Genomic DNA, 576,716 nt, shown 5'->3' with positions numbered 1-576,716 from the left:
AATAGAACTCCAAGATTAATAGATTCTATACAGTTCTATACCTGATTGTGCTTCGTTTAAAGATTTATACAGTAGTGTTGACATAAAACACCTCCTGTGCAGCTGTAACAATTTTATGTGATAGGGGCTTTTATTATGCATGAATCTTTTTGAAAGATTACTCTCTGGCATATGAGGCGGTGCTGAAAAGTTCTCAGCCCATCTAAGAAGAGAATAAGGTGGATATGATTCAAGGATCTGAAACAAAGTAAAAACATAGAATTTTGTTTCTGCAATTTGGCACTTAATGAAATAAGATAACACTCTTTTCAGCTACAGTGGCAAAATAATGCTCAGAATTTAGGAAGTTGGCTGGTTGGGCTGAGAACTTTTCAGCACCGCATCATATGTAATAAAAGTGAGCCATGTATAGGACATTCAAGCCATTGTGACATCACTGATGAGGTTGGCTCTTATTGGTGGAATGAGGCATTATGATATCACAATCTCAGCTCTGGTTACCATACACAAACTCTTCACACTACAAGGGGGTGCAGAAAAGTTCTCAGCCTAATCAAGAGAATGGTGTGGATATGGTTCAATCAATGATCTGAAACAATGTCAAAACCTAGAATTTTGTTTCTGCAAATTTGCACTTAGCATTCTTTTCAGCTACAGGAATATGAGCACATTATGCCATATCATTGACAACTTCACTGGTTGCCAGTTGTATTTAGAATCCAATTATGATTTGTCACTAGTTTCTATATGATTTGGTTCCAGAATTCTTCAAGAGTAAGATGTCTAGTTAATAACCAACAAGATCACTGCGTTCGGAAAATTCAGCATTGTGAAAACAGATGTCAACCCAAAATATGCGGAAACCAATGCAATTACCTTTTCATGTGCAGGGCTAAAACTATGGAATGCCCTTGTTAGCCAAATTCATAAATGCAGTGATAGGAGCTCATTTAGAAAACTGTTAAAAACACAATTATTTGTTGATGAGTTTTTCTGAGTACTGATTGTTGTTAAAATTAATGCTGTCTGTTTCTACTTGTCCAGATTTGTTTTAACATTTTATGTATGTAATCATTCTGTATACTGTTTTGATATAAAACAGTATAGAAAATTTTGAATAAATAAAATGAAGCTCAGAATTTAGGAAGTTGGTTGGTTGGGCTGAGAACTTTTCAGCACCCCCTCGTATACAGTAAACATCGCATTAGAACTGAATTTTATAAAAGATTCAAAAAATAAAACTTATCTATTTCACCAAGAGTAGACTAAATATCTTTTTATTATGAAACAGTTTTTATTGATGAAAGCAATGTCAATGACATACAACCAAAGAACATAGCCAAACAGCCCAAACAGTAGAATATAATATGTCAACCGGTTCCATCAGCAAAAGGAATTTTCAGGAGAACAATCTAACCCCCCCCTTCTCCCACCCCTCTAACATGTCCCCCAAATTCATACAATTAATACATAATTAAGCAGCATAACATACCACAAAACATAACCAAATATCCATTCAATTTTTTAAATACATATCAACAGCTTTCTGAATTTAAGAAAATTAGCTTTACATCTTACTACTATCAATAACACATTTCACAATTTTATTAAAAAGTTATGCTGGCTTTTACAAAATTGCGGTACAGGTTTCTACAATGGGCTGGCAAGGTAAAAGCTTCAATGCTCATATAATTTCTATGCACGTCGGAGCATTTACCTCACCGGCCCATGGTAGAAAACTCTACTGTGGCTTTGTAACAGGAGACCTTATTGTTTAAAGAGGGTTGTTCTGAGCAGTGCAGAGGAAGGTTACTGTAATTTATTCAAATGAATAGTTCACATGAATAAAGCTGAATTGAAGCAATATCTGAAATATAAGCAAGGCAGTCCCCATATAACATTTTATAAGAACATAAGATTTTCCACTGCTGGGTCAGACCAGTGGTCCATTGTGCCCAGCAGTCTGCGCACGCGGCAGCCCTTACGTCAAAGACCAGTGCCCTATTTGAGTCTAGCCTTACTTGCGTATGTTCTGTTTCACTCTGGCTACCACAGGAAGCCAATGTAATTCAGAAGTAAGTGAGGAAACCCTATCATATTTTGTTTTATTGAAAATTATCTTCACTGCTGTATTTTGTAATAACCTAAGATGGGATAGAAGTGATTTAACAACCAAAAACCAGAAGCCAAATGGTCCTCTGTAAATCGCCAGCAAACAACACCAGAGCAAAGGAGACGAAAACCAATGGTGTATGCAAATAAAAATTTATTGGGTAATTCTAGGAAGACTCAACATGGTTCATGTTTCAGCCCAATGGCCTGCATCAGAAGTCAGAGATATAGAATTGGCTGATGAGAGTCCAAAACTTTATTTATGCAATCCAAACCTATAAAAACCCAACCGTCTCTGCTAAAACAACCAATAAAATAGCGTGCGGTGTAGAATCCTTTGCTGTGGTGTTGCTTGCTTCACAGAAGTGATTTAGGCATACTAAAATAAAATAAAATGATAATAGTTCAATTTAGGATGGATAAACACTAAAAGTAATTTCTGCAAATTGTCTAGAGAGAGCAAGCAACTTATCTTGCATAAAAACATAGGGCTCCTTTTACTAAGCTGCGATAGCACTTTTAGCGCGCCCTTAGCACACGCTAGACCTTAACGCCAGCATTGAGCAGGCATTAGTTCTAGCCACGTAGCGCGGGTTTAGCGCATGATAAAATCCTGCATGCACTAAAAACACTATCGCAGCTTAGTAAAAGGATCCCATAATTGTTGAACATTGAACTCATCAAGTGATTCACTTGAGACCTTCCAGAGAAGAGTCCAGTTATAAGCCAAGACTGCAAATACTAGACTGTAAAAGGAATTAAATTGCTTCGTAACACTGGGTTCAAAGTTCGGCAGGAGGTTTTTTTCAGTATTTAACTTCAGCTTATGGATAAAAATACAGAGATGTTTTTGTGAATGTAATATCCATCAAAAACGAAATGTTTCAGCTACAGAGTTCATCACAGAAAAAAATAATTTGATCCCCATCAGTGTGAAAAAAAAAAATCTTAGCCCCAGTTATCAACTCATAAACAAGAATACTAAAAAAAAAAACGATGAAGAAAAAATAAACCGCAGTGGTTCTCTATGGAGATCTCCAACCTCATAAAGGAGAAGAAAAGAGCATTCATCTCCTACAAACATTCAGGGAAGCAGGACTCCAGGGAAGACTATCTGGCCAAGTCAAGAGCCGTCAAAACGGCAGTCAGAGAGGCCAAATTCCAAATGGAGGAGAATCTAGCAAAGAACATCAAAAAGGGCGGTAAAGCATTCTTTAGGTATATTAGTGACAGAAACAGGAACACAGGAGGGATAGTACGCCTTAGGAAACCAGACGGGAACTATGTAGAATCAGACTCCGAAAAAGCTAAACTGTTAAATGAATACTTTTGCTCAGTCTTCACCTATGAGGCGCCGGGATCCGGCCCTCAGCTACCGACAGGGGATAGCTCGATAGACCCGTTTTGCAAGTTCGAGTTTACGCCCAGTAGTGTCTACAGTGAACTATCCATACTCAAGGTTGACAAAGCAATGGGGCCAGACAACCTACACCCCAGAGTACTCAGGGAGTTAAGTGACACCTTGGCGAAACCACTATCCACACTCTTCAATCTCTCCCTTAGCACAGGAAGAGTCCCGCTAGACTGGAAAACGGCTAATGTCATTCCACTCCACAAAAAAGGATGCAGGACGGAAGCTACGAACTACAGACCAGTGAGTCTCACATCAATAGTGAGCAAACTAATGGAAACTCTAATCAAACACCAATTGGATATGATCCTGAACGAGGGGAATCTGCGAGATACCCATCAACATGGGTTCACAAAGGGGAGGTCTTGTCAATCCAACCTGATCAGCTTCTTTGACTGGGTGACGAGGAAGCTGGATTTTGGGGAGTCCCTGGACATCGTGTACTTGGATTTCAGCAAAGCATTTGATAGCGTACCACATCGCAGGTTGTTGAGCAAGATGAGCTCTATAGGTTTGGGTGATACCTTGACTACATGGGTGGGGGACTGGCTAGGAGGTAGACTTCAGAGGGTGGTGACGAATGGCTCCCCCTCCGAAACGACAGAGGTGGTCAGTGGAGTACCGCAGGGCTCGGTCTTGGGCCCAATCTTATTCAACATCTTCATAAGGGACTTGGCTGAGGGGTTTCAGGGTAAATTAACGTTATTCGCCGATGACGCCAAACTATGCAATATAGTAGGCAAGAACACAACAGGGCCTGACATTAAATCCAAGACCGACAGTATGACGCACGACCTCCTCCTACTGGAGCATTGGTCCAGGACCTGGCAACTAAGTTTCAACGCCAAAAAATGCAAGGTGATGCATCTTGGCAACAAAAATCCATGCAAGACTTACACTCTTAATGGTGAGATCCTAGAGAGAACTGTAGCGGAACGAGACTTAAGGGTAATCATCAGTGAGGACATGAAGACTGCTACTCAAGTGGAGAAAGCTTCATCTAAGGCCAGACAAATCATAGGTTGCATAGGCAGGAGTTTCGTTAGCCGTAAGCCCGAAGTCATAATGCCATTATATAGGTCCATGGTGAGACCCCATCTGGAATACTGTGTACAATTCTGGAGACTACATTACTGCAAAGATGTGCTGAGACTTGAATCGGTCCAGCAAATGGCCACACGGATGGTCACAGGGCTCAGGGATCTCCCGTATGAGGAACGGCTGAATAAATTGCAGCTCTACTCACTAGAGGAACACAGGGATAGGGGAGACATGATCAAAACATTCAAATACCTCACGCGCCATATCGAGGTGGGGGAGGATATCTTCTTCTTCAAGGAACCCACGTCAACATGAGGGCATCCGTGGAAAATCAGCGACACCAGGAAATACTTCTTCACCGAGAGGGTGGTAGATCGATGGAATGGTCTTCCGATACAGGTAATTGAGGCCAGCAGTGTGCCTGATTTTAAAACTAAATGGGATCGACAGGTGGATCTCTTCACAGAGGGAGGTAAGGGAGGGTCATTGGTGTGGGCAAACTTGATGGGCCTTGGCCCTTATCTGCTGTCACTTTCTATGTTTCTATGTTTCTATAAAGTTAAATAGCACAAGAGACAATGAGATCCCTGTGGCATTCCACATAAGAACATAACATAAGAATTGCTGCTGCTGGATCAGACCAGTGGTCCATCCTGCCCAGCAGTCTGCTCATGCAGCAGCCCCCAGGTCAAAAACCAGTGCTCTAAATGAGTCCAGCCTCACCTGTGTATGTCCCAGTTTAGCAGGAACTTGTCCGGCTTAGTCTTGAAACCCTGGAGAGTGTTTCCCCTACAACAGACTCCGGAAGAGTGTTCCAGCTCTCCACCACTCTCTGGGTCAGGGGTAGGCAATTCTGGTCCTCGAGAGCCAGAGCTAGGTCAGGCTTTCACAATATCCACAATAAATATGCATGAGATAGATTTGCATCTCAAGGAGGCAGTGAATGCAAATCCATCCCATACATATTCATTGTGGCTATCCTGAAAACCTGACCAGGCTCCGGCTCTCGAGGACTGGAATTGCCTACTCCTGCTCTGGGAAAAGAAGAACTTCCTTACGTTTGTACGGAATCTATCCCCTTTCAACTTTAGAGAGTGCCCTCTTGTTCTCCCTACCTTGGAGAGTGTGAACAGTCTGTCTTTATCTATTAAGTCAATTCCCTTCAGTATTTTGAATGTTTTGATCATGACTCTTTTCAGTCTCCTCTTTTCAAGGGAGAAGAGGCCCAGTTTCTCCAGTTTCTCACTGTATGGCAACTCCTCCAGCCCCTTAACCATTTTAGTCGCTCTTTTCTGGACCCTTTTGCATAGTACCGTGTCCTTCTTCATGTACGGCGACCAGTGCTGGACTCATTTAGCATTTAGCATTCTGTTTGCCCTTTTTACCACCACAGCGCATTGTGCTAATGGCTTCATCGACTTGTCGATCAGAACTCCCAAGTCTCTTTCCTGGGAGGTATCTCCAAGTACCGCCCCGGACATCCTGTATTTGTGCATGAGATTTTTGTTACTGATGTGCATCACTTTGCACTTATCCATGTCGATGCCCATTTCTCGAGCTTGATTATGTCACTTTGTAGATCTTCACAATCCCCCTATGTCTTCACTATTCTGAATAACTTCGTATCGTCTGCAAATTTAATCATCTTACTCGTCGTACCTGAACAAGACCAACTATTTAAAATAGATTTGGATTTAGAAACCACATAATTGCAGTGTTTCAAAAATCCAGAAAACCAAGACAACACATTCCCTGTTATTCCAATGGATTCCAATCTAAATAGAAGCAGATCATGATCAACTAAGTCGAAGGCTGCCAAAAGGCTAATGTAGAGGGAATACTGTATTCTTATCTATCAAGGATTTTAAATAAGTAATTAATGCTAATAATCAGGTTTTGGACTGCATCACATCTAATAGAGAGTGATCATCTAAATTGTTTTGTAATTGAATAGTTGCAAAAGATTCAGCAATTTTAGTGAAATATGGTATACTTGCTACAGGTCTATAATTTGAACAAAGCTCTAAAGAATTAGATTGATCTTTTAAAATAGGGGCAAAATGATAGAATCCCTCTCTTTGGAAATTTACCATTAGAAAGTGTACTTTAATTAAAACTAAGCAACAATATTAAAGAGCTAGATGGAAAATAACTCACCATTTTAGATGGACAAAGATTCAAAACACAATTACTTCTGACATTTTGCCTCAAATATTTGGGTAGCTGTTCCATAGTCATAGAAGTAAAATTAGACCAGACTCTTAGCAATTGGAATATTAGAGAGACTAGCTGAATTATCTAAATTATCTAAATAATACTATTCATCATTTAGAATGGATGAAAATTGGCCCCTAATCTGTTCTATCTTATCTCTAAAAAATGAATCCAATTCATTTCCAGTTGGAGCCAATAAAAAAATATCCTCGGGTTTTGAAGTTTTCTTTTTTCCAAGGCAAAAAGAGCTCATTGCTACTATTAATTTTATCATTCAACTATAAATGCTTAGCAATTTTCAAATATTCTTTATAAAGCTTTATTTTAGCTCTCAAAACTTTTCTTTCTAAGGTTGATTTTATATGCAGTAATTTATGCTCTAGCTTTCTGCACTTACTTAGCAGAACTTTCAGTTCAGCAGAGAACCACAGTGAAGTATGATTTTTAACTTTAAACCATCTCAATGAGGCTGAGGCATCAGCAGCTTTAGTTAATAAAGAATTCCAAGTTGCTATTATACTATCTAGATCAATGGTTCTTAACTCTATCCTGGGGGACCCCCAGCTGTCGGGATTTTAGGATATCCCTAATGAATATGCATGAGAGAGATTTGCAAATAATGGAGGAGACAGGCATGCCAATATGTCTCTTACATATTCATTAGGGATATCCTAGAAACCTGATTGGCTGGGGGGTCCCCCAGGACAGGGTTGAGAACCACTGGTCTGGATAGATCTAAATTTGAAGAAAATAACTGTAAAATGGCCTGATCCATAAAAGAAGAAAAATAGTATGATCAAATTTACCTCTATTCCAATAGATATTTGTATTCAATAAACTCATTTCTACCCAAGGTTGATATGTGCAGTTCTTTCCCCACTTTTCTTCTCATCCCCTATTCCAATATCCAGTAATTTGGTTTCTTTTCTTAAAGGGGATTCTCCCTGAAAGGAGAGTGAACTCCATTTTACTATGATCTGACCATATAAGTAGGGTTATTGAAATATCTTTGACCAACTGTTGAAACAAAGTTTGGTCTAACAAATATAGCATTCAGAGAATGGCTTGCATTATGTATTAGTGAAGTAAGAATCCAATTAGAGTTAATAGAAAACATTAATTCCTTAACATATTTAGCCTTAGAGTCGTCTAAATCTTCAAGATGTAAATTAAAATCTTCCAGAATTAGGTTGTCTTGAAAACTGAGACAATGTTGGGCAATAATTAAGATTGTCTGGAGAACAATAAGACAGTAGCCCAACAATGGAAGATTACTGGAAGTACTAACACCAAAGGAAATAATCCAAGCCCTGTATAGAATCAGATTGTAAAATCTTAACTGATAACCAGGACTTAAAAGTACTAAAATACCATCTCCCTTGCATCTCTATCTTGAACAAAAATGAACATTTTATTTAAAAGGAATCAAAAACTTCAATATTATGTAGCCAAGTCTCAGAAATAAAAATCATACCATAATCAGATTCTTCCAGTAGATCTCTTAAAATCTCAAACCTATTACAAATTGATCTAGCGTTAAAAGCATTAGAATGGTGGACTAAAGAACATAACAACATAACAACATAAGAAGAACATAAGAAGTTGCCACCACTGGGTCAGACCAGAGGTCCATCGCGCCCAGAAGTCCGCTCCCACGGCGGCCCATCAGGTCTGTGACCTGTGAAGTGGTTCCTGACCATTTCTGTTACCTACCTCTACATTTATCTGCAACCCTCAATCCCCTCATCCTTTAGAAACCTATCTAAACCTTCCTTGAACCCCTGTATCGTGCTCTGGCTTATCACAACCTCTGGAAGCGCGTTCCATGTGTCCACCACCATCTGGGTAAAAAAGAACTTCCTCACATTTGTTCTAAACCTGTCCCCTCTCAATTTCTCCAAGTGACCCCTTGTACTTGTGGTTCCCCACAGTCTGAAGAATCTGTCCCTGTTCACCTTCTCTATGCCCCTCAGGATTTTGAAGGTTTCTATCATGTCTCCTCTAAGTCTCCGCTTTTCAGGGAGAATAGCCCCAGCATTTTCAACCTGTCAGTGTATGAAAAGTTTTCCATATCATTTACCAGTTTAGTTGCTCTCCTCTGGACCCCCTCAAGTACTGCCATGTCCTTCTTGAGGTACGGCGACCAGTACTGGACACAGTACTCCAGATGTGGGTGCACCATTGCACGATATAGCGGCATGATGACTTCCTTCGTCTTGGTCGTGATACCCTTTTTAATGATACCCAACATTCTGTTCTCTTTCTTTGAAGCTGATGCTTTCAATGTTGTTTCCACCATCACCCCCAGGTCTCTTTCAAGGTTGCTCACCCCTAGCAGTGATCCTCCCATTTTGTAGCTGAACATTGGGTTCTTTTTCCCTACATGCATGACCTTGCATTTCTCTATGTTAAAACTCATCTGCCACTTTTTTGCCCACTCTTCCAGTCTCGTTAGGTCTCTTTGCAGGTCTTCGCAGTCTTCCGTGTTTCTAACCCTGCTGCAGAGTTTGGTGTCATCAGCAAATTTAATAACCTCACATTTTGTCCCCGTCTCCAGGTCATTGATAAATATATTGAACAGGAGCGGTCCCAGCATCGACCCCTGTGGAACTCCGCTCGTAACCCATTACCAGTCTGAGTAATGGCCCTTTACTCCAATCCTCTGTTTCCTGCCTGCCAGCCAGTGTTTGATCCATCGGTGGACATCCCTCTGCACCCCGTGGCTCCACAGCTTCCTAAGCAGTCTTTCGTGAGGTACCTTGTTGAAGGCCTTTTGGAAGTCAAGGTAAATGATGTCTATGGATTCCCCTTTATCCACCTGGCTGTTTATTCCCTCAAAGAAATACAGTAAGTTCGTGAGGCATGACCTTCCCTTGCAGAAGCCGTGCTGGCTCGCCTTCAGTTGTCCATCATTTTCTATGTGTTCGTAGATTGTGTCCTTTACTCTTTAACAAATGTACTAAGATTAATGCGTTCTAGTTATTTTAGATAGCATACTAGCTTTAAGATGATTTCAGAGCATATGAGCATATTTACCATTGTCAGAAATTACATTACATTAGAGATTTCTATTCTGCCATTACCTTGCGGTTCAAGTCGGATTACAAAAGAGTTATAGAAGGAGGGTTACAAAGGAAGCTCTCTGGTCATTTCCAGTGAAGGCAAAGAGTAGATCAGGTAGTTTCGGGGAGTCAGGAAGTTGGTGGGAATAGGTTGATTCATAGACATTTCAATCAAATTATTGTAAGGACAAGATTTAACAACCTAGAGTAAAGAATGTCTTCCAATCAATACTGGAACTGAATAGTGAACTCCTGGATAAGAGAAGCAAACAGATACACCACTAAAGGGGGAAAGAAATTGGGACTTCTATACTGCCTTTTTGTAGTTTTATAATCATATTCAAAGCGGTTTGCATACAGGTACGTTAAGCATTTTTCCTTGTCTGTCCTGGTGGGCTTACACTCTGTCTAACGTACCTGGGGCAGTGGAGGATAAAGTGACTTGCTCAGGGTCACAAGGTGCAGTGCAGAGTTTGAACCCACAACCTCAGGGTGCTGAGGCTGTAGCTCTAACCACTTCGTCACGCTCTCTAAAAAGTATTCAGTCTAAAAGCCAAATCAAATAAATAATATGTCATCTTGCTTCCCCAAATAATGGTAATAAAGCTACAATAAGATTGCATACAAAGCTGCCCACAAAGGGATATATGTACACAGAAGATCCCTTCTTAAGAGCAAGAGGGATGGAAAGCAATTTCATAATAAAATAGCTATAATTAGATGACTGGAGGATGCGTGGTAAGAGCCTATTCTATAAAACATTATAGGTGCCAACTTTCCTTAATAGAATAATTTCCCGAAGGATTCTTAATCTCAAAACAGCAGTGCAATAACTGTTTTCTACTTCTACGAAGGCATGGAGAAGATAATGGTCTGGAGAAGGTAAACTGCACAAAGCAGCAGTTACAAACTCTTACTGGGCAGACTAGATAGCTTATATTTTATTTATTTGTATCCCGCCTTTCCCAAAGCGGGTCACAACAAATACTTATATAATCATTGTCATGGCAACACATAAACCAGATTGGTCTTTATCTGCCTGCATTTACTATGGGGTCCTTTTACTAAGGTGCGCTAACCGATGTAGCTCACACGAAATGCTAAGGCGCCCATAGAATATAACGGATGCCCTAGCATTTAGCACACTAAATTGATTAGCGCGCCTTAGTAAAAAGACCCCTAAATATGATCATGAAAATTGATTTCATTGGCAGAGGCACATGCTATTTCCATCCTTAATGAGATGTGTTAAATAGAAATATATGTACCTTAATAATATTTATTTATTTTTCAAATTTATATACCATCTATATCCAGACGGTTTCCATATAAAACATACACAGCATAACAGTAACATTACAAAAAGCTGAGTCTTCATGACATTTCTTGCCTACTTCCATCTATTGCCTGTACAAATAGAAATCTTTCCTTACATGAAAGCAGATGCAAATAGCTGCGTTTTCAATAGTTTTTTTTTAAAATTTCAATCTGTCAGCACATAGGCGTAATTGCCCCATCAGTGCGTTCCACGTTTTAACACCTGCCACACAAAAGAAGCTGCTGTAGTCTCAGCATATTGTACTTTAGTCAATGCTTCAAGTAACATGGCATTTTCTGAATGCAGGGCTCTACCAGGACAGTATAACATCAGAAATTGCTTAAAATATAAAAGTATTAGACTCTGTGCTACTGGTAAAAAAAAAGAAAAGAACTAACACAGGAATGCACTAACAAACAATTGAGTTTTTAGCATTTTCTTAAACTTCATCCTTCCAGCACAATATTGCAAAATTCCAAACAATGCATTCCAAAGATTGGCACCTGCCAAGATTGTGGTAGAAGTTTTTTGAGAGTTGATTTTCAGCCTATTCATGGTAAGTCAGTCATGGTATGTTGGGAGAAGCACCTCAGTGTTTGAGACTCGAGGCAGTGGATGGTCGTAAGGTTCAGGAAATTGGGTTGGTGCAACAAATATCATTGCTTCTTCTAGCTTTAATTGTCATCCGCATTGAATAAATTTTTCTGAAAAATTGAGGAACGGAGGAAGTTATTTTATTTTTTGTTACAGCTTCTTTGACTTGAGCTGTATGTCTAACCGCCGCTCCCAAGGATTATAAGATTCATATGGATTCATGCCTGGTGCAACTCATACAGGCAAGTGCTGTGTTCCTGGCCCTTTAGACTGTAATAGCGCCAAAAACTACTTGATCACTTGATCAGTGATTCATTCTGGATCCAAACCCATTCTTTTCATTTAAAAGGAATGAACTGAAAATGGCCTCATTCATCATTTTCACATTAATGCATATCCCTAAACAACCACTAAGCCACCCAGGCATAACATTCGGGAGAGGTGTGAATGGCCGAGATGACCAAAAAAATGAGGTGAAAACACTAAAAACTGGATACCAAATATGACATAACATACTTTATATTTGAGCATCTACAATAAATAATACCAAGCCAAATTACCCCTCCCCCCTTTTTAAAATCAAGCAGAATGAGCTAAACACCAAGCCACCCATAGGATTAGAATGGGCAGCTTGGCATTTAGCTTGTGCTGCTCGACAACGCAGCATGATATTAAAAGGGGGGGAGGAGGAATAAACCACTAGAATGTGCTAAATTATATCAACAGGGTGCCTCACACTTGGATCAGAAGTTGTACTAAAAGACTTAACAGTTGTAGATTTGTTATTTGCTTAAGTAGATGGATCTGCAGGGAGAGAAAAAGCAATATGAGCACGGTTAACCTTTCAGACCATTTTAGGTTTATTTCTGTTCAGAACATTCTGTTTTTTCTTAAAATGAAACTGGTATGTAGAAATATAAAAAATGGTAGCACAAATAACATGCCCCAAACCAAACACTTGATACTAAATGGTCAAAGAATTCTTCAGGCTGATCTATCTGCTGTAATTCTGCACAGGGGCAATTTTAGTTATATCTAAGCAACTCCTCTGTTCCACTTAAGCAGACATGTCCAAGTATTTCTTTATTTTGTTTTTCTTTTTGAGGATTTTAAGTGATGCAATACTTCATTTTCAAGGGGTTAATGACTAATCCTATGACCACATGAGCAAGGCTACATGTAATTGAAAGACCAGCATAATTCCAAATACGCTCCCTCTGATTAATGTTATTTTTGGAGACCAGTTATTCTTCTCTTCGGTTACAGCAGGGAGGTTTTTTACTGCTGCCTTCAAGTTATTGTTGGAGTAAATGTCTGATTTGAAAGGTGCACTTATTAAAGGATTTGACCAGTTAACTGACGGTGCCTAATTTTAAATGCCTTCTCTTTTCTCTCCTACTCCTCCAAACACACTCAAAGGCTAATTTGTTGCGTTTGGATATGTCATTGCCTACAATAAAGGTCTCAGATAAATAGAAATGGCATTAGATCTCTTTGTTCCTTGGGAACTAGCCACTTTTGGAAATGTGATACTGGGCTAGATAGACCTTTGGTTTGACCCAGTATGGCTATTCTTATGTTCTTATGAACCCAACATGTGGCTACTTGTTAGCTAGTTGCTGAGATCTCTTATCTCTCTCAAAGCTTTGCATCATTATGGTGAAATGCAGCTGAGCTGGGCGTCTAAATTGTAACCCTACTTGTAACCCGTTCTGAGCTTCTGTGAGAATGGAATAGACATCCAAATAAATAAATAAATACATTCTTGCCTGTTCCTTTTGTTGGTTCTACTGATATGATTGTGACTCAAGGGGAAGCATAGAATGTTGGTTTGGAGCAATTCCCACTGGAATCCTCCCTGGGAGGTGACGCAGAGCAATCCATTGAGAACAACTTTTGCTTAGACTGGACTCTAGAGTCCTCCCCCTCTCCCTTTCTCAACCATATGTGACAAGCTCATCATTAGTGGTGACACAGCTGCTAGACCAAACATTCTGGCATGATGTCATCCTAAAACAAAATTATTCAGCTTAGATAACTGCTGCTATGAGTCCAGTCAAGGAAAAAATTTTAGCACTGAGAGAAATGTGTGGCTGGCTGGATAAGGGAAAGGGATTGGGAATTGTATACAGTACTGCCTTTTTATAGTTATACAACCACACTCAAAGCAATTTACATGCAGGTACTTCAAGCAGTTTCCCTATCTGTCCTGGTGGGCTCACAATATCTAATGTACCTGGAGCAGTGGAGGATTAAGTGATGCCTAAGGACATAGGGAGCAGCACAGGATTTAAACCCAGAACCTCATGGTGCTGATAATGTAGCTCTAACCACTGCACCACTCTCCTTCATGCCCCTTGGAACAGAATTGGAAACACTCGAAATTATTTCCTTTCTTAAGCCACTTGTAAGTAAATCTGCCAAGATGACTAGATATAATTTGGTTGGCTATTATAGATCTAGTTAAAGTTATTCTACATATTGTCTAAAAGTTAACATCACAAATGCTATCATAGAACAAAGAACTGGACAATGTAAAAAGGATTTGGTAGAAGTTAAATCTGGACTAGATAAAGTTTTTATCTTAGAACAAACTTTAACGAAAATTCAGACTGCCGAGGCATCTACTGTGAAAGATATGAGTGGGATACTGTCAAGACAGGAGAATTTAGAAAATAATTCTTGGAGTGTGAACTTGAGATCTGTGAATTTCCACACTAATATACTGAACAATTATGGGATAATTTAGAGGATCCTGCATAGTTGCAGAGTATATGAGTCCTATTAGCATTCCCAGAATGAGTTCCCAGGAGGTTAAAGGGAATTTCAGAGAAAAATTTTAGAAAAGTAATTTTTGCATTGGTTTCACCTTTTTTCGATTATTACAATTCATTGTTCCTAGGATTACCAAATAGAATAGCCAGAATGATCACTAATGCAACAAGGTTTGGCCACATTACCCTGATTTTGATGAGATTACACTGGTTGCCTGTCAAATGGAGGATCTGTTTTAAGATTTTGACCTTCATTTATAAAACAAATGATTGAACTTAAAAAAAAAATGGAACCTCAGTGGTATTGTCCTCTGTTTTTAGATTTTATTGTGCTCAATGCCCCTTAAGATCTGGGGAACAGTTATTGTGGGATATTCCCTCTTTTAAGCATATTCAACTGGAAGTCAATAGGTCTAGGATATTTTATTTGGAGGGAGCTCTTTTATGAAATAGACTTGAAAAGTTGCGACACATTGAAAATGATCTCCATTATCAAAAACTTTTAAAGGCTTATTTGTATCAAGAAGCTTTTAATTTGGAGAAATAATTGCAGTGTAACCTTTATAGGATTAATACAAAGGGGTGATGAAAAGTTCTCGTCCAACCAAGAAGAGAATGACGGTGATACGGTGCAATCAATGATCTGAAACAATGTCAAAAACATAGAATTTCATTTCTGTAAATTGGCATTTAACAAAATAACACTCTTTTCAGCTACAGTGGCAAAATAATGCTCAGAATTTAGGAAATTGGTTGTTTGGGCTGAGAACTTTTCAGCATCTCCTTGTATATTTCCTTTTAAATAAAAATTGTAATCGTGATTAATCATGCAATTAAAGATATTATTTATTTAGGAACATGAGGGTCAGTTTGTTTGTGCCTTTGATTCTCTATGTTTTTATTGTAAGCCGCTTTGGTATAAGCAGCATATAAATGCTGTAAATAAAAAGTTTTTGTTCCAACTTCAGCTCCTTGTGACTGGGCAATGGAGGTTAAGGGAGCAACTCATGAAAGGGCGTTAAGTGCATTAGCATGTGCAATCGGGTTAGCATGTACTAACTGTTAACAATGACCATAGGAATATAACAGGCGTCTCTAGTGGTAAGCGTGTGCAAATGCACTTAATACCCTTTCATGAATTTCTCCTTTAGTGACCTGTCCAAAGTCACAAGGAGCTGCAGTAGGAGGAAAAATAAATATTATACTTTTAATTCAAATGCATAACAGTTTATTCTTCTATTCTACATATACCTGAAAAAACAAGTTCTAAGCAGATCACAAACAAGATAAAAGGCATACCCCAGAATTACAACATTTCAAGTAAAAGCATGCTGTCAAGATATGCAAACATACAGAAAATCTTGAAAATAAATATGATTTCAAGAGTTTTCTAAAAGCTCTATAATACAAAGTGCTGCTGATTTGATGCGGTAATAACCTCCACATTTTTGCAGCTTGGCAAGCATAAGATGAGCATTGTGCAGCCCTACAGTTTAATATTTCTATACGTTGTATAATGGCATCTTGGCTCAGACCAGGTGACACAGCATCAATGCTCAGGGCATGTCCCCAACATTTTGATTTTATGCACTTCTCATGTCCCTCTCACTGTGGTGGTAGGGGGTCTGATTTTCTTTTATTCTCAATCTTTTAATGTCTTCATTTGCCCAGTTATTTTCGTGTCTAACTCAGATATTGGTATAGTTTGTTTTTCTACTTCAGCCTTCCTTTTCTATGTTGTCTTGATTTATAATCTCCTCTCCCTTCTGCATGATCACTAGAGGAGCTATCTGCCTTTATATCTGAAATTAGAATCACTTATTCACCTCTCTTTCTTCTTTTTTGCCAGGTACTAGTGGCCTGGATTGGCCACTGTGAAGACAGGCAACTGGGCTAGAAGGACCATTGGTCTGACCCAGTAAGTCTATTCTTATGTTCTAATCATTCATGTGACTTATATTCTTTAGTTACTATTATTGGGTATAAGTAGCATAATGAGTTTCTGAAGCACTCTCACAGAAACATTGTGGACTTTTTTTGTCTTTTCCTGCAACTCTTCTTCATTTATACCTTTATAATTTTGTTCATTATTCTATTCCCTGGGCTGATTATCTATTAATTACATTTAAAATCCTTCCTCAGCTTAATCATAATCCACCAGTCTTTCATTAATTACCATCGGGACCTTAGGTGAAAAAGAATTCTCTAAACTCAATGAGACTTTAAAAGATTTAATACCTTCATTGATTACCCTGTTCTTATCTGAACAAGTAAACTGTTTTGAAAGTACTCTTTCCAACATGATTGCCATTACCACTCCACTCAATAAAATAGCTGTCTTTAGATCTTGTTCCTCTTCTGGTTTCATGCTGAACTATGCACCCCTAAATAACAAGAACTGAATTCTATATATTGCACCTAAAACAGTAGTTAGGCTTGTTTTATAGACTTGTGCTTACACCTGGGAACTGGGCCAACAAAAGTGTGGTGCAAATGCCCTTATTAGGCACAAATGCCCTTATTTTATAATTACTGTATTTTTCACTCTATAAGACGCACCTACATGTAGAGGAGGAAAACCCAATAAATTGTGAACCAAATGGTGTACTCTATCCCACTGCCCTACCCTGTCCCCCTCTGGTGATCTAGTGGTAGGGTACAGGGCACAGGGCAGGTCTAGTAGTAGGCAATGTTACATTAGTCTAAACAATGTTACGTTAATCTAATCTGGTTGTAAAGAGAGATAACATTAGTCTAAACTGGTTGTACAGAGAGATAGAACGAGCTAGTGAAACGCTTCATGATCCAAAAAAAAGCCCTTGCTGATCATAATTGTGGCAACTGTTGAGGTTTGAGGGGTAAAAGATAATTGAAAATCAAAGAGGAGATCAAGAGACCAGAAAGCGGGCACAGGGGTGATAAAGGTATTAAATGTTATATCGCCCATACCATCGCTCTATGGTATGGCCACAACTTGAATACTATGTGCAGTTATGGTCACCGTATTTCAAAAAAAGATATAGCGGAATTAGAAAAGGTACCGAAAAGGGTGATGAAAATGATGAAAGGTTTGAGACTCCTTCCCTATGAGGAAAGGCTAAAGGGTCTAGGGCTCTTCAGCTTGGAGAAAAGACGGCTCGGGGTAGATGTGAAATGCTTGTTCACTCTTTCCAAAAATACTAGGACTAGAGGGCATGCGATGAAGCTACTAAGTAGTAGATTTAAAACAAACTGGAGAAAATATTTCTTCACTCAACATGTAATTAAACTCTGGAATTCATTGCCGGAGAATGTGGTGAAATCAGTTAGCTTAGCGGGGTTTTATAAAGTCTTGGATAATTTCCTAAAAGAGAAATCCATAGGCCATTATCGAGATGGCTTGGGGAAATCATTGCTTATTCCTAGGATAAGCAGCATAAAATCTGTTTAACCACTTGGGATCTAGCTATGTACTTGGGACCTGGGTTGGCCACTGTTGGAAACAGGATACTGGGTTAGATGGACCTTTGGTCTGTCCCAGTATGGCAATTCTTGTGTTCTTAAACAAAGTCAAGTTATTATCAGGGCAATGAAAGTGACCTGAAAGCCAGCAGGCTATGTTTCTACACAGTTCAGTCGATTGCCTATCAACCAATGAGTGACAGTTTTACAATACTTAATATCAGGATTGATGGGATCCATATGGAATAATAATAGAATATTGTGAGCAAAAATATTAAAAAAAAATTGAGTGTAGCCAAAGAACTTAAAAAAGGTTAAATAGATAGGTGCAGTATACATTTCAGGTGACATAATAGAGCCTTGCAAAAATTATTTCAATTACTTAATACCATCTTCAGCTTACAATTTTACTCCTTTTTTGACCAAATATTTTTTCCTCATCAGATAAATTTCCACTTCTAGGCAAGAACAGGATCAAAATTTTCTAATCAAACTATTAGTACAGAAATCACTTAGACCCCCCTTTTACTAAACCACACTAGAGTTTTTTAGCACTGGGCGCCATGCTGAATGCTACGCGCTGCTTCCAACACTCGTGGAGGGGCATAATCGAAAGGGACGTCTAAGTCCATTTATGTCCATCTTGCAAGTCGTCCAAAGTTAAAAAGAGCTTAAGACACATTTTCGAAAAATACGTCCATCTCTTTTTTCGTTTCAAAAATCGTCTAAGTATACGTTCTGCTGATCTGATCGTCCAAGCCACTAAATCGTCCATCTTTATACCACATTTTCGTCCAACTTTCTGTCCAAGTCCAAAATGCCTAGAACAAGCCCTGTTGGATGTGGGAGGGGTCTGCAAAGTGATGGACTGCACACCCAGACATGCCACCTAAACAGTGGGGTACCTTACAGGGCACTGCTGTGAACTTCACAAAAAGGATGCCATGTCTTCTCCTCCCTACATCTCCCTTATAGGTTATGGTGAGCTCCCCAAACCACCTCCAGAATCCCCTAGACCCACTTATCTACCACCCCAATAGCCCTTATGGCTGCAGAAGCCACTTATATGCCAGTAAAAAAGGGTTTGGGGGTGTACAGGGCAGTGCACATGTTTAAGTATCAATGCAGTGATTACAGGGACTTATGGGCATGGGTCCTCCTCTCCATGAGTCCCTAACCCACCCCCAAGACGACTTAAGCTGCCTCTGGGCTGGACGACTAGGCTTTCCTATGCCAGGCGGCCAGGTGATGATGGTCTGGAGGCTGAATTTTAAAGTTGTGATTAAAATTTTTATGGGTGGGGATTGGTAATCACTGGGGTAGTGTGTGGGGGTCTGTTTTATGTGTTTGCAGTGCTTATCTGGTGCCTTTAGGTGGGTTTTTGTGACTTAGACCATGTTTTACATGGTCTAAGTCACAACGTCCAAGTTCCATCTAGGCTCTGTTGTTAAACTTTCGGTTATACATGCTGTACGACTAAGTCTAAGCTGGCCCACGTCCTGCCCAACTCCCGCCCTCTACACGCCTCCCGAAACACCCCGTTTAGCTTTGGTCGTTCAGCGGCACTATGAAGGCCTAGGTCGTTTAGAAATACGTCCAAAACCTGGTTTTATTATCGGCACTTGGATGTTTTTGAGAAATGTTCGTCCAAGTGCTAACTTAGGCTGGTTTTTCTCTTTCAATTTTGAGCCCCATAGAGTTCCTATGAGCGTCGGGAGCTGCTTAGCTCCCGGCACTAAAAACCGCTAGCTTAGTAAACGGGGGCCTTATTCTCTTACAGCCAATTGTGCTTTTTTTAAATACGAGGGAGTGCTGAAAAGTTCTCAGCCCAACCAACCAGATTTCTAAATTCTGAGCATTGTATCAGATCATTGATTGAACTGTATCCACGTCATTCTCTTCTTGGTTGGCCTGAAAACTTTTCAGCATCCCCTTTTTTCCCTACTTTTTCTGATCTCCTTGAACTTTTTCTCTACCTTGAATATCTTCCCATCTTGATCTTTGGCTGCCATAATTAATTAAACACTTATGTCTGACTTTAATGCCTCTACTTTTACTCCTTATCCAACACAGCCTTGAACCTGGTGTTGTACCAGATTCTTAGAAATATGGGTTTGTAATATCAATACTTAAAAAAAACACCTAATTTGGATCCAGATGAACCACTAAATTATGGTTCCATCTCATATCTACAATTTTCTTCATACCTTTAGAAAAAATACATCAGCGTATTACTTTTTCAGATAAAATATTTGCCCTTCATCCTGGGCAGGCTGGATTTAGAAAAGGGTAAGTACAGAAACACTTTTAATTGCCTTTTATAATGAAATAAAGCTTAATACCATGATAAAGCTTAACCCCCCTCTTACCATCCCCTCCCTAACCCCAGATCCTATTTTTCCCTCTCTTGGAAACCTTCTCTGATCTAACGTTGTAACCCTTCTTCCATAACTCTTTTTGTAATCCACTTTGAACCGAAAGGTAATGGCGGAATAGAAATCTGTAATGTAATGTAATGTAAAATATATATATCTTTGAATTAAAAAAATGTTGTTGTAGTTTTATTAGTTCTCTCATTGGCCTTCAACCTGGTGGATTATGATCTTTATGAATAGTGCCTGATTCTATATATGATACTTAAAAATTAGATGCTGACTGATGTGGCGTTAAGCATGATTCTATAAAGGTTAGGCCTCTGTACAGGTCGTTGGTGAGGCCCCACTTGGAGTATTGTGTTCAGTTTTGGAGACCGTATCTGGCGAAGGATGTAAGAAGACTTGAAAAGGTCTAGAGGAGGGTGACAAAAATGATAGGAGGTTTGCACCAGAAGACTGGAAGCCCTGAATTTGTATATCCTAGAAGAAAGGAGGGACAGGGGAGATATTAATGTAGAACAAAATTTTTTCCAGAGAAAGGAAAATGGTAAAACCAGTGGACATAATTTGAGGTTGAGGGGTGGTTGATTCAAGAGCAATGTTAGGAAATTCTACTGTACAGAGAGGGTGGTGGATACCTGGAATGCGCTCCCGAGAGCAGTGAAGAGAGGAAAACTGTGACAGAGTTCAAAGAAGCATGGGATGAACAAAGAGGATCTAGAATCAGAAAATAATATTAAATTTTGAACTAAGGCCAGTACTGAGTAGACTTGCACGGTATGTGTCTGTATATGGCCTTTTGGTTGAGGATGGGCTGGGGAGGGCTTCAACGGATGGGATGGTGCAGATGGGCTGCAGTGAGCTTTGACGGAGACTTCAGCAGTTGGAACCCAAGCACAGTATCGGGTAGAGCTTTGGATTCTTGCTCAGAAATAGCTAAGAAGGAAAAAAAAAAATAAAAAATTAAATTGAATCAGGTTGGGCAGACTGGATGTTACTATGTTAGGCATAGAATCATACTTAGAATTACTAAGTGCCCTAATCTTTAGATGTACTGTATTTATGCGAGGGTTTTATTGACCTAAATACCTGCATCTAAGTTAGGGACCTACCAGTACCTAAGTCCAAAGCAGTTACCTACATACAAAACACGCATACAATCCATCCATAACCACACCTACTTAGATAATCTTGATAGGCGGTATATAAAAACCTAATAAACTTGAAAAAAAACTTTAAAACTACCAACTTAGGCACCTAACATCCATTAAGTACAATTTACATCAATTAAGTTTTGCTTCCTTAAAACAAACTGGTGATTATGATAGACTCATTCAAAATAGACATAAATATAATTTCCCACTGACTGTATCATGTAGAAATTTTGAGAAACACAATAGTATCTTTAATTGATTAAAACATGTTTTAATGCACAAAGTTTCTGATATGCTGTGATAGTTTGCCCTGGCTAAAAGTGTTTTCCTGCGTATTTTTGTTTGTATTATGTGTCCGGTGCATCTCATTGCAGTGTCCAACAATAGTCAACCAGCACTGATGGATTCCAGTTGCTCATAGTGGCAATGTCCTGGTGAAACCTTTCCCCATGTTCATCGCTGACTGCACCAAGATTTGCAGGGAAGAAATCCAAGTGTGAATGTAGAATGTGCATCTTCAGTGACATGTTGCACTTCATGGTTTTGTCTGCTTTATGAAGTTTGTCAACCAGTTGAATATAGTTTGGTGCCCTGTAATTGCCAAGAAAATTCTCAATGACGCACTTGAATGCTTTTCAGGTAATTTTCCCTAGCCCAACTAACAGATCTTCAAATCTCTCATCATTGATGACGTGTCTGATCTGTGGACTGACAAAAATGCCTTCCTTAATTTGGCACAACAAAGAAAAATGGGGAGACCCAATGATCCACAGTGAAAACAATCCACCAATGAAAACAAGATGAAAAACTGTGGATACAGATGTTCTGGAGATAATTTATTATACACTGACATATAAAACTATGAAAATTCAATTTAAAAAGTACAATGATAAAAAATACAGTGATAAAAATCCAACTGGACCCTTCACGGTCCGTGTTTCAGTGAACACTCCTTCCTCAGGGGTCCAATAGTTTGCAAACTCACATATAAAGAATTGGACTGAAAGCATTTTTTTGCTACTTCAGCTTGTCTGCGGTGTTCTTTGCTCACATGTTTAAAGACAATAGACTGTTTTCAGTCCAATTCTTTATATGTGAGTTTGCAAACTATTGGACCCCTGAGTAAGCATGTTCGCCGAAACACGGACCATGTAGGGTCCAGTTGGATTTTTATCACTGTATTTTTTATCATTGTACTTTTTAAATTGAATTTCATGGTTTTATATGTCAGTGTTTAATAAATTATCTCCAGAACATCTGTATCCACAGTTTTTATTCTTGTTTCCTTAATTTGGCGTCAGTTATTCATGGAAAAATCTGTCCTAGATAAAGAAAATCTTTGACTTCCTTGTTCATCGCTTTTACAAAATTTTTCATTATTTCAAGTTTTATGTGAAGAGGAGGCAAAAATATATTTGTCGGGTCAACAAGTGGTTCATGTACCACATTTTTCTGTCTAGAACCAAATCCCTGTATGCACACTGCTTTTATATAGCCTTTTAACGCAGCATCCATCAAACCCATGTACAAGCATGTCCAGGCATGCCCTGACTGCATCATTTCCATGTATGTTATGCAACCTGGCCTGAATGTATGTCTGGAAATGTACACACTATATCCATCAAGGTATAATGTGAGCAATAGGTCTGTATTAAGAATTAGGCTAAGAATTAATTGCAATAGCCTTAAACTATAACAAGAAATTGTAAAAATGTACTTTTTTGTTAAAACGGTATGCGATCAATAAGTACGTTTACAAAAATTAGATTGGAAATCTATTTGGAGTCAAATAAATAACTTACTTGAGAATCCGGTAGTGCTTTCATATGATACGATACTATTTGGCACATCAATGAGGAAAAAGAGTCAAATATGTTCTAAAAACAATCTTTTACTCATAATGACAGGAGTTGCCATTCAACAAATTACGAGAAATTGGAAAAATTATGATAGACTAAGTTATAATTTCTGGTGGAATTCAATATGCCATATTTTTAAAATGAGAGAATATTAGCTATTCAGCAGGGACAATATAAAAGATTTATTGATGTTTGGGAGCCATTAACAAATTATTTTAAGGATTGATTATAGTTAATAATTTATTTTTCCCCTTTATTATTGAAGTATAGGGTGGGGAGGGTGTAAATTTTAGTTATTTCTGAAAATGTTATATGGGAGGGAGGGGTTAGGGAGGAATTTTATTAAGATACAATATATGTATGATTAATAAATGTTATTAAAGTATATATGAATGTATATTCTTGTTGAAGGTTTAAAAATGAATAAAGATTAAAAAAACCAAAAACGGTACGCGATATGTAATTTTAAATGTGATTTTTGTGATCAGCAGCCCAAAATCTGTAAAATGCAAAAACTTTGTTGTCCAGTGTATCAGCATTGATTATATTTACTGTATATACTCAAATATAAACTGAGATTTTGGGGCCAAAAAATTGGCTCTTGGCTTATATTTGGGTCAGCACAGACCTGCCCCCTCCCAAAACTGTTTGCAGGCCTCTGGTGGGCCTGCCTTAATACCTGGTGGTCCAGCGGTGGCTGGGACAGGAGGGATCCCTCCCACCTCCTATCCCAGCCGATTCTAATTATTGTTATCTCCCTCCTGCCTCCCCCACATACCTCTAGTTTCCCTGCACAGACAGTCAATCAGCTAGTGGCTCTGCATGGGTAGGAGCAACCTGCCTTTGCTTCTGCCCATGCAGAGCTAATAGCTAAATGGCTGCCGGGAAAATGAAAGGTTGGAATTGAAGACGACTCCAAGATTGCAAGCAGAGGAGACTGGAACACATCAAAATAAAAACTGGATCCTCTTATAGAGTATTTTAAAAACTTCTCAAAACTTCAGCCTTACTTTTAGTACACGAATGCCATATTTACTTAAGTTTTCCTTCTCTCTCTCAATTCCTATTTTATTCCCTTTCCTCTCTTGGGTCTTTTAAGTTTGTAAACCTCTTTGCTGCAATTGTGCAAACTATATATATATATAAATATATTTGAATGCAATTGCTGGCTCAGTGCATTTTTCTTTTTCTTTTTTTTACAAACATTTATAATATTTCAATTAGAATTCTTGTCACAGAAAAGATAGCCAGAATAAAAAGAGAGACCTATGTTCCATACTAGACTGGAGAAACCAAAAGGAATGGAACAATGGTTTCTGGATGACACAGGAAAATGTTATTAAAAATAATTCAAATATAAAAATAAAAATATAATAACAATGTGCATACAGCTTGTGGTTAAAACAAGTCATCTGTTCAGCAATGTGATAACACTTATGGTTAATACAACCAGTTAGCTTGCAGTGAAAACAAATAGTTTGTTCTGCAATAAGAGCCAGTCTGAAATGGCACCTACGATCAGTTGAGCATGTAGTTTGGACCTAAAAAGATAATATCATAATATATGTATGTATATGAAGGAATAATAATTTTTTTAAAAAGCAGATAATTATACACCTTCACACATGTGCCATCTCCAGTTTATAAATTATGAGAGGGACAAAACATTGCGCTCCTTTTACTAAGGTTGCGCTAGTGTTTTTAGCGCACGCAGGATAGTATCGTGCGCTACACCGCGTGCTACATAGCTAGAACTAACGTCAGCTCAATGCTGGCGTTAAGGTCTAGTGCGCGTGGCAATTCAGCGTGCGCCATTCCGCGCGTTAATGCCCTAACGCAGCTTAGTAAGAGCAGCCCATTATTCCAGGAAACAGAAAATAACATCATTCAGTAGAACATTTTTCTGTTCTTCTCTCAATACTTCATTTGGCAGTTCGCTATCTTCTGAAGTGGTAGGCTGGTACCCCCTGTGGAATAGAACATTCTGCCATATAACAGAACGTCAGAACAAATGAAATTCTGTTGGAACTTTAGGTTAATGGTAAAAGAAAACAAAACTATTGTTGAAATGAGAACAGCCTTGTAATACTTCTCACGTTCATCAAGAGCATGGGCCAGTGGGGAACGCTCTGTATATTTTAAAGAGAGCAGGCATCTGAAGTTCAATTTGAAGCTTCAAACCATGATTCCAAATGGCAATTTTGAACTTTTTTGTACAGTGTATATACAAGTATACATGTATATATTAGGACTGAACATCAATGAAAACTTTTCATTGCACATTTAATCGCATAAAGCAAGCATCTTGCTCACATTTCCACTTGTACAGTGCAAAATATAGACAATAGATGCAAATTCTCAAAACTGACACATTTTAAATATTTAAACTCAAAATAATTTAAAAAAAAATCTTTGTGGGCTGGTGATTTTTTTTTTTTTTTTCTAAACATCTTGTTTCCTGTCTCTTTGCCTCCCTCTGTCTGTGCTCTAAATTTTGTTTCTGCTCCTTTCTTCTTCCTTTTCTGCCCTATATCTATCTTTCACATTCAATTTCCTTTCACTTTTCTTCCTCCTATTTGTCTAGATTCCATCGCTTCCCTTCTGTGAGGAAGTCTATAGGATGTTGCCACTTTTCTTTAAGAACACTCTCTCATAGTGTCTGTGCAACCTTAAAATCCCTAGTACCAGCCAAGAGGGAAGTGGCATGGAAGGGGTAGAGCCAGTAAAACAGGAACTAGGAAGTTTAAAACCTCAGGGCACAGCTAGGCTAGAAAGGCCTGGGTTGGGGAGAGAGAGCAAAGGTCTACTACATAGGCCTTTCCCCACATATTGGTAAACAGTCAGGTAGGCCCAATTTAACTTGGACATTTTAGTTTTACATGTTGAATCAAGCCCAGGCCAAGGCAGGCTTCTGGTGAAGTGCTAAGAACTGTACTGATAACTAGGAAGCAAGACCAGAAACCAGATAAAGTATTGCCTTCCTGAAAGAGTGCATACAGTGATCCTGTAGGAATGGGCCATGGAGGATATTTCTATATTCAAGGACTAATTTTCCAGTTGAACTCTCCTTCACCTATAAGATGAACAGTATTCCCACTCCCCAACACCTTTAATAAATGTTAATTTCGATCACCTTAACCTGCTGTATGGTGTCATTTTATCTGGACCTTGAGCCTTCCCTTGCTTAGGGTACCACACCTTCCTCTTTATACATAGGTACCATCTCCTCCCTTCCCCTCTTCTACCTTCCATGGGCACTATCTCTTCCCTTCCCTCTTTACTTTCTTCCCTTCCCTTCCTCTTCCTTCCCTTCCATGAGCACCATTTTATCTCCTCTCCCATGGGCATTATCTCCTCTCTTCTCCCCTTCCTTCCCCTCCCCTTCCCACTATAGGTATCATCTTCTCACTTTTCCCCTCTATGGACACTAGCTTTTTTCACTCCTCCCGTCCCTTCTTGTCTTCTCCTCTTTCCTCCCCTCCCCTCCAAGAACACTGTTCCTCTCCCCTCCCCTCTGTTCTCTAATAAATATAGGTATACCATTATTTTTCATTAAATCTTTTTATTTTACAGGCGTCACAAATAACATTTATGTGAAATGTTTGTATCAGCTATATCATTTTGCTTTTACTTGATTATCATTCAGTGGTATATTTTGCCCCCCAATGGTATATTTATTTATTTATTTATTTTTTAAGATGGCACTGGATAGGCAGTTGGAGAAGGTGTCGTGCCTCCTTATTTGTCTTTTTAAAAATTTTATTTCTAGTTTTTATTCCCATCTTATGTGATTTTTTAATCTTATTTTATTTGTTCTATTCTTTTGTTTTTGACCCAATTTGAACTGTTGAGGTTGGATGAGAGTTTAATTTATTCCATTCCTTCGGGGTCTGATCATTGGTTCTAACGGTCTCAGTGGCGTTGGGCCCTAACCTATCTTTGGCTGCTGGACAAAGTGGTATCAGCCACCATGGTATTGACGGAAAATCAAGAACCGCTCTACCAATACCTGATGATATGCTCCATCGAGGTGCGGTGGAAGTGTCCTTTATATTGGGGCAAGGTCTTCATCAGGCCTCCTGTCTTCTTTGGGCCATTGCGACCCTTTTCCTTCTTCGGTGTCAGCGAGGCTACGGTTCCACCTTGACTCCCTTACATGCTGGCGGCAGATATGCCATCGGATGTTGTGCTCGGAGGTCGGCGATGGTTGTGCGCTGCTTCCAGTGGGTGGAATCTGCGTTTCTGGGATTGCCGACGATGATCTGCCTCCTTTCCTCTCTGCCGCTGTCTTTGGACGGCTGTGCCGTGTGCCCTGGATGTCTGCGGCTGTCTCTAAGGGGTCAAATGTAAGTGGTTTGGGTGTCAGCTTCCTACTTCTCCCGCAATATTGAGAGATCTGCAGTCGACGGCCTGACTCCTGCACAGGCCTTGCGCTGAGCAGATCTTGTCGCTGGATTGTCCTAATTTCAGGCTGGATTTAATCGGACCTTATTTGGTTGTTGTGTTTTGATTATTTTGTTTTTTGTTCTCATCCGTTTTGGTTTAATAATATTTTGATTTAGTTCTCTTGCTTTTGGTTTTCATCTTTGTTCTTTTTACATTTTATTATTTGAATTCTTGAAGTTTTTGTGAAATCTTTGTATACAGTATATAACTGCTGGTTCTAGGCAGTAGGCATTCTACTATGCTATATGATTAGATTATGCTATATGATTATATCAGATTAGATTGGCAGGGAAGGTCCTGCCAATCTAATCTGATTGACTTCTTTGATTGGGTGACCAGTCATCTGGATGCCGGTGAGTCCCTTGACGTGATATACTTGGACTTCAGCAAAGCTTTTGATAGCGTTCCACACCGCAGGCTGTTGAACAAACTAAAATCGATGGGATTAGGGGATACATTCACAACATGGGTAAGGGATTGGCTAGATGGTAGGCTTCAAAGGGTGATGGTAAACGGTACCCCCTCCAAAACGTCAGCAGTGATGAGTGGAGTACCTCAGGGCTCCGTCTTAGGGCCGATTCTATTCAATTTATTCATAGGAGATTTGACCCAAGGACTTAGAGGAAAAGTATCACTGTTTGCCGACGATGCCAAACTATGCAACATAGTTGGCAAAAGCAGTGTGCCTGACTTTATGACGCAGGACCTAAGACAGCTTGAACAGTGGTCATCAACTTGGCAGCTGGGCTTCAATGCTAAAAAATGTAAAGTAATGCACCTAGGCAAAAAAATCCACACAGAACTTACACACTAAATGGTGAAACCTTGTCCAGGACCACGGTGGAACGTGATTTAGGAGTGATCATTAGCGACGATATGAAGGCTGCCAATCAAGTAGAGAAGGCATCGTCCAAGGCAAGACAAATGATGGGCTGTATCCGTAGGGGTTTTGTCAGCAGAAAACCTGAAGTCATAATGCCGCTGTACAGATCCATGGTGAGACCTCATCTCGAGTATTGTGTTCAATTCTGGAGACCACACTACCGAAAAGATGTGTTGAGAATTGAGTCGGTTCAGCGAATGGCTACCAGGATGGTTTTGGGGCTCAGGGAACTCACGTATGAAGAAAGGTTAAAAAAACTGCGGATGTACTCACTGGAGGAGCGAAGAGAGAGAGGGGACATGATTGAGACCTTTAAGTATATTACTGGGCGTATAGAGGTGAAAGATGATATCTTCAGTCTTACAGGGCCCTCAGTAACCAGAGGACACTCGCTGAAAATCAGGGGAGGGAAATTTCAGGGTGATGCGAGGAAGTACTTCTTCACTGAAAGGGTGGTAGATCATTGGAACGAGCTGCCTCAGAGGGTGATTGAGGCCAGCAGCGTGTTAGATTTCAAGAGAAAATGGGATATTCATGTGGGATCTCTAGGAGAGTAAGAATCAGGGAGTGGGTCATTGGTATGGGCAGACTCGATGGGCTATAGCCCTTTTCTGCCGTCAATTTCTATGTTTCTATCTAGGCTGCACTAAGCGGTCTGGGCTGATATTATTATTATTATTATTCTTTCTTTTTAAATTTCTTTTTGTTAGGTTAATATGTTAGTATGTTAATGCTTTAGTTAGATTGTGATATAGTCAAATGTAAGAAATTATCTCAAATTCATGCCGTACTTCATTCTCCAAGGTTATAACTAGTCTTACTGGTCCTCAGCGGGCCACCAGGCACTCAAACTACTCTCATTGTGCTGGGCTTTATGTTCCCATTCATCATCGGATCCAGTTCAATGAATACTTTAATTGTTTTTGATAATTATAATTTAATAAACTTAAATATTTAGCTTAAATCAATATGTACTTAGCTGTGCAAAAGACGCTTTTCAATGGGGGTAGAATCACCAACATGTTTCGCCCATATAGTTCAAAGGGCTTTCTCAAGGTTACCACTCCCTCTTTACACCATTCAAACTGACCATTGCATCTAAGAAGGAATCCTGCGTGTAATAGCAGCTCCTGATTGGATAAGGCCCAACTTCGTGCAGGAAGAGGCGGTCGGAGCGAACCGCTAGTGATTTCCTGCACTCGCGGCACTCCGGTTGCTCTCTCCTGCCTCTCCCGCTGCCCTCTCCTTGTCAGCGATTCACGGTCCGAAAATACCACGAATGACCGGGACCGTGAACCGCCGACCGTGAACAACTGGGGGAACACTGCTTTTTTTCTGTTTGAGCTTCCTGCACCTGCTTTGTGCAAGGTGTTTCAGATATACTGGTACCAGTGACTTGTCAGAAGGATCAGATTTAGCTTCTGGTAGTTTCTGGAACAGAATCCAGTTAGAAGCAAAGGAGGTTTTGGATTTTCTGAAGAGGGGTTGCCAGTGGCAGTGGTCTAGGCCCACAAGAAGATTTAAGTTCTGACTTTTGCTGCCAAAATTGTCTTTGGAACCTCTCACGCCACTGACCATACATCTAAGGGAGAACCCCCATGTTGCCAAGCTGATGCCCGAGAGAGAGAAAGATTCAGCCTGTCTATACCACCAGGTTAGATATTATAGACATTTGTAGAAACAAGGAATCAGAGACTTGGGCAAGTAACAGCTGAAACCTGGTGCTAGCTTGTTATAGTGAGAAGATGTAGGGGTCCTTCTCATCCTGTGAAATCTCATTGGAAGAGAAAGAGGATCACAGGATAGGCAGCACTATATCAAGTTGTGAATATTTTATTGACTCTTTTGTTCTAATAAAGACTACATCAGCAACATCAGTCTCCACAGCTGTTTGTTTTGAATTTTCATCTCATCTATGGATTCCAAGGGTCAATTTCTTGGTTGGTTGAGCAGCACTACCACCCAGGTAGCCCATATTCTATTCCTATGGCAACCTACATCTATGACATAGGAGAGCAATTACTAAGAACTTTTCACAGAGAACAAGATTACTGGTACAAGACTGCCACAACAAAGGTATGTATCTTTGTTAAAGAATTACATCTGTTTGGACATTTTTGACATGAACTGTGCTAATTACCATCTGAATAATATCAGCCTACTCTGTGTAGTATTATGAACTGCTGCTTTTTGTAAATCATATAGAGTAGAGAAGGAGAAAAAGGATATCCTGGTGGAACTGTTTATGACAACTGCTTCTTTCATTAACTGAGAGACAGTAAAGTTCAAGTTTAGGAGTTTACTGTCTGGTGTGGTTTAAATTAATGGAGTGAATGGACAGTCTGATGCTATCTTGCATAACCCCCAGCTTCACAGTTTGTCCCAGCCCTCATCTTGTCAAATTCTTTATGGGCTTCTTCTACCATCATCTGGACATGGTCTAGGTAATTGCCTAGCACCCATATAAGAAGGAGGCTTACATTAAAAACAGAAAAGATCTCCATTATTAGTAAATTAACACATTCACTCAAGAGATACAGTAGCAGGGTAAGCATCCTGCAGAGCACAAACCTATGAGTGTACAGGTATGGTATTCCTTGCATACCTCCATCATCTGCTAAAACAGAGTCAGCTTAATCTCATGAATTGTCATCAAATTATGTTCTAATCAAAGCATATTTTAAGGTTCGACCTAAATTCTGACCATGATGATTTGGACCATAGGCAAAGGAAAAAGAAAGCTGAATTTTTGTTATCTTCCTATCTTTGGCATACATGCTGTTTCTTGTGCTACAGTCATCTGAGCATTATGTACAGATAAGCACCGGTGCTAGTCCAGCACTATTGAATTCTAATGCCAGTGTTTGGTTTTGCAATTCAACTTCAAAAATTCTAGTATGTTAAACACTTGATGGTCATTCAAGACCTAACTATATTATCATTTGAAATAGTTTCTATTTATTATATTAAACTGAATAATACTTAGCTTTGGTATAGAAGCAAGTATTAAGGGAGCACCTCTACTTGCTTCTATACCAAAGCTAAGTATTATTCAGTTTAATATAATAAATAGAAACTATAAGAAAAAACTAATGAGAAAATTTACAAAAATAAGTTATTGCTGATCCAATGAAGACCAGGTTCTGTGATTGTTTCACACGAACCATTGGGGTGGTTTAACCCTCTGAGGGTCATAACTATTTCAAATGATAATATGGTTAGATCTTGAATGACCATCAAGTGTTTAACATAATGGAATTTTTGAAGCTGAATTGCATGTATATGATTCCAGTTATTGGATAGCCTTCTATATAATTACTACAATAGTGTTAGGTTTTGAGCATCAGGCCATAGGTTTCTATAGCACAAGGTGCGGTCACCCACTTAACTGCAACTCAGTGCCATGTCACTCCAATTATTGTGAGAGCCAATTAGTAGCTACTTTTCCAATTAACTGGCATCATTCTATTACCAAACAAATCCAGACAGTGAACCAATAACCTAAGATGCAAGTATACTAAAAAAAACAAAAAAAACAACCAAGGAATAAGGACGTCAAACACCCAGACATTACCAGCCGGACAATGCCTTTATTGGGGGTATGAATATTATCACTGGTCCAAAAAACCTTGTTAAATTTTAAATTTTATTTTGATATTTTTGAATACTGATAGCCTTAATATTACTGTGCAACGCCACATTGTGCAAAGCAAATAGTGACACTTAGCTTAAATTCATCCGACGGCGGCTCAACTCTTCCACAATTAGCTGATTCATCAAGGATAAACTTTGCAAAAAAGATTTTAACACGCGCTGACATGAAATTGCTGAAACCCATCAATGTAAGCCGGACACCATTTGCTACCGAATGGAGCGAACAGCAGGATGTGCTACATTCAATTCACACACACTATTTTTTGTACAAAGTGGAGTTACACAGTAATATTAAAAGACATCAGTATTCAAAAATATCAAAATAAAATTTAAAATTTAACAAGGTTTTTTGGACCAATGATAATTCATACCCCAATAAAGACATTGTCCGGTTGGTAGTGTCTGGGTGCATGAGGTCCTTTTTTCCATGTTTTATTGAGTATACTTGCACCTTAGGTTATTGGTTCACTCTCTAGCACTAAGGCGCTCTAGCCGATTTAGCTAACACATCCATAGAATATAATGGACACTTTAGCATTTAGCATGCACTAAATCAGCTAGCGTGCCTTATTAAAAGGAACCCTATATTTGTTTGAATATATTAGTTTAATTGAGTGAATTTTTTTCTCTGCCTTTTTGGATCCGGAATTTTGTTACCATTCTATAACCTGCACTTGCAATTTTGCATGCTTTTTTTTTTTTTTAAATTGAAATTTATTAATGTATCCAAACAAGTATACAGGTTATGGGAATTTACACAAAAAATATAGAAATATTATTTCTTAATACAACTTAAATCAGTCATAGAAAATCAGAAATCCCATCAAGCCCACATCATTGAGGAGAAAGAATTATATTACATAATAACATAAAATTTAGTAATCAATAAGGGATAACACCCTTAGACGAAAAGCTTTTTTAGCTTTGAAATTTAAGGTAGTGGAATCCGGTGCCACATTTTTTCTGAAATTTCCGTATAAGTGTTTGATAACTTTTCAGGATAAGGATTACGTATTTTTTGATCCTATTCAATTAGAGTATTTTCTTGAACATTCTTAGTAACCCCCCTTTTTGTAAGTTGGGGTAGAATTTTCCTTTCTTGCTTATGATAATTTCAATGAAAATAGAAGTTTAAATAGTTAAATGCCTCTATAAAATTAAGGGTGTTATCCCGCAATTTTGCATGCTATGTCTGAAAATGTGCGTGCGAGATAATAGAATGAGGGGTGTACCACCTATGTGGAAGGAAAGGAATCATGCAACCGCAAAATGATTACTTTCTCAATCTCATTAAAATTCATTTTTTACATGAAACAAAATATAGTACAGAATCCTTTTTCATTATCACTTTATTTCTGTCATCATTGAACATTGGAATTAAAAAGCTAAGCATTTTATTTAGCTACACTAAGCCACTCAAAATTGATAATTACTGCCAGAAAGCAATTGTTTTACTGGGACAGTAACCTCTCCTGAGACTTAACTAAACATTTCTCGGTGACAGAAATATTATAGCACATAAATAATGCTAATTGGCTTTGCATACAGTAGAACATGAGCTTTAACAGTTTATTTGGCTTTGGCATTTTCTGTAGCAAGATATGCCAGAAGATTTTCCCTAGATGTTTAGGAAAGGATGAATATTATAAAGGTGTTTGATTTGTAGGAGCAATGGAATCCATAGATTGGATTGGGGCAAAATTAACCCCCTCTTTTACTAAGGCCCTCTTTTACAAAGGTGCGCTAAGCGTTTTAGCGTGGATTTAGCATGCACTAAATCAACGTGTGTGCTAACCGCTAACATGTCCATAGGATAACATGCATGCATTAGCGTTTAGCGCATGCTAATATTTATCGTGCGCTAAAAAGCATAGCGCACCTTAGTAAAAGAGGGGGTAAGGTGCGCTAAACGATTAAGCGCACGCTAAACGCTAATGCGTCCATAGACTAACATGCACACATTAGCGTTTAGCACACGCTAAATAGATTAGCGTGCACTAATTGGTTGGCGCACCTTAGTAAAAGAGGGCTTAAATGCTTTCCTGATTCATAATTAAGTGGATTGATCCCTGCTTTCCATTAAATTCTATCAATTAAACATTCCATCGTACCCACTTAAGAGCCTTCATTCCCTATGGCTTTAGGACAGTACAGAGCTCTGCACAGACAAAAGGTGAAATCGAAAACTGCTGATGGAACAAGCAGTGTCAGATAAGCCCATCTGGTTAGGGGAATCCTCCCAGTTGTTACTGCGCAATTTGGGGGCATTTGAAGAGCAAGAGAGAGGCTGCTTTTAGGGGAGGAAGGGTGTCATAACACAAAAATATGTAGAATTCCTTTCCCCCAGTAGGATCATGGCAGTGGACCCACAATAAAATAGGGTATCTTGTTATACCTTAAATCTAGACAGGTCACACAGATTTTGATTAATAGAGAAGTGGTAATAATTATTTTGGCCCTTGGTTAGAAGCTGTCCGATGATTTATCAGATGGGATGGCAATATTGCCGCTAGCTTTATGTGCACAGAACTGTGATACTTAGACATTTAAATTAAGGTCTTTGGCACAGAAATCATGTGAATTGGAGTATGCTGATGTCAATGTAGAAAAGTTTGGGTCAATATTTTAAACTCCTCACTTGCTGATCCTTTTAAATGACAGCTGTGATCTTGAAAAAAAATATCACCATCTTAAATAATAAAATGCTAGCCCGCACATGCGCAGTAGCGAACCGTGTTCCCTGATCCCTTTTCTGTAGTGGTGTGGCCGCACGACTGCGCATGCGCGCTTAGTACGTCACCGCCAGAAGACGAACCGTCACAGAGCGAGTGAACGCCGAGTCCTGTGGCACATCCGGATTGTGAGCAGTCCTGCCTTCGGTCCTGTCCCTGTTAAACCGGCTGGCAATAACAAAGTCAGATGCCATGGGTTCTTCCCTTTTGCCAAATTACTAAAGGCTCTGCCGGTCTCGATCCTGAGGGCCGGGATCGAGACCGGCAGAGCCTATAGTAATTTAGCAAGAGGGAAAGCCCCCCGTGATGTCTGGCTTCGTTATTGCCAGCCGGTTTAGTGGGACTGAGACAGGACCGAAGGCAGGGCTGCTCACAATCCAGATGCACCGCTGGATCATCACTCCCCCCTCCTTCCAGCGGCCGCCAAACAATGCCTTTCTCCCTGCCATGATCCTCAAGGCCTGAACTGCAAGTTTGAAGGTAGGGCACGGACGGTTTGAGAATGAGGGAGAGAACAACGCAGCCAGACGGACCACGGGAAGGGAAAGGGGGGGAGGAGGGTTTCGAGGGAGCTGGCTGGCCGCATAAATTATTTTCATTTCAAATCTGCCGCTGCCGCGGCTCCTCTCTCATCTTCCAACATAATATAAGTGCAGCTCATGAGAGGAGCCGCGGCGGCGGCTTTGAAAACGGCTCCCTTAGTTCTTTGCTGCATTTTTAAAAAAAGTTTAAAACTGCCGCCGTGGCTCCTCTCACGATCCCAGCCTGTGTCAGGGAAGGCTTCCGACGCAGGCCAGATCATGAGAGGAGCCGCGTCGGCATCTTTAAACTTAAAAAAAATTCCAGCATAAGGGAGCCGTTTTATCTCCATGCTGCTACGAAGGAACAGGTGAGGGGGAGGTAAATGCTGATTCTGATGCACAGGGAGCAGGCAGGCATGGCAGGCAAGCAGGGGGAGAGGGAAAGGGGGCTGCTTTGGGGTGAGGGGTTTGCTGGGCCAGACAGCAATCATAGGGGGGAAACAGAAGGGGGCCACGGAGCAGGCAGGCATGGCACAAAAGGGAGCAGGGGCATTGGGAAACGGGCCTGCTTTGAGGGGAAGGGTGTTCTGGGGGCACACACCAATCATGCCGGGGAAGAGAAGGGGGCCTCAGAGAGATAGGCAGGCATGGCGCAATGGAGAAATACAGGCAGGCAGGGCGCAAGACAGAGACACAAACAGCATCCAAGCACAGAGAGAGAAAGGAAAAAAAACCCAGTCGTCTACTCTAGCACCCGTTGCACAGGGGGAGAACGAAAGACATGCTGATGGACAGGGGGTTGAAGAAAAGGAACGGAGGACTAATGTTGGACAGGGGGAGAAGGAAAGAGGTGCTGCTGGACAGGGGGGAGGTAAAACAAAGGGAGAAGGGCTGCTGCTGCATAAGGAGAGCAGTGAAGGGGTGGTGGTGGACACAGGGGAGGTAAAAAGAAGGGAAAATGGACAGGGGGAGCAGGCAAGGGGTGGTGATGGACAGCCAAGGAAAAAGAAAGGCAGAAAGAAAAAAAGCAGCTAAGGAGAGAGAGAGAAAGAAATAAAGACAGACACACACACATATGTTTTAGCACCCGTTAATGTAACGGGCTTAAAGACTAGTACGCATTGCTGCATCTGGGTATGCTGCAGCCCACCAGAGTTATTTGGATAATGTTGATATTCAGCACTATTACCTGGATAACTATTCAGATAAACTAGGATAACAATTTTTGCTCCTAAGTTATCTGGATCATGGTGCTCAATATCCCCTAAAAATTGCATGTGCAAATTTGGACATGTGCACACAATATAATTGAATAATGAGCCAATTAGTGTCGGTAATTGGGATCTTAATGAACAATTATTTGTTCTAATTCATTTTAATTCAAATTTATGTGTAAATTTAGGCACAGGATCTATGCCAAAATTTTATACACAAGCCAAAAAAGGGGGGGGCACAGAAATAAGGCATGAGGATTTGCATTACATTTCAGTTGGTGCAAATGACAGCGCCTACATTATGATATGGGTCCCTGGCATAAGTACTATTCTGTAAACTGTGCCAAACATCACGCATTTTGTTTCTGCCAGTTTTTTAAGGGTTCCTAGAAGTTCACATATATCTCCTGTATTGAAACAATTGCATTAAGTTTATTGCAATTATTCATCAGATATTGTATCATATCTCTCCAAGGGTGTTACAAGAGTTGTTTGAAATTTACCAGCCTAGAACCTAAGATCTGAAAATACAATGAAATTGAGTTTAAAGGCTAGGATGTCTATTGTGCATGTTAGGATTGGAGCATTAATGCTGTCGGTGGCTGGTGCTAAACTTTGGAATGCCCTGCCTGGTATTCTGCAATTTTGTGCTGGGAAGATCAATTTCAAGAAAATGTTGAAAATGCAGATTTTTGTTAATGCTTTCCTAAGATAATACTTTTACAGCTGCTTCAGTTTTAAGATACAGTGTTAACAAATATTTGGTCTTAAACTTAATATTCAATGTTTTTCTGCAGTTTTATTGTTGAATTCCTGATTCGATAACGTCTGTATTGGCATTGTATCATCTATCTTGGGGTGATGGGAAATGTGTGTCTGTCTACTGTTTGTACCATATGTGTGCGACTAAAGGGCGAGCAGGATAATATGTATATAACCAATGTGTTAACCGCATAGTTTTATGTGGTATATAAATTGTTAAATAAATAAATAATTATAGAATTTAGTACTATCTGGATTATTTCCTGCTCTGCCTCTGTGCTGCTCTGGTGATATTATTTAGCATTTATTTTCAATTTTGCAAAGCTATCTTATTTTAAGGCTGTAACTGGATTCAGATTTGCAGGACAGGGTTGATCCAGTCCTAGGCTTTCCCCCCACTACATTCAGGGGCTTGTAGTTCTGATTTCCCCACATCATTCCCCAAGAAAAGCAAACCTATAACAGAGATATAGTCAGAAGTCAATTTTTGGGTAAGCCAACAGGTTGGATGGATGGACACTAAGGGCTAGATTCTGTAAAGGACGTCTAACTTTAGGCATCCACAATGTGGACGTCCATCGACAGGTGTCCAAATAAAGTGGATAATAAGCCCAATTAATGACTTTACAAGCAATAATTGAAAGATAGATATCCAAAGGCTGGATGTGATTCACAAAATAGATGTCTACAATTTCATGGACCCCCATCGGAAAAAGCTGCATCTAAGGGTATAGTCATTGGCATAGCTTCGATATAGATGCCCATTTATATCAATATGCACCTAGATGACAGAATGTCACTAAAAAGTAATAGGAACCCCTGCTCAAACAAAAGCTCCTGTAGCTCAGTGGTTAAAGGCCCTTCTTCCATCTTCCACAGGTCATGGATTCAAATCCATACAACCCCGCCCCCCAGTAACTTAGCAGCTCCTTTTTGGTCTCATAAGAGAGTATAGATTGCAGACTTTGCCATTTACATTTGCACTCTGTCATTTCAGGATCCAAAGGGAAACTTATTTTTCCCCTGAGATGGTTATGATCTCCTAAGGTATCATCTCACATGGCAGGAACCCCTGTATAAAAGAAACCTCCTGTGGCTCAGTGGTTAAAGGTATTTATTCCATCTTTCCAAGGTGGTGGGTTCAAATCTCTAGTAAGATCAGGAACCCCAGCACATATTCCTATTTTTTTAAGTCATAATCTGCCATTTAGGGGCATATTGATGATGTCACAATGATGTGAAGATTGTGCATCCGACATGTCTACTTGCTCTGAATCACAACCGTTATGAGTAGGGATTCTTTTCTTATTTTCTTAGCCTATTGGGAATGAGGTTTAGTATGCTACATATATATTTCATGTGCTTTGCTTGAGTAATGCATTAATAAACATCTTTTGACCTTAACATCAAACTGGAGTTCTCTATACCCCCCAATAGAAGCCCCATTTACCTATATTCTCTATAGTGCATCTATGCATTAAAGAATTACACTCAGCATTGTACGCCTGGCTACCTAAATTACACCTAACATTTAGACGTCCTATACAGAATCTGGCCCTAAGTTTGCACTAAATAATAACAAGTTTGCTAATGATGAATTGCAGAAAGGGTAATCTGGGAAAATAACACTTAACAAATAGCAAGCCTCAAAACCAAGAAGCGGGCTTCAAAATAAACCATTGTTAGCTGTATGAACTGTTTTTTTAAACAGAGCTGTGCGAGAGAGCTTGCTGATTGGATGAGCACATTTAGCATCTATTTGAAGCCGTTCGCCATCTTAGAGCCTTCTATCAGTCACAGTAGATCTATTTCTCCTGAAGCAATGGGAAGCTGCAAAACAAGGGGTCCCCTAGCCCTGCCCCTCCCCCCATTCATTTACCTTTTTTCTTATTTACTTCTTTATTTCCACATGTATTTCTTTTTTTCTTTTATTATAAAATTCAAAACAAACAACAAAGATTACCATACCAGGGTAGTTTTAGTTCTATGCAAGCCCCAAACATCTCTGAACAAATTCCTCTTTCCTTCCCTTCCCACCTACTTGCCAATCTTTCCCGGGGGCCCGTTGCCGTTTAGAAAAAAAAAAAAGCTGAATCATCTTCTTGTTATTTCTTTCTTCAGCGGGCTCCCCTGGTAAGTTCAGGCCCTGGGCAAGTGCCTCCTAGGCCTACCCGTTAATCTGGCCCTGCTTGTCGGGATTATTTATCCTCTCTGACTGGACTTGCATTTATAAGACTGCTTGAAAGAAGCTATTTGGATCTGATTTGAAGTTTTTTGAACTCGATGGATATTCAGGCTATTAAGATATGTACTCGTATGCCTGAGAGGATTACATTAACATTTTGTTGAACTGTTGATGGTGTTTTGCACAGGGGTGTTCCAATTTGGAATTAGAAAATATGGTTTTTGAAGAACAGCCTTTTTCTCCTACAATAGTGTGGAGGTTTTTTTTTTTTTTACTGTTCTGTTTTTCACAATTGTTAGAAGCAAGCCAGTGATATGAGCTGGGCTTGTGATTCTAACAATGGTTTATTCTGAAGCCCGTTTCTTGGTTTTGACCCCCTTCTGCAATTCATCATTAGCAAACATTATTATTTAGTGCAATTTTGCTGCAAGTATTAAGTTTGCTCCCTTATATACTATTACGTGGGCACTAAGAAGGCCAACATATTAAAAGAGAAAACCCTGCCGTCTGAAGCACCCATGCCCTGCTCATTTCTCATGCCAAGTTCCACCTCTACATCTCTCGCAATAACTTCAATAAGGGTAGAGGAAGTGCAAGAGATTACACTCCTCAGCCCTCATTGAGCCTTGGTCCCACAACACACATGGGGTCCATTTTGGCGCATGCTAAACGCTAACGCGTCCATTATAAAACATATAGCACGCCTTAGTAAAGGGACCCCCCACTTTGCCCATATAGTATTAAAGGCAAATAAATTCTGCATCCACAGAACCCTCTGGCCATCTCACAACAACGGGTGCAGAGCAGAGCTAGTACACTTCCTCATGAAACTCACCATATATTTTTGTTTCTAGCATAATCTCAACAACAGCCATATAGTAAATAAAAAAAAGTCTTTAAAACAAAAAGTCAATCAGACCCTAGAGCAAATCCTATGATATTTTAGGGCTTTAAATATTACAGTGAGGCCCTAAAATATCAATATAAATATTGGGAAAACTGAACAAACCAAATTAGTACAGTAGGCTACATAGAAAATCCATGCTAACAGAATTCATCAGTCATATACTGTAATAGGAACAAAAATGCCAAATATAGAATAAGTGATGACAAACTATAAATATGAATTAAACCAAAACCCCAAGAAACCAGATCTTGCATGTAGTATGCACCAGAGAAACAGAAAGAGATGCATTTCCACTTGTGCAAAATACAGGGATGGTGTTAGGGGAAAACAACTAGGCAATTACCTTTGCACCCTGGCCAGAAAGAGCCACAAACCCGCTGGAAGCTGAAGGCAGTGTAGCCTGGTAATGGGATTTGGATTCTCCTCCCAAATTTATGTCCCAGACTTCAGCTATGTCTAAATACCAGCTCTGAGAAGATTATACATTACAAATCTGACATATTCTAATTACAAAATAGAAAAAACTATTTTTCTACCTTTTGTCTGGTCATTTTATTTTTAAAATCAGATTGGTCCCAGTTTCTGATTTCTGCTTCCCTCTGTCTTCTCTAACTCACTTGCTAGGGTCTCCTGTCCATTTGACATTTCTTATCTCTCCATGTCTACCATACTTCTTCCATTTCTGTCCCTATCTTCCCCCATGTCCAGCACTTCCTTCTTCATGTACCTATAATTCCTTGTCCAGTATATCTAATGTATTCATATCTCCAACAATATCATCCATCATCACCCCTTTATCTCCTACCTCTGTGTCCAGCATCACCCTTTATGTCCCTATTCCCTCCCATGTCCAGCATATCCCTTCTGAGTTCCTACACATTCTCCCCCATATCTAGTATGTCCCTTCTGTGTTCCCCCTCCCCCAGAGTCAAATATTGTCTATTTATTCCCGTATCCTCCATGTGTCAGGCACTGCCTCTCTGCATTCATATGCCATTACATACAGCATACATACTGTTAAGGTTCCCTGTCCTATGCCCATCATGTTCTCTCTATTTCTGTATATCCCTGCATCCAGCTTTTCCCCTCTCTCACTCCTTTATTCCAATGTGTCTCTTTTCTCTCCCACCTCACCCATCCAGCTTCTCTCTCTCTTCTTCCACTGTGGGTAAGCATTTGTCTCCCTCTTACTTCATCACCTTGTTCTGTTGTCTCTCTCTTGCCTCTAAACCCTCCTCTGATAAAGCACCTCTATCCCTTCTTTCTAGTCCCCCATTCTCTGTAGATCTCCCTCATGCTGATCTAGCACTTCTCTCCCTTCTCTTTAGACTCTAGTCTCCCTCCTCTTTACAGGCTAGCCTCTAGCCCCCTGCAATTCCAGCACCTCTCTCCCTTGCCCCCAGCAGGCCCAGAATCTCTCTCCCTTGCCCCTAACTTCCCCTTCCCTCTAACCCACCTCAAAGGTCCCATTAAGTCTCTCTCTTCCCTCCAGCCTCACCCTCAGACCCCTCCCTTCCCCACTACCACAGGTTCAGTACCTCTCTCCCCTCCATCCAGCCCCTCTCTTGCAGGCCCCAGCATCTCTTTCTCTTTCTTCCAGCTTCCAGCCCTCTCTTTCTTCCCTTCAGTCTCCACCTTGCAGGTCCAGCAACTCTCCCTTGCCTCCAGCTTTCAGCCTCCCTGGAGATCCAGCATTTCTCTGCCTTCCTCCCAGCTCCCTGCAGGTCCAGAACTTTTCTCCCTTCCCTCTGGCCTCCAGCAACCCCAGTAAATACAGCACTTCTCCCCCTTCCTCAGCCCTCAGGAAAAATACAGTGTCTCTCCCTTTCCCCCCAGACTTATCCCCTCTCTCCATGCTGGTCCAGGACCTGTGGATGGGCCATGGGTGGAAGTGAGTGGGCCTGGGCCCACCCTTGGCTATGCCCCTGGCCTATAAGTCCCAGCATTCACTTGAGTAAACCCCAGACTGTATCAACACTGTTCTATGAATCTGGATCCAGTTGACAGTCTTACCTTATTTGCAACACAAGTTAAAGTGGTTTACAATCATAAAATGAGACAAGGAAGAGAACTCCATAACAATGATAGAAAAGCTGACAACCAAAAAGGTTACACATTCAAACTCCCAAACAAAGATCACAGTCTTTCTCCAACAATGGGCTTTCCAGAAAGACCAAAGTTTCATGCAGAAGATTGAGCTACCCATCTAGGTCCCCAACAGCTCTATACCAAAAAAGATAATTTTTTAGGATACTCTCTATGTTTTCTGGAAATTTTTCCAGAAAGAAAGGCATTCCAGAGGGAAGGTGCTAAGAAAAAGCAAGCACTGTTTCTGGTGGATTCTCTGCCACTACAGGAGGTATCAGGGATAACCAGCTTATGGTCATAGAGTGGAGTTTGCATATAGGGAGTTAGAGGATAGTAAGGGAAGCCAGAAAGCCGAGCATGTCATTCTCTATGGGTTAGCTCCAGGGCAATCTGTAAAGATTTTCAGTGGCATCATCTGGATAATTCTGCTGAAAAATGATGGATGACCTTGGTCATCAGCACTTGTCCAGGTATCAGGTTCAAATGTTGAATATTGGGCCAATTATTTTATTTTTTATATTTCTCATTCCTTTAAACCTAGAATATAATATGGCTCTTCATATATATTAGATTTTTTTTCCATCCTTAAATATTTAAGTTGTATATTTTTGAACATGGTCATTTGGCTTTCGTAAAAAACCTTTCTCGTTACTAGGTAAGAAATGGGAATTTGCTGATTTCACTCACCTCTGACTCCATTAAGAAAATAAATATGTATCTTACAAAGTAACTCAACAAAAGACAATTTTCTATCTCCTAGCAGCCATATTTGATGGATTAACAAATAATACTGATTTAGCTTATTATTTGCTTTATCAAGGTACTATGTGACCATATGGTACAAAAGAAAACTGTTTCTGTTAACTAAATTCAATATGAATCTGCCCTTGCGATGAGGTATCTCTCCCTCATGAAAGTGAGGAAATTGCAACATAGATCATTTTGATATTATGAATGTCAATGATATCAATGCAGAGATAATAAAATGGGAGAGCTTACTTAACAAATGCAAAAAAAAAAGTTACTGTTGCATATGTTTAATTTAATAGAATGTTGGAATGTAGTGTTTTCATATCCTGGACAGTGCTATGCAAATTGGCACAGCACTGAAAGAAACGTGGTGCCCTTGTTTAGTCCTGGTTCCTAGTTTAGCCCTGGTTTAGTAAGCCACCTTTATGATTGGCTATCCTGTACTGTGACTATTCAAAAAAAAATAAAAAAAATTGATGTTCCACTTATTAAATCACATTAAAAATGTATGGTATGGGAGCGCCAAGATGGCAGCTGCTTGAAACTCATCCTCTGATGCTTCTTGGCTGTGGTGGATGTTCCTTGACCCTGTAATATATAAGAAGAGGAAAAGAAAAGAGTGAGACTGTCCCTCTGTGACTACTCTAATAACACTAGAGGGATTTAAAGTTTCAACAGCTCCTGAAGTAGTTTCTCCTTCAATCCAGCTGGTGGAAATGAATGACAGAAGTACAAAGGATATTGCTCCAGCAACCCATGGGTGTTTCTACGGTGGAGGGGCAGAGTTAGAGAAAGCTGAGAATACGCTGCTTTCACCTTTGACAGAGGGTTCTCCACTCATGATCTCCTCCCCTTTGGATTTAACATTATAAGCAATGGGAGAAGTGAGAAAACAAACTGTGAATGATTAGCTTTACAGTAGAGGAAGTGCTGGGGTCCAGTTTACAGCTGAGGGAGTTAGTAAGACCTCATTTTGTGACCTTGGAACCTTTATGGGATGCAGTACATAAGCTTAACTCCCCTATTATGAAAATGACTGAGAGTTTTGTTCCTGAGGCTACTGAGGATATTGCTTTATCTCAGTGTCTCTCAAACCTTTTTAGCTCTAGCGCATTAAACAGGACAAATATTTTTCATGGCACACTATGGAGCAATTGTTTTTCGCGGTACATTATAATTGAAATTATAAAATTGCAAAACGAATAAAAAATTAAATTTGAGAGTTATTTATTTAAAGTTCTTTAAGCTATGGATGGATAATTGTAACAACGGTGAAACTGAAGTACATAGAATTGCTAATCAACGTAATGGATGTACTAGTGCAAATTAACTCAAAACGTGGCTGAGTAGATGACAAGCAAACATACATTTCATCATCCACCATCTGCAATCATTCTCTTTTTTTCAATTTAGGGCTCCTTTTACTAAGGTGTGTTAGCGTTTTTAGCGCATGCACAAGATTAGCGCACGCTAGCTGAAAAATCCCCGCCTGCTTAAAAGGAGGCGGTAGCGGCTAGCATGCGTGGCATTTTAGTGTGCGTTAAAACCACTAGCGTGCCTTTGTAAAAGGAGCCCTTAATTTCTATCAGAGCTGAATATCCAAGTTCACATAAATAAGAAGATCCAAATGGTAACAAAGTCTTGATCACTTTGTGCTCAAGTTAGGATAACTACTGCATAAAAAATAAAATTACTTGCCAAGAACCAATCACGTCAAAGAATGATGCTTTTCTGGGCAGTTGTATCCTTATGCACACAGATGCTTATAACATTGACAGACTCTTGCGTATGTGATGTACATGCCATCTAATACTTATGAAGGGAATTTTTTTTTTTTTTTAATATATAATATTTCTTTATTGAGCAAACCAGTACACACATAACATAACAGAGTAAAGGGACATCCATCGGTGGGTGGGAGATTTGGATCCGGTTTTCTACGGTGTATTCTAATGTATGTTATAGTATTGGGGTGCTACGATATGTCCTGGGGGGGGGGGGGGGGTTCAGAGGGTTTTACATGGGAATTTTTAAAAATATAGTAAAATTCTGGAATCTCTTGTGGCAAACCCCAGAATCTCTGCCAGGTTTTTAAAATCCATCCGAACATGTCCGGGCTTTCCCGGATATCAGGTAATCCTAACAATTCCTTCTCAAGCCATGTGGAGATTAAACATGGAGAGCTGCTGCTCAGACAGCCAGGGAGAGCATTAGAGGCTAACACAGAGGCACCAGCCCAGAGCTAGAATGAGAGCACCCACTAGGAAGCATCTTATAATACACAGGGGGAGTTCAAAGATTCATTTTTAAAGGCATAGTTGCAGTTATCCTAGGCCAAGCAGGCAGTATTTTGTCATGTGTAGGTGACGTCATCCACGGAGTCCCGGTATGGATGATCAAAAAGTGAGCTTCCACTTTAAAAGTCTTGAGACAGCCCACAATACACGTGCGCTTTTGTGTTAATATCCAGTGTCGGCCAGCAGGATGCTCAGTTTTTTTTAAGCAATCAATTTATCCAAACGGCACTCAATTTTTTATATATAAATGTTCTTGTGAGGATCACCAATCAAACTCTCGCCAAGATATATACCAAGCTCAGTATGTATCTCAAACTCCTCTCCTCCAATGGATAATCCCCAGCTCCTCAGAAGTACCACCTGGGCTGAAAAGTTTTCACTGCCCTAGGCTTTATGTACTACCTCCTCACTGGAGCCGCTATCAATTTTTACTAACAAACTTTACTTTTAAATTTTTATTTAACAACCTTTCTAGAATATTTCAAGGGTATTTAGCTTTTAATTGTGATCTTCTTTTCAGGGAAATAGGATCCGCCAACATGTTTCATCTACAGAAGGTTTTTTCAAGGCTTATCATCCCTATTTAAAAACCAGAACTGTTTAGTTTATTTCTAAAACATTTAATATACTAATATCTATTAACTCACTCCTCATGCTAGTGGTGTTAAGAAATATATAGGTTTTATAAAAATATCTCTTTCTTACTTTAGCAAGCTTTACACTGGCATATCTGACCACTGAATGTTGCTCTGCTACGGGACTTCAACATGCCTGACGCAGATTGGAACTCATACTCAGCAACAACCAGTGGCAGCAGGAGACTGTTAACATCCATAGAGGGAGCACGACTCAAAAAAATGGTATTGGAACCCACTAGGGCCCAGGCGATCCTGGACCTGGTACTCACCAACGGGAATAGCGTCTCGAAGGTCTCGGTAGGAGATACGCTAGCCTCCAGCGACCACAACATGGTGTGGTTCTACCTCAGGAAAGGTTTCCCTAGACCAAACACGATAACAAAAGTACTCAACTTCCGAGGCACTGACTTCGAATGCATGGGAGATTTCGTCCACCGGACACTGCAGAACCAAGCTACGACCGATGATGTGGAAGCTATGTGGTCATCCCTGAAATCTACCTTACATGAAGCGACAAGCCTCTACATTAAATCAGTACACAAACGACGGAGAAACAACAAACCCCAATGGTACTCCGCAGAAATCTCGCACCTCGTCAAGGAGAAGAAAAAAGCATTTATTTCCTGCAAACAAATTGAGACTAGGGAAGCTAAACTAGAACATAGGGCGAGGTCTGCAGCGGTCAAAATGGCAGTCAGGGAGGCCAAACTTCGAGTGGAAGAAACTCTGGCAAAGAACATGAAGAAAGGGGACAAATCCTTCTTCACGTATATTAGTGATAGGAAAAAGAACACAGACGGGATAGTACGCCTTAGAAAACCAGATGGGAACTGCGCAGAATCAGATTCCGATAAAGCAGAACTACTGAATGAATACTTCTGCTCGGTCTTCAACTGCGAGGCACCGGGGCACGGTCCGCAGTTGCAGGCAAGGCCCAGCGTGGAAGACCCGTTTCAGAATTTCAAGTTCACACCTGGCGACGTCTACTACGAATTGGCAAGACTCAAGGTGAACAAAGCCATGGGACCGGACAATCTACACCCCAGGGTGCTCAGTGAGCTGCGTGAAGTCCTGGCAGAACCGCTCTCAGGACTCTTCAATCTCTCCCTAAGTTCGGGGAGAGTCCCATAGACTGGAAAACAGCTAACGTCATTCCACTGCACAAAAAGGGTTGCAGGGCAGAGGCTGCAAACTACAGACTGGTGAGTCTTACATCAATAGTATGCAAACTCATGGAAACACTAATCAAACATAAATTAGACACAATCTTGGATGAGGAGCATCTACGGGATCCCAGTCAACACGGATTCACCAAGGGTAGGTCCTGCCAATCCAATCTCATCAGCTTCTTTGACTGCTTAACAAAACAGCTAGATTTGGGAGAATCCGTGGGCGTCGTATACCTAGACTTCAGCAAAGCTTTCGATAGTGTCCCGCATCGCAGGCTATTGAGCAAGATGAAATCAATGGGGCTGGGAGAAACACTAACTACAAGGGTCAATGACTGGCTGAGTGGCAGACTTCAGAGGGTGGTAGTTAACGATATCCTCTCTAAAATATCAGAGGTGACCAGTGGAGTACCGCAGAGCTCAGTCTTGGGTCCGCTCCTTTTCAACATATTCATAGGGGACCTAACTCAGGGGCTTCAAGGTAAGATAATGTTATTCGCTTACGATGCCAAACTATGCAATATAGTGAGAGACGGCAATTCACCCGATAGTATGACACAGGACCTACATTTGTTGGAGCTTTGGTCCTCGACTTGGCAGCTGGGCTTCAACACTAAGAAATCAAGATCGTGCACCTCGGCAGCAGAAATCCGTGCAGAACTTACACCTTGAATGGTGAGACCTTAGCTAGAACTTCAACAGAATGAGACTTGGGAGTGATCATCAGCGCTGACATGAAAACTGCTGATCATGTGGAGAAGGCTTCATCTAAGGCAAGACAGTTGTTAAGTTGCATCCGCAGGAGTTTCATCAGCCGGAAGCCTGAAGTCATAATGCTATTATACAGAACCATGGTGAGACCTCATTTGGAATACTGTGTGCAATTCTGGAGGCCACACTACCAAAAAGATGTGTTGAGAGTAGAGTCGGGGCAACGGATGGCCACCAGGATGGTCTCGGGGCTCAAGGATCTATCGTACGAGGAAAGGCTGAAAAATTTGCGGCTGTACTCACTCGAGGAACGTAGGGAGAGAGGAGACATGATCGAGACATTTAAATATATTACCGGCCGTATCGAGATGGTAAAACTGTATTTAAATAATAAATTCATCTCTGCTCAGCGAAATTCAATTTTTCTTCCCAAACGGATTAAATCTGTAGCTTGAATGGGCCAGTTTGATTTGAGGGGTTGAAGCTGGGAGGTTGTCTTTTGATTCTATTTTAGAGTGCTAACCCCCAAGGTGGACCTTAGCATCTGGTAACTATGATTTGGGTTATTCTTCCTAATGTGCATCATTTTGCATTTGTCAACATTAAATTTCATCTGCCAATTGGACACCCAGTCTTCCAATTTCCTAAGGTCTGCCTGCAATTTTTCACAGTCTGCATGCATTTTAACAACTTTGAACAGTTTAGTGTCATCTGCAATTTTAATCACCTCGGTGCTGAAGATATTTTCTTCCTAACACAGCGACTTGTATAGCCACAAAATGCTGCCGTGTCAGAGCTGGAATGACTGATTTGTTTGACTTTGATAAGCATGAGGAGGACGTTGATGAGGACTGCAAAGTGTTTGCTTGAGCTAAGTGAACTTTTTTTTATGTTATAGGTTTGTCTGAACTAATGCATCAGTTGATTGCTTATTAGTTTTGAAATGAAAGGACACCAATTGAATTTTAGATTGGCTGCTGAACAATTTAGTATTGAAAGGCCTCTTCTATCAAACTACGCTAGCAGTTTTTAGCACAGAGAGCTACACTGAATGGCGCTGCTCCCGACGCTCATAGCGTAGTTTGATTGAAGAGATCCTAAGTTTTGATAGTTTGATATTTTCACTGTTTGGCATTTTTCTATAAAAACACTTTGGGGAGGTTTTTGTACTGATGACTTGATAAAGAATGGAATCATGTGAGTGAGTGCTTTGTAGCACTGTGCATGAGCTTCCACAAACTCTAAGGCTTTTCCTACCCCTCAGTGTTAATATATGCCATATGAAAATTTGAATATTCTAAAAAAAATACATTTAATAAATACTGATGGCATTATTGCACAGAGAACTGAAAAACTGATAGCCTATATTAGACTTGCAAATACATAAATGAATAACTAATGCAATTACTCATAGCATAACAGGGAAAAAAAATCTGTTCACTAGAGATTTTTAGAAAAGACATGACACTGATATTCACTCAACCCATGTTAGCACTTACAGTAAAAACATAGCTGACCACAGCATGGGAAATAGTAATTAAGAACTGAAAATTACATCTGTAAAAGATTTATAATCACTGTGTAAGTGCCTGATGGTATCATAATGTGCTTTATATTGCTCTTGTACAGCATTTGCAGCTATGCACCTAAAGTGCATCAGAATCTCTTATCTGTCTGTGCGCTTCTCTGTAGCCATTTGCTAAATACTTAGGCAATTAACCATGATCAAGAATAAATGAGGCCAGGACTGCTCTGATATCTGATTTTCTAACAGCAGGATATGAGCTTTTTCTGCTGTGAAAATCACCATTGTCCGCATGCTAAAGCTGAAATGTAATGTAAATTTGCAATTCCTGTCTAGCACGTAATATGAGCCACAGTGGCTGGGTACCCAAAAAAGTGTACATTAGCTAACAGGGGCAAATGTAACCTCCCCCTTTCTGATTCTGAGGTCTGTAGCCAAGAATGGGTGTCTCCCCAAGGTTCCCTACTGCACATATTCCCACAGTGTCATATCATAATTGTTCAAAGGTGATGAAATAAATAGCACTTCAACAGTCAGTATCACAGTCTACTGCAGTCCCCTGTGTTCCTGCCGGCCAGTGCTTGTGCTCTATTGCCTCCAGCAGCCAGGTCCTGCAAAACAGCAAGGAGTCCTATATAAGCTGAAATAGAAAGCAGACCAAGTCTCAGTTCAGTTCTCTACCCAAAGGGGAAAGAGAAAAGTAGGGTTTGGCACCTCTGCTTTCCTGGACACAATGAGAAGAGGGGCCTCCAGCAGGCTAATGGCTTCCAGGGTTCATCTGCCTGATGCTGCAGAGACAGAACAGAGAGCTAAAGAGTTGATTTCCCAGGTGTGGAATATTTCAAGCTGAGAAGGTACCTCCCCCTTAGCAACAACAAGGCAACAATGACAGTTAAAAATACCACTCTACAAACCATCTCAACAAGATGCGACTCATAGGTCACATGGCATCCACAGTTCATGTTACCTCTTTCGCATGACTTCATCTCAGATCAACTCAGTGGATCCTAGCATCTCAATGGTTTTAAGCTCTCTTTTCCTTATCCCAAAGGATCACAGTCACCTTGCCTCTTCACCAATCTCTTCAGTGGTGGATGAATCTGACAAATCTCTCCAGGGGGTTGCTGTTTCACATCCCCCACACCAGAGAGTGCTCACCACGGACACATCCAGATATGCTTGGGGAGCTCACCTAGATGGTCTCAGGACACAAGGTTGATGGTCTGCTCAAGAGAAGACATTCCACATCAACCTATTAGAGCTGTGGGAAATTTGAAATGCTCTAAAAACTTTTCAGGAGTGTCTTTCCAACCAAGTCCTCCTTGTTCAAACAGATAATCAAGTAGTGATGTACTACATCAACAAATTGGGGGGGGAGGGGAGGGGGGAAACAGGCTCTCTTCCTCTATGCCAAGACATCAAGCACATTTGGAACTGGGCAATTGTTCAAAACATATTCCTTAAAGCCATATATGTAGAAAGGAAACAGAATACTCTAGCCGCCAAACTCATCAGATTTCTTCAGCCGCACAAGTGGACTCTGAACTCCAAAGATTTACACCACATCTTTTCTTTATGGGGGACTCCTCAGATATACTTGTTTGCGTCCCCCCTCCCCAACCACAAATTGCCTCAATTCTGCTCCAGACAGTTCTCTCCTCATTGTCTCGAAGCAGATGTGTTTCTTCTGGATTGAACAAACAGGTTCCTCTATGCATTTCCATCAATCCCAATCATTCTCAAGATTTTAGTCAAGTTCAAGTATGAATCATCCACCATAATTCTGATAGCTCCTCCATGGCCCAGACAACCCTGGTTTTCCCTTCTACTTCAGCTGAGTTCCAAGGATCCATTTCCTTTACAAATCTTTCCATCTCTGCTCACTCAGTCAAGGATCTCTGTTACATCCCAATCTGCAATCTCTGTACCTAACAGCTTGGTACCTCTCGGTCTGACTTCAGCAGATTTTAATCTTTCTGACTCAGTACAAACCATTATAGCTGCTTCCAGAAAACCTTCTACTCAGCAATGCTATCAACATAAGTAGACACGCTTCAGTTCGTGGTGTATTTTCCATGACCAAGATGCTTTCTCCTCTTCTCTTCCTTCATTGTTGGATTATCTTCTTCATTTATCCAATTCTGGACTTAAAACCACTTTGGTCAGAGTTCACCTCAGTGCTCTTAGTGCTATCCATGCTTCTATCAACAATAAACCTCTGGCCACTCATCCGCATGTTTCCTGATTTATGAAAGGTCTTTTCAGTTCCAAACCTCTGCTCAAGCTGTCCCCCAGTTGTCTGGGATCTTAATGTAGTCTTGCCAGTTTGATGAAGCTGCCATTTGAACCACTGGAATCTACTCCTCTTAAGTTTCTCACTTGGAAAGTGGTCTTCTTGATCTCAACCACTTCTACTCATCGAGTGAGTGAACTCCGATCCACCATACAAAATATTTCATCATGACAAAGTGGTTCTTAGGACCCATCCTAAATTCCTCCCAAAAGTAGTCACGGAATTTCACCTAAATCAATCCATTGTGCTTCCAGATTTTTTCCAAAAGCCTCATTCTCATCCTGGAGAAACAGCTCTCACACTTTGGACTGTAAACGTGTCTTGGCATATTTCATAGAAAGAACTAAGCCACACAGGACTTTATCTCAACTGTTCTTTTCTTTCGATTCTAACAAACTGGGCCTCCCTGTAATCAAGAGAACTATTTTCACATGGTTAGCAGCCTGTATTTCCTTTTGCTATACTCAGGCTGGGCTGCTGCTTGAGGGATTGAAGTAAGCATGCATGCTAAGGGTTTTATTATAGCGGATGTAGTATGTTTGTTAGAATCCGCCTAGAAATGCTGATAGAGCAGAAAATACATTTTTAAAATAAATAAAAGCCAATTATCACAAATAGTTTTTACCAATTACTCACTCAATTACACCAGTACTTATGCAGTTAGCCCAATATTAGTCTGTAATTCTGATTTCTAAAACAATTAACTATGTCTTTTGAAACTTTTGAAACTCCTTCAGTTTTGCTTGCAAGGCAGTAGCTTTCTTCCAACTTCAGTTAAGTCAGCATATTGGCCTTGCTGTACACCTAAGTCCCTCCTCTCCTTGCCAGTCTACCATTACCCAGTCCCTAGATCTCAAACCTCCTCTGGAGCTCTCAAGAGCAGGTGGCAGCTGTTCCTGTTGAGCTAGGTCTGTTGCTATTGTGGTCTCCTAAATGCTCTCCCAAGAGCTATTCTTCTCCACTGTCTACTCCTTGGGAGATTTCTCCCTTGTTGAACCCCTAGTACTGATCGTACTTTGGAGACCTTGTCTTTCTGCTAGGCCCATGATACCAATTACACCCTAGAGGCTTCCCTCACTCACTGGACCCTTGGTGCCAATCTCACGCTGTAGGTCTTGTTCTCTTAATGGGTCCCTGGTGCCCATTGCACCCAAGAGGCCATGGGTCTTTGAGCTTCTTGGGTGTTTCCCTGCTGGGGTTCACATTACCAGCCCTTAACAGGACTTTGCAACCACCAGTAACAGGGATTTCTCTAGAGGGCTACCTCTGCTCTTTTCAGCCTTAGGCATCAATAGAGCCCCTACACGCCCTTTTCTTCTGCCTTGAACTGTTTTCAAAGGTTGTTTGCCTTGAGCCAGGCTTCCAAGGGATGCTGCTCCTCCTTCTTGTGCCCTGAGCTGTTCCCAAAGACTGCTTGCTTTGAACCAGGCTCCCAATGACTACTTCTTCTCTTCAAGAGAGCCTTTAGGGTACACATCTGCTTGTGCTCAGAAATACCAGCTCTTATAAAAGCCCTGCAATCACCACTAGTAGAGTTTCTTCTTTAGAGGGCTGTCTCCCATCTCAGCCAGAACTATCAGGGATGGCTCAGGATGAGATATACTGCACTCCATATTGAACACAGCATACATATATAATTCTGTATTCTGAAAAAACTGAAATGAACCTGGGATTATTGTGAAACTCCAACCATTTTTCTTGCTCTTGAACTCATGGGAAACAAAGTTCTACTTCCCTTATTCTGAACTAGCTAGAGAACTGAAAGTTAATTAAGGTGGCATGGCTATGGCCCTGACCAAAAGTTATGTATTATCTAGCTATGACTTTTGAAAAACAAGCATTTATGTGGCTACTTTCAAAATTAACTGAAAAAAATAATAATTTTGAATAACAACCACTGTGCTACTAAATGAATTTTAATTCACCTGTATTCTAAAAATTCTTCTTCCTGTTTGGTATTTGAGAAGCAATAGTATGTTGCCTGTTTTTTCAAATTAATTTTTAAACAGTAGAATCAAATATACATCCTATCCTCACGGAGGTCAGATATTTATTTAATTAATATTTACTCCCGAAGCAAATCATATCATGGAAAACTTGTCTCATGCTGAGGACTTGGCAGCTCATAGAGGGAACATAGCTTTGATGAATTATCATAATTTATCTACTTCATTATTTTTGTTGGGGATAAAGTATTTTTCTTTATAAAAAATAATTAGCATTAATGGTATCACTTTATTACACATTAATCTATCACTGGAACATCTGTATTTGTTTTGTTACATAAAGTCATCCCATGTTAGATCAGATCAATAAGTTAGTGAATCCAGCATCCTGTTTGTGGCAGTGGCATTCTGGGTCACTACAATATATTTCACAGATCCCAAATTGTAGATCCTTGCCTTGCTATTTACTTACAGGGTTGCTTTCCCAAGCCTACTTGGCTAAATTGTTTATGGACTTTTCTTCTAAGATTTTGCCCATACCCATTTTAAACCCAGTTATTTATTTATTCATATATTTTTAAAGGCTTGATATACCACAAGGGCCATTAGTGGATTCAATGCAGTTTACCATAATCTACTAAAGTAAAGATTGGCTAAATCAAAGCCCAGAAGAAAAGATACATAATGGAAACAGAAAGAAGGAAAATTCAGAAGAGGTACTGGTGATAAGTGTAGCTGTGAATAAGGTTAAAGACTCTATATTGGACTTTAGGGAATGCTTGAGTGAGTATGTGGGTTTTGAATGCAATCTTGAATTTGAGATAGGAAGAATCGAAACAGAGTTGGAGTGAGAAAGCATTAAGGACCCACATAGCTAATGGAAGAGGCATTGGTAATATCAAAATGGATGCCTGGTGGTAATAGAAAAGTACAGTGTTCGGGGGGAAGCATAAGGGATGAAAAATGGTTCATGTAATTAGGAGCAGAGGAGAGATAGCTCTTGAAAACTAAAATGAAGTATTTAAATTGAATTTGTGAGGAAAGTGATAGCCAGTGTTCAAAGCAAAGAAATTGGGTAATGTGATCAAAAGGTTTGGATTTATGAAGCAAGTGAACAGCAATAGACTGAATGCGGTGGAATTGTTTAAGAGAGTAGAGCGGCAGGTCTGCATAAAACACTAAGGCAGTAGTTGAGGTGGAGATTGACTAGATTGAGGAGAAGGGAACAAATGGAAGAAGGGAAGATGAATCTCATATCACAAATGCAGTGAAGAGCAAAAACAGAAGCATGAACAACAGAGTTAGTTTGAGGTCTGAAGGTGAGATGTCTGCCAATGATTACACCAAGGATTTTCATAGTTTCTAAGAGGAAAAGGAAGGTTCTCAATGAGAGGTTGGGGGAGGGGGGGAAGGGGAGCAGTTACATAGGGATTTGCTAAGTGAATACCTCACATTTACTAGTGTTAAGGAACAGGAGATGATCACATAGCCAGGCAGAAACTTTTGTGAGATCAGAAGATAGCAAAAAGGCTGCATCTCATCTGCAAAGCAGAATGGTATGCAGTTGGATTGAATTAAAGTGAGAAGTGGGGTGAGAAAGAAATTGACGAGAGTGGGTGTCAAAACTGAACCTCGTGGAACTCTTAATTGCAGAGGGTGCCTGAAAATGGTGCTTTTGTGTGTTCCCAGGCATTTTTACATTATGATTCACATGATGCCCACTTTTGCAAAGCCAGTTCAGATATTACTACAGTACATGAAGGCTTATGTGTGCTGGGGAAAAGACGCTACAAAAATCCCTAGCAGGTTGCAAACGAAGGCTCATGGGACCAAATGTCATGCCTAGTTCTGACTAGACAGCAGGAAAAACAGCTGGGGCTATGAATAAATAAAAAGAGCACAAACAGCATCTAAAAATTTTTGAAATTCAATTTAATTGAAGTTTTAAAAACATAAACTATAGTTCAGTAGTTCTGAATAGTCTTTTACCACCTGGCAAACTTAGCTGAACAGCTGAACGGCAAATATACTTCAGTAAGCAGCTGCAGTTCATGAGTCATATCCAGAACATGGTACTTTTCAAAACAGTCAGCATTGTGAATTTACAATGATTGTAGATCTTTGCAATTCATGAAACGAGAGGTGAAAACGAAGCAAGGCAAAGAAATTGCCTGAATCTGGTTGTCGTCCCCCTCCCCCCCCCCTTTTCTTTTCTTTCTTCTTTCTTCCTTTTATCTCTTTTTAAAAAATTGCACAGCTGTATATTCAATGATGTATAAAATTAAGCTTACTGAAAGCAAGTTCATGCATAACTTGTGTCAGATGCTATCAATATTGCTAATTTGTTCATGCTAATTCTCCTGAATTGAATATCTGAAAACTGCATCACAGACTATTTTCAGATCCTATTATCCTGCTGTATCACTTGAAATGTGTATTAGAGTAGGCTATAAAGAAGCAATTTTCAAATCACTCACACACTTGATGATACTAATTTACAAAGTGAGAACACAGCTCTAACTTTGAAGAATATTTTAAAAAATTCACTAAGAGTCCTTGTGTGCTTTGCACCTGCTCCTTTGTGTAGACATCTGAGAAGGATAAAATAGCATACATGCCAAAATTTCACATACTGTGTTATTTTTTTCTCCTAGTCCCATTCTAAATATGCCTTTGGGTACACTTTCTTTTAGTCCAGTTATATGTATGTACACCCTGGTAACATATGAGGTGCTGCTGAAAAATTCTCAGCCCAACCAACAAAGTGAGAGCAGTCTCCATCAAAAGCTATACACGTGGAGGGGCATAATTGAAAGGGACGTCTAAGTCCGTTTGCGTCCAACTCGCAAGTCGTCCAAAGTTAAAAACAGCCTAGGACACATTTTTGAAAAACTCGTCCCAAAATTTTTTTGTTTCGAAAATCGTCTAATTATACATCCTGCCGGTCTGATCATCCAAGCCGGTAAAACGTCCATCTTTATACCACATTTCCGTCCAATTTTTTGTCCAAGTCAAAAACGCCTAGAGCAAGCCCTGTTGAATGTGGGAGGAGTCTGCAAAGTGATGGACTGCACACCCAGACATGGCACCTAAATAGTGGGGTACCTTACAGGGCACTACTGTGACCTTCACAAAAAGGGTGCCATATCTTCTCCTCCCTACAGCTCCCTTATAGGTCACGATGAGCCCCCCAAACCACCTCCAGAATCCCGTAGACCCACTTATCTACCACTCTAATAGCTCTTATGGCTGCAGGAGCCACTTACATGCCAGTACATAAAGGTTTTGGGGGTAGATAGGGGAGTGTACATGTTTAAGTATTAATACAGTGATTACAAGGGCTTATGGGCATGGGTCCTCCTCTCTATGGGTCCCTAACCCACCCCCAAGACAACATAAGCTGCCTCTGTGCTGGACGACTAGGCTTTCTTATGCCAGGCGGCCAGATGATGATGGTCTGGAGGCTGAATTTTAAAGTTATGATTAATCTTTTTATGGGGGGGGCGTCAGTGATAACTAGGGTAGTATGTGGGGGTCTGTTTTATGTGTTTGCAGTGCTTATCTGGTGAGTTTAGGTGGGTTTTTGTGACTTACACCATGTTTTACATGGTCTAAGTCACAACGTCCAAGTTCCGTCTAGGCTCTGTTGTTAAACTTTCGGTTATACATGCTGTACGACTAAGTCTAAGCCTATGGCTCTTATAAAATTGTCAAACACAACAAAATAAAAAGACTTCCAGATGAAGCATAATACTAAAGCAGTATATGAAAAATTCACAAAATAAATTAATTGATTCAAAATTATGTGTAAAATTATTATTTGGTCATCATAGAACACAAGCTCAAAAGGACTGGGATTATATAAACTACAGACTAGAGCTTATTGTGGGGGGGGGGGGGGGAGGGGGGCAAGAAATGAAGCTACTAAGTAGTAGATTTAAAACAAACCAGAGAAAATATTTCTTCACACAAAGTGTAATTAAACTCTGGAATTCATTGCTGGAGAATGTGGTGAAATCAGTTAGTTTAGCAGGGTTTAAAAAAAGGTTTGGATAATTTCCTAAAAAAGAAGTCCAAAGGCCATTATTGAGAAATTCACTGTTTATTCCTAGGATAAGCAGCATAAAATCTGTTTTACTACTTGGGATCTAGCTAGGTAATTGGAACCTGGGTTGGCCACTGTTGGAAACAGGATACTGGGCTTGATGGACCTTTGGTTTGTCACTGTGTGGCAATTTTTATGCTCTTATGTTCAATTTTCAGTTGTATAAAATTGTGGCATTCATCCTTTATATCCCGTCTGTCCAAGTTAGATTGTAAACTCTTCCGAGCAGGGACCGTCTATAAATGTCAAAATGTACAGCACTGCGTACGCCTTTCAGCGCTATATTATGTATGTTAACCTGTAACCCGTTCTGAGCTCTTTATGGAAAAACGGGATAGAAAACAAAAAAAAAAAAAATAAATAGAAATAAACAAATAAATAAGTGATAAGTAGTAGTAGTAGTATTTTCATGTTCACCTGAGCATTATGGGCCAGATACTACAACATAGTGCTCAAAAATGGATGCCGTAAGAGACTACTACACCCTTTATAAAATCGTACATAGCATGAATTTCTTTGGGCACCAGATAAACACTTGTTGAAATCTGGCATAAATGATGATGCTGAAGCTTGAGTGTGCTGGCTGGTTAGTCTAAATGCCCCTGACATGCTCATGCCCCTTTCAATGGCAGTATCCTCTTTTGAGATCACGCTATGGGATTCGGGTGCCAAGTGTTATAGATATCTTTCTCATAATATAGCTGGAGTCGGATGATGGCGGCAACCTTGGGAGACCCTTGATACAGCACTTTTTTAGTGCGAAACATGTCGGGTCTGACTCCCAGGTTTGGCTGAGATAAGTACTATTTATGTTCTTATGCATTTAAGATATTTAACAGCAAATTTTTGATTGAAGAAACATTTAAATATTTTGAAATATTTCATAAACTATAATAAAATGGGCAGCCAATGATGAGGCACCACGTAATCCTTCCCGCGGTAGCAAATTATTACAGCGGTGGAGTGGTGGGGCTGAGGCGTCCTTTAAGATAATGGATATTTAAAGAAGAATAATACCTAATCCATAGAAACATAGAAGATGACGGCAGAAAAGGGCTACAGCCCATCAAGTCTGCCCACTCTGCTTACCCACCCCCTGTCTATGCCCTAATGACCCAATTTCCTTATCTTGACCCTCGTAGGGATCCCACATGGGTATCCCATTTATTCTTAAAGTCTGGCACGCTGTCTGCCTCGATCACCTGAACTGGAAGCTTGTTCCAATGATCAACCACTCTCTCCGTGAAGAAATACTTTCTGGTGTCGCCATGAAATTTTCCGCCCCTGAGTTTGAGCGGGTGCCCTCTTGTGATCGAGGGTCCCTTGAGAAAGAAAATATCATCTTCCACTTCGACACGTCCCGTGAGGTACTTATATAGTAGAAGAAGTGTTATAGAACAGCATGCAGCCAGATGCCTGCAGAGATCCTAATTGGTGCCAATTAAAATCAATTGATTATTAGCAACCAATTATTGCTCACTAATAGTTAGGGAGCAAATTAAGCTGCATGCATATCTTGGGATTGCACCCAAATTTAGGCACCCGACAAAACCTGTAGGTATGTACTTTTTTTGATTATTTGATGGGGGGGGCGGGGGAAATAGTTGTACAATAATGTCTACAAGTTCAATGAGCATTTCATGTAAACTTATGTATATTGACATTGTATGTTTGCATTATGGTAGTTTGGAAAATTAATAAAGATTTACAAAAAAAACAAACCCACAACATACATGGAGAACTATTTTTTGATATGACATCTAAGTCTGACTTTGGACATTTTCAGAAGTGCATTTAAATATTGGGTAGAGAAAATGTCCATTTTCAAAACTGCAAAACGTCTATCTTGTTTTTTCAAAAATGACCATTTCTAGACATGTTTGCCCTTAGTACATCTGTCTTTTACGACCATTTTCAAAAAACCAACATCCAAATGCAAAACGGACAAAATAAGCCATTGGGAGTCAGGAGGAGCCAGCATTTTTAGTAAATTGGCCAACAGACATCCTTGCTGAGCAGTGGGGCACTCTAGGGGGCCCTGTCGTTAACTTCACATTAAAGGTCCTGTTGAATCCTTTGGCTTAGCCATTTTGAGGTTCTTGGTACTGTCTCCTGGGATCAGACACCGCATTTCCCCCTTTTTTTTTTTTTTTTTCTTTCCGGGTTGTTGAGGGGGGAAAGGATTTTTCATTGGGTCAGCCGGGGGCCACCAGAACACGGGCCTTTGGCAATTTGGAGTTACGTATTTTAGCTTTTGTTTGATTTTGGGGATGGGGGTGGGGGGTTTGTACGGAGGGAACGGGATGTTTGGGGGGGAGTTCGGGGCTGGGGGGTTGTTTCTTCTGTTCTGCCTCTACAACGCAATGACTTGTGTATTATTGACTTCTGTATTCATAGCTATTGTTGTATTTGTTGTTTGCTGTTTCCTATTTCTTCTAATAAAAAAGATTTGAACGTAAAGGTCCTAGGTACATATCTCACCATAACCCAATGTATGGGGAACCCTTTAAAACCTACACAAAACCTACTGTCCCCCCTATCTACTACCCCAATAGCCCTTATGTCTGCAGGTGTCACCTACGGGGTCTGATAATTAAGTTCGTAAACTCATCCTAGAAAAAGTACTACAAACCTCATTGCTGAATATCACTATGGTCACTCCCCTTGGGAAGCTATGCACTGACACCAGCGCCTAGTCTATCCTTCAAAGCAATTTTGGAATTATCTGGAATGCCCATCAGAGCTGTTGTCATATTACCTGAATGTCATCAAAATGTCTTCCTTTCAATATTTCCTTTATCTTCAGGTAGAGAAAATAGTCATTGGGGACCAGATCAGATGAGTAAAGAGTGTGTTCCAATGAAGTTATTTGTTTTCTGGCTAAAAACGTCTTCACAAACAGTGCCGTGTGGCTGGTGCATTGTCGCGATGCAAGAGCCATGAATTGTTGGCAAAAAGTTCAGGTCGTTTTCATCTAACTTTTTCACACAGCCTTTTTAGCACAATCCCTCTGATATCAAAAAAAGGTCAATAACATCATTTTGACTCTTGATTTGGACTTGCGGAATTTTTCTGGTCGTGAAAAATTGGCTGATTTCCATTGTGCACTTTGATGCTTTGTTTCAGGGTTGTATTGGTACACCCATGTTTCATCACCAGTGATAATATGGCCCAAAACATCATCTTGCCTGTCCAAAAGGTCTTGGCAAACTCTCCTTTGCTTTTGTTTATTGGTAAGGTTCTTCGGGACCATTTTTGCACACACCTTTCTCATGTCAAGATTTTCAGATAAGATTTTTCTGTTTCTCTATTGATGTTTACTTGGCCTGCTATGCTTCTCAAAGTCAGTCAATGAGTTTGATGCACAAGCCAACAAATTTTTTAAATGTTTTTATCAGTTCTGCTCATTACTAGCTGCCCTGACCTTTGATGCTTTCTCTCCCTATCAGAAAAACAATTAATCCATTTGTACACTGCTGTTTTCTTCATGGCATTATCCCCATAAATTTGGATTAGCATATCCCTGATTTCACTTCCACTCTTGCCAAGTTTACCAAGAAATTTAATGCTTGTTCATTGCTCTAATTCAAGTTCCAACATTTTTGCGATGGCACACAATAACACACATCAACGATAATGAATGCCACTCAGAAAGACACCGCCACATGTTGACATGAACACAGCTGTGAGACACTGATATACCAAGGTTATGAAACCTTACTCAGTTATTTGTACACGGCTGCCAATGTAAGCACATGGAAGCAAGTTCATGAACTTAATTGTCAGACCTCATATATATCAATACAGAAGGGTTTTGATGGGCATGCATGTTCACCACAAGTGTACTAATTATGGTGGGATATGGACCTGGGTCCTCTTCTGGGGTCCACTGCATTGATTACCAGGCTACTCCAGTCACCTTATTGCTGCTCTGTTAGGACTGGCCATAATAACTGCAGCTGCCATAGAGAGAGGTATGTACTGTTTGTTTCACATCTGGGGATCATCTTTTGGGATGAGAGGGCGGTCAGTGACCACTGGGGGAATATGGGATGGGAAAGCCTTCACGCATCCAATGGTCATCTGATCAGTTTGGCCATTCTTTTGGTATTAATTAGTTTTTCAAACAGGTCTAGCCCCAAATGTTTAAATGGTGCGCTGGACGTTTTGTAAAATGTTTGATTATTGCTGTAAAATATCCAAGTTCAAAGCTCACCCTAATCCCACCCAAAACATGCCTCCAACATCCCCCATGAAATTTAGATGCACTGCCAAGAAACCGCATAGAAACGGTCTAGAAAGTAGGCTTCAAAATGGCAATTTGGACGTTTTGGCAATCCAAGCGTCCACATGCTTTTATGATGTCTTTTGGATATTTTTCTTTTTTTTTTTTTTTTAAATGAGCCCCATAGTAACATAATAAATGATGGCTAATGTGTCCATCCAGTTTACCCAGTACAGTGGTTAGGGTTAAAATGGTTACACATTCATAACAGTCACTTGAGGCTTTCCCAAGCACAATCAGAATTTAATCAAAAACATATATGATCTCTCTACATGGTAGCTATGGCACCTATCACAAAATTCCCAGTGAAGAGAATGTGGCTCTCAGCCTATTATATATGTACAGTGCTCAGTATGTCTAGCAATTCCATAGAAAGAGTAGGTAGTAGTGCTAATAGTTTTGACTTACCTATATGACTTGGGTGCAGGGATGCAGTGGCATAGCGAGGGTAGGAGATGCCCGGGGGGATGACACCCCCATGCTCTTCTCTCTGCCCCCCCCCGCTCTTTCCCTACACCCCTGTTCATTCCCTGCCTCCACAACACCTTCGCGTTCTCCCTTCCCCCAATACCTGGTTAAATCTTCGCCAGCGCAAGCAGCTTCTCCGGCCGGGAGGGCGCGAGTGTGACATGGGGAGGGGGTGGAGAGGTACCAGTGCCCCCACCAAGATGGCAACTGGTGCGGTTTCTGCTCCCTCTTACTATGGCACTGCAGAGATGTCTAAGGCTCAAATTATATAGCTCAATATAAACTGACAATCTTCTTTCTTCTGGGCCAAGGTAGGATCTGATGAGATCACATTTATGAAAAGGGAATTTCTTTGTATCTCTTAAGTCAAAACATCAGCAACAGACAAGGACCAAAGAAACACAAGTGATGATTAGTTTTTCCTTCCTTTGCTCCTAAGAACCATGAAGGGTGCAATCTGACAACCTATGACCAGTGATGGGGTGGGGGAGAGGGGGGGGGGCAGGAATCTTTAGAGTGATTTCTTTTTTCCCATGAGAAGAGTAATTATTAATTGATTTTCCATCCAGAGTACCATTTTGTTCAGGGAACACAAAGAAAATGAATTTTGCTGAGTTTCTTTGCAGGAATTTTTCCATCTCACACATCTACAGTTACTTCTTCAAATGAGAAGAATTGCTTATAGAGGAGTTCACAGAGTCCTAAAAAGAGGAAAGAAGTGCCCAAGAGAAAGGATATCAAGGAGAAGTAATCCCATATCCTACTGTTTTGTTGTGTATATTTTTTTTTTACATAGCAACATAGTAGATGATGGCAGATAAAGACCCCAATGGTCCATCCAGTCTGCCCAACCTGATTCAATTTAAATTTTTTTAAATTTTTTCTTCTTAGTTATTTCTGGGCAAGAATCCAAAGCTCTACCCGGTACTGTGCTTGGGTTCCTACTGCCGAAATCTCCGTTAAAACCTACTCCAGCCCATCTACACCCTCCTAGCCATTGAAGCCCTCGCCAGCCCATCCTCCACCAAATGGCCATATACAGACACAGACTGTGCAAGTCTGCCCAGTACTGGCCTTAGTTCAATTTTTAATATTATTTTCTGATTCTAGATCCTCTGTGTTCATCCCACGCTTCTTTGAACTCAGTCACAGTTTTACTCTCCACCATCTCTCTCGGGAGCACATTCCAGGCATCCACCACCCTCTCCGTAAAGTAGAATTTCCTAATATTGCCTTTGAATCTACCACCCCTCAACCTCAAATTATGTCCTTTGGTTTTACCATTTTCCTTTCTATGGAAAAGATTATGTTCTATGTTAATACCCTTCAAGTATTTGAATGTCTGAATCATATCTCCCCTGTCTCTCCTTTCCTCTAGGGTATACATATTCAGGGCTTCTAGTCTCTCCTCATACGTCTTCTGGCGCAAGTCTCCTATCATTTTCGTCGCCCTCCTCTGGACCGCTTGAAGTCTGCTTACGTCCTTCGCCAGATACGGTCTCCAAAACTGAACACAATACTCCAAGTGGGGCCTTACCAATGACCTGTAGAGGGGCATCAACATCTTCTTCCTTCTACTGACTACGCCTCTCTTTATACAGCCCAGCATCTTTATGGCAGCAGCCACTGCCTTGTCACACTGTTTTTTCGCCTTTAGATCTTTGGACACTATCACCCCAAGGTCCCTCTACCCGTCCGTGCATATCAGCTTCTCTCCTCCCAGCATATATGGTTCCTTCCTATTATTAATCCCCAAATGCATTATTCTGCATTTCTTTGCATTGAATTTTAGTTGCCAGGCATTAGACCATTCCTCTAACTTTTGCAGATCCTTTTTCATATTTTCCACTCCCTCTTTGGTGTCTACTCTGTTACAAATCTTGGTATTATCTGCAAAAAGGCACACTTTTCCTTCTAACCCTTCAGCAATGTCACTCAAACATATTGAACAGGATTGACCCCAGCACCGAACCCTGAGGGACTCCACTACTCACCTTTCCTTCCTCCGAGCGACTTCCATTAACCACCACCCTCTGGCGTCTGTCCGACAGTCAGTTTCTAACCCAGTTCACCACTTTGGGTCCTAACTTCAGCCCTTCAAGTTTGTTCAACAGCCTCCTATGAGGAACTGTATCAAAGGTTTTGCTGAAATCTAAGTAAATTACATCTAGCATATGTCCTCGATCCAGCTCTCTGGTCACCCAATCAAAAAATTCAATCAGGTTTGTTTGGCACAATTTACCTTTTGTAAAGCCATGTTGCCTCGGATCCTGTAACCCATTAGACTCAAGGAAGTAAACTATCCTTTCTTTCAGCAACACTTCCATTATTTTTCCAACAACTGAAGTGAGGCTTACTGGCCTGTAGTTTCCTGCTTCATCCCTGTGACCACTTTTATGAATAGGAACCACATCCGTTCTCCTCCAATCCCCAGGAATCACTCCCGTCTCCAGAGATTTGTTGAACAAGTCTTTAATAGGACTCGCCAGAACCTCTCTGAGCTCCCTTAATATCCTGGGATGGATCCCGTCTGGTCCCATTGTTTTGTCCACCTTCAATTTTTCAAGTTGCTCATAAACACTCTCCTCCGTGAACAGCGCAGAATCTACTCCATTTTCTCGTGTAACTATGCCAGACAATCTCGGTCCTTCTCCAGGATTTTCTTCTGTGAACACAAAACAGAAGTATTTGTTTAGTACATTTGCTTTTTCCTCATCACTCTCCACATATCGGTTCCCTGCATCTTTTAGTTTAGCAATTCCATTTTTCATCTTCCTCCTTTCACCAATATATCTGAAAAAATTTTTGTCTCCCTTTTTTACATTTTTAGCCATTTGTTCTTCCGCCTGTGCTTTCGCCAGACGTATCCCTCTCTTAGCTTCTTTCAGTTTCATCCTGTAGTCCTTTCTGCACTCCTTCTTTCTTAAATGCCTGCAGAGCCTAAAAGATGAATGGATTGGTAACTGATTCATGTAAAATGTTCAACTAGGCCTTACATACTGAACTTAAAAAAAAAAAGAAATAAGGTCCAGGTGTGGTGCTTATATGCTAAATCATGGCACACCTAGGGCATGTGACACCCAGGGCCAATCATTTTTTAACACTCCCTCATATAAAAAAAAATATTTTTAGTAACCCCCCCACCCCCCTTGGTGTGCCACTGCCTGAGGAAGGGGATTTTGATTTCCAAAAATTAGTAAAAAAATGTATTAAAATAAAAATATTACCTTATTTCCATTTTCTGTTTATAAATGTTTATCAATACAGCTACAATGCCACTTTATTTTAAAGCAGCAGAAAAAAAATATATTTTTTCTACCTTTTGTTATCTTTGGTTTCTGCTTTCCTCATCTTCTCTTCACTCTCCATTCTATCCACCATCTGCCCTCCTTCTCTGTCCCTTCCATTTTTCTCTGTTTCTATTCCCTCCCCCATGCTCTGGCATCTCTCTCTTCTCCTTTCCTTCCCTCCTTCCCACCCTAACTCACCCCATGGTCTGGCATCTGCTTCCATTTCCCATGCCCTGGGATTTCTCTCCTCTCTTCACCTTCTATCTCTCCCTCTCCCTCCATGATCTGGCAACTCCTTTCCCTCCTTCTCTTCCTTCATGATGGTCTAGCATCTCAATCTCCTTCCCTTCCTTCCCCCATGCCCTAGCATCTCTTTCCTCCCCTTCCATATCGCCCTCCCCCTCCATACTCTGACATCTCCTCTCCTTCCTTTCTCTCCCTTCCCAGCAGTCTGGCATCTCTGTCACCTTTCCTTCCCTCCCCTCATACCCTGGCATCTCACATTCCCTTCCATCTCTCCCTACCCCTCCATGCTCTTGTATCTCCTCTCTTTCCTTTCCTTCCCACCTTTCTCCCTGGTATGGCATCTTCTTTCCTTCCATCCTTCCTTTCCCTACCTCCCTCCCTTCCTTTCCCATAGTCTGGTATCTCTCTCTACTCTCCCTTCCATGATCTTCCTTCCCCCTTCCTCCCTCCCTCTCCCCAATTAGGTACAGCATGTCTCTCCCCCTCCTTCTTTTTTACCTACCAGTCAACAGTACAACATTCAGAACTCACTGCTCTTGCTGGCATCGGACCTTCCTTTCTGCTGGGTCATACCTACTTCCTGTTCCTATGAAGGCAGGACCCGGTAGAATGGAAGGCCCGATGCTAACAGAGCAAAAAATTCTGAATGCTGCCACCGCCAGAAGAAGTTCCCAGAGTCAGACCATGATGTCGGTCCTTACTTGGAGCACCCTCTTATGGGCTGCACCTGGGGCTGACTGCCCACCTGCCCCCCCCCCCCTTGGGGCACTGTGTTAACTAAATAACTCTAATATTCAACACTATTTTATGAACTTTATCCAGTTAAGATGGAGCACATAAATGGCTGTCCTACAGGATAATTTATCCAGTTAACTTTAAAGTACCATGTCCTATATAATAAAACCCTAGCCGCGCATGCACACTTACCTGCGTGTTTCCGTGATCTCTGATCTCTGATCAGTAGGTCCGTGGCAAGCAGGAGTGCGGATGCAGCGGCCAGACAACTCAGAGAAACAGCACAGCCGCCGACTCCCTCCTCCCGCCCTCACTCACTGCCCAAACCACCACCGCCAAAGCCTCCTCCTTCTGGCCGGCTCACTCACCTTTAAATTAAGAGAAAAGCGATGCACCGCGCTAACGCTGGCCTCGCCATCTTCTGTCCACTGTGGCCTGCCCTCTCTGACTACTTCCTGTTTCCGCTAGGGTTGGCCACTGTGGATAGAAGATGCCAAAGCCAGCGGTAGCGCGGTGCAGCGCTTTTCTATTAATTTCAACGCGGCGGCTGGGAAGGGGGCAGCGGAAAATGCCGATGCTGCACAGGGAAGGACGGGAAATACTGCTGCTTCACAGGCAAGTGTGTGTCGGGGGAAGAAATGCTGATGCTGCACAGGGAAGTGTGTGTGTGGTGGGGAAATGCTGCTTCTACACAGGGAAGGCCGGGAAATGCTGCTGCTGCACAGGGAAGTGTGTGTGTGGTGGGGAAATGCTGCTTCTGCACAGGGAAGGCCGGGAAATGCTGCTGCTGCACAGGGAAGTGTGTGTGTGGTGGGGAAATGCTGCTTCTGCACAGGGAAGGCCGGGAAATGCTGCTGCTGCACAGGGAAGTGTGTGTGTGTGTGGGGGGGAAAATGCTGCTTCTGCATAAGGAAGGCCGGAAAATGCTGCTGCTGCACAGGGAAGGCCGGGAAATGCTTCTGCTGCACAGGGAAGTGTGTGTGTGGTGGGGAAATGCTGCTTCTGCACAGGGAAGGCCGGGAAATGCTGCTGCTGCACAGGGAAGTGTGTGTGTGGGGGGTGGGGGGGAAAATGCTGCTTCTGCATAGGGAAGGCCGGAAAATGCTGATGCTGCACAGGGTACTGTATGTGTGTGGGGGCAGGACCTCAGGAAAGGAAGGGGGGTAAGGGAAATGCTACTGCTGCACAGGGAAGTGGTGTGGGGGGAGGGAATGCTGCTGCTGCACAGGGAAGTGGGTGGGGGATCGAAATGCTGCTGTACAGGGAAGTAGGGTGGGGTATGCTGCTGCACAGGGACATGGAGGGGGAGGGAATGCTGCTGTGGCTGCTGCACAGGGAAGTGGAGGGGAAAGAAAGACAGACATCTAGCACCCGTTAATGTAACAGGCTAAAATACTAGTTCAGTGTATAAGTTGGATAAATATCCTGATGAAGTTAACTGAATAGCTTATTTGGTTAAATTTAGCTGGATATTTTACTGCTGATTAGTGTATGTCCATGCATTCACCTCTTTAACATCACACACATCAGCTCATGCTCAATTATAAGTGAAGGAAATTATCTCACATATTTTATTTAAGCAAAATGAAACTTACCATGCAAAGCAATGCATTTTCCATTTACTGTAATCTCTCTCTCTTTTTTTTTTTGTTATCTGTTTATGAGGATTAAGTTCAGGGGTGAGAACAGCTGGGTCTCTGTCTGACTGCCCTTTTCTCTCTGTCTAAGTGCTTCCTCAGGTCATCCGACTCAGCTGCAAATGAGTCTCTTACTGAAGAACTATTATATGAAGATGAAATTGAAAGGGAAAGCTGGAAATTAAAAACTTACCCTCAGGCTTTTTTTTCAGAGTGCAAAGTATTACACTGGAAATGGGAAACAAGTCTGTCAGCAGAATGGACTAGGGATGTGAATTCATTTGAAATGACATGGGGAATGACAATGATACCTCCCACGCCATTTCATGTTTTTTTAAGCCCTGAACAACAAGATAAAACTACAATTTCATTTTTCCCAGTGTCAATAATATATACTAGAGAATGAACGGTGGCTATTACCCGCGGCTAACCCGCCGAAATGGTGTGTGTGTGGGGGGGGGAAGTGCTTACTGCGGGTACGGGGACAAAACCATCCACCGTCCCTTGGAATGGCCTTGTCCCCACAGTTAAGGGAGGGAACACGCGCGGCCCCCTCCCTCCTTCCTACCTACCTGAATCTATCTATTTCCCTCCCTTCCCTTTACCTTTGCGGTATGTTTTAAGATTGAGTAACTTGTTCAAAGCCGTCAGAGCCTGCTTGCAAGCTTCTCTGACTGGAGCTAAAACTGCTGCGGCCAGCTATAAAAAAGCCTACCACGGCTTCGTAAAAGGGGGGGCGGGGTAATTTTTTAATTGGTTGAATTGGCGCTGTAAATTGAACAGTGCCATTAAATATCAATTAATTTGCAGGTAGGTGTCTACACTGAAGAGCCTACCCAGAAAGTAGGTATGGTTAGGGGCGGAGTTTAGGTATGGATTGAGTTAGGCACTGGTAGCCACCGGTATTTTAGGCCAAGAAAAACCTAGCCTAACATATCGGCGCCTAAGATGTAAACAACTACTAGGGCATAGTAAAATTTAGGTGCAATTCTGCAAATGGCTCCTAACTTTGAATAAGATCAATACACCGTATACCAGGGGTGTCCAACCTTTTGGCTTCCCTGGACCGCATTGGCTAAAAAAATTTTTTCTGGGGTCACAAAAACGCGCAAACACTGCAGCAAAACAGAGGAGGGAGCCGGCAAGATGGTAAACACCCAGGGGCAGCAGAGGAAAATACTGCATCGCCCTCGACCACACAAAATACTTCACGGGCCGCAGGTTGGACACCCCTGGTGTATACAAGCTGAATGGGAAATATTAATCTAAACACAAAACCCATCCAATAGAAAAATAAGCCACGATGAGGACAAAATTCAAAGTTCAATAAACCACAGCAGTCAAACTTAAAGATGGAGAAAAAATCTCAGTGTCATCAGGGATATAGACAGCAGCTGATATCCCACAGACTAACCTGTTTCAGTTAGAATGTTGAAGCAAGAAAACACATCCCAGGTCAGAAAAACTCCATTGGTTCTGTTTACTTGTTCTAAATTTCTCTAAACATTATATTTTGTAAAGTACAAAGTATACAGAGCAAAGAATTTATCTGTCTGGGGTGCACCGCATTATGGTGCCGAACAGAGGGTAGCAGAGTTCTAGATGCTGGATCATACACAAAAATCTTCGCGGTCAATGACCACCACTGAAATTAGATTTTCCAGCTCCACAAAATGAGATTCCCAACAGGGCCCCTGTTTCGACTCAGCTTCATCAGGGAAATTGAGCAAAACTTATTCTGCTTTACAATCTGTTACAAAAACTGAGGTCTTTTCTCCATCTTTAAGTTTGATGGCTATGGTTTATTGAACTTTGAATTTGGTCCTCATCATGGTTTACTTTTCTATTGGACGGTTTTTGTGTTTAGATTAATACCTAACTTTGAATGACATGCGTTAGGTGCCATTTTGCTAGGCATATACCAAGTTAGGTGCTGTTTACAAAATCAGGCTCAAACAGTTCCTAGCTAGCTATCGTTGCCTCTATTTAATAAAGGCAATATATGCTGCACCTGATTTGCAGTAGGCATAATACCATGCTTGTATGAACTCCTAAGAACAGACACATACATTATTACAGCCTTATCCCATGAAGTCCTGCAGGGCTCAATCTTGGCTCTTGACTTTTTCAATATTTTGGTCATGCTTGTTCAGAGCTTCTGAATGAGCTGGCACCTATGCACAGATGTCATCCAGCTAAGGCCTTTGCCCATCTTCCTAAATGACTGACTGAGTGCAATTTCAGGAGAACACTGCAGATCAGAAAGAATACAAAACCACGTAAATCTTCAGATCAATTTATAGTTGCTAACAGCAAAGGTACACTTTCATAAAAGCCCAACATGGCCATGTTTCACCAAGACAGGCTGCAACAGGGGCACTCTATAAAATAACAATTATATAAAAACCATATAAAATAAAAAAATATATATAATTTATAGTAAAAATCAACCAATGAAATAAAAAAGAGAAATAACTGATAAGCCATTTTTAATACCAGAACAATCATAACAAACTTCCAAATTGCATAATTTATATGAACACATTCAAATAAAACGCTAGCGTCTATATGAATCCATAATAGAAATGGAGGAAAAATGAAAGAAGTAATCCCTGGCACCTGCCCAGAGAGGTTTACTGTTTGTAAAGAGAAACAATTCACACACATCTTAAAAATGAACAAGAAAAACGAAGAACAAATTAGCGTTCCCTACAATTGCTCTTGGCTAGGGAAATTCTTTGCTATCATACTTGTATGATGTAAGCGTTCAGTCCATTACTGCTGTGACTTACAGCTCTGTAATCATTTTGAGCCCATATAAATATAAACAAATCATATCAATTATACAGATGCATGCTCATCAAAAAGCAGACCTGCTGAATGCGATGGGTGTTTCCCTATGACATTTATAAAATATAATGTTTTGCTAACAAGCAGATGAGCTTTGCTCAAGCATGCAAATGTCAAGGAGCAAAGCACCTAGCAACCAGTTTGCAAGGCATTTTCCACATGCAGATTGGACTCCAGGACCACAGAAGTAAATGTGTCTCCTTGTGCTTAAAGATAACACAGAGATTCTGCCTGCGTCATTTGAGTTTGTTCACTAACCTTTTGTAAGTAATCACACTAACAATGTACCCTGGAAAAATTAATGATGCATCAAAAGATAGATTAAGAACCTTCCATTATTAATCATCCCTGTTAGCCTGGGAACATATGGCCTGGGAACATATGGCCATTTTGAGAATGATTTATATAAGGAGATTATGTTATATTTATTATTTAGTAGCATATTATTTACCTTTTTTCTCTCATTTTGCTATTTGTACTTAATAAGCCTTTTATCAGCATGCTGTACTCTGAACACACATTTGAAGAATTAGATTTCTCAGAATTCAGGGTAACAGTGTGCATATTTGTTGCTTTTCTGCTGTTGTATATATAATGGTATTATAATACTTTAACAACTCAAAATAAAGGAGGCTATAATATATATCAAACTTAGATTTTTCAATCTAAACTAAACTAAACTAAACCTTAGGTTTATATACCGCATCATTTCCACAATCGTAGAGCTCGGCACGGTTTACAAGAGTTGAGAGAGAAAGGAAACTCCAAAGAGGTTAAAGGGAATAGTGAGAAGGATATTTGGGGGGCTTAGGAGGCCAAAGAAGGGGTAAGTGTTACATTTTTGAAAAAAGCCAGGTTTTCAGATGTTTGCGGAAGAGTTGGAGGGAGCTCAGGGGGGAGGTAAGGTTGTTCCAGAGCTCAGTGAATCTGAAGGGGAAGGAGGTCCCTAGTTTTCCTGCAAAGGAAATGCCTTTTAATGAAGGAAAAAATAATTTAAGTTTGTGAGTGGGTCTGGTGGTATTAAGATTTAAGGAGTTCCAGGAGAGTGGGATGAAGGGAGGGAGGATGCCATGAAGGATTTTGAAAGTTAGACAGGTGCATTTAAAGTGGACCCTGGCAATAATCGGGAGCCAGTGAAGCTTGGACAGGAGCGGTGATACATGGTCAAATTTACTTTTTGCGAAGATGAGCTTGGCCGCGGCATTCTGGATCCGCTGGAGTCTACGAAGGTTTTTCTTGGTAAGGCTTAGATAGATTGAGTTGCAGTAGTCCAGTCTGGACAGGATGATAGATTGGACGAGAACGGTAAAGTGATTTTTGATGGAAGTAGGATCTTACTTTCCTCAGCATGTGAAGGCTGAAAAAGCATTTTTTAGCCAAGGAATTGAGGTGATCGTTGAAGGACAAAGTGGAGTCGATGATGATGCCCAGAACATTGCTTGAGGACTCCAGCTGCAGAGTGGAGCCAGATGAAAGGGGGATGGAGGTTGGAAGTTGGTCTAGTTTAGGGCCAAGCCAGAGTAGTTTAGTTTTGGACTCATTCAGTTTCATTTTGACAGTATGGGCCCAGGACTGGAGGTTCGATATACAGGAGGATATGTTCTCCGAGAGGTTGGTAAGGTTAGGTTCAGTCTCGAGGAGGACTAGGATGTTGTCAGCATAAGTGTAAATTGTTTCTAGGGGGGATAGATGGAGGAGTTTAAGGGAGGACATATAGATGTTAAACAGAATAGGAGAAAGAGGAGAGCCTTGTGGGACTCCACACGTTGGGTGCCAGGGAGGAGATGAGGTGCCATTCATGTTGACGGTATAAGAACGAGAACGTAAGAATTTTGAGAACCAGTCTAAGACTGTGGAGTTGATGCCTATCTCAGAGAGTTGGTAGACTAGGATGTCATGGTGAACAACGTCAAAAGCAGCGGAAAGGTCGAATTGAAGGTAAATTGGTCGAATTGGTAAATCTTTAAACAAAATAAAGAAAAATCTCACTAAATCCTAAAATAATTAATTATAATAGTGTAGGTGCTCAGTAAATTATAACCACCAAGTAAGCAGCAGCAGTATAATTGTCACATCATAGCAACCAACCCTAAGGTTGAAACATATTCATCTCATTACTGAAACCAGCAAAAAATATATTATAACAAAACCACTTATCTTAACGATGATGGTAAAGTTTTTCTAGTAGTAGATGTTATGAATAAATTGTAGATGATAAAGTCCAGCAAACTATGAATACTTGCTTGAAGTCCAGTGGCTGATGAATTGTGTCGCTGAAGTTAAACTTGAAACCCCCGGTGAAAAAAGTGCCCAAACAATAACAAACTTTCAAAGTGTTTTTCCTTTTCTTAACACGATTTCGTGTTTCACTTCAAAGCTTCCTCAGAAGGAAAGACCTTGCTCCTAAAAGGCAACATGCTGATTTCAAAATACAAAATACAAGTTAAAAATAAAAGACATTAAAACAAAATACTTAGCGGCAGCTACCATGCTGGAGAAACCACAAGGTCCCCAGATGCCGAAGTTCCAACTGACAATACATATTAGGGTTGCAGAAAGATTAAAGATTTTAATTGTGATTAATCACATGAATAGATAAGATATTTTTAAACACTCTAAACATGCAGCCCTACTATAAAATACAAATTAGTTTGATGAAATGGGTATGCTGTTTTATCTTCTGACTCAAAGGATGATTCCATCAAGTAGCCATAAATTCATGGCCTAATATTTGTTGCTGGTAGCTTATTTCCAAAAAATTATAGGTTTTCAACATGCCACAAACTTGAATAGGAAAAAAGTTATCCAAAAGCAAGAAGGATTTTTTTTTGTTTTACCTTAGGGCTCCTTTTACTAAGCTGCGCTAGTGGTTTTAGCATCAGCATTGAGCTGACATTAGTTCTAGCAACATAGCATGGGTTTAGCGCAAGCTAATATTCTGCGTGCGCTAAAAAGGCTATCGCAGCTTTGTAAAAGGAGCCCTTATTCTCTGGTTTCTGCTTTCATCTTCTATTCACTCTCATCCTTCTATCCTTGTCCTCTCTCTCCCCTCCTGTATGGTGCCTTCCCTCTATCTTCTTTCCATCCACTGTCTGCCCTTATTCAATGCTCCTTTCATCCAGCGTCTTATCTACCTACTGTAATCATTGTCAGTCCGTAATGTCCATGTAAACATATATATTGTCTTGTTTAATGACGAATGTTTGTATATCCCACATTTAAAAATTTTATTGTAAAACCACTTAGCAATCTAATAAGCGGGATAACAATTTTTAATAAAACTTGGCAACTTTGTTCTCTGGGCATTTTTTCCCCCTTTTTGGGCTGGCCCCGCTCTTTTTTCCACTTTCTTTTGTCAGTCTATCAGTTTTATCTTTCCATTCCTTTGCTACATTTGTCTGACAGTAATCTTTCCTTGTAATGTTTTTTCTGTTTATATCTGCCCATTTGATTTTACCCTGATTCTTCCTTTCTTTCACCCTGTGGACATTAGTCCCCTTTTCACCTCAAATCTATCCACCTGCTATTCCCATCTCTCTCTCTCCACTCTCCAGCACTCCCATTGCTGCCTCTCTCTCTCCTTCTCCAGTCTACTATCACCCCACTCTCTAGTCCTGCATTTCCAGTCTCTGTACTCATCCTCTCAGCCCCCACTTATCCTCCAGTGCCTCTCATCTCCTCACCATCTGGTCATGTCCTAGACATCTTCTGTTGCTCTCCTTCTCCCTTACCCTTTCTCTTTTCTGCTGTTTCCCCCACCCCCTAGGCCCAACCATCTTCTACTCTGCTCTAGTCTCCTTCAGGCCCATGCATCTTCTGCTTTGTTCCCCTCCTCCCGACCCATCCATCTTCTACTATTTTCTCCAGTCCTTGAGTGCCATCCATCTACTGTTCATTTGTTATTTTTCTCCACATCCACCATCATTCACTATGCATCCCTAACTTTCCTTTCCAGTCTCTCCATGTGTCCTTGTTTCTGTCCCTATACCCCTCCCCATGTTCAACATCTGTGTCCTCATCCCTCCCCCGTGTCTAAATTGCCTCACAATGTGGTTCACCTTGTTGCCTTGCCTTTTGCGTAGCCTTGCCATGAGCCCTGGTGAGTACATCACAACTGAAATTGGCAACAAAGCTTTCTCCTATACCTTGGTGGTGCTATGCTCGCACACCTATGTTGAGAGCAGGGTGATCCAGCAGAACCTAGCTGAATACATGCATATGGGGCTGGGGGGGTGGGGGGCTGGCCCTTCTCCTAGCCTATGTAGCCAACAAGTTCTCCATGTGCAGCAGCCATGCCCCGGGACTATGTGAGCATTCAACTGGGTGCCACCTGTGTGAACTATAGCATTTCAGCTGCAGTAATGAATTATAGTAGCAGTTCCTATGCTGAGGTGCAGGGCAGAGCCCCGCTGGAGCCCCCAGTGGGGCCTGGGGCTCCTTCACTGCCAGACTCACTCCTGGTTCAAGGATTGAGTCTCAGCACTTTCACCTGGATCAGCCTCAGCCTCAGCCACAGTGAGAGGGCCAAAGTCATCTGGACTGATCACCAGGCAGGAAGTGCCACAGCTCTGAAACCTCCTCCATCTCACTACTGCTTGGGCTGGGGTGGCTTCTTTGCCCTGTGGTAAGGATGTGAAGCTCCACAGTTTGGCCTCTTTCAAAAAGTGTGGATGAAGTCTGGTATCTTTCCCCCCCTCCTTCCCCCAACAATCCTGGAGGCCACTGGCAGCATCAGCACTGGAAACAAGTTGCTTCAGCCAGCACCGAAAGCATTCCCTTGGTTGTTCTTCAGTATCTCTTCTCTCTTGTTACATAGAAACATGATGGCAGATAAAGGCCAAATGGCCCATCTAGTCTGCCCATCCACAGTAACCATTATCTCTTTCTCTCTTTGAGAGATCCCACGTGCCTATCCCAGGCCCTTTTGAATTCAGACACAGTCTCTATTTTCACCACCTCTTCTGGGAGACTGTTCCACGCATCTAGCACCCTTTCCATAAAAAGTATTTTCTCAGATTACTCTGAAGCCTATCACCTCTTAACTTTATCCTATGCCCTCTCATTGCAGAGTTTCCTTTCAAATAAAAGAGACTCAACTCATGCACATTTATATTATGTATTAGGTATCTAAACGACTCTATCATATCTCCCCCCTCTCCCGCCTTTCCTCCAAAGTATACAGATTGAGATCTTTAAGTCTGTTCCCATATGCCTTATCACAAAGACCACACACCATTTTAGTAGCCTTCCTCTGGACCGACTCCATGCTTTTTATATATTTTTGAAGGTGCAGCCTCCAGAATTGTACACAATATTCTAAATAAGGTCTCACCAGAGTCTTTTACAGAGGCATCAATACCTCCTTTTTCCTACTGGCCATACCTCTCCCTATGCAACCTAGCATCCTTCTAGCTTTCGCCGTCAACTTTTCAACCTGTTTGACCACCTTAAGATCATCACATACAATCACACCCAAGTCCCGCTCTTCCATTGTGCATATAAGTTCTTCACCCTCTAAACTGTACTGTTCCCTCGGGTTTTTGCAGCCCAAATGCATGACCTTGCATTTCATAGCATTAAATTTTAGCTTCCAAATTTCAGACCATTCTTCAAGCTTAGCCAGGCCTTTCTTCATGTCATTCACACCATCTAGCATGTCTACTCTGTTGCAGATTTTGGTATCATCCGCAAAGAGGCAAATCTTACCCGACAACCCTTCAGCAATATCATTTATAAAAATGTTAAAAAGAACAGGCCCAAGAACAGAACCTTGAGGCATACCACTTGTAACATCCCTTTTCTCAAAGCAATCTCCATTGATCACTACCCTCTGTCACTTTCCACTCAACCAGTTCCTGACCCAGCCCGTCACTTTGGGACCCATCCCGAGGGCACTCAGTTTATTTATTAGACGTCTGTGTGGAACACTGTCAAAGGCTTTGCTAAAATCTAAATACACCACATCTAGCGCCAAACCTCTGTCCAATTATTTGGTCACTCAGTCAAAGAAATTGATCAGATTTGTCTGACAAGACCTACCTCTAGTGAATCCAGGTTGCCTCCAGTCCTGTAATCCACAGGTTTCCAGAAACTTGACCATTCTTTGTTTTAAAAGTGTTTCTATTAATTTGCTTTCCACAGAAGTCAGACTTACTGGCCTGTAATTCCCTACTTCTTCCTTACTTCCACTCCCTATACTCCCCTCTGGGAACTCTGCTCATCAGATAAGTCCCTCCTCTCTATGCCCTTCTCCTCTACCAACATCTCCTATTTCCATCCCTTCTACCTTGCTGTGCCACATGCTTGGAACAACCTACCTGGTTCACTACATAAGGCTCCAGACTAAAAGCCCACTCTTTAGAAGCTGCATTTAAATACTGACCCAACCACCATATCAGTGTCATTCCCATAATAGTCCCCTACCATTTTTTAGCCCCCTCGGCATGTCTATCATAATTAGATTGTAAGCTCTTCTTAGCAGGGGACTATCTCTTGCATGTACAATGTAATAATAATAATAATAATAATCAGTTTATATACCGCAAGGCCGTGAAGTTCTATGCGGTTTACAATAATTAAAAAGTACAATTGAAGAGAAATTGAAAAGAAACTAAATAGAACTAAAAAATTTAAAAATAAAAAGCCAATGACTAAAAACACTCTAATGATCTAAATGGTCCATTATAAAATCTTTGCTAATTAACTGCCTAAATATTTTGTAAACAGATATGTCCACATAGGAGTCAGTAAGCATAAGCAGTTGTTCCAAATCCTTACCCCATAATGCTGCTTGATATGAAAAAAGATTTTGATTTTTAAGTTTACATCCTTTAACAGGCGGAAAAACAAAATTCAGATGTGAGTTTCTCTTGTGTCTGTTGGTTGCAAAAGAAAAAAGCTCAATTATATATTTGGGAGATAAACCAAACAAAGCCTTAAAGCCGAAGCAACCAAACTTAAATTTCACCTGTGCCTCTATTGGCAGCCAATGCAGTACTCGATTGGAGAGTGTTATGTGATCATATTTCTTCAACCTAAAAATCAACCTGACCGCCGTATTTTGGACCATGCGTAATCGCTGCATATTCCTCTGGGATATTGCCAAATAGGCACTATTGCAGTAATTAAGCTGGCTAAGTATAAGAGAGTGCACCAAAACTCTACATGATAAAATATCAAAATACGCCTTAATGCCGAAGCTTCCAAAGAGTAAAGAAACCTTTTCTAACCAAAGAGTCCACCTGGTTCTTCATAATCAAACCCTGATCCAGTATTATTCCCAAAATCTTAATGATAGATTGAATAGGATAGCTGAATTTATTTATGATCAAAGATGTCTTGGAATCAAACGGACGTGGTGAAGCTACAAAGAACTTTGTTTTTCCTGAGTTAAGCTTTAGTTTAAAATTCAGTCATCCATGCACTTGGTAGCATTATAGAAATAATAGAAATAATAAATTGTTGTTGTGTCCCCCTCGGGAGACACAACTTCCTGTGTCCGCATAGGTGGGACACAAAAAAGGAAATGCTTCCTAGGCCACCTAAAGCAGCTTGTTTTCCTTTCTGATGCTGACAGTGGCCCACTGGATCATTGAGAGGGGGAAAAACCAGACCACACTTGGGGAAGAGGGAAGCATTTCATGCCCTGACCATTGGAACTGGGGTGGCATATGCAAAACAGTGCCACCCCCTAGTGACGTCTATGCACTTGACAGAAGGCTTAGGGCTGCACACAAGGGAACTGGGAAGCGCACTACTAGCAAGCAATCACCTCTCCCCAACCTGGAAATGCATCACCAGGTAGAAAAGCTCGTGTCTTTGTTCAGGCTGGAGACACGTGACTTCAGAACAGCAGCGAGTCCTGATCAAAAGCAGCAGATGAGGTAATTGCGTTAATCATGATTAATTTTTTAAATTGGTGTTAAAGATTTAGCAAGCTAATTGCATTAACATGCTAAATCTGCAGTCCTATATATACAGCCCTAATATACTTAGAAAATATATAAACCAATCTTTCACACCTGAAAACAGAATATGTAAGAAATATTCAACTTTATAAATTGGCAAGTTTGTTATTCTAATGATCAATTCAAATGGTTGATAATCTATAAGGTCCATATGGCAGCTCGACCCCTATGGGTAGTACCCTGAGACTATCACTAGGGGTTGCCAACACCATTTTGAAACCAATGCTGGCAGGCAGGAGTGGCTGGGGATCACTTCTGCCTCATTCCTTCCTAGACACCAGGGATTTCTCAAGGTGTCCAATGTGAAGGTGAGCAGATCTTTTTTGGAAAGGGGCTATATGTTTATTTGGGGGGGAATATCATGAAGGGGGCATTAGAAGGAGGGTTGTCATGAAGAATGGCATTGGGAAGAAGAGATATCTTAACATTTGATTTGGAGGCCTGTTTAAGATGTGCCATTTTGAGAATTCCATATGCTTTGAAAATAAGCTCCACAAAAAATGGGGAAAAGAAGTTAGGAATTTAAAACTAATATTTACCACTAGCCTCATAAATCTAGATAAGCAAATAGTAAATCTAATATTGAGCTGGTGGTGGTGAGCAAATTATTGTACTCACCACTGAAAATTATTTGCTGACATTCAAAGCCAGGTCCTGGCTGGTAAAAGGATGAATACTTCCTCACTGAGGGTGCAGTTTAGCTGCCTAACAGCAGGGGGTGTTAAACTGCCACAGCAGGTCCTGAGTCAGAGGGACAGGCTCAGAGGGAAGAAAGCTTAATTGTCCAGAAAGAGTATAAAACCAGTGAGATCACAAAGCAAGAAGCTTCCCAGGTGAGACCCTTGACCGTGAGAACTCATGAGATTGCCCCGGGAACTTGCACAGCCATATCTGATCATGGCTCCCACTGGGTAGGAATGAAGAAAAATTACTTCTGCCCCACATCGCTGCTAGACCACCAGGGATCAAAAAGTATGTTGGAGAGGGGTCCAGGAGGCAGGGGATAGGAGGGAAGCAGGGAGGTTAACAGATGGCCGGGACAGGATGCGGAAAGGATCGCTCCTGCCCGTCTCACTGCTGGACCACCAGGGCTTAAGGGATGCCTGCAGTGGGCATCGGAGGCTGGGTGCAGAGTTGGGCAGGGAGGGAAGGAAGGCTGGGTGCAAGGCAGGGTAATAAAATATAACCCCCCCCCCTCCTTATTTTATATTTGAGTAAACCTTTTTCCCCCTTTTTTGGGGCAAAAAAGGTTACCTCGGTTTATAATCAGATCAGTTTATATTCAAGTATATATGGTAGCTATTTTTAAAAATTACTGCATGAACACCTAATCGCCACCCATTTAAATAAAGGCTCACACGGTATCTCTGTGCTAACAAGTTAGTGCGTGGTAACGCAGATGCACTAACTAGTTAGCACAAGAATGTCCACTCTGCCCCTGCCATGCTCCCTCAAAAAATTATAAACATTTTTAGTGCATGTTAGTGCACACGAGAGCATCCTGCAGCACTCCATGTTAACACATCTTAATAAAAGGATATCCTATATAATAAAACTCTAAGCGCGCATGCGCATTTGAGAGTTTTGTGATTCCTGGCTCCGTAAGGTGCCTCCGTGCCGAATTCGATTTTCGAACACGGAGAAAGGCCAGAACACGGAGCAACTTCCCCCTCGACGTCACTCACCGCCAGAGTGCCGCCTCACTGCTGCCGCTGATTTGGAAGGGGGGGGCACAGGCGCACCTGCCAACATCTTCTTCTCACCCTCCTCCCTCTTGGCTGCTCACCCGCCCGCAAAGCGCTGCACAGTGCTGCCGCTGGCCTCACCGTCTTCTCTCCACTGAGGCCCGCCTTCCTCCAATGGACTCTTCTCGGCCTTTGTAAGCAGTACCGCTTCCCCAATTCCTCTTATCTCGGCGGCAGCAGCAGCAGCAGCAGCAGCAATGGTGGCCCCAGTGGTTTTCTCAGCCTTCCATCACCAAAATGGCCCTACCGGCCGAAGTTTACTTTTAAGTTAAAAGCTGCTGCGGCGGCTCCTCTCATGAGCCGCAACTGCATCGGAGAAGACTTCCGACGCAAGCGGTGATCGTGAGAGGGGCTGCCATGGCACATTTAAACTTAAAAAAAACTTCGGCCGGTAGGGCCATTTTTCCTATGATCGAGGTGGAGAGCAGGGAGGCCAGAGACTAAAACTAATCCTGCATGCTATATTGCGGCAAGGGAAGGGGGGGTGGCGGCAGGGAGCTGGCCAGACCGCAGGAAGGGAAAGGGGGGAGTAGGGGGAAATGATGCTGCTGCTGCACAGGGATATGGAGGGAAAGCAAAATACCGCTGCTATTGCTGCACAGGAAAGTTGGGGGGGGGGAGGGAAATGCTGCTGCACAGGGAAGAGGGATAGGGGCAGGGAGAAAGACAGATAGACAAAGGACAGAAAGAAAGACAGGGGCAGGTAGAAAGAAAGACAGGCAGACACATATTCTAACACCCGTTAATGTAACGGGCTTAAAGACTAGTTTATAAATATTAAGGAGAAAAGAGGAAAAACTATAAAAGTTTAGAAGTCAGGATGGGAAAGATGAATAAATAGCGTTCTAGAAAAACCCCTTGAGAGACACTCAACAAACCCAGCAGATGTAGTCATTATCTGTCATTAGATATTTGTTAAAAGGAATGCATAAAGAGCCAACGATGCAGGCAGACATCTCTCTCAGTACTCCATACACATTTTCATTAAACTGTTACTGCTGGTTGACACTGCATAGACCAGCAGGACATGGCAACACAGCTTCAGGTTGAACGAGGTCTGACGCATCCCTTTCAAACCATCCTCTATAACACAAACCACCAGGCAACTGAAAACAAGAATACATGGCAAAAATCATAATTACAACCACCACTGCTTTCAGTAGGTGTGTGCACCTAGCCTTTGAGGGTTGCTTCAATTTATTTTATATTCACAGCTCAAGGTTTTGTAACATGTAAATCTATAGAGTTTTGTGGGTTTTTTTTAACAGATTTATTAAGATTCACTGCCGGAGGGCAGCATTGTTTCAAGATCAATACTGTACAATTTTAGGCAGCAGCAATAGAAATATTGCTATTCAGTAGTGACATCTGTTTGACTCCCTTGTCCTTTTTTTTTTCCTGCCTACACACTGTTGGCTAAGCTTTTCATGAAATTGTTTCAGCGAGCTCAGATAAAAGGTAGAAAGAGGATGCTTTTAGTTGTTCTGTGTATTATTAGAGATGTGCAGCGGGGCAGCAAATGTGGTTCATTTGGAGACACATGCACAGAGTTTAAGCTGGAAACAATTCTTGGGGGGGGGGGGGGTTTCCTCTATGAATAAACTTTGTTTTTTCAATTTTATATTTATTAAATTTTTCAATATCCGTCAAGCAAAATAACAATTTTCTACTTGATGCAGAAAACGGGGAATATTCAAAGTAATATCAGTAGAATCTAATTCCACAACCTAATTACAAAAGGTGGGAGGGATGAGCTTGGATCCCCCCCAAACAAGCATTTTATTGCTCCTGGAAAGGGAGGGAAGAGAGCAGGTGGTGGTGGGGAGGTGTTGGAGGAGGATGAGAGAGGAGAGATACTGGATATGCAGGGGGCTGCAGAGAGTGCCAGGAAACCTAGCATCAGCCCTTACTCCCTCCTTCCAGAGCCAAGGATCTTCAGAGTTTTATCTCCTGCAGTTTTACCCCATCCTACCTCATGCAGTTCTTGGGCTTATTTGGGGTTCCTGGTGTCTAGTGGGACAGGAGTGATATCCACTTGCTCTCACCTTGTGTATCTGGCTCTTTAAAATAGGACTTTATTTTGACATTGTGACTTTCTACATCAATAAATGCAACTGTTTGGTTGATTTTGACATCTCGCTTGCCTTTTCTCTAATTTGATCTTTAAAATGGTTACCACAATCTCAAGCAGTAACATTGCAATATTGCTGCTAATAGTTAGACTTCAATATAAGAGCAGAGAGACTTTTGAAATAGTATAGGAATTTACATATCTTGATTTGAACATGTAGGCGGGTTAGCTGTAGGCAGGAGAGGTTGGCTATGCTTAACCCTAAAAATAATGTATTACAGTAATCTAGCTGACTAGTAATAAAAGGATGAATTAGTTTTACTAGATTATCTGCAGTCAACACAGGTATTAATTGTCACAGTAGTTATAGGTGGAGAACAGCATTTTTACTATGTGGCTTATTTGAGGTCTGATTACACTGGACAACAATTTTTTCAAAACATTTTGCTTCCTTAAAACAAACTGGTGATTATGATAGACCCCTTCAAAATAATATAATTTCAATATAATTTCCCACTGACTGTATCACGTAGGAATTTTCAGAAACATGATGGTATCTTTTATTGACTGTAACATGTTTTAATACACAAAGTTTTTGATACATTGTGATAGTTCGCTATGGCTAAAAGTGTTTTAATGCTGATTTTTGTTTGTACTCAGTGTCTGGTGAATCTCGTTGCAGTGTCCAACAATAGTCAGCCAGCTTTGATGAATTCCAGTTGCCCTGATATCTTTTTTCCCATACTGGCAATGTCCTGCTAAAACCTTTCGCCATGTTCATCGCTGACTGCACCAAGATTTGTGGGAAAGAAGTGCAAGTGTGACTGTAGAAAGTGCATCTTCAGTGGCATGTTGCACTTCAAGATTTTGTATGCTCTAAGAAGTTTGTCAACCAGTTGAATATAACTACCAAGAAAAATCTCAACGACATCCTTTATGTTCAAATCTATTTTATTAAGCAACAGTAAATACAACAGCCATAACAACCATGGTATGCAATTTCAGCAAACATCCGCGGAGGACTGGACTCTTATGTCCTCCCCGGACCCACCATACCCCCACCCCCCGACAGAGAAGCCCCTTCCCCACACCCACCCCTCCCCATCCCCCCACAGATACAGAAAACTCGTAAGCAGGAAACAGCAGGTACACCTAGAAGCACAGTTTCAGAGGTGGAGTCTATTCAAGACCCGGCTATGACTCTCAGGAGTCAAAATGTTCAAATATGGAGTCCAAGTGTGAACAAAGTCTCTGCTTAATGCTTTCCAGGTGATTTTCTCTGGCCCAACTAACAGATCTTGAAATCTCTCATCATTGATGACGTTCTGTGGACCAACACAAATTCCTTCCTTAATCTTGGCGTCAGTTATTCTTGGAAACATCTGTCTTAGACAAAGAAAATCTTTGCCTTCCTTGTTCATCACTTTTAAAAATTTTTCATCAATCCAAATTTTATGTGAAGAGGAGGCAAAAATATCTTTGTTGGGTTAAGTGGTTCAGGTATCACATTTTTCTGTCCTGGAACCAAATTCTTATGGAATGGCCAGTTCTTTTGAATGTAATGCAACTCCTTAGCATGGCTGTACCATTCACAAATAAAACAACAGTACTTGGTATATCCAAGCTACATTCCAAGTAGCAAAGCTACTACTTTAAGATCACTGCATATGTTCCAATTGTACTTTGTGTACTAGATAGGCTTTAACAGCAGTTCCATGTTTTCATATGTTTCTTTCATGTGTGCAGCTTAACCAATAAGTATCAACAGGTAGACATTGCCATTGTGTAACAAAACAGTCTTGAGGTTTAACATTGATGAATCAATAAAAAGATGCCACTCCTGTGGGTCATGCGTACAATCCAAAGCTGTGAACAACCCTTCAACATCAATGCAGACACAGGTTTTCAACCTGTGCAAGAAAGTGAAAAAATGTCTTTTTTTAAAAATATTCTTTATTCATTTTCAAAATTACATTAAGTGTAAAATATATTCATTCACAGTAACAATAAATATATCACTTATAAACAATCATTGGTACATTATATAAATTTTTATCCCTTCCCCTTTCCCATATCTTTCCCTTCCCATCCATATCTTCCATTATTATATAATACTAGCTGATGCCCCGGCGTTGCATGGGTATTTAATTATAGCAATAACACTGTAAATGGATTCAAATAAAGATACTTTATAGCGGTGAATGAAATTATTTTTTTACAGCTTTATGAAAAGTACAATATTCAAATTATAATGTGAAATATTTGACAAAATGAATACAATACAACAAACACAAAACTTGATTAGAAACAACATATTTAGTTTCACCTCCAGGAGCAAGAACATATAAATTCTTGGGTGAAGAGACCCCCCAGAACATATCACCCCAGGTAGTGAGGGATCTGCATACCAAGTTTCGTTCAAATCGGTCAAGCCGTTTTTGATGTACTGTGAGAATGGCAGCTGTTTACATTTTTTGCATTGACACGATTGGGTGAAATCTGATTTTCTGTTTGTAGCTCCGCCCACGTGTGCAGGAGGGCCGCGAGACCCCCAGAACATATCACCCCAGGTAGTGAGGGATCTGCATACCAAGTTTCGTTCAAAGCGGTCAAGCCGTTTTTGAATTACTGAGAGAATGGCAGCTTTTTACTTTTTTCCATTGATATGAATGGGTGAAATCTGATGTTCTGTTTGTAGCTCCGCCCACATGTGCAGGTGGGCCGTGAGACCCCCAGAACATATCACCCCAGGTAGTGAGGGATCTGCATACCAAGGTTCGTTCAAATTGGTCAAGCCGTTTTTGAATTACTGTGAGAATGGCAGCTTTTTACATTTTTTCCATTGACATGAATGGGTGAAATCTGATGTTCTGTTTGTAGCTCCGCCCACATGTGCAGATGGGCCGCGAGACCCCCAGAACATATCACCCCAGGTAGTGAGGGATCTGCATACCAAGTTTCGTTCAAATTGGTCAAGACGTTTTTGAATTACTGTGAGAATGGCAGCTTTTTACTTTTTTTCCATTGACATGAATGGGTGAAATCTGATGTTCTGTTTGTAGCTCCGCCCACGTGTGCAGGTGGGCTGCGAGACCCCCAGAACATATCACCCCAGGGAGTTGGAATTACTGTGAGAATGGCAGCTTTTTACATTTTTTCCATTGACATGAATGGGTGAAATCTGATTTTCTGTTTGTAGCTCCGCCCACGTGTGCAGGTGGGCCGCGAGACCCCCAGAACATATCACACCAGGTAGTGAGGGATCTGCATACCAAGGTTCGTTCAAATCGGTCAAGCCGTTTTTGAATTACTGTGAGAATGGCAGCTTTTTACATTTTTTCCATTGACATGAATGGGTGAAATCTGATTTTCTGTTTGTAGCTCCGCCCACGTGTGCAGGAGGGCCGCGAGACCCCCCAGAACATATCACCCCAGGTAGTGAGGGATCTGCATACCAAGTTTCGTTCAAATCGGTCAAGCCGTTTTTGCGTGATCGCGGCACATACACACACACACACATACATACATACACACATACATACCTCCGATTTTATATATATATAGATATGTAATAATAAAAATACCCCCCCTCCCTATATCCTGAACTGATAATTAAAAGGGAAATAATTTTACTTAATCCTTACAATATTTTGTTAATGGTTTCCACACATCCTGAAACTTCTTAAAGTATCCCCTTTGTAAAGCAATAAATCTTTCCATTTTATAGATATGGCATGAAGAATTACACCAAAAGTTATAATTTAATCTCCTCCAATCCTTCCAATTATATGTAATTTGCTGAATGGCAACCCCAGTCATTATTAGTAGTAATTTATTGTTGTTAGCAGAAATCTGACTTTTTGCTCTCATTTCCATACCAAATATCACAGTATCATAAGATAATGCCACTGGGTTATCTAATAAATTATTAATTTGGTCCCAAATTGATTTCCAAAAATTCATAATATATGGGCAATGAAACAATAAATGATCTAAAGTTCCTACTTCCAGATGACAATGCCAACATCTATTAGACAAAGAACTATCTAATTTTTGTAACCTAACAGGGGTCCATAACACTCTATGCAACCAAGTTTGTCTCATAGATGCCGACATCGTACATTTCATCCTCCAAGACCAAATTCGTGGCCATTGAGATGCAGTAATTTCATGCTTAATCTCAATGCTCCAAATATCTTTTAAACCAGTTTTTAATTTTTTTTTATTAAATCCACTTAACACTTTGTACCACTGGATTCAAGCATAGTACCATTAGAAATAACATCATCCAATATTCGTATTCCTGCTACCATCCAGTGCTTCCAGACTAGTCTCTCTCCACCAATTTGGATTTTGGAGTTTACCCATATAGACTGTTTTGTAGATTTATAAATTGGAATAGAACATTGCAAAAAGTCTTAGAACCTTCTCAAGGCCTCATTTGAAACTCCTCCCCTTACTTCTTAGAATCCTTTTGGCGTCAGGGAAACTTGAATGCCATCAAAATTCTTTATATTTATTTTCCTTCACCATTCTGTATTAGAATCCATATCAGTTTAATTTTAAACTATTCTAATCATTCCAATACAGTTATTCCCTCAATTACAGTAGCCATCTTGGTATCCATTAAAGTATATGAAGAAAATAAATTTCCTATATTTCCTTTAAATCCAAACTTTTCACTCTCGTATAAACAACTAAAAAAAAACAAACAAACCCCTATCAATTTCCTAAATATTTACTTCCATAAATAAATTAAACTCTAAATCATAGGTGTTTCTTGTGATGATAAAAATTCCTTAAGCTTCTCTGGGTCATCAAATTGATAAAATTTTTCCTTGTAAGTAACTCTCATTACTGCAGGGTAATACAGTCCATATTTAGCTCCCATATCCTTCAAAGGTTGTCTATATTGTAAGAACTTTTTCCTAATTTGAACAGTCTCTTTTGCAAAGTCCTGTAGAATGATAATTTTGGAATCTTTATATTTTACTTCTTTAACTTCTTTTGATGCTCTTAAAATTTCCAATCACAATTCTTGGCTTATCATTATTTTGACTTCTTCTCATTCCAATCCTATGTGCTTTCTCTATTTCTAATGGAACTTTTATTTTAAGTGGTAGAATTTTTGGAATTACTTCTTCCAAAAAGGCAATCATATCCTTCCCTTCAGCTCCTTCCTTTAATCCAAGTATTCTTAAATTTTGATTTCTAGATCTGTTCTCCATATCAATCATTTTTTTATTTAAGTCCATTAAGATATTATGATCTTCTTTATTACTTTGTTGTATGTGCTCAATTTTTTCTATTCTATTTTCTATCTTATCCATTTTATTAGTTAATATATCAAATTTGCTGTTCATAATGTTCATTTCTTGTTTCATTTCTATCATATTCAAATTTATCTTCCTCATTTCTTCCAGTACCTCAATTATATCCAAGGCATCCATAGGCAGAGGTATCTCACTGGACTGTAGATCTTCTTTTAGTCTTTTTGTTTTTCCTGTTGACTTAGAATGAGATTCTGGTATCTTCTGTTTGCTTGAAGACATTTTCTCTTGTTTGAGTTAAATTAGAAGAAATATCTGTTAATTAATTCAAATAAAAATTGCTCATGGGAGGGAGCTCAGCCGTTAGCCTGCCATCTACTCGGCTCCAAGTTCCGGAATCTGTACTTTTTTGTTAAAAGGGTACATGATACGTATACATAATTTTAAACATGATTTTCACGATCAACAGCTAGAAATCTGTAAGATATACCAAAAGTGTTGAAAAAGCAAAAACTTTCTTGTCCAGTGTTATGGCTGAAAAATGTCCAAAAATAAAAAATACACCAAAAATCTATCATACGTTCAAAAAGAAGATAAATATAGATCAAATTTCTTTAAAAAAAAAAAAAATGGAGAAAAACAGAGCTTGGTGTCACTCCACACAATGGAGACACCAGAATTCTCCATTAACAGATAAGCCACCCCTTTTCTAAAACACAAAATGCAAGCAGTGTCTCACTACCGGCTCACCACATATTAGCTTTCCTATGTATTCACAATTATAGGACCCCCAGGGACACCTGAAGAAGACTTTTTATCAAAACGCAGACCGTGTTGGGTCTTGCATCCCTAGCGGACTAGGTCCTTTAAAGCTTTTATGTGGATTACTGTACTTTTATGTGGATGATTTTAGTGTACCTTTGGAACTTTGACATTTAAAAATAAAGTCCATTTAAGGAACATCGTTACTCTACAGAGTTTCTTTTGGTTTCTTCTGGATTTTCTTCTCTGTGGATATTTTGGGGTCATTTTCTTTGGTTTTTGCTAGAGAGTTAGAGAACTAAGGGGAATAGTTGAGAAGCAACAACTATACAGAGGGCTTTGAGAGAACAAATTCTCACATCTACACAAATACTCCCTCAAAATATCATCTAAGTCCTCAAACCTCTCACAGGCTGAGACTATTTAAAGAACAGTTGAGAAGCCCCTGAAACTGAAGGAAGAGTAGGAAGGTTTATGATAATTTGGGGGTGGGTCTAGTGGGCAGCAGTATCTTCCCCCCTTTAAGTTATAAGTTCCCTGTTTGCCTACCAGTTTGTCTTGGATTCCATCTCCCACCTTTGCCCAGCTAGGAGGGAGATTCCTCCTGTCCAGCCCAATGCACCAACCTGAATGCAGATTCCGCGGGCTATATTTCCATGAGCTGGCACTAAAAGGCACTTGCTATGGAAGCAAGGATTCAAGGACCAAGGGGCAAGTAACTAACCCAAAACTCAATTGCTGATCTGAAACCTAGTGCAGTGGAGAGGTTTGTGAATCCTCTCCACCCCTGTGTAATCCTGGCGAAAGAGAGGATTCATTCAGAGTAGCTGCTGCTACATCCAGAATAGGCAGAAGGAGGAAATAACTTTTGAAACATCTGATAACACCACTACTACAGAGCCACTTGCCTATTATCTATATACCAGGGAGCCTGTAAGTGTTTGACAACTAATTAAGTTTGGATAACAGTTAACATCTGCTTAAATATTGCAGCAACTGAACTATGGAAGACAAGCCCAGGCCTCACCTATCTAGTGAGTAGGCTTGAGTAAGAAGGAGAATCTGTTTGTATTTTTTGAGCATGATTGGAAGAGAGGAGATAGTTATTGTATATAGTTGGCCATATGCTTAAATAATTTTGAAGCTGTACCCTCATCAACTGAAGGACGGCAAAGGTTCTAGTTTCAGCTAAAGAACTAGTATGGTTTCCATCATTGTGTGAAGTCTGGTGCAGAGTTTTCATGGGCTCCCAGGAAAAATTCTGGTCCCACCCCGATACCAGCCAATAAATAATAGTGTGCACCCTTCTTATCTGGCTATCCCAGGCATATTCTAGGAAGCCGCCTACACCAGTTTAAGTGGGGGTTACAGTATGTGCTAGTGTCACTGTACCAACAGGAATCAAAAACATGATTGAACAAGAAAACAAGTCTGAAGAGGCATAGGCATCGGAACACGGGAGGCCACTGGCGCCGTTACCTCCCCCAAAATTGGCAATCAGAAGTATGGCTCTCCCGATTCCTCCACCTACCACCTCCCTGCCACTGTAATTTAAAATCTTCAGGCAGCCAGCGGCACAATGAAGCGAGCCTCCCATTGTCGGCCTGCTCATTTCTCATTGTCGGCCTTCCCCGGAAGTGTTCTTTCTGTAGCGTCCTGCCTACACAGGAAGAGGAAGTGCTGTAGAAAGAACACTTCTGGGACAGGCCACCAGCGGGAGGCTCGCTTCATTGTACTACTGGCTGACCAAAGATTTTAAATTACAGTGGCAGGGAGGTAGTAGGTGGGGGAGTTGGGAACTTGGGAGAGGTCGTACCACAGGATCCAGCTGAGGGGGGGGGGACTGGGGTTGGTAATGAGGGAAGGGTAGATGCTGCATGGGCTGCGGGGAGGGGAGGTGTTGAGAAAACAAGAAGGACAAATATTGCACTAACTGAGAGGGGGTTGGGAAGGATAGATGCTGCATGGGCTGGGGGGATGGGAAGGGAGGCAAAGAGAGATGCTTGGGCTGGGTGGTGGAAAGGGATGGAAAGAGATGCTTCTGCTGGGTGAGGGAAGAAAAAAAGAGAATTGTTGCTCATAGATGTGCAGAGTGGGAGGGAAAAAGAGATGGTATACATGGGGAAAGGAAGAAAGAGAGAGTTTGCTGGACATGATAGTGGTGGAGAGGAGGGAGGGAGAACTGTTATATTGGGAGGGAGGAGAAATGACTCAGAGAAGGGAGATGGAAGGAGGGAATGGAGAGAGATATCAGACCACTGGAATGGGAAGGAGAGAGGATAGATGTCATATTTGGGAAGGAAATAGATGCCAGACTGTGGAAAGGAAAGGAGAGAGATGTTAGACCACAGGAAGAGGGAGGGAAGGAGAGAAAGATGCCAGACCATAGAAGAGGAGAGAGATTCCAGGCTATGGGAAGGAGAGGAGAAAGATGCTAGACCATAGAAGAGGGAAGGGAGAAGATAGAGATGTCTGACCACAGAAGAGATAGGGCTGAAATGGTGCATAGGGATGGAGGGGAAGGGGAGACAGAGGGAGGAGATGGCCTGGAAGGGAAGAGATAAGAAGATATGTTTCTTATGGATAGATGGGAATAGGGGAGAAGAAAGATGGAGGAGATGGTACATATGGATAGATGGGAAGGGAAATGAAGACATGGAAAAGTAGATAGATTTTGAGAAGAAAGCAGAAAAATGGAAGAAAGTTGAATGTTAAAAGTTAAGGGCGTCTTTTTTCAACATCAAGTGTGTAACCAAAGGACTCAGGCACTGCACACTGCAAATAAAAACAATACAAAAAGCTCATCTTTCCAGCTTCCTGATGTAGTGTTGGAGCTGTGAACTGACCTTTTCAGATAAGTGGTCTACTGTTAAACAACTTTTGTAGAGCCATAACATTTGCCACTCCAGCAGAAGCGAGAATCCTTGCTCCATGCAATGTGTTATGATTAAAATTCAAGCACTGTTCCAGCGACATTGTACCGCTGCTGTGGCGCCTTGCTGAAGAGCTTATGAACACATTTAAATATTCAAAAGCCTTTAAATGTTATATGATCATATTATTTGAGAAACTTGCCCAGTATTGATGAGAGGGGGTCTTTTGTGTTTTGTTCAAAGATGGATGTATGGCAGAAAGTGAAGGAGAAAAAAACAGCAAATGGATAAGAAGGTCCTGGAAACAGAGTTAAGAGCACAGACAGAAGGAAGTATAGCCAGAGACTAGGAAAAGATGGTTAGAAAAATAAAATCACCAGACAAAAAAGGTAGGTGAAATTATTTTATTTTCAATTTAGTGACTGAAATGTGTCAGTTTTGAGAATTTACATTTGCTATCTATATTTTGCACTGTTCAGGAAGAAATGCATTTGATTCTATTTCTCTGGGTTTGAAATATCATGTTGTTTCAAATGAGCACCCATCTTTAGTAATTTACAAAAGATCATTTAATAGGATTCCTGAACAAAATTATTCATAACTGAATCGTCAGGGAAAACCAGAAGCATACCTCCATGACGAACAAAGTCAAACAGCTGCACATTTCTGCATTCGAATACTTCCACTATGATTGAATGCTTCTATCATACATGTACATGTATAATTTTTGAGGACTCCGAGGACAAGTGTTGGGTATGTATGCAATATAGTATACATGTACCTTCTCCGGGAACACTGAAGGCAGGTGTTCGATTCTTGAAAAAGGCACTTGCGTGCCGAAACACTGGCTGTGTTGAGTCCAGATGAATCAAGACCTGCTAGACAAAATTATTCATAGCCTTCATCTCTTGGTCTCAATAATTCAAAATGCACTGAGTACAAGGGTGTGCTGAAAAGTTCTCAGTCCTCAGAGGAGAACAATATGGATATGGACCAATCAATGATCTGAAACAATGTCAAAACATAGAATTTCATTTCTGCAGATTGTCACTTAACAAAATACAGTTCCCTTTTACAAAACCGAGTTAGGCTTTTTTTAATCACTGCAATGATATTCCTATGAGCGTTGGAGCTAATACCTCTGTGGTCACTGATAAAAAAAAAAAGCCTAATGTGGCTTACTAAAAGGGTGAACATAAGAACATGTTAGATACTCTTTTTAGCTACAATGGCAAAATAACGCTCAGAAGTTAGGAAGTCAGTTGGTTGGGCTGAGAACTTTTCAGCACCCCTTCATATTTATTTTGAAGCCAGACAGGACCTGAATCACCAATGCTTAGCAAATCGGGCACAAAATGTGAAAAACCTTTTAAAAGAAATGACCTTTCTCACCATTACATCAAGTACTTGAAAGCTACAGGGATATAAAAAATTAAATACTGTATTAGTAATTAATGCCGAATATCTATTATATCACTATATTTTTCTTTAGGTTTAACTAATTAAAATTGTGCAGATTATAGGACTTGGTATTTATGGCTGCATATCTTGTGCTAATTAGCCCCAGGAAGAAATCTTTCCTGATGCTAGGTTCTTTTTAATGTAGATTTTCTTTGTGTTAGTTGCTAGGTGAAACATTCAGATGGATAATTTGTGATTACACTTATCAAAAAATCTCCTTTGTATTTGACAAGCACAACAGTGCTGTGAAATTATTTCAGGAAGGATTATAATGTAGTAGTTAAGAGGACAATTTTAAAAGCAATTTCTACTTGTTAATAGTGTTTTATCTAGGTAAATCAGCTTTCTGAAAATTGCCCTCCCTCAGTGCTGGTATGAGGGGTCACTGTAAAGTTCTCAGCCCAGCCAAGAAAAGAATGATGTGGAGTCATGAAACTTACAAGTTATTCCACACTTCTCTTGACACTTTTAGTTTCAATGAGGCAAATGTATAGGAAAACTAAGCCATCACCGATGAGGTTGTCTCTTAGGCATTGGTGGAATGAGGCATTATGACATCACAATACGAGAGGCTGCTGAAAAGTTCTCAGCCCAACGAAGAAGAGAATGATATAGGAGCCATGAAACTTACAAGGTTTTCCACACTTTTCTTGACACTTTTCGTTTCATTTTATATCATAGGAATTCTATGAATGTTGGACCAGCGTCGGAGCATTTAGTGCTCTTGGCAACGGTATAAACCTCTACCATGGCTTAGATAAAGGGGTGTATAAGATACAAAAAAGTAGCAGGGTATAGTCCAAATTTATTTTCAGATTTAAAAATAACTACATCCATGAAAATAGGACAAGAACATCAAGAAAATTAACAAAAACGCGAACACACAAAGTTTTACAGAATCTAGCCCACATCTAGAGGAACTGAAAGAGAGATACAGAAGTATACAATGAAGAATATTTTTAAAGAGAAGAGAAAAAACATATTCCCTTAAAGGGAAGAGAAAAATCATATCCTCAACAATCAAACCCTAAATATACCAAACTAATAACCCTCCCAACTGCCAATCTAAAAGTCAAAAGGTATGTTCAATATAATCCAACATTAATTGATATAGACAATTTAACTTATCCATTCTGGACAGGTTCTTTTTTTTTCTTCAGAAACCAAGAACAGGCAGTCTTTTTGTTTCACTAAATGTAATTACTGAACTTTTTATCAAAAGCCAGCTCTTTAGCCAGCTTCATTTCATATACTTCAACTCCTATTCTCCTGCTTGATTTCTAAATAAACTCTTCACAGGATCTTTTGAGATAACAGATTTTATATTCCTTGAACATTCTCCCTATTCCTCAGGCCTAAATGGCATTATGGATCCACTAGTCCAAAATCAAGATGCTCCCATTCTTGAAAGCCCAGCATTCTCATAAACTAGAGGCAAGGAAAGGGCACAGTCCCACCCATGAAACAGGGTTTCATATCCAAAACTATATCATTCTGAGATTCCCCACACAATCCCTCTAGTTAATTCTTCTACTAAACAAAAGGTGTCCTATTGATTAAAGTGTAGTACATTTTTGTAGATACTATGGAGCTCATTTTCAAAACACTAAGATGTCCAAAAAATGGCACTTGGACATTTTTCTCACCAAAACGTTCAAGTGCCGATTTTCAAAACTGAGTTTCTGAACGTCTTGCTAGGCTTCCTAGCTGCAGCAAATCCAAAGTTCAAGGGGACGTGTTGGAGATGAGTTATGGGCAAGTTTTGAGCATGATTAGCACTTGGACATCTTGTGGTAATAATCAAACGTTTCCCAGGATGTTCAGGATGGAACTTAGCTATCCACAGCTAGACCTGTTTTAAAAGCATCCCCTGTTTTTAAAAGGTACCAAAATTGACCATATGACCACTGGAGGAATTAAGTACCCCCCCACACACACACACTTCCCCAGCAGTCACTGACCCTCTCCCATCCCCCAAACATCTGAATAATACAATACATACATATCTCTAAAACAGCAGCACCTGGTATGAGAAATCATAGTAGAGCATCACACAGGTGTCTTAAGTAGCCTGGTGGGTGGACTAGTGAACTGTATAGAGGAAGACCCAGGCCCATAAGCCATTCTAACTATTAAATTTATGGTGGAAAGTATGAGCCCTCCAAACCCCACCAAAATCCTACTATACTGTGGTGTAGTGGTTAAAGCTACAGCCTTAGCACCCTGTGGTTGTGGGTTCACTTAATCCCCCCATTGCCCCAGGTATATTAGATAGATTGTGAGCCCACCAGGATAGATAGGGAAAAATGCTCGAGTACCTGAATAATCTCATGTAATCCATTCTGAGCTCTCCTGGGAGAATGGTATAGAAAATTGAATAAATAAATATAGGTGCCACATGCAGCCATAAGAGATATTGGGTTGGTAGACAGGTGGGTATAGTAAGTTTTGGGGGAGTTTTAGAGAGCTCAACATAAATTATAAGAGTATTATGGTGAGATGTACACCTGGTATCCTTCATGTGAAGTTCACAGCAGTGCCTTCGAAGGTGCCCCATGTTGTCGGCATGCCTGTGTAGCCAGTACATGACAATGCTGGCCCCTCCCAAGTCCAAATGGTCTGGATTTATACATTTTGAACTTGGATGCTTTTGTGTTCAAAAATGGCCAAAAACGTTAGGCCAAAAATGGCCAAAAACTATTTCTGTCCTCTGATTCTTTCCTCTATTCAAAATTCTGTCTGCTCCTCCTCAGGGCACAACTTTGGACACAACTGTGGGCTTTAATTTTTTCTTCTATTTCTAAGCCAAATTCAGGCAGTCTACCACGTCATTCTACCAAAGTTTTCTCAAACCCGCGCTTCTTTTTTCTTCCTTCCATACTTATTATCCTTCCCCCACTTTGCAATGGATCCCCACTCCACACGGATCTCAGTCACTGGGGGCATTGGCCTGTTCATTCAAACAATCCAGCCTTATTCCATCCCCCTAACCTAACTGATATTCAACTCAGAGCAAGTCAGCCTTCCATTCACTCCTCTCAATCTCGTTCAAGGTCTACGCACAATAAACATGTTCTTAAAGACTTAATCCTTCACTATTCTCTTGACATTCTCTGCATTGTTGAAATCTGGTTATATGATGTAGACAAGGCCTACTTAGCTTTTGCAAGTCCCCCAGACTATTCTTATACATTTAATCATCGCTCGGGGAAAAAAAGAGGAGGTCTGGCTATCATCTTCAAATCCTCCCTCTCCATGAGTATTGATTTCCCGCCGGCAAAAATATCCATTGAAGCTATTCAACTCAAAATTAATGTTAATCCAGTAATTGATTTGTTACTCCTATACCTACCACCACCTATTAATCAAAATAATATTGTTCAACCCCAATCTATAGTATTCGACTTTGCTACTCAGTTCCAGTTTCCCATAATATTGGGTTACTTTAATATCCATTTTGAAGATCTCAGTTCCACCCACAGTCAAGACTTTCTAATCCATTTGCATGATCCCAACTTCATTCCCCTTATTTCTGACCAAACACATTCTAAAGCCCACACACTTGATATGATCTTTATCCTATCAGCACTCAAATTTAATTTCTCAAGGAACCCACCACTCCAAGTCCCTTGGTCAGATCATTTTTTCATTTCTACTTCCTACCATCTTACATCGGTCCCTAATTCAATATCCCTATTAACTATTTCTTCAAGAGACTTTCGGTATCTCAAAGAAAAGCTCTCACCATTCTCCTTCCAACTTGATATTGACGCTTTAGATTTGACTGACCCTAATGAACAACTAAAGATCTGGGATGACGCCTATCGTTCCCTCCTTGATAATGTAGCCCCCATCACTACTCGTACCATTTCTTAAAAAAAAAAAATCTGTGGTTTACGTACTTGCTACTTCTCCTTAAACGCTAATTACACTCATTGGAATGCCAATGGCGTGCTAACCCTACACAATCTAACTTTAACAAATACAAGAATCACTCAAAATTCTACAAACAATTGACATAGAAAAAAAAAATACTATTAAAAAATGTATTGCTAAGGCAAGGAATTCATCTGTCTTTTCATCATCCTTAAAAAACTTACACAATTTAAACAGAAACATATAACACAAAAGATACCCTGGCTTAGAAGGTAATTTAAAGCTGTTTTCACTAAAACAAAACTCCTTCTCTATGGCAGTAATTTCTAGGCAGAAAACGATATTCACAGAAAAAGGAATACAGAAGTTTTATAAGAACATAAGAAATGCCTTCACCGGATCAGACCTTAGGTCCATCTAGACCGGCGACCCGCACACGCGGAGGCTAAGCTAGGTGTTCCCTGATGAAGACCTTGTTAACCCGTATCCTTCAATGTGATTTGCAAGAAGGTATGCATCCAATTTACCTTTGAATCCCAGAATAGTGGTCTCCGTCACAACCTCCTCCGGGAGAGCATTCCAAGCATCCACCACACGCTGTGTGAAACAGAACTTCCTGACATTTGTCCTGGGCCTGATGCCCCTCAGTTTCAGTCCATGACCTCTTGTCCGTGTCACATTTGACAATGTGAATAACGATGTTTCTTGCTCTATTTTGTCGAATCCTTTTAATATTTTAAAAGTCTCTATCATATCCCCTCGCAGTCTTCTCTTTTCAAGGGTGAACAAACCCAGTTTTCCGAGTCGTTCCTTGTAACTCAGATTCTCCATACCTTTTACTAGTTTCGTGGCCCTCCTCTGCACCCTCTCCAGCAGGGTTATATCCTTCTTTAGATAGGGAGACCAGTGTTGGATACAGTATTCCAAGTGTGGTCTGACCATCGCTCTGTAAAGCGGCATTATGACGTCCACCGATCTGCTAGTGATCCCCTTCTTTATCATGCCCAACATTCTGGTTTGCTTTCTTTGCTGCCGCTGCGCATTGAGCCGACGGCTTCAGGGTCCTGTCTATCAGTACCCCCAGGTCTCTTTCTTGTTCGCTCTTGCCCAAAGTTACACCTAACATTTTATATTCATGCTCCTTGTTTTTCCTGCCCAGGTGCATCACTTTGCATTTTTCTATATTAAACTTCATCTGCCAGATTTCCGCTCATTTTTCCAGCTGGTTCAAATCCTTCTGCAATTCTTCGCTGTCCTTTTGTGTCCCAACTGCCCGACTTAGTTTTGTGTCATCTGCAAACTTGATAATATTGATTGTTGTTCCCTCTTCCAGGTCATTTATGAAGATGTTGAATAAGATGGGCCCAAGAACCGAGCCCTGGGGCACACCACTTGTCACCATCTCCCAGTCCGAGAACTTTCCATTTACGCTAACCCTCTGCAATCTGTTCTCCAGCCATTTGCCTATCCATCTTAGTATGTCCCCTTCTATTTCATGGCTTTGTAGTTTCCACAGAAGCCTTGCGTGCAGAACCTTGTTGAATGCTTTCTGGAAGTCCAAATATATTATATCCACCGGGTCTCCGCTATCGACTTGTTTGTTCACCTTCTCAAAAAACTGAAGTAGATTCGTCAAACATGACTTCCCCTTCCTGAATCCGTGTTGACTGGCTCTCATCAGGTCGTTATTTTCCAGGTGCTGTACTATGCTGTCCTTAATTAGTGTTTCAACCATTTTCCCAGGAACCGACGTAAGACTCACAGGTCTATAGTTGCCCAGTTCTCCCCTCAATCCTTTTTTGAAGATTGGGATGACATTCACTATCTTCCAATCATCTGGTATTTTCCCGGTTCTAATTGACATGTTAGCTAAGGTTTGCAATAGTTCTCCAATTTCGACCTTAAGCTCCTTTAGCACTCTCGGGTGAATTCAATCTGGCCCAGGAGATTTGTCACTTTTTAGCTTGTCAATTTGATAGTATATTTGGTCCAAATCCACGTTCACTGTGGTGAGGCATCCCTATATTTCTCCCTCGAATACCCTTTCTGTTTCGGGCATTGTTGCAGTGTCCTCATTGGTAAAGACCGAGGCAAAGAATGAATTTAGCCTATCTGCAATCTGTTTGTCTTCCTTGATGCACCCTTTTCTTCCTTGGTCGTCGAGAGGGCCTACTGCCTCTCTTGCTGGTTTTTTCCCTTTTATATATCTAAAGAAGGGCTTGAAGTTTTTGGCTTCTCGTGCTATTTTTTCCTCGTAGACCTTTTTGGCATCTCTTACCACCTTGTGACACTTTTTCTGGTCGACCTTGTGACAGTTCCAGACCTCCGTTGTTTTTTCACGTTTCCATTTTTTGAATGAGTTCCTTTTTTCCCTCACTGCATCCTTCACCTCTGTAGATAGCCAAGCTGGTTCTCCGTTGTTTTTGTTTTTTTTTCCTTTGGATATCTGCGGAATGTAGAGATTCTGCACTTCGGTGATGGTATTTTTTAGTAGGGACCATGCTTGATCGACCGTTTGGATTTCGGTTGTCCTTTTCTTGAGCCGTTTTTTAACCATGGTTCTCATGCTGTCATAATTCCCTTTTCTGAAGTTAAAGGTTGTGGTTGAGGTCTTGGTTGGTTTCCCCTTCCCGATGTTAATTTTGAAAGTGATCATGTTGTGATCGCTCGTCCCCAGCGGGGCAGTGACTTCCACATCTGTTGTCCTTCCAGTTATGCCACTTAGGATCAAGTCCAGGGTTGCGGTCCCTCTTGTCGGTTCACCTACCATTTGTTCTAGGAAGCAGTCCCCTATCATTTCCAGGAACTTTGTTTCTCTGCCGCAGTTTGAGATTCCCAGGTTCCAGTTTATCCCCGGAAAGTTGAAATCCCCCATGATCGTTATGTTTCCTGTTCTACAACCATGGTTGATTTCCTCTATCATTTCTGTGTCTGTTTCCTCCGTCTGTCCTGGGGATTGGTAATAGAGGCCAATCTTTGTGTCTGCTTCGTTTTGTCTAGGAATCTTTATCCAGAGGGATTCCAGTTTATCTTTTCCTTCCGTCTCCCCTTCCCTGATAGTCTCTATTTCTTCTTTGACGTACAGGGCAATACCTCCCCCTTTTTGTCCTGTTCTATCTCTTCTGTATAGTTTGTATCCCTGCAGTACCGTGTCCCATTCATTTTCTTCGTTCCACCATGTTTCTGTTATTCCAATGATATCCATCTCTTCCCTTCTTGCTAGTGCTTCCAGTTCCCCCATTTTGTTTCTTAAGCTTCTGGCATTTGTGTACATACATTTAAGCTCCCTTTGTGCTACTTTCTTGGAATTTTTAGTCTTCACATTCCTTTTTGTATCTATTTGTACTCTTTCCTTGCCTCTTGCGGTTTCAACATGCTCTTCCCTTTTATCTGAGCAGTTGTTTGTAGTTCCTTCTCTGGATTCCTTAGTCTTCATATCTCTTTTTGTATTTATTTGCGCTCTTTCCTTGCCTCTTGCAGATTCAACATGCTTTTCCTTTTTATCTGAGCAGTTGCTTGTAGTTCCTTCTCTAGGGCCTCCTGATGTCCGGGCCATCAACTGGTTGTTGACTGTCGGCTCTCCCCTGATCCTTAGTTTAAAGCCTTCTCAATGGTCTTCTTCATGTTTTCTGCCAAGACTCTCGCTCCTTGCTTGGTGAGGTGTAGCCCATCCTTTCTGAAGTATCTGCTTCTTCCCCAGAATGCCATCCAGTTGCGCACAAAATCGAAACCCTCCTCTTCGCACCATCGTCTCATCCAGGCGTTGATCGCTTGTAGTTCATCCTGTCTCTTTCCATCCGCTCTCGGTACCGGGAGGATCTCGTAATTCAGCAGCTGATAGTTTGAATAATCCCTGAGGCACCAAGCTGTAATAGTAGGTAAGCTCTGCATAAGGCTCCCTAGTCACTGTAGCACACATAGGTAGGCAGCTGAATGAGATTCTATGATTTCTTCTGAGCAATGGCAAACACAGTGAGTTTTATCCAGCATTCAAGACCATTCACTTTGCCTCAGTACTCTTTGGCACAAAATTCAGGTAAGTAAAAACTTCTTAGCCAGAAATTATGCTCAACTCAAAAGCAAGAAACAAAAAAGCATAAAGCATACTTTGCTAGGGAAAAATCACCAGCTGCCTCGCAGCTACTCACTGTTTTTAGCTAATGTCCATTAGCTCTGTCTGGCTCTCTGAGATAGGGACGGCTTCCTGGATTTCCATTCTCTCTAAAACCTCTGGAAGTTAGAAGTGGGGAGACTTTCTTCCACTTCTTCCATAGGACAGTCCAAGATCCCAGGGTCTGCTTGTTCTCTTTAAGGCTATTGCCCTGCTTCAGCCACGTCACTCTCCACTCCTCTTACTGCTTGCTTCAGTCTGCCTTTAACCAGACCAAAGCCACTCCCCTTCAGCCTGTAGAAGGGGATGGGCTTTGGTTTCACAGCAGGCTGACTAAGCTCCACTTCCCCTGTCTATTCTGCATTAATCTCATAGGCACAGCTACCTTGGTTTTAATTGCCCTAGCTGTTGTACTGCCTGGGTGCAAATGCTGTGATTCTACCTGCTCCTGATCCAGATCACCACTGCTTCTGCAATAAGGACAAGGAAGGTCAGTCTCAAGTGGCTCAGCAGAGCTAATCTGGTCAGCTCTTCTGCACAGGACCTTCTTGGTAGTTCTAGGTGCAAATCCAGCACGGGTGCTTGGTTTGTCACAATGCCTAATGCCTGGAAACACACCATTATCTACCCAATTAAAAACAATAAAGAAAGTACTCAAGAATGCTCAAATTACAGACCTATAGCTAACTTTCCATTCCTTGCCAAATTAACAGCAAAAATTGTTTTTAACCAAATCTCAGATTTTGTAGAAAAAAAACAAATTCTTCATCCCAATCAGACAGGATTTTGCAAAAATTATTCCACAGAACACGCTTTGTTAGGTCTGACAACCACCATACAATACTGCCTGGACCATCACAAATCAGTTATTTTTGTCTCCCTGGATCTCTCGGCTGCTTTCGACACAATCGACCATCAACTTCTACTCCAAAGATTAACTTTAGTGGATTTTTATGAACAAATTCTTGAATGATTCAATTCATACTTTTCTAATAGCACTTCCACTGTCTTATTTAATAATACCTCTTCTTCACCCTTCAACAATAACTTTGGTACACCCCAAGGATCCATACTGTCATCCCTTCTCTTTAACATTTATCTGGCCTCACTATTCACATTATGTCAATCTATTTGTCTCACTGCATTTGCCTACACTGATGATATTCAGATCATCTTTCCCATTGATGCAGCGGATCTCATAAGAATCAATCTTTTTAATTCAAAACTAGATACAATAAGTAACTGGTTATGTGAAAACATGCTCTCACTCAGCATCACCAAAACCCACTGCCTTTTCTTCCCCTGGAAAGACAATATTCAACTTACAGCCCCTATCTCCATTAATGGCAAACCCATTATCTCTGTTGATTCAGTCAAAATCTTAGGAGTTATAATTGACAGTAAATTATCTTACAGTCCCCAAATCAGTGTAGTGGTGAAAACTGTTTCTTTAAATTCAGAATGATCAGATCATTAGCCAACATTCTGGACCCTCAATCTCTTAACATTTTGATTCATTCCCTTATTGTATCTAAAATCGACTACTGCAATTCATTATACATATGCTTATTCCAGAAAGACATCCAGCGTCTCAAACTTATTCAAAACACATCTATTAAAATTATCACAAACATGAAGAAATTTGACCACATTACTCCTCTGCTTAAAAATGCTCATTGGCTTCCAATTCCGCACAGAATTACATATAAAATCACCATTCTTTCCTTCAAAGTCCAAAATACAAAAGATGTGCTTTCATCCACAAGCTTCTTATCCCACATGACCTGCCCAGAACACTAAAGGCTCCTTTTACAAAGGTGTGTTAGGGCTTTAACATGCAGAATAGCGCATGCTGAATTGTTATGCGTGCTAGACCTTAATGCCAGCATTGAGCTGGTGTTAGTTCTAGAAGCGTAGTGCAGGTTTAGCGCATGCTAAAATCCTGCGTGCGCTAAAAACACTAGCGCACCTTAGTAAAAGGAGCCCTAAGATCCACTACTCAGAATCTTCTGTATGTTCCCTCTTTAAAGATTATTAGCACTCGTCGGGATACATCTTTCGCCTTTACCACTGCTTCTATCTGGAATTCTCTTTCAGCCAAAATAAGGGCAGAAAACAACCTAGATAAATTCAAGGGAAGTTTAAATGCTTCCTCTTCAAAGAAGCCTATGCAAGCTGACTCAGCTCCCCGATTACAAAAGCTATTTTTGTCCTCTGATTCTTTCCTCTATTCTAATTTCTGTCTGCTCCTCCTCTTCCTCTCGTTTTTACCTTATATGTTTACTTTCCTTTAAATATTGTAATTCTCCCTATTCTCCTCTTGCTTTCACCATACTTTATGTCAGTATGTATTGTTTTTATTAAGTTATGTCCATATTGTTTTCACTTAGCCACTTGATTGTTTCCCCATTTTATTTTATTGTACAACGCTTAGAATTTATGATTAGCATTTTATCAAAATTTTAATAAACTTGGAAACTTGGAAGCTGAAGAGCCCTAACCTTTTTTAGTCTTTCCTCATACAAAAGGAGTTGGTCGCTCTTCTTTGAACCTTTTCTAATGCCGCTATATCTTTCTTGATTTAGGAGACCAGAATTGAATGCAATACTCCAGGTGAGGTCACACCATGGATACAGAGGCATTAACATTCTTAGTTTTGTTAACCATCCCTTTTTAAATAATTCCTAGCATCTTGTTTGCTTTTTTGGCCACCGCTGCACATTGGGTGGAAGGTTTCATTGTCTGTAATGACAGCCAGATCCTTTTCTTGGATGCTAATCCCCAAGATCCCCAGTAACTGTGATTCTGGTTATTCTTCTCAATGTGCATCACTTTGCATTTGTCCACATTAAATTTCATCTGCCACTTGGACGCTCAGTCAGGCATTCCTTAAACACTTTGAAATGATGGTTTACATTGTGTATGATTGTGTTTCTTTTAGGGCTATCCTATTTTCTTTATTTTATTGAATTTCTATGATTATGTAAACAGCTGAGAAATGTTGTAAGATTTGGCAGGATATCAAATTTTAATAAATAAAAACATAAGGCAGCCATTTGGAAAACACAGTCTGTCCCAACTACCCACAAAATTATGTGCTTGATTTCACAACTTCCACAGACACATGAAACAGTCCCTGCCATACAAAGCTTATAATCTAAGGAGCACAAACATATATTTATTTATTTAAAAAATTTATATACCGTTTAAAACTAAATGGTTTACATAATTTATATACACAGTAGTTAAAATGATCACATAATAAAAACAAATACATAGTAGAATAAACATATAGTAAAAAAAATCCCCGTCGTCAGGGAAATACCGTAATGTGGATAAAAAGATCATGAGTAGTTCATCAACTTTATCAAAAGTAACTAAAAAAAAAGGCATCTACAAATAGCTGCATCTTTAATAATTTTCTAAACCTACCCTTTTCACTGCAATTTCATATCTGACCCACCAAGGAGTTCTATAACTTAACTCCTGCACAACAGATAAATGAGAGAGTTTAGAAGAATGTATTATAGAGAAGTGGTCAAGAGGTAAAATAAATATCAGAAAAAGGAGAGCTGGTTTTGAATTAGACCACAGAAAGAAGCCTGGGAGCGATTAACGGGTGGCCAGTATAAGGTGGAGGGGCTCCGGAGGGCACCGAGGCAGGATGGGACTAAAGGGCCAGGCAGGGATAGGCGGAGGGGAGGGGCAGCGGGAAACTTTAAAACGGACTCTCCCGGTGCAGCCATTCCTTTTGCGGTGTGCCGGAGAGAGCAAATTCCCGCCCACCTGTACCCAAAAATTAGGAAGGAAGGTAGTCGCAGATGGCAAGGATAGTGCTTAAGAAAAGGGGGGGGGACCCAACACAAGCGGGGAGGGGGAATAGTTGGGAGGGGGATAGGACTGGCCACTCTAAAGTAAGGGCTCCTACCCCCTCATGAATGAGAGACCCCTCTTGGATGGAGGGGCAAGCAGAGGATGGACCATTGCTACCCCCAAATCGCTTGGACGGTGATCAGGGGGGACAGCCAACGGGGTCCGAGACGCTTGGACGATGGCTCGGGCCAAGTGAGAGTAGAGCATTCGCTTGAACGGCAGTGCCTACTTATATGCAGTGCTGATGGACCCCCAGTTTGGGTCCCGCTTGGTAGAGTGGTAGACCCCTCCCCCGAGGGCAAGGCTAGTAGAAGTTAGGATGATTTGAAGTTCGGTATGTTTACAAGTTATGGCTATTCCAATGTTATCATATTAATCATGTTAATTATGGACATAAAAGTGATTATGGTTAATGTTGTTGTGTTATAACCATGCTGCGGCCATAAATAAATAAACTCCTTAGCGGAAATTAACCCTGGTGTCTGCCTCTGTTTTGGGGGGGGAGGGTAGACAGGAGCCCCGGTGAGGCCTCCCCAACCTTATGAGCAGGACACACCGACTCAAAAAGTCTGACCATCTGCTAATTTTCCTATTTGCGAATGGCCATTAGTGCATGAGCTCTAACTACACTTGTTTTCTAGGCATTGATGGCTATTTTTCTCAGTGCCAATTTTTTAGGTGCTATTTATGACTTTGCAAAAAAAAAAAAAAAAAGCTTTAACTTATTACATTACACTGCAGGGTAAATGTTTAAACTGGGATGTCAACAATTATGCATGAATCATTGTTTTCTGTAGTCCTGTTTGAAGGGACACGTATCATGAACCTTGGTAATTTTCCTTAGGCATATGTTGTTTAAAGCTGTAAATCCAGACCCTGTTTGTCTTTCCTTCTTTGAAGAGAGTACAAGGATATTTATGTTTGAAAAGATATGTTCTTAACTTGTTGTGAAGTGAATTCAATTGTTTTTATAAGCCGTATTTGCAAACAGCTTTAGATAAGAAAAAAGCTCTGCTGACCACAGCACCCTCTGTGGACTTCAGTCTTGAGATAGAAAAAATGCTGACGACCCTTACCCATGTAATTTGTTATTTCTTTTAAAGTTTCATGTAACCTGTGTCCATATATGGTTTGTGTTTACGTCACATGCTGACAACACTGATTCATGTAAAATGATATAAAAGGAGGTACAGAATATTCAATAAAGCGGACATGTTTGGAGATCATTTCTTGCCTCTACAATATGTCCCCAGATGCATCTGACTTTCAAATGACAGAGACAGAGAAAGTATGGGGCAGGAATTGGGACCTAATCCTTTTCACTGGTTTTAAAGATAAATTGTGCTATTTAAAAAAAAACATATATTCAAATGGAAAACCCTTTTTCTCAATTGATAAAGTTTACAACAGTGTCTCTCAAACTGTGTTCCCTGAAGAGATTATGGGTGTGCCACGAGAGATTCCAGAATTTTACTTTATTTTTAAAAATTTCATTCATAAGTATACACTAGAATAGATGACATGCATGTCGCGTATGCAAGAGTCTGTCAATGTTATGAGTGTCTGTGTGCCTAAGGATACAACTGCCCAGACAAGCATCATTCTTTGATGGGATTGGTCCTTGAAAACTAACAGCAAGTAATTTTATTTTTATTTTTTTATGCAGTAGTTATTTTAACTTGAGCAACAAAGCAATCAAGGTTTTGTTACCATATGGATCTTCTTATCTTTGCAAACTTGGATTTTCAGCTCTGACAGAAATTAAATGGAAAAAAAAAAAGAGTGACTGCAGATGGTGGATGATGAAATGTGTGTTTGCTTGTTGACTATGGAGCCATGTTTTGAGCTAATTTGCAAAAACTAGCACATCCATCACATTGATTAGCAATTCTTTTCTCTATACTATAGTTTCACTGTTACAGTTACCCATACATAGCTTAAAGAAATTTAAATAACTCTCAAATGTACTCCCCGTTTTACAAAGCCACACAGCAAAAACTCTGAAGCCCTTTAAATCTCTATGGGCTTTGGATCAGTTACCGCAGTGGCAGCTGCTAATGTGGTTTTGTAAAAGGGGGAGAGGGTTAATTTTTTTCTTGGTTTTGCACTTTTATAAGTTCAATCATAATGTGCTGTGAAAAACATTTGCTTAGAGTACCAGAGCTAAAAAAGTTTGAGAGGCACTGCTGTACAAATTCTTTTTCTTTCTGAGTGGAAGTATAGTCCTCTGGTTCTGGAAATGATTATTTCTTCCTGTCCCCAATATGGCTGGGTATCAAGGCACTAAACCCCAAGTCATATAGGTTTTGCCTCTGCCAAGAGAAAAAAAAAAAAAAAGGAAGAGGCTATCCTCAGTGCTTAGTTCAGAGACTCTTAAAAAATATTTCTATTACTGATTGAGCAGAATAAACTTCCCCAAGCCGTTGACCTGCTTTATTTGCTCAATAACCTTGCCATCTTCACATTGTCTCAGGGGTTAAGGAAGAGTGGAAAGCTATTACTGATATATCATTAGCATTTGCACATGTTTAAGAATTCTTCTCATCTTCATATTCATGTTCTTAACATAATCAGTTTTCTGATGTATGAGATTATATTGCAAATGATTCATAAAATGAATTTTAAAAAGAGAATTTGCAACTCTGTGGACCAGATTTATAGCCATGCATAATTGTGCAGCACTGTCAGTACTCGCAATTACATGGCTCTCCTCATCTTGCCCTGCTGATGGAATTTAGAGACATTCCTAGGGCAAAATAAAATGAAGGGAATAATTTTCTCTTGAGGCAGCCAGCCTCATGCATATTTTATAGAAGCTGTCTGTTCTCTCCTGCAGAGGAGTGAATTGTTTTTTTATGGGGATATTAATAGAAGAAGCTGCCAAAAATTGAAATTAAGGATGCCAACGCTTGTATCTACTTAATCTTGGAAAGTATTCAACCTATTTCACCTATTTCAGGAGACTGAATTTCTTAGAGATTGGGAATATTTTTTTTCACAAGGGCTCTGTTTTTCATTATCGGGCCCCTTTTGCAAAGCTGTGGTAGTGATTCCCAACTCAGCAATTGCGATGAAACCCTTAGTCGTTAAATAGTTTGCGGTGCATTGGTTGCTTGGGAATCGCCGACATACAGCATTTGCAGATACAATTAACTGAGAGGAAGTTTGTCATTATATAGTAACCTCCAGATTCTGTATATGGCGCCTTAAGTTGTGCACGCAAATCAATGCACATAGTTGATTTACACGCACAACTTAACTGTTTAACAAGCCTACCACTCTACTAGTATCTCCCCAATGACCCTATCAAGTATCCTACCCCAAATTTCTTCTTCCCTACTAGTAGTCCTCAATTTTTTCCTCCCTTTCTCAATATCTCCCTCTGCCTCCACTACTTAACGTTCCCTTAATTGTAATTCCCCTGCATCTACTGTGTAAGTGTCCCCTAAATTGCATCTACTGTGTAATTCCCCTGCATCTATTGTGTAAGTATCCCCTAAATTGTAACCTCCCGGAAATGCCCAGCTATCTTATACTGTAATCCGCTTAGAACTGCAAGGTACAAGTGGAATAGAAGTCACAAATCCCGAGAGAGGTAGTAGAGAGTAAAACTGTGACTGAGTTCAAAGAAGCGTGGGATGAACACAGAAGATTTAGAATCAGAAAATAATATTAAATATTGAACTAAGCCAGTTACTGGGCAGACTTGCACGGTCTGTGTCTGTGTATGGCCGTTTGGTGGAGGATGGGCAGGGGAGGGCTTCAATGGCTGGGAGGGTGTAGATGGGCTGGAGTAAGTCTTAACAGAGATTTCGGCAGTTGTAACCCAAGCACAGTACCGGGTAAAGCTTTGGATTCTTGCCCAGAAATAGCTAAGAAGAAAAAATTTAAATTAAAAAAAAAAAAATTTAAATTGAATCAGGTTGGGCAGACTGGATGGACCATTTGGGTCTTTATCTGCCGTCATCTACTATGTATATGTTACTAAATGAAATGTAATGCAATGAGTGCTGATAATTGACAACTGACACTTTGTAACTGGTGCTAATTGGCTCTAATTAGAAGTTATCTGCACAACTTGGTAGGCTATTTTGATATAACTCAGTGCACCAGTTCTGGTGTATTAATCTGAAGAGGGGGCGTGTTTAGGGGAGGAGCATGAGCAGATCATGGGCATTCATAAATGTTAGGGCACACTGTTAGAGAATATGCCTAATGCATGTCCAAGTTAGGCGCATTTATTTAGGCCTAGTTTTTCTTGGCCTAAATGGGTGTGCTTAACACTTATGACATGCACTGGTGCTTAATAAAATATTTTTGTAGATCGGTGTTTCTGTTACAGGAACAGTCCCATATATTTGAGGACAGACATTCTTGGATGACCAGTTTTTCCTCCTATTGAATAAAATCAAATGGACAATGTAGAAATATTTTGGAGATTTTAAAATGTATTGACATTTTTGATATTCTGTCTCCCATTGTACTCATTGGTGAAGAATTAGAGATGACTTCTATCAGCCTATTCTGTGACATCAGTGTATGGACACAGCGATTTGAATAGAAATTTGCAAAGTGGCATGTGCTGCTTCTGTTGCTGCCATTTATTATTTCTAAAGCGCTACCAGATGCACGCAGCGCTGTACATTAAACATGCAAGAAACAGTCCCTGCTCAAAAGAGCTTACAATCTAATTATGACAGACAAAATTATTGAAATTGTATTTCTTTCAATATTTGGTATTGATTCTATCCCAGATGAACATAGCCATTAATCTGAAGTGTGAATAGACAATTGACCTGTAGTATATTTATTTATTTTGTGTATATGAGCAAGTATGATTGTATCTTGAATGAGTGTGAGTTTATGTCTCTTCTATCGTATTTTCGCAGATATAACGCGCGCGTTATACGCGTTTTTACCTACCGCGCATACCCCCCGCGCGTTATATACCTGAGTGCGGTATACAAAAGTTTTTAAACATAGTTCCCACCCCGCCCGACGCCCGATTCACCCCCCCAGCAGGACCGCTCGCACCCCCACCCCGAACGACCGCTCGCACGCGCTCCCACCCGCACCCGCATCCACGATCGGAGCAAGAGGGAGCCCAAGCCCTCTTGCCCGGCCGACTCCCCGACGTCCGATACATCCCCCCCCGGCAGGACCACTCGCACCCCCACCCCGAAGGACCGCCGACTTCCCGACAATATCGGGCCAGAAGGGAGCCCAAACCCTCCTGGCCACGGCGACCCCCTAACCCCACCCCACACTACATTACGGGCAGGAGGGATCCCAGGCCCTCCTGCCCTCGACGCAAACCCCCCTCCCCCCCAACGACCGCCCCCCCCAAGAACCTCCGACCGCCCCCCCAGCCGACCCGCGACCCCCCTGGCCGACCCCCCCACCCCCCTTCCCCGTACCTTTGGTAGTTGGCCGGACAGACGGGAGCCAAACCCGCCTGTCCGGCAGGCAGCCAACGAAGGAATGAGGCCGGATTGGCCCATCCGTCCTAAAGCTCCGCCTACTGGTGGGGCCTAAGGCGCGTGGGCCAATCAGAATAGGCCCTGGAGCCTTAGGTCCCACCTGGGGGCGCGGCCTGAGGCACATGGACCCAACCCGACCATGTGCCTCAGGCCGCGCCCCCAGGTGGGACCTAAGGCTCCAGGGCCTATTCTGATTGGCCCACGCGCCTTAGGCCCCACCAGTAGGCGGAGCTTTAGGACGGATGGGCCAATCCGGCCTCATTCCTTCGTTGGCTGCCTGCCGGACAGGCGGGTTTGGCTCCCGTCTGTCCGGCCAACTACCAAAGGTACGGGGGAGGGGGGTGGGGGGGTCGGGGGGGTCAGCCAGGGGGGTCGCGGGTCGGCTGGGGGGGCGGTCGGAGGTTCTTGGGGGGGGCGGTCGTTGGGGGGGGGGGGGGGGTGTGCGTCGAGGGCAGGAGGGCCTGGGATCCCTCCTGCCCGTAATGTAGTGCGGGGTGGGGTTAGGGGGTCGCCGTGGCCAGGAGGGTTTGGGCTCCCTTCTGGCCCAACTACACAAAGGTACGGGGAAGGCGGGTGGGGGTGTCGTGGGGGTCGGCCAGGGGGGTCGCGGGTCGGCTGGGGGACGGGCGGAGGTTCTTGGGGGGGGGCGGTCGTTGGGGGGAGGGGGTTTGCGTCGAGGGCAGGAGGGCCTGGGATCCCTCCTGCCCGTAATGTAGTGCGGGGTGGGGTTAGGGGGTCGCCGTGGCCAGGAGGGTTTGGGCTCCCTCCTGGCCCGATATTGTTGGGGAGTCAGCGGTCCTTCGGGGTGGGGGTGCGAGTGGTCCTGTCGGGGGGGGGGGAATGTATCGGACGTCGGGGGGGGGGCATCAGGCTTTCAGGATGGGGACAGACCTTCAAGGGGGGACAGGACTTCAAGGGGGGACAGTGCACGGAAAGTCAGGGGGGTGAACGGAGAGTCGGGACAGCGCACGGAAAGTCAGGGCAGTGCACGGAAGTCAGGGGGGGTGAACGGAGAGTCGGGACAGCGCACGGAAAGTCAGGGCGGGCGAAAGGAGCGTCGGGCATCATGCGCGGTATACCCGTGAGCGCGGTATACAAAAGTTTTTGTACATATCATCGTGATTTCTGCGCGCTATACCCGTGTGCGTGTTTTACACGGGTGCGCATTATATCCGCGAAAATACGGTATATTGTATTTATCGTGGAGTTTTTTTATATTTTATATATACCTAGTTATTTTAATGTGTAATTTATGTTTTATGTGATCCACTGAGAACTTGTAAGAGATTTAGCGGAATATCAAATTTTAATAAACATAAACAAATAAACAGGACAGAAAGAGTGAATCTATATAAGCTGCTCAGGTAGGGAATTAGAAGAGGCCTGATGAGGCGGATAGGGTCAGGGAATATAAAGGGAATGACAAGTAGATATGGGTGCATTGCAAGTTGATTGGGTTAGGACTTAAATTTGACTGAAAAAAGTGGGTTTTGAGCATGGATTTAAATACCGCCAGAGATGGAACCTGACATACTAAATCAGGCAGGTTGTTTCAGGCATAGGGTGCAACAAGGTAGAAGAGACGGAGTTGGGAATTAGCAGTAGAGGAGAAAGGTACTGACAAGAGAGACTTACTCGATGAATAGAGTTCCTGGGGTGGAATGTAGGGAGAGATAAGAGAGGAAAGATACTGAGGAGTTGCAGAGTGAATATACTTGTAGGTCAATAAGAGGAGTTTGGAAATGAACAGGGAGTCAGTGAAGTGACTTGAGGAGAGGGGTAATGTGAGCATAAAGATACTGGTGGAATACAAGGCATATAGCAGTATTCTGAACAGATTGAAGGGAAGAGAGATGGCTTAGCGGAAGACCTTTGAGAAGCACATTGCAGAGGTCTAGGCAAGAGGTGATGAGAGCAAGGAAAGGCCAGATTTTAGCAATGTTGTACAGAAAGAAAACAGGTTTGGGTGGTCTGTTGGATCTGTGAAGAAAAGGAAAGAGATAAGTCAAAGATGACCCCAAGGTTGTGAGCTGATGAGACAGGGAGGATGAGATCATTATCCACTGAAAAAGAGAATGGAAGAAGGTGTGAAATGGGTTTAGGAGGAAATCTAAAGAGTTCAGTCTTGGCCATATTTAATTTTAGATGGTAGCTAGACATCCAAGTAGCAAGTCAGACAGGTAGGCAGAGACTCAGGCTTGGATTCCCATAGAAATTTCAGGCATAGAGAATAGATTTGTGAGTCATCAGCATAGAGGTGATTCTAGAAGCCAACGGAGATTAGAACACCAAGGGAAGAAGTATGGATGGAGAAAATAAGAGGGCTCATGACAGAACCGTGAAGTAAACTGATTGATAGCACAATGATGGCAGAGGAGGATCCTCCAGAGCTTATGCTAAAAGTGTGATAGGAAAGATAGGAAGAAAACTATGAGATAACAGAGCCCTGAAACCTAAGTGAGGACAGCATATCAATGAGTAGGAAGTCGTCTACAGTGTCAAATGCTGTGGATAGATCAAAGAGGATGAGGATGGAGTAAAGGCCTTTGGATTTGGCCAGAAGCAGATCATTGGAGACTTTAGTAAGTGAAGTTTCCATAGAATGAAGAAGGTAGAAGCTTGATTGAAGCAGGTTGAGGATAGCTCGAGATAAAAGAAAGTCAATACAACAGTGGTGAACAGCACGCTGAAGTAGCTTGGATAAGAACAGTAAGAGAAAGAGGCAATTTTTAGATTAACTGCAAAATCAGTCTCCATCGCATTTTTACAACATACACAATGGACACACAGAAAGTGTCCATTCGTATATAAAAACACTGCTAGTTAAGCAAATCATACATATTTTTCCCATTGCAACTTTTAGAGCACATTCTCCAGTCCTGCAGCATCTCTTCTGATTGATACGTGTATGGTTGGGAGTGTGGGGTATGCTGCTAACTGAAGGAAGGGGTAGCTTTAATTCTGACTTTGACAAGTGTATTTTCTACTTCAGTTAGTCCATTCCCTTCAAGATACAATTTAGCTACAGAAATCACTTTCATTTATTTCTATAGGTTGGTTGGTTGGTTAGTTATATAAATATGTAAACCACCTTCCTATACAATCTTTCCAAATGGCTTGCTAAAATAAAACATGTTACATAAAGTAACAAAAACAAAATAAAAAGGCAAATCTTAGATCATCCCACAAAACTAATAGCAACAATTTATTTTTCCTAAAGGTGGATCGAGAGGTGAAATCTACTTGTGCAGTTTTGGCATTTCTTTCTGACATTGTCTAGGTTTAAATAATAATTTTTTAAAAATTCTTTCTTTCTTTTTAAAATTTTTTTATTTATTGGTTTAAATAATAATTTGACCTCAGTTATGATAACTCTCAGAACATAAATCTTTTGTTTTCAAGTTTGTAGAGATCTGGAATGAACTTCCTGACTCTATTAGGCTTATACACCAATTGCAATTATTTTGTAACATTTTGAAAACTTTGTTGTTCTCACAATTTTTAAATGGTTTAATTACAGTTTCAACGAAATGATAGTACTATAGTTCTTACTTCTCTCATGCTTCTTTCTCTATGCACTCTAGTCTTAATCATATGTGAACCGAGTCGAGCTCCATTGGGAGATGACCTGGTATATAAATCAAAGATTAGCTTAGATAAAGCTGTATATTAGTAATGGTCTTCTGCCAAGAAGATAATGTTATATTGAACTTATAAGGAGGTAGGAAAAAGAGAGTAAGATTTTGTTTTGTTTTTACCGTTTAGAAATAACTCATCACTCAAAAAGGGTGTGAGAGGCCTATATGCCAAATGGCAGGTCTCTGCCTTGGAACTCTAGGAAATTAGCCCCCTCCCCCACCTTTTACAAAGCCACGGTACCAGCTGCCATGCGGCAAACACTCAGATGCCCATTAAATCCGTATGGGCATCAGAGTGATTACTGCGACTTTGCAAATGGAGCCCTAGGCTTCCAGATGGAACTGCCATAGTCAACTGGAAAGGAAATATCTTCAGAAAATACTTCATAATGGCATAAAGTAAAAGGTTATATCTCAGAAGTGAACTGCAGTTTGTCAGTTTTTATATAAATGTAAATACATTTTATGAGGTTTGAAAGCTGTTGCTTTATTATTTGATTTGCTGCTTGATGCAGGCTCAGCCTCACCAGACCAGCCAGGCAGTTCAGTTGTTTAATTAGTGCTCTCTGGGAGGTAGGGGTTTGTCAGCAGTTAATTAAACTGGAATCAAAAGATTTATTTAAATGCCTATGGTTTAGAAACTGGATCCAATGCAAAAAGACTCTGTGGAGAGTTGATGTTCCTGATATGGACTTTATTATAAGTACAGCTTGATAATCCACATAAAAGCACATATGAACAAAAAGGACCCAATGCACTGTAAATGTGGGACCCAACACGGTCCGTGTTTTGACATAACTATCTTTTTCAGGGGTCTCTATGGGCAAAAAAGAAGAGAAAAACTTGTGGATTATCTATCCGAGTGCTGGATAAACTTCTGCATAAACATGTGGCTCATGAAAACTGGATCACCATCTATACCAAACTGTCACAGTAAGGATGTATCAATTGCTCAAGGGCCATTTAAGACCTTCCTTAAGACTTCAGGTATATTATTCAATCAGGTTTGGGTTATTTATTTATTTGTTTTTAGCTAAAAAAAGCTTTACTTCCTAATTATACAGGAACAAACCAAGCAGCTGGAAGGGATGGTGGTGTTATATTTATTACTCTAAATCAGTGTTTCCCAAGTCAGTCCTGGAGTACCTCTTTGCAAGTCAGTAACAATAATTGGGTGCTATAAAGATGTTTTTGTAAATATTTTTGTGGACAACAGAAAAGGGGGCTTGGTCATGGGACAAGGCATGGGCATGCCAGGAGTGCTCATGTATGATGGTGACAAGGTTGAAGAGATAGCTGACCTAATTATACAACTTTATCTGAGCCACAGATGTCTTCATCTTATAGAAGATATATGGTTCCATCTAGAGACTCGTGTTACTATAAGCATCGATACAACCAGTCCATTGTATTGTCTTTCAGGACTCCTAATCTTCCTCCTCGTGCAAAACAACAAAATGCTCAAAAATCACAAGCTCAGCCCCAGTCTAAACAGCAGCCTTCCTTTTGACTCTTTCCTAGAGAACATTGCCTTACTTCTACCGAGCAGCCTTCCCATTGGTGGTAAATTTTCACCAATGATGGTCTCTCATACTTATGGACCAGTGGGAATTTTGGTTCATTTTTCAAGGCTATGTCTTACATTGAGTCACAGAACCACCTGACTTCCCACCAAGAGAGTTTCTTTCAACTCCCTCTAGAAAACTCTCCATCAGGAACTCTTGACCTTTCTCCAACAAAATGTAATGGAGTCCATTCTACTCAAAATATTTTCTAGTACCAAAAAAAGACTGGAGATATTCATCCAATTCTTGACCTCTGGAGGTCTGAACACATGATAAAATATCTGACGAAGGAGAAGTTAGCCTGCCCAAATTTTGGCATGCAAATCTAAGTACCATATATAGAATCTGGGGGATTGTTTGCGTGTTATCCCCACTGTGTTTTTCAATGGACATGATCTGTTTGGACACACTCGCACAGAGCAATAGAGATTCAGACGAAGAAATCTGTGTGTGTAAGGATACTACTGTCCAGACAAGCATATTTCTTTGATGTGATTAATCCTTGAAAATTAACTGCAAGTAATTTTTTTTTTTGCAGTAGTTATCCTAACTTGAACAACAAAGCAATCAAAGTTTTGTTACTGTTTAGATATTTTTATCTTTGTGAACTTGGATTTTCAGCTCTATCAGAAATTAAATAAACAAAAAAAAAAAAAAGAATTTCTGCAGATGGTGGATGATGAAATTTGTGTTTGCTTGTCGACTATCAACCTGTGCTTTGAGTTAATTTGCACTCAAAAACAAGCACATCCATCATATTAGCAATTTTATTCTATCTACTGTAGTTTCATTGTTGTTACAATTACCTATACATAGCTAAAAGAACTTTAAATAAACTCTCAAATTAACCCCCCCTTTTACAAAGCCACTTTAGGCTTTTTTATTGTCGGCCACGATGGTATTAGCTCTGAAGCTCAGGTGTTAATACCACCATAGCCAGCGATAAGAAAACCCTAACACAGCTTCATAAAAGGGGGGAGGGGTTAATTTTTTGTTGGTTTTGCAATTTCAATTATAATAGGACGTAAAAAACATTTTCTCCATTTAGTATGCTATAGCTAAAAAAGATTGAGAAACACTGGTATATAGAGTTGGTGAGGACAGCGTCTGCGGGAGCAGAGTGTGCGTGTGTGTGTGTATACAGTGTTCCCCCAGTCATTCGCGGTCGGCGGTTCGCGGTCCTAGTCATTCGCGGTATTTTCGGACTGCGACCGCCGACCAGAAGAGGACCGCTGAAGAGGCAGGAGAGAGCAGCCCGAGCACCGGCGAGTGAAGGAAATCACTCGCTGTATACTCTGACCGCCTCTTCCTGCACTAAAGTCGGGCCTTACCAATCAGGAGCTGCGTATTTGCGGTTTTTCAAGATTCATGGGGGTTCCTGGAATGGAACCCCTGTGAATTTTGAGGGAGTACTGTACAGGAACTATTGACTATAAAAAAGGTGACAACAGTGCTTACCTATGTTTCTTTTGCATCCTCTGCGACACTAAACTCACTAAAATGCTTACCAGGAGCCACTGAGTTTATGATGTATAGAGGAAAATTAACATTACATAATACACAACATATCATACTCGTCTTTGGTTTCCACTTCAAACAGTTGGTTTGCATTAGCCATTTGTCATTAGTGCAAATGTTAGCAGTCACTGAGGATGTTTAAAATATATCCCCTCATCAAAGTCGCCTTATGATGTCAAATTAATCACCAAAGCCATTTAAAGTCTTATTCCTTTCCTAAAATATGTCATGTACTATTTTTTTGGGTATCAATTTTTTTTAATTTGCTGTCATTGAACTTTTATTTCATGTGTCTGTGAGCAAGAAAGCCATGCATATATGTAGTCTGTCGCTGAATAATACATGGAGGTCACATCAAATGTTATTTCATTTCATTATGTTTCAGACACATTAGAGAGGCGAGTAGTTAAGTTCCATGCAGTATTTTAATGGGCATTTTATTATAAGGAAAGATATAATAGAGTATTAATCAAGATTCTGAAGGTTGCCAAAATAAGTCACATCAAAATCACTGTGAAACATTTTCCTCATTAACCCTTTATAAATGGTCTCTCACACTGCCTATCCCTAATGACAACAGAAACTTTTGCCAACTCCAAGAGGGATTAATAGAGGAAGGTGTTGATATCAAAAAGGAAAACAAAATAGGAAGTGATGTGCATGGCCAAATATCTTTCATTTTATTTTTGGATTTTTAAGGAGTTTTTTTCCCCAATGTTGAGTGTTTTTTGTTTGATTTAAGAAAAAAAGAAACAAGACTTTTTCACATATGCAAATCTGTTAGTTGCATGTGCATACATTTGAGGGAACCTGGATAATTAGGTTCACCTGAAAAATTTAACTGTGATCTTTATTTCAGTTATCTTACTTGAATCAGCCTCCTCATCTGCATTCTTCTCAGCAGGACAGGGTTTGTGGTTGCTCCATCTCTATAGTTGGCTGGCCTGGTCAACAATATGCTTTTGCTTTTTGCACAGCTGACCCAGTGCTGTGGAAGTCCTTACTGAATGTTTTACATCACAAAGTTGAAATCCAGGTTCTCAGGAGGAAATTAAAAGTAGTTATACAGAGGCTTTTGGTATTATTGAGTAATTGAGTGGCTAGAGCCCTTGCAGAGCGGCAGGCATAGCTCTAGCCAACTTGTTGGGCAGACTGTATGAACCGTGTGTGTCTTTATCTGCCATCATTTACTGTATTACTATGTTATCTGTGTATTTATTTATTTTTGTATTTTTATGTGTATGTTTATGTTGTATTATTTCTGAAGAGACACTGCACCCCACCCAGAATAATTGGTGTTCAATATATTAATTAATTAATTGACCAATCCTTTTTCGAGTAGCATGGAAAATTGCGTTGCCTTTGTGATTCATTCTTACTGATCTGTTATGTTATGTTCAGTACACCATATCCCCGATGAAGCAGATTCAAGGTGGGCAACAATCATAAGAACATAAGAATTTGCCTCCGCTGGGTCAGACCAGAGGTCCATCCTGCCCAGCGGTCCGCTCCCGCGGCGGCCCCTCAGGCCTATCACCTGTGCAGTGGTCCCTGACTATTCATATAACCTACCTCAACTCCTATCTGTACCCCTCAATCCCCTTATCCTCTAGGAACCTATCCAAAACTTCTTTGAAGCCCTGTAATGTGCTCTGGCCTATCACGGCCTCCGGAAGCGCGTTCCATGTGTCCACCACCCTCTGGGTAAAAAAGAACTTCCTAGCATTTTTTCTAAACCTGCCCCCTTTTAATTTCTCCGAGTGCCCCCTTGTACTTGTGGTTCCCCACATTGTGAAGAATCTGTCCCTGTCTACCTTTTCTATGCCCTTCAGGATTTTGAAGGTTTCTATCATGTCTCCTCTAATGCTCCGCTTTTCCAGGGAGAATAGCCCCAGCTTTTTCAATCTATCAGCATATGAGAAGTTTTCCATACCCTTTATCAGTTTAGTCGCTCTTCTCTGGACTCCCTCAAGTACTGCCATGTCCTTCTTGAGGTATGGCGACCAGTACTGGACACAGTACTCCAGATGCGGGCGCACCATTGCACGATACAGTGGCATGATGATTTCCTTCGTCCTGGCCATGATACCCTTCTTAATGATACCCAACATTTGGTATGCTTTCCTTAAGGCCGTCGCGCATTGTGCCGACGCCTTCAATGTTGTGTCTACCATCACCCCCAGGTCTCTTTCAAGGTTACTTACCCCTAGCAGTGATCCCCCCATTTTGTAGCTGAACATCAGGTTCTTTTTCCCCACATGGATGACCTTGCATTTCTCTATGTTGAAGCTCATTTGCCACTATTTTGCCCACTCTTCCAGTATCGTTAGGTCCCTTTGCAGGTCCTCGCAGTCTTCTGCAGTTCTAACCTTGCTGCAGAGTTTGGTGTCATCCGCAAATTTTATAACCTCACATTTTGTTCCCGCCTCCAGGTCATTAATAAATATATTGAACAGGAGCAGTCCCAGCACCGACCCCTGCGGAACTCCACTCGTGACCCATAGCCAGTCTGAGTAGTGGTACTTTACTCCAACCCTCTGTTTCCTGCCTGCCAGCCAGTTTTTGATCCATCGGTGGACATCCCCTTGCACCCCGTGGTTTCACAGCTTCTTAAGCAGCCGTTCGTGGGGTACCTTGTCGAAGGCATTTTGGAAGTCAAGGTAAATGATGGCCATGGATTCCCCTTTATCCATTTGGCTGTTTATTCCCTCAAAGAAGTACAGTAAGTTTGTGAGGCATGACCTTCCCTTGCAGAAGCCGTGCTTGCTCGCCTTCAGCTGTCCATTGTTTTCTATGTGTTCACAGATGCTGTCCTTAACCAGTGCTTCCATCATCTTTCCCGGAACTGAGGTCAAGCTCACCGGCCTGTAGTTTCCTGGGTCACCCCTTGAACCCTTTTTAAAGATTGGCGTGACATTTGCTATTTTCCAGTCCTCCGGTATCTCCTCAGTTTTTAAGGATAGGTTACATATTTGGCGAAGTGGTTCCGCTATTTCGTTCCTTAGCTCTTTGAGTACCCTTGGGTGGATGCCGTCCGGACCCGGTGATTTGTCGCTCTTTAGTCTGTCTATCTGTCGGAGGACATCCTCTTGTCTTACTTCTAGTTGGACCAGCTTTTCATCCTGATCCCCATTTATGATCTCCTCGGGTTCTGGAATATTGGATGTGTCTTCTCTCGTGAAGACTGAGAAGAACTTATTTAACCTGTCAGCTATCTCTTTTTCCTCCTTTACCACTCCCTTCTTGTCTCCATCATCCAATGGTCCCACTTCTTCCCTGGCCGGTTGCTTCCCCTTTACGTACCTGAAGAATGATTTGAAGTTTGTTGCTTCCCCCGCCAGTCTCTCCTCATATTCTCTTTTTGCTTTCCTAACCACTCTTTGGTGTCTTTTGTGTTCCTTCTGGTTGTCCTTTGTTTGGTCCTTTTTCCAAATCAGGTAGTTCAAGGTGGTATTTTTCATTTATTTCCTTGGATCTCCTTTTATTTTTAGGCGCATGGATCTACATGCATCCATCTATTGCTCTTACACTTTTAAAAAAAATAACCCTGGGTCTTATTTTTCCTAGAGATTTATCACTTCAAATCTTTTTTTTTTACTTTTTACTCTTTCCTTTTTTTAAAAAAAATTATTTATTTATAGCTTATTATTAGTTTATAATCAAGTATAATACAACTTGAAACAGATCCAGAATTCAATTTAAAAGTACAAGAAAAAAAATGAAGAAATAACAATTCAAATATTTAGTCCACAATTTTTTGAGAGAAATCAACAAGAAATAAAACTCAAGAAAATCGAAGTATTCAAACGAGAAACAGCAATTGTCAGCATATCCTACAACTGGTTATGACACTTTACATATCTTGGTTACGGTACCAGCCTCTCTTAATTCTATAAATTCTAACAGCTATTTAGGTTCAAAAAGAGTCTGGTAAGTGATAAAGCAACTTTTCACTCTTTCCAACCTAAGAGATGTTGGAAAGACATTACACATGAGGGGCCAAGCTTGTCTGCCTACCTGTTTAAATGTGGGTAAAATAACTCTGGCATAGAAGAAAAGCCCATTAAAAAACTTTGAAAACAGGCCAGCATTGCAGTCCCATAGAAATAAATATAAACAAACATAGACAATCATCAAACCAATGCATTTCTATGGGAGAAACAGTTTCAGGTTTTACAAAATAGAGATACTGAACGTACGCAGGTAGGGCTAGCCTCAGTTAGGGCGCTGGTCTTTGACCAGAGGGCCGCTGCATAAGCGGACTGCTGGACACGATGGACCACTGGTCTGACCCAGCAGCGGCAATTCTTCTTTTGTTCTTTTGATACACTGAAATATTGTAGTTAGGGAATTGCTTCTTTCAAACTGCCTCTTCTCTATTCTCTCAGTCACAAACACAGAGCCAAAACACAAACACATATCTGAGGAAGAGCGTCAGCCATGCTCTACATATTTTCCACACATATTACAAGATAAACTGTTGTAGGTTTAAATATAAAGAGAACATTGCATTGACATAATTTTAGACGAAAGTCAAGAGAAAAGAGATCCAACAGGTCTGCAGTGGATGTCAAGCAACCCAAAAAGAGAAAGAACTGCAAAGTGCCTAGGCGTGTGCCTACACAGGTGCTTTATTCAGTCAATAAGTTGTTGCTTGATACAAATCCACCTTTACTCTAGAGCAGGGGTGTCCAATGTCGGTCCTCGAGGGCCGCAGTCCAGTCGGGTTTTCAGGATTTCCCCAATGAATATGCATTGAAAGCAGTGCATGCAAATAGATCTCATGCATATTCATTGGGGAAATCCTGAAAACCTGACTGGATTGCGGCCCTCGAGGACCGACATTGGACACCCCTGCTCTAGAGAAACGGGGACCCAACATGGTCCATGTTTTTCGATTGAAAGATCTTCCTCAGGGATCCCTGGTTTTCTGTGTAAAAAAAAACAAAGAAATATGTTTACAGTAAACTACATATGTTAGGAGAAAAGCACCTCCCTTCTCTTAATGCCTAGCCCTGCATTCATGAACAAGCTAAAGATTTTGCATCCACAGAGCGCAGCACTGAAAGATAATTGCTACTAGTTTTCCTTCAGATGCTAAAAAGATTTTGAGTAAGCCAATTGTCAAGGTTTCTGTAACTAAAATCTACACATAAATGTCAACTGGATAGTGCAATAGAATAAAAAATAATTAGGATGTCGCCAGTGAGCATATAGGAACTTCTAAATAGCAATTAAATACCTGTAACATAATAACCCCTGATACCTGTAACATCTAACCCCTGATACCCTGTACCCCTCTACTCCCTCCCCTCTACACTGCACTGAAATCCCCTCTCTACAATGCACTGAAATCCCCTCTCTCCTTCTTACTGTAATATCCCTTCCCACTACCCTCAACCTTTACTTCCCTTCTCCAGCCAACCTCAACGACATCATTCTATGTCAATTGTTCTTTATTGTTGCGTGCACTATTTGTAATCTCTGATATGTTTATAACTTTGATAAATTGCTGTGAACCGCCTAGAACTCCCTGGGTATGGCGGTATACAAGAATAAAGTTATTATTATTATTATTATTTTAATTAAAAGTTTTTGGGAAGAAATTACTTGACTTGCCTGCTTGTGAATATGTTTTCCAAGTTCCCTTCACTCAATTCCATATCTCCCATCACCCACATACAATTAAAACCCAATTGTCTTTGTATAAAACCCAATTGTCTTTGTATTCTTATTTCTTTCTCCTTAAGAGTATGTATTGGTTATTTAAATAGCTGCCCTAACAGCAGAAACAAAATCTGTTTTTTCCTCTTCCCTTGGTTCTGTCTATTAACCAGCATTAAAACTGTCCTGATAATCTGAGTTACCTGCCACTGTTAACACCTGTATTGGCTTTATATAATCAACACCCTGTTCACTTACACAGTCACGAGAACCTGGAACAGACTCCCCACATCTCGTATAAGGACAGAGACAAACTACCTCTCCTTCAGGAAAAGGCTGAAAACTTACGTCTTTGATAAATTCTTTACTCCTCAGTGACTCATCCTGCTTGACTAGCTAAGAATCGTCAACATTCCTTCACCCCTTTTTGACTCTAATGCTATGCCCCCCATATCCCATTTGTGAATCTGTGATTGCCATCCTTTGTGCAAAGGCAAACTCTTCCCCCCATTGCCCTATCTACCCGCAATCATTGATGAAATGTAACTAACATTGTCCATACTACCTTAACTTGTAAATCATTTTGAACCTGTACTGGATAAGTGAGATACAGAAAATTAGATTATATAATCTAATATAATAAAATGGTAGACGCGCATGCGCACTAAAAAAAACGTGTTCCCTGAGATGTCCCGAAAATACGAGTGCGCATGCGCGCCTACAACGTCACCACAGCCTGCTCTCCGTCTCCACCTCGCGCCGCTGCAGGCCCCACACTCGCAACTCACACATCCGCTGCAGCCTAGCAACTCCGACCACAACCTTCCACCCTCAACCGCCTATGCCGGCTCAGGCTGGCGCGTTGAGGAGTCGGAATGCAGACCCGGAAGAGCGAAGGAAGCCTCACACTGAGCAACTGTATTTACACTGTGCAACGAGCCTCTGCCACGGTCCCGGGTTCCTCTCAGCCTACCCTTCTCGCGGTCTGGCCGGCTATCTTAGTCCTTTGCCGCCGCCGCCACCCCCTTCCCTTCCCTACCCGCGGTCGACAAAACTCTTGCCTCCAGCAGCCGACGCAGCACTGTAAACACGCTGCTTCGCGGCCTCTACTGCCTTCATTTGCTCTTCCGTTTCTCTGATGACGTCATCAGGGACATGGAAGAGCAAATCGGGGCAGTAGAGGCCGCGAAGCAACGTGTTTACAGTGCTGCAGCGGCTACTGGAGGCAAGAGGTTTGTCGACCGCGGGAAAGGAAGGGGGTGGCGGCGGTGGCAAGGGACTAGGGGAGCTGGCCAGACCGCGAGAAGAGAAAATCGCGTGGGCCACGAAGAGACAGGGAGGAACTGGAGCTGGAGAGGGAAAGGGGCCTGCTTTGGGGAAGGGCTGTGCTTGGAGGCAGACAGCTTTGCTTGGGGGGGAGACAGAAGGGGGGGCCACGGAGACACAGTCAGGGAGGAACTGGAGGGCCAGAGGGAAAGGGGTCTGCTTTGGGGGAGGGGTGTGCTGGGAGGTAGATAGCTTTGCTTGGGGGGGAGAAAAAATGGGGGGCCACGGAGAGACAGTCAGGGAGGAATTGGAGGGGTAGAGGGAAAGGGGTCTGCTTTGGGGGGGAGGGGTGTGCTGGGAGGCAGACAGCTTTGCTTGGGAGGGGAGACAGAAGGGGGACCACAGAGACACTGTCAGGGAGGAACTGGAGGGGGAGAGGGAAAGGGGGCTGCTTTCTAGCACCCGTTAATGTAACGGGCTTAAAGACTAGTATATTAATAAAATACTATATAATAACTGAATATACAGTACTTTTCTAATTTTTAAAGAATAATTTTATACAGGACACAGTTAAAGCATCATTTTAGGTGCCTTTGTGAAGCATATTTTATAAAGACAAGACCTTCTCATCTTTATACAAGCATATTAGCTAAATGGTAGGACATTTACACCAGCCCTAGAGGTTTATATAAATATCTGCACCAGCATTTATCAATTACTTATGTAAATTATAATAGTTTAAACTCTATGCACATATGTGTGTGTTCCATCCAAATTCTACCCTTGTGTATGCCCAATAGCAAAGTATGTGCTATCATTTCAAAGCGTGTACTTTTGCACCAGTTGGTATTTTATTAGAGACCATTTACACATATACGTGGCCACATCTGAATGTAAATATCTAAAATATACTACATTCCAAATGGAATGTGCAATACTGAAAGTTATGACCCATAATAGCAAACTACAGAAAAACCTGGTGCTCCTCCAAGACAGAAATATAAAAGTACTAGTGTTTTAGCCCTTTACATTAATGGGTGCTAGAGACTCCTCTTCCTCCTGCCCTTGTTCCCTCTGTTAGGAGGTGTTTTTTTTTTCCACTCAATTTGAAGCCGTCACCAAGATCACAGTTAAAGCTATAGAAAAGCCTCCGTTCGCCTTTGTTTAAATTTTTTTTAAAATTTTCGTTGTAGGCTTCCTCCTCCTCCCTTTCTCCTTCCCGTCCCACCTTTCACTTTTTCAACCCCCTTGCATTTCCCTTTGCACGGTCTTCCTCGTGCTGTGATCATCCGCTCCTTCTCCTAGCCTCACCCAGTGGCGGTGCTGAGTTAACTTCTCCCTTCCGTCCCTGCTTCCCTCTCCCTTCATGCTATTCAAGGAGACCGGGCAGCAGTGTTCCCTCTAAGCGGGCGGGTGTTGTGAGCAAACTTTTTTCACTGTGAGCTAAAAATATCGGGCGCCAGCAAGTTATGAGCCAAATAAATATGTTGTCAAGGCATCAGGCCAGCTTAAGTTCCAGGCCAGTTATGGAACTGAATTTAAGATTTGTAGGTTCATGGGGACATACTCTAGTCCGTATAGTGTAACAGGAAAATTTACAAAGGGAAACTCTCTAAGGCAGTGTTCTTCAACCTTTTTACACCTATGGACCGGCGGAAATAAAATAATTATTTCGTGGACCGGCAAACTACTAAGACTGAAATTTTTTTTAAAAAACCATCGCCGCCCCGTCCCCGCAAGCTCGGTCCCAAAAACCATCTGATCCCATCCGCACAAGCCTCAAATAGTTATAATTTTATATTGAACATATTTTATTAAAGTATAAAAAGAAACAATATTCTATACAATTGTCATTTTATAAATACAAATAATACAGGGCAAAATCAACAAAACCCCTGTCTCCCCTCCCCTTCACATATATCCCCTCTACTATCAAGAAAACTGAATAAGCCAAATTATTACAGAATGCTACACAAATATCAAGTAACAGAATATCACAGTCACACATGACAGGAATGGTGTTAGGGGAGTGGAACTAGGGCAACTGCCCCCTGGTCAGAGAGAGCCCTAAGCCAGCTGGAAGCTAAAGAAGCACTGCCTGGGCTTTGCACTCCCCAATTATGTCTAGCAAGATACATATTTCAAATCTGATATATTTGAATCACAAGATAGAAATAAAATTATTTTTTTCTACCTTTTGTCGTCTCTGATTTCTGCTTTCATTGCCTTTTCACTCTCTTCCAGCCAGTGTCTGCCCTAAGAACATAAGAATTGCCACTGCTGGGTCAGACCAGAGGTCCATCATGACCAGCAGTCCGCTCACGCGGCAGCCCTCTGGTCTAAAACCAGCACCCTAACGGAGACTAGCCCTACCAGCGCACGTTCTTGTTCAGCAGGAACTTGTCTAACTTTGTCTTGAATCCTTGGAGGGTGTTTTCCCCTATAACAGCCTCTGGAAGAGCGTTCCAGCTTTCTACCACAGAACTTCCTTACGTTTGTATGGAATCTATCCCCTTTCAACTTTAGAGAGTGCCCTCTCGTTCTCCCTGCCTTAGCTACTAAGTCTATTCCCTTCAGTACCTTGAATGTTTCTATCATGTCCCCTCTCAATCTCCTCTGCTCAAGGGAGAAGAGGCCCAGTTTCTCTAATCTTTCGCTGTACGGCAACTCCTCCAGCCCCTTAACCATTTTAGTTGCTCTTCTCTGGATCCTTTCGAGTAGTACCGTGTCCTTCTTCAAGTACCAGTGCTGGACGCAGTACTCCAGGTGAGGGCGTACCATGGCCCGGTACAGCAGCATGATAACCTTCTCTGTCTCTTCAGTCCAGCATCTGCCCCTTCCATTCACTGTCTGTCTTTCCCTGCCATCTCTCCTCCTGCCCCCCCCACCCCCCAATTTGGTCTAGCATCCATCATCTTCCTTCTGTTCCCCTCATGGTCTGGCATCTCTATCCTTCCCTCCCCCCTGTGGTTTTTAGCATATCTCTCTTCTCATTTCCTCCACTCAGATCTGATCATTCTCTACTCTCTCTTCCCTTTTCTTCTCTGGTCTTCCTTCTCTATTTTCTGCCTCCATCTAAATTAAATTCTTTCTTACTATTTAGTCCCGTTTCCCTCTTTTCACTGTGTCTACACACAGCTTGTCACCCCTTTCCCTCACCCCTCCATTATCTTACTATTTTCTTCCCCCTTTATTTATCTCCTCCTTCCATCCAGTATGTGTTCTTTCCCCACTTCCATTCAGCATCTGCTCTCCCCTCTCAACTGACATCCATCTGCCTTCTGCTCTCTCTCCCTTCTTCTCACTTCCATCATCTGTCCTCTTCTCTCTCTCTCTCATCTCCTCCATTCCATCATCTGCCCCTTCTCTCTCTCTCTCTCTCTCCCCCCCCCCAACTTCCATCATCTGCCCCCCTTCCCCTCACCTTTGTGGGTCACTTTCTTTCCCCTGAGGGTGGCTCATGTCACAGGGGAAGCTTTGGCCGAGCAGAACCGCTTGATTGACAGTGGAACTTACTTGATTGATGTCGATGCTGGGGCCCGTTGCCGTTTGAAGGAAAAAAAAAAAGGTGGAAAAAAGGAACCTGTAAAGGCGAGAGGAAGGGAAACCTCCAGGACAGCTGCTTTTTGCCCTCCTTCAGCGGCCCAAGAGTTCAGACCAGCAGCGGCAGCTCTGTATGCTTTTAACTTCGGCACAGAGCTGCCCCTAATCAATAGTTTAGCGCGGTTTCATGAGGCAGCCTCGGGGCCTTTGATAGCCGGCCCGCTTCGATGATGCGATGTGGGCCGGCCTAGCAAAGGCCCCGAGGCTGCCTTATGAAACCGCGCTAAACTATTGATTAGGGGCAGCTCTGTGCCGAAGTTAAAAGCATACACAGCTGCCGCTGCTGGTCTGGAGGTGCGGAGACAAGGCAGGAGGCAAACGCGGTGGAAGGCAGGAGTCCCGGCACAGCGACTGCAACAGGAAGTTGCAAGTCAGCTGACGCCGGCCTTTCGTTGCGGCGGGGACCGAATCCTTCGCGGACCGGCAAGATTTTGTTTGCGGACCGGACCGGCGGTTGAAGAACTGTGCTCTACACTGTGTGCGCTGTGACGAGAAACTTGTGCGCTGCGAGGTAATATTTTGTGCGCCAGCACACGCCAGCGCAGCTTAGCGGGAACACTGAGCGGGCCCGGCTTTCCTCGCTTTCCCCCCTTCTCACCCCCCCTTTCCTGTGCCTGTTCGGAGGGGAGGCTCTTTTCCGGGATCTTGCTGTCACAGGGGAAGGGAGCCGGCGGAAAACTCTGGAGTGCTGGCTTCGGCCTTGTCCTCCTCCCGCTTATTTTTCCACCTTCTTCATTGCCCCCTCGGACTTCAACTTAGAGACGATAACGGGATCAGGGCCGGCACGTGAAAAAAAAAAGAAAATATTCCCTACCTGTATCACCAAATGCCTCGCACATGTGCACTCCTGCCTGCCACGGACATACGGATCACAGATCATGCAGGTAGGAGTGCGCATGCGCGCTTAGGGTTTTATTATAGTAGATGCATTGTTGAGATCCAGAGAGGTCAGAAACTCTTCTTGATGGAATGCCATAATCTCAGATTTCACAGTCTCAATGGAAAAACTAGGAATCATAGAACTCGATGTAGCACCGTTAAGATCCAGGATAGATCATAAAGTTCCCTCGTCTTTTATTGAATCCATAAAGTAAATGAAATACTGACCCAAACCTAACTCCTTGTGAGGTATGTGCACTACCACCTCTAACATCAACAGCCTGTCTAAGGTAACAGACATCACCTCTGTTTTGACCAAATAACTACACAATGATTCTAAAAATAGGTCTGACAAAGGCTGAGCAAATTCTAGAGCATAGCCTTTCCAAATAACTTCCAAGACCCACAGGTCTAAGATGATCTAGATTAGAGAGTTGCGCGGGGACTGAAATACCACCCATCCCCACCCGTCCCCGCCAAAATCCCAACCATCCCCACCCGTCCCTGCGAGGAATCCCTCTGTCTTCACCCGTCCCCGCAAGGAATTCCTCCGTCCCCACCCGTCCCCGCGAGGAATCACCTCTGTCCCTGTCCATCTCTATAAACTTCAGAAATAGTTATTTCATTTAATTATGCTATTGAATTAAAGGCTCTGGTAGAGATCCATTTACAAATAAGCAAATAAACTTTATTAATTTGAAAATATTACGGTAATTGGGAAGAATACATACTTTGTAAACAGGTTTCTACCAGAGCCTCTAATGTAAATATACAATATAAATAAATACTCAGCTGATGAGAACCCCCAAGCTGTCAGCTGAGGACTTCCTTTGCAGTTGGCCGGGGGTCCCTTTTGCCAAGCTTGGTAGGCAGCAGTAGTGTCCCTGAGTCAGAGATGCTGTCACCTCAGTGGCTCATGGATACTGCCATTGACTGCTGTGCTTGGTGGAGGGGAGTTCCGGCCATCTCTAGAGGAGGTCCTCTGCTGGCGGTGCTTGGGGATCCCCACCAGTCACAGCAAGGATCAGCAAGTACTTCAACACTGTAGAAATAAAACCAGAAATGCATTTCCTTTTCTTTTGAACACAATACAAAGACATCTGCTATATACATTTCCCAAAGCTAACATATTGAGTCCTCCCACCTTTGTTCCAGGTCTTTCTGTCTGTCTCACTCTCTTTGTCCTCCCTCTCCCCAGGGCCTGGCATCTCTCCTCAGTTCAGTGTGTTTCCCCTCCCTACCCCCTCTAGTCCAGCATCTGCTCTGTCTTCCCTCTCCCTTTTGGTTCAAGTCTGCATTCCAGCCCCTCCTTTTCTGTCTCTCTCTCCTCTCCCCCCCCCCCAATCCAGATCCAGTGTCTCTATGGGTTTACAGTCAGCTAAACTCTAGGTTAAGTGGAATATTCAGTATTTAACAGCCTATGGTGAATGACATAAAGGAAGGATTGAGTTTTAAGCACATTGACTTTGGCAAGTTAAGTCTTGAATATCAGCCCTTTACTAGCCAAATGCTCACTCCAGCCACAGAATGTCCTCAACATACCTGGTTTTCAGTGAACCAGAGCCTTTAGGGACAGTGGATTGTTTACAATTGTTGCCAGCGACCCACAGCAAGTTTGGAGCACTGCAGGGGAGGTGAGAGGAGAAAGAGAGGACTGGAAAAGTGAGAGGAGAGAGGGAAGTGATAAATGCAGGCTCCAAGGTGCCGGGAAGAGGGTGAAAGTGAAGAGCCTGTGTTTGAGAGGAGGGCTCTGCACCGGCTGAGCTGGTAGGGGGACAACCGGGTGCTAGGGAGAACACTGCTCATCTGATTTTCCTACCTGCCCTGCCGTGAGGCTCGTCTTCCATTTCCTGCCTGCCCTGTCGCAGCACACATAGCCGACCGGAAGTCTTCCATAAGCCCTCCCTCCGACATTAGCGCTGACATTGGGGAAGACTTCCGATTGGTCATAGTTGGGTTGATTCCAGGGGAAAAAGAGGTTCCAGTGAAGGGTGGATATTGCAATTTTAGACTCAGAAGCATACCACAGCTTCTATAGATATGGAGGAGTCCTTGCAAGCTACGTCCCCTCCCCGTTCTGGTTGGTGGGATTGGTTCAGGGAATGAAATATTCAATATTATGGGGACAGTCAAATTTTCTTATATGTTATATCTTCTTTTGAATTGTATCTTACTTTCCTCAGTTCTTGAGGATTTGTAGGGGACTATGTGAGTTTGCATTTCTATGTTATGTTTCTTTCTTATTTCTTTTTCAATATACATGTACATTGGGAAGGCAATTTTACAATAGAGTGCCTACAAATAAAAATAAGTAATATGACTAGAGTACACCCCAATGAAGCTTTATCTTTTATAGGCAAGGATTTTATCAATGTATCACCTTTCAGCATCATCAACAGTCAAGCCATGATATGAAGGCTACATCTTCCCTATATCACATATATATATATGTACTGTATAAACAGTAAAACCTTGGATTGCAAGTAACTTGATTTACAAGTGTTTTGCAAGACAAGCAAAACATTTGATTAAATTTTAACTTGATATACAAGCAATGTCTTGCAATACAAGTACATATACGGCCTCTTTTACAAAGTGGCGCTAATGGCCCCAAAACCCATAGAGATTTAAAGGGCTTCGGGGCTGTTGCTGTGCGGCAGCTGCTAGCACAGCTTTGTAAAAGAGGCCGACAGTATATATGCATCATATGATCACAATTGAGCCTATGGTTCTTTTCTCTTTGATGCTGCAAGAGTGTAGCGACTGTTCTAAATGAGCGAGGTCTTACAATACAAGTATGTATAGTATTTTGTATTAAAGTTTTGGAGTTGTGGAATAAATCGTCTTGAGTTTCCATTATTTCTTATGGGGAAATTTGCTTTGATATACGAGTGCTTTGGATTACAAGCATGCTTCTGGAACAAATTATGCTCGCAAACCAAGGTTTTACTGTATATATACTGTATATATATATAATACAAGAAAGCAGTACACACACTATATATATATATATATATAGTGTGTACTGCTTTCTTGTATTGGAGTGCTTCAAAGTACAATACAATAAAATACAATACTTATATTCTGCCATTAAACCTCTCAGCACTATGCAGATTACAAATTTAATATACTGCATGACAAGAACCATTACAGGAATTACATAAAATCATAAAAAACATTCATATATTGCTATCTTATACTTTCCAAATTCAAACCAGCTTAAATATTCTTCAAAAAAATATCACCTTGACTATCTTTCTAAATTTGAGATAGTTCGTAATCTGTTCTACTTCCAATAGAATACTATTCCATATAGCAACTGATTGATACTGGAAAGTGGAAGTAAACATTTTCTTATATTTCACTCCTTAAAGTGAGGGATAATTTAACTTTAGACAATTCCTGCGATTAAAAGATGATTTCTTAAAAGATGAGACTACTAATTGAATCAAATAGGAAGGCACCCAACCGTAACATTTCTTAAACATTAAAGTACTTTAAATCTAATTCTGGCTTCTAGCGTTAGCCAATGTAAAGATCTTAACAATGGAAAAACATGATCATATTTGCTAGCAGTAAAATAAGCTTTGTGGCAGTATTTTGAATAATTTACATTTTTCTAATCAGGACCTTATTACAGCCAACATATAATAATCCAACTTGGATAAAATCAGTGCTTGAACTGCCAATGCTAATTTTGCAGGTTCAATACTTTCTAATTTGCCTTAGTTTTCTGAATACTGAAAACAAGCTCTTAACCATATAATTAATCTGTTGCTCCATTGTAAGTTGATTATCCGAGTGACCCCCCCAATACTTTTGTAGATGATTCAAATAGGTGGGATCAACAGAAGAAACTTTGTTTTCTCCCTATTAATCTTTAATTTATAGGAGGTAATCCAACAATCAATCATATCTATTCAAGAAATTATTATATCACGAACTAAGTTCCAACTTTCCCATATAGGCAGCAGTACAGTAATGTCATCTGCATAAATCAAAACTTCAAAACCCATTGATTTTATCCTTGCTCCTAATGAGCTTAATAGAACAGTACACAATATAGGCGACAAGGGAGATCATAGTAATCACAGAGTAGCATTAGCAGCGGATAGCAGAAATCACTGTCCTCAAAGTTTTTAAAAAAAATAATTTATATTCTGCAAATCCTACAATTCTATGTGGATTACAAATCATTCAGGAACTCAAGCATTTTCCCCTAACTGTCCTGGTGGGCTCCCACTCTATCTCATGTACCTAGGGCAATGGAGATTAAGTGACTCACCCAGGAACAGTGCAGGATTTGAACCCACAACCTCAGGGTGCCAAGGCTGTAGTTTTAACCACGGCACCACACACTTATGTCCTTTTAAAGCAGTGCATCACAAATTGTGTGCCGCATGAGATTTCAGGTGTGCTGTGAGATGCTGGGGAGGAGGAGAGGTGCCAGTGCAGGCTGACTGCCTACAGGACGTGCCTCTCGCAGTGAGAGGCACATCCTGTAGGCAGTCAGCTGCTGACAGTGCCTCTCCTCCTTCCTGGTGTCTCTCCTCCTCTCGTCGTCTTTTCTTTTTCAGCACCCCCCACTGGCGGCTCATTGCCCCATACGGAGGACCTCCACACATGCATGGACGTTGACGTGATGACATCACACATGCACATAAAATCATTGCGGCGATGGCCGTGAACTTCCACGTGCCCTAGAGCCGCAGCTACCAGTATAGTGTGCTACAGCTCATAAAGTTTGCGAGACACTGCTTTAAGGAGAGGGGGATTTGAAATAAAGATAAGAGTTCCTGGGGCATGCTTCTAGATCAGGGGTGGGCAACTCCGGTCCTCGAGGGCCGGAATTCTATCGGGTTTTCAGGATTTCCCCAATGAATATGCATGAGATCTATTTGCATGCACTGCTTTCAATGCTTATTCACTGGGGAAATCCTGAAAACCCGACTGGATTCCGGCCCTCGAGGATTGGAGTTGCCCAGATCATTTGCAAGGACGCTCACACAGCCCCATGAATATTGAAGGCAAATGGTCCAGTCACAGTATAGGAGGACAAGAGGGTTAAAATTATGGTGGGCATAAGTGACATGAGTGAAGGAATGGAAAAGGTGTGGGTTGAGAGGAGTGCCCAGCCCAGCACCAGTGTATTGGTGAACTGCAATATCCTGAGGAGAAGCACTGCCAGTAGAATTCAGGTAGGAAACAAGAAACAGAACTTTTACTGACTGTGTTGAGGACAGCTGGAACTATGCTGGTTTAACTTAAATGAAGTAGCAGAGGAGAGACAGCAGCCAAAGCAAGGTAGCCACAAACTGACTGCGGAGGCAGGCTATTGCTCTTTGCTAAGGAACTGATACTAGGAGGACTTTTCCTAGTATCTTGTTTTGTTTATACAATCATTGGGGAGGAAGATAGTACAGTACCATAAAGGGGTTACTAGTTTAAGGTACTATCTAGAGATGGTGGCTGTTAAAGGCTGAGCAGAGACCTATGTTTGAGAGTACACAGAGACAGCCTGGTTATGTTAAAAATTTTGGATTATTCAGCCCAGCAGATCTAGGAATAAGAAAGTGTTGAGAAGAATTCTGGAAGAAAGGTGAATTCATATGCACACTTGATTCTTCTAGAGCAGTGTCTCTCAAATTGTGTGCCAAGGCCCAAAGAGATTCCCCCAAAGAGATTCCAGAATTCTACTTTATTTTAAAAAATTCTCTTCATATTCACCATTGTTACAATTACCCATACATAGTTTAAAGAGCTTAAATAAACAACTCACAAATTTAATTTTATGAGGGTTTTGTAATTTTATAATTTCAATTTTAATGTGCCACGAAAAAACATTTGCTCCGTGTAGTGTGCTGGAGCTAAAAACGTTTGAGAGACACTGTTCTAGAGAAAGTGAAAGGCTAATTTGCATATAAACTGTCTGCTGGGAAGTAGGTCAAGATGTTTGAAAGCTGGAAGACAAGAGTACTAAATGTTTAGGTTAACAGACGAAAAAGATTGCTTGTGTGTGTTTTGGGGCACTGTACCCAGGTATAGAAGTATATTGAGTTGTTCTTCCATCTCACTCTGACCATGTTAGCTTTGGGAATTGTTTGCTATAGATTTTTTTGCATTGGTGAAAAGCGTGTTGGAGATTTTTTGATTTTTTCTCAATTCCTTTTTGGTTATTGCTAGATGCTTTTGTTTAGCATGCCCAGCAAAGCACTGATTCAGCATAATGCCCATGCTTGAAAGCAAATGGGATATTTGACATTGGTTGCTCTCTCTACTAATAGAAGTTTGTGCTGCTGGTTAATTTTGTGTAGTTTGTCAGGACCTTTAGTTTTGCTTTGACTGCAGTTTCTTAATAATTGAGCCAGTCCTCTTTGTGTGACTAATAACTGGGCCAACTCTGTTTTTATCCCTGCTTTTAATACTGTCAGGCTTTATTTGCTCTGCTTGAGAAATAAGGGCAAACATTTTACCATAGGGATTGTACGGTTAGATTATGTAGGAATCCAATAACCAAAGCTATATGCAATTTCTTCTTCTACAGGGTTTTTTTTTCTTTCAATATCTTTTTTTATAGCAGCAAAACAAAAGCAGTAAAATGCCTTGTTATCTGCAATTACAGTTTGCAGAACCCCCACTTAATAACTGATCTCATGGTGTTCCTGTGTGCAGTTGAGACTTAACCAACTTGCTCTATTATTTTGTTTTTCCTGTACTTTATTTTTGGAAGTACCTATAATAGCACAGAACTTCCTATCAGGCATTATAAATATTAAAAACATGATCATATTCAGCTAGCTAAGTGCATTTTTTATGTTATTACCTTCAGGCCTCCATTTCCAACATAATAATTTTCTTAATGTCAAAATCTCTCTTTTTTTCACAGTCGTTCCTTCAAATTGTCTCATGATTCCAGGTTTAACTTTTCTACAGAGACACAGTTTTTGGTAGTCATTCTTGCAAATGTAGGGACTGCTTAATAAAGTGTGATACATTTTCACACTTACCACTACTATTTATCACTTATATAGCGCTGAAAGGCATATACAGTGCTGCATATTTTGATATTTAATAGACTGTTCGGAAAAGCTTACAATCTAACTTGGACAGACATGGATGGCATGATATATAGGGTTGAGGATACAAAACCCAAGGTTAGAGGAGTTAGGAGTTGAAAGCACTCTTGAAGAGTGCAAAACTGAAGGTGCAGTAAGTTCAAGCTTATATACAGGGTACATGGCAAATGAAGTCAGGGTCACATGGGAGGAAGTCCTGCTACAAGAAGTGGCAAAGGCTCAGCGTAAGTGATTTTGCTTCTGAGCGCAGCTTCCATAGCTTTTGTTAAATTTAACATATGGAAAGCCAGTCTGGTGTTGTTTGAAGAATGCCTTTGAGGAACGAACCCCATTTGGTGCATACCAATAATATAAAGGAGAGCCTTGGCCAAGCGTAAAGCTAATAACTTAGCCAGAAGTTTTTCATCTACATTTATCAAAGAAATAGGCCTGTAATTTGAAACCAACATGGCACAGTTTCCAATCGCCTGTTAAAAAAAAACAAACCTAAAAACCAAAATAACAAGCCTGTGGAATTTGTGTAATTTGAATGATGATTCTCTTGTATTGAAGATTTTAAGTACCAGGATTAAAGTTTGTGACCATTTGTAAAAAGATGCTACAGGTAGGGGCAGGTCCAGACTACTGGAGCTGTCAGTGACAGGTAGGATGAGGCAAGCTCAGACTGGGCGCAGAGGAGAAGCAGCACTGGGACTGGCAGCTGGCCCACTTTTAAAGTGGTGAAGAGTTTGAAAGGGGCCACACTTTTTTTAGCTAGAAACAATGCTAAACGAAGAAGTGTCAGGAAAGCTATGGAAAGTAAGAAGAGAACTAGGGGAAACTTCAAGAGGCTGTGAGCCATATAAGGGGGATAATGTAAGGCAGTGTTGAAGGCCTTTTTAAAAAAAATTTTATAAAAGGATGGCATCAAAGGGCATGGAGTTAACTGAAGGGATATTACGATGTACAGGAGAGCCCCAAAAAAGCCTCAGAGGTAACAGAAATTGGAGTCTTAAAGTGACAAAACCTATAGTAGGGCTGAGACCTAGGAGGTATTGCATGAAGAGCTTGAGGGAGTATGCGGTATGTATATGGATATGAATGGTTTTGGAAAGAGAAACAATGGCTTTGATTTGATTTTGATGCTCCTGAAGCTCTTGAGAGCAGGAAAAATCATTTGAACATTGTTGGAGTTGTTCTTAGAAATTTTGAACGAGGTACAGTATATGAAAATTTGGCAAGGTTCAGGAATGGGGTAAAAGCTTGATGAAAAAGCCCAGTATGCCTTTAAACACCAATCCAGAAGTAGGAGTCAGACACAATGGGGTCCTTTTATCAAGCCGCGCTAGCGGGGTTAGCACTTTGGACATTTCATCATGCGCCAACCCTCGCGGCCGGCTAAAAAATTAATGCCTGCTCAATGCAGGCGTTAGCAGCTAGCACAGCAGGTGGTTTAACGCGTGGTATTACGCGCGTTAAACTCTTACCGCAGCTTGATAAAAGGACCCCAATGACTTCTAAGATTGAACATAAGGAATAACACATTGATTCAACATGGTGGCGGGTTTTGGAAGCAATCCACCTCCTTCAGGAGTCAAAATATCTTACATAATGCTAATGTGCAAGCCCTACTCAAGCAGAAAAAAAAAAGTCTGAATGAATTCTGATAAAAAAAACTCAACTAAAATCTCAGTCAAGCACAAGCTGTTAGAAACATCTGCAGCAATCAGTGTTACTGCTCCAACAGGTTTTGAAATTGAGAAAGAATCAGGGCCCAAGGCGGTGTTCTGAGTAGACCTGCATTGAGGAGCTCCTCAAATTGATGGTGGACTCTTATTTCTTTAGACTGCACAAGTTTGTTTTTTTTCCCCACTTATAATGCCCAAGAAGAAAGAGAAGCTGAAGGCAGGCCATCCCCCACCTCTTGCAGGTTCCATTTCTCCAAAACCATATTATTAAATGCCTCCTTCCTACCTCAGAGTTATCTGGATTGGAAGAGCTCACTGTGCTGGATGGAGATGGGAGCTTTTCTCAGTTGGAGCTGGATGTCTTACACTCTTCTGACGATAAAATCAGAGTGCAGCTTGGCTAGCAGAGTATCACTATGGGCTCCTTTACGAAACCGCGTTAGCAATTTAACACGCGCTAAATTGCTGGCCGTGCTAGACGCTAATGCCAGCTGGCGTTAGTTCTAGCTGCATAGCGCGGGTTTAGCACGCGCTAAAAAGCTGTGTGTGCTAAAACCGCTAATGCGGCTTCGTAAAAGGAGCCGTATGGTTCCAGCATTTATGGATCACTCAGATATTTATTTATTTATCTCCCGGAGGAGGTTGTGACGGAGACTACCATTCTGGGATTCAAGCGCAAGTTGGATGCACACTTTCTTGCAAATCACATTGAGGGATACGGGTAATCAAGGTCTCCATCAGGGAGCACCTGGCTTGGCCTCCGCGTGTGCGGGTCGCCGGACTAGATGGACCTAGGGTCTGATCTGGTGAAGGCATTTCTTATGTTCTTAAAAAGTTTCTATACCGTCTAACTCTTAGGCGGTTTACAAAATATGCACATACATAATAGCTAAAACAGCACAAAAAGGAACAAATCATCTAAAATTTAAATACACAGTAATTCCTTGAACAGGACAAATCAGACCCTATAAAAAAACATTGACAACAATTGTGTTTTGAGGAGTTTCCTAAAAGTTCCTCTATCAGCACATTTTCTCAAATGTCCTACCAATGAATTCCATAATATCACTCCAGCACAACAGAAGGTCATTGCACAAGTTTCAACATATTTTGGATTAACACTGGCCTTTAACAAAGCATAATTTTCAGAACGTGGAGATCTTTTAGGCTGATAAGTAATTATCTTACTCTTAAAATACTCTGGGATTGTACCATACAAAAACTGATGACAAATCATTGCAGCCTTGTACTGTACCCTTAAATGCTATTGGCAACCAGTGCAATTTCTGAAGTCAAGGTGTAATGTGGGCATTTTTTGGTGTTCCTGTAATCAATCTGGCAGCTGCATGGGAGGAGAAACACAGAGAAGGATAAGAATTTATCTCTGTTTGCATCTACCCTGTTTCTTCTTAGTCCCTACGCCCAGGGCAGGATTAATCAATAGGCCAAGTAGGCATGTGCCTAGGCCCAAAATGGTCAGGGGGGCCTGATGAAGGAGGGCATCAACATTGTTTCTTCCAAATGGCGATGGGCCCCTCCAGTATCGATCGGCAACGCGGGCCCACCCTGATCGGCAACGCGGCCCCCCCATCAACGGAAAGTAAGACAAGCAAGCAATGCAGGTAAGAAAGGCAACAGGAACTGTAATTGTGCAAGCGGTGCTGCTTGCCCAAAGCTTCCCTTTGACGCAGCATCCTGTTTCCGCCTGGGCACATGGTGAGGTGGGGCGGGGCAGGGGGCCCAGTGTACTTGTGTGCCTAGGGGCACTCGCCAAATTAATCCTGCCCTGCCTACGCCTACATGTGTGTGCAAATGAGATGGTGTCATTGAATAACATTTGTCAGTGTATGGGGTGTTCTGTGTGCCGCGCTGCTGATGACATCATCAGTGATGCAACAGAGGAATGCCCCAGCAAGAGAAAGCTACAAAGATTGCTGCTGACGCTGCCATTTGGAATAAGATAATATATGTTGGTCTCGCAGCGGGGTTTGGCTGGGAGGGAGAGCTGGAAGGGTCAGCGGGAGGGTGCATGGTGGGTGGGCGGGGGGAAGCGCTTCAACTAGGGCTTATTTTTGGGGTAGGGCTTAAATTAAGACCTACCCCAAAAATCATGGTAGGGCTTATTTATGGGGTAGGTCTTATTTTCAAGGAAGCACGGTACATATATTGAATTCCACCAATAGCAGAGACAACTCACAATGATCCAGTTCTATGAAGTTGCCCATTTCCCTTCTATCTTTGGTTTCGATGGCTGCACCCATGTGGCCTTTAGGCTTTCAAAAAGGAAGAGAGTTGACCTACCTCAACAGAAAGGTCTTCCACTGAAGCAGTTTTTTAGCCGTATTTTTCATCGATAAAGCACACAGCATACAGATCAGGCATTTTTGTTGCATGTGTTTGGTAATCACCATCCTATGGGACCCCTGAGGAAGACATGTTGATCGAAACATGAACCGTGTTGGGTCCCATATTCTGTAAAAAGTGGTTCATTTGTACACAACAATCTGTTTGTTAGTTCAAAATAAACTTTGCCTGTATCTTGTACATTTGTCTGCAGTATTTTTCTTTGTCTTAAAATCCAGTTGACACATTTTTAGCCAAGTAGACCTACTGTAAGGATTATTTCCTTCATCTTTTGGAAAGGAGCAACAGGGAATGTATCTCCACATTAGTATATGCATTATGCCATATCTAAATAACACTGGCCAACAAAGTTTTTGCTTCTTCAACACTTTTGGGTGTATCTTACAGATTTTTGACTACTGATCACAAAAATCACATTTAAAATTATGCATCACGTACCGTTTTAACAATTTCTTGTTATACTTTCAGGCTAAGGCAATTAATAATTAATAACTGATGCCAAGATTAAGGAAGGCATTTTTGTCGGTCCACAGATCAGACATGTCATCAGTGATGAGAGATTTGAAGATCTGGTTGTCAGGCCACAGAAAATCACCTGGAAAGCATTCAAGGATGTTGTTGAGAATTTTCTTGGCAGTTACAGAGCACCAAACTATATTCAACTGGTTGACAAACTTCTTAAAGCATACAAAACCAAGAAGTGCAATATGTAAAGTGAAACACATGTACATTTCTTTACAACACAATATGTCACTGAAGATGCACTTTCTACATTCACACTTGGACTTCTTTCCCGCAAATCTTAGTGCAGTCAGCAATGAACATGGCGAAAGGTTTCACTAGGACGGTGTTTCTCAACTCAGTCCTGGAACACCCTCTTGCTAGTCAGGCTTTCAAGATATCCACAATGAATATGCATGAAAGAAATTTGCATAGAATGGAGGCAGTGTATGCAAATAAAGTTTATGAAAATTCAATGTGGATATCCTGAAAACTTGATTGGCAAGGGGGGTACTCCAGGACTGATTTGAGAAACACTGCACTAGGACATTGCCAGTATGGAAAAAAATATATCAGGGCAATAGGAATCCATCAATGCTGGCTGACTATTGTTGAACAGTTGATGAAATTACAGGGAAATACTTTTAAAACCAATAGGAGGAAATTTTTTCACTCAGAGAATAATTGAGCTGTGGAACGCATTTCCAGAGGATAAGGTAAGAGTGGATAGCATAGCTGGTTTGAAGAAAAGTTTGGACAAGTTCCTAGAGGAAAAGTCCATAGTCTGTTATTGAGAAAGACATGGGGGAAGCCACTGCTTGCCCTGTATTGGTAGTATGGAATATCGCTACTCCTTGGGTTTTGACCAGGTACTAGTGACCTTGAATGGCCACCGTGAAAACGGGCTACTGGGCTTGACAGACCATTGGTCTGACCCAGTAAGGCTATTCTTATGTTCCCATGTAACACTGCAACGAGATGCCCCAGACACTGAGTACAAGTGAAAATCAGCAGGAAAACACTTTTAGCCACAGTGAGCAACCACAGCATATCAGAAACTGTGCATTAAAACATGTTATAGTCAATTAAAGATACCATCGTGTTTCTCAAAATTCCTACATGATACAGTCAGTGGGAAATTATATTTGTGTTAATTTGAAGGGTTCTAGCATAATCACCAGTTTGTTTTAAGGAAGCAAAACTTTTGGAAAAATTTGTTGTCCAGTGTAATCTGGATTAGCCACTCTGGGAGACAGGATGCTGGATTTGCTATTTTATTTATCTGATCAAGCATGGCACATCTTAAGTTTTTATCATACTTATATTTTGGTAAGATTTCAAAGCAACTTCTGAGTAGATAGCTCTCTCTGTTCTTCTTCACTTTCCCTGCTGAGAATATTGTAGAAGGCACTAAATATTTTCTGGGCTAGGAATCGATATGTCTCCTTTGTTTCCTGAAAGTGAGAGAGAAAGCCCCAGAAAGCAGCACCATAATTGTGCTGTCGATGGGAGACATAATAGTGTACAATCATTCCCACACTGCCCGTAAATTTTCAAAGACAGAAAATAACTCGGCCTTGACTTGGATCGCCTGTAAATATGAAAGTGAACCAGAGAAGCTAGTTATATTGCTGCTGCACTCAAGTGTCTGCCTTGATTATCAAGGCCTCTGATCATGTTGAAGATTGCAATCATAGTAATTAGCCACATACTTATGCTTCATCATCTCTCCAGGAAAGTGCATTGTTTCCTTGCAACTGATTGCACCAGATGTGATGGGGAAAAAAAAATCATTCCAGCTTTGTTCTGCCAGGGAAGCCAGCTACTATCAATTTTCCACCATTAACCGGCCAATACATGGAAGCTTGTAGTTGAAGAATATTTGGCGAAAAAAAAGAGATAAAATAACATTACATATAATTTCTAAGTAGATTCTACCACCTCTTTTGATGTGTGCAAAAAATGTTTTCAGTTATCTATTTCAATAGTGAGTCCATCAAAAAGGCCATTAGCTGTGTTACCATAATAGAACTGTTACTATATTTGTTGCAACTGCACCATTAGTCGTTTCAGGGCAGGTTAAGAACATAAGAATAGCCTTACTGGGTCAGACCAATGGTCCATGAAGCCTAGTAGCCCTTTCTCACGGTGGCCAAAACCAAAGCGTAGCAACATTCCATGCTACCGATCCAGGGCAAGCAGTGGCATCCCCAAGTCTTAATAACAGACTATAGACTATTCCTCTAGGAATTTGTCCAAATCTTTCTTAAAACCAGCTACTCTATCTGCCTTTACCATAACCTCTGGCAACGCGTTCCAGAGCTTAACTATTCTCTGAGTGAAAAAGTATTTCCTCCTATTGGTTTTAAAAGGATTTCCCTGCAATTTCATCGAGTGTCCCCCTAGTCTTTGTAATTTTTGACAGAGTGAAAAATCGATCCACTTGTACCCGTTCTACTCTTCTCAGGATTTTGTAGACCAATCATATCTCCCCTCAGCCTTCTCTTTTCCAAGCTGAAAAGCCTTAACCAAATAGGTGACATGGCTTAGTAAGGGTTGATCAGGAAACTGTACTATACATGTTTCTAATGCTTGACCAGGTAACGTAAGGCACGTAGCAGTAGTGGAATCCAAGTGGCCACATCCAGGCCAAGTTCCTTGTATTGGTTATATTAAAGCAGTATCTTAGCTTGGTGTTAAAGATGGCCATGGCCAAACTGACTACATTCTAGCTCTAAGTTTAGCCTGGTTGCAATAGGGATATGAATTCATTTGAAACAGTATGGGTACCGTAATATAATTTCTAATTTGAAAAAACAATTGTTCACAATACCTTGCAGTTTATTTATTTGGACCTTGTAGTTTTCAGGTTAATAAGGTCTTCAGTCTGTGATTTCTGGCTTAAAACACATGTTGAACTTTTTCACAGGGTGCAGGGGAAACATGAGAAATGTAATTCTAGTATTTAAAAAACACCTTCAATTTAATTCCAGTGTAATTAATAGTTGTCAGGCATGAGAGAGCCTCAGGCAAGTTCATCTTAGGTTGAAGGTCAGCTGTTATCCAGCAGGAGCTATTCTGACACCTGGGATGCTGGTTGTAGCTAGCCCATTCCTAGTTGTGCCTCCTATTTCTGTTAATATAGGTCCGTTTCCTGATTGCAGTGGTGTACCAAGGGGGTGGGGGAGGTGCGCTCGGAGTGCAGCTCCGAGTGCAACATTCACAGCTCGCTGCTCTGCTGGCATCTGGTCTTTCTCTCTGTCAGGTCCTGGTTTCACATAAGCAGGAAGTAGGTGGGAGAGGGGCAGGCCCAAGGCTGGCAAGAGAATGCTATGCTATGCTATCGATGGAGGAATGGGGGAGGGGGGAGAAAGTGTGACAAAGAAAGAAAAAGAGAGAGAGGAGGGGATTGGAGGGGGAGAGAAATGCTACACCCAATTAAAGGGAAGAGGGAGAGGGAGAAGGAAGACCAAGGAAGAAGAGAGGAAATTGATGCCAGACCATGAGGAAAAGGGGAGGAAGGACAGGAGATGCCAGACTATGGAGGGGGAGGGAGAGATGTCAGGGCATGGGGATGGTGTCATTTGACAAACCTTTCATTTTGAACGGCAAGTTTTACTTTGCACTGCTCTGGTATTGCACCATTTCACCTCCATTATTGGCTCGTGCAAGTATTATGTGGTACCCTTACATCTAAAGCATGCTGTGTATGGTTCAGGTACACGTATCTTCAGCAATGGACCTCTCATGAAGGCATTTCCACACGCCAAAACACGGGCTGTGTAGTGTCCTTCTTACCTCTCAGTTTCTCAGCACTTCCACATAGCACTCCAGCAATTGGCTTTCTGTACCTTTTTGCTAATACAGGCAATATTGCCTTACTAGCACCAATCTGGGACCTCTTTGATATTATCTGCTGGTGCAACTGACTATATTGCACCTCAAGACCAGCTTTGGGTAATATAGGCATTTCTGCCTAACATAAGAACAGAAGAATAGCCTTACTGGGTCAGACTAATGGTCCATCAAGCCCAGTAGCCCATTCTCGTGGTCAAAACCTGGCCAAAACCTTATGGACTAGCACTTATTAGAGACTATTTGATATCATTTTATGCATTTATTTATATCATGCTATAAATATTATGATTTGTTGTATATAATAAACCTGATAGCATCCAGTTCATCTACACCACTTCTTCTTGCACCTGGGTGTGCAAGAGGTTTTGTTTCTATGGTTTTTTCCCTTTTTTGAGTGCAGGATTGAGGTATTTTCTTGTTGTGTTTAAATACAATCTGCCTTACATTCAGCACTAATTAGTCATCCAGGAATGGCTCCTGGCCAGCTAAAGAGCATATAGCTGACTAAGCGCTAATATTCAGTGTGAGATGGCCACTTATTATTAGCAATTAGCGGCTAAAGGATAGCTGCCACAAAATTTAGACAGCTGGCCAAGTCATGCTGCCAAAATGGACCACCTAAATAGCTGATTTATAAACTAAGCTTCCCAACACTGAATACTGACATGACAGGCTAAGTTTTTAGCATCCAGAAATAGACCAGATATTCAATGCCGGTTATTGAAAATAGCCTGGCATTGAATTTCCAGGCTCGGTGCCAATAGCAGGATTCAGCCTGGCTAATTCCTGTGGTCTGAATATCGGGCCGAATAAGTGTAAATTCACTTATATGGGACACAAAAATCATAAGAACACAAAAATCATAAGAAAATAAGAACTGCCATACTGGGACAGACCGAGGTTCCATCAAGCCCAATATCCTCTTTCCAAAAGTGGCCAACACAGTCCCAAGTACCTAGCTAGATCCCAAGCAATAAAACATTTTTTATGCTGCTTATCCTAAGAATAAGCAGTGGATTTCCCCAGGCCATCTCAATATTGGCCTATAGGCCATATTTCTCAATGCTTCCAAAATTTATTTACCATTTATAATACTTCACAATCTACATCTGACAGTGTAGGATGCTCCAGTGTTTCGAGGAAAACATATGGATCTATATGCTCATTCAATTCAGAAGTGTATAATGATTCATAGAATCCCCGGAAACAATGCAATCTCTGAGTCTGATTTAATTACTGTTCCTTGAAGATCTTGTATAGCATAGATAAAAGTAGTTGATCTCTTAGATTTTAAATATTGTGCTAATTGATGACCACATTTATTATTATCTGCATAGTAGGCTGCATGGTGCATAAATCCTTGCCTACTAGCCTCTCTGGCAAGGACAAGATTGTAAGAATAGGTTTCTTTTTGCAGGCTTCTCAACACTTGTATGCTACTTGGATTTTCTTTCTTTTTTTTTTTTTTAATTCTTTATTAATTTTCAAATTTACAATAAGTGTAACAATATATCCAAACAAATTAACAATAAATATAACACTTAATAATCATCAATGGTACAAATAATATGCTCTTATCTCCCACCCTTCCCACCCTTTCTTACCATATAATTAATACCTTATACAATATGTAGCAATAAATTTACCATCCTCTTCCCCCTCACAATCAAACTTGTAAATTTAAGAGAAAAAAAAATAAAATAAAATGTCATCTAATCGGTACAATACTTTGTAAATGGCTCCCACACATCCTGAAATTTCCTGAAAAAACCACGCTGTATTGCAATAAATCTTTCCATTTTATAAACAATACATAAGGAATTCCACCAGAAATTATAATTTAATCTACTCCAATTTTTCCAATTATACGTAATTTGTTAAATGGCAACCCCAGTCATTATAAGTAATAATTTGTTACCAAATAGCACAAATCTTCATGAATTCAATTCAGTTAAGAATATGTACTTTGAATTACATTATATTAATGAAATTCCGGAACTTGGAGGCTTAGCAGATGGCAGACTAACTGCTGAGCTCCCTTCTATGGGCATACTTTATTAGTTTTAAAGTAAATATTCTCCAGATTCATTTTAAAAGCTGAAAGAATGGCATCAACAAAATTAAAACTACAAGAAACTCCAGCTAAATCAACTGGGAAGGCTAAGAGATTAAAGGAAGATTCACAAACTGCCAGTGGAGTTCCATTACCTATGGACGCTCTGGACATTATTGAGGTAATGGAAGAATTAAGAAATATTAACTTAAACCTAATGGAAATTAAAAAAGAAGTGAATCTCATGAACAGCAAGTTTGATATTTTAAATAATAGAATGGACAAATTGGAAGACAAAGTTGGGAAAATTGAGCACATACAACTAACTTACAAAGATCATAATATCTTGATGGAATTGAATAAGAAAGTAATAGATATGGAAAATAGATCTAGAAATCAGAACATTAGAATTATTGGAATAAAGGAGGGAGCTGAGGGGAAGAATATGATCTCTTTTTTGGAGGATCTAATACCAAAAATTCTTCCAATAAAAATAAAGGTAATTTAGAAATAGAAAGAGCACATAGAATTGGAAAGAAAAATCCTCAACATCAAGAAAAACCTAGAATTGTAATATTAAGACTTTTTAGATTCCATCAAGTACTGGATATTTTAAAAGCTGCAAAAGAGATTACAAATATAACATACAAAGATTCCAAATTGATCTTTCTCCCAGACTTTGCAAAAGAGACTGTTCAGGTTAGGAAAAAATTTTTACAACTTAGACAACCTTTGAAAGAAACAAGAGCTCAATATGGTTTATATTATCCTGCGCTAATGAAAATTACATACAAAGGAAAATACCATCAGTTTAGTGATCCAGATAAACTTAAGGATTTCCTTTCATCACAAGAAACATCTTTGAATTAGAATTTAATTTACTTCATGATATGAAAAGTTGACTAAGGGATAATTAAAGAAAGTTATTAGTTAATTGAATATGAAAAGTTTGGCTAGGGTGAAAAGGATTTAGGTCCCATTTCCTGCCCCATACTTTCTCTGTCTCTGTCATTTGGAAGTCAGGTACCTGGGGACATATCTTAAAGACCAGAAATCATCTTCCAAAACATGTCCAAATTTTATTATGAGTTTCACATCTTTTATATGAATCAGGTTTGTCAGCATGTGTCAGCATGTGACGTAAACACAAACCATATAAGGACACAGGTCACATGAAACTTTAAAGACATCAGCATTTTTTCTATCTGGAGACTGAAGTCCACAGAGGGTCAGAAAAAGCCTTAACCAGCAGAGCTTCTAATCTAAATCTGTCTGTAAATACAGCTTAACAAAACAATTGAATTCACTTCACAACATCTCTGTTTAAACATACATGTCCTTGTAGTATTTTCAAAAAGGGAAAGACAAACAGGGTCTGGTATTACAGCCTAAAACAAGGCCTAAGGACTTGATATGTGTCCCTTCAATCCCCTCTTACGTCATGAAAATGACGTCATAAGTACACAGCATGAGCTGGAAGGGAGTGATACTCTAGATATGTCTCTCAAGGAGGGGTTTTTTAGGAGCTGTAATACGAATAACACAGTACATGAGCAGTCAAGACAAGAGTGCAAATAATATGAGATTATAACAATAAAAAGGTCTTTTACCCAACCCTGCATTCAACTAAAGTGTTGATCCCAAGAATTAGATAAATCAGAGTTACATTTGAACTCAGCAAAGAGGTCTGTTAATTTCTGAATGTCCATAGTAGGACCTATATTGTCAGAAAGAAAAGTACAACAGCATAAAATACTGGGAAGAATTTTTCAGCTAGAATCCTAGCTAGGGCCATATGATTTTGAGAACCATCTGAGAAGTGGAGCCTAATTGATCAGTAATACCTTGCAAGGCGTCCCTAGAATAGTTCACAAAGCGTTGCTGATTATAATAATTTTTAATTAATCCAATCAACATTCTTATTAATAGTAATACAGGGAATAAGGAACTCAAACCCAGCCTTAACCTGAGCTCGGGCCTTAAATTCATCTGGGACCCCTCTAGCATCTATGTATACATGTGATCAGATTTATATCAAGACAGAAAAGAGGAAAAACCATGTGGATAGGAAGGATGCCTTTCAGAAAGAATATGCAGAAGCATGGTAACTTTAACTAAAGTGCACTGGCCTATCCACTGGCTGGGTAGCTTAACAAGGAGCCAAAAGTCTCCATAAAGCCAGTAAATATCAAATCTGATGCAGCAACAATGGGGCATACCTATGAGCCAAGACAGAACAATAACCTGGGGGTAAATTACCTACAAAACTACCCTGTGTCAGATTAGAAACATAACATGTGTAATTGCCCTTATAGATGGTAACGGCAATATCAAGCTTTTGCTGTCCTGGCAACAAAGGGTATTTAGAACACTGCAGTGCACAAAGGGGATAGGTAAAATTAGAGGAGATATTGGTAAATAACCCAAAAAAGCATGGTTGGATACCAGGAGAGAGGTCCAGAGGTACGGTTCCTAGATGGGGTCTAGCTTGAGCACATATGTAACAATTACTCTTATTATGTTGATCAGCAGTGAATTTCATCCATTCTAACCAAAGGTTACGTTCTGAAAACCCTACCTCAACAGCCACAATATCTTCAAAAGTGGGATTGGCAATAGCCATCATGTCAGTAAGTTTATTGAATGTAGGGGCCAGTGGGTTAGTATTTTTTGGGGCCCCCACAAAATGGCGGGAGAGGATGAGTGGAGGTAGATAGATCCCGTAAGAAAACTGATGGGTTGGATAGCTAGACCCACCCTTAAACCTCATGTCCATAATGTACATACCTTCATCAGTAGGTCTAGGGTTGTCAATAGTAAGAGAAAGCTTAATAATTTGTGCAGGAACACTTTTCCTATAACAGTGTCCAACCTTATGAAGGGTCATACAAATAAGCAGTGATTTACCATTTTGGTCCACTGTTTTTCAGAGTATTTTCTAGTTTATAAACCCAGTCAGTATCAATATTCCACCATACCACTCCCCAGAATACACACTTATCCCCCCAACGTGAGTCAATAACATATATATATATATATATATGTCTTTAGTTTTAGGAATCTCTGAGGACCAATGGCACAGCCTTGGGATATCAATTGATGAACAGTCCACAATGTCAAAGGAGAAGGTGGCAACTTGCACACTGCTGGAATTATACCAAAGGGTAGCATACTATCGGTCTTTTCTGGATTCCAATTGAAGGACAGCCTTTGCGAGGGAGTAGTCCAGCTTGACGTTGTGTTCGCAAAGAGGTGTCGGGGGTGCTGTTTACAGCAGGAGTGTCATTTACAGATGGGTATGGGCAGAAAGTGTCGTGGACCCAGAACACATCATCCCTGTAGACCCAGTTAGAAATGATCCATACAGGGAGAAAAACTAGCAGCAGCGGTGCCAGTAAGAGAATGATAAAGTTGATAGAATGCTGCAATGAGATCATCATGTTGTTCCACTGGAGGAGGTGAAATCTGCGCAGGGAAGACTTGCTTCTGGGGTTTTAGGTTAACCCTCTTCAAGCGACTTGTGTGGATCCAAACAGGAAACTCCTCAGTGAGTGCAGCGGGCCTGGTCACAGCGATCACAGTAGTGGGAAGGCCAAAGGGGAAATCCGTCTGCTTCCGATCCTTGGAAAGCTTCTGGACAATCACCAGGCTGGAAAAAATGGGTAGGAATCTGTGGAGAGAAAGGAGAAGTGCAAGACACGTTTCTTTGAACAAGCCCTAATATTTCAATTAGCTTTTGGACGTATTCCTCCTGTATCAAGGGAAAATTTATCCATGGGGCGGGGAAAGGTCATCCCGTGAGAATCTCAAAGGGAGAGCAGCCAGATGTCTGTGCATACAGAAAGAGATACTTGAAAAGAGATGCTTGGAAAGCATTCCAAATATCATTCAGCAGCTGTACTCCAATGTGATCCAAATAAGAGATAGAAAACAAGAGAAACATGTTGCCTGTACTGAATGTGGCAACATGTAACAATACCAATTCATTTACTTGATATAGCTATGGCAAAAGAGAGACAATACTCAGTTACTTAAGGTTCTTAATTGAACAATCCAAAAAGATATGTTTTTGCGTGCTGCATATAACTATTATGCACCTCAGAGAGACCATACTGATGTACTGAATGTATTCAGAAATGTATACTGAATGGATCATATATAGGGAACACCACGAAATAAACGCTGTATAAAGTAAAACTTTTTTCTTAAACATATAACCCTTAACTAAACTATATTCAGAATATAAAAGCTATAAGTAAAAGAACATTGCGCAGTTAGGCTAGTAAAAAGTGGAAAAAGAGCTCTAGAAGTGGCCAATATTATGTATCCTGGGGTACCCACTAAACTAAAACAAGTAGACATGACAGACAAAACATAAAGTTTTAAGCGTGGAGCTATTACTCCATCTGTCAAGTGTGCAGGGCTGAATTTAACTCTGCAAATAAACACATTGATATAAAAAAACCAAAACTACAAATAATGTATATCATAACCATCTCAAATTTAGAAAAGGGCATAAAGCTAATGTCTGTTTGGAGCGTCTCTATCTCTGCAGTGATAAAGAGGACCCGTGGAAAACATTAGAAATATCTGTGCCAAAACGGATCTGGGATGGCTATGTATAAATCCGGACAAAACATTTTAAATTAGCAACATCCTAATTTCAGCTAAAACAATAGAAAGGAATTGTATTTTCCAATTTATTTTCAATTCACAACCGTGCCAGCTGTAATTATTGAGCTATATATATCTGTATCAAGGAGCAAAAGGTCAAGAATGAAAATATCACTAGCAAGAAGTTAAAATATCGAGTGAGCACTACGATAACCAATACCATGATATTGGGCAATGAATAAGGGAGAGCTAGCAGCTGGTATCCAGGGTTTCCCCTCTTTGCACCAAAGTCCGTCCAAAAGGGCGGCTTTGGGCACCTGCCAAACGCCAGGCATCAAGTTCAGAGGGGGGTGGTAACAAAGGACTGAAGCTGTGAAAAAAGAGAGGAAGAGAATCCTGTTCACCCGTGAGACCCAGGAGCCCATTTAAAAGAAGGGCTTGTACATCGTGAAGAGTGTGAAGGGTAGTTGGGTGACCAAGGGTCAGAAGAGTAACCATCTCTACCACCATAGCACATGCAGCCAGGGAACTTGAACAGGAGTGACTATAAAAAAAGGCAACAGAACGTAACTTACCGCCATGTTCTCCCTTCATGGTGTTACAATAGTCCCAAACAAAGAGATAAAACATGTGGGCATAAGCAGGAAAACCCAGACTTGAGCTAGAAACCAAAGCACATTTCATAAGTCCATCTGATAAGAGCAGTCATTTCAGAAACCAGGGTCTGTCTCAAAATCTGGTCATAGAAGGAACAAGCAGAGATCCATTGGCGGCAGTGACCAATCATAGCAAGAAAAGTAAGCATGTCTTTCTTGGTAGCTGGGTGGGGCAGACCCAGAACAGCAGCAAAGCAGAAAATGCAGATTTTCCTCTGACCATGAGACAGGACAAAACCCAGGTATTTCACTTCAGATGTACACCAGTGCAGTTTATTTCATGACACCTTGTGACCACACACAGACAACCATTATAAAAGGTGCAAACTATCAGCCTGACAGGTCTCCTGAATTATGGAACACAAAAAGTTGTACAAAATAAGGATAGGACCATGAGGGGCAGTGCATGACTTGTAGAATAGCCCGAAGGACATTCCACACTAGGTATACTGTTGCTTAAAGGTGAAGGCAAAAAAAGAGCTGAAAAGCCTCACCAACAAGGACTAAAATAAAACATTCTTTAGGACAATGACAGAAAAAAAATCATTGGCTGCCGGTGGAATGGTGGAAGAAACATAAGTGCAATGAGAATTACCAAAACACTAACAGCCCTAAAATCTAGGACGAAACGGGGAATGCCATCAGCTTTGACAACAAGAGCGATGGGTGTATTATAAGAAGAGATGGCGGTTTTGATAATGCCGGAGAAAAGTCAAGAAACAAGCAGGGGAATCTCACCTTACTGCTTGATAAAACCAAGAATGAGTAACTTCAAAGAAGCACTATAGGGGGTCAGTGGAAGCCCAAACAGAGAAGTCTGGGGGAAGGGACAAAAACATTCATGCACAGACCCTGATAATTATGAAAGCTGCTTGTATACAAGCTGCGAAGGAAAGATCTTAGACTGATTCAAACAGCGCTTTCACTTCATTCCACATAACAGCACGTCCTACCTCAGTATTAAAGATTGTTAATGTGAGCTGAAGGAAAAATGTCATACATACACACAGCTATACAAGTCTCATTTGTCTAGGAGTATCCTAAGTGCCTTATGACTCATTACAAAACCAATATAACAATGCAAAAATATTCGCTTATCTTACCTTATAAGCGAGGTACAGTAATAAGAGACAATAAAATCTTATACTCTATAAAAGTTTTAACCTTACAAATGACAGAGTGGGCAGGGGGGGTTCTATAAATAATTTCATTCTTCCCGAAAGAATGGCAGCTGCTTATATTCACGAGGGGCGCTTACCGAAAGTACCCCGATATTTTTCCCAAAAAAACTCCATAATAGAACCCAAAGCTTGAACTTAAAATAAGGGGTGGGTACAGGTCACCACTACCTGGTGAGTATTAAAGAACAGAAAAAATTCAGAAATACTCACAAAATATTGGTGATATCATCTGCCCATCGCGGACGTGCCCCCAACTGAAAAGGATTTAGGTCCCAATTCCTGCCCCATACTTTCTCTGTCTCTGTCATTTGGAAGTCAGGTACCTGGGGACATATCTTAAAGACCAGAAATCATCTTCCAAAACATGTCCAAATTTTATTATGAGTTTCACATCTTTTATATGAATCAGGTTTGTCAGCATGTGACGTAAACACAAACCATATATGGACACAGGTCACATGAAACTTTAAAGACATCAGCATTTTTTCTATCTGGAGACAAGTCCACAGAGGGTCAGAAAAAGCCTTAACCAGCAGAGCTTCTAATCTAAATCTGTCTGTAAATACGGCTTAACAAAACAATTGAATTCACTTCACAACATCTCTGTTTAAACATACATGTCCTTGTAGTATTTTCAAAAAGGGAAAGACAAACAGGGTCTGGTATTATAGCCTAAAACAAGGCCTAAGGACTTGATACGTGTCCCTTCATAGGGGAAAAGAGGAATAAAAGGAAAAAGAAAAAGGAAATTATTTTTTTTTCTTCATATACTTTAATGGACATTAAGATGGCTGCTACAAATGACTCATTAACTGATTAGAAAATTTCAAATTAAAACTGAAAAGGATTCTAATACAGAATTGAAAACAAATGAGATGATAAATATTCATAAATTCATATTTACCTGACGTCATAGGAGGGAGGGCGGAACATCGAGTGAGGCCTTGAGGGAATTTCCTTTGATAACAGCCAGGGAGATTCCTGAGACTATTCCCTGGAGGGTGAATGCTGTGGAACTTTGTAAATGGGCAAAGGTTGAGTTGTAGGTGAGCTGCTGCTGCTCTGTGGATTGAATTCCCCTTATAGAGGTAAATAGCGGCTCGCCTCCTCTCTATGGTTTTTGGTGCGGTAGTTACTTGGATTTTCTTGATTTTTTTTTTCCAAATCTTTAATAAGGGTCTCCATATCATTAATTTGTTTATTTATTTATTTATTCCAATACGTAGAATATGATATGACAATCCCTCTAATATATGCTTTAAAAGAGTCCCAAATAAAATACCATGGAGAATCAGAAGGTTTATTCAATTTAAAAAAACTCTTGGATTTCCTCCTTTATTTTATGAACAAACTCTTCCTTAAGTAATAAACTTGAATTAAATCTCCATGGGCATCTTGTCTGAATTTTGCATAATCCTTTCAGATGTAATAATACAGAAGCGTGATCTGAGACTGAGATTTCTTTAATTTCTGTTTTGTTAATATGTGATGTTAATGATTTACTTATTAAAAAGAAATCTATTCTTGAAAATGTTGCATGCAGAGAAGAATGAAAGGTAAATTCTTTATCCACCGGATGAATTGTTCTTCAAGGGTTGATTAACTTAAACTGCAATAATAAATCTTGCAACTTTTGCCATGATCAATTCTTTTTGAATGAGCAATTAGGTTTCTGTCCAAAGTTGGATCCAAAACATTATTGAAATCACCTCCTAAAAGAGGATTCACTATTTACTAATAAAACTTCAGATATCTCATCAAAAAAATAAGATTATCCACATTAGGTCCATAAATATTCATGACTGAAATCTCTTTTCCATTAATAAGCAAATTAATCTTAATCCATCTTCCATATAAATTGTTTTATTGAGACAAAATAATTATATCTGGACAATTACATATCAAAATAGCAACTCTATTTTTAATACCATCTCCAGGTCCAGATGGTTTAACAGCAGAATTCTACTTAGCTTTTCATGAAGAGTTAATCCCTCATTTACTAGCTTATTATTCATATTTATTCAATATAGGAATAGTCACTGGTACATTTACTGAAACTAACATCATAGTAATACCGAAACTGGGGAAGGATCATCTTCAGGTTCAAAATTATAGGCCTATATCTTTGATTAATGTAGATGCTAAATATACAGTATGCTAAAGTGATAGCAAATAGATTGCAGAATATTTTAGCCACGTTAATTAACTCAGATCAAAATGGATTTATGATTGGGTGATTTTCATGTGATAATACGCGGATGTTCACTAATGTAACCTGGCATACTTCAGAAAATGATATACCACGATTATTAGCAATGAGTCTGGATGCAGAGAAGACATTTGGCAGAATGGAATGGATATTCATTTTTGAACTATAGCAGTGGTTTGACTTCCCTGAGAAAATTATTCAGATGATCAAAATTCTATATACGGCTCCAGTCACCATACAACAAGATGCCAGATCCATTTCATCTTACTAGAGGTACGAGACAGGGATGTCCTCTTTCTCCTTTAATATTCAATTTGACCTTGCAGCCTCCTTTAATATTCAATTTGACCTTGCAGCCTCTTTTGATAGCAATACGTAGTAGCTTGAAGATTAAAGGAGTTTCTTGTGTATTAACTGAAGTTAAATTATCGGCGTATGTTGACGATGTGCTGTTATATACATTGGAATCTGTGCCACATATTTTAAGTATTATCAATAGTTTTTCTGCTGTTTCTGGATACAAATTGAATACTACAAAAACAGAGGTTATGCCTTTGAATTTTCCAGATGTGGGTCAATCGATTAAATAAATGGGATTTTCATGGTCGCCCTATAAAATTAAATATTTAGATGTTTATTTTGGACCAACAATTGAAGAAACAATAGCTTTTACCATTACATATATGTATCAATAATAATAAAGCCCTATGTGCGCATGCGCACTTCTACCTTCGTGATCCCTGCATCCGTGATCCATAGCTCCGTAGCTCCATGGCAGTGTTTGATGTGTTCAGTGGTTTATGTGCAGCGGACCCTTTTCCTTTTGGTTTAGTTTTGGCGTGTGGCAGCAGCAGCGGACCGGGGTGTGTGTGTGTTTGAAGCGGCGGTAGGCCAGATGGTAGGTAGCAGCAGCAGGGGCTGGTATGGGAAGGGGGGGGGCAGGCTTCGGTTTCGGTGCTGCAGGGAGGCAGGCAGGCAGGCTTTAGCACTGCAAATAGGGAGGGAGGTAGGCTGGCTAGCTTCGGGGGAGGGGGTGAGACAAAGGCTGGAAGGCAGTGAGCGGAGACATAGGAAGGAGCACTGGGGGCATGTGGGTTCAATTTGAGGAAATGCTTAAGGGGGAGAGTTCTTGGGCAGACTTGTTGGGCCGATGGCCCTTTTCTGCCGTCATATTCTATGTTTCTATGTTTCTAAGGACATGGGAAGGGGCACTGGGAACACTATGACATGGGAAGGGGTATTAAGGACATGGTAAGGAGGCACTGGGGGCATTAAAAACATAGTAAGGAGGCACTGGGGGCACTAAGGACATGATAAGGAGCACTAAGGACATAGGAAGGAGGCACTGGGGGCACTAAGGACATGGGAAGGAGGCACTGGGGCACTAAGGACTTGGGAAGGGGCACTAAGGACATTGGACTGGAAAACAGCTAACGTCATTCCGCTCCACAAAAAGGGTTGCAGGACGGAGGTTGCAAATTACAGACCGGTAAGTCTCACATCGATAGTGAGTAAACTTATGGAAACATTAATCAAACACAAATTAGATACGATCCTGAACGATGAGAATCTATGAGATCCCCATCAACATGGATTTACAAAGGGAAGGTCCTGCCAATCCAATCTAATCAGTTTCTTTGACTGGGTAGCAAAAAAGCTAGATATGGGGGGAGTCCCTGGACGTCGTGTACTTGGACTTCAGTAAGGCTTTTGATAGTGTCCCACACCATAGGTTATTGAGCAAGATGAGTTTGTTGGGATTAGGAGAAACATTGACTACATGGGTTAAAGACTGGCTCAGAGGTAGACTTCAGAGGGTGGTGGTAAATGGTACTCTCTCCGAAACATCGGAAGTGATCAGTGAAGTGCCGCAGGGCTTGGTCTTGGGTCTGATCCTATTTAATATCTTCGAAAGGGACCTGGCTCGGGGGCTTCAAGGTAAAATTACATTATTTGCTGATGATGCTAAACTATGCAACATAGTGGGCAAAAGCACAGTGCCCGACAGTATGGAGCAGGACCTACTCTTACTGGAACATTAGTCCACAACTTGGCAACTAAGTTTTAATGCCAAAAAGTGTAAGGTCATGCACCTTGGCAGCAGAAATCCATGCAGAATTTGCACCCTAAATGGTGAGACCTTAGCAAGAACTGCAGCAGAAAGGGACTTAGGAGTGATCATTAGTGAATATATGAAGACTGACAATCAAGTGGAGAAAGCTTCATCCAAGGCTAGACAAATGCTGGGTTGTATTTGAAGAAGTTTCATCAGCCGGAAGCCCGAAGTTGTAATGCCGTTGTACAGGTCCATGGTGAGACCTCATCTGGAATATTGTGTACAATTCTGGAGGCCACATTATCAAAAGGATGTGCTGAGAGTTGAGTCGGTTCAGCGAATGGCCACCAGATGGTCTCAGGACTGAGACAGTAATTGCTGCTATCCTGGACAATTTGCGTTACTTGTTCAGTGAGGGCCTCAATGCCCTAATCATGCAATTTGACATGAGCTCTACCTTTGACTTGGTGGACCATGGAAAACTGTTACAATGCTTAGACGCAATTGGAATCAGAGGAGAGGTACTGAACTGGTTTTGAGGTTTCCTTATATCACGCACCTACCAAGTCCGTTTTAATCACGATCTCTCTGACACATGGAGCAATCCATCTGGAGTGCCACAGGGATCACCACTATCCCCTTTGCTCTTCAATGTTTACATGTCCTCATTGGGTGCACAACTGTCCCAGCTGGGGATAAAACTATTTAGCTACACTGACGACTTCACGATAATTATCCCATTCACTAACTCTGTCTCAGAAGTCACCCACAAAGCAACAGAAGTACTAAATTGGATGGAGCAATGGATGACCGAATTCAGACTAAAACTAAACTCAGAGAAAATAAAATTTTTCATAGCATCGCCACATCCACTTGACACTAAAGCACCAATGTGCATCAATAACCTTAGTTATCCCATTCAACCCACTATGAAGATATTGGGAGTAACACTGGACCAGAGCCTCTGGAAGCTTTGGTCCATCAAAGCTTACTTCGATGTCTCATCATTTCGAATTCTGGTACAATTCCTTATACTGAGTCAACTCGATTATTGTAACATTGCCTACTTGGCACTCCCCCAGAAGAATATGCGGCGATTGCAACTGGTACAAAATGCAGCGGTTAGACTACTTTGTGGACTGAAGAAGTTTGATCACGTAACTCCTTCCTATCGACTTCTACACTGGCTGCCGATGGAGGCACGTGTGAAATTCAAGTTTGGTTGTTTTTGCTTCAAGGTACTTTATGGCTTAGCCCCTAAATATATAACAGACCTTTTCTCTTCCACAACCAACAGACACAAGCAAAGCTCACACCCGAACTTTGTTTCTCCACCGGTTAGAGATTGTAAATTTAAAAGTCATCACCAACATCTTTTCTCACATCAAGCAGCACTAGAACAATTACTCGTGCCTACTACCTATAGGGAATTCAGGAAATGCCTAAAAACACATCTGTTCCTGAAATACTTATGAAACCAACCTATACAATCTTAGTCCTCAACAAACGATCTCTAGAAATATCAATCACTAAGTCTGTACTTTGTTTATTCCACTCAATCTGTATCATCTTTAATCATTGTAAACCGCATAGAACTTCACAGTCCTGCGGTATATAAATTATTATTATTATAGGAAGGAGGCACTGGGGCGCAAAGGACATGGGAAGGAGGCACTAAGCACATAGGAAGGAAGGAGGGAGGGAATAGAAAGGGACAATTGTTGGACCTGAGTGTAGAAAGCGGCCAAGAAGAGAGAGAGAGACAGAAAGAAAGAAAGAAAGACAGACAGACACATCTACTCTAGCACTCGTTAATGTAATGGGCTTAAACACTTATGACCATATAAATAAGGTAACTGCCTATGATCAAGTATAATCTTAGTATGTTATCTGTTTTATTAGAAAGGTCAGTATATCAAACGCTGGAAACTATGCTTACAAAGTTTTTATGGAACAATAAGACTCCTAGGATAAGTTTAAAAAAAGCTCAAATGTGATAAAGGATGTGGAGGTGTCAACTTTCCAAGTTTCTTTGAGTATCACTTGGCTTTCATATTGAGACAAAGCTCTAAGTCAGGGGTATCAAAGTCCCTCCTTGTGGGACGCAATCCAGTCGGGTTTTCAGGATTTCCCCATTGAATATACATGAGATCTATTTGCATGCACTGCTTTCATTGTATGCTAATAGATCTCATGCATATTCATTGGGGAAATCCTGAAAACCCAACTGGATTGCGGCCCTCGAGGAGGGATTTTGACACCCCTGCTCTAAGTGGCTAGATTCACAATCTCAATCAATAATGCCTGCCTGGCTTAAATTTGAGAAGAAATTTGTGAAACACCTTTATGGATAATACCATTTACTGTTGTTAAATGTGATCTAGGGAGGAACCCTGGGATTGTATCTTCTAAATTAGCATTTCAGGAATAGGAAAAAACAGTTAAGCTTAAATGGAATGAAACATATTGGGCTCCAATTTGGAATCATACAAAGTATAAAATACAGAGATCATCTGTGGATTGGAAATTCTGGAGAAGAGCTGGAATCTGGCAGATTAGATATTTAATGCAACATCAAGATTGGATGCCATTTTCTGTGTTAAAAGATAAATATAGTCTACCAGAACAGCAATATTATAGATGGCTTCAGCTATCACATTGTATAAAATCAGTACATACAAATTCCAAGTTACAGTATATGCAACCAGACTGTGTATTACTTTGTTCTATGATATCAGTAGGAAAAGGAGTGGCTTCTCGATGGTATATGTATTTAAAATTGAATACATTTAAGACTCCAAAGGGATTACAAAGCCCTCGAGAATTTGATATAGATCAGAAAATTGATGAAATCCAATGGAAGATGGTTTGGACATCAATTACAAACTTAATGCAATCCTCGTTCTTCCTAATGCACAAGGTTTTGTGGACCCCTTTAAAATTGTCAAAAATAGATGTCTGTAAAGGGAAATTCTGTTGGACTATTGGAACTAGGGAACATATGATATTCAAATGTCCATATTTAGCTACATATTGGAATAAAGTTTGGACAACCATATCAAATTTGCTTTCTATATTAGAATCACTAACTTACTCAATAATTATTTTAGGGGGATTTGGTTTAAAATCTGCAATAGACAGTCCCAAAACTGAAGAATTATTACTGAAGAATTTATTAATGATAACAATCAAAACAATATTATCTAATTGGAAGGATTTTTCTAGATTGGATTATAATGGATGGTGGAACACAGTATGCCTGTATAGTAAATATGAGAAAATATATGCAATTAAGAGTGGTGGCTTCAGAAAATTCAACAAAATGAAATTTTTTAGTTAATTTAAATGACTTTTTGCATTGTTGTGACACCTTAGGACTAATTTTTATTTATGTTGTTCTTAATATTGTTCTTTATGGCCTCCTTTTACGAAACTGCAATAGCAGTTTCTAGCGCAGGGAGCCGCGCTGAATGGCCTGCACTGCTCTCGACACTCATTGAGTTCCTATGAGCGTTGGGAGCAGTGCGGGTCATTCAGCACAGCTGCCCACGCTAGAAACTGCTATCGCAGTTTTGTAAAAGAGGGGGTATGTATTTTTAATATTTAATATTGTGTTTATTAGTCTATCTTGTAATGTTTAAAATTTAAATAAAAATATTTATGAAAAAAAAGAAAACAAATTGCCAGATTGAAACAAAGATAGGAAAAATGTTTTTATTTTCAATTTAGTGATTGAAATGTGTCAGTTTTCAAAATTTACATCTGTTATTTTTTATGTTTTGAACAGTTCAGGAAGCAATAGATTTCTTTCTATTTCTTTTGTGGTGTACTGTGGGCAGTGTCTGGCATATTAGGGTTTTGTTGTGTACAATAGCACTTTTAGGGCTAGATTCACTAAGCCCACCGATCGTGTCCTGACCACTTTGTGACCACTTTGCAACCTGGATCCAATTCACTAACTTTCTGGCTGATCCTCTCCGCACCCGATCCGATCTGCACATGCAAATGAGGGGAAATGCATGCATAAGTAGGAAGGCAGCGATTCACTAAACCAAAGAAGGAACACCGTTTGGGCTGGCCAATCCAAACAGGAGCAACTGCTGAGGACCAGTTGCTCACATCCCTGCCGACTCTCCTGCTCCATGCCGCCCTGAAATCCCAGCCCTGCAATCCAATAAAACTTCCCCCAAAACTTTCTGCTCTCTGCCACCCTGACTCTGGATCTCTGCTGCCCCAACTCTCCTGCAGTGCAGTGCAAGCCTGTGGTTTTAACCCACTGGTTTAAAGCGGGGCTACATTATGGCGTGTTCTGTTCTGTTCCAGTACACGCCACAGTGCAGCCCCGATTTAAACCTGTAGGTTAATACCACGGGTTAAAACCGGATGTTTGGGCAAGGCTTCACATATCTGCTACATCGCTCCTCTGGATACAGAAAAAACATTTGCCGCTTGATATTCTGGGGGTTGGAGGCTCTCCCCTGGCGCTCGGTGCTATATCACCTGCCACCAACGTCTGAAAGTCTACAGAGCCTCTGGGCACCTCTCCTTTGCCAGCTCCCATTCCTGAGTCTCCCAACTCCAACCCAGCACAGCAGCCCCCAAATCCCTGCAACAACAGAAGCGAGCAGGAGCAGAGACATTATTGTCTAGAGCACGGGAGCAGAGACAGACAGCAAGCGCCTGCGCAGACCATCTACAGGCAAAGAAGATGGTCTGCGCATGCGTCTGGATCGCTCTGCAACGATCCATGCAGTCGCTGTGGGGCGTACCTCCGATTGCATTAATTTGCATGAGGAGGCTTGGTGAATCGGTCACCTGCGAAGATTCGGCCACGAATCGGCCGCAGATCGGATCCCTAAATTAAGTTTAGTGAATCTAGGTCTTAGGGCTCCTTTTACTAAGGTGCACTAACGTTTTTTAGCGCACTCTTGAAATTACTGCGTGCTACACTGCGCACTACGCTTCTAGAACTAAGGCCAGCTCAATGCTGGCGTTAAGGTCTAGTGCGCGCTATTATGTGCGTTAAAGCCCTAATGCGGCTTAGTTTCTGGGTTTGTATTTGAAAATGTGTTTTTTTTCTGTTTTCTGTATGTGCGACTGAGGCCGGGTGATCTGGTGGGGATAGTAGTCTAGAAACTTTGGCTGGTGTCATGGCCCCATGTAGGAAGATATTTGTCGTCTCTCTTTCAGCTTTTTCGGACTCAAATAAGCCCCAACTTAAAAATTAGTGAAGACCACTGTCCTACCACCTACTGTATTTTTGCACTGATTTGTGTTGAGTGGGCATCAAAGAACTCACACTTCGTCTTTTGTGCAATGCATGTTGTTTATTAGATTAAATAGTTACAAAAAAAGGATACAGGATACTGTGCTAGACCCATTAGTCTGACTCAGTATTGCTAGTCTTAAGCTCTTTGCAGGATTTTGTGTTACTTCTTGATGTACTGCTTTGGCACTGAAGGGGAGTTTTCTGTAGCGGTTACTGAGGTGACATTGCATCTGCCTTGACCTCTCTGATAGTGAGTTTAACAAAGTAGCATACTATTCTATAATATGTATAGTTAATTGAATATTTTTAATCCAGTAATTGTCTATTGCCTATGTTCAGTTTATTCTTGCCAAAACAAAAAAAAGAGAAAACAAAAAAAAACCTCTGGAGTGACGATGTTCCTAAATGGACTTTATTTGAAAGTGTCAAAGTTCCAAAGGTTCACTGAAATCATCCACATAAAATAATTCCATCCACATAAAAATAAATCATCCACATAAGAGCCTTAAAGGACCTAGTCCACTAGGGATACAGGACCCAACACGGTCCGCGTTTCGACAAAAAGTCTTCTTCAGGGGTCCCTGGGGGTCTTATAAAGGCGAGTACGTGGGAAACAATTGTGTGGTGAGCTGGAAGTGAGACACTGCTTGCATTTATTCTTGCTGTAAATAAATCCAACTAACTAAAGTAAGGGGACATTTTATTAAGCTGCGCTAAAAAGTGGCCTGCACTACTAGCATGTTTTTCCCATGCGCTGAAGCCACTTTTAGCATGGCAGTAAAATGGATGTTCAAATAAAACCTTGGATTGCAAGTAACTTGGTTTGCAAGTGTTTTGCAGACAAGCAAAAATTTTTATTAAATTTTAACTTGATATGCAAACAATGTCTTGCAATACAAGTACATACAGTATACACACATTATAACAGAGCCGATGGTTCTTCTCTCTGACGCTGCGGGAGTGTAGTGACTGTTCTAAATGAGCGAGGTCTTGCAATACAAATACGTGTAGAGGGGCATAATTGAAAGGAACGTCTAAGTCCGTTTGCGTCTAAATCGCAAGTCGTCCAAAGTAAAAAATACGTCCAAAATTTTTTTTCTTTCAAAAATCGTCTAATTATACATCCTGCAGATCTGATCGTCCAAGTCGCTAAATCGCCCATCTTTATACCACATTTTCGTCCAAGTCAAAAATACCTACAACAAACCCTGTTGGACGTGGGAGGGGTCTGCAAAGTGATGGACTGAACACCCAGACATGGCACCTAAATAGTGGGGTACCTTACAGGGCATTGCAGTGAACTTCACCAAAAGGGTGCCATGTCTTCTCCTCACTACAGCTCCCTTATAGGTCATGGTGAGCCCCCCAAACCACCTCCAGAATCCCCTAGACCCACTTATCTACCACCCCAATAGCCCTTATGGCTGCAGAAGCCACTTATATGCCAGTACAAAAGGGTTTTGGGGCTGTATAAGGGAATGCACATGTTTCATTATCAATGCAGTGATTACAAGGGCTTATGGGCATGGATCCTCCCCTCCATGAGTCCCTAACCCACCCCCAAGACAGCTTAAGCCGCCTCTGTGCTGGATGACTAGGCTTTCCTATGCCAGGCTGCCAGGTGATGATGGTCTGGAAGCTGAATTTTAAAGATGTGATTAATATTTTTTGGGGGTGGAGGGGGGTTGGTGATCACTGGGGTAGTATGTGGGTGTCTGTTTTATGTGTTTGCAGTGCTTATCTGGTGACTTTAGGTGAGTTTTTGTGACTTAGACTATGTTTTACATGGTCTAAGTCACAATGTCCAAGTTCCGTCTAGGCTCTTTTGTAAAACTTTCAGTAACCCCACTGTGGCCCGAGCGGGACACCACAGCGCTCCAACAGGTTACTTAGATGTATTACACCAGCATGTGACCCAGGATGGAGTCACCCTGCAGGACTGGACTGAACTCAATCAGGAATTCCAAAAATCAAAATCACACAAACAAGGTGTATGGAAACATAGTTCAGCTTTACTGCTCCAAACATAAAGGTAAGCGGTTCATCAAATGTTAGTAGGCAAAACACCAGCAAAGCAAAATACAAAAGGCAGGAAAAATAAAGCAGTACCAAAAATAAAGTCACAATGGCAACTAAGGATTCAGCTCACCTCAGAGCCAGCACAAACCTACTCCCAAGCAGGTTGTGCAATCTACCAAAATGCAGTTCAGTGCACTGGCTCCAGCAATTCACAGTGCTTAAATCTAAATAAAGCCTCTGGCAACTTTATACTACTGCCAGGCAAGGAGAATGTCACAGGTTTTGTAAAGTAAAGCCACAGGACTGGCTTTCAAAACTCCCACCCAGGGTGACCACAAAACCTCTCCCCAAAATGACACTCCTAGCTTTAAGAAAACAACCAAAAATAGTCCAAACAGGCAAACAGGCAAAAAAAACACCACTCACTGTTTGCAGCTGGAAATAAGGTCCACCTGCATGGGCTCAGGAAAGTTGGTATCACATTCTGTAAAACTTTCTTGACAATCCATGGGTAGTTCCACATCCAATACCGTCAGCTCCTCAGCTTGTCCAGCTTCCATTAACTCCATGGGTATAGGCCCAGGGAATTCCTCAAGGAGGCAAGGCCTGAACTTCCTCCCTAGCCAGCCTGCCTGTCTGATCTCAACTGCTGGTTTACATACTCTAGGGACACGCCCTACTCTACCTGAGCCAGCAGAGTTCAATGAGGCTCTTGGGCTCCTCCGGAGGTGACTTGGGTACAGCTCACCTAACTCACTCTCAGACAGTTCAGGCTCCCTCTGGTGGTCAATGGAGATATTATCAGTATCAGGAACCACATATACATTCCTGATTCCTCTCCGGGATTTCTTTTGGGTCTGGCCTTGGAATCTAACTGGGACCTTGGCAGGGAGAATGCCTGGATGGTCACAACATGCTGTACGACTAAGTCTAAGCCGGCCCACATCCCGCCCAACTCCCACCCTTGACACTCCTCCTGAAAAGCCCCATTTAGCTTTTGTCGTTCAGTGGCACTATGAAGGCATAGGTCGTTTAGAAATACGTCCAAACCCATTTTTATTATCAGCACTTGGACATATTTGGATTATGAGCCCCATAGTATTTTATATTAAAGTTTTTGGGTTGTGGAACGAATCATCTGAGTTTCCATTATTCCTTATGGGGAAATTTGCTTTGATTTATGAGTGTTTTGGATTACAGGCATGTTTTTGGAACGAATTATGCTTGCAAACCAAGGTTTTACTGTATTTCCTATTTGTCCTAATAATGGCCATGTACTAATTCCCAATTAGCTTGAGGCCATAACCACATGAGCCCTTACTGCCACTTGTTTACTAGGTGATAAGGGTTAACTCACTAATCGTTTAGCCTGCAGCGATGTAGTTGTGCTAACCAATAGCACAGGGCACACCTACTATTCATCTCCAAGCACACCCCCAGTGCCAAAAAACTAAAACTTAATTTTAAGTGCGTGGGATGCCTGACCACATCCTGCGGTAGTACCTTCATAACCTCTGGTAAATATGCATTAGTGCTTACCACAGTTCAGAAAAAGGGCCCCTACATAACTCCCCCCTTTTATGAAGTCATGTTAGGCTTCTTTTTTATCACCGACCGCAGAGGTATTAGCTCCGACGCTCAGGAATTCAGAGTGTTGGAGCTAATACTGCCGCAACCAACGATAAAAAAACCTAACGTGATTTTGCAAAAGAGGGGGGGGGGGGGCTTAAATAAATAACTACTTTAGCTAAATAAAGCCCTCTTCTACTAAGCTACGGTAGAGGCTTCTACCACAGACTGGAGCGCTCAATGCTCCGACGCTCATAGGAATTCTTTGAGCGTTGGAGCAGCATCGGAGCATTGAGCGCTTTGGGCCACGGTAAAAACCTCTACTGCGACATAGGGCTCCTTTTACGAAGGCTCGGTAGCGGTTTAACGCACGTAATACCACATGCTAAACCGCCGGCCACGCTAGCCGCTAACGCCTCCTCTTGAGCAGGCAGTAGTTTTTAGGCCAGCGCAGGGGTTAGCACGTGATGAAAAGTCACGCGCATTAAACCCGCTAGCGCGGCTTCGTAAAAGGAGCCCTTAATAAAAGGAGGGGTAAATAAATAAAATAAATGAGCAGACATAATTCAGATCCTCCTTGTCCATGAGGAATCTGCTGCTCCATAACAAGAGGATGTAAGGTAAGCAGCTGTGATATAAGAGAAGATTGAATACAGACAGATTTCAGCTGCAGCCGCCTGCAGAATATTTTTAAAAAAAACAGTTTATCAACTGAAAAAAACCCTGAAATTACAAAGCCTTTTATGAAGCCGCGGTAGTGGCTTTAATGCGCGCAACTTTTCATCACGCACTAACGCCCCGCGTTAGCCGAAAAACTACCGCCTGCTCAAAAGGAGGCGGTAGCGGCTAGCACAGCTGGCGGTTTAACGCGTGCTATTGCACGTGTTAAACCGCTACCACACCTTCGTTAAAGGAGCCCAGAGTTCCAATTTCCAGACCATTTACAAATATGTTAAATAGCACTGATCCCAGTACAGATCCCTGCGACACTCTTCCGTTAAGAAAAATGGCCATTCAGCCCTTCCCTCTGATTTTTGTCCAATGACTAATTCCTAATCTGCAGCAGAATATTGCTTCCTATCCCATGACTCTTTAAATTTTCTCAGGAGTCTGTCATGAGGAACTTTGTAGAAAGCTTTCTGAAAGCTGGAAGGTTACTACTGCTACTTAACATTTCTTTAGTGCTACCAGACACATCCACTGCTGTACATTAAACATGCAAGAGCCACTCCCTGCTTGAAAGAGCTTACAATCTAATTACGTATGAGAGATGAACAGGACAAAAAAGGTAAATTTATATATGCTGCTCAGGTAGGGACTTACAGAGGGAATGGTAAGGTTCAGAGAGACTGGAGGTGATTTTAAGGTAAAGAGGCAGAGATGGGGGTGGGTGATGCACCTCATTTAAAAAATTCCTGGCTATGCCACTGCAGAGCAGTGCCCCATTCCATTTTCCTACTGTTGTACAGAAAAATCAAAGTTTTAGGGCTCCTTTTACGTAGGAGTTTAAATTTTCTTTTAGAAAGCAATAGAGAATTAAGAGCAGCTACGGTGTTATATAGCTAAGTCCACCCCCTCAGTTGTAGGAGTGGATGCATAAGAATTTGGAAGTTAGGGGAGAGAGTGGGTAGGGTGGAAGGGAAGCTAAGCTAATTTAAATTCAGTACTGTGAATAGTAAATAGAATAATGTTACAACATCCAACTTGTTTTTCACGAAGGCTATATAAAACATTCAAAGAAAACCTCTGTCTCATGCAGTTGTCATTAAGTCTAATTAGATTTTATATGATAGTAAACAAACCCTTTGGCCAGCCTTAGAAAGAAGCAACGCACAAATGGCAAAGAGTAATATGTAATACAATTTTAAATTTGTTTAGTCATGCTTATCTTTTTCTCTAACGTAATTATACTAGGAATGAGTGCATGATAATGTTTCTAATAGTAGACCAGTGATGAATAGGTTATCAGGTTCTACAAAGCATGTAATAAAAAATTTTTAAAAGATACATTTTCTAAAAAAAAAGCAGGCGACTCGCTGCATTTTGTACGTACTCTGAGAAGGGGTTGTTGTGCGGAGCAGTATCCTTTGAATGGGTAAGTTGTAAATTTATTCTGTTTTATTGGGCACATTTGGTGTGAGAATAGAAATTTTAATTGCAAATATATTTTTTAGGAATTAAGGGGCCATGTGCCTAAATTGCGCTATTTATTTTTAGCGTAAGTGGTTTCCATTCAGGTACTCAAGCATGTTTCCCTATCTGTCCTGGTGGGCTCACACTCTAATGTGCCTGGGGCATTGGGGGATTAAGGGCCTCTTCTATCAAACTGTGCTAGCAATTTGTAGCGCAGTGAGCTGCGCTGAATGGTCCGCACTGCTCCCGACGCTCATAGAGTTCCTTTGAGCATCAGGAGCAGCGCGGGCCATTCAGCGCGGCTTTCTGCACTAAAAACTGCTAGAGCAGTTTGATAAAAGAGGTCCTAAGTAACTTGCCCAGGGTCACAAGGAGCAGTGTGGGATTTGAACCCACAACCTCAGGGTGCAGAGGCCATAGCTCTAACCATTGCACCACATACTCCCCTAATGTAGCAATTAATGCAGGTGCTATGTTTAAAAAGTTTATGCGGCATCTTTTTAGTTGAAGTTTATTATCTTCTGCATCCACAACGAACACAGAAGGAAGCATAGAAAGAATGTCGAATTGGCATGGGCTGCATCTAACATGAAGGCAGTTACCATGACAGATATAGGAAAGGGATCTGGGATTTGAATAGAGCTCATACTTTTCCAGCAATAGTTCAAGGTTGCATTCAGGTGCAGCAGTTATTTCATTCTGTCCTCTGAAGCTCATAACCTCAGTTTCAATTTGATAACAGCATGATGTTAATGCCACTTGGATGGGTGTAGCTAACTGCACTGAATTTTGTGCAATGCCCGGGTTCTCAACCCAGTCCTTGGGACCCACCTAGCCAGTCAGGTTTTCAGGCTACACACAATGAATAGGCAAAGTAGTTAACCAAGTAGTGCCCAGTATTAAAATTTTGACGTTTCACTTTATAAAATGGATCTTTGGGTTGGACGGTTTCAGAGCATGGGTGTCCCATCTAGCATGTATTTTCAAACAGGATACGCGAGATGGACATATGTTTGGGATGTTTAGACCTGGATTTTCCTATTCTGACTTGGACATCCTTTCAAAAATGTCCCTCTTTATTGGTCAAGGTGTAGAATGGTTTGACAAAGCAGAAGTGGCCATTCAGTCAACAATCTGAAGGAAACAATCATTGCAATTCCTTGACTAGGGAGTTTTAATAATATCTCTTGTGTGCAATTCCCCTATTACCCTTACCCCTTAACTGAGTTCCCCCCCCCCCAATACACTGGTCATCAGATATCAGTCAGCCCAAGCTGAATGCTTGATAACTATATAACTATGCAAGACTGAGTGAACACCCCTCTGGTTGGCTCTTCCACACAAAGGCACATAATCACAATAATACACCAGTGTATGGGGGTACTCATGTCCTAATACACCCACCCCTATCCCACCCTCACCTACATAACCCCAAGCCAATCTGAATTTCCACAAATTACTATTAGCACTTTACAATTTATATATTACATGTTTATATGTTACACTGGTTATCCATACAACAAAGAGTGCAGTTTAAGATTCTAGCGACTATCCATCAGACATTGTACCATGTCTCTCCGAAGATATTACAGGAACTCTTTGAAATTTATAAACCGAAAAGAGAACTTAGATCTGTAAATGAGATGAAATTAAGTTTGGAGGGCAAGATGTTGGTTACGCACGTTAGGATTGGAGCATCAATGATGTCCATGGCGGGTGTTAAACTCTGGAATGCACTGCCTGGTATTCTATGATTCTGTACTGGGAGGGTGAATTTTAAGAAAATGCTGAAAACGCAATTACAGTGGTACCTCGGTTTGCGAGTGCACCGGTTTTGCAAGACGAGCAAAACATTCGCAAAATGGGCGCCCCAGAAACCGAGCATGCCTTGATTTATGAGCGCCCCCCAATGATCCGGCACCCTTCCCCCCGCGATACGGCACCCTCCCCCCCACGATCCGGCACCCTCCGCTCACATCGCACCCCCTCCCCGCCGCGATCCAGCATCCCCCAGGCATCCACCCACCCACCCGATCACATTTCTTACCCCCGTTTGGCACCGGCACCAATGCACAGGACATGCCGGTGCCCGAAGATCTGCCTCCTTCGCGCTAGGCCTTGAGCATCTGCGCATGCTCAAGGCCTTCGGGTTCCCATTCTCTCTGGGAACCCGAAGGCCTTGAGCATGCGCAGATGCTCAAGGCCCAGCGCGAAGGAGGCAGATCTTCGGGCACCGGCACCGGCATGACCTGTGCGTTGGTGCCGGTGCCAAACGGGGGGTAAGAAATGTGATCGGGTGGGTGGGTGGATGCCTGGAGGATGCCGGATCGTGGAGGGGAGGGGGTGCGACGCGAGCGGGGGAGGGTCACCGGACTGTGGGGGGATCGCCGGTTCACGGGGGGGAACGAGCAGGGGGATGGCGGATCACGCGGGGGGGGCCCTTCATGAGCGGGGGGAGCAATGCCGGTTCTTGGGGGGGGAGGGAGCAGCGCTGCTGGCCTTGGGGAGGGGGGGAGGAACATATCAAAGCGAGTTTCCATTATTTCCTATGGGGAAACTCGCTTTGATATACGAGTATTTTGGTTTACGAGCATGCTTCTGGAACAAATTATGCTTGTAAACCAAGGTACCACTGTATTTGCTAATGTTTTCGATGCTAAAGCTTATTCCATTTGAAAATATCTTCTTCTGAATTTTCTGATAATAAATAAATAAATGTTACATGTTTACAATTTAAATGTTACATGTTTAATATTCTACTTTGTGTTTGAGGAGGCAAGGTATTACAAAAAGGTTCCCACACTTCTTTTTTTTTTTTAATTAATCTTTATTCATTTTTAAAGTTCACAATAAATGTAACATATAATACAATCATTTATTCTTTAACATCACTTAACATATCATCAAATTCTAACTCGCATCAAATATCCCCTCTCCCTTATACCCAACAGTTGTTCATAAGCAAAAGAAATCATAAAATATTCCCATCTGTGGGCGGGGTTTGAGCCACCTGGGCCAATCAGGCCCTAAGGCCAGCCATTCGAGGGATGGCTGGCCTGCTGGTCCGACGGGCTTGGCACCCGTCCATCTGGCCAACGAATCTTACAGGTAATGGGAGGGGGATAGGGGGTGGGGTCAAGGGGTCAAGGGGGGTCTCATGGGTCGGCGGGTGGGGGGGCCGCTCAGGGGTTCGGGGGGCAATTGTGGGTGTGGGGGGGGTGCATTGAGGGCAGGAGGGCCTGGGATCCCTCCTGCTCGTATCTTAGTGGGGTTGGGGGTAGGTTGGTCGCCTGACCAGGAGGGCTTGGGCTCCCTCTTGCCCCAATGTCAGTGTGTGTGTGTGTGGGGTGGGGGGTGGGGGGGTCGCGCTTCGACGGGGCAGGAGGGCTTGCGCTCCCTCCTTCCTGGATCGCTAAGTATGTGTGTGTGGGGGGGGGGGGGGGTAGAGTCTGTAACCGGTGTTGTTTTTGACAGACACCGGTTACAGAATCCAGCTTTTAGGCGAAGGACTGGATCCTCCTTTGTCTAAAAGCCCTTGTTTTGGGCGTTTGAGACATAGGCTTTTTTTAGGTTGATTATATGGTGTAAGTTTAGACTTAGTGGTGGTCTGGGCATTTAAACAGCTGAACGTAGAAGCAGGCCATTATAAAAAAAAAATTCCTTTTGGACGTTTTTTTTTTGAGAATGGACATTTTCTCTGCTTCTACTTTCAACGTTTAGGGCCTTAGGCCAAAAGGAGATTTAGACGTTTTTTTTATTATGCCCCTCCACACTTTTTGTGTCATCTGCAATTAAGAAAGAACACTTATTACCCAGGAACAAAAAAAATAAAAATAAATTTGTTATATTGTAGAATAATAATGGGGAGTGGCCCTTTAGAAAAGAAAAAACCTACAGAAAAAAGGCAGCATAATGGTATACAAAAATCTTTTGCAAGTGCTGCTGGTTTTAAACCACATGGTAGAATGCTCAAATCAGACATAATCAAGGATGTAAAAACTGAATAAAACATGATCAAGATTATTAAATTATAAACTGAAGTGGGACCAATAAAACTAGTGAGTCACCAGAGCCTCTTGGCTGATTGTAAACAGAGCTTTCTATTAGCATTAGTTTATGAATATTTATATAGAGGATGCATAAAACCCATTAATAATCACTTGAATTCCAGATAAACCCGGAATCTTGGTGATCCTGGAAGATATACTGAGCCAAATTGACAAATTAAAGAGTGATAAATCACATAGATCAGAAGATATACACCCCAGGGTACTGAAAGAATTCAAATATTAAATTGCTATCTTGCTATTAGTGATCTGAATTTGTTGATCTGCTGTTAGTGATCTGTTAGTTAAAATTCACTGTAGGGCCTGAAGATCGGAGAGTGGCCAATGTAATGCCAATTTTTATAAGGGTTCCAGGAGAGATCCAGAAAATTACAGACTGGTAAGACTTAAATCAGTATCAGACAAAACTGTGGAAACTATTATAAAAAATAAAATTATGGAACACAGACAAACATAGGGATCCTTTTACTAAGGCGTGCAAACCGTTTTAGCGGGTGCTAATTGATTTAGCATGTGCTAAATGCTAAAGCGCCTTAGCATTTATTGCACGCTAAATCGGTTTTCATGCCTTTGTAAAAGGACCCCACTATGGGACAGTGTCAGCATGCGTTCAGCCAAACAAAATCTTGTCTCACCATTTGCTTCATTTCTATGAAAGTGTGAATAAACAACTAGATAAATGTGAACTAATTGATGTAATGCAGTAGTCTCAAACTTGCAGCCTGGGGGCTACATGCAGCCCACCAGGTACTATTTTGAGGCCCTCAGTATGTTTAATCACAAAAGTAAAATAAAACAGTTTCTTGATTATATGTCTCTTTAGCTTATAAATTACAATATTATTATTATTGTGATCAGTTTTGGAGACCGTATCTGGCGAAGGACGTAAGAAGACTTGAAACGGTCCAGAGGAGCGCGACGAAAATGATAAGAGGCTTGCGCCAGAAGACGTATGAGGAGAGACTGGAAGCCCTGAATATGTATACCCTAGAGGAAAGGAGAGACAGGGGAGATATGATTCAGACATTCAAATACTTGAAGGGTATTAACGTAGAACAAAATCTTGTGATACTGGGAGTTGGATCTGTTTAATGCTTTTATTTATTTCTCTTCCATCAGAGAGAGTGATTGGGATTTGAACCAGCAACATTAGGGTAGAAGGCTGTAGGTTTAACCAGTGTGCTACAAAGTGAGCTAACAAGCTGCATAGCAATTATAAAACTAGGTCCTATAGGCATTGTAAAGGAGGTCTACTTTTCAGCATAGTTTGGGCTTCATAGAGACCTGAGTTCTATGAACGAAACTTAGACACAGTTTGGACGTCCTTAATGTGATCTGCTAAATAGCTCTCTGGGTTTTTATTTTTGCTTTATTAAGAACATAAGAAGTTGCCTCCGCTGGGGCAGACCATAGGTCCATCCTGCCCAGCGGTCCGCTCCCGCGGCGGCCCATCAGGCCCATTGCCTGAGCAATGGTCTATACCTATCTATACCCCCCAATCCCTTTTTCTTCTAGGAATCTATCCAAACCTTCTTTGAAACCATTTAATGTTTACTTGTCTACAACAGCCTCTGGAAGCGCGTTCCATGTGTCCACTACCCTCTGAGTGAAAAAGAACTTCCTAGCGTTTGTTCTAAACCTGTCCCCTTTCAATTTCTCCAAGTGCCCCCTTGTACTTGTGGTGCAGACATCTTCTGATTAATTGGTTTCCGCCAGACACTAAGAACTTTCTTGAATCTCCCAACCCTAGGTACTCTCATTAAAACCGAAAGACAATTGAATCTTATATAACATATGCACTTTGTCTTCTTTTCTGGAAGACTTCATTTTAATGAGTGCATGATCAGACAAAAAAATATATTCACCACAATTTAATTGTCCAATAAATCAATCACGATCTGTGATATGACATTTACGTATGCACTCTGAATGAAGATCAAATATAAGGCTAGGAAAATGTATCTGTTAATCTATCTTGTTGAGTTATCTTTTCTTTGGGCCAGAAAGAAAGCTATTAAAGTAGCATATCAGCTTTCAAGTGCCTTCCTTTTTGGTAGACCAATAAAAGATATACGAATCTAAAAAGGTTCTAAATCTCTCCAGGACCAACGTATTGACTCAGACTCTGCATTACAGAATGGAAGAGGGTATTCTGCTTCATCACATGACTTGGCACTTTACTCAGCTGAAAAAGGATGCAATTGTGAAGAAATGATGAACCCCCATTGCCCCAGGTACATTAGGTAGAGTGTGAGCCCACCAGGACAGATAGGGAAAAATGCTTGAGTACCTGTATGTAAACCACTTAGGCTGCAAGTGGTATATAAATACTAACAGTAAACCAATCAATCATTTCTGGTGGTCAATTCAAACCTGCCATTGCAAAGATTCCAGTCATTTTCTTAGGCATGTTCAAATGGAAGGAGATATTCTCCTTTTTTTTTTTTTTACTTACTTTCTCTTATTTTGATTCTCTCTCTTCTACTGAATAACTATAATTAATTTACTAACTTTTACTAAGTTGCATTAGGTGCTAATGCACACTTAACACAGCAAAAATGTCCTAATGTGGAATGCACTAAAGCAGGGGTGTCCAACCTGCGGCCCCGTGAAGTATTTTGTGTGGACCCGGTCGAGGGCGATGCAGTGTTTTCCTCTGCTGCCCCCGGGTGCTTACCATCTTGCCGGCTCCCTCCTCTGTCTTGCTGCAGTGTTTACGCATTTGTGCGGCCCCAGAAAATTGTTTTTTCGGCCAATGCAGCCCAGGGAAGCCAAAAGGTTGGACACCCCTACATTAAAGTGTTCTGCGCTAGTTTTGCCATCTATACGTGCAAAGCATGGGGTAGTTATTTTTAAAAAACATTTTGCAGAGAGGAAGATAGGGGTGGAGAATGGGCATGGATGCCCTAATCAGCTAACACTCTTACATTACCACCACAGTAGCTGGTTGGCATGTCCATAATACGTCCTCTTTGCTTTATCACTTGTAAGGAGTTTAAGGAGTTCATGCTATGTGGTATGTTGTGCTATGAGGCAGGGAAGTATCATTTGAAGACCAAAGCATGAAGGAAGAGATGACCAATATGGAAGATGATTATAGAGAAAGGTAACTATCAAGTGGAATATCTAAGGCCTGGGTTTCTCAATTGATGGCTCAGTACGTCATCAGAGTAAAGCAAGAGAGGGTATGAAGTTTCCATAGGCAAAGGAAATTAACTTGAAGGAGTAGGGTAGTCATGTACTGACATTTTTAGTATCAGTGCTCCACTGCCAGCTTCTCTACCTCAGCTCTTTCCTTCTCTGACCATGACCTCATCAATAATTTTAGGAATCTTCAATCTATTGACCTGTGTACTCTCTCTGCCATAGTCTCCCCCCTCTTCTCAAGCACTACGCAATGTAAATCTATCAATGAAGCACTCTCTTCCTATAACACTATTCTTTCCTCTGCTCTGGACACTCTCGCTCCTCTCACGTCACGCCCTATAAGTTTCAAGCCTCTTTCAAAGGACCAAGTACATGGGTGTGAATAGGAGGAAGATAATGAATATCTGGAGAAAGACAAAGCTGCCAATGGGGTCAACCCGCTCAGTGAGAGATTTAGAGTCCGCTCCTAGCCCATTCTGTTCCACCCATCCCACTCAGCACTGCTCATTGCTCCACCTGGCCAGCCCATTGATCCACCTGGTCCCACCCATTGTTCTGCCTCTGGCACAGCCAATTGGCAGCCAGAGGGAAAAAGAGTGGCCCTCTTTATCTAGCAGCAGCAGGAAACTCTTCATAAAACATCATTTCCTGCTGCTGATGAATTAGCAGGAAATTATATTTTATGAAGCATTTCCTGCTGCCACTGAATGGGGAGAGCTACTCGGAGACTGCGACTGACCCACGGGAGTGTGGGAGATGATCCACAAAAGCGAGAGTCTCTCATTGAAAGTGAGAGAATTGGCATATCTGATAAAGGGGGGGGGGGGGGAGAAGAGAGTGAACATTGGGTGAGCTGGGGGAATTGAGTGAGAGAGACAGAGCATGAAGGAAATGGACCAGTGGAAAGGACAGTGAGGAGTGAATTAATAGGGCTGAGTGGGGAAAGAAAAAATGTGGAAAGAGATCAAAGATGTGCACAGGTGAAGCAAGAGAAAGTGAGGGTGTGAGAGTAGGGATAACTAAGTACGGAGGAGGAGGAAGAGCAAGTAGGATGGAAGAGATATAACTGAAAGATGAAGTAGGGGGTGCAGGTGGGGTTTGGAGAAGAAAAGATTGTGAGGTTAAAGGAGGGTTCATGGAATCAAGTGGAGTGGAGTGATGACAGACAGACAGAAACACCCCCCCATATCCATACACAAATTTGTCATTTCCCCATGGTCCTTCACATCTGTTACTGCTCCATCTCTCTCACAGTCCTGTGACACAGCCCTTACTTATTTTCTCACATCCATAACCATCCATTCATAAGGACCTATAAGATATACGTATGCATGTCATTAAGTCATAAAAAGCTCTTGAAGTTGCCATGAAAATTTTAACAAAGAATGTTTTGGTGCATGTTGTTTATTTTATTTGTGTAATTGTGAAATGATTACATGGGTTTTCATTTATTTCCCCTTAAAGAGGTACCACCACACTACTGTTGTGCTTTGCTTGTGAAACATCGACATCCCTAAATCTGCTAATTCTTCTGCTTTTGCTGCCACCGTGAAACTCGCTCCCCCACCCCTGAACTGAACTGCCACTGAAAAGCTGCTGAGTTCCAGAGAGAGAGAGAAAGCACACTTTAAAAAATTATCACCAAAATGCCACGTACAAAAATACCATGTGTATAAAAGAACATGCAATGACAAGAGCCCAAGTACTTGTGGCATGACTCTACTGTAGGCATTTGTGGGTTTGGGGCCTAAAGCATTGACAAAACTGTTAATTACACATGGGGTCAATATTCAGTCCTCAGCAATAAGCAGCCTGTAAGCCATTCACAGCCATGGGCTGAGTTAACCCTGGATATTCAATGCTGAGGCATGTCCAGACTTTGGCATTGAATATTTGGGTTAGCACTAGAGTCTGGAAACTAACCACATACCAGATGATATACAGACTAGTACATTGTTAACTTGATGGACAAAGTTAGGTCAGCTTTTCAGCTGTTCTACTTTATTTATTCACTTAACCGGGCAGCCAGTGGTGTGCGGTTAGGGCCTTCAAGGGATTCAGTGAAAGCCCTGACCATGGGCTGCCAGTTGCAATCTCCCAGAGGCTCTTCTTCCTTCCCTCACTCTCAGGCTCCCAGTGGATCTTCCTCCACTTCTTTTGGGCTTCCAACTTCTGGCGGCTCCTCCACATTATATGCCGATGTCCAGTGTGTCACCAGCGTCGGGCCATCAAGGGATTCAGCAAGGGATTCTCTACAGATGCAGAATCCCTTGATGGCCAGCACAGCATTTGGGCTCTTCCTCCTCAGCGTGGAGCACAGGAGCACCTAGGCCATTGGGGGATTCAGTGCCTGGACAGAGTGTTCTAAAGGCGTTTCGTTTTTGTTTTGTTTTAATGTGATGGTTGGGCAGATCTTCTGAGCCTACCCAACCAATAAAATTAAAAACATAACAAAAAAACGCCTTTGAAGATTCTCTCTAGATCTGAATCCTCTAAGAGCTCTCTCACTTTGTGCTCCCTCTTCCGTCCTTGTCGTCTTACCACTTCCTCTCCATTCCCCTTCCCACTCCTCCCCCTGCCGCACACGCGCCCCTTCCCTTCCCCCATGCCTTTTAAACTTTGGCATGAGCAGCCACCAACGTGCTGCCTGTGTCGGCTTTGGCGCTCTCTCTGACATCACTTCCAGGATCCGCACCTAAGAAGTGACATCAGAGAGAGCGCCAAAGTTGATATGGGCAGTAAATTGGTGGCTGCTCGCGCCAAAGTTAAAAAGGTATGGGGAAGGGAAACGTGCATATGTCGGGGGGGGAAGGGAAGAGGGGGGCGCCACCGCCCCAGTCACCACCCACCCTCGCTATGCCACTGCCTTTACCAAGGATTTACAATGTATTACCACAAGTCCCCATTTCCATGTCATTATGTTGCTATCAAATCCAAACCATTTCAATAATTCAAACATATATTTCCATTTGACTCTGTTGAAAGCTTTCTCTGCATTAAGTGAGAAAGAGAAAGCAGCTGCATCCAGATTTTTAGCTAATAATCTAGTATCATTAGAAGAGTGTCTGGCTCCAATAAAACCAGTCTGATCTCTGTGAATAAAGTTTAGACATCACAGGAGTGATTCTTAAGTCCATAATTTTGGCAAACACGCTACGGCACCATTTGCAGAATCACAGCCAGGGTTTTGAAGGCCTGCATTCCTGGCGTCTATGTTTGACGTTAAATTGCACCTACAGAGGCGTCTAACAGTGCCTAAGGTCATTTCTGGCCAAAACCACGCCTACTTTGACCTTAGACGCTGCCAGAAACCTCTGTAGACGTGATTGCAAAGCCCTTTTTAGAAGCGCCTACAGACACCTACTTTTCTAAAATGATGTTTTAATTGTTTTTTAAACGACGCGGTCAATTACCGCACTGATTAAAGTCAATTAAACTGATTAAGTTAGATGGCGGTAGGTAGCCTATCACTGCCCAACTTATGGTGCAGTTTATATAATATGGCCCTTATTGCATACATGGCAAAGCAAATAAGCAAAGCTAGCAATATTTCTCTTAGTAGTAATTTAATTTCAAACTTGTTAACAAACTTCCTATAATAGCTATTAAATAATTCCTAATGAAACAAAAACTAATATATCAAAAAATTCTGACTTACTCTTCACAAATCACAGGAAAAATTCTAGTTGACCCCTCGGCCTACAAATAATGACATCAATAACCCCTTGGCCTACAAATAATGGCATTGAACCTTTTGTGGCACCTAGGTGCTTACTTGCCTTTACAAAATGCTAGTATAAGTGGCAGGCACAGACTCAACAGCTAATATTTTTCAAGTATACACATAAAGTAATGCTGCTAATAATCTTATTAAAATTGACGGATCTTATAGCCTGGAGTCAGAAATTCAAACCCATCTGCATCCCACACCCTTTATATACTGCATAAGTCAGCGGTCTTAAACACGCGGCCCACGGGCCGCATGCAGCCCCCCAGGGATTATTTTGCGGCCCACGATCTGTCTTGCCTAAAGCAGGGGTCCCCAATCTGATTCCCTTCCCACTGCCCTCCCCCAAGCCACGGCAATCGGATAACAGGCCAGCGCCGAGGTCTTAACTCTCCCTGCATATTTTCCCCAGCTCAGAGCCGACCAATTCTCGCCACCCGACGTCAATTCTAACGTCGGGGAGGAAGTTCCGGGCCAGCCAATCGCTGCCTGGCTGAACCAACTAAAAAATGTTTTTTAAGTCCTTACAATAAAAAATCATCTTATTTTTCATTTTTAGATTTATATTTGTAATTTATATCCCCCCTCCCTTACTAAGCCATAGTAGAGGTTTCTACCACAGCCTGGAGAGCTAAATGCTCCAATGCTGCTCTGACACACTCTGGCTTGTGGTAGATGTTTCTACTGCAGCTTAGTAAAAGATGGTCTTAATATGTAATGTACAGTGTGTAATACCTTCAGGGTAATGTAACGGAAAATTTTTGCTCACATCAACTCAGTCTTTTGCTCACAAAAATTTTTTTTTTTCTCACATGGACTCAGTTCTTAGAGGGAACATTGGTTGGAGATTATCTCAGTCTCTCAAAGTCACTGCTAATGCTCACCTCAAAACTTGAATTGTTGCAACAAGAGCCTACTTTTGGAATTCATAAAGTATAGTATGCCTTAGTAACATATAAGGTCACTAGTGCTATGTTTTCTATCTTTCTACTTTACAATTACTTTTTTTTTTTTTTACTAATTCCTGTTTACCTACTCTTATTGATTTTCCAAAAGGCAGACTCATGATTTCTCCTAGACCAAGAAATTTTGTTTTATACGATTTTTCAAATGTCTATTTATATACCACCCATAACATTTTACAGTAAAATACAATCAAAACATGATTAAAAAAAAACAAAAAACTAACATTAAAAGAAAGAGTCTGTGTACAAATTTAACATAACTATTTTAATTATATAACTTAAAGGCAAAACTACTAATATAGTAGGATTTTGAGCTTTTCAGGAGTCTATCAGATCAGTTTCAACTTATAGAAGTTTGTTCTAGTGCATAGAATTGACTATAGCAAAAACTCACTTTAGTTGACCCATTGAGGAAAATGCCTGGAAAACATGATCTGACTTTTACTAAACCGCGGAAGAACTTCTTACCACAGGTCAGCAAGGTAAATGCTCCGACGCTTATAGGAAGTGAATGAGCATTTACCTCACCAGCCTGTGGTAAAAAGCTCTACTGTGGTTTAGTAAAAAGAGCCCTTGGTTAGCAGAATGCAAGGACTATCCAGGGTGATATTTTGTTAAAGCAGATTTTAAAAATATAAAAAAAAATAAATAAATAAAGAACACATGCAATGACTTGAATAAGGCAAAAATATTTTTAAAAAACCATTGCTTCACTGATGATGGTAAATGATGTGAGCACTTGAAGCCAGTCAAAAGAACGCAAGACCCAAAATAGTGATAGCGGACAAACCATAGTGGAAAAAACTACCATATTTGGAGAAAAGAAATACTAATACTTATAACACAGTGTTTGAAATGATCATACAGTAACAGAGATTTCAAGTGCCAGAACACATGAAGCTCGTAAAAAAACAATCTCACTGTTTTTGTGGTTTTCATAGTTAAATGCATTTATCAAGCAGTGTGCCTAAGTAACAGGCCTCTGATGACAATAGTAGACAAATATCTCCTGGAGTCATCTCAGCTGGCAATGTGGCTATGTCAGAGGCCCCAACAATAAAAGCCACTGTCTTTGTGGAATTAATGACTAAATTATTGTTGGCTAGCCGCAAGGAAAGCACTTATTACAGTCATTCAAAATCCCTAGTGGCTTTCGCTTTGACGGACGGAAGAGAATAAACATCTTATTAAGAGTATATCCAAAAGCTAAAGACCTGGCATTATAACAGTTTGCTTACGTGAGAAGTCCAAAAAGGCACCTATTTTATTAAGGCAACAACAAGGCCTATGTTTCTTTATAAACTAGGCAGTGAAAACCATTCCCAATAGGGTGCAAATGATGACAGACACATTTACACCTGGTCAAATTAGATACAACTATGTGCACTTATACATCTGAGGAAACTGAAGGACCTCAGTGAGGTTCTGGTGGGCCCTGTTGTACAATAAAACCTTAGGAGCCAATATTCAAAGTGATTTAAATGGCAGGAGACAGAATATCCCCACAGACCACCCAACTAAAATGTGGGCAGGTTAGGGGCAACACTAGGGAAGAGCCTGATGATATGCAGGTGTCAACAATATTAGTGCCTGCAGCTGCATAGCTTAGTGACCTAATTAAGGACAACTCAAAAGCTGTCCTAAATTAGGATACTTATCTATGCAGGTGCCAGGACTGAATAATGGGTCAGCATTCACATAACTTTTTTTTTTTTTTAACAAAATAACCCTTGAACCCCTCCTACTCCCCCCAACAATGCCCCTTCTTTTCTTCCCCCTCCCTTTAGTCATCCAGGTAGGCACTTCTCTGGGCCTACCTGTATCCCTTGTGATCCAGAGAATATAAGAATTGCCATACTGAGACAGACCAAAGGTCCATCAAGCCTGGTATCCTGTTTCTAACAGTGGCCTACCCAGGTCCCAAGCAAAAAAGATTCTATGCTGCTTATCCTAGAAATAAGCAGGGCCAATGGGGGCAGATGCACAACCCCCTCATTCCTGTTGCTTGTGGCACCTGTGCAAAATGGCTGTCACAAACGTCTCACAGTACTTCATGAAGGGCTTCAAGCCCAATTTCCCTTATGTGTTTGGGCATATTGCTATGTAGGAAGTGCCTAAGGGTGCCCCTCCCCCCTATTCTTTTTCCCAGGACAGGGGATCAAGATCCAATATTTTCACTTCCTCAGAGGGTCACTTTTATTTTTCATTGACAGCTTGCTCAATTGTCTCCACAAAATAAAAACTGTAGGCATGTCTCTACCATACCTCTGAGGAAAATACTGCTGTATATTACATTTGTTAGGAATGACATTGTATGTCATTCATTCATGCGTGTGCCTTATTAATTAAGGGATTAATTAGTAATCTTATTAAAGATGCACTCAACAAAAAGAAAGTAGAGAAATTACCTACTCCCCTTGGCCCAATGACTGATTGATTTATTAACTGACACTATGCACCCCAGGAACAAAATCTACAGTTTATCTGAACTGGAATTAAAGGCCATCAGAGAACATATCAATGGTAGTTTATAAAATGCTTTATTAAACCATCACATCATCAGAAGGGACAGTTATTATTTTTTTTTTGGGGGGGAAGGGGGTGATATTAGGGGATTGCATCCCTGTATTGACTAAAAAATGCTCGATAAGATGATTTTATTCCCTTCCTGTAATATATGAGTCATTTCATCGGGTAAAGTGTTCTGATATTTACGATGAGTTAAATCTTAGACGAGCATACAATCTGATCCGTCTTGGGGAAGGAGATGAAAGACAGCATTCAACAACAGGGATGGACATTATAAATATTTGATGATGCTTTTTGAACTGTGTAATATCCTCCAGTACTTCATGAATAATACATAATACATCATAAAACATTTTAATAGCATAGGGCAGAGGCATACCTAGTGTATGTGACACCTGGGGCCCATTGTTTTTTGACACCCCCTAACATCATTTTTGACACCTCCCAAGGTAAAAAATATTTTTAGTAATGTTCCCCCTAGGTGCCAGCCATGAGGGGGTGTTCCCAGCCTAGAAGTCATGGTCCGGGAACTTCCCTTCTCATGGCCCAGTGTCAAGACTCTGGATAGTCCCCGTGGCCCAGCATGTTCCCAGCCTTCTTTCCCTTTACCTTCCGTGAAGCTGAAAAAACTGCCGGCCTCGGCAGTGATTCAGCTACGTCACCCGCGGCTCCCCTTCCTGCTTTCCGTGTCTGCCTCTGCAATCCACCCGGGCGGAAACAGGAAGTTGCGTCATTGGCAGATGTGAAGCCGGTGTCACTCCATGTGTGTGTGTGTGGTTGAAGGCCTGATTCAAGAGCTTTCTTCCTGAAGTAGAGATAGTTTTGTGTTAAGCAAAGCTTTTCAGGGAGTGCATTCCAGAGTGTGTGGACTACTCCAGAGAAGGCCCTATTTTATATGGCTAAGAACATAAGAATTGCTGCTGCTGGGTCAGACCAGTGGTCCATCATGCCCAGCAGTCCGCTCACATGGCGGCTCCCAGGTCAAAGACCAGTGCTCTAAATGAGTCCAACCTCACCTGTGTACATTCAGGTTTAGCAGGAACTTGTTCAACTTTGTCTTGAATCCCTGGAGTGTGTTTTCCCCTATAACAGACTCTGGAAGAGCGTTCCAGTTTTCTACCACTCTCTGGGTGAAGAAGAACTTCCTTATGTTTGTACGGAATCTATCTTCTTTCAACTTTAGAGAGTGCCCTCTCGTTCTCCTTACCTTGGAAAGGGTAAACAATCTGTCTTTATCTGCTAAGTCTATTCCCTTCAGTATTTTGAATGTTTCTATCATGTCCCCTCTCAGTCTCCTCTTTTCAAGAGAGAAGCGGCCCAGTTTATCCAACCTATCACTGTATGGCAACTCCTCCAGCCCTTTAATCATTTTAGTCGCTCTTTTCTGGACCCTTTTGAGTAGTACTGTGTCCTTCTTCATGTACGGCGACCAGTGCTGGACGCAGTTCTTCAGGTGAGGGCGCACCATGGCCCGGTACAGTCGCATGATAACCTTCTCCGATTTGTTTGTGATCCCCTTCTTAATCATTCCTAGCATTCTGTTTGCCCTTTTCGCCGCGATGTGCATTGCGTGGACAGCTTCATTGACTTGTCGATCAGAACTCCCAAGTCTCTTTCCAGGGAGGTCTCTCCAAGTACCGCCCCGGACATCCTGTATTCGTGCATGAGATTTTTGTTACCAACATGCATCACTTTACACTTATCCACATTGAACCTCATTTGCCATGTCAATGCCCATTTCTCGAGCTTGATTATGTCACGTTGCAGATCTTCGCAATCCCCCTGTGTCTTCACTACTCTGAATAACTTCATATCGTCCGCAAATTTAATCACCTCACTCGTTGTACCAATGTCCAGATCATTTATAAAGATGTTGAAGAGCACTGGTACAAGCATCGAGCCCTGCGGCTCTCCACTGGTGACGCTCTTCCAGTCCAAGTATTGTCCATTTACCCCACTCTCTGTTTCCTATGCTCCAGCCAGTTTTTAATCCACATGAGTATTTCACCCTCAATTCCATGGCTCGCAATTTTCTGAAGTAGCTGTTCATGCAGAACCTTGTCGAATGCCTTCTGAAAATCCAGCCTAACCTCTTACCTAGTCGAGGGTCAACACTATTCCTGGAATGCCCCTAAACTACCTGGTTTTCAGTTCAGTTTTAACCTGTTTTTATATACTTGTACTTCACCTAGAAATTTATTGATAGGCGATTATATCAAATTTTAATAAAACATGAAACATGAAACTTGATTTTCAGCGGCACTAACCAGCTAAATGCAGCTTAAAATTAGCAATTAGCCCCAAACAGACAATTTAACTGACCAGGAGCCATTTCTAGCTGGTTAAATCACTTTTAGTGTTGGTCCCCTAACTCCTAAAGAAGGCTGTTCACTATAATTCCTTCATATCCTCTGTTCCTTAGGCTTCACTAAAGTGGCAATGTTCTCATGTCACTGGCATCTCAATTATTTTCCCCACACTACTGCTTTTGAATGATACAGCTATAACTAATACTTAAATTCATTTTCTTCTGTGTGCCTGCTTAAATAAAATTACCATCATTTTATTTTTCTTTCTTATCAGAAAGAATTCTCAAAATCTATTTCTTCAAATGGCACTGTTATATTATCCTGAAATTCAATTAATTCAGAACAGAATATACTGTTCTTTTTGGTTTTCCACCACTTACATTTATTCTCAAATAAACAAAATGGATGCATAAGTGTTTCACTAATTGGTCAAATTGAAATAACCAGAACATCATACAGAAAACTTTTCAATACATGCACACGTTAATAGACTTTGGAGCTTTTTCATTAAAGTGCATTAGAATTTGCTGTTACTGTGACATACAGTAATAAAAAAAAAAAGTTAATGCATGCTAGCTGCAAAATTAACATGACAACTTTTTGCCCAGCATTTCCTTTTTAGGTCTTGTAGTAATATGTGTTTATTTATTGTGATTTATTAATTGCCTTTATGAAATATTGGCATTAGAGTGTGGTATTCCGGTTGATATTAGCACGGAAACACTTAGGGTTAGATTCATTAAAGAAAAAGCCCGGAGCGATTAGGGTAGGGCTGGCACAAGGTGGGGGTGCTCCGGGGGACCAGAGCAGGATAGGAGATAGGGAGGGGCAGAAGGGGATAAGTGGGGGGAGGAGCAGCGGGAGTTTTAATTAAGAGTCTTGCCCGGCGCAGCCATCTTTTAGCGGCGCACAGGGGAGACAGGAACATTACCTGTTTCAGTGCCTGGGTCAGCCTGCTGTGATGGGCTGAGGTCCGGTGTGGGATCTTTTGCATTGTGACGTTTCCTGCAGTGCCGCACTCGCTGAGGTCCACCGCAAGAGAAGGGATCCTCCGGGCAGCTGCAGAGCCTATCGGGCAGCCCTGTCCAGTGGAAAGGTGAGATAGTCAGCAACCGTGGAGTAGGCTCTGTGAATGAGATTGGGATGGCTGGGTTGCACGCTGGTTTTTGGTGTCAGCGGGCGTAGCGCATTAATTGGCTTCTGGGGCTTGGGTCAGCTGGGCTCCCTGCCTACTCTCCTCGTGCTCGATTAAGAAGAGCCATCCCCTGTTGGGCCGTCGTCATTAGCGTCCGGCCTTGGGGCAGCATTGGGGAAAGCAGCGATGGGGAGAAGAGAGTAGGGCAGCGGGAGGCAGCTGGTGGTCTGAGGGTGTGGTTGGGACAGTGCACCTTGCAACTTGCCGGCACGAAGAGCAGGACCCTGGCAGCAGTGACTGTGTGCGCCAACGGGAGGCGAGCCAGCTTGGAGCAGTATCAAGCCAGCAAGTATAGATTAATTTTAGCAGGAAAATAAGGCTCGGTGGGGAGTTGAGCGGAGACGCCTGCATGGGCTTGTGCTGGCCATGGCCACGTGGAGGTTGGGCCATGGCGGGGAGCAGAGATGCCGCAGGGTCTTGTACTGGCCATAGGATTGGGGGTTTTAGGAATTTATGCAAGTTTGTGGTGCTTGGTCCCCTTGCCTCCTCCAACCCTAGATCGGGAGAAACAGGTGGTTGTGGTTATCGTGGACTGTTTTGGTAGACTAGGTGGGCCATTGGGCCTTAGTCCGCCATCATGTTTTTTGGGTTTCTAGCATGGGGGCCTGGGAGGGGCATGTGGGATCTCACGGAGAAAGATTGGGTTTCCGGCGGAAGGGCAGACTAAACAGGCCATTTGAAATTTGTCTGCTGTAGGGTTTCTGTTTCTCCCAATGAGGTTGCTGCAGATGGACAGACTAGAGGGACCATTCGGCCTTTGTCTGCCGTCAGGTTTCTGCTTTCTGTTTCCCCCGATGAGGTTGCTGCAGATGGGCAGACTAGATGGGGGCCATTTGGCCTTTGTCTGCCTTCGTTTTGCTGTTTTCTGCTTTCCCTGTAGAGATTGCTGCAGATGAGCAGAATAGATGGGCATTTGGCCTTTGTCTGCCGTTGTGTTTCTGTTTTCCCCCATGGAGGTTGCTGCGGATGGGCAGACTAGATGGGGTCATTTGATCGTTTTTCTGTTTTTTTCCCATGTGGGTTGCAGCGGATGGGCAGACTGGATCGGCCATTTGGCCATCATGTTTCTGTTTTCCCCCGGTAGCCACGGGCAGTTTCGGATGGCCTTCCCTCACACGGTGTACACTTGAAGGCACGGCTCACCGGGTGAATGTACATCTTCTTCTCCCTGGATGCCATGATGCCATGTGGCTAGGAATATGGAGCACAGTGGGGATCACTCAGCTTGTAGTTGGTAGGTCACATTTGCCTACACCTGGCTAGGTGGCCTTAACGCAAGCGAGCAATTTAATGACGGTAAATACAAATGCATAACTATATGGTGCGGGCTGATCTTAGTTATGTGGGTGAATCGGTACAGGAGATTTCAGGTACAGTTATTTATTTATCTATTTATTCAATTTTCTATACCGTCTCCCAGGGGAGCTCAGAGCAGTTTGCATGGGTTTATTCAGGTACTCAGACAATTTCCCTGTCTGTCCTGACCGGTCTGGCGGGCCTGGGGCACTGGGGAATGGGGTGTCTTCCCAGGGTCACAGGGAGCAGCACAGGTTTGGACCCACAGACGTGGGGCGTTGAGCAAGGGTCATTGACACCATTTGTGAAAGCTTCAAGTTTGAAAATAATTATACATGCAAAATGACACCAGCGCAAGGTTTTAAAATTATAACCAAGATTTATTGAATTATTGGTTCTATTTTTCCATTATTAGATCAAAAGAACAGCATAATTGCTTACGTTGCGCTCATGGGAGATCATCATCGTGGCCAAAGGCTGGCCTTCTCACAATGGTCTCGTTTTTCTATCTCATTACATTCTATTATATAACTTTTGGTTTAGTGACATCATCAAGTTTGACGACCAATAACATTTCTATGGGTGGTCTTAAAGTTTAGACAAAGAAGCATTCCTCCATGTTTAAAAGTTATACAAAGTTTTCAGAAAATTACTTTTGATTTCTGAATTAACATTATAACATTCAAGAGAATCTATAATTATTAACATGGTGCTGAGAAATTCTCAGCCGTAAAGGAAAAAACTCTTCCTAAGCTGACAGATTCAAATTGCATGGCCTTACACAGAAGCCTTACTCTGGAGGAAGGGCGGGGGCAAATCCCCCTCTCCTCTCCCTGAAGCATGGGCTTCCAATGCCCCCCTTCTTCCTATTCTTGAGGCTGACTCTAATTACTTCCAGATGCTGCCTTAGGATTTTCCTTAGTGTTTCTTCAGGTTTAAAATATATAAAATATGTTTTTTCAAAGCAACACAGTCATACACTTCAATCCAATCATTCACTCTTTGCTTGGCCAAGCTTTCATTCATTCAATAAATCATAATTTTCATTCAAAACTACATCCAATTCAGTTTGAGACACGTTATATCTCAGTTTGGAATATGGAGTCTAATATGCTCTTCCTAACTGGCCTAAGCACATCTGTAATCAATTAGAACCATGAAGCTAAAGGCGGGAAGCTGAACAAAGAACCAGAGAGGACAAAGAACAGCAGGGAACCAAGATGGAGTTCTTAATATCTCTATGCATGTATGTTACGCTTTACCTAATTTCCTCTATGATCTGGCTCAATAGCAAAGTACATAAAGATATTATTATGCTTTCCCTTATATTAGTCCTTAGTATATTTTTCTCTGGCCTTAGCTACATTATATTTAAATTTTTATTCACCTGTTTTTCCGTACACTTCTATTTGGGCGCGGTCCTTAACTAACACAGATGTTTGTCTAACTAGAATTACCCAGAATCATACGAAAAACTGGCCTTTTGTAGAAAAACGTCCACAAAGAGGCTGTGGCTTTGACCACGGCGCCACACTCGATTCAGGCGTGGGTGGACATTTCCATAATAGATAGACATAGGTCTACCATGTGTCCTTGTATGCAGGTATGTAGCAAGCCTTTTCCACATCATAAATGTTTTATATTCCTTAATATCTTGTCCTTAGGTACGCCAGCAGATACAGCATTGCAAACACACACCCGAGCAGAGTTGGTGCTCGGCAAGGGTGCCAAGCAAAGGAGGAGCATGCAAGGGGGCACAGTGGCACAGCATATCCTTCACCAATGTCCTTGGGGACGCTGTGAACAACATGGGACAGTCATAGCCTCACCATTGGGCTTGGTGACATGGCCAGTATTGTCCTTGCCTGTTTCATGTTGGTTCTGCTGGTGGACCATGGCTCCCACACATCACCGTAGCTCAGGTGGTCAAATGTGTGCATGCGCCAGTTCGATTTTCAGAAGCATGTCGGAAGACAAAATAATAAACGTTTAAGGAAGTTAAACTAATTTGTCAAATGGGTTCATTGATTTTCGGAAGGATTGGTTTGACAAATGGTTAAGGAATAAGTCACTTAGAGTGTTAGGGTCTGATTTTCAGGTCAAAATCAGTTGGATGGCTGTGTTTTGGATTGTGATTAAACTTTTGTTTTTTGGTAGGATCCTAGGCAATGATGTTGCAGTAGTCCAGCGAGCTTAGATTTAGTGATTGTACTAATAGTCTGATAACACAAAGTCGAAGTATGGTTTATTGTACATAGTGTCCAAAGTAGGTAGAAGCACGTTTACTAAGATGTCAGTGGGGGCGTCAAGTGTCAGTTGCTGATGTAAGGTCACCCTTAGGACTTTATGGTGGGGTTAATACAAAAGTCTATCCCTGGTAAGCTGATTGATGGTTCCTTATAAGTGTTCATTGGGGTGGCAATAATTATTTTAGTCTCAGGTTTTAGTTTTAGTGTGAAGTTTTTGTCCATTGTTCTACTTGATTGATGATGGATGAAAGTGTAGAGACAGGGATGATGATTGTGATGTCATCAGCGTATATGTACATTGGAGATTTAGTTTGGATAGTATGGGTATCAAATGTTAGCTGCTGATTTAAGGTCACTCCTAGGATTTTATGTTGGGGTTTAATAGGAAAGTTCTCAGGTGGGTGGGGTCAAATGTTAGCTGCTGATTTAAGGTCACTCCTAGGATTTTATGATGGGGTTAATAGGAAAGTTTCTCCCTAGTAAGTTGATTCGAGGGTGGCAATAAATATTTTAGTTTCAGGGTTAATTTTAACTTGAAGTTTTTGTCCATTGTTCTACTTGATCGATGGATGAAATGAAGTGTCTGGTTTGGTCGATAGTGTAGAGAAAGGGGTTCATGATGTGATGTTGATGGGAGAGTTCATGGCTTAGTGTAGGCATCTATAGGTTGAACAGAAGTAGACTTGTTCACTAATGACTTGGTGAAGCACGTGGCTAGAGATGCCTATGGCAGCTAGGCAGCTTAGTAGTAGATCAAACACGCTGATTAGGTCAAATTGTAAGACTAGTGCATGATTCGTAAACTGAGTACACGGGTGAGATAGTCCACAATGGAGGCCGTTTCGGTGAGGTAGTATCTGCAGAATCATGGTATATTTTGTAAAGCTTGAGAAACTGGAACCAGCTAGGGTTTTAAAAGTGCTTACAGTACCTGTTTCCTGGGTTTGTTTCTGTGGTGGGGATATAGTTGAGAGGGGAGTTTTGGAAGGAGGCTCCTATTTTGAAATTTTGTTGGGAAGTATGAGGCAAAGTTCTCTGAAGATGGTAGTAGGGTGTAGGAAGATCCTTTGGAGGTGGTCTATCTCAAATAAGGTGTTAATTAATCCGACGATTTCTTTGCTGTTCTGGAAAATCCTATTTTGTTAGTAGAAGGTACACCGTTTCTTTGAGTCTGCTCGTGTACTCATCTATCTCAGATCTCCATATTGCTTTATCTCTTTGCTTTGTTCCATATTCATGAGATCACTGAATGACATTATTCCCCTCATCAGTGCTCATTGGCCGGCCCAGCCTCATTCAGTCTCGTATTACAGTATCATTAGAATCATCGTGCATCCATATATGATTCTCATAGTTCCACCTATGTCATTCCGTGTGTTGCTGAACTAAGGGTCAAGGGAAGCAGCTTCAGAGATAGATAGAATGCAGGGGATAGGCTGGGTTATAAGGGCATTAGGATGATTTTCCACTGTGGGTTGAGCTCTTTCCAGCCGTATGTTTTTGATTGCTTTCAAGCACGGTGGCGGATATTTTCTACATAGTGTGGTATGCAGCCTATGCCTGCTAGGTGTGTCCCTAGTGCAGAGCCCAGTTTAAAGGCCAACCCTTCCCCCAGTGTTACAGATAAACCTTTTTTTATTTATTCTTCTGATGTTATTTCTCCCTTGCTCTCTAGAGGGAGTCAGAGAGCACGAGTGCAGAGCGCCCATCCCCCTCTCAGGCCCAGGGTTGTTGATAGGAAATACTTCCCACCTGAGGGTTGGGATGGGGCTGCAAACTAGTTGTCTAGTTGCTCCTGGGAAGTCAGTTAAAAGGAGGAGAGGCACAGGACAGGCAGGAGAGCTCAGGGCTGGGAGATACTGATGGCAGTTCTCCACTTGAATGTATGGAGCTGATGGAAGCCAGAGAAGAATCTGCTTTCAAGGAGAATGAAGAATTCCAAGCCATGGAAATTGACCTAGATTCTTCTGCAGCTCCAATGAGTGAAATTCTTCCAATGGAAGTGGGCTTCCTGGAAGGCAAGCCGCTTGAGGAATAAATGTGAGTAGCTGTGACCTTATTATATGAAGAACTTCCATGGTTATGCATTACCCGGTGGGAGCTTTAGTAATCAAGAGCTCCAGAAGATTGAAAGACTTTTGTGAAGGTTTTTTTTTCTTTGTGTTTCTCTTTCATGAGAAAGGACTGTTACCAGCCCAGGTAGTGGGGGTTCGCCTCACGTATTTTGTGGTGGGATAGTGGGCCTGTTTGGCAGTTTATCAACACGTGGAGCGCACTACCTGCCCAGCATTCTAGTAGCTGGGTAAGTCACAGCCGTTGCTCTGACTAGTGCTGTGGTAGTCAATTCAAGAATTTTTTGTATTTTGAATATTTTGTTTTTCATTGCTTGGAAATGAGTAGGGGCTGAAGCCAATAGCCTGAATCTTAGAAAAAGACTTGAACTTTTGAACATTTCCACTTTGGGACAGTTTGCTGTTTTGTTTTGTTTCTTGCTACTATTGTTTGGGGACTATCTTCTAAATGCATGAAACATCCTGACCGAGTTTTTGTTTAAGTTCCAGTGAAAGAATAAATTCTGAATTGATTTAAGCGACTACACTTACCTGGTGTGGCAGTATTTTTCTTCCATTAATTTTCCTTGTGCAGCCCTCCGCGGCTCACAAGAGCACAACTCCCTTGTCCCAGCCGCTCAGGGCCCATTGTCCTGAGCCGGTTGGTGACAATAGCCATCTATGGTTTATCACATAAGTTGCCCAATCCCTCCCCCTTTCCCTCAGGTTGTGAGGTGAAAGGGTTATGGGGTTCCGTGGATAATTTCTACTTAGCCATCTATGGTTTATCAGATTAGTTGCCCAATTCCTTCTTCTTCCCCATGGGTTGTGAGGTGAAGGGGTTATGTGGTTCCTGGGAGGTAAGGCGAAAACATTATCCTCGCCATGGGATAGGTTGCTTCTCTCAGACTTTGGGACAATAACCTTCCAGAGGCCTTCGCCACATACCTCTGTGGTGCTATATGGTGACACTTGCTCATCTGGAGGGCAGGGTTTCTGGAGAGGTGTGACTTGCTCTTGTGGGATGCTTACCCATGGGTCACTGTCCTGGGATGGGGGAGGAACATTTGTATTGTACTTTAGATTCCCTATCTGCTCTTGCCAGATGTTAAGCACGCATCACTGTGGAACACTGTATTCAGTCCTGGGATGGGGGGACTGGAGGGGGAGCAACATTTGTAGCAGAGGTCATAGTTTCCAACAGTTCTTGCATTTCATTTCAAAGTCTTTTTTCCACGATTCCTTATCAAGTCCATAGAGTATGATGCATTTCCTTGTCTGTCCTTTGGCTCCAATATTTCGGCAGGTGTGCATTGCTGTGGGGGACACGTCTGTCCGGTGCACAGCTATAAATTGCCTGGCAGGAGTGCTACAACAATTATTTAGCTTGCTCCTGTTGGAAGTAACCTAAATTTTGGGATCAGGTCCACTGTCCCATACTAAGCCATTTTCTTCTGTTTGTCAGTTTCTGAGGACCACAATTCTTCTTTCTACTGTTTATCAGCAGGCCTATCTAACTTCCTTTTCTGAAAGTAACACGATTCCCCTTGATCATGTCCACCATTGGCCGTAGGACCATTTTCTTCTGTTGGTCAGTTATGAGAACCTCGGTTTTATCCGTTGCTTGATTATCATCAGGTCTGCTATTCATAGTTTGTTAATGCTATGGGCCGCAGCATGAGGTCATTCATTGAGGGAACTCGCAGCAGTGAGGTGTCACTACAACTCAGGGTGGGTAACACGCGGCAAGTGAGCTGTCACTACTGCGAGTTGTGGCAGGTGTAGTGCATAATAGAAAGGGGGGGAACCAAGCCAAGCGGGGGAGGGGGAACATTTGGTAGGGGAATAGGATTGTGCCGCTCTAAAGTGAGGGCTCCTACTCCTTGCTGGCTGAGTGATCCCTCTTGGATGGAGCGGCAAGCAGAGGTGGACCATCGCTACCCCCAATCGCTTGAATGGCGATTGGGGGGGACAGCCAATGGGGCCCGGGACTCTTGGACGGTGGCTTGGGCCAAGTGGGAGTAGAGCATTCGGATGAACGGCAGTGCCTACTCATCTGCAGTAGTGAACGGACCCCAGCGTGGCCCCTGCTTGGTATGATGTTGTGCCCCTACCCCGGAGGGTTGTTAGAAAGTTTAGGATAAGTTGTTATTTGGCAGGTTATTGATAGTTGAACATTGTTATTCATAGACAGAATTACTGAATATGGTTGTTGGTATGATTTGGATTGTGTTGTAACCATGCTGCAGCCAAAATAAAAAAACTTCCTTATTGGAATTCAATCCTGGTCTTGGAGTCTGATTGATGGAGAGGGGGGGAGGGGAAGAAGGGTAGACATCGGGGACCACAGTGAGACATCCCCATCCGTGTGCCATAGATCGGATCCGATCCATGAGCGATCTGATCTGATCTATGGCCGGGGGGCTGATTCACGAAGCGCCTTCATGCAAATGAGGGCGTTCTGAATCACGCCCCCAATTGACCGCCCGGATCGCTTTACAGCGATCCCGACGCATGTGCAGAACATCTATTTTGCCTGAAGATGGTCTGCGCATGCTCACCGCGCTTAAAACTTTTTTTTTTGAGTCGGGAGGAATTTTACTTTTTTTTTTTTACTTCGTGAACCCATGGTTTTAACCTGCTTTAAACGCACAGGTTATAACCACGGGCTTGCAGTGTGGGGAAGGTCAGGAGAGTCGAGGCAGAGAGCAGGAGATCGGGGCAGGCAGAGAAGCAGGAGATCAGGGCAGAGAGCAGGGCAGAAATCAGGGTGGCAGAAAGCAGGGCAGTTGGAAAGGACCTGAGCGACTGGTCCACAGCAGTCGCTTATTTTTAAATCGGTCAGCCCAGTTGGTGTCTTTCATTTTTTTTTTTGTGAATCACTGCCTGCCTACATTTGAATGCCGTTCCCCCTCATTTGCATACGGGATCGGAGGATGATCGGGACAGAGGTTAGTGAATCAGGTCGGAGGGAAATCGGGTCGCAAAGGGGTCACTAAGTGGTCGGAACTTGATCAGTGGGCTTAGTGAATCTAGCCCTTAGAACCTCCTAAGGAGGCAATATATGCATATTAGTCGATCATCATGTGGTAAATACAACTTAGGGCTAGATTCACTAAGCAAACCGATCGTGTACCGATTGATTTGCGACCCCTTTGCGACCCAATTTCCCTCCGGCCCAATTCACTAACCTCTCCTGCGATCTGCTTCCGATCCACACATGCAAATGAGGGGAATGGCATGCAAAATGGGCAGGGACCCAATTCACAAAACAAATTTTGCGATCCGACTGGGCTGGCCAATCAACCCAAGAAGCGACTCTTAGGGACCAGTCACAAACGGCCTTTCTGACTCTCCTGCTCTCTGCACGCCCTGATTTCTGCTGCCCCAAATCTCTCTTGCCTGCCGCCCTGCTCTCCCCTGATTCGCTGCCCTGCTCTCCCCAGAATCTCATCTGCCCTTCCCCACACAGCTAGCCCGTGATTTTAACTCGCAAATTTAAAGTGGGTGAAACCATGGGCTCGCTGGGCTACAAAAGTAAACTAAAAGTAAAAAAACAAATAAAAAACAAAGTTATATTATGGCATGACAAAAATCCGCCTACGTAGGAAAACAAAACGTGCCAGCATTATATCTATTTCTTCCAAGGAGTGTGTGCCAGAAGCTGGCACTTTATTTTTGGAGAGCCCGGAGTTTTTTTCAACTGGGCTCTCTGGAACTGTGTGGTGTCTGCGTGTTGATTTGTCATCCGAAGTCCCTGTTTTCACAAATGTTTGCACCACTGACACAAGAGTCAGATCTGCCGATGCTGTGAATGCTTTGAGAAGGGAGGCAGGGTTTCAAGGGTCGGATGTTAAAGCGTCTGAGTTTTTGAATTAAAAAAGGATGATGATGATGCATGAAATTATGGGTTTCTGCCCTTCCCTAGGAAAGCAGGAGCTTCGGGGCATGAAAAAACCCCCAAAACTCCCAGCAAAAAAACCCCCCAAAACAACGGACACAAAACGCATGCGCAGACCATCTGCAGAGAAAGCAGATGCTCTGCGCATGTGTCAGGATCGCACACTAGCGATCCGTGCGGGCAGAGGGGGGCGTTCCTCCGATCACCCTCATTAGAATTTTTTGCTGTTGTGAATTGGTCGGGCTTGCTGGAATCGGCCACGGATCGGACACAGAAATCAGGTTAGAGAATCTAACCCTTATTAACTTGTTAAATTGAGTAATGAGGTGCTAATTGTCAATTATTGGAGCTGAGTAAGTCTATTAAACAATTAACCCCCCCTTTTACTAAGCCCTTTTACCATAACCCAGGGCGCTGAATGCTCTGATGCTCACAGATTTCCTATGAGCATTGGAGCAGCTTCGGAGCATTTTAGCGCCGCAGGCCACGGTAGAAATCTCTACTGTGGCTTAGTAAAAACAGGTGGGGAGGGGCTGTTCTAGGTCCCTACATCGACTAGGCATGCCTAATTTTGGTCGGACTTTATAGAATCTGCCAGATGTTACTAATACTTAATCAATGTAGCTTGTAAATAAAAGCCTGACATTTTAAAAATACTGGAACTCAAAACTATTTTTGCTTATTGAAAGCAAAAATACATTTGTCAACTTTCAGGAGGAAACAAAATAGAATACTTACACAACTAAAAATAAGACTAAAACTGCACAACCACTAGTGCATGAATAAAACTAACTCCCACAACATATCTGCAATGTTTCCTCCTGAGGTGCTGCCGCTTCCTCTCTGCATTGGGAAATATGAGAGGATGGGTTCTGATATTCCCTGATTGATTTTATCTGATATGGTAGTACAGTATCAGGGTTCTAATGCATACAGATATGATGAACATGTGTATGGCCTGATATTTTAGAAAAGCTGAGCTCCTAAGTTTAACCGCCTAGGGCAGCGATGGCGAACCTATGGCACGCGTGCCAGCTGTGGCACACGAAGGCCTTGCAGCTGGCATGCGGGAAGGTCCACAATAGAGAGCTGCATGGGTCGCGGGGATCCTGTGGGGACGCCTCCGAGGGTCGCGGGGTTCATGTGGGGCTGGATGTACTAAGTCGCGCGGCTTTTCTCCCTACCTGCTCTGCTTGCAGCACAGAGCCGAACGGAAGTCTTCCCGACGTCAGCGCTGACGTCAGTAAACAAAGCCCTCCCTCCCTCCGACATCTGCGCTAACGTTGGGAAGACTTCCGTTTGGCTCTGTACTGCAGGCAGGGTAGGTAAGGAGGAGTAGCCTCGCGGTTCGAGTGGCTACAAAGGGAGGGGGGCGGTCCGCCCCGCCCCGCCCCGTGTGCAGCACAGCCGGCCAGGTCCTCTTACTTTTGTGGTGCAAACCCGACCGACCAACAACAGCCCTGGTCGACAAACCTCCCTGCCCTTAACCGCGAATCTAAATTACCTTCTTACAGCAGCTGTAAGAAGGAAATTTTGATTCGCGGTTAAGGGCAGGGAGGTTTGTCAGACCGGGGCTGTTGTCGGTCTGTCGGTCGCGGAAGCGCCACAAAAGTAAGGGGACCTGGCCGGCTGTGCTGCACCCGGGGCGGGAGAGAAGGAGGGGGGAGAAGGACGCTGAAAGCACTGGGGAAGACGAAAGGGTGAAGAAGGACGCTGAAAGGCCATGGGGAAGACGGGATGGGGGGGAAGGACACTGAAAGCATTTGTGGAAGACAGAAGGGGAGAAGGACGCTGACAGGACATGGGGAAGACGGGGGGGAGAAGGACGCTGAAAGCACTGGGGAAGACAAAGGGGTGAAGAAGGACGCTGAAAGGACATGGGGAAGATGGGGGTGGGGAGAAGGACCTGAAAGGCCATGGGGAAGACGGGGGGTGGAGAAGGATGCTGAAAGGCCATGGGGAAGACAGAGGGGGGAGAAGGACGCTGACAGGACATGGGGAAGATGGGGGGGAGAAGGACGCTGAAAGCATTTGTGGAAGACAGAAGGGGGAGAAGGACGCTGACAGGACATGGGGAAGACGGGGGGGGGGAGGACGCTGAAAGCACATGGGGAAGACAAAGGGGTGAAGGACGCTGAAAGGACATGGGGAAGATGGGTGGGGGTGGAGAAGGACGCTGAAAGGCCATGGGGAAGACGGGGGGGGGGTGGAGAAGGACACTGAAAGGCCATGGGGAAGACAGAGGGGGGAGAAGGACGCTGACAGGACATGGGGAAGATGGGGTGGGGGGAAGGACACTGAAAGCATTTGTGGAAGACAGAAGGGGGAGAAGGACGCTGACAGGACATGGGGAAGACGGGGGGGGAGAAGGATGCTGAAAGCACTGGGGAAGACAAAGGGGTGGAGAAGGACGCTGAAAGGACATGGGGAAGATGGGGGTGGGGTGGAGAAGGATGCTGAAAGGCCATGGGGAAGACGGGGGGGGGTGGAGAAGGATGCTGAAAGGCCATGGGGAAGACAGAGGGGGGAGAAGACGCTGGCAGGGAAGAAGACAGAGATGCCAGACTATGGGGGGAGCGGAGGGAAGAAGATGGATGCCAGACCAATTTGGAAGGGGGGAGAAAGGGAGAGGCACAGTAACAGAGCAAATGGAAGACGCAGAAGGAAGAGAGACAGTGGATTGAAGGAACTGAATGAGAACATGAGGAAAGCAGAAACCAGGCAACAAAGGTAGGAAAAGAATTCTATTTCTTTTTTTCTTTTTTTTGCTTCAGGATAAAGTAGTATATTAGTTGTGTTGATAAAAATTTATAAACAAAAGAGGCTCAGGTAGAAACCCGTTTACAAAGTGTGTATTCTTCCCAATTAATATTTCCAAATTAATAGTCTTTTTGCTTATTTGTAAATGGGTTTCTACCAGAGCCTTTAATTCAGTAGCATAATTAAATGAAATAACTATTTCTGAAGTTTATAGGGACGGGCGGGGACGGAGGGGATTCCTCGCGGGGACGGAGGACATTCCTCGCGGGGACGGGTGGGGACGGAGGGATTCCTCACGGGGACGGGTGGGATTCCTCACGGGATGGGTAGGGACAGGTGAGACTTTGGCGGGGACGGGTGGGATTTCTGTCCCCGCGCAACTCTCTAGTCCGCAATTAAGATATGCGGCGCGGCGGGAGGCGAGTGTCTGCTTTGCAGCTCACCTGGCAACTAGGCCGGACTGGCCATTGGGAGGACCGGGCATTGTCCCGGTGGGCCGCGGCCCATCCTCCTGTGCTGGCTGCAGTCCTGTGAGTAGATGTTTAGCCTGCCTGTCTTCCCCTTAGTATCCTATGAGCCAGGCAGTGTGTGAGGGGGAAGTGGGGGGAGGAAGAGAAGCTTCACACTGAGTCTGTCACAGGAACTCAGTGAGGCTGTAGTGTGACTCCACATGTGACATCTGTAATCAGGAACAGTTCCTAGTGCTCCCATGCTAGAGAGGTGAGGATATGGGGGGAAGTTAATGTGTCTAATAATGTGCTCCTCTGTAAAAAACTCTTTATCTTCCATGGGGGACATGCTAAATTCGAGGAAATAAAAAAGCTGCTTATGATGATTGCATAGAGAAGTTCAGTAAGCTGAGAGGAGGGCTGGGCTCTCTGTGAACAACCAATACACTAATCCTCTGCGCTGTACCTTATGGAAAACTCAATATAGCAAAAAACAGTAAAGTGTATATGTGGCCCTTCACAGTGCTTTTGTAAACATCATAATAAAATAACAAAGGCTCCAATAATGAAAAATAAAAGTCCTTTTCCCATACACTCAGGTTGCACAAGTCCGGTTTTCACCCGGACAGTATATTTTTTGACCAAAACGGATGTCTACAATTAGTAAAATTCCCCAATCACATATTTTTTTATGGGGACGGATTTGTATACAGCACTTCATTAGATTTTTTTTATTATACAAATTTTATCTTTTTGTAGACTTGAAGTCTTGAACAAAGAAAATGAGTACAGCAAAAAAAGCAAAAACAGATAGTGGAAGACCATTCCAAGAGGCCTGGACAGAGTACATATGGAGTGATTGAACGCAGTGGGAAAGCATTGTGTATTATGTGTAATGAAAGTGTTGTGTCTCGCACATCAAGTGTCAAACGTCACTTTGAGACCAACCATAACAGTGTTGCTGAACTTGGTTTAGCTCAAAGAAAAGAGTTCCTTGTAGGAAAATTAAAGAAATATCACTCCCAGTCTCTTAGTTTTAGCAACTATCTTTCAAAAACTAATCATCTTACAGTTGCCAGCTTTCAAATTTCACTGTGCATGGCAAAACATGGTAAGCCCCTCTCTGATGGAGATTTTATCAAAAAGGCAATTTTGGCTGGGAGTAATTCACTCTTCCATGATTTCCAAAACAAGGATAAAATTGTGCAGCGCATCTCTGAGATGCCGCTAAGCAGAAATACTGCAAAAGATAGGGTTCTGCGAATGGCTGCTGATGTTAGTCAACAGCTTACTTGCGACTTACAAAAAGCACCCTTCTACTCCATGTGCTTGGATGAAAGTACAGATATTACTAACCATGCAAGACTAGCGCTCATTGTGCGTTATGCTATTGATGACATCATGAGAGAAGAGCTGGTAAAACTGCTGTCTTTGCCTGGAAGAACACAAGGGATAGATATCCACAATGCTGTGATGGAGGCTTTTTCATCACTAGACATAAGTCCAGAAAAAGTAGTTTCAGTTACTAGCGATGGAGCACCTAGCATGGTGGGGACAACATCAGGATTCATTCATTTCTTTGCTAAGGAAGCAAAACATCCACTGATTCAATTTCACTGCATAATACATCAAGAGGCTCTCTGCGCCAAAGAAAGCAGCAAAAAACTTGACGATGTCCTCAAAGATGTAACAAAAATGGTGAACTTCATCATGGCACGTGCTCTTAATTTTCGACAATTTCAAGCCCTTCTTGATGAGGTTCAGGCACAATATAACACTTTACTGATGTACAATAAAGTCCGGTGGCTGAGCAGAGGATGAGTGTTAGAGAGATTTGTGGCCTGCTTGGAAGAAGTTAGGCTATTTATGAACGAAAAGGGGGAAGACTATCCTCAACTCACCAACATGGCCTGGCTTACCAACCTCATGTTCTTTACAGATTTTACTAACCACTTTAATATACTAAACAAAAAATGACAAGGCATGGGAAAAACAGCAGAAAGCATGTTTAGTGACAACAAAGCTTTTGAGAGAAAATTGCATGTTTTTGAAAAAGACCTTGAGAGTGGACAGCTAAAATATTTTCCCAACCTAAAAATACATTTGGATAATTCTACAACATTTGTGGACAGTCATAAAAAACACCAGGAAATCCACAAAGCATATTCCACCATTGTAGCCGAAGCAAAGGAGAATTTTAATAAAAGATTTTCTCAGTTCCGTAAGATGGAGACAACCCTTTCATTTATAACTTCCCCAGAAAAGTCCACATTTGAAGATCTTGATCTTTCCTGCTTACAGTGGTTGGATATTCAAAATTTGGAAATGGAGCTACTGGAATTTCAAGAAAGCTCTATCTGGAAAAGTAAATTCAATGACCTGCGTGCGGCTCTTGAACGTATTGAGTGTGAAAGGGTGACAAATGAAATCACTGCTAGCAGTTCTGAAAATGAAATCCTAAAAGCGTGGAATTCTCTGCCAGACAATTTTAAGTCCATGAAAGCACTTGGGATTGCTCTTCTTACTTTGTTTGGGTCATCCTATGCTTGTGAGCAGCTGTTTTCGGCTTTGAATCATATAAAATCTGATGCTAGAAATAGATTAATGGATGACATGAGTGCTGCATGTGTTGCTCTGAAATTAACGCACTATGAGCCAAGGATTGACAAGTTATCAGCATACATGCAACAACAAAAATCACATTAATTTTTTTCAGAGCATGCCCAATGCATATGTTTACATGAAGCAGTGTTTTCAGTTTGCAGTTAAGACACTTTCTAAGTTATTTAAATATTATTTAAAGATGTTATTTAAAAAAGGGACTTTACATGGCCCTGTTGTATTCCAATCTGGAATTTCCAATAAAAACGGTTGGTTTAATTGAAAGCTCTTTTGTTTTCTTTACATCATATTATTAGAAATGTAATGATTTAACTATTTTCTAATTTGATTGTAAATTTTACAAAAAAACATGGGAATGCACACCGAGTCTTGACACAGTTAACAGTTTTAAGAAGTTTATCTTTTTTTTTTTTACTCAGGATACATTTGACATGTTATGTGAATAATACATTTAAAATATATTGTGTAACTGAATCAAATTCTTCCTAAATTCATTAAATTGAATGAAATCATTAAAACATTATAAATTGCCAATAAATTGAAATGAAAACCAAAGGATTGTGAATCAAATTGATTCTCTGACAATACAAAGATTCCAACCTTTAAAAATGATGTTACATAGTTCAGGCAACTTTATAAAGAGTTTTTAGATACTAAAATCTTGTTATTAAGGTTTAATTGACGTGCTGGCACTTTGAGGAAATTCTTTGGTTTTGTGCGGCAGTTTGGGCACTCGGGCTCAAAAAGGTTAGCCATCACTGGCCTAGGGGATAGATTCACAAAGCAAACTGATTGTGTACCGATCGGTTTGCGACCCATTTGCGACCAGATTTCCTTCCTGCACTATTCACTAAACTATCCTGCGATCCGCTTCAAATCCATGCATGCAAATGAGGATAAACGCATACAAAGTAGGCAGGGACGCAATTCACCAAACAAATTTGGGACACCAATTGGGCTGGACGATCAAGAATAGAAGTGACTGCTGGGGACCAGTTGCACATATCTCTGCCGACTCTCCTGCTCCATTGCTGCCCTGCACTCAGCCCCGATCTTCCACTGCCGCCCTGCACTTTACCCCCAGAGGTTTTTTTCCTTCCCTGCTTCCTCTCTGCTCCGAGCCCTGGATCTCTGCCGCATTCCCTGCAATGCGAGTCTGCGGGTTTAAAGCTCACACTGCAGGGAAGGCACAGAGAGCAGAGCATGACCAGCTGAGTGTCGGCAAAGGGAATAATAGGAGAGTCGGGCCCCCCCCCCCAAAAAAAAAAAAAAACCCACAGTAAAAAAGAATGTACACAAAATGCATGCGCAGACCATCTGCAGGGAAAGCAGATGATCTGCGCATGTGTGTGGATCGCACACCAGCGATCCAGGCAGGCAGATGGGGGCGTTCCTCTGATTGCCCCCATCTGCATATTTTTGTTTTAAGAATTCATCGGACCTGCTCGGATCAGGCCCAATCGGGCAGGTTCGTGAATCTAGCCTTAGGTTAGATTCGTTCCTAAGGGGCCCTTTTACTAAATCTCATTAAGGACTAAGCCCCCCTCCTCCCATTTTTACTAAGCTGCAGTAGAGCTTTCTAAAGCGGCCTGGGGCATTAAATGTTCTGACTCTGCTCTGATGCTCATAGGAATTCTATGAGCATCGGAGCAGCGTCAGAGCACTTTGCGCTCCAGGCCATAGTAGAAACCTCTACCATTGATTAATAAAAGGAAGGGTAAATTCTATATATGCCACCTAAAAAATTGGCACTGAAAAAAAGGCGTTTAAAGTTAGGTGTGATTTATATAATAGCATTTATGCCTGGGAGCCACACTTAACTTTAGGTGTGGCCATTTTTGCCAACTGAATTGTGGTGCAAATCTTCGTGCCTAAATTAGGCACAAATCTCCCTTATACTATAACTATAGGCATAAATCCAAGGAATGCCTCCAATTCGCCCATGACTCTCCCTTTAGCACCCCCCCCCACCACCATTTTCATGCCCCTTTTAGATTCATGTGCAAAAAATAGGTGTGGATTTCGTGCCTAAATTTACACATGTAAATTTTAATTAAAACTAATTAGCAACAATAATTACTCATTAACACCCACCCCCCCTTTTACTAAATCGAAGTGTGTTTTTAAGTGCCAGCTGCAGTGGTAACAGCTCTGATGCTCATAGAATTCCTATGAGTGTCAGAGCTGTTATCGCCGCGGCCGGCGCTAAAAACCGCACTACGGTTTAGCAAAAGGGGGAGGGGTAAGATCCAAATTAATGGCACTAATCTGCTTGTTCAATTAAATTGTACATGCAAATTAGACATACGCCCAAATTTATACATTCAATTTTTAGTGCTTTTTATAGAACTTGGGGGTAAATAGTAATGTGTGCTTTAACATGGGCTTAATGAGGGGAAAAAGGCTTACCGCAAAATGCATTAAAGTGCTTAGCCAGTTAAGTTTAAGCTGGCCCAAAAAATAAAACTGGGATAAGAGCATAAGAACATAAGAAGTGCCTCTGCTGGGTCAGACCAGAGGTCCATCGTGCCCAGCAATCCGCTCGCGTGGTGGCCCAACAGGTCCAGGACCTGTGTAGTAGTCCTCTATCTATACCCCTCTATCCCCTTTTCCTTCATAAAATTATCCAATTCCTTCTTAAACCCTAATATCGTACTCTGTCCTATCACGCCCTCTGGAAGCTCATTCCAGGTGTCCACCACCCGCTGGGTGAAGAAAAACTTCCTAGCATTGGTTTTGAATCTGTCCCCTTTCAGCTTTTCCGAATGCCCGCTCATTCTTGTAGTTTTCGAAAGTGTGAAGAATCTGTCCCTCTCCACTTTCTCTCTGCCCTTCATGATCTTGTAAGTCTCTAGCATATCCCCTCTAATCCTCCTCTTCTCCAGGGAACAGAGCTCCAGTTTCTCCAGTCTCTCAGTGTATGAAAGGTTTTTCATACTCTTTATCAAACGTGTCACTCTCCTCTGAACCCTCTTGAGTATCGCCATATCCTTCTTAAGATTCGGCGACCAGTATTGGAAGCAGTACTCCAGATGCGGATGCACCATCGCCCGATACAATGGCAGGATAACTTCTTTTGTTCTGGTTGTAATACCCTTCTTGATTATACTCAGCATTCTATTCGCTCTCTTAGCAGCCGCTGCGCACTGTGCCGACGGCTTCATTGTCTTGTCCACTATTACCCCCAAGCCCCATTCTTGGGTACTCTCAGTCAATAACATACCTCCCATCGTATAGCTGTACCTCGGGTTTCTGCTTCCCACATGCAATACTTTACATTGAACTTCATCTGCCATCTCGTCGCCCATTCCCCTAGCTTGTTCAGGTCCCTTTGTAATTCTTCGCAGTCCTCCTTAGTCTGAGCAGCACTAAATAGTTTGGTGTCGTCTGCAAATTTTATTATTTCGCACTTCATCCCTGTTTCTATATCATTTATAAATATATTGAATAGCAGCGATCCGAGCACCGACCCCTGCGGAACACCACTCGTGACCCTCCTCCAGTCCGAGTAGTGGCCTTTCACTCCTACCCTCTGCTTCCTCCCCGCCAACCAATTTCTGATCCACCTGTGTACGTCTCCTTCTACCCCATGGTTCTTCAGTTTCCAAAGTAGGCTTTTATGGGGTACCTTATCAAAGGCTTTCTGGAAATCTAAATATATGATGTCTATGGGTTCCTCTTTGTCCATACGTCTGTTAATTCCTTCGAAGAAGTGCAGTAAGTTTGTTAGGCACGATCTCCCCTTGCAGAAGCCATGTTGGCTTGTGGTTAGAAGTTTATTTCTTTCAAACTGCTAATCGATGCTGTCTATTATCAGCGCTTCCGCCATTTTCCCCAGAACAGAGGTCAGACTCACCGGTCTGTAGTTCCCCGGGTCAACTCTCTATCCCTTTTTAAAGATGGGCGTAACATTGGCTATCTTCCAATCCTCCGGGTTCATGCCTGTTTTCTTGCTGTAGTAGTTCCGCTATTTCCTCCTTTAGTTCTTTCAGAACCCTTGGGTGGATTCTGTCCGGGCCCGGCGATTTGTCAGTTTTTAATTTTTCTAACTGCCTGCGTACATCTTCAAGGCTTACTTCCATGGATGTTAGTTTATCTATTTGGGCTCCTTTGAAGATTTGCTCAGGTTCCGGTATGTTTGATGTTTCCTCTTTTGTAAATACAGATGAAAAGAAAATGTTTAGTCTTTCCACCACTTATTTCTCCTCCTTCACCACTCCCTTCCTGTCTCCGTCATCCAGCGGTTACATCTCCTCCCTAGCCGGGCTGCTTCCCTTTAACATATCTGAAGAACGGTTTGAAATTTCGTGCTTCCTTGGCTAGCCTTTCTTCATATTCTCTTTTGGCTTTTCTAACCACATGGTGACATTCTTTTTGATACTTCCTGTGCTCTTTCCAGTCCTCCTCAGTTTTGCCCTTTTTCCATTTCTTGAATGAGTTCTTCTTATCACCTATCGCTTTCTTCATTTCTTTGGTTATCCACGCCGGGTCTTTTGTTTGATTCTTTTTGCACCCTTTTCTGAATCTTGGTATATGTCGATTTTGCACATCGATCACCGTGTCCTTGAATAAAGACCAGGCTTGCTCTACAGTCTGCCATTTCTTTGAGGTGTTCCTAAGTTTCTTCGTTACCATTACTCTCATTGCTTTGTAGTTTCCTTTCTTGAAGTTAAAAGTTGTTGCTATGGTTCTCTTTCCCTTCGGTATTCCTACTTCAACTTTGAACTTGATCATATTGTGATCACTGTTTCCCAATGGTCCCACTACTTCCACTTCCTTTGCAGGTCCTCTTAGCCCATTTAGGATTAGATCCAGAGTGGCATTCCTTCTTGTCAGTTCTCTAACAAGGTGATCCATGAAGCAATCCTGTAGGGTGTCCAGGAATCCAGTCTCTCTGGTGCATTTTGAGCTTCCAAGACTCCAGTCTATCCCGGGATAGTTGAAGTCTCCCATAATAATCGTGCTGCCGCTTTTGCATTCTCGCTTCATCTCGGCTTCCATTTCTACATCGATAGCTTTGGTTTGCCAGGTGGATGATAGTACAGTCCCATCTTTATCTCGGGCCCTTTCCTTCCCGGTATTTTAACCCATAGTGATTCCAAATTGTTGGTCATTGCTGTATCCACTCTGGTCGAGTGTATGCTTTCTTTTATGTATAGGGCTATTCCTCCTCCTTTTTGACCTGACCTGTCCTGGCGATAGAGTTTGTACCCCAGCAGTGCTGTATCCCATTTGTTTTCTTCATGCCACCATGTTTCGGAGACCCCAATGATGTCTATGTTCTCAGTTTTGGCCATGACTTCTAATTCCCCCATTTTGTTCCTTAGGCTCCTTGCATTAGTATATATGCAATTTAGGTCCCGGTATATTTTTGTCTTGACTTCCTCTCGCTGTGCTTCAAATTTTATTTTCTTCTCCTGTGCTGCAATCCTTTTATCCTCTTCTGGGTTAGTCAACTCCTGTGTTTTGCCTGTTGTCTCTTCCCAGCATTTTTCCCCCTTAGTATCTTCACAGGATACCTTCTTCCGAATCGTCGACACTTAGTCGACTGTCGGCTTTCCCCTTCTACTTAGTTTAAAGCCTGTTCTATTCCTCTCCTGATGTTGTTTGCTAGAAGTCTAGTTCCCGCCTTGCTCAGGTGCAGTCCATCTCTCCTGAAGAGCTTGCTCTTACCCCCAAAACATTGTCCAGTTTCTCACGAAGTGGAATCCCTCTTCTTCACACCATCTCCTCATCCATGCACTTATTGATTGTAGTTCCGTCTGCCTCTTCACATCAGCCCTCGGTACTGGTAGGATCTCTGAGAACGCTATCTTCTGGGTCCTCATCTTCAACTTCCTTCCCAGGATCTTGAACTGTTCTATCAATGCACTTCTTCTGTAATCTCTCCCGCTGACATCATTTGTCCCGATGTGGATCATTACTGCAGTCTCTGCCGTCTCTGCTCCTTCCAGGATCTCTCTAGGATCGCAGACTTTCCCTTCTTCAATTTTCGCTTCAGTCGCAGGTCTGTGTCCTCGGAGCGCTTTACTGCTTTCTCCCCTTCCTGCGGAATTCTTCTATAGGCTTCTTCCTTGGAGTCCAACTGCTCTTGTCCTCTATTCCATGTGGGTGTATCTTCGTCCTTCCTACAATGTTCTTATTATTCCACCTTCCTGTAGGCCTCTTCGATGAACTCCTCGAGCTCCCTGACTTGTTCCTCGATGGCGGTCACCAGAACAGCCTGGCATTGAAAATCCGCAGTCAGCACTGACCACAGGAGTTAGCCATGGTCTGAATATCGGCCAAGATATATGGAATCCAGGGGAATAAATTGCTTGCTAAATATTGTGTGGAAAAGAGTATGCCACATTATGCACAGTACGCAAAACCTCATTTTCATGTAACATACTGTGACCGGGCCCGTCTCTGAGTAAGTAGGAAACTGCGGCCCGGACCACAAGTAAGATTTTTAATACGCCTTTTATATGGCAGTGGAAGGAAGACCCGGATACCGGATTCTTTAGAATAAAGTATCAGGTTTATTACTAACCCAAAGTTCAAAGAAAATACACAGCAGAAGAAAAAAACATAAAACATTCACCTCAGTTGGTTACAGTGCTCAGAGGGCCTCTCCCCCCATTATTCTTTCAGTCCAGGTTCTATTAAGGAGCAAGATTGCACTTCCTTATCACCAGGAAAATCCCAGCAAACTTATAAGTCAGTTAAAGCTTTCCTTGGCTCGTAGCCCCTGCCGGGCTTGATTGCTCTCACTCTGGACTTCACCTTTTATGAGCCTAGCTAGCTGAGCATGGCTTGCGTCCAGCCTTTCCTTCTCAGCTCTCTCTGCATTTGTTTAACACATTATTAGCACCTTGTTAACTCTGCCCGCACTGCTCATGCTGTCGGGTATACAAACAATAGGATACCGTTCTTCAGGAGTTTAACTTAGGACATGCAAACATCATATTCTCCAAGGTCCATGCCCTCTTCACTTATCTCATTACTTAGTATGCTGTCCATTTCCCATTCACACTCCCGGGAACTCTGGCTTGAAGTTTCTTCACTTCTTTCTGTTTGTGCTTCCCCTCCCCCTCTCTGTACGTCTGCAAAACTATCTGCAGCTTTTCTCTGGGGAGGCTTTCTCAGCCCTGCTCTTTGGGGCTTGAGTTGCCAGTCACAATACCTCTCCAGGGCAGTAACACCTTTCCCTAGGTGTGGGCTTCTTGCCCTCCGTTCCTGCTGGACTTGAGGCACCCTCTGTGACCTGGAACCCACGTGAGTAGTTTGGCTTCTCAACCACTCCTTCTGGTTCTCCTCTCTCTGCACTCTCGTTCCTTCTCCAGTTTCCTCCCTTCTCCCTCCTCCAGTAAATTGATCTTTCCTATAAGGCCAACCCCGGGGTCTGACTCCACCCCCTTCTAAATTAGCCTCAGGTTGCTCCCTGCCTTCAGGAAAGGAGTGATAGGGGAAATCAGTGGTCTGCAGAGCCTTTCTTAATTGGCTCTTCAGCTGTGCTGGAACCTGCCTGGGCTTGCCTTCCTTTGCCTGAGCCAGCTGTCCTGACTCCATGCCTGGTTTTATCCAGCCTTGTGCTGCATTCTGGGGAGTTTTAGTAGTAGTTTTCACCGTGACAGGAGCTTCCCTGTCACATACCCCCCTACTTAAACCCCTATCGGTCCTTTCTTCTTTTACACTCTTAGAGGCCTTTTCCCCTAACCGTAACGAGATTCTTCGGGTCATGGATTTCTTTACCACCCCTTCTTTCTCCTCGGAGGAGCCCCAGCCCTGCTCCCCCCGAGCAGTGACTGTATCTATCACCTCCTCTCTCAGTTCCGGAATCATCACTCGCTCACATATTAATTGAGCCATACAATCCCCTTCTTTTATATTATATTCCTTCTCCCCTAGATTTAATACCAAAATCTTAAGGGTTCCCCGATAATCGGGATCGACCACTCCAGCCCCTATGTGTATGCCCTGCCGGAGGGCCAAACCCGATCTTGGCGCAATGCGCCCATAACACTCTTCTGGTAGAGCGATCACTAAGCCCGTATCCACAACTTTCCTGCCCCCTTTCGGCACCTTTATTTCTTGGATACTGCTTAAGTCCCAGCCCACGGATCCTGGCGTCACGCGGACTGGCAATTTAGCCTTGGGAGATAGCCGCATCACTCTTAAAATGGGCTTCTCCCTATCTGGTGTAACCTTGGCCAAGGAAACCTCTTTCGGTTTTCCGGGCGGACTCTTTCCTCTCCTGTCCCTACTCTGACCTACCTCTTCAGGTTTTCCTGGCGGACTCTTTCCTCTCGTGTCCCTACGCTGACCTACCTCTTCAGGTTTTCTTGGCAGACTCTCTCCTCTCTGGTCCCTACCCTGACCTACCTCTTCAGGTCTCCCGGGCGGACTCTTTTGGCCCCTGTCCTTATGTACGCTTGCCTCTTCAGGATTAACGGGCGGCCTCTCTGCTCCCCCGTTCCTACATCTCGGACACTCCCTACACCAGGTTACTACCTCTTGGACTAGTCCGGGCCAATAGAATTTCCTTTGGATCTCTTTAATGGTTAAACCTGGGGTCAAATGGTCTAGTCCGCGGTCCCTATGGATGGACCAAAATATTTGCTTCCTAAAGCTGGCTGGTATTACTAAGCACCTTTGTGCCTTTTGGGCCCTAGGATTCCATCCTCTCCTATAGAGAAGTCCCCCTACCACCTGGAACTCACAAGCCCCCTCCCCAGCGATTTCCCACTGCTCTATAGCCGGCTCTAATGAGGGATCTTTCCTTTGTTCCCGGCTTAGAGTAGGGAATCGTTGGGCCACCTCGTAAGGCACCCAGGGTCTCCACGATAAGTGACTCCCCCCTCCCTTGCCTTGCGAGCAAGACCTTTTGTCCTCCCGCCGCTCTGCTCGGCTTTTCCTTCTTTTATGGGAGGGTTCTTCTAGGACCTCCTCTGCCAGGGGGAAGATTTGGGCCAACTGCTCCTCCTGCACTGGGGACGCCTCCACCCCTCGCATGCCACAACACTCCCTAAAGTAGGGCCATTCCCGTCCCAGGATCACATCATATGGGGGTCTAGGCATCAGGGCCATTTTTAGAGCATCTTTTCTCCCTTCATACTCTATCCACACCTCCTTCATTTCATGGGTTAAGGAGGTCCCATGCATGCATTGTATTTCCAACCGTCCCTGGGGTTTATCGATTTTCTGACCCCGGGCTCTTAAAACCTGCTGCCATACTTTCTGGGCCAGTATGGACTGATCAGCCCCTGAGTCTATTAGGGCAACTAACGGGATTCCCTCTATTTTTATCGGAATCATCCACTCTCTCAGGGAAATCAGGGTTGTGGACCCAACCTTGTTGGTCAGGCTCCTCCTGACCGGGCATTGCACTTGCCAATGTCCCGGATGACCACAGGCAAAACACTTACCAGCCCGCTTAACCCTGGCCCGTCCCTGGTACCTTCCCCCAGACCTCCTAAAACATCTGTCAAGGCCTTGTCTCAAGGCTCCAGGGTTCTCCTTCGGGGCCAAACGGGTTCCCCGTGACTGGCTCCGATAGGGACCTGGGTCACTCTCTACACATTCTAGCAATTTTGGCTTACGTATAGGATAGCTTACTGCTGGTTCAGTACCCAAAGTATGATATGATATGTCATCATCTATATTCATTTTATGCAGTCTTATCGGCTCCCCAAAAGGAGCGCCTACCGGCCCGACGACACCATCACCGCTGCCGGCCGCCGGTACTGCAGGCCTCTGCGCCAGGTTGCTTATGGCCTGTATCTGAGCAGTCATTTGTTGCAAAAGTTCTGTGTGCCTTGCTTGCTGCGCCTGGTGATCAGCCTTCCAAAGCTCTGCCTGCGACTGCAACATCTCCTGGAAATGCAGCTGCATACGGTGCATCTCCCCTTCCAGACCAGTCCGGAACTTGGCTGCCTCCATCCTGAAATACAAACAAGAGAGAACAGGAACCCAAGTGCGGACTTTTCAAACTATGGTGTTCCCCTTCTGGTCCCCAAGCTTCTGGTCCCCCTTACCCACTAATCCACATCAGCCACCCCTAAGTACCGTTACCTTAGGGACTGATGTGTCTCAGCCTTGGGATATTAGGGCCTCCCCAGCCACTCCTGCAACCAGGAACTCCGGAACCTGGAACTGCTCCTCCGGACTCCGCTCCACTCTCTTGCTGATGTTGGCCTCCAGATGCTTTAATGTTGCCTCTGGGTCTTTTAATCCTCAGTCTCCAAGAAAGTCCGGTTAAGAAATTTATGGCTTTTCAAAAAAAAAAATCCAAACCACACTCGAATTGTTCCTACATTCCACACCACTGTGTTACCAGCTTGTGAACACAGTCCTTTCTGGCACTATTTTCCACTGCCAAAACCCAGCTGTTGCTTTGCACACAAAAAAAAACCAACCTTCGTGTTTCTGTGGTTTTGCGGGTTTTTTTTTTTTTTTTTTTTTCCTTGGGGTTTTCCTTTCCAACCTCTGGGCGTACTTCCTCCACTAACCTGTGGGCGGCGCGATCCCACCACTGCCACCAACTTCTTGTGACCGGGCCCGTCTCTGAGTAAGTAGGAAACTGCGGCCCGGACCACAAGTAAGATTTTTAATACGCCTTTTATATGGCAGTGGAAGGAAGACCCGGATACCGGATTCTTTAGAATAAAGTATCAGGTTTATTACTAACCCAAAGTTCAAAGAAAATACACAGCAGAAGAAAAAAACATAAAACATTCACCTCAGTTGGTTACAGTGCTCAGAGGGCCTCTCCCCCCATTATTCTTTCAGTCCAGGTTCTATTAAGGAGCAAGATTGCACTTCCTTATCACCAGGAAAATCCCAGCAAACTTATAAGTCAGTTAAAGCTTTCCTTGGCTCGTAGCCCCTGCCGGGCTTGATTGCTCTCACTCTGGACTTCACCTTTTATGAGCCTAGCTAGCTGAGCATGGCTTGCGTCCAGCCTTTTCTTCTCAGCTCTCTCTGCATTTGTTTAACACATTATTAGCACCTTGTTAACTCTGCCCGCACTGCTCATGCTGTCGGGTATACAAACAATAGGATACCATTCTTCAGGAGTTTAACTTAGGACATGCAAACATCATATTCTCCAAGGTCCATGCCCTCTTCACTTATCTCATTACTTAGTATGCTGTCCATTTCCCATTCACACTCCCGGGAACTCTGGCTTGAAGTTTCTTCACTTCTTTCTGTTTGTGCTTCCCCTCCCCCTCTCTGTACGTCTGCAAAACTATCTGCAGCTTTTCTCTGGGGAGGCTTTCTCAGCCCTGCTCTTTGGGGCTTGAGTTGCCAGTCACAATACCTCTCCAGGGCAGTAACACCTTTCCCTAGGTGTGGGCTTCTTGCCCTCCGTTCCTGCTGGACTTGAGGCACCCTCTGTGACCTGGAACCCACGTGAGTAGTTTGGCTTCTCAACCACTCCTTCTGGTTCTCCTCTCTCTGCACTCTCGTTCCTTCTCCAGTTTCCTCCCTTCTCCCTCCTCCAGTAAATTGATCTTTCCTATAAGGCCAACCCCGGGGTCTGACTCCACCCCCTTCTAAATTAGCCTCAGGTTGCTCCCTGCCTTCAGGAAAGGAGTGATAGGGGAAATCAGTGGTCTGCAGAGCCTTTCTTAATTGGCTCTTCAGCTGTGCTGGAACCTGCCTGGGCTTGCCTTCCTTTGCCTGAGCCAGCTGTCCTGACTCCATGCCTGGTTTTATCCAGCCTTGTGCTGCATTCTGGGGAGTTTTAGTAGTAGTTTTCACCGTGACAGGAGCTTCCCTGTCACAATACATACCTTCATTTACATGTGTGCAGATGATCACTGTATCTCATACACATTAGTGGCTTTTGAGGCCCGTTTAATGTGCAAAATAAGCTATTAAAGGGTAATTCTATAACTAGGCATTTAATAGGAACTGATTCTAAAAAGGAAAATAGACACCTACATTTCCTTTAGAAGCAGAGTGTAACCATGAAAAGTTAGCACAACAAAGAAAAATGGGGAGACCCAATGATCCACAGTGAAAACAATCCACCGATGAAAACAAAAACTGTGGATACAGATGTTCTGGAGATAATTTATTAAATACTGACATATAAAACCATGAAAATTCATTTAAAAAAGTACAATGATAAAAAATACTTCAGCTTGTCTGCGGTGTTCTTTGCTCACATGTTTAAAGACAATAGACTATTTTCAGTCCAATTCTTTATATGTGAGGTTGCAAACCATTGGACCCCTGAGGAAGGCGTGTTCGCCGAAACACGGACCGTGTAGGGTCCGGTTGGATTTTTATCACAGTATTTTTTATCATTGTACTTTTTTAATTGAATTTTCATGGTTTTATATGTGTGTTTAATAAATTATCTCCAGAACATCTGTATCCACAGTTTTTGTTTTTGTTTTCAACCATGAAAAGTTAGGCGCAAGCACCAGTGGTATAGCGAGAGTAGGGGACACCCGTGGTGGAAGCACCCTTCCCTGCTCCCTCCCCACTCCCCCCGCTGTGTGCACGCACCCTCCTCTTCCCAAACACCCTATACAACTGGGCACCCTATGCGAATACATCACAAGGAGCTCATTAGTATTTTAATGAGCTTTCCTAGTGATACATAAAAGAGAATCCCCCTCTCATTTCCAGTCGCTAATTACCGTCAGCTCTGGAGCTGCTGGTAAATGTTGTGCTTGTGTTGTGTGCGTGCTGCAGGGGATCAGAAAGGAAAAGAGGTGCCGGCGCCCCCACCAAGATGGCAGAGGGGCGGACTGCCCCAACCCCCCTTACTATGCCACTGACAAGCACTTACACCAGCCAAAGAACTGGCACATGTGTGTGTATCTACGTATGTGCTAAAGATACATATCTGCAGGATATGTACGTGTAAGTCTTAGTCATTCCATGTACCAGATTTTGCCTATGTATATGCCTACCTGTAAAAACTGCACTATATACGATATGCAGATGTTTACATAAAACACTTAGGTGAAATTTTGTCATAAACATGCATGTGTGCACTCATATGCACATATATGCCATTACTCTAATGGAGCAAGACGAAGGGAAGGAACAAAAGGAGGACTATAAGAACGTACCACAAGGGGATGACAAGAGAGACAATAATCAGGAGTCGGCAGGACAGGAAGGGGACAGAAAAAAAAATGAAACACAAGGAAAAATAACTAGGAAAAAAAATACCAAGACTTGAACTGCATGTACGCTAATGCAAGAAGCCTAAAGAACAAAATGGGGGAACTAGAAGTCATGGCCAAAGATGAGAACCTAGACATCATAGCTATCATGGAAACATGGTGGAATGAGGAAAACAAATGGGACATAGTACTTCCAGGGTACAAGCTCTAACGAAGAGACAGGACACATCAGAAAGAAGGAGGAGTAGCACTTTACATAAAGGACACCATTCACTCGACCAGAGTAGATGCAGCAGCGACAAATGACCAACTGGAATCACTATGTGTTAAAATACCGGGAAGAAGGGAAGCCAAGATAAAGATGGGACTGTACTACCGCCCACCTGGGCAAACTGAAGCAAAACATACAGAACTGGAAGCCGAGATGAGGCGGGAATGTAAAAACGCAAACACCATAATTATGGGAGATTTCAACTATCCCGGGATAGACTGGAGTCTTGGAGTTTCAAAATGTACAAAGGAAACGGAGTTCCTGGAGGCTGTACGGGACTGCTTCATGGAACAGCTTGTCAAGGAACCAACGAGAGGGACTTCTGTTCTGGATTTAATCCTCAACGGGCTGAAAGGACCTGCCAAGGAAGTGAAAGTAGTGGGACCATTAGGAATCAGTGATCACAACATGATCCAGTTCAAAGTGGAAATAGGAATGCCAAAGGGGAAGAGAACCATTGCAACAATGTTTAACTTCAAGAAAGGGAACTATGATACCATGAGACAAATGGTGAAGAAGAAACTCAGGAACAGCTCCAGGAAAGCACAGACAGTGGAGCAAGCCTGGTCCTTATTCAAGGACATGGTAAACGAAGCGCAAAACCTGTATATACCCAGATTTAGAAAAGGGTGCAAAAAGAATCAAGCAAAAGACCTGGCATGGATAACCAATGAAGTTAAGAATGTGACAGGAGACAAGAAAAAATCATTCTGGAAGTGGAAAAAGGATAAAACTGAGGAAAATTGGAAAGAGCACAGGAAGCATCAAAAAAAGAATGTCACCGCGTGGTCAGAAAAGCAAAAAAAGAGTATGAAGAGAGACTTGCCAGGGAGGCACGGAATTTTAAACCATTCTTCCGATATGTGAAAGGAAAACAGCCGGCGAGGGAGGAGGTGGGACCTCTGGATGAGGGAGACAGGAAGGGAGTGGTGAAGGAGGAGAAAGAGGTGGCAGACAGACTAAACACGTTCTTCTCGTCGGTCTTCACAAAAGAGGACACATCCAACATGCCGGAACCGGAAAAAATCTTCAAGGGGGATCAAGAGGGAAAATTATCATGCATGGAGGCAAACAGATAGATAGATTAAAAACTGACAAATCTCCGGGCCCAAATGGAATCCACCCGAGATTACTGAAAGAGCTCAGAGACGAAACAGAGGAGTTATTGCAGCAGATTTGCAAACTATCCTTGAAAACAGGGGTAATCCCGGAGGACTGGAGGATAGCGAATGTTACACCTATCTTCAAAAAAGGATCGAGAGGCGACCTGGGGAACTACAGACCGGTGAGCTTAACCTCAGTTCCGGGGAAGATAGCCGAATCATTGATCAAGGACAGTATCAACGAGCATATAGAAAAAAATAATTTGATGAGAACAAGCCAGCATGGTTTCTGTAAAGGAAGATCATGCCAAACGAACCTACTGCACTTCTTTGAGGGGATAAGTGAACAATTGGACAAAGGTGACCTCCATAGACATCATATATCTGGACTTCCAAAAAGCCTTCGACAAGGTACCCCATGAGTGCCTACTAAGGAAACTATGGAACCACAGGGTGGAAGGGGATATGCACAGATGGATCAGAAATTGGCTGGCAGACAGGAAATAGAGGGTAGGAGTAAAGGGACACTACTCTGACTGGAAAGGGGTCACGAGTGGCATCCCGCAGGGGTCAGTGCTGGGACTGCTGCTGTTCAATATATTCATTAATGTCCTGGAATCAGGGACAAAGTGCGAAATTATAAAATTTGCGGATGACACAAAACTCTCCAGTAGGGTTAGAACTATTGAGGAATGTAAAGAACTACAAAGAGACCTTAACAAACTGAGTGAGTGGGCAAATAAATGGCAGATGAGCTTCAATGTAGAGAAATGTAAAGTCTTGCACATAGGAAAAGAAAACCCGATGTATAACTACACGATGGGGGGTTGGTACTGGGGGAAGGCAAACTAGAAAAGGATTTGTGGGTTTTGGTGGATAAAACAATGAAGCAGGCGGCACAATGCGCAGCGGCCTCAAAGAAGGCGAACAGAATGTTGGGCATTATCAAAAAAGGTATCACTACCAGAACGAAGGAAGTTATCCTGCCACTGTATCGGACGATGGTGCGCCCACATCTGGAGTACTGCGTTCAATACTGGTCGCCGTACCTTAAGAAGGATAAGGCGATACTCGAGAGGGTCCAGAGAACAGCAACAAGGATGATAAAAGGCATGGAAAACCTTACCTATGCTGAAAGGCTAGAGAAGATGGGGCTCTTTTCCCTTGAAAAGTGGAGACTTAGAGGGGACATAATAGAAACTTATAAGATCATGAAAGGCATAAAGAAGGTAGAGAGGGACAGGTTCTTCAGACTAGCGGGGACAACAAAAACAAGAGGGCATTCAAAAAAATTGAAAGGAGACAGATTCAGAACAAATGCTAGGAGGTTCTTCTTCACTCAAAGGGTGGTGGACACCTGGAATGTGCTTCCAGAGGAGGTGGTAGGGCAGGGTACGATTTTGGGTTTCAAAATGGGATTGGATGATTTCCTGAAGGAAAAGGGGATTGAAGGGTACAGATAGAGGGTTACTATACAGGATATTATATAATTGGGGAATAAAATGTTTTAGGCAAAAGATCACTTACAGGTCATGGACCTGGGGGGCCGCCGTGGGAGCGGACTGCTGGGCATGATGGACCCATGGTCTGACTCGGCAGAGGCGATGCTTATGTTATGTTCTTATGTGTGTCATTGGCACATAACTGTTAGCACATACCTTGTAGAATTTCCCTCCACATGCATTGTCTCATAGTTTATGCATGATATACAGTCTTAATATACACATTTATCTTTATTGCTGAAGAATGAAACATGGTAAGACTCTTTAGTACATTTAACCCTTAAGTAGTAAAACTTTTCTTCCTTGTATTGAAGATAATTTGGACAGGATACCACAGAAGACTAAAACTTAAAGTAATAATATCTTACCAATTACTTGGCCAAGGGCCCTGTCCCCCAACTCTGCTCCACTCTGTGGGGTAAAGCTTTTCATAAAATACCAAGGGGCTCTTAGGATCTCCAGGAACCCTCTCAGCACTTTTTAATTCCTCTAAGAAATCAGCGCTTGAACACAGTGCTTGCAAGTGGGCTTTCTACTATGACGATCACTTTTGTCCAAAAGCACAATGAGAGAGATTAGCAGGAAATTGCAAAGCACAGCAGCTCCAATCAATTAAATGCTGCTTTTCTTCTGAATTCATAACTTCACCTCAGCATAATTTAATGCTACACGGAACAGGAAATTAAATATTTTGTTGAAGACTGGGAAAAGTGATGTTGCAAGAAAGTATCAGGTGCACTTTAATAACAATAATTAAAAAAGATTCAAAAATAAGTCCATTTGCTTTAAACAGATTTTGGAATAGTCTTTCTTTTCAAGCAGCTTCAGGGTCTGGATGTCTCAATGGAAATTTGGACCCTAAATTCTTATAATCTGTTTCGCAGCAGCTTTAAATCTATTTATTTTGGCAATCTTTTGAGCTAATTTTTGTCAGTTGCATGCTTCCTTTTGTAAACACTTTGGGATCTCTTGTGAGGGTAGAGGTGGCATATAAATCCATAGAATAGAATATGTTACAATAATACAAATTACTACTACACCTGTATTTGTAGAACATGCAAACTTACCTTTAATAGGAAGCTAACATTGAGGTGAGAAATTCCCAAAGCAGAAATCAAGTTAATTGGATTTTAGCCTGGTTTGAATTTGATAAAATGACTTTCCACGTCACGTTCTCAATTCTTAATACTTAATTTAATCTTTAAATTTTAATTTTTAATTAAACTTTCACTTATCTTATAATGATGTAACTTTCTTTGATTTAGCGTTTAGCAGTAGGACCCGACATGTTTCGCCTCAGCTTCATCAGGGATCCATTCTAAAATGAAACATTAAATATTGTGGCCGGGCAAGTCCCTGAGTAGGTGGGAAGCCCGGCTCGGACCACAGGTAGATTTATTGTAGCGCCTTTTATGTGGCTAATGGAAAAAGAACATTAAACTGGGTAAGGAATTTTCATCAATGTCCTTTGGTACAATTAGCAGTATCATAGTCCAAAAACTACTTTGCACTGGGTTTTAGGATCAGCAAACAAATAGTGCTAGTTAACAGAAAAAAGTCCTGCTCAAAACAATAATTCAAGCGTGTCCTGAGTTCCTTTATACAGCTGAGCACAACCTGTGCCAGCTCTTAGGTTCCTCATATGTTGCTTCAGTTCAAGAGGAAAACAAAACTATTAACCTTTCTTTTGTAAGTTCCATAGAAGTATGGCAAAACAAACTTCCCAAAATATCTTCACTTAATTGGACAGAGCTGCTTCTGCCCTGCTCCAAGCCCTGCTTTAGTTCAGGGTTTTAATTAACCAGGACTGGATTTCTCCTAGGACAGGAAAAGACCTTTCAGGTTTCACTCCCTCCTATATCCATGCCCTCTTCAAATTCATTCTCGTCAGGAAGACTACACATCTCCCACTCATTATTCAGGTATTCAATGTTGTTTCTCCACCCATTAACCTCCAGCTGTTCCTCCCAGCCCCCTCCTTGCCTGCCTGCCTGCCTGCCAGCTCTCTCATAACATACTTTCCCTGAGGAACAACTCCCAGGTTTCCCACCCAAGATTGACTGGGCCAGGTACTATACCTCCCTGAGATTACACTTCCTCCTTTGCTGGGTTTCCCTCCTGCAAACATCCAGGGTTGGGGAACTGGAACTCTGGAGTCCCCGTGTGTGGCTGAGCTCTCTTGATTAGAGCCAGCTGAGCTCCCCCGATTACTCTGCCTCTTTCCTATTTGAGGCAGTCTGTCCTGCGCACCCTGAGTGCTGACTCCACCCCCTACTGGGTTGGTTTTCTGTTTCTGGGTTTGAGGAAAGGATTGATAGGGGAAATAATTAGCTTTCAGAGCCCTCCCCACCTGGCTGTTGGGTTGTGCTACACCAAGTCTCTGCACCTTCCCTCCTGGCTGAGCCAGCTGTCTCTGCTCTAGGCCAGGATTTCTAGAGCCCATTGATGCATGCTGGAGAGGTTTAGACATTCTTTTCACTGAGACAGGGGCTTCCCTGTCACAATATGTATTAAAATCTTTATTCCTCATTCTGTTATCAAAATTTATACTTTGAGAACATTAAACTCCATTTTTGCCATTACCACTATCATCCAAACTGCTCATTCATACGTCTGTTCTATTGCAAGATGGTGGCGGCGTGCTTAGGGCTCATTTATATATGCTAACTAAACCCACTAAAGCCCCAGCTCTTTATGGGAACACTACTTCATAATGGATCCATCCGCCCTTTACCCATAGAGTGCAGAGAAGATCCAACCCAAACTTGGTGACGTCACTAACAGCTGAGATAGCCCGGCACCTATTGTTTTGATTCCTCCAATAGGCGCCGGGCTATCTCAGCTGTTAGTGATGTCACCAAGTGTGGGTTGGATCTTCTCTGAACTCTATGGGTAAAGGGCGGATGGATCTATTATGAAGTAGTGTTCCCATAAAGAGCTGGGGCTTTAGCGGGTTTAGTTAGCATATATAAATGAGCCTTAAGCACGCTGCCGCCATCTTGCAATAGAACAGACGTATGAATGAGCAGTTTGGATGACAGTGATAATTGTAAAAATGGAGTTTAATGTTCTCAAAGTATACATTTTGATAACAGAATGAGGGTTAAAGATTTTAATACATATTAAATGTTTCATTTTAGAGTGGATCCCTGACGAAACTGAGGCGAAACATGTCGGGTTCTACCGCTAAACGCTAAATCAAAGAAAGCTACATCATTATAAGATAAGTGAAAGTTTAATTAAAAATTAAAATTTAAAGATTAAATTAAGTATTAAGAATTGAGAATGTGACGTGGAAAGTCATATAAATATAAAAGCTGTAAAACCTTTGACCAATGAGGACTGTTAGCTCCCCAGAGAAATAGGCTATATAGATGGAGGAGTGGTGGCTCTGAGGTCTATGGTAAATCCGTTGATATGACTGTAATAAATGTGATATGAAGGAGAGTTAATGAGAAGAAAATATCTTAGAGTATTTTTTTGAAGTAATAGCCATAAAATTAAGCATTTATAGAAATTCAGAAATGGTTTATCAAAACCCAAAAAATACCCAACCCCCCTGGAAAGATCAGAGATTCATTTAAAATATATATCCACCCTCCCCTCCCCCCGGATGTGCAATTAATATTTCAGCAAAAATCAAAACTATAATAATTCTACAAAAGACATCAATGGGCCCCATATTAATTTGAAATTTTTTGTGTTCCCTGACAAATCAGCATTCATTTTCTCATATTTATATATTAAACATAAATTTGCCCACCAGAATGCAAAATTAAGACGGTCCCAGTTTTTCCAGTTGCACGTAATCAACTGTCCATCTGTACCCGTCATAATTAAGAAGAGCCGTCCTTTATATTTATCTAGCGGGTCCTTAATATGCAACATAGTTCCACATATCACTACCTCATAAGTCAAAGGGATTGCAGCCTCTAAAATATTACTAATATGTCCTCAAATTGACTTCCCAAAACTTAGTATCATAGGACAGTAAAACAGTCCAATGTTCCTATGTCTAGGGGCATTTTCAATAGGACATCTAAATCCGACTTTGGACATTTCATGCAAGATGTCTAAAAGCCAGGGCGGGGAAATTTTCATTTTAGAAACCGCTAGTTGCCTTTACTCTTTAGTACCAGCTTCCGCTTCTCAAGCCTTTAATTTCTGTGAAGCCTTGAAACATCAAACACTTCTTCTGAAGCGATCCCCATCCTAATGTTTTGCCACTCCCCATTTATCTTCCTTTTTTAATTAATTTTACTTTGATATATTTTAAACAACCTTTTCCTCCCCAACTTGCCTTTTGTTCCATGTATGTTAATGTGAATTTGTCTAGTATTTTTAATATTTGATCAAATATAGCTTTTATTTATCTATTTTAATTGTTTTCTACAATCTATCTATATTGTACACCTTTTAGACACTTGTTTTGATAGATGGTATATCAAAAATAAAGAAACTTGAAACTAGATGTCCAAATTTTTTTTTTTTAGTGACAAACTTTGACATCTTGGCTATCAGGACATCCAACCTTAGAATGCCTGACTTTTTCCACCATTTTTGATCATAAAAACGCCCAAGTTCAAAATGTCCAAATCCAGACCATTTGGACATGGGAGGGGCAAGAATTGTAATGTGCCAGAGCAACCACCACCATAGGAAGAATTTGGAGCTGCAGCTGCAGCTAGTAGGTAAGTCAGAGACGGTATAAGGCAGAATATTTTCCTACGACACTCAATACCTGCTTTTATGTGGCCCTTAGAAGTATTTTAATAGAACATTTAAACACTCAATTTACCTGGTTAGAATCTATTTTACAGCTATGCCATGTTTGGGATCACTGTTTTTCTCTCATGAGCTAGAGCAACGGCCATTGCTTGTCCTAGCTGCTATTCCATTTTCTGTGCCCTTATGATTTTTACAAATCCTGCTTCAAATGTTTAATGAAAAATAAGTAGAAAACATCCATGTAGAAAAAAACTGGCTAATTTCAGGTATGTACTCCATTTGAGTTATAAAATGTTTCTCAGTCTGTGGAGATGATTTTGTGCTTCACTGCCCAGCCTCCTAAAAGAGTAACACATTCAATCATGTCTGTCACAACTTCATGTCTGTTATGCACATTTCACACTTTCATACTCTCCCCGATGTCTGACCAAATGATCATCACCAAAAGGAATTTAAAAAAAAAAAATTGCATCTACATCATAAGCCTCTTGTTCTGAAAAGTAAAGTTGAAGCCTTTGTCAGTTGCAATATTATTAACTCCTAAGGGTATTATGAGGCGCAGCTCTTGCTTGAATCAATATCGGCAATAACAGATTCTATTTTATACTCATCCTTCCATTCATTAAATCCAGCCTCCTACTGGAACTAATCTTAGGTGTTTTCCCTGACTCATCTGTAACGCTCTTCCAAGCCCAGAAAAGGAACAACTAAGGGGAGAAGTTATCAACATTGGCTACCATTAAGACTTGGTATTTTACTATTAATCCAGGTTATTAGTAACTAGGTCTCACTGCATAAAATGGGATCTGTGCTAAAATAGCATGAGTTGTAGTGAAATAACCCATCGTAACAGTAACCTATAAGAACATAAGAGCATAAGAATTGCCGCTGTTAGGTCAGACCAGTGGTCCATCGTGACCAGCAGTCCACTCTCACGGCGGCCACTAGGTCAAAGACCAGTGCCCCAACTGAGACCAGCCCCACCCGCGTATGTTCCAGTTCAGCAGGAACCCATCCAACTTGGTCTTGAATCCCTGGAGGGAAGAGCATTCCAGTTTTCCACCACTCTCTGGGTGAAGAAGAACTTCCTTACATTTGTACGGAATCTATCCCCTTTTATCTTTAGAGAGTGCCCTCTTGTTCTCTCTACCTTGGAGAGAGTGAACAACCTGTCTCTATCTACTAAGTCTATTCCCTTCATTATCGTGAATGTTGATAACGTCCTCCTTAAATATTTTTATTAGTGGTTTGCAGCCTAAAAACATTTGTTTCATTTTGTTTCACATGCTATTTATGGGGAATTTTGTTTTTTTATTCAATGGTGTAAATAGCATGCACTGTTTGAAAAGAGAGTGCACTATATGTAAAAAATGCACATTGTTTGCAAAAAATGTGCATTATGGCCCATGTTCTATAAGTTACGCCTTAAGTAGGCGCCCTACAAGCGACTAACAAGTGGAAAACACCGTTTAAAAATGATTAAAATTGTTTTGTTTTGTTTTTTAAAGATATAGGTGCCTACCAGTGCCTGCATCACAGCTATGGAGGCACTTTATGATGCCCAGTGTCACTGCAGGTGCAGCTAACGCAGAAGTGGCATTAGGCATCTTAAAGTGCCTCCATAGCAGTGATTCATGTGAAAAGTAGGCACTGGAAATATAGGCCTTGAAAACCCTGGCCTACATTTCCAGCATCTACCTTTCACAAAGCCGTGATTCTATAAACGGTGCCATTGTGTGATTGACATGTGATTGGCAGCTATTTTTTAGGTGCCCGCTGGCACCAGCACCATTTATAGAATCCGGGTGCATGCTCCAATAGTGTATACTCTTCACAAAGAGCGCACAATTATTTCCCACATAATGCACACATTATTCACGAAGATGGCATTTTACAAGTATATATAGCATGTACTGTGTGGGTGTATGTCTGCTTGGGTGGGGTTTGAGTGGAATGTGGTTGGGACATATAATTATGGGACCTTTTACTAAACTATGACAAACAGTGGCCATAGCATGTGCTTACACATTCCTGTGCTCTAAGGCCATTTATACCACGTGGGTAAAGTGGCCAATTTTTCTATTTCTAGCATTAATTAATCAGACTGTTCAACGTGCTCTGAATGTTGCCATATGTATGCATCAAAATATGAGCATATTACTCCAATCTTGAAGGAGCTACATTGGCTACCTATTAGGGTACACATTGAATTTAAGCATGTAATTTTGCTACACTTTGGGTTTTAGCCAGGTACTAGTGATCTGGATTATCTACCCTGAGAATGGGCTACTGGACTTGATGGACCATTGGTCTGACCCAGTAAGGCTATTCTTATGTTCTTATGAATGTCCGGTAGTTCTGCTTTCAGTATTGCATGTTTATCAGCTGATACGTGCTTTACGCTCCATGGAGAAGGCATGTTTGGAGGTGCCATCCTTAAATGAGGTGAGGTTATCAGGGAACCCTGTTAACAGTGCAGGGATCAATTTTTTGGATTACGTTACCATTGGCTGTAAGACAAGTATTGAGCCTTCTTCAGGTTAGGAAACAGTTAAAAACTGTGCTATTTGCATGTACTTTTGCTGTATGAGCCAGAGTGCCAGCTATCTGTTTGTTTGTTTTGTCCAGAGAAGATGTTTACTATATGCTAACATTTTATTGTGTGGCCTGTTGATGATGTGGCCTGTTTTAAAAGTATATGTCGATGTTTTAAGAGTTTGTAAGATTACTAATGTGTATTGTTCTGGTTTTTTTTTTTGTATTGCGTTTTCTCTTGTGTGTTTTTGTCTCAAGTTGTTTTTAATTATGTGTGTCATATTGTTACCCACATAGAACTGTTGGATATGTGGGTTATAAATTTTTAAATAAATAAAATTAATGGCCACACACTAAGGGCTCCTTTTACAAAGCTGCGCTAGCGGTTTTAGTGTGCGCTTAGCACACGCTAAATTGCCGTGCATGCTAGATGCTGAGCATGGGGCATTGACGCCATTTGTGAAAGCTTCAGGTTTGAAAATAATTCTACATGCAAAATGACACCAGCGCAAGGTTTTAAAATTATAACCAGGATTTATTGAATTATTGGTTCTATTTTCCCATTATTAGATCAAAAGAACAGCATAATTGCTTACGTTGCGCTCATGGGAGATCATCATCGTGGCCAAAGACTGGCCTTCTCACAATGGTCTCGTCTTTCTATCTCATTACAGTCTATTATATAACTTTTGGTTTAGTGACATCATCAAGTTTGACGACCAATAACATTTCTATGGGTGGTCTTAAAGTTTAGACAAAGAAACATTCCTCCATGTTTAAAAGTTATACAAAGTTTCAGATGATTTCTGAATTAACATTAACATTCAAAAGAATTCACAATTATTAACATGGTAAATTCTCAGTCCTTCCATGCTGACAAGTTCTGAGCCTTAAAGGAAAAAAAACTCCTAAACTGACAGATTCAAATTGCATGGCCTTACACAGAAATCTTACTCAGGAGAAAAAGGGGGGGTTAAATCCCCCTCTCCTCTCCCTGAAGCGTGGGCTTCCAATGCCCCCCTTCTCCCTATTCTTGAGACTGACTCTAATCACTTCCAGATGTTGTGCTCAAGATTTTTTCTTAATGTTTCTGCTTATAAAACCATTTATATTTCCACATATCACATCCATGGGCCCCAAACATTCATAATTTCATTCATATCTTGGCCATTCATACTTCATACATTTTATATCTCAGTTTGGAATATGGAATTTAATATGCTTTTCCTAACTGGCCTGAGCACATCTGTTTTCAATTAGAACCACGAGGCTAAAGGCGGGAAGCTGAACAAAGAACAGAAACTATTCACTGGCACAAGATGCTGGCCTAAGACAGGACAGTTATAGCACATACAAAAGAACCTAAAACTGGACTCCATGTAATCATGTAATCATGATTTCCACCATGATTTAGCTCAACAGCAAAGTACACAAGAAAACACCATTCTTTTCCTTATATTAATCTTTAGTGTGTTTTTTCTTCTGGCCTTAGCTACATTATATTTAAATGTTTTATTCACCTGTTTTTCCGTACGCTTCTATTTGGGCGCAGTCCTTAACTAACACAGATGTTTGTCTAACTAGAATTACCCAGAATCATACGAAAAACTGGCGCTACAAAAATACTGCACTATCATGCTTCTGACTTCCATTCCAGTATCGTCCCATAAACAGCACCCCCTGCTGGCCACGAGCCACTACTCCTCAATCCCCTCTTGAATATTACTGAATTTATGAAGTAATATTCATAATTGAGCTCGTGGTCTTATCTGTGGCGCTGGGGTTCACTCAGGGTACGGTTCTTCTTATGGATCAGTGTGTCTGTGCAAGTATATTCTTTTAAATGCCAATTAGATAGCAAAAGCCAGAAAAATGTACTACCTAGGCCTGCAACGGCAGGTGCCTAGAAGATCTTACCCAAAGCTTACTTGAATTCTCTAGTGAGAATGCAAGCAAATCCCATCCACTATTCTAGATAAAACCCATCTAAGTGTACATTTATGTAAGTTGCTGTCTAAACCATATCATATAGGAAACTTACCATTCCAGTGGTAGTTAGACAGTGTCTGTTCTAGGTGCAAGTACAGTCCTAGAGCAGAGACGTCTGTTGTTTTATTCATAGAGGTATTCATGAAACTCCAGTACTTTTAAAGTTTAAAAGTCAGAAAATTTAGAGAAAATATAGTTAAAGAAAAATAGAACCCTAGATTTCCCTAAAATAAAGAGAACCTCAGTATTACCTAATTTAATTGGTCCCTATGCTCAAAAGTGTTATATTATAAAATCTTGGAATTAAATCAATAAAGTGTAAAATAATGCACAGTGTTAAGAAAACCCAAATATATGCTTAATATGGAAATGTACTCATGTGCAGATAATGCATGCACATCAGATATAAGTTTTCTTTTTCTGTGTGTGTTGCAGGAACTCATTTCTCAAATTTAAATTAAAATCATTAAAAGGACTGATGATATCAGCTGTTAAACCCAATTAAACAATATTGCGGCACTGTGTTACAGCTTAGAAGCTGCCACTGTGTATAGAAATACAGTCATATGAAATAAAATTTAAAATACAGGATACACAAAATATTTTCTGAGAACAATGCATGAAGACAATGATAAAGAAAATACAGTTATTAATACAATATCAGAATAAGTCTATGAGATTATGCAAAAGCATAATTAAAGTTCAGAAGCCTAATTCCAATGAAATGATTTAAAGTAACGTGGTTTAAGATAAAGTCTGTTTTTTCGTTCAAAATTTTTTATATGAGTTCAGAAATGTCTTTTGCAAATAGTTTTAGCAACTTGTAAGGTCGGAGTCTCTAAATTAATTTCAGTGAAATTTAAATCATGGCTTTAAAAAGTTCATGCTGCAACGTTTTCATAATTCAAGCTTGGCTTTTCTGTAACTATGGAACTGCTTTTCTTTACACCCGTACTGGTACAACTGAAAGGTAAGCACAGCTCATTAGTTGAAGACAAAGGAACACTGAAATTCCCGCCGAAAATTCAGCATCGGAATTTTTTCTCTGTGTTCTCCACAGCTCTAGTGGTGGAATGTGGTACTGCTGATCAGTGTAAATCCTGGAAGGAAAGCACATGTTCATTAACAAAAGAACAAAGAAAAAAGAAACACATGGCACGTTATCCCCTCTGCAAAATTCTTGTATTGCAGAGTCTTCTGTGTAGAATTGTTGAAAAGATTCAAAGAAGGTTCTTAACTGAAACACAAAACATACAGATTAAATAGACTTTTTTCAGGGTCCTGTAGTACCAAAATATGGCCACAGGAAAATTTAAACATGCAGACACATTCTCTCCATGGTAAAATTAGACTTTCTTTTTTTCTAACATCAGGGAATTATTCTCAATTTCATATTTTTTATTAGGTTCCTATCCTGAAGAGCTTACTTGTAAAAAGTAAGCAAAATTTCAATTCCGAATTCATCCACTTACATAAAAGTTTATTATAATTGTTCTTTTCCCGTTAACTAAGTTAGCAAGCCCTTTGTTTCACATTTATTTCGATTTTCAAAAAAAATATATAGGTACTTAACCTCTATTTTTCTTAATCTTTTTATTTTAAACTTCCCAATTTAATTTTAAAATGTATTTAAATTTAATTACTCCCTAATCATACATTTCGGACAATGCACAAGTTTAAAAATACTTTATAAACCATGCAGGGGCACAAAAATTCATATTCAAAACTAATTTGAACCCTGAGATAAAAATATAAAGGCAGGGATTTTATTTTTCCCTTATGCACATTTGCCTGCTTTTAAGCATGGTATCTGTTTTTTGGAATAAATCTTTTTCTTTTCCACAAAATTATCCTTTCACTGTTGAATACATTCCCAAGTCCAGCAGAATTCTTTTCTCTTCTCCCATCTTCCCTATCGAACTTCTAATTAACACATTTCACAAGCTTTCTTTCCACATTCCTGTACATTCGTTCTACAAACTATCTCCCTGCTTTGAAACAGCCAAACATTTAAACGATCTAGCTATTCAAACTTTCTTTTCCTTTTCACTTCACTTTCCTGTTTAAAAATCACTTTCCAATTCCTTCTGATCCTACAGTTCTGTTCTTCCAATATTCTGATAACCTTTTTTAAAATATAAAGAAACAACATACAGGCTACATAACCTCTTTTTAATGCATTCTTTGACATAGCCCTAGGCTACAAACAGCTCTGAAGCTACTAAAGTACCTCAATTGTTCTTAACAGCACAGATCTACACTACAAAAACAACATACACAAACTTTCCGGAACTCTAAACAGCATGCTGGTAAAGTTTTATCAGAGAGAGACCACATTGAATCCTGATATTCACACTACATAAGCTTTTCTTTTTTTCTACTACATCGGAAACAAATTTAAGCCACGGATACATAGGATTCTCATGTCTTGCTAAACTACCAGTTCTCAATAAACCCTTTTAATATGCAAACAGACTTGCTCCGAGACTTCTCAAAAAAGAAAAATCAAATTCGTTAACTGACTAGTATATAAACAAATACCTGTTGGAAAATCTGTAGCCCTGAGACAAAGGACTCCATTGCTGCTATTCCCTCCCCCTCTTTCCTCACGTGATAGCTCTGTGGAAGGCATGGAGGAAAAAGGTGGGGGTGAAAATCCCCATTTGCAGCTTGCTCTTTCAAACAAAGAAGACTGACAGCAAGGGAACGGGAAACCATTAACTTTATTTTTCTTTTTCCAGAGACAAGAGAAAAAGTTAGGGCAGAGCAAAAAAGACAGAGAGAGACAGAACTGGAGTTTAGAAAGACAGAGCTGAGAAACACAATTTCTTTTTTCTTTTCAAAGTAGTTACTTCAGATAGGCACTGAAAATGCAGAGGGAGACAAAGAAGAAGGGGGGGTGCCCTCAGCCCGTTTTTTCAAACAAAGAGACGGGTGAGGGAAACTTTTCAAAGTCAGATTAAAACAGACAGTTTTCTTTTTCACAGAGAGAAAGAGTTAGTTCAGAGACAAAACTTAGACACACAGCCGGAGAATATATATTTTTTCTTCAAACTCAGTAACTTCTGTTATCAGACAAGCAAAAACTTAATTTTTTTTTCTTCTTTCAGACAGGCACTGCTCAGTTTAAAAGCCAGATGGAAAAATGCCAGCACTGCAAGGGATTTTTTTTTTCTTTCTTTTCACAACATTCTTTCTGTGTTACTTTTATTTCTAATTTTTTCTTTTTCTTTTTCCATTAATATTTAATTTCCACTAACTTCATATCCCTCTACCCACAAATTTATTATGTACAGATATATACAAGCAGCATGCTCCTTATTGTTAAATAAATTTTTTTTTTATTATTATTATTTTTAATTAATTTTTTTTTTTTTTTTTATTATTTTTAATTTTTTTTTTCTTTAAACAGGCGTAATACTCACAATTTTCCAGTTTTCCGGTCCCGTTTTATCTCTAATTTCCGCCATATTCCTGCGCAGCCAGTCAACCTGTGACTACCTTTAGTTACACAACCATGCGAAATCTCTAAAGTTCCTAGAGTTTCTATGAATAACCTATAAGCTTTTTCAAGGCGTCAAATTAGTTAGTTAGTTCCCGGGTTTCGGCACCAATTGAGCATGGGGCATTGACGCCATTTGTGAAAGCTTCAGGTTTGAAAATAATTCTACATGCAAAATGACACCAGCGCAAGGTTTTAAAATTATAACCAGGATTTATTGAATTATTGGTTCTATTTTCCCATTATTAGATCAAAAGAACAGCATAATTGCTTACGTTGCGCTCATGGGAGATCATCATCGTGGCCAAAGACTGGCCTTCTCACAATGGTCTCGTCTTTCTATCTCATTACAGTCTATTATATAACTTTTGGTTTAGTGACATCATCAAGTTTGACGACCAATAACATTTCTATGGGTGGTCTTAAAGTTTAGACAAAGAAACATTCCTCCATGTTTAAAAGTTATACAAAGTTTCAGATGATTTCTGAATTAACATTAACATTCAAAAGAATTCACAATTATTAACATGGTAAATTCTCAGTCCTTCCATGCTGACAAGTTCTGAGCCTTAAAGGAAAAAAAACTCCTAAACTGACAGATTCAAATTGCATGGCCTTACACAGAAATCTTACTCAGGAGAAAAAGGGGGGGTTAAATCCCCCTCTCCTCTCCCTGAAGCGTGGGCTTCCAATGCCCCCCTTCTCCCTATTCTTGAGACTGACTCTAATCACTTCCAGATGTTGTGCTCAAGATTTTTTCTTAATGTTTCTGCTTATAAAACCATTTATATTTCCACATATCACATCCATGGGCCCCAAACATTCATAATTTCATTCATATCTTGGCCATTCATACTTCATACATTTTATATCTCAGTTTGGAATATGGAATTTAATATGCTTTTCCTAACTGGCCTGAGCACATCTGTTTTCAATTAGAACCACGAGGCTAAAGGCGGGAAGCTGAACAAAGAACAGAAACTATTCACTGGCACAAGATGCTGGCCTAAGACAGGACAGTTATAGCACATACAAAAGAACCTAAAACTGGACTCCATGTAATCATGTAATCATGATTTCCACCATGATTTAGCTCAACAGCAAAGTACACAAGAAAACACCATTCTTTTCCTTATATTAATCTTTAGTGTGTTTTTTCTTCTGGCCTTAGCTACATTATATTTAAATGTTTTATTCACCTGTTTTTCCGTACGCTTCTATTTGGGCGCAGTCCTTAACTAACACAGATGTTTGTCTAACTAGAATTACCCAGAATCATACGAAAAACTGGCGCTACAAAAATACTGCACTATCATGCTTCTGACTTCCATTCCAGTATCGTCCCATAAACAGCACCCCCTGCTGGCCACGAGCCACTACTCCTCAATGCCAATGCCAGCATTGAGCTGGCATTAGTTCTGGCCGCATAACTCGGGTTTAGCGCGCGCTAAAATTCTGTGTGCGCTAAAAACGCTATCGCAGCTTTCTAAAAGGAGCCCTAATTTTCCCATTAGCGTGTGCACCCTTACCTATATTTATTATGTTGGTAATATGGGCTTATGCACTAGCCACATGCTAATTGGTTAGCATTCATCATTGCAGCTGCACTAACTAATTACCACATAACATACCAACCCTCTTTCCTGACCCACCCCCAATGCTAAAAAATAAAGTTTATTTTTAGTGTGTGAGAATCACAAGCATAAATTACCATGGGATGCCTCAGTGCGCCTTGTGGTAATTACTTTTTTTTGCTGCAATAAGCTCATCTTAGTGCTTACCGCAGCTTACTAAAATGGCCCCTTTGTGCGTAGAATCTAGGCTCTCTGTCTAGTGAAAGCATTCATGCCTTATAATGTAGATGTGTTTTTGGCCCCTTATGCTAGTAATCTATAGAGAAAAGTAGGTGCCTATTTTTCTTTATAGAATAGGTTTCAAATAGGCCCTTTCTTAACACTCAAATCTAGGCACTTTCTAGGCACCTATCTTTAGGCTCCATAATTTATCTTTCAAGGTGGAGTGGCATTAGGGCAATGTAGGGGGTAGAACCAGAATTTATATGGGTAGCAGCAAAATTCAACCACTGTTTATATAATTTATGTGTTCAAGTCTAAACACAGAAATAAGTTCTCTTTGTGAAATTATGCCAGCATTTTCAGTGTTCATAATGTTACTGAAAATTAGCCTAAAGCTATATTGATGAATTATGCAGTTGCTCAACCACTGAATAGCGAGCCTTATAACTTTAGAGAATATGGGAACTGTGAGGAAGACGATAAAATAAGGAACAAGGTACGGTAATCCTTACATAAAGAGCTCACAATATGGATGCAAGTGTGGGCTTTTATTCTCTAAAGATTTTTTTCAGAGGCAGGAATTAGGGAAATTTTCTTTAGGAAAAAGGTTCACAAAAGCACATTTCAGACATTTGGCATTGTGACTGATGATTCTCTTATGTGAAAAACACAATGGTTGCAAAGTAGCTACTGCTTCTAGCAGTGCCCAGCTCTAACTTCAGTCTTCGGTAAAGGTGTGGTCTCCTTGACAACCAGCTTTAAGTTCTTACTGTTAATCTTCCTTCTTTGGAAACTGCTTCTGCACTTATACCTGAACTACTTTTAAGCGCCGGATGAAAAGAGAATATTTGGTAGAAATAGGTTTACATTGCATGATTTTGGTGGTCTGCTTTAGTGCTGTAGGGCCAGAGTACAAATGTTACAAGACATAAGGTTATAGAGTTTCCTCATATACAAAGTTTAATGCTGAAATGTGTCATAAAGGGTCTATATATTAAAGTGAAGTAAGGATTTGTAGGTATTCAGTGACATTGTAAAGGGGGGGGGGGAGTTCTGCCCTGGGTGCCATATTGGTGGGGGTGTTGGAACTCATCCATTTCTCCACCCCCGCCTCTTCCCACTCCTCCTTCAAGTGTGCCCCCCTTTCTTTTCCCCCATAAATCTAGTTTTTCACCGCCACAAGGAACAACTTTAACGTGTTCCTCATCACCGCGTTGTCTCTCCCGCTGATGTCACTTCCAGGGGCCGTGCATAGGAAGTGATGTTAGAGGGAGAGCTGAAGAGGTTGTGAGGAGCACATTGAAGTTCTTGTTGCTCGCGGCGGTGACCAACTACAGATATGAGGGAAGGGGAGGCACGTGCAAGGCAGGGGTGATCGAGGAAAGAGCGGGGGGGGGGGTCAGAGATGAGGATGGGGAGGGGCGCCATCACCCTGGCCACCTCTCACCCTCGCTACGCCACTACAGGTACTAAATGATAATTGCTACAATTACTGCGTGGTATCTTCAAAGCTTTCTGTAGGAGGTGTTCCCTGCATCTTTCAATAAAGTTAACTCAGAGACAATTTCTATAGCACACTTTCAACCCCAGATTCTGTATATGAGAAGCTGCTAAAAAAAGTTCTCAGCCCAACCAAGAAGAGAATGATGTGGAGCCATGATAGTGGTGGGTGCAGCCCCTGGCCATCTTGTTGGGCAGTCTGGATGGACCACGAAGATCTTTATCTGCCGTCATTTACTGAGTGTGCATTACTGTGATGCTGACATCAGCTCTAGTGCTGGTAGAGAGTACTGCAGGTAGCCCAAAGTGTTGCTGCATGAATGATTTCTGGAAGTGGTAGGTCAGAACATATGACCCCCTTTCGCAACAATTACACTGGCTTCATGTTAAATGTAGAATTTTGTTTGAAATGTTAGTGTTAATTTTTCGGGCAGTGCGTAATGGAATACCTTGGTATTTATCGCAAGCTCCAACGTTGTATCGCCCACATCACCCGTTAAGATCTGAGATGCTAATGCACTTGCTACTAGATGGAATGCAGCGACTGAAATATGCTTGGACAAAAGCGATTTCAATAGTAGGGGTGAAAATGTGGAACAATTTATTGATGGACAATATACAACATTTTAAAAAGCTGCTGAAACAACCTTTTTTGTGGAAGTGCTTTCTTAAACGTAAACGGGGTCTTTTATTAAGGCACGCTAACAAACAAAATTTAAAGTCATATTTTGTTGCTTGTCTCTCTTATTTCCTGCTATGCTGGCTGCTTTGAGGTCTGAAAAACTTTCTTTTGTGTATTTTTCATGTGGACTTATTTATATTCGATAATGGCCAAAAAAGATAGGTGTACTAAGGACCAAAACATCTACATAGGTAATGTTCTGAGAATGGACATTTTTTTTACTGGGTTTCTGGACATCCTTCCCCAAATGAGCAAACTCAGACTTAGATGTCCTATCGAAAATGCTCCTCCATGTTTATTTAAGATTATATGCATGTATGGTTGTGATCCGCTTAGTTTTTAAGCATACTATAAGTCTTTTAAATAAATAAATAAATAATAGCGCTGGTGTAAAAGTCCATGTCCACCACGTAAAATAGCATTTGTAAAATAAGTAGGCTCTCTTTTCCTATTCTCACCCTTACTTGTCTTACCCCCTTTTACAAAACCACACTAGCATTTTTAATGCTGGCCACGGTGGTAACAGCTCCAGCGCTCTTTGAATTCCTATGAGCAATGGAGCTATTACCACCGTAACCAGCGCTAAAAATGCTGGCGTGGCTTTGTAAAAGAGGGGGTTAATAAAATAAGCTTGACATTGATGCCTTAAAAGGTACTTTAACTATACATCCCCATATAAAATTACCTCCAAAATTGCACATTCATTCTGCTGAGGTTTTAAATTTTTTTTCCTTATTCTCCATTTGAATTTATTGCAATTTAAATAATGATGTGTAAAGTGAGCTTACTAAAACATTTACCACCATACATTTTGTTAGACATAAATGGACCAAATCCCTTTAGGAAAGTGAAATTATTCTGGCACAAAAATATTACTTATTCATTTACTAGAGGAGCAAGATAGAACGTTGGCAGTGTGCAAACATTAGCAGAGTTTAACGTTCGAAAACTGGCTTCAGTTCCAAATTTTGGCATGTAAAATCAACTTTGGTTTTATTGCTTCTCTATGAGGAATCAAGACTAGTCTGATTCATGTAATTTTTTCTTTGACTGCTTCTTGCAAGCTACATTTTGTCTCTGGTTAGATATGATTGGAATAAATAGCCATTTTTAAAAATTATTTTTATTTTAGGTATTTATATACCGCCTCTCAAGGTTATCTAAGCGGTTTACAATCAGGTACTCAAGCATTTTCCCTATTTGTCTTGTCAGGCTCACAATCTGTCTAATGCAGTGGCGTACCTAGCATATGTGACACCCGGGGCCCATCATTTTTTGGCACCCCCCCATCTGTACGAAAAACATGATTTTTAGTAACAAGCCACACGTCACACATGAGTACCTAGGAAAAGGCAGCATCTTACATATGCAGTGAGCAGTACAACATCAATACACCCATTGTAAAACTAAACAAGCCAGACTAGTACAGATCAATCCTACACCGTCAATCCTAACAGAAAATCATGTCTTTCGAACACACAGAACACAGAAAACACCTTTGCCTAATATGGAATATGTCATCACAAACTAACTCTTCCCTCTTTTACAAAACTGTAGTGTGGCAGTTCTGACGCTCATAGAATTCTGAGCATCAGAGCTGCTGCCACACCGGCTGGCGCTAAAAACGCTCCACAGTTTTGTAAAAGGGGGGATAAAATAGAAATACATAGACAAAGGTTAAATCAAACCAGCAAGAAGCTGGACTCTGGATACAATGCAACACCACAGAAACAGTGACACATGTCTCCTAAAGCAATAAATAAATAGAAAATTTTTTCTACCTTTGTCTTCTCTGGTTTCTGCTTTCCTCATCTTCTTGTTACTCTCTTCCTTCCATCCACTGTCTGCCATCTCTCTGCCCCTATATGGCATCTTCTCTCCTTCGATGCCCCTTCCAGAAACTGTATGCCTCCCCCTTCCATCTCTCCTTTCACCCCCATTGGTCTGGCATCTCTCTCTTCTCCTTCCCTCTCCCACATCTCTCTTCTGCAATCCCTTTCTTCCCTCATTTTCCTTTTTCAATTTATTTTCTGCATCCATCTAGATTATGTTCTTACTACCCTCTCATCAATTTCCTTTTTTACTGTCTACCCACAGCTCCCCACCTCTTTCCCTCACCCCCTCCAGTATTTCCCTAACTCAATCCTTTTCCCCATCATGTGCCCTCCTTTTATTTATCCCCTCCTTCCATCATCTGCCCTCTTCTCTCTCCCCACTTCCATCATCTGCCCTCTTCTCTCTCCCCATGTCCATTATCTGCCCCTTCTCCCCACTTCCATCATCTGCCCCTTCTCTCTCTTTCCCCCACTTCTATCATCTGACCTTTTCTCTCTCCCCCTTCTCTCCACTTCCATCATCTGTCCCTTCTTTCTTCCCCCTTCCTTCCATCATCTGCCCTCTTCTCTCTCCCCGCTTCCATCATCTGCCCCTTCTTCCCACTTCCATTATCTGCCCCTTCTCTCTCTTTCCTACCACTTCCATCAGCATCTGCCCCTTTTCTCTCCCTACAACCCAATTCCATGCAGTATCGTTCCCCCTTATGTCTCTTTCCCTGCAATTCCATCAGCATCTGCCCCTTTCTCTCCCTCCACCACGCTTCCATACCACCCTGACCCCCTTTGTCACCCTTCACCATGATTCCATACCACCCTGACCCCCTTTGTCACCCTTCACCATGATTCTATACCACCCTGACCTCCCTTTGTCACCCTTCAGCATGACTCCATAGCACCCTGACCCCCCTTTGTCACCCTTCAGCATGACTCCATAGCACCCTGACCCCCCTTTGTCACCCTTCAGCATGATTCCCTACCACCCTGACCCCCCTTTGTCACCCTTCAGCATAACTCCATAGCACCCTGACCCCCTTTGTCACCCTTCAGCTTGATTACCTACCACCCTGACCCCCCTTTGTCACCCTTCAGCATGATTCCATAGCACCCTGACCCCCCTTTGTCACCTTTCAGCATGATTCCCTACCACCCTGACCCCCCTTTGTCACCCTTCAGCATGATTCCCTACCACCCTGACCCCCCTTTGTCACCCTTCAGCATAACTCCATAGCACCCTGACCCCCCCTTTGTCACCCTCCACACCCTTTCATGCCACCCTGACCTTTCTGTCTCCATCCCAAAGATCCCGCGATGACTACTTCTGCTCCGATGGAAGAGGTAAGTGACGTCTGAGGGGGCTGGGCCGGTAGACGCAGTTAGTTGCGGTAAGATCCCGCGATGACTGCGGCTGCCGGTCCACTCCCCCCCCACCCCCGACGTCACTAACCTCTTCGGAAACAGAGGAGGGAAAAAGCGCAGTCATCGCGGGACTTTCTTCACTTCAGCGCAGCTGCTGACTCTGCTCTAAGTACGGCAGTCTCGCTGAAGTGCCAGTTGAAGCAGCGCGGGAGTTTCCGGATCCGGCCGGCTGTGCACCCCCTTGGAGCGTACACTCGGAGGGGACCGCCCCCCCCCCTTCCGCCCCCCCCTTAGTACATCACTGGTCTAATGTACCTGGGGCAATGGAGGATTAAGTGACTTGCCCAGGGTTACAAGGAGCAACATGGGATTTGAACCCACAACCTCAGGGTGCTGAGGCTGTAGCTCTAACCACTAGATCACTCCTTCCTTCCTTTTTCCCAGAAAATCAATAATTTGTCTATTAATATAATTGGGTCAATATTCAAAAGGCATTATATTTATCAGAGACATTATGGGGTAAATTCTATGTAGGTGTCCATAAAATCGGCACTTGAAAAAGTGCTATTCTGAATGCCATGCTTAAAGTTAGGCATTGTTTATAGAATAGTGCTTGCACCCAGGAACCATGACTAAATCTAGTCATGGCTATTTGCACAATTGAAAATGTGCAAATGTCTGTGCCTAAATTTAGGTGGAAATGTCCTTATTCTATAATTATACACGTGACCTAAAGTAATGCCCCCGATACATCCATAGTCCATCCATTTCTACACCCATTTTTTTGACTCAAGCGTAAAATTTAGTTGTGGATCCCAAGCCTAAGGGCTCCTTTTATCAAGATGCGGTAGGCGGTTAACTCGCGGAATACCGCGCGTTCAACCGCCTGCCGCGCTAGTCGCTAACGCCTCCATTGACGAGGTGTTAGTTTTTAGGCTTGCCGCGGGGGTTAGCGCGTGATGAAATGTCCGACGCGCGCTAACCCCCGTAGCGTGCCTTGATAAAAAGAGCCCTAAATTTACATGAGTAACATGTAACTGATGTTAATTAGCACCAATTGTTAAAATGTCAATTATCAGCACTAATTACCATGCTATTCAATTAAATTGTGCCCACAATTTAAATATGTGACCAAAATTGCAAGCACAATTGTTAGCGCTTTTTATTGAGTTAGCGGATAGCCCCCAAATTCTGTATATAGTGCCTTACATATGCATGTAAATCAGTGCACACGGCTGATTTGAATACATAACTTAACAAACTTAATCAGCACTGATTGGCAATAAAACCTCATAATTGACATGAATTGGAAGTTACGTGCACAGCTTGGTGTATGCACTGCCCAAAATGTTATGTATCAGTTTGAGTGTTTGAATCTGGAAAGGGGGCATAGTTAGGGGTGGATCATGGGTGTTCCTGTATGCTATATGCAAGTTTATAGATTATGTACCAATGTTTGTGTATAACTTAGGTACATGCATTTAGGCCAGGTTTTGCGTGCCCAAAATGGGTATGCCTATACGTTATGATGCATAGTGGCACTAAGTATGATTCTATAAGGTCTACATAACTTTTATAGAATTGTGCTTAGTGCCACACTAGTTAGTGCCGGTTTCTTAGGCATGATATATAGAATCATTCTGTAAAAGGTGCCTATATCAAACCAGTGCCCAGAAAAATGGCACTGGCTGCATGTCAATCACGCATAGGCACCATTTACAGAATTGCACCTAATGGGGACTAAAAAATAAACTTAGGCACTGTTGGTGTAGGCCAAGGTTTTACTGGTCTATATTGCAGGCATATGCGTTTTTTAGAGAATCGTGCTTAGCGGCACCTATGTCTATCTCCACCTCCAAAAAAGCCCACTTAGGCATAAGGGGGTCCTTTTACTAAGGCACGCTAACGGATTTAGCGCTCACTAATGGATTTAGCATACGTTAAAGATTAGCATACACTAAATCAGGGGTCCCCAAAGTCCCTCCTTGAAGGCCGAATCCAATCAGGTTTTCAGGATTTCCCCAATGAATATGCAGTGAAAGCAGCGCATACACATAGATCTCATGCACATTACTACTAAAAATGGCAGCAGATAAAACCCCATCCATTACAAATTACTATTAAATTTCAATCCTTTCCTTTAAAGATCTTTTGTGTTTGTCCAATTTTTTTTTTTTTAAATTCAGATACAGCCATCATCCCATTCACCTCCATCCACTGGGAGACCAGTTCATACATCCACACTTTTTCAGTAAATAAATATTTCTGTAGTTTAATCCTGGGTGTATACCTTTTCATCTTCATCTTATAACCCCTCTTTCTAGAGCTTCCTTTCAGTTGAAAGAGATCCATGTGCCTTTATGCCATAGACATATTAAAAAATCACGAGCATATCACCCCTATCCCACCTTTCTTCCATATATGAGATCTAAATTTGTCCACCATATGCTTTATAATGAAGATCATTGCCCTCTGGACTGAGTGCAGCATTTTTATATCTTTTTGAAGATGTAGTCTCCAGAAATGCACACAGCACTGCAATGAAACCTAACCATCATCTCCTTTTTCCAGCTGGCTATTCTTCTCCTTACACACCCAAGCATCCCTCTGACTTTTGCCCTTGCCTTTTCTATCTGTATGGCAACCTCAAGATTTCCAGGCTCAATCATACTCTAGGGTCTATTCTTCTTCACGGCATAAAAATATTTCTCCCCTCCACTATCTTCCAGAAACCCAGATGAAAAATCTCTATCGAAAGAAATTAGTCAACATTAACATTGTTGATCACCACTAAAGATTCTAAAGGGAATCATGCCACTCTCTTCTGCCTTGGACCAGGTCTGGATTTATGGTGAAAATGTTCAAGATATTGCCAGAAAAAATAAAAACTGAAGAGAGACACAAGCATGGATGTGAGGGAGTCAGCTGGCATAGAAATAGCACTGAGGGCTATACCTTTTCCCCCATTCTCCCCCCTCAGATTGCCTGGGTTGTATAGAGGTGGAGAAATTACTCCACAGGGTCATGCCTCATGCTAGAAACCAAATTAATCCACCCTTCTTCCCTTGAGTTTGTAGACAAGAATCTTTTCTGGTTGGGCATTGGGTAATGAGGGGGTGGAGGAAGTTCTTATGTTGGGCTACTTTTGGTAGCTGTTGAAAATTAAATTGGACATTGAATAGGTTGGATTTTCTTAGCATTTCTGTTGCATAATTCATAGGTCTGGATATAACTACACCTTTATATATTTTAGTTTGTCAAATCCCATCTGCATTATTTTCATGGTCTCAGCAACTATGTCTCTTCTTTGTTATATATATGAGCATGGTTTTTCTTTAACATGCGATGTGTCAAAATTAAATGAAAAAAAAATGGTATTTTAGCATTTGTGTCTCACCAGCAAGTGTTAGTATATGTTGAATAATGTTAAAATTTGATGGATATATCCTTATACATTCCAACTTAACAACCATTAAACGTACAGGTTTTAAATCTGTCGAATCTTTGTATATTTTAAACTAGATTACTATTTGATAAAAGGGTGAGGCAGGGGTATCTCCTACAGTTTCATCACAGAGAACTACATTCTTTACCTATGGTGTCTTCTTTTCCAGATGGTTGTACAAGCAACACAATTGGATGAGAGATAATCAAACCAGTTAATCTGAGCAGTGAGCAAAAACCAGAGCCAAGTCAAGGAGCCAAAATACAAATCACACTAATTTAATTGGCATAATTAATGCACACAATTATACTCAACATGAAAATAAGCTGTTTTCTACGACTTTGTATCTCTGGTTTTAGTCATAAGGACTCTACATAAGCATCACCATACTGAGACAGACCAAAGGCCATTAAGTCTAGTATTCTGTTTCCAATCCAGGTTCCAAGTACCTGTTGATCCCAAAACAGTAAATAGATTCCATGTTGCTGATCCCAGAAATAAGCAGTGGATTTCCCTAGGTCCACCTTAATAACAGTTTATGGATTTTTTTCTTTTTCTTTTAGGAACTTGTCCAAGTTTTTAAAACCTTGCTAAGCTAACTGCTTTTACCACATTCTCTGGCATTGAATTTCAAAGCTTAATTACACCTTAAGAGAAGAAACATGTTTTATGATTTGTTCTAAATGTACTACTTACTAACTCCATTGTGTGCACCCTAGTTCTTATAATTTGGAAACAGCAAACAAGCAGTTCACGTCTATCTTATTTCATTCCACTCGTGATTTATTGATTGTTTTGAAAGTAATGTTTCGGTCGTTTAAAAATTTTTATTCTGAATCTACCGTGTAATGGATGAGTGAGTGTCTTCTTTTCTGTTTGTTAAATAGTGTTCTTTTCCCATTTTTCTTTTATTGGATTGTGCGTTGCCAGAGGTTGTGGTAAGAACGGATAGCGTAGCTGGTTTTAAGAAAAGTTTGGACAAGTTCCTGAAGGAAAAGTCCATAGTCTGCTATTGAGAAAGACACAGGGCACCTTTTACAAAGGTGCGCTAAGTGTTTTAGCATGCACTAAATATTAGCATGTGCTAACCATGCACTAAACGCTAACACGTGCATGTTAGTCTATGGGCGCATTAGTGGTTAGCGCCCGCATATGTTAGCGTACACTAAACGTGTGCTAAAATGCATAGCGCACCTTAGTAAAACAGGGGGATGGGGAAGCCACTGTTTGCCCTGGATCGGTAGTGTGGAATGTTGCTACTCCTTGGGTTTTGGCCAGGTACTAGTGACCTGGATTGGCCACTGTGAGAACGGGCTACTGGGCTTGATGGACCATTGGTCTAACCCAGTAAGGCTATTCTTATGTTCTTATATCAAATATGAATCAACATACATCACTGTCATATCTTACCTCAGCCATCTTATCCCCAAGCTGAAGAGCCCTAGCCTCTCTAGCCTTTCCTCGTAGGGGATATGTTCCATCCCCTTTATTTTTGGTTGCCCTTCACTGCACCTTTTTGAATTCCACTACATTATTTTTGTGATGTGGTGACAAGAATTACATACTATATTCATGGTGCTTTTGCACTATGAAGAAATACAATGCATTATAATATTCTCTGTTTTATACTCTTTTTCTTTCCAAATATTTCCTACTATTCCATTTGCTTTTTCTACTGTCAATATATTAACAATGACATTTAGATCCTTTTCCTGATAGTGACCCATAATGAGGAACCGTGTATTATATAGGTGCTTAAGTATCTGAATGTACACCACTTAGGTTATAAGTGATATATAAATGCTAAAAATAAATAAATAGGTATAGTTTAGGTTGCTAACATAGAAACATAGAAAAATGAAGGCAGATAAAGACCATATGGTCTATCCAGTCTGTCCATCCATGCCATCTACTATCCCTTCCTCTTTCTTAGAGATCCTGCGTGGCGCAGTGGTTAAAGCTACAGCCTCAGCACCCTGAGGTTGTGGATTCAAACCCACGGTGCTCCTTGTGACCCTGGGCAAGTCACTTAATCCCCCCATTGTCCCAGGTGCATTAGATAGATTATGAGCCTACCAGGACAGACAGGGAAAAATGCTTGAGTACCTAAATAAACTCATATATACCGTTCTGAGCTCTCCTGGGAGAACAGTATAGAAAATTGAATGAATAAATGAAATTATCCCAAGTTTGCTTGAATTCAGATACAGTCTGCATCTCCTTCACTAGGAGGACAATTCACTATTTTTTCCATGAAGAAGTATTTCCTCAGTTATTCCTGAGTCTGCACCCTTTCATCTTGATCATGTGTCATCTCATTCCAGAGCTTCCTTTCAGTTGAAAGAGACTTGTCTACTGTGCATTTATGCCACAGAGGTATTTAAATGTCTCTCTCACATCTTTACTTTCCCACCATTCTATCAAAGTATACATATTGAGATCTTTAAGTCTGTCCACATATACTTTATGATGAAGACTAACAACCATTTTAATAGCCACCATCTGGGTTACTGCATACTGTTTGTCATTTTAAAGGTGCAATCTCCAACTTGCATGGAGCAGGCCAGAGCTCAGAGCAATGAGGACAAAACAATATTGGCCAACCCAACTTTGTCAGAATGGGGTGTGATATCAAATAAAGACATTGAAAGATACATGTGGGAAGGTGCTTTTATGGCACCTGCAAGGTCAAGTAGACACTTGAATATATAGCGAATTCTACCATCTGAAAGTATTTGTGAATAAAATGTGCTTTTTACAGAAAGGGTGGTAGATGTGTGGAACAGTCTCCCAGTAGAGGCGGTGGAGACTGTGTCTGAATTCAAGAAAGCCTGGGATAGGCATGTGGGATCATTTAGAGAGCGGAAGAATCATGGTTACTACGGATGTGCAGACTGGATGGGCCATTTGGCCTTTATCTGCCATCATGTTTCTATGAATGTCTGTTGATATAAATGTTAGAGCTGTTTGACTCTAAGGCTAACTCCCTTGTGAAGGCTTTTCTAAGGTATGGATTGCAAGTTGCATTTTGTAAATATGCTATGTGACAGTACTTATAGCCCAACAAATTCTTGCAAAAGCAAGTTCAAGGCAGATAACAACCAATACAGAAAACAAGGTAACTAAGAAAGATAACATAAAAAGGATATCATATTCCATCAATCTTATAGTATTTCTCATAGTTTTAAAATTTCAGTAGTTTTTGAAAAAGAATATATGTAGGAGCTAATCAAATATTTAAAGGTTCCAAATCTTTACTGAATATTATGGAAAGGATTTTTCATAAACTGACCTTAGCTTTAGATATTTTACAGATGGAAAAGCCAAAAGCAAATGAGAATAATTCCAATCTGTAATGAATGATCCTAACAGCGAAATCAAGGAAACAAAATCCCTAGGACACATGCAACAAATCTTAAAATCAACATATGCTGTCATAGCATGCAAATGAAGTATCAACAGCAGAGATGAAACATGATCAAAACTGATTTTACCAAATATTAATCTTGCTGCTGTAAAGTTGTCTATAATTTATTTGAAATACCAAAATATAATTACAGTAATCCAGATAATACAAGATTATCAGCTGAACCAGTACTCTAAAATTAGTTTGATAAAAATATGAATAAATTACTCTTATCCGCCCCCCCCCCCCCCCGCTTCTATGAAACTGCAATAGCAGTTTCTAGCGTAGAGAGTTGTGCTGAATGGCCTGCGCTGCTCCCGATGCTCATAGGAAATCTGCTTATGAATCTTGTATCACCTCCTATTTTTTTACATTTTTGAATTGCCGCCCCACAAGTGCATCACTCTGCACTTCTTCATATTAAATTTTAACTACCAGACCTTGGACCATTCCTCCAATTTTTGGAGATCTCTTCTTGTGTTTTCTATTCTCTCTGGGCTGCCTACTCACCTGGTGATCTTCATGTCATGCGTAAAAAGTGTTCCCTTTGGCAATCTCACTCAGAAATATACTAGCTAGAATCAGCTCCAAAACCAATCCCTGAGGCACTCCACTAACTTTTCTTTTCTCTGAGCAGGTTCCATTTACCAACACTCTCTAGCATCTGTTGGTCAATCAATTTCTAATCCAGTTCACTACATCTAGCCTGCTTAGCATATTTAGGAGTCCCCTGTAAGGAAACATATCAAAGGCTTTGCTGAAATCCTGGATAGCATCTAGCATATTTTATTTATTTAATTTTCTATACCATTATCCCAGGGGAGCTCTGAACGGTTTACATGCATTTATTCAGGTACTCAAGCATTTTTCCCTGTCTGTACCAGTGGGCTCACAAGCTATCTAATGTACCTGGGGCAATGGGGGGGATTAAGTGACTTGCCCAGGGTCACAAGGAGCATCATGGATTTGAACCCACAACCTTAGGGTGCTGAGGCTGTAGCTTTAACCACTGCGCCACACTCTCCCCCTTCCTTTGTCTAGTTCTTTGGTCACTCAAAGAAATCCAATCAGATTCATTTGATAGGATTTTCCCTTGATAGAAACCATGTTGCTTCTGATCTTTCAACCTTTTGGATTCTAGAAATGCTACTGTCCTTTCTTCAGCAGTGACTCCATTATTTTTCCTGCTACTGATGTGAGGCTAACTGCCTTTAGCTTCCCCATGTCCTCACTTTTGTGAAGCGGGACCACATCCACTTATCTCCAACCCTGCAGAACCTCTCTTGTCTCTAAGGTCTATTAAACAAATCCATAGATGTTCCGCCAGGATTTCTCTGAGCTTCCTCAGTATTCTGGGATGTATCCCATCTGGCCCCATTGCTTTATCCACTTTCAGATTTTTAAAGTTTATTTTATACATTTTCTTCTATGAACCGAGAAATATCTATCAATTCCCATATATACCCTTGGCAGCCATCTAAGGCCTTTCTCTGGAATTGTCTTTTATAAACATAGAAGTATTTGTGAAACACATCTGATCTATTCCCATCACACTCCACATAATGGTTCTCAGCATCTTTCAGTTTTCCACTTCCATTTCTAGCCTTTCTCCTTTCTCCACTATATCTGAAAAAGGTCTTATAACCTCTCTACATCTTTAACCATTTATTCTTCTGCCTATGCTTTTGCATGCCATATTTTCCTCTTCACATCTTTTAATTTTATCTGGTAATCCTTTTCATGATCCTCTTGTTGTATTCTTCTGCTTTTATTTTTTGAATGCTGCCTCTTTTGCCTTTATTTTTCAGCTGTTTGTTTAGAGAACTATGTTAGTTTTCTGTTTCTCTTATTTTTGTTTACTTTTGGTGGTACTTTTGCTTTAGTAGTCATAGTAGAGCAGGACTGCCCTAGTCTGGTTTTCAGGATGTCCACAATGAATATGCATGAGAGAGATTTGTCTGCACTGCCTTCTTGGTATGCAAATCTCTCTCGTGTATGTTCACTGTGGATATCCTGAAAACCTGGCCTGCCAGTAGATCTTGAGGACCGGACTTGGGCAGCCCTGTAGTAGAGTATTGGCCTGAGTCCCCATCTCTATGGTTCACTACACTGCCCACTAAGCTACTCCAGGAACCTGCTTGCTACTATATTAGGACTGTCCATAATATCTGAAGCTGTCATACGGGCAGATATGTATTGTTTCATTCACATCTTTAGGGGCGAAAGGGGTTCAGTGACTATTGGGGGATTGTGGGGGGTCATGCCTTCATCCCTTCAGTGATCATCTGGTCAGTTTGGACACCATTTTGGCACTTATCCATTGTTAAAACAGGTCTAGCCCCAGAAATTCAAAATGTGCTCTGGACTTCAATGTTTGATTATGACAGAAAAACATTCAGGTCATAAGCCTATTCTAGTTCTGCCCAGATCACACCTCTAAGATGTCCCCTTAAGATTTAGATGCACCATGAACAAGCACCATAAAAAGCCATTTAGAAAATAAGTTTCCAAAATAGTGAATTGGAAGGCTTTGGCGAGAAAAATGTCCATCTGCCCCTTTATGCCACATTTTGAATGTTTTTCTTTTTTGAAAATGAGCTCCATTGCTATTTCAGAAAATGTGGGAACTATCCGAAGTAATACTGATGCTTTGTATGGCTATGAGATCATGAGATCACATGGATCTTTCCAGAAGTAAACATAATATTGTTCAATCTGGGAAGGAGAGGAATGATAAGGATAGGCAAGAGAGATTTGTTTGTTTATTGATATTTGATATATCACCCTATCTTGGAGACATTCGGGACCGTATAGGGTTTTTTTTTCTATGGGTTCACAATCTAATTATGGTACCTGGGGCAATGGAGAGTTATGATATTGCGGGCTGGATTTTATAAATGGAGCTCAAAAGGCTTGGATAATTTTCTAAAAGAAAAGTCCACAAGCCATTATTAAGATGGACTTGAGAAAATCCATTGCTTATTTCTAGGACTAGTATTTAAGCCCATTACATTAACGGGTGCTAGAATAGATGTCTCTGTCTGTCTTTCTTTCTTTCTGTCTCTCTATCTCCTTGGCCACTGTCTGTCTGTCTTTCTTTATTTTTGTCTCTCTCCTTGGCTGCTATCTGTCTGTCTTTTATTCTGTTTTTCTCTATCCTTGGCCATTGTCTGTCTTTATTTCTGTCTTTCTCCTTGGCCGCTATCTGTCTGTATGTCTTTTTTTCTGTCTCACTCTCTCCTTGGCCGCTATCTGTCTGCTGTCTCTCTCCTTGGCCGCTGTGTGTCTTTATTTCTGTCTCTCTCCTTGGCCGCTCTCTGTCTTTTTTTCTGTCTCTCTCTCTCTCCTTGGCCGCTCTGTCTGTCTTTCTTTATTTCTGTCTCTCTCCTTGGCTTCTATCTGTCGGTCTGTCTTTTTTTCTGTCTCTCTCTCTCCTTGGCCGCTATCTGTCTGCTGCCTCTCTCCTTGGCTGCTGTCTGTCTGTCTGTCTTTCTTTATTTTTATCTCTCTCCTTGGCTGCTATCTGTCTGTCTTTTTTTCTGTCTCTCTCTCTCCTTGGCCACTGTCTGTCTTTCTTTATTTATATCACTCTCCTTGGCCGCTATCTGTCTGTATGTCTTTTTTTCTGTCTCATTCTCTCCTTGGCCGCTGTCTGCTGTCTCTCTCATTGGCCGCTGTCTGTCTTTATTTTTGTCTCTCTCCTTGGCCGCTTTCTGTCTTTCTTTTTTTCTGTCTCTCTCTCTTTGGCCGCTGTCTGTCTGTCTTTTTTTCTGTCTCTTTCTCTCCTTGGCAGCTGTCTGTCTGCTGTCTCTCTCCTTGGCCACTGTCTGTCTGTCTTTTCTCTCTCTCTCTCTCTCTCTCTCTCCCCTTGGCAGCTGTCTGTCATTCTTTATTTCTGTCTCTCTCCTTTGACGCTATCTGTCTGTCTGTCTTTTTTTCTGTCTCCCTCTCTCTCCTTGGCCGTTATCTGTCTGCTGTCTCTCTCCTTGGCCGCTGTCTTCTGTTTCTCGTGCCCCTTCTCCCACCTACCTGTCTTTCTGTGTGTGTGTCTTTATTTCTGTCTGTCTATCTCTGTGCCCCCTGCCTATCTTTTTATCATGGCCCTTCTCCCACGTACCTTTATTTTTGTTTAGAGTGCAAAGGGCAACCGGCGCACAGAAACAGCCGCTGGCTCAGCTGTAGGAAGTGTAGGAAAGAGCTGAAAACCGCCACCCACGCACGTGCCACTACTACCATATCTCTGCTTACTCTGCCACAGAGCTATGGATCGAGGCAGAGATCACAGAGGTAGGAGTGCGTATGCGCACTTAGGGTTTTATTATTAGTGATAAGCTGCATAAAATCTGTTTTACTTTTTTGGGATTTTGCCAGGTTCTTGTGACCTGGATTGACCACTATTGGAAAAAAGATACTGAGCTTGATGAACCTTCAGTCTGTCCAAGTATGGCAACTCTTATATTCTTATGGTCTAGAATAGTATGTAGCCAGAAGTACTTGCTAATTTCAGTTGGTGTCAATTGACCCCAATAACTGGTTGGTAGTATCCAACTATTGCTCATTAATGACTTGTTAGCCAATTAAGTTGAACATGCATCTCAGGATCATGCTAAATGACAACCAAATCTGGATGCTGTATATCAAATCCAGGAGTGAATGTGGAGGACTGCTGCAGCGCAATGCTTCAAGGTAAAGATTCTGTAGGTAGTAATACCCAATGATATTTGTATTGTGGACCTGCTGACTTTCACACCATAAACATAGTACATGAGCAATCATTTTAGGATCAAATAAGTGATAACACTTTTCTCACATGGATCTAAGAAGTCTATGTAGATTCAACTTTGGAATCAGTGTCCTGAACCAAAATATTAGAGAAACCTTTTATTTTTTTAATAACCAAGAAATAAAATTATCTTAGTATGTAAAGTATACTCTTTTTCTTAGAATGTTGGTCCGAAAAGAATGCTATTACTGTTGTACAGAGTGTACCTCTACTGGAGTTTTCCTTACACAGAGATGCTGCTTTTGCCAGTCCTCGAAAGCCAAGAAATGGAGGAATTCTCCAAGGTGCTGAATCAGTGCCCTGCATTTAAGCACACTAGCAGCATTCGGAATGGGGGGAGGTGGGGTGTATGAGGGGGCGGCGCCTACACCTCAGCCCCAGATGGTTGGCTAGGACCCTATTCTGTGTCACCAAGGCTGTTACACTTCCCCAGCTGCAGATGAATTATAGATGAAGAGGAGCTGGAAATGCAGATTTAGTATCCAAAGCAGCAATACATATACACACAGAGAACTGAATCTTCTCAGGAGCAGCACAATATATAAGTACACTGCTTCTTATCCTGAAGCGAGATGCTCGAAAGAAAGGCACAGTGAGCTGTGCCCTTCAGCTCAGTGATTAGTCTTGTCAAACCTTTCCCTTTGTTTCAAGCTCTCTTTCATTCTTCAGCATTTGCACAAGAAAAGGGGAAAGATATGAAGAGGGGATACATTGCAAAGTGGAAGACGGCTGGGTTTCTTTTGCTTTGTGCAATTATTTTTGCATCTGCTGAAAGAGCTACCTTCACTAACCATTTTTTGGTGGAGTTGCACGAAGGGGCAGGAGAGGCAGAAGCTAGGCAACTTGCTTCAGAACATGGCTTTAGTGGTGTCCAAAAGGTAAGGTGCTTTTAAATTTGTATGTCCGTATATGTGTGAGTGGATAGCTGTATACCTATATACAATCGTTTCAGTTTAATTTTTGTTCTTGCTTTATGAATTGCATAAACCAATGTGCTCTATCCATTTGATGCAAAATGATTCCTAAAGATTTCTAATCATAATGAAATAGTTTGCCAAATATATGTAGGTTCTTCTTTTTATTAATATGCATTTCAGCAATATTTTCAAGAATGTTAAATAAGAAACACCCCTGGCATGAACCCCCACTACCCAGAATAAACCATACACAGACATAATTTGCTACCTGCCCTGCATCGATTACTGTACAAAAAACAAAAGAGGCTACTGATCTGTATGAAGTTGTTTCTATATACTACTGTGAAACACCTCTTAAAAGGATGCTTTACCCTATGTGAAGCAGGTCAATGCCTCGAATTAACCAAGTGGTTCCTACTGTATGTCCTTAATAAATCAGTCCAGAAACCAAAAGCAGCCTCCAGCGTACATCTTATAATATTAAGAGCCCATGCTAAAGGGCAGCATAATTTTATTAGCATGTGGCTAGATACATTTTCTGAGACACGCCAATGTACAATCTATATAGTGCCACCAGATGTTTGTCTAGAAATTACTGTAAACACACTGCATTAAAGTATATTAGAAACATTGGGTTTATACACTATAATAATGCTCTTAAACGGGTCTGTTTAAAATTACACATGCATGACAGTACTTCTAGGCATATAAGTTCTACTTCAGTGTATCCTTTATCTTTAATAAAAGTACCACATATAACAGAATCCTATTGCTCACTTGGAATTTTAATCATTCATTGTGCTGGTTTCTAAGATCTCTTTAAATTAGTTCTGAATAACAAGCACCAAACCTAATATGTAATAACAAGCACCGAACCTAATATTGTTGCAATCACTTTGCTATATTAAAGTTGCATACTGGTCAAGTACTGCAATTCAAGATAGTTGAAAGGAAAATTAGCCCTAATTAAAGGTTTAATGCATGCATGGTTCACTTACTATCTTCACTAGAACTGGGCTATTGAGAGGAGATCTTATGCAGTCAAGTAAGTGAATAATAATTACTGCTGTTTGCATTCAAGCTATAATACAGTAAAACAGCTTACTGAAATTAGCAGGGTACTGCACCGACAGAGACAGGCTTTCTCTACTAAACTCCTTCAAGCATATCAGTGTTTAATTCTCCCAGACAAACTGAGCGTCAGCTAAGGCAGTGAGGTACTCAAAATAAAAGCCTAATTTTGGAAGCCTGGTCGCACTTACAAACATTTATGGTGCTTTATTTGATTCTGCTAGAAGAATGGTTTTAGTGGAACTGATATTTGAAAAAGATTTATTTTAAATGGAAGTTAGGGAAAGACTTGTGGCCATCTAGTTTACAGGTTCCATAGAGAGGAAGGATGCTGTGCTATGGAGAGGGGGAAACACTGATGGAGATCTTGCTTAAGTTGACATGGCTTGGGAGGTTAGGGAGGACATCTCACCCAGGACTAAGACATCACTTAAATGGCCTGACTTTTAAAAATCTTTGCTTTACATCCCATATTCATACCTCAAATCCCATATTCATACCTCAAATTTGTGAAATGCTTCTTTAAAATGCTTCACTTTTTTCTACTCAAAAAAGTAGCAACAAGAATAAACTACAAGCAAGTTGAAATTCTTATTTAACAAACTGTCCGAGCATGCAGTAGTAGTTTTGAGTATAAAGTGTTACCCCTGGGTTTTCTCTGAGTGACAAAACAATGCGTGCAGCCTGTTTGAGAAAATGCAGTTAGGCTCCTTTAGGAGTAATTTCTCTCTCTCTCTCTCTCATTCTTTTTTTTTTTTTTTTTTTAGGAGACTGTACCATCAGTGTCTGACACAAAGTCTTCTCTGGCCTTAAATAACTATGAGATAAGGAATAAGATAAGAGGAGGAAATGTAATTTTGTTGACTTAAATTCCAAACCCCTGGTTGTGGGTACCATTCTATATATAAACATCTTACATACATCTGTAAAGCACAGGGTCCCAGGCAGGTGTTTAAATCTATAAAAAGAACCAAATCAATGCTGGATTTGCCCTACCTGTTTACTGCTTGTACATACTGGACTGCATACCTTAGAGCAGGGTTGGGATAGAGCCATTTGTTACATCTTATAGATTTTCTGAGGTAATGATTAATTAAGCAATACTCCTTTATCAACAGGGAATTAGCTGATAGGGAGGGCCATTTCAGTTGTGTGTGTGTGTGTGTGTGGGGGGGGTATTATTGCTATTAGAAGATAAAAGGTATCATTTTGTTTTTAAAAGAGCAGTTGGCTCACATTTTGAATCTTTTGGTCAGTGACTTGCTGCAGGATTGTTTTGTGCTCTGGAACAGGCTCTGAGCACTTCCATTTTCTGCATCTTCTGAATTTGTGAAACAGGAACATGTATTTCTATTACAGTATTGTACAGCAAATTCAAATCGCCAAATGGAAAAATCGTTGACTCCATGTTTACGTTGTATTTTTCATCTGTGCCTGTGCTTGTGACCTCCCATACTCCAACATAGGAATATCTTCAGAGGATCACTGTACCAACAGACAGGTGCCCCCCCTCCTAAAAATATATAGTATTTGTCATTATTTAAAATGTTTTTTGGATAGCAACTTTGGTATTCTGAAAATACCCTGATTTGTCTCCCTTAAGGATAACAGTTTTAGCTTAATTCAACACTGTTCCCATGCATTATACTATTTATTTATTCAATTTTCTATACTGTTCTCCCCAGGGAGCTCAGAATGGTTTACATGAATTTTTTTAAGGTACTCAAGCATTTTTCCCTGTGGGCGGGTCTTTAGGCGCCTGGCCCAATCAGGCCTTAAGGCCCACCATTCGGTGGATGGCGGGCCTGCCGGGCATACAGGCTTGGGACCCATCCATCCGTCCGGCCAACGTATTTTAAATAAGGGGGGTGTCGGGGGTGGGGTGTCACTGGGTCGGCAGTTGGGGGGGTATCACAGGGTTCGGGGGTGATCGGGGGTTTAGGGGGCAGTTGTTGGGGAGGGTCACTGGGATAGGAGGGGTTAGGCTCCCTCCTGCCCGGATCGCATGGGGGGGTTGGGAGTCACTGGAGCAGGAGGAGTTAGGCTCCCTCCTTCCTGGATCACATCAGGGGGGGTTGCAGGGGCAGGAGGGTTTGGGCTCCTTCCTGCCTGTGTCCGATCGAGGGGGTGGGGGTTCATCGGGGCAGGAGGGGTTGGGCTCTCTCCTACCTGGATCACAACAGGGGTGGGGGGTTGTTGGGGCAGGAGAGGTTGGGCTCCCTACTGCCCGGATCACATCGGGGGTGGATTACAGCAGGAGAGATTGGGCATCTCTCCTGCAGCGATGGCGATCACCCCTCACCCCAAACTGCCACGAACTGTGACAGGAGAGATTGGGCATCTCTCCTGTCATGGTAGTTGGGGGGGAGGGTCGATCATGGCAGCTCAGGGGGGCTATCGCGGCAGAGAAGATGAGCCATGTCTCCTGCCGCGATCTTTGCTGGGGGGGGGGGTGGATTCTGTAACCAGTGTTCTTTTTGACAGACACTGGTTACAGAATCCAGCTTTTAGGTGAAGGACTGTCCCCTCCTTTTCCTAAAAGGTCTCGTTATGGGCGTTTGGGACATAGGCTGTTTTTTGGGTTGGTAATGTGTTGTAAGTGTAGACGTATTGGTGGTCTGGGCATTTAAACATCTGAACGCAGAGGTAGGCCATTCTCAAACAAAACCTAATTTTGGACTTTTTTTTGAGAATGGACATTTTTCCTGCTTCTACTTTCAGCGTTTAGGGCCTAGGCCAAAAGGGGACTTAGACTTTTTTTTTTTGTTATTATACCCCTCTAAGTATATTGTCCTTAATTTAGAATGCCCCAACTTTGTTGGTTGGGCTGAGAACGTTTCAGCGGCCCCTTGTACTATACCCTCATAGTCTTCCACTGGTTCAATTCACAGCTTCTTCCCTGTTTTAATCATTACAGATTTCCACTTCTTTACTTCCTCATTCCAAGTCTTGTTTGATTCTATCAAATTTCATCTAGATATGTCCTTTAGAAATGAGATACCATATATATTTTCCCTATATAGGAAGGGGTCCTGAAAGGTTCTTAGCCCAACCAACCAACTTCCTAAATTCTGAGCATTAATTTATCACTGTTACTTAAAAGAGTGTTATCTTATTTTATTAAATGCTAATTTGCAGAAACAAAATTCCATTTGACTTGTTTCAGATCATTGATTGAACCATATCCACATCATTCTCTTCTTGGTTGGGCTGAGAACTTTTTCAGCACCCTCTTGTATAAGTTCTTTGCAATAATTTACAGAGAGTAATTTCACTCAGCTGAATATAATGTAATTACCTTATTTTTGTGTTATGAACACAATTGGTTTTCAGCTGAATTATTATAGTAAGGCAAAAAATTAGGATTGAAATGGTGTTTCATCTAATATATATTGATAGAAAATGTTAAATGATATTATATATTTATGAAATTGACAATCAAATGGATATCCTCAAAAAGCAAGGACAAAGATCTTTAAAAATCTATTTGGCACTGAAATCATCTTTCTATAATCACTTACTTTTCACAATTGGCAACCCCGAATGTATATGACTTTTCCAGAAAGCAAAACTTTTGGCAAAATAATTAAATTCTAATGTAACACTGATATTGTACTCAATGACTTAATACCAAACATTCAACCACTGTGACAAATGAAACAACTTATCCAGAAAGCAATTAATGAAGTAAAGATGTTACAGAACCCAAAGTTATAGTACAGGTATATTATATTATATTATGTTGTTTATTTTAGAAGTACCATTTGTGCTTTAGACATGCATAAACCAACATCTACTGTATATATATATATTGCATGCAAGTCTAAATCTTTATTCTACAAAACCATACATATGGCAAGGGAGTATTATCATATAGTGAGTGGGCCTTATATTAAAGTAAAGTTCTCAGCTCAACCAAGAAGAGAATGATGTGGATATGATTCAATCAATGATCTGAAACAATGTTAAAACATACTATTGTGCTTTCAATCACTAGGGCAGGCAGGTTCTCAAGAGTCCTTCAGACCTTCCCTGTTCCTCACTATTGAAAATGTAATAGTGAAACATCAACACCTACTGGTAGGTGGAGGACTCTTAAGAGGGTCAGTGTAACAGGGTAATCTAGTTTTCAGAAAAGTGTTTGAATTGAATGGTTTGCCTTTTATTTAATAGGAAGATTGTTTTGTATGAAAAGAGGACAGAAGTTGTCTGCAAAAATATCGGTGGAGAAGGGTGCCCCCCAAGGATCAGCATTATCGGTGTTGCTGTTCAATATTTACATGACAATATTAGGGAAGGTATTTCAAAAGCTGGGAGTTCATTACAGACTATACACCAATGATATTCTATTTTTTTTCCCTATAAGGGGACAACAACTAAGGGTCGAGGCAAAATTAAATCTCTGCATGAATGAGGTGGGAATGTGGCTGTCTAGTCATGGTTTACAGCTGAACGTTAATAAAACTGAAGTGATGATTGTGAGTCAGAACAGGGATGGAATACAGTGGTACCTTAGATTACGAGCATAATCCATTCCAGGAGCATGCTCGTAATCCAAAATGCTTGTTTATCAAAGCGAGTTTCCCCATAGGAAATAATGGAAACTCGCTTTGATGCGTTTCCCCCCCCCCCCACGAGAACTGGCATTGCTCCCCCAGAAGGCCCCCCTGCGATCCGGCACCCCCTGACGCGATTGGGCACCCCCCACCGTGATCCGGCAGCCCCCCCCCGACGCGATTGGGCACCCCCCGCCGCTTCTTACCCTCATCTGGGCACCGGCACCGGCATGTCCTGTGCTTGGTGCCGGTGCCCGAAGATCGGCCTCCTCTTATGCTGGGCCTTGAACGTGAACTCGCAGGCCTTGAGCATGCTCAGATGCTCAAGGCCCAGCAGAAGAGGAGGCCGATCTTCGGGCACCGGCACCAAGCACAGGACATGCCGGTGCCGGTGCCCAGATGAGGGTAAGAAGCGGCGCGGGGATGCCCAATCTCGGCGGGGGGGGTGCCCGATCATGGCGGGGGAGTGCCCAATCGCATTGGGGGGGTGCCAGATCGCGTCAAGGGGGGTGCTGGATCACGGAGGGAGGGTGCCGGATCATGGGGGGGAGGGTGCCAGATTGGGGGGGGGGGGGGGCGCTCGTAAATCGAGCCATGCTCAGTTTCCGAGGCACCGATTTTGCAAATGTTTTGCTCGTCTTGCAAAAAACTCGCAAACCGGTACACTCGTAAACCGAGGTACCACTGTATTTCCTAAGTCTTTGAATGTGATGGGTAACCAACTAAATGTGAAGGAAGAGATAGTGGTTCTGGGGGTTTGCTTGGATTCTGCCCTAACAATGGGAAAGCAAATCTTGAAGACCATTCAAGAAAGATATGCTCAGCTACATATTTTGCACAGGCTGAAATCTATGTTGACAGCCTATGATTTCAGATCAGTAGTGCAAGGGTTAATATTGTCAAGATTAAATAATTGCAACTCACTTTATCTCGTAATAGCCAAGGTAAAATGTAAGACATTACAGTTGCTGCTGAATTCAGCCATGAGACTGATTACTGAGTTCTCTAGAATAACCCATATTATACCTGTTTTGAAACAATTACACTGACTTCCGGTATAGCAGAAAGTACAATATAAGGTGTTATCCATAGTACATCAAGTTTTATATTAGATGGCCCCAATGTATTTTCAAACATTTCTGGAAATATATTGACTAGGAAGAATGTTGAGGTCCGAGGGTGAGATGAGATCGACAATGACTAGAATTGGGAGTGCACTTTGCTGTGACGAGGGCTACAATGTTCTCAGTAGCTGGAGTGAAAATGTGGAATGCACTAACAGAGAACTTGTGACTCTGTGCTGATTGTGTAAATTTCAAGAAGTTGCTAAAATACAGTTATTTATTAATGCATTTATGTAATACTAGCTGATGCCCCGGCGTTGCACGGGTATTTAATTATAGCAATAACACTGTAAATGGATTCAAATAAAGATACTTTATAGTGGTGAATGAAATTATTTTTTTACAGCTTAATAAAAAGTACAATATTCAAATTAAAATGTGAAATATTTGACAAAATGAATACAATACAACTAACGCAAAACGTGATTATAAACAAATTTTTTAGTTTCACCTCCAGGAGCAAGAACATATAAATTGATGGGTGAACCCACCCTTGAGCAAGCAACATAGAGTTGTGGGCCGAGAGACCCCCAGAACATATCACCCCAGGTAGTGAGGGATCTGCATACCAGGTTTCGTTCAAATCGGTCAAGCCGTTTTTGAATTATAGTGAGAATGGCAGCTTTTTACATTTTTTCCATTGACATGAATGGGTGAAATCTGATTTTCTATTTGTAGCTCCGCCCACATGTGCAGGTGGGCCGCGAGACCCCCAGAACATATCACCCCAGGTAGTGAGGGATCTGCATACCAAGTTTCGTTCAAATCGGTCAAGCCGTTTTTGAATTACAGTGAGAATGGCAGCTTTTTACATTTTTTCCATTGACATGAATGGGTGAAATCTGAATTTATGTTTGTAGCTCCGCCCACGTGTGCAGGTGGGCCGCGAGACCCCCATAACATATCACCCCAGGTAGTGAGGGATCTGCATACCAAGTTTCGTTCAAATCGGTCAAGCCGTTTTTGAATTACAGTGAGAATGGCAGCTTTTTACATTTTTTCCATTGACATGAATGGGTGAAATCTGAATTTATGTTTGTAGCTCCGCCCACGTGTGTAGGTGGGCCGCGAGACCCCCAGAACATATCATCCCAGGTAGTGAGGGATCTGCATACCAAGTTTCGTTCAAATCGGTCAAGCCGTTTTTGCGTGATCGCGGCACATACACACACACATACATACATACATACACACATACATACCTCCGATTTTATATATATAGATTTCTTAGCAGTTAGTAATGAAGATGTAAAGCAAGATGTTCTTGTCTTCGTTATGATATTTATCTTAATGATATGTATATTTAATTGGAAACCAGCATAAGGCATATGGAGACAGATCTAAAGCTCCCAATATGAATACTTTGGAGGAAAGGCAAGAGAGGGAAGATATGATAGAGATGTTTAAATATTTTTGTGGCATAAATGCACATGGAGCGAGTCTTTTCAACTGAGAGGAAGTTCTAGAATGAGGGGGCATAGGCTGAAGGTGAAATAGGACAGATTCAGAAGTAACCTCATAAAATACTTTTTCATTGAAAGGGCGGTGAATGTTTGGAATGGCTTCCTGGTGGAAGTGGTGGAGACAAAGAGTTTGGAACAAGTACGTTAGATCTTTAAGGGAGAGGATGGGATAGTGCATGGCATAGTTGGGCCAACTAGATAGGCCGTATGCGTATGGTCTTTATCTGCCTTCATTTTTCTATGTTTCTTGAATGGGATCTAAGCAACTAGGTTCTATTGTAGAAATGGCATCTACAGTGTAGACTCAGAGGGCCAAATTCTGTAAATGGTGCTGAAAGTACATACTGGTGCCTAAATTAGTTGCTTTAATTGGCTTTAATTGGTGTGGTAATTGAACTCACAATTTAAAACCAATTAAAACATTTAAAAATGTAGGTGTCACTAGGGGAGAGTATGGCACAGTGGTTAAAGCTACAGCCTCAGCACCCTGAGGTTATGGGTTCAAACCCACACTGCTCATGTGACCCTGAGAAAGTCACTTAATCCTCCCATTGCCCCAGGTACATTAGATAGATTATGAGCTCATCAGGACAGAATGGGAAAAATGCTTGAGTCCCTGAATAAATTCATGTAAACCATTCTAAGCTCCCCTGGGAGAACGGTAGAGAAAATTGAACGAATAAATAAATGAATAAGTTGCCTACAGAGGGAAGCGCCAGAATCGCACCTACAGCATGGCTCCTACTGGTGCCTAAGGTCAAAATAGGTATTTAAAGGGGTGAAGATGACCTTAGGTGTCACTAGGTGCAACTATGTACGATGTTCCAAAAAAATCTTGGGTATTGGAAGATATAGGCCTTGAAAACCATGGCCTACATTACCAGCACCTAAGTGTGATTAGGTGCTGTTTTTCTAAGCTCCGGCTGATTTAGGCACCGTTTACAGAATCCAGGCCAGAGAGCCTAAAAAGAGTTGCTGTTATAGAGTTGCCTTTATAATTATTTATTTAAGCATTTATATACCACTTATAGTCTAAGTGGTTTTACATTCAGCTACCCAAGCATTTTTTCCTATCTGTCCTGGCATGCTCACATTGTTTCTAATGTACCTGGGGCAATGGGTGCCTTGCCCAAGGTCACAAGGAGCAGTGTGGGATTTGAACCCACAACCTCAGTTTTAAAATGGATGCTCCCTACCACATGTAACCGACACATAAACGTCCTCCATGTACTTTATTCTAGACAATGTTTCCCAAGTCAGTCCTGGAGTACCTCCTTGCCAGTCAGGTTTTCAGAATATCTACAATGAATATGCATGAAAGAGATTTGCATATAATTGAGGCAATACGTGCAAATCAATCTCATGCATATGCATTGTGGATATCCTGAAAACCTGACTGGCAAAGGGATACTCCAGGTCTGAAAAGAGAAATATGTACTATTCTAGAACACTGTCTATGTCAGAAGATCTTGTTCTAAAGTGCTTGTGAAACTAGATGTCTCAATTCCAATTTGCATGTTCTTTCTAAAATCTGCCTCCACACTAAAGCCTTAGTTTAACAGGTACTTCCATTCAGTATTATTTAGGAAAGATGAGTTATAATCATTTTCCTCTACAAACCAACATTTCATCTTGTATGCCCTGAGGAGTATTCAAAACAGATGCAAAACATTGCCGTCTACAGCTCTGTAATAATGCATATACAGCTACAGTGGAAATCTGCCTGAAAATATATCATAAATTAAAAAATTACTGAAGACCGAGTAACTGAGAAATAACAGAAAAAGTGAAACTCAAATTGCATTCTAAAAGATGATCAGTTATGAATGGGCGTAGGCTTTGTCATTTCAGCAGATCCCTTGATTATAAAAACAATATTATTTATTATTACAAAATCAGATGTTGACCTATGTCAGATATTGTGACTATCTTAGCAGGTCACATATTTGAAGCTTTCTGGTAATACAAGAACCAGTTCAATATATATTCGTATTATATATATTAATTGAATCAGCCATTTTATTTTTTTTTCCAAATATTTATCAACTTTCTCTTTATATTTTTGACCTAAATATGAGGGGGCCACTGAAAAGTTATCAGCCCATCCAACAAACTTGGGCATTTTCGATCGAGGGCTATACACTTAGGGGTCCTTTTATCAAGCTCCGGTAGGGGTTTAACGCGCATAATACCACTCATTAAACTGCCTGCCGTGCTAGCCGCTAATGCCTGCATTGAGCAGGCGTTAGTTTTTTAGCCGGCCGCGGGGGTTAGCGCGTGATGAAATGTCCGACGCACTAACTCCGCTAGCGCGGCTTGATAAAAGGACCCCTTAGGCCCAGATTCTGTATACAGTGCTGATATCGGCAGCCGCCTAAAAAGTGGCCGCCGAGCACTTGTCAAACACGCAACGGCGCCATATATAAAATTGCACTTCTGGGAAGTGTTTGTAGAATTTCCCCCCCTTAGTCCAATAATTTTCCACTTTTTTCACTCTGTTGGAAAAATATGGAACAAAAAAAGTGGAAAATTGATGGACTAAGTGAGAGATTAGAGAAACTGGGCCGCTTCTCCCTTGAAAAGAAGAGACTGAGAGGGAACATGACCGAAATATTCAAGATAATGAAGGGAATAGACTTAGTAGATAAAGACAGGTTTTCACCCTCTCCAAGGTAGGGAAAATGAGAGGGCACTCTCTAAAGTTAAAAGGGGATAGATTCTGTAAAAATGTAAGGAAGTTCTTCTTCACCCAGAGAGTGGTAGAAATCTGGAACGCTCTTCTGGAGGCTGTTATAGGGGACAACACCCTCCAGGGATTCAAGACAAAGTTAGACAAGTTCCTGCTGAACCAGAACATACGCAGGTATGACTAGTCTCAGTTAGGGCACTGGTCTTTGACCAAAGAGCCGCCGCGTGAGCGGACTGCTGGGCATGGTGGATCACTGGTCTGACCCAGCAGCGGCAATTCTTATGTTCTTATGTTCTATGTTCTTATAGCCCTTGGTGGACACTGCCCCAACTATGTTGGCTGGGCTGAGAACTTTTCAGTGGCCCCTATTTATATCGATATTTCTGATATTACATAAAGAACAGGTTGAGCTGCTGGCTCTGCACCCTGAGGTTGTGAGATTAAATCCCGGTGCTGCTTCTTGTGACCCTGGGCAAGTAACTTAGGGCTCCTTTTACAAAGGTGCGCTAGCGTTTTCAGCGCCCGCACCAGATTAGCGCGTGCTATAGTGCGCGCTACCTGAAAAACTACCGCCTGCTCAAGAGGAGGCGGTAGCAGCTAGCATGCGCGGCAATTTAGCACATGCTATTCCGCGCATTAAGGCCCTAACAAACCTTTGTAAAAGGAACCCTTAATCCTCCAGTGCCCACCGCTTTGTATGTAGCTTTGAAATGCCAAAGCGACAAAAAGGTGGTATACAATGCCCCTTTCCCTTTCCCATATTGCTGTGGAACTAAAATTATATGGCATTCATTATGTATTGTACTATATAGACCGGTTTCATGCTAAACCACTTGGAAGCAAACATGGGAGAGCTCTAAAAACAATATGGGAATTTTAACTGCTGTGTATATTATATGCTATCCTGCTTACTCTACATAGTAGCATATGGTTAAATATTTTTGTACGACTATGGGGACACTCATACAATGCACTATTTATCCATTTTTTATGTAATTTGTCTTTTACATGCCATAGAGAGCTCATGTTTTCCTTGAAATCTGTTGCCAAGGAAAGAAAATATGTTATTCAGTATACATTTAGTAGATGGGGTGGGGGGTAAAAGGAAGAACAGGTGCAATGCTTCTCATTCCCCTCCTGTAGGCACACCTTGCCAGTTGGGCTTTCCAAATAATCACAATGAAATTGCATGAGATACATTTGCATGTAATGGGGCTCCAATGTATGCAAATGTGTCCATGTATATTGATTGTAGTAATGCTGAAAACCTGACACCTCGGTGTGCCTCCAGGAGAGATGAGAAGCCCCGGCCTAGTTTTTAGAGACTTAGACTGCAAAGCTGGGAAAACAGGGTTCAAATCCTACGTTCCCGAGCCTACACTGCTGAGATCTACGTGACTTTGCAGGTCACATTATTTCTTGGAATCTTTTTACTAAAATGTGCTAAACTCTGGGCTTAAAATGTTGTGATGTCGGATTTTGCTGTGCACTAGCCCCCTCTTTTACAAAAGCCGGCAGCGTGGGCAGGCGCAGTAAATGCTCCGATGCCCACAGGAACTGAATGGGCATTGGAGCATTTATCTTGTGGCATTCGGCTGTGCGGCTTTGTAAAAGTGGGCTTAAGTCCAGATTTAATGTGGCACCTTTTAGGGTATGCATTCTATTTTTTTAGTGTAGGTCATGGGTTAAAGTAGACATTAGGAATGTGTGGCGCAGTGGTTAAAGTTACAGTCTCAGCACCCTGAAGTTGTGGGTTCAAACCTTGTGACCCTGGGCAAGTCACTTAATCCCCTCCATTGCTCTGGGTACATTAGATAGATTGTGAGCCCACCAGGACAGACAAGGAAAAATGCTTAAGTACCTGAATAAATTCGTGTAAACCGTTCTGAACTCTCCTGGGAGAATAGTATAGAAATTTGAATAAATAAATAAATTAGCTCAAGGTACCTGTGGGAAGTTAGTGTGGAACCCATTACCATCTCCTATTTAGGAGGCACTAAAGGGGAAACCTAATAAATGGCACCCTAAGTCAGGCATTAGAATGATCTGTGCTAAGCTAGTATTCTGTATAAGGTGCCTTACACAGAAGACCTTTAGAAAATACTAGCTTAGCACAGATCATTCTAATGCCTGACTTAGTGTGCCATCAGTTTTACCTGTCAGAAACTGGTATAAATGTTTGTGCCGAACTGATGGCAGTTAGGCACCCAAATCTAGGTATTCAATTACATTGTGCGTAATTTCTGCCCATGCCCCTGAGTGTGGTGCGGCAATTAAAGCTACAGCCTCAGCATACTGAGGTTGTGGGTTCAAACCCACACTGCTCCTTGTGACCCTGGGCATTAGACAGATTGTGAGCCCACTGAGACAGACAAGAAAAATACTTGAGTACTCGACTAAATTCAGGTAAACCGTTCTGAGCGCCCCTGGGAGAACAGTATAAAAATTGAATAAATAATTAAATATATGCCCCTCCCATCGCCATACTACCTTTGGAGTTGCTTGCTTTGAAATTTAGGCTAGCTGGCTAATGCTTCCAACCCACTCTCTGTCCATGCCACATCCCTTCAAAGAAAATGCCAGATAAATGCCATATCACATGGTTTAATGCATGGCTACATACAAACTAGCTCACAACCCCTTAACTCCTTTGTGTAGCAGCCAGTTACCACACACAAGCCATGCATTAAGGGCCAGATAACGTATGTGACCAAAGTTGCATGTGCAAATCTGTGTGCGTTGCTGATATGCACATGCAATTTAATTGTTTGATAAGCCAATCAGTGCCGATAATTGGCAATTAACAAGTAATAATTGGAACTAATTAGAAGTTACACACACAGCTTTCTAAGTGCATTCCATAAATTGGTGTGTCTAAATTTTAGTGCACAGATATCAAAAGGGGGCTTGGCCAGGGAAGGAGAATAGGTGGGTCATGGGCATTCCTAAAAGCTAGGTTAGGAATACGTCCAATCTACAAACAACTTAAGTGCAGGTATTTAAGCCTGGTTTCATTGGCATACAAGGTTGTGCCTAAATGTTAATCGGGCACACAGGCACTAAGCCTGATTCTATAAACTGTGCCTAACATTGGAGGTTTTTTTTTTTAATAGAATCATGCTAAGTGCCGTCCTTTGAGCACCAATAAGCATTCTAGGCATTATATATAGAATATGGCCCTAAGTGCTTAAAACCATTTAGTAAAAGGCCCTCTATATGATCTTGCATGCAAGTTCTGCGACACCTCTCATAAACCTTAATTCTTTATCCAACTCAACCAGAAACATCAAGAAACTCCTTCTTATCCTCCCATCCCCTAGAGCAGTGGTAGGCAAACTCATTAGTCAAAAGAGCCAAAATCATCAGTACAATGATTAAGATTTTTTTTTGAGAGCCATACCCAGTGCCCGCTTGCGCTACGACGGCTACATCAACCCGACTGACACCCCGCTCGTCCGCACGTAGTCAAAATCGATTAGTAGCAGAGCCCAGAGAATGATAGGGGGAAAAAATTTGTCTCCGTCCCCTCCCCATCACCGTAAGCTCGGTCCCCATCCCCACAAACCACCTGATTCCATCCACACAAGCCTTGAATTGTTTTATATTGACCTTATTATATTAAATTATAAAAAGAAACAATATTCTGTACAATTGTCAATTTATAAATCAGCATCTTCTCCCCACTCTCTCTTCCCCATTTCCCTTCAGTGTCCTCAGCCTACTCTCTCTCCACTTCCCTTCAGCATACGCACATAAAAACAAGCAATTTTATATCATTTTCATTCTATTCATTCATAGAAATTAAAGTCTAAATAATGCCAGTCACATAACAAAACATAATTTTACAAAAATAATTCCCTGCACAGTCAAGCCTGGAAGGATTACTAGATGTCTTTCAGCAGCCCCCCTCCCTCCCCCTTACCTTCGTGGCCAAGTCAAAATGATCTACCAACAATAAAATTTTAAAAAACACAAAGCACACTGTACGCAGAGAAAATGTTAATTACCATTTATATTCCGCGGGTTTTCAAAGAGGTCAAGGCAGATGACTTTATGCAATGTCACCTCAGTAACAACTATACTGTCATGTAGTCAGTCAAGACTAGAGTGACTCTGCCTTAAGAATTCAGCTCTGTCCAAATATAGCCATGCTGGGAACCTTTGATGTCATCATTTTTATAGGAAGTAAATCAAAACCTTGCTTTTGATTATGTGTGGTCAGGTGACCTCAGAAATGCATACTCTTTGCACAGAATATTTACATTTCTGTGTGCATCCTAGTAAAAATATCTATACAACAACCGAGTAAAACTTTTTCAGTTCTTTCCTTCTTTATTTAAAACATTTATATTCCTCTCTATCAACATTTCTAGGCGTATTCCAACAAACATACATAATTTAAAACAAATACATTAAAACAGCAATTGCTTAATAAACTTCAAAACACTTTAAAAATTCTAGAAAGTCAGCATTGATATACCTCCTTAAAAACATTTTCAACAGAATCTTGAAACAGTCAGCTCAGATAACTGATTCCTTAACTGTGGTCCACGCGTGTATAATATAGATTTCCTATATTCCACAAAGTGAATTTCATAAACAGCTGGGACCACCAAGGCATTATTGTTCAAGGAGCGTACGCTCCATGTTGCAGGTAAAGTTTTTGTTAGATACCTGCAAAAGAGACAGAAATCATAATCAAATATTGAAAACAATCAGGGTGGGCTATATATAACTTCAAATGCTGTATAGATGGAAACCAATACTACCTGCATTCGATTTTCGTAGCGTGGTTCAAGCATTGATCCTGAGTAGAGTGGATTATTGTAATTCAGTCTACCTGAGAGTTACGAAAGGGAAGTTGAGGGCTTTGCAGATGCTTATCAACTCTGCTGCAAGTTTAATCACAGGGGTTTCAAGGAGTACTCATGTAACTCCTGTGTTGAAAAAATTGCACTGGCTACCCATACAACAAAGAGTGCAGTTTAAGATTCTTGTAATTTCCATCAGACATTATATCATTCTTTATCAAAGATGATACAGGAATTCCTTGAAATTTATAAACTGAGAAGAGAGTTTAGATCTGTAAATGGGATGAAATTATGTTTGGAGGGTAGAATGTTGATTATGCATGTTAGGATTGGAGCATCAATGATGTCTGTAGCTGGTGTAGAACTATGGAATGCCATGCCTGGTATCCTACGATTCTGTATTGGGAGGATATATTATAAGAAAATGCTGAAAACGCAATTATTTGCTAATGCTTTTCTATGCTAATGCTTATTCCATCTGAAAATATCTTCTTCAAAATATTCTGACAGTAATGTATGATTTAAAGCTTGTTTGCTTTTCTGAACTGTTTACATTTGATTTGTTTTGCCTGTATATGTTGATTGGTTTTGTCATCTACCATGGAATGGATCCTTGAACTAATGCTTTTTATGCTTCCTTAATTGTTGAAATCTGATTTGACTTGATATATTGACATTTTGGGTCTGTTTTACAAAGCTGCGCTAGCGCCTGCAGCACGGTAACGGCCCCGAAGCCCATAGAGATTTAAAGGGCTTCGGAGCTGTTGCCGTGCAGCAGCCACTAGTGCGGCTTTGTAAAACAGGCCCTTTATATGGGGGGGGGGAGGGATGTTAATGGTGCTGTCTAGTTATGTCTATGTGTTATATGTGGAAATCGCAGGGAATGTAAGATATTATGTATGTGATATGTAAACTGCATAGTTATATGCGGTATATACATTTTTTAATAATAAATTATGTTTTACACAATTGGTTGCGTTAGAATTTGGAATTTAGACATGATTTTGCACCATCAAAGCAATCAGCAATGAGGCAGAAACAATGGATTATTGTTTCCTTGGATCTACAGTGGTAATGATTATTTTAGCTTCAGCTTTTGAGCAGTTTTGGATTTTTCTAGCACAGGATTTGTATTCTCCTTGTGTGCATGCTGGTCTGGAGACTTACCCCATCTTTTACAAAGGCACGCTAAGCTTTTTAGCGTGCGCTAAATATTAGAACGCACTACACATGTGCTAAACGTTAATGGTACATGTTATCCCATGGATGCATTAGCGCATGCGTTGATTTAGCATGTGTTAAATCCACACTAAAATGCTTAGCGTGTCTTTGTAAATGAGGGCCTTAGAGGGGCATTTTCAATAGGTCATATAAGTCTGAGGTTGTATGTTTTGAGTAGGATGTCCACAAACCCAGGAGAAAAAAATGTCCATTTTCAAAGCTGCCAGATGTCTTTTATTTTTTAAAATGACCTAGGTATAAGTTATGGTCCTTAGAACGTCTATCTTTTTTGGCTATTTTCAAAAATAAAAACATCCCCATTAAAAATGCACAAAAGCAAGGTTTGTAGACCTACCCAATTACCTTGTCTGATCGTAGCAAAGGAATTTCCTTCAGCTGAGTCAGTTTCAGAGATTCCTGCCAGCTCAGCTGATGGGAATTCCCCCTCCCAGGATCAGCTGAGCTGCAGAACTCTACACTCCCTGCTCCCAACATCCCCCTGACATCCCTGGGCCACCCTAACATTTCCCCCACATCCTCCAACATTCCTGGACCCCCCCCCACCCCTGACATCAGGAAATGCCCCCCCCTCACACACACACATCATCATCCGACATCACCCAATATGGCAATCCCAGATCACAAGTATTTAGCAAGATCCCAAAGAGTAAAACAGATTTTATGCTGTTTATCCTAGGAATAAGCAATGGATTTTCTCAAGTCCATCTTAATTATGGGAGATAAACCCAATGTTTGCTGATCAGCACCTTCCTTAATGCGATCTGCTAAATAGCTCTCTGGGGTTTTATTTTTGCTTTATTAAGCTCAAAATACATTTAATAAGGTACCACATAAACAGGACACATCAAAACAGATATATTGCATGTAAAACCTTCTATTTTTGTGGACAAACAGCAATGCTATTTGCTAATTAGAGGAAAAGATCCATTAACTGAAGCACAGCACATGAAAAACATAGCTTTATGTTTCTTGCTAAAAAGCTACCCTTTTTTCTGACTAAACAGTGCTCCAATCAGCTCATTACTGAAAGCAAGGACAGCACATGAAAGAAATATATAGATTGCATCCATAACTTCATTTGCAAAAGCTTAAAAACTGAAAAAAACAGATACAGACCTTAGCATGGCTTCTATTTCATTGCAAATGGAGGTTTGCAGCTGCACAAAGCTGACCTCATTGTGAGATCATCAAGGTGCACCTGCAAGGTAGAATGCCACAATTAAAATATGTGCTGGAATTTGAACCCATGACCTCTGGAAGATGAGCAAACAGTTGTTACCCAGTGAGCCACAGCTGCTTCCTTTTAGTCATGGGGGTTCCTATCATGAGAGCTTAGTGATCCTAGCCATGTGAAGGTGAAAATACCTGAGAAGATCATAGCTTAGCAGATACCTAAGCTATCATATAAATTGTGAGGAAGAAAGCAATCAGTGGAAGCTGCTGTAGCTCAATGGGTAAAAGTCCTGTTTCCATCTTCTAGAGGTTATAGGTTCAAATCCCAGCACATGTGGTGTCATATTAAATGTATTTTGAGCTTAATAAAGCAAAAATAAAAACCCAGAGAGCTATTTAGCAGATCACATTAAGGACGTCCAAACTGTGTCTAAGTTTCGTTCATAGAACTCGGGTCTCTATGAAGCCCAAACTATGCTGAAAAGTAGACCTCCTTTACAATGCCTATAGGACCTAGTTTTATAATTGCTATGCAGCTTGTTAGCTCACTTTGTAGCACACTGGTTAAACCTACAGCCTTCTACCCTAATGTTGCTGGTTCAAATCCCAATCACTCTCTCTGATGGAAGAGAAATAAATAAAAGCATTAAACAGATCCAACTCCCAGTATCACAATTATAATGAAAAACACCACAAAATTGTCATTCTAATACCATCATAATACTAATGTTTGGACGTCTAACTCTCGCCTAAAACCTGATTCTCTAAAGAATGTCTCAAAAATTGAACGCCTAAACAGTGCTGAGCGTCGCTGAGCATGATTCTACAAAGGACACCTATCTTGGATGTCCAACTGCGCCTAACTTTAGGTGCGCTTTGCAGAATCAGGGCTTTAATGTATAACACTGCATACATCTAGCAGTGCTAGAGAATTGACAAGTAGTAGTAGTAACTTGGAGTGTACTATTAGGAGGTTCTTGCTTTAGGAAAACAGACTGGTGCTATTTCCTTAAACAAGAGGGAAGGGGACAGAAATTTACATTTATAACCATCAGTATATTGTATTCATTGTCTTGTCTTTTAGTAAAATTCACAGCCTCAGTTCTAGGGGCATTATATCTTGATATACCAGTCTTAATCACTACCTATAGGTCAGACTCAAATTGGGTACATCTTGCTTCACAGATACTAATTGTGTTATGCAGCAGATGGCTAATGCATGTCAGAATTACTTCTCCTTAGTTGTATATTGGGATTCCAGGAAAGTAAAATTTACCTGTTTTTGTGTGTTTTCTTTGTCTTACATTTTCCTGTTCTCAGCATTCTGGAACTTGATTTACAAAATCATTAATCATTTTTGAACTTGTTCAAGTAATGCTATTTATTCCCTTCCTTTCCAACATATTGATCTCCTTTGCAAGCATCTTAGTATACTTCTATAATATTTATTTTGCTTTTATCAATTCACTTCTCTTACAAGCTGCACTACGGCACTGTTAACACAAATTAGCTGAATTACGGTCTATGTTTTTTGTTCTCACAATTGCATCTGAACACAAGGGCTCTCAGTTCTCCTGTCTCTCTTAAGCAGGCTCTGCCTCTGAATTTCATCTGGCTCTAAATCTTGCTCAAGGGTTTGTTTTTTGTTGTTCTAAGACTCCAACTTGTAATTAGACCGCTGAGATTTTATGTCTAAATCAGGTCTAAATCATTCTGAATTACTTCAGGCAAAGTCCATACATAAAGTAGAATCCTGTAGCTTATCTTTTAAAACAGGGGTGTCCAACCTTTTGGCTTCCCTGGGCTGCATTGGCTGAAAAAAATGTTCCTGGGGCTGCACAAACGCGCAAACACTGCATCAAGACAGAGGAGGCAGCCGCCAAAACGGTAAATACCTGGAGGCAGCAGAGGAAAACACTGCATCGCCCTCGACCAGGGCCGTAGGTTGGACACCATTGTTTTAAAACATGTACAGCACATGCATTATCTGCTACTAATGCCAAATGAACTGTGAGATTTTGTTTGTTTGGTTTTTTTTTTTTTTTTTTGCAATAAAGATCTCTTCAAAGCCAAAGAAAATGCATTGTCTGGCAGGTCAGCACGATAAGACTTTGATTCAGCTAGTCTTTGTAACACTGGACTTTCATGCACAGACAACTCAGCCAGAGAAGCTACCATTGGTCACAAATCAGGAATCCCTAAACACAGAAAATATTTTCCTGATCACCAAACTGAATATACAATTACTATGTGCATTTCAGGGAACCCTTGATATACACAGTAGGAACTACTATCACAGACACAGCATCCAATAAGTATGGGGAAGAATTAATATCCCAGATGAGCTTCCAATATATAGAGAAAAGAGATGATGACTATGCCTCAGGTAATAATTACACCTCTCCCTTGTTCTGAGTTTACTCTGTTTGCAGGCAATAAGAAAACCTTATTGCAAAAACAGTAAATATAAGCAATAAACAATTTTTCTCTGTAGCCCTTCCATTACAAAGTCCTATCTTCTCACAACTAATAGATTTTATCTTATATAAATAAAGTATCAAAGTCTGAGCCACACTTTATAGACTAAAATATTATATATATATATGATCCTCTGCATTAATAAGAAGAAGTTAGGTAGTTATAGAACTTTCTATGGCTGATGACAACATTGTGGGAAAAAATCTGCACAGGAGAGCTGAGCAGACTTGCCCAAGGGGGCAGCAGCTGTTCCTTGGTAAGGCAGTGTTTATTGGTCCAATGCCAGCTCAAACCTTCTACCAGATGGTAAGTAGCACATGTGAACCCTAGAAAAGGGCCACAAAAGCTGAAGTTAAATGATCAGGAAACTACAATATCCAGGGATATCTGTGACTCACAGGTGTGCTACCAAAAGTAGCAGCTCAGAGATAACATGTCGCAAAATGATGAAACCTTCCACCCAATGTGCGATGGCGGCCAAAAAAGTAAACAGGATGCTAAAGGAATTGTTAAAAAGGTGATGGTTAACAAGACTAAGAATGTTATAATGCCCCTGTATCGCTCCATGGTACGACCTCATCTGGAGTATTGCATTCAATTCTGGTCTCCTTATCTCAAGAAAGATATAGTGGCGCTAGAGAATGTTCAAAGAGTGACCAAGATGATAAAGGGGATGGAACTCCTCTCGTATGAGGAAAGACTAAAATGGTTAGGGCTCTTCAGCTTGGAAAAAAGAAGGCTGAGGGGAGATATGATTGAAGTCTACAAAATCCTGAGTGGAGTAGAATGGATACAAGTGGATCGACTTTTTACTCTGTCAAAAATTACAAAGACTAGGGGTCTCTTGATGAAGTTACAGGGAAATACTTTTAAAACAATAGGAGGAAATATTTTTTCACTCAGAGAATAGTTAAGCTCTGGAACGCATTCTCAGAGGTTGTGGTAAGAGTGGATAGCGTAGCTGATTTTAAGAAAGGTTTGGACAATTTCTGGAGGAAAAGTCCATAGTCTGTTATTGAGAAAGATATAGGGGAAGCCACTGCTTGCCCTAGATCGGTAGTAGAGAATGACACGGTGAAAAAATTGGTCCCCGTCACCGCCCCGTCCCCGTCTCACCATCCTCTGCACCGCCCCGTCACCGCCATTCCCTTCACCGTCCCGTCACCGCCACTGCCACCCCATTCACCGCCCCGTCACCGTCACCGCTGCATATATAAAAGCCTCAAACGGGTACGATTTTAAATACTTTTCTTTATTTACGTATAAAGGAAACATTCTTTAAAACTTAGTTAAATATTAGTTAATAACTATACAAAAACAAACACGACATGTACTTTTAATGCTTACAATGTTAGCCTACATGGTAAGTAGACGCGGCCGCTGTACCTAATCGCGGCAAATCGTGTACCTAATCGTGTACCAAATCGTGTACCTAATCGCGGTCACTATGCTAATCGTGATTAGCATAGTGACCGCGGCTACGGCTGCAAGTCTCCCCTCCCCCCAGCGATCACGGCAGGAGGGCACCCAACCCCTCCTGTAGACCCCCCCAACGGCCCTCCCGACAATCGCAGCAGAAGGGTACCCAACCCCTCCTGCCGGTCCTCCCAATGGCCTCCCCTAAGATTGCCGGCAGGAGGGTACCCAACCTCTCCTGCTGGACCCCCCCCCCAACGAACCCTCCCACCCCGGAACCCCCTTAGTCTTACTTTCCAAGTTGGACCGGACGGCTCCTCACACGTATGGCCAGCAGGCTTGCCTCCGTCCAAATGAGGCGGGCCCGCCCCTACCCTGCCCAACCCACAGGATCCTAGGGCCTGATTGGTCTAGGCACCTAAAGCCACTCCCGCTATAGGAGGGGCCTTAGGTGCTTGGGCCAATCAGGCCCTAGGATCCTGTGGGTTAGGCAGGGGAGGGGAGGGGCGGGCCCGCCTCATTTGGACGGAGGCAGGCCTGCTGGCCAGACGAGCGAGGAGCTGTCCGGTCCAACTTGGAAAGTAAGACTAAGGGTGGTGTTTCGGGATGGCGGGGTTTGTTGGGGGAGGGTCCGGCAGGAGGGGTTGGGCACCCTCCTATTGGCGATATAGGGGGCCGTTGGGGGGGCCGGCAGGAGGGGTTGGGCACCCTCCTACCAGTGATCATAGGGGGGCTGTTGGGGAGCTGGCAGGAGGGGTTGGATATCCTCCTGCTGCGATCGTCGGGAGGGCCGTTGGGGGGGGGTTGGGGTAGGCAGGAGGGGATGGGTACCCTCCTGCCGCGATCGTTGGGGAGGGCTGGTTCTGTCGGCATGAAGGGCTGAGCACCTTCCTGCCTGCGATCGTCGGGGGGGGGGGCGGGTTCTATTGGCAGGAAGGGTTGATCTGACAAATGAGGAGCCAGTATATTGGGGGGCGGAGTCAATGCGGTAATGTGCAGGTGAAACACAGGTAAATAGCGGTTCCTAGAAGGGGGGACATTGGCCTGCGGGGACAAATCTATTCACCGTTTTTGCGGGCGGTGAAAGGATTTGTCCCCGCGTCTGCGGCGATTTGCTAATGAGGTCACCATAACCCGCAGCCAAACCGCAGCCACGCAGCGGTTCGCTGCGGGGATCGCTCCCCGTGTCATTCTCTAATCGGTAGCATGGAATATTGCTACTCCTTGGGTTTTGGCCAGGTACTAGTGACCTGGATTGGCCACCGTGAGAACAGGCTACTGGGCTTGAAGGACCATTGGTCTGACCCAGTAAGGTCATTCGTATGTTCTTAATTGCAATGATGAAGTTTCATAACAGCAATATATAATGTTAGGCAAAATGTTAAAGAAAATTTCAAAATGTGCATGCAAAGTCTTTGTATCTGCTAAGAATTTAATAATTTTTTCTGTTATTAGTCCTGTGTACCTGAACTTTGATAACAGTTTCAGTGATTGGTTGTATTGGAGGTCATCAATTCTGTCGGGACCATTCAGATGAAAACTATCAAATATGAAACCAATGTACGAGGCATCTCTGAAGCAGTATGATATTGTTCAGTTAAGGAATTCAGGAATGTTGTCTTCATTTCTGGGTCTTCAGAAACAAGAACAGGCAAGGAGTTTCAAGCCAATTTGAACCAATACACAAAACAAAACAGGTTATTTTTGATTTCTCGCATACAAGCAGAATGGAAGCTGTTAGGTCAAAAGCCGCTCTGAAGTAGCATCCATATTAATTTGGTTCTGGCCTCATATACTCACAAAATTGTTGGCCTGGCTGTCTTTGGAGAAAGGAAGAACTTTCCTACCCCTTACCTTGAAAAATGAAGTACTATGCAGAGTCAGTTCAGTGGTCTACTATGGCTAGTCTGAATTGCTTGGAAATGTCAGTCATGCCATTACAGTAAATAACAAGAAGAAAGTAAGCTTTCAGACTCTACTGCTCTGCATCGTTACCTGTTTTCGGCTGGGAGGAAAGCAGTAGAATCTGAAAGTTTACTTTCTTCTTGTTATTTACCATAATGACATGACTGCCAGAAGGGTTCCTGAAGAAGGGTTTGTGTTCCCGAAATCAAGCCTGGTCAAACCTATGAACAGTTTTATGGATACGAAGAACAACTTTTAAAACGTTCAATTCTTCAGGTTATCTCACTGATGTTTTTATGGCATGTATAATACGCAAGGCTCTACATAAGCTAAGTACAGTTCTTACTGTGAAAATATTTTTCTCTCATTCCCTTGTTGGACTGACATCACAGAGTGTTGTGTTTGTGGAAGTTTATTTTCATTATATTATTTAAATAATCACATTATCACCAAATCACTTGTGTTATGCACACATTGTGTGAAATCCTATGAAGGTGTGCGGCAGAAACAGTGAGCGGACTCTCACGTCGTTAATGTCTGGACCTCGGTAAAGCATTGAAGCTGTCGTTCCTTCTGGGACCTTGCTTCTTGGAGCTTACTATCTCACTCTGAGGACTCACTTCACTATTAATATTTTGTTATTATAGTGTTGTTCTTCAAACACAACCCCCTGTTGATATTTCATTTTCTGCATTAATATGAGACCCTTTAAACTTTTTGCCTTAAGAATGTTTTACCTACCCAACTCATTATGATCTGGAAAGCAAGAGCCTGCTTGACATACCCTCCATAAAATTTTAACACCCGGCTGAAATTTGTGAACATACAATATATATTTTTTATTGCTGCTCCAATCTTGTGGAACACTTTGACAGTTTAATGGGCAGCCAAGTTCTCTCCTTCAGAAAATATTTAAAGTACACCTATTTCATCTAGCATATGGCACAATTAATTAATTCACATTATTATGAGCAGATAGCTCATTTGGGCCCTCTTTTATCAAGCTGCAGTAGAGCGTTTTAGTGTGGGCCAGCAAGGTAAATGCTCCGACGCTTATTCAATTCCTATGAGTACCAGAGCATTTCCCTTGCAGGACCACACTAAAACACTCTACTGCAGCTTGATAAAAGGGGGTCTTACTTTTGCATTGTGGTTATAAGTAATATTTATATATGAACTTGCATTGTGAATTAATATATGTTATCTTTGATTTTTGGGTCCTTTTTACTACTGGATGCTAAACCCTTGGGGCCCCTTTTACAAAGCTGCAGTAGCGATTCTTCCACTGCAAATGCACTGAAACCCATAGGCTTTGGAACGAGGAAGGCAACAGGGGACATGGCCTCCCCCAAAGTTGGTGGTCGCTGGTTGGTGCCTACCCTCCCTCCTGTTTCCTGACATTGTACTTTAAATCTTTGAGGGAGCTGCTGCACAGCGTCAACGAGCAGGTCTGCCCCGGAACCCTTCATTCTACTTCCAGGTGCAGGCCTGCTCTTTGACGCTGCATGCTGTCCCGAAAATTTAATGTACAATGTAGGGAGGAGGTAGGGGGTGGAGTCAGAAACTGGTGATGGGCCGTGCCGCAGGATTCCGCTGTGGCTAGGACGGAGCTCCTGAGCCCACCCAAACTAAAGAGTGTTCCGCTGCCTATGCTGAAACCCACAGAAATTGAATTGGCTTTGGTGTATTTGCTGCAGGGGAATCACTACCATAGCTCTGTAAAAGGGGCTTTTAATGCACAGTTAGCTTCCAATAACAGGCTATTGTAGAAAACAATTAAGAGGTTGTGTAATAGTTTACTCACACCAACAACAGGTGCATCTACAGATGCCACAATCCAACACTAAACCAAACTAAAGAACACCTGGTAATAAGAAAGGGAGAAAAGACCTCAGAGACCTTTAATGATCAAAAACAATGCATTAAAGTTCTTGACTTCAACAGGTCATGTCTCAATTATTGGTCAGAATCCCCCCCCCCCCAAAATATGAACTTTTTAAATTTCAAACACTAAATTCCAAACACTTATTGCTTCTAGACAGCGCCACAATTCAAAGTTTAAAGTCAGCACTTATCTGCAGGGCAGGATTAATTCGTCGAGGGCCCCTGCCCCGCCCCACCCCAACATGTGCCCAGGCGGAAACAGGAAGCTACATCAGAGGGAAGCTTTGGGCAAGCAGCACCGCTTGCAAAATTACAGTTCCCGTTGCCTTTCTTACCTGCGCTGCTTGCTTGTCTTACTTTCCATCAATGGGAGGGGGCCGTGTTGCCGATTGGGGGGCCTGCGCTGCCGATCAGGGGGCCCGTGTTGCCGATCAGGGGGCCCGTGTTGCTGATCGGGAGGAAGGGCGCATGTTGCTGATCATGATTGAGACTTTTAAGTACGTCACAGGTCGTGTCGAGGTAGAAAACGATATATTCCTTCCCAAGGGACCCTCGGTCACAAGGGGGCACCCGCTCAAACTCAGGGGAGGGAAATTTAGAGGTGACATCAGGAAGTATTTCTTCACAGAAAGAGTGGTGGATCACTGGAACAAACTTCCGACGCAGGTAATCAAGGCCACAAGCGTGCTCGACTTTAAGAATAAATGGGACATCCACGTGGGATCCCTACGTGGGTCGAGCAGCACTCAGACTTAATGGGGTGGGTCAGTAGAGTGGGCAGACTTGATGGGCTGTAGCCCTTTTCTGCCGTCACCTTTCTATGTTTCTATGTTTCTATGTTTCTAATGCTGGAGGGGCCCATCGCTGTTTGGAAAAAACAATGTTGATTCTCTCCTTCATCGGGCCCCCCTGACTATTTTGGGCCCTAGGCATGTGCCTACTTGGCCTATTGGTTAATCCTGCCCTGCTTATCTGTGTTTGTAGAACAATGCCATGCTTAAACACCAGCAGTACTCCTTCGCACCCTCTGTTTCACCAGTGAGTGCCATTTTTGTGACTGAATCTTTTCTCACAAGCAATTCAGCAATTAACCCCTGATGAAGCCTCAACATCTGGTGATACAGGCTCTTCCCTGGCCAATTAAAATGTCCCGGCAATTAGGACATTTAGGCATTTTTTTGGGACATTTTAGTTTTTTGATTATGCCCCTATTAGTGTACTGATAGACAAAAACAAAAGTATACTGATAGAGAAAAAACAAACATACTTAGCATACTAATAGAAAAAAAGTCAATGGGTCTGTATGCAAGAGCTAGTTCATAAAAATGGCTATATATAAAAGGCTTAAAATTCTGCAAAAAAATGACGTTGGCAAAATATATAAAAAGAGAGTTTACTCAGAAGAATCTACTTATATAGATATCAATCATTGTCTACTCAAGACTATAAGGCTTGCTGCTATACTGAAGAAAATCTTGAGCACAGGCTGATGGGGTACCAAATAGCTGTTGAATATCCCCCTCATAGGAGAGTAAATATTTAGAAACATCCAATGTTTGGCAACTATTTTCAAAATGGAAGTTAAATCTCCATAGATAAGTTGAATCATAAGAGCATAAGAATTACCATACTGGGCCAGACCAAAGGTCCATCACGCTCAGTATCATGTTTTCAACAGTGGCCAACCCAGGTCCCAAGTACCTAGCTAGATCCCAAGTAGTAAAACAGATTTTATGCTGCTTATCCTAAGAACAAGCAGTGGATTTCCTCAAGCCATCTCAATAATGGCCTATGGACTTCTCTTTTAGGAAATTATCCAAACCTTTGTTAAACTGCACTAAGCTAACTGATTTCACCATATTCTCCAGCAACGAATTCCAGAGTTTAATTACACATTGTTTGAAGAAATATTTTCTCCGGTTTTAAATCTACTGCTTGGTAGCTTCATTGCATGTCCCCTAGTCCTAGTATTTTTGGAAAGAGTGAACAAGCGATTCACATCTACCCTTTCTACTCCACCCAGCATCACATAGCTATAGCTCAGGTTCCTTTCACTTGCTCACATTAAACATCATCTGCCATTTTAATACCCAGGCTTCCAGTCTCACAAGGTCTTCTTCCAATTTTTCACAATTCTCTTGCAATTTAACAACTTTGAATAACTTGTGTCATCAGTAAATTTAATTATCTCACTAGTTATTCCCATCTCTAGATAATTGATAAATATGTTAAAAAAACAGCGGTCCCAGCACAGACCTCTGGGGAACCCCAATATTTACCCTTCTCCATTGAGAATATTGACCATTTAAGACCATTCTCTGTTTCTGTCTTTCAACCAGTTTTCAATCCATAAAAGGACATTACCTCCTATCCCATGACTTTCTAATTTCCTCAGAAGTCTTTCATGAGGTACTTTATCAGATGCCTTTTGAAAATCCAAATACACAATATCAACATGTTCATTCTTCAAGCTTTCGAAAACTACAAGAGGGCATTTGGAAAAATTAAAAGAGGACAGATTCAGAACCAATGCTAAGAAGTTCTTCTTCACCCAATGGGTGGTGGACACCTGGAATGCGCTTCCAGATGGCGTGATAGGACAGGGTATGGTATACTGGAGTTCAAGAAGGGATTGGACAATTTCCTGAAGGAAAAGGGGATAGAAGGGTGTAGATAGAGGGTTACTAAAAGGTCCTGGACCTGATGGGCCGCCGCGTGAGCGGACTGCTGGGCATGATGGACCCCTGGTCTGACCCAGCAGAGGCACTGCTTATGTTCTTATGCTCTTATTCACCCCTTCAAAGCCATGCAGTAGATTGATGAGGCAAGATTTCCCTTGACTAAAACCATGTTGGCTTTCTTTCATTAATCCATGATTTTGTATATGTTCTATCATTTTTGTTCTTTATAATAGTCTTTACTATTTTGCCCAGCACTGACGTCAGACTCACCAGTCTATAATTTCCTGGATCACCTCTGGAACCCTTTCTAAAAATTGATGTCAAGTTGGTTACCCTCCAGTCTTCTGGTACTAGGCTGTTTTTTTAAAGAAAAATTACAAATTACTAACAATAGCTCTGCAAGTTCATTTTTCAAACCTCTATGCCAATTTCACAATATCCATACTGAATAAATAAAATCACCCTGGTTCCCCAAACCTGTTGTGGACTTGGACCACCCCGAAAACCAATTAAAATTTTAGGATATCTACTGTACACTGAATATGTGTGAGATAAATATCTGCATGTGCTAGGTTTCCAATGTATGAACATCTATCTCATGCATATTCAGTCACAGTGTGCATATTCACACTGGCTATGGAGCAATAGAATGGATTTGGGAAGACCTGCTTTAAGTCACCAAAGTGAGCAGTCTCAAAATGAAGTAAGATAGATGTAGGAAAATGCCTGAAAAATTCTGGAAATATATCGCACCAATTTAAGCAATTTCATGCTTGACTTTCTGTGTAAGTTAGTAATAATGTTAATAGTAATAGTTAGTAGTAAGAGAAATATTCTATGCATGCCCCAGAATATCTGAACTGCATTTGAGAAATGGGCCTTACTCAGTACATAATCCCTTATAAAGCAGTGTTTGATTTTTAGTTTTTTGTCTTTCATCACTCTTTATTCTTAATTTACTCTTTGTAAACGTTTTGTAATTTTTTGTAAACCGCTTTGAATCCGGTTGAAGATATAGCAGTATATAAGACACCATTAGCATTAGCATAATATATATTTTTTTCTGTTATAGTCTGTATTTTTGCTGCAGAATAAAGTGTTTTACAATAATTAGTATTTGTTTCTCAGTTCTGCTTCACTGAAATTACGTGTAATGAAATAAAAAACAATGTGGTATATTAGCCTTTACCACACTTTATATCTGTTGTCATGGTGCTTTTCAGACAAAAGATTTTAGGAACTGTCATCGTCTAACTTACTGCAGCTCATCCATCAAAGTAGGAGCTCTGGTTTGAAGTCTGTAGATTACAAAAAAAATTTGCATATTATTTTGCTGTCGGTTTTTTTTTCTGAATAATAGCCAATAACTTCCTTCCTCCCATGGAATTCTGTGCAGAAGTATACCCAGAAAGATGGCTGCTACACAGAATTCCATGGGAGGTCGTTTCTCTAGAAACTTCCCTTGTTTCAATGTTAGAATGTTGATTACCATCATCAAGCTGTAATACTTCAGATCACTGCTATAAAATGGCCTGCAATTTCCTTTCTGTGTGAATGCTTCAGAAAATAGCCCCATTCAAGAGTGGCTGTTGTACTTCTGGGAGCAAAACATTTGGACATAGACTGGCTTCTGTATAACACAATATAATAAGCATTGTTAATATGTGTCCATTCATTATTGTTTATTGAGAATTTGCTTGCATTGAATTGATTATTAAAAATTTCATATGTCATTGTTTACCCTCATTATAATTCTTATGGTGACATTATTATTAGTAGTAGAAGTAGCAGTTTTATTTCCCAGGAAGCCCCAGAATAATTTTTTAATTTGATCCAGCTTATGAGGCTGGAATACAAGGCAGTGATATAAAAGAAAGCACTTAGGGAAACAAAGAGTGCTTTAACCCACTGTTTCCCAGCTCGGTCCAGGAGTACCCCCTTGTCAGTCTGGTTTTCAGGATATCCACAATGAATATGCATAAACTTGATTTGCATGCACTGCCTTCTTTAAATGCAAATTTCTTTCATGCACATTCATTATGGATATCCTGAAAACCTGACTAGCAAGGGGGTATTCCAGCACTGAATTGGGAAACACTTCTATAACCAATAGAGAAGAAACCTAAAAAAAATTGTACAATCAAAAGCATGCTTAAATCCAGAGGACAGAATTGGAGTTGAATTTTTCCAGGTATTGTTATATGGATATTCAAACAGATATTCATATATCTTAATCGCTGAATATTTGCAGCTCAGAGATACAGATTTATTATCCACATGCCATTCCTTGTTCCAAGATATTGAGAAAGGGAGGCCGTCTAAAGTGCAGCAAATTAGGTGCATAAATTGTGCATATTTTATATACTGTCAGACAATCATTATAATCATTGCATAGAGGCTTAATGGACTACCAAATCTAGAAAATCATTTCTCAGAGAGTTAATATTTTCACCTGTGTAGTATCATTATTGGTCTTATCATTATAAATCTGCTGTTATTAACTTTCAAAGTAATGCATTTGTGTATATATTTCAAGCATCAAACCAATGCATAAAGGGCTGGATCCAGTAAATGGCACCCAAACTTATGCATCATTATAATCTGTGCTAAGTGCCAATTCTATAAAGATCACTTAGGCCCAGATTCTGTAACTGGCACCGAGGTCAGTGACCACCTTAAAAGCGGTTGCTGATTGTGTGTCAGTCACACGATGGCACCAGGTACAGAATTGCATCACTGAAGCCATCTGCACAGTGCGCAGCAGCCTTGAAAAAAGCCAACAGGATGCTGGGCATCATAAAGAGGGGCATAACAACCAGGACGCGGGAAGTCATCATGCCATTGTATCGAGCGATGGTGCGTCCACATCTGGAATACTGCGTTCAATATTGGTCGCCGTACCTCAAGAAGGACATGGCGGTACTTGAGAGAGTCCAAAGGAGAGCAACGAAACTGGTAAGAGGGCTGGAACACTGCCCATACGCCGAGAGGTTGGATAGGCTGGGGCTCTTCTCTCTGGAAAAAAGGAGGCTCAGGGGAGATATGATAGAGACCTTCAAGATCATGAGGGGCATAGAGAAGGTGGATAGGGACAGATTCTTCAGGCTGAAGGGGTCAACAGGCACGAGGGGGCATTCGGAGAAACTGAAGGGAGATAGGTTCAGAACAAATGCAAGGAAGTTTTTTTTCACCCAAAGGGTCGTGGACACTTGGAATGCGCTACCGGAGGAAGTGATCAGGCAGAGTACGGTACAAGGATTCAAACAGGGATTAGACAGATTCCTGAGGGATAGGGGGATCGTGGGATACTGAGAGAGGTTCTGGGATGTAACACAGGTATAGAAAGCTAACCAGGTAATAAGTATAGAAATCCAACCAGGTCGTACATGTGCAAGACCGGAGGGTTAGGACTTCGATGGGAAGATAGGACTCAATGGGAAACCAAGGTGGCAAGGGGGCCCCTTCTGATGACTCAGACAGGCCGTGACCTGTTCGGGCCGCCGCGGGAGCGGACTGCTGGGCGGGATGGACCTATGGTCTGACCCGGCGGAGGCACTGCTTATGTTCTTATGTTCTTATCTCTGGCAAAGATAGGCACCGGAAACGTAGGACAGGGTTTTCCTGGCCTACATTTCCGGTGCCTACCTATGGTGTCAATCATGCCTACAGAGACGCTTTAGGCTGCCCAATACCACTTCCAGTGCTAGCCATGCCACAGTGATGTTTGGCAGCCTAAAGAGCCTCTGTAGGTGCGATTCCAATTCTGATTTTTTTAGGTGCCGGTAGGCACGTTAAAAACATCATATGAATGGTATTTTTAATTGAGTTTGGGCACCTAACGGTGTCAGTTTGAGAATCCAGGCTTTAGTGCTACGTGATCTTTATAGACTAGCACTTACTATAGAGTGGAATTCCACACCCAACTATAGGCAAGAGCTCACCTGCTAAACATAAGAACATAAGAAATGCCCTCACCGAATCAGACCTTTGGTCCATCCAGTTCGGTGACCCGCACATGCGGAGGCCAATCTAGGTGTTCCTTGATGGAGACCTAGGTGTTCCCTTATGATGACCATATTTAGCCGTATCCCTCAATGTGATTTGCAAGGAGGTGTGCATCCAACTTGCACTTGAATCCCATAATGGAGGTTTCCATCACAACCTCCTCCGGGAGAGCATTCCAAACGTCCACCACTCGCTGTGTGAAACAGAACTTCCTGACATTCGTCCTGGGCCTGTCGCCCCTCAATTTCAGCCCGTGCCCTCATTTGTCCGAGTCTCATTTGTCCTCACAACAAACTGATAGCAGTGGGATGCGCAAATCCAAGTATTTTGTAACATCATGACTAAAATCTGGGCATGCCCTGACCTGACCATGCCTCCATCCCCTTTTGCGTTGCTTGCTATGAAATTTAGGCACAGATGTTATTGAATAGCGACTATGGCAGATGTGCGTGCAAATCCAAATGGGTGCTAATTAAATGGCAATTAACTTATATAAACCCCAAATATTGATTGTTAGCACCCAGGGGCAAATTCTATAAGAAGCGGCCAAAAGTTAGGCGCCGTTATAGGCACCATTCAGCGCGATTCAAGCACAATTGGGTGCTGTTTAGTGAATCACGCTGAGCGGCACCTATTTTGGAGGTGCCCAGTAAATAGGCCAGCTCTAGGAACAACTAAAAGTTAGGCGCCCATGCGAGCGCTTAAGCACGCTCAAGAGCAGTGATTCTATAAGAAGGCGCCTAACAGGTAGCCACGCCCATGCCTAACATGCATAGCGCCTATTTTTATGAAGGCCGCCTACATTTTTAGAGGTGTCTTGTTACAGAATCGCGCTTTCTTGATAGATGCCTATGTTTCAATCAGTGCTGATTAAAAAACTTCATTGAGCTTGTTCAATTTAAATAGGTGCCTATCTAGTTAGGCATCTCCGAAATAGGTGCCTAATTTTAGGCACTGGTTACAGAATTTGGGCCTTAGTGCCCAAATATGGGTAACCTATATAGGATCTTGGGGAAAATATTATCTTGCTGAAATGTCAGCCTGAGTGCGATTACGCTTAATTACTCCGACCAGTAATTTATCAAATTGAATATAAAATTCTGATAATTATCCATCAAGTGGTTTATGCTGTAGTGCTCGGTATTTGACTCATAAACTTTGAATATTTGTCAACACATCTTTGGGATCTATTGAATCAGTGAAGGAGATATACTATATGAAAACATGCCCCCCTCCTTTATTAACGTGCAGTGCGGGTTTTTGCACTAGCAGCGGCGGCAACTGCTCCGGCACTCATAGGAATTCTAGGAGCGTCACAACAGTTCCCGCTGCTGCCGGCGCTAAAACCAGTGCTACACGTCTCAGTGGCTCAGTGCTCTACCGGATTCCTTGAGATTATGCAATAATGTGAAATCTTTTTAAAAGTTGCTGAAAAATTTGTTTTTTTTAGAGCATTTTACTAGAGTGGAGGTTCCTTGGAGTGGATGTGATAAACTGTAAATCAGTTTTTCCTGTTTAGAGAAACTGATAGTTCTGTACTGTTTGTGATAATGTTTCATTGTAATCCGCTTAGGCATTAAGCGGAATAGAAATTTTTAAAATAAATAAATAAAATGAAAAAAAATAAATATCATGTTTGAAAACATATTTGCTGATTTTAACCCTGTTGTCCATTATTAATTCTATTCCAATAGAAATACACGTCATCAGCCTGTTTTGGACTTACATGACACTGGGTATCCAATCAGAACACACGTCTAAGAGCAACTTAGGGGCAATCAGAATAATTCTGTTTCCAATTTTAAACCACCCAGGGAAGCTGTACCAAGTGCATATTCCAACATTATTCTCTAAAATGTTCTCTAAATGCCAGTTAGTAGAGCAAGATAGATGAAAATGCTGTGGCACACGGATTCCAATTTAAGTTTCGGGGAGGGGGAGAGGAGGAAGCAAGCAAAAGATTCTATTAAGAGGATCAGATGGAGCAAGCAGGAGAATACAGAATTAGAAAGTAATGATGATTGCCTGGAGGGCCTGGTAAATGGGAGGACATTTTCTACCCTAGATCGGTTTTACAGCCGTGTTTTGTACTAATTCAGGGTCAGCTCAGCATAAAGAGAATTATAATAGTTGATTACCAGTGTGCATAATTCATTTGATCTTTGAGGAACATATTTTTCTGAAAGCAAAAAGGTCTTTTTGATTAAAGCTGATACCTGTGGTCCAATTGTGAGTTGACTTTCTTGCTAAACACCTGACTTCTTTGATTGTTATAGAGATGCCAAAAATGAATGGACCCAAGTCACCATGGGTTTTTGGGTGGGTTTTTTTGTGGAAATCCTTATGGCTTTGAATAAATGGATTTAGCTATAAATGCAAAAAAGGGCATCTGGACTTTATGTAGAAAATGGAATGTTCACATTGCCTTGGTATTTTACAAAAGGTCCTGTTGAACATGGAGTCTTTTGTAAAATACAAATAAAGATAGCAGCAAATATACTTGAATTACATGTACAGTACATGTATTTGCTGGCATCATTTGGCAGCTTCCATATCTTATACATATGTATAGCCTCATTTTCATAATACATATATATGACAGCAGTTAACTAGCGAAGCTTTCAAAGGGTTCCCCCCCCTTTTTTTTTACCTTTTGAGGCAGAAAACAATAGAAGATTAAAGATAAATTGCTCCTTTAATTTCTTGTCTGCGGCGCTTGTGAAAATGAGCTAGTGCAAAAGCTGATATGAAAATGTGTTTAAATATATGTGTATTCCGTTTCTAAAGTGGGAAATACATGTATAAATTTTCAGTCCACTTAAATCACACCTCCTTGAAATTTTCAGTATCCCTGACATCTTCAAGATATTTCCCTCCAAATGCTAGTTTTTCCATATATCTGTGAATTGGTTGGCCATTCATAGATGGAAAAACAAATTGGTTAATTTTACAAGTAGCTCATGAATGTTTTATTAACAAAAATCGCTCAGCCACATATGATGGTGCCAATCCGCAAAACACTTTATAAAGCATTCATACAGATTTAAACATAATTCTAGCTTGAATGGATAGCCAGTGAAGTTTCAAAAATATTCAGTTACATGATCATAAAAAACATATCATCCGAATTGCAGTGCTTTGTGCTGCCTGTTATTGTTTAGATATTGAGGGCAACCCAAATACATGAGAAAATAAGAAAAGCCTTACTGGGTCAGACCAATGGTCCATCAAGCCCAGTAGCCCATTCTCATGGTGGTCAATCCAGGTCACTAGTACCTGGCCAAAACCCAAGGAGTAGCAATATTCCATGCTACTGATCCAAGGCAAGCAGTGGCTTCCCCCATATCTTTCTCAATAACAGACTATGGACTTTTTCTTAAGGAAATTGTCCAAACCTTTCTTAAAACCAGCTACGCTATCTGCTCTTACCATAACTTCTGGCAATGCATTCCAGAGTTTAATTATTCTCTGAGTGAAAAAATTTTTTCCTCCAATTGTTTTTAAAAGTATTTCCCTTTAACGTCATCGAGTATCCTCTAGTCTGTGTAATTTTTGACCACAGAAATGTCCAAGTTAAAAACTTCCAAATCCAGTTCATTCGGATGTTTGAGTGGCCATCATTGTGATGGACTGGCCACACAGACATGAACAGAGCAGTGGGACTGTTATGAATTTCATTTAAAGGGTGCCAGAAATACATCTCACTATAACCCTCTTATAATTTATGGTAAACCCTCCAAAACTCTCCCCAAACCTAGTATACCCACCTATCTACCACCCCAATAGCCTTTAAGGCTACAGGTGGCACCTATTTGGCAGTATAGTAGTGTTTTCATGGCCTCACACTTTCCACCATAAATGTAGTGGTTAGAGTTGCTTATGGGCCTGAGTCCTCTCTATGGTTCACTGGTTGCCGAGGATTTGGAATTACCATTCTATTTGAATCTAATGACAAAAGAATAATGCACATTCCTGATGCTTACAACTTAGCAGCTGCCTATAACATTATCCTTCTGAGAATATTTTGCTTTTCAGGGCTTATAATGGTGCCAACAATAAGTGAATATTTTTGAAGGTTGCAACATAGAATTATTAAAAGATGATACTGAATATAAGGTTTCAAGCTTAGACTCATTTTTTTTTGCTGTGCCTATGTGAAAAATACTATGAGGTAAAATTACAGCACATAATTTTATGCAATATGGAAAATTTTTTATAAATGGCACTGAAACCGGAGTGCCCAAAAATTTAGCATTAGGCCCTGATTCTATAAACGGCGCCTAAAATGTAGGAGTGCACATGTCAATCATAAGTTATGTGCCATTTATAGAATCACATCTTAGGCACTCGTAGGCATTGAAACATTAGGCACACTATTTATGACAGGATTTTTTGGCATACATGAGCCTATTGACACCCAAGTCAAAACATGCCCATAATTCACCCCCTAAACACAAAATATGACCATGATCACCCCGTCACCAAGCCTACTTTCTGAAAAGTGCCATGGAGTAAGCACCTACCTCAAAGTGGTAGGTGCCTAACATCTAATTAATTGTTATTTAAGTGCAATTTAATTGCAATTTTCAATTAACACTGATTAGGCTTTATAAAGAATTAACCCCCCCCACACCCCTTTTTACAAAACTGTAGCGTGGTTTTTAGCACCAACCATGGCAATAATAGCTCTGACGCTCATAGAATTCCTATGAGTGTTAGAGCTATTACCACCACGGTGGTGCTAAAAATCACGCTACGGTTTTATAAAAAGGGGTGAGGGGGTAAGTTAGGCACCTACATCGGCGACCAGTGCCATTCTAGGCGTCTAACTTTAGGCATCTTTTATAGAATCAGGAACTAAGTGCCATTCTATAAAGGATGTGTAGCTTATATAGAACAGCGTTTAGTCACGGATTCCATGCCTACATTTTGGACACTGGATTTACACCTGCTGAAACCAGGTGTAAAAGCTGGTGACCAGGTTAGGCATGCTTAGGACAAATTCTATAATTCTTAACTTTTTGGAACACCCCTGACATGCCCCCTCCCCCCACCAGCTATACCCCCTTTTTAGATGTGCGCCACTCAAGTGGAGAAGGCTTCATCTAAAGCACGGCAGATGATAGGTTGTATCAAGAGAAGCTTCGTCAACAGGAAGCCTGAAGTCATGATGCCATTGTACAGAGCCATGGTGAGACCTCATCTGGAATACTGTGTGCAATTCTGGAGGCCACATTACTGTAAGGATGTGCTCAGAATTGAATCGGTTCAGCGGATGGCCACCAGGATGGTCTCGGGGCTAAAGGGTCTCCCATACGAAGAAAGACTGAGCAAATTGCAGCTCTACACTCTTGAAGAGCGTAGGGAGAGGGGAGACATGATTGAGACATTTAAGTACATCACAGGATGGGTCGAGGGGGAAGATGATATCTTTCTTCTCAAGGGACCCTCGACCACAAGAGGACATCCGCTCAAACTCAGGGGAGGGAAGTTTCGTGGGGATGCCAGGAAGTACTTCTTCACGGAGAGAGTGATTGAGCATTGGAACAAGCTTCCAGTGCAGGTGGTCGAGGCACGCAGCATCCCAGACTTCAAGAACAAATGGGATACCTATGTGGGATCCCTACGAGGGTCATGCCAAGGGATAGGGTCACTAGGGTATGGACTTGAATAAGCGGGTCAGTAGAGTGACAGTATAATTACAATTATACTTAGGGGGTCAGTAGACTTAAGAGGGTGGGTAAATAGTGTGGGCAGACTTGATGGGCTGTAGCCCTTATCTGCCGTCATCTTTCTATGTTTCTATGTTTCTAATCCTTATAGAATAGCGTTTAGCCAGATGCACACGCAGCATCTAATCAAAACCAATTAACTGTAATAATTGATTGTTAATGCCCAATTATTGGTGGTTAAGGGCTCATTAATCAATCAAGTTACACACGCATTTTGGACGCGGTCCCAAATTTCAGCGCCCAACTTTGAGTGGGAAATATAGAAACTGGCAGTGATTGTGTAGGCGTGCTTTTAGTCAGAATTTGGATGGAGCATGGGTGGAGTCAGAATTTACTTGCATACCTCATAAAACACTTGTCCGTGTATATATATGCACTAACATTTCCACTTGCTTTGAGCAAGCATAAATCTCTGTGGCTTAAATCTAGCCATAAGGTTTGCCAGTTTACTCCTAGTATTTCATAAAGACACCCAAAACATAAAAGAACAAGAGGGCATTCGGAAAAGTTGGAAGGAGACAGATTCAGAACGAATGGTAGGAAGTTTTTCTTTACCCAGCGTGTGGTGGACACCTGAAATGCACTTCCAGAGGACGTAATAGGACAGAGTACGGTACTGGAGTTCAAGAAAGGATTGGACAATTTCCTGCTAGAAAAAGGGATAGAGGGGTATAGATAAAGGGCTACTGCACAGGTCCTGGACCTGTTGGACCGCCGCGTGAGCGGACTGCTGGGCACGATGGACCTCGGGTCTGACCCAGTGGAGGCATTGCTTATGTTCTTATGTTCTTAGGAGTATAGTTATCAGTGTGGGCTACTGTTTTGTTACCACTAACGTGCTGTTGTAGCACAAGTCCCATTTTATGCACTTATTGGATACTTTGAAAACTACACTTGTTTGTGGCATTTGAAGGGGTAAACTGCCTAGTCCCCATTTTTGGAATATATTATCAATGGATATATATGATTGTATTATGCAACTGAGATTTTGGCTTTTATAAAGGCCATTATTGATTTGATACTGGCATCTCTGTGCTTGAGCAGTCTTGTAGCCATGCAAATGTTATATCCCTCCTGAGGAAGCATCTTTTTTGTAAAACTTGAGTAGAGGGAATGCAATGGTTATAGAGATGCACAAGTGGTAATACAATATTTGTTGGAACCGGAGAAGCATAGAGTTGCATATGAAGGAACACCCGCTCCAGTGTACTGTATAGCTAAGTGAAATTGTTTCAAACTTCATTGCCATTATTAAGAACAGTAGGAGCGGTCAGGGACCGATAAGAAACTATGATGATCCCTTGTACAACCTCTGCTTAATATCACTATTAGAGCATTTAGGTTGTTGGTCTGAGCACTTATCACTCTAATTTATGTATTTTTAATTGTTTATGTGAGGAAGGTGGCTATGAGATCAAGTACTGAATGAGTGTATCCTGTGTTGGTTGAGCACTTAAGCATTATCACAGGAAAGTTTATCAGTTGGGCTTCAAAATTTATTAAGAAGTTTTATAAAAATCAAACATACCTGCCCTGGAGACAAAATTACATTAGTAAAACTTCCATTTGTAAAATGACGTCGTAATTGCATGCCAAAACATACATAAAATGGTAGAGTACATTATTACAAAAATGTTCTGAAATTTTTTTAACAATAGTGCTTAATAATTCCAACATTATTTTTTCTAATTTTCATCTCTCCTAGCTTCCCTTTGCTGAAGGCTTATACCATTTTTATCACCCTGGCATTCCAAAGGCAAGGGAAAAAAGAAGTGTTCCGCATAAGCAGCACTTGGGAAGAGATCCAAGGGTAAGCTTCTTCTAAGATTTTTGCATCATGTATTGATTGTTTCCATAGCGACCAATTTTTATAGTGAAGAAAAGTATCATATAACCATCCTGCCATAGTTAATTTTGGGCTCCTTTTACTAAGAACATTTTACCACAGTTCGGTGAGGTAAATGCTCTTATTCTGCTTAGTAAAACCCAGCATTTTATTATAAACTGCTTAGATCTGTAATATGCTTAAGCGGTATATCAAATGTTAATAAAACCTAAACTTTTATGTTGGCCTCTACAAATGACATGGAGAATTGTCCACGCATGTTCTCTGTTGTTGGTCCAATTATATGGAATAATCTCATAGAACCACACAATTTCATCTTAGTATCTTCTCTTAGAAAGCAGTGAAAAACTTACTTGTTTTACCAGGCTTTTCCAAGATGATATTCATGGTCCCTAGTTTGGTGAGGCAAAGGGGGGGGGGGTGTTAATATGCTGCATGTTACTTAAATTGTGGTAGTTGATTTTGTTTTATGAATGTATGCAACTGTTTATTTCTTGTGTGTATTTATGGTTTTAATTTATGGATGTTTTACTGTGGCCCAATTATTTATTTTTTTATTTATTGGGATTAATTAACCACCTTTATGAAGAGATTCACCCAAAGCAGTGTACAGCAGGTATATTCAATTTTGTTAACAGTATAACAGTAGTAAAAAGACCAGATATAAATTTAAATACAGTGAATGAGGTAAAGTTAAAATCAGTAAACTGAAACTTAATAATAGGACTACCATGAAGTAGTTTAAAAAATATACTTAACAGCACTAAAATTCAAATAGGAGAGATCTAATGCATACTAAAAGGGAGATATAATACTTATGCAGTATCTAATAAACACAAATCAGAACATTCAAATAACATAAATATGATACTAACAGGGAAATTCTAAAACCAGTGCCTATGGGAGGGACCTTAGATGCCTGGGCCAATCAAAGTCTTAGGCCCCTCCTGGTGCATCCCAGGAAGGGGAAGGCCCACCATTTTGAAGAGACAGGCCTACCAACAGGAGAGAGTTGGCATCCCTCCTGCCGGTTTTCCATCCAAAGGTACAAAGCGGGTGTGGAGGGGTATCTGGGGATGTTGGGGTGTTGGGGTGTTGGGGGGGATCGGTCGGTGGGTGGGTGGTGGGAGGGAGGGAGAGAGTAATTAAGGATCTCCCTGTGGGTTCAGCTAATCACAGCAGAGGAATCCACAATCAGCTGAGCCGCCAGGACTCCCTGAAGTTGCAGTTTTGGGAAGACTTGCCACCTCAGTTGATCGGGGATTCTCCTGCTGTGATCAGCTGATGGCAAGCTGTGGACTGTTTTCAGGATCCCCCGGAAAAGATAGGTGCCGGAAATGTAGGCCAGGGTTATCCATGCCTACATTTCCGGTGTTTATCTTTGCTTGAATCGTGGCTACATAAGTGCTTGAGTCACGATTTTCTGGTGCTGTCACATGGTTGACATGCGATCAGCGACCGCATTTAAGGTGGCTGGCAGCATGGGCGTTGGTCGGAGAATTTGGGTGTAAATGCTTTTCTGTAATACAAGTTATGCTATAGCCAAGGGGTCAAGTGCAGATATTAGATGGGGACAAGATGGGTGGTACAGAGTGCGCTAGGATAAACAGATGGGAGGCTAAACTCAAGGCAAATTGTTTATACAATTAAACAAGGTATAAGGAACTGATTTAGTTAGTTTGTGTGGCAAGCTAGTCCTGGTGCAGAATGAGTGTATAGTCAATCACGCTATGTATTAAAGGCTTGGGTGAAGAGCCAGGCTTTCACCTGCTTCCTGAAGTAGAGATAGTCTGGAGTTATATGTAGTCCCTCTGAGAGTAAATTCCGGAGCATGGGGCTACTCCTAAGAAGGCTCGCTGGAGGGTATCACATCGGATAATACAATATATATATGTGATAAATATCTAGATCCATCTATTTTTATAAATGCATACCCCCCCCCCCCACTCCCAATCGATATTCAGGGATATTTAACTGGACAGGAAAGGTTCCCCAAAGAACAAAAACTAAAACTGCAGTGATAGTATACAGGACACCAAGGGGCTCATAATCAAAACAAAAAAACATCTAAAAAATGGCCTAAATCGGTACTTGGACGATCAAAAAGCCAGATTGTCCAAGTACCGATAATCAAAGCTGGTTTTAGACGTATCTAAAACCAGCTTAGGCCTTTCCTCTGCCTATAAAAATGCATAGAGCGAAAAGAGGTGTTTTTAGAAGAGGGGAAAGGGCAGGAGGTGGGACGACCTAGACATGGTCATACAGCAGGTATAACCAAAACTATTAACAGGTTGCCTAGTCAGCACTTATACGTTTTGACTTAGACCAAGTAAAAAACAGGTATAAGTGCTGAAATCAGCTCAGCTGAGCAAACATGAAAGCTGCACCAGTTAGAAGCTTTCACGTTTGCTCAGCTGTTCACTGCTGATTCCATTTTGGATATACATAGTAGATGACGGCAGATAAAGACCCGAATGGTTCATCCAGTCTGCCCAACCTGATTCAATTTAAATATATATATTTTTTTCTTCTTAGCTATTTCTGGACAAGAATCCAAAGCTTTACCCGGTACTGTCCTTGGGTTCCAACTGCCGAAATCTTTGTTAAGACTTACTCCAGCCCATCTACACCCTCCCAGCCATTGAAGCCCTCCCCTGCCCATCCTCCACCAAACGGCCATACACAGACACAGACCGTGCAAGTCTGCCCAGTAACTGGCCTAGTTCAATATTTAATATTATTTTCTGATTCTAAATCTTCTGTGTTTATCCCACGCTTCTTTGAACTCAGTCACAGTTTTACTCTCCACCACCTCTCTCGGGAGCGCATTCCAGGCATCCACTATTTAATGCCAGTTTCCGGATATGGCCTGGCATTAATAGTCAGCACTGGTGGCAACAGCTTACTGCGCTGTCTGCTGCTGACTGAAAATCAAGCCCACAGCATATTAATACATTGAGAGATAGGGGGATGGGCTGCCATTTGCAACACACACAAAATCCCCTCCAAAGTAGGAGTGGTACACAAAGATCTTTCAACTGCAACAAAAAGAGAGCACCAGAAGGGGACAATGGGGCACTCTAATAACACTAGGAGGTATCTATAATAATACAACCCTAAGCGCGCATGCGCACTCTCACTTGCGTGTTCCGTTTTCCGTGATCAGTAGGTCTCTGACAGGTAGATGTGCGTATGCGCGCCTAGGGTTCTGTTTTCCTGTAACGTAGTTCGTCGTCGACGCCCCCCCCCCGGCACACCTGAACCCTTGTTGACCCTCCCACCCAACCCTCCCACCGCGAGATGACCACAAACTTCCCGGCTCCAACAGCGTCCGCAGCACTCCAAACACACTGCCTCGTGGCCCTCCACCGTCCCGATTTCCTCTGCCGTGTCCCTGATGACATCATAACAGACATAGACGCGGCAGAGGAAATCAGAGCAGCAGAAGGCCGTGAAGCAGCGCGCCCAGAATGCTGTGGATGTTGCCGGAGCCGGGAGGCCTGTTGGTCGTCTCGTGGTGGGAGGGTCGGCTGCACTGCTCGGTAGTGGTGGGGGGAGATGGAAACATGCTGCTCAAGAGTTATACTGCACAGAGGGATGGGAGGGAGGCAAGCAGGCAGGCAGGCTGGCTTCAGAGGGTGGGGGTGGGAACAAAGTCTGGAAGGCAGTGAGGGGGACATAGAAAGGAGGCATTGAGGGCACTAAGGACACAGGATAGAGGCACTGGGGCACTAAGGACACGGGAAGAAGGCACTGGGGCACTAAGGACATGGGAAGGAGGCACTGGGGGCACTTTGGACACATGATGGAGGCACTGGGGGCACTAAGGACATGGGAAGGAGGCACTGGGGCCACTAAGGACATAGGAAGGGGTACTAAGGACATAGGAGGCACTGAGGGCACTAAGGTCATAGGAAGGAAGCACTGAGGGCACTAAGGACATAAGAGGCACTGAGGGCACTAAAGACATAGGATGGGACACTAAGGACATAGGAAGGCGGAACTGGGGGCACCAAGGACATAGGAAAGAGGCACTGAGAGCACTAAAGACATAGGATGGGACACTATGGACATAGGAAGGGGGCCACAGAGAGAAAGGCAGGCATGGCACAACAGATAAATGCAGGCAGGCAGGGACCAGGGAGAGACACAGACAGAATGAATGACAGAAAGACAACGTCCAAGAAGAGAGAGAGACAAAGAAAAAACCCCCAAAACAGACAGACAGACATCTACTCTAGCACCCATTAATGTAACGGGCACACTAGTACTGTATAATTAGATACAATTACACAACAGTGGATTTTGACACAGAATGTCTGCTTCAGGAGTCACAAATTCTGAACAAAATAGATAAGAAAACATAGATCAACTCCAATAAATAAAATGAGTTCTAGAGTAAAATATGATAAATTAACTCAATAAAAATGTTTAAGAAAAAATATGAAAAATGAAAAGATATGAAATAATAGTAAATACATCAAAGAGCGTGCAGAAGTGAAGAAAAGCATATCAATTACAAGTTTTAGTTGGGTGAGAAGAACTAATCACTAAACTAAATAATACCACAGTGAAATAAGAGACAGGCATAATGCAAGTATGAAGATAGAAAAAGTACAATTGTTAGAAGTCCCATTTCAAAGTATAATTAAGAACATCATGTGAATATTGCGGACATCCCAGTTCCTTCAGGCACTTTAGGACGGCTGGCTCCCTTAACTTCCCGCCATCTACCCAAAACTGTAAGCCAAGATTCTATAGACCATGCTTGCCTCTACATCCCTCAGGTCTTCCAAGCAGTCTGGTCACTCTGTAGTATACTAGCTGTACTGATGTAACCTTCCACTGGTCACTCTGGCCATGCTGGTGCATAGGTCCCCACAGACTTTCCTGCCACCAGTCACTCTCACTCTGCTGGTGAAACCTGCCACCAGTCCTGGGAAACAGAGGGAGGAGCCTAAGGCCTGATTGGCTGAGATGCCTAAGGCCCCTCCCCTAGGGAAGGGTCTTAGGTATCTGAGCCAATCATGACCTTAGGACCCTCCCCATACATCATATGATGCACCGGGTAGGGGAAGGCCCACCATTTTGGACTGGAGAGCTTCAGAGCAGGAGGGACTGAGCATCTTACCCAATCTCAACTTTTCACAAAGGTATGGGGGGAGGGGTTGGGGAGTAAGGGGAGATTTAGGGGAGCATCCGGTAGCAGGAGGGAGTGCGCATCCCTCTTATATATATTTTTTTGTGGGGGAGGGTAGGGGACAGTTTTGGGGGCACCTGACACAAGGGGAGGGGGGAGTTCACCTGACAGAAGGGAGTGGGCATCCTACCAATTTTCATAGCTGTGGGGGGAAAGGGGTCTCCCTGTGCCAGTTCATGGGGAGGTCTTTGGGGAGGGCCGTCATCGGTGAAGGAGGGGGAGATGACTTTTTTTTTTAATGGGGCAGATAGTATGCATTTGTAACACAGGCACATCTGTGTCATTAAAAAAAATGAAAAAAGCCCCAACAGCTGAGGAGCTTCCCTGCCACTCAGCTGTTAGGGCTTCCCCAAACCGGCTCTGCACATGTGTCAGTCACTCTCAGAGTGTCTGATGTTATGGGGTTTACCATGAACCTCCGTACAAATAATTTGCATGGATGTTTGTTGGTGCATCGCTATTCCAGAGTCGGCCTAAGAATCGTCCAACAGCAATTTATATGGTCTTAACGACCGTGTTTTGTGCATCTATCACTGAATTTTCTGTGGCGCTTCAAAGTTTGACCATATTACTCCATTATTTACTGAGGAACGCTGATTACCAACACATTTTCATATTCAGTTTAAAATATTAACACTTGCCTATAAAACCTTATATACTAACATTCCTTATACTTCATGCACCTGCATGAACGTTACAAGCCCTTCATGATGGCCATCTTTTTGTTCCTCCCTTAAAGGCTGCTAAGGTTGAATTTACAAGACAATCTGGTTTTTTCCCCCTCCTAGCAACATTCCTTTGGAACTTGTTACCCAGAGTCCTCCATAATGAACCCTCATATGTTAAGTTTAGAACGGCATTGAAAACACATTTGTATAATATGGCTTACCTGGATTTTGGGTATTTTTTCCTTCTGTTTTTAGTGCACTAAGATTCTACTTTTTGTCTGGACTACCCTATCTTGTGTTTTCTTGGTCTCCTTTTAGAGAAATGCTGGCATTCCATTTTTTTTAATGTTATGTTTATTAAAAATGTTTGTATTTTAAGCCGCTTTAATGTATATCAAGTTTAACAAACCACAAGAGAAAGGAAAACTCAACCCCATACAAAGCAGAACAGAACAAAAAACAAGTGGGGAAGGAACTATACACATCAACCTTTAGGGCAATAACAATATATTAAAAATAATCTTAAAAACATATCACATATATATATTGTGTTTCCCCAAAAATAAGACAGTGCCTTATATTAATTTTAGGCCCAAAAAATCACACTAGGTCTTATTTTGGGGGTATGTACATGATCATTTCTCCATTCCTCTCCTTAACCCCAATTCTTCCTCTTTCCTTTTTCTCCCCCACATGTGCAGCATCTTACCTCCCCTCCCTCCCATCCCTCGTGCAGCAGGACCCTTGCCTAGCTTCTATCCTTCCCTCCCTCCAATCCCTCATGCAGCAGGACCCTTGCCCAGCTTCTATCCTTCGCTCCCTTCAATCCCTTGTGCAGCAGTACCCTTGCCCAGCTTCCCTTCCCTCCCTCCCATTCCTCGTGCAGCAGGACCCTTGCCCATTTTCCCTTCTCTCCCATCCCTTGTGCAGCAGAACCCTTGAGCAAGCATCCCCCCAAGCACCTGCCCCTGAAGCCAAACCCCCATCCTTCCCTCCCTCCTATCCGAACCCCGCCAACTGTGAGCAAGCCCTACATACCTCCCTAAGCAGCATTGGGCTGGCAGCACTCTAAATAGGCTGCTTCAGCCTTGTCCGCCTATGAATTCACTCTATTGCATTACTGATGATGGGTTTGGATGGGAGGGAGGGAAGGATGGGGGTTCAGCTGCTCGGAAGGGGGGGTGATTGGGGGGGGGGGCGGTGCTTGGTCAAGGGTTCTGCTGCCCAAGGAATAGAAGGGAGGGAAGGGGAACTGCTGGCAAATCCCGGGACTAAGGCTTATTTTTGGGGTAGGGCTTATATTAAGACCTACCCCGAAAATCATGCTAGGGCTTATTTTAGGGATAGGTCTTATTTCGGGGAAACACGGTAGAACACCAAGCCTTATATAGAGTCTTTTCACACGGTATGTGTTTCAGCTTTCACTAGAAAGCAGTCCTCAGGGGGAAAATTGCATAAGAAGGCTGGCAGCATCGTAACTGAAAAACCAAAACGCCATGGAGAACTCAAGGGTTTAAAATGAAGGTCCAGTTACAATGCTGCCAGTCTTATTATGCAGCGTTTGGATTGAGTCATTTAATGCAATTTTACAAGCTTGAGCCATTCTTTTACATATATTATATCAGTGCCATCTACTGGATCACAAGTCTACCCCTGAGGAAGACTTTCTAGTGGAAGCTGAAACACAGACTCTATATAAGGCTTGGTGTTCTATATACAGTATATATGATATGTTTTTAAGATTATTGTTATTAAATTGTTATTGGTCTAAAGGTTGATATGTATAGTCTCTTCCCCACTTGTTTTATCAAGTTTAATAAACCATAAACCAATTCTGCGCCCAGCTTTAGGCACGAGGATTTACACCAACTGAAACCTTTAAGCGTGGATCCCTGGTATTCAGTAATACTGTGCGCATCTTTAGTGAATGCCCTGACCAGCCCATGCCCCTTCCAAGGCCACGCCCCCTGTTCTATTGCATGCTACAAGGGTTCTTTGAAAGGTTTCTGCACTCTCATGTTTTCGCGGGAAATGATCGGGGCGGGAGAAGTGGTAAGAGGGCATGCCACAGCAGGATGCTGGGGGGGGGGGGGGAAATGTATCGCAACACAGGGTGATTATGTGGAAAAGTGATGTAATTTGCTTTTGAGATATTTAATAGTGTTTAAAAAAATAAGTGTGGAACCTTTTTGATGATCCCTCGCATAATGTTTGTGCATGGATTGTTGTAGAATAGCACTTAGCAAGATGCATATGCAAATCCAAATTGTTGCCAACTAACATCAATAGTTGATTGTTAGCACCCAATCATTGGCACTACTTGGTTTGTTGGCCAATTTAGTTGCATGCGACTCTCAGAATACTGAGCAATTTTGCACACCATTTGTAATATCTTGGGGAATGTGTGCTAAATGGCAAATTAAGACAACATGGGTGCTCTTAGCACCTCCTAAATAGAAGGCAGTAAATGCTTCTGCATTAACTCTCTGTAGGTACCGCACGGTGCAATAAAAAAAATGTAGGGAAGACCCTAAAAGGTATTGCATTAGATCTGGGGTTAGCACACTGTAAAATTATACAGTATGTTAAGCCCAGATCCAGCACACTTTATTAAAAGAGCCCTTATGACAGGGGTTGCCATACAACTTATTTTAAGGAATTGGAAAAACTGGGATTGGTTAAACTATACCTTTTGGTGGGAGTCTCCGTGTCACGTCTTTAAAATGGAATGTATTATGGCTATACAATGGGGGCATTATAAGAAGTTTCTGGATATTTGGGAGCCATTGACAAAATTTTGCAAAGAGTGATTGTTGAATTTGGCCCTTGATCATGCATGTCCATGGTGGGTGGGTGGGAGGGGGAGCTATAAAATATTTTTAATTTGAGTGCAATTTTTGAATATGAAGATTGGGGGGTGGGGGGTGATATATTTATTTGTCATGGATTACAATTTTGATTGAATTTAGGTGCTATTATACTGTAATATGGTTTATAATATTGTTGCACTTATTTTTGGCTTCAAAATGAATAAAGATATTTTAAAAAAAGAGGAGTAGCCTGATGCTTAAAGGAGCAGGTGGGGAGTCAGAAAGCCCAGGCCCAAATCCCACAGCAGCCTTTCGTGGCTTTGGGCAAGCCACCTAACCCTCCTTTGCCCTGGAGTGGCTTTGGCAAGCATTTAGGACCAGCACTGAAACCATCACACTTGTGTCAGCCCCTCGAGCCATCCACAGTCTGTTGTCTGTGGGCAACAAGGACAAAAGAGAAATTAGCCAATTTCTCCAGAAATCGCTGGCCTACTATTAATACTTAAAATCATAAGAACATAAGAGCTGCCATACTGGGACAGACCAGAGGTCCATCAAGCCCAGTATCCTGTTTCCAACAGTAGCCAACACAGGTCACAAAGTACCTGGATAGATCCCAAGGATCAAAACAGATTTTATGCTGTTTATCCTCTGCGTAAGCAATGTATTTCCCCAAGCCCATCTTAGTAATGGCTTATGCATGTTTGTTTCAGGAAAGTATTCAAATCTTTTATTGAAAACTCTGCTAAGCTAACTGCTTTCACCACATTTCCTAGCAACAAATTCTGGAATTTAATTACACATTGAGTAAAGTTTTGTGGCATACCCCTTAGTTCTAGTATTTTTGGAAAGAGTGAACAAGTATCCTAGGATTGGAAAGTGGCCCAGGGATTTGAGACTGAATCGGCTTGAGCTATGATAACTGCTCAGCTCAGATGCTCGTTCTGAATGAATCCCAAGTGATTTCTTTGGGCCCATTATTCAGACTGTGGGAGACAGCTGGCTATCTCCCGCAGTCAGCCGTGAAACTGGAAATTCAATATTGGCACCATATCCAGTGATGGGCATGGAATTTCTTTTTTTTTGGAGGGGGGAGGGGCTGTCTAAGACATAGCTGGCTAAGCTGATATTTAAATGTTCCTGCCTGGCTTTCAAGATCATTCATGGAATCCTACCTCCTCTAATCCCACTGTCTTTCAACTCCTCCAGTCCTGACTCCTCCAGAACTGCCCAAAGGCTTAAACTAGTCTTCCCCTCTCCACGCGGCATCCACTATTCAGGCAAACTGGGAAAATCCCTTCTCTTCAAAATCACAAGTCTTTGGAACGACCTCACCACCCCGCTGCGGAACCTGAGCTCCCTTCAGTTATTCCGCAAACAACTGAAAACCTGGCTTTTCAGCAAATTGTAGCTCTATCCTTCCCCCCTTTCTCTCCCCCCTTCTACACATAAGTTCATGTAATCCTTTTTCTTCTTCTCTACCCACTATTTTAAGTTCTTGTAAACCGTGTCGAGCTCCATTCTCATGGAGATGATGCGGTATATAAACTTAAGGTTTAGATTAGATTAGATTAGATTTATCAAGTGGCTGGATAACTCCTAGCAGCCCAAGATAAACCTGCTTTTTAGTCAGGTCTGTCTGGCCACTGAACTTAGTTGCTGCACCAATGAATATTGGTGATGACCAGGTATGTTGCACAGTCACAGCAAAAAGCCAGCCATCTCCCTCCAAATATCAGCGGATGGAGTCAGGAATTGACAGTAGAGGAGAAGGGCATCAACAAGAGAGACTCACCTGATGAATGGAACTTCCAAGGTGGAGTATAGATAATGTAGGACAATATTTTTGCTGAACACAGCTGCTGTTGGGTTAATTTAATTTCTGGGACCGCCCATTTTCCACTTAAGCTCCTCTCCATTATTTTCCAGTTAGTGTCAGGGTGGTTATTAACGATTTTCAGCATCACTACCCTGATAATGCCACTGAAGACCACTGAATAGGCCTGCCCAACAGCGATCTGGATAAGTGCTTTAAAATATTACTCTCCAATTCTCTGACATACCGTAAAAAGGGAGCAGCTGCTTTCTCCTCAGGCGCCTTTATTTTACAAGCCTGCTTGCTTGCTCCTGCATAGTCTTATAAGATCAGGTGCAACACATTATCAGTGAAATAGCTGATTCCTGCAAGTGATATAGGAACATACTCCAAGGTGCTGCCTGTCTCCCTGAAGAAAATTGGTTTGCTCAATGGAAGTAATGAGGCATCCAGTGAACTGATATTTGCTTTGATTGCATTGAAATAATTTTTATGGAATGCTAAGTGCAGTGTGTCTATCCCTGCTGTTCACTATTCTTTCTCAAGCTGAAGAAATGCTATCTGGCAGTCAGCCACCTACATTCATAAGACAATATTCTTTCTTTCTTCGATTTGGAGATGTAAGGATGAAAAAATTCCCCTTTAACTGTTTTCTTTGTTTTCTTCCTCCTCTCTTTCTGGTTAATCTAGTCCTCTAAATTTTCTCTTCATTTTGCCTCTTCCCTCCACTGGAGTGCCTTTCTACCCTAACTCTTGTTAACCGTGTCGAGCTTTACGAATGTAGAGATGATGCGGTATACAAACCCAAGATTTAGATTAGATTAGATTAGATTTGTCCTTCATTCCTTCTAGTTTCTTTCTTCTTCAGTCTTTTTCCATTTGAGTGATGTGTCTAGGGTTTAAAAGAGTGGGCCAGCTCTGGGGCCCAGAAAAATGTTCCTTCTGAGGAAAAAAAAAAAGCAGGAACTTTCATTCTGCACCTAATAGTTGGAATCCATTAAAGGAAACTGCCAAAAAATGTGCAGGAGTTCAACTAAAAAATGTAGGGCTCCTTTTACTAAATGGCGGTAGAGCAGGGGTGTCCAATGTCGGTCCTCGAGGGCTGCAATCCAGTCGGGTTTTCAGGATTTCCCCAATGAATATGCATTGAAAGCAGTGCATGCACATAGATCTCATGCATATTCATTGGGGAAATCCTGAAAACCCGACTGGATTGCGGCCCTCGAGGACCGACATTGGACACCCCTGTGGTAGAGGTTTCTACTATGGGCCAGTAAGGTAAATGCTAATGATGCTCATAGGAATCCTATGAGCATCGGAGTATTTAACTCCCCGGTTCACAGTAGAAACCTCTACCGCTGATTAGTAAAACCCAGTGGTAATATTTTTTCCTTCAGGAATGCCTTAGGATTTTTCATAAGAGAAAGGGAGCAGCTAAAACCCTGCTACTGTGCATAATTTACTATTTCTGGCATGACTGCTCAACAGAACTATGGACCCGATTCTCTAAATGGTGCCCAAGTTAGCCACTGCTAGGCACCTAGATCGGTGGCACCTAACTGACATTTGCACAGAAGTTAATTTGTTTTAATTGAGCTTAATTGGCATTTCAATTGAAAACACCATTACAACTCAATTAATACATGATTTAAAAACATTAAAGTTCCGTGCAAATTTCAGTTCAGCCTCACTAGGCATTTGGTGATGCCTAAACCTAGGTGTCGAGCCATGCCTAATGACACATAACTGAAAAGTAGACATGATTAGGGGTGGAGTATAGGCGTGGTTTGAGTTAGGCACCACTAGGAACCTGTATTGTAGACCAGAAAAACCCTGACTTACATCACAGGTGCCTATATTATAGGCGCTTATGGCACCTAACTCAAATTTAGGTGCTGCTAAGTGGGATTCTATAAATGACGCCTAGATTTGATTGATGTAGACACCATTTTTTCTAGGTGCCTACAATCTAGATGGCATTTATAGAATCTGGCCCTATGTGAATTTTAGTAAGCTACTTTATGCCTTTGTTAATGTCTATTTACAATATGTCCTCCCTTAGTCTACCTTCTTCCCTCGTGAACTAACTTGCATGCTAGTATTTACACCTGGCTTCAGGTGGTATAACTTCTCATGCCCAAAGTTGAGCGCGGATCCTGTTTCTACGTTATATTCTATAAAGGCTGCCATTCTCCAACATCTATTATAGAATACAATTCAGCACCAGTTTTTTTCAGCACTGAATCCTGAGTGTCATTTATTGAATCCAACCCATAGTGGTGATATTCAGCCACCGTCTCCCAGATTCTATACATGGTGTCTTGATTTATGTGTCAAAATTTGAACTCACTCCTGAAGTGACAAGCAGATCTTGTCACCAATAAATTCTCCTTGAGCCCTAGAACATTCCTGGTTGGATAAAGAAGGACAATGCCCAAACATAACACTTGTACTGGTTGAGCTGCTGCCTCTTCATCCAGAGGTTGTGAGATCAAATCCTAGTGTTGCTCCTTGTGACCCAGGGCAAGTCACTTAATCCTCCAGTGCCCAGCACTTTGAATGTCAGCTTTGAAATGCCAAAGCAACAAAAGGTGATATACAAGTCCCCATTCCCTTTCCCTTTCTTCTGACATGTTCCCTTAGAGGATGTTGTGTATTTTTCTCTACTCACTGTTAACTCATTAGCGACAGATGCTGTTAAAGCTTTGAAACCCTTCAGTATGAGGGTGCTTGGGGCTTTCCTTACATAAACAAAAACATAAAGGACCACTGATAAATGACAGGGGTAAATTTGTTGTAGGGGAAAAGATGCTACTCTATTGTCAGAATGCATATTTGGGATGTAGGTGGTGCTGTGTTGGCTATTCATGATTATACCATTGATTATGTAACAGACTAAATTCACATTGAGATAGTATATTTGGTACTGTTTACTACAGATTTGGTTTAGCAACAAAGAATTCAGTAGGACATGATGAGTTCAAGCCAAAACTGTAAAATTGAAGGCAAAATTAAATGCAAAATTGAAGGCCCCATTGACTTCAGTGGAAATAATTGAAATGAATGATTCTGAAAATATTCTGAACCAATGTTTTTATACACATCCCTATTGTTTACAGTCTATTAATTAGAACAGATAAAAGGCAGACATAGCACTAGTTTATTAGGGAACAATTTTTCACTACAAATAATATAATACATTTATTATAAAACATATTTTTCACTAAAATGTTATAATAAATAATCAAGATGATTGCCATAGCATGACGTTGTACAGATGATCTCTCTGCTCTTTTGAATTATTTCCTTACCTATAATGCCAACGTGATGGGTGAAAGTTTTGATGCCCATCCTTCAGCTTGATATCCCTCTCCTTAGGCAATCTGAGATCACCATCTTTACATGTAGTCAAATGGGCATTACAACTAACTAGAATGAGAAGAAGTCTTGACTTTGGGAGCAATGTATCAGTCATCCTTGCCATCCATATACCTCCCTCATGCTGAAATGTGAAACTGCTGGTGGTTCAGTTTGCAATGGCAGAATAAATGCTGGGGCAAACTGCTTTGGGCAGGACACCAATAGTAGTTCCTGGAGCACATATTCCGGCAGATGAGAGGTCACCTTCTGGTGATTCTCAGGGGTTGTTACAGAAGACCCAGCTGGGAAGCTGGGTTCCATGTTACCAACATTCGTGAAGGCATCTGAAGTTACCCTGGATTCTATATGGCAAGTTCTGAAATCCTTGTATAAATTATGCTTTGTGATCCTAACTGCAATTCTTCAGAATTCTGAAGCTTGAAAAAGACTTTGGGGGAAATTCTACAACCAGCGCCTTAACTAAAGCGCTGGTAGGTGCCCCACCATTGCCTAAGTTTAGTGAAAAATGGCATTTTAAATGGTGTTTCACTACACTTTCAAAGCGCCTACCAGCGCCTAAACAAAAGGTGCCAAAATTGTGCCTCTGGAAGTGCCTACCAGCACCTAACACTACTATACTATACGCCGGAAGTGATGTTAGGTATTGATAGGCACCTCTGAAGTGCAATTCATATCAAAGATAGGCATTGGAAATATAGGCCTGGAAAACCCTGGCCTACATTTCTGTGCCTCTCTTTGCCTGGTGATCCTCACAATTAGTAGGAAGAAAATTAGTAGGGTGACAATTGTCGTACCCAATTGATCTACATCTTTCAATTGTTCTACCCTGTCCGAAATGTCAAAATTAAATACAGTATCTAAATAGTCCACAGCTTGCCATTAACTGATCACAGCAGGGGAATCCATGATCAGCTGAGCCGGCATGACTCCCCCAAACCAAGGCTTTGTGGAGTTCTGCCGGCTCAGCTGATTAGGGATTATCCTGCTGCAAACACCTGAACCTGATTCCTCACTCTCTCATTCCCACCCACCGATCCACCCAGCACCAGTGTTCCCGCTAAGCTGCGTTGGCCTGCGCTCGCGCACAAAATATTACATCGCAGCGCAAAGTTTCTCTTCACAGCGCACACACGCGTCGGTAAGGTAAGGGGACGCATTGGGGGGATTGCACTTCCCCACAATTGCCATGCTTCGGTTCCTCTTCTTCCTTCCTTCCTCCCCCCCCCCCCCCGCGGGACCCTGCGGCACCATCAACTCTTACTCCCTCTAATGTCGGCCCTGCAGCTCCAGACTTCCTCGCACCTTCTCCCCTCCCCCTTTGGATCGCTATTATTTTAAATGTTATAGCCGCGGAGTTGTATCCATCAGTGGAGATGTCTAACCTCGGCCTGCCCCGGAACTCTTACTGCAGCAGACGCCCGTCTAGGCAGGAACAGGAAGTCACTGTTGCAGTAAGAGTTCCGGGGCAGGCCGAGGTTAGACATCTCCACTGATGGATACAACTCCGCGGCTATAACATTTAAAATAATAGCGATCCAAAGGGGGAGGGGAGAAGGTGCGAGGAAGTCTGGAGCTGCAGGGCCGACATTAGAGGGAGTAAGAGTTGATGGTGCCGCAGGGTCCCGCGGGGGGGGGGGGGGAGGAAGGAAGGAAGAAGAGGAACCGAAGCATGGCAATTGTGGGGAAGTGCAGAGCTGCAGGGAAGAGTGTTGCGGTACCCAGCTGGAGGGAGAAGGAAGATGAGGGAGGGAATTAAAGGAGATGCCAGGGCTTGGAGCGTAGGAGGAAGGTATGCCAGTCTAAGGGAAAAGGAAGGGGGAGATGTGAGAGCATGGAGGGGGAGCGAAAGATGGAAGAAAAGGAAAGGAGAGAGATGCCAGAGAATCAGGGAAGGGGAGATACCAGACTATGAGGAGAGGTGTGGGAGAGGGAAGGCGAGGAGAGAGATGCCAGACCAATGGGGTGAAAGGAGAGATGGAAGGGGGAGGCATACAGTTTCTGGAAGGGGCATAGAAGGAGAGAAGATGCCATATAGGGGAAGAGAGACGGCAGACAGTGGATGGAAGGAAGAGAGTTACAAGAAGATGAGGAAAGGAGAAACCACAGAAGACAAAGGTAGAAAAAAATTTCTATTTATTTATTGCTTTAGGAGACATGTGTCACTGTTTCTGTGAAGCATTGTATGCAGAGTCCAGCTTCTTGCTGGTTCAATTTAACCTTTGTCTATGTATTTTTATTTTATCCCCCCTTTTACAAAACTGTGAAGCGTTTTTAGCACCAGCCTTGGTGGTAGCAGCTCTGATGCTCAGAATTTTATGAGCATCAGAGCTGTTACCTCCGTAGCTAAAATCCACACTACAGTTTTGTAAAAGAGGGAGGGGTTAGTTTGTGATTACATATTCCTTACTAGGCGAAGGTGTTTTCTGTGTTCTGTGTGTTCGAAAGACATGGTTTTCTGTTAGGATTGACGGTGTAGGATTGATCTGTGCTGGTCTGGCTTGTTTAGTTTTACAATGGGTGTATTGATGTACTGCTCACTGCAATATGTAAGATGCTGCCTTTTCCTAGGTACTCATGTGTGACGTGTGGTTTGTTACTAAAAATCATGTTTTTCTTACAGATGGGGGGGGGGTGCCAAAAAATGATGGGCCCCGGATGTTACATATGCTAGGTACGCCACTGTATGTAAAGATACCAGAAAGCTGGCGTAGCAAAAACTTCTAAGTTTTGAGTATTTAACCCTCCCACAATCTCACGGGCACTCGTTTCAAGTTTATTGAGATTTTGATTTAAACGCAATATCAAATATTTTCAATGCGTATAACAAAAATAAATTTGGGGAAATAAATAAAACCATTTGAACCAGTGTTCCCGCTAAGCTGCGCTGGCGTGCGCTGGCGCACAAAATATTACATCGCAGCGCACACGTTTCTCGTCACAGCGCACGATCGGAAGAGGCGTACGGCAGATGGCAGGGCGGCGAGAGGAGAATCGGGCGAGTTGGCTCATAACTTGCTGGCGCCCGATATTTTTGGCTCACGGTGAAAAAAGTTTGCTCACAACACCCGCCCGCTTAGAGGGAACACTGCCCAGCACCCCTCCAAAGAGAGCCCCCTCTCACCAAGCCTGTACCCTATACATCTCCTGACACCCCTCCACATCCCTCCACACCCCTGTACCTTTAGATGAAAAATTGGCACTTCCTCCTGCAGATAGGGCCATCTCTTCAAAATGGAAGCCCTTTCCCCTCCCAGTGTATCTTGAGAGGGCCCAAAATGCCTTGATTGGCTCAGGATCTTAGGCCCCTCCCAGTGCATCCCAGGGCCTTAGGCCCCATGACACCCTCCACACCCCCCTGTACATTTGACTGAAAAATCGGCATGAGGGATGCCCACTCTTTACTGCTGATAGGGCTACCTCTTCCTAATGATGGCCCTTCCCCCTCCCAGTGCATCTTAGGATGCACTGGGAGGGGCCTAATGCCATGATTGATTCATAGGACTAGGACATGACAGAAGGGAGCGAGGCTGGCGCAAGCAGCGAGTGGAAGATGCTGCTCACGCCAATGAATATTTCAAGAGGGTCACGGGAAGCAGGGGTGATCAAGTGGTGGGGAAGAGTGGGAGTTACATGGTGCGGAAACCCCTGGTGCCATAGCCCTGGGTGCCAACCTCCCTTGCTATACCACTTTAAGCATCCACTATCTCTTACTCTCCCTAAAATATCCCAAGTGCCTATTCCATACTTTCTTGAATTCATACACAGTCTTTGTGTCTACCACCTCTGCCGGGAGATTATTCCATGCATCTACCACCCTTTCTGTAAAAAAAGAATTTCTCTAGATTACTCCAGAGCCTATTACCTCTTAACTTCATCCTATGCTCTCTCATCTCCTGTACATTAATGCCACTAAAATATTTAAACGTCTCCATCATCTCCCCTCACTCCCGCCTTTCTTCCAGAGTATATACAGTATATTGAGGTGTATAAGTCTTTCCCCCATATGCTTTTGATGAAGATCACTAACCAATTTTGTTGTGGCCCACTGAACCAACTCCATCCTATTTATATCTTTTTGAAGATTCAGTCTCCAGAATTGCATACAGTATTACAAATTAGGCCTTACCAGAGATTCAATGGCATTATCAACTCCTTTTTCATACTGGCCATTTCTCTCCTTATGCACTCGAGCATCCTTCTGACTTTGATTGTTACCTTTTCCACATGTTTTGCCACCTTAAGGTCATCAGACAATCACTCCCAAGTCCTGCTCTTCTTTTATTCTCAAAAGTACTTTGCCTCCTGAACTATACCATTCTTTGGGGGTTTTGCCCAAATGCCTGACCTTGCACTTTTTTAGGATTAAATCTTAGTTGCCAATTTCTGGCCTATTCTTCAAGCTTCGCCTCATGTTATCTACACCCTCCAGGGTGTCTACCCTATTACAGAGTTTGCTATCATCCCAAAAAAGACAAACTTTACCGGCAGTCTTTCTGCAATATCACTCACAAAGATATTAAAAAGAGCCAGCCCAAGAACAAATCCCTGTGGAACTCCACTAACATCATTTTCCTCGGAGCAAACTCCATTTACCATTACCCTCTGACTCCTTCCACTTAAACAGTTTTTAATCCAGCCTGTCACTATAGGGCCCATATCGAAGGTACTTGGTTTGTTTATCAACTGCCTATTACTGAATGATTTGGAGGCAGTCAGGCCCATTGTCAGCCACCCCTATTCTTTATCTAGTGGTGCCTTCCATTCCCTCAAACAATAAACAAAGAGTGTACCCACCTAGTTCACTGGAAGACAGCCAGTTATTGGAACCACAACCTTGCATGATGCTTCTTTAACAGGAAATTAACAGTTTTCAGAATATATAGGTCAAGAAATATGCATTATTTTAATCTTAAGTGGAAATATAAGGTCACAGCTAGCCCGTCTGCTGTTACTTTGCTGTCATCTTTAATTGGGGTCTGGAAAACTCTGCTTCATTCTTTTGAAGGCTAATTGTAACCAGCCCTAATACTACACAGCTAGATCTAAATAATCTCTGCTTCTTTTCATGCAGCAAAATGGCATGCATAGCAACAGCAGAGCTGGCTTTCAGGTTTTCCCCTGCCAAAAGTATTCAAGATGCTACAGAAAAGCAATATTTAGAAATAATTCCTCTGTTGAGTAGGGTCATATTAGCAATTCTAGTGTAAGCAGAATCTTCATCAAGAATGCAGCAAACAAAATTCATCATATTCTTATCATTGATCATCCATTTTGATTCTGCTGTTACTGAGAATGAGTTAGATGATATACAGGTAAAATTTGTTCAGGTATTGATGTGCCCAGACAAATTTAATATGAAAATTTAAAGCATCAGAGTTTGTCAAGCTAACCCCAGGTACATTAGATAGATTGTGAGCCCACTGGGACAGACAAGGAAATATGCTTGAGTACCTGAACAAATTCATGTAAACCAGTGGTCTCAAACTCAAACCCTTTGCAGGGCCACATTTTGGATTTGTAGGTACTTGGAGGGCCTCAGCAAAAATAGTTAATGTCTTATTAAAGAAATGACAATTTTGCATGAGGTAAACTCTTTATAGTTTATAAATATTTCCTTTTGGCTAAGTCTTAATAATAATATTGTAATTTATAGCTAAAGAGACATATGATCAAGAAACTGTTTTATTTTATTTTTGTGATTATGATATACATACCGAAGGTCTCAAAATAGTACCTGGCAGGCTGCACGTGGCCCACGGGCCGTGAGTTTGAGACCACTGATGTAAACCGTTCTAAGCTCCCCTGGGTATAGAAAATTAAATAATTAAAGAATAAAATATGCCTGACAAACTCTCCTCCTATGGTCTGTTATCTTTCTCCTCATTTTTCCACAGTATAGCCTCTCTCTCCTTCTTTTCTTTCCTGGTCTAGCATCTCTCTCCTGCCCTGCCCTTCCCTTCCTTGGTCTGGCATCTCTGTCCTTCCCTTCCCTGGTTTGGCATATCTGCCCTGCCCTTCCCTGGCCTGGCATCTTTCTTCTGCCTTGGTCTTCCCTTCCTTGGTCTAGCATCTCTCCCCTTCCCTGGTCTGGCGTCTCTCCTTTTCTCTGGTCTAGCATCCATGCCCTTCTATGCCTTGGCATCTTTGCCCTTTCCTGCATCATCTTGCCCTCCCTTCCCTCCCCTGCTATCTCTTTCCTTTCCTCTTCCCTTCCCTCACCTCTCCTTCCCAGCCCTCCCCAAGCCTACCTCAAAATATCTGGTGGTCTAGTAGCCTCTTTGGGGGAAATAAAAATTCCCAGATTTTTCTTCTCACTGCCACCACTAGATTTGCCACCAATAGAGTTTCAAAATGGCTGCTGGGTTGGTATCTCTCCTTCCCAGCCCTCCCCAAGCCTACCTCAAAAAATCTGGTGGTCTAGTGGTCTCTTTGGGGGAAATATAGATCTACAAGCAAAAAAGGAAGAGAGTATGTGTAATCAATAGATCAATTAGGTCATACTCTATATATACACTATGGGGAACCTACCATTCATCCATGCACACAAACCAAACATACAGAGCAAAAAGAGCACAGACAGAAATAGAAAAAAGAAAAGTAAGAAGAGAAAAAAAACCTCAGTTGGGCTTCATTGATTAAAAAACTCCACTTATATTCATACAATGTTTCAGTGTTCCTACAGAATTCACAATGCAGATGCTATATATCCAACGGAAGGTTCCACACACCCCAACAAAAGGGGAACTTTAGACACAAATCCAGCAGCAACAACTCAAGCAGATAAACAAAACAGTACTTAGCTGCCATAATCGCTAATCCTGCGCCCAGACCCGTGCTGCATAAACGGAGCCATAAGGCGCACTCCCTCAATGATGGCAGGAACAGCCACAGGTCCCGACAGGAACAGTCCTTGTTTTGCCAAAGCTGTGTCAGGGGTCAATCTTCACCAAGCCGGCCCGCCACTCAAACTGCAACATCAACGAAAACAGCTGGACAAAGCACAAAAGCTGGGGAGGAGGAGATCCCCAGACTTTTCTGCTCAATTCTGCCGCTAGATTCACTGCTAATAGAGTTTCAAAATGGCTGCTGACACTTCATGTGACAGCCTTGCAAGACTTTACAAACTTGCAAGGCTGCTGCATGAAGTCTCAGTAGTCATTTTGAAACTCTATTAGTGGCAGGTACAGCGGTGGCAGAGGGCAGGAAAGACTGGGGATCTTTCCTGCCCCTGAAGAGGCCACTAGGCCACCAGGATTTTTAAGGTAGGCCTGGCCAGTGCAGGCCTGTTCTCTAGGATTACTATGGCATTGGTTCCCATTCCCTGTAGAACGAGTTCTTTTTCAAGATATTGGGAGTTTTCATAGACTCTTCTCTTACCTTTAAGGATCAAATAAACTCTCTTGTCAAGAAGTGCATTTTTAGCCTTTGAATGTTGAGGAAGGTCAGAAACCTTTTCCATCAACAACACTTCTCTGTTCTGGTCCAATCTATCATATTATCTATCTCAACATAACAAAGACCTGCCTTCAAAGACTCCAACTGATTCAAAATACCGCTGCAAAATTAATTTTTGGAAAAAGTAAATTTGACCATGGGCTCCTTTTACTAAGGTGCGTTAGGGCCTTAACACGCGGAATAGCGTGCGGTAAATTGCCACACGCGCTAGACCTTTATTGCCAGCATTGAGGTGGCGTTATTCTAGAAGTGTACCGCATGGTAATTTCGTGCGTGTGCTAAAAATGCTAGCACACCTTAGTAAAAGAAGCCTCATGTGTCTCCTTTGCTTTTAAACTTTCATTGGCTTCCGGTCTATCTCAGAATTCACTTTAAATGTGCATGTATTACTTTTAAAATTTTTATATGGTATCTTCATCCCTCTTGTCCCTTTATTATGAAATGCTTATAGATTCTCTTATGCAAGAGGCACCCAATAATTGAAACTCCTTCAGTGAAAGGAATCAAAGGAGTCAAGAATTTCAGTCAATCCTTGGTTTTCAAATTTTCTCAACTATGGAACAAACGTCTTATTTTAAGGGGTCCTGATCCTTTTCAACTTTTTCGTAAATCTTTAAAAACTATTTTATTTGCCAAACACTTTGGAAACTAGTCATATTAATATTTTCTGATTGTTGCTTTTTAAAGTATTTTTTTAGTTACTGTTAACCGAGTCGAGCTCCTTTCTGGCTGAAGACCCGGTATCCAAAGCTAAGTTTTAGTTTAGTTTAGAATGGTTTACCAGTACTGCAGTAATACCAGGTAATAGTCTGACACATTACCCATTACCACGGTAATTACCACGGTAACCACAGTATCACCACAATAATGATTACTATGTCACTTTCAAACGCTTACCCCTTATGATAGCCCTAATATTCAATATAAATATTCTGAAGGAGCTGAGTTATTCTATAGTACCAAATACTACAATGGCACCTCATTAGTCATAATCTTTGGTACCACAAAATGAATACCTTTATAAATGTCTATGTACAAAACTTGATTTCAGAACATTTAAGTGGTTTCATTTAATTTATTTTGATATTTAGCTCCACTTGGTTATTCTGACAGCTTTTACCACTAATGTATTGAGTGCATATACCCTCTGTTATTAGACTAATTTGAGTACACCTCAAAACAGATGAATATAATTTTCCTTCCACTTATCTACTCATAGAATTCATGATGAGACACTAATGTGTTGTTGCAACATTCATTTAGCGAAATTTAGAGAGAAACTGTCTTCATAATCCACAGACATTATTCAACTTTGTCCATCTACTGGGATCTTAGGTCTTCAGTGAACTACATTTAACAAACTACCTTTATCTGGCTTATGATTTATAAAAGATCTCGTTAAAATAAGTTTCAATATTTTCAAACCATTGTGGTAAGTAAAAGTCAATATCAATTCCATATTTAAATTGGTTAGTGGGAGGAGTACAGTTTTTAAATTGTAAACAATTTTTATTGACTGAAAAACAGGCGGAACTATAGGAAAACAAAAGACAGCGAACAATAGTATACAAAAGACAGTGAACAGAGGCGGGAGATCCGCTAAAACAAAGCATAACATTACAAAGTCATGTGTCATTTATATCCACCCACCAACCTCAGAAATCCCAGAACTCCCTTCCAATCCTCCCTCCCACCCTCCAAGCATGGAGGGGGTTTCGAAGGTATCTTTTGGGCGCACGGGAGTCCGAGGACCCCCCTGAGCACGAAAAGCCCAAGAAATTACCAGGTAAGCCAGTCCTATGAAAAAAAACAAAAAACACAGACCCCCCATCTTTCCCCCACCCCCTAGAGCAGAGAGATACAAAGATCCAGAACAGACTAAGATACACCCAACAGTTAAGCTATGTGCCTGCTTTCTGTACATGCACTGTACAGTATTTCCATGCTTTCCGCGAAAAACAAATAGGTGAATTGAGTTTGGCATACACGGAACATTTTGCAATTATCCTAAAAATATCAATTTTATCCTGAAGATAGCGCTCAATGAGCTCATATTCAGCAAGCATGTAGTTAAAGAAGAAGAAATGAAAAAAAGACCCGGCTTGTAAAAAGTAAAGCGAGCAGCTTCCAGCAAGCACCATCTGCTTAAGAAGGCAGTAAATGAAAAGAGTAGCTAACATCATTGTGCGGCATTTTGCATTCAGTGCAAATGAATGAAGCATGCTCTCCATGACCTGTGGACTTTGTTGTGATTGCCAACTCATAGGCCATCATAACAAAAGAGCAAATCTGCAGCATTCAGCAAGGAGCTCACTGAACAGAGAATATTTTAATATACAAACTAATGTCTCTTTTATTGCATTTAATTAAAGCCATGAAAGCCTTATCTGAAAAAGGAGGAAATGGGAATTTTTTTTGTACTTGACGAGAGGTGCTCTCAGTCGTAGACTAGGCTCCTGTGCTTCAGTTTATTCTAAAATAGATGTGGTGTTTTGTTTCCAGATGGTTTCAAGTTTTGATTAGGTAGATAGTACACACCGGGGCTCATTTTCAAAGCACTCAGACACACAGGAGCAGATTCTGTGTTTGGGACCTCAAAGAGATAGGCACCTAAAGTTATATGCCTATTGCATGCCAGTTACACTTTTAGCACCCATTAAAGAATCGTGCTTAGCAGTAGAGAATGACACGGTGTCTGTTACCCACCATAAGCAACGGGTGACTGCGGGTAACCCGCCAAAATGGTAGGGGGGAGGGAAACAGTGTTCATCATGGCTACGGGGACAATGCCATTCAGCGCCCCGTTGAGTGATGAATGACCTTGTCTCCGCAGTTAAGGGAGGGAACGCGCGTGGTCACCGATTGTGCTCCCTCCCTCCTTACTGATAGGCGCCGCTGCTGCCGCCGCCGCCCAATCGCCACCGCCATTCAAGCATCTCTCTCACTCCCTCCCTCCTTACTGACCGTTGCTGCCCGATCGCTGCCACCTGAGCATCTCCCTCCCTGCCCCTTACCTTCGCGGCAGGCAATTTCTCTAAATTTGCTTCCTATGAGCAGCCTGAATGTTGAAATTGTGTGTGGCTGCCGTAAAGGTCATCTCTGATGCAACTGGAAGCTAGTGTTGCTGAGTTGGTGTCTGATTCCATATAGGGTATTGATTTGAGTGATATTGGATGGTACAGACCCTGGTCCCTAGTTGTATAGTGGGACAAATTTTTTCCCCATGTAATTCTCTACTTAGCAGTGCCTAACTTAAAACTTAGGTGCCTGCAATATAGGCCAAGGTTTTAAAGGCCTACATTATAGACGCCTAAGTCCTTTCGAAAATCATACCTAGCAGTGCCAAAGTCTTTCTCCACCACTAAGCACACCTGCTTTGGTGTTAGGCATTGCTAGGTGCCATGTGATAGGCGCCTATCTTTTGTAGAATTGCGCCTAAGAGGATAGGCGACTATCTTTCAATTGATTTTTTATTTTTTTTCAATTATGAGCTTGTTCAAGCTCATAAATGAAGCCAGTTTACTAATTGAGGGCTTCTTTTTCTAAGCTGCAGTAGAAGTTTCTACCGCGTCCCGGAACGCTAAGACTTTAGGCGTTCGATCTAAGTAGTTAATGAGCCAATTAAGGGCCTTAATAAGCAATAATTGGTACTTAGGCATCCAAAGGACATAGATGCCACTTTGTAGATGCAGCCACAATTTCATGGACGACCATGTTTAAAACTTGTGCCTAACTCAATAAGCGTGGGCGTGGAATGGGCGTGGTTTAGACAATAACTCAATTTGGGCATCCTTTGATTAATTTACATAACACTGAATGACCTAGGGCATCCATATGATGCCTATATTGTAGGAAAATGAAAACCAGGTCTACTCTTCAGTTTAGTTTGAGCTTCAAATAGATCTGAGTTCTATGGATGGAACTTAGGCACTCTTTGGACATTCTTAATGCGATTTGCTAAATAGCTCTCTGGGATTTATTTTTCCGTTATTAAGCTCAAAATACTTTTAATAAGGCACCACATAAACGGAGCACATCAAAACAGATATATTGCATGCAATATCTTCTATTTTTGTGGACAAGCATCAATGCTATTTGCTAATTAGATGAAAAGATCCATTAACTCAGTGGTCTCAAACTCAAACCATTTGCAGGACCACATTTTGGATTTGTAGGTACTTAGAGGGCCGCAGAAAAATTAGTTAACGCCAAGGTTGTCCCCTCTCTTTGCCCTTTGTATAGAGACTTTAGCAGCATGGATTTAGTTAAATGCTGTTATTATTCCTGTCCAGATTGGGAATAGAGTGCATAAAGTGATGCTGTACACCAGTGGTCTCAAACTCAAACCCTTAGTGGGGCTACATTTTGGATTTGTAGGTACTTGGAGGGCCGCAGAAAAAATAGTTAATGTCTTATTAAAGAAATGACAATTTTGCATGAGGTAAAACTCTTTATAGTTTATAAATCTTTCCATTAACTGTTAAAACTAGGTCTTATAGGCATTGTATGGAAGTCAAGTTTCAAGTTTCAAGTTTATTAGGTTTTAATATACCGACCATCAAATAAATATCTGGCCGGTGTACATTACAATAAAATTTTAAAAAAGAGGAGAAGTTAATATATTCTATATTTAGAGGACAGACAGTGTATATTAAAACATAGACTAGACAAACTTGATTGTGAGGGAAGGGGTTGATGGTAGGGTAAAGTTACAATATTGAGAGAAAAGGGAGAGAGAGGGGATGGGAAAAAAAAACATTAGGGTGGGGAAAAGTCTTTGAAGTAATTTTTTTTTTTTTTTTGAAGTTAAATAATTAAAAAATAACTGAGAAATAGATACTAAACTGAAATAAATGCATCACGGAATAGAAAAGTTTTTAGGCCAATCTTAAATTTATCCAGTTGTTGTTCGTCACGAAGAGGTTGAGGTAAAGAATTCCATAGTGTTGGAGCAGTGACAGAGAAATTTATTTTCCGTGTGTAAAAAAAGTTTTTAATAGAGGGAATCAAAAGAAGATTTTGGTTTGTGGATCTCAGAGTACGGGATGAACATTGGGGGATGAGAAGTTTATGTAGAAATGAGGGCAAATGAGAAGATTTTATTTTGAAGGTCAAGAGAATAATTTTATATGTAATTCGGTGGGCCACTGGAAGCCAGTGGGCATCTTTCAAGATTGGAGTGACGTGATCATATTTCCCTAGTTTGTAAATAAGTTTTATTGCTGTATTTTGAATCAATTGAAGACGTCGGATTTCTTTTTGTGGGAGACCATTAAAAAGGGAATTACAATAGTCTAGGTGAGAGATGATCAAAGAATGAACCAGGATTGTAATTGATTCGGTCTGTAAGATTGAAGTCAATGAGCGAATGATACGAAGTTTATAGAAACAAGTTTTTATTATAGAGCTGATGTGATCGTGAAAGGATAAATCTTTATCTATAATTACCCCTAAGAGTTTTATTTTTGTTTCCATCTGGATTGGGACTGATTTAATAGCTATTTTTTCCGGTAAGGATTCAGTATTTTTGGTTGAGAATAAGAGTCCACGGGATTTGTTAACATTAAGGGAAAGTTTGTTAGAGTAGAGCCAATCGTTTATGGAATCCAGTTTATTGTTAATATCTTTTATGTCGGAGGTATTAGATGTGTTAATTGGATGAAGGAGTTGTATGTCGTCTGCATAGGCGAAGATCGTAAATCCGATAGATTGTGCTAAAGTTAGAAGTGGAGATAGAAAGATATTAAATAGCAGAGGTGATAGAATGGAACCTTGTGGAACACCATAGATTTGAGCTGAGGAAATTGAAGTTTCGTTCATTGCCTGAACTTTATAGCTGCGTTCTGTGAAGTAGGACTCGAGCCAAGAAAAAGCAGATCCAGTGATACCGCAGTCTTTGAGTCTATTTAGAAGAAGAGAATGGTCAATGGTATCAAAGGCTGCGGAGAGGTCGAGAGATATTAGAAGAATGGATTTTTGGTGTTCGTGATAATAGTGTATGGTTGATAAGAGGCCTAGCAGCGACAGTTCCGTTGAATGAGATGTGCGGAAACCGGTTTGACAAGGATGTAAGGCGTGAGTTTTTTCGATGAATTCAGACAGTTGAGTGTGGACGATTTTTTCCGTTAACTTCGATAATAATGGGAGATTAGCAATTGGACGGTAGTTTACTGGAAGGGAGGGATCAGAATTATATTGTTTGATTTTTGGAAAGACAAGAGCAGTTTTCCAACCTGAAGGAACGATACAGTCAGAAAGAGATTTAGAGATCATTTCCCAAATATATGGTCCAAAGTGAGAAAAGAATTTTTTAAGGAGAGAAGGAGGAATACTCTCTAAAGGAGTATTAGAGGTATTTAAAGATTGCAGGATAGGAAGTAAGTTTGTTAGCGATGGCATTTTGAAGGTTGAACATGAACTAAATGGGAGAGATGAGGAATTATTTTGAGTATGGATGTAAGGAGAAGAGGGGGTGGGTACAAGAAGAGTTCTGATATCTGTAATTTTTTTGTCAAAGAAAAGAATTAGTTCATTTGCTGAAGGAGTGGAAGTTATGGGTAGTTTTTTTTTTGAGTATTTTGAGAGAGATTGAGCAAGATTAAAGAGAGTAGAAGAGTTACGGGTGGTTAATATGAGTTTGTTGTAATAATCTTTTTTTGCTTGTTGAATAGTTGTTTTATAATGAGTTGCTTTTTCTTTATATAATTTGAGGAGATTGTAGGAGGGTGTTTTTCGCCATTTTTGTTCTGTTGAGCGAAGTTGTTTACGAAGGAGGGTGAGATTTTCGTTATACCATGGTTGTTGTTTATTTTTGGGGGTTGAGTTTGAGGTTAGTTTCTTTTTTTCCTGTTGGGGTGCTAGGGAGTTTAAGAGGGATGTTGTAGAAGTATTCCAAAGAGAAATTTGTTCATCGAGGGAGAGGGAAGAGAAATCTGTGAGGTTTAAGTCGAAAGAGTTCTGAATGTCTGTGAGAGTAATTTTGTTAGTATTGCGAATAGTGTGAGTATTGTTTATGTTTTGTTTTTTAGAGTTAGGTAGTTTAGGGGGGGATTCAAAGTGCCAACTAATTAGAAAGTGGTCAGACCAAGGTAACGGATGGAATTGAAAGTTTTTGAAAAGATGGGTGGCGGAGGTAGGGCAGAAGATCATATCTAAAGTATTACCAGCTTCATGGGTGGGCGAAGAAATGAGTCTACTTTTGAGCATAGTTTAGGCTTCAGATAGACCTGAGTTCTATGGAAGTAACTTAGGCACAGTTTGGATGTCCTTATTGCAATCTGCTAAATAGCTCTCTGGGTTTTTATTTTTGCTTTATTAAGCTCAAAATACAAAGTATGGAAAGATACAGAAATGATTGGGTGGTGAGGTGGTATAAGGGGGGTTTTGCCTTCTGTAAAAGCCCCTCCATATCTCTGAGCTGATCTTTACATATATAGCATTGTCAAATTATTACTATTGCATATCCAGGGAAGTGTTGTTTTGGTTACTGTACAGTAGACGTGGCCAATGACAGAAGTGGCATTAGGTGGCCTAAAGCACTTACATAGATGCGATTCATGCAAAGATAGGTGCTGGAAATGTAGATCTGGAAAAACCTGGCCTACATTTCCGGTGCCTATCTTTCCCTTAGGCACAATTCTGAAACCAGCGCTGATACGTGATTGACACACAATCGGCGGCCACTTTTAAGGTGGCCACCGAGATCGGTGCTGGTTACAGAATCTGGCCCTAACTGCTAAAGTGTAAAATCAGCTATTTTGTGGGCGGTCTGGCATGAAGTTGGCACTTATGCATCGACTCCCGGATTCCATATATGACAACTAAAGTTGCACAAATGTTTTGGCTTTGTGGTCAAATTGTGTGCATAATTTAATTGTTTAAAGAGCCAATCAGCATCAATAATTGGTCGTTAGCAAGCAAATAATCGCCAGTAGAATAAAGGAGGTATTGATGCTCCTGTATAAGTCTCTGGTGTGACCTCATTTAGAATGTTGTGTACAATTCTAGAGACTGCACCTTCAAAAATATATAAACAAGATGGAGTCAGTCCAGAGAAAGGCAACTAAAATGGTTAGTGGTTTATATCATAAAGTATATGAGGACAGATTTAAAGATCTCAATAAGCATACTTTGGAGGAAAGGTGAGAGATGGGAAATATGTAGATTTTTGAGATGTTTAAATACCTATGTGGCATAAATGTAAATGAATAAAGTCTCCTTTGAAAGGAAGCTCCAGAATGAGCGGGCATAGGATGAAGTTAAGAGGTGAAAGGCTCAGGGGTAATCTAAGGAAATACTTTTTTTACAGGAAGGATAGATACATGGAATAGTCTTCCGGTAGAGGTGGTGGAGGCAAAGACTATGAATTCAAGAAAGCGTGGGACAGGCATGTATGATCTCTTAGGGAGAGGAGGAGATACTGGATGCTGCGGATAGGCAGAGTGAATGGGCCATTTGGTCTTTATCTGCCATCATGTTTCTATGTAACCTTCTAAGCTTAATCTATAAAGTAGTGCATGTCAAAGAGTCATATATTGAACTCTTGTGTACACTGATCTCTGATCTCATTATTGCATCGCAGTGTTCTCTTGGGGGAGAGGGAGGGTTAACAGACTGATTAGGTACATTGAAAATTTTCAAAGCACAAGTTCTTTGTTACCTATGAACTTATTCTTCTTTGCTATGTATACTATGTTCTTTAATTTGTGTGCGTCGAATATAAAAGATTTCACCGTAAAAAGGTGCGTATAAATTCAAATGCATGGATCTAAAAAGGTGGCATGGCCATGGGAGGGACATGGGCTAGCTATGAACATTCTTATAAATTACGCATAGTGTTATAAAATATGCCAAATCAACACAGAATTTTGCCATGGGAATATAAACCAGGTTTTAGTTGGTGGAAATGGTTGTGCCTAAAGTTTAGTCGTGGGGTTAGCCATTTCATGCATTCTATAAACCGCGCCTAATTATAGGCACGGTTTATAGAATGTTGCTAAACATCTGTTTCTTCCACATTGATTTTTTTCAACTTCATATATAGAATCTGGTCCTAACCCCCCCCCCCTTTTTTTTTACAAAAGAACATAAGAATAGCCTTACTGGGTCAGACCAATGGTCCATTAAGCCCAGTAGCCCATTTTCATGGTGGCCAATCGAGGTCCCTAGTACCTGGCAGAAACCCAAAGTTTGCAGTGCCGGCCACAGCAGTAATAGCTCCGATGCATTCCCTGAGCATTGGAGCTGTTTCTGCTGCGGCTGGCACTAAAAACTGTGCTATGGTTTTGTAATGGGGGGCGGTAAGTGTGGACATTTGGCACTTAACTACTTAAGGCCCTCTTTTGCTAAGCTGCAGTAGAGATTTCTACCACAGCCCGGGGGGCTAAATGCTCCGATGCTGCTTCATAGGAACTCTATGAGCGTCAGAACATTTAGCACTCTGGACTGTTAACCAGAGAAATCGGACTGCGTAAAACACAGCCCTATCTATATCTGGTCTTGCCTAGGTGGTTAAATGCTGAATATCACACATAAGAGCATAAATCCAGTTATTCAATGCTAGTACCCAGACATAATGCTGGAGGCACACAAAGAAATGCTGACCCCCGCTGGCTAAATATTTACTCTTATTATTTTTAAAGAAGTCTTGGCGAAAGCTTCTGCTTGTTTCTATGTGTCATTGGCATAGAATCTAGCTACTCTTCTTGGATCTTCCCAGTACATTTGACCTGGATTGACCACTATTGGAAGCAGGATATAGGGCTTGGTGGACCTTGTGGCTGTATTAGTACAGCAGCTCTTATGTTCTTATACCTTTTTTTTAATAATCTGAAATGAGATCCATTTACATGGGCAAGACTTCAGAATTCTGTTGATGATCATGAGAACATTCATGCCAAGTACAGTGCCTTTACAGCAATATTCTTAATTAAACTACAGAATTATTCCCAATATGTTCCATTACTCTTTATAGCAATGCAATAAAACAAGGATCCTGGGGATAAATATAAAACAAATGTTTGCAGAAGACTCCTAGTCCTGAATTTTTCTCTTAGGTAATTCTGCTTGAGGATGATATTTGACTTACCCACATTTGTTATGAGACCAACCAAATTGCCTAGGCCAGTGGTCTTCAATGTGTGGCCCCAGGATTGCATGTGGCCCCTGAAGTCTTCCATTGTGGTCCTCAAACAGTTGGCTGAAATGCTTTTCAAATCTTGTAAATGTGTTAATTTCTATCTTACCATCTTTTTATCCATTTGTTCTATAAAGACTCTAGGTATGGGTAGGTTGTTATTTTGAAGCCTGGTATCTTCGCCTAAATAATACATGCCAGAATCATGCCTATGTAGGCACTGGGGCTGCCAAACACCACTATGGGCATGGCTAAAAGTGGCTTAGGCAGCCTAAAGCGATTTAAGGCATAGATAGGCACTGGAAATGTAGGTCCAGAAAACCCAGGCCTACATTTCTGACACCTATCTTTCATGCAGGAGCGATTCTTTATAGGGTGCCATTATGTGATTGACACGTGATTGGCGGCATATTATATACCGGTATTTATTTTGTGACTGAATCAATGGAGGGTTAAGTGACTCACCCACAGTCATAAGCTGCTTCAGTGAGAACTGAACCCAGTTCCCCAGGTTCTCAGGCCACTGCACTAACCACTAGGCTACTCCAGGGCAGGATTAATTCGTCGAGGGCCCCTAGGCACCCAAGTACACTGGGCCCCCTGCCCCGCCTCACCCCACCATGCGCCCAGGCGGAAACAGGAAGCTGCGTCAGAGGGAAGCTTTGGGCAAACAGCACCGCTTGCACAATTACAGTTCCCGTTGCCTTTCTTACCCACGTTGCTTGCTTGTCTTACTTTCCATCGATGGGGGGGGGCATGTTGCTGAATTGGGGGGGGGGGGGGCTCGCATTGGCGATCGATGCTGGAGGGGCCCATCGCCATTTGGAAAAAACAATGTTGATGCCCTCCTTCATCGGGCCCCCCTGACCATTTCGGGCCCTAGGCACATGCCTACTTGGCCTATTGGTTAATCCTGCCCTGGGCTACTCCTCTATGCTGTACTAAAAACGGTTCTGTTTTTTAGTGGGCATGTGAGAGATGAAGCGTTGGTGTTCCTGTACTAACCAGTTAGTGCTAAGTGGTTAGAGCAGGGATACTTCATGAACCCCTACCACCTACGAAATGGGTGGCAGTAAGAGGGAAATTCTACAAATGGCGCCCTACCTACATCTAAGTTAATTGGGGAACACAGTTTGAAATATCAAACTTAAAGCGCCTACCGATGTCTAAATAAAAGACGCCAGAATCATGCCTTCGGAGGCGCCTACTGGCGCTTAATGCCACTATAGGTGTGGCTAACACTGGAAGTGGCTTTAGGCGCTACAAAGCCACCTATGTAGGTGCAATTCATGACAAAGATAGGTGCAACATTATTGTGTTGCCATTAATATTAAAAGATAGATAATAGACCATTTTACGTCTGCAGTAAAAATGGCCTCAGTGCACAGCAAAGAACTGAATAAGAGCAATTAAAGCCATTTTTTTTTTACTGCTTAGTAAAAGGACCCCTTCATTTTAGTTTAACCATATGCTCGTTCTATATAAGGATTCTCTTTGCCCAATATTCAGTGCTATTTAATTGGCCTGGAATGATTTCCTGACCAGTTAAATAGTGTTTGGCCGGCTAACCACTAATATTCAGTGGGAAATAGCCAGTTATCTCCATTGAATATTTACAGTAAGCAGCTAGTCGTGAATATTTAAGCACTGGCTGGCTGTTTAGTAGCCATATAGGACCACATAAATAGCAGGCTTATCTTTGCCCGCTATTAAGTTATGCTGGCTTTTACAAAGTTGCGATAGAGGTTTCTACCACGGGCCAGAGAGGAAAATGCTCCAACGCTCATAGGAATTCTATAAGTGTCAAAGCATTTATCTCGCTGGCCTGCAATAGAAACCTCTACCACAGCTGGAGCCCTTAACCAGCTAAGTTAATATTCAGCACTGGCTGGTTAAATTAATAATGGGCAAAACCCCAAAATATTCAAATGATTGTTACCAGAAATGATCCAGCATTTAAATATTCAGGATCACTGCCAACTGCAAGACTTAGCCAGGCTGCCTCCTGTGGTCTGAATATTGGCCTTTCTAGGTTTATGTCATAAATTTTTGAATTAATTCACTATTTGTTAGTTAACTATATGGATCCAAGGTAAACAGATATATCTCTACTAAATCATTGCTTGACAAAAGTTTCACAGTGATTTCTTTATCATAAGCTCAAGTTAAACGGATGTAGCGGTATATAAGAAATAAATTACATTACATTACATTAAACCTTGTAAAATCATCTCCTGTACAGTTTACAGGTTGGCTTTCTTCTCTATCGATATCCCTAATCTTATCTGACAGCAGTTTTCACTCTCTAATGCAAGCTTCCTTTTGGACTCTGAGCTTAAGTTTGAAGACAATCTGTGGTCATCAAATCATGCTTTTTCAAGTTATAACAATGACCTTCAATTAGTGTCAATTTAGATAAGGAGGCTGTCTTATGCACTGAGTATTAGCAGATTAGATTCCTATACATTAGACATCTCCTCAGTAGAGTACCAAGGACGGGGCAGGGGGTGCGGACCGCCCCGGATGCCAGCCCTAGGGGGGTGCACAGATGGCCGGGTTCGGAATCTCCTGCGCTGCTCTAAACGGCACCTACACCTCAGCACAGCTGCCGTACTTCTTTCAAAGCAGAGTCGGCAGCCGCACTAAAGTGCAGGAAGGTCCCTTGATGATTGAATCTGCTGGCTCTGCTCTGGAAGATGTAAGTGACATTGGAAGGGGGTGGACCAGCATTCATTGCGGGACCTTGCCACAACTCCCTGAGTCTGCCGGACCACCCCCTCCAACGTCACTTATGTCATCCAAAGCAGAGGCAGAAGAAGCAGTCATCGCGGGACCTTGCTGGTTTGGAGGGAGAGAGGAGCATAGAAGGGTGGTGGAGGGAGAGAAAGGGGGTTAGGGTGGTATGGAAGGGTGGTGGAAGGAGAGAAAGGGGGCAGATGCTGATGGAACTGGTGTGCAGGGAAAGGGGAGAGAGACATAAGGGGGAAGGATACTGATGGAATTGGTGTGCGGGGAAAGGATACTGGATTGAATTGGGTTGGAGGGAAAGAAAGGTGGCAGACGCTGATGGAAGTGGGGGGAAGGGATAGGAGAGAGTGAAATGCCAGACCATGGCGGTGTGGGAGAGGGAAGGGAAGAAGAGGAGAGGAGATAGAGGCCAGACCATTAGAGGAGGGAAGGGAAGAAGATGGATACCTGACCAATGGGGGTGAAGGGAGAGATGGAAGGGGGAGGCATAAAGTTTCTGGAAGGGGAATAGAAGGAGAGAAAATGCCATATAGAAGGAGCAGAGAGAGGGTAGACAGTGGATGAAAGGAAGAGAGTGACAAGAAGATGAGGAAAGCAGAAACCAGAGAAGACAAGGTAGAAAAAAATTCTATTAATTATTTTTTTTGCTTTAGGGGAGATGCATCGCTGTTTCTGTGGTGTTGCATTGTATGCAGAGTCCAGCTTCTTGGTGGTTCAATTTAACATTTGTCTATGTATTTCTATTTTGTCCCCCCTTTTACAAAATTGTAGAGCGTTTTTTAGCACCGGCCTTGGTGGTAACAGCTCTGATGCTCAGAATTCTATGAGAGTCTGAGTTGTTACCACCATGGCTAAAAACCACACTACAGTTTTGTAAAAGGAGGAGGGGTTAGTTTGTGATTACATATTCCATACTAGGCAAAGGTGTTTTCTGTATTTTGTGTGTTCGAAAGACATGGTTTTCTGTTAGGATTGACTGTGCAGGATTGATCTATACTAGTCTGGCTTGTTTAGTTTTACAGTGGGTGTGTTGATGTTGTACTGCTCACTGCAGTATGTAAGATGCTGCCTTTTCCTAGGTACACTCTTGTGTGATGTGTGGATTGTTACTAAAAATCATGTTTTTCATACAGATTGTTGGGGGGGGGGTGTCAAAAAATGATGGGCCCCGGGTGTCACATATGCTAGGTACACCACTGCATCTCCTTTCTGTTCTCAAGTGATTACATCTGGCTCAAATCACAGCACTGATGATTATTCACTCTTCCAAAACATTTGGTCACATTATTCCACAGTGCATAGAAAGTAATTTGATTCACATAGTTTCCCATAGCCTACAGAGTAAAGTTCAAAATATTCAACCGCTAGGAGCGCAGTGGCCTTGCCATGGGTGGGCCTGGGCTCACCCACTTTAGGCTCAAACCCACCCAAAATTCTTGCGCCCTTGTTATGGCTGATGGAGATCCTCAAGCCTCACCAGCTGTAAGGGTCTTCTGGTGGCAAAATCTCCTGTCTCTCCCACTTGCTCCAGCCTGCATCACTGTCCAAGAACTGTCATTGCGCTGGCCATCCCCCTCCCCCTACAAATGTTTTTGCCACCAGAGGACCCTTACAGTTGGTGGGGCTTCGAGATCTCTACCAGCTCAGGCATGTTTAATGCTTTAAGTTGGCCCAAGGGGAGGGGATGTATTGACCACATGTGCCCACCAGGTTTGCCCAGTGGTCCACCTAAAATTTGAGGTCTGGCTATTCCTTTGGTTGGGAGGCAGCTCTTATAACTCCCATAGTCAGTGTTGACCATGGATATTTAATGCCGGGCCATTTCCAGTGACTGGCATTGAATAGCTAGAGGGTTTTTTGACCGCTAAATAGTTAATTGGCTAAATCAATATTCACCACTGGCCGATTAAGTTTATAGTGGTCAAAGAAAGGGCTATTATTTACATGTTCTGATTTGGCTACTAAACCTAGCTGCTTAGTGCTGAACATTGACAATTATTGTGCAATATAGCCAGTTGACTTTAACCACTAACTGTAAATATTCAGTGGAGATGATGTTATCTCACGCTGAATATTCACATTTCACCAGTTACACTATGACCCATATTTTCAAGGTGCCTACCGGTTCCTAAAAAAATGGTGCCAAAATTGCACCTATGGAGGAGTTTTATGACAGCTAACACCACTGTAGGCATAGCAAAACACCTCCGTAGGTGTGATTTATGTCAAAGGTGGATGCTGGAAATGTAGGACTTGAAAACCCTGGCCTACATTTCTGGTGCTTACATCTCCCAAAGGCGTGATTTTCTAAACAATGCCATCAAGTGATTGACACATGATCTGCGATCGCTTTTAAAGGTGGCTACCAACAATGGTGCCGTTTAGAGAGAATATGAGCCTATTTAACCAGTCAGTAAATTTGTGGCCAGGTTAATAGCACTGAATATCAGCCAGTTAGACTTTTAAAATCTAAGAGGTCATATTTATAAAATGGAGAGACTTATTGCAATACAACAGGGTTGTTTCAGGAAATTTCAAGATATTTGGGAGCCATTAACAAAGTATTGTAATGATTAGAAAAATCTTGTTTCCCTTAAATTTACAAGTTCAATTATGGGGTGGGAGGGAGGGTATTTTTATTGTTACATGTTGTATAAGTATTGATTATAAGATAGATAATGGTGGGGAGGGGGGGAGATAAGAGAATATTATATGTATCATTGTTGATTATTAAGTGATATATTTATGGTTATTTGTATGGATATGTTATTACACTTATTATAAGTTTAAAAATGAATAAAGATTTAAAAAAAAAAAAAAAAAAAAATCTAAGAGGTCATTATTCAGCTGTTGGTGCACTTCCCGAATATTCAAAGCTGGGACCTGTTCAGGCTTCAGCTTTAATATAAGAACATAAGAAGTTGCCTCTGCTGGGTCAGACCAGAGGTCCATCGTGCCCAGCAGTCCGCACCCACGGCGGCCCATCAGGCCCATGACCTGTAATGTGATCCTTCTCTAAGCCCTTTGATCCCTTTTATCCTTCTATCTATACTCTGTCTAAAACCTATCTCTACCTCTATCTGTATCCCTCAATCCCCCTATCGTTCAGAAATTTATCCAATCCTTCTTTGAACCCCCATAGTGTACTCTGTCCTATCACAACCTCTGGAAGCGCATTCCAGGTGTCCACCACCCTCTGTGTAAAGAAGAACTTCCTAGCATTGGTTCTAAAATTGTCCCCTTTCAGCTTCTCTGAGTGCCCCCTGGTGCTTGTGGTTCCCAATAATCTGAAGAATCTGTCCCTTTCTACCTTCTCTATGCCTTTCATGATCTTGAAAGTCTCTATCAGGTCTCCTCTGAGTCTCCTCTTTTCAAGGGAGAAGAGCCCCAGCCTTCCCAACCTGTCTGCGTATGAAAGGTTTTCCATACCTTTTATCATTTCCGTCGCTCTTCTCTGGACCCTTTCAAGTATCGCCATGTCCTTCTTGAGGTACGGTGACCAATACTGGACACAGTACTCCAGATGCGGGCACACCATCACACGCTACAGCAGCATGATGACTTCCTTCGTCCTGGTTGTAATGCCCTTCTTAATAATACCCAACATTCTGTTTGCTTTCTTTGAGGCTGCTGCACATTGTACCGTTGATTTCATTGTAGTATCTACCAGCACACCCAAGTCTTTTTCAAGGTTACTATCCCCTAACACTGATCCCCCCATTTTGTAGCTGAACATCGGGTTTTTTTTCCTAAATGCATGACTTTGCATTTCTCTATATTGAAGCGCATTTGCCATTTACTTGCCCACTCTTCCAGTTTGTTTAGGTCCCTTTGTAGGTCTTCACATTCTTCCATGGTTCTAACCCTGCTGCAGAGTTTGGTGTCATCCGTAAATTTTATAACTTCACACTTCATCCCCGCTTCTAGGTCGTTTATAAATACATTGAACAGCAGCGGTCTGAACACCGAGCCCTGGGGAACACCGCTCGTGACCTTCCGCCAGTCCGAGTAGTGGCCCTTCACTCCAACCCATTGCTTTCTGCCTGCCAACCAGTGTCTGTGTACGTCCTCTTCCACCCCATGGTTCCACAGCTTCCTAAGAAGCCGCTCATGGGGTACCATGTCAAAGGCTTTTTGGAAGTCGAGATAGATGATGTCTACGTGTTCTCCTTTGTCCATCTGGCTGTTTATCCCTTCAAAGAAGTGCAGTAGGTTCGTTTGGCATGATCTTCCCTTGCAGAAGCCATGCTGGCTTGCTTTCAGTTGTCCATTTTTTTCTATGTGTTCACAGATGGTGTCCTTTATCAGTGCCTCCATCATCTTGCCTGGGACTGAAGTCAGGCTTACTGGCCTGTAGTTCCCCGGGTCACCCCTCGATCCCTTTTTAAAGATAGGTGTGACATTTGCTATTTTCCAGTCCTCCAGGATCTCTCCAGTTTTCAAGGCCAAGTTACAAATTTGTCGGAGAGTTTCCGCTATTTCGTTCCTTAGCTCTTTTAGAACCCTTGGGTGGATTCCGTCTGGGCCCGGTGATTTGTCGCTTTTTAGTCTGTCTATCTGTGGAGGACCTCCTCATGGCTTATCTCTATATGCGCCAGTTTTTCTTCTTGATCTCCACTTATGATCTCTTCGGGTTCTGGTACATTTGATGTGTCCTCGCTCGTGAAAACCGATGAGAAGAACTTGTTTAACCTGTCGGCTATCTCTTTTTCCTCCTTTACAACCCCCTTTCTGTCTCCATCATCCAACGGTCCTACTTCCTCCTTCGCCGGTTGCTTCCCCTTGACGTATCTGAAGAACGATTTGAAGTTTCTGGATTCCTCAGCCAGCTTCTCCTCGTATTCTCTCTTTGCATTCCTAACCACTCGGTGACAGTTTTTCTGGTGTTTTTTGTGTTCTTTCTGGTTTTTCTCAGTTTGGTCCTTTTTCCATTTTCGGAACAATTTTTTTTTTCTCCTATCGCCCTCTTTACTTCTGTCGTTATCCATACCGGGTCTTTTGTTCGATTTTTTTTTTTGCACCCTTTCCTAAACCTGGGAATGTACAGGTTTTGTGCTTCCAGCACCGTGTCCTTGAATATGGACCATGCTTTCTCTAGGGTCTCCATCCGTTTTGAGCAATTTTTGAGTTTCTTTTTCAACACTGCTCTCATAGCATCATAGTTCCCTTTCCTGAAGTTGAGCATCGTCACTGCAGTTCTCTTCACTTTGAATGTTCCTACCTCTAATTTGTACCGGATCATGTTGTGATCGCTATTTCCTAGTGGTCCTACAACTGCCACTTCCTTTGCAGATCCCCCTAGCCCGTTTAGGATTAGGTCGAGAGTGGCATTCCCTCGCGTTGATTCTTTAACAAGCTGTTCCATGAAGCAGTCTCCCACAGCCTCCAGGAATTCTGTTTCCCTCGCACAGCTTGAGTTCCCAATGCTCCAGTCTATCCCGGGGTAGTTGAAATCCCCCATCACCAGTATACTTCCACTTTTGCATTCTCTCCTCAATTCTGCTTCCAGTTCTTTGTCGTTTGCTTCCGTTTGTCCAGGTGGGCGATAGTACAGTCCCAATTTTATGTCAGCTCCATTTTTTCCTGGTAATTTAACCCATAATGATTCCATTTCTTCCGCCCTTGCTGCCGTATCCAATCTGGTCGAGTGAATGGTGTCCTTTATATATAGTGCTATTCCTCCACCCTTCTTGTGGGTCCTGTCTCTCCTATAGAGATTGTACCCGGTCAATACTACGTCCCATTTGTTGTCCTCAGTCCACCATGTTTCTGTAATTCCTATAATGTCCAGGTCTTCATTTATGGCTGTGACTTCCAGTTCTCCCATTTTGGCCCTTAGACTCCTTGCATTTGCGTATAAGCAGTTTAAGTCCTGATTTTTTCCCTTCCTCGCTGTTCTGCCTTGTGAATTTTTCCTCTTGCCATCCTCCTTGCGGGCTTCCAGCCCCTGAATTCTGTTTTGTTCTTCCTCTCCCAATGTCTCGTCTTTTTCGTCCTCAGCCTGTTTTCTCAATTTCACCTGTTCCCCTAACTCCTGCTGTATGCTCTTCTTTTTGTTCTCTAATTCCGCTTGACCCTTGGACCCCTGTGGTATGTCATTTGTTTCTTCCCAGCATTGTTCCCACTCAGCATCTTCATTGGATACTGTTGTCCGAGACGTCGACGTCTGGTCGATTTTGGGCTTTCCCCTTCTTCTCAGTTTAAAGCCTTCTCTATTTCTTTCTTGATGTTGTTTGCCAGCAGTCTCATTCCTGCCGTGCTCAGGTGTAGTCCGTCCCTCCTGTAGAGCTTGTTCTTCCCCAAAAAAGTCATCCAGTTCTTCACAAAGTGGAAGCCTTCCTCTTCACACCATCTCCTCAGCCATGCGTTCATTGTTTGTAGCTCAGTCTGCCTCTTCACATCTGCCCTCGGTACTGGCAGGATCTCTGAGAATGCTATCCTCTGCGTCCTCATCTTCAGTTTTTTTCTCAGGATCTTGAAATGTTCAGTTAGTGTAGTCCTGCTGTAGTTTCTGCTGTTGACGTCATTTGTTCCAACGTGGATTATAACCGCTGTCTCTTCCGTCTCAGCAACTTCCATGATCCTCTCGATTCTGTCGGTGATATCCTTCGTCCTTGCCCCTGGGAGACATGTCACCAGCCGGTCTTCTCTCCCTCCTGCTATGTGACTGTCCACTTCTCTCAGGATTGAGTCTCCCACCACGATTCCAGATTTCCACTTCCTCAGCTTCCTCTTTGGTCTCAAGTCTGTATCCTCGGTGAGGCTCGATGCTTCTCCCTCAGGGTACTGGTGAATCCTTGTCTCCTCTGTCTGCTCGATGCTTCCGTACGGTCCTCCTCCCCTGGTGTCTGGTGGCTCCTGCCTTCCATCTGCTGGTTCCTGTCTGCACTGTTGATGATCCTGATTCTCCACTCTCCTGTAGGCCTCCTCGATGAATCTCTCGAACTCCCGTACTTGCTCCTCAATGTGGCTCTCTCTTGTGGGGTCCTCAGTTGCCCAGCACGATTCTTCCGAGATGCGGAGTCCCTCCAGCTCCTGGACCCTGTCCTGCAGTCTGCCGACCTCCTTCTTCAGGCTTTCCACTTCCTGACACCAACCGCATATGTATGCCTGCCTTCCCGAGGGGAGGTAGTCATACATATGACACTCCGTGCAGTACATCGGAAAGCTTCTCTGGGTTATTTTTATACAGCTAATGCATAACCGCTTAAGTTGATATGAGCTACTGCATAAAGATAGAACAGACATTTAAGTGGTCCCATTTGGGTACCAACCTTGGTTGCGTAAGTGCTATATATCAGCACTGAAGCAGCCAAATTCTGACTCTGTCCCTGGAACACCCACAAAATGGCTTTTTTTTAGTTTGGTGCTAAAAGTGATAATCAGCGGCACTTAGTTAAGTATAGGGTTACCAGACGTCCGGATTTCCCCAGACATGTCTGGGGGTCCTGATGGCTTTTCAAAACCTGGCACTTTGTCTGAGTTTTAAAATGCTGTGTTAGGCAGGGAGGAACTCTGCGCATGCGCGGACTTCCTCCCAGCCCGACAAGGGCAAGCATAAGGGGGTGGGGCTAATGCAGAAGGGGTGGGGCTAGGGTGAGCTTGGGGTAAAATTAGGGCGGGGTGAGTGTAACTTGACAGGCCTGTGGGTGGGGTTAGGGGTCCGGATTTTCCGAAAGGAAAATCTGGCAACTCTAGTTAAGTACAAGTCTCCCTCCATATTTATGGTTTTGGAATTTGAGTCTTCAAACAAGCAGCCCCCCTCCTGCCTCCATATCTTACTTATGAAACCCTGGTGGTGTAACGGTGAAGCAAGGCATGAGTGATCTTCCTATTCTCCTGCCCCATGCAGAGCCACAATCAAAAATGGCTGCTGCAGGTTCCCAAGTCAGTTTGGTGAAACTGCTGCGAGAACTTGAGGCAGCCATTTTTTATAGTGGATCTGCATGGGGCAGGAGCAAAGGAAGATAACACCAGAGCTTTAAAGGTAAGTTGTGAAGTGGTCTGGGAGGATCATGATGCAATTTTTTAATATTCATAAGAGTGCTGTGCCCCTAACCCCCATGAATATGAAAGGAGATGTGTATTGCCAACTGTTAGTAGATAGCCCTGACCAAGTGATTTAACTGGCTAAATCATTTTGAATATCATGTTGTAAGTTTCTGGTGGGCCTATGGGCTTCTTCAGTGACCTCTTTGTATCCTACAGTTCCAAGAAGATAAATTGCTATTTCCCCTCCTGTATGCATTTAGACTTCACACTTAAATCAGCATTTATATTCTAGCACCTCTATAGTGGAGTTACCTCCCATATTTTCTTTGCTTGGAAAGTTCCCGTCAAAGATTCAAAGTGGACCAGAAGGCCTAATTGTTTTTAGTAGCATTTGACCTTGATTGCTATAGCTGGGAAGCTGGCAAACAGTCCAGTCTGCATTTTTTCTTTTTTGTCTAAGGCCTCTACCTATTTGTAGTAATGGAAACTGTTCTGCTTTCACACAAAGGATGGTATATCAAAAGCTATAATAAAGACACATAGGCATATGGTTATCTTTCTCCTGGTATACCAGCTCGACTGCTGCTTATCTACAGATCTGACCTTCTCCTCTCCCCTGTGTGCAATGTGATGCTAGTCAAACCTAGGTGAACTGTGATCAAGAGGGTCACATAGGCTGCAGCACTTTGGCTGGACTGGGCCCCAATTCATGGGAACAGTCAAGTTCTACTTCCCTCCCTGGACTCCTGTGAAAGAAAACACTGGGCACTGGCTTTTCAGACCCTTCGTAATTCCTTCCAAAAGCAAAGATGGAATCTTCTGTTCTCTTAACAGATTCAGGCCATCCTCCATTACATGAGTTAGGGAGCCTATGACAGTTCTATTTGCAGTAATAATGACCCTGGGTCATTTATGCTATTAATTATTTACAAATACTTGCTATCCTGCAGATTGAGGATCCTTTAAGGAGATTTCAGCTGCTTTGATGTATGAAAGAATTTGTAACATTGGTAACATTAAAAAATGTAAAATATTGATTTCAAAATACAGAAATAAAGCAGTATTGATGCATGACAATAACCCTGAGCTACTATGCCTTCCAACAGCAATTCTCAGGTTTCCTTATGGGTTTTTTCTATTTTTTCATTTTCAACAGAAATTAATCAGCCTTTTCTTGTTAAAATCAATTGTTTTTTTATTGATAAACTAATGCTAAAGGGGACTAGAGTATTTTCTAATTAACATCACTATTATTCAGATCAAAACCATTGATTTTTACAGTCTGAAGTGGTGACTGCTTAATGCGGATGACTTGTAAAGAGAAAAGCAGAGTGGACGATCACAAATGCCAGCCATTATGTAGTTGCTGAGTGACGCTCATTTAATTTTCCCTAAAGAACCAGGCAGATGATGATTCTTTGATGTTTCTTCTTTTTTATTTGCTTTTTAACTCTACATTGCATTAAACAATTCAGCAATATGCACAATGATAGAAACAAATTAGCATAACATAAGCAGTTCAAGCCTACTAGGCTACATTGCAGGTATCCAGGAACAAACATAATATTGCAATACTAGTCTTTAAGCCCGTTACATTAATGTGGAAAAGGTTTTTAGCGCCAGCCGGCAAGGTGAATGCTCTGTGCTGCTCCAACGCACATAGGAACTCTATTAGTGTCGGAGCAGCGCAGAGCATACAGCACACCAGCGGATGCTATAAACCTCCACATCTTTCTAAAAGGGGGAGGGGTGAAATTTGTAAACCGCTTAGGTGTTAAGCGGATGATAAATTTTATAAATAAATAAATAGTTATTTGTGCCAATTAACAGCTAATTTGTCAATTAAATTACTGACATGATGGTAGGTGCAATTTTGCACATTAAGGCCCTAATTTTAAAAGTGGCATTGTTAGAAAGTCACCAGTAGGCGCTCTACCGGCACCTAAATCAGTTGTTTTAATTGGCTATTAATGGTGGAATAATTGACTGCGTTGCTAAAAATCAATTAACAACAAATTACCCCCCTTTTACAAAGCTGCATTAGGCTTTTCTTTTTATTGCCAGCCACAGCGGTATTAGCTCCAATGCTCATAGGAGTTCTAATTTATTTATTTATTTATTTTTATTTATCACTTTAACATAATTCTTGTTACAGCAAAACAGTACAAATTTGAAAATTAAGAAATAAAGTTAACAGGAAAATATATACACTTCCTTAGACCACAAATTCACTAGGGGAGTAGAACCTGAAAATTTTAAATGAAGAATATTGTACATCATTATTATAATTAATAGGTCTATAGCATTGCAATCCCTACCTCTACACACAATTAGTCAGCTGATACTCAAGCAATATTTTTTAAATCCAATAAGGCTCTTAATTGCTCTGGGATGAAAAACAAACATTTCAACCCTTCAAATTTAACTTAACATTTACATGGGTAGGCAAGTGAAAAAGAAGCATCAATCAATCTTGTTTCTTGTCGCATTGCAAGAAAAAATGTTCTCCTCTCTTGAGTAACTTTAGTTATATCAGGATATATCCAAACTTTTTTGTTTCCCAGAAATAGCTCATAGAAGTTCTAATACTGCCGCAGCTAGTGATAAAAAAGCCAAACGCGGCTTTATAAAAGGAGCCCCCCACAAAAAAAGTAGGCACCACGAGGCGCCAACAAAACACGGCTCTGGAATCGTGTCTGTATAGACCAGTGGTTCCCAAACCTGCCCTTGGGGACCCCCAGCCAGTCAGGTTTTCAAGATATCCCTAATGAATATGCATGAGAGAGATTTGCATATAATGGAAGTGACAGGTATGCAAATCTCCCTCATGCATATTCATTAGGGATATCTTGAAAACCTGACTGGCTGGGGGTCCCCCAGGACAGGTTTGAGAACCACTGGTATAGACGCTTAGGGCACTTTTTACTAAGGTTAGCATATGCTAGCTGAAAAATTACCGTCTGCTTAAAAGGAGGCGGTAGCGGCTAGCGTGCAGGGCAATTTAGCATGCGCTAATCCGCGCGTTAAGGCCCTAATGCACCTTTGTAAAAGGAGCCCTTAGTGATGTCAAACATCAAAAGAGGCCTACATTTCTGGTGCCTACCTTCGGAAAATGGCGTCGTAATCTGAGTGACATGTAGCCAGCACTATTTTTTCAGGCACCTGCCGATTATGACGCCACTTTCAGAATCTGGGCCTAAGTGTAAAATTTGGCACCCAATATTATAGAATAAGGGGGTAAATGATTATTGTATACTCTCTGCCGAACTAAAAGGTGGCTATTAAATTTGTACATTAAATTAATTAAAATAACCATAGTCATATTAACCCTTTAATTGGCAGATGGTGAAACGGCTGCTTTATGTAACAGTGCCGAGTAACAGGCATTTGGAGATGCAGATCTCCCACAAGAGCCAAAGAAGACACATGTTGCTTCTGCGCAACAATGCCAAATATAGGGTTAATGATATTTATTAGCATGCCTTGAACAAGACCATTAGCTTGGCTGCAATATAAAGTCTTTGTTTACTTATCATTAAGAATGATAGCAGTCACATAACCTGGTCATAGTCATACACGAATGGGGGACAGAAAAGTAGAATGTAGATTTTTCCCTCCATATTCGTGGTTTTAGCACTCGCGGTTTCGCTTATTCACAATTTTTTGCATGCTGGCTCCGCCCCCCAAAAATTACATCATGAGTAAAGTTCCTTTTCTTTTACTGTACTGATAAAAAAGTTTAGCGCTTACCAACATTCACTTTGAAAATTGCTGCTGCCATGCTTTCTCCCACAAAATCACTGCTTCAAATCTTTCACCCTGAAAATCGCTGCTTCCCAGCTTCCCAGTGTGCACAGAGAAAAACGCTGCTTCCCAGCATGCATGGAGAAAATTGCTATTACCCTGAAAATCGCTGGGAATCGCTGTTTGCCTGCTATAAGCCCTAAAAACTTTGGGAATCGCTGCTTGCCTGCCATAAGCCCTAAGAACCGCGAATAACTTGAAAAGTTATTCGCGGTTTCAATAGTAAAAATGCTGACTTTTAAAAAAACCCGCAAATAACATATAAAAAGTTATTTGTGGTTTTTCCATATTCACGGCTGTGTTCCGCCCTCATCCACCGCGAATACGGAGGGAGAAGTGTACTGTAAATCTCCAGACGTCACACCTTACACTTCACCTGCTTGACTTCAGTGCCAGTCTGCAGCATTGACATCATCCAGTGTTATATTCCAGTATCAGCGCCGTGTATTACTATCTCTGCCGTACAGTCTGGTTCCTGAAAGAAAAAAAAAAAAAAGCTTTGATGTGAGATAGCAGTAGGCAACCCAAACAATAGAGGCATTAAATAAATTCCCTTTACATTTCAAAGCAGCAAATGCGAACTGCTATATAATTAGGATAAAGCACTCAACAATTAAGAATATAATTGAAGTTCATCATAAATTGAAAATGTTTGCTGTTGCTGTAACATATATGATTTTCACAATCTGAAATGCTCTAAGATGAATACCAGATGATGGGTTTCTAATAAATAGAATAATGATATGCCCAAAGGAATAGAATAAGGCTGTAATTGCATTGAGAAGTTCGGCTGACATCATAGCTTCTATTTTGCTGCTTTTAAGCTGAGCAAACTAGCAGGATGCCTCATCCATTAGTGGCTCCCAGCAGCTACGATGATACTTAAATGCCACAATTTTTTTTTTTAAGGGAAATTTTCCTAAATGCACAGTTTCAGTGAAAAACAAACTAATTAAAAAGATGGCCTGAAAGTTATGTCAGATGCAAAATGGAGCATATTATAGAAAAAGAAGCATTAACAATATTATATTAAATAATGACGTATCACTGGATTTTACTTACAATTGTGCAGCAGTGGTATAGTTACTGAGTGATACTGACAATCAAGAACAACATTTCTAGAGTGATCCGTACTTTGCTTCTAACTAGAGAATGACACGGTGACAAAATTCATCACTGTTCCCGTCCCCGCGGATAACCGCGGGAAATAATCTCATGTCATTTTTTTAGTGTCTATTTCAACCTCAGTCCTTCTACCCCAGCATTCTTCAAAGCAAAGCTTGCGGGTCAGTGGTTGTGGCCATTCATACTCTGATTCTTCCCTCTCTCCTTAAAGAATGACATGAAGATGGTTTACCGCGGTTATCCGCGGGGACGGGAACGGTGATGAATTTTGTCACCGTGTCATTCTCTACTTCTAACCTCGGTAGCATGGCCTATTGTTTGTTGTGCTCTGTCAAGCAGACATGCTTCCACAACTTATCCGTGGGATTGGTAGCAAGGAACTGTGCTATTTGGGGGGATTCTGCTATTTTTGGGAATCTTACTATTTTGGGGGATTTGTGCCAATTAGCAGCTAATTTGTCAATGAATTCCCTCTTCTACAAAACTGCGCTAGCGGTTTTTAGTGCAGAGAGCCGCGCTTAAGGGCCCGTGCTGCTCCCGATGCTCATTGAGTTCCTATGAGCGTCGGGAGCAGCGCGGGTCATTCAGCATGGCTCTCTGCACTAAAAAACGCTAGCGCGGTTTCGTAGAAGAGGGGGTAAGTTACTGGCATGATTGTAGGTGCAATTTTGCACATTAAGGCCCAGATTCTGAAAGTGAACCTAAATCAGTTGTTTTAATTGGCTATTAACGGTGTGGTAATTGACTGCATTGCTAAAAACAAATTAACAACAAATTACCCCCTCCCGCCCCCCTTTTACAAAGCCGCAGTAGGCTTTTTTAACACCAGCCGCAGTGATATTAGCTCCTATGTTCATAGGAGTTCTAATTTTTGTGTGTGTGTGACCTGGATTGACCACTGTGACTTGTGACATGGATTGACCACTGTTGGAAGCAGGATATTGGGCTTGATGAACCATCGTCTGACCCGTGGCTATTTTTATGTTGTTATGATGCATACAGAGCAGATCTGTCAGTCTTCAACAAGAGATTCATTGCTGTAACATGACTGAAAAGAGAATACAGTAAACTTTTCCTGGTTTAATTGCTCAGGCGAAAGCTCTCTGATGTTCAGTATCACTGCTATTCCTTTCATCTGCTTCCCCAGATTTGAGAGACAATGTTGCATCACTCAGTGACATGCTTGTTAACATTTTTAGACAATTTCAAATTTTAGGCTTGCTAAGATTTATTTGAGCTATAGATTTATCAACTGACAGAGAACAAACTGATATAGAATCTAATTGGTTTCCTCACAAGACCTCAGACACCCGAGGCACTACTTAAACATTTTTTGTGCTCACATTGGTTCTCAAGAGTTAATGTCCCATTTCCATGAAAGATAGCTACAGATAAAAATGAGCTCCATAACAAACTTTCACAAGCTATAGTTATGGGGAAGCCATCAAAACATTCTTATTCTGAGCTTATTTAATTGTGCATAATAAAATTGCTCATGTAGAGTCAAAAGAAGAGAGAAAAAAAAAAACCCCAAGAGACAACACTAGACAAACTTAGAGAATGCTGCAGAAAATGTCATAAACACCTGGATGCCTCTTGTTATAGTCATTGTCTCATTCTGAATATATCAGTTGGAGTCGTTCAGTGTGCTATACATATACATAGCTATACATCTGCAATCAGTGGCATTAGCATTCTCTGTTGCTACTCGCTCATACTTTGCTATAAGACATATAGAGCAGTGGTCCCCAACCCTGTCCTGGAAGACCCTAGCCCAGTGGTAGGCAATTCCGGTCCTCGAGAGCCGGAGCCAGGTCAGGTTTTCAGGATATGCACAATAAATATGCATGAGATAGATTTGCAAATCCATCTCATACTTACTTTCGAGGACTGAAATTGCCTACCTCTGCCCTAGCCAGTCAGGTTTTCGGGATATCCCTAATGAATATGCATGAAAGAGATTTGCATGTAATGAAGATGATAGGTAGAGAATGACACTGTGACAGGTAGCTGTGGGTAACCCACCGAAATGGGGGACATAAAAAAAATGATCACCACAGGGAACAGGGACAAGGCCATTCACTGCCTCATGGAGCGGTGAAAGGCCTTGTCCATACAGTTAGCTGAGGAAATGCATTCAAAGTCCCTCCTTCCTCCCAATCGCGGTCTGTGCATCTCCCTCCGTCTCTTCCCTTTGCTGACGTCTTTTAATTTTCTCTTAACAAGCAGCCATAGCCTTGAAGTCACGTGTGGCTGCTGGAAAGTCCTTCTCTGATGCAACTTCCTGTTTCCAGCCTCAAGTGACTTCAAGGCTCTGGCTGTATGCTAAGAGTAAATTAAAAGAAGCCAGTGAAGGGAAGGGGAAGAAAAGGGATAGAGATGCTTGGACCGTGGCGAGCAAGCGGGAAGGGAGGGGGCTGCTGGACCGTGAAAAGGGTTGTGCGGATGGGATGGGGTCAGATGGTTTATAGGGGTGGGAATGGGGACTGAGCTCATGGGGTCGGGACGGTGACCAGGACCTTGTACAGATCCATGGTGAGACCTCATCTGGAATATTGTGTTCAATTCTGGAGACCACATTATCAAAAAGATGTGCGGAGAATTGAGTCGGTTCAACGAATGGCCACCAGGATGGTCTCGGGACTCAAGAACCTCCCATATGAGGAAAGACTGAATAAATTGCAGCTATACTCGTTTGAGGAACGTAGAGAGAGGGGGGACATGATTGAGACATTTAAATATATCACGGGCCGCATCGAGGTAGAAGACAATATCTTCTTTCTTAAAGGACCTTCGACCACAAGAGGACATCCGCTGAAAATCAAGGGCGGGCAATTTCATGGCAACGCCAGGAAGTATTTCTTCGCCGAAAGGGTGGTCGATCATTGGAATGAACTTCCACTGCAGGTGATTAAGGCCAGCAGCGTGCTAGATTTTAAAAAGAAATGGGATATGCATGTGGGATCTCTAGCGGGGTGAAGTTCTGAGGGTGGGTCATTAGCGTGGGCAGACTTGATGGGCTATGGCCCTTTTCTGCCATCATATTCTATGTTTCTATGTTTCTAAGCTTGCGGGGATGGGATGGAAACAGGGACAAATTTTTTCCCCTGTGTCATTCTCTAATGATAGGAATGCAGATCTGCCCTATGCATATTCATTAGGACTATCCCGAAAACCTGACTGGCTAGTGGTCCTCCAGGAGAGGGTTGGGGACCACTGATATAGAGAACATAAAAATAGCCTTACTGGATCAGACCAATGGTCCATCAAGCCCAGTAGCCCATTCTCACGGTGACCAATCCAGGTCCCTAGTACCTAGCCAGAACCCAAGGAATATTAACATTCCAAGTTACCGATCCAGGGCAAGCAGTGGCTTCCACCATGTCTTTCTCAAAAACAGACTATTATAGGAGGGGCCTTAGGCACTTGGGCCAATCAGGCTCTATGATCCTGTGGGTTGGGCAGTGGAAGGGCGGGCCCACCTCATTTGGATGGAGGTGGGCCTGCTGGCTGGACGGTGCGAGTTGGAGGTAAGCCCAAGGAGGGGTTCTGGGGTGGGGGCTTAGGGGGTCGTTGGGGGGTCCGGCAGGAGATGTTGGGCACTCTCCTGCCGTGATCGTCGGGGGGGGGGGGGGGTTGGGGAGGGGAGACTGGCGGCCATAGCTGCGTCCGCTATGCCTGGGGAGCATTTTTTTTTTTTTAGAAAAAGTGCCTCCCGATTGGCTGATTAGACAGCTGTAGGACGCCTACAGCTGCCTACAATCAGGAGCACTTTGCAGAATCAGGGCAACAATGTGCAGGGTGTTTGGATTCCAAAGCAGAGTTCGGATTCTGGGGCAAAATTTGCTACAAAAAAAAGTTTGGATTCCAAAATGTTCGAGTTCTGGGGCATTCGGATTCCGAGGTACCACTGTATTTGATTTCTTTGTGGTACTTAGTGAGCCACCTGCGTGTCCTGCACTAGAGGGTACAGGAGCCTTAACACTCTAAACCAGCGTTCTCAAACTCAAACCATTTGCAGGGCCATATTTTGGATTTGCAAGTACTTGGAGGGACGCAGAAAAAATAGTTAACGTCTTATTACAGAAATGACAACTTTGCATGAGGTAAAACTTGTTATAGTTTTTAAATCTTTCCTTAATTGCTTCTGATAATTTCAGCTATACATAGCTGAAAGCAGTGCAACATGAAGAAAGTGAAAAAGTATCAAAGTATCAACTGCAAGAGACAAGATTTTGGACCAACTATTTTGAGGCCCTCGGTATTATAAAGAATGATTCTTTATGGAAAACTTGTGCCTTAAGTGTCCGGCGGTCGCATCTGCAACCGCCTTCAGCTCTCACCTCCTCCAGCACCAGACACACACACAAGCTGCACCGCCTCCAATGGTTACCTTACGTTCTGAAACGTTGCCCGCCTCACTGCTGTAACCTCATGCAAGCGCATTCCTGCGTCTGGGTCCTGCAATTGGACTCCGCCTCACAATTGTGTACAGATGCAGGAAAGCGCTTGCGTGAGGTTACAGCAACCGCTGGACGTGACCGCCGGACACTTAAGGCACAAGCTTTCCATAAAGAATCATTCTTTATAATACCGAGGGCCTCAAAATAGCACCTGGTGGGCCGTGAATTTGAGACCACTGCTCTAAACTGAGAATAATCTGACTTAATTTTGCCCTTACTATATCTGGGTTACATTAAAAACAATACAGCCTCGCGATTAAGAATATTTACTAGGCATACCATATAAATCTTATGATTTAGCTGCAATTACCTTAGCAATTGAGCTCACTTGTCATCTCAGGATACAGATTACTCATTATTAAGCAGAAGAGATACTTGTAACATGAAGCCATTCATTAAGGCCTGCAGAAGAGCCACTGGTAGGGTCCTTGCTGTTTTAATGATGTCAATTCGAAATGTGTGATTTCCAGGTAATGATCAGCGAAGCCACAGACTAATGCTCTCAGACCGGTGTTTGATTCTGAAGTCTCCCTCAGTGTTTTCTACTGATTGAAGGTGATGATTCTCAAATCGTTTGGGGGAAATCAGAGGCGTGTTTCCAAAATAACCTATGGAACTTTGTAACTCTAAGTGCTTTGAAAATGAACCCCATAGTGAGTTTTATACCTCTGTTTAAGCTAATAGTTAAGCCTGTTGACAGTGTTTCTCTGACTAAAGACCACTGGGGGCAAAAAGCCTGAGTTACTCCACCTAGGAACATTAGCACTGGCTGTCACATTGGTGTCACTAGCGCTAGCTCATTTCCATCTCCTGGCATGTGATTTTCCTTGGCTGGTACAATACATAGGACACAGTGGCTGTTATTCAGAGCTACTTCTGAAGGATGAACTAAATAAATGCCTGGGTTATTGTGAGCACACTGACAGTGTCTTGTACAATATTGTCATAGCTAAATGACTTTATACTTTCAATGTTGCTGGCAGAACATTGTGTCTATAGTCACTTCACCCTTTTCCTCCTCATCTCTATCATTTTCTAACAGTTCATTTTCATTATGTACTTTTACTGCGCTTTGCTAGCTTACTCCTTCTGTTTCTTTTCAGCTTTCCCATGTAGCCATCTGCTCTTTGCATTCCTCAGCTTCAAACCCCCATGCAACTAGGAGTATGTTGGGACAAAATTCATTCTTCCAGAGGTTATTTATTTTATTTTTTTAATTATTATTTTCTTTCTTTTTTTTTTTTTTTACTGCTTTGCAGATATACAAAAATATATTTTCGCTGATATACATAAATGTATTTTTGCACACCTAAAGATGTGTTCGTAGACCTATACCGTCAAGTATGGTGCTAAAAGTTGCACTTGCAAATTTGGACACATGCTCAATGTTCAAGTGCAATTCAAATGTATAACAAACCATGTAGCACTAATAATTAAGAACATAAGAATAGCCTTACTGGGTCAGACCAATGGTCCAGCAAACCCAGTAGCCCATTCTCACGGTGGCCAATCCAAGTCACTAGTACCTGGCCAAAACCCAAGATGTAGCAATATTCCATGCTACCAATACAGGGCAAACAGTGGCTTCACTCATGTCTTTCTCAATAACAGACTATGGACTTTTCCTCCAGGAACTTGTCCAAACCTTTCTTAAAACCAGCTACGCTATCTGCTCTTACCACAACCTCTGGCAGTGCATTCCAGAGCATAACTATTCTCTGAGTGAAAAAAAATTTCCTCCTATTGGTTTTAAAAGTATTTCCCTGTAACTTCATCAAGTGTCCCCTAGTCTTTGTAATTTTTTACGGAACGAAAAATCGATCCACTTGTACCCGTTCTACTCCACTTAGGATTTTGTAGATTTCAAACATATCTCCCCTCAGCTGTCTCTTTGCCAGGCTGAAGAGCCCTAACCGTTTTAGTCTTTCCTCATACGAGAGGAGTTCCATCCACTTTACCATCTTGGTCGCTCTGCTTTGAACCTTTTCTAGCGTTACTATATCTTTCTTGAGATAAGGACACCAGAATTTAACCAAATACTCCAAATAAGGTCGCACCATGGAGCAATACAGGAGCATTATGACATTCTTAGTCTTGTTAACTAAACTAAACCTTAGGTTTGTATACCGCACCATCTCCATAGTCGTGGAGCTCGTCACGGTTCACAGGAATTGTGGTGAGAAACCATCCCTTTTTTAATAATTCCCAGCATCTTGTAGTCATTGCTCTATAAAGGTGTGCCTGTACAATTTTATGCACAGATCCTAAAAGGGGGCATGGGCGGGTCAGGGGTATTTCTGGAATTTGCCTGTAGCGTTGTGGAATTAGTCAGATCCACACCTAATTTAGCCATGAAAATTTATACCAGGTTTTAGTTGGTGTATAATCGCCATGCACAAAATTGGACGTGGTTCCAAAAGCTATTCTATAAACAGCAACCGACTTGGCATGCCATTTATAGAATAGTACTTAGTGCTCATTTTTTTGTGGTGCTGATTTTTCAGCTATCACACCACTGAAGGTCTATAAAATTTTAAAAAAGCATATTGCTGAAACATGATATTCATTGTGATTGTAAAATAATTATGAATATAAATAAAGGAAAAGACCTCAGAGATCCAAACCTTAGGCCTCCTTTTATTAAACTACGCTGGCAGTTTTTAGCACTGGGAGCCGCGCTGAATGTCTCGTGCTGTTCCCGACGCTCATAGGAACTCTATGAGTGTTGGGAGCAGCGGGGGCATTCCTGTGCTCCCTGTGCTAAAAACTGCTAGCGCAGTTTAATAAAAGGGGACATTAGACTATGTTGAAGTCTGTTGTAATAACTGGATCAAGTTCTCTTTCACTGGTCAAAAAAACCTTCAACTTTTATTATTTATCATTTATTTATTTATGTTTTCTAATTAATATTTCATTGTCTTTTAACAAACTTTCAAAATATTCAGGAAAATTTAACAAAAAATTTGTTATCACCATTGATTAGATTTTTAACTGAATGGCGTTTAAACTAGTACAAGCTACCAACTCTGACGTCTGACTGCAAAAGAATATTTTCATGCATAGATCAACTTGGCTACTCTTAGTGTTTTTGAGTTTAATTCATAAGTCCAACCACTTGTCTTGGAAGTGCTGAAGGCTGAATGCGCACTCATGGTCACTGCTGTTAATAAGGTAGCTCTAAGGTTCCACAGTTAGGTTGGTAGTTGATAATTCCAATAACTCCGACAGGTCCCGTTTCATCCAACAGGCTTCTTCAAGGTGAGCGCCGATTTAGCTCGTTTTTCAGTGTCATGCATTTTCTTTTTGATAAACCTTCAGTAGTGTGATATTTGATATTTGGGTTTATCCAATTCACACTTTTTGGAGTGCTGATTATTCAGCACCATATACAGAATTAAGTCCATATTGATTTATCAGGGAAATGTAGAAACTCATTTCAATGTATCAGTGATCACTTTTAAATCAATGAGAGATTTAGCTGCTTCATCCTTAGTAGTTTATCTGCATTAGCATGTCCCTCGACATGTCTGATATTCCTAGCAGGTTGCAGATATCTTCCATGAAAAAGAACAAATTAGTGTCTTAACTCAGTGTTCCACAAACCTTTTTTTGCTCTGGCACACTAACGGAACAAATGTTTTTTCTGTGGTACACCCACAACGCCATCCAGCTCTTCCACACCCCAAGCCCTGCCTCTCACAAACTTCATCTCATTTTCCTTGAGTTCAGGGCCATGTCTAAAGGGCGTCCGAGCATGCGCAGATGTCGATGTGATGATGTTGCATACCATGCCCACGTTGTCATCACGTCAACATCTTCGCATGCTCGGAGGCCCTGAGCTTGGGGAAAACAAGATGAGGTTCATGGGGGGCAGAGAGGAGAAGAGGCGCTGATACCAAAAATGTCTCAGTCCCTGATGTCACACCTGGAATCTCGCCACGGCACACTAGTGCACCATGGCACACAGTTTGCAATTCACTGGTCTAACGGTAAGAAAACCCTTCAAAGTATGATTTTAAGGCCAAATGGGATCGACATGTGGGATCTATTCGCAGGGTAAAGGCAGGGGAGGGTCATTAGGGTGGGCAGACTGGATGGGCCCTGGCCCTTATCTGCCGTCTATTTCTATTTCTATGTTTCTATGATTCACCTTATCCCTTCCTTAGTGACAGAGCAATTGAATGGGTCTCCATGAGGGATTGTTCATATTATTTTATCTTATGTTACACAATGCAAATTGCTTTGGGGCCCATTTTGAGGGGATAAGATACTGTATAAGCCTAAAGTTAGATATTTTTTTTTAATGTGTTTTGAATCTGGATTGTTTTAGGTCTACTTAAAACTACTAGTGTAACTTTACAGTTGAGCACACTACTGAAAAATTATTCCATAGTCAGAATTGTCATTATTGCTGATCCCATATCAACAATACCTGTGAATGATGCATTATGGTGAGTCAGCAGGACTTGGCTTTGATACCCATCATAAGTAGATGAAGACTTGCCTTTAATACCTGGGGCTAACTGGTGTTCCTAGGTTGGTTGCAAGATAGGCTTAGCCTATTCTTAGGATTGGGTTATGGACACTGGGAACAGGTTGGTAGGCTGGCAGCCTAGTTATCAACATGGTCTGAAGCTAGTGTGGTCCTGGGAAGCTAAAAATTGACAACTTGGATCAGAATTTGTTTTGTGTTGCTTATTATGTTAATAAAGCACTAGCTTGTAATTACCAACAGCAGAAATCTGTGTAGTTGCTGGAGGTGAAGTTGGATGGGGTATCAGCCCTAGCTAACATTAATTAGAGACAGCAGAACTTAGCTTCAGTTGCTAAGGGTGACCAAGTATTGGGATGATGCCCCTTCTGCTCTGTTTCTTGTTATCCTGTATCTAGAAGACAAGTGAGCAGGGAAGAGTAATGGTGAAGAAGGAAAGTGGAATGAGTTGAGGGTGTCACTGAGGGAATCTTAGTTTGGAATTGGCCATTAGGAAGGAGGCAGTCACTGATTGGGGATTTCATTTGGGATGAGCAAGGGGTAGGGGAGAAAAGGGTGCAAAGCACTAGATGCATTCCCTCTATTTTCTTTCCTCAGCTTTCAGCTCCTGCCTGCCCACCCCAGCAGGGGACAGAATTTGTGAAGTTGAGTTATGCAGTAACAGCTGGTGGCGGCTGGCACTTGAAGCAATTGATAGGGTCCAAAGTGGTTCCAGGGTAGGTCATGCCTAATCTTAGGATTAAGTTGAGGACAGATTCTGCTGAGAGATGGTAGCTGGCCAGACCAAACAACCCAGCTAATAATGTGACATAGGGCTTGGGTGGCTGTTGATGATCTATTTGGTTTAAGGGTTACTCTACTAGAAATGCAGTCAGTGGTTTAGGGGGAAATTGATTTAGTTCACACCTTATTCAATAGTACCTTAAGATGAATTATATTCAAATACACTAGAAATTTCCCTGTCATCAGAGAGCTTGCAATCTAAGCTTGTACCTAAGGCAATGGAGGGTTAAGTGTCTTGCCCAAGATCACTAAACTGGGCTTATCTGGTTCTCAACACAGTGCTCTAATCACTAGGTTATGTTAATAAATCTGTGTCCTATAATTGACAAGAGTTTGGTTGCTGGGGAGCTAGGAAGTGGAAGTGAAGGGGGCACTTCCTGCTCTGCTCTTTAATTTTATATGTAAATTTTACATGGAATTTCATTTTAACATGTTGTACTATTTAATATTTTCACCATGTTTTATACCCAGCAAGAAATGTATTTGCTTTGATTGTAGCCTCCTGAAGAACACACTTTCTAGGGTGCCAAAACACTTGCAGTGTTAAGTCAGATTGTCTGTCACGGGTTTTTTTTTTTGTGAATAAAAATCTCAAGTGGAAGCATCTCATTATCTCTACTTTCTTCATTTGACTCTTATCTCTCTTGGGGGCACTTTTCTGTTCTTTGATGTCAATTGTTTCATGTACAGTGTTCCCTTGGTCGTTCGTGGTCAGCGGTTTGCGGTCCCGGTCATTCGCAGTATTTTCTGACCGTGACAAGGAGAGGGCAGCAGGAGAGAGCAGCCAGAGCGCCGCGAGTGTAGGAAATCACTCACGATACACTCCGACCGCTTCTTCCTGCACTAAGTCGGGCCTTATCCAATCAGGAGCTACTTTGTTGTTTTTTTTTCTTTTCCACTACAGAAAGCTTCGTATTTAACAATTGCTGAGTAATAGGTTACATAGACATGTACAATGTAAAGGATACCGAATAACTTTTAACAAGTTGGTAACACATCTACGTGGAACAATCGATCTGGTGTACCGCAAGGATCACCACTATCCCCATTGCTTTTCAATGTCTACATGTCCTCACTAGGTGCACAATTGACCCAGCTGGGGATAAAATTATTCAGTTACGCAAATGACTTTACGAGCATCATTCCATTTACTAACTCTTGGAAATCAGAAGCACTAAATTTGATGGAGCAATGGATGACTGAATTCAAACTGAAACTTAATTCAGAAAAAACAAAATTTTTTGTAGCTTCGCCACACCCGTTTGACGCCAAAACATCGCTATGCATCAATAACCTTAGTTATCCTATTCAGTCTACTATGAAGGTATTGGGTGTAACACTAGACCAATGCTTAACCATGAAGGACCAGGTAGACTCCTTAATCAGAAAGGGTTTTTTCACTCTCTGGAAACTTCGATCCATTAGAGCATATTTTGATATGCCAGCATTTAGAATCCTGGTACAATCCCTCGTACTGAGTCAACTTGATTACTGTAACATCGCCTATTTAGCAATTTCCCAAAAGAATATGCGATAATTAGAATTAGTGCAAAATGCAGCGGTCAAACTGATTTTCGGGCTGAAGAAGTTTGATCATGTGACACCTTACTACCAACAGCTGCATTGGCTACAGAGGCACGCGTAAAGTTTAAGTTCGCCTGTTTCTGCTTTAAAGTACTATATGGTCTAGCCCCTAAATACATAACTGACCTTTTCTCCTTCTCAGCCAACAGACATAAGAGAAGTTCACATTTGAACTTCGTTTCCCCTCCAGTTAGAGGATGTAAACTCAAAAGACACCATCAACACCTTTTCTCACATCAGGAAGCATTATGGGGTAAAGATCTAGAACAACTGCTTACGCCTACTACTAATGGGGAATTCAGGAAACGCCTAAAAACATATCTGTTCCTGAAATATCTAGGCAGCTGACCCGTACAACTCTTTCCCCTCAATAACTGATCCCTTGAGCTTTTAATCACTAGTTTCCACCCTGTTAAGTTCAATCTATTTGTACCTTCTTTTAATCTTTGTAAACCGCATAGAACTTCACGGTCCTGCGGTATATAAACTGTTATTATTATTATTATATTTTATGCAACAGCATTCGTTCATTATTTGAAAACTGCACTTGAGTGTATTGTAATTGTCCTATGAGACTTTGTTGATCTTATGTGAGAAAAGTAGGGCAGAGATATAGATCTGCTAACCCCTGATGCAGGCTTTTGGCAGAAACATGTGCCACATGTACCACCTCCAGCACAAAATTCTGTGCCCTTCTCTTACAATGGATACAAACCATGCTCACAGATGTCCTTTTCCCAACTGACCTCAGCAAAATCATCGTCACACCGATCCTAAAAGACCCTAAAGGAGCAATGGATCAACCATCCAATTACAGACCCATTGCCTCAATACCTCTCTATGTCAAACTAACAGAAGGGCTAGTAGCCAAACTCCTCACCAACTATCTGGAAGACCACAACATACTCCAACTCACATAATCCGGCTTCAGAACCAACTTCAGCACAGAGACATTACTAGGCTCCCTTGTTGACAAAGCTAGACAACACCTCACCAAATAAATGCTGCTCATACAATTGGATCTGACAGCAGCATTTGACCTGGTAGACCATAACATCCTATTTTGGACACAATAGGTATCACTCATGGTTTGAAGGATTCCTAAAATCCAGAACCTACAGAGTAAAGACAAACAAAGAAAAATCGGAATCTCCCTTGGCGCCTGCCTGGATAAACTAGGCCTAACCTCATATAGCAATGCAGATGACATCCCCATTCTCATACCTTTTGATCAATCCAAGCCTTCTATGACAAACACACTACACTGAACACTAGAAACAGTAGTAACATGGATGAAAAATCATAAACTGAACCTGAACCCAGACAAAACAAAATTTATTCTCCTCGAAAATAACAAAGTCCCAACCATAACCAATATAGATATTAACTCAATCAATTATCCCATTCAACCCACCATAAAACTACTAGGAATGACGATAGATAGATGCTGTACCATGCAACTACAAATCAATAAAATAATAAAGAAATCATTCGCAGTTATGAGAAACTTAAGACAAGTTTGAAAATTCTTTGATATAACACAATTCCGGCTCTTAGTACAATCCCTAGTCCTAGGTCTTTTAGACTATTGCAACATTCTCTACCTCCCCTGTTCAGCAACAATGATAAAACAACTACAGACAATCCAAAACACAGCACTAAGACTTATCTTTTCATTGAGGAAACACGACCACATCACAGAGGCATACCTCAACTCACACTGGCTTCCAATTCCAGCAAGAATACTACTCAAATTCTACTGCCTACTATTTAAAACCATAAATGGCGACAGCCCAACCTACCTGAATAACCGCCTCATCCAAACTACATCAACTAGACATAGGAAAACCCACACTCCATTCACGCACCCTCCTATCAAAGAAGTCAAATGGAAAAAACTATATGATGGCCTCCTAGCCACACAAGTAGCAAAACTCGACAACCAAATCTCCAATCTACTGATTATGACCCCAGACTACAAAACATTCAGAAAAGAAATAAAGACCTTACTTTTCAAGAAATTCTTGCAAACGACTTAATACCGCTAGCTCCTTCCCACTCCCAAAACCACTTCCCAATACCTTCCCAATTCCCCAAAGCAACCTCATCCACTCTTTATCTCCTTTAGAAATTACCAAATATCTTCTTTTTGTAATACGTTTTTTTGTAATTCTTTTGTAATCCGCCTTGAACCGCAAGGCAATGATGGAATAGAAATCTCTAATGTAATTTAATGTAATTTTAGTAAAAATGCTCCTTATCCTTGTTCTTGAGGCCTATTGTGCTTCTTTTTGTTCTATATTGATAGTGGATTTATACTTTCTTGGAATCCCTTTTCTTTTCTTTTTTGTATCCTCGTTATTAAGGCACAGATATTTCTACTAGCACTATGGATGGTGTAAGTGCTCAGGTCTAAATTATAGGAGTGTATTTCTCCTGGCACGCTAATAGTCCACAAAAGAAAATAGGTGTCTACTTTCCTTTTTAGGCGCATAGTGTGATTCTATAAAAGGCACCCACTATATAGAGAGAATTGTGCTTAGCAGCTGTATGTGGCATAACATTTATTTATTTATTCAATTTTCTATACCATTCTCCCAGGGGAGCTCAGAACAGTTTACATGCATTTATTCAGGTACTCAAGCAGTTTTTCCCTCTCTATCCCGGCGGGCTCACAATCTATCTAACGTATCTGAAGCAATGGGGGGATTAAGTGACTTGCCCAGGGTCACAAGGAACAGCGTGGGTTTGAACCCACAATCTCAGGGTGCTGAGGCTGTAGCATTAACCATTGTGCCTGCACCCATTTGAGCCAGGGAAAACCAGGCCTAAATGACTGCACCTAAGTTGAATACAGATCGGCTGTATTCTATAACAGTGCACCTAACTTTTAGGAATGTCCATGATCTGCTCATGCTCCTCCCCTGGACCCCCCCCCCCCCCTTGAGACTCATGCACTAGAAGTGATGCGCGCCACTTTATAGAATATGCCTACGCTGCTCCATATGACCATGGGAAAGTTGCTTTTGTGTGGATTTACTGAATCAAGGGCTAAATTCACTAAGGGCATGCATCAGATCCAATCCAATCCGTGTCCGGGGGGCTGAATCATGATCGGGGGTTCGGGGGTGGTCATGGGGTGCTGTGTTGGGGCAGGAAGGCCTGGGATCCCTCCTGCCCGTATCTTAGTGGGGTGGGGGTAGGGGGGTTGTCGGAGCAGGAGGGGTTGGGCTCCCTCCTGCCCAGATCTTGTCATGGAGTGGGTCGCAGGGCAGAAGGGGTTGGGCTCCCTCCTGCCCCGATCGTGTCGGGGGGGTCTTGGGTCACTGGGGCAGGAGGGGTTGGGCTCCCTCCTGCCTCAATCGTGTCGGGGGGTCTTGGGTCACTGGGGCTGGAGGGGTTGGGCTCCCTCCTGCCCCGATCCAATCGGGAGGGGGGTTGGATCACGGCAGGAGAGATTGTCTATCTCTTCTGCCACGATAACAATCTGAAGTGCCGCGGTTGGCGGCACTTCGGGGAATCGTTATCACGGCAGGGGAGATGAGGCATCCCTCCTGCCGCGATCGTTGCGGTGGGGGGTGGGCAGGTTGCCAGGGCTGCTGAGCTGATCGAGGCAGCCGCGATCAGCTCAGCAGCCCCTTATTTGGCACTTATACTTGTTTTGACTTGTTCTAAGTCAAAACGTATAAGTGTCGACTAGGCAACCTGTGAAAATGTTTGGTTATATCTGCTATACGCCTATGTCTAGGTCAGCCCACCTCCCACCCTTTCCCCTCTAAAAACGCCTCTTTTTGCTCTATGCATTTAGAGGCAGGGGAAAGACCTAAGCTGATTTTAGATATGTCTAAAACCAGCTTTGGTTATGAGTACTTGGATGATCAGGCTTTTTGACTGTCCAAGTACCCATTTAGGCCACTTTATAGACTTTTTTTTATTATTATTATGAGCCCCATAGGCTATAAATTGTATATAAATACTTAAAATAAAATAAATAAATAAATACCAAGTTGTGTGTGTATCTTCTAATTAGTACCAATTAGTATCCATTATTAGGTGTATACCAATTATCAGCTCCATTGTCTTGTAAAAAAGCCAAGTTGTATGTGCAAATCAGCTGTGTGCACCAATTTGCAAGCAAAGTAGGATACAATATACAGAATTTGGGCCTAGCTGCCTAAATATAAGCATGTTATTAAAGAATATACAGTTAAGGTCTGAAATGGGGAACCAAAAAGCAAATTACCTCTGTAAACAAGAGAAAACCTCATGAATGGTCCCTGTACCACTAATCATCTATTTGGCCTTAATTAACTTACTGCAGCTCTCTGGGCTTTGGATTACTGGACTATAATAATGTCATTTTCTCTATCTCAGAACTAATTGCAGAAAAGCCTGTGTTTAACAAATGAGGGTGGGTGATGAAAATTCAAACAAGGCAGCTGACAGTTGAAAGTGAAATAGACATAAATGAGTTTGCACATTGATCCATGAAGCAGCCACTATATATGATGATAAAAGCCCCAGCATAAAGTTGAAACCTTAGATTGTATCATAAATTTTGACTCTTTTCTATGACAGTGCTGACTTTACCTGTGATCTTTATCTCTTCTAACCCCCAGAAAATGCCGTGCCGTTCATGCTCAAAAGTAAGATGCTAGACTTTTCATCTCTCTGGTTGCCGCACAAAGAATTCCACATTTTTTCCAATGCAAAGCACATTCATAGGGTTTGACAAAAAAGGGAATACACAGATATGCCTGATTAATAATAATAACAATAATAATAGCTTTATTTTTATATACCGCAATACCACAAACAGTTCAAAACACCGCAATAAAAATTATCATGAAAAGAAAAAAATTTGATCATGTAACTCCACTGTTAAAGGAAAACCATTGGTTACCGGTAAACCATAGAATTACTTACAAAATAGCCATACTCACACATAAAATATTAGTAAATAAAGCCCCAGCATTTTTAGAAAGATTTCTAATTCCATAAACCCCTGTAAAATCTCTAAGATCAGTAGAAAAATCTCTGTTAGTAATTCCCTCTTTAAAAATCATTTATTCAAGGAGGGATATGATCTTTTCTGTTACAGCTCCTCAAATTTGGAACTTGCTTCCTTTCAACATAAGAGAAGAAAAATTATTTAACAAGTTCAAAGGCCTACTAAAATGATGGCTGTTTAAGGACGCCTTTAACTGACCCAATTAAAATCACATGACCTCACTCTGGAATATATCTGGACAAGGAACACTGCTAAGTAGAAATTAAGTGGGTAACGTTCCCTAACCTTTTGTCTCTTTACCCATCCTTTTTCATTTATTTTAGAATTGTATTTATTCCAATTTTTTTAACCTCCCCCCCCCCTCAACTGCATCTTTATGTCATAATTGTTTTTAGTGTCTTCTTTGTTGGAGTTTTTATTTTTTTATTTTTAATCTTTGTTAATCGCATTGGATTTGGATATTGCGATCATATCAAATATTTTAAATAAACTTGAAACTACAGAGGAAGAGACTGTATACAGACAACGATATTACAAAAAGCTCGTTAATAGCTCCTGAGAATGTTCTATAAACATAGGCAAAAAGAATTTCTAGGTCACAAGATAACAAATGTTTCCAGATTTAGCAAGGGATACTCAAAAGCATAGAAGAGAATTTCTCCTGTTAAAACCTGATGTTTTGGCTTTAGGGGCAACCTTTTTTCTTAGACACCCCTGTAAGTTTGTAATCCATTATAAAACTCAGAAGTTTGTTTTCTTTGAACCTCTCCAACTGATGACCTTCCTGTCCCTATCCCACTTGGAGGAGAGTGCTTAATGGAATATAAATATCCTTACTCTTTGATAGCTAATGATTTCTTAGAGGGAATTTTTTCTTCTGTTAGAACTCGCTTGTGAATCACATTTTGGATCTATTTGAGGACTTGAGAAGATTTATATTATATTAATATTGCTTATTTTGGGTTTGGTGTGATAAGTTAACATCATTGATCATGAATTTCTGTACAAGTTTATCTTGATTGTATAAATTGAAAACTTATAAATAAATAAATTTAAAAAAAAAACCCACAAAAGCTTGTTAATGATAATAAGAATGCTTATTAGCAGTATATTGTCTGTTTTATGCTTTAAATCTTTATTCATCTTCAAACTTACAATAAGTGTGACAATATATTCAAACAAATTAACAATAAATATATCACTTAATAATCATCAATGGTACAAATGATATGCTCTTATCTCCCACCCTTCCCACCCTTTCTTATCATATAATCAAATACCTTGTACGATTTGTAATAATAAATTACCCTCCCTCCCTCCCCCCCCTCACAACTTAACTTGTAAATTCAAGGGAAAAAATGTCCTCTAATCAGTACAATATTTTGTTAATGGTTCCCACACATCTTGAAATTTCTTAAAACACCCTTTCTGTATTGCAATAAATCTTTCCATTTTATACATATGACATAGAGAATTCCACCAAAAATTATAATTTAGTCTATTCCAGTTCTTCCAATTATAAGTAATTTGTTGAATGGTAACCCCAGTCATAACATTAGCATTCGCATTCCCGTCACCTGCAACTGAAAGCTAATCACCATCAATCAATAATCACACAACTCAGTTTTATTGGAATAAATATTTGGCCGCAGCTTTATTATCTATCTGAATATTATCTTCACTTACAATACAATCTGTGTCCAAAAACCAACAAACCCCCAATGCATATTTCACACACCCCCAGGGACTATTCGGTGTCGAAACTAGCTCCCGTTAAGTCTTTAAATTTATAACATTCCCCCAAATATGACCCACGGTGACGCAAGGCCATGCTTCCCCTCCCCTCCCCCCAAACATGACCCACGGTGACGCAAGGCCATGCTTCCCCTCCCCCCAAACATGATCCATGGTGACGCAAGGCCATGCTTCCCCTCGCAGCGGTATCGCCTATGAGTGTTACATTTATTTATTTATTTATTTATTTATTAACTGCTCATCTCCCAGATACAACTGGGCCAAACCCCATTTTCCACCCCACCCAAAGCTGTGACCACCTCCCCCCAACCCCATAAGCTCCACCAAACCCACCCAAGTCGATATATAACATGTACACCCCTCACCCCACCCCACAACACTGACACAAAACATAACACCAGCACAAATGGGAGGGAGGGAGGGATAATCTTTTCCTGAAGAGACTACTCTATTGTTCCCCTTTCCTCACAGAATTCACTCCAGACTGCCACAACATCCAATCAATCACGTGACTGCTCCACCCCATCACCTTAGAAACCTCCCTAATCATTTTTCTTTCTTACAAGCTCTATTAACCCTTTCTTACCTCCTATTATAAACTTGTCAATCCTTATTTACAGACCCTTGACAACACCTCATATATTCCCTTCATCCTCTGCCCCCCCACTCCCATTTTACCCACACCATCATTCAATAAATATTACCAGCCGGTGATATCAGCTAAGCTAATGTTATATCACACCAGATGAATCTGGTGTTCTTCTTTATAAGTAATAATTTGTTATTATTTGAAGAAATCTGACTTTTTGCTCTCATTGCCATACCAAACAGCACAGTATCATATGACAATGCCACTGGATTATCTAATAAACAATTAATTTGGTCCCATATTAATTTCCAAAAAGCTATAACATATGGACAATAGAATAACAAATGATCTAAAGTCCCTGCTTCAAAATGACAGTGTCAACATTTATTAGACTTAGAGCTATCCAATTTTTGTAATCGAACAGGGGTCCATAATGCTCTATATAACAGAAAAAACCATGTTTGTCTCATAGATGCTGATATTGTACATCTCATCCTCCAAGTTCAAATTTGTATCCATTTAGACACAGAAATTTGATGTTTGATCTCTATGCTCCAAATGTCTCTCAGACCAGTGTTTGGTTTCTTTTTAATCAGTCCAGTTAACAATTTATACCATTGGGCAGCCTGGTGACCCAGGAAGTCCGCCTGAAAGCATAGGAACTCCATACTATATTGATCATTAAGGTTTTTCCATTCAGGGAACCCCGCCTGAATGGCCTGCTTCAATTGCAATTGTCATTTTAGGGATTATCTTTGAATTCAGCTGCATCTTATAAGTCTACATAGTTTCAGCACCTCAGTAGCATCTTCCTTCAAAGTGTTCTATAATGTTCCATATTTTATTAGAATAAATGCATTGCTAGCAGATGCCAGCTTTAAGAAAGAATTTCAATCAAAAGCAAATGAATTTTTTCAGCTCAATACATCGGAAGAAATCTCTATGGAAACATAATGGGCTGCCTTTAAGGCTACCATTTGAGGACACATAATCTCATATTCAACATATATTAGAAAACAACTGAATAATGAATTTTTTATTTTAGAACAAAATATTAAAGAATTGGAGACACAATTAAAGTTAAGATGAGAGTACAACACTTATCAGACCCTTTTAAAACCAAAATATAGGTATAATGAAATTTCATCTCAGTTGGCTAGAAAACAGTTGGTATCTCATAAGGCTTTGTATTATGGAACTTCGAATAAAGCGGGAAGATTACTGGCTAATTATCTCAAAAAAAAAAGTAAAGTAAATATTATGGCCATTATAGATGAAAACAAGATAGTTCATTCTCGAATTGATAATATATTAAAACAATTTTTGAGATTTTATACAAGCTTGTATTCTTCTGAGCATTATTCAACTAAAGAGAAGGAAGGGTTAGAATTTTTAAAGTTGATTGAGGGGCCTAAAATTCCTGATCACATGAAGGGAAATCTTGAAGCACCTATTTCACAAAAAGAAATACATTCTGCATTGAAGTCCCTTAGAGTTGGATCTGCTCCAGGTGGTGATGGATATACGGTTATATCTTTGCAGTCCTTATGGTTAAACTCTAAGATTCAAATAGGCGGTGCTGGGATTGCTTGGAAGAATTGGATGCAGGTAGGTATTCGGACATTAGATGATGTTATATCTAATGGAAATCTGCTTGATTTTTCACAACTGCAACAATCATTTGGAATTTTAAAATCTAAACAATATAGATGGTTGCAGTTGAAGCAGGCTATTCAGAGTGGGTTCCCTGAATGGAAAAATTTTAAAACTTATTTTAGCTTGCAGATCCTTTGCTACCAAACTGATCTAGTAGGACATCAGGCTGCCCAGGGGTACAAATTGATTTCTGGATTTTTGAATAAGAAGCCAAAAAATAGTCTTAGAGATATTTGGAGCATCGAGATAAATCAGTATATTTCTGTGTCTCGTTGGCCACGAATTTGGACTTGGAGATTGAAATGTACAATGTCAGCATCTATGAGACAAACATGGTTATTTCTGTTACATAGGATTTTTTGGACCCCAGTTCGATTAAATAAAATAGATAGCTCTAAGTCTAATAGATGCTGGCACTGTCATATTGATATAGGGACTTTGGATCATCTGCTATATTTTTGTCCTTTTATATTTATATTTTGGAAGTCAATATGGGGACAAATAAATCTTGTTCTGGACTCAAATGTTCCATTATCATATGAAGCTATAATATGTGGAACAATACTACATGTGAAACCCACTTTAGATAAATATAAGAGCCGTCTTTTTATGATCATGATGGGCATAGCCATGCAATTGATCACGAGTAATTGGGAAAAACCATGACAGATTAAGTTACACTTTTTGGTGGGTGAATGTATGCACTACATACAAATATGAAAGAATTAACGCAGAATGTAGGGGATTTAGTGGTGTATTTATAAAGTTTGGAGCCCACTGACTAATTTTATGGAGGTATGATAATATTTATTTTATTCATTTCCTATACACATCCATGGGGAGGGGGGGAAGGGAGGGAAATAAATAAGTACTGATGGTGACATTTAGGTAACTTTAAGAATTATTTAAATCATATATTATGTTAAATTATATTATTATTTAATATATGAAATTTGAAAATCTCGAATGATATATAAGTTGCCTGTACAGATAATAGTGCATTGTATGTAATACCTACTGTTCTTTATTTGTTTGGCACTGTTTTTAGTTTAAAAATCAATAAAGATTAATTAAAAAAAAAAAAAAAAAAGAATAAAAAGGGAAAGTGAGGAGAGAGGCATTTTGTAAGATAAACAACTTTACTGAAAAAAAAAAAAGATTGAGAAGTTAGTCAATGCAAGGCCACATAGGGCCCTAAACCTGCCTGAAGCTGAAGGAAACAGCCTAAAGCCAGGCTTTAGGCCTTCTTCCTAGTTTCTTCCCTGGGCTCCTATATGTCAAACACCAGTGCTGTATCACCAGGTCCACGCTCAGCTGCTTATATTAATCAGCAACTTTTCTCCCTTGAGAGGACAGGACCAAGGACAAGAATGTGCTTTATATTTTGAAGGCTATATGACATGTTCACTCTCACTGTTGTTGCTGAAAAGGCATAAAGTACAGAGACCTTTTTCAATGCACATTTCCACAGAAATGTGCGAGCAGCTCAGTGTAAGGCTATAAAAATTCCTGTGGGTGCTCTTCATCCCTGTAATGGTGTGCTCTGTGAAGTATTCATTTTTTTCTGCATAATTCTCTCTTGTATATTTGCATGCTAATGATCAGATATAATAATGGGTCCTCTTTTTTTGTGTCTATGTGTTTGACGTTAGATGTTCTACAGCATACAAATGTGTCACTGTTGATAAGGGATACTATAATCCAAGGCAAAAAAAAAAAAAAACAACAACAAACCTGTAAGAACATATCCATAGTATTTAGAGAGATAAAGAAGCTGGAGAAATACTTTTGCTGTTGAATATTGCTTGCTTACAGATGGTGCCTGCTATTTTTAGCATCATGGAATTGTTCAAGGTTAGGAATGCCAGGTGCTTGGCAAGACACAGCATGGGTACAGGACACAGCATGGGTGCACTGGTGCTTGCTACCTCCAGTAAATACTGTAGCTTTGTTTCAGATTAGTTTACAGATTAAATTAAATTAGTTTACAGATATAAAGAGCAATTCAGTTACATACCACATGAGCACATAATTAGACAGAATACTGTCACATTTGTAAGTGTACACTTACACATGTACCGGTAAGTGGCAGCAAAACACATGTTGTGCTGAATTATATAAATGATGCTTTGAGTTGCACATGCAAATTTGTACAAACCCAATTTGCACACGCCGCTTAATTCTTCAACTGCAAACTGCCAAACGACAATCCTACTCCCATGTCATACCGAGCTACTGGAATCAACTGCCCCCCACAGATCAGATCTCTCGAAGGGCTCCAGAACTTCAGGAAAGCAATAAAAACTTATCTCTTCACCTAATTCCTTTTCCATTCGATTAAAAAGAAATGCAGATCCTTAGCATATGTCAAGTTTAAGATAAGCGCTATAATATAAATATGGCAAATTGTAAACCGTGTCTGTAAATATGGCAGATTGAAACCTGTGACTGTATATTGTATAGGTTAAACTGTAACCGTTCTGAGCTCGTTGAGGAGATCAGGATATAAAACTAACCTCCCCCCCCCCTTTTTACAAAACCGTAGTGCGGTTTTTAGTGCCGGCCATGGCGGTAAGAGCTCCGATGCTCATAGAATTCCTATGAGCGTCGGAGCTGTTACCCCTAAGCTGGTGCTAAAAACCGCACAATGGTTTTGTAAAAGGGTGGTAAATAAATAAATTTGAATGATGAGCCAGTGAGTGCTAATAAGTGTCTTCTTAACAAACACTTATTGGTGTTAATTGGATTTAACGAAAATACTTGCAAATCTCAGTGCGGGTTCTATGCCTAAAATTTATTTAAGGAAGTATTGGTCCCCACCCGACGTTGACAAAGGCTAAGTTTTGCCATTTATTTCTAAAGATAAGGTTTCTAAAGCCCCATATCATGCAACTCAAAAAGGGGTGTGACCATGGGAGTGGTTAGGGGCAGGTTAAGGGCATTCCAAAAATTTGAATGCAATGTTATGTAACAGCACCATTTACACACCCAAATGCCACGAGCTGAGCACTGGTATTTAACTGGTTTCTGCATTTTGTGCTTTGAAGCCTTGATTTTCACATCTGAAGTTTGGCTCTAATTGAGCTGGGAAGGCTTTCCATTTGTTCCCACTATTTGTTTGCACTTGACTCTTCACATGGGATTGTTTTTGTCTCTGTTTCACCAGTATTTACAGCAGGTTTCAACTAAGGTAAATGCTGGCGCCCAAATTTGGAGGTAGGAATAGGCATTACGCACTGTTCTATAAAGGGCGCTCAGCCTGTAGTGTCCTTTATAGACCAGCCCCTGGGGGCAATTTTGAAGGCTATTTACTGAATCTGACCCTCTGCACCTGTTCCTTAGTTAAACAAAACTTGGAATTCCTTTCACACATGGGTAATTTAATATCTCTAACGCTGAAATGCGCACACATTCTCCTCTCGGTTCAGAGATGTAAAGCAAGGAAAAAAAGAACAATGAAAAATATATTAGCATGAAGAACACTTATGCTCACATTTTCTAAAGCAGACAAGCACGACCAATTCTTTCGTGGTATCATGTTTGACAGAACAGTCTTTGTATGGGATTTTTTTTAAAATTATTATTCTGCACTGTATAAGCACACACTAGAATTCTACCCAACATGTGCTGTTGTTCTCCTAGTACCCAGTGGACTTCTTTAGATTGAAAACAGAACGTTATCTCATTCCTGCTTTTATAGATAATAGTAATAAGTTGCCATTATTATCATTTCAATGTATGCATTTAGACTATATCATTTGACACAATCTGTTTCTACTGGGTTTTTTTTTCACCGATGTTTTAAGCTGAAGAGCTCAATGCTTGGTTTCCATGCTTTTGCTGGTATATATTCTATCCAACGCTGTAATCCCCCCAAAAAAATACTGCTGAAGGTACTTAACAAGATAGTTCAAGAAGTAGTTTTAGTCAAATGAGTTCTCAAAGGGATAAAAAGACACTTGGTACAGCACCTGAGCACTAACAATACATAGGAATAATTAACTTAGATTAAATTTTTTGTGTAACGGGGTGTCCTCAGTGTGTAGAGTCAGCGATAGGAGAAGACCTCCAGCGCTTAACAGGGAAGGTATATATTCTATGAAAAACCAAACAAAAACTGCAGACTGTGTACAAGATGCAGGCAATATTTATTATACCAAAGTTCAAAATGCAGTAATATAAAACCTTATCCCAGGACAAGCAGGCATGATATTCTCACATGTGGGTGACGTCATCTACGGAGCCCCAGCGCGGACAGCTTTTCAAGCAAACTTGATTGAAGTTTCAAGTTTGCTACACTGCACCACGCATGTGCATGCCTTCTTGCCCACTAGAGGGCGCATCCCCACCTCGTGGTCCTCAGTTCAGTTTTTTTCCACGGAGCCAGAAGCCCTGTGTAAATTGAGCTCCTATTTTTCTGCCTTCTGACACCGTGTCTGGGTTATTTAGCTCGGTCGCTGTGCTTTATTTGTTGTTTTTCCTTCATAGTCCGTCGTTTATCGTCGAAAAAAAAAAAAAAAAGTTTTATTTCTTCCGTTCGGCTCCGGGAGCTCCCGGGAGCCGCGGCCGCGGGACGTCGTTCGTTCCCGGCCCCTTTTCATTTTCATGTCCCGTCCCTTGACGGGCTTTAAGAAATGCACCCGGTGTGATCGGTTGCTGTCAATTACCGATCCGCATCGGTGGTGCTTGCTTTGCTTAGGTCCGGAGCACCCTACTGACTCCTGTGAAAGGTGCTCCACTTTTCAATCCAGAGCGCTCCGCCAACGCCGTGCCCGGATGGCGGAGCTCTTCTCTGTGGACCCCGCGGCGGGGAAGCCCTCGACGTCGGCCTCGGCTTCGGCCCCGGCCTCGACCTCGGCCTCGGGTCCCTCGACCTCGCCGCGACCCTCGACTTCCTCGAAGCCTGCCGCCTCGACCAAGCCTGCCTCGGGTAAGTCCTCGCTTCCATCCTCGACTCCAGGGTCAGCGAAGAAGCCATCCTCGGGCTCCTCAACAACGGGGGGGTCATCTTCGGCCCCGCCCCGAATGTCGAAGCCTAGTGCCCCGAGGGAATACTCGAGACCGAGGTCGCCCTCCAGGGAGCACCTCCCGGCCCCAGACCTACCGGCCATGATGGGGATTCCGACCTTCCAGGACTTGCTCCGAGCCCTCATTACCTCGGAGCTGTCCGGGGCTCTTGAACACCTGCAGCAGGCCTCGGCCTCGACTGCTCCAGCCTCGACTGCCCCGGCGTCGGCGGCCTCGGTCTCGGTGCCCTCAGCTTCGGCCCCCGGGGTGCTTCCAACCTCGACCCCGACCTTGCCCTCGACCTCGACCTCGGTTTGACCAGCCTGAGAGAAGCGTACGGCCTCGGGACAAAGTGCGTCGGGTTCGGAGGATCTCTTCCACGTCCTCTTCCTCGAGATACTCCCGGGGCTCCTCGCCCTCGGGTCGGCCTCGGGCGAGGCGCCGGCCGAGGAAACCCAAGCGTTCTCGAGGTTCTCCTCAGAGACGCGGTCGCTCCTCGCCGAGCGGAGGTGAGACGTTACGTGTCTCGGAGCTCCGCCTTGACAATCCGAGGCTTTTCCGGCCCTCTGTGGGACGGGGTTCGCAAGACTCCTCGCCGAGACGGAGGGGACGTGCCTCGGTGCCTCGTACCCCGGGGGCTTCCTCCAAGGGATCCTCGGGGCATAGACGGTCCCCAACCCCTTCGAGGTCGCTCGATGTGGCCTCCTGGGGATCGGGGTCGGGTAGGGAGCCGCGGTATTCCCGCGAGGCTTCCCCCTTCTGCTCGGCGGGAAGGACTTCCCGTACTCCTTCCCCGCCTTCTAGGCCCTCTTCCTTCTCGAACTTCATGCAGGATATGGCACGTGCTTTGGGCCTGGACTTACTTGCTGGGTCTCAGTATACGAAGGAGTTTTTGGAGGAGCAAGACTTGCCCAATCTCCCGAGAGAAACTCCTCGTCTGCCTCTCAATAAGGTCCTTCACCAGACCTTCCTGAGAAATTTGGACTCCCCTCTTACAGTCACAGCGGTGCCGTCTAAGATGGAGTCCAAGTACCGGACCATCCCATGTAAGGGCTTCGAGAAAGCACAACTGTCTCACCAGTCGTTGCTCGTGGAGTCGGCGCTCAAGAAGTCGCAGCCCTCCAAGGTCTCGGCGGTGGTCCCGCCCGGACGGGAAGGGCGGACCCTGGACAAGTTTGGTCGTCGCCTCTATTCCAATTCGTTGATGGCTACCAGGGTCCTCAATTATGCCTTTACTTTTTCCTCCTATCTTCGAAGCATGGTCAAAGACTTGCCTCGCTATCAAGGGGTCATGCCGGATTCCCATAAGGAGGGTTTAGCCACGTTCATGTCCAACCTCTCTCAGTTGCGTCTGTACCTGTTCCACGCAGTTTACGACGCATTTGAATTGGCCTCGAGGGTATCCGCCTTTGCAGTGGCAATGCGTCGGCTGGCATGGCTCGGTACGCTTGATATGGACCCTACCTTGCAGGAACGTCTGGCCAATCTACCCTGTGTTGGCTCAGAATTATTTGATGAGTCCCTGGAGGCGGCAACCAAACGTTTGTCGGAACAGGAGTGCTCCCTTGCCTCCTTGGTCCGTCCCAAACCTCGGGCCCCGCCGCAGAAACCATTCCGGCCTCCCCCGAGGATTTACCCGCAGAAGTCCACACCGGCCTTCTCTAGGCCCCCGCCGAGGCGCCCGCCGCAACAGGGGAGAGGAGCCCAACAAAAACCTCAGGCGCCGGGGGCGTCCAAGCCGGTGCCGTCTTTTTGACGTGATGTGCGGAAGGGGGCGGGCCCCCTCCGCACTCTCGCCGGACCCCCTTCCTATCGGGGGTCGGCTCCGGGCCTTTTATCTGGCCTGGACCGGGATCACATCAGATGCTTAGGTGCTCCGGATTATCTCCGAGGGCTACTCTCTAAATTTCTCAGCTACGCCGCCGGATCATCCGCCGGGAGCTTGCCCATGCGACCGGACCCAGCTTCCTCTTCTCCTCGCGGAAGCCAGGGCCTTGTTGAGCCTTCGGGCGGTGGAACCTGTACCCCCCGACCAACGGGGGCGGGGGTTTTACTCCCGTTACTTTTTGGTCCCAAAGAAGACCGGGGACTTACGGCCCATTTTGGACCTCCGGAAGCTCAACAAGTTCCTGGTCCGGGAGAAGTTCCGTATGTTATCGCTTCCGGTTTTGTACCCTCTGTTGGAGGAAGGGGACTGGATGTGCTCCCTAGACTTGAAGGAGGCATATACCCATGTTCTGGTGCATCCCGCCTTCCGCAAATTCCTACGGTTTCAGGTGGGGGAGTTGCACCTCCAATATCGGGTCCTACCCTTCGGACTGGCTTCGTCCCCTCGAGTCTTCACGAAGTGTATGGTGGTAGTCGCCGCAGCCCTATGATCTCGGGGGCTACAGGTCTTTCCCTACCTGGACGATTGGCTGATCAAGTCCCCGACCAGGGAGGGGGTTATCTCAGCGACCCGACAGACTATCATCTTCCTTCAACGTCTGGGGTTCGAAGTTAACTTCCCCAAGTCTCATTTGTGCCCGGCTCAATCCCTTCAGTTTATCGGAGCCATGCTGGACACGGTTCGCCTCCGTTCGTTCCTCCCTCCTCCTCGGTTGGAGGCTCTGCTTCGGTTGAGTCGCCAGGTTTCTCTGCTGCCCGCAGTATCGGCTCAGCACATGATGATGCTTCTGGGCCACATGGCATCGACGGTCCACGTCACTCCGTTCGCCCGGTTGCATCTGAGGCTTCCTCAGTGGACCTTGGCCTCTCAGTGGCGACAGGATTGCGATCCAGTCTCTTGTCCGATAACGGTGACTCCTTCTTTGAGACGCTCGCTCCGTTGGTGGACAAACTCTTCCAATCTTTCAGGGGGTTTGCTCTTTCTCGTTCCTCCGCACTGCAAGGTCCTGACCACGGACTCCTCGGAGTACGCGTGGGTGGCTCATCTCGACGGTCTGCGGACCCAGGGTCTATGGTCGGCAGAGGACCGCCTTTGTCACATCAATGTGTTGGAGCTTCGTGCCATTTTTCTGGCGGCTCGAGCATTCTGCCACCTGCTCCACGATCAGGTAGTCCTCGTGCGAACGGACAACCAGGTGGCAATGTATTATGTGAACAAACAAGGGGGAACGGGTTCTTGGCCCGTATGCCAGGAAGCCCTGCGCCTTTGGGAATGGGCGGTTTCCCAGAACATCTTCCTACGTGCGGTTTACATCCAGGGAGAGAAGAATTGCCTAGCGGACAAACTCAGTCGTCTTCTCCAGCCGCACGAGTGGTCGTTGAACTCCCGAGTTCTGCGCGAGGTCTTCGACCGCTGGGGGACGCCTCAGGTGGATCTGTTTGCCTCACCGGAGACCCGCAAACTGCCTCTTTATTGTTCGCGGATGTACTCCCCGGACCGTCTCGAGGCCGATGCCTTTCTTCTCGAATGGGAAGGGAGGTTCTTTTATGCGTTTCCTCCTTTTCCTCTGATCTTGAGGATGCTGGTGCATCTCAAATCGACCAGAGCCACTATGATTCTCATTGCGTCTCGTTGGCCTCGTCAACATTGGTTCTCCCTACTCTTTCAACTCAGTGTCAGGGAGCCTCTGCTTCTGCCTGTTTTTCCCTCTCTGCTGTCTCAGAGTCGGGGTTCGCTGTTGCATCCCAATCTTCAGTCTTTACATCTGACCGCTTGGTTCCTTTCCCTTTGACTTCGATTCCTCTTTCTCAGTCTGTGAGGGAGGTTCTGGAGGCCTCGCGTAAGGTCTCGACTAGGCTTTGCTATTCCCAGAAGTGGACCAGATTTTCATCTTGGTGTTCCTCGAACCGTTTGGACCCGCGTTCGGTCCCAGTGTCTTCGGTGCTGGAATATCTGTTGCATCTGTCTAAGTCTGGACTGAAGACGACTTCCATTCGGGTGCATCTCAGTGCCATTGCGGCCTTCCATCGCCCTCTAGAGGGTCGATCTCTTTCTCTTCATCCTCTGGTTGCGCGTTTCATGAAGGGTCTCGTAAATGTTCATCCTCCTCTGAAACCTCCTCCTGTTGTTTGGGATCTTAATGTAGTCCTTGCTCAACTGATGAAGCCTCCTTTTGAGCCTATCGACAAATCTCTTCTTAAGTTTCTCACTTGGAAGGTGGTCTTTTTGATTGCGCTCACGTCCGCTCGTCGGATTAGTGAGCTGCAGGCTTTGGTTGCGGATCCACCTTTTACGGTGTTTCATCATGACAAGGTGGTTCTTCGCACCCATCCGAAATTTTTGCCTAAGGTTGTGTCTGATTTCCACCTCAATCAGTCCATTGTTCTTCCGGTGTTCTTCCCGAAGCCCCACTCCCATCCTGGTGAGGCGGCACTTCACACGCTTGACTGTAAGAGGGCGTTGGCATTTTATCTCCAACGTACCAAGTCTCATCGGAAGGTTCCTCAATTGTTTTTGTCCTTTGATCCTAATCGATTGGGACATCCTGTTTCCAAGCGCACCTTGTCCAACTGGTTGGCTGCTTGTATTTCTTTTTGCTACGCTCAGGCTGGTCTTCCGTTCCATGGTCGAGTCACGGGGCATAAGGTCCGGGCTATGGCAGCTTCTGTTGCTTTCCTCCGGTCTACTCCTGTGGAGGACATATGCAAGGCTGCCACTTGGTCTTTGGTTCATACGTTCACCTCCCACTACTGTCTGGACACTTTGTCCAGAAGCGACGGCCGGTTTGGCCAGTCGGTGTTACGTAACCTGTTTTCCTAAATTGCCATCCTCCCACCTGCCCTTTTTTGGTTGGCTTGGAGGTCACCCACATGTGAGAATATCATGCCTGCTTGTCCTGGGATAAAGCACAGTTACTTACCGTAACAGGTGTTATCCAGGGACAGCAGGCATATATTCTCACAACCCGCCCACCTCCCCGGGGATGGCTTCTTTGCTAGTTATGGAACTGAGGACCACGAGGTGGGGATGCGCCCTCTAGTGGGCAAGAAGGCATGCACATGCGTGGTGCAGTGTAGCAAACTTGAAACTTCAATCAAGTTTGCTTGAAAAGCTGTCTGCGCTGGGGCTCCGTAGATGACGTCACCCACATGTGAGAATATATGCCTGCTGTCCCTGGATAACACCTGTTACGGTAAGTAACTGTGCTTTTTTACCAGCCAAGGGACCCGACACGGTCCGTGTTTCGGACAACACCTTCGTCAGGGGTCCATGGTAAATAAGGTATAAAATGTACCGCAAAGAATAAAGGTAACAACAAGTGCCTGTATGATTCATTCAAAAAAATTCATTTTTGAGACACCTCACTTTTGGCAGCGACTTTTTTGAATGAATCATACAGGCACTTGTTACCTTTATTCTTTGCGGTACATTTTATACCTTATTTACCATGGACCCCTGACGAAGGTGTGTTGTCCGAAACACGGACCGTGTCGGGTCCTTTGGTTGGTAAAAAGGTTTTATATTACTGCATTTTAACTTTGGTACAATAAATATTGCCTGCATCTTGTACACAGTCTGCAGTTTTTGTTTGGTTTTTCCTGTTTTGGTGGATTTTGCTGCAGATTTCGTTGGATTTTTCTCTTGTTGCTTCAGGTATATATTCTAAGCCATTTTCGAATTCAAATACCATTTTCATCTCCTCCGGGATGGTACTCCAGTCATCCACCATTCTTTCCTTGAAAAAAAAATGGTTCTATGTGTTGCCCCCTCATTCTATGGTTTCCTTTCCTTTGGAAAGGGTTTATTAGTAATTAATGTATCTCAAGTCTGCAGCGCAGCAACTCAGAAATGCACCCAGTATGGCAAACCCCCAAGTGTTCACACCCCATCCTCTGCACCGCGGCTGAAAAGGGAAGCCAATGGACGAGATGCAAGATTAGTGCTATCGCCTCCCATACACCCCTTGTGCAGTCACACCAGACACATATTACCCCCTTTTACAAAGCCACGCTAGCGGCTGCCGTTGCAGTAACTGCCCAGAAGCCCATAGAGATCTAAAGGGCTTTGGGGCTTTTGTCACACAGCAGCTGCTAACGCTGCTTTTTAAAAAGGGGGGATAGTTAGCTATAGCCCTGTCTCAAGGGTAGGTATCGGGGGCACCAGTGAGGGCCCCCCCTTTCTTGTGATTTTATAAAAATGTATTAAATAAACTTATTCCATTTTAAATGTTCATTTTATGGGATTTTTTTTATTGTGCATTGTATAGGCACACACTGAATTCTACCAACATGTGCCGTTGTTTTCCTAGTACCCAGTGGACTTCTTTAGACTGAAAACAGACCATTATCTCATTCCTGCTTTTATAGATAATAGTAAATTCCATTTATTAAATAATCTTATTCTCTTTGGGTCCCCTTCAAAGTACTCCCCTTCCCTACATATACACCTTTCCCAACGTCATTTCTACTTCTGGAAACCGCCCTTAAATGCATCTTTAGGAATTGACAAAAGTTTTTTGGGTTTTTTTTGTGCTGCGTCAAATTTTGCTTTATGTCTTCAATGGTGTCGAATCGCTTCCCTTTCAGCATGGATTTAAGTTTATGAAACAAGAAGTCAGCAGGAGCCAAGTCAGGAGAGTGAAGAACTGTCTTTGTGGGTTTTTTCCACAAAATTTGTGAATTTTGACGCATTCAAAACACCTTCCACAACTCATGTCATGTTCTCCATAAGCCACTTTCAACATTTCATAAGTTTCTGTAGCGGTCTTACCCAATTTTAAACAGAACTGTACACTAGCGCTGCTTATTGAAGGCACACGTGACGAAAAAGAGCCGATCACGAAAACACACTTTCACAAAAACTGCTGTATCTCAGAGATGAAAACAGATATCAACAAACGGAAAAAAGGAGGTCACTCGTGAGGTTTCAAGCTACTCAATACTGCCTAGCACATCTCAAAAGAACTTCCTGTTGGTGCACAATTCAAACTGTCCTGGAACTTTTTGAACATACCTCATATTAATTTATTTATTCACTTGGATTTTGTTCACCTCTCATAGGATTCTTATGTGCATCAGAGTTTTTACTGCTGCAGCTGGCGATATAAAAGCCTAATGTGGCTTCATAAATGGGGAGGAGCAATTATTTTACATGTTCTGTACATACATAGGCCCCTTTCACAAAGCACCAAAACCCATTCAATTCCTATGGGCTTCAGTGTGTTTACTGCGGTAGCATCACTACCACGGCTTTGTATAAGAGGCCTATAGATTGGTAAGGATATGAGGTCTGGTAATATTCCACAATGAACTGCAGTGGGAGCAATAATGGAATTCAAGAATGCATAGTGCAAGCATAATAATTCCAAATTATAAAAATGCGAGAGGAAAGGCAAAGATTAACTAGGGTTCATGGCACCACAAAAATCAAGTTAGACAAGCTAGATGGAACTTACGGTAAGATTTTTACTTGCTGGCTTATTCTATGCTTCTAACCTCTGATCCTGAACTTTCAAAGTGTTAAGATGTCATTAGGGAGCTGATTTGTCCAATTTGATTGACAGCTAAAGGAAGTGTAGTGGGAAAAATATATCAACTGTTTTAGATCATATATTTAGGAGATCTTCAGAGTGCTCAGAAAAAGGAACATCAATACATATCATTAATATTCTCTATTCAGCTCATAGATGACTTGCCAAAACTTCTTCAAATAGATATGTGCTCCAAACAGCCCCTTAAATATAAATATACTTACTCCTGCTTGAAACTTCCATTACTTTAAAAAGGAAGCAGTGTCAGGCCATTTTATTTTTCTTCAATCATATAATATTTCAAATGTTACTCTATTTTTAGACATTTGCTAATAAGCCACATTTGAACATCTGTTTTCTTAGCAAGGGATAACACCTTGACTTTCCCTCACTCCTAGAAAACACGCATCATCTTATTGTCAAAGCAAAGTAATTTTTTCACATATGTGTACACAGCAATAGAAGAGTACATCACATTTGAAGAATAATAAATCTTATTGTTTTAAGCCTAACATTTTGTAGTAATCAATGACAATGCAAGCAAGTCATGAGGAAACAGTCTTTATGTGAAACGAGTTGCTACTGAGGTCTGTTATGATTAATATATAAACAATTCTGAAAACAAATTTTTGAAAAGCATTGGGATATTGTTATTTGGTTACATGTCTTTCCATTAGACATTTTATCATGTGAATTAAATGACTGTATTTTCAATAAAGCCTGCATCTTGGACATCTTCTCCACAGTATTTTTGTTTTTGGTTATTTGGTTACATGCTCCCCGCTTGTGTCCTAAGTCAAAATATCTGTTTACATTTTAATGCATATTTTTTTTGTTGAATTCATAGTTAATGAGCTATTATGAATATAGATTTTATGTCAACACTATTGCAAGTTGATTTACAGTTCTGTAAACCCCCATTAGCTGCTTGTGATAACAAAAATGTGCTTTAATGTCTTAAAAGGTTAAATAGACCATAGCTTTTGTCAGTAAATTGTTATTCAAAACAAATGGCTCCTGAGTCAACAATGTCTTACTAATTCCTTAGATGTTTCCAGATGACCTGCTCATTGAGTAGCAAGGGTCCTTTGTGACAAGTACCAAAGTAGCTAACCAGTCATTCAGCCAATAGCAGTCTTTAAATGCTGGCTGATGCCTGCTAAGTTAGATCATAAATTCAGTGTCATTTACTGACACTTGGGTCTAGATCAACTACTAGAAGTTCCTAGGTACTGTTGAATTTCAGCAGCTGTAGCTGGATACCTCCCTAGTTAATTCAGGACTACCACTGAATACTGGAGCTGGACAACCCTTGGCTCCTCCCAAATTCTGCCCTTGAATCACCTTGCCACTCTCTGGATCAGGGGTATCCAACCTTTTGGCTTCCCTGGGCCGCATTGGCCGAAAAAAAATGTTTCTGGAGCTGCACAAACGTGCAAACGCTGCAGCATGACAGAGGAGGGAGCCGGCAAGATGGTAAACACCCGGGGCAGCAGAGGAAAACACTGCATCACCCTCGACCGGGGCAGCACAAAATACTTCACGGGGCCGCAGGTTGGACACCCCTGCTCTAGATAGTACCATGAAGATCGAAGTATATATTCATTGGTGTTCTTCGGTTCTCCTGGTCTTGGTTTAATTCATCCAGTAGCAGCCAGTGACTAGAAAAATGCTGACCACATTGATTGGATGATTTTGGTTGTTTGTTTGCATTTACAAAGTCACAAAGAGTATCTCTTTTCCATAAGGCCTGCGGAGGATTGATTTATGCTACTGAATTTTCCATAGAAATTCAGTCGAGATATAGTAAATTTATCATGTAGGACAGTGGTTTTTAAACTTGTCTTGGGGCATCTCTCAGCCAGTCGGGTTTACAAGATATCCCTAATGAATATTGTGACAAGGATCCCGCCAGCCTTGTCTTAGATCCTGGGGAAGAGCAAGTTAGCCCCATTAGGAACACAGGAGTTAAAATTGTAAAGTTTCCAAAGGCTAGGAAACATCCTGCAAGCAACCTTAGCCAGGTTAATGTGCCTTTAAGAAACACAAAAGCTCAGCCTTGCCATAATGATGCTGAGCCCTTTAAGGATAGGACTATTTCTGCTAGAGGGAGGAGTGGGGCTCTTCCCCATCAGAGGAAAGCAGAGCACAGCTGAGATCAAAAGCCACACCATGGTTCAGAAAGAGGCCAGCCTTCCCTCTGGAACAGTGTTTTCTTTATGATGTGTTGTGTGTGTGTGGGGGGGGGGGGGGAGGTGAGTGTATTTGAATAAGGCTCTAATGGACTCTATTAGAGAGGTGGGAAGTGAATTTGCATTCTGAGCCAGGCTCAGGAGTAAAGAGCAAGCTTTATTGTTTTTTTGAACAAGAGATTCGTGCACCATTATTCGTGCACCGGTCGTGCCATTTCCTATATCCTGACTGTATGATTTACGTTCACCAATAAAACTTAATTTTTTTCTTGGACTAAAGGAGACTCTGTGTATTTGGGAGGCACTGAGGACCTTGCCTGCTGTGTGCCACCTGTTCCACCTGATAGGCATTTCCCTGGGTAGATTTGGCCCAGGCGAGATCCTGTCATAACATGCATGAGACAGATTTGCATATTGTATAATAGAGGTGGCATTCATGCAAATCTGCCTCATGCATATTCATTAGGGATATCTTGAAAACCCAACTGGATGGAGGTCCCCCAGGACAGGTTTAAGAGCCACTGATCTAGGCTAGTATGGTTATTTAAGATCTGAAAGGTAACATCAGCACTACAGCTACTACTTTGTATACAATGAGAAGCTGAATATATTGGCATTTGCCTAAAGCAGTGAGCAAGGGACTCAGTGCCAGTCCTAACAGTGTAGTTCTTTTTCTCACCAGGAACATTTTTCTAAGTCAATTGATTATTTTGTTAATTTGCTCTGCATCAGTGCCCTGCTGGGATCGGATAATCTCAGTTGGTTGTACTCTGTGCATAATTGTATGTGAATCACAATCAATATCTTCACCTATTATTCTTCTTTTCTTTTTTAGCAAGGGAGTTACTTTGAAATATAGATCCTACTTGCTTCGTACTAATTTATACTTTGAGATAAGCCTGTCAAGCATGAAATAATGTGGACACATAGCACAACTAGTCCTCTCTCATTAGGTCTGATATTAACAGAAAACCCCAGTGTTCTTCTCAGAATGGTTTCACTGCATGACACTTCAGACCTGCAGTCCGTATATTTTCTAATGCCAGATGTTCTTAAGATCCAAAAGAAAGAACTACCCAACAGGTCTTCATCGGGGAACACCTGGCTTGGCCTCCGCGTGTGCGGGTCACCGGACTGGATGGACCAAAGGTCTGATTCGGTGAAGGCGTTTCTTATGTTCAATGATGTTAATATATATGAATTTTCAGAACACAATATAGTCAGTACTTAAAAGCACTTAAGTAGTCAGCAGCGGCGCTCGCTGTATAATACTTGTTCTTTAACATTTCACGGCGGATCTACGTATAATTTTGATCATTTTGTTTGCAAAATAGCCAATATCCACAAATTGGGACTGGTTTGGGGAATGTCCAGCAACTTAGGTGTCCAAAATGTCCAATGAATAATGTCCAAAATGAATAATAAGCACAATTAATATCTTTAATAAGCAGTAATTGAAACTTAGATGTCCAAAGGCTGTACACGATTCACAAAACAGGCATCCAGAATTTCATAGATGCCCATCAGAAAAATCAGCACCTAACGGAATAAGCATGGATATGGTTTTAATATGGATGTCCATTTACAAAATTGCATGGTGCTCAGCATTCTAATGTGTCTATATTCTCACCTATATTGTAGGTGTTGCAAAACCAGGTCTACTTTTGAACATGAGTTGAGCACTAGCTAGGCATGTGTTAGGCATGCTGGAGGTGCCCAGATATAGGGCTCCTTTTACGAAGACACGTTAGGGCCTTAACATGCGGAATAGCACACGCTAAATTGCCACACGTGCTAGCCGCTACCACCTCCTTTTGAGCAGGTGGTACACTTTCGGCTAGCACGCACTATAGCATGCGCTAATCTGGTGTGTGCGCTAAAACGCTTAGCGCATCTTCGTAAAAGGAGCCCATAGTGGTATGGTTTTGTTTTTTGGGGATAAAGAGTACTCCAGTTTGATATTAAGGTTAAAAGATATGTAATAATGCATTACTCAAGCAAAGTACATGAAAAAAATTATATATACAGTATATTGCTACTAAACCTCATTCCTGAAAGGTTTTGTTTTTGGGGGGTAAAGAGTACTCCAGTTTGATATTAAGGTTAAAAGATATTTAATAACGCATTACTCAAACAAAGGACAAAAAATAATAGGAACCCCTGCCTATAAGGAAGCTCCTGCGGCTCATTGCTTAAAGGCACTTTTTCCATTTTCCTAAAGTGGTGGGTTCAAATCCCTAGTATGATCAGTTACCCCAGCATATATTCCTATTTTTTTTTGTGACAATCTGCCATCTAGGTGCATATTGATGATGTCAGAATAATGTCAAGATTGTGCATCAAACATGTCCACTTGCTCTGAGCCACAGCCAGTGAGTAGGGTTTCTCTTTTAATTTTCTTAAACTTTGGGAATAAGGTTTAGTATGCAATATATATTTTTTCCATGGGAGGGGGCAAGGGGAACTGGCCAATTGGAATCTTAGGTCACTCCTAGTATATCCCAGAACGCACTGGGAAATGGGCCTAAGTTTCTGGTTGGTCCAGGTGCCTAAGGCCCATCCTATAGGATGGGTCTTAAGCACCTGGGCCAATCAGGCCCTTAGGCCCCTCTCTAATATACCAGGAAGGGGTAAGTCCACCATTGCAGCAGAGGAGGGCCTACCAGCTGGATGCAGGTAGGAGCCATCCGGCCAGCCACATAGGTTAGATGTGGAGTCTGGGGGTTCCTGGTGGGGGGGTTGACTTTTTAAGGGGGTGGGGGGTCCGATAGGAGGGATTGGGCATCTACAGGGGTGGGGGTTCTGAAAGGAGGGATTTGGCATCCCTCCTGCTGCGCAATCTAGGGGGTAGGGGAGTTCCGGCAGGAGGGATTGGGCATCCCTCCTGCTGCGTGATCTATGGGGGGATGGTTCTTGCAAGAGGGATTGGGCATCCCCCTGCCGCGTGATCTAAGGAGGGTTGGGGGTTCCATCAGGAAAGATTGGACATCCCTCCTGTCACAATCATTGGGGGGAGGGGGCTGCTGGGCAGGAGAGACTGGGCATCCCTCCTGCTGTAGGATGTTCGGGGGGTGGGGAGGTTCTGGCAGGAGAGATTGGACATCCCTCCTGCCAGTAGTATTTGCGAGGGGTGAGGATGGGTTGCTGCTACACATCGCAGCAGGAAGATCCCTTGCCGTGATAAGCTCAGCGGCAACCCAGTTCTCTAACCGGCGTCTGTAACATGGATGTCGATTAGAGAATTGGTTTCTTTTATGCGGGCTTAGGTACGATTCTGTATAGGATGCCCATGTGTGATTCTCAAAAGCTGCTTAGGCTTCATGTACCAATTCTGTATAGTCCGCCTAAAATTAGGCGCCTAAATCGGTATGCCTGGCCAAAGTATGTGCCTAACTTAATTGATCAATAGGCTTAATCGACACCAATTATTGACACCTAACATCTTATAATTAGCTTTTATCTAATTTAATTGAAAATTAGCACCTAAGATCATTTTTTGAAAATCAAGCGGACGCTTGAGAGGAGAGCTCCGTTACCTTGCTCTGCCGACACTGCTTGTCAACCTTACCCTGTCTGGAGACATGGGGAAGAGGAAGAGGGCCCTTCATTCTAACCCTCCAGTGGCTGTAACCCAGCAGAGGTTAGTGCAGACAACGATTGCTGAGGCTTTTTCCTGCCCAGGCGAATCTGCACTTCCTAACTCGAGGGAGAGCCTGATCTCTACGGGCGAACCCATACATGTGGAAAGGGCGCCATTGAGCCCAGAGCAGCAGGTGATACTACCCCAACCCGGAAGCACACTGGTGGAAGAAGAGCTGGGGCTGATGATCCCCAGGATGGAATCTTCGGACCTCGGCATAGGAGGAAGCCCAGCACTAACCTTGAAAGGAGACAGAGAGCAGGGAGAAGTTCAACATGTGATGCACTGGGGTGGGGCCTAAGGCCCACATTTAACAGGAGGAGGCCGGAGGAGCAGGAGGGACTGAGGACCCCTCCTGCTCCCAACTTAAAGGTATGGGGAGGGGAAGGGGGCATCCGCTGTCTGGTGGTTGGAGGGTGAAGACCCTGACAAAAGTCTCCATCAATGACCTCACAAAACATACCAATTTGCTGTATAAGTGATATATTTATTAGTAATCAATAATAGTCAGCTTACAAAGGATAAGTCTCAGCCAATTGAGTTAACAGAGCATATACAGAAAGCTGGCTTCCGTACACCTGGTGTCTGTTCTGACTAATACACTAGTAAACTGATCTTTTATACATTCTTAACAACCTAAAACCACATTAGTACATTCTACATTCTTGATTTCTATTGGATATGTATAATTGCCATTTCATTAATTGGTCAACACATATACCTTCTGAGTCATATTGAAGCATGATGTGCTATTGCCAAATGGATTTCCTAATTTCCCTGTGCTTTTAATATCAAGGTCACTAATTTCCGAGCAAGGCCCACTCTTATTCCAGAGAAGAGCAACTAAACTGATAAAGGGTATGGTAAACCTCTCATATACTGACAGACTGAAAAAGCTGGGGCTGTTTTCCCTGGAAAAGCGGAGACTTAGAGGAGACATGATAGAAACCTTCAAGATCCTGAAGGGCACAGGGACAGATTTTTCAGATTATGGGGAGCCACAAGTACAAGGGGGCACTCGGAGAAATTAAAAGGGGACAGATTTAGAACAAACGCTAGGAAGTTCTTTTTCACCCAGAGGGTGGTGGATACATGGAACGCGCTTCCGTAGGCTGTGATAGGCTGGAGCACATTACAGGGTTTCAAAGAAGGTTTGGATTGGTTCCTAGAAGATAAAGGGATTGAGGGGTATAGATAGGAGTAGAGGTAGGTTATAGGGATAGTCAGGGACCACTGCTCAGGCAATAGGCCTGATGGGCCGCCGTGGGAGCGGACCGCTGGGCGAGATGGACCTCTGGTCTGCCTCAGCGGAGGCAACTTCTTATGTTCTTATATCCTTGTGGTTGATATTATTTCTGGTAGTCAACTTGACCTGGAGTTGTGCTAATTTCATTTCCTTGTTAATTTCCTTTTTCATAAACTAGATGTTTGTCATTGTCAGCAGATGGTTAACAGTTTCTGTGTGAAAGATGAGCTTCTCATGAAAACTGCTTATGTTAGCAGAGAGAGATATTAAGTGAGAAATATGATCTTCTTTTAAGATGCCTTTTTAGACTTAATGTATTATTACCATGTCTCTGTTAACCTGAGGATTCGCAGGGGTTTGTCTTCACCTCCAGTTTCATGGAGATCTTAGGATCTTCACCTGTATACCTGTACAGGTCTTTTCTCCATCTTTTCCCCTTAATTCTTCCTCAAGGGGAGGGCATCCCTCCTGCCATTTGTTTCAGGGGAAAGAGAGGGGCCAATGGCAGGAGGGAGGGGGGTTCGGTGGGCATACGGGGGGGGGGGATGTTCAGCCAGCAGGTGGGCGGGGGAGGAGGGGGCCGATGGCAGGAGGGACCAGGCATCCCTCCTCTGCCATATTTTTCAGCATGGTGGGGGGAGCATCGGGTGGCAGGAGGGAGTGGCAAGCCTGTTGGCTGAAACATGATTCATGCCGAGTCACTGAACTTTAACTTGTGGTCCAATAAAATTGTTTATTTGTAGCACCTTTAGTGCCTGCTGACTCTCCATTTATTCCATTGTTTTTTCTTCTGTTTGGCTTCTGCAGAGCATTTTTTGCATCTTTTGTTTGTCCACTTTGCTGGTGCCAAACATGGCATATTTCATTCTCTTTATGAATAAAGGGCAATTCTATAACTGGTTGCCCACATTTACCGTAAGTGCCAGTTGTACTCATGAATGTACAATTTTTTTTAAAAAATTAGGTATTTATATAAATGTTATTTAAGCGGTTTACAATCAGGCTCAAGCATTTTCCCTATCTGTCCTGGTGGACTCACAATCTAGTTAACATACCTGGGACAATGGAGGATTGAGTGACTTGCCCAGGGTCACAAGGAGCAGTGCAGGGTTTGAAATCAACTTCAGGGTGCTTGAGCCTCTAGCTCTAACCACTAGGCTCCTTTTTACATGCGTGAGTGGCAGCAAAGCAGCTAAGTGCTAATCTGAAAGAATGCATTTAAGTGGTGGTGAGGCCACTTATGCATACCACTCACAGAATACTATAAGTTAAACATGCCACAGTTGTGTCTGGTCTATGGTTGACGTAACTGTGGACACCTACTGGCTGATACTCAAATCTATTTAACTGGCTAGAAACAGCTCCTGGTTGGTTAAATAGCAGTTTGTATCTAACCACAAAAGTTCAACGGGAGATATCCAGTTAGTGGCTATATCACATGACTTATCCAATTAGGCTTCAATATTCAGTGCCTAATCACATAAATAGCTATCCCATCTTGACCCACTAAAAAGGTAACCGGTTAGCACTGAATTTCAGCATAAAATGGTTAAATTTTTAGTGCTTTAAAAAAAACCTGAATATCCAGTGCCAGTTGCCAGAAATGACCCCTCATTGAAACACCGGCAGTAGGCAGCTAAAGTGCTGCTTACAACCAGCTCAATATCAGGTCCCTAGATTTTAGGCACCCTAATACAGGGTTGCGCTAGTACTATATAATGAAATCCAGATGCCAAGATGTCATATGGTGACAGACTTAGAGACCTTAATATGTACACTCTGGAGGAAAGACAGGAGAGAGGGGATATGATAGAGACATTTAAATATCTCTGTGGCGTTAATGTATATAGAAGGTGAGTCTTTGTTTCAAATTAAGGAAAACTCCGGAAGGAGAAGGCATAGGATGAAGTTAAGAGGTGATAGGCTCAAGAGTAATGTAAAAAAATACTTCTGTACAGAACTTAAGAATTGCTGTACTGGGACAGACTGAGAGTCCATCAATTTCAGTATTTTGTTTCTTAGAGTGGCTAACCTAGGTCCCAAATACCTAGCTAGATCCCAAGTAATAAAACAGATGGGCGGTAGATGCATGGAATAGTCTCCTGGTGGAGGTAGTGGAGACGAAGACTATATCTGAAGTCAAGATACTATGGGACAGGATCTCTTAGGGAGAGGAGGAGATAGTAGTGGATGTTGTGGATGGGCAGATTGGATGGGACATTCAACCTTTATCTGCCGTCACGTTTCTCTGTTTCTATTATAGAAAGGTTTTCACTGTGTATAATAAAATATGCAATCAAAAGTGATATTCCCTGGCTAATGGCTATAGACTACGGAAGTCAGAGACTGCAAAAGGCTTGTCTGTGACCTATTTACCATTTTTCTTCCTCAATATTCACTCAATGAAATATCCTGACACAAATTATCTTTCACTTAAGTAGATAAAATGTGGGTTTCAGAGATGAGTGGTAATTCTTTTCCTTAGAAAAGGGTTTCTTCACGACCTCTCTTGGATTGTAGCTTATAATAGATTGACAAGTAATTGCAAGCACTGCAGTTCTATTCCAATCTATTGTAAATCCTGTATACTGGGTTCTGTATACTAAACAACTAGTTTTAGCAAGTGCATTGTTAAAAATTTTACATGTATGCTGAAATGCTGTTTAATAGCAATGTACTAACCCACTTTTTTTATCAAGTTGGGCTAGATTTTTGGGGGTTCTTTTTGCACGGGCTAGCGAAATAAATGCTTTGACGCTCATAGGAATTCTATAAGTGGTGGAGCTATTAGCACGCCGGACCTTGCTAAAAACCTCTAGTGCAGCTTGACAAAAAGGGTCCTAATTATATAAACACTAAAATAAGCTTCATAGCATCTCAGTACTATTAGCATACATACTAATCCTCAAAACTCTTACTTATATAGTCCATTCAAATAATGTCTGTGTACTAAAATCCATCCACTGAAAGTCTTGGCAGTTATTTTGATAGCAGAGGTGGCAAGGACAGAAACGATTGGGGATTGTGCCTGTCCCAGTTAGGCCACTAGACAACCAGGATTTAGGATAGGACTGGGGTGTGTGGGGGACGGTGTGTGAGCTCATCTGTGGATCTGAGAGGAGGATGACTCTGTCTGGTCTCAAGGAAAGAAGGGAAGCTTTATCTGGTCATGGGGGAGGGAGTGGGTACTGTTTAGAAAACAGGACAGGGCTGTTTTCAGCATAATCACTTCAAAATAAGCCTACCTATACCCAATGACCTGAGTCTTTGAATCAACAACGAACAATTTATTGTGTCAAAAGTTGCTGTAAGACCAAGTAATGTGAGAAGGATATTCTTACCATTAATTTAATATCATTCACTACTATCATTTTTGGATGACTGTTTTTGTGTCATTCAGAATTGGATGTCTCAAAATCAACTAAAGTTAAACGTCTCTAAGACTGAAGCGGTAAGAAATTGGTATCTTGTCCAGCTGAGATCTCTCTTGCAGGTGAGGTTGCTCCAGTGCGAGGGCAGTGTAGGTATCTGGGAGTTGTTTTTGATTCTACTTTGTCCTTTAAGGCACAGATTAATACTGGCGTGTTTTTCAAGCTGTGTTTAGCACGGAGGCTGCGTGACTATCTCTCTGGTGATAATTTTCACACGGTCATCATCTTGTTGATAACCCCTTTGCTTAATTACTGTAACTCCATTTATTTGGGTTTGCCCAAATGTGTTTTGCGGGTGTTTCAGCTGGCACAAAATGCAGAAGCACACCTCATTGTTCATGCCTTAAAATTCGAGCACATCACACCGATACTTCGAGAGCTCCATTGGCTGCCTATGCGGAGTAGAATTTAAAATTCTTTGTTTGATATTCAAGGTGCTCTAGCTCAACTGTCCGTCAAGTGTTCATTCTCTTTTGCTCTTCATGTGAGTTACGGTCTTCTGACAATATTTGCTTAGAAGTTCCATCATTAGCAGTGGTGAGACTTGCAGGGAACCGCAAGTCAATGCTTTCTGTCCAGGGCCCGATGCTTTGTCTTTGTGCCAATCTAACATGCTTTTGCATTTTAGAAAAGGGGTGAAAACCTTGTTTGAGCACTTTTTTTGTTTTGGGCCTTGTTAATGCTTGAGTTGCTTTGTTTTGGTTTTTTAAATTGTGTTTGTCTTGCTGATTTGTATTTGTTTATAGTGTTTAGCATATTGTGTATGTTACTCTGTTTCCCACATAGATTTGTGAAGTTTCCATCTGAGGGTTCTAAATAAATTTCATACTCGGGTTGGAGGTGAGCATATCATAACATATTAGATGAATCAGATCATAGGACCTCCTATGATGTATATCTAATCTAATCTATTTGTGCGTCGCTCATACCTATACAGGCTCAAGGCGACTGTAAAGAGAGGTAAGAGGGGAGAGAAAAAGGAGGGAGAGAGAGGAGGTGGATAAGTAGGAGGGAGAGGAAGGGGAGAGAAAGAGAGAGGAGGAAGGGAAAGGGTGAGAAGAGAGGGTAAAGGAGATTAAGTATCGAACAGGTGTTTGATGTTATAATTAACTATGCTCTACCCCTCCTTCACACCATTTAAATTGATTATCCACTAGAAAATGATCTTTGATAAATTCTGTTAAAATCTGTGTGAAATAGTATAAAAGTAGTAGCTATTTTTTAGCATCTTTGAGAACCTTTAAAGTTTTGGTATATAGGAATCCATGTAAACATCGTGCCACCCATTTTTAAATTTTATCACTGGCATAAAAAAAAACAAACAAAAAAACACTTCCACATGGAGGTTTTTTTTGTTTTTTATACCAGTGATAAGATTTAAGTTTGAGACTTTTTTCTCCATATGTTTGCGATTGCTAGATATTCTGTAGATTCCTTCCACTACCTGGCATTAGTTTTTACTGCCTTTTATATTGAACTAGTCTTTAAGCCCGTTACATTAACGGGTGCTAGAATAGATGCCAAAAAGGACTATGAGGAGAAAATAGCGCAAGAGGCCAAAAATTTCAAGCCCTTGTTTAGATACGTAAAAGGCAAAAAAACCTGCATAAGAGGCGGTGGTACCGCTGGATGACCAGGGAAGAAAAGGGTACATCAAGGAGGACAAACAAATTGCAGACAGACTAAATTCCTTCTTTGCGTCTGTCTTTACGAAGGAGGACACCGCAACAATACCAGAAGCAGTGAGAGTGTTCAAAGGAGTAATAGACAGCCTTACCACAGTAGAAGTGGACTTGGACCAGATATACTACCAGATCGACAATCTTAAAAGCAACAAATCCCTGGACCTGATGGAATTCACCCGAGAGTCTTAAAAGAAATGAAGGTTAAAATCAGAGAGCTTTTGCAAAAACTTGTCAACCTGTCAATTAGAACTGGACAGATACCGGACGATTGGAAGATAGTGAACGTCACACCAATTTTCAAAAAAGGATCGAGAGGAGAACCGGGCAACTACAGACCTGTGAGTCTTACGTCTGTCCCTAGAAAGATGGTTGAAGCGCTGATTAAAGATAGCATAGTCCGGCACTTGGATACACACGACCTGATGAGAGCCAGTCAACATGGTTTCAGGAAAAGGAAATCATGTTTGAAGAATTTACTTCAATTTTTTGAGACCGTGAACAAACAAATTGATGGAGAACCGGTGGACATAATATACTTGGACTTCCAGAAAGCGTTCGACAAAGTTCCACATAAAAGACTTCTCAGGAAACTATAAAGCCATGGAATAGAGGGAGATATACTAAGATGGATAGGCAAATGTCTGGAGAACAGAAAGCAGAGAGTGGGCATAAATGGGAAGTTCTCAGACTGGGAGAAAGTGACTAGCGGTGTGCCCCAGAGCTCGGTACTTGGGCCCATCTTATTTAATATTTTCATCAATGACCTAGAAGAAGGAACATCCAGAGAGATCATCAAGTTTGCAGATGACACAAAGCTATGCTGGGCAATCAGATCGCAGAAGGATAGCAAGGAACTCCAGAGTGACTTGTGTCAGTTAGAGAAATGGGCGGAGAAATGGCAGATGAAGTTTAATGTGGAAAAGTGCATTTAGGTAGAAAGAACATGGAACACGAGTATAAAATGTCAGGTGCAACTCTGGGTAAGAGCGAACAAGAAAAGGACCTGGGTGTACTGATAGATAGGACCCTGAAACCATCGACACAATGTGCAGCAGTGGCAAAGAAAGCAAATAGAATGTTAGGCATGATAAAGAAAGGAATCACGAGTAGATCAGTGAAAGTTATAATGCCACTTTATAGGGAAATGGTCAGACCACACTTGGAATACTGTGTCTAACATTGGTCTCCCAACCTAAAGAAGGATATAAAACTGCTGGAGAGGGTGCAGAGATGAGCAATGAAGCTAATAAAAGGTATGGAGAACTTGGAATACGAGGAACGACTTAAGAGACTGGGATTGTTCTCCCTTGAGAAAAGGAGACTGCGAGGGGATATGATTGAGACTTTCAAAATCCTGAAAGGAATCGACAAAATAGAGCAGGAAAAAAAAATTATTTACAATGTCCAATGTGACATGGACAAGAGGACATGGACTGAAGCTAAGGGGGGACAAGTCTAGGACAAATATCAGGAAGTTCTGCTTCATGCAACAAGTGGTGGACACCTGGAATGCTCTCCCAGAGGAGGTTATTGCGAAATCCACTGTTCTAGGATTTAAAAGCAAACTAGATGCACATCTCCTTATGAGAGGCACAGAGGGATATGGGTGACTAAAATTATGCCAGGTGTACACCTGGCTGGGCCTCCACGTATGCAGATCACCGGACTTGATGAACCGAAGGTCTGATCCGGAGATGGCAGTTCTTATGTTCTTATGTGTGTGTGTGTCTTTCTTTCTTTCTTTCTCTGTCTCTCCTTGGCCGCTTTCTGTTTTTCTGTCCTTCTTTCTTTCTTTCTCTCTCTCTTTCCTCAGCTGTCCACCACCACCCCTTGCCTGCTCCCCCTGTCCAGCAGTAGCCCTTCACCCTTCCTTCTACCTCTCCCCTGTCCAGAAGCAACCCTTCTCCCTTCTTTTTACCTCCCCCCTGTCCAGCATCATCTCTTCCATGCTCCCCCTGTCCAGCAGTAGGCCTTCTCCCTTCCTTTTACCCCCCCCTATCCAGCAGCACCTCTTACCTGATCCCCCTGTCCAGTAGTAGGCCTTCTCCTTTCCCTGCTCCCCCTTTTCAGCATCCGCTAGCCTTGGCAGCCTCGGGGCTTTTGCTAGGCCTGCCCACTTCGCATTATCAAAGTGGGCCGGCATAGCAAATGCCCCGCGGCTGCTGCGTTTGCTGGTCCGGCGGTGAGAAGAGGCATCCCGGCAGCGCAGTAGTCAAACCTGACAGTGCAGTCAAATCCGGCGCAGCAGTCAAACCCGACAGTGCAAGAGTCAAACCGTCACCGCCGTCGCAAGCTGCCCCACGCACCTGAAATAGAATTTAGCACGGAGGCACACAGCACAGTGGCAGGGAACACGAAACCCTAAGCGCGCATGCGCGCTTTGGGGTTTTATTATAGAGGATTTTGCATGCACAAAAGTAACCCATTTGAGGACATTGACACATAAGTTGGTTATCTTAATAAAATTAAAGTGAATAAAGGGGCCTTTTACTAAAGATTCGTGCATGCTATCTGCAATAGAGCCCATAGGAATAAAATGGGTCATGAGGCAGTATATATTCATTAATCTATAGCAAAAGACCCTCTAAATGAGCTTAGAATGATCACCTCAAAAAATAGCCCCTCTTCTTCTGCCCATATCATAATGTATCTGCTTTGTAGATTTCCTGAGTTAATTTAACATTATAAATCAGACTATAAAAGAAAAAGAAAAACAGCGGAAAGAAAATGAAGAATGATGGAGAGAAACTGTGGGTGGACATAATTGGATGCATTATGTTGTGCCGGTAGGTTAAGAAACACTGAGCTATTTTTAGGATTCATGTTTTTCTCTTTGCTGCTCACCCTATGACATTTTCTTATGAACCCGTGCACTCCCTCTCGTTTATAGGCTTCTTTCTTGTTAAAAACGAATTTCTAATCTTCTCAAATAGAGACACAAAAGCAAACACTGCACTATAAGCATGCTGGTATTTTTCTGAAATTTTTTCCTCGGGTGTAAAACAACAGACGTAACTTTTCATTCATAATCTTGTAAAGGTGAATATTGTCATGGCTCTTGAACCTATTCTATTTCCCTTGGTTCACTTCTGACCCATGTTTGGACCCAGACAATATCTCGCATTAAGATCTGATTGGAAGCCATACAGAGTCATACTGAGCCATTAAATCATAAACAGCTAAACATGTCCCCCCCTCCCCCCCCCCGATATTCAAAATGATTTAACTGGTCAGTGACAGTCGCTCACCAGTTAAATCTTACATAGCCGGCTATCCCTAAATATTCAGTGGGAAATAACTGGCTATATCCGTTGAATATTCATAGTGTTAACTTTAATGGTTAAAATAAACCTAACTTTTTTGGGCCATTTTCAATCACAAAAATGTCTAAGTTGAACACGTCCAAATCCAGACCATTTGGATGTGGGAGGGGCTAGCATTGTAATGGACTGGCCACATAGACATGCCAATAGAACTGTGGGGCACTGCTGTGAATTTCACATAAAGAGTTCCAGAAGTACATCTAGTCCTCCAAAACTCCCCCCAAACCTACTATACCTACATCTCTACCACCCCAATAACCTTTATGGCTGCAGATGGCACCTATGTATATGACAATATAGTAGGATTTTGCTGGGTTTTGTTGAACTTACACTTTCCACCAGAAATGTACTGGTTAGAATGGCTTATGGGTCTGGGTCAGCCTCTCACTAGCCCACTCACCAGGCTACTTAAGACACCTCTTCTAGGATTTGCCATATCAGATGCTGATGTTTTAGAGACAGGTATGTACTGTTTCATTCAGATTTTTGGGGTGGGTGGAAGGAGGTTAGAGACCACTGGAGAAATGTGGTGGGGGGTCATTACTTAATCCCTTCAGTGGTCATTTGTTCAATATGGGTTCATTTTTGGCACTTAGACACTTTTAAAACAAGTCTAGCTCCAGTACATCTTGGGAAAGGTTTGATTATCGCCGCAAGACATACAAGTCTAAGCACGTCCTGGTGATTGGGACATCCAAGTGCTGATTTATGCTGCTTTTTGGACATCTTTAGTTTTCAAACATGAGCACCTTAGGATATACAAGATTAAAATTCCAAAATGTACATATGGCAAAGAGGAGTGAAAGTAAACATATATTCCCCATTTCAGAAGTAGAATGCACAATGTTGGGATTTGTACCTGCTATCAGGGACATCTAGGTTTCAGTTAAGTACTCTTATTGAAGAGTGCTCCAATATAGGGATTAGGAGAGGTCACTCCTAGATAATGACACGGTGACTGTTATCTGTAGCTAACTACGGATAGCCGCAGGTAACCTGTAGGAACAGGGGAAAAAAATCAACTAGTTGACGTGGGTATGGGGACAAGGCCATTCACCACCCTGTGGAGCGGTGAATAGCCTTGTCCCCACAGTAAAGGATCTGCTGCAAGTTGCCTCCCTTCCCACCCCTCCAGGTCAGCATCCCCCCTCATGATCGCACATCCAGCAGCCTCCATCATAATCACAGGTGCCGCAGCAGCTTCCCTCATGAGTCCAGTAGCCCCCCTCCCTCCCTATTGCAGATCTAACAGTTCCCCACCCTCGCACCCAATGTGGAGCCACTGTTGTTCACCGCTGACACTGGGAATCCCATTTATAAACAGGCCTCCTTACTGCCCTCCAGCTGCATGCCCCCTCCGCTGAAGCTGACCCAGAAGGCTTCCCTCCAGAGGGAAGCCTTATGGGTCAGCGGAGGATCCCAGTTACCTCAACTGTCTTCCTTCCAGCTGGGCTGCTCTTTCCTGCCTTTAGCTGAACTTGCTCTTTGCAGGTACGCATGCAGCGACTCTTGCACACTGCACGAGGCTGACTCGGAAGCCATATCTCCTGACATCAGAGAGGTGGCTTCTGGATCAGCCATGTGCAGCATGCAAAAGCCACTGCACATGTCCCTGGAAACAAGTGTCACTGAAGGCAGGAAGGAGCAGCCCATCTGGATGACCTGAAATGAACAAGTAAGGGAGACGGGAATATCAACGTGGGACAAAGGGAGAAAGGAGGGGGAAGGAGCACTTTGGGACATGGGAGGGGCACAAATTTAGGACAAAGGCTGGAAAGCAGGGAGGGGGGCACGAACTGCACATTACATTGGAAACTCAGCCTTGAGGCCTTGTAATAAAGTGATTAAGCTCACAGATTGGCATTCCCTGTCTAAATTGCTGATTCTACATTTCAGCTACATTCTAAATCCATGGAGATAAGGTTCTCAGATGAACAGGAAACTTGGGTGTTTTACAGAAAATCTGTTTCTTATAGATTAGAAAATACAATACTAATTTGAAGGTCATACAGAAGTTAAGATGTATCTGCAGGAAGTAGGGCTTTTTACTGACATGATTGATATTTGAAAAGGTCAGAGATCAAAAGTTGTTTAGAAAAAAAGTGAAACACTGCCATGTGCTGGGTTTAAAAACTTAACAGAATGGACTTTTAATGGTAACATTGACGCAAGGCATTTTTGGAAAGGAAGTCATGTGATCAACTGTGCCATTGTATTCTAAAGCATGATAATTATTACAAATGATGTCACATAGGGTATAAATCTGTTTGCCTTGTTTTCTCTCTTTGAAGAGCACTGAAATTCTGAGAGCTTGCTTTTCCCACAACATGGGAGCTCTGTCAATAAAACATTTGTTTTTTACATGAATTTTTCTCATCTGTTATTTGAATTCACAGAACGGAGTCTCTAGCCCAATCATGTGGGGGAGAGAATCCATTCTGGCAATTATTTTGGCCTTGATGTTCAAGTCTTCAGCTTACTTGAACAGAAGGTAGGGAGATGGACACAGGGGAAATACTAGAAAGGGATGTATAGGAGACATAGAGAAGGGATATGCTGAACATGGGGAAGAATACATACACAGAGGTAGAAGATGGATGGTGAGCATGGAGAAAGATGAAATTTGTTGTATTTCAATTAACTATATTTCACTGATTGTCCAGCCTTCTTCTGTGTAAACCGCCTAGAAATTGTTTGATTATGGCTGTATAGAAGAATAAAGTTATGCTATGTTATGTTATGTTATGTCAAATGGTCAGGAGATCCTGGCAAGGGAGTTAAGAGAAGACATAAGAAAACAGAGACCAGTACCTGAGTCCAACATGATTTGAAGAATAAAATGACAAGACAACAAAAGGTAGAAAAAAATAATTTTATTTTCTATTTTGTGATTAGAATATATCAGATTTGAGCTATGTATCCTGCTAGAGCTGGTGTTATACATAACTGGGGACTGCAAAGCCTGGGCCTTGCTTCCTTAGCTTCCAGCTGGCTTAAGATTCTCTCTGAACAGGGGGCAGTAGCCCTAGTTGCACTTCCCTAACACTATTCCTGTCATGTGTGATTGTGGTATTCAGTTATCATAATTTTTCTTTGTAGCTTTCTGTAATAATTTGGCTTATTCAGTTTCTCAATAGTGGAGGGGATATTTGTGAAGAGGAGGGGAGACAAGGATTATTCTGTATTATGTGTTTATAAAATGACAATTGTACAGAATATTCTTTTTATACTTTAATATAATAAGTTCAATATAAAATCATAACTATTTAAGACTTGTGCGGATGGGATCAGACAGTTTGCAGGGACGGAGCGAGGTCAGCTCACGGGGACAGGGCAGAGACGGGGACAAATTTTTTTCCCGTGTCATTCCCTAGTCACTCCCTTAATCTCCCTTTCCTGAAACCAAAACTTGCAAGGAATACTGGGTTATGATGTTTACATTTACAAAATGGCTGTCATAAACATTTATGTGCTGACATATAAATGATTATGATGTTGTTTTGTTACATAAACCTACTGACACATACATGTTTATATGCCCATGTTGATCCATAAACATCTATTTCACCATGCATTTTCAGTCTCTATATTTGCAAATCTTGTTCTAAAATACTAGTGGATCTTGAGACAATCAGACACTGATGTCCTAATTCTGATTTGATTGTCCTAATTCTGATTTGCATGTTCATTCTAAAATCTACTCATTTACTTATACATAAATTCCTAAGGCAGGGTGCCAGACAGTGGAAAGCAGAAGAACAGATAGAGTTCTAATGTATGATGGATACTGAGGCCCTGATTTTATAAATAACGCCTAAAGTTAGGCGCCTAAATCAGCATGCTTAGCTGATCTAGGAACTTAAGTTAATTTTCTTAATTGAATTAATCAGCACCGTTAATTGAAAGCACCTTTTTTTAAAAAAAATAATAATAATAATTAGCCGGTAGGCGCCTAACATGGTAGGCATCTAATACAGTAGGTGCCTACCACTTCGAGGAAGGCATAAACTCTGAGGCACCTACCAGCAAGTAGGCATGGTTAGGGGCAAATTCTAGGTGGATTCAGGGCGGCGTCAGGCATTGTTTAACTTAGGTGCACTCATTTAGGCCAAGGAAACCCTGGCCTAAGGGTACACCTAAGGTTTTAATGCCTACTGGTGCCTAAGAGTGCTTAGGTACTGCTAGGCATGACTCTATAAACAGCGCCTAGTGTATGATTGACAACCATGCACAGTGGCACCTACGAGTTAGGCGCCATTTATAAAATCAGGCCCTGAGGGAATAGCTGATAAATTTGTCTTGGAAGAATGAAGAACACATCCAGAAGACTATAAAATCAGCATCGAAGATTGATAAGCAGGCAGTCCAGTGTAAAAAGCTTTATGGGTAAGAAGTAGGATTTTATATAGTTGATGTTTGGAAAACTAATGCTGAGTTTTCAGAAGATGGGAGGGGGCATAACATTTTCTCTCCTCTTTGCACTGGTGATAAGTTTCACAGCAGTATTTTGAACTATCTGTAATCTGCAGAGAGAATAGAGAGGAGCACCAGCCAAGAATGAATTGCAGTAGTCCAAATGATTCAAAATCAAGGCACTTAATAAGATCTTCAGGGCCAATGAATCAAAGGAAGATCTTATGGACCTTATTTCTTAGTGTGAGCTAAAAGTTCTCTGAACAGTGAAAAATAAAAGGTTCCTAAGAGAGAGAGCTATCAATAAGAATACCAAGTAACAAGATATAGTTTCTCACAGGAATTGGTGTCAAATTCAAGATGGGCTGCGAGGAGAGCCATAGTGCTTCAGACTTTATGGGATTAAAACTAGCTGAGCAGAAATCTCAGTGAATGAACTAGACACATGGATGAAAGGATCCCAGGAATGGTGCACTATTAAAAGCTGGAAGTCTTCTGTGTAAAAATAGGGAATAAAACCTAAGTAATGAGTGACAGTTGCCAAGGGAACCAGAAAAACATTAAATATAATAGGAGTTGGCACAGAGCATTATGGGACACTTGAGAGAAGAGAAGTAGTACCGGAAAGAGAATGGGAAAAAGATACATGTAGTGTCTGACAGGAAAAGTAAGAGTGAAACCAGTTGAGCGCTATATCGTTAATACCAGTCACAGATATGTGATCAAGAAGTAAAGAGTGATTGACACACATAAAAAAGTTAAAAATGTTTTATTTAGTGGAATACTGGAAAAAGAGAGTTTGGGCTGAAAGGAAAATTTATAATGTATCTGAAACTTATCCAGGGAAGGTTTTGTGCTGCCACTGTGATACGAGACTGATTTTGTTTTACTTACTAGCAGTGGAGTAGCCAGAGAGCCAATTGTGGGTGGGCCTACATCACCTCACCTATCCCTTTCCCCCATTCCTACTCACCCCCAGCCAGTGCAGAAGCCTCTCTCTTTCCTTCCCCACCCCTAGCCCATGCATCCTTTCTCTTTCCCTCCCTCCGTCCAGGGCAGGATTAACCAATAGGCCAAGTAGGCATGTTCCTAGGGCCCGAAATGGTCGGGGGGGCCCGATGAAGGAGGGCATCAACATTGTTTCTTCCAAACGGCGATGGGCCCCTCCAGCTTCGATCGGCAACATGGGCCCCCCCCGATCGGCAATGCAGACCCCACCCTGATCGGCAACGCCCCCCCCCCAATTGACAGAAAGTAAAACAAGCAAGCAATGCGGGTAAGAAAGTCAATGGGAACTGTAATTGTGCAAGCAATACTGCTTGCTCAAAGCTTCCCTCTGACTCAGCTTCCTGCTTCCGCCTGGGCGCATGGTGGGGTGGGGTGGGGCAGGGGGCCCAGTGTACTTGGGTGCCTAGGGGCCCTCGATGAATTAATCCTGCCTTGCCTCCGTCCCTTCCTACCCATCCTCAGCCAGTGCAGCAGCCTCTCTCTCTCCCTCCCCACCCCTAGTCCATGCAGCCTTTCTCTTTCCCTCCCTCCCTTCCTACCCATCCCCAGCCAGTGCAGCAGCCTCTCTTTTTCCCTCCCCTCCCCACCCCTAGCCCATGTACCCTTTTTCTTTCCCTCCCTTCCCACTTCCCCAACCCATGCAGCATTTCTTCTTACAGAGTCCCAATTAGATGTATATAATTTTTTAAATTAGAATGATTAAACTTGGGTCTTCATATATCACTCTTACAGCAGTTCTCTTCAGATTGCTGGCAGTCATTCCTAAAATCTGCCGGTGGCTGACCCAGAAGCCTTCCCTCTGACGCAAAACACAAACATGTCATAGAGAAGGCTTCCACGTCAGCCTCCGGCAGCGCCCCTGCTTACTAGGGAGCCTGATTTTCCCAAATCAAGCCTGGCCCGTTTGGGTTTCAGCTGGTTGATCACATCCATTAGCAATCCAGAGATAAATAAACTAAACTAAACTAAACTAAACCTTAGGTTTGTATACCGCGCCATCTCAGCAAGCGTAGAGCTCGGCACGGTTTACAGAGTTAGGATAGAAAGGAACTCCAATGAAGGGTTAAAGGAAAGGAACTAAGAGGGTAGAGAGGGGCCACGGTACGATAGAGCGGGAGGTATTAGATTTTTGAGAAGAGCCAAGTTTTCAGGTGTTTGCGGAAAAGTTGGAGGGAGCTGGAATTTCTGAGCGGGGATGTGAGATTATTCCAGAGTTCTGTGGTTCTAAAGGGGAGGGATGTTCCTAGTTTTCCTGCGCGGGATATGCCTTTTGTAGAAGGGAAAGATAGTTTTAATTTTTGGGAGGATCTGGCGGAATTAGGGTTTGAGGAATTCCAAAAGAGTGGAATAACGGGAGGGAGGATGCCGTGATATACAATGCTGGGTCATGTTCAGGTACAAGTTTCAAGTTTATTAGGTGTTTATATATTGCCTATCAAGGTATCTATGCGGTTTTAAAACCAGGTACTCAAGCATTTTCCTTATCTGTCCCAGTGGGCTCACAATCTATCTAACTTGGGCTATGGTACTGGCATTGAATATCCAGGTATGTGGAGATGGACATTCAGCCTTAACTGGTTGTGAGCCCACTAGGGGCAGAGAAAGCACCTGCATATAATATTTGTAAACCACTTGGATTGTACCATAGAAAGGCAGTATATCAAATCCCTTTACCCTTAAGTTAAACTTGATAAAGACAGCTTTTTTTATGTGGTTAGTTTAATTTAACTGGTTAAGGTTGAATATTGGCACTTAAGCAGTTAAATGCCGACTATGCCCCAACTCCACCCTAGATTGCCCACAGAATGGTGGGTTTCATTTTGACCAGTTAGGGCTGATATTTGGCTACACTATCTGGTTAAGTGCCACTGAATATCAATGAATAGCCCTTCACAGGCAGAAGCCTCTGCTGCTTTGAATAGCAACTTTCCAGTAAATAGGGATAGACTGGGAACCCACCCCTGAAAAATATGTTACATGCATGTGGGGAATTAAAAAAAAAAACTATTTTGTGTTGTGCGGTCAAAGTAAATCACATATCATATAAAAATGTTTGGAATATAGGGGCTCATAATCAAACATCCAGACGTCCAAAAACCCGCTTAAGTCAAAACTTGGACATCCTAATAGCCTAGATGTTCATGTGCTGATTTTCAAAACCAACTTTCTAGACATCCAACAGGACTTTTAGGCCGCTCTGCATCCAGAGCTCAAAGGGGCCAGTTGGGAGGCGTGCTATGGGTGGGCATCAGGAGGTCTTAGACCTGGATGTCCTGCAGTGATAATCAAAACTTTCTCAGGATGCCCTAGAGGAAACTAGACACCCAGAGTTAGCCCTGTTTTAGATGTGTCTTAAGTGTCCCACGGATGCCCAAACTGACTAGTCGACCACTGCATGCATTAAGATATGATCCACACACAAACACACACACACACATTCCCCTAATGCTCACAGATCTCCTGGCACCCCTCCCCCCAAAAAAAATAATTATATTTTGAGGGTTCATACCTCTCTGTAGAACAGCAGCATCTGGTATGGGAAAGCCTAGTAGAGCATCACACAGGTATCTTAAGTAGCCTGTTGGATGTGCTAGTGAACCAGAGAGAGGAAGACCCAGACCCAAAAGACACTCTAACTACTACATTTATGGTGGAAAGTGTGAGGCCTTCATTCTACCTTATTTCCATATAGATGCCATCTGCAGCATAAGGGCTATTGGGGTGGGAGACAGGTAGGAATAGTAGGTGTGGGGGGAGTTTTGGAGGGCTAACCCTAAATTATATGGGGGTTTTGGTGAGACATTCATGTGGCAGCCTTTATGTGAAGTTCACAGCAGTGCCCTGTAAGGTGCTCCACTGCTCTTTTGATATGTCTGTGTGGTCAGTCCATTATAATGCTGGTGTCTCCCAAATCCAAATGGTCTGCATTTGGACGCTTGCAGCTTGGATGCAGCTGTGGTTGAAAATGCTGCATAAAGTTAGATAAGTTAGATAAATTGTGAGCCCACCAGGACAAATAGGGAACATGCTTGAGTACCCAATTGTAAACTAACATAGTAACATAGTAGATGACGGCAGATAAAGACCCGAATGGTCCATCCAGTCTGCCCAACCTGATTCAATTTAAATTTTATTTTATTTTTTTTTAAAATTTTTCTTCTTAGCTATTTCTGGGCAAGAATCCAAAGCTTTACCCGGTACTGTGCTTGGGTTCCAACTGCCAAAATCTCTGTTAAGACTTACTCCAGCCCATCTACAACCTCCCAGCCACTGAAGCCCTCCCCTGCCCATCCTCCACCAAAAGGCCATACACAGACACAGACCTGCAAGTCTGCCCAGTACTGGCCTAGTTCAATATTTAATATTATTTTCTGATTCTAAATCTGAAACTGTTTAGATAACCTTGATAGGTATTATATAAATACCTAATTTTTAAAAAAAGTTTGACATTTTGTTGGCCAAGACATCCAAGTATGTGATTTTCGTGAAAAAAATGTGGATGTCCAGGACATTAAAAAATAGCTATTTTTCCATATCTGACTTTAGATGTCTAGTGGTTGCACAAAGTCAGAATCAGACACACTATTGAAAATGCCCCTCATAGCTTTTAAAGGAAATGGACTTCAGCAGGTTGCTGCAAGTTCTGTCTATTAGCTACATGATTGCTCAGAAGCTTGTATTATTTTGTTTGAGTATCTGGTATCTCTACTTCTCTACTATACGAGAAAAACACAAGAATGGCTTCTTATGCTATAGTTTTATATTCTTAGGGGAAATCCTGAGTTGTATAAATAGCCAAGTATCTGAAAATATTTGATTAACAGCATTTTTATCATGTATCCGAAGAGATTTAGGCCTCTTCCTGGAGATATTTGCATCCATTTTGCAGAGGCGTGTTCTTGTGTATGAATTGTTTCAATAAAGATAATTTAAATTGTGTGAACCATTGCTACAAAAGCCATAAACATGTTTGCAAATGTGAACTATGTTTTGTCTCAAGATATTTTATTTACTTTGAAGAAAGATAACATCTAAGATGATATTTCATTGATATCAACTAATTCACAAGAAATACAAATGGCTGAGAAAAAAAAAGTCTGTTTAATGAATTATATATAGAATGAATTTGAAGGTAATTTCTTACAATGTTTAAAAATGGTTACAATTTTTATTACTGCAGGTAAAGAAGGTTTTGCAGCAAGAAGGGTTTGACAGACAAAAGCGAGGCTACAGAGACATCAACGAAATTCATATCAACATGGATGACCCTTTATTTACAAAACAATGGTATTTGGTAAGAAACTCAATGTTATAAAGTTTATATCTGTTTGTAATAGATCTCTGTCCAGTTAGAGAATCCAGGCTTGACTGGTTAGCCCCGAACAGGCAATTTAACCAGTCAGGGGCTGTTTCCTGGCCAGTTAAATTGCTTTGAATATTGACCCACAAAGTTTTTGCTTAGTGCTATTCTGTAAATATGCACTTATTTTACAGGTAGCCATACACATAAGCAAAGTCTGAGCAGTGTGGATCTGACTCACTTAAATATGTATAAACTCACAGAGCGCTAGAAGTTACATGTATATCTCTGGCATTTAGAAGCAAGCTCTTACACAGGCTCTATGGCCGATAAAAGTGCTCACACCTAAATTATTCCACAATTATCTCGCAGCTTTGCTAGACTTCATTAAACTAAGGTTGAACTTAATATTCACTGGTCCTCAGCAGGCCACCACACGCTCGAAAACTCTCATTGTGCATGGCTTTACGCTCCCACTCGTCATTGGAACCAGCACGTATTTTTAATTTGCTTTCAGATAATTAATTATTAAATATAAATACTAAAAGTACTTAGCTTTTAGTAAGACGCTGTGCAGGGGGGATTTTTTCTTTACACCTTTAGGTGTCTTACTAAAAGCTAAGTACTTTTAGTATTTATATTTAATAATTAATTATCTGAAAGCAAATTAAAAATACGTGCTGGTTCCAATGACGAGTGGGAGCGTAAAGCCATGCACAATGAGAGTTTTCGAGCGTGTGGTGGCCCGCTGAGGACCAGTGAATATTAAGTTCAACCTTAGTTGAATGAAGTCTAGCAAGGCTGCGAGATAATTTCCCTCAGCTGAGTTTGGTATTATATAGTATCTTCATTCTAATACACTTTACTAAACCAGTGCTGGTGTTCACACCTAAATTATTGGCATATATTTTGTCAGGTACGCTAACATTGTATAAAGGAATGTAAGTGCTCTCTGGGCACTCTCACATATGTGCAGATCTCAGTGATAAATGACTAAATAGTTAAACACCACCATAAAAGGACTTTATAAAAAGTCTGTTTTTACTCTCATATAAATAAGTTGTGCATTTTATCATTTTATTATCAGTTTAAACCCTCAACCCAACTCCATTTCCATTAATTCTACCTTTGTAACATATTCTATGATTTTTTTTTTCTTTTGACTGTTTTGACCTGAAGAAAGCTAATTAAGAAATGCTGTTGGTTTAATAGAAACACATTCTTGGAACCCGTCTTGCACTAACTTTGGACATACCAAACTTTTCATGAATTATTTTCGAAACTGTACCTGCCAAGATGTCCATTTCTTCAGCTAATCGGGAAACTTTATTTCATCTGAAAAAATTTAATCCTTGACTTTCTTACACCTTTCTGTGGAAGTTGCTTCCACAGGCCGGTATGAAGGTCCGGTATGAAGGTCATCTTCAATGGATTCTTTACCCCACTTAAACTGCTTCCTCCAAACTTTTGCTTTGTAGGATGATGGCGTAGACTCACCATAAACTGCAGTCATGCATTCATGGATCTCCTTTGGATTTTTCCCTTCTTTTGTGAGAAATTTTATCACTGAACAGTGCTCCAAATCTAACTTGATTCGTATGAGGACTCTCATGACATCCTGTCTTTTGGAATGTTAGACTCGCACTGAGTAGCAACTGTGCATGAGTAACCTTGAGATATGTCACAACACGCACAGACTTGTTTCAACACACTTGCTACTTCCTTTCATACTCAGGTAGATAAATTATTCAATGCCCCTCATATCAGTTGCATGTATTGACTGGCACACAGGTGCATTCTCTTGCACCAGCCATTGACCCAGCATAAATGATCACACCCAACACCTAAGTGCTATTACAGAATTGGCACTAAAGGCCCAATTCTATATATGGCACCTAAGATGTAGACACAGACTAGTGCAAAATTAAGAGAAATTCTATAAAAGTTAGGTACACTTTATAGAATCACGCTTAGTGCTGGCTTAACAGCTTTAGGCAATGCTAAGCCTCCTAGTAGGCACATCATAGTTATGTCAGGGTCTTATTGGCCTAAATACCTGCATCTAAGTTAGGTGCTTTCCACTACCTAAGTCCAAACAAGTGCCTATATACAACGCACACCCATGATCCACCTCCTAACTACACCTACTTTGTGGTAGGCGCTTTGGCCTAGGCACCTACCTCAAAGTGGTAGGCGCCTACCAAGTTAGACACCTAACATCCAAATAAGTGCAATTTACGTCAATTATCGGTGCCTGTTAAGAATATTAAGCAATTAAGTTAAGCGTCTACATCGGCTAGGCACACCGATGTAGGTGCCTAACTTGGGTGCCATTTATTGAATGTCCCCGTAAATGCATCCCATTGTGATGCCTATTTCTTGACACCAAATTTTATGTTTTTAGTATTCAATTTGATGCACTAAATCAAGGGCAGTATCAATTGACTTTAACATGCAATTCTATTTCATAGTAATATCTGTACATTTGGAAGTGTAACTTTTAGATATTTGATGCTGATAATTAAATTCACTTATAAAGTTTGCAGTGGATGGAACCATATGAATGAATACTTTTTCAGATTTGGAGGGCCATAGAAAGCATAAATTCTTTATGTTTAAGCTACAGTGTTGGTTACTGTTAAGACATGTTATTTTACAACTGTCTCATGCTACTTTAACACAGGTCCCATTTTATGCAACGAGACCCAGTGCTTGATATTCAGCCAGTGGTGCTGAGTCTTGCTGACTGCTACCAGAAATCCAATGCCAGGCCACATCCAGGTTTTGGCATTGAATCTCGGGGTTCCTGGAGCCAGCTATACTACAGCTGACTAAGAGGGGGATTCATTAAAGGGCACTCAGTGCATTAGCACACACAAACCACTAAAGATACCCATTATATTCCTATGGGCGTCTTTAGTGGTTAGCACGTGCTAACATGTTTGCATACACAAATGCTATTGTGTGCGCTAACACGCTTAGCACCCTTTGATAAATCCCCCCTTAACTGAGATATTCAGCACTTAAACCAGTTATGGGACACTTTTTATGTGGTTAGCTGAGCCAGTTAAGTGCTGAACATTGGCACTTAATTGACTAAGTGCCGACTCTGCCCTGGAAAACCCTCAAAATAGCTGGTTTTGCTTTAAGTGCTAACTGGTTATTTATAGTAGCACTGACCAGTGAACTCAATATTACCAATTATCCCCAAACAGGCAATTTAACTAGCCAGGAGCCATTTCTGACTGGTTCCATCAATTTATCAACCCCCTTATTATTAATACACATAACCAATCATGGATTATTAACATGCATAACTAATACAGATTAACAACAACAAAAAAATAGCATATCTTAATGCTACCCCTTGTTGATAATAGTGAGGTAGTTTCTAAACTATGGCCCTTTATATTAAGCTGCAGTAGAGGTTTCTACCACAGCCTGGGGCGCTAAATGCTTCAACACTGATCCAACACTCTATGAGCGTTGGAGCAGTGTTGGAGTATTTAGCTCTCCAATCTGCGGTAGAAACCTCTACTGCGACTTATGTTAAGAGAATAATGCATGGCATTTGCTTCTTAATGTGAGTTATACAGCAAATCTGTGCATTATTTTCAAGTAATTCATGTTAGTTCAAGTTATTGTAAGCAACATTGAGATGCAAAGCATGCAAAACACTTTTTTTGAGGGGGAGGGGACAATATTCAAAATTAATGGCCAAGAGTGGTTCCTGGCAATTTAGATTACTTGTCCTGGGCTAATTGGGCATATTCAGGGGTTGATATTCAGCCAGTGGTGCTCAGCGTTGTGCTGACCACCAGTGTTATGCCTAGAAAATCAATGCCAGGCCATGCTTGGGTTCAAAAGAACATATAACATGAGAATTGTCATACTGGGACAGAACAAAGGTCCATCAAGTCCTGTATCCTGTTTTCAACAGTGGCCAGCCCAGGTCACAAGTACCAGGCAAGATCCCAAGGAGTAAAACAGATTTTAATCTGCTTATCCTAGGAATAAGCTATGAATTTCCCCAAGCCATCTCAATAATAGCTGTTAGGAAATTATTCAAACCTTTTTTTTAAACCCTGCTAAGCTAACAGCTTTCATCACATTTTCTGGCAATGAATTCCAGAGTTTAATTACATGTTGAGTGAAGAAAGCTCTAGCATTGAATTTCTAGGTTTATGGAGCTGGCTAAACTATAGGACTGGCTTTTATGCAGTGCTATTTATGTGGTTATATTGGCACTTACTCCTCCTTTTATGAAGCTGTATTAGGCTTTTTTATCACTGGCCATATTGGTAAAAACTCCAACACTCATAGAATTCCTATGAGCATCAGAACTAATACTGCCGAAGCCGGCGATAAAATAGCCTAAAGTGACTTTATAAAAGGGGGCCTTAATTAGCCAAGTATTGACTCTGCCCCCAGAATGCCCCAAAATAGCTGGTTATAAGTTAGGTGCTAACCATTTGTGCCACTGAAAATAAGCAGTTAGCCCTGGATAAGCAATTTAACTAGCCAGGAGCCATTTTTGGCCAGTTAAATGACTTTGAATATCAACCCTCTAAGTCTTTATTGCAGTTTAATAATTTCCCCTCTGAATTGCCAGAATTTTGGAGTAGGGACTTAGGGCTTTCTAGGATTACAGGTTTATGGAGAATGGTGTCATTCAGTCACTTTCTATATAATACATACTTCCAAGTGCTTGTGCTCAAATAGCAGGGGTTCTTTTAAATGCAGAATATTAGGGTATTAGGCCTTCTATTCTCTTATGCATCAATATGTATGTAGCAATCTTTAAGCCATTTTTTATAATATGTTCACAGTTTGAATGACTATGCAGAACACTGAAGGCTAATGTTAAATTCCATTTATAGGCACTACAATATGGCAGATTTTAGTATACAGTGAGCTGAGAGTTCATTGTAAACCCTTTGCCAGTATGGTATATTAAAGATGCTTTCAGTAGGCATTAAGAAGAGACATGCTAGATTTAGAAGTATTACTTTTCCTAGAAATTATAAAATGCATAATTATTATTTTGAATTGATTTGTTAGATCAACACAGGTCAAGCAGACGGGACGCCTGGACTCGATCTGAATGTAGCTGAAGCCTGGGAGTTGGGGTACACAGGGAAAGGAGTTACCATAGCAATTATGGATGATGGTAAGCAGTGCAGTATTTCTAATAAGAAATTCTTGCTTGTGAATCCAAGCTTTATACATTTTCCAAGGAAATATTTGGTTTAGTGAAAGCTGCTAAGGACACAAGAACATGCTCATATATGGAGCGTCAGCTATTAGACAAAAATTTATTTTATGCAGATAGATAGGTAGTGTTAAAGTATTTATGAAAAAAATGGGCTAGTTTCTACAAGTGGTGCTTAAAAAATTGTTGCAATAATAGTACTCAGTGCTAATCTATAAATAGCATTCAAAGGCCTTCTTTTACTAAGCTGTGGTAGAGGTTTCTACTGTGTCCCAGAGCGCTAAATGTTCCAACTCTGCTCCGATGCTAATAGGAATTCTATGAGCGTCGGATCAGCATTGGAGCATTCAGGCCCCGATTATATAAAGGGCACCTAAGTCATGCCTAAGGTTAGGCGTGCTTTAGGCATTCAATCTAAGTAGTTAATGAACCGATTAAAGGTCCCATGTTTAAAACTCGTGGCTAACAATAGTTGTGGGCATGGTTTGGGCATTGACTCAATTTGGGCATCCTTTGATTCATTTACATAACATTGAGCGACCTAGGGCATCCATATCATGCCTATATTGTATGCCTAAAAAGTTGTATGCCTAAACAGTGCTGAACTCTGCTGAACGCGATTCTACAAATGGCTAACGTAGGCACCTAAATGGTGCCTAACTTTAGACGCATTTTGCAGAATCAGGGCCTCAGTTCTCTAGACCAGTGTTTTTCAACCTTTTTTGGGCAAAGGCACACTTGTTTCATGAAAAAAATCACGAGGCACACCACCATTAGAAAATGTTAAAAAATTTAACTCTGTGCCTATATTGACTATATATAAAGTAATTCTCTTGACTAGGAATCAAATAAACACAAAGAAAGTATTTTATAATTACTTTATTATGAAATATTAAGTAAACAGAATAGTGAAAAATTATAAAATACTTTATTCAGTGCGAAACCTGGGCCTGTTTGGCTGAACACAAAGCTGATATTCTGGCTGGAATCGAAGAAAGACACACACGTAGCTCTTCGTCAACAGCTCTCAGTCTCTCTCTGTATTTGGTTTTTATATTATACAAAAATAGACAAATATACCCTCCATCCTTTTTATTAAACCACAAAAGCAGTTTTTAGCGCAGGGAGCTGCGCTGAATGCCCAGCGCTGCTCTTGACGCTCATAGGCTCCCTGCGCTAAAAACCACTATTGCGGTTTAGTAAAAGGTGACCATATTGTAAAATATAGACAGCAGATATAAATTCAGAACTGTGCATAGTAAGTGAAGGGAAGTTTTCATCTCTGGGAATTTACCCAGTTAACTATTAAGTTATTTGGGCAAATTCCTTTGAAAACTGTGGTAATACTGCCTCCACTTTGCTAAATTTAAAATAAAATCATTTTTCCTACCTTGTCTGGTGATTTCTGGTTGCACTTTCTTCTTCTGACTGTGCATCCAATCTTTCTTCCCTTCTATCAGCCTGTATGCTTTCTCTCCTCCACACCTCATTCCCTCCCCCAACTTTTTCTTCCTCTCTCCCTGACCTTTCTTTCTTTTTTTCTGTTTCTCTTCTTTCCTTCTGTTTCCCTGCCTGCCCCCTTTCTTTCTTTCTCCCTGCCGTTCCCCAAGCCACTGCCACTGCCGCTGCCATCGGGGAACAGGACCCACCAATGGATAACAGGCCCCAAAGCCGACGCCGACGCATGCTCTCCCTGACGTCAATTCTGCAATCGGAGAGGAAGTTCCGCCCAGCCAGGCAGCGATTGGCTGGCCCGAACTTCCTCTCCGACTGCAGAATTGACGTCGGGGAGAAGAAGACTTATCGGCTCGATAGATTAGATCGCCAAGACAAAGTGAGTCCTGGGTGATCGACTCACTTTGCCTTGGCGAGCTACTGGCGCCCCTGCCTCGGGCCCCCTGTCAGCTCCGGGCCCCTGAATGCAGGACTGGTAGTACTATCCTGATGGCGGCCCTGCGGCACACCAGGCAACATCTCATGGCACACTAGTGTGCCGCGGAACAGCGGTTGAAAAACACTGCTCTAGGCCATGGTAGACCCCCATCACTCTAGGTTCAATAATCATGTTTATCAGTACTAGTCATGGTAGAAAAAGTCTCAGAAGTAAGGGAAGTTCTCACAGCATTCATCCATTTACCACCTTACAATCACTAACATAGAAACCTCTCCTTTAGGTACGCGGGGGAGGCGGGAGGGAGGTAAAGAAAATTGGCAGAGTTGGCCGGGACAGGAGACGGGAGAGATCCCTCCTGATTTGGCCCACCCCACCAGGCCATATGGCAAGCGCATTGGATGCCTGCAACAAGTGTGGGAGGGTGGGCGATGACCCGAATATAAGAAGAGACTCCCATTTTGGGGGCACTTTTTTGGCCCAAAAATCTCATCTTATATTTGAGTATATACGGTAATCTTTAGTGCATTTTATAGAATTAGGCTGAAAATGCTGAAATGTCATGGATTTTGACCAATTTCAAATGTCCAACACTAAGATATTCAATATTCAATCACCCAATCAAGATTTAGGGCCTGATCTGCAAATGTGCATCCCAATAGTAGGAGGCAGTAGGCATCCTACCGCTGTCTCTCAGCCAATTAGGACGCACACGTAAAAAAAAAAAAAAATAAGGGAAGGACACCTACATTGTAGGCATGCGTCAATCTATGGAGACGAATAGGGATGCTTAAGCATGCCCAAGGTGGGGTGTGGATGTGGTTTTGCCCAGAAGTGACCTTCGGCATGCTTAAGGATTCTGTCTCCATAGGTGTGAGGCGTGGCATCTTGTATATCATTCCTGCAGTTTTTTATTTTGTTCTTTAACATATATATTTCCCATATAAGGACTTTTAGAAAATACTGTAGCAGTTAGAGTTCTAAGAACTAACATGTATACTAGTGGAGGGGCATAATCGAAAGGGACGTCTAAGTCCATTTACGTCCATATCGTAAGTCGTCCAAAGTTAAAAAGAGCCTAAGACACATTTTCGAAAGATACGTCCAACTTTTTTTTACTGCCAATCTGATCATCCAAGCCACTAAATCGTCTATCTTTATACCACATTCCATCCAACATTCCGTCCAAGTCCAAATGCCTACAACATGCCCTGTCGGACATGGGAAGGGTCTGCAAAGTGATGGACTGCACACCCAGACATGCCACCTAAATAGTGGAGTACCTCATAGGGCACCGCTGCGAACTTCACAAAAAGGGTGCCATGGCTTCTACTCACTACAGCTCCCTTATAGGTGACGGTGAGCCCCCCAAACCACCTTCAGAATCCCCTAGACCCACTTATCTACCACCCCAATAGCCTGTATGGCTGCAGGAGCCTCTTATATGCCAGTAAAAAAGGCGGCTGCCTCTAAGGCGTCCGTTGAGATCAGCATCCTAAAGAGAATCAGATCCCTAATATATAATATGAAAATGCCTAAAGTAGATGTTTCAATTATACTGTATGTGAATATTCAGTGGGGATGCCTAAATAAATAATGTTGCTGAATGTACATATGGTTTGAAAATGTCTAAGGGACACTTTTACTAAGATGTGGTAAGCAGTTGCCCAATGAAATAGCACATGGTCAGAGTTGCCACGGTGGCATGGCTTTCAAACAGGATCCCCCTGATTATTTATCAACGCTTACTATACCATATTCTTCTACAAAACATCTTAGGTCTTTAAATGACTAAAGGATGGTTTTGCATGGCCCACGATTAGCGCAGTTAGATTCTACACGCAAGTGTGCTCTTTTTTTTTTTGTGCAGCACCATTTCACTGGAATAATCTACCTGTTTACTTACGTGCAGAAGCCTCAATTAAACTATTTAAAGTTCATTTGAAAACCTGACTTTTAGAGCAGGCATTTCCTGCTTCTTCATAACTAGATAATACAGGACTAATCCTTGGCATTCACCCATCTCGCTGAAATGTATATGCTTTTATTTCTTGTGATTTCCTTCTTTGCTATTCATAAATTGAAGTTCCTTTTCTATTGTTTTTTTTTCCGTTTGTTTTCAATATTGTAAACTGCACAGTTCTGTGCATCAGTTTGTAGTGCTATAGATAGTGAATAAATGAAATTAAACTACATATTCTGGATTGGCATGGAAATAGTTGGATTATGGTTGGAATTGGTCACTGCCCTCACTGTTACCATGTGGTAATTTGGGCGCTTAACAAGTGATAAGCGCAAAACCTTTGAAATGTTTCAAGTTATGCTTGCTATTTATGTAAATGTATAGATGTATAGGACCCAATATACATTTTTTATGCTCCTGTTAGGATCCATAATTTATACCTTAATTTCAACCAAACTTAGAAGCTGAAGTTTTCAGCTGATAATTCATCTTAATTAAAGAATATATATGTTATGCTTAAAATGTAGGCCTGTTTTCATTTGCCTAGATTTATGATTCTAATTAATGAGCCTACCATAAGATTCTATATAGAAACATGATGGCAGATAAAGGCCAAATGGCCCATCTAGTCTGCCCATCCGCAGTAACCATTATCTCTCTCTCTGAGAGATCCCACGTGCTTATCCCAAGGCCCTTTTGAATTCAGACACAGTCTCTGTCTCCACCACCTCTTCTGGGAGACTGTTCCATGCATCTACTACCCTTTCTGTAAAAAAGTATTTCCTTAGATTACTCCAGAGCCTATAACCTCTTAATTTCATCCTATGCCCTCTCATTGCAGAGTTTCCTTTCAAATTAAAGAGACTCGACTCATGTGCATTTACATCACGCCGGTATTTAAATATCTCTATCATTATCTCCCCTCTCCCGCCTTTCCTCCAAAGTATACAGATTGAAAACTTTAAGTCTGTCCCCATACACCTTATGATGAAGACCATGCACCATTTTAGTAGCCTTCATCTGGACCGACTCCATACTTTTTTATATCATTTTGAAGGTACGGCCTCCAGAATTGTACACAATATTCTAAATGAGGTTTCACCAGAGTCTTATACAGAGGCATTAATACCTCCTTCTTCCTACTGGCCATAGCTCTCTCTCTGCAACCTAGCATCCTTCTAGCTTTCAACGTCACCTTTTGAACCTGTTTGGCCACGTTAAGATGATCACATACAATCACACCCAAGTCCCGCTTTTCTGTTGTGCACATGAGTTCTTCACCCTATGCTGTGGCTAGAGTTGCGCAGGCAAATCTGTGTGTATTCTGATTTGCCCGCATAACTTAATTAGTTAACAAGACAATCAGCACTGATAATTGATAATTAACATGGAATTATTGGCACTAATTAGAATTTGCACGCATAGCTTTCTAAGCGTATTGTATGAAGTGGTGCACATAAATTCTAATGCACGGATCTCAAAAGGGGGCATGACCAGGGTAGGGGCATGGGCGGGTTGTGGGCATTCCTAAAAGTTAGCACACTGTTATAGAATACACTCGATTTTCATTGGCATAAATGGCCATGCCTACTTTTTTGTGGTGTGGATGGGTACTACACATATTCTATAAACCACACCTATCTGCAAATATGGTTTATAGAATAGCAATATGTGTGGATTGTTTCAGCACTGAATTTTTTAGGCAGCATAAATAGAATTTCTCCCTTAGTGCTAAGCTTATAAATATTTCTCCCTACTCTGTAACTGCCCCTCTTGCCACCTACAATTTATGCTCCTAAATTTAGGGGTTTAGTGAAATTAAGATTATAAATTTAGGCACCCAGGCCTAGTAAATTTTCAGAGACCACTTTAGGAACATAACTGTCAAAAGGGCCATTTTATTAAGAGGTGCTAAGAAATGAGCTGCCATATTTTAATGTGGGACTTTCCTGCACACTTAGGGCTCCTTTTACGAAGCTGCGTTAGCGGTTTAACGCGCGTAATAGCATGCGCCAATTTGCCGGTCGTGCTAACCACTACCGCTTCCTTTTGAGCAGGTGGTAGTTTTTTGGCTATTGCGGGGCTTAACCCGCGCTAAAAAGTTGCATGCGATAAAGCCGCTAACGCGGCTTCGTAAAAGGAGCCCTTAGAGGGAGATCCGATAAAAAATGCTCAGACAGGTAGGCACATGTCCACCTTTGAGCGACATTATTTATGTGCCCTTTATAAAATAAATGCATACAAATTAGTGCCTAAGTGCAGTGTTGCTATTTTGCATACCCATATCTCCATGCTCATATTTCCATGGAGAAGAGTGTGGCCAGTGGTTAGGGCTACAGCCTCAGCATCCTAAGATTGTGGGTTGAAACCCACTCTGCTCCTTGTGATCCTGAGCAAGTTACTTAATCACCCCATTGCCCCAGGTATATTAGATAGATTGTGAGTCCACTGGGACAGACAGGGAAAATGCTTGAGTACTTGGATAAATTTGTGTAAGCCATTCTGAGCTCCCCTGGGAGAATGGTATAGAAAAATGAATAAATAAACAAATACAGTGGTGCCTCACACAACGAACTTAATTGGTTCCAGGAGCAAGTTTGTTATGCGAAAAGTTCGTTATGTGAAACGCGTTTTCCCATAACAATACATGTTAAAAAAAATAATTCGTTCTGTAGCATAAAATATGCTAAGATGACATAAAAAAAGATAAATTTATCTTGTTAGAGCTGGTGTTAGACACAACTGGGGACTGCAAAGTCCAGGCAGAGGCTTACGGCTCTCTTTGACCAGGGGGGACAGTTGCCCTAGTTGCACTACCCTAACCCTATTCCTGCTATGTGTGACTGTGGTATTCTGTTAGCATGATATTTCTGTGTAGCATTCTATAATAATTTGGCTTATTCAATTTTCTTGATAGTAGAGGGGATATATGTGAAGGGGAGGGGAGACAGGGGTTTTGTTGATCCTTGCTGTGTATTATAATCACCCCCCACATACTCCCCAGTACCTTTTTTAATTCCTCCCATCTTTCCCAGCCAGTGGCGTACAGGCCAGAAGCGCAGAGATCAGGAGCAATTCCTCTGCACGCCTGTGTGGGCCCATGCCGATCTCCGAATGGCTGCAGTTAGTTCTTGTGAGTCCCGTGAGAGCTGACTGCAGCCATTCAGAGATCAGCGCAGGCCCAGGCAGTAGCACAGAAGGCTTGCTCTTGATCTCTGCGCTTCTGGCTGGGAAATTTGCTAGACCACCAGTTACGAGTGAGCGGGTGAGATTAAAGTTGCAGCAGTGGTGGCTTTTTTAAAAAAATATGTGGCGGCGGGGGGAGGTTTAAAAATATGCGGTGGCGGCAGAGGCTTAAAAATATGCAGCAGCGGCGGCAGGGGGGTTTAAAATATGTAGCGCCACTGCACAGGGAGCCAGGTGGAGAGAGGGCAGTTAAGCGCAGTGCCTGCGCGGAAGGATGCAGCTCGGGCGACTTCGTTGTGTGAAACGAAGTTCGTTGTAGGAAGCAAGACATGAAGTTCGTTGTGCGCAGCGTTCGCTGTGCGAGGCGTTCGTTATGCGAGGCACCACTGTACTCTTGCTTTGACATGAGCGCATTGCTCATGATGACAAATGAGGACACTACAACATGGCGACTGCTACCAGGCAACTGAATTTTAGTGAACACCCTGATCCTGGCACAGCTCATCAGGAGGGCATGGCACAAGCTGCAGTAGTGATTTAATGAAAAGGGCCTCATACCCGAAGGAGGCAAGAGTACCTGCATCGTCTCACAGAACTATAGATTAACATGGGCACCGGTTCTGAAGGAGAGGGGTGATGATGCCATGACATGATGTCAGACATTTTCTTTTCCTCCGATGGTTATTTCACAGTGTTGATATGTATTTGTTCCTCAATCTGGGACAGTCAGAGGCGGGGGACCAGAAGAGGTTTCCAATTTAGAATCCATTAACTTGACTAATTTCCCAGAATCATCTCAGGAAGATATTACTACAAGGGCAACTCTTCAGGTTGCCCTTCTGATCGAACAGGAGAAAATTAATAAGTTGTATTTCTGGAGAAAAGATGTTCAGTTTTGTGGCCACCCAGTCTGGATTTTTCCAGATGTGATTAAGACTACTTGGCTGCTTCGAAAAAAGATTCTGAAATTGAAGGACAGGGTAAAAGGATTAGGGAAAATTTTCTTCCTTCAGTTCCCCTGTAAATGTGTGATAGCATTGAATTCTACAAGATACCCAGCTTAAAAGGTATTGATTGAAAAAGAAGCATCTATGGAGAGGTAATAAAGAGTGGATAATAGTTAAATTTTATAAAGTTTGGGGGTTGGAGGTAGGCTTAATTTTCTAAGTTTAAATTTTGTTCATTTAATATTTCAGCTACTTCTTTCCAATGATTTCTTTGTATTTCATGTAGGGCTCCTTTTACAAAGCCGTGGTAGCAGCTGCTGCTGTGGTAATCGTTCCGATGCCCATAAGGATGTAGTGGGCGTTGAATTGTTTGCCATAAGGCAGCCGCTACCGCTGCTTTGTAAAAGAGGGGGGGGGGGGGTTTAATGTGAAATATATATATATTATAAATGCAAATAAATAAAATAAATTTTTCTTTACCTTGTTTTGTCAGATTTGAAAGGAATTATCTAACATTTAGAAAACAAAACCCTGAAAACTTTCCTATTGCAGATGTTTATATTATCTAGGTGTTAACATTTTACTTTTCAGTTTATTTACATTTACATATCACAAAAATGGGGAGGGGAGAGGGGGGTATACTTGTTGAACTAAGGAATTCTATGAGCTACCGCCATGGCTGGCAATACAATCCACGGCTGGGTAATACAGTCCAGAGCTGGCAATAAAAAATGCCTAGAGAAAACAAACAAAAAAAAAACTCTGTGGAGTGACGATATTCCTAAATGGACTTTATTTGAAAGAGTCAAAGTTCCAAAGGTACACCAAAATCATCCACATAAAATAATTTCATCCACATAAAAATAAATTCATCCACATAAAATAGGTTATCCATATAAAAGCCTTAAAGGACCTAGTCCGCTAGGGATACAGGACCCAACACGGTCCGCGTTTCGACAAAAAGTCTTCTTCAGGGGACCCTGGGGGGTCTTATAAAGGTGAATATGTGGGAAACAATTGTGTGGTGAACCGGAAGTGAGACACTGGCTTCATAAAAGTGTGTGTGTGAGGGGGTGGGGGAAATAGAGTCAGCAGAAGCAATTATCTAGACCCTCACACTCAATACTTAGTAGAAGATCTGATGAAATTGTCCTATGCCAGGTCCTTCCCTACAGCAAATATCTGCTTTGGGCAATTGAAATGCTGCCTGAATTTTACACAGTAGAGCAGTGCTTTCTGGTTTTATCTAACAAAATCTATAGCAACTCAGCAAAGTCAGGCTCCTACCTTGTTAAATTGAGTGCCACTAGCTGGCCCCCATTTGTGAGCTAAAAACTGAATCAGCTACTAGCATCATTTTAAAATTCATTTTTGAATGTTTGTATTATTTTATTTTAGGAATTGATTATCTTCATCCTGATCTTGCAACAAACTACGTAAGTATTCATTGTAACATGCACGTATTTCTATCGTTTGACTTTATTTTTATTCAAAAAAATCGCATGGCTCTCAAATAATACCATTGATGAATTAATCTATACTGAGTATGATAAAACTTAGAAAGAAACAAGAGCAGGAAGAACTGGGGAAAAGAGAACTCCAAAATTCTTGGTAGAATTTGGCTCAAATTTGGACTTTTCTTGGGAACCGGCTGTGGACTGAAACATTCTGTGAAACTGTACATATGGTAGAATGCAGTTGAGCTACTTATGCAAGCTGCTTTTTATAATGACACATACAGGGCTTCATGCCATAAAAGGTATCTCTTAGTTACTAGGAAAATGTGGAGTCAGACCTTAGCCTGAAATATCTTTTCCATCCTTTGTGAACCTTGATGAAAAAAAGGTCAATCTACTTTTCATATTCTGTGGCTATATTAAAGATATGGGTAATAATGATGCAAATTTAAATGATGAGAAAAAAAAAAAGAAATAAAAAAGATGTTATATATTTTTCTGCCACTGGGGGGAAAACCCCCCAAAACCTAAAACAAACAAACCTGGTTCCATATTCTGGCCCTAAGGTGGAAGAGAGCCAGTCAAAGTTGTGGGAGAACTCTATTCAATGCAGGACAATGCTGTTGTCCCATTGTTATAATTTGCATAAAGTCAATTCCTTTAAACAGTAATAGATAAAACTGCCTTCAATTAGAATTTTGTTTACTTTTATATGGCACCGGAGAAAAAGCAGGAGGGATGCCAACAAAAATGTTAAAACAGAGAAAAAAAAAAAAAAGCAGCATGGCACAGCCCCCCGCCTCCCACAAGGGACACCCGACCCGACCCCAAAGTTGGGAGCAGAGGGGGTGCTCGGTCCCTCCTGCTCTTAGGCCGCCCACTTATAGAATCAGCCCCTTAGTGCCTGACTTAGGTGATGGTATTTAAGCGAAGAAAACTTTGGCTTAAATTGGGTGCACCTAAAGTTAAGATGCCTAATGTTAGCGTGATTCTATACAGTGCACCTAACTTTTATAGAATCATGCTTAGCGCCATACTAGTTGGAGCCGATTTTTTGGATGGACTACATAGAATCGGGTCCTTACTGACTAAGGTTTAACACTACCAAGGAATCCCTCCTGAAACAGGTCCCCACTTGTAAAGATATTTTACCCAGACTTGCCAGGGCAATCTCTGCTGTCTAGCATTGGGGAGGAGGGGGGTGGGGAAGAGGGAGGAATGATCCCTGGTCAATTCTCTTCCATAGGCTGCTGGTATCAAGATGGTACAGACTGACCACTAGCTGTAGTGTCTTGATACTACCACTAGACATCAAACTGCCAAATTCTACCCATACTGCTAGAAACCAGAATTAGCCCCAGCAGAACTGGGTGTATCTTTAGAGGGTCAGGGGGCAGTGGGCTGTCTGTTGGGGTGGTGTGTTGAGGGACCCTCTGATCATGGGGTCTTTTCTAGAGGGTTTGGGGGTGGGTGCTGGAATTAGGATACCCTAAGCCTGTTAAGATATCTCCCGGGGCATCAGGCCTGATGACCCCCAGGCTCAAATCTAGTGTTATTTTTCATAAACAATGTAGCATGCAAATTTTATTTTACATAATAATGATATGGATTGAACAAGTTTGTATCTCTTGATTACTTGCGTTGTGGTAATCTAACATATCTTAAGAGCAAATAAGACATGATTATGCCAAACTGCAAAAATCTATTGGGTTTGATATTCAAAGTAATTTGACCAGCCAAAAACGGCTCCTGGCCTGTTAAAAACACCTATTTAGGGCCAGTCACTAATTTTCAGTGACATTAACTGGTTAGTGCTGCTAAAAATAACCAGTTGGCGCAAAACTAAAATTGGCTATTTTGGCAGAAATCTGGCGGCAGAGTCAGCACATGATATTCAGCACTTAACAGGCCAGGTTAAGTTTATGAAGAGGACCATATAAAAGTCAATCCTATCTTTATATTGTATCCCATAGCTGTTTAAGTGCTGAATATCGATAGCCGGCTCCAGAAACCTGGAAATTCAACATCGGTGATCAAACATGGCCTGGCATTGAATTTCAAGCTTTAAGGGTGGTGGCGGCAAGCAAAATGCTGATCGCCAATGGACGAATATCTGACCTTATATTATTTCCATAACACTTGTAAATGTGCCTCTAACAGCATAAAAATTTTTATCTGCTAAAACAACAGAATATTTAGGAAATCTGAGCAATTTGTATTATATTAAGTGTCGACACTGAGTTAAGAAAATAGCAACACTAAAAAAAAAAAGACTGAGGGTTCTTCAGAGACATCATTGAACAAAAAGCTAGGTTAACTATGCTTCGTATTGATTTGATATTTGAGCCTTCTTTTGAAGCAAGTAAGGTCTCTTGGGATTCATTGACTTCTACTGCTTGTTTTTTTCGTGAAGTCATCACAAGACTTTGCAATCTGTTGCTGAGAAAAATGATGAAGACATCACAAGCAGTGTCTTATATTTTCAAGGCAAACCAGCAGTCAGAGCAGATGGATCATATCAAAAAATATTTCTTTTGATGCAAATGCATTGCTAATTAGGAACAAATGAAGAAACATGCATAAAAAAGTAAACGTGGCACTGTCTGAATTACTATTTATTTACCTTAAATTTCAATATTACAAAAAAATAGGGAGTTATATTCATTTATGTACAGTTAAATGGTGCTGCTTGGCACAGTTGTCGGTCAACCGCTAGGTGCCATTTACAGAATCACGCACAGTGGACTTAGGCATCACTAGGCATTCTTGATATAGGCATGGCTCCATTAGGCCAGCTCTTCCCTTGGCCTCGGATGCCTAACGATGTTTAACTCAGCCGTACCTATTCTTAGCCCCTAACCACAGGCGTCGTTAGGTGTCCTTAAGTGTGGGAGGGTGTCTCCAATTAGCATGACAGGCTATTTTCAACCAGCCCCTGGGACTTCCCTATGCTGAGTCCTGCTTCTTCTGATGCAATTTCCTATGGGTGGGATGCGGCAGAGGAAAGAACCAGGGGCTGGGAGAAGGCAGCCTATCATATTGCTGCTGCCAGTGACCAATGTAAACTTTACAGAACTGCAGGGAAGTGAGAGAATAATGCCAAATCTTTGGGGAGGGGGATAGAGGGAGGAGTAATGGTGACTCAAGGGAAGCAGAAATACCCAACCCAGGGGGGAGGGGGAATGCCACCAAAGAAGTTGAAAACAAACCAATGAGAAGTGGGTTGGACAATGGATCTCTAATGAAGAACCAGGAGACTGAATAAGTAAATCAGTTTATTGTGTGAAATCTACAAAAGTTCAGACCCGACACGGCACCATGTTTCGGCATATAACATGCCTACCTCAGGGGTTACAAACACTCTGGGTAAGACCTCATACACCAATACAAGCAGGAAACTGATTAAACTTGTGAACTCACCAACCAAAGTTAAATTCCAAGTCTAAAGAAGTTGCCTCAGGGTATCACTATTCCTTGAGCTGGCTCTGATGACCAACCAGAAACTAAATTTGCAGAACACAGCTGACTTTTCAATTGATAGTTTGAACTGAACAGGTTTCCTGGAATAATCTGATGTTGAACTTCAACATCGGGCTCAGTTGGGCCTATATGTTGTTGAGGTTGGGATGGAGAGGAGATCAGGATCATGGGAGAAGAAGAGAGCATCTGTAAAACTGATTCCACTACCTAGAGCAGGGGTATCAAAGTCCCTCCTCGAGGGTTTTCAGAATTTCCCCAATGAATATGCATGACATCTATTTGCATGCACTGTTTTCATTGTATGCTAATAGATCTCATGCATATTCATTGGGAAAATCCTGAAAACCTGACTGGATTGTGGCCCTCGAGGAGGAACTTTGACACCACCCCTGACCTAGAGGTTAACATGGCACTGGCCTATATTCAGATCCGTGCTTGGTTAGCTTGGTGACTCAAGCTAAGATAGCCTTTTTACTGTCCTAACTTTAAACACTTAACTGTTTAGTAGTCTGAATTTTGCCGCTAACTAGTTAAGGTTTGAAAACCCGCTAGAAAATCAAGCTCTCAGAACAGTGTGTGATGTCCACAACTAGACTGTTATCAACCTGAATAGCGAGCTGTGCTCAAAAGACTGCTACTGACTTGTGTGCTGTGGTTACAGCTGGATTGTCACTGACCTGTTTTTGTCTCAGCCCCTGACGCAGCCACAGAGGGGGGCGAAAAATGGCCATGTCGGGCAATTGAGAATTGTCAGTGTTCGTTGTAATAAAACCATTTATATATTTTTATTCTGGTCTTCTGGTTTTGTTTTTGGACTAACTACTGTAATTAAGTACTGGCTCCACCCAGGTTCTGCCCAAGCACCAGCCTTGGACCACCCCAACACTAACAGGACAGTGCAGGGGCAATTAAGGTCTGATTCTATATATGGTGCCTAAAAATTAGATACTGACTAATGCAACACTAAGCATGATTGTATAAAAATTAGGCACACTTTATAGAATCATGTTTAGCACTGTCTAAGTGGCCTTAGGCATTTCTAGGCATACTATATTTAGGCAAACCCTATTTATGCCAGGGTTTTCTTGGCCTAAATGTGTGTGCCTAAGTTAAGTTCAAACCAGGAGCCTACATGCAAAACACACCCTAACCATTCCTACTTTGTGATAGGCGCCTATCAAGTTAAGTATCTAACATCCAATTAAGTACAATTTACATCAGTTACAAGATGCTAATTGTTAATTATCAGTGCCAATTAAGTCTAATTAACAATTAAGTTAGGCACCTTTCCAAAAATACAAAAACCAGGGAACACGCAATGAAATTACATGGGAATACAGTGGAACCTTGGTTTATGAGCATAATTTGTTCCAGAAGCATGCTCGTAAACCAAAATACTCGTATATCAAAGCGAGTTTCCCCATAGGAACTAAGGGAAACTCGCTTGATTCGTTCCCACCCACCCCATACCTCGATGCCAGCGGCACTGCTCTACCCCTACAAGAACTGGCATTGCTCCCCCCGCTCATGAAGGCCCCTGCGTGATCCGCCATCCCACCCCCGCTCGTGTCGCCCCTCCCCCCGCGTGATCCACCATCCCCCGCACGTGGCGTCCCCCTGCGATTGGCACCCCCTCCCACTCGCGTCACGCCCCCCTCCACCGCGATCCGGAATCCCCCAGGCACCCACCCACCCACCTGATCACATTCCTTACCCCCATTTGGCACCGGCACCAACGCACAGGACATGCCGGTGCCCGAAGATCTGCCTTCTTCTTTGCGCTGGGCCTTGAGCATCTACGCATGCTCAAGGCCTTCGTGTTCCCGTTCCCTCCGAGATTCTTGGAGATCCGAGAATCTCAGAAAGAACGGGAACCCGAAGGCCTTGATCATGCGCAGATGCTCAAGGCCCAGCGCAAAGAAGAAGGCAGATGTTCTGTGCGTTGGTGCCAGTGCCAAATGAGGGTAAGGAATGTGATCGGGTGAGTGGGTGGGTGCCTGGGGGATGCCGGATCACGGCGGGGGGGGGGAGTGTGTGACGCGAGCAGGGAGTGCGCGGGGGGCACTCGTAAATCGAGGCATGTTCGGTTTCCGAGGCGCCCATTTTATGAATATTTTGCTCATCTTGCAAAACACTTGCAAACCGCTGCACTCGTAAACCGAGGTACCACTGTACTTTTAAATCAAATAGGAGGAAATATTTTTTTTACTCAAACAATAGTGGCTAGAATAGCTAGTTTTAAGAAAGGTTTGGACAAGTTCCTGGAGGAAAAGTCATAGAAACATAGAAACTTGATGGCAAATAAAGGCCAAATGGCCCATCCAGTCTGCCCATCCGAAGCAACCACTATTTCCTCCTCTCTCTAAGAGATCCCATGTGCCAGACCTACACTTTCTTGAATTCAGACACAGTCTTGTCTCCACCATCTCTACCAGGAGACTCTTCTACACATTTACCATCCTTTCTGTAAAAATGTATTTTCTTACTCTTGAGCCAATCACCTCTTAACTTCATCCTATGCCCTCTCATTCCGGAGCTTCCTTTCAAATGAAAGAGACTCGCCTCATGTGCATTTATGCCATATAGGTATTTAAACATCTCTCAAGAATAAGAATAATAGCAAAATATAAATCCAAAAAAGAAGAAAAAATGTTATTAGCCAAGTGGTGGGAGTGCCTCCTGAAAAAACATTTAATTCAAGTGGAGAAAAAGCCTCAACCTTGTGTAATATGCAGATGGCAACCCAATGAGTTTTTAGCCTTTCTAATTCTGTATCATAGGCAAAAAACTCCACAATTCTTCAAAAATGTAATTTTTCAAAAACGGGAAATCATCCCACCACTGTGCACAGGGAAAAGGAAAAAGAACAAGAGATAAAATTACACTTATTTTCATAGATGTCAACAATCAGAACAAAATGCCCGATCCAACGCGTCAATCTTCCTGCTATAGCGAACACAGCATTGGGGTGAAGACAAGGAAATATTTCTTAATATCCAATGCCTGATCCAACGCGTCGATCTTCCTGCTATAGTGAACACAGCATTGAGGTGAAGACAAGGAAATAGATCTTAATATCCAACAAAGTTATTGTTTTGCCGAGTGGCTGCTTCAGGGAAACTTGAATCTCCCGTTCTCTCCTGCTCCGTTCACAATTTGGCTTCAGAATGGTGTCCAGATTAAAACTCCGTGCCTCATGACATCACTTCCGCTGGAACCCAAAAAGATCCTCATGAGGCATGGAGTTTTAATCTGGGCGCCATTCTGAAGCCAAGTCGTGAACGGAGCAGGAGAGAACAGGAGTTTTAAGTTTCCCTGAAGCAGCCACTCAACGAAACAAGAGCCTTGTTGGATATTAAGATCTATTTCCTTGTCTTCACCCCAATGCTGTGTTTGCTATAGCAGGAAGATTGACGCGTTGGATCGGGCATTTTAAACCGTTTGGTGACATCTATGAAGATAAGTGTAATTTTGTCTCTTGTTCTTTTTCCTTTTCCCTGTGCACAGTAGTGGGATGATTTTCCGTTTTTGAAAAATTACATTTTTGAAGAATTGTGGAGTTTTTTTGCCTATGATATAGAATTAGAACGGCTAAAAACTCATTGGGTTGCCTTCTGCATATTACACAAGGTTGAGACTTTTTCTCCACTTGAATTAAATGGTTTTCCAGGGGGCACTCCCACCACTTGGCTAATAACATTTTTTCTTCTTTTTTGGATTTAAACATATCTCATATCTCATATCTTCCCTCTCCCATCTTTCCTCCAAAGTATACATATTGAGATCTTTAAGTCTGTCCCCATACGCCTTATGATAAAGATCACCAACCATTTCAGTAGCCTTCCTCTGTACCAACTCTATCCTGTTTATTTCATTTTGAAGGTGCGGTCTCCAGAATTGTACACAATATTCTAAATAAGGTCTCACCAGAGTCTTATACAGGGGCATCAATACCTCCTTTTTCCTACTGGCCATACTTCTCCCTATGTACCCTAGCATCCTTCCAACTTTTGCCATTGCCTTTTCAACCTATTTGGCTACCATAAGATCATCACATTCTATCACACCCAAGTCCTGCTCCTCTTCCGTGGACAAAAGTTCTTCAGCCCCCAAACTGTACTGTTCCCTCAGGTTTCTGCAGCCCAAATGCATGACCTTGCATTTCTTAGAATTAAATCTTAGCTGCCAAATTTCAGACCATTCTTCAAGCTTTGCTAGGCAGTCCATAGTCTGTTATTGAGACAGACATGGGGGAAGCCATGATAGCATGGAATGTTGCTACTATTTAGGTTTCTGCCAGGTACTGTGACTTGGATTGGCCACTGTTGGAAACAGCAGACTGGGCTAGATTGATCATTTGTCTGACCCAGTAAGGGTGTTCTTATGTTCTTTTGCCTACATCGGCTAGGTGCACCGATATAGGTACCTAACCTTAGGCGGACTATATAGAATTTGCCTGTTAGAGCTGATATTCAGTGGCAATGTTTGTTTAAGTACCTCTGAATATCAGTGGTTAAGTAAGAACTGGGCTTTTCTGCCCAGTTAAATAGCTTTGAAAAAGGATCGGTATATGTATATTTTAAAGAATTAGCCAATCCATGCAGCCATAAAATTTCTACACACAGCAGCTTCCATGTTTAATCAGTGGTGTTTCTAAAATCTTTACTTACACATTAAAAGGGATTTATTTTTCCCTACCATCTCCCTCTGTTTCATCTTCTTTCTCTGCATGTGCAGACAGTTTATAGATATAAAATTTCTGGCAATGAACAATTTATGTAGATAATCTGTCCTTGCATCTGCAGGTGAAAAAAAGGACACAGATGAAGCAGAAAGAGGCAAAGCTGCTGGCAGGAGAAGCAGCAAAGTTGGGATGAGTTCCCAGGTCCTGCTAGACATAGAAAAGGCAGAGTTGCCAACAGATGAAGTTTGAAGGCTGGCAGATATCCCTAGGCCCCGTTAGCCAAAAAATGCAGCACCTCCTCTAGATGGACCCCCTGTGCCTAGTAGAGATCCACCAGACTGCAGCTGCTAATAAAAAAAAAAAAAAAGAAAGACAATCAGGAAGGAGATAGTAAGTATAAAAGCTTAAAGAGTTGGAGGAGAGGTGGAGAGAGTATGCAGAAAGCTGGAAAAGGACAAAATAGAGAGAAAGAGCAATGAGATGATCAGGAGGTAGATGTGAAGATGGAGACAGTTAAGAACATGAGTCTGTGGAAGAGTAGGAGGGGAGGCGTGAAAAGAGATAAGGCAGAGCTGGTGCTAGATATAATAATAATAATAATTTATTTTCTTATATACCACCCAACTAGCAGTTCTGGGCAGTTCACAACAGAAAAAACTGAATCATTTCAGCAAAAAGTACAATTTCATAATATCATAATAACACTGCTACATACATCAATCAAATATAACATTGGTTAAAATATAGTTCCAAACTATTATTATCAATTAAAACATAAGATAAAAATTTTTTTTAAAAGATAAAAAAAACCTTATCGTGAATATAAAATCAACTTCTTGTTTATCAAATAAGTGAGTTTTTAATGATTTCCTAAATGTAAAGTAAGAGTAGGTTTGAGCCATCAACGGATTTAACCAGGCGTTCATCTTCCCAGCCTGATATTCCAGTGTCTTGTCCAAAAAAGTCTTGTAACGGCAGGCCTTTGGGGTAGGGAAGATGAACATATCTGAGTTTCTGGTACATTTTGAATAAGACAGTTTCAAATAGGAAACCAGATAAGAGGGCAATAATCCAAAAAGTGCTTTATAACAAATACACCCAAACTTGAAGAACACTCTTGCCCCAAATGGCAACCAGTGCAGCTTGGCATAAAAAGGACTGATATGATCATATTTTTTAAGACCAAAAATCAGATGAACAGCAGCATTCTGAATTAATCGGAGTCTTATATATGGAGCCCAGGGCTGATGCTAGGGAGGAGGCCCCCAAAGCTTGTTTGCAGGTTGCCCAATTTAAGGCAGTATAGCCCACCCTCTGAGGGAGAAACCCCGGCTTTCTCTAATTTGTGTAGTTGTAAGTCAACCGAGAGTCCGTGACTGGGATGCCTCTCAGAGGAACAGGAAACTACAGAAGACAACACTTCCCCCACAAAAGCAATGCGAAGAACAGAAGAAAATACTAAGTACATTATTCAAAATGTGACTGAAGATGTTGGAGAATCAATATGTGATATTGTGACATAATTTTGAAACTCAGGAGCCACACAAGAATAAAGTATGTCAGTTAAATTTTCTGCACTGAGTTGTTAAAAAAACTAACTAAGCATTGTTACAACCTTACCATTACAAATCCAACCCTAAAGGTCAGTTTCTATAGATTAAGATGCAAAATGGTAACTTTACAATGTCAAAAATATTTTAATTTCAAACAATTCTCAACTTAAGTAGCAATTTTCTCCTTCAACATTTTTTATAAATACATTTAGCTAAGCAGCATCTAGATTTAAAAATTATCCCTAGAATATTTGGCCCAGCTGACTGCAAACATTCATAAGCTGATAATAATTCAAGTCTCTTTATAGGTGTTCCAAAAATCTTTGTTCAGTGTCTTCCAGCTTTCTTGAATGATCTTCTTGTTTCATTTGTCTTGACTTTAATTCTTCTTTATCTTCCCTTAAACCCAGCTTAATTCAAAATAAGTGGATACTTCCAGAGTGTGTGAACTCTAATAGAGTGCCTGCCTATGTCAGGATACCTGGACTAGGGATTCTGGGTAATTTAAATAAATATAAAAATTCCATGACTGGATTTCCTTACTAGCTTTTGCACTGAGATCTCTATACTTTCTGAGGAAGAGGTTTGAATTCTTCAGCTCAGGAACTCATTCAGAACTCTTCAGTGACTGTCAGGAACTCATTCAGAAATCACACACTTCACACACACTCAATTTAACTTCCGCCCACGGCCCCCCCCCCCACCCCACCCCCCTTTTTACAAAACTGCAAAATCAGTGTTTAGCACAGACCGGTGCGCTGAATGCTCTGCGCTGCTCCCGACACTCATAGGAACTCTATGAGTGTCAGGAGCAGTGCAGAGCATTCAGCGTCAGCCGGCACTAAAAACCACTTTTATAGTTCTGTAAAAGGGGAAGCTTTCTGAGGTAAATCTCAATTAACCCCATCTATTAAATAAATGGGAAAGTATCACAGATAGCTGATGTCTGTGTCTTAATATTTCCCTAAAATTCAAAGCTCCAGAGCTTCTAAAACTTCAATGTTTTTTTCCAGGATCAATTACCTTAAAATGTGTTGAAACTAATCAGCTCTTCAAGATGATTTTTTTTTTTTTTCCAGGGAAATAACCTTATCTATACCCCAGCAAAGTCTCTCTGACGGTTCCTACCTTGAAAAGGAAAAAAAATAAAATGCTTTTTTTCTAACTCCAAATCCCTTCTTTCTTACATCATATATTCTAACTAGTCTTTAAGCCCGTTACATTAACGGGCTAGAATAGATGTGTGTGTCTGGCTTTTTTTCTTTCTCTCTCTTTCTCTCTCTCCTTGGCCACTTTCTGTCTGTCTGTCTTTCTTTCTTTCTGTCTCTCTCTCTCTCCTTGGCCGCTGTCTGTTTGTCTTTCTTTCATTCTTTCTGTCTCTCTCTTTCCTCAGCTGTCTACCACCACCACCCCTTACCTGTTCCCCCTGTCCATCAGTAGGCCTTCTCCCTGCCTTTTACCTCCCCCCCTGTCCAGCAGCACCCCTTACCTGATCCGCCTGTCCAGTAGTATCCCTTCTCCTTTCCCTGCTCCCCCTATCCAGCATCCGCTAGCCCAGGCAGCTTTTGCTAGGCTGGCTCACTTTGCATTATCAAAGTGGGCCGGCCTAGCAAATGCCCTGCGGCTGCTGCATTTTCTGGTTCGGGGGTGAGAAGAGGCGTCCCGGCAGTGGCAGTGCAGGAGTCAAACCGCCACCGCAGCTCAAATCTCTCCACACGACGCAAGCCATCACGATCTGCCCCATATGCCGCAAATTGAATTCAGCACGGAGGCAGACAGCACGGTGGCAGTGATCACGAAACCCTAAGCACGCATGCGCGCACTTAGGGTTTTATAATAGAAGATGTTTATTATACTTTGTGACCAGTCAGACCCAGGGCCTGCCAAGGTCCCATTTAAGCCAGGGAAAAATGTAAGAATTAAAACACGGAAGGGAAATTCCAAGAGCTCCCAGGATTATGTTTCAGGAGATAATGCCATTGACCACCAGAGGGAGCTGGATTCATCTGAGGAGGAAGTAGGTGAGCTTTATTCGAGTCACCACCGGGGGAGCTCAAGAGGCCCCTGGACTTCTGCTGACTCACTCAGATCAGGCCACACCCCTAGGGTATGTAAGCCAGCAGTGGCATTCAAACCAGCAGGCCGGTTAGGGAGGAAGTTCAGTCCTTGCCTCCCTAAAGATCCACCTGGACCAAACAGGAGCAACAACCCTATGCCAATGGAGCTGACAGAGGCTGGGCAAGATGAGGACTTGCCACTTTTGAATGGAGAGCCTATGGACTGTCAAGAAGCTGGTGCAGGTTGTGAAGCTAATTACCCTGAGTCTATGCAGGTGGACTTGGCCTCAAGCTACAAACAGTGAGTTTGAATTTTTGGGAACTGTTTGCTGTGTGTTTTTTTTTATGTTGGTTTTGAGGAAGCTAGGAGTGTGTGGGGAGAGGTTTTATTTTCACTCTGGGTGGGATTTTGAAAGCCAGTTTTGTGGCTGTATTTTGACAAAACCTGTACACTCTCCTTTCCTGGCAGTCATAAATGTTGCCAGAGGCTTTCCTCATTTTTTCTTAAGGACTGAGAAATGTGGAAACTATTATCCTGAACTGCCTTTTGATTTACTGAATTACCTGCTTTGGAGCAGGCAGTGCTTAGCTCTGTGGAGAGCTGGGGTCTCAAGAAGCAATTGGGACCTTATTTAGGAGTGAAAGAAAGTTTTGAACTTTATTTTTGGACTGTTTTATTTTTCTTGCCATTTTGACAATATTTCTGTAATGCTGTGTGAAATCCTGACCAATGTTGTGAAAGTTTAATGAAATACTTACCTGCATGAAGGATGAAGTAAAAAGAACTATTTATATAATCTACTACCATTGTTGGAACTTTATTTTTCTTGGCTTTAACTCTGATTACTGCTGAGAATCCAGTCCTGCAGGGTGACTCCATGCCGGGTCACACGCTGGTGTACTGTTTATGTCAACCACTGGGATTGCTATAGAGCCCAGCCCTGGGCTATAGTGGTGGTGACAACTTGTTCAAACACTTTTTCATTGCTTAATACCCCTTAATAGTCAGTCAGTCACACACCCAGACAAACAGCAGCTCCCCAGAAACTCAACTGCTCTTTTTTCAGTGTCCTTTGCTCTTCGTCAACTGTTTCTGCGCTAGAGACCCTTACAGAGCAAGACAGCCAATCAGGATATAGCTTTCAAAAGCATTCAAACATATGAACATTCCATATCCTATTTTTTCTAAAAATTACACTTCTCCCTCCGTATTAGCTGTGATAGGGGATTAACAGACCTGCAAGTACAGAAAAACTGAATAACTTTTTCATATGTTATTCGTTGTTTTCTATTAAAAACCATCGTGAATATGGTGAAACCGCAAATAACATAGTGGGAGACCTGGCCTGTTCCTGAAGGAGAGGCAAAACAAAATGAAGAAAGTGCTGGGAATCAGCTATTTTTTTGTAAACACTTGAAATCAGAGATTTCTCTATGCAAGCTGATGTAATTGGGGAGAGGAGTCAGCAAGCTAAAAACCATAATTGAAACCGCGAATGCTGAAACCATGAATATGGAGGGAGTAGTGTAATACTTTAAAATTTGGGGAGGTTTATTTCTTTAAAACACTCTAAAACAGATTATGAACTAGTGCTAACCCGATTCCTTTCAAAATTAGCAATTTTAGGGGCCCCAGACCTTAAAATAGGATCTTTTTTGCTTCCAGCATTTTGCAATTAATTGAAGCTTATTTAAAGGTATAGTCCACATCAGTAACATCTTCTAATCTGTGAAATATATATTTTTTATTTTTAAACCATCAGGGACATATTTATTAAAGAATATTGGAAGCAGGTGTCAGTGTAGGTATCCTTGAACACTACTGAGCATGCTCTGCATAATGGCCATTTCTAATCTTTTCTCCTTGCTCTCCCTCACCTCCCCCAGTCACACATGAAAGATTGTACAACTGTGGGAGTAATTGCAGCTCACCTATGCTGCCAATTTTTTAGGTCTTCCAGGCCCCCTTCCTGCTGCAGTGTTAATTTTTAATTAAAAATATTAAAATAGGGCTTCCCCAAGCCCAGTTCTGCTCTTCCTGGCCCTGGTTAAAAAACAAGCTCACCACGCATGTGCGAGCCTGCGATTCTCTGAGGTGGCCCAACAATGCCAGCACCTCCTGCTCTTCCTGGACACTTCTACAGGCCAGCCAAACACCCAACCTGCCTTCCAGCTTTTCCTTTCAGCCTTCTTGACCCTTCCTGCAGCCCCCTAATGACATGATTCACATCTCTTCATGTCTGCCGTAAGGAACATGGCAAATACCAGCCCCCAGCCCCAACAACATCCAGAGTCCAGGAAAAACCCCTCCCAACAAGTACTTTAACCCTGGTTACAGCAGCATAAGGATTCCAAGTGTCATGAGGACCAAGGACAATTACCCTGTTTGCCTACCCATAACACCGGCCCTGGGAAAAAGTAAATGGTTGGGGGAAGAGAGAGAAGGATGCTATAACATAACAGATAACTTCTATTCCGCATAACCTTGTAAGTTCTATGCGATGAACAAAGTTTTTTAAGAAAAAATGTAATCATTAAGAATAATCATTATTTAGGGAACAAATACGCTTTCAATTTGGGTGGGGGGGGGGGTCAATATTCAGCATGCTTTTCATGGACTGGAGATGTTGGGCTAGCTGCTGATATTCAGTGGCCCTTAACTAGGCAGTGTTGTTGAATATCTGCTCTGACCACTGCAATACTGTCCAGTTAGTGCATAGGCGGTCCATGAGGAGCCAGCAATTATACAGGCGCCAGCCTTCTTCAGTGCCAGTGCCCACATAGCTAAACAGGCATAGGGTTGCCATATGGCTCCAGAAAAAGAAGGATAGATTGAGACATCCAGGTTTTACTTCCATTGCTTTCAAGAAAAGTGTGGAGTAACTCGTAAGTTTCATGGCTCCACATCATTCTCTTCTTGGTTGGGATGAGAACTTTTCAGCATCCCCTCGTATTTTAACTCTTCCGTCTTATTTCTTATGCTTCTGGCATTTGCATACAGACATTTCAAACAATATTTGGTCTTCCTATTTACAACATAGATAATTTGCAATCTTTAGAATCAGTCTGCTCTGTATTTAAGGACACCTGGTCTACTATAGTCTCTTTTGTAATCTATGTTTCCTAATGTTCCCTAATGTGTTGATATATTTTGACACCTTGTTCTGAAGAATGCTCTTTTGAGCAACTGACAGCCTTCCCCCAGTTTCTAGTTGAAAAGCTGCTCTGTCTCCTTTTTAAGGGCCCTTTTAACAAATCCACAGTAGTGAGTCCTAGTGTAGCAAATGCGATGCAGCCCAATAGAAATTGAATGGACTGTATTGCATTTGCCACGCAGGAATTTTTACCATCGTTTTGTAGAAGGGGACCTAAATGTTGATGTCAGCAGCCTGGTTCCACCTGGTTAAAGTAGAGCCCATCTTTGCTTAATAATTTCCCCCTTCCCCAGAATGTCTCTCAGTTCCTAACAAATCTAAAACCCTTCTCCCTGCACCATTGCCTCATCCACACATTGAGAATCCAGAGCTCTGCCTGTCTCTTGGGTCCTTCACATGGAATGTGGAGCACTTCTGATAATGCTACCCTGGAGTACAGACAGTGGCAGCTGATTGACACTGAAGGAGATTAAGCAACACATGTAGGCAATTACCTCCAGGTTCTGTAACCGGCGCCCATGTCAGCTGATCGTGTGTCAATCACTTGACAGCACCGGTTACAGAATCACACCTGATTCAGCTAAGATAGGCGGCTGAAATGTAGGCCTGGAAAACCCTGGCCTATATTTCAGCTGCCTATTTTTGCCACCACGGGATCCTAAAGCTATCCCACAGCTGCTATAAGCTGATTGCGGCTGGAATATTTATCCCTTCTGCCGGATTTTCAGTTAAGGTACGGGGTTGTGGAGGGTGAGGGAGTCAGGGGTGTCAGGGTGGGGTGGGGGTGGTTCGGGTGGGTATCAGGGGTGTTAGGGTGTTGGAGTGGGGGTTCAGGGAGGTGTTAGGGATGGGGTGTTGGAAGTTTGGGGATATAAGAACAGGGTATTGGAGATTTAGGGAGTCCAGGTGGGGTGTCGGTGTGAGGTGTTGGGGGATGTTCTCAGGCAGGAGCGAGTGGGCATCCCTCCTGCTGATTTTGGGTAGGAGGTTGTGGGTGTCAGGAGAAGGGAGTGGGCATCCCTCCTGCCAATTGGGGGAGGTCTCTGTCCACTACAGCCAGCTCAGCTGATCATGGTTGGGGAATTCCCCCAGTCTGCTGGACTCCCTAAAGCCACGGCTTCAGGGAGTACTGCCAGCTCAGCTGATTGAGGATAAATTCCCCTGCTACAATCAGCTGTGGTCTGGCTTTAGGATCCCGCAGCATCATAGATAGGTGGCTGAAATGTAGGCTAAGGTTTTCTGGGTCTACAGTATATTGCAGCTGCCTACCTTGGCGTGAATCATGACTAGATAGCCACCTGATGCCACTTCTGGCATTGACCATGCCTACTTTGGCCTAAAGTGACTACCTAGTCACAATTACGGTGCCTTTTATGTAGGCATAGGTAGGCATTTAAACCTTGCCACTTTTGCCATTTTTATGTGAAATCTGTTTTTATTAAGCAACAACCAGATCACAAAGACACAGCAGGGCAAAAACATTTCAAATATAGAAAACAGAACTCCCTACCCCCAAGAGGACTGGACTCTGATGTCCTCTCAGGTTACATAGTATCCCAACCCCCCCTACCCCCCCCAAAAACCCCACCCAACACCCCACACCCCCCAACCCCACCCCCCCAAATCAGACAGGCGGGATAGAATATGCATGTAGGCTATTCAAGATACGACTGCGCACCCGGGGAGACAAACTGTCCAAATAAGGAGTCCAAATGTGCACAAAGTCTCTGCTCCGACGGCGAGAGGAAGAAGCCAGGAGGGCCTCCCATCCAAGAAGGGCATGTAATTTATTCCGCCAATACCAAAAGAAGGGAGGAACCTCCGCCAGCCAAAAATTCAAGATACATTTTTTCCCCAAAATATAACATTTGCTCAAAAACAATTTCTCCGCAGATGTGTACATAGAAAACAAGGAAAAATGAGCAAATAACATATGATTAACAGAAACAGGAACAGAAACTCGCAAGAGACCCTGAAGAAAGGAAGCCAGGGCCCCCCAAAAGACTTTTGCCATTTTTAACAACATTTTTTCAATTAAAGTAACCTAAGTTTGGGCGCCTATTTAAAATTTCACCCTTAGTTGTAAATGAAGATTCATGAAAGACACCCCTAATTGATCTGATCATTGTGAAGTGTCTACAAGCATAATCTAAAGCTTTTGCAAGATGCCAAATATATGGCCTGCCTGAGGGAATTCCCTCCAAACTATTTTTACAGGAGAAGCTACAATTCTGTTTGGAGATATAGTAAGAATATAAATCTCAGACTAAAACTTGAAAGATCAATAAAATGACGATGTCACAAATATCCTTCAGTTATAGTCTTTGTAATTTACAGCTAGTGCCAGCTACAATAGAAGTTATTTGCCAGGCTTTATCTCTTTGATAGGATTATCCAAAAAGCAACTGCAAAGCTCTTGAATCCTTTTGCTTTTGCACACAGTTTAGAGGTAAAATTGGCTTATGTCTTATAGATAGTCTTCTGCCTAAGATACTGGAACTCCAGAAAACCAAGGCCTAGATTCTCTAAAAGTTGCGTTAAGAACTGACAGGCCGATTTTAAAAAAGCGAGTCATTCTGCAAAAAATGCTCATGCAAAGGAGGCTGGCATAGAGTACTGCCACCAAGAAACACTCCTCCAACACCCCCCCTCGACAGCAGGAGAGATGCCCGATCTCTCCCGCTGCCAAGAAACACCCACCGGCAGTGGGAGATGGTCTTACCACAAACTCCACAGGGCAAGCTGGAAATAAAATGATGCAAATGTACTGAGTCTTTGTTAAAGCAGCACAGATAAGACCTGGGTCAAGATGTCTTCCCCTCCTACTTGAGCTGCACAGCACCCTCACTCGCAGCATATGACAGTAAAATGATCTACAACAGTGGTTCCCAACCCTGTTCTGGAGGACCACCAGGCCAATCGGGTTTTCAGGCTAGCCCTAATGAATATGCATGGGGCAGATTTGCATGCCTGTCACATCCATTGTATGCAAATCTCTCTCATACATAGTGGTCCTCCAGGACAGGGTTGGGAACCACTGATCTACAACATTGGAGCTGTCTAACTCTATCTGAGTTTGTCCCTCTGTGGGACACAGACCATAGAAATGTCAGGCATCGGCCTTAGCTCCCCCATGCTGGATTTGGCAAAACTTTTTTCTGTCTTTTGCAAGATACATGCATTAACCTATGAATGAACCTGAGTTAGAACTTTTTAATGTGCATATATTGATTTAATACACCATATAGACATTTTATTAAAACAAATGGGTGCAATAAATAGAGAAAAATGTGACAACTGGGAAAAAAAAGATGTCAACTGCACAGAAAACAAAGCAAACATTTTTGGCCCTGTGCACATTCAGATGTATCTCAAGCCATTCTCATCCCTATAATAGACTCATTAGCAAGTCTTTGGATTTCTTTAGTCCTTTGCATTCATTATTTCAGAATTTTCTACTTTGTCTCTTACAGCACTCCTACAGTGTTCTGCCAAGTTTATTGAGCTGACATTTTCTTTATTTTCAGCTCTATTATAATGAAGAAGGCATCTCCACATTAAGATTTCCCTCTTCAATTCATGCAACTATTGGGATACATTAACCTTTTCATATGACTTAGAAAACAAACAATTCATTCATAGTTCCAATAATGCAAGCATCGGCTTTCATTAGCATCCCACTCATATCTTTTAATGGATTTAAATGCTTGGCATGGCTTGGCTTTTACTTCTTTCTTAACTGTATTATCTATTTGTATTGTTCATTCTTGTGCTGAGTTTAGTCCTCATCACTTATTGTGTTTATATATCTGTTACCCTGCACTAATATTTATGATTTTAAAAGAAGGCCTTTGCTGTTCCTGTCTGTTTTACACAGCAGACATATATTTATTTCTTATGGGATCCTTTTTACTAGGGGTAGGCATTTAGGCCTAGATTCTATAAAAGGCGCCTATTGGGAGGCACCTACATTAGAGTACCTATCAATCTAGGCGCCTAATTTAATTTTTTTTATTGGCTTAATCAGCGCTGATAATTTAAATGCCATTAAAAAAACCAATAAAAAGAAAATTAATGGAGGGACAACAAGATGGCGGCGGCGTGAGAGCTGCTAGAGCCGGAGTCTGTCTTACCTTAGGCTCTTCAGTTTTTCCTGGCGTGATTTCGATCATGCCTCATACGAAACGCAAGGACGTTATTCGGGGTGACTGCTCCACACCCGGACAAGCGCTGATGGACCGGTTTCTAACAAGCTCGCCAGATATTGTAGGAGGGGGAGTTTTGCCTGCTGTTGCACCGTTGGAAGGAGCCACTGGAGCCTTAGGCCTTGAAACATCGCTATTCCCCCCCAACAGCTCAATCACTGTGGAATCTAGCGCAGGAGAGCGTACGACCTGGGAGCGCCGAGAGCTCGATCAGCACGGCGTTCCCAGATAGAGGGAGTCAAGATGCTGCTGACCAGGTCGCTAAGTTGATATATTTTGGAGGAACTGTGCAAATCGATTCCTCAGCGGCAGTTTTAGAGAATATACTGAAGACTCTCTAGAGACTCAAAGCGGCCATCACGAAATCTGCAGAAGATATTTCAAAAGTAATGAGTAAGCTAGAAGAATTATCTACTTTTGTTCAAAATCTTCAAACAGATACAATCAAAAAATTTGAAAAAGTAGATAAAGATATTTCATCATTGCAGGCAGTTTCAGCTACTATGATAAAGGATAGAACTTTTCTTCAACGCAAAATTGAACAATTAGAGAATTTTAATAGAAAATTGAATTTGCGTATAATGAATTTTCCCAAATTAAGTTTGGCTACACCAATTGATGTCTTTAAAAGATACCTAATGGAGACTTTAAAAATTCCTGTGGAATCGATACCACCAATTAATAAAATATATTACCTACCAAAAATATTGGAAAATTCCTCTTCTAAGGAATTAGACTTAAAAAATTTAACCGGTCTACTTGAAACATCTCAGGAAGAACCCCGACGTAACTAAGTCTACTCAAGAGAGGAGAAAGTTATTCTTGACTATGAGGGAGGAAACAATTAAAATGGGTGCTACTTTTTTTCTTAGCTATCCTTGTAGATGTTTGGTTAAATATGAAGGAACTAAATATGTTTATTTTGTGCCAGAGCAACTTCATAGTTTTTTGGATGAAAAAAAAATTAATTTATATTTAAGAGCTGTATTTAGGATTGAACCGGATAAAGTCATGTTAAGCCATTTTCTTTGGTAAAATTAAGTATTGTTAGAGATTTCCTTATCTCTTAAGTTCTTGTTCCACGGGGCGGTAAAGTGGTTAATTACTTTTGGATATATTGCATATTGTTTGAGATTGTATTGTTTAAAAAATTTTCTTCCTAATTGAATTTTTACTTATTATTATGCAATATTTATCTTTTTCTTGTATTACTTCGCTGTGTTACTGTAACAAGAGGATTCTTGTATCTGTATTATAAAATTTATAAAAAAATTAAAAAAAAAGATTCATTAGCAAGTAGGTACTTAATTTAACAGGCGCCTAGCACCTCGCAGTAGGGGGCTGATTCTGTTTAGGATGCCAGTCTCAGCAGTCACCTAAGAAGCGGCTGAGAATCGTACACCGGTGACCTATACAGAATCGCTTCTGTCTGTAAAAAAACAGACGCCTCACCCCAATTCTTTAACCGGCTTCGGGGAGACCTGTCGCTCAGCTGATCAGGGGGAAATACCCCTGCTGCAATCATATGAGCCGGCTGTAGCAAGGGACCCCTGGCAAGTGCTCCCGAAATTGGCACTAAGGATGCACACTCCTCCTGCCACCGACCCTCATGAACCTCCAAACCCCTCTGAAGTAACCCGGCAGGAAGGACATCCATTCCCTCCTGCCGCTAATCCTCCCAAACCCTAAACCCCCTCCCCCCCCCAAGTAGCCTGGCAGGAGGGATGCCCACTCCCTCATGCTGCCACCCTCCTGAACCCAAGATACTCCCAGAACCCCAGACACCCAGCGATCCTTAAAACCCTCTGACACCCTTTTAAATCTCCAGATCCCTTCCAGTCTAAGGCTCTCATTGGCCCAGGTGACTCAGGATTTTTTTTTATAACATGCCTTTTGATTGGCTGTCAGATGGCTGTAGGACGCCTACTGCCCCATACAATCGGGACTCCCATTTATAGAATTAGCCTCTAGGTGTCTATACTAAGATGCCTACTGGCACCTCTGGTGCCTACATGGAAAGTAGGTATGGTTAGAGGCAGAGTTTGGCTATGGGTTGAGTTAGGCATCTATGTTATGCGCTGGTATATTAAGCCAAGAAAACCCTGGCTTAATATACCAGCACCTAATATTATGATACCTAACAGTGGAGTGGAACCATGTGTGCGAGGTCTTGGGGATTTGTCAATAAGATGAGTAAGATGAGTACAGAGGGAGAAAATGTGATAATGGGGAATAGATAAAAAATAGAAGGTAATAGAAGGAGTAAGATGGGAAATGGAAGAGTGAGAGAAAGAGAGAAGGAGGTGGAAAGTAAAACAAAAGAAAAATGTGAGAGCATGAAATTTGACAGAGCAGAGTGAAAGAAAAGAACTAGAGGAAAGAACTAAATACTGTTTCTCAGAAACAGAAGTAGTGAGGGAATGGAGCAAGGCAGGAAGAAGAGAAGAAATGACAAATGGACAGCAACCATTGGAAAGAGAGTTAGCAGAAGACAGACAAGAAAGCAGAAAAGAGAAAGTGGGACCAATATGATGGGGAAAATTGTCCAGACAACAAAGGTAGAAAAAAAATGTTTTATTTTGAATTTATTAACTGGAATATGTCAGCTTTGTGAAATATGCATCATTGATGTTTAGTGCAAAAGGAAATGCATTTTAAAAAATTTGCTCCAGTGTTTTAGTACATGCAAAGTTTGACTTTTTGGTGTTCACAGTTGAATTTTTGTTTTTATATTTCTATTTTGAATTTATGATCCCTTGTTCAGTATTTCATGAAGGTCTGTCGTTATTTGCATTTCTCACTATTGGATATCAGGATTGTGCCTTACACCTCACATCAAAAACTTCATCTATCTAGCTTTTAAATTTTCATGTAACACTCGTTTTTCGGTAGTTTTGGGATTTTGTGGCCCATGCGGGCACCCATAGTATAACATCGAGTTTTGTTTATGGTTTCCCCATTTCCACCAATGGAAGTACTGCCACGCCACTCTCCAGCATTTTTTAGTACCACACTTCTCATGGCCTTCTGTTTTCTTTGCACACACAGCAGAGTGTTTTTCAAGTTTGCTCTCCATAGGAGCGGTAAGTTTCTTTGGTCTTCGGTTTTATCTTTTTCTTTTAATCAGGCACCAACATGTTTTTAGTCACTCAATATGCAACTAATAGCATGCATATTGGTCTATAAGAGTTTTTTTGCTTTTCTCTCTACGTGACTATTTTTAGCGTTTCACCTTTCCAGCACACTTTAGATGTGCTGTATGTATGATTTGCTGAACCCTTAGTTTTGCCAGTTATTGGTTGCATTATACTGTTTTCATAAATATCATTCAACGAGTCCTTGATAAAATATCTCATTTAACTCTTGTCATCCTTTCAGATAAATTTACCAATGTCCTTTTTGCTGTTTTTTTACAACTGATTTGTGTCCCAGTCCACATGTAGATATGTAGGCTTAAGAGCATTAAATCCCCGGGACTGGATGGCATCCATCCGAGGGTCATCAAGGAACTGAAAGTGACTATAGCTGGACTGCTTCAACTAATAGTCAATCTGTCAATCAAATTGGGAAAGATTTCGGGAGACTGAAAGGTGGCGAATGTTACGCTGATCTTCAAGAAAGGTTCGAGGGGAGATCCGGGAAACTACAGACCGGTGAGTCTGACCTCGGTACCAGGAAAGATGGTAGAGGTGCTGATAAAGGACTGCATCATTGATCACCTTGATGGACACGGGCTGATAAGGACCAGTCAGCATGGTTTCAGCAAAGGCAGATCGTGTTTGACGAACTTGCTGCACTTCTTTGAGGGAGTAAACGGGCAGATAGACAAGAGCGACCTGGTCGACATTGTATATCTGGATTTTCAGAAGGCATTTGACAAGGTTCCACATGAACGACTACTTCGAAAAATTGCAAGCCATGGAATCGAGGGTGAAATACTCGCGTGGATTAAAAACTGGCTGGAGCATAGAAAACAGAGAGTGGGGGTAAATGGACAATACTCGGACTGGAAGAGCATCACCAGTGGGGTGCCGCAGGGCTTGGTGTTTGGACCCGTGCTCTTCAACATCTTTATAAATGATATGGACACTGGTACGACGAGTGAGGTGATTAAATTTGTGGATGATACAAAGTTATTCAGATTAGTGAAGACACAGGGGATTGCGAAGATCTGCAACGTGACATAATCAAGCTCGAGAAATGGGCATTGACAAGTCAAATGAGGTTCAACATGGATAAGTGTAAAGTGATGCATGTTGGTAACCAAAATCTCATACATGAATACAGGATGTTCGGGGTGGTACTTGGAGAGTTCTGATTGATAAGTTGATGAAGCCGTCCGCGCAATGTGCGGTGGCGGCGAAAAGGGCAAACAGAATACTAGGAATGATAAAGAAGGGGATCATGAACAGATTGGAAAAGGTTATCATGCTGCTGTACGAGGCCATGGTTTGCCCTCACCTGGAGTACTGTGTCCAGCACTGGCTGCCATACATGAAGAAGGACATGGTACTACTCGAAAGGGTCCAGAGAAGAGCGACTAAAATGGTTAAAGGGCTGGAGGAGTTGCTGTACAGTGAGAGATTGGAGAAACTGGGCATCTTCTCCCTTGAAAAGAGGAGACTGAGAGGGGACATGATCGAAACATTCAAGATACTGAAGGGAATAGATTTAGTAGATAAAGACAGATTGTTCACTCTCTCCAAGGTAGGGAGAAAGAGAGGGCACTCCCTAAAGTTAAAAGGGGATAGATTCCGTACGAACATAAGGAAGTTCTTCTTCACCCAGATAGTGGTGGAAAACTGGAACGCTCTTCTGGAGGCTGTTATAGGGGGAAACCCTCTACAGGGATTCAAGACAAAGTTAGACAAGTTCCTGCTGAACCAGAATGTACACAGGTGAGGTTGTACTCATTTAGAGCACTGGTCTGACCTAAGGGCTGCTGCGTGAGTGGACTGCTGGGCAAGATGGACCACTGGTCTGACCCAGCAGCGGCAATTCTTACATTCTTATAGCCTGTTATAACATAAGAACATAAGAATTGCTGCTTCTGGTTCAGACCAGTGGTCCACTGTGCCCAGCAGTCCGCTCCCGCGGCAGCCCTTAGCTACAGGACTAGAACCCTAACTGAGTCTAGCCTTACCTGCATACATTCTGGTTCAGCAGGAACTTGTCTAACTTTGTCTTGAATCCATGTAGGGTGTTTCCCCCTATAACAGCCCCAGAAGAGCGTTCCAGTTTACCACCACTCTCTGGGTGAAGAAGAACTTCCTTATGTTTGTACGGAATCTATCCCTTAACTTTAGAGAGTGCCCTCTCGTTCTCTCTACCTTGGAGAGGGTGTACAACCTGTCTTTATCTACTAAGGGCTCCTTTTACTAAGGTGCACTAGTGTTTTTAGCGTGCACTGCATTGCCTCATGCGCTAACTCTGAGCTACACGCCAAGAACTAACGCCAGCTCAATGCTGGTATTAGCGTCTAGCGCGCACGGCAATGCAGCGCATGCTAAGCACGTGCTAAAACCGCTAGCGCAGCTTAGTAAAAGGAGCCCTAAGTCTATTCCCTTTATTATCTTGAACGTTTCAATCATGTCCCTCACATATGTTTGGTATTGTACTTCCCATAGTTTATTATGTTTTTTAAGAAGAGCTTTTGAATATAATTTTATTTCACGTGTTTTAGTTTAGTAATCAGAGAGTACTCATTATCATTGGTTTAATGTAATCTCTCTGGCGTTCTATGTTAATGTTTTCTGTTAGTCAGCAGTATCTTTTTAGCATATCTTTTTTTCTGGTATTCCATTTATTTTTTATATATTAGTTCTAATACATATATTAGTTCTGTACAGTGCTGCATGCATCTGGTAGTGCTATAGAAATAATTAATAGTAGTAGTAATAAGTATCCATTATTATTTTTTTTAAGGTGTACCGCTTTAATTCTAATCACATGATCCTGTGATATGCTTATGTTTTTATATTATATATTATGTTTCAGTGATTTTTAGATGTAATGTGTTTGTGCCAACTTCATACAACATTATTTTGTATATTCATCTACATTTATATTTTAAGTTTGTTTTGCATAATTATATTATTGTCCTTTTTTGTTACTGGATATTCCTATGTTTTGGATGATGTAAATGGCTTATTTTCTATGTAGGACATTTTATTTCATTGATTAATGTAAGATCAAAATGCCCATTATGTTTTTGATCTCAGCAATGTTTTTAAGTTTATATTTTAACTCGTGGTTTTAAGCTATTTATCTTCTCTTTGTTTCTATATTTTGTATGTTAATGGTTCATTTTGTATGTAGGACTTTTTGGTTTATCAACTATTCATGAAGGACACATTTATCTATTTATAATTTTAATTTTAGCATAGTTTTTCATATTTATTTTTTTATTATGTTAAGGTTTTTTTTTTATCTGCTTGTTCATCCATATGTGTGCATTTACATCAGCCTGGTATTTCTTTTGGTCCCCGGCCCCCTTTTTTGCTTCTTTTCTTTTTTTCTTTTTTTCCAATTGGCACCAGCAACTCTTCCATCATGGCTCTTAATGGTTATTATACCACTTTTTTACACCAGCATGGTTTCTTATATGCTTTGTCTGCACCATATCACTATGTAGTTTTCACATTGTGGCTTTTTATAGCCTCTGATATATGCAGTATCGTTTTTATACCATAGGTCTCCTTTCTCAGCAACTTGTATTGTACACACCAATGAAAGACTCTCACACATATGTATAAATATTTGTTTTCACTTCTGTTTCAATTCCACTAAATCTCTGCATGGTTTCACCAACACATAGCCTTAATGCAAGACTTCTTTATTCGAATTCATCTCTCATTACATTTTTATTATAGGACCCCTGAGGAAGGCATGTCCGCCAAAACACAGACCGTGTTGGGTCCTGTTACACTGCAAAATATGTGGATTTGTACATAATCGAAAGGGACGTCTAAGTACGTTTACGTCCATCTCGCAAGTTGTCCAAAGTAAAAAAACAGCTTAAGACACATTTTCGAAAAATACGTCCAACTTTTTTTTTCATTTCGTCTAATTATACGTCCTGCTGAAGGCCTAGGTTGTTCAGAAATACATCCAAAACCCGTTTTTAGTATCGGCACTTGGATGTATTTGAGAAATGTTCGTCCAAGTGCCGACTTAGGCCGGTTTGTGGACGTATTTATCTTTCGATTATGAGCCCCATATTGTCTTTGAATAATACACCAATAAAGTAGCATCAAGAACATTGTTGTCCACAGTCTCTGTTGGTGTTTGTGTATTTTATACCACATTTATATCATCTGAGTACAGGTCTTGCTTATCAAGTGGGGAAGAGGGGAAGAACATCTTATAGATGAACTTAGCAAGTAAAATAAATAATTAGTAGATGATGAGTGTGAGACTGTTGGGCAGACTGGATGGACCATGCAGGTCTGTATCTGCCAACATTTACTATGTTACTATACAATGTGAAGGAGTGCTTATCAAGCTGGTCCCAATAGTTGGTCTGGTTTTCAGGATATTGCAGATAACATTAACATCCATTACATGTCAAGCAATTCTACACATACTTATTGTGGATGCTAAAAACCAGGTTGCCTGGGGGATAATCCAGGACCCAGTAAAGAACTATTGATATGGAAGATACAGTTACCTATATCTTAGTCAAGACCAAATAAGAGTATATTGATATTTCTTAGGTGTGCACAGAGGAAACATTTTTGTTTTATTTTATTTATCCTTTTTATGTAGTTTTGTTGCCTTTTTTTAAGTTTTGTTACTTTATATAAAGTATGTAATGCATTTTCATATATTGTATGTATTGCCCGTGTGACAAGAAGGTGAGAACTTCTATGCAGCCTCAGTGTAGTCTGAGTCTTTATTGTATTTGATATACCACTCAAATGGCCTGAGAAGTCTTCAAGGTGATGTACATAAAAATCGAGCAGTGTAGGTTGGGTAAAGAGCATGCAAAGTCCAAGCATATATTTCAAATGTGTACATTTACACCAGCTCCATTTTAGCAGTGACTTCTATGGATTTAAAAGTGTCTTTGGAGCTCATTAAAAAAAAAAAAAAAAGAAGAAGATAGATGTCCAAAAGGCGAGATAAACTGCCACATGGATGTCTTACTAGTCAAAACGTCCAAGTGGGCATTTTCAAAAATGACATTTTAGTTGTCTTTCTGGTCTTTTTGTCTCCAGTGCATCTAAATCTTAAGGTGGGTGTTAGAGGTGTTTTTTGGGTGGAATTAGGGCAGGCTTAGCACTTGGGACATTTTACAGCAATAAACAATTTACAAAACATACAGGGTACAATTTGGACTTTTTGGACGAGATCTATTTTTAAAATGAATAAGGGCCAAAAATATACCTAAACTGAATAGATGACTACTGAAGAGATGGAATTATGCCTCCCCCCCCCCCATACACACACTCCCCCAGTGGTCACTGATCCCCATCCAACCCCCCAAATATCTGCATGAAATAGTACATTCTGTCTCTATGACAACTGCAGATACTATGGCCAGTCCTTGTAGAGTTGCAAACAGGTCTCTGGAATAGCTAGTGAAGTGTAGTGCAGTGAGCTACAGAAAAAGGGATCCAGGTCTATATGCCACCCTAACTAGTATACTTGTGGTGGAAAGTATTAGCCCACCAAAGCCCACTGCAGGCGTATGGGCTATTGGGGTGGTAGATAAATGGGTACAGTAGGTTTTGGAGGGTTCACTATATAATGTATGGGGGTTATGGTGAGGTGTGTACAGGGCCGGATTTAGATGAAAAGAGGCCCTAGGCTATTCCACTTATGAAGCCCTTTCACCTCCCATTTTTAAGTTTGTAAATTACATGAGAGATAATAAAATGCATCATTACTGTGGTCTTTATCAATATGTTAAATGAAACATGTTGTTATTGGTACTAACCTTTATAAAAAATGTGACATGGATAATAAATTTAAAAAAGTCGAGAACACTTATTTGGACATTTATTCTCAGCACCATATATAGTACTTGTAACTATAACTAATCAAACATAACACACAACATTTACAAAGAAACAAAATTCAAATAATGAAAATCTTTGACTACGAAAATAATATATGCAATAAAAATTATCATTTTCTATCAAATTAAATTAAATATATTCAATACATTGAAGATTAAACCAAATTCAATTCAGATAAATTTATTTCATAATAAGAATCTTTTCTAATAACATTAACACGTGTTTCATATTATCAAAGTAACACGAATATAACCGAACGTCAGGATATCAATAGGTCTGTTCGTTTGTCTGTTCCAATCTACACCAATCTGCACTTTATTTATGCAAGAACAAACCAGAGTTTAGTAGCATAAGGCACGTCAATATTTGCCATAGCAATCAGTGAACGTATGAACTATACTTTGGTGCAATCTAGTATATACAAACGAACAGACCCAATGAGCCGAATGCGTTGATCTTAACCAATACATTTTTATGTTTATTTATTAGTCATATGCGTAGAATTTCTCCTTATTTTCGGTTCAGTGTTTTAGTGTTCACTGTTTTTAGAATAGTGTAATTTTAATTTTGCTAACAATTTGAATGTAGGCCCCTCTTGATCTTGAGGCCCTAGGCTGAAACCTAGTTAGCCTATAGGAAAATCCAGCCCTGGGTGTGTACCTGGCACCCTTAAAATGAAGTTCACAGCAGTGCTCCTTAGGGTGCTCCACTACTCTGCTGGCATGTCTGTGTGATCAGCCCATTAAAAATGCTGGCCCCTCCTACATGTAAATGGCTTGCATTGAATATTTAATTTGGACATTTTTTTTTCATCTAGCTGGGCCATTTTCAAAAAAATAAAGATAGACGTCTTGCAGGTTTGAAAATTGATATTTTCCCCACCCAATTTTTGGATGTTTTTCTCAGAAAGTTGGACTTTGACGTCTTATTGAAAATACCCCTCCACATAATATAGGCACTTACTTTGACTCTCAACCTTGAAAACCTTTCCTAATATTACCCTCAGAGTCATATTTGCCCATAAAATCAACACAATGCATTTAAACACATGCTTGTACTGTATGTGTGCAAAGTTGCAAATGTTCAGAGAAACAAAGCAAGCTGAAAAGAATACATACATGGGTTTCTTAGAATACTGCTTCAGTTTGTTCTTTAAGTATTTCATCTTACTAAAATTACAATTGTAGACATTTCTAGTCATTTTACTTGTCTGCTCTGAGACCATGTTTTTAGAAAATGAAAAGCAATAATGCAGTGTCTTCAAATGTTTTCATGTAGAAAATGTAAACCTATTAAGGTTTTTTTCGCTCTCTTTTTGGTCTACATTTCTATTTTGTGAATGTAACATTCTTGCAAGACGGTTGTCCTTGAAGAACTGCTGCATTTCATTAAGTGTCACCACAAGTAAACAGCTTCTTGGATATCATGAAATCAAATCCCCCGCTGGCGATTCTAGCTAAGAGTGAGCGCATTGCTGCTTACTGTCACTGCTGAGAAATTTATTTAAAAGGATATGAGGCGTATTTTAATTTGTTCACCTGAGATCTCATTTTACTCGTCATAACTAAATAATTAAATGTTTTTCACCATTAAACTGTTGGAATATTTGACTGAATTGCATACTAGGAATGAACCCCCCCCCCCAAAAAAAAAAAAAAACAAAAAACCTGAAGTATATCATATTCATTGAAATACTTCTAATTTACTGTTAAATGATGGGGGAAAGTAGACCTTTGACTGGAATTGATATTTAATGGTATATATGAGGGACCGCCAAAAGGTTCTCAGCCCAACCAGGAAGAGAATGATGCGGAGCCACAAAACCTACAAGTTATTCCACACTTTTTCTTGAAAAATTTTGGGATGCCCCTCTATATAGGAAAGAAGTGGAGCGTAATAATTTTCTGCATTTCTCAAGTCATCCATCCATATCATCTGAAATAAACAATTTCTGAGGATACGTCGTTTATGTACAGATCAAGAAGAATATGAAAGTCAGGTGAAACTGCCAACTCAACTGCTCCGCTCAATTGAGCATTGTGATCTTGTCTGTGCCATCTGTGCGGGAGTTAAGGCTTTCCTCTTCCAGAAACAGTGTCTTTCACTGCATCAGCCCCTGGGAGTGGAACAACATTCCAGGATACATTCGCCAGCAAAAAAATGTACAGAACTTTAGGAAACTGCTGAAAAGACATCTGTTCTGTAAAATGAAATATAGGGTCTGAGTTTGGCTGAGGGAGAAGGAGTGATGACTCTCTTGAGCGCTGAGTGCTGGTCATGGAGGTGTTCGATAGTCTGGCTTGTTTTATTTGGTTTAATGATGTCTGTTATTGAGGCATCTTGTATAACTTATGGAATTTTTTATATTTTGATATAAGTGTGGTGGGATTGGCCAGTTTTGGCTTTAAATGATATTTGTCGTGATGCGACATGTATGTTATATGTAATTTGATGTGATATGTACGTATGTAATTAGCTACAGTGTGTCCTTGAAGTGGATAAGGGCGGGTGAGAAACAAACAAACAAATCGGCAACATTTCAGGCATCTGTCGCAGCTCTAGGGAGATGCCTAGGGCTGCTTAAGCTCGTCCAAGGCCACTTCCAGGTGAAACGATGTTCATACCTTGCCTTGGGTGAGCTTAAGTTTCCTTACCCTACAGTGTAGGCATCCTGCCTCGGGGTTTTTTTTTAAACATACGTCCTGATTGGCTGCCAGATGACAGTAGGACCCTTACCACTGCCTGTAATTGGAACGCCTGTTTATAGAATCAGCCCCTTAGTCCAGTAATTTTCCATTTTTTTGTTTAAAAAAAAAAAAAATAGACAAAAAAGGTGTAAATTGCTGGACTAAGTGTATAGCCCTTGAGGGAGACTGACCCAACTTTGTTGATTGGGCTGAGAACTTCTCAACAGCCCCTCGTATATTCCCTCCTTTTTTCTTTTTGCTTTTATCTCTTCTTCTTGGATGGTATTGATGAGCGTTATATCACTTTTTAATAAAGATGTAAAGAAAGAATCTGCAGGTACAGCAAGAAGCATGACTTATAACAAAGTAGCATAGTAGATGACGGCAGAAAACGACCCGAATGTTCCTTTCTGGATAGAACTTTCATGTTTCAAGCAAGTAAACAGAAGTCTTGGTTAGGCAATTACATCAATGGAGCCAGGTTGACTTATGGCACATTTCAGAAAGAAATTAAGACTGCATTGTTTGACAGATTTATTTCCTAAACAGAAATATTTTAAAAATTAATAATTCTATACTGACTATTCTTGAGAAACATCTACTTTTACTATTTGTATTCTGTAAACCATTTAGAAGTTGTAAGATTGTGGCAGTATAGAAGGTTAAGAATAATATAATAATATAGTAACATAGTAGATGACAGCAGATAAAAACCCAGATGGTCCATCTAGTCTGCCCAACCTGATTCAATTTAATTTTTTTTTTTTTTCTTCTTAGCTATTTCTGGGCAAGAATCCAAAGCTCTACCCGGTACTGTGCTTGGGCTCCAATTGCTGAAGTCTCCGTCAAAGTTCACTCCAGCCCATTCTCACCCTCACAGCCATTGAAGCCCTCCCCAGCCCTCCTCAACCAAAAGGCCATATACAGACACATACCATGCAAGTCTGCTCAGTACTGGCCTTAGTTCTTCAATATTTACTATTATTTTCTGATTCTAGATCCTCTGTGTTCATCCCACGCTTCTTTGAACTCCGTCACTGTTTTCCTCTCCACCACCTCTCTCGGGAGCGTATTCCAGGCATCCACCACCCTCTCCATAAAGTAGAAATTCCTAACATTGCTCTCAAATCTGCCACCCCTCAATCTCAAATTAAGTCCTCTGGTTTTACCATTTTCCTTTCTCTGGAAAAGATTTTGTTCTACGTTAATACCTTTCAAGTATTTGAACGTCTGAATCATATCTCCCATGTCTCTCCTTTCCTCTAGGGCAGGGGTGTCCAATGTCGGTCCTCGAGGGCCGCAATCCAGTCGGGTTTTCAGGATTTCCCCAATGAATATGCATTGAAAGTAGTGCATGCACATAGATCTCATGCATATTCATTGGGGAAATCCTGAAAACCCGACTGGATTGCGGCCCTTGTGGACCGACATTGGACACCCCTGCTCTAGGGTATACATATTCAGGGCTTCCAGTTCTCTCCTCATATGTCTTCTGGCTCAAACCTTCTATCATTTTTGTCACCCTCCTCTGGACTGCTTCAAGTCTTCTTACATCTTTCACCAGATTCAGTCTCCAAAACTGAACACAGTACTCCAAGTGGGGCCTCACTAATGACCTGTATAGGGGCATCAACATCTTCTTCCTTCTACTGGCTATGCCTCTGTTTATACAGCCTAACATCCTTCTGGCAGAAGCCACTGCCTTGTCACACTGTTTTTTCGCCTCTAGATCTTCGGACACTATCACCCCAAGGTCCCTCTCCCCGTCCGTGCATATCAGCCAGCCTCTTACTTCCCAGCATATACGGTTCCTTCTGATTATTAATCCCCAAATGCATTATAAGAAGCAAACCCTTACCAGAAAGATGAATTTAAGTGCAGGAGAAGGGGATGCCATATTACAAAAGCAGCTCAAGCATTGCATGACCATATTTGGCCTGCCAGGTCAGTGCATAAGTGGGTACACCAAGCAGAAGTTGTGAATTGGGATCTGCTTTTGGGTTAACTTTATCTTCCATAACAAGAGATGCTTAGGATTTAAACAGAAAATGTCAAAAGCTAGCAGATACTGCTAGGAGGAAGACAAGTGGCAAATCCCAACTTAGACAAGTGACTCACAGAGCTGGAGATAGTAATCAGAGACTGAATGTTCTTCAAGTGAGCTTTTGCTGATTTCACAGGACCCCCTCATTCTTGCAGCTGTGACTCCCCTTCCCTCCAACCCTAACAACCCATGAAATCCCCCAAATCCCCGCTTCCACACTCCACCAACAACAGTCCACCCACCTCTTCCCAACCCTTGAACAGAAACTTAACAAACACAAGAGGAGATGGGAAGGGTGGGTAAACCATCATTTAAATCTTTTTATCCCTTACACCCAAATTCCAGTCCGCTTGCTATTTGGTGACACTGATGGATGAGGGTTATAACTTATTAGATGAAGGCTTGGGCAACATGTGTTACTGTTTGATGTTCCTATGGCATTTGATATGACCAATTATGGATATCTGTTAAAAGTTCTGTCAAACGTAGATAGGAAGGGAGTGTTGTACTGGTTTGATTAATACATGTTGGATCCTCTAGTCCTTGGCAATTGATGCAGGGAGTACCTCAGGGATCAGTATTGTCCCCTAGGGCTAGAAGTCCTGAAGAGCTCTCTTAGTTCCAGGGGAACCATGCCAAAGAGGGATTGGATGGATTCCTGAAGGATAGGGGGATTGAGGGATACAGATAAGGGTAGATAAGAGTATGGAAAGAGTAAAGATAAAAACAAGGGGGCTATAGGGCTAAATCAAGTAAACATGACAGGTCATGGACCTGATGGGCCGCCACGGGTGCGGACTGCTGGGCGCGATGGACTTCTGGTCTGACCCAGCGGAGGCAAATTCTTATGTTCTTATTTGTTTAATATTCATTTGGTTCTGCTATGTAAGGCAATGTGGGCAGCAAATTTTGAACATGTCTATGGTATGGGCATTCAATAGGAAGAATCATACCAGGCTGGAGAATTAGTATGAATGTAGAATTGTTGTGACTGGATTTCGTCAGTGAGTGAGTGCACGAGAGTGTGTTTGTTTCTGTGGAAGGCAGGGGAAGCACCACTCGTCCACATGGATGGTATGATTTTGCTGGTCAGAGGTTTAGGTTGTCACATTTAGCCTTAGGAAGTGCTGGGAAGTTGGCATTTAATTTTAAAAAACAACAACATTATTTACGTCTAAAATATCATCTAAAGTTATTGATTAGGTTGTATACCTCAGAGATGATTACAGATTAACCCACTGAGTGGTTATTTGTTTTTATAGATCACTAACTAGTCTTTTTGAGTAGACCAAAGGAATAATATTGTCTTGCAAACTATGAACTTAGGTGTGAGATAGTAATGGATGTGCTGGTTAATGTTTACCTGGAAAAAACGTAGGAGAAATGTCTTTAGCAGCCTTTGACGTCATTTCAATATCACTACAGCAATGATAGATATTTTTCAGCTTGACAAGTGAAAATTCATGCTCACGTCTCACATTTTACAGTTTCAGAGCCTAATTCATCCAGGTCATTTTTCATAAGTCACTGAATGAGAGAAGAGCCTTGGTGAATCAGGCTCTCAGTGCTTGAAAATTCTTCATATAATAGATCAGTGGTATCGAAGTAATGAGAACTATGAAATGACTAGACTACAATGAAACTTTCAGAAGTACAGTAAACCCCCGCAAATTTACAGTTCACGAATCGCAGACTCAGTAATTTGCGGTATTTTCTGACCGCCACTTCCTTATACTAAAGTCATGGTTACACCAATCAGGAGGTGCTTTGACACACTGTCTGGCGTATCAAAGCAGCTCCTGATTGGTGTAGCCTGACTTTAGTAACAGGAAGAAGCGGTCGGAGCATACCGCGAGTGATTTTCTGCACCCGCCTGCGTCCCAGCTGCCCTTTCCTGCCTTTCGATAGGTGAAAAACCGTATTCACAGTTTTTCAAAATTTGCAGGGGTTCCATTTTAGGGGAGTACTGTATGCTGAATTATTTTGTTTCATAGCAGATATATGACAAATTTTAAGTAATACATAAGAACATATGTAAGAATAGCCTTACTGGGTCAAACCAATGGGCCATCTAGCCCAGTATCTGTCTTTACAATGGCCAATCTAGGTCACAAGTACCTGGCAAAACCCCAAATAATAGCAACATTCATGCAACCAATCCAGGGCAAGCAGTGGCTTCCCCATGTCTGTCTAAATAGCACACTATGGCCCAGCTACATTAATCACTCTTACCTCAACTTCTGGCAAGGCATTCCAGTAATTCTCTGAGTGAAAAAATATTTCTTCTTATTCATTTTAAAAGCATTTCATTATAACTTTATCGAGTGCCCCCTGGTCTTTGTAATTTTTGACAAGAGTAAAAATTTAATCCACGTGTACCCATTCTACACCACTCAGGATTTTGTAGACTTCAATCATCTCTCTCCTCAGCCATCTGTTTTCAAAGCTGAAAAATCCTAACCTCTTTAGTCTTTCTATATATGAAAAGAGCTCCATCCCTTTTATCATCTTGGTCACCTCTTCTAGTTCTTCTATATCTTTTTTGAGATAAGGCAACCAGAACTGGACACAATACTCAAGGTGAGGTCGCACCAAGGAGCAATACAAAGGCATTATAACATTCTTAGTCTTGTTAACCATCCCTTTTCTAATAATTCCTAGCATCTTGTTTGCTTTTTTGACCTCCACCACACAATAGGCAGAAAGTTTCAGTATATATATATATATATTATTTTATAACGTTTCAGTATATTGTCTACAATGACATCCAGATATTTTTCTTGGGTGCTGACCTCCAGGGTAGACCCTAGCATTTTGTACCTGTGATTTGGGTTATTCTTCCCAATGTGCAACACTTTGCATTTGTCCACATTAAATTTCATCTGTGATTTGGACATGTGGAGAGCCATAATAAAAAAAAATATGTCTAAGTCTGATTTGGACGTAAGGCGCTAGTCATCCAAAGTCAGTATAGGCAAAATGTCCATTCTTGAAAAGTACGTCTAAAAATTATTATTTTTACATCATCTACCTGTATGTCCAGGTGTTTGATCATTCAAACCACCATTATATCTATCTTTATACCACATTCTCGACCAAAATTTTGTCTAAGTCCCAAATGCCTAGAACAAAACCATTGGGAAATGGTAGGGGCCAGCATTGTGATTGATTGGCCACCCAGACATGGCAACAGAACAGTGGGGGCACCTTACAGGGCACTGCTATTAACTTCACAAAAAGGGTGCCAGATAAACAGTTCACCAAAATACCCGTATAGGTTATGCTAAGCCCCCCAAAACCCACTTTACCCACCTGTCTACAACCCCAATAGCCCTTATGGTTGCAGGTGGGGTTTTGGGGAGCTAACATTTTCCACCATGAATGTAGTGGTTAGAGTGGCTTATGGGATTGGGTCCTCCTCTCTATGGCTCACTAGTCCACCCCGTAGACTACTTAAGCTACTTCTGTGCAGCTCTACTAGGCTTTTCTATGCCAGATGCTGATGTTCTGGATGCAGGTATGTATGTTTTTATTCTGAACTTTGTGGAGGTGCAATGGGATCAGTTAACATGGAGGGAGTGTGTGTGGGTCTTTACTTTGTCTCTGCAGTGGTTATCTGGCCACTTTGGATAGCTTTTGGCACTTATACTTGTCTTTACATCGTCTAACGTACAACATATAAGTTTTGTCTAGGCAGTCTCGTCAAACATTCGATTATCCCTGCAGCACGACTTAGGGCCTCTTCTATAAAACTTCTATAAAAGTGCAGAGAGCTGTGCTGAATGGCCTTTGCTGCTCCTGATGCTTATAGGAACACTGAGTTTCGGGAGCAGCGCGGGCCATTCAGCGTGGCTCATCACGCTACATACTGCTAGCGCAGTTTGATAGAAGAGGCCCTAAGTCTTGGTTGGCCCACATCCTGCCCTAACCACTCCTCCAAACATACCCCATTCAGCTCTGGGTGCACAGCGGGATTCAGAGGCCCAAATTGTCCCTGGATATATTAAAAAAAGATGTTTCAATTATCGGCACTTCGATGACCCATCTTTTAGGATGACCAAGTGATGACTTGGGTGGGATTTTAGATGTATTTAAGTTTCAATTATGAGCCCCCCTAGTCTTCCAATTTCCTGTGGTCTTCCTGCAATTTTTCACAGTCTTCATGCATTTTCTACAATTTTGACAAATAGTATCATTTCTATTTTTTCATCACTACTGGATACATTCAAAGCTGAGAGAGTAATACATATAAATACACAATGGTTTCTTATCTGCATATACATAGACATAAGCAGAACAAATACGGTTTCTTCCAATAATCTAAACATCCTAGCTTGAAGGTTAGTTATTTGTACAATAAACAAACCTAAATGTAGGAGCCCTAAATAGAGCTGTGGGAGTGTTCTGTGGTATTCTGAGGTGATTTGGGAATATGTGTGCGCTACTCGTGCACTATAAAATAAAATTTATTTTTCAGCACTGGGGCCGGAGAGGGGCCATGTTCTTCTAATCGGTTAGCATGTGGGCATTGCCGCATGCTAACTAATTAGTTCATGTTTAGCATGTGAGTCCCTAATGGCAATGCATAAGAAAAATTAAAAAATCGGCTTTTCTACCTCAGCAGTAAAAATGGCTTTAGTGGGCAGGAAAGACCAACGTAAGGACACACTAGATCCACTTTTTATTGCTATTTGGTAGAAGGACCCCATAGATTTTTATAACTTTTTTTAAAACATAACAGTCTCCATTAAATCTAAGCTCAAAATCGTATTCTCCCATGTCTCCCCCAAACCTATTCCCTTCCCCCTCCCAGCAAACCATACATGCATGCTTATTCAAATAGCCATGCGCTCCCAGTGGCAGACGAATAATATATCAATGTATCATTGGTTCAATACAGTACTTCTTTCTGTGTGTAAGCTGGGCCCAATACAGTTCCTAGATAGATAGAAAAGTGGTCCATTTCTGTGTATCACCATGGCTAGCATCATATTTCCATTAATAGCACCTCATATATTAAAACCATCCACTTTACCAACTTTGGGAGGGGGATGGGGGACTTCCAGGAGAAAAGAATTGCCTTCTTCACCAAAAAGGTAGTCTGTCACTGACAGGTAATTTCCCCCAGTGAAGTCTATGTTTCCTTGTACCTTGAAAAAAAAAAAAAAATATATATATATATATATATATATATTTTTTTTTTTTTTTATTTATTTTTTTTTAACCCTAACACTGTATAGTTTATTCTGGATCCATTTCCAAAAAGACTGAATCACTGGACATAGCTAAAATATTTGGCCTAGTGTTGCCTTTCTCCCCTTATACTTAGGACAGCTTCCATCTGTATTCAGTTTGGCCTTCAACAATCTCCAGTGGGCCATATGAACTCATAGCAGAAATTTATATTCCAGTTCCCTTCAGTGCATATTCATGATAAGCAGTGCTATAGTCTGGAAACTGTTTCTCAAACATTCAGGTGTCAAGAAAAACCTGAATTTTCACTCCATAATGTGCAAGAGGATGGAACTGCAATTATGACCCAAAATCCCATATAGATTTATGGTAGTGTGTCAAACTCACAGCCTTTTTTACAAAGCCGCACAGCAACAGCCTCAAAGCCCTTTAAATCTCTAAGGGCTTCGGGGCCGTAACCGCGCAGCAGCCGCTGACGCAGCTTTGTAAAACAGGCTTTCAGTCTCTCACCTCCCTTGATATCAAAGGCTGAGCTCTAGCAACAGTAAGGTTTGTTCTCAATAACTTAGAAACATAATACTGCACCTGAGTAAAAGCAGAAAGATCAGTCCAATAGAGATCGGAATCAATGGAAAAGTTGAAATATAACCTTGAGCATCCATTAGATTCTCCACCCACTGTAGTGCTTTTTTTTCTGCCCAATTACAATTCACTATATTGCCAAGAACAGGTTCAAAGTCTAGATTACCTAGCAACAGTAGCGAGAGGAGATTTATGGGCTTCCATCATGCAATTTGCATACTCACTTCCAGATTAGTCTCATATAGTGCCATGGCATGTGCTAATTTAGCTCTCTGCTCAACTGTGTAGCTTGAGCATATAGTAAAGACACTCCTGAGGTGGGATGTAGAAGATTGGATTCAAATGCAATAGGCATAAAGTCAGATATATTCTGAAGCCAATCACTAATAAGTCGCAGTTCACACACTAGGTTTCTATGGTACTTTGTCTAAGTACTTTAAAAATGAGCCCCTAAATGAACTGGGATACATGGGAATGGATCAACATGTCTTTTGATCTCTGTACACATGTTGTGACCTTTATCCAGTAAGCCCTGGCTCTTGGAGCTGATTGCCAATGAACAGAGGACTTATAAGGCAGCTGTGGCTTGGGGAGCAGCCAGAGAAAATGCCATGAATACGATTAAAGGTTTGAAAAGTTTAAGCTTCCTCACTCACTATCCTACCACTTGTCCTAGAGCCACCTTTTCTCCTACAGGAGAGTAAGTAGTAGATCATGGGATAATACAACCAGTGCTGATTCACTGAAAAGTAGATAGACGGCCTAGTGGTTGGTAGGCTGTCACGGGAAATACGTAGGTGAAACTGAGGGTGGTGGATGCCTGGAATGCCCTCTCGAGGGAGGTGGTAGAGAGGAAAATGGTGATGGAATTCAAAAAAGCATGGGATAAACGCAGAGGATCTCTAATTAGAAAACAAATGGTATAAATTAAGGAACTAAGGCCAGTATTGGACAGTCTTGTACAGTTTGTGTCCCATATTGTATATGGTGATTTGGTGTAGGATGGGCTGGGGAGGGCATCAATAGGAACTCAACTAACTTGGAACATGAGGACATTATTGGCCAGACTTTACAGCAGATATCCTGCAAACAATAGGATGGTTGGATAGGCTGGAGTGAGCTTAGATGGCAACTAATGGGCAGACCGGATGGACAATTCAGGTCTTTATCTGCCATCATTTACTATGTTACGTAAATGTTGTTTGCCAACAAAAGTATTCATTATTTGCCTACAGGGCAATACACATGTTTATTAAATAGGTTCCTTTGAAAATACCGAGTCTTGCATTAAGTATTGTATATTAAATAATTAATGCAGGTTAGTAAATGAGGTCATAAGATTTTAAGCCCTCTGACCACAAGAACTTACCTACTGTATACAGAGCTCATCTTGAACATATGTCGAAAGGAAAGTACTGTAATCAAATCTAAAGCCATTCATCCAGCCACATAGAAGGCAATATAATAGTAGGTTGCCTTCTATGAAGGTCAAATTGGTTCCTATTTCTAGTCTGTTTTATAAAAAACACAAAGGCACTAGGACCAAAGCAGCAGAAATCATTCCTAGATTGAAGCTGAACACATGTACATTCGATGGCTAAATAAATTTACACCAAAAATGTTTACACATACTATAAATGATGATGCTCATGCAGAAATCTTTCTTTGGCATCAGGACATCCTGTAAAAGCAGCCCTGCAGAGTGAAACACAGCCATGTTGGGCAGTATTCTGACCTATTTTAATAAAAAAAATTTTAAAGACCTCTTCAACTTTGATCATGTTGGCTTCCTTATTTATAAACAATACATATACATCACAACGTCAACTATGCTCTACCCAAATGCCTACATCTTGGCACTGTGCATACTTATATGTGCACAACCCCTGGGTAATTTTATAAGGTTCCCTTTACATGCCTAAAAAACCTTTTACACATGAAAAATCCATTATAAAATTGCTTCCAAGATAAATAGGAAATCTGCATCATGCTGTTCCCTGAGTGTGAGAAATTCTCACATTCATAATGTGCAGATCAAATGTTGTTCAGATCTCTGGATTATACCAATGGAATGTTGATCCATCGTTTCTGTGCCAGCCACATATTGTTCCAACATCTGGCACGTAGCTGCAGCTATTTGTTCATTTTTTTTCCAAGCATGCTGTGTAACTAAGAGGCTTGATGACTCTGTTAAGCTGTCACAAAAGAATTTTACAGTAACTTGTTTCTCTAGATAAGCTTGCAACTATTCATAACATCTATTTTCAAGTACAAATAATGGCTGCAGAATCCACTCTTGTCTTGGCACTTCACAGGAACCTATCTGAGAGGTTGCCAACATTCTTGGTCTGACTAAGGTGATGGTAAACACAGGGGAAAATGAAGCCTGTCTCTCACCAGAATAATTTTTTTTTTGGGGGGGGAGGAGAATCTATTCCATCCTTTTAATACTGCTGTTTCACTGTGTTTTGTTTGTTTTTCCTTACACCTATATTTAGGGACTGATTCTATAAATGACGCCTAACAGCCCCTAATTTGTAGGTGCCACTCCATGTGGTTGTCAATCAACCACTAGGTGTCCTTTATAGAATCATGCCTTGCAGTGGCATTGTAAGAGAGGTTGGCGCCTAGGGTGGTGATGCCCGACATCACTGCGCAGTAAGCCCCCCCCCTTTCTTCCCTACTGGCATGAGCAGCATCCTACACCTGCTGTTTGCACTGACCTTGGATCTCTTCTAATGTCATGTCCTGGTCCCGCAACCAGGAAGTGACATCAGAAGGGAGCCAAAGTTGGCACAAGCAGCAAGTGGAAGATGCTGCATGCACTGGCGAACATTTCAAGAGGTACCCGGGAGGGGGGCAGAGAGGTGCTGATGACAGCACCCCCCATGAAGACGACGCCAAGGATGATCCACTCCCCCACCCCCTTACTATGCCACTGATGCTTAACGATGCCTAGACATGCTTAAATATTGCTAGGCACCCTTGTGTTAGGTGACAGTATATTAGGCGCCTAACTACAACACATAGTGATGCCTAAGTCAACCACGTCTATTCTTCACCCTAACCCTAACATTTCAGGTTGGCCTCATTAGGCATCATAGGGCAGTGGTTCCCAACCCTGTCCTGGAGGAACACCAGGCCAATTGGGTTTTCAGGCTAGCCCTTATGAATATGCATGAAGCAAATTTGCATGCCTATCACTTCCATCATATGCAAATCTCTCTCATGCATATTCATTAGGGCTAGCCTGAAAACCCGATTGGCCTGGTGTTCCTCCAGGACAGGGTTGGAAATCACTGTCATAGGGCACCTTGACTTAGGTGTTACTAGGTGCCATGTGGATATCTGTGTCCAACCTTGTTAATTATAAAAAATAGTTTTTAATTGGTTTTTAAAGGCGTGGTCAATTACCATGACATTTAATCAATTAAAACACAATTGAGTTGCACAAATTTTAATTAGGCATCGCTAGGCATCAGTTATTAGGGTGCCTAGTTGTGTCTACCATAGGTGTCATTTATAGCAGTGGTCCCCAACCTTTTTGACACCAAGGACCGCTTTTATAGATGCAAATTTTTCCAGGGTCCAGAAAGGGGGGTGGGGGAGGATTCAGGGCAGGTTTGTAGGGCAATTTTATACACAATATACATGACATATCTATTATTAAGTTATAATATCATAATAGAAATTATACAACTTACCATAATGCAGAATCAGTGGGAGCCCTGAGCTTGCAGAGAACTCCAATGACCCTGCCAACCCATCCCCCACATGCAGCAGAACCCGATGACCCCGCCAACCCATTTCCCTGCGCAACATCTTTCCATCTCTCCTTCTCATCTCATCCCGCACAGCAGAACCCCGCCAACCCTCCCACTGCGAGGCCGACATACCTCCGTTCCAAACAGCAGCGGTGGCAGCACTGAAAAGGCTGCTTTGCTGCCTTCCCCTCCGGGGCCTTCCCTGTGCCGCCGAGTCTTCCTTTCCTCTCTACATTTGTCTTTGACATTTAATAATTCCCCCTCCACAGCCCTCATTCATCTTCCTTCAAATCTCAGTCTTTAACACACCCAGTTCCTTACCAATCACTTAACCCCCAGTATCCAGGAGGGAATGAGACTTGGAAGAAGATGAATAAAAGCTGAGAAGAGGCAGAGTTGAATATGGAAAGCTCATAGGTACTGTGGGTGAGATGTCTGGACTGGAGGATGAAAGAAAGGGAGAATGAAAGGTAAAATCTAGCTGCTAAGTGGAGATATGGAGAAGAAAGAAACAGAGAAAAGCAATTAAGGGGAACAATGAAATGCTAGAGACAGAAGTAGACAGAAAAGGAAGACAGGATAAGAAAAAAGAAATGAAACTAAGGACTGGATTCCCTAACCTGACTCTCGGTGCCCAATCCGTGGTCAATCCATGCAGGCCCAAACAATTTAGGAAACAAAAAAATTAAAATGATGGCAATCGGAGGAACGCCCCCTCCGATCACACAGATCGCTAGTGTGCGATCCTGATGCATATGCAGACCATCTGCTTTCCCTGTAGATGGTCTGCACATGCGTTTGGTGTCCGTTTTGCTGTTTTTTTGTTTTGGTTTTACTTTGCTGGCCTCGACTCTCCTGCTCTCCCAGGGAAGGGCGATCCCCGGCGGCAGCAGCCACTTCCCCTTTACCGACACAAGTTCACTGCAGGGGACTTTTAAAAGCATGCTATTTGACTCTCCTGCTCTGTGCCACCCTTCCCTGCAGTGCAGCCCTGCTTTAAAACCACAGGCTTGTACTGCGGGGAAGGGCGGTAGAGAGCAGGAGAGTCGGGGTGGCAAAAGCAGGGCTTGGCTGGAAGGGGCAGAGAGAAGAGCGGCAGAGATGGGCTGGGATTTTAGGCTGAGGACAGTCAGAAAGGATGTTTGCGACTGGTCCCCAGCAGTCGCTTCTTGTGTTGATCAGCCAGCCCTGTCGGTTTCCAAGATTTCTTTAGTGAATTGCATCCCTGCCTACTTTGCATGCCGTTCCCCACATTTGCATGCACGGATCGGAATCGGATCGGCACAGAGGTAAGTGAATCGGGCCGGAGTAAAATCGGGTCGCAAAGGGGTCGCAATCCGATCAGTACACGATCGGTTTATTCAGTGAATCTAGCCCTAAGACTCTGGAAAAAAATTTAGATGAAGAAGAGAGACAGAAATATTCAAAAGGAGAACAAGCAGATTAGTAAAATAAAATACTCAGAGAACAAAGGTGGAACACATTTTCTTTTCATTTAAATGACTAGAGTATGTCAGTTTCTGAAATATGTAACCCTGACAACTTTACCCCCCTTTCACAAAGCCGCATTAGGTTTTTTTTATCGCCAGCCATGGTGGTATTAGTTCCAACGCTTATAGGAATTGTATGAGCGCTGGAGCTCATACCGCCCCGGCCAACTATAAAAAATGTCTAACGTTGCTTTTTTTTAAAAAAAAAGGCACCCTTATATTTTACAAAAAGAAATGCATTTCTCTCTCTCCAGTGCTGCATTGCATTCCAGCTTCTTGTGGGTTCCTATTTCTAGTCTGTGGATGCTTATTCTGTATTTGAGGCTCTGACTCTATTCTGAAGAAGTGATAGTGCTTAATATCTGTGCTGGGAATTGAAGCAGACTGACTTATTTTTCCGGAAAGAAGTATATTAGTATTCAAGGTGCTACTTTTTATAGGTAGGGCTGTTGTCGCTGGTGTCCTGGATGTTAGTGCTGCTTTATTGTGATAGGCTTTCTATAGTGATCTGGAATATGCAGGGTTTGGTTGCTGGAAAAGAGAAGCCCCGGAGCAAATAGCAAGGAGCGAACACAAGGTGTGTGTGTGGGGGCTCCGGGGCACTAGGACAGGATGGGAAAGAAAGGGGCTAGGCAGGGATAGGTGGAGGGGAGGGGCAGCGGCAGATTAGAAAAATGGGCTCCCCCAGCGCACACATTCTTTTGTGGCGCGCCTGGGAGAGCAAACTGACTTGGTGCTCGTTCTCTTCTTTGCCGCGTGGCCTTCTCGAAGGGTGTGCATCGCCGGCTGCCTGAGAGTTTCCTGGCTCTTTGGGAGGTGCATCCATCATCGGCCCGAAGGTGAGCCTCGGCAGCCCAGCGCGAGTTGCAGCGGGTCGCAGATTACGGCTTTGGTGCGACCGGCTGAGCACACGCAAGAGAGGAGCCAGAATTTGTGTCGGCGGTACGCCTGAAAGAAGGGGCCAGCGAGTACGGAGGCGGAGATTGCAGCGGTCATTGTAGCGCCAGAGTGAGTCGGCATGGTCGCGTGCTAAGGAAGCGGTGGACAGGCTGAAAGAGGGCAGCGACAGAGCAGCTTCAAGGCAGCAGCGGCAGAGCTGCAAGTAGCAGCTGGCACAAAAGAGCAGGCAGGAAATACATGGAGGTAAGGGGGAAGTCGGGAGTCAGTGCTGGGTGGCCACGTGGCGGCTCCAAGATGGCGGCAAGCATGAGAGCGGAGAAATAGGCTTGGGAGCTGAGACACTAGGTGGTTGGGCCCGGGGCGGCAGAAATAAAAACAACTAGCCTTGCCCTTGGGAAATGCCTTCAGAACATATAAGCTAGCAAGAAAGGGAATGAATTATGGCAGTAGAAAGGCTGCATTGAATTTATGTAGAGGAATTTTCATGCAGGCAAGGTGCCTTATGAGGCATTCCCTGATAACACTGTTAACTTAGGAGAGTTTAAGTAGTGCTTGATCATTGCCATATGCCTGAAGGTCATCAAGCGGAAATGTAATTATGATATGCATGGGCAGAGTAATTATGAAGGGCATGTATTATTATTCACATGCATATACTACAATGGTCAGGAATTGTACAGATTATAATTTTCATGTTGCTATTTTACTCCTATCCTTGCCAATAGTCTCTGATTATAGGATGACTCCCACAAAGAAGTTGCCCGCAAAGAAGGCCCCCTTCAGCGAAGAAGAATGCCAAGGCCCCTGCACAGCCGGCTTTGGGGAAGGGTCCTAAGTGAGCCCCACAGGCAAGAAAAGAGGCTACACTGGGAGCAGGAGTATCTACATCTGCAGAAGGTGCGGTGGAAGCACTGATGCAGGAATTTAGAGAGAATATACAAAGATTTGCGGTTGGCGAGATGAGACACCGCATGCAGAATACAGTCCGAAGCCAGAATCCCACGTTGCGAGTGGAGGAGATGGAGGAGTTATCCGTGGCGACAAGCTCTCTGCCAATGCCAAGTTTGGGTGAGCCAAGCACTCTTGCGGTACCGGGATCGGTTGAGCCCAGCACTCTTGCCTTGCTAAGTTCAAGTCAACAAGAGGCGGACACATCGGCCCGGATATCAGACGGTGCGGATGGGGAACTGGCCCTAGCAACTGTCATTCAAAATGCTATAGAGTCGTTTAGGCAGGGGCGATTGGCCAGGGGGGCAGGCCCACACCGGGTGTGGGACTCAGCGGGGGGAGCTTGGTGCACCCTGTAGTTGTGCCGAGTATTGAGGTGGTGGCACTGCAGGGTGAGCGGGCATCCTCATTTGCATGCATGGATCGGAATCGGATTGGCACAGAGGTAAGTGAATCGGGCCGGAGTAAAATCGGGTCGCAAAGGGGTCGCAATCCGATCAGTACACGATCGGTTTATTCAGTGAATCTAGCCCTAAGACTCTGGAAAAAAATTTAGATGAAGAAGAGAGACAGGAATATTCAAAAGGAGAACGAACAGATTAGTAAAATAAAATACTCAGAGAACAAAGGTGGAACACATTTTATTTTCATTTAAATGACTAGAGTATGTCAGTTTCTGAAATATGTAACCCTGACAACTTTACCCCCCTTTCACAAAGCCGCATTAGGTTTTTTTTATCGCCAGCCATGGCGGTATTAGTTCCAACGCTTATAGGAATTGTATGAGCGCTGGAGCTAATACCGCCCCGGCCAACTATAAAAAATGTCTAACGTGACTTTGTAAAAGGCACCCTTATATTTTACAAAAAGAAATGTATTTCTCTCTCTCCAGTGCTGCATTGCATTCCAGCTTCTTGTGGGTTCCTATTTCTAGTCTGTGGATGCTTATTCTGTATTTGAGGCTCTGACTATTCTGAAGAAGTGATAGTGCTTAATATCTGTGTTGGGAATTGAAGCAGACTGACTTATTTTTCCGGAAAGAAGTATATTAGTATTCAAGGTGCTGCTTTTTATAGGTAGGGCTGTTGCCGCTGGTGTCCTAGATGTTAGTGCTGCTTTATTGTGATCGGTTTTCTATAGAATATGCAGGGTTTGGTTACTGGAAATGTGATGAGGTTCTGTTCATTCCCAATCCCCACTATCTTGGGAGAGGTGGTGTTACAGGAACTGTGATCGGTTTTCTATAGAATATGCAGGGTTTGGTTACTGGAAATGTGATGAGGTTCTGTTCATTCCCAATCCCCACTATCTTGGGAGAGGTGGTGTTACAGGAACCCAGCTTAATTTTGCTGACCAGGGTTGTACTACTGCCGGCTATGGTGTTTAAAATTGTTTATGAACTATGGCTATAATTGGGCTCTAATACTTGGGTGCTGATCCAAAATGTGTGCCCAACTAATAATTTGCTAATGAGCCAATTAGTGTACAGTATATAATTGGTTGCTAATTGACATTAATCTGCACTATTTTGGATTTTGGCACACGCCTGGCTAAATGCTATTCTGTAACAATGTGCACACACATCGCATAGAATGCAACTCAGGAGGGGGCAGGTCAGGGTATTTCTAGAATTTGTGCCCAGTGCCAGGAATTATATTTGGTTTCAGCAGGCATAAGCCTTGGCGCCCAAAATTGGCACAAAAATCAGCACTCAAAAGAATGGGTGCTCATCTTTGAGTGCCAATTTTTGAGCACCAATTACTGAATCTAGGCCTCGTATAATCAGCATCTGTGTCACAAACTAGCAGGGTTACAAATATATGCATTCAGCAGTGACCGATGCTAGTCATACAAATAATAGCAAAATTCAGCTGCTATCCAGATTTCTATGTTGCGGAAGTTTGGGCAAAATTTTGTTGTTCTAACTTTATTCATAATTCAGGTACCTAGCCAGACCTGTCATTTTGAGTTGGCCCAGATTTAATTTGGGTAGGCTTTTCTCACCCTCACCCCCACCCTACCCCCATTCCCATACATATATACAATTTTTTAAAACTTCTCCTCCACCCTTGTATCCATGCCTTTCTCTCTTTCTCTCTCTTCCCTTTTGACCCTACTCATGTCTCATCTTTCTTGCTCTCCTCCACCACAAACTGGCATCTACTCCTCTGGGGAGCCCATGACTTGACATCTGGATGTCTTTCTCTGAATGTCCCCTACTCTGTCCTTCTCAGTCAACCTCAGAGATGTCACTGGCAGTGATTCCTAGAAGTAACCTGCATCGGCTGAGCAGGCTTCTCTCTATCGCATCGCACAACCGATAATATCACTTCCTGCTTCTTCATCGGTAGGAATGAATTAGAGAGTGCAGGTAAGGTTGTCTATAAGAATTGCTGCCTGTGACATCTTTGAACCTTCAATCCTGGGCACATTCTGTACAAATGAAATTGAACGAGTCCAAAACAAAACTACTTTGGCTCGGCCCAATATTAGGTCATTTACCCACCTCCATCCCATTATCTTCCGGCTTGAGTTTTCAAGCAAAGTCCTTGGCATCATCATAGACTCCTCTCTCTCCTTCAATGACCACCTCAACTTCTTGGTAAAAAAATGCTTCTTTAGTCTTCATATGCTGAGGAAAGTGAGATCGTACTTTCATCATTCTCACTTCGTCGTTCTTGTTCAATCCACCATCCTCTCTAGACTGGATTATTGCAACTCCATCTATTTAAGCCTAACTAAAAAAAAAACTCCATAGACTTCAGCTAATCCAGAACGCCGCGGCTAAGCTTATTTTCACTAAAGGCAAGTTCGACCACATCTCCCCAATCCTGTCCAAACTTCACTGGCTCCCAGTTCACTCCAGAGTCCTCTTTAAATGTGTTACTACTGGCAAATACGGTGGTAACAAGTTCCTTATTATCTACTAGTAAAACAAAACACGAACTTGTATGAATCTTGACTGAAACAGCCAAAATAGGATCATATGACACCCTCAGATCTCTGCGCTAGATAAGCTAAGTGCTGCCTTTATTTATTTATTTATTTATTTATTCATTCTTTGTAGTATAGTTCACCTGTAATTTGGTGTTTAAATTAAAAGAAGTCTTAGAATTGGACACATGACAACCCGATGAAAGAAAAACTACTTACCTGCTTGTTGCTGCCTCAATGTGATTATTGAGCAGCGCAGAGATCTGAGGGTGTCATATGATCCTATATTGGCTGTTTCAGTCAAGATTCATACAAGTTTGTGTTTTGTTTCCTCTTTAAATGTGCCTGTTTAGCTTTCAAGATCCTACATGGCATCCTCCCTCCCGTTATCCCACTCTTCTGGAACTCCTCTAACCCTAATTCCATTAGATCCTCCCAAAAACTGAAACTATCATTCCCCTCTGCAAAAGGTATATCCCGCGTAGGAAAACTAGGAACATCCCTCCCCCTTAGAACCACAGAACTCTGGAACAACCTCACATCCCTGCTCAGAATTTCAAGCTCCCTCAAATCCTTCCGCAAACACCTGAAAACTTGGCTCTTTTCAAAAATCTAACACCTCCCGCTCTTTGGTACCCTGACCTTCTTTATCTTCCTAGCTCCTTTCCTATAACCCTTCATTGTAGCTCCTTTTCAACCTAACCCTGTAAACCGTGCCGAGCTCTACGCTTGTGGAGATGGTGCGGTATACAAACCTAAGGTTTAGTTTAGTTTTAGTTTAGTTTGAGGTAGACCAGAGGGTGGCCTCAGAAAGAGGACAGATGCCGGGCCACGGAAAGAGAAGAGGGAGTGTGGTACCACCATTGAGGTGTTTGGGGGGCCTTATGGGCCTCTAGGCTGGGTGGACCTGAGGCAAGAATGTGTGGGTCTATGCCCACCCAGGCCCACCCATGACTACACCACTGATTTACATAGGAGAGAATTCTATACATGGTGCTCAAAAATCCACACCCACAAATAGCAGCACTGAGCACAATTCTACACTGAACCTTTAGGCACTGGATTTGCTAAAATCAGATATAAATGCTGGTGCCTAATTAGGCATGCTCAGGGAAAATTCTATAATTCTGTGTGCAAATCTGTGGAATGCCCCCTTTTTAGATCTGCGTGAATGAAGCTAAGCGCCATGCATTATAGAATAACGCAAAGCGAGATGCATAAGCAAATTTTTGAGAATGCAAATTAACACGAATAATTGGTTGCTAGTACCCAATTACTGATTTTCCGGTGCTCATGTTCAGTATATTTACAGATGCATCTTAGATGTGCATACAAAGTTGGACACTGATTTTTGAGTGCCAATATATTGAATCCAAGGGATAGCAATCTAAACAGTGTCTAAATATCACCAACTATCTGTAGAGTTAGTTTGGCCACTCAGACTTCACCTTCACTTAGCCCCATTGCCATGCACATAGTGCCGAGGCAGTCTACAAGATTTCACAGATAATGTCCTGATAGAACAATTGTTCATAAAGCAGCTGCTGCTATCTGGAATAATGCCTTTAAATATCGGTCCCAAAAATGCAACAATATTATTTTATTTTTTTTTACCATGTTTTGTTTTGTTTGCTTTTGGGTTCTGTGAGTCTTTAATGTATATGGGAAAACAGAAGAACAGCAGGTTTACTTTTCAACACACAGCCTGGAGGGACAGAGAAAGGAGCAGGACCAAACCTTTTCAAGCAGATGTCCATCCTGCCAATGCCAGCTTTTCTCAATATGAACAGACATCAGTTTGCCAACACTTGTGTGAAAGATTTCAGACAGGGTCGAAGAAATTAAGCATTAGTATTACCATACTAAGGCAGACCAAAGATTAATCAAGCCTAGAATCTTGTTTTCAATAGTGACCAATCCAGGTCACAAGCACCTGGTAAGATCCAAAAAAGAATATAACTGATTTTATGCTGCTTATTTTCCCAAATCTGTCTTGATAATGGCTTATGACCTTTTCTTTAGGAATTTATCCAAATCTGTTTTTAAATCTAGCTGCTTTTACCATACTGTCTGGCAAAAAATTCCAGAATGTAATTACACATTAAGAGGATAGGATGACTTCCCTATGAGGAAAGGCTAAACTGGCTAGAGCTCGTCAGTCTGGTGAAGAGACAGCTCGGGGGTGAGGTTGGGGATATAATAGAGGTCTATAAAATACTGAGTGGAATGGAAAATACTAGGACTAGGGGACATACGATGAAGCTACTAACCCTCTCTTCTATGAAACTGTGATGGTAGCTTTTAGCGCAGAGAGCCGCGCTGAATGGCCCATGCTGCTCTTGACGCTCATTGAGTTCCTATGATCATCGGGAGCAGCGCGGGACATTCAGCCCAGCTCTCTGCACTAGAATCTTCTATTGTAGTTTTGTAGAAGAGGAGATTAGTAGCTTCATCGTATGTCCCCTAGTCCTAGTATTTTTGGAAAGAGTAAACAAGTGATGCACATCTACCCATTCCACTCCAATCAGTATTTTATAGACCTCTATTATATTCCCACCCTCAACCCCATCCTCTTTATCATTTTCATTGTCCTTCTCTGCACCTTTTCTAATTCTGCTATATTTTTTTTTTATATTCAGTGACCAGAATGTCACACAGTATTCAAGGCATGGTCACACCATGAGCAATACAAATCAGTGGCATAGCCATGGGGGGGAGGGGTACATTGGTGGCCTGAACTCCCCAAACTTTGGGCTCAGGCTCCCCCTCCAGTGCTGTGACATCCCTTTACCTTTGCTGGTGGGGATGCCAAAGCCCTGCCAGTCAAATAACTAATGTGCCATTGATCCTCTCCTCTAGCACTACTTTCTTTGGGCAGAAGTCAATGGCGTGTCTTCAGTTGCCAACCATTGCCCTAAAGAATCAGCACAAGGAGGAAGGAAGTAGTGGCACTATATTTGGCTGGCAGGACCTCAGCATCCCTGCCAGCAAGGATATGCTTAGTGCATAGGGGGGTGAGAGGGAGTTAGAGAGGAGGAAGTAATGCGTTACCCCTCAGTCCATACCTGGGCACCCCCAAATTTGAAGGGCTGGCTACACCCTTGATACAAAGGCATATTAATATTCTCATTTTTGTTTTCTATTCCTCTTCTAATAATTTGTAATATTTTTAAAGCTTATTGTTCTCAAAGTTCAGGGGCAGTAAAAAAAGCAAAAAAAATAAAAAAAAAGCTTAAAAACGTCTCCTATTGCTATATCACTGAATTCTGTACTGCTGTTTACATCCAAATTCTACAAAAAGTGCCAAAAGTTGCACATACAATTTAGTTAAATAACATGCTAGTTAACACCAATAATTGGTATTTTAACAAGCAATTATTTGAATCAAGTACAATCAATTAAAGATTATGGGACTCATAATCAAAAAACTATAAACGTCCAAAAAGTGTCCCTAATTGGCACTTGGACATCCAAGTGCTGATAATCAAAACTGCCTTTCTGGACATCTAGTGAGATGTCCCAGCCTCTGTGCTTCCAGAGCTCGAGATGGGCATGGTGGAGGTGTGTTATTGGCGGGCTTTGGGCATGCCTAAGGGCGGGTTAGACTTGGATGTCTTGCAGCAATAATCAAAAGTTTCACAAGACGTCCTGGACAGAATTTAGATGTTCAAAGCTAGACTTGTTTTAGAGGCATGTGCCACAAAGGTGATCAAACTGCATGTATCAAGGTAAGACACCCTCACACTCCTCCAGTGCTCACTGACTCCCTTCCAACCCCCAAAATGAGAACATAAAGGTACATATCTGTCTCTAGAACAGCAACATCTGGTATGGGGAAGCCTAGTAGAGCATCACACAGGTGTGTAGAGTTAACTGGTGGGTAGGCTAGTGAACCTTAGAGAGGAGGATCCAGGCCCATAAGCCACTATAACCACTACATTTATGGGAGAAAGTGTGAGCCCACCCAGACACTACTATATTGCCATATAGATGCCACCTACAGCCATAAGTGCTTTTTGGGTGGTACACATGTGGGTATAGTAGGTTTGGGAGGCGTTTGGGGAGTTTACCATAAATTATACGGGATTATGATGAGATATAAATCTGGCACCCTTTATGTGAAGTTCACAGCAGTACTCTCTAAGGCGTTGCATTGCTCTGTTGGGATGTCTATATGGCCAGTCCATTACTATGCTGGCCTCTCCCAAATTGTCTACATTTGGCTGTTTTCAGCATTGATGTTTTTCTGATCGAAAATGCGGTATAAGGTTAGATATTGTGGCGGCCTAGACATCTCAGTGGCCAAGACATCTAAGAAGACAATTTTTTAAAAAGATTATATTTGGATGTCCAGCAGTTTGCCATTTTAAAATGGCCATTTCTATTCCTCCAACTTTGGACGTCCAAGTTGGACTTAGATGCTTTTTTTTCAAAAATGCCCCTCCACTTGTGTAAATCTAGGCATAAGTCAAAAAGAGAGCCTAGAAATGGGCAGGGAATGGGAGGATTGGGGGCGTGCCTTTAAATTATGTGCATAATTACCCAATTAGGTGCTCCGCCCAAAATTTAGGCACGGGCACTTGCACCACATTTTTGGTGGTGCAGATGGCTGCGCCTAAATCTAGTCATGGTTCCTGGGTTTAAGCGCTATTCTATAAACCATGCCTAAATTTAGGCACAGCTTACATAATAGCGCTTTTTCACTGATGATTTTTGGAGTGTCATATATAGAATTTTGCCCTTTTTGTGCACTCAATCTCTAGAGTCTAGGTTTCTACGGTTCTTCTATGGTTTCACTACCATCTTTACAGAGAAAAAAATCTGCGTTTGCTGTGTTCTTAACCACCCTTCTGAAACAACAAAGCATAGTACTCTTATCAAAGACTGCCAATAGGTCCTGATATCCGAAGATGTGATATTTAGAGATATTAGTGGTCTGTTTTGGAGAAGTACATTTTGTCTTTAGCAAATGTAAACATTTTGTAAAAACTAATGTATAAATACAGCAATATTGTCCCTAAAGTTAATACAAGGTTTGTAATGCAATGAGCTATTCTTTTTTACATGAACTTGGCATACAGTGCACGATATATAATAGAACGCAAGAGAGAAAGAGAGATGGGCAATTGCACGTGGGGTGGGGGGAACGTGTTAATGTTGCCTGAAGGCTGGGTGAAATAACCAGGTTTTTACTGCGCTCTTGAATTTGCTAATCTTCCAAGAGAATAAATTCAGAACACAGTAATTGCCATGCGACCTCTCACAACATTCGCTGCAATGCTAAGAATGATGGGTTTTTTTCCTAATCAAGTGAAATTCTCATTTTCTTTTTCAGAATGCAGAAGCAAGTTATGACTTCAGCAGCAATGATCCTTACCCATATCCTCGATATACAGATGACTGGTTTAACAGGTAAAAATAAGCTGAAATGAAAATTCATTTTGTCTGGCAGGGAAATCCTTAAAGTTGACATATTGCACAATGCAACATATATTTCTTAAGTGGATCGTTTCATTTTTCAGCCGAGGATCTGCTGATTTACAGTCACAGACATACTGAACCACCCTGAGATATCTGCTGTTTCCTACACAGCATTCCATTGGGTTCATTCTGGAACATTCTGATTTACTAAGTGACAGACTGCTTGCAAAATAATTGTTATTCCAGCACAAATTGCCTAAACTAAAATGTTTGTGCGAGTGTTGTTGCAAACTTTAAAAAGCAATCTTGATGCTTTCATTCAAACACGCATTCTAGTGTAATTTATATTTATATCGTCTAATGCTTGTTTGAATCATTTTCAGTGTAGCCTAAAAATTGCTGTGTGGAGGCCGGGATATTTCACACAGTGGAAGTCGTCACAGATAAAAATAAAGACAATGAATCCCACTATGACACGGAAAGCACATCTTTTATTCATGAAGGAACATTTTAGACAGTATGTGGAGAGAGAAATTCATACATCCGAGCCATGTTATTTTAGAAGCTCTACCAAGTGTCCACGTAGAATCTCTTGTAGAACAAAGTGCAGGACTGATTCTGCAGTCTCCAAGTTCAGTGGGAGCAGTGATTTCAAAAAGCCGCACATGGGGGAAAAGATATGTAGCACTACTCTGCTGCTACTGATATCAGCTATGCCTTCTCCCCTGACAGCACCAACCCACCATCCAATGACCCTCAGCATAACAATGCCATCTAATCCTACATTCTGTTATGACTTTGCCATCCAGTTTTCTTCCCCACACCCCCCGGTGAGGGACCTGCTTTCTGATCCCCTCAAACAAAGATCCTCCCCCCTCCCTCAATCCCATCCCCAGCTCTTAAGAAGGATTTCAGGTGTCCATATGGAACAAAATTGAGGCTCAGTTGATTCTACTCTATTGCAGAATTCAAAATGGCACCCATGACCCTAATAGTTGAATTAATGCTAGGGCTCAGGCTGCCTTAAGAGACCACAATGGCAGCTTGACTGATAATTTGGACCATTTTGAAACTAGGACTGGGACAGAATAGGAGTGACTAGGTGCTTGTTCCTGCTCCCCACTAGACACTAGGGTCTCCTAGTAAGATGACTGAGAGTGGGGTGTACAGGTTACTGAAGGGAGGTCAAGAATCAGAAGGCATTTGTCATGTTAGAAAGTAATCAAAAAGAGTAAGGGGTATTGGAAAGGGCAATTTTCATTGGCATTTGTATCTGTTCCATAGGAAGCTTTAATTGTGTGCCTGGGGGCATGTGTAAATGCCAATGATGATATTTTATCATATCCATTTGTATTTTCTTTGTAGAATGGGGAATACATCTCAGTATGTTTGGTCTACCCTAACCACTCCCCTTGTATTTAGATGTAGTGAGATTCTCCACATGTACCTAGAACTGTTCTAAAATGGCTCTTACTTATGTATGTCAGTCTAAACATGTAAACTGTCATTTACACATGGGGATGCCTCTAAAATAAGAGCCTATATTGTATAAACGGTGCCTTAACTTAGGCACTGGTAGGTGCCCTACCGGTGCCTAAGTTAAGAGGGAAACACCATTTAAAATGGTACTTTAAAAAAATTCAAGGCGCCTACTAGCACCTAATGCCACTGTAGATGTGGCTAATGCTGGAAGTGGTTTTAGGTGCTGGTAGGCACCTGCAGAGGTATGATTCACCTCAAAGGTAGGGGCCAGAAATGTACCTCTTGAAAATCCTGGCCTACATTTCTGGCACCTACCTTTGCCAGAGGTGCGATTCTCTAAATGGCGCCATCACGTAATTGGCACACGATCTGCGGACACTTAAGGTGGCCACTGACAAGGATGACATTTAGAGAATCTAGAGCTAAATGCCTCAATCTGTACAGATACTATTTTGGACAACCACCACAATCTCTCAGGATCCACTCTGCCTATCTCTTATTTACTGTTCTCTACTTTTTGCCTCCTCAGTGATGAAGCAGGGAATATAGAGTTCCTATTGATACAATCTTCCACCATGAAAAGGTCACTAAGGGGTTAATAAAGCCTTTTTTTTTTTTTTTTCCTTTGGTGAAAGAAAAGTATAACTACACTACAGAACATTCTTTGAAGTAGATAAAGCAACAGCACAAAAACTTAACAACTTTCCTTAACACTGAACCAGAAATGAACATTCTAACAAAATATCTCTAAGCTATGCATTGAGGGGTAAATTCTCTATAATGCATCTAAACATAGGCGTACTTTAGACGTCCCGATTAATTGAATAATTACGGAGTTAAGGGTCTTAATAACTGTTAATTGAGAGTTAGACGTAGCTAGACGTTACCTAGACGTCTATGTAAAGGATACTGCCATCTACATATGTGGATGTGGGCGTAACATGGGCGTGGTTATGGGCAGGCATTTCTTAGAGGTACTCTTTAATATATAAAAATAAAAAAAGAACATCATAGGGACGTCTATGTGGCATCTACGTACGGCCATGTAGAGACGTCTAGATGACGTTTCAGAAAGCCGCGTCTAACCTGCGCTCAGCGTCTATACAGACGTCTAGAAGACGTTTAAGTATTTCTAATTGATACTTGCGCTTTCTGGACGTCTAAAGCACGCCTAGGTTTAGACGTATTATAGAGAATTTACCCCTGAGGGTATAGAGTAGCAGTGGTGGAGTCTATTTGCTCAATAATATCAATCTCATCTGGTTCAACAGTATCCTTCAAATCTTTAACAACTTATAATTGAGTAGTGGCCTTTCCTGTCTTTGTTTCTAGCTTTTTGATCTCCGTAATCAGTTCCAGAAAAAGCTATAAGGCAATAACAGTAATCTCGAAGAACTACTTTTGCTCCTGAAGCTTCTCCTAGGGCAGGGGTGTCCAATGTCGGTCCTCGAGGGCCGCAATCCAGTCGGGTTTTCAGGATTTCCCCAATGAATATGTATGAGATCTATTAGCATACAATGAAAGCAGTGCATGCAAATCCTGAAAACCCGACTGGATTGCGGCCCTCGAGGACCGACATTGGACACCCCTGTCCTAGGGCCAATTCTAGCAGGAAAAGCTACAGTGATAGCATAATGTGCTTTTTACTTCATTACATCTTTGGATAGTAAACACACAGCATAGGCCAGGGGTAGGCAATTCCGGTCCTCGAGAGCCACAGGCAGGTCAGGTTTTCAAGAGTGGCGCCTGGGACATAGGCTCCATTAGGCACTGTTTATAGAATGTGGCCCAAAGTGCTTGGATATGAAGGGGTTGATTTGAAAGCAATTTAAATGGTCAGGAGAAGCTGCTGATTACTTAAATCGCTTGTGTAGGGCTATCTGCTGATATTCAATGGCACTTAACTGGTCACTGCTGCTAAATCACAGCACTGAGGGGTTGATTCTATAGACGATGTCAATCACACATAGGCATCTTTTACAGAATTGTGGCTAGCAGTGCCTATGTTAAAAATTAGGTGCCTGAAATATAGGCCAGGATTTTAAAGGCCTACATTTCAGGCACCTAAGTTTTTTGAAAATGGTACATAGCAGCGCTTAAGTCATGCTCCGCGCATAAAAGTACCCACTTAGGCATTAGGTGCCACTAAGTGCTATGTGATAGGCGCCTACCTACATTATACTGAAAACTTCACTTTTTCCCTAAAAAAGAGAGAAAAAATTAAGTTTCCAGTAAATGAGGGGGGTTACAACCCCCTAAACCCCTCACAACACCGGCGCGATCTCTGTTAAGTAAAGTGTGGGGGGGTTCCCCACCAACACCCCCCGTCGGAGCCCCTTAAAATACTGTTTTTCTTTGTCGCGTTTCCGCCTTGCGCTCAGTTGTCTGCGCTGGGTTGTCGTCGCGCGCTTTTGACTATGAACCAACTTATGGCGCCATTTACAAAATATGACTATGTCCCTAACTGCCGATGGGCGAAAATATTTACACCAGCAATTGAACTGGAGTATTTGTCTGTAAAGTTAGGCACATAACTGCAGACTTATGCTAGTATTCTATAATGGCAATTATGTATACAATCACCAATATAGAATTTGTGCTTAGCATGAATCATCTTGGTGCCTAACTTTAGGTGACCTTTTGAGAATTATCTTCATTGTAGCTTCCTGAGTTTCCCAGAGAGTGCACATAACATCGTCATTATGCAGATAATGTTGCTGGTGATAGTTACAGTACGTATATCCAGATATTCAATGCCAGTCACTAGCTGGAAACTGCTCCTAAATTGATTTTTTTTTTTACCTGAGGTACCTGGCTTTTTAAAAAATACCAGGAACAATAGCTGAATATTAATATTATAGTCCTCTGAAGATAAGGAAATGTCTAATTTACCTGAAAGTATCTTTCCTTGATTTACAACAGGAAAAGTGTCATCCAATTCTAATCTCTGTCATATAGGGCTCCTTTTACTAAGGAGCGCTAGCATTTTTAGCGCACGCAGCTTTATAGTGCACACTAAACCCGCACTACGCTTCTAGAACTAACGCCAGATCAATGCCAATCAAGTCTAGCGTGCATGGCAATTTAGCGCATGTTAAGGTCCTAACGCACCTTTGTAAAAGGAGCCCATAATGACTTTGGTTTGTTTATGTATATTAAAGTTTGATATACCGCCAAAGCTTATGACAGTTTTTAGCAGTTTACATTAAAATCAAAGTTTGAATTTAAGTTTTAAGAAAAGAACTCCATTGTATGTTAGTCTCATGTCTGCCTTCAACAAAATACCACCCACTCTCCCAAAACATTACTGCAGGGGTGTTCAATGTCGGTCCTCGAGGGCCACAGTCCAGTCGGGTTTTCATGATTTCCTCAATGAATATGCATGAGATCTATTTGCATGCACTGCTTTCAATACATATTCATTGGGGGAATCCTGAAAACCCGACTGGACTGTGGCCCTCGAGGACCGACATTGGACACCCCTGCATTACTGCTTAGGAACTGCAGTTAATGCATATTGAAAATTGACATTAACTTGTTTTAAGTTCAAAATGTAGCAGCTAGGGCAGTTATGAAGAAAAAGAGTAAAGCTAGCGCTAGACCACTACTGAAAGAGGTTCATTAGCTTTTATTAGAGAAGGAAACATTTTTTTTTTTTTAAATGCTGCTATTAACCTTTAGGGTCTTGCAAAACTGGAGGCCATTAGTTATATCAACAGTAAGTGCCTGCCAGAGCTTTACACTCTTCACAAAGTACTTTACTGTGGGTCCTTTCTCTTAAAGAGATTTGTTTAATGCAATGGTAGAAAAAGGCTTCTAGGATTATTGTAAGCAGAATTTTGGAATAAACTACCAATTGAACTTGGGGAATCAATACGGTTTCTGGAAAAGTTTCACAAATTTTCTGTTTCCATCTGATTGAATAATATTGTTATTAATTATTTTCTTTTAATATTGTTGCTGTGTTATGTACACACCATCTTGACCTTTGAGGATTCAAAGAGGCTTTATTAATTTTTTTTATAAATAAATACATGCAAAACCTTCTCGTGCTCTATTAAATAGAACCGAATATGCGTTGCCTGCGGATGGTATTTCCACCATGTTCTTATGACAATTATCACTATTGGAGATTTTGAGGGCGTCTGGGGGCCCTTTTACTAATCTGCAGTAAAAGTGGGCTTAGTACGTCCTTACATGGGCCATTCCTGCGTCCTAAGCCAATTTGTACCGCAGGGATAAAATGGACGATTTTTCTATTTCTAGTATTAATGATCATGCGCTAATTTCCCCATTAGTGCATGGCCATTAGCATGTGAGCCCATGCCGCCACCTATTTTGTAGGCGGTAAGGGCTCATGCGCTAATCAGGTACTAATCGGTTAGCGTGCGACAATGTAGCTACGCGTAGAACACACCTGCTCTCTGCCCCAAACCTGCCCCCAGTGCTAAAAAAATACATTTAATTTTTTAGTCCATGGATAGCCCACGCTAATCCCAAAACTGCCATGAGATGCCCTGAATGCATCCCATGGTAAAGCATTTTTTGCTACGGTAATCACACATTACTGCTTACTGCAACTTTGTAAAAGGGCCCCTTTGTTTGATTTTGTAAGAGAATACAGTGCTCCCCCACGAATTCGCTGTCAGTGATCCACGGTCCCGGTCATTCGCGGTATTTTCTGACCGCAAATGACTGGGCAGCCGGAGCGCCGGCGAGTGAAGGAAATCACTCGCGGTATGCTCCTACCGCTTCTTCCTGTACTAAAGTTAGGCCTCACCAGTCAGGAGCTGCTTTGACACGCAGCTCCTGATTGGTGAGGCCCGACTTTAGTACAGGAAGAAGTGGTCGGCGCATACCGTGAGTGATTTTCTTCACTCGCCGGCGCTCCGGCTGCCCTCTCCTGCCTCTATGGCTGCCCTCTCCTGTCTCCCCTGCTAAAAACTGTATTCGCGGTTTTTCAACATTTGCGGGGGTTCCTGGAACGGAACCCCCGTGAATATCGGGGGAGTACTGTAATGCAATCATATAAATGGCTAAATAGAACACTGTTCAGAGGAGGTGCTGTGTTGCTGCCTGTCACTTTCTCCTCAAAAGTTGAAAGCAGGTGTAAACAGACAGGACTGAGCTTTATATATGATGAGTAATAACCCCCATTTCACTCCCTTATATCATAAAGTGTTTGATACGGAACTTTTTTTTCTTTGCTCCTGCAGTCACGGAACGAGGTGTGCAGGAGAAGTATCTGCAGCTGCAAACAATAACATCTGTGGCGTCGGAGTGGCTTATAATTCAAAGGTTGCAGGTACAGTGTCTTTCTTCGGAATATGCGTGACTTCGGCTGGCATTTTGGGCTTGGCTAAACGGTGTGCTATCCTCAGGTCACTGAGATATATGAATGGTGTTTAAAACATCTGTAAAATGATAGTGGCCTTTGCCAATAAAGTTTTTATTGTACCAACTAAGTTATCAAGTTACAAGCTTTATTTTGTCTTGATATGCCGGCCTAGGAGTAACCTTTCAGAGCAGTTTACAGCGGCTAAAAATATCATACAGGGTGCCCACAAAAACACTTCTTGATTTTAAATGGTTACAAAATCAAAACTTATTGGAATATGTTGGGGTATTCCAGGGCTCTGTCCTGGGACCTCTTCTTTTCTCCATCTATACTCATTTCCTTAGTGCTCTGGTCTCCTCCCATGGTTTTCAATATCACCTCTAAGCTGATGACTCCCAGATCAACCTTTTTACTCTAGAAATCTCTATAGGAATCCAGGCCTAAGGCTCAGCCTACCTATCTGTCTTCGCTGCCTGGATATTCCACCACCACTTAAAATTGAACATGACCAGGACTGAGCTACTTATCCTTCCACCTAAACCTACATTTCCTCTCCCCCCTCCCCCCCCCACTCTCCATCTCAGTGGATAACACTTTCATCCTCCTTATCTTGACAGCTTGCAAACTCGGGGTCATCTTTGACTCCTGTCTTTTTCTCTGCACAACTCCCACAGACCCTTACTCTCTGTGTACATTACCAAAACACTTATCCATACCTTTATCACCTCTCACCTAGACTACTGCAACTTGTTTCTCACAGTTCTTCCATGTATAGCAGAATGGAAAATATTATGCACTTATAAGGATGGAGAGTGTGGGGCATATATTTTGCATGAATGCTAAGGAAAGGTTTAAAATTAGGGCTACAAGATATCTAGATTTACCCAGACATTTCCTCCTTTTTAAGGATATGTCCGGGGTCTGGATGGCTTTTCAAAACCCAGCACTTCTTCAAAATCACATCGCGCATGCCTGAGAGCAGGCAGGGGGGGAGGGGGGGAGGAGAGGGTATAACAAGGCAGGGATGGGTTTTCTGCAACTAGTGATTTGCCATCCCTAGGCATTAGGGATGACTGCTGTTTGAAGGTGTGACTCTTGGCTATCCTATCTGCAGTTTCCATGGGGATAGGAGGGTTAACAGAAGACAGACTTGTTGGCTCCAGGAGACCATTGGAAATCTAACAAATGGGTTCCAACAGCTTCTGGAAGCTATATGAGTGAGAAGTCAGTCCCAGTGCTTGAATCGCTGATGGGGGAGGACTAGTTGGAAGTAGCCCTACCTCTAGAGGGGATTTAAGGGTTGGGAGATGGTGGCAAATTTGTCTTTTGGAAATCTCCTCCATCTGATCAGACTCCATCCAACAAGGAGAATTCTTATGCTGGTGTTTTTTTCAGGATCTGGTCAGCACAACTGAATGCTTAAGGGGAGAGTTTGGAATTATACTTTGTTTTACAACGTTTGTGTTTTACTGTTCACAGGAAGAAGTAAAATTGGAGTTTGGACTTTAAACCCTGGTGTGGTCTGCATTATTTGGAAGAATGGAAGGAGTGTCTGGTGCTTGCTTGCTATGAGACTCTAGCTGATAAGTTGGTCCCAGCTCTAGACCTAACAAACAAAAATAACTTTGTGTGCCCCTTCCCAGATACCGGGAACCATCTCTCTCCCCTTCAGTCCATTCAAAATTCTGGTGCACAACTTATGTCCTGCCAAAGTTGCCATGCCCATATCACCCCTCTCCTCAAGTCACTTCTCATCTAATCTAATCTAACATTTATGTGTCACGCACACCTAAACAGGCTCTAGGCGACTTGAGGAAGGAAGGGAAGCAAGGGTAAGTAGGGAGGATGGAGAGGCAGGGGAACAGGGAACGAAGACCCTAGACGTGTTAAGTAAAAGGACAGGTACGTATGGCAATCTCAGAATTAGTTGTCAAAGAGTGAGGTTTTCAGTTTTTTCCAGAATAGGGCATGGTTGGCTTCAGTTCTTATGGTCTCAGCGAGATCATTCCAGATTTTGAACATGGACTTTATTAGCTCTCTATCCATTTCCACATACTATTCAAATTCCTCTTATTGACTTACAAGTGCATTCACTCTGCTGCTTCTCAATAGCTCTCCTCTTTTATCTCTCCCTATACTCCTTCCCAGAAACTCCATTCATCAGGAAAGGTTCTCTTATCTATACCCTTCTCCTCTACTGCCAATTCCAGACTCCATTCATTTTCCCTTGCTGCACCATAGGCCTGAAACAGACTTCCTGAGTCAGTACTTCAAGCTCCGTCCCTGGCAGTATTCCAATCCCAGACTAAAAGCCCACTTTTTTCAAGGCTGCATTTAATTCCTAACCCCCACTCATTTGTATAGTGCCTATACCCGAGAAACTTCATAACCCTTAATTGCCCTGTTTATCTATTTGATTAGATTGTAAGCTCTACCGAGCAGGGACTGACTCTTGAATGTTTTGACGTACAGCGCTGCATACATCTAGCAGCATTGTAGAAATGATAAGTAGTAGTTGTAGTTTGCCTTTACCTCGTTATTGAAATTGTGACAGTATAATAGCACACACACACTGGCAGGACTATAGGTGAATGACTCTTGCTTAGAGGGAACAGTGGTTGTGAGTCTTTATGCTCCCAAAAAAGGAAAGAAACAGGAACAAAATCCTCACTAACACTACTGCAAAGGAGCAAGCTAAGCTTTTATTCCTAATCAGGCTTTGCATTAAGAAGGCAGAGTGCAATGCTGGGCTTTTTTCTTCGGTGTACTTCTCTGCATCTGTGCAGAATAGTTAATAGCTCCATTACCATGGATTTCATTCAATGTGCTGTGTGCTAATGTCTATCTGAGGCTTTCTGCACAGTTAGGGCCAGATTCAGTAAATGGCACTGAAAAATAGGCTCCAGGAAGATCAGTGCTCAGCACTGTTCTGTAAACAGAGGTGCAGTGAGGGTAGGTGGCGCCTGGGGCAGTGGTGTCCTCCTCTCCATTTCCGCCCTCCTTCCACACCACCCCCTGCTCCTTCCGCACCCCCACACCACACTTACGCCCTCTCTTCCCACCCCGGTACCTCTTTAAATCTTCACCAGCGTGAGCAGCTTCTCCGGCCTGCTGCTCGCGCCGGCGTTGGCTTTCCCTCTGATGTCACTTCCTGGCTCCGCGACCTGGAAGTGATTTCAGAGGGAGCCAGGCCAGTGCAAGCAGCAGACCAGAGTAGTTGCTTGTGCTGGCAAAGACTTAAAGAGATACGGGAGGGGTGGGGGATGAAGGAGAATGTGAGCGTGGCATGGGGGCAGAGAGGTGCCAGTGTCCCCACCATGACAGCATTCAGGGTAGTCTGCCCACCCACCCCCCACCCCTTCTACACCACTGTCTGTAAAGGGCACTCCAGAATGACCGTCCTTTACAGAACAGCGACTTGCAGGGATTCCTATCCTAACTTTGGACGCAAGGACTTTTGCCAACTGAAACTTGGTGTATGTTTTTACTTATGTAAACTGTTTAGGTTTTTTTCTTTAAATGGTATAAAAAAGTTTTAAATAAATAAATAAAATCCTGGCATACAAGGTGAGCGTGGATCCAGGAATTCTATAACAACGATCACATCTTTTGAGAATGCCCCTGATCCACCCATGCCCCTCTCATGGCCATGCTCCCCCTTTTGAGTTGTGCTCTCTAGAATCTGGGCATGCAGTCAGATGCGCACGCAACCTCTAATTGGTGCCCATTACATTACATTAGTGATTTTTATTCCGCCATTACCTTGCGGTTCAAGGCGGATTACAGAAGAGGATTTCTGGACAGGTCCAGAGGTGTCGCAGTGTAGAGCGAGTTGTTTCAGAGGATTGAAATGTTTCATTTGGTGTTAGTCTTCATGGATTTCTTGAATAGCAAGGTTTTTATTTCTTTTCTGAAAGTTTTGTAGTCTGGGGTCACGATTAGTAGATTAGAGAGTTGGTGGTCTAGGTTTGCTGCCTGTGTGGCTAGAAGGCCATCGTACAGTTTTTTCCGTTTGATGATTGTTAGTGCCCAATTATTGATTTTAATAAGCTCATTAACCAATTATGTTGGGCATCGGAATCTGAGCAACCTTTTATAGAAGCCAGGGGTTAGCTCATATATATAAATTGTTTCTACATAGGGTACACAGAAATCGGGTATAAAAGGTGAGCTAACCTGTGCACGAAGTTCTATGAACCTTAGCATGCCTACGTAGATCAGCCTGATTATTATCTTCTGTAACGTTGAAGGAGACGGGCAAACATTCCTGCTTCCCACCTCATTTGGCTCCACCATTCAAAATGGCCCCTACCTTTCTTCTTATAGTTCTTTGCCTCTAGGAGCTATACCCAGGGCAGGATTAACCAATAGGCCAAGTAGGCACGTGCCTAGGGCCCAAAATGGTCAGGGGGGCCCGATGAAGGAGGGCATCAACATTGTTTTTTCCAAACAGCGATGGGCCCCTCCAACATCGATCGGCAACGCGGGCCCCCCCCCCCGATTGGCAATGCGGGCCCCACCCCAATCGACAACGCAGCCTCCCCCCCCCCCCATCGACGGAAAGTAAGACAATCAAACAACACGGATAAGAAAGGCAACTGGAAGTGTAATTGTGAAAGTGGTGCTGCTTGCCCAAAGCTTTCCTCTGACGCAGTTTCCTGTTTCCGCCTGGGAGCATGGTGGGGTGGGGTGGGGCAGGGGGCCTTTTGCACTTGTGTGCCTAGGGGCCCTCGATGAATTAATCCTGCCCTGGCTATACCAGTCTGTGCTTTCAACTATCTGCTCTCTGATTTGAAGGTAATACAGTATCATCATGCTGTTTTCCTTCTTCCTTTTCAGAGAAGGGCTTAGCACTCAAACTTTCTTGCAAGAGTTCTGCACTACCACCTACAGGCAAAACCTGATTACACTTCTCCCTCCGAATCCGCAGTTTCAGCATCTGCGGATTCAGTTAATCGTGATTTTTAAGCAAAAAAACATTTTAATTTTTCGGGCTATTTTAAGCCCTGTAAGCCCCCCCGCCCCTTAAGCCTTACCTGGTTATATAGCGGGTTTTCGGGGCAGGAGCGATCTTCCCACGCTCCTGTCCCGTGCAGATCACTTTTAAGAAATGGCTGCCTTGAGCTCCTGTAGTCTCTCGAAACTACGACAGGAGCTCAAGGCAGCCATTTCCTATGAGTGATCTGCATGGGCAGGAGCGTGGGAAGATCGCTCATAAGAACATAAGAAACGCCTTCACCGGATCAGACCGAGGTCCATCTAGGCCGGTGCTCCGCACACGCGGCGGCCCATTTAGGTACTCCTTTTTGGAGACCCGACGTTACCGTATCCTTCAATATGATATGCAAGAAGGTGTGCATCCAACTTGCGTTTGAATCCCTGAAAACCTGCTAGACCACCAGGTAAGACTTAAGGGGGGGCTTTCAGGGCTTAAAATAGCCGGGGGGAAGCGGGGATTAGGGGCAGAACCAGCCCAAATATTATTCACGGTTTTTATTATTCGTGGGCTGGCTCTGCCCCTAACCCCCGTGGATATGGAGGGAGAAGTGTACTGAACATTCATGTAAATAAATAGATAAAAAATAAAAAGAAAGATATAATGATAACTTTTTCGTTGGACTGACAATACTTTTTTTGACTAGTTTTCCAAAATTAGAAAATAAAATTTTGTGAATTGTGCAAAAAATATAACATTTTCTGTGGTGTGTTTAATGTCCTGCTCATGTTTGTTCATATTTATAGGCATTCGGATGTTGGACCAACCATTTATGACAGACGTCATAGAGGCTTCCTCCATTAGTCATATGCCGCAAATAATAGATATATACAGCGCCAGCTGGGGACCAACTGATGATGGTAAAACAGTAGATGGGCCTAGAGAATTAACACTGCAAGCTATGGCAGATGGTGTCAATAAGGTAATCATTTTATTAAACCAATTTGGATATTGTATCATTCATACTTTAAGCTTTCTCATAAGTTGATAGTTTCTGCAGATAAAGAAATAACATTAACATTTCTAATCTCAATGCACAAATATTCAGCTAATGTTCTTCAGTATATCTTTATTCCAGGACTCCACAAAATATGTCCTCCCTTGCATTTTTTAAATACAATGCTCAGTGAACATGCGCTGATTCAAAGGAAAGGGGTACTGACTGAAAAGGGGAGTGAAGTAGGGGGATAAAGTGTAGTTTGGAGTGGATTGGGGCAGTGCTGAAAGTGCTTTGTTTAGCAATGAAATTCAGACAAGGATCAAATAACATGCATTTAAGTACAAATAAAAGGCATGTGGTTAAGATAGCTGTTGAAAGTTAGATTTCTAGCAATGACACTTGTATGGATATCACTGCTGACAATTCATACTTTAAATAGATACTGTATCCTTTTAAATGGATGCAATCAGCCTGAAATTGATAATTTATGCTTTTAATTTGCTTCATTTTTTTTCCTTACTGCCAGCCACCCCTTTATTAGTTATATCACTGCTGCATCATGCTGCATTTTTGTCCAAGAATCAAATCAAACTCAAACCTGTCAAGTAGAAAGGGTTGGGCCAATGTGCCTAAGGCCCCGCCCACAGGAGGGGCCTAAGACTCCCTGGCCTATTCTGGTTGGCCCAGGGCTCCCTCCTGGCCTGATCAGGGGGTGCTGTGGGGCAAGAGGGCTTGGGCTCCCTCTTGCCCAGATGTTGTCAGGGAACATCGGGTGCCGCAGGGCAAGAGGGCTTGGGCTCCCTCTTGCCCCAAACCTAATCATGGGGGGTGGTTGGTGCTGCGGGGCAAGAGGGCTTGGGCTCCCTCTTGCCCCAAACCTAATCGTGGGGGGTGGTTGGTGCTGCGGGGCAAGAGGGTTCCCTCTTGCCCCGATGTTGTTGGGGGGGGGGTGCCGTGGGTGCCCGGGGCAGGAGGGCTTGGGTTCCCTCCTGCCCGACCGTAATCGGGGGGGGGGGGGTTAGGGATCGCGGGGCAGGAGGGCTTGGGTTCCCTCCTGCCCCGATGTCGTGAGGGGGGGGGGGTTGGTGTGGATTCTGTAACCGGTGTTGTTTTTGACAGACACCGCTTACAGAATCCAGCTTTTAGGTGAAGGACTGGCTCCTCCTTCGCCTAAAAGCCCTTGTGTTGGACGTTTGGGGCTTAGGTGTTTTTTTGGTTCATTATGGGTATAAGTGTAGACGAAGTGGTAGTCTGGGCGTTTAAACAACTGAATGTAGAGGCAGGCCATTATAAAAAAAAACCTCCTTTTGGACGTTTTTTTTTTGGTTATGGACATTTTCCCTGCTTCTGCTTTCAACGTTTAAGGCCTTAGGCCAAAAGGGGACTTAGACGTTTTTTTTTATTATGCCCCTCCACGGAACTGTGCAGTCAATATACAGGACATTGTCAGAAGAATTTATAGCTTAATTAAAAAGGCGTATTGCTAGACTAGATTACAAATATGAATAGTATGAGAAAATAGAATACTAAACACTGCAGTAGCAAAAGACAATGTAAACTGTAATGTCAATATCTGTCCAATAAAAATAAATTACAAACATGTGCAAAGAAATCAGCATTACCGTTGTGTTTGCATTCAAGTGAGATATGGACCTTTTAACTAAAGCATTTATACCAGCCAACAGCTCCATTCGGACTACGGCTAGCACTAAATTGCCCTATACTACACCGAAGCACAAATCTTACTGCCAGAAGTATTTATAATCCACTGGTAAAATAATGAATCACAGCTAAACTCGTGCCCTGCTTAAAAAGAGCTGGGTCTGATGCCAATGCTATATATATCGCTGTCGTCAGTCGTGCTAATTGGAAATCGGTAGTAAAGTAGTCCGTCCACGCCCCCGCCTCCTACTGACAGAACAACCAGATAGGATGCCTGCATTGCAGTTTTCAAACTTTTTGAGGAAAGTAAAACATTTGAAAAATTTTATTAAACAAATTGGGCCAGTATCCAAATATGTTTAGTAGAAGCCACAAAACATGTGCTCTTTTTAAAGCATTAACAGTTGCCATGCCTGGGCACCAACATGGAACATCTGGGTCTGAGCAGACATACGCTGGCCACCAGGATTTATGCAGGTCCCAACCGATATTCAGCTAGGTCCTGCGTGAAGGTATCTCCACTTCTAGGGCCCTCCTTCTTGAAGCAATAGATCCTCTCCCTCCTTCCCAGTTCCCTTAAACATCAATAGGCTGCCTCCTGAAGTCCCCTCCCCAACTCCTGTAGACCCCTCAATATCATACCCATTTTAACCTTCCCTGGTGGTCTAGCAGAGTTTCTTGGGGGGAGGGGGGAGAGCAATCTGCAGCAGTCCTGCAGCCTCAAAATGACTGTTGTGACTCTATTGGCCGTCTTGCTACAGCTGATATTCAGACTTTGCACCTGCATAGCTAGGCAGAGAGATTTAGGACTGTTTTTCCTGTAATCCTATCGCCCTGCTTAAGCCTGTAGATACCAACACAGAATAACAATAACAACAGTTAGGGCTCCTTTTACTAAGGTGCGCTAGGTTTTTAGCGCATGCAGGGTTTTAGCACGCGCTAAACCCGCGCTACGCTTCTAGAGCTAACGCCAGCTCAATGCGTGTGGCAATTCAGCGTACGCTATTCCACGCGTTAAAGCCCTAACACACCTTTGTAAAAGGAGCCCTTAGTGTACCTGGATTCAAAAAGGTTAGAACAAGTGCCTGGAGGAAATGTTTGTAATCTGCTATTAAGATAGACATGGAGAAAGCTACTACTTACATAGAAGCTTGATACTCTTTGGGATTCTGTCAGGTACTTGTGACCTGGATTGGCCACTGTTGGAAGCAGAATACCTAGGCTAGTTAGACCTTTGGTCTGGCTCAGTATAGCAATTATATAGTTCTTAGAAATATTGCTGCAATGGGGGGGAAAAAAAAATCAAAGCATACCTTTAATTGCACAATTAAAATTTTAATCAGATAACTAGCAGATCTATCTTTGGCTGCTATAACTTAGCCAGTCAGCCAATGAATATCAGCTTAACCAGCTATGTTTCTAGCAATCGAAAAGAATCCAAAAGTTCAATGCCAGTAAACCGGAGAAGGCCCAGCATTGAAATTTTGAGTTTGCTGCCTCCTGTAGCCTGATATTGGGCCCTTTAGAATACATCTGCAAACAATAAAAACAAGCTGCAAATGCATAAATACAGCGAGAAATACAAAGAGGAATTTTTGATAGGATGTTTAAGTCTGATTTTGGACATTTCCCGCAAAAAATCCAACGTCAGGGTTGGAAAATGACCATTTTCGAAACCAGCAAAACTGCTAGATGTCCAGGTTTTTTTTTTTGGGGGGGGGGGGTTTGGGTTTTGTTTTGTTTTTTTATTCATTTTCAAAATTACATTAAATGTATATATATATTCAATCACATTAACAATAAATATATCATTTTACATTCTGTCATTTGTACAGTACATAAATTTTTATCCCTCCCCCTTCCCACCCCTTCCTACCATATATTCCATAATCATATAAAAAAATTTCAGGATGTGTGGAAACCATTAGCAGAATTTTGTAAGGATTAGTTGAAAATGTTTCCCTTTAATGTATCAATTAATTTGGGTAGGGTGAGGGATATTTTATTTATATGTTTTTTTTTTTTAATTGCCTATTTAGATGTCTTAGCCAACAAGACACGCAGGCTTAGGACATTTAACTTTGTTTGTCGTTTTCAAGGTTACACTGTTTAACTTGCTTTTTACTAAACTTTTCAAACCACCCTTGCAGCACTAAGCCAGCTAAGCGCTAACATCCAGCGCAAGACGGCCAATGAATATTAGCATTTAGCAGCTAGCAAATAGGTGGCTATGTCACAAAATTTAAAGTGCTAGATGGCTATGTTTAGCGGCCAAATGAGACCCCTTAAATAGCTGGCCTATCTTTGGCCACTATAAACTTAGCCGACCAGCTCTGAATATTGACTTAGCTGACTAACCCCTTCCTTTCCAAAGCCGGGCTAGCATTTTTAGCGCTGGCAGGAGCGGTAAGAGCTCGGGTGCTCATAGAAATTCTATGAGCGTCGGAGCTGTCATCACGGCAGCCTGTGCTATAAATGCTAGCGCGGTTTTGATAAAAGAGGGGGTAAATGCCAAAAATAAACCGGATATTCAATGTCGCTTACCGGAAATGGCCCGGCATTGAATATTTGGGCTCAGCACCAACTGTGAGAGTCAAGCCAACTAACTCCCATGATCTGAATGTCGGAACCCTATTCTGCAAATCACTAAGGGGCCCTTTAACTAAGCTGTATTAAATGCCAATGTATGCTTTACACCAGAAAAAAGGCTTATTACAAAGCACATTATTACTACTATATATTTCTATAGTGCTTCTAGATGTATGCAGCACTGTACACATTATATGCAAGTACATTCTCTGTCCCTAGTTGGCTCAGAATCTAAATTTTTTTTATCTGAGGCAATAAGAGTTAAGTGACTTGCCCAGGGTTACAAAGAGCTGCAGTGAGACTTGAACCCAGTTCCCCAGGATCTCAGTCTGCTACTCAAATCCTTTTTAAAAAGAGTTGTTACATCGACTATTTTGTAATCACCAGGTATCATCGATGATTGTAATGATAGGTTACTAATGATCAACAGTTTTAAATTCTTTCTTTGTGTTGTATATCATCCAGTCTAGGGGCTAGATTCACCAAGGCCATGGATCGGATCCAATCCATGAGCGGCAAGGGGGGCTGATTCACGAAGCACCCTCATGCAAATGAAGGCATTTGGAATCGCGCCCACAACCGACCACCCGGGAAGGCGATCGGGGCAGAGTGCTGGATCGGGGCAGAGTGCTGGAAAGTCAGGGGGGAGAGAGCAGGAGAGTCGGGGAAGAAGCAGGGTGGCGATCGGGGCAGAGAGCTGGAAAGTCGGGGGGAGAGAGCAGTAGAGTCGGGGCAGAAGCAGGGTGGCGATCGGGGCAGAGAGCTGGAAAGTTGGGGGGAGAGAGCAGGAGAGTCGGGGCAGAAGCAGGGTGGCGATCGGGGCAGAGAGCTGGAAAGTCGGGGGGAGAGAGCAGGAGACTCGGGGCAGACAGAGCTGCAAAGTTGGGGGGAGAGAGCAGGAGAGTCGGGGCAGAAGCAGGGTGGCGATCAGGGCAGAGAACTGGAAATTCGGGGAGAGAGAGCAGGAGAGTCAGGGCATAGAGCAGGTCATGAAGTCGGAAAGACATGAGCAACTGGTCCCCAGCAGTTGCTTGTTTTGGGATCAGCCAGCCCAGTTGGCGTGCCTCATTTTTTTTTAGTAAATTGCTGCCTGCCTATATTTGCATGCCATTCCCCCTCATTTGCATGCACAGATCGAAGGATGATCGGGCAGAGGTTAGTGAATCAGGTCGGAGGAAAATCGGGTCGCAAAGGGGTCGCTAAGTGGTCAGGACTTGATTAGTGGGCTTAGTGAATCTAGCCCCAGGTGATTTACTGCTCATTATTGTGTTAGTTATACTTATTACATCTTCCAGGTTCACCAAGATTTATTTCAGTTGTTATATTTTCACACTTAAATACCATTTCTGGTATACATAGATAGTTTCTTTACATCCTCCTTAGTAAAGGCTGAAGCAAAAAATATATAGAGGCCCTTTCACTAAGCCACATTAAAAGTAATTGGCACTGTTTTTACGCACTGAGGCCTCTTTTTATTGTGGCTCTAAGATGGCAGATGGTGCCATTTTCTTATTAATGGCCACGCACAAATTGAAAAATTAACACATTGGACATTAGTGTGTGAGCTTTGAATGCCACTTATATAGTAGCTATTAAGTCCCGGATTCTGTAACCAGTGCCGTGTCAGCAGCCACCTTAAAAGCAACTGCCAATCGTGTATCAATCAGACGATGGTGCCGGGTGCAGAATTGTGCCTCTAGCAAAGGTAGGCACTGGAAATGTAGGCCAGGATTTTCCTGACCTACATTTCCGGTGCCTACCTATGATGTGAATCACACCTCTGTAGGTGCTTTAGGCCCTCTAATACCACTTCCAGGGTTAGCCACGCCCACAGTGGCATTAGGCAGCTTAAAGCACCTACAGGGCTGATTTTTTAGGCACCGGTAGGCACCTTGAAACTCAGTTAAAAATGCTATTTCAATGGCAATTTTTTTTCTTCTGAGTTTGGATGCCTACCGATGCCTAAAAGCAGCACCATTTAGAGAATCCTGCACTAATTGGTCAGTGTGTGCCAATGCTCACATGCTAACCAATTAGTGCAAGACATGTCTACTTTCTGCCCCCAAACACACCCCTCACACTAAGGAATAAAATGTATTTTTTTAGCGCATAGGTGTTATCTGCCAAGCCCTCAGTTAGTGGCTACTGAGCATGGCCCACTAGAACTGTTTTTAAGCAATGGTAAGCATAGTAACATAGTAGATGACGGCAGATAAAGACCCGAATGGTCCATCCAGTCTGCCCAACCTGATTCAATTTAAATTTTTTAATTTTTTCTTCTTAGCTATTTCTGGGCAAGAATCCAAAGCTTTACCCGGTACTGTGCTTGGGTTCCAACTGCCGAAATCTCTGTTAAGACTTACTCCAGCCCATTTATACCCTCCCAGCCATTGAAGCCCTCCCCAGCCCATCCTCCACCAAACGGCCATATACTGACACAAACCGTTCAAGTCTGCCCAGTACTAGCCTTAGTTCAATATTTAATCTTATTTTTTGATTCTAGACTCTTTGTGTTCATCCCACGCTTCTTTGAACTCAGTCACAGTTTTACTCTCCACCACCTCTCTCGGGAGCGCATTCCAGGCATCCACCACCCTCTCCGTAAAGTAGAATTTCCTAACATTGTTCTTGAATCTACCACCCCTCAACCTCAAATTATGTCCTCTGGTTTTACCATTTTCCTTTCTCTGAAAAAGATTTTGTTCTACGTTAATACCCTTCAAGTATTTGAAAGTCTGAATCATATCTCCCCTGTCTCTCCTTTCCTCTAGGGTATACATATTCAGGGCTTCCAGTCTCTCCTCATACGTCTTCTGGCGCAAGCCTCCTATCATTTTCGTCGCCCTCCTCTAGACCGCCTCAAGTCTTCTTACGTCCTTCGCCAGATACAGTCTCCAAAATTGAACACAATATTCCAAGTGGGGCCTTACCAATGACCAGTACAGGGGCATCAACACCTTCTTCCTTCTACTGACTACGCCTCTCTTTATACAGCCCAGCATCCTTCTGGCAGCAGCCACTGCCTTGTCACACTGTTTTTTCACCTTTAGATCTTCGGACACTATCACCCCAAGGTCCCTCTCCCCGTCCGTGCATATCAGCTTCTCTCCTCCCAGCATATACGGTTCCTTCCTATTATTAATCCCCAAATGCATTACTCTGCATTTCTTTGCATTGAATTTTAGTTGCCAGACATTAGACCATTCCTCTAACTTTTGCAGATCCTCTCATCTTTTCCACTCCCTCTTCGGTGTCTACTCTGTTACAAATCTTGGTATCATCTGCAAAAAGGCACACTTTTCCTTCTATCCCTTCAGCAATGTCACTCACAATCATATTGAACAGGATTGGCCCCAGCACTGATCCCTGAGGGACTCCACTACTCACCTTTCCTTCCTTCGAACGACTTCCATTAACCACCACCCTTTGACTTCTGTCCGACAGCCAGTTTCTGACCCAGTTCACCACTTTGGGTCCTAACTTCAAGCCCTTCAAGCCCTCCTATGAGGAACTGTATCAAAGGCTTTGCTGAAATCCAAGTAAATTACATCTAGCATATGTCCTCGATCCAACTCTCTAGTCACCCAATCAAAAAATTCAATCAGGTTCGTTTGGCACGATTTACCTTTTGTAAAACCATGTTGCCTCGGATCCTGTAACCCATTAGATTCAAGGAAGTACACAATCCTTTCTTTCAGCAAAACTTCCATTATTTTTCCAACAACTGAAGTGAGGCTCACCGGCCTGTAGTTTCCTGCTTCATCCCTGTGACCACTTTTATGAATAGGGACCACATCCGCTCTCCTCCAATCCCCAGGAATCACTCCCGTCTCCAGAGATTTGTTGAATAAGTCTTTAATAGGACTCGCCAGAACCTCTCTGAGCTCCCTTAGTATCCTGGGATGGATCCCGTCTGGTCCCATCGCTTTGTCCACCTTCAGTTTTTCAAGTTGCTCATAAACACCCTCCTCCGTGAACGGCGCAGAATCTACTCCATCTTCCCGTGTAACTTTGCTAGACAATCTCGGTCCTTCTCCAGGATTTTCTTCTGTGAACACAGAACAGAAGTATTTGTTTAGCACATTCGCTTTCTCCACATCACTTTCCACATATTGGTTCCCAGCATCTTTTAGCCTAGCAATTCCTTTTTTCATCTTCCTCCTTTCACTAATATATCTGAAAAAATTTTTATCTCCCTTTTTTACATTTTTAGCCATTTGTTCTTCCGCCTGTGCTTTCGCCAGACGTATCTCTCTCTCTTGGCTTCTTTCAGTTTCACCCTGTAGTCCTTTCTGCTCTCCTCGTCTTGTTTTTTTTTATATTTTACGAACGCCAACTCTTTCGCCTTTATTTTCTCAGCCACTAGGTTGGAGAACCATATCGGCTTCCTTTTTCTCTTGTTTTTATTGATTTTCTTCACATAAAGGTCCGTAGCTATTTTTATCGCTCCTTTCAGCTTAGACCACTGTCTTTCCACTTCTCTTATGTCCTCCCATCCTAACAGCTCTTTCTTCAGGTACTCTCCCATAGCATTAAAGTCCGTACGTTTGAAATCTAGGACTTTAAGTATCGTGCGGCCGCTCTCCACTTTAGCCGTTATATCAAACCAAACCGTTTGATGATCGCTACTACCCAGGTGAGCACCCACTCGAACATTAGAGATACTCTCTCCATTTGTGAGGACCAGATCCAATATCGCTTTTTCCCTTGTGGGTTCCGTCACCATTTGTCTGAGCAGAGCCTCTTAAAAGGCATCCACAATCTCCCTTTCCGATTCCGCAGACGGAACATTCCAGTCCGCATCCGGCAGGTTGAAATCTCCCAACAGCAGAACCTCCTCTTTCCTTCCAAACTTTTGGATATCCACAATCAGATCCTTATCAATTTGGTGCGATTGAGTCGGAGGTCTGTAGACTACACCCACGTAGATAGAAGTTCCATCTTCTCTTTTCAGAGCAATCCATAACGCTTCTTCCTCTCCCCAGGTCCCTTGCATTTCGGTCGCTTGGATATTGATCTTTACATAGAGAGCTACTCCTCCACCTTTATGACTATCTCTGTCCTTCCTAAAAAGATTATATCCCGGTATGTTTGCATCCCATCCATGTGATTCACTGAACCATGTCTCTGTGATAGCGACAATATCTAGATCTGCCTCTAACAGATCTAGATATAGTAAAAAGGCCCCTTAGTATTTCTACTATGTTATTGACATCCCTGAGTTATTCTTTTAGTTCTTTATGATCTAATAGTTCTACAGATATCCTCACAGACTTTCTGCTTCTAATGTATTATTTTTAAAAAGATGTTATTATGAATTTTTGGCTCTACAGCAGACCACATTTCAAATCTCTTTTAGCTTTCCTTAATAATGTTTTGAATCTAACTTGCTAGTGTTGTTTTCTTAATTCACATCCTTTTTACACTTTTTGAAAGATATTTTTTAACTCTAATGGCCTATTTCACCTCACTTTTTAACTATACCAGCTGTCGTTTGGCCTTCCTTTCACTTTTTTAATATGTGGTATATATCTGGCCTGGGCTTCCAAGATGATATTTAAATTGCTAACTGTTTCAGCTGCTCCTTTTAGTTTTTTTTTTTTTTTTCAAATCATTTCTCTCATTTTATCATGCATAGTTGCTTTTTCAAAAGGATTGATGGATTTCAGGCAACCTAGTTTAATGGGCAGTTGTAAGGACCCCTTTTATAAAGTCGCAGTAGTGATTCCCGTGTGACAAATGTGATGCAACCCAATCATTTCCTATGGGCTCCATTGCAGTTGCTGCATTGAGAATCGCTACTGTGGCTTTGTAAAAGGGACCCTAACGGCCTCTTTTACAAAGGCACGCTAGCAGCTGCGCTGCGCTAATGGCCTCAAAGCCCTTAGAGATTTAAAGAGCTTCGGAGCTGTTGCTGCGCGGCTTTGTAAAAGAGGCCGTAAATGATTTATAAAAATTGACCTTAATATATCATGCAGTCTGAAAATCACAGTAAGTGGGACTTATTCAGTTTGTACAATATGTATCTATTACATGAGTCTAATAGAGCACCATTTTAGTTGTCAAATCCTGTGAATATGTTTTCTGTGAATCTTTCAATGTCCCAGTTTTGAGAAAATCAAGTTCGTAAAGGAACAAAACATGACTTTTTGTTAGATACACATTGTCCCAGTCAACACTTAAATAACCTGAAACTTAACAAGATAGCACATTTCCGGGGGGGGGGGGGGGTCCTGATCTAATAAAAGGAATTCAATTAATTTATAAATGAAAGAGGATATTATGTTTTTAATGACAAATAAGTGAATGAGTGAACATGTCTTGCATTTCTCTTGTTTTCATTGTAACTAGGGAAACAATTCAAGCGAAAATCTCATTTACCAAAATATGTGCTTGTTGCGATGCAGCAGTGAACAGATGGAAATATTAAGTGAAAATGGGGAAGTGTATAGGGACTTCTGTGCATATGACATCTCTATACTGAGCTGGCTTATTGGTCCTGTAAGCTATACAGACAAAACATAATGTTCAAAATAGCATAAATAACAGTCCAACCTTTGTCTGGTTTAGCTTAACCAGTTAAGGTCTGAATGACAGCATTTATCCAGTTAAGTACCAGCTGTCTGCACATATCCAATATTTAATGGAGAGAAGGAAAGCTGGCCAATTGGGCAACAGTATATTAATGGGTGATTTCAACTACCAATATACAAAAAACTTTTATCTCTTGCTGTTGGGATAAGACTTTCAAAGGTTAAATAATAACTAAACTAAACTAAACCTTAAGTTTATATACCGCATCCTCTCCATGAAAATAGAGCTCCATGAAAATAACCTGAGGGGGAGAAAAAGTCCTCACAACTAACGAGGTACTCATCAAATCAGCCGAAGCGGCAAAGTGAATAAGCCCTCAGTTCATCACAGGTCATAAGAAAACTCCTCCAAAGATTAATTAAATAGTGCCCCATTCGACAACAGGAAAACACAAAATAGAAGAAGGGCCTCTTCTATTAAACTGTGCTAGCAGTTCCTATGAGCGTCAGGAGCAGTGCGGGCCATTCAGCGAGGCTCTCTGTTAAAAACTGCTAGCACAGTTTAATAGAAGAGGGGGCAAATGTGAGATGTGAAGCAGTAAGTCAAAAAACATAGCATCTAACATAGCAGTACACTTCTCCCTCAATATTCACAGGGGTTAGGGATAGAGTTGACCTGCGAATATTGAAAATTCATGAATAACATTTGGGCAGGCTCTGACCCACCCCCATCTTCCCCTGGCATCCCAGACTTTACCTGGCAGTCTAGCGGGCTTTTGGAGCAGGAGCAATCTTCCTACACCCCTGCCTTGTGCAGATCACTCATACAAAATGGCTGCGGGGAGTTCCCGTCGTAGTCTCGAGAGACTACGGGAACTCACGGCAGCCTTTTTGTATGAGTGATCTGCACAAGGCAGGGGTGTAGGAAGATTGCTCCTGCTCCAAAAGCCCGCTAGACTGCCAGGTAAAGTCTGGGATGCCAGGGGAAGACGGGGGTGGGTCAGAGCCTGCCACATGCGCAGTAGAATAATTTGCCTTCTGCCGCTAATCACCCGTGCCTACCTCAGCTGATTTCCTGCCCCGATCGCCGATGTCAGCTGACTTCCTGCCTTCTGCCTACGCTGCTGGGACTCCTCTTCTTCTCACCCCCAGACCAGCAGCAGCAGCCACGGTTTCATCAAGCAGCCACGGGGCTTTTGCTAGGCCAACCCACTTCCATGATGCGAGGCAGGCAGGCCTAGCAAAAGCCCCAAAGCTCCCTGATGAAACCGTGGCTAAAGCTAAACTAAAGCTCGCAGATGCTGGACAGGGGGAGCAGGGAAGGGATAAGGGGTACTACTGGACAGGGGGGGAGGTAAAAGGAAGAGAGAAGGGCTACTGCTGGACAGGGAGAGCATGGAAGGGGTACTGCTGGACATGGGAGGTAAAAGGAAGGGAGAAGGGGTACTGCTGGACAGGGAGAGCAGGGAAGGGGTACTACTGGACAGGGGAGGTAAAAGGAAGGGAGAAGGGCTACTGCTGGACAGGGGGAGCAGGGAAGGGGTACTGCTGGACAGGGGGAAGTAAAAGGAAGGGAGAAGGGCTACTGCTGGACAGGGGGAGCAGGGAAGGGAGAAGGGGTACTGTTGGATGTGGGCGAGCTAAAAGGAAGGGAGAAGATGGATGAGGAAAGGAGGACCAGAGGAGAAGCATGTAGGAGGTCCTAGAAACATTGTTAAAAGCACAGCAAAATAAAGTCACCAGACAACAAAAGTAGGGAAAATGATTTTATCAATAATAAGTGCACATGTGCACTTGAAACTTGGTGCCTCTGTGCATCTGTGCCTTCATGCTTCCATATGCGCAGTACACTGCCTTGCCTTCTGAGAGCAAAAGGCGAGGGTGAAGAAAGGGAGAAATGGCCGTGGTCAGAAGGTGGGCATGACCATCTGGAAGAAGAGCCAGTCATGTTCTGAGGGAACAGACTGCCTCCGTTTGGGAGTGACAGAAGGGGTCGGAACGGTCCAGGAGAAGAGGCGAACAAGACTAGCCCGGTGAGGGCAAAGTAGACAGAAACTGTCATAGTTTGAGTGAGAGAGAGCATGTGAGGGGGGGAGAGAATCCCGGTGTGAAGGAGCGGAGAGACAGAGGGGTCGGAGCAGGCGTTGTGACTGGGTTTGCTTGCCCAGGAAGCCAAGGAGCCAGAGGTAAAAGGGAGGAAAGCTATGTTCGGCCATCTTGCCTGCATCTTGGGGACGCATCCTATCTACCTCCGCAATTGCCCCAGCTGGAAAATGCAAAAGAAGCCGAATTCTCCCTCTCAACCGACTGGAAAGGAAATGAAATCCTTGCAGAGCAGGGGAGACAGAAAGAAAGACAGACAGACAAGGGACCAGGGAGAGAGATAGACACACAGAAAGACAGGGGGGCCAGGGAGAGAGACAGAAAGAAAGAAACACAGAGGGGGCAGAAAGAAAGAAAGACAGTGGGCAAGGGGAGAGACAGACAGAAAGAAAGATAGATAGACAGTGGGGCAGGGAGAGAGACAGACAGAAAGACAGGGGGCCATGGAAAGAGACAGACATATAGAAAGAAAGAAAGACAAACAGAAAGAAAGGTGGCAGGGAGAATGAATGAAAGAAAGAAAAGCCTAAGTGCCCCATTGTACTAAAAAAGTCTACACATCTATTCTAGCACCCGTTAATGTAACGGGCTTAAACACTAGTTAAGAAATATTTCTTTAAATGATTAGATCAAAGCATGTCATTATATGAAATTTTATTTCATAAAGCCTGTCTTCATACAAGCATTTCTGTTCCAGGTGACTATAAAATGTTAAAGGGTTCTTTTACAAAAGTGCATTAAGCAGTTAACAAATGAATTAGTGTGCACTGATACTGCACAGAAATGTTAACTGTTACCTCGGTGGCATGATTGAATAACACTAATTCCTGCATTAACTGTATGCTATATTAGGGTGCAAGAAATGTGCAGAGAATGATTGTGGACTGCCCACTGGGCATCAAGATGGCAGATGACATTTAATGTGAGTAAGTGCAAAGTGATACATGTAGGAAAGAGGAATCCAAACTATTGCTGTGTGATTCAAGTTTCAACATTAAGAGTCACCACCCAGGAAAAGGATCTAGGTGTCATCACTGATGATATGTTAAATCCCTCTGATTGGAGTGGTGGCTAAGAATACAGGAAATATCAGAAGGAAGTGAAAACCAAAAATGAGCATGTTATAATGCCTTTGTATTGCCCCATCGTAGAACCATACCTCACATACTGTGTGCAATTCTGGTCAGCATATCTGAAAAAAAGATATAGTGGAATTAGAAAAGGTGCAGAGAAGGGTGACATAAATGATAAAGGAGATGGAATGAGGAAAGGCTAAAGGGACTAGAAATATTCAGCTTGGAGAAGAAATGGTTCTGGGAAGATATGATATAGGTCTATAAAATACTGAGTAGAGTGGAACAGGTAACTCTGAATTTCTTGTTTACTCTTTCCAAAAATACTAGCCTAGGGGGCCTACAATGAAGCTACAAAATAGTAAATTTAAAACAAACTGGAGAAAGATGGGCTTGGGAAAATCCACTGCTTATTTCTAGGATAAGCAAAGCAAAATCTGTTGTACTCTTGGGGTTCTAGCCAAGTGCTTGTGACCTGGATTGTCCACTATTGGAAACAGGGCACTGGGCCTGATAGACCTTCGGTCTGCCCCAGTATGACTTTTTGAAGCCCATCACTTGTGCAGTTAGTGCAAGTGCCTTACTATCTCTTCTTGAGGGACCCAAGCTAATTGCAAAAAGTCTTAAGATATGTTCAAGAACATTGTTGGGCATGCAACCCAACAATTGCTAAAGTGCACTAAATGCTAAAACCTAGCACACCTTAGTAAAAGGGCCCCTAATGGTTTCACAGAAAATCTTGTGGTGTCACTTTATGCATATGAAGCTTCAGAGGACTATGGTTAATAGCATTGGAGCTCTATAGTCTTCAGTAGACAGAGTCATTTCACCTTCAGACTCTGAAATATTTACCTACAATGAGTGATTCCTGGACTCCTTAATAGATTAGCACTGGTATGCTTTAAAAAAGAGAATTTAATCCAAGAGATTTGTTCCTTCTTTTCACAGGGTCGAGGTGGCAAGGGAAGTATCTATGTCTGGGCCTCTGGAGATGGAGGCAGCTACGATGATTGCAACTGTGATGGCTATGCATCGAGCATGTGGACAATTTCTATTAACTCGGCAATCAATGATGGACGGACTGCTCTGTACGATGAAAGCTGCTCTTCTACCTTGGCCTCTACATTTAGCAATGGGCGGAAGAGAAATCCTGAAGCTGGTGTGGTGAGCGCAGATATTGTTGTTACACCGGCTCTCAGTTTGTCTTGGCTATCTCCATTTTCTGTTTAAAAGACAAACAGATGCTCTTTTGTTGAAACCAGTTTTTCTAATGCACAATGCAGGGCGATGTATTCACTGTCAGCTGAGGATATCGGATGTTAATATTTAAAACCACAAATCATCTTTTATGCTTTTTGGCTTTGTTTAGATTCCATTTACAATATGCTGAAGGTCCTGAATCCTTTTAGAATTGAGAGATCGTGTTATTAATTCATATCTCACTGGAACTATATTCACAGGGACATAATTTAATTGCAATAGCTGGACAAATTTTTTTAAAAAGTGCATTACCTCAGAAATTCCTTTTGACAAATTTCTGTTCGCTTATTTATAGCTTTTCAAACACCTTTTTTCGAAGGCACGTTAGTGGTTTAACGCGCATAATAGCGTGCGCTAAACCGCCAGACACGCTAGCCGCTACCGCTCTCCTCTTGAGCAGGCGGTGGGTAGTTTTTTGCCTAGCGCGGGGGTTAGCACGTGATGAAAAGTCACGTACGTTAAACCCGCTAGCGCGGCTTCATAAAAGGAGCCCTCAATGCACCCCGAATACGCTATCAGCGGGTTCAAAGAGGACAGTTGCATAGAATTCATGATTGACTGGTTGTCTCTTTAGGCAGCTCAGCAAGCAATTTAAGTGTAAGTAATGTCAAATCCTGAGGTCATTGTGAACTTGATAAATTGTTTCTAAAAACTGAAACATTAACAAGAAGAGATCTATTTTAGAGATCACGGCTGCATGTTCTAAAGCGCTGATTTCCTAATTCGTACTAAAACGGTCTGCTTTGGTCATACCAGTAACTTTGATTTTTCAAGTTAGTAGTCTCACTGCAGACCGAGCTTTCTAGGTTGCATGTTTTTCATGCTGTATTCATTATCTTGAAAATATAGTTAGTATTTCACATGGGAGAGAGTTTTGTACCAGGTCACCTAGGTTTGGAGGTACAGAAAACACCCATTGTAGTCTATCTTATAAACAATGACATAGTATGTGGGGCGGGGGGGGGGAGCAGGCAGACTGTCTCGGGCGCCATCTTCGCAGGGGGTGCCAGTGCCTTTCCCCCCCCCCTGCTCCCCCCCATACTTTTTTAAATGTTCGCCAGTGCAATTAGCATCTTCCGCTTGCTGCTCATGCTGGCCTCAGCTCCTTTCTAACGTCACTTCCTGGTTATGGGAACCAGGACGTGACATCAGAAGGAAGCCAAAGCCAGTGCGAGCAGCAGGAAGATTTCAACATGTGAACATTTCAAGAGGTACACGGGGACAAGGGGGCCACTCAAGCAGTGGGGAAGAGTTTTTTTTTGGGGAGGGTGAATGGTGCAGCGAAGCCGGGTGCCACCACTCTGGGCGCCAACCTCCCTCACTACGCCACTTCTTATAAAGACGCCCCCCTGCCCCACCCATATTACGCCACTGCACATGGAGTAAAGAAGATACTGGAAAAGAATTCATAAAAGACAAAAGAATCGCTTCGTTCTATGTCGCAGAATCTCCTTGTTGTACCATCTTTAAAGTCAATCGACACATTTGAGGTCTAATAATATCGCTGTCACTGCACCCTCTCTCTGGAACTCGCTGCCTAATCACTTACACATTGAATCCGCATCAATTTAAATCCAAGTTAAAAACATTCTTGTTCCAGGATGCTTTTGGACAATAACTGTCCTTTTAAGGTTCATAGTTTTAACCCTCACCTATTATTTCTTCCTCTTTTTGTGCTCTTTTCTCCAAAGATTATAGTTCTTGCCCTCTTTTTCCCATTTGTTTGTAGTAAGTCTATATGTCATGTCATGTGTTCTGTTAATATACCCTTGTATTGTTTAGCATCTCTAATTTTTAATTTGTTTTTATGGTATTTTTAATTGTACACCGCCTAGAAGTTTGATTAAGCGGTATAAAAAATTTTAAATAAACTTGAAACTTGAGGAAGCATAAGACAAGACCAATAATAAACAGAGGCAGAGGATATAAGACAGATAGACATCAAGGTTTGAATATTACACTTCTCCCTCCATATTCGCCTGTGATAGGGTATTAACAGAACTGCAAATACAGAAAAAACATGAATAACTTTTTCATATCTTATTTGCTGTTTTCTATTAAAAACCACCGTGCGTATAGTGAAACGCAAATAACATGGTGGGAGGCCTGGCCTGTTCCTGAAGGAGAGGCAAAACACGGTGAAGAAAGTGCTGGGAATCGGCGATTTCTCTATGCAAGCTGATGTCATTTGGGGGGAGGAGCCAGCAAGCTATAAACCATAAATAATCAAAACCGCGATTGCTGAAATTGCGAATACGGAGGGAGAAGTGTATTTACATTTAGTAAAGATTTCTATGGTGGCTGGACTGGATCAAGAGTTGGGAATAGCTGGTACAATATTTTGCTATTCTCCAGTCCTGTGTTCACTCAGATAAATGAGTTATTATACTGAAGGGACATCAGGGTGCAGAGAGAGTTTTGGCAGCGTGTGATGTCGGGGTCTAAAAAGGTTCTGTAATAGAGAAGACCTATAAAATTTCAAATGAAAGAGAAATGGAGAGGAAGATCATTCTAAGCTGATGTGCGTCCAGAGCTCAAAGGGGTGTGTTGGGAGGCATGTTATTTGCAAGCATTAGGCAGGATTAGACCTGGACGTCCTGCAATGATAATCAAAGCTTTCCCAGGACATTCTAGATGGAACATAGACACCTGGAGTTAGACCTGTTTTAGATATGTCTAAATGCCCTAGGGGTGCCCAAACTGACCATATGACCACTGCGTGCATTAAGGTATGACCCACACACACACACACTCCCTTAATACTCACAGACCCCCTTCCACCTATATCCTATTTAAAGAGTATATTCCTGTCTGTAGAATAGCAGCATCTGTTATCGGGAACACCTAGTACAGCATCACAAAGGTGTCTTAAGTAGCCTGGTGAATGGGGCTAGTGAACCATAGAGAGAAGGACCCAGGCCCATAAGACACTCTAACCACTACATTTATGGTGTAAGGTGTGAGGCCACTAAAACCCACCAAACTTCTACTCTATTTCCATACAGGTTCCACCTGCAGCCATAAGGGCTACTAGGATGGGAGACAGGTGGATATAATAGATTTTAGGGGAGTTTTGTAGGGCTCAACCTAAATTATAAGGGGGTTTTGGTGAGATGTACATAGGGCAGCTTTTATGTGAAGTTCACAGCAGTGCCGTCTAAAGTGCCCCACTGCTCTGTTGGTATGTCTGTGTGGCAGTCCATTACAATGATGGCCCCTCTCACATCCAAATGGTCTGCATTTGAATGCTTAGAGATTGGACACATCTGTGGTTGAAAATGCCCCTTAAAGTTAGACGCCTAGTCAGCCAAGACCTCCAAGTAGGCAATTTTCGGAAAAAAATCTGGATCTCCAGGACATTTGAAAATAGCTATTTTTCCGTATCCAACTTTGGCTGTCTAGTGGTAAATGCACAAAGTCAGATTTAGACGCACTATCAAAACAATTTTTGAGGATATCTAGTGGTTCACCTTTTGAAAATGGATGTTCTGGGCCTCCAAATGTTGACGTCTTGCAGGAAACATCCAAGTCAAATTAGATGTCCTTTTCAAAAATGGCCCTCGGTGTATCTATTTTTTCAGCGCCCACATTTGAGCACTATTTATAGAATTCCCCCCTTAATACCTCGTAAATAGGGCGCAATATATTGTCCCACGTTAAAGTAGGAGACCTGAAATTTTTTTTTTAATGAAAATGCCCTAAAAAGTGTCACTTTAGATTTTCATGTAGCACACAGGAAACTCTCATATTAAACTGTGTTAATTCCAAATCTTAAATCATTTTATTAAAAGGGCCCTAAAGAAAGAACAAATTCCTGTAAAAAATGCAAAAGAAAAGTATCTCGTTCAGCTGTGAAATTTATTCATCTGTAACTTCAAAAGCTCTGCTGCAAAAAAAAAAAAGTATAGCCCATGTTGCTTGCATAGATTTCAGCAGAAAATAATTGTTTTTTTTTCTGTTCATATTTATCTGCCTTCACAGGCTACAACAGACTTATACGGCAACTGCACTTTGCGGCATTCTGGAACATCTGCAGCAGCACCTGAGGCAGCTGGAGTATTTGCATTGGCACTGGAGGCTAAGTACGTTAAAATAAAAACTTAGGACAAGTTTATAAGCTTTGGAACAAAAGTAGCAATGAAGCAGGTGGCACCTTTCGAGTTAACCCATTGGTTTCCAAATTCAGGGTTTCAGGATATCCACATTAAATACTCTTAAGAGAAATTTTCATGGAGTGGAGATAGTGCATGCAAATCTCTCTGAGTATCCAAATATCCTGAAAACCTGAGTGGCTAGGGAGCCCCTAGGATGGCTTTGGGGAGCCGCTCCTAGATTTGTAGTATTCAGAGTGTTTGATGGAAGTGCAATTTTCCTCAATGTTTTTATTTCCACAGTGTTAGTAAATAGGCTGCCAAGGAAAGAGGAAATTCTGTTCAAACAGCACTATGGAACCCTATGCGATCACTCTTCCTAATCCACGAGCGAGCGTTTCCCACTAACAGCAAATCTGTCAATGTCTCTGGCTCTTAAGTGATCTTTATATCTCTAATCCACTCTTATGAGTTGTCACCACACCTTTTGCACTCTCTTGCCCTCTGTTGACCTCTTGCCTCTCTTCTATCTTCTGATGGATTGAATCATAGAAACATAGAAATCGACGGCAGATAAGGGCCACGGCCCATCCAGTCTGCCCACCCTAATGACCCTCCCCTGCCTTTACTTTGCGAATAGAACCCACGTGTCGATCCCATTTGGCCTTAAAATCAGGCACGCTTCTGGCCTCAATCACCTGAAGTGGAAGACCATTCCAGCGATCCACCACCCTTTTGGTGAAAAAGAATTTCCTGGTGTCACCGTGCAGTTTCCCGCCTCTGATTTTCCATGGGTGTCCTCTTGTTGCCGTGGGACCCCTGAAAAAGAAGATATCTTCTTCTACCTCGATGCGGCCTGTGAGATACTTGAACGTCTCGATCATGTCTCCCCTCTCTCTGCGCTCCTCGAGCGAGTATAGCTGTAATTTATCTAACCGTTCTTCTTACGGGAGATCCTTCAGTCCCGAGACCATCTGGGTGGCCATTCTCTGGACCGATTCCAGCCTCAGCCCATCCTTACGGTAATGTGGCCTCCAGAATTGCACACAGTATTCCAGGTGCGGTCTCACCATGGATCTATACAAAAGCATAATGACTTCAGGCTAACGGCTGACGAAACCCCTGCGTATGCAACCTATGATTTGTCTTGCCTTGGAAGAAGCTTGCTCCACTTGATTGGCAGCCTTCATGTCCTCACTGACGATCACCCCTAAGTCTCGTTCTGCAACCGTTCTTGTTAGGATCTCGCCATTAAGGGTATAAGTCCTGCATGGATTCTGGGTACCCAGGTGCATAACTTTGCATTTTTTGGCATTGAAGCTGAGCTACCATGTCTTAGACCAGCTCTCTAGTAAGAATAGGTCATGCATCATATTGTCGGCCATTGAATTTTTATCTATTGTGCTTTTGCCCACTACATTGCTTAGTTTGGCGTCATCGGCAAATAATGTTATCTTACCTCGGAGCCCTTCTGCCAAGTCCCTTATAAAGATATTGAACAGTATCGGGCCCAAGACAGAGCCCTGGGGCACTCCACTGATCACCTCCGTCATTTCAGAGGGGGTGCCATTCACCATTACCCTTTGAACCCTACCTCCAAGCCAGTTCCCAACCCACTTTGTCAATGTGTCGCCCAATCCTATGGAACTCATCTTGCTTAGTAACCTGCGATGAGGCACGCTATCGAATGCTTTGCTAAAGTCCAGGTATATGATGTCCAGGGACTCTCCAACATCTAGCTTCCCCATCACCCAGTCAAAGAAGCTGATCAAGTTGGATTGGAAGGATCTCCCCTTAGTAAATCCATGTTGACGGGGATCCCGTAGGTTCTCTTCATTCAGGATCGTATCTAATTGGTGTTTGATAAGAGTTTCCATTAGTTTGCTCACTATTGATGTGAGACTCACTGGTCTGTAGTTTGCCGCTTCTGTCTTGGAGCCTTTCTTGTGGAGTGGAATGACGTTAGCCTTCCTCCAGTCCAACGGGACGCTACCTGAACTAAGGGAGAGGTTGAAGAGCGTCGACAGCGGCTCCGCCAAGACATCACTCAACTCCCTGAGTACCCTGGGGTGCAGGTTGTCCGGTCCCATTGCCTTGTAAACCTTGAGCTTGGACAGCTCAACGTGGACACTGTTGGGCGTAAATTTGAAATCGCTAAATGGGTCAACTGAGTCAGCCCTTGTCTGTAACTGAGGGCCATGCCCCGGAGCTTCTCGGGTGAAGACAGAGCAGAAGTATTCATTTAACAGTTGGGCTTTTTCTGAGTCCCTTTCCACATAGTCTCCGTCTGGTTTCCTTAGATGTACTATTCCCTCTGAGTTTTTACTTCTGTCACTGATATACCTGAAGAATGATTTATCTCCCTTCTGGATGTTCTTTGCTAGAGATTCCTCCATGTTGAATTTAGCCTCCCTGACTGCTGTTTTGACGGCTTTTGACTTGGTCAGGTATTCTGCCCTGGAGTCCTGTTCCCTTGATTGTTTGTAAGAGATGAATGCTTTTTTCTTTTCTTTGATGAGGTCTGAGATCTCCGCAGTGAACCACTGTGGTTTATTGTTTCTACGGCGTTTACTTACTAGCTTAACATAACGGTTTGTCGCTTCCTGTATGGTGGCTTTCAGAGTCGACCACATTTCATCCGCACTATCGGTTTCTGCTTGGCTTTGTAGCATCTGGTGAACAAAGTCACTCATCTCTTGGAAGTTTGTGTCCTTGAATTTGAGGACCTTGGTCAGTGTGGCAGGCTTAGTGAAGCCTTTCCCAAGATTGAACCATATCATGTTATGGTCGCTTGAGGCCAATGTGTCTCCCACTGAGACCTCTGTGACACTTTCACCATTGGTAAGCAACAGGTCCAGTATTGCCTGATCCCTTGTTGGGTCCAACACCAATTGCCTGAGACGTGCTCCCTTCAAAGAGTTTAATAGCCTCCTGCTGCTGCCGGAAGCAGCGGTAAGTGTGCCCCAATCCACATCAGGCATGTTGAAGTCACCTAACAATACCGTGTCCCCACGCAAGGTGATATTCTCTATATCTCCAATCAATTCCATATCCAGGTCATCCTGTTGTCTTGGGGGTCTGTAAATAACGCAGAGATACAGGCATTTGTCCTTCCCTCTGGCCAAATTAACCCAAAGGGATTCCCCAGTGTATTGGACATCTGTGATCCTTGTGACCTTAATGTCATCCTTTGTATATAATGCAACACCACCTCCCAATCTACCCTCCCTGTCCCGGCGAAGCAGGTTGTAACCTGGTATGACCATGTCCCACCCGTGTGAGTCTGTGAGCCAGGTCTCAGATATTGCCACCACATCCAGGTCGGCATTCCTTATTTCTGTTTCCAGCTCCAGTATCTTGTTTCCCAAGCTGTGTGCGTTAACGTACATAGCCTTCCATGTTGTGTTTTTATTGTGTCTTAGTGGGGATATTCCTGTTTGAGTTACTTGGACACTTTTAGCATTATTCGCATATTTGGTATTCTCTCTAGACCCAGAGCTATATCTTGTACCTGACCCGGACTCCCCAGACCCAGAGCTACACTGTGTACCTATCTCAAAAACGGAAATGTGTGTATCCTGTGGGGGAGTTCCCGCATGAGCTACATGAACTCCTTTCACAAAATTTGCAATGTGTATACCCCTGCTGAACCCAGGATTACAATGTGTACTGCCCTTAGTCCCAGAATTACAGTGTGTACACTCCCTGGACCCAGAATTGCAATGTGTAGTCCTCCTAGATCCTGAATTACAATGTGACCCCGAATTGTAATGTGAACCTTCCCTAGACTCGAAAGTGTGTATACTACTTATCCCAGCCTCAAAAAAGTATTGACAGTTTAGCACACCAGGTAGGTAATTTGTGCCCGTACCCTCCCCCAACTTACCTAGTTTAAAGCCCTGTGAAGTAGGCAGGCTAGACGGTGTCCAAGGACGTTCTTCCCTCTTCTGGTCAGGTGTAACCCGTCTTGTCCCAGTAGTCCCTGCAATGCATCTCCATGGTGCAGGAATCCGAAATTCATCTCCCTGCACCATCCCTGCAGCCAGTTGTTAGCCCTCTGGATGCGATCCTCCCTGGCACTGCCCTTGCCCCTTACCGGGAGGATCGAGGAGAAGACCACCTGTGCATCCATTCTCCTCAGCTTCTCACCCAGGGCCCTGAAGTCTTCAGGTAAGCTGTTCGCAGTGCTCCTGGCGGTGTCGTTGGTCCCGACGTGGATGAGGATCATGGGGAAGTGATCTCGGGGCCTGATGAGTCTGTCAAGGCAAGCGGTTAGATCCCGGATCCTGGCCCCTGGCAAACAGCAGACCTCTCTTGATTCCAGGTCCGGCCTACAAATTGGTCCCTCGGTGCCCCTTAGCAGCGAATCCCCGATGACCACCACTCTACGCTTCTTAGGGGTGGGTCGAACTGTTGACTCTGGAACCATCTGCTGAACATCTTCCTGTACCTCGTTGTCAGGACCCTCCTGTAGCAGCTGGTATCTGTTCTTAAGGATGATTTGTGGTGTCGATGTAGAGCTGCCCTGTATGTGAGAGAGAGAGACAGAATTAGGTCCTCTGCGTTTCCCTGTGGAGGAAGTCACCAGCTGCCAGGAGTCGGCGTCACCAGCTACTTCTTGCATTCCAGCAGTTGGTCTCAAATTTGCGGGTTTGGATGCTTTGGGTGTTCCCAGGGAGGTCCTGTCAGGTTCCTGGTCCTGATCCGCGATCTGAGATAGCTCCTGGATGACTCCATCGATGAAGGTTTCGTCGTCTCGGATGCTCCTTAGGCGCTGAACCTCCTCTCTCAGGCTCCTCAGCTCTAGCAGAAGGTCTTTGTCCGGCTGATCCATTACTTCCGTCTGTGTTGAGACTGTAGACGTCTTTGAGGGGATGGCCTCGGTCTGTACAGAGACCTCTGCCCTCCGTTCTGGTTCCTCCCCCATCTGTACTCGAACCATAGCCATCCCCTGGGTACTTCCTGTGACTACACTGCCTGTTTTGATTGAAGTCTTGCTGCTTCTAGTTCTACCTGCCATTTACAAAAAGTTATTATTATTATTTATTTATTTATTTAATTTTATATTGTGTGTGTTTTGTTTTGTTTTTGTTTTTGTTTTTTTTAATTAGGATATTTATTAGAATGGGGGCTGTTAGGAGTTGGTCAGAAAGTGTTGAGATTGGGGGATAGAGATAGTTAGTTTATAGTTAGTTAATTGTCAGTTAAGGTAGCCTGTTGGTTGGTGTGCCAGAGAGGTCAGCCTGATTAAAAGAGTCTGCCTATTAAAGTGGTTTGGGGATAGTGAGATTTATGAGGTCTGCCTGTTTAGTGGGGAAGTTTTAGTAGCTAGTTGGTTAGATATAACGCTGAGAGTTTAGTGGGGAAGTTTCAGTAGCTAGTTGTTTTGATAAGAAGCTGAAAGTAGAGAGTGTAAAGACTTGGTAGAAGTTAAAGAAGGACTGAAGTCAGTTGGATAATTTACAAGTTGGATAAGTTGAGAGACCGGCTAGAGTTGTTAGCCCTTTCTTGGTGCCCTTCTTGAGGCCCTTCGCAAAGCCTTCGCCGCGCGCCGAACAGCTGCGCACCGTTGGCACGTCCCCTTTTATGGGGGGAGAGAGAGAGAAATCGGGTGTGACGTCGGTAGTGGGCGGAGCTACCACCCGCCTCTTCTGTTCGCCTCTCCTGCTTTCTCCGCTCCCCTTAACTCCTCCTCCGGTTCTCCTCCGCTCCTGCTGCTAGTCCACCCGCCCTCACTGCTGTGTCAGCCTGCACCTAACCTGTAATAGGAATCAAGCACACTCTCCTGCGGATCCTCCGATCTGCTTCTCCACGTGCTTGCACTCCCTTCGGCTTGCCCAGTGCTGAGTAAACTCCGTTGGCACGTCCCCTTTTATGGGGGGAGAGAGAGAGAAATCGGGTGTGACGTCGGCATTGTAACTTCTATCTCCAATGTAAATGTTTTTGTAACCTTCACTTCTACTGTAATAGTATTGTAAACCGCTTAATACTCACATACAAGCAGTATATGTCAAATGTGTAAATCCAATCCAATCTATGGGAAGAGTGCGGTGCATTAGTTAGAGCTACAGCCCCAGCACCCTGGGGTTGTGGGTTCAAATCCTGCACTGTTCCGTGTGACCCTGGGCAAGTCACTTAATCCCCCAGTACCCCAGTTACATTAGACAGAGCGTGAGCCCACCGGGACAGATAGGGAAAAATGCTTGAGTGTCTGAATAATTTGTAATCTGCATAGAATTGTAGGATATGCAGAATATAATCAAATCTAACAATGCCAGATCTTGATTCCATTTTATGGTAAAGTGTCATTGGTACCACCTTTAAAGTCATCTGTTAGATGAAAAGAAGTACAGTCCAGCTAATGATGTTGGACTTGGAGCCCTTTGATAAGATAGTCAACTGCAAAGAGAGATGACTGAGATAAGCATTTACAAAGAACTTTAATTCAAGATAAAGGCAATGGGAAAAAATTTAGGAACTGCTGATGAACTTAGAAAACAGAAAAGGAGTGGGGTCTGAAGCGATGAAACCAGGAATATTATGCCCAGCACTGCCCCAGCATCAAGAGTACTAAGGGGTAGGATATTTATTTATTTATTTATTAACTACCTCTATGAAGAGATTCACTCAAGGTGGTGTATAATACAAACATTCCAACATAAAACTTACAATTTTAACAGCATACCAGTAGTAAAAAGACCAAATATAAGCATAAATAGAAAATCAACTCAAAAGTAGCAAATTGAAACTTAATAATAGAACTACCATGAAACAGTTTCAAAAATATAATTAACAGCACTGACATTCAAATAAGAGAGTTATAATACAATGTCAGCATAATACTTATGAAACATCTAATAAGTTGGAATGCGCTACCGGAGGAAGTGATCAGGCAGAGTATGGTACAGGGATTCAAACAGGGATTGGACGGATTCCTGAGGGATAAAGGGATCGTGGGATACTGAGAGAGGTGCTGGGATGTAACACAAGTATAGAAAGCTAACCAGGTAATAAGTATAGAAAGCCAACCGGGTCGTGCATGTGCAAGACCGGAGGGTTAGGACTTTGATGGGAAGATAGGACTTCAATGAGAAACCAAGGTGGCAAGGGGGCCCCTTCTGGTGATTCAGACAGGTCGTGACCTGTTTGGGCCGCCGCGGGAGCGGACTGCTGGGCAGGATGGACCTATGGTCTGACCCGGCGGAGGCACTGCTTATGTTCTTAAGTACACATCAGAACATTCAAATAACATAGATATGACGCTAATGCTTTTCTACAATACCGCTTATCATATAGCTGAGAGGCAAAGTGCAGATATTTAGATGGGGATAAGTTGGGTGGTACAGAGTCCATTGAGGTAAACAGATGGGAGGTTAAACTCAAGGCAAGTGATTGATACAGTTAAACAAAATATAAGGAACTGATTTAGTTACAGTGTAGAATGAGTGTATAATCAATCACCCTATGTATTAAAGGCTTGGGTTAGCGATGTTATTCAACCGCAGGACCTAGAAAGGTCTTGCAATGGAGAGACCAAAAAAAATCAAGTTTCTTCTAGTCTATGCCTAACCTTAAATGGGTATAAGAAACAATGAAAAGAAAAATAATTTGTATTGGTAAGATTTTGGAAAGTAGATATACAATCTACTGAGTAAATAGTGCTGACTGATGAATTGTGTTAACATGAAAGGAAAAACTTCCCTTCTTGTGAAGGTTGTCCCTCTGTCCACTGATTTACAGTCATGTGAAAAAATTAGGACACCCCATGAAATATTCAGTTCTTTCTTAAGAAATGTTCACATATCGATGTCAAAATCATTTTTTATTTATCTCTGGAAAAGAAAGTGATGTCATTGCAGGTAACCAGCAAACATTTTCCTTGATTTGCTCATGAAATACAAGATATCCCAAAAAATGTGTATTCTAACTGAGGAATAAATTAGGACACCCCCACATATCCTCCCACTTAAAGTGGCTCAAATCACACACAGGTGCATCACATCAGGTGCACATGATTAGAACATCAGTACTCAGCATTTTGAAGGAGGTTTGCTCTATTTAAACCTCAGACATTTAGGTCTTGATTCTGTAAAGGAAGTCTAACTTTAGGCATGGTTTAGATGTCCAGCTGAGTGTGATTCTATAATGCATAGATGCACTATAGAGAATCGCGCTTAGTACTGCTCAGCGAGTCTAGATGTATCTAAATAGTTAGACATCCTTTACAGAATCGCCTTTTAGGCATCACATAGACCAGAGTTTTTCAACTTCTTCAAGCCAATTACCCCTTTAAGTCTAACAAATATCAACCGAGTACCCCCACCCAAGCTCCATCCCAGACCCCACCCCCTTATAATAGTACTATTTGAAATGCAATTTCTTCTTTCCATTTTTCATATACACACAATATAATCTTAATACATAATGGTAACCACAAAATTTTAAAAACACAAAGCTCACTGTACGCAGAGAAAATGTTAATTATCATTTATATATATTTTTTTTTCAAAGAGGTCAAGGCAGATGACTCTTTGGGGTGTAACTGCAGTGTTTAAATAAAGAATTACAAAAAAAAATGCAATGTTACCTCAGGTCAGGATGTGTGTATGTCTATCTGCCCATGCACAAACATGTTTATTAATGGATGCAAAGACACATCTCCCACCACCTGACCATTCACCTTTTATGCACAGATAGTAAACATGAAGCCTTGACAACAGGTACACATGCTATTGCAGAATGTTTCTAATTAAGAAACTGTTAATGCCGATAGTTTCATTAATCCCAATAAATCTGCTACTGCTAATTATGTGGGGAGAGAGGTTTGCTTTTGTGGGGAGTGTGTGGTACAGTGGTTAGAGCCACAGCCTCAACACCCTAAGGTTGTGGTTTCAAATCACACCCTGGTCCTTGTGACTCTGGGCAAATCACTTAATCCCACATTGTCCCAGGTGCATTAGACAGAGTATGAGCCTGCCAGGACAGATAGGGAAAAATGCTGGGGTACCTGAATGCACACCAATTTTTTATTTTTTGCAGTAAACTGTTTCATTTTAGACTTTTTTGTTTCCCAATCTATATTTAACATCTACAGTACTGGGATTTATGTAAGACAAACATCATGTCTACTAATAACAGCGGGATCTGGACATGTCCGCTGTTGCCCTATAACCCAACTCCTTGACTCCCCCCCCCCCCCTTTCCCCCATACCCCATGTATTACTCCAATAACACTCAGACAACACTTGTTGGTAATTAACCGCAGCTCAATTTATTAATTATAACAATTAGCATAATATAATTTCCAATATACATAATAACATTATAACATTATAACATAGTTCACCTAAACTCCCAGAGCTCCTCCCGAGCTACCCATAAACTTTAGTGCCCTCGACCCTGCCACCACAGCAAGGGTCAGAGGGGTGGCATGGCCCTCATGCCCCATTGTCAGGTCACCTGACCCACCAGGCACGGCACCCCGCCGGCCCACCGCTCATCACCGGATGAGCCCCAATGACCCAGTAGCTCGGGAGATCCGCCCCCGAGCTACTCGCCATTATCGGAAAATTATGGGGTGGGTGGGAGGGAAATTCGGCTCAGGAGGACCCACGACGGTTGAGTCCTCCCCACCTTCCCCTTTTATAAGGTCACTCACCCCCCCCCACCGCGCGCTCCCGTTTCCACCAATCCCTTTGAATCCCCTGCACTGACCCCTCCAATCCTACTGCCCCTCCACTATCACCGCCCCTCCTACCGCCCCGGCCGATGGGCAACACGCAGGCCAGCCAGCCCCGTGTTATTCTACGCCCATCGACACGGGGGTCTCGGGCTACTCTTAACAGCGGGATCTGGACATGTCCGCTGTTGCCCTATAACCCAACTCCTTGACTCCCCCCCCCCCCTTTCCTCCATACCCCATGTATTACTCCAATAACACTCAGACAACACTTGTTGGTAATTAACCGCAGCTCAATTTATTAATTATAACAATTAGCATAATATAATTTCCAATATACATAATAACATTATAACATAGTTCACCTAAACTCCCAGAGCTCCTCCCGAGCTACCCATAAACTTTAGTGCCCTCGACCCTGCCACCACAGCAAGGGTCAGAGGGGTGGCATGGCCCTCATGCCCCATTGTCAGGTCACCTGACCCACCAGGCACGGCACCCCGCCGGCCCACCGCTCATCACCGGATGAGCCCCAATGACCCAGTAGCTCGGGAGATCCGCCACAGGCCTGTGATCCCACAGGCCACCCCCCAAAAAACCAAGCTACGGCTAACATAAACCCAGCACACTCTCGCAACACACTGCAAAGTCATCTAAAAGCAAGTCCCACCCCACATCAGACAAATGCACCTTATCCTTATGAAAGAGCCCCGCACAACCGACCTCGACCCACCCGTGCAAAATCTGCTGACCTCCCCTGGACACAACCCACTTGCCTATCTGCCGATTAAATTTGGCCAAACCTCGCGTCCAGCGTCGAGACGCCAAACACCGAGGCCGCGGAATAACATCCGACCAAATAACCAGCGTACTCGGGAACCAGTCAAAAAGAACCCGCAAGTCATCCTTAATGATGTTGAGCAACTGCCTAGCCGGCAATGTATCAACATCATTACCCCCTAAATGGAGGATCATCACGTCCGGACGACGAGGACAGGACCGCAAACGCGACAAAAACGGCAAAAGCTGATGCCACCGCATACCCCGTTGCCCCCACCAGGATACCCGGATGCCCAAATGTCCCAGCCCAAGATGTCGTCCTCCCGGGCGCAACAAGGCCCTCTCGCCGGCCCAGTGGATGAAGGAATGGCCAATGATCCACACCGCCGTACTTTTTCGCTCGGCATCTGCAAAGTAAACAACAAAATTCAACAGACCAAAACAAAAAAAAGAAAAAAAAAAAAAAGAAAAACAGAACAATCCCCAAATTACTAATTCTCCCTTCTCCCCCTCTGCCCTCTGCCCAACTCAGTCGGTCTAATGTAAGAACGAAAGGCTCCTGAGGCCCAACGCCCCAACTGCCGGATACCGGCTTCCGGCATCCCAGCCGCACTAGCACTAGTGGCCGCACCTATCCGAAAAGAATGCGTGCCATAGTAACTAGGATCCTCCCCGCAACGGGCTAGCGCTAGGCGCAAGACCGCCAGAAACTGAAACCGGGACAGAGGCGCCCCATCCGCATGAACGAACAAAATCGGGGACTCCACCGTCCGCATCAACAAAAACTCTCGCAAACAAGACACCGGGCAAGAAATAAAACCCTCAATCCCATGGAGAACCAACCACTGACCGCGTCCCGCCTGATCTGTCTTGGAGCTAACCACATGAATCTCCACCCTGCTGTCACCTAACCGCACATGTTGCACACACAAACCGCGCCCCCTGGCCCTGTCAGCTGCACTCACCAACAACTCCCCCACTCTCAACGCACCGAAGAAAGCAAGGGAAAAAGTCGCCCGAAACATGCTAGCTTCGTAAGGGGAGTGGCCAAATCCGGCAAGACTCCCAACAGCCGTACCAACAGGGCATGCCGAATAGGTAAACGAGAATCCGGTCTGCAAGGCACCACTCTCCCCAAGGCTCGAAGCAGGCGACGTACCAGGAAACCCGATGCAGGACAGGACCAACCCAAAGCCCGACAGAAAAAGGCAAACCCTGCCAAATGCCCTTGAACCACCCGCCGTGACAGCTGGGACCTGTAGGAATCCAACACGAAATCCTCTAGCAAGGATTCGGCCACATCCCCAGGTGCCCAGCCCCTGCTGAACAGAAAATTAGCCACCAAACGGAATCCCGCTAAATAATGAGACCAAGTAGCCGGCGCTACCGACAGGCGGAGCATGTCCCACACTCCTTCTCGACCAGGCTCCACAAATGCGCCGGCATCGAAGCACCTTCTTCGTGAGCCCCGGGCGCCAGCCGACGAAACTGCGAGAAATGGAAACGAGAAAGAGCGTCAGCAATGCCATTGTGCAAGCCAGGGACATGTCGTGCTCTAAGGAACAAATTAAGACGCAGACAACGTAAAACCAAGGCCCGCACCAACCCATTCACCGCTAGACAACGCGCCACCTGTCTATTAACCACCTCCACCACTCCCAAGTTATCGCACCAGAACACAACCCTCCTATCCCGCAATCTATCCGCCCATAAGTCACAGGCCACAATGAAAGGAAACAATTCCAGGAGTGTAATATTTCTCGTAATACCCCTCTCCACCCAAGCTTGTGGCCAGCGCTCCGCACACCATGCCCCCTGACAGTACAGTCCAAAGCCAACACCACCAGCCGCATCCGAGAACAGCTCTAAGTCGCAGTTAGATACCTCGGGAGCCTGCATAGGTAAGTAGCCATTAAAATCGCGTAAAAAACAAGCCCACATACGCAGATCCGCTCGGACTCCTGCCGACAGCCGCAAAAAATGTCTCTTATCTTTAACCCCCGCCGTGGAAGCCGCTAATCTACGCGAAAAGGCCCGCCCCATGGGCAAAACCCGACAGGCAAAATTAAGAGAGCCCATCAAGGACTGAACTACCTGCAAAGTAGATTTACGCGCCGACAAAACCCGCTCGATCAGATCAAGCAGCTGTCTGACCTTGCCTACCGGGAGACGAGTTACCAAATTCTCAGTATCCAACTCAATTCCTAGGAAAACCAAAGACGACACCGGACCCTCAGACTTGTCCTGCGCCAAAGGTATCCCAAACTCCGCAGCCATGGACTCAAAGGCACCCTTCAGACGCGAACAGTCATCTGAATCAGCCGGTCCGATGAACAGAAAATCATCGAGATAGTGAACGACCGCGTCCAACCCAGCCCGCTGAACCACCACCCAGTGGAGAAAGGAGCTAAACATCTCAAAATAAGAACAGGAGATAGAACATCCCATAGGCAAACAACGATCGTAGAAATAAGCACCGTCAAAGCGAAAACCTAACAACGGATAAGACTGCGGATGAACTGGCAACAGGCGGAAAGCAGATTCAATATCCACTTTGGCTAACAAAGCACCGCGGCCCGCTTTAAGAATGAGCCTCAAGGCACAATCAACGGAGGAATAACGAACCGTGCAAAGATCCCTCGGAATCCCATCGTTCACAGAAGACCCGACAGGCCGGGACAAATTGTGGATGAGCCGGAACTTACCGGGTTCTTTTTTAGGAATCACCGCCAGAGGAGACACCATCATAACCGGAAAAGGCCGCTCCCGAAAAGGACCCGCAATCCGGCCCAGACGCAATTCCTCCTCCAATTTGTGACGGACCACATCACTCAAATGAGTAACAGAGGATGAATTACGCGCCCGAACCCCCAACAACTCCCCCCGAAATGGAATCTCAAAGCCCACAGAAAACCCCCGCTCCAATATAAGAGCAACACGAACCGGCCTATAACCGCGAAGCCAAGGGAGCAACATGCTCACAAGAACCGGAGTAGGTACCACACTCGACCCACCTCTACTCGACCCACCTCTACTTGCCAACCCCCGGAGGACCCCCCGCTGGCTTCTTAGGGCACTTAAGGAGGGGATGCGGCTGCCCACATTGCGAGCACGCATGTCGAAATCTACAGTCCGTGAAGGAACAGCTAGACTTGTTGAATCTCCAACACACATCACTGAGTCCCCCTCCGCCACTCCCCCCTCCCATCCCGGGCCGAAAGGGCCGCCCACCGCCCGGAGTAACTGCCGACGCACGACCCAAACCCAAAGGGGGCCCCCCAGCTTTTGAGGACATATGGGTGAGCCACAGATTAACATCCTGCGTGCCCCACGACATATGCGTGTTCTCTTCCATCTTATCCCTGAAAGCCTCGTCGTAGTTCAACCACGTCCAGCCCCCAAATCGCTGATACGCATCAAGCACCGACTCGGCGTACGCTAACAATAAACCATAATCCTCGGGACGGTACCTCCCCCAAACACTGGCCAGCCGCATGAAGGCCCGTATCCAGTTAAGGATGGACCGCGGGACTGGCAAAGGTTTAACTGCACTCCCCGCTCGTTTTGATTTTTTCCTACTACGCCGATGTGCCCTGCCTTCCAAGAGACGAAAAATGTCAATACAGTCACGGTGCCGAATCTTGCGCCGTAAATCGCGCGGTACTCGCTCCCATAATTCCGTCAAAGCAACCAACGCAGGCACCCCTCTACCATCCCCTTGGGGCACCCCTCCCCCCGTTCCCTCCGGACCTCCCTCCTTAACCGGTCTAGCCCGAGGGGAAGAAGACGCCGATGAGGAAGACGAGGACGAAGAGGAAGACCGACTCGAAGAGGATGAATCCCTTCTGCGCCGCCGCTTCCCCTTACCCTTCCTCCCCCCGGGTTTCACCCCAGAGTCCCCAGCAGGCGCAACAGTACCTGACGTGGAAGGTCCAGCCTCAGCCAAGGAGAGGCCACTAGCAGCAGCCTCAGCAGACGCCACCGAACGTTGCTCCTCAACAGTGACGCCACGGCCAGCAACCACCACTCCCGACACGGGACCAGCGACGCCTCCGTCAACAGCCGCTGCCTCCGATGCTGATGACACCGATGCTCCCACGCCACGCTGTCGATCCGGGACGCCATCCATGCTGCCAAGAAAGGGACCCGGAGCAGCTCCCGCCGCACTCCACTGGTGTTCCGGAACCATTGGTGGACTCTGCGAAAAGAAACCACAGCCAGAAACAGAGCCCGGAACGCCACCCCCCGGCATACCCCAACCTGGACCTCCCACTCCAAAAGGTAATGAGCCACCCAACCAACCAGGATTCACACCACCCCCCCAGGACGGGGGGAAAACACCGGAACCCCAACCCTGCTGCCCGGAACACCAAGGAATCATGCCATAGGGAGACCCCCAAGGACCCATGTGACCCCCACCCCAACCACCAGACCCCCAACTAGTAGAAGGCTGAGGAGAGGGTTGAGACTGTCCCCTGTCCCCCTGGGATAACCTATCCGCCCCCAGCCCCGGTGTAGCATGCAATATCCCTGTGCTAGGCGCAGAAGCCGCTCCCAGCAACCCCGGCTGCACCAACCCGGTGGGCGGGGCTGGCCCTGCACCGCGTGCCTCCTCCACCGACTCCTGAGCAAAGCCAGGAGCCGCCCCGCTGCGGTCCACAGGCCGAGCAGACGCCTGCCTGCCCGACTTGGTCTTCCCCGAGCACTTTTTGGGCCCCCCCCCCCTTCGCCGTCGCAACGCGCTCTGACCTCTCTGTCCCAGAAGCCCGCCCACTCGCCCCGCCCGCCGAGCAGGCCAAAGCAATCACCGAAAGCGCAGCAGATTTCGAGCGTCGCTTCGGCCTGCTCCGGTCTTGCCCACCCACGACACCCACCTGTTCCGCCGGGTCCTCCACCAGAGAGTCCCCCGCCCGAAACGAAATTTCGGCCTCGTCGCGCTCCCGCTCCTCCGCCACCGCCGATCGGTCCGCCATCACACAAGCCAGAAAAGGGGCACCGGAACGCAACGCAACGCGAAATTCGGCTCAGGAGGACCCACGACGGTTGAGTCCTCCCCACCTTCCCCTTTTATAAGGTCACTCACCCCCCCCCACCGCGCGCTCCCGTTTCCACCAATCCCTTTGAATCCCCTGCACTGACCCCTCCAATCCTACTGCCCCTCCACTATCACCGCCCCTCCTACCGCCCCGGCCGATGGGCAACACGCAGGCCAGCCAGCCCCGTGTTATTCTACGCCCATCGACACGGGGGTCTCGGGCTACTCTTTATGTTAACAGACTTTAAAGTCTGCTCATGAAAATAATCATTAAACTAATGTGCTCTGACAGCAACCTGCCATTTGGAAGAGATGACCTAGTCATAATATCCCCCCTTGATCCGCTTGCCCCCATTTCTGGGGAATTTACAGCTTTACTTTCATTGGAAAAATGTGGAACCTGACTAGTGCAGATGTCATCGAGCCATCTGATTATCTTACTAAGAGGCGACTGATTAGCTGCTATGTCAGTTAAAATCGTGCTAAGTTCCTAATGAAGAAAAATTGCACACTTACCCAGAGTTAGTTAATATTACAATTGGAAAAAGGGCAATAAGATTGAAGAGAAAATCAATGTTACGCTTTTAACTTTACTTCTTTGTCAGTGACATATTTCTGAACATCACACTTTGAAACATACTCGAAAGTACAGTGAATGATGATAGGAAATTACAAAAGTCTCTCAGCAATAAATTTTGTATACTGAATATACTTTCAGGGAATATACACTAGGATGGGGAGTGTCATTCTATAATGGGAAGCCTTTGTTTGAAGTCCAAGAAGGTCTCTATTTTAAGCCGACTTTATACATGTGCCTTTATAAAAAAGGTTCTAGAAACCAACCACACTAATGACAATTTTATAGATGCACCGAAGCTGATATAAATGTATGTACATACTTTATGGACTAGATTTAGTAAATGGCACTCAAAATCACTCATCTTTTGAGTGCCCATTATAGAAGTAGCATTATATGCTGATATTGGCACCCAAATTTGGGCGCCAGGACACACCTGCTGAAACCAGGAGTAATTACCAGCCGCCAATTTAGGCACATGCCCGGGAGTCTATAACACTGTGTACAAATTTTAGGAATGCCCCTGACTCAATTCCAAACTCCAACCCACCTGCTAAGCACTAACATCTGTCATATCATTTCCTCTGTAATTCCCTCACCTGATCATAGTGTATTGATGCACCTTCTAGTCCAGTTTGTCTGTCTTGACTAGATTGTAAGCTCTTTCGAGCAGGGATTGGCTCTTCTACTATGTTTTGATGTACACTTTTCCCTCCGTATCTGCGGTTTCCATATCTGTGGATTTGCTTATTCACGATTTTTCGGCTGCTGACTCTGCCCCACCCTCAAATTACATCATCATTAAAGTTATTTTTCCTTTTACTATACCGATAAAAAAGTTTATCGCTTACCATTCAATCTGAAAATCGCTGCTTCCATGCTTTCTCCCACAAAATTACTGCTTCCCTGCTTCCCAGTGTGCACTGGGAAGTTTCAAGTTTATTTACAATTTGATATACCGACCATCAAACAAATATCTTCCCAGCATCCATAGAGAGAAAGGCTTCTTCCCAGCATGCATGGAGAAAATCGCTAGGAATTGCTGCTTGCCTGCTATTAGCCCTAAATTCTCTTTGAATCGCTGGGAATCGTTGCTTGCCAGCTCCAAGCCCTGAAATCGTTGGGAATCGCTGCTTGCCTGTTCCAAGCCCTTAATTCTTTGTGAATCGCTGGCAATTGTTGGGAATCGCTTGCCTGTTCCAAGCCCTTAATTCTTTGTGAATCGCTACCCAAAGCCAGTGAATCGCTGGGAATCGCTGCTTGCCTGTTCCAAGCCCTTAATTCTTTGTAAATCGCTAAGAAACATTGGGAATTGCGTCTTGCCTGCTCCAAGTCCTGAAATCGCTGTTTGCCTGCTCTAAGCCCTGAAATCGCTGCTTATTTCAAAAACCGCAAATAACAGTAGAAAAGTTATTTGCGGTTTCAAAAATAAAAATGACATTTTCTAAAAACCATGAATAACATATAAAAAGTTATTCGCGGTTTTTCCATATTTGTGCCTATGGTCCGCCCGCATCTCCCATGAATACGGAGGGAGAAGTACAGTGCTACGCATGTCTAGTAGCACTATAGAAATGATAACTAGTAGTTGTGGCAGTAGTACTCACCCATGCATCTTCCATGGCATGGCTCCTGTATGGTTGAGTGTGGTGGGATTTGGGCACACATTATTTTAGAATAACATGCAGCAAGATGTGCATATCCAAACTGGTGCCAATAGTGGCAACTGGCACCTGAATATTGGCACTAAGTGGCTCGTTGACCAATTTAGTTGGGCATATATCTTGATTCAGCACCCAATTTTGGGCGTCATATATTGATTCTGGATATATGTGGATAACCTCATATTTTTTCAAAAAACAAGTGTACTTCACAACACCATCTCTATTCTGCACACCCTACACCCCCAGGAAAGCCTAGTTGTGATTGTGTAGACATAGGTACTTTCATGGGCAAAATTGAATGTGCAATTTTATAAACAGCCGATTCTGCATATAAAGTTACCCCCATCTCTGTGCTTATGTGTCGCCAAATCCTACTGCAGTCTCTAGTCTTTTTTTGAGCCTCAGGAACCAGCCATAGATAGATTTTTTTTACTCTGTCCAGGGATTATATAGATGGCCACTTTTGGAGCCAGTAATACAAATTAAGAGCCCATTCCATCTTTATTCTTTTCCAGTCCTGATTTGACTTGGAGAGATTTGCAGCACTTAACCGTGCTTACGTCCAAAAGGAACCAGCTTCACGATGAAGTTCATCGGTGGCGCAGGAATGGAGTTGGTCTGGAGTTTAACCATTTGTTTGGCTATGGCGTATTGGATGCAGGTGCGATGGTACAAATGGCAAAAGACTGGAAGACCATACCTGAGAGATTTCACTGTGTGGGAGGTTCCATCCAAGAACCACAGTAAGTGGAAACGTACTAGTTCTCTAAGAACTTATCTGCCCAGAGATAAGAAGATTGGTTAATTGCACATTTATATTGGTAATCCTTGTTGCTTAAGAATAGCCTTGAAAGATAGGGATGGGCTGCTGTTTGCAACATAGGATAAGTTGTTGATATTTCCTTTGTCACAGCATGTCATTAGCATTGAATGTTGCTACTATTTGGGGTTTTACCAGATACTACTGCCCTGGGTTGGCCACCGTGAAGACGGGCTTCTGGGTAAGATGGACCATTGGTCTGACCCAGTATGGCTATTCTTATGTTCTTATCAAATGAAAATTAGCGGAAAAACACATTTCCTAACAGCAGAGCCACCATGCATGTTTGAATTATTGCACATGTGCAAATTATTGAGCATGCACACTTCATAGAGAAAAGAGCGTATCCTGTTTCCACGTACCCCGCAATTCTATAACCCTTAGGCCCTGATTACATAAAGTCCGCCTATAGTTAGGTGTAGGCACCTACTTTAATTGAGTCACAGGCAACACCTCACAATCAGCTCTAATTGCACTTAATTGAAAGTTAGGCATCTCACTTGAAAACCTCGATTCTATAAAATGTAGATGGCTATCCCAAAGTGCCTGCACTAAAAGTGAGCATGGTTAGGGACAGATCATGGGCGTATTTTCGAGTTAAGCACATAAGCATTGTCTCTGCCGAGTCAGACCATAGGTCCATCATGCCCAGCAGTCCGCTCCCGCGGCGGCCCCCCAGGTCAATGACCTGTAGTGATCTATTACTCAAGAGCATTTTGTCTTGTATAGTAACCCTCTAATTGTACCCCTGGATTCCCTTACCCTTTAGGAACTTGTCCAATCCCTTTTTGAAACCCAAAACCGTACTCTGCTCAACCACCCCCTCTGGAAGCGCATTCCAGGTGTCCACCACCCTCTGGGTGAAGAAGTTAGGTGCCTCTTTGTGAATCAGGCACTTTTAGGCTCTGATATCGGCACCTAGCTTAAGGCATAGAAAACCCTGGTATAAATTGGGGCTGCCTAAATGTTAGGATGCCAAGTGCTGCCTAAGCATGCTTAGGTGACGCTAAGTGTAATTCTATAATGGGTGCCTAAGTTTTATATAATCAGGGGGGGGGAATTTCTAGAAACAGCACCTAAACTTAAACGCCTTAAGTTATTTAACAAATGCCGTTTAAAACGGAAAAAAATCTGCTGTTAAAGCGCCTACTTGCGCCTAAATAAAAGGTGCTGAGATCACACCTATGTAGGTGCTTTACGGTACCTAATGCCACAATGGGTGTGGCTAACACTGGAAGTGGCGTTAGGTGCTGTAAAGCGCCTACATAGGTGTGATTCATTTGAAGATAGCTGCCGGAAATGTAGGCCTAGAAAACTTGGCCTACATTTCCGGCACCTGTCTTTCTCAGATGTATGAGTCTCTATAGGATGCCGTCACATGACTGACATGCGATTAGTGGCTGATTTTAGGCAACCACTGATATCGGCGCCTTGTAGAGAACCCGAGTCTTGGTGCCTATTTCAGCACCTAAATTTAGGTGGACTTCATAGAATAAGGGCCTTACCCCCTCTTTTACAAAGGTGCGCTATGCTTTTTAGCACGCAATATTATCACCCGCTAAACACGCGTGCATGTTATCCTATGGAAACATTAGCGGTTAGCACACAAGTTGATTTAGCGCACGATAAAATGCTTAATGCACCGTTGTGAAAGAGGGCCTTAGTGCCTAAAAGTAAGTGCCATTTACAAACTAACCCCCTCTTTTACAAAGGTGTGCTATGCTTTTTAGCGCATGATAAATATTATCATGCGCTAAACACATGCTAATGCGTGCATGTTATCCTATGGATGTGTTAGCAGTTAGCGCATGCATTAATTTAGCACGTGCTAAACACGTGCTAAACCGCTTAGTGCGCCTTTGTAAAAGAGGGCCTAAGATTAAAGAATACTAGCACTTGAATACATGAATATAACATTCACATATGGAATGCTTAGCACATTAGGGTTGTCCAGAAAAACCTAAAGTTGGGAAAACTGTGTAAATTGAAGTTTTTCCCATGAATTTGATTGTGCAACATCAGAAAATAATTTTTTTAATGTTTTAAAGCCCATCCTGGGGTTGATCAAAGCCACTGATTACATAAAGCTCTGTTTTTCTTTGCTATTATTTTTGCTTAATGGAGCACATTTCTTGGTTTTATAACTATAACTTTTATATTTTGACAATCAGCAATGATACATTGATAAAAAGACATTTTATGCAAAAAAAATCTAGCAGTACAGTCAAACCTCAGTTTGCGAGTAACGTGGTTTGCGAGTGTTTTGCAAGACGAGCAAAACATTCTTGCAAATCTTGCCTCGCAAACCGAGCGCTGACTCGATATGCGAGCCCCTACCCCCGAGAACCGGCATCACCCCCCCCCCCCGCCTGTCCAAATCCTTACCATAAACGGGCACTGGCACACAGCACCAATCTACAGGATGTGCCAGAACCGAAAGAACCTGCCGCTGATCTCTGCTGGGCCTTGAGCATCTGTGCATGCTCAAGGCCTTCTGGCTCCCACTCTCTCCGAGATTCTAATGAGATTTTCGGTTTCTAGGGGAGATGTGGAAGCGCGCCAGTGGCCTCAGGGGTGGAGGGTCTTTTTGGGATGTGGTGGGGTGGGGTGGAAGTGCATCAGTGGCCTCGGGGAAGGTCTTTTGGGGATGCAGTGGGGTGGGATGGAAGCAGTTTCCCTTACTTTATATGAGGAAACTCACTTTTATATACAAGCACTTTGGTTTACGAGCATGCTTCTGGAATGAATTATGCTCGCAAACCAAGGTTTCACCGTAATTATTAACCCCCTTTTTACAAAACCGTTGTGTGTTTTTTTTAGGGCCGGCCGTGGCGGTAACAGCTCCCAGGCTCATAGGAATTCTATGAGAGTCGGAGCTGTTACTACCGTGACCAGTGCTAAAACCAAGATACGGTTTTATAAAAGGGGGAGGGTAAATGAACCTTCAATATCTGCAGTTTATTGAGGAAAATAACAGAAATAAAAGATCTTTTAAAACAAATTTCAAGGTACCTATTGGCACCTACAAAAAAAAAAAATCACTGGAATTCTGCTTGCATAGGTGCATAAAATGTCCCCTGGGAATATTTGTATTTAGCTGATTAAGTGCTATTTACTGGTCTGTGCCATTTCTGGGCAGTTAAATAGCACTGAATATTGACTGGATTAAGTTTAAGTTCTGATTTTAGCACATCATATCTACTGCATATAAATCCCAAATTTTCTTGCTCCCTGCTTTGATCCTCTATTACCCAGTCCACAAATCTTAGATCTTCACAGGCAATTTTTTAAACTGTTCCCATGGCATCAAAACTGAGATTGGATTCCTCACAACCTACTGCTTTTAGCTGTCTGGCCTCATTGTTTTGAATTGCTCTTCTGCCTGACATTTGGCAAGAAAGCTCATGCTGAAAATTTAAGAAAGGGATGAAGGCTCTTTTTGTCAGTTTTTCAACTGCTCCTAACTTTAGGGAGTGAGTCACTTGTGCTGTACAATAGAACGTTTCTTCTTACGTGTTCCAGATATTTGTAGCTCAACGTAAAAATACAAACTCATCTCCCATTCTGGTTTGCGTTTGTGAAATGGTTGCCATCAACATTTGTAATATATTTCTGATTATCACATTAGTTTGTAAATTGCTCTTGATATTAATTTGAAGAGAAATGTAGCACATAGTAACATAAGAACATAAGAATTGCCGCTGCTGGGTCAGACCAGTGGTCCATCATGCCCAGCAGTCTGCTCACACAGCGGCCCTTTGGTCAAAGACCAGCACCCTATCTGAGACTAGTCCTACCAGCGTACCTCCTTGTTCATTATGAACTTGTCTAACTTTGTCTTGAATCCCTGGAAGATGTTTTCCCCTATGACAGACTCCGGAAGAGCGTTCCAGTTTTCTACCACTCTCTGGGTGAAGAAGAACTTCCTTACGTTCATACGGAATCTATCCCCTTTCAATTTTAGAGAGTGCCTTCTCATTCTCCCTACCTTGGAGAGGGTGAACAACCTGTCCTTATCTACTAAGTCTATTCCCTTCAGTACCTTGAATGTTTCAATCATGTCCCCTCTCAATCTCCTCTGTTCAAGGGAGAAGAAGCCAAGTTTCTCTAATCTTTCAATATACGACAACTACTCCAGCCCCTTAACCATCTTAGTCACTCTTCTCTAGACCCTCTCGAGTAGTACCGTGTCCTTCTTCATCTACGGCGACCAGTGCTAGACACAGCACTCCAGGTGAGGGTGCAGCATGGCCTGGTACAGCGGCATAATAACCTTCTCCGATCTGTTTGTGATCCCCTTCTTTATCATTCCTAGCATTCTGTTCACCCTTTTCGCCGCCGACACAAATTGCATGGACGGCTTCATCGACTTGTCGATCATAACTGCCAAGTCTCTTTCCTGGGAGGTCTCTCCAAGTACCACTCCGGACATCCTGTATTCGTGCATGAGATTTTTGTTACATGCATGCATTACTTTACACTTATCCACGTTGAACCTCATCTGCCATATAACAAAATAAATAAATAAGTACCTAAGGGGTCCTTTTATTAAAGTTGTGGCAAATGTTGCCTTAATGCATTCTTACCGTGGGTCTTTCCCGTACACCAAGGCTACTTGTGCTGCAGCCACAATTAGGTCAATTTTCCTGTTTCTGGAATTAATGGCTATGTGCTAGTTGCATCTGTAGAAACTGAGGGCTCCTTTTACTAAGCTGCGTTAGCGGTTTTAGTGGGCACGCTAGATGCTACCGCCACCATTGAGTTGGCATTAGTTTTTGGCACATAGCGTGGGTTTAGCATATGTGGCAATGTAAAAACACTAGCGCACCTTAGTAAAAGGAGCCCTGAGTTCCCAACAGGATATCCTGTTTTGCAGATTGCATCCTCAGGAGAAATAAATGTAAGGAGTTCCTCTGAAGATGCAATCTTCGAAACAGGATATACCTGTTGGGAACTCAATTTCTACAGGCGCTGCTGGGATATAATCTATAAGCTAATTGGCCATTATTTTGATTTTCATTGACAGTTAATGATATGAATATTTTCAGTGTGGAGTCTCTCTTTTTCCGATGAGAGGGAGCCACAGGTTCTAGCGTTTTTTGAGAAGTGGAGTTTTTTTTTCTTTGACCAATAATTTAGTTGATTTGCTGCATTTGTCCTTTGAGGCGGTAGCAGTAATTCTCAGCTACTCTTCTGATTTGCTTGAACTGAGGTCTTTTTTTTCTCCACTTGTTCTATGCTCTTTCTTTGGGTTAGTGTTGTATCCCCATACATTGGAAGGGAGTGGATTATATGTTGTGTTTGTGACATTGACTGGGTAAATGTAACATCAGGGCATACTAGGGAGACAAAATACCTTGATGAAATCAAGAACTGCTTTATAAAGCAGCTAGTTCAGGAACCGACAAGAAGTGAAGCAATTCTAGACCTAGTGCTTAGTGGGGCACATGAATTGGTGAAGGAGGTAATAGTGCTGGGGCCACTTGATAACAATGATCACAACAAGATCAGATTTGATATTATTCCTGGAATAAGTTCACACAGGAAATCCAATACAACAACATTTAACTTTAAAAAAGGAGACTATGGTACATGAAGAACATGGTAAAAAAGAAACTTAGAGGAACAGCTGCAAACGTCAAAAATGTACATCAGGTGTGGATGTAATTCAAAAATACCATTCTGTAAGTCCAGACCAGACATATTTGATATATTAAAAAAGGAGGAAGGAAGACCAAACAGCAGCCGGTATGGTTAATGAGTGAGTTGAAGGAAGCTCTTAGAGCTAAACGAGAATCTTTCAGAAAGTGGAAGAAGGATACAACTAAAAACAATTGTAAACAACACAAGAAATATCAAGCCAAATGCAATATGTAAATAAGGAAGGCAAAGAGAGACCTTGAAAGAAGATTGCATTGGAAGCAAAAACATATAGTAAAAGCTTTTTTATAGGTATATTAAAAGCAAGAAGCTAGGAAGAGAATCAGTTAGACCACTAGATAATTGAGGGATAAAAGGGGCTCTCTGGGAAGACAAGGCCATAGCGGAGAGATTAAATTAATTCTTTACTTCGGCCTTCACCAAGGAAGATGTGGGGAAGTTACCAGTCAAACAGAAGAGGCAAGGGAGGTGTCTTTTCAACCAATAAAGACTTTATCGTTGGTTGAAAAGATACCTCCCTTGCCTCTTTTGTTTGACTGTGTTTACTCGAAGGCAAAGTGTTCTGCTTGCTTTGTTTGGGAAATTACCAGTGCCAGAAATGGTATTCGATTCTGTTGAATCAGAGAAACTCAAATCTCTCTAACACTGGAAGATGTAATAGGCCAATTTGACAAACTGAACAGTAGCAAATTGCCTGAACCGGATGATATACATCACAGAGTGCTGATAGAATTGAAAAACGAACTTGCAGTGCTATTTTTAATCATTTTTCTTTAAAATCCAGCATAGTACCAGAAGACTGGAGGGTGGTGAATGTGACACCAATTTTTAGAAAAGGTTCCAGAGATGATCCAGAAAATTTTAGACCAGTGAGTCTGACAATGCTGCCGGTCAAAATGGTAGAGACTATTATAAAGAACAAAATGACAGAACATATACATAAGCGTAGATTAATGAGAGAAAGTCAACCTGAATTTAGTCAAGGGATATCTTGCCTCACCAATCTACTGCATTTCTTTTAAGGGGTGAATGAATATGTGGATAAAGGTGACCCAGCTGAAATTGTGTTTTTGGATTTTGAAAAGGCATTTGACAAAGTATTTCATGAAAGACTTCTGAGGAAATTAGAATGTCAGGGGATAGGAGGTAATGTCCTCTTATGGAATAAGAACTGGTTGAAAGACAGAAAACAGAGAGTAGGTTTAAATGGTCAATATTCTCAATGGAGAAGGGTAAATAATGGGGTTTCTTAGGGGTCTGTGCTGGGACCAGCAGTAACACATTTATCAATGATCTAGAGATGGGAATAACTGATGACACAAAGTTGTTCAAAGTTGTTAAATCACAAGAGGATTGTGAAAAATTACAAGGTAACCTTTTGTGATTGGGAGACTGGGCATAAAAATGGCAGATGACGTTTAATGTGAGCAAGTGCAAAATGATGCATTTGGGAAAGAGAAACCCAAACTATAAGTGATGAACATTAGGAGCCACCTCTCAGAAAAAGGATCCAGGTGTCATTGTTGAGGATAAATTGAAACCCTCAGCTCAATGTGTGGCGGCAGCTAAGAAAGAAAATAGAATTATCAGATAAGGAATGGAAAACAATGATGAAAATGTTATAATGCCCCTGTATCGCTCTATTGTATGGCCGCACCTCGAATACTGTGTGCAATTCTGGTTGCCATATCTCAAAAAAGATATAGCGGAATTAGAAAAGGTACAGAGAAGGGCATCAAATGATAAAAGAGATGGGACAATTTCCCTAAGAGGAAAGGTTAAAGTGGCTAGGGCTCTTCAGCTTGGAGAAGACATGGCTCAGGAGTGATATGATAAGACGTCTATAAAATTCTGAGTGGAGTGGAAAGGGTAGATGTGAATCACTTGCTTACTCTTTCCAAAAATACTAGGACTAGAGGGCATGTGATGAAGCTACTAAGTAATAGATTTAAATCAAACTAGAAAAAAATATTTCTTCACACAACATGAAATTAAACTCTGGAATTCATTGCTAGAGAATGTGATGAAATTTAGCTTAGCAGGGTTTAAAAAAGATTTGGATAATTTCCTAACGGAGAAGTCCATAGGCCATTATTGACAGCATGAAATCTGTTTTACTCCTTTGGATCTAGCTAAGTGTTTGGAACCTGGGTTGCTCACTATTGGAAACAGGATACTTGGCTTGATGGACCTTCGGTCTGTCTCAGTATGGCAATTCTTTAAAAAAAAAAAAAATTATTGCAATTTCAACTTAATTTTATAAGAGATCTCTTGTTTAGGCAAAACAGATGGAAAACATTACAAGAAACTCAATATATCAAACTGGAAAAGCAAAACAGTTTAAATCTTTCTTAGACCACAATATGGAGGATAGAGTGAAGAGCAACTCAAATAAAGCAAATTACAATTAGGAATAGGCTTAACAGCTAAAGGCCCTTTTTCAGTTCTTTATGGCTATCTCAAAAAAGTTCTTACTAAACTTTCCCGGCTGCCATTTTCTTTAGATCCAGGAAAGCTCGGAGTTGTTCTGGCATAAAAGATGACATATATCACTCCTAAATACTTGATTAAACATTTGTGTGGATATTCCAAATGGAATGTTGCTCCAAGAGTTAATGTCTCAGATCTCATAGCCGAGAACAGTTTTCTCCAGTCTTGTTTGTTCTTTGTGACATCAGGGAAGATCAAAACTTTTTTCCCATTAGACAATGTTTGAGAGTTATGAAAATATAATCTTACAATGGCATTAGCATCTTGTTCAAAACCAAAGTAAACAATAATGTAGCTCTCTCTATATCTTCGGACGGTGTAGCTTCTAGTAAATCAATAACGTTTAGAGGTTCAACCATATGTAATACTTCATCTTCTGGGGTAGGACCTGACTTTCTTAATAGTTAAATAATATTTACGATTTAAAGGTGGAATAAGATCAGAGGAAATTTCAACACTTCAACCAGATATTTTTTAAACATTTCTAATGGCGACACTCCCAGAGATTTTGGAAAGTTCAATAAACATATATTTAACCTCCGATTATCATTTTCTAATTGTTTAATCTTTCTATGTAGAATAATTTTTTCTTTCAACATCCCGTTTGTTAAAGCCTGTAAATCCTCCATATTTTCCTTAACTTTTTTTAATTTCTGAAGTAAACTTTTCCATAGTGTTAGCCAAAAACTTCCCCAAGCCATCAATGGTACCCACAAGATTGGCCACCTCCTGGGAAGATCTGGCAACAATTAAGTTCAGTCTCTCAAAACTCTCCTATATGCTCTCGAGAGTCACTACCATAGTTTTTTTTTTCCCTGGGTCAGATACCAAGGCAGCTCCCAGAGCTCCCTGCTCTCCTCATTCTCTTGTGGTTCCTGTGCCTTCAAACAGCTCCATTCAAGGTTCCCCCAACTGGGCCACGAGTGGAATGTGATGCAGCGGTGGGACAGCCCATGGAGGGGAGAGGAAGACCTCCAAACCGGCATATCCGGCAACTCCTCCCACCGGAGAAAGCTCGAGAAACCCTCCAGACAGTCGAGGACCAGCGGCTACAATGGCAAAATCCAGCATGGTGTGCTGAGTTGGGGTAGACGTCCTTATCATGGAGGGGTCAGAACGGACGCTACTCTTTCTCTTAGAATGTGGCATACTTTAAAAGGTAACTTTCCTCACGTGCAGGACTCTTTGATGTAAACGCTGTCGCCTAAGCTGTCACTATCTTGACTCCACCAGTATGGCAATTCTTATGTTCTTATGTTTTAACTTAGCAGGGTTTTAAAACGTTTTGGATAATTTCCTAAAGAGAAGTCCATAAGCCATTATTAAGATGGACTTGGGAAAATCCACTGCTTATAACTAGGATAAACAGTATAAAATTTGTTTTACTCCTTTGGGATCTTGCCAGGTACTTGTGGCATACTACACACAGGATTTACCTTTTGAAGTAGGAGCACTGATTGCTGTAGGCATTTTTAATAGCTTGTGTTTGGCTGAGATTTTAGTCGAAGTGAGTAGTATACCAGTCATTTCGGAACTTTAGATCTAATACTCCCCTTTTGGCACTCTGAAACTCCTGATGCAGCCCATGTGTGGCAAAATGTGGTCCACGTCAGGTAATGTTAAATAAAGGACTTTTTCCCCCTATATATTGGACTTGGCTCTGCTCCTTTCTGCATCTCTTTCTTTGAAGATCTGTATAGCCTCTTGTGGATGCTTGCTTACCTTTTGAAATGGTCAGTGGCGACTTTTGCAGGTAAGCTGGTCCTATCCAGCTGTGTGTATCATGATTGGTCTGACCCCCAAACCTCCTCCACCCTGCCATTTGTTTCTGTTTAATAGGTAAGCAGGTCTCATCTCAGCCGTTATAGCAAGTGATATTGTAAGGGGTGGCATGAAGATATCATGAGGTGTGAACTTTTATTAGAACTTTAATTGATAATAACAGAGTAACAAGTACTTATTCACAAATATACTGAGATGAACCCCCAATTTCTATGGGCCTGACATTCAGCTTGCAGGAATCTGCAATTTTTAAGACACTGATCACAGCAGGCAGAACTTGACTTGGATATTTAATGCCAGACTTTATCTGGGCAGATGACACTGAATATCTGAGTCTTGCTTGGCTGCCAGAAATTATCCTGGCCAGTGATGTAGCAAGGATAGGGGGCTCCAGGGGCAGGCCACCCCCTTTGCCCTCCTCTCTGCCCCTCTGCTCCTTCCACACCACCCTCCGCTCCTTCCGTGCCTCCTCACGCCATACTTGTGCCCTCCCTTCCCACCCCTGGACCTCTTTAAATCGTCGCCAGCGCAAGCAGCTTCTCCGGCCTGCTGCTCACACTGGCGTTGGATTTCCCTCTGATGTCACTTCTTGGCTCTGTGACCCGGAAGTTATTTCAGCGGGAGCCAGGCCAATGCGAGCAGCAGATCAGAGTAGTTGCTCGCGTTGGTGAAGAATTAAAGAAGTACGTGGGCGGGGAAGGAGGGCAGAGATGTGCTGGTGCCCCAATTTAGACAGTGCCTGGGGCAGACTGCCCCTTTACTATGCCACTGATCCCAGCACCAGCTAATATTCAGACCAGTACCCAGAAAACAGCATGGATAAAGTTAGGACAGCATTTTTGCCTTTTCTGTACACTTTCAGTAGACTGAAAATCTCTGCTAACTCATAAAATCACACCTCCAAATCCACCCCTGGTCCACCCTAGCACTATCCAGATAGTATCATAGCAGTCTCCCTAGATATTCAGTGACACTATTTGGTTACGTGGCATTAAAATCCTGGGACTCATGGTCAGTGCCACTTAACTGGGCAGGAGCCTTTCCTTCTTGGTTAAACCATTTTAAATATCAGGTTCATAATTGTAAGCAAAAGACCTCTATCATATCTCCCCTTGGCCACCTCCTATCCCGGCCCATCGCTGGACCACCAGGGCTTACTGCAGGTCCGGGGGAGGCCTGCAACAGATCTGGGAGCAGGGGGGGGGGGTGAGCGCTAACCCAAATATAAACCAAGACCCCCAATTTTGGTCCATTTTTTAGCCCCAAAATCTCAGTCTATTTTCAAGTATATATGGTGCATATTTAAGAGGTACAAGATTTTTTTAGTGCAGGAAATGGCACTTTGGGTTGACAGTTAATGTTTCTTTTTAGACATGAAATAAAATGCCAATTCCTCACCAATGAAAATAAACAGAGAAAATAAATCATCCATATTCCTAGGCTATATAGCATTAAAACAGAGATTTCTAGAAGCTAAAGTAAGTGAAAGCATACCTATTCAGACTATAAAATCCCTAATTTATTTAGTACTGTTATACCTTTTATCAGGAAAAAAAAAGAAGAAAATTATGTACAAATCTGTCTGGAGAAAATGGACATGAAATTGACCTTTTCCTCAGTCAAGACTAATTGCTTTATTTTCTGGATGGGTGTTTTTAGCAGAAACAAATTCTATATTTAGTTTTGTGACCACAGTTTATAATGTACCCTAGCAACGTTGTCAATTAGTAGAAACAGACAGGGATATATTCTGCAGCCTACCGATATTGATATGCCAAAAAAACATCAGCATGTAAGAATGAAGCCTGTAATACTTTGTTATTAAGTTAAGGGCATTCATCAGCTCAAGATACAATTAAATTAATATGCACGGCCTTTTTACCACCTTATAGACAATGCACTACTTTGTGAACTAGAAAATAATTGTTTGCTCTCTGAAAAGCATGCTTACATTGACTTGTGAAAGAGAGCTTTTCTCCAGAGACTTAGCGTTGTAAATAAAATATTTCTGCACCATATTTTTCATGACATATTATGATATTTTTATCATTTTTCCATTTTTTTCATGTTTTTCTACAATAGTAGTTGGAGTCAATTTCATTTTCTGCCAATAAGCAAGACTGAGTCAGGTACTCAAGTGGGTGATGTCATCCAAAGGTGCCAGGAGAGAACAGCTCTCTCAGAGCAAATACATAAGCATAAGCATGACCCTTCCCAAGCCTAGTGGTCTCCTCAGCACATCAGTTTTTATTTATACTCTTCCCGAGTCAAGAATTTTTTTTCAGCCTCTGTACACAGTGGCGTAGTGAGGGTGTGAGGCACCCGGTGTAGGGGGGCACCCCTCCCCTGCCCTCTTCTCTGCCTCTGTAACATTCCTGGCATGGGCAGCAACCCTCAAGCTGCTGTCATGCCAGCATCGGCTCTTCCTCCGACATCACTTCCTAGGTGCAGATCCAGGAAGTGGCATCAGAGGAAGAGCCGATGTTGACCCAACAGCAGCTTGGGAGTTGCTGCTCGCGCCAGGAACATTACGGAGGGGTGGGGGAAGGGAAGCAGTGCGCATGCGCAGTAGTGGGAGGTGGGGAAGGAGGTGGGACCCCGGGCGGACCACCTCCCCTCCCCCTTACTACGCCACTGTCTTTATGTAACTATTGCCAGATAGAGATAAAAGGAGCCCAAAAAGGATGTAATCTACTCATATACAGAACCGTTGTGTAAAATTCCATTCCATACAAAGTACTCTCCTATAAATGTGCTCACTGCATAATGTTAGTAAAAATACAGACTTGTATTAAAACAAGCAAATCACCATTTGTTAGGTAGAAAACACATCAGAGGACTGCAAGTATAAAGTAATTATCTGGGGTTGTGATTTCAATCATAGGCATAAAAAATCTCCTAATGACAAACTGTAACAGCAAAATCTAAAACGTATCTTGAAGAGATGATAATGGTCCTTCTCATGCGATGGCCATTATGGGATTGTATGCTAATGTACAGTGCTCTGTACATCTAGCAGTGCTAGAGAAATGATTAGTAGTATTAGTTCAATGATAGAAATCACTTTTTCAGGGCAAAATGGACCCAAAAATAATGTCATTCGCTTCCAATGTCCTCCTCAAAAAAGTCCAATAGTAGTCTTAATATGTACCACTATAATGCCCTTGTTTGTCTTGGTAAAGTTTTAAGTGCTCCTAATCACCAGATAGAATTCAAATCTTAAACACCAGAGTCTGAATCTTAATGACAATTCCCCTTCTCTTAAAAATAATAGAATCAAGCCTCTTCCTTCTGGAGTCAGCAGTGGCCTGGAGAAACTGTGAGCTTCCCTGCTCTGCCTCTCACTTGTTGGCTTGCTGTTGTGCCTCCCCGCTGACATTCAAAACAAAGTGAAACCTTATGCAGTGTCATAGTCCTGTATGCATCCAGGTGGGTGAGAGAAGCCCAGAGTAGAAGTCTGGGGAGAGGAAATGCCTCTCAAAACCACTCCCATGGGCTGGGGGATTTTTTTTTTTTTATTTTTTTGCTTGCTTGCTTGGTGCAGTTTGATTGGTTGAGCAAGCAGCCTGCTCAACCAATCATGCTGCACCAAACAAAAAAGTATTGGAGAGGGCTGAGGATATACTGAATCCCCTGAAGGCCCTGAGGCCGGGCATACCACTTTTGCTTAATGTAATTTGATTAGTTGAGCAGGCAGCAAGCAGAAGTTACTGCTCAATCAAATTCATATCAGTGCCGTCAAGGCCTTCAGGGGTTTCAGAGAATCCCCAGCAGTACAGCCATGCTTTTTTTTTTTTTTTTTAAGCCTTAATTCAGTGCTCTGATCTCAGAAAATGCTCATCTGCAGAAGTGTTACCGGTGTTTGCTTTTTGGTATTTGACATGGTGTCTATGTAAGTTGATTCTTGTCTTTAATATCTGGCCTGAGTCCCCAGCATAACCCTTTTCAATGAAAAATATATTCTACATTTGAGAAAGGATCCCCTTATGTTGAATGTTTTTCTCCACATGAAGTCCTATGAAACGTGCTGGCACAATCTGTAGCTTTCTATATTGAAGAGATTTGTGGATTCTGTTCTTTTTGAGCTTCTGTAGGGAGCTTATTTTTCTTTAATTTTGTTTCAGATTTTGTGGTTGTTGGGAGGCCAACTTTGGTAGAGCTAGGGATATTTTTCAGTTAGTCATCTTCCTGAAGTTGTGGCTTTAGATCTTTTATGATGTTTCTTAGGAATTTTTTTTTTTTGGACCTCTGGATTGTGTCACTTCAAGGGGCCTGTCTCTGAGGTGCCTTTTCTTTGTATTGCAATAAGTTTTCCTCCGATTTGATCACTTCAGCCTCTGTTATAATCTTACCTTCTCTACCCTCTGCATACTGTAGGGTATGGAGATACAGGTACATAACATAAGAATTGCCGCTGCTGGGTCAGACCAGTGGTCCATCATGCCCAGCAGTCCACTCACACGGCAGCCCCCAGGTCAAAGACCAGTGCTCTAAATGAGTCCAGCCTCACCTGCGTACGTTCCAGTTTAGCAGGAACTTGTCCAACTTTGTCTTGAATCCCTGGAGGGTTCTTTCCCCTATAATAGACTCCAGAAGAGCGTTCCAGTTTTCTACCACTTTCTGGGTGAAGAAGAACTTCCTTATGTTTGTACGGAATCTATCCCCTTTTAACTTTAGAGAGTGCCTTCTTGTTCTCTCTACCTTGGAGAGGGTGAGCAATCTGTCTTTATCTGCTAAGTCCATTCCCTTCAGTATTTTGAATGTTTTGATCATGTCCCCTCTCAGTCTCCTCTTTTCAAGGGAGAAGAGACCCAGTTTCTCTAATCTCTCACTGTACGGCAACTCCTCCAGCCCCTTAACCATTTTAGTCGCTCTTCTCTGGACCCTTTCGAGGAGTACTGTGTCCTTCTTCATGTATGGCAACCAGTGCTGGATGCAGTACTCCAGGTGAGGGCATACCATGGCCCGGTACAGCGGCATCATAACCTTCTACGATCTGTTTGTGATCCCCTGGCATTTAATACATGAGGCCTGCAGTCCTATTCAACAGCAAGGAATGTTGCTTTTACTCTAGCTCTATTCATCGGTGCCCTAAATTTCACTCAGCAGAGAGGAGCCATCTATCCTCCTCTCCTTTTATTTCACTTTCTTCTCCTCCCCCCACCCTGACAAGAATGGAAAGACTCGAACAACTCTGTCACAGTTCTTTCTACTCTGGAACTCAGGACTCTGCTTGTATCAAAGGGGAAGAAGGCAAGGAGGAGGTCAAATAAGGAGGGGTGAATTGTGGGTATTTAAGCAGGGGATGAATGTTTGAAGAGGTGCCACAAAGAGATATATTTTGGGGAAGAGAGGAAAGAATGGAATGAACTAAGGGAGGGAGGAAAGCACCAATGTGGGTTTGTTAGGACTGAAAGTAAGAGAGAGAAAAGTACCAATAGGGGAGGGAGGGAAAATAGAGAAATAAAAGCACCATTAGTGCCCCTCTCTCTCTCACTTGTTCTTTTTCTCTCTGTCTTTCTTAACTTTCTTCATGCTGAGAGATAGATTCCTTTCTCCCTTCAACATTGCTGATTTTGCCTTCCTGCCCCATTCCACCTCCAGCCCCTTCCCCATCCAGTTCTGCCTCCAGCCCCGCCCTATTCCACCCCCAAAAAGCTTCCTCTCTTCTTCAAGTCAAACTCCAGCCGCGGCTGGGAGGGGCCTGGAGCATGTACAGGTATGTGTGATATCATCCACGCATGCACAGAGGCCCTCCAGATGGGACTGGAGCGCTTCAGGGCTTTCCAAAACCAGGACAAATGCCAGGTTTTGGAAAGTCCATCCGGGAATCCAAACAGTCCTCTAATAAGAGGACATGTCTGGGTTTTCCCGGATGTCTGGTAACCCTACCCATTGATGCAATTCGTATGCCTTGACAACAGTCTAAGAGGCTTCTGCAGGTAACACTGATCTCTTTTGCCTTTCTATTAGGTCAGGGATCAGCAACCTTTTTAAAGCAAAGAGTCATTTTATCCTAAATGTTTTACAAAGAGCTACAATGGGTAGATAAGGTGGTTTGAGATATGATTTTTAATGCAATAGGGGTATATATGCATTTAACACAGAAGCAAAACTTCAAGTACTTACAGAAAATAAATATTTCTGCACAGTTGTTTCATGTTCGGTGAGTAGTTGGAAGTCTCTTCCCATACACCATATCTCCCTCCCCTCCACCCCTATGCCCATCTCTCCCTCTCTACTATTATGTCCATTTCTCCCTCTCTCACCACTCTTATGTTACAAGAGGGATATTTCCTCCCCCACCCCCAACCCCACTCACAAATATTATGCTCTTTCTTGCTTCAACTGGTCAGCGGCGATTCCTACAGCTGTCTGCTGCTAACCCGGAAGCCTCCCTTCTGTCTCGTCCTGCCCGGGCAGAAACAGGAAGTTCTGACGGAGGGCAGGACATGGCAGAGGAAAGGCTTCCTGGTTAGTGGCAGGCAGCTCTAGGAATTGCTGTCACTAACCCATTGAAGCAAGTGAAGAGCCGCAGTGACGTGGTCAAAGAGCCGCATGTGGCTCACAAGCCGTGGGTTGCCGACCCCTGTACTAGGTGGAAGGAGGATGGCAAGGTAAAGGATCACAGTGTGGCTGATTTCTTCAACCAGTTGCAAGGGAGCTACTGCAAAGATACAAGACTCTGCAAACTGGGCTGAACCCTCCTGTCCTCCCCTCCCATTTACTCAACCATGACCCAAAATGGTTCTGCAGTTCAGTAGCAGCACATTTCTTCATAAACAGAAAGAACAAATTTTTACTCTGTTGTTTTTTCAAGAGATACTCTATTTAAAAATTACATAAACTTATTTCAGGAACTTTCTACTTTGAAAAAAGCCAAGGCTGTTGTCATGGAGGGGCATTTTTAATATTAAGTCTAAATCCAATTTTGGATGTTTGGGGATAAATGCCCAAAAATCCAATAGAGAAAATAGTCTTTTCCTAGATGTGTTTGTTATCTTTTTGAACCATAAAAAAAAAAAAAAGTCCAAGTGAAAAACTCACAAAAAACAGCCATTGGGATGTAAGAGTGGCCAGTATTCTTTGCATACTGGCCATATAGACATCCCAGCAGAGTAGTGAGGCACCCTAGGGGCACTGCAGTGAACTTCACATAAAAGGTTCCAGGTACATATCTCACCATAACCCCCTTACATTGTATGCTGAGCCCCCTAAAACTTACCCAAAACCTACTGCACCCAATTGTATACCATCCCAATAGCAGGTGTCATCTACTTGTCAGTACAATAGGTTTTGGAGGGCTCACGCTTTCCATCACAAGTGTACTAGTTAGAGTGAGATATGGACCTGGGTCCTCTTCTCTGAACTCCACTGCACTGATTACTAGGATACTCCAGAGGCCTGCTTGCTGATCTAATAGAACTGGCCATAACATCTGAAGCTGTCATACAGGCTGGTATGCACAGTTTTATACTCTTCTTTGGAGGGTGGTAGGGAGTCTGTGACTACTGGAGGAGTAAGGGGAGGGGGACATGACTTCATGCTTCCAGTGGCTATCTGATCAGTTTGGCCACCTGTGGGGCACTTATTTGTTACTAAAACAAATGTGAAAGTTTTGCCCTGAACATTTTCTGCAAAGTTCCATTAGTGCAGAAAAATATCCAACATCTCTCTTTAATCGCCTTTCAAATGACTAAATTGTGAATATATAAAAAAAATAATAACAGTCAAAATCGAAAAAAACTTTAAACATGCTTTTTAGTGAACGCTCAAGACCCACAACTACAACTCTAGTGAAAATTCACAGCTGTGTTGGAGACCATCATCGCGTGTTCGCTGTCTCCACCACCCAATTACCACAGAACAAACGTTCTATCAAATTCCAATAAACAATCAATTGGAAAGAAATTTTGAAACTTATCTGGTATATATGGTGGTAACACTGCTAACACACAGCTGCTCCAGGTACATTCTCAGATCATAATAACTGGTACATTTTCACTGACCTCCCCCCCCCCCCCCAACCTAGGTTTCACTGGTTGGCTTCTTCAGGAAGGGACACTACAGAAACAAAACAGTCCTAATCAAACTACCACCTGTGAATAAAAGGGCCTCCAGTTCCCAAAGCACAGAAAACCACATAATCTCATTGAATATCACTTACTACCTGCATAGTCTGCCCTAATCTAACTCAAACCTGCCCCCCAATGTGCTCTCTTTAGATTTAGGCCCTCTTTTACAAAGGCACGCTAAGCGTTTCAGCATGGATTTAGCGCATGCCAAAATCAACACGTGCGCTAACTGCTAACATGTCCATAGGCTAACATGCACGCGTTAGCATTTGGCGCATGTTTAGCAAGTGCTAATATTTAGTGTGCACTCAAAAGCTTAGCGCACCTTTATAAAAGAGGGGGTTAGATGCACTACAGACAAACAACCTAGAAAACCATCTGCAAAAATGTGTTTTGAAAATGGTAATTTGGGAGTTTTAGCAAACAAAACATCCAAATGCCACTTTATGCCATTTTTGGATGCTTTTCTCTTTTGAAAATGAGCCCCATAGTTTACAGCAGTGTTTCCCAATCCTGTCCTAGAATCACACTTAGCTGGTTTTCAGGATAGCCATAATAATATGCATGAAACATTTCCATACATTAGCTACCCACTGTATGCAAATACCTCTCATGCATATCCATTGTGGCTATCCTGAAAACCAAACCTGTTATGTGTACCTCTAGGACTGGGTTGTGAAATACTGATTTTATAGAAACTATGGCTCAGGATCTCAAGAGCTTAGAATTAGTATCAATTTAATTTTAAAACACAGTATTGTTTGTAATGGGGGAAAAAAAAGAACAGCTGTGTCAAATATTTGCTGACTTAACCTCTTCTTATTTGACCTTAGGAAATTACAGTCAAGCGACAAACTAGTTCTGACACTTACAACTGATGCTTGTGAGGGGAAGGAGAACTTTGTTCGCTATCTTGAACATGTACAAGCTGTCATAACTGTGAATTCTACCCGGCGAGGAGATCTGAATATCAATATGACATCACCAATGGGAACCAAGTCCATATTACTTAGTCGGCGCCCAAGAGATGATGATGCCAAGGTGGGGTTTGACAAATGGCCATTCATGACAACTCACACCTGGGGAGAAGATCCTAGAGGAACTTGGGTTCTTGAAATTGGGTTTGTCGGAAGGATGTCAGAAAGAGGCATACTAAAAGAATGGACACTGATGCTTCATGGGACCCAAAGTGCACCTTACATAGACCAAATAGTGAGAGATTACCAGTCTAAATTGGCTATGTCTAAGAAGGAAGAACTTGAAGAAGAACTGGATGAAGCTGTAGAGAGAAGTCTGAAGAGTCTGTTAAGCAGGAACTAATATCGCATGTCTGTTCCTTTTTCAGATTCTCTCCTCATCATTCAATTATCCAAACCATGTGACCTATTGAATGGCCTTCCACTAGCCAAATTTATTACCTTTTCTTAATTTAAATTCTATATACTTATTAATTATCCTATTTAATTGCAATTAAAAATAACTTTTTTACATTGAATCAGGTATAGATATATTCTTAATAACCTGTCATAATTATAAACAATTTGAGGGTAATTTTATAAGGAGCCATCTAGTTCTGGCAGCAAGAATATGAATAAATTCCAATATTTCAGTCATTTATCCATGTTTGTGAAGATATATAGGGTGAGGCACAAAAAAATAAAAAGGAAGCCCATAAGAGTTTTGTGCCAGTTTCTCAGCAACTGCTTTGAATTTTAATGAGAAATTTTACCTACTTATTTAGTTATCATATTTGCATATTACTATTAAACAATATTAAGGCCCCCTTTTATCAAGCCACGTTAGGGATTTTTATTGTGGTTAAAGCTTTGACGCTTCATAAGAATTCTATGAGTGCCAGAGCTTTTGTGCAGCAGCCGGCAATTTTAAAAAAAACCCTAACATGGCTTGATAAAAGGGGGTTTTAATTATCTTAAGCTAAGTTGATGTTACAGACATTTTAGCATTAATTTCTAGCAATTTTGTAGGTTAGAAATATTTGAGCTAAAATGTAGTAAAATAATGTCATATAATTAACTGTGTCAAAATTTCACAGGCACTTGAAAGGTATAAAATTTTTCAGACCATAAGATGCACCGGACCATAAGATGCACCCACCCACCTGTAGAGAAGGAAAAAACAAGAAAAAAAAAAATTTGGTTCAGAATTTTTTCCTTCTTGGTTTTAACTCCTCTACACGTAGGTGCGTCTGGTGGTCTGGTGCTGGGAAGGCCCAAAGCCCGAAGCTGCCCACAGCCGCCCGAAGCCGCCCACAGCCGCACAAAGCCCGAAGCTGCCAGCAGCCCCCAAGTACTTTTTTTTAGTGCCGGTGGTCCAACTCGGTCTCCAGGACAGCTGCCTTTGTCTTAGAAGAGCAATACAGAATGCAAGAGCGTGACCTTTGTGTTTCCTGCCTGGTCTCGCGCCACTCTGTAATTGGCTGCAATCAGTAACTGACTGCAGCCAATCACAGAGCGGCGCGACTAGGCAGGAAGCGCATAGGTCACACACCTGCATTCTGCGTCGCTCTTCTAAGACATAGGCAGCTGTCCAGGAGACCATGCTGGACCACCACCACTAAAAAATCCTCTCTTCTCTCTCCCCTCTATAGCGATTAACTTGTTCTATTGATCACTCTCTCCTCAAAAATGGATTTCCTGTCCTATTAACCCTCTTTCTTCCTCCCCTCTTAAAGTCAATCAATTTGTACTTTTGCGGTATATAAGCTATTATTATTATTATTAAAAAAGGTACTGGGGGGGCGCACAGTGTATTCGGTGCATAAGACGCACCCCCTTTTGGGGGGTGGAAAAGTGCGTCTTATGATCCGAAAAATACGGTACTAGCTTTCTAAAACCAGGTTTTATATAAATGCATCAATGCTTTAAGGCTGGGATTCTCTAAATAGTGGCAGTTTTATAGGCGCCAAAAGGCACCCAAGGTCAGTAAAAAAAATACTGTTTAAACAACATTTTTCACAGATTTTCAAGATGCTTAAAAAATTGGCAATGGAATTGCGCCCCCCGTAGCTGCTTTATAGCACCTAATGCCACTGTAGGCGTAGCTAATGACAGAAGTGGCGTTAGGCGCCGTAAAGTACCTATGGATGCATGATTCAAATCAAAGGTAAGCAACAGAAATGTAGACCTGGACAACCGTGGCCTACATTTCCTGTGCCTTTCTTTGCCGGAGGTGAGATTCTCTAACTGGCGCCTTCGTGTGATTGACATAATCAGCGATCACTTTTCAGGCAGCCGCTGGCAATGGCATCGGTTAGAGAATCTGGACCCAAGTATCCACCCCAACTTTAACACAGGCCTTCAATCACGGTAGGAAGTTCTTAACAGTCTTGTCAATCGGATCCTGTGGCGGGTTGCCCCAGATCATTTTCATTGCTTCTTTGAGTTCAGCAATTCTTTAGGGCTTTGGGTAGAGCATATGATAAGACTTCCAACATTGCTCCCCTGACAAATGTCTACGTCACTGTGACATCATTAAAATATGATGGTACCCTGTTTTCTTTTTCAAATAATGATAGTTTTACAGTGCAAGCATTTTTGAACACATGAAAATCACAGAATGGTCATGCTACAAAGTCTACAGCTTCACTGTGTTTAAAGTTAATCTCATTCCAGTCAGCACATTAGCGTAGATAGCAACAACAATTAAAGCTGTAAAATTACACCTTGAAATCCTAAGTGGTTGCTGAGAAAACAACCAATACCTGTAGGGCAGGGGTCTCAAAGTCCCTCCTTGAGGGCAGCAATCCAGTTGGGTTTTCAGGATTTCCCCAATGAATATGCATGAGATCTACGTGCTTGCACTGTTTTCAATGCATATTCATTGGAGAAATCCTGAAAACCCGACTGGATTGTGGCCCTCAAGGAGGAACTTTGAGATCCATGCTGTAGGGGGGTTATTTTTTTTTTTTTTTGCCTCACCCTGTATGTGTGTAAATAAGCAGTTTCCAACTAAGGGCAGTGGCGTATTAAGGAGGGGGGCGATCCGCTCTGAGTGTGGTCTTCCTAAGGGTATAGCAGCACTCCTCCTCCTCTCCACCCCCACCCCCCCGCCTGCCCACTCCTCTCTTTGCTATACATCCCTTGCCTTATCCCGTATCTTTCCCTGGTATGAGGTTGTTGCCTGCATCATCATTGGCGTGCTCTCTGACGTCACTTCTGTAAAAGGGCGAGCCAACAGCAATGTAGGCAGCATGTTGCTCAAGCCTGAGAAGCTAGAAAGGTACGTGGTAAAGAGGCACACGTAGCAGTGGGGGAGGGGATGGGGAAGAGAGTAGGGGAGGGGCACTGCTCACCCCTTACTACCGTGTTTTCCCGAAAAAAAGACCTACCTCGAAAATAAGCCCTAGCAGGATTTTTGGGGTAGGTCTTAATATAAGTCCTACCCCCAAAATAAGCCCTAGTCCTGGGATTCACAGCAGTTTCCCTTCCCTCCCTCCCATCCCTTGTGCAGCAGAGCCCTTGAGAAAGCACCCCCCCCCCTCCCGAGCACCCACACCTGCCATGCAGCCGAATCCCCATCCTTCCCTCCTTCCCATCAGCAGAGTTCACGGGCAGACAAGGCCGAAGCAGCCTGTTAGAGTGCTGCCGACCCGACGCTGGTTAGGCAGTTAAGTAGGGCTCACGTCCGGGTTCTGATGGGAGGGAGGGAAGGATGGGGATTCGGCTGCGTGGCGGGTGCGGGTGCTCAGGAGGAGAGGGGTGCTCACTCAAGGGTCCTGCTACACTCGGGATGGGAGGGAGGGGAGGAAAGATGCTGCACATCTGGGGAAGAGAAAGGAAAGAGGAAGAATTGGGGTGAAGGAGAGGAAGGGAGAGATGATCATGTACATACTCCAAAAATAAGACAGTGTCATATTAATTTTAGGCCCAAAAAAGGCACTAGGTCATATTTTCGGGGAAACACTGTATGCCACTGACTAAGGGGTGTAGTAATCATCATGAGCTACTGTTAAGATGTGTTATTTTACCACTAACTCATGCTGCTAATAGTATAATAATGTGTTAACAGTAGCTCAGATTGATAACTTCCCACCTAAATGGTATTCTATAAGTATGCAGCTAGATGCAACTGTTCATACTTTGCAAGTGGACATTCACATGGGTGGAGTTTAGGCAGAAGGAAAAGATGAATAATTACAAGTATAGATTATAAAATGTTCTAATCTATACATGGTCTTTTGTAAACTAGTTATGAGCATTTATACCAACACTGGCTGATGTAAGTGCTCATACCTTAAATATAGGTACATTTTCAGCTCCTTGTATTCTACAAAATAAAGTAGGCAACTATTTTCTTAGGCTTTCAAATAGGTGCCCCTTTATAAAATTATCATCTTTGAGGAAATTTTTATTGGAGACAGCCTCCATTTAGGCATCCCAAGGGCAGTCGGTAGGAGATCATTCTATAAAGGAACATATGCACCTAAGTTCCATTATAGAATATTAGCACAACCTGGTATTTTGTGTGAAATATTTAGGTGCCTGTACCAGCCACAGAGCTTGCATAAATGCAGGCATCTAAATTTGGCAGGGCAGTGCATAAATTACTGTATTCTTTAAGTCAGTGGTCTCCAGTGTTTGACCCATGAAGTCCTCTAGTGTGGTCTTCAAGCAGTTGACTGATATGTTCCTCAAATCCTGCAGATTCATTAAGTTCACTCTTGCCCGCTTGGATAGTGCATTAAATGTCTGAAAAAAAGAATTGCCGTAGGCCAGGCATGGACGAAAGTCAGCATAGGACAGGTGTAGGACTTAAAACACACAATGGTGTAATAAGGGGGTAGGGAGCAGACAGTCCTGGGCACCAGCACCTCTCTGTCGTCGTCCCCCCCCCCCCCATGCCACTCTCGTGCCCTCCCTTCCCCCCCCCGTATCTCTTTAAATCTTCACCAAGCAACTTCTCCAACCTGCTACTTGCACCAGCCTGGCTCCCCTCTGAAATCACTTCCTAGTCGCAGGGCCAGGAAGTGGTGTCGAGGAAAAGCCAATGCTGGCGCGAGCAGAGGCCATAACAGTTGCTCATGCTGATGAAGACTTAAAGAGGTACATGGGGAAGGGAGGGTGTGAGTGTGGCATGGGGTACGGGTGGAGAGGAGGGTATGGGAGTGTGGGGGTACCACTACCTTGGACACCTGAAAACACAAAAGAGTGCTTGATAAAAATAGAATTTTCCATTATGTTTTTAACTAATTTAGGCCTCATTCTCATATTCACATTGTGATCCTTTACATGAAAAGGGTTGGAGACCACTGCCATAAGTTATGCCCTAAGTAGAAGCCCTGCCTATGCCCCTTGCAAATACACGCTTTGCAAGGGAGTCATGCCTTTACAAAATAGTGCTAAGGCAAAATAGTAGCATATTCTCATTTTAGTGCACACCTACATATAAATAGATTAGTATTCTAAACATTTACGCGTGCAATGGGCACATAGATATTATCACCTAGTTTATAGGATTGCCCATCAAATGACTGAAATTTGATCTTTAGTATCTTACAAATACTGTAAGCACTGTAATACTTTATAGGCCAATGATAACTCTTCCTCTACATAGAGATTTGAGAAATGCTGTTTGAAAACAACAACAAAAAAAAAGAGAGAGAAAACTTCTGCAGTAAATGGAATTGAGCATCCTTTTTGCCTGGTGATTTAATGGAAGTAAAGATAGTAAAATTTCTGTGCCAACTACCTACAGGCCCTATGAGTCAGTCAAGAAACCATATACAACAAAAAAACAAAAAGAATGTTGAGCCATTAGTACCAGTAGATAACTTAATTCATATATTCAAAGTCATTTTCCAGATAAATAAAGGCACTGAATACATCTTAGTAGTGACTCCACTGATACTATCCCCTGGATTCTGTAAAGGTGTTGAGTGAAAATTGAGCAAGGAGTCAAGTTACATATGTATCCTAATTAGCTAATGAGCCATTAGCTAGTAATTAATTGATGGTAACAATAAATTACTGCAGCTAATTGACAATAATTGCGATATGCCTGCGCATCTGCCCGCATTCTATCCTATAACCCGCACACCTAAATACCCTAGTGTGCAACTCAAAAGAGTACATGGCCAGAGAGGGGGTAGAGGTGTACTAAAACATTGCACGCAGGGTTATAGAATAGCCCTATTTCCACACCAAAATACCAGGAGTTGGGCACCCAATTAGACTGGTTGTCAGAAATATGGTTTTTTCAGGTCTAATCCTCTGTATTATATATAAACACTCTCTTAGACCCGTCTTAATCTTATTGTCATTCTTTCTCTCACTTTTTCTTTCTAGCCCATCAAAGCCATCAGAAGCGGCACTCTTTTGTGTATCAAACACATGCTGTTAAAGAGTATATTCAGCCGCAAGCAATTTCTCATCGGCTCTGTAGTAGAGAGTTGCACGGGGACAGAAATTCCGCCCGTTCCCACCCGTCCCCACTGGTATCCTGCCCTTACCTGCCCGTCCCCACCAGAATTCTCTCCATCCCCGCCCGTCCCCATAAGGAATCCCCTCCATCCCCGCCCGATTCTGTGAGGAATCTCCTCTGTCCCCACCCGTCCCCCCCTAAAAAGCAGCAATTACTTCTGACAGTTTTGATTTTTTTTTTTTTTTTTTTAAAGTCTTAGTTTATTTAACCCAACAATAAAATACAATATAAACAAATAACAGTGAACAGAAATAAGAGATGCATACATCACCAGAAAGAATTAGAATAGACATTAGGTCATATGACTGTAGGGTCGACCATTTCTTGTTAAAAGAGTTGGATTTTTAGGCAATATAGAGCTCATATCTGTAGAGCAAACAAATCTGGTTCCATCATCTGGCATAGGTAACTTGTGAGAGGTCCTTCCAAGATCCACAGATGGTTTTTAATGCAGCAACGAGTAAAGAATCAAACAATACAGCATCAAAATCATTTCAAGCAGAATTGAGAGAGGCACTTTTCAGGACAATGGCTGCATAAGAAAAATGTGCCAAAACTGAACTGGAAACCCCAAAACAAACTCAGCAAGTACTTCATTTTGTACTAAACACAATTGGTGGCCATGAGAGGGGGGCTGGGCCTCCCAGTTTAAGCTTAGCTCCCCTCAAAATGAACATCTCCCTTGCTGTAGCTGGTGGGACATTTTGTTCTTCCATCATCTTGATCCCAGTTTCTGCTTTTGTCTTTCTCTTTCCAGGCCTCGGGAACCCTGGTTCTATCTCTGCAGGAGTCCCGTAGACCTGGGAGGGATCCCCGCAGGAGTCCTGTAGACCTGGGGGGGGATCCCCGCGGGAATCCTGTAGACCTGGGGGATCCCTGCGGGAGTCCCGTGGGACCCGCGGGATTCCTGCAATTCCCGTTCTTGTATAGACCTCTACTCTGTAGGGTTTTGACTATTTTTATCCTTTATCTCAAGTGATACATAATCTTTAAGTTTTTAATCTTTTAAAAGTGCTCAAAACTTGCACTTATCTTAAATTGAATAATGATCTAGTTAGACCCGCTGTCGACATGCATGTTTCATTTGCGATTAGAGCAAACTGCTTCAGGGCGCGATGTCTAGAAAATAAATGAAAAGTAAAAATGACCTTCTAATATCATTAACTTATCACACAAGGTATCCTGATCTCCAATTCATATAAATCCCAGTTACTTACTTTTTTGTGTGTTTTCAAGGTTTCAACATGGCAGGTTATACCGTTCACCGACAAACTCTCAAGGAGAACTATATAACCCGCCCACTCCACATAATTAGTGACCCGGAGCACCATGATTGGATGGCTCGCTGACCTGCTTCCATTATTCAAAAATCATCTTTTATGTCAGCAATTGCCAATCTAATTTGGCATTTAAACCCTTGGGCTCTAATGGTTGAAGTTCATAAATCCATCTTTACTCTTTATAATTAAGCAAAGATTCCATATTGCCTCCCTCCCACCTGACCAGGATTTCTTCCAAGACCCTCCATTTAAATTCCATTGGGTTATGTTTAGTCTGTTCCCAATGTGTCACTAGAGGGGCTAAAGGAGTATTGTTCTTTAGTCTCGACTTATGTTCTGTAAGTCTATCTTTTATAGACCGCATAGATCTCCACACGTACATTTTCTTTTCTCACAGGGGCAGACTACTACGTAAATAACCCCTTTAGAAATGCAAGAGATTTTTGTCTTGGAATACAGGATACGATTAGAACCTTCCAATTGTTCCCCTCAATCGTATCGCACCACTGACAAGAACCGGATTTAGCGTGTCCAGTCAATTTGATAATCTAACCTTTTATAAGTTTGAATTTCCCCTATCGTTTTACCCTTATGGTACGAAAACAAAGGAGGAATTTGCAATTCATCATATAATTGAAGAATAGACCAGCAATTATATACAGAGCCGATGAAGAAGTGCTAGCGGCTGAATATACTCTTTAACAGTATGTGTTTGATACACAAAAGAGTGCCGCTTCTGATGGGCTAGAAAGAAAAAGTGAGAAAAAGAATTAAAATAGGAGTTGAGCACCAGCATTTACACCAGGTTTCAGCTGCTAGAAATGCCAGGAGGAAGGAATGGCTCACTGGTAGAGCTGCTTCCTCTGCACCCAGGGGTTGTGAGATCAAATTCCAGTGCTGGTTTTTGTGACCCTGGGCAAGTCACTTAATCCTCCAGTGCCCACCACTTTGAATGCCAAAGCCATAAAGAGGCAGTATACATCCCCATTCCCTTCTCCCTTCCAATCAACCTTGGGAACAGGAATCAGCACAGAGTACTATTCTATAAATAGCTGTCAACATGGAGAACTGTTTATAGAATAGCGCTTCACACCAATTTTTTTTTATGGTGCCAATTTTTCCATACCATTTTAGAATGCCCTCCTATGTGGGTAGATTTAGGCCTGTTAACAAAGCAGGTCTAAATCTGTCTGGATAAGTTATTCAGATAAGTTCTGCCTGTGTTCCTTCCCTAAGAAGGCCACTTTTTATTCAGATAATATCCAGCCTTTTGGGGGGTAACTATATAATTGAGCACCTACAAATAGAAGCCCAGAGGCACCAGCTTTCCTTCATAAAATGTTAGGGTAATAGCAAACAGCCTATAAGTTGGGCACAAATATTTATGGCCCGATTCTATAAATGACACCTAAAGTTAGGCAACTAGATCGGCATACCTAGCTGATCTAGGTGTCTAATTTAATTATTTAAAAGACTTACTCAGCATCGATAATTAAAAATGAGCACTTCATAATTGACATAAATTGCACTTAATTGGACAGTGGGCATCTACCACTTTGAGATAGGCACCTAGTCCAAGGCACCTACTAGAAAGTAGGCATGGATTGTGGGTGTGTTTTAAATGTGGACTTAGATGCACTCATTTAGGCCAAGAAAACCCTAGCATCAATATTGTTGGCCTGATTCTGGAAACGGCACCTACTGCGGTAGGCGCCTACTTCGTGTCAATCATCGGTAGGCGCTGTGTCCAGAATTATGTCTATTTTCTTCTAAAGACACCTTAAATGTAGGCCAGCATTTTAAAGGCCTACATTTAAGGCATCTGACTTTGCCTATGAGAAGCGTCTAGGTACTCCTAAAGACGCCTACAACAGCTTTAGGTATCTGTAGCCATGCCTAGATGTCTCCGTACATGCAGAAATAATGCCTGCATTGCAGGCGTCCTCCACCCCATCGATTAAAAAATGTGTCTTCCAATTGGTCCGTTAGACAGTGGTAGGACGCCTATCCTCAGCTACATTTTTAGAATCAGGCCCTCTGTGCCTAAGGTTACGGCACCTATCAATGCCTAGGCCCACTTTAGATGCTGCTAGGAGCGATTCTATAGCGACCCCAAGTTATAAAATCATGCCTAAGCGTTAAACTACTAGGCACCATTTATAGAATCAGTTTTTAGAGCTGGTATAAGTGCATGCACCAAAGTTCCAGGGATACATATGTAGTCTATACATTACATGTAAAGTTCTGCCCAGGCTTCACTGAGACTCCACCTTCGTGTACATCTACCTGAAAAATATACACTATGTGGCTGTCTTTGGGGAAAGGTAACTAAAGCAGTGGATTCAAGAGTTTAAACTTGTGTAACTTTTTATTTTTTCACATAAAAGAATGGGGTTTGGACATGTACTACAAATTCTTTTCTCCAATGTCATAGGTCCTTTTCCTAAATGGCGCTAGAGGTTCCTATGAGTGTCAGAACATTTACCTCACCGGCCTTCACTAAAAACCTCTAGTGCCATTTAGTAAAACCCAGCGAGAATTTATTTTTTTATTTCTGGAAATATAGTCACCTTTTTTTCAAAAGATGGTCATATATACATATATAACATTTACGCACATTTACAGAACAGCATTTAGGCAAAGTTTTGGCTTATACAAGCACATGTACAATTATTCTGAGTTAAATGTATTAGTGCGCACTTTATAGGAGTACTTTTCATGTGAGTCACGCGTCCAGTTATTAGGCAGATAACTTTTTAAAAATAGCCGAAGATGGGAGTTATGCATTGGTCACTCGACAACCAATGCATAATTCTATCGCTTTGATTATGACGCTCCCCATACATTATGCCTCCTCACACGTCCTATACTCTTTGGAAGTGCAGGCCTGTGGTGCAATAATTAAACTATATTGCTTTAGGAAGCAGACTATGAAATTCTGAAAAACATACATTCTGTTTAATTATGGCAAAATGTGTTGGGCTTCTCAATGTCAGCAATGTGAGTGAAAACAAGATAATTAAGATATGAAAGCTATTTTCTTAGTAAAGCTGTTATGTTGAAAATTATATTCCGGTAAGAATTCACTTATGAAAAAGAAAATTGATCTAAACATGCAGTAGCTGTCAAATATTTCATTCTGAGCACTTACAAATAAACCAAAGGATACTAAACTGTATGTATTTGAGTTTATGAATAGCACCTTCATACGCATAACTACACCTACTACTGTAGAAGTTACGCATAAGATATGGTCGTGTATATTTGCAAAAATAACTCACGTCATCTATGTTGTGACTCGTAGGTAGGAAAAGGCTCTCAGAGGAAGAGACACCCTTGTGGTAGTTTTAAACAAGAATGTACAATAATTTACATTACATTCCTGTAATTATATAGTTCTCTGTATGATTATTTACAACCTAATTCTACAAATGGTGCTAAAAATTGCACACAGAAATTCAGGCATGTGTGCAATTTAAAGAACAAGTCAATAACACCGATAATTGGGTGCTAATGATCAATGACTGGTGACAATTGGCATTAATTAAAATTCGAGTGCGTTGTTTTAGGTGCCAGGATCCACGTAACAGTCTTACCCACGGTTACAAAAAGAGAATGTGGCCATGGCAGGATCATGGGAGGACTGGGGAAATTCATGAAATTTATGCACGCAGTTATAGAATAAGGGGGATCAGCGTCTAATTTAGGCAAAAGGGTTTATTCCAGGGCTTAGTAGGTATAAATCCTTTCGCCTAAAGTTAGGCGCAGATCCCACCGCTAAGTGCTATTCTATAAACACTACCTAACTTTGAGCGCTTTTTATAGAAAAGCCCTTAGTGCACCTCTTAGGGCTCCTTTTACTAAGATGTGCTAGCGGTTTTAGCACGTGCTACAATGCAGCGCAAATGCCTCCATAGAGCTTGCGTTAGTATTTATCGTTTAGCGCGGGGTTTGCGCGTGCTAATCTTCAGCGCGCGCTGAAAACACTAGCGCACCTTAGTAAAAGGAGCCCTTAGTTGGCACTGAGTTTTTGGCGCCATTTGTAGAAGCGAGTCCCTAGGAGGGAAGTTATCAATGTGGGCTACAATTACGTCTGGTTATTTTACCAAGGTGAGTTATACAAGCACATTCTGAGTTGCAAGAATTAGTGTGCATTGTATAGAAGTACTTTCCATGTGGGTTAAGTGTCCAGATATTAGGCAGATAACTTCTAAAAATAGCCAAATTATGCAACCAGATCCTGCATTAATATAACTCCACTTGTGGTAAAATAATCTGACGTAACAGAAGCTCATGTTGAAAACTTCTTCCCTAAAAATCTTATATAGGGAAAAATGGACTGGCTATGGGGTGGTTGTTTGGGGTGGGTTTTTTTTCTAATTATGGCTCAGCACATGGATCTAGATATAATTATTATTTTGAATAGTAGTTGGATAAAGTATTTTGGGTGTTTTAATCTGCAGAAGTATAAAAGCTAATTGAACCTCAAATATTTTCACATCATTGGATAGAACTGTAGTATAAATAGCACAACCTAGAGTGGAGGTTATCATGGGACGCATTAGCAATTCATACAAAGTACAAACAAAGGGATTTGGTGCATTGTAGATATGAAAATGTCACTGCACATCAGTTTATGTAACTGAGAGCATCAGTTACTGAGGTGCAGTTAAAACTGGCATTTTACCTTACCTTAAGTTCTCAAGGAAGTCACGAACTTGCAGTATTTCAGTACTGCAGGAAGTGACTCCCTCAGTACAGGAATAAGGCAACTTGCAATAAACCTCACAAGCTACATCATTCTGCTCCAGGCCGCTATAGCACAACCCAATGCTCCCAATGAGCCTTTATTAAAAGGGATAGCATGTAGTGCAAAATAAAAAAGTTGCTCTCTCCTCCCCTTCTCCCCTTGAAGATATCCCTGAATCTCCTCCAAAGATTTCCTGCACTTCACCAGCCCCTAAAAATACATTAATGAATAGGCCCTTCTCCACCCATCTCCCTAGCAACAAGGCCACCCCTACAACCTGCTGTAAATCTCTTGAGTCCTGACGGTTGGGTGTAGGCCAGGAAGGAAAGAACCAATAGGGATGTCTCAAAGTAGACTTGAGGGAGCCTATGGTGGGGAGCATAAATAGTTTTCAGATGGGGAGCTTAGGATTGTGGGGCTTGGCTGCACTTATTAATGTGTCTTCAAGGGTATCTTTGGGGGAGAGGAAGAGGGAGCATCTTTTCTTTTTTTTTTTACATGCCAGCTCCTTTAAGATGACATCCAGGAGAATCAGGTTGCAATTTTGCAGCCCAATGAAATTTGCTTTGTTCACACAAGCTACATTATACAATTTAGATAAAAATGAGCTGTTTGGTAATACATTTGCATACTTTGTCTCTCATTATTACATTCCCTGTGGTAATATTAAATTAACATGCATTGTGTTGATATAATGCATGTTATTGCTATTTAATGCGATTAGCATGCCTTAACACACCTTACTAAATACCCCTAGTTCAATAAAAAGAGCCCTATGATATGATGTTACTTGATGAAATAGTAATGTGCTTCCCCTAACTGTACTATAGGAATGTATTGCACCCTTGAATTATTTTAGACATGAATATGCTACACTTCACTGTTCCATTAGGAATGCATCATATTTTTATGTATAAAAAGTGTATTTAGATAAAATATTATATTCTCTCTAATAATCACCCAGAATATTATTAGAAACACTAGGCTTTCTGAAGTTTAGAGTGGACTATTATTGGAGGCATTTCATGTTTTTTTAGGAAGTCTTTCTCCTTGCCCTTCCCCAATACAGCACCTCTCTCGTTCCTTGTCCCACTGATTCCAATGCTTCTTTCCCTCTCAATGCCACCATGCAGCACCTTTCTATCTTCTTGCTCCATCCAGTGTTTATTTCCCTCTCCTTGACCCCTCTTTGAAGTAGCAACTCCATTTATTTTCATGCACTCCTTCCCCAATGCAGCAACTGTCTCCCTTCTTGCCCCCAAGTCCAGTCATTAATGGATTACCTGGTCTCCTGCTGCATTGAACCCGCTGCTTCTCTAGGTCTAACAATGGTTGTGGTATCAGTTAGAGAATGACACGGTGGATGTTACCCATGGCTAGCCTGCAAGTAACCGCGGGTAACCCGCCAAAACAGTGAAGGGGAAAGGTGCTCACCGCAGGTGTGGGGACAAAACCATCCACTGCCCCATGGAGCGGTGAATGGCCTTGTCCCCGCAGTTAAGGGAGGGAACGCATGCGGTCACCGATCGTGCGCGGCCCTCTCGTTCCATCCTACCTTCCTACAAATCTATCCCCCTCCCTCCCTCCCCCTTACCTTTGCGGCACATTTTAAGGTTTCAGAGTACTTGTTGAAAGCCGCCGGAGCCTATGTGCATCGCATGCGTGTGTGGGCAGAAGCTTCTCCTCTGACGCAACTTCCGGTTGCATTAGAGGAGAAGCTTCCGCCCACACATGCATACGATGCACATAGGCTACGGCAGCTTTCAACAAATGGTCATGCCCTCAGCTGCAGACAAGGGATAGCTCGGCAGACCAATTTCAAAATTTCGAGTTCACACCCAGCACTGTCCACTTTGAACTATCTAATCTCAAGGTTAACAAAGCAATGGGGCCAGACAACCTACATCTCAGGGTACTCAGGGAATTAAGTGATGTCTTGCCAGAACCGCTATCCGCGCTCTTCAATCTCTCCCTTAGTACAGGTAAAGTCCCATTGGACTGGAAAACGGCTAACGTCATTCCACTCCACAAAAAAGGATGCAGGACGGAGGCTGCTAACTACAGACCGGTGAGTCTCACATCAATAGTGAGCAAGCTAATGGAAACTCTAATCAAACGCTAATTGGATACGATCATGAACGAGGAGAATCTACGAGATACGCGTCAACATGGATTTACTAAGGGGAGGTCCTGCCAATCTAACCTAATCAGCTTCTTTGACTGGGTGACAGGGAAGCTGGATGTTGGGGAGTCCCTAGACATCGTATACTTGGACTTCAGCAAAGCATTCGATAGCGTACCACACCGCAGGTTGTTGAACAAGATGAGCTCTATAGGATTAGGAGACACGTTGACAGCATGGGTTAGGGACTGGCTTGGAGGTAGGCTTCAGAGGGTGGTGGTAAACGGCACCTCCTCCGAAGCGACGGAGGTGATCAGTGGAGTGCCGCAGGGCTCGGTCTTGGGCCCGATCCTATTCAACATCTTCATAAGGGACTTGGCTGAGGGACTTCAAGGTAAAATAGCGCTATTCGCTGATGACGCCAAACTATGCAATGTAGTAGGCAGGAACACGTCAGACCAAAGCACAGGGCCGGACGGAAACTCAATGCCCGACAGTATGGTGCATGACCTACTCCTACTGGGGCACTGGTCCAGGACCTGGCAACTCAGTTTCAATACCGAAAAATGTAAAGTCATGCACCTTGGCAGCCAAAATCCATGCAAGATTTACACCTTTAATGGTAAAATCCTACAAAGGACTGTTGCAGAACGTGACTTAGGGGTGATCATCAGTGAGGACATGAAGACTGCCAAGCAAGTGGAGAAAGCTTCATCTAAGGCTAGACAAATCATAGGTTGAATACGTAGGGGTTTCATCAGCCGGAAGCCCGAAGTCATTATGCCATTGTATAGATCCATGGTGAGACCCCATCTGGAGTACTGTGTACAATTTTGGAGGCCGCATTACCGCAAAGATGTGCTGAGACTTGAGTCGGTCCAGCGTATGGCCACCCGGATGGTCTCGGGACTCAAGGATCTTCCGTATGAGGAAAGGCTGAAAAAATTGCAGCTATACTCACTCGAGGAACGCAGAGAGAGGGGAGACATGATTGAGACGTTCAAATATCTCATGGGCCGTATCGAGGTGGAAGAGGACATCTTCTTTTTCAAAGGCCCCACGGCAACAAGAGGGCATCCGTGGAAAATCAGGGGTGGGAAACTACACGGTGACACCAGGAAATACTTCTTCACCGAGAGGGTGGTTGATCACTGGAATGATCTTCCACTGCAGGGGTCGAGGCCAGCAGCGTGCCTGATTTTAAGTCAAAATGGGATCGCCACTTGGGATCTTTTCACAGAGAAAGGTAGGGGAGGGTTATTGGGGTGGGCAGACTTGGTGGGCCGTGGCCCTTATCTGCCGTCTATTTCTATGTTTCTATGTTTCTATTCTTAGGCTTAAGCTTCACTTGTAGCACAGCTTATAGAACAGTATCTTTTTCAGTGCCGATATTTAAGGCACCATATATAGAATTTTCCCCTATGTGTAAAGAGGACACACTTTTCTTACAGAGTACACACCAAGAGGCAAAGGGCATACCACGTGGGTGTAGTTCAAAAAAAAGTGGAGAGTGGAGGATAGGATGAAAAGAGAGGATTAAGTTGGTCAGGTGTGCAGCCGAGGGCTAGGAAAGGAGGTGCACCCCCAAGCACTTTCCCAATTGTACATGCCCCCTACATATCTCTTCCCCAAGCGCCCCTGTGCCTCTTTCCCATCGCATGCCCTCATACCTCTTCCCGTGACCAGGAAGTGATGTCATAAGGAGAGCTGAGGTTGGTGCGAGCAGCAGCTGCTGCTCACTGCTGTCGAAGATTTTGAAGAGGTGGGTGGGCGGGGAGGAGGAGAGGTGCCAGTACTCCTGCTAAGATGACACCTGAGGCAGTGTGCCCCCTCTGCCCCCCCCCCTTGCTACACTACTGCTGAGGGCTATAAGAAAAGCTGGGGTTTCAGGACAAAACATAAGGGAGGGAGATATTAGTTCCTAGGCAGAATTAAAATCTGACCATCAATTACACTCAGCCATGAGAAAGCAGAACCTATCAGGCAGAAGAAGGTTATGTAAATGTGATGTATCTGGGCAGGGCCTTAAAGAGATCCCACTCTTCTTAAAACCAGTGTACAGTCTTTCCACTAGTGCATGCACATGCGTGTGTGATGTTTCATACTATGATGGTTCACACGTGTGCATACTCTCAGAAAAAGAGGATACACATTTTAAGAAAAGTGTGCCCTCTGCTCATGGCATCATGTTTACTAAGGTATGCTAAGCCTCTACCATGAATTCTAGTATCCTCCAACCATTACGTACAAACCCATGCTAATATTTAGTGTGCATTATAACAGCCAGCATGGTTAAAGTTCTCTAATGTGCCTTACTTTTGGGCACTATCCCTCCAGATATGGGCATGGATCCCCAATCTGTGAGAAAACTAATTAATTAAGGTGCTAGCAATTATTGGAGTTAACACACTTATCAGTAATTAGGAGTTAGGCGCAGGTCTGCCTTAAGCCGTGTTCTATAACATACATAACTAAATTTCACAGCACATAACTACAAAGGGGACCTGGGCATGGTAGGAGCATAAGTAAGTCAGGGGTATTCCCAGAATTAGGCGCAATACTATAGAATACCTACATTTCCTCACCGAGTAACTGCATTAGTTGGGCACATTTAAATCTTTAACCACCATTTGACTGTAATACACAGTTGGGAATCCATATCTAATTTGTTGCTCATTGTATTCAACTTATCTTTTAATTGTGGACCAAATGAGCAACAAATTTCAAATATAAGTCACAGTATAAATTTGTACTAAACCAGTAGTTAAAACTGCACCCAATGAGCATTGAGAAAATAGACATCAAATTAATAATGGATCAACGAGGATTTGAGCTGGAAATTTTGAGTAATATACTCAAACTGGCCATCTGAAGATCTGTTTAAAATTATTTTATTGAGCTGGGATAATTATTACTGAGTCATTATTTGGGCATACCCAAAGTTAGCCACAAAATATGGGCTAAGTTAATATTGTACCTTAATAAAAATCTAGTCTAGTGTGGATCATCCCAAGGCCTAACCATTTATTAAATTTAGCCCTATGAGTGTGAATGCCCCCTAAAACCACCTACTAAGGTAGCTGAACCCGTTTTAATTGAACATTTGGCAATTAGCATATGCTGCCTATTGTGCAGTGTCCTGTCTGCACCCACTCTCCTCTCATATTCTGCTGAGGCCCCACCCCTTCCACGCTAAGCAGATATCGCTGGACTTTGACCACGCTGGCTGTTTTAACTCATGGAAGCTGCAGGGGGAACGCCGAATTCTCCCCTAACAATTGCCGCAGAGCCTGTGCAGGGTCCGCTGAAAAGTTCTCAGCCCATCCAAGAGCCATGAAACTTACAAGTTATTCCACCCTTTTCTTGACAACTTTTCATTTCAATAATAAGAAACAAAATGAAAAGTGTCAATAAAATTGTGGAATAGCTTATAAGTTTCATGGCTTCACATCATTCTCTTCTTGGCTGGGCTGAGAACTTTTCAGCGGCCCCTCATATTATGATGCCATAATGCCTCATTCCACCAATGTCGAAGAGCCAACCTCATCGGTGATGTCACAATGGCTTGGTTTCCCTATACTTGCGCCCATTTACTAGATGCATTTGCCTCATTGAAACAAAAAGTGTCAAGAAAAGCGTGGAATAACTTGTACGTTTCGTGGCCCCACATCATTCTCTTCTTGGTTGAGCTGAGAACTTTTCATTGGCCCCTCGTATCATTAGAGGAAACTGCATTTCAGTATACCAGGAGCTGGTACTAGGAAGTCCTAAAAACTTAACTCATTGTACCGTTAACAAAGTGCAAAGACTACCACACAGCTAAGATTTCCCAGTCTCAAGGACTGATATGAACCTTACTTTCGGAAGAGTTTTGCCATAAGGGGAATGGAAAGAGATTTGATATATCGCTTTTCTGTGGTAAAAATCAAAGCGGTTTACAGATTGGGCTGAAAAAGTTAGGTGTAGTTTTTATGCCTGGAAAGCATGGCTAAATTTTGGCACTGGAGATGTCAAACACAACCTGTTGTCGGAAGACCTTTATTCGCAGTTTGTATCAAGTTTTTAAAAATTGCAAAAACAAGCTTCACTGGAGATGTCAAACACAACCTGTATTTCTCTGGAGATGTCAAAATTAGGCATGGCCATTTGCACCAATTAAATGTAGGCACAGTGGCCCTAATTCTGTAATTATGTACGTAAAGGAACACCCCTGCTCTGCTCATTCCCCACCCATTTTCATGCCCCTGTTTTGAGTCGCTTGTAAAATATAGGCACAGATCCCGTGGCTAAGTTTATATACATAAACTTGAATTGATTCTAATTAACACCAACAATTGCTTGTTAAAATCAGTGCTAATTAGATTATTTAATTAAATTGCACGCACGGTTTAGGCATGGGCCCAAAATGATTCATGCAATGTTGGCGCTTTTAATAGAATTAGGGGGATTATATACAGATGCTTATTTTGTACCTGGAACAATGGAAGATTAAGGGGCTCCTTTTACAAAGGTACGCTAGCGTTTTTAGCGCACGCATCGGATTAGCACACGCTACCTGAAAAACTACCGCCTGCTCAAGAGGAGGCGGTAGCGGCTAGCGCGAGAGGCATTTTAGCACGCGCTATTCCGCGCATTAAGGTCCTAACGCACCTTTGTAAAAGGAGCCCTAAATGACTTTCCCAGAGTGACAAGAAGCTGCACTTTCCCTGGTTCTGAGGCCACTGTGCTTTTAGATTCCTCCTCCTTAGTAAACCTGTGGCCAGTACGTCCCCTGGTTTTATTATATTGATTTCAGTGTTGTGGCCACATATCTGCAAGACTGTCATTTCTTTGCGACTATGATACCAGCAAACAGTGAATACTGTAGACACTTTTAGAGATCATTAAAAAGCACACCTTTATTGGTAAACATATTTCAAACGTACCAATGTTCTTTTACTGTAGAATAGAATTTTGTGCCAATTAAAAATAAAATTATATATTGCAAACTGTGTAACTCATTCTATATGATAAAATATCATGAGAATTATATATACAGTAAAGAAATACACACTGAAACATTTTGGGCTCTTTTTACAATTCCTATGGGCATCAGAGCTAATATCACCGCGGCCGGCGATAAAAAAGACTAACACGGCTTTGTAAAATGAGCCCTATCTCCTTTACATTGACACAACAGGAAATCATGGAATATTTGTGCCAGCTATCATATTCACAAAAAAAATTGGAGAGGCTGCAGCAAAATTAGTATTTCTCTACTGAGTGAAACATAAGTTGATTTCAAATTATGATTTAAAGAATTAGCATTATTTTTTTACTAGTAAGGAAAATTATTAGATTGCTAAAGCCTGGAGCAAATGAGCGCTGTCATTGGATCAAGACGGCTCGTCTCCGTCTTTCCCAATTACGTGCGAGGTGTACTATTTTCAACACTTAACGCTTGCTTATAAATTGATGCCGTTACATAACTGTGCTCTGAATGAACGAGGATGAATGGCTCCCTGATGCCTTCATATCACAGCTCTTTATATTGAGAAAAATAAATGAATGTATTCACAATCAAACAAATTGTTATCAAGAGAAATATATATTAAATGTCATGCTCTTCAACAGAACTGAGAATAGTCAAGCCTAAATACTTGAAGTATGGTTACGTTTTGTAAATCTAAGAGGGTTGTTTTCATTTTAAGTTACTTGAAATAAACACACACTTAAAGCGCACTTTCTGATTTTAACTCTAGACGTGAAGCTTTTTTTTTTTTATTCAGTAGCTAAGATTTGATTCTAAATGATGATTCTAAAAATAAGCACTAGGAAAGCAATATAAATACTTATATTTTGTGGAAAAGTTGTGGTATTTGTTAACATCATCTTTCTATTGTGTAAATTGTAATCATCGTTTCTTGTGTTTCTGAAGAAAGCTATTCTAAGCATCAACTGTGTAAATAAAACGTTTGCCCTGCTTTTTCACTTGTACAGCTACATCATTTATTCCAGGATTGAAAACATGGAGATCTGTAGTCAAGCACTTTTGTAAAACTCAATTGAGCAAGTCTTTAAAGGTTAGGGCAGGGTGTGGGCAACCTCTGTCCCTGAGGGCTGCAACAGTCGGGTTTTCAGGATTTCCCCAAATGAATATGCATGATGTCTGTTTGCATGCAATGGAGGCAGCACATTCAAATCGATCTTTTGCATATTCATTAGGGAAATCCGGAAAACACAACTGGATTGCAGCCCTTGAGGGCATACTGAGGCATCTATGAATATTCAGATATATAACTAGATTGTGGTTGGTAGGTGCTGGAAAAAAATTGCTCAGGGGTCATTAAGGAACGGGAATTTTAATTTTTCTAATGGAACAAATTTTCCTATACAGTGTGATTCCAAACCCTAGCTCTGAAGAGCTCTTCCCCTCCACCGCAGATCTATTTTTGGGAAATTAAATGCAAACAAAAGTTTTATGGTCTAATAATCAGTTGTCTTTGGTTCCAAAGACAACACTGGAATCTGGAGTTTCTCTTAAAGTTGAAAAAACAACCAAAGTATTAGCATATTAGACCCCTCCTTGACATACAAGTATCAAATTGCAAATTTATGGAAGAAAACAATATATTGTAACGAGTCAGTTGAGATTAGTAAAATCTTACTTTTATTTTTGAACATCTCTTTGCATTGGTGGTACAAATGTTAATATTAATCACAACTCAACTATTGTACCGTATTTTTCACTCTATAAGATGCACTTTTTCCAGCCCCAAAAAGGGGATGGAAATAAGGGTGTGTCATATGGAGCCCAGGCACCCCTCCAGTACCTTTTTTTAAAGTCCCCTTTCCGCACTACTGCCTGTCTCCCTCGCTGGACGGCTTTTCTTTGGTTCAGGGCCGGGCAGAGCAGCACAGAAGGTAGGCGCATACTGTTTGCATTCCTGCCTGGTCCGGCACCGCTCCCCGATTGGCTGCAGTCAGTTCTCGCGGAGCAGGGTGTGTATGTGTGTGTGTGCCTACACTGCCTACACTGCTCTATAAGACCCTGTCCCAGCCTACCACTAGACCGCCAGAGGGGGTACAAGGCAGGGCAGTGAGAATATTTTTCCTGGGTTTTCCTCCTCTACAGGTGGGTGCGTCTTATGGTCCGGTGCGTCTTATAGAGCGAAAAATACAGTAATTCTTTGTATTTGAACTTAAACTCAAAAATGGTTAAAAAAAATTGCAGTCGATTCAAAATATTGCAGTGGGGTTAATATAGGGCCTGAGGAGATACGATAGTGTTTCTATATTCTATAAGAAACTTCATTGGCTGCCTATAGAGAAATATGTGTAAAAATGTCTGATTTATCATATTAAACAGGCAGAGGTTTCCGATCATCTCTTTTTGGTCTTTTCACGTTTGCATTATTAATCTAATAGATTGGGTAAAACATTTTATTGCAGTTACCCCCTTTTAGAAGTATACATTTTAAATGTCAATTTAATTCCTCTTTTACATATGCTGCTATTGTTATTTGGAATGATTTACCTAGGCAAATAAGGACAGAAATTAGTTAGTGGAGATTTCGTAAAATGCTTAAAAAAACCTTTTTATATGATAGATTGTAAAGTTGGTATTTTTATCCAAAGAATGGTATCTTTCCATACAATCATTATGGCTTCTTTCTGTTATAAATCGCTTTGAACTAAATGGTATTAGAGTGATTCAGAAATCTTGTATTAGATTAGATTAGATTTAATGAAACTGGAGGATAACTGCTTGTGCATATTTGATTAAAAGATAAGTTGCATATTTAAAAAAAAAAAACAGACTTCTGTTTTGGCCTCTCAGATCTGAGTAAGAACCATAGCTTTAGTCTCTGAAAGAATTGTTATTTTTATTTGATATACTGTCCATGACTAGTATCTAAGGGTTCCTTTTACTAAGGCGCACTAGTGCATCTTAGCACACGCTAAAAATGCTAACATGTTTCTAACGTGTCCATTATATCATATGGATACGTTAGGATTTAGCATGCGCGAAGACACACTAGCGCCCCTCAGTAAACATAATATAACTTTATTCTTCTATATCTCCATAATCAAACGATTTCTAGGCGGTTTACACAGAAGAAGGCTGGACCATCAGCAAAATACAAATAGTAAAAATAATGTAAAAATAAAAACAGTTACTTAGATATACTTAAAGTAGAGTTTTGCTAACAATAGTACCCACATTTAAGAAATACATTTTTCAAACAGCGCTGACTTTAATTTCTTTACAAAATGCACCATAAGACAATATAGCTTCACCAATGTATTTACCCAGCCAAAATTGCTGTTTATCTGCTTGGAATGCGAGAGTCTTATCCAAAAAAAAGTCTTGTGTTTGCAACCAGTAATTTTTGGATAAGCAAATAAATGTGAATTCCTAGTTTTCCTTATAGGACTATACAACACGAAATGAGATAAAAGATAAGTTGGGGCCAATCCCCAAATCAACTTAAAACAGATACAAGAAAATTTGAATAGTACTCGCGCCTCCACCGGCAGCCAATGCAGCAAACGATAGTAAGGATTGATATGGTCATGTTTCTTCAATCCAAATATCATTCGAACAGCCGTATTCTTTACTATTCTCAATTTTCTCAATTTGGAGCTCCCAAATAGACAATATTGCGATAATCCAGTATAGATAAAACCAAAGCCCCGAGTCGTGTAGAAGCAATAAAGTAATATTAAGAGACAGAATGAGAGCATTGATCTCTATTACAATAACCAATAGTACGACCAAATGAAACTGTACACAGTATTACATAACTAATTACCCCTTTAACAAAACCATATGAGCGTCAGAGCTGTTACCACCACAGCTGGCACTAAAAACCGTGCTATACTTTTGTAAAGGGGGGGGGGGGTAAGTCACATAACGATGACAAAATGTGAAGGGTCCACAAGGGACACAATGTGAAGGGACCACTGCGAGCATGAGCATCAGCCAAAGCCAAATTAAATGATGGGGGTCCTTTCACTAAGCTGCAGAAAACACTAGCGCTAGATTACTGCTGGTTGAAAAGGCACTACCATGGAATGCACCGAGGCATCCCGCTGTAGCTGCGGAATCTGTGCGCACTAACCCTGCGCTAAAAATTAGGAAACATTTTTTAGCAGGAGGGGTGGGCATTTAGAAGTAGAGAGTAAGCATTCTCTCTTGTAATTGCATTTAGGGCAGTAAAGGCTTACCTCCCCCCTCCTTTATCAAGCTACGCTAGAGATTTCAAGCGCGAGCTGGCAAGGTAAGTGCTCCAATGATCATAGGAATTCTATGAGAGTTGGAGCATTTACCACACCTGCCCATGCTAAAAAAAAAAAAAAACCTCTGGCACAGCTTGATAAAAGGGGCTGTTAATGAGGGAGTCCCTACCACCTACAAAATAGGTGGTGGTAAGGGGGTCACGTGGTAATGTCCATGTGCTAATTGGAAAATTGGTGCATGGCCATTAAGAGGAACAATAGAAATTTTGGTCATTTTACAGACATGCAAAAAGTGGCCTCAGCACGGAGAAACCCCCTCCCCTCCCCCCTACTAAAAATAGCACTGGCCACTTTTTAGCACAGCTTAGTAAAAGGGCCTAAATATGTTTTCAGTGGTGCCTTGAAACAAAGGAACACTTTGGCCTTCCTCTGTTTCGCTACAATAATTGTCCAAAAATGGACTGTTTGAAGAAGGTGGGTCTCTTTGATATGCACTATTCTATAAAGAAAAACGAACACCTCCTTTCCTTTATAGAATAACAGTGTAGCCAACTACATAATTCTTGTACCTAAATTGCTAAAAGAAAACAAGGTGCATACATAATATTATACTATAATTTATGTATGAAACAGGGTGCTCCACCCGTGGGTATACCAAACTTTTAACTACTCCCCATTGCATTTAGACAACATTTGATATAATAGTGTATAGCAGGAACACTGGTATTTGTGAGCATCTGTTGAAACAATGGTGCATGCATGCCAATATTCTGGTCATTTATACACATTCTTGGTATCCAGGACCGGATTAATGGGTAGGCCCATTAGGCATGTGCCTAGGGCCCGAAGTTGTCAGGGGGGGCCCGCTGAAGAAACAGAGAACTCAGTTTGTTTGTTTTTTCTTCAGCAATGTGGGCCCCCAGGGAAAGATTGGCAGTGCTGGGCCTGGGGCCTCCCCCACCGGGTGATCAACAACACCCCCGACATCAATGGCAACGCATCCAGAATAAGTGATGTCAGAGGGGGGGTGGATCGGCAGACGCGGGGAATTGCTGCAAGGTCCCACAATGACTGCGTCTGCTGGCTATACTCAGGGAAGAAGTAAGTGACGTTGGAGGGGGTGGATCAGCAGACCTTACAGCAACTCTCCACATCTGCCGGTTCACCCCCTCCGATGTCACTTACTTCCTGACCAGAGCTGGCAGCTGAAGTCATCGCAGGACCTTGCTTCACGACATTGGTTAGTTTGGAGGGAGAAAAAGAAGAGCATAGAGAAAGTGGGCAGATGCTGATAGAAGTGGGGAGAAGGGAAAGGGGAGAGAGACATAAGGGGAAGGATACTGGATGGAATTGGGTTGGAGGGAAAGAAAGGAGGCAGATGCTGATGGAAGTGGGGGGAAGGGAGGGGAGAGATTGAAATGCCATACCATGGGGGTGTGGGAGAGGGAAGGAGAGGAGAGAGATGCCAGAGCATTGGAGGAGGGAAGGGAAGAAGATGTATGCCACACCAATGGGGGGGGGGAGGGAGAAATGGGAGAGGCAGACAATTTTTGGAAGAGGCATAGAAAGAGAGCAGATGCATATGGAGGAGGCAGAAAGAGTGCAGACAGTGGATAGAAGGAAGAGAATGATGAGAAAATGAGGAAAGCAGAAACCAGACAACAAATTGTTTTATTTATTTCTTTTTGCTTTAGGATAAAGTATAATTGTAGCTGTGTTGATAATCGTTTATTAATAGAAAATGGAAATAAAGTGATCCTGTTTATTGGACTAATTTTAATACTTTTTTTTTTTACTATTTCAGAGACCATAACTCCTTTCCTCAGGTTAGGACAGGGGCACTGCAACAGCAGTATAGTTTACTGACCTGAAGAAAGAGGTTTTAACCTCTGAAAGCTAAGTGAGAAAAGCATTAGTCCAATAAAATGACGGGCACTAAATTTTCTTGCCCCATGCCTCCTACCCATATGCAAAATATAAATTAGTGGACTTCCCAAAGCCCTGCCAGCTGAAGATCTCTTCCTCTAGGAAGGAAGGGGAGATTTGTTCAGCGATGTTTGGAGGTTGCATAGATGAAAAACTGTACACTGGCACTGGTATGGTAATCTTTCCTGTTTGTTTTGAATTTTAAAATAAAAGAAATAAATTGGAAATAAAGAAGTAAATAAGAAAATGGGTAAATAAATGGGGGTGGGGCAAGGGGGGGGGCAGGGGCCCCAGTGTACTTGTGTGCCTAGGGGCCCTCGATGAATTAATCCTGCCCTGTTGGTACCTACAAGGGACCGCTGAAAAGTTATCAACCCAACCAAGAAGAGAATGATGTGGAGCCATGGAACTTACAAGTTATTCCACACTTTTCATTTCATTTCATTTCATATCACTGAAATGAAAAGTGTCAAGAAAAGTGTGTAATAACTTGTAAGTTCCAAGGCCCTACATCATTCTCTTCTTGGTTGGGCTGAGAACTTTTCAGTGGTCCCTTGTACATGTTGGTGCCCTCTTTAAAGAATTACATTTATTGTGCATCTTGGCCTTGATTCTATAAATGGTGTCTAGCCAATTTGCACACAAAATGTAATGTTTTTTTAATTGGCTTAAATAGCGTGATAATTAAAAAATCCCCGGAGTGCACAAAATGAGCACTCTGAGGCTATTTTCCTTCCATTTTTGAGGATTTGGGGTTCTGTACACATGTTTTATAGTTTGGCCACCAACTTTGAAACTGACACTCTTTTCTTCCAAATTTGCTTTTCTGAAGATGGTTTCACTCAACAGGTTGAACAGGTAAGGTGACAGGATGCATCCTTGCCTGATGCCATGTTTTAATGGAAACCAATCAGTGTTGCCGTATTCAGTTCTCACTGCTGCTTCTTGATTTTCATATAGGCTCTCTATCAGCTGAGGTACGTGTTTGGGTATTCCCATTTGCACTAGAGTTCTTCATAGTATATTGTGATCCACACAGTCAAAAGCTTTGCTGTAGTCGATGAAGCAAAGGTATAGGGGTTTTTAGTATTCTTTGCTCTTCTCAGTATCCATCTATCATTGGCAATAATGTTTCTTGTTCCTTAACCTTTTCTGAAACCAGCTTGAACTTCAGGTAGCTCATGCTCAACGTATGATTGGAACCTTCGTTGTATTATTTTCAGCACTATTTTGTTGGCGTGTGGAATCAGTGCAGTCGTTCTGTAGTTGTTGCAGTCTTTGGCATCACCCTATGCAGATGATACAACGCTCATCACCAGCAGCAAAGAAGACATGCTGTATCTACTGAGAAAAGTCAAAGCCGAAAGTCATAATATGGGATTAGAATTGAACATAAACAAGACAAAGATCATGAACACGGGAAATGGTGAAGATTTTGAGTTTGAAGATGATAGAATTGAAGTTGTAAAGGATTTCAATCTCCTGGGCTTTTTTGTAACCAAAGAAGCAACTAACAGGGAGGAAATACTCCACAATGAAGGCTCTCAACAAAGTACTCAAAGGCAAGAAGAAAACACTCCAAATGAAGATCAGACTTTTTCATGCACTAATTTTCTCAGTGGTACGTTATGGATGTGAAATCTGGACACTACAGAAACAAGACAGAAAGAAGATTGACTCATTTTATATGTGCCGTGGACCGCCAGAAGAAATAACAAATTGATTCTGGAAGAGCTCAAACCAACTATGTCACTCGAAACTCAAATGATGAAGTTACGACTGTCTTATTTTGGTTAAACCATCAGAAGAGAGAGATCACTGGACAAGCACATCATGTTTGGGAAGATCGAAGGAACTAAGCGAAGAGGGTGACCTGCAATCAGATGGCTGCACACATTGAAAACAACCATAGGGATGATGCTGGAGGACCTTTCCAAACTAGCACAAAACTGATTTCTTTTTAGATCCGCAGTTCATAAGAACATAAGCAATGCCTCCGCTGGGTCAGACCTGAGGTCCATCATGTCCAGCAGTCCGCTCACGCGGGCCCAACAGGTCCAGGACCTATGCAGTAATCCTCTATCTATGCCCCTCTATCCCCTTTTCCAGCAGGAAATTGTCCAATCCTTTCTTGAACCCCAGTACCATATGCTGCCCTATTATGCTCTCTGGAAGCGCATTCCAGGTGTCCACCACACATTGGGTAAAGAAGAACTTCCTAGCATTCGTTTTGAATCTGTCCCCTTTCAACTTTTCTGAATGCCCTCTTGTTCTTTTATTATTTGAAAGTTTGAAGAACAGGGGCAGGGAGATACACAGAAAGACAGACAGGCAAAGGGGGCCAGGGACAGAGACAGACAGAAAGGACAGCGGGAGCCGCGTCAGGAGGGGTGCGGGATGCGGCAGTGGGAACTTTTCCAATGGGTGCAACTGGGCGGCTGTCGGGAACCTCTGATCAGGGGCAGAGCAAGGTAAGAGTATCATAGGGATAAGAAGGAGGAGGGGAGATAATAAAGGAAGGGATGCCTACTGCTGGACAGGGGGAGAAGGAAAGAGATGCTGATGGACAGAGGGGGTGAAGAAAAAGGAACGGAGTGCTAATGTTGGACAGGGGGAGAAGGAAAGAGGTGCTGCTGGACAGGGGGGAGGTAAAACAAAGGGAGAAGGGCTGCTGCTGAATAAGGAGAGCAGTGAAGGGGTGGTGGCGGCACAGGGGAGGTAAAACAGGGGGAGCAGGCAAGGGGTGGTGATGGACAGCCAAGGAAAAAGAAAGGCAGAAAGAAAGAAAGCGGCTAAGGAGAGAGAAAGAAAGAAAGACAGACACACACACATATGTTCTAGCACCCGTTAATGTAACGGGCTTAAAGACTAGTGATTCTATAAACAGCACTTAACCTTGACATGTGGTAGGTACCGTTTCCAATGACACCTACCAATTTAGGCGCAACTTTAAGTATTCTAAATTGACTATGTCCCTTTGAATGAGCCATTTGGCATCTATGCATTTGCATTCAAAAATAATTATACCCCCTCCTCTTTTATTCATTACTTTATGCTATCAGAACAATAATCACTGTGGAAATGCAAGAACTGCTTGTGCTGGTCATGCAGTTATTCAGAATAGCTAGGAATAACAGGTCAGAAGCATCTCACCATTCAAGAAAAACAATGATCTATTTGGGGAAAGAACTATAGCCATGTAGTTTGCTGTAGGACCTGTAAGTGCTTCTGATTCTTCAATATTTACTGTATATGGAAAGATGTACAACAGTGCCATCTAGTGGTAGTTCCATATCTAGGACGTTATGCAACAGTTTAATAGACAATAATATAGATGATGAGTTTAGTGACACTCATTAGAACATAAGAATAGCCATATTGGGTCAGATCAATGGTCTATCTAGCCCAGTACCCTGTTTCCACAGTGGCCAATCCAGATCGCAAGTACTTTGCAAAAACCCAAATAGTGGCAACATTCCATGCTACTGATCCTAGGGCAAGTATTGGCTTCCTCCATGTCTGTCTCAACAGCAGACTATGGACTTTTCCTCAAGAGCATGTACAACCCTTTTTTTGAAAAACCAGTGTTTAGACACGAAGAAGTGGAACCTGTGCAGAGTGCCAGAGACAACTTTGGCCACCTTGATGGGAAGACTGGATGGACTGTGCAGGTCTTTATCTGCCAACATTTACTATGTTACTATGTTATGAATGGACAGACATTCAAAATGTTTAAACAATGAGCATATGCTTATCCTCATACTTAAAACATATGCTAAACATTATTTAACAGAACAGCCTTAATCTTGGATAATTCAAGGGGTTGCATGTGGGATCTCTAGGGGGGTAAATTCAAGGGGGTAGGGTTGTTGGAGTGGGCAAACTTGATGGGCTGTGGCCCTTTTCTGCCGTCATCTTCTATGTTTCTATGATATAGAATCAACAGGTTTCTCTTTTTCACTCATTCTATCTATCAAGTATCTAGATGTAACAGTCTGATGTAAAGATGATGAGGGATAACCCAGAGGTGGAAAAGGTGCTCTTGGTCCATGTTTTACCATTATAAAATTCTCCATCCTCAGTTATTAATAGCAAGGCTGGGCATATCTTATCCCCAGTGGAGCAGTTAAGTTAGTAGAATATATGTAGACAAAACTAGGTAACTGCTGCAGATTAATTTCTGGGATCATTTTCTGGGATGACCAATGGATCTTCCAAGTCTACCTGACTAAATATTTGTATGGACTTTTCCTCCAGGAATATGTCCAAACCTCTTTTAAATCTTCTGTTGTCTTTACCACATCCTCCATCAAGAGATTCCATCTCTTAGTTATATGCTGTGTTTTGTGTTTTATTAAATAAATCTTTCTATAATTCATTTTCAATCTGCTGGTCATTAGCTTCATGGAGTGTCTTCTTGTTTTTGAGTTGTTTCACCATTCCCTATTTAACTATTTCACGCCACTCATAATTTTAAAAGCTTCTATCATATCCCTTCTCACTCATCTTTTCTCCAAGCTGAAAAGCTCTAAACTATTTAGCCTCTCTTGGCCCAGCCCTTTCTAGCTTTGTGATCTTTTTTGAGATTATGCAACCAGAACTTCACACAATTCTCAAGGTGTAGTCACAGAAACATAATATACTGCATTTGTTCTGCCCCCCTTTGCAATGGAAGTAGATCTTGTTGTCTGTGTGTAACAGATTACATTGTCTGTATGTACGTATTAAACTGTGTATAATGAACTATAAGTCCCTGTAGTATGGTGGTCCTTAGGTGGCTGGCCCTTTCTGAGCACGTGAGCTCTATTCTCAGTACCTGGTAGGATTTTTCTTTTTATCTTGGCTGGGAGAAGCGGGTTTCACCCTCCCACCAAATGCCAGCATAACTGAGATAAGGAAATCAGAAGCCAGTTTATTGAGAGGGTTCTAATCTCTCTATGCAGAGGCAGTACAACTGTTGCTTGTTCTCTCAGGCCCTCAGCAATCCACGGTGTTTTTCATCCACCAATAAAAATGTGTACATTACCAGCTATATCCAGTCCCTCCTCACTGTGAGAGGGACTAATCACAGTACAGACACAATCTGTAAGGGGCAGAATTCCTAATCCAGTGCATTGCAACTATAAGCGTATGTTTTCCTTATTTTTGTGAGCAACTGCATTAAAGAAAGAATTTGGATGATGAACTGGAGTTCTTTCTCTGGTAATAAAAAAAAATATTGGTTTTAGCTATCTGAATATACATACAAGGAACATTTTGTAGAGTTCAGAATAAGATTCAATTTTGTTCTTCATCCCTTTTCAAATAATCGCTAGCATTATATTTGCTATTTTTAGAAGCTGCAACACAACAGACTGAAATTTTCAATGTATTATCAACAATTACTGTAAGATCTTTGTTTCATGGGTGATGAATCCTAACTCAGGAACCTGCATGCATCACTTTTCACTTGTCCATATTTAAATTTCACTTGCAATTCATGTATCCAGTCTCCTAGTTTCATTAAGACACTTCACAAGACCTGGCTTGTTACTGCATTTTTTAATATTTTGATTTAGGTCATACCTTTTGCAGTAGTAGCTCAAGGTGAGTCCCTTCAGGTACACCATTTATTTCAGATTTTTTGTTATACCATTTTTATGACTAGCAGGTCAACACGGTGTACACATCACTAAAAGTCATTTGGAAATGAGGAAGGAATTACAATATTTTAACAGGAAAATTGCATTCATACTAGAGACAGTTATCTAAAGAATAATGTGGAAAAGGAAAAAGAGCGTCAGGTCGTAGGAAGGATAAAGGGAGGGGCAGTGGAATGGTAATCCAGTGAATTCAAAGACTGACATCAAATTTAAGTCAGAGTTAAATGTTTCCTACATGGATTTAAAGTTCTTAAAGCTCAATTCCATTTCAATAGGAAGTGGAAGGGAATTCCAAAGTGAGGGGGCCAGGAAGAAAAATGTTGCTTGCCTAATTGACTCAAGATGGGCAAGTTTTGGTCTCGGAAGTACAAGTTGATGGTTAATTAAAGATCTTGGAGAACATGCCAATAAATATGATATTATAAGAAAGGAACGATATAGCGGAAGACTCATACAAAATGCTTTAAAGGTCAGTGTTAGTGTCTTAAACATTATACTGTGCTCTACTGGAAGCCATTGGAATCTTTGGAAAAGCAGAGAAATGTGATTGAAACACAAAAACATGATGGCAGCAAAAGGTGAAATGGCCCATCCAGGCTGCCCATCCACAGCATCCACTATTTCCGTCTCTCTCCGAGATCCCATGTGCCTGCCCCACACTTTTTTGAATTCAGATACAGACTTTGTCTCCACCACCTCTACAGGGAGACTGTTCCACATATCTGCCACCCTTTCTGTAAAAATGTGATTTCCTTAGATTAGAAACATAGAAACATAGAAAAGGGCCATTGCCCATCAAGTCTGCTCACACTAAAGATCCACTTCCCTAAATTTATCCTCCTAGATATCCTATATCTTGTCAAGTCTGCCTATTCTGATGACCCTCCCCCCACTTTTACTCGCTTAGAGATCCCACATGCGCATCCCATTTATTCTTAAAATCTGGCATGCTGCTGGCCTTGACCACCTGCACAGGAAGTCTATTCCAATGATCAACCACTCTTTTGGTGAAGAAATGCTTCCTGATGTCGCCATGAAATTTCCCGCCCCTGATTTTTAGCGGATGCCCTCTTGTGGCCGAGGGTCCTTTAAGAAAGAAAATATCATCTTCCTCCTTCATCTTATGCCCTCTCATTCCGCAGTTTTCCGTCATTTGAAAAAGGCTCACCTCCTGTACATTAAGGTCACAGAGATAGTTAAGGTAAAACGTTCATGATTACTAATACCCATTCTTCTTCAAGAGTGTACACTATCCCCCAAATTGTATATGTGGCATCTAATATTAAGTGCTACATCCACAATGAGGCCCATATTCTATAAACAGCACCCTACTGACGCCTAAGTTAAGTGCAAAACGCCATTTAAAAGTGATCTTAAAACAAAATTCAAGGCACCTACCAGCGCCTAAAAAAATGGTACTGGCATCATGTCTACAAAGGCGCTATACAATGCCTGATGCCACTGTAGGCGTGGCTAACACCAGATGTGGCATTAGGCATTGTAAAGCGCCTCTGTAGGCGTGATTCACATAAAAGGTAGATGTCAGAAATGTAGGCCTTGAAAACCCTGGCTCTACATTTCCGGTACTTACCTTTCCCGAAAATGCGATTCTTTAAATGACACCATCACATGATCATAAACCAATAAATATAAGGGAAAATACAGCCGTATATTTCAAAATAAAGCAAAAAAGAATGCAACGCACTGTAAATATGTTTTGCAGGTTTTCACAATCATTCCAGTCAAAAAAAAATAATAATAAAAAATGACAAAAAATAATAAGCACACAAAAGGTAGAGAAAAACATTGCATGATTGACATGTGATTGGCAGCTGCCAACAACGGCGCCATTTATGTGAGAAAGGGGCATAAAAATGGGAGAGACATGGGCAAATCAGGGGCATTCCCTTACGATGAACGCAGTGTTATTGCGAGTCTGTGCCCAAGTTGCATGCTGGGATTTATACTGCTAATAATAATTATTTCTAGAACACCACCAGACACATGCAGCGCAGTGTCACAAAGAGTACGAAAACAGTCCCTGCTCGAAAGAGCTTACAATCTAAAGGGGCAAGACAGATAAACAGGATGTCATGGATACAGTTAAGGAGAACGGTTAATCAGCTGGCTGGGTTGGAAGGCAGAGGAGTAGGGTTAAGGACTGAAAGCTATGTCAAAAAGATGGGTTTTCAGTCTGCTTTTAAACAAGGGAAGGGGCTTGATGGACAAACTCGGGTAATTTATTCCAGGCTTAGGGGGCAGCTAGATGAAAGGAACGAAGTCTGGAATTGGCAGAGGAGGAGAAGGGTAACATTAAGAATGACTTATCTGAGGAACGGAGTTCTCTGGGAGGGGTATAAGGAGAGAGAAGCGAGGAGAGATATTTAGGAGCAACAGAATTAACTACGTTCCATGCACAAATCAGCATGCACTATTAGAAAAAAAGTGTGTGCCCTCTTTGCAGATGTTGCACACATTTTATAAAGAATGCACACTATTATTGATGAACAATATTTCATCAAAAAGACAGTCTGCCCCTTTTCTGTCTTCAGGATAACAAGAAAATTGAATAGGTGTGCAAGATACTGCATAGGAGGATAGAATCAGCTGTTGCAGAGCTGAAGAGAATGGTGTCCTGTTGAAAGCATCATTTTTTGGAAGTCCAGTTGAAGCAAAAATCCCAACTAAGTACCTTCTGGGTTCGGAGAACCTAAAGGTGAGTGACTGGAGTCAGTGGCGTACCTAGGGTATGTGACACCCGGGGCCAATCATTTTTTAGCACCAACCCCTCATATATAATATAAGCAAATATATTTAGTAATTTTAGTTATTTCATTTTATATCTCACCCTCCGCAGAGAGCTTAGAACGGGTTACAGTTTTACATTCACTGTGTTACAATATAACATTGCATAGGGTTACAACCTTTCCAACCCCATGCAGGCACTGAGGAGTAAACAAAATAAACAAAAAAGACTTTTCTTCTCTCTTTTAGGTGCTAGCTCAAGCTCGCTATCTAACACCAGCTCTGGCAGGATACACATTTGAAATCTGACATAATGTAATCACAAAATAGAAAATGAAATTATTTTTATACCTTTTGTTATCTGGTCATTTTATTATTCAATATAAACTGACTGAAAGAATGGAAAACAAAATAGTGTCCAAATAATAATATAATGTGACAAGCTTGATGGAACACTTGTAATGTATATAATGTGATTAAAATCAAGGGAGAAAAAGACCTCAAAATACCCCTAAAATGTGATCAATGAAGTCACAGATATTTCGGGGTTAGGTATCATCACCGGTCAAAAACCCTTGAATTAATGTTTTTTTAATTTTTAATTGTATTTTATAATTTTCATTGATTTTTAATTCATTCTTCTTTTATTATAAATACCAATATGTATCAATTTTTTTACAATCTGGTGCATAGTGAACGAAGGTTTCACCAACGGCAGATTTTTGAGCAAAATGGAAATTTAACTGGCAATCACATAAGCCTTTCACTACCCCTGAAGAAGCCCATTAGAGCGAAACGGACCGGGCCTCCGTTGGGTTATCGAAGATAAGTGCTTACTATTTTCTAAATACAAATAGAATGATTATTGTGATATTGAATCAACAGTTGCTGGTCACTTGATTGCTCAACCATTTAGAAGGAAAGATTTAAATCTTAAATTGATACATTTGGTATTTATAATAAAAGAAGAATGAATTAAAAATCAATGAAAATTATAAAATACAATTAAAAATTAAAAAAACATTAATTCAAGGGTTTTTGACCGGTGATGATACCTAACCCCGAAATATCTGTGACTTCATTGATCACATTTTAGGGGTATTTTGAGGTCTTTTTCTCCCTTGATTTTAATCACATTATATACATTACAAGTGTTCCATCAAGCTTGTCACATTTTATTATTCAAACCATATTGGTCCCAGTCTCTAGTTTCTGTTTCTCTTCTATTAACTTGCTCACTTTGCTTACTTGAATTAATTGAGAATTTTGTGAAATTTTCAGGTTATAAGATAAATTGGTCTAAATCAGAAGTTCTTCCACTCAATGTACATTGTACAAAAGGTTTGTTTGATTCATTTCCTTTTCTCTAGAAGGAAGATGGAATAAAATATTTAGGCATTTGGATTAAAAATACATTGGACGAAACAATGAAAATAAATGAAAAATTGTTATTGCAGAAGGTTACGGAAATGTGTGAGCAATGGAATCCTTTACACCTTTCATGGTGGGGGAGAGTCCAAACTATTAAGATGATGATTTTGCCTGTGGTTTGTTATCAGATGGGTATGTTGACGGTATATTTTCAAGGGTCCTTTTATAAAAAGTTAAATAGCATTCTGTTAAAATTTATTTGGCTGGGTAAAACTCCTAGAATAGCTTTGGTATCTTTACAAAGATCAATTTCAGAGGGAGGTGTATATTTTCCAAACTTTTATAGGTACCATCAAGCCTATATTTTGCATCATGGTATGTATTGGATCCTCCCAGAACTCATGGAAAAACTCCCAGATTGGTTGTGGATAGAATGGCAACTCATGTCTCCATTGCAACTGTCCCATGTTCTCAGTATCAAAATGCCTAGCTATAGTAAGGACAATAGAATATTAGCAGATACATGGAAAACTTTACGATATGTAAGCAATTTAACAACTATTCCAATTTACAAATCTACAAATCAATCTATATGGGTAAACTCCAAGATTCAAATTGGCGGAGAAAGACTAGTCTGGAAGCATTGGATGATAGCAGGAATATGTATATTGGATGATGTTATTTCTAATGGTGCTATGCTTGAATTTTCACATTTGCAACATAAGTTTGGACTTAATAAATCAGAAAATTTTAGATGGATGCAACTGAAGCATGCCATTCAGGCGGGGTTCCCTGATTGGAAAAACCTTAATAATCATTATAGTATGGAGTTTCTTTGTTTTCAGACAGACTTCTTGGGTCACCAGGCCGCCCAGTGGTATAAATTATTAAATGGATTTACTAAGAAGAAATTAAAAACTGGTTTAAGAGATATTTGGAGCATTGAGATTAAGCATGAAATTACTGCATCTCAATGGCCACGAATTTGGTCTTGGAGGATGAAATGTACGGTGTCATCATCTATGAGACAAACTTGGTTTTTTCTGTTGCATAGAGCGTTATGGACCCCTGTTAGGTTGCAAAAAATAGATAGTTCTTTGCCTAATAGATGCTGGCATTGTCATTTAGAAGCAGAAACTTTAGATCATTTATTATTTCATTGCCCATATATTATGAATTTTTGGAAATCAATTTGGGACCAAATTAATAATTTATTAGAGAACCCAGTGGCATTATCCTATGATACTGTGATATTTGGTATGGATATGAGAGCAAAAAGTCAGATTTCTGCGAACAACAATAAATTGCTACTTATAATGACAGGGGTTGCCATTCAACAAATCACATATAATTGGAAAGACTGGAGGAGATTAAATTATAACTTTTGGTGGAATTCTTTATGCCATATCTATAAAATGGAAAGATTTACTGCATTACAAAAGGGATATTTTAAGAAATTTCAGGATGTATGGAAACCATTAACAAAATATTGTCAGGATTAAGTAAAATTATTTCCCTTATGTTTATTAGTTTATGAGGTAGGGAGGGGGTATTTTATTATTACATATATCATACAATAATGGAGTATATGGTTGGGGGGGATGGGCGAGGGATAGGGATAAGAATATATGTAATATACCAATGATTGTTTATAAGTGATGTATTTATTGTTACTGTGAATGAAAATATTAACACTTAATGTAATTTGTGAAAATGAATAAAGAATTATACTTGCTCACCATTTTCTTCTTTTTCTGTGCTCACCATCCATCTTCCATCTCTGGACCTTCCCTTCCACTGCTATAGCCAATATTTCTTTCCCACTGTCTACCATTTCTCATCTCTCTCTCTCTCTCTCTCTCTGCCTTGTGCCCTGGATCAAACCTCTCTATTCCCCTGAATGCAAAATCATTCCCTTCCTCCCCTCTATTATCATGTGCAACATTTCTTTCTCTCTCCCCATATACCATCTCTCCCTGCCATCCACCCTATGTCCAACATTTTTCCTTCTCTCTTCTCCATGCATGTCTCTCTCCCCTGCACCATATGCAGGATTTCTCCCTCTCACCTCTTTTTACCTTTTTGTTGCACTCCCTTCCTCTCCTCAACCCCATGTCCCACAATCTTTCTCTCTCCTCTCTCCCCTGTTTGCAGAAGCATTCCATCACTCCCTCTTATCCCCCTGTGTAGCAGTTTTCCATCCTTCCCTCCCATCCACCTGTGCAGCACTACGGGATCTGACCAACCCCCACCGTGAGATTTTTTTTTTTTTTTTGCAGCCTGCTCCACCAGGCTGCCACAAGAATCCTGCTCAGAGCTTTCTCTCATTGTCAGCAGCCTTAACTCGCTGCTATACCAGCGCTGGGCCTTTCTCCTGCTTCTGTGAAAGCAGGACCCAGCAGAGAGGATGGGCCAACACCAGCTTAGCAGTGAAGTTCCCGGACAACGATGCCCACGCCGACCCCGGGAACACCCCCTAATGGTCTGCACCTTGGGAGGACTGCCCCCGGCCTCCCTCCGATCCTCTCTTGGTACGTCACTGAATGAAGTATCAGTTACATTTACAGATTCCTAGAAGAAAAGAAGAGAGATTCTGCTTGAAAACTATTCATTAGCAGGAGAGTAGAGAGATATAAAGGAATGAAGAAGTCTTTGTGACTCGAGAATCCCACCACAAATTCTATGTCTTTCTATGTTATTTTGCTTTTTTGAATGCGTTTGTCTGTGAAATATCTTTTTATTTTCATCTAGTAAACTATCTTTTCACCCCTACTACTGGTTAATTAGATTCTTTGCAGAAATGGAGTGAAGAATAAAGTAGGGATGATCATAAGAAGAACCAAGAGAGCTGCCACAAACATGCCATTCTGTTATATTCCCTTCACTTGTTTGGAGTTGTTTTTTTTTTCAGTAGTAGCATGGTGCCGGGGGGAGGGGGAGGACACACTGTCCTGGGCACTTTCTTCACAGGGTGCTGGCGCCTCTCCTTCTCTCCACCCCTGTACTTCTTTAAGGGCTCCTTTTACTAAGGCGCACTAACGTTTTTAGCGCGCGATAACCACGCGCTAAATGAAAAATACTAGCGCAAGTTCTATTGAGGCGTTATCGTTTAGCATGTGCAATACTGTAGTGCGTGCTAAGCACGTGCTAAAACCGCTAGCGCACCTTAGTAAAAGAAGCCCTAAGTGTTCGCAGGCATGAGCAGCATATTCCACCTGCTGCTTGTGCCGGCCTGGGCTCCCTTCTGATGTCACTTCCTCAATCAATTAAAGCAAGAAACTCAGCACTGACGATTATACTCTAAGGCAGTGATTCCCAACCCTGTCCTGGAGGAACACCAGGCCAATCGGGTTTTCAGGCTAGCCCTAATGAATATGCATGAGAGAGATTTGCATATGATGGAAGTGATAGGCATGCAAATTTGCTTCATGCATATTCATTAGGGCTAGCCTGAAAACCCAATTGGCCTGGGGTTCCTCCAGGACAGGGTTGGGAACCACTGCTCTAAGGGCTCCTTTTACTAAGGTGCACTGGTGGTTTTAGCGCGCGCTTAGCATGCACTACAATGCTGCACGCGCTAAAAACTAATGCCTCCATAGAGCTTGCGTATTTTTCATTTAGCGCTCGATTTGCATGCGCTAATCTTGAGCACGCGCTAAAAACACTAGCGCACCTTAGTAAAAGGAGCCCTAAGAGGGTGGAAGAAGATCTGCAAGGTTTACCCTTTGTATTAAAGGAGAAAACTGAATTATCGAGGGATATCATTTACTGTCTAGGGATGAAAACTTAGATTCAGCGCTGTATCAAGTTTCTTAAGTTTTATTGTTTTTAATATACCGACCACCAACATGCATCTAGCCGGTTTACAATGCTAAAATTTGAAATAAAAAGTAAAATAATAATTATATATAGGGGAAGAGTGAACATTAAAAAGATGATGGACAGATACTTACATGAATTTGAGGATAATAAGGGGAAGGAAGGGTCAGTAAATACATTATTTTTAGCACTGGCCATGGCGGTAACAGCTCCGATGCCGACACTAAAAACCACGCTACAGTTTTGTAAAAGGGGGGATAGTCTGGTAGGTGATAGCATGGCAAACGTCCGACAGGGATGGCAAAACATAGTTAACAAAGCATGGTAAAACATAATATGAGAAACATGGTATGGTAAGAAATAGTATAGTGAGCCTAGTATTAAGTTTCAAGTTTATTTAATTTCTTTGATCAATTCTCATAATCCAAATCCAATGCGATTTACATAAATTCAAAATTAAGTAAAATAATAAAACCCGACAAACATAACATTCACTGCTAATACAATAATACGATGTAAGGCGGGAGGCGGTTGACAGCAATTGGCATAAATACAATTCTAAAAAAATAAAAGTGAAAATAAAACAAGGGGAAGGACCAAAGACATAGAAGGTTGGGGAACAGGTACCCACTTAATTCTATTAGATCGTCTTCCTAGAACTATTATAGGTTAGAACAAATCTATTGGAAAGCGTCCTTGAATAGCCAACTCTTTAGGAGACTTTTAAACTTGCTCATTGATTTTTCTTCTCTTATATTAAGTGGGAATGAATTCCAGATTTGCGGGGCTGTGGCAGAAAAGATCGTTCTCTCCTAGAATATATAAAATTTTAAGGAAGGAACTACTAGTAGAGCTTTATCTGAAGATCTTAAAAATTTTGTGGGGGAGTATGGTATTAGATATCTTTCTAAAAATGTGGGACTTGGCAAAATTGGTAAGGCATGCATCTGTGATGAAACAGCATAGAAGACATGGAACAGCAAACACTGTGTGGCAGACATAGCAGTTAATTGGTATTGATAAATATTTGTGTGCACATCTTACAAGGTGCTATTCGATAACTCTGTGTGCTTAAATCCTCTAGCGCACAACTCGAAAATAGGCAGGGCTGGGGTGGGGCAGAGGCATTCCATGAAATGAAGCATGGTAGACAGTGTGGCAAACAATATGGTAAATACAACGCATAGTATAGTAGGACAAAGATGGCGAATAGTATGAGAGTGTGGAAGAACATTGGATGAGAGAACATGGCATGGTCAGGCACAGGACGAAGAACATAGAGTTTTAGATTCGAGTCAGCGGACAATGATATTTAAAGTCTTTCATGGCTTAAAACCAACTGATTTGGCAGACAACTTGAAAACAAATTCCAGGGCATCAAATTTATTGGGGGAGGGGGGAGAGGGAGATTGTTGTTGAATAACTCAGGTTTCCCTGAAAAACACTTAGAAAGGATTAGAGGGAGAGCATTTTCATTTTTATGGCATAGTGGGTGGTATGCCCTGTGAGACGATAGCGGTTATTTTTATAGTTTTGCTGTTTAGTTAAGACCTAGTTGTTTGCAACATAAGACCTGAGGCAGACGTGATTAAAACTTTTATGGGGATATCTGGTAAAAGATGATTCAATATATTATTTATATGCTAGAAAGAGAACAGGGAATTTATTATGAGATTTGGGGGGCAGGGATTTTAGTAGGGTTTTTGAAGGGCATAGGAGGCTCAAACTATGCATTGCAAATCAATTTGGGTTTTTATAAGTGAAGAAATTTATGAACGTGACTAAATAAATAAGCAAACAAGACTAAGCAAGTAGTAATCTTTTTCAGAGTTCTAGTGTATCCTTTGCTATAAAATGCAGAAATAACTAAATGCCACTAGATGGCGCTAAGTCTCTTCAGAATAGACCCAGCAATTATAAACAAATCTGAGACCTGAGAGGGGTGCTTTTTCCAACTATTTTTCCAGCTAACTTTGGATGCGACCTCGATTAATCTAATTAAACATTTCTACCCATCTCTAACTGCCTAATTTGGGGGGGGGGCATTTACTAAAGTGTGAAGCCCCTTCACAAAAATGTGTAACCGTGTGTTATACAAACACAAAACACCAAAATATTAGTGTTTGAGCTTCCTTTGTGTTGGTAGTTTTGTGCAAAACTCTTTCCGTGAAAGAATGCGCATTGAGCCTTGAGGATAATTTATGCAAAACTTCTCATTAATGTGAAATCTCAAGAAAACTGGGAAAAATAATGACTTTGCATGCTGGCTCATCCTCAAAAGAAATAAACTACTCACTGAGATGTGGAGCAGCATTTTAGAAAGGACGTCCAACTCAGAATACGGATGTCCAAGTCAATAGGTCATACATTAGGGTGACCAGGTTATCATTTCAGAAGGGAGAATTTTTTGACCAGTCCTAGTTTTAAAATTACATCCCAAAGCAGTGTAGTATTTGTAATCCACAATTCTGTCCACTGAAATCAGTGCAGCAGGTCTTGTCCACCAATTGTGACGAGCAGGGAGGAAGTCCGCGCATGCACAGATGTCACGTGATGATGTTGCATGTGCACGTGACATCATCACGTGACACCCACACATGCGCGTACTTTCTCCCTGCCCGATGCGATTTGAGGAGGCTTTTCAAAACCCGGTTAAAGTGCCGGGTTTTCAAAAGCCATTCGGACCCTTGGACATGTTCTCAAAAGGATGGCATGTCTGGGGAAATCCAGACGTCTGGTAACCCTAATCATATATGGATGTGGGATCCACACCTAAATTTTATGCATGAGTCAAAAAAGGGTTGTGCAGGAATGGGAGGGTAATGGACAGATTGGGGGGGGGGGTATTCCTGCGAGTTACACGTATAATTATAGACTAAGTAGAATCCAGACCTTAGGTTGATGGTTTTGCACCAGGTTTTAGTTGGTGCAAATAGACACACCTAATTTTAGGGGCAGTTCCCGGGCATAAGCATTATTCTATAAACCATGCCTAACTTTAAGCACTGTTTATAGAATAGCGCTCAGCGGTTTGTTTGTTTTTGTGCTATGTGTATCATCAGCATTTAGGAGTGAGTGTTTACACCAGTTGGCTGACACTAGTGCTCACACCTCTAAATTGAAGGCATATATTTCAGTAGCATAACCAGACCTGTTATTTTGGGTGGGTCTTTCCAAACTGCCACCACTGCTTCCACTACCACCACCACACACTTTATTCTGCATCTTGCCTCCTCTCTTTCTGCTCCTGTTTCTGGCATTTGCGGCCACCCTCTCCCATCCACAGCTCAGCAACTCCCCTTCTGGTGTACTTCAGCTCCTGGGCATCAGCAGCAATGTGCATCCGCTACTTGCACTAGCCCCATAGGCTTCCCTCTCCTGTGTCCCACCAGAGAGAAAACAGGAAGTGACATCAGTGAGAGAGGGAAGGGGGAAGTTTAGAGAGAGGGCCGGGCTGTGGGCCAGCGAGCAGGGCAAATACTGCATCCAGATGTGGGAGAA

The 576,716-nt window shown here is 42.1% G+C and overlaps 2 protein-coding genes across 2 annotated transcripts; one reads left to right on the top strand and one right to left on the bottom strand.

Moving 5' to 3' along the window:
• Window positions 1–165,259: 165,259 nt before the first annotated feature.
• On the bottom strand, window positions 165,260–211,951 carry LOC117357280. The gene is made up of 3 exons (XM_033937650.1): window positions 211,860–211,951; window positions 209,115–211,728; window positions 165,260–165,616 (listed from the first exon to the last, which is right to left on the bottom strand). Exons 2-3 carry the CDS (start codon window positions 211,725–211,727, stop codon window positions 165,260–165,262), a joined length of 2,970 nt encoding a protein of 989 aa, XP_033793541.1. The 5' UTR covers window position 211,728; window positions 211,860–211,951.
• Window positions 211,952–249,876: 37,925 nt separating this feature from the next.
• On the top strand, window positions 249,877–534,577 carry PCSK2 (proprotein convertase subtilisin/kexin type 2). The gene is made up of 12 exons (XM_033939434.1): window positions 249,877–250,247; window positions 290,222–290,326; window positions 395,373–395,486; window positions 400,554–400,662; window positions 410,090–410,127; window positions 464,183–464,259; window positions 470,967–471,055; window positions 476,831–477,006; window positions 491,933–492,148; window positions 496,226–496,326; window positions 514,586–514,813; window positions 533,732–534,577. Exons 1-12 carry the CDS (start codon window positions 250,065–250,067, stop codon window positions 534,216–534,218), a joined length of 1,923 nt encoding a protein of 640 aa, XP_033795325.1. The 5' UTR covers window positions 249,877–250,064; the 3' UTR covers window positions 534,219–534,577.
• Window positions 534,578–576,716: the final 42,139 nt, after the last annotated feature.

This window comes from Geotrypetes seraphini, chromosome 3, assembly GCF_902459505.1.
Source record: "Geotrypetes seraphini chromosome 3, aGeoSer1.1, whole genome shotgun sequence".
Taxonomy (NCBI): Eukaryota; Metazoa; Chordata; class Amphibia; order Gymnophiona; family Dermophiidae; genus Geotrypetes; species Geotrypetes seraphini.
Note: the sequence above shows the minus strand (reverse complement) of the source record. Positions and strands in the feature narration are given on the sequence as shown.

Bases quoted from the DNA above. Each gene is read 5' to 3' on its own strand.
- LOC117357280 (XM_033937650.1), bottom strand. From the start codon at position 211,727: ATGGAGGCAGCCAAGTTCCGGACTGGTCTGGAAGGGGAGATGCACCGT. The intron at 165,617-209,114 runs GTGCAGAGAGAG...ATTGACCACCAG, and splicing joins AAACTGGAGAAGGAACGAGA to AGGGAGCCTGAACTGTCTGA.
- PCSK2 (XM_033939434.1), top strand. From the start codon at position 250,065: ATGAAGAGGGGATACATTGCAAAGTGGAAGACGGCTGGGTTTCTTTTG. The intron at 400,663-410,089 runs GTAAGCAGTGCA...ATTTTATTTTAG, and splicing joins CATAGCAATTATGGATGATG to GAATTGATTATCTTCATCCT. The intron at 496,327-514,585 runs GTACGTTAAAAT...ATTCTTTTCCAG, and splicing joins GCATTGGCACTGGAGGCTAA to TCCTGATTTGACTTGGAGAG.